The sequence below is a fragment of the Athene noctua genome, chromosome Z (genome assembly GCF_965140245.1).
Source record: "Athene noctua chromosome Z, bAthNoc1.hap1.1, whole genome shotgun sequence".
NCBI classification, from domain to species: Eukaryota; Metazoa; Chordata; class Aves; order Strigiformes; family Strigidae; genus Athene; species Athene noctua.
This window is the reverse complement of record NC_134077.1, coordinates 67,224,019-67,800,734: the sequence shown is the minus strand read 5'-3', so window position 1 is coordinate 67,800,734 and position 576,716 is coordinate 67,224,019. Positions and strand designations below refer to the sequence as shown.

General features: G+C 36.5%; 1 long non-coding RNA gene and 3 pseudogenes across 1 annotated transcript; 2 read left to right on the top strand and 2 right to left on the bottom strand.

The window, feature by feature from the left end:
- Positions 1 to 95,080: 95,080 nt before the first annotated feature.
- On the top strand, positions 95,081 to 96,191 carry LOC141973799 (E3 ubiquitin-protein ligase Topors-like; annotated as a pseudogene).
- Positions 96,192 to 96,325: 134 nt separating this feature from the next.
- Positions 96,326 to 97,308, top strand: LOC141973798 (uncharacterized; annotated as a pseudogene).
- Positions 97,309 to 173,945: 76,637 nt separating this feature from the next.
- On the bottom strand, positions 173,946 to 493,357 carry LOC141973923 (uncharacterized). The gene is made up of 3 exons (XR_012635625.1): positions 493,249 to 493,357; positions 224,456 to 224,528; positions 173,946 to 174,047 (listed from the first exon to the last, which is right to left on the bottom strand). It is a non-coding gene; the product is annotated as an uncharacterized LOC141973923 (long non-coding RNA).
- Positions 493,358 to 511,756: 18,399 nt separating this feature from the next.
- Positions 511,757 to 539,677, bottom strand: LOC141973797 (uncharacterized; annotated as a pseudogene).
- Positions 539,678 to 576,716: the final 37,039 nt, after the last annotated feature.

Sequence of the window (576,716 nt, the reverse complement as noted above, 5' to 3'; positions counted from 1 at the left end):
CCTACAAAAGGCTTTTAATTTTGAAACAATTTTTGTAACAAATAGACACCCCTTCTTTTAATTTCAGTAGACTTGGGTGTTACACTGAACTGTGTTCTTCCTTTTTTGTTTACACTAGGATCTGATCTTAAAACAATGTTTGTTCATCTGAAGAGGGTAAGGGGCTGAAGAGAAGGGAGAATAGGCTGAAGGAGGCTTGCTTGGAGTGTTGAATATCCAATGTTTTCAGTTAAGCTTCAGTAAGGACCAAGATGTCAATACCCTGAGATATTCAAGCATGAAAAACAGTGTTTTCAGGAAGGGCAGCAATCCTTTAATTTCAGAGGCATGTAAGTGGTCAGAGTTTGGGCTGACTTAGTACCTGAACAGAAATTATGACTTCATAGCAAAACAGATCTGCTCAGGGAGGTTCTAAAATTCATTAACTTTTCTTGTCCGTTGAGGACTCTTTTCTGGCAAGAAGTATAGTAACAGACTGATACCATCCACACCTCATTAACAACAATAGTCACATGGTTTCTTCATCTTCTTATTCTCTCCATATACCTGTTTTACCCCTATCAAATAATGAAAAATAGAGGGAGAAAACGTGTCACTATGGCTGTGAAGGAATTAACATTATATCTCACAGAATGTCAGCATACAGTTTCTCTTTCCTTAGTGCTTCCTTAACCAAGCTTCTCCTGCAGCAAATTGTCTCTGCTTCATCCATTAGCATTACATATTTTTAAATTAAATTAACTAAGACAACACCCCCGGCTATAACGAAGTATGTAATAGTAACTTGATTTTGCTGTATTAAAATTATGCTAAAGTACCTCACAGAATACATGAAAGGTAGCATGCAACTCTAAAGTAATACAATAATCCATTGCTTTTTCAGCTAAAATTTAGAAGCAGTTATCTTGATAAGCATCGCATAGAAATGAGAGTTTTCTTGGACACAAGGGTATAGGCAAAAACAGATCTGAAATTTTCAAAGTGATCTAAAATTGGTAACACCTATTTTCAGTTCAGTGGAATTTATAAGTCTAACTTCCTTGATCTCTTCTGTAGACATATAATCTGTATTCAATCTCATTGGAGATACATTTGTACTCTGTCAAGATTCACACTTCTAACTTTGCAGTAATATAAGTTACTCGAAGGAAACTTAAGTATTGAAATCCCCAGATTTTACAATGTCTCCCAACACTAGCCTGTTAAAGAAAGCAAATGCTGAAGTTCTTATAAATTAATCTCTATTAAGTATGGTTTGAATAAAGGAACTCTGTTAATATCTAGTATATTAATAGAGCAACATAAAAAGTAGTATTGTGTCCATCATCAGAATTTTAACTTGACACCTGACAAAGCTTGATAAAAAGCTTTATGACTTTCAGTGTAAAACTAGCTATTGGTAAAGGTAAGGTTAAATATTTTTCACTTCCTAATAGAAAGATGGTAACATTTTAAATTTGATTTTTAAATATTTTTTTTTTAATGCAATTTTATTTTTTGCCCTACTATTGCCTCCTAAATTGACTGCAGCCTTTATTCTTCATCTTGTAAGTCTATACATTCAGTGTAATTATTAAGGTGGAGTATCTTTGAGAACAAAAATATTCAATATATGTTACAACTATGTAATGAAGACATTCACAAAAATTTTAGGGAATTAAGGAAAGCTACAAAGAAACCTGATACAAGGTACGGAGATACTTTTTGCAGTCTTGGTTATTTGTACAAATCCTCACAAAATTCAAACCAGGAAATACATAGAAAGGCACAAACTAAGGAAATTCTGCAGGATTCTGAACTGTAAGGTACAATTTGTAACAGAAGATTTAAAGCAAATGTATCTTCAGTATAAGAAAAGAAAAAGCATGAAAATACTATAAAAATGAAGGATACAAAACAAGGACTTGAATTAAGGTTCGACTGGGGTAAGGTAAAATATCTTCCTGGAGGAACCAACTGTGAACATTTATGGATGTCTTCTTTGTTTGTCTATACATCATACCAATTTATTGTTATAAATATAACAATTCCACATGCAAAAGGTACCATTTACAATCCAATTCAAAAGTTCTACAGGAATGTATGAAAAATATTTTCAGCATAAGCCTCTTACCCATGCTCCTTATTTAGTAGAAATTATACTTAACATTTCTTTTTATACCACTAAATCACTGCAACAACATATTTTGTCCTCTTCCTTAGCTAAATGACATATAATTTTCTTTATTCCCTTTCACAGAACAATTACCTTATATATAAAAATCTATTGTTTTTTCCACATCTTTTGGCTCAATCTACATAAAGAATGAAACTGCCACTCCCTGAACCAAAACTTGATTCAGCTCAGCTGTGACTATTTTAAAGAACGGGTGCTACAATAAGCACTCAACAGGAACTGATGGACCATAGCTAATTTTGCACTGTGAAGCACCTGAAGAACTTTAATATGCTTTTCTTCTGTGGGTAGCTGCATTCATAGAAGAATGTCAGTATATGAAAATATTTAAATAAAACTTAAGGAATCTACTTCTTCAGAAAATCAAACCCACAAATTCTTGGCTTTGTGAAGGTCTACTGTTATTTGGAGAGCTACTTTATATATCTTACCAAAAAAAAAAGTTTTTGTTGGTGATTCAGGAATGCAGATATTATCTCCAATATCAGCGTTTAAGAAAACAAATGGAATAATTACTACTTCTTGTAACAATTTATTTCTCTTCAGCATTCCTATTAAGGACTTAGTTCAGCAACAGTCATTCTGGCTTTAGGTCTCCCAGTATGAGCTCAGAAATGCCATATGGCCCAAAACTTTTCTAAGTTGCTTGACCATGTCTCAAAAAGCAGAAGGGGGAAATAAAAAAAAAAAAAAAAAAAAAAAAAAGAAGGAAAGTGCTCTGAGGATTAGTATGTAGGATACAGAAATCAACACAGGCATAAGGAAATTATAAAAACATGGGCAGCAAGGGTGTCTTTTCTATGGAAATCTCTTATCTGTAGCTTTCTACTATCAGTAAACACCTTCAACACATCTTGCTGAGCAATGTGAGGGATCAAGCTCTTTGAACATTTGCCTAGGAAAAAAGGATGGGTTGTACTTTGTCAACATGTTGCAGTAATCAAAACGTTGGAGGAAGATATGCAAATCCAAGATTTTCTTTCTCCTTTTAACCAGTCATTATATGAAATCTATGAAAGATATTCGGAGAAAAAACTGAAACTCTGACGTAAACAGATGATAAAACACCATGGCTTTACATCTGTTTTTATTCTCACCACCAGGAAATTTGAATTGGTTAGTTGGTTTGTTGGGTGGTTTCTTTGCTTTGGGGATTTTTTGTGCAGAAACACTGTTTCCACAAAAGGATAATTCCACTTGACATTTCACCTATAACTGGAACGTAGAGCTTATAAGAGCAATTTAAAAATTAGTCCCTTACATCACAGGTGAATGGCCTAATCATTTGTCTGTTGTGTAAAAGAGATTGGCAATAATTTATTCTCCAATTGAAAAGTATATAAAGTTATTATTATTATTGCGCTTAATGACTGTTAAAACAATAAAAACTTATCATTCTATTGCCATGCATGGTAAGTGATGTCATCTTACTAAGTAATAAAATTTTGCAATGTTTTAAAAATACCAATTGTTAAAACTTGAGAAAAAAACCCCACAGAATACAAAATATATTGGAAACTTACCCCACAGAATTGGAAAAAGTTCTAAACTTAATAATGCTTAAACACTGTCTTTGTGAAATGTGAGTTACATCCATCAGTTTGCATATAAGACAGTCCTCACTGAAAAAATGGGATCTTAAATTTGCAATATAAAATACTGAGATCAAAGGACTCACATGTTCAAAGGACTCTTTCATGAGTACTAACAGAGCTAGCGCTATACAGTGTTCCTTTCCTTCTAGCAAGCATGTTCCCAAGAGGGGCAATTTAAGTCTGTAAAGGTGATAAAACACAGCTCATGTGTAACACATAGTTGAGGAGTAACAAAGAGATGGCGTAGTCCCTTCACAGGCTTGAGCGGAAGTAAAGGTAACCAGGAAACAGCCCCCATTAGGAATGGTCAGACATAACAGAAGATAAAACGTGTAAGGCAACCAAAGAAAATGTTCCTTATTACATTTTCATTTGGTAGCATACTTATCTTGGATTTTAACAAACTTAATGAAAGTTTCTCCTCAAAACTACATTTTGAGTTCTATTTCAGCAGCAGCCATATTGCACCCACCTGAGTGGCAAATGTGTTATTTGTCTGCAGTGATACATATGTGATGCTGAGATTTTTCATCTTTATTAACAAGTGGAGCTTGGTTTCATATTGATATTCAAATGATGTGAAAGAAATTTATTTCTTCTGCTATCAGCTCAACAAAAATTTATTTGACTGAGCTATAATATTTTAATTATCAATTTAAAAGACTTTGCAATTGAGGTAAAAGCAAACCAGATGAGTAATTTAATTTGAATATTGGGGTTTTACATCATCTTTATGTTATTTTTCTTCGAAAGTCAGGTATTGATTCATATCTCAACTCAAAGGTATGGATTCATAACTCTATTCAAAACAGAAGCAACAATGTTGTGTTTATAAAAATATCATTCTTTTGCTATGGAAATTATTGTGAAACCAGAAATAAAGAATTATGGTGTCAGAGAAAGATCTTTTGCACATGTATATTTGTTATCTGAAGCAGGAATTGAATGGAATATTAGAACATATAAAATGTGAATAATAAATAGATCTAGTGTCTTTTAAGGTTGAGTTCTTCTCCTAACAATAGTAAAGACAAAATTAAACATCAGACATCCAAGTGTACAGTTTCTCCCTTTATGAAAGTATTTCTAATTTTCATAACTAACAATGTTACACCATATAAAATATCATATTCTGTGCAGCACACTTTTTTCTTTTGTGCAATTTAATGAATAATAGGGGATGATCAGGAATTTTGAAAATGTAGTAAGACAAGTATATTACTTTCCCAGATCTATTTGCAGGATTTAGTAAATATTGTTATAGAAACAGAGCCAACTTCTAAATAGTCAAAACTTCAGAAAGTGTTTCCTGACTTTTTCTCTTATATTTTTACTTATACTGGGACTCCAGATATTGGTCCACAGCTAATTATCAAAATGACTGATACACACGTGGGCAGAATGCAATATTATTTCAGCTCTGCTAAACTGGTATTGATTAATTCTGTTCTTTATTATCATTGAAAATAAAAATTGTATTTATCACACATGAAGTTATTACCCCATTTTTGGCATAGTTTAGCTCTCTGTACAAGGAGGCTTTTGTCAATGTATTTGAACTATTTAAATTTGAGAGAAGCCAATTGGCTTAAATCCAAGAAAGCAGCCTAAACTGAGTCCTAAAAGTTGCTGACTTGAATAAAGGTATCATTGTTATGAATGCCTGACAACACATTTTTGTAAAGACCAATTTAAACAAAATACCTTCAGCACGATGGATGTTACTACTTCTGATAACAGGGTTAAAATATAACAGGGAGAAGGAATTGCAGCGTGGTTTGTTGATGCTACTGAGAAAATACAGCTTCTTGAGTTGTTTTTGTTTCATCAAAATCATGATATTCTTGAGTGCTGGCAAAGAAATATGAGGTAATGAGAATGCAGTGAACATGCCTTTCATCAGCTGAAAATCTTTAATTGTAATTGCAGCATGTAATGGTGCAATTAGTTGTCTAAGTGACACGATAGGCTTGAATCCTTCCTACTGTTTTGCAAAAGGACCATTTAGTTCCAAGAAACGTTTCTTTAGACTACACAGTGACAGTGAAAGATTGAAGGGCTTTCTTAACCCCTAGGTGTCTAAAATAAAGGAAGGACTTTACCTTACAGAATGTCCAGAAAAGCCATGTGAAGACACAGTGATTTATGTAGTGACACTTGGTTGCTGAAAAAATTTTGTGAGAAGAATTAATTTGAATCAAGAACAACACAGAAAAAGACTATGTAAGAATGTACACAGGAAGCAGCAAAGAGGAAATCATTCTCTGGTACTTAGGAACAGTCAAGACTAATTAGTTTTGACTATTATGAACATGTGTTCATGAATAAGATCAACACAGAAAAGGCTAAAGGAGTGTATCTTTTTTCTCTTTAAAGAAGCAGTTAAATATCAATGACTCATTTCAAAACATAATTTTGTAATGGGCATAGTAGCCTCAGTTGATAGCTTATTGTAAATGTTTTTCTGCCTCTTGAATTTAAATTTGTGATTCTGGTGGATCTTGGTGTGTTTTTTTTTTAAAAAATATTTATTCTGTATTGCCTAGTTCTTTATTTTTATGAAGAATAAGTCATCCAGGTGGGGCACATGTCAGAACTTCCAACTTTTCAATCCTCCATAATTCCATTGCCCTCTTTCAGATGGCTTCTGGGAGGAACTGAGGAGAAGGATGAGGGAGTAAAAAATGACTCAGATCCTTGGAAAATCAAGATCTGTGTCCAAGTTGTTGCTGCTGCCTGGTGGCCTCTTTAAGAAACCTCCTAAGAAATCTTCCATGAGATCCTGAGAAACACAGGTCTATGGGCATCATTCACATGCATGAAATTATGGGGTTTGGAACAAATATTATAATATTTCTATAAATATAGGTTGTTAATATTTACACTTTTTAAAACCCCAAACAAACAAATCTCTGCATAGAATTAAAAATCTTGAGTAAAAGGAGTCAAGGTCCTGTAATTAATTTATTGAACACAGTTTAGCATATAAATCTATGCATGTTACAGCTCTAGAAAAACATGTAGGCAGAATATTTACTTAACCTTAGTTTATTACAGTGTTAAATCAACAGCAAAATTTTAGTGACTGAATTAGAATTTCACTGATAACTCTAGTGCTGTGTTGACACATTTTTCCATTCAGTAAAAAATACCTCAGAGATAAACTTTCACTTGGTATTACAGGTTGTAGCAGAGGTAAAATAAAAAAAAAAAAAACAAAAAAAAACCAAAACCAAAAAAAAAGCAACAACCCAACCCAAACCAAAACCAACCAAACAAACAACCAAAACAAAACAAAACACACAACAATCCTTACAGACAAACACAGTGTGCAATTTTAAGTTAAGCTACATTCAGAATGTAGCTTCTTCCTCTATCCTTCTTTCTTCGTACAAGTGGAAAATCAGCACCTGTCAAACATATTTGGGCAGATACTAATTTAAAAAAACAAAGTCTCCCTTCAATAGTGAAGAGCTCAAAAGTCTTCGCAAGCAATTTTTATTTATTTCAGAATTTAGTAGTTCATACCAGCACACAACTCACTCCACATTTCAGTAGTTTTATATAAACTCTTAACTGGATTAGAAATTAGGAAACAGATACTTCTAGTATTTACATTTTATAAAATAAACATTTTAAGATATGTCCTGGGTTTGAGTGGGTGGCAGGGCTGGTGTTCAGGTGACCTCTGAGCTCAAACGACAACAAGCTAATATATTTTTCTTTATTATTTGGTAGATAAATTATGTCTGAGGATCATAGAGTATTCAAAAATCACTACTGTCTATGCTGTCACTATATACCTTAGAATTAACAAGTAAATACAAAACCCCAAATTTGTCATGTTTCCATAATTTCTTTCTCTGATCCTTTCCTCATTTTTCTCGGTACTAAAGAGTTTTCCTTTGGGCATAAGATAAGCTGATAGTTTATCACTGGTATCACTTAAAAGTCTGGTTTAAAGTCCATTGAGTTTCAGGAAATTCTATAGAGATTTAGGGAATCACTATAGATGGTTTCATACAAAACTGGGAGCTAAACAATTTATTTTCCAAAACCTGCTCCAGTAATACCTTGTATCAATCAGTACTAGTACTTCTTATATTAATCACACTGGTTTTCTACTAATTATGCATTACAATATTACTTAAGTAAATAACAGTCTAGTTAGGAAAAAAGTGGTCTATTGGAGACTACACAATTTAAGTAGTTGACAGAGATAACATTCAGAACAAGCAAATGGGAGGGTACACAGAAAGGGTGAGTAATTGAAACAACATTTATTTGTACCCCTTTTATTTTTTTTTTTTTTTAAAGTAATCACTCAATTTTGTAATCTCTCAATGACCTCTTTTAAACAAGTTAAAATCTCAGAATAACCTGTTTAGCAATGCCTTACTGACATAATTTTATGAATCTGAGTAAAAAATTTTAGAGAGTAGTTTATTATCATTTTTGCAAAAGTCTGATATTTGTCTGCCACCTAGATTTCTCCCAAGAAAATAAATAGGTCCATATTACTAAAGCTCAGGCTTTTTTTCTAATCAGTATAAGTAATTTGTTAGAAAACATGGTTACAATTCAGCTTTTAATACACAATGAACTGTAGCTGAGACTGTCCAGTTATTCCAGATTCAGCTGTTAAAATGTCAAGCTAACTTTATTTAAATTACTACATACTACAAAATGAAACTAGTCTTTAACTGTGTTATAGCTTCATCAGCTAAGAAAACCCATACTTCAAGAAAACCAGACTTAGTCAGAATGTATAGATTAGAGTAGGATTAAGGTCATGATATTACATGGCCATAGATACAACTTATTTCTCACCTGAAGTTCAACTGTAAAGCAAAGATAACATAACATTTGAACTGTACTGAAGAATATACTTTGAGTATGCCCCCTTACCAATCAGGACATTAGACAAGAAACACTAACTAACTCTTAAAAAGATGAAATATCTCTTCTGTAAAAGTTTCTTTCTGATTTGCAAATCTATTTCCAGAAAATAGATTCAGATAACCTGCAGTATAATTTGTCATGGCAAAATAATTCTGATTTAAATCTTTTAAAGAGAGGCATTAACATGATTTTAACTGAAATCATATAATCATTGAATCATTAAATCATATAACAGTTTGGGTTAGAAGGGACATTTAAAGATCATCTAGTCCAACACCCCTTCAATAAGCAGGGACATCTTGAACTCGGTCAGGTTGCTCACAGACGTGAAAAACCTGATATTGAATGTTTCCAGGGATGGGTCATCTACCACCTCTGTGGGAAACCTGTTCCAGTGTTTCACCACCCTCATTATAAAAAATTTCTTCCTTGTACCTACCCTGAATCTACCCTTTTTTAGTTTAAAGCAGTTACCCTTTGTTCTATCACTACAGGCCCTACTAAAAAATCTGTCCCTATCTTTCTTATAGGTCCTTTTAAAATACTGATAGGCCACAATAATTTCTTCCCAAAGCCTTTGTTTCTTCAGGCTAAGACTCCCTCATCCTTTCCTCATAGGGGAGGTGTTCCATTCCTCTGATCATCTTTATGTCCCTCCTCTGGATCCACTCCAACAGGTCTGTGTCTTTCCTGTGAGGAGAACTCCAGAGCTGGATGAAGTACTCCAGGCGAGGTCTCACCAGAGAGGAGTAGATGGTCAGAATCACCTCCCTCGACCTGCTGGTCAAACTTCTGTTGATGCAGACCTGGATACAGTTAGCTTTCTGTGCTGCGAGCACACATCGCCAGCTGATGTCCAACTTTTCACCCATCAGTACCCCCACTGCAGGGCTGCTCTCTTAGACTTACTGAACTTCATGAGGCTCTCTTCTCAAGCTTGTTCAGATCCCTCTGGATAGCATACTGTCCCTCAGGTGTGTCAACCGCACTACTCAGCTTAGTCTCTTTTGCAAATTTGCTGAGAGTTTTGCTTGATCCCACTGTCTATGTCACTGTTGAAGATATTAAACAGTACTTGTCACAATACAGACCCCTGAGGGACACCACTTGTCACTGATGTCTATCCAGACACTGAGCTGTTGACCACTAACCTTTGGATGTGACCATACAACCAATTCTTTATCCACCAAAGAGTCCAGACATAAAATCCATATCTCTCCAATTTACAGAGAATGATGTTGTGGGGGACTGTGTCAAAGGCCTTACAGAAGTCCAGATAGATGACATCTGTAGCTCTTCCCTTTTCCACTGACGTAGCTATTCCATCATGGAAGACCACTAGGTTCATCAGGCAAGACTTGCCCTTGGTGAAGCCATGCTAGCTGTCTTGAATCACCTCCCTGTCCTCCACGGTCCTTAATTTAGCTTCTCAGAGGATCCATTCCATGATCTTCCCAGGCACAGAAGTGAGTCTGGCAGGTTGGTTGTTCCCAGGGTCCTCCTTTCTACCTTTTTTCAATGGGTGCAATGTTTCCCTTTTTCCAGCCACAGGGGGCATCAACCGACTGCCATGAGTTTTCAAATATCATGAAGAGTGGCTTGGCAACTACATCAGCCCTATTCCCTCAGGACTCAGATGCATCTCATCAGGTCCCACAGGCTTATGCATGTTCAGGTTCCTCAGGCGGTCTTGAACCACATCTTCTCTTATAGTTGGAGAGACTTTGCTCCCCCAGTCCCCGCCTTGCAGTCCATCCACTTGAGAGGTATAGGAAGAGAGATTGCTACTGAAGACTGAGGCAAAAAAGTTTAGTACCTCAGCTTTCTCACCAGTTTGCTAGTCTTTCTCATCAGGGGGCTACATTTTATTTTACTTTCCTTTTCTGGCTGACGTACTTGTAGAAGCCCTTATTATTATTCTTTGAGTACCTTGCCTCGGCCTTCCTGACCCCATCCCAACACAACTGGGCAACATCCCTGTACTCTTTCTAGGATACCTGTCCCTGATTCCACTGCCTGTCTCTTTCTTTCTTGCCCTTCAGTTTGACCAGCAGGTCTTGACTCAGCCATGTTGGTCACTGGTAGTTCTTTCCTGATTTCTTACACCTGAGGATCAAGATCTTTTGTGCTCTATGAAAAGCATCCTTAAAGATCTGCCAGCTCTGTTCTGCTCCCTTGTCCCTGAGGACAGTTTTCCAGGGGGTCCTATTGACTAACCCCTTGAACAGCTAGAAGTTTGCTTTACTAAAATTTAGGGTCTTCACTTTACTCTTCACCTGATTCACATCCCTTAGGACTACGAACTCCAGTGCACGATCACTGCAGCCCAGGCCTCTAATCTTGACATTGCTGATTAGCTCACTTGAGTTGGCTGTCCTTGATCTGGTGGCCTGTACTAAACACCAACCACAAGGTTCCCTTTGTTGCCTTTGTCTCTGATTCTTACCCATAAATATCTCATGAGCACTCCATATTAGGTCATTTTCACATTAATTTAGCAAAAAAGAGAAAGAAAAAAAAAATCTAAAGAAGAATTTAAAACCTGACAGATCAATATTATTTTGATAATTTCTACCTGAAAATATATACTGAATGAAACATTTGCCTATAAAGAAACATCTTCACTAAAATAGCTGATTGGCTGAGGCTGGCAATTGTGTCTTGAGACTGTCTATCCTTAATCCTGCTCAAGCAAGGTCAACTCAACTACAGCAGGTTGTCCACAGCTGTGTCCTACTGGGTTTTCAATGTCGCCAAAAATGGAGACTCCACAATCTCTCTGGCAATCTATTTCATTGTCAAAGGGTCAGTAAATCCAAGAAAAGAGGGTGGAGAAACCTTCACAGGTCAAAAAACCCTAAACATTTATCAAATATATTCTTTATGTGATTTTAATTTTTTGTGTGTGTGTGTGTGTGATTTTAAATTTTTTTTTTTTTTTGTTGTGGTTGTTCTTCTAAAGGTCATTAATTATTCTCCTGTCCTTTCACCAAAGCAAAAGTCAATTTCTTGCATAACTCGCGTTGCTATACCTGAGTCATCAAGTGTTCTGGGCAGCAATAGTGTAGGCAAAAGAACTAGTTATAAGTGTGCATTGGATTACTTTTTCTCCTCCATATTACTGAAAGGATCAAAGACATTCATGATATAGGTGTTTTAACTTCTTTATTTCTTCCTATGAGCTTTAGAGGACCATGCTCTGTTTGAATATGCAGAATTTAGACAAGAAATGCAAAGTATTTCTCTTCAACTTTCTTTTTAATGTCCTTTTCACATTTCTACATATGGACCAGTCAGCTCACCTCCACATGTCATTTTGTATCTTATATCTGCCAGGTCCATGACAGTATCTTAGATATTTCAAGAAGTCTAAAGTGACAATAAATATTTATGATTAAACAAATGAATTCACATTTCTCCCATATCTTGATTATTTTATGAGTCAAGCATAACTCTAAATCAGATCTAGAGAGATATGGACAGTAATGACTTTTGAAAGTTCAAAGCAGCAGCTTTATATATTTCTTGAGCATTATGCCTCCCTAGCAGGCCAGTGCAAGCTGCTCTCATTTTAGTAGACTTGAAGGTCTATTGCTAGAGAAAGGTAATGTTTACAAAGATAAATATCTCTTTTAATTTTAAGCATTGATGTTAAATATTTGGAAAGTGTTTAAATTTTGAATAATATTTGTATGTAACAAGAAAACTTTGTTGAACATAAGAAATAAAGCACTTTTTTTTTAAAATGCACAAAATAAAAGCACATGTATTGTCATGTGGGCACATGGGTGCTCAGCTAAAGTAAAGGTCAGAGGTTGTTTGGAAAGACTACCTAACTATAGGACAAGGTACTGTAAATACATGGAAAATATTTATTACAGACTGAAATTCAATGTTTGAGCGGATCGATTTAGGATTTACTTTTGCCACCTGTATATTCTTTTCTCTGGCTCTAGAAATCCTCTGATGAAAATGCTGAATATTGCTGTCTTCCTGATCAACATATCAAATGGCAGTTGTTTGTGGGAGCCGCAGAATTCCCTTGTAACAACATGCAGAAAGGAAGGTTAGGTAACTTACCTCCAAATTCTCTGTTTTGGAAGGTTTCTGAAGACTAAAACTAACAATGTGAGTTATTTATTCTGATCTGTCCTTTGGTGCTAAAAAAAAAATGTGTAACTAGCTTGTTTGTTCTTGGCAGGAATAGTCTGTATTTCCTCATGATTCATGCAGCAGCACTGTTAAAACCCAAACAAAGTCATGTTACTACTCTTGGTCTTATACTGTTTGTATTATCCAGATAGAGGTCAGATTTGAAAAGTACTTGCTGAACAAAAATACATAGTGAATCATGTGTAAGTTTTCATTTTCTTCATGCAAAAGAAAAATATAGAATCAGAATGCTTATTGAATTGCTCTTTCAACTACAATTAATTAATATTTTTGATGAACTAATCCTGCACATCTGTCTTTGTTACACTTCATAATCACAGCTGAGATTTCATAATGCAGTAGAGTATTTATGACTTTCCAAGCTCACAGTGAAGTAGGATCCTTATTATAGCTAATGATTATTCATTTTCTCCCATGTAAAAATTACTAAAGGATAACATGGATTAGGATAAAAGATTATATTTAAAGATGTTTTTTATCTGACTGCAGGAAAAATGGGTATCTACATCTAAATCCTACACTGGTGTTAAATGTATGAAGAATACATTTATATAATTAGAGAATAGTAACAGTTCAGTCATCGAGCTGATGAATCACCTTAAGTACCCACGCAAAAGGTACTATCTATGGTCACTGCAATTTTGCTATTACATTAGCTACTGGTGTAAAGTATCTAAATAGAAAAAAACCTAGCATAACTCATTTCTTTTGTGAAGTCCTGATTGAAGAAAACATAATTCTTCAGGAAAAATATTCTTTCAAAGGCTCAAGTACTTTCTTAAGACTACAATCTAGTCTGAGTGAGTTTTAAATATGTGTTTTTCTTCTGTATTTACACTTCTCAGCTTCCCACAACAGCTCCTGAGCTATGTAAGGGGTTACTACAAAATACCTGATAATAAGTTTCTTTTCTTGGGTTCTTCCTGATTCCCTGGTAATATAGTTCATGTATTTCCTTCCACTAGTACCAAAACACAATAAACAATTCTGCAGCATCACCATGCATCATCACCATGGATTGTTAAATAATAATTAATAACTGTTAAATAACAGATAACTTGGAACAAATCATGCCTGAGCAACCTGAACTGCTGTCTATAACGGAGAGGCTTAATGGGAAACAGAGAGTGGGGATAGTGTTTACCCTGACTGTAGAAAGGCCTTTGACATGGACTCCCAGAGAATCTTTATAGTCAGATTAGTGAGAAATGTACTGATAAATAAAGTGGATTGAAAATTGGTTGGATGACTAAATTCAACACAGTATGATGAGCAGTATGAAGCTGGTTATGAATGTCATTCCTCCGGGATCAATACAGGAGCCAAAAATCTTTACTGATGACCTAAAAATGGGATGGAGGGTTCCTTCAGCAAGTGTGTAGATGACACCTAACTGAGAGGAGGGATAAATACACAAGGGTCCCATTCAGAGGCACAAGGACAAGTTAGAGAAGCAAGCAGACAGGAAGCCCAGGATGTTCATGAAAAGCAAACACAAAGTCCTGTACTTGTGACAGAAAAACTTCATTTCGTCTCAGCTCCATTACCTCTTCTCTTATCTTTCCACTTCTACCTTTCACAACAGGTACAAACAAGAATTCAGCCATCTGACTATTTTGTAGTTTCCAGGCCAGAAGTATTATCTTCTCTGTTCTTGTCCTCTCTCCTTTTAGCCTTTCTACCACTATTTAATTTTGCTTTCCCTTTGTTTTTCTTTCTTTCTGTTTATTTGTTGATTTATTTATTTATTCTTAATTTCCTTTCATTACTCTCCTTTCTACCATGGCTCTTTCTGACTTCTGCCAAAAAGGCTGACTGCTGACATCCACTTCCCACTTCCTTCTCTGGTATTGCAGAGTGGATCAAGTGGACTAGGACATTTGCCTATGTTACAGATTTATTTTCTGGTTTCAGATCTGCCATGTTTCTCGCTAAGCAATTCCAGTTTTCCAAATGAATGCCAGCCATCCCTTTTCCATCTTGATTCCCCTTTTACCTCCATTTATTCTTCATAAAATGTCTGCTTATCTTATTCAAGAAAACAAAGGACGAAATATTAAACTATCTCATTCTTTTCTCAATGTGGTTTCTTTTTAACATAAATCTCTCCTTCTACCCTTCCTGTCAAGATCAGTCTGAGTGATCTCCTTTATCTTCCATCATTTTTTTTTTAAGTATTTTCTCCAATTATTCTTGCTTTTTATTCTCACACATGGCTAGTATCTTCAGACTAAAAAAATTTTTATCCTTGAACACCATTTTGTTTTCTACCTGTTTTTCCATTTTTTGTCTCCAGTCACTGACAACATGTAAAAACATTCTCAAAGAATCTTTCATAATCTCTTTTAATGGCTTTGTATCCAAATAATTTGCTTTGATACCATCAGAATAGTCAAACTGTTTTTCCTTTTCTTCCATGACACTTCTTTCAATTACTTCTTGGTTTTTGAAAACTTCCTTCCCTCAGAGAATTATCCTCACTCTTTCTATCCAGAGAAGTTCCAAAGAGCTCTCTAACCCCAGTTAACTTTTTTTTTTTTTTTTTCCCATTTGAATTTTAATCTGGGTAATCTCACCCACACATTCAATTACCATCTATAGGCAAATCCCAAAATTTTATTCTCCTATTCCAGTCCTCTCTAATCAGGTCCAAATTATATCTAGCTCATAGATAATAATCTTCACATCATGTTCACCACGGTTAATGGAAATATCTTGCCATCTTGCCTGTATTTGAGCCTTCCAGTTACCTCCTTTTCTCTTACATTTTGAATACTGGTGTTATGCCTATTGATCTTTCCTCACTTTTTATATTCAGATCATGTCTAGGCTTTAACTTATATATGTTTGCCTTTCCATTCGTATGCAAATATTTTGTTTCAGGCTCACATAATCTCATATGCTATTACACTTTATCTTGAATACTTCCAGTGGTTCTTCTTTCCTTTTATCATATCAAATATTAACCACTTCTTTTCATTTTCAAAATTCCTAAATTTTGATCATCTCTATGCAGTATCAATAGGGTATTTTCTACCCCTCACTAGCTCATGATGTTAATCCTCATCATCACATTATTAAATTTTCAAATAAATGTCCTCCATGCTGTCATTCACACTTGAAATAATCCCCAGTAAACATCTTCAAAGCTGTTTCTGTACCTTCTTTTGAATTCTGTGTTAAAACTCTACTTTTCTCTAATGACCAAAACCACCCATAGAAGTGCTTATGCTTTTGGAGGGCTGTACTACCATCTGCCATAATGACCGCTGTTCTCTCTTTTTTTTTCCTCTGATTTCCAGCATGTGTTTACCCATATGTTTTCCATTTTGTTATAGCATATGCTCTGAAAAGCACTGTCCATCTTTTGGTTCTGTACTTGTACAAGTCCTACTGTCATGGAATTTTGAGTCAATACTTACTTTATGATGATTAATAAATATTTAGTAAGCATTCACCAAACAATAACAAGAAAACATGAAGTAGAAAAGTAAGAGAGAGTTAATATTCACTTACCCATGATGGAACCCTGAACTAATTCCAAGAAGTATCTAAATATGTTCAGGAATGGTAGATGCAGATAAACTGAACTGATTTATCTGGGCTTCTAAACTACATGCTGCATAGTTTTTAAATTTCACAGAACATAAAAACTCTCTCATATACTTCTTTGTGTAAGAACAGGGCTTCATAAATATTATGATAATGCTTTCTGATTATATCAAACACTTTCATGAGATTTTAATTGCTTTTTAAATAGTTAAATAATTTAGATTTTTAAAAACCAAACATTCAGAGTCACTTATCAACTGATAATATTTAATCAGTTAAGATTTGGGGGGGTTTATAATATTTGCCCACTCATGTATTTTCTCATCTCTTCTCTTCTCTTCTCTTCTCTTCTCTTCTCTTCTCTTCTCTTCTCTTCTCTTCTCTTCTCTTCTCTTCTCTTCTCTTCTCTTCTCTTCTCTTCTCTTCTTCTCTTCTCTTCTCTTGTGTTTCATTGCAAATGCCTCAGGGTCACAGACATTAGATTCTTATGTTTTTATAGAACTGAACATAATGTTATGTTGTGAATTTAACATTATGCTATGGTATGTTTATAACAAAAAAATATAATGTTAAGGTTATTGAAGAGTGACAACTGAAGTCCAACATAAATTTTTAGGTTTCTGAATTTGAGCAATCAGTCTAAAATGTTCTACTGAAATTATTAAGGCAATAGTAATTCCACTTTTCTGTACTTAGGATGTATTGTTCAGAGAGCATTTTGATTTTAAAAAAGTCTCACTCTATAAAATCAGCATAACTTAAAATATAAGTAAGAAAATACAAACAGTGGTATCTTTTCTTCTTGAAATAATAATGTAATTATGAAGGGCAAATGAGTACAAGCACAACACTTATGTAACTAGTCATATTGCTCACTTGCTCAATTTGAAATAAATGGGTATGTTTTCTTCTGATGCATGTATATATCTTCAACCATACATCAATAAAAGAATAAGGCTTTAGATGTAATGAAATACAAAAGAAATTTCTGTACTGTGCAGTGCAGATATGGAATCCTTTAAATGGACTCTGGACGATGATATTTTTTCAACAGACTCTTTCTTATAATCAGGGTTTCATCTAATGGAAACTACTGCCTCCAATAGCAGCTGTAAAATGAAGTCTGAGGGTGTCATATTTTTGCTGGCTGTCTTGCTCAACTTAAAGTCCTTTTTGTTTTGACTTGCCCTTGGTCATGCTTAGTGCACCCACTGATATCCTGGATTTAAAAAACATTTTTCTCATTAAATTATTGGTCTCTTCTACTCTACTTTCTACTCCCATATTTTAAAAACAAGAATTTTAAATCAATTCAATTAGTGTAAAAGTTAATTTAAAGAAAATTAAAATAGAATTTCTATTTAAATTTAAAAAAAAAATCTTCCCTGAGAAGATAACTGTTCTTACAGTCTTACCTCAATGCATGACAAAAAACTATATAATAATTTTCTTTACAGATATCTGGAGTTCATAAGCTCATGCAGAAATGTTTATATAATTCAACATGGAGCTGCAAATAGTTCTGTTAGCACAGTGCTCTAATTGTAGAATTTAAAATGAAATTACCATGGACTTGTAGGCTTCACAGACAAACATGTAGAGTTACTTCTGTACCACATTACATTAAAAATGTTCTAAGAATAGTAATTTTAAAAAAGCCAGAATAGATTTTAAAAAGTCAACATACAAGAGTGGTATAAAAACCCCCAAAATAAAGTCAACTCCTTAAAGATAATGGACACGTCTTTCATTCCATACTTAGTATTTAATCCAGATGTAATCAACAATCAGAGCTACCACTCTCTTAAAGTTTCATAATTTTGTGGAAAAAACTAATGGAAATTCTAATATAAAACCTTTCTCTTCCATCAAGAGAGGGTTTTTGGTTTCAGTGGGGTTTTGTTTTGTTTTGTTTTTTTTCAGTTAAAAAATAACTTAATAGAGAAGACAGCTATTGGAGGTATTCTTTCCCCCAGCATATCTCTTGTTTTAGTAGATTAAGACAAAAATTTGATGCAGTATATATGTGATTTTTTTTTTTTTTAAATACTGAGTACTGCTGTTTTTTTCAAATTTAGTCTTTCAGTGATCTTTCTATCACAACTATATCTTCCAAAAAGTATAATAGTCATAGGTCATCTTCTAGTCAGCAGTTTGAAGCAAAGTTCAGCAACTAACTAGTCTCAGTAGAGCCAAAGGACTAACTAGGATTTTAACTCCCTCTTCTGACCAGATTTAGTTTAGTTTAATTTAAAAGTGCTAAATCAGGCAAATGCGGTATTTTGTTCATATTTTGCAGATTTATAAAAGGTCTTTGATCTTCAGGGTTGCTGAACAGATTATTTTAGATTCTTGTCATTGTTTATAATCTTTCCTGACATGAAAGATAAAATGTCTGGTTTTTCAGTCCTGGAAGAGTTTTTAACAACCTCTCTGATGCCTTTTTTATTAAAGATATAGGGAAAGATGTGCTATTTCAGAGGACCGATGATAAGAATATTCAGAGCTTTTAGAATGAATAATCCCAATGGCATGCAGAAGAGAAAAGGGAATGGAAAAAGAGATGTTTGGTTGTGTGGTTTTCTTGTAACAGTCTGCCCTATTTACACAAAAGAGGGCCTCAGCTGGAACATCTACAGTCTTTAACAGAAGTTTTGTGTTATAATCTGTATTGTCATCTCAGTCAAATATATTAAGAAAAGTCAGAAAGTATATTGTTTAGAAAGAAAGGAAGGGACATAATGAGAATCAACAGAAATTGAAATTCAGAAGACCTACCATGGTTTAGTTATTTCTTCATAACTAATTAACATTTTAATTTTTGTTTTGGCAATATTCTTCTGACCAAAAGATCTTACTGGTTTTCCAACTCTTTTTATGGACTATTTTTTGTGGTATTTCCCAATTCTAGGCTTCTAAAAAAAACCCCTATGCTTATTTCCAGTATTATTGCTTAGAATTAGTCTTTTTGTGTTCAAATGTAGCAATCTTCAAACTGTAAATTTTGTAAGAAATTAATTTTCTGCATTTACAGATCTTTCTCAGATAAAGTATATGTAAACAATATAGGCTCTTTTTTCCAGCTTCTGGAATAGAGGACATATTTGAGAAATTAATTAGCCAACTCTTTTGGGGTTTTTCATTACTAAGAAATAAACATGCCAGATTCTACCTAGAAATAAGCTATAAATTACTTTCAAAGATGGTTTTAATAGATATTGGTGACTATAAAGCAAAACAACAATGTAGGTAGCTATTAAATATGTTGCATATTTTGTAACAAGCAAAAAGAATTAAAAATATAAATATTTAATCTGAATTAATCTCAGCTAACTAACAAGACTGTGGTAGCATATTTCACAAAATTCTGAGTCCACTTCTCCTTTTTCTTCTATCTATGTCTTGTTTGAAATAGACAACAGACCAACATGAGCAGTCAGGGTGTCTTGCCCATGGTGAGAGCTCACTATGAGAACTGTAGTCCTTCCATTGTCTGTGTCCTTGAATCTATTGCTGACTTTTCTGTCAACATCCCTGGTCACCTGTACAAAAATATTGCTTGCCCTCTGGGACAAAGAGAGCTCTTTAACTTCATATGAGTGCAGCACTGAGTCCAAGCAATCCATATTTCTCAGCAGGAATCTCTGACTAAGTGATCTTAAGCTTCATATTGCAAGCTTTTAAGGAGATTGCAGATCACCTATTGATGTTCACAGTACCTCGAACTCTGTATATTCAGACACTGCATAACACAAGTTAGAGAAACACATGTGACTATCCCACTGTATTAAACTCTCTTAACTAAACTATAAGTCAGATGGTTGTGCTACAGAAATTTTGGTATCCAAGAAAGGAAAAGGCTTCCAGCAAAAGACATTACTTTTTTTTTTTTTTTTTTTTTTTTAATAATTGCTTAAATAAATCCCTAGAATTTTTACTTAAAGGAAATCAAGATAGTCATTATACTTTGCTAGATTAGCAGCTCATCTTTACTGAATGAATCTTTCCTCACTGATGCCCGTACTTCAAAATCTGGTATTAATTTTGGTCTTGGTTCTGATTTTGTTTTTCTTCCGTTTCCTCCCTTTTGTCTACTGTCTGTGCCAGTTTTGGTGGAACATTACTTAGGGACTGTATTGTTAAAGCTAAAATATTCTACTTAATTTTACAATGTCTTTTTGATTGTCGTGAGATTGAATAGCATTTTGAATAGAAGATTTATTTGAATGGTGTGTAGCTAATTGATATTATATGCAAGCATACAAGTGATTGATTTCAACAACATTCAACATACTACACACTATTTTTTTTTTCCTATCACTTCTTTTCAATCTGTTCCTTTGAACAAAATCTTTCTAATCTCTTCATTCATGGAAGTATCTCAACATCTAATGTTGTTTCTTTACTTCCTCTAAAAAAGACAGTATTAACAAAATTGAATACAGAAGTGTAATGTTCGATATAGCTATTTTTTTTTCCAACATATATATATGGATTAAAAATTTCTGACAAAAATATTGACAGCAGGCAGACATCTCACAGTCATCAGCCTAGAACTTGTTAAACTGAGGATTCTTCTAATATTTGGGTCTCTATCAGTTGGCCTAAGTACTCTTTGTTAATGTTTTAGAAATTATGTACAATACAATATTCTTCAATACAGATTTTTAATCTTAACATAATCCTTTTATTTTGAACATGACTGCACTGTACTAATTGAAAATCTATTAGCAGGCAAAATAAAATTCATGCACTCTTTCCAAATGTCATCATCTTCCATTTACCCATGTTGAATTTTATCTCCTGTCATGTTGCTAAGCGTGCAATTCGCTAGATCATTCTGAAATAGGTCTTTCATTTCTCATCCTTTGTTTAGAAACTTTTTTCAGCTAACAGTAATCTCCATTAAATATAAACTTTTTAAAGTAAGAATTTCAATGTACTTTAATCTGAAACCCATTTTAAACAGTTTTGTTCCTTTATTTCAGCTTCTTTCTGAAAATCAAACCTGCACCCACAAAGTTTCATACTGATAGGAAAAATTCTGCTTTAAGTTAGGCCATTTCTAGAAAGTGTATATGAAAGCAGAACTGCAAATCAACAAAGAACAATAATTCTGATGTATATTTGGAATTATACTGGAATGACATTTCACAGACATGAATAATTTTGTTCCAGTCCTATATTAACAAAACAGAAATTAAGGGAGAGAGATGGGTCTCAAAATCCACTTAAAAAAAAAAAAGTGTATGTATCAATTTCAATTTCAAAACAAAACATATATATTTCCCAATCAGAATGAAATATAACCTTTCATAAGACTTCATTAAAGCTATAGAGATGTTGCCTCTATGGCATCTGTGATTAAGACTCACATTTATTGTCTACCTTCTATTTTTCTCCTAGCTGATGGGGAGGGCTGATCACCACCATTCTGGTGATTCTAGGAGAGCCTTTCTTATGGGATCAAATATTTAAACCTGGATTTGAAATAATTTCCTCAATTCAAGTTCGGTTAAAACCTTTTGTATTCTCTCCAAAGAAGACACAATTTTATTTAAGCAAATACATATTTTCTGACAAATATTTAATAAAATATATTGGTTTTGGAGAAGCATTCATATTTCATTGGGCATTCTAAAATAATTACTAAATAATAGAAATTGAAATGCGTAATTTTTCATTCACAACTTCTTTTTTTTTTTTTTAATAAGACCCTATTATAAATTACAGTACTTTCCTTCAAAACAAAGATTCATTGGAAAAGATGAAATTTCATGATTCATAGATTAGCACTGTCCACCTATCTGTAGATGTTTATTAATCAGTCATGAAGCCATTTGCACAAAACTGGATTTTGACACATTTACATAAGTATTAGGAAAATTCAGAGTGTTTTTTCCTCCATGATAGTTGCCATACAATTAGTAGAACTGTGCTATGTCTTTAGTCAGTGAAGGAATTATGCACACAAGGAGTTGCAATGAACTCCTGTGGGACATAATTTACATTTTGGGAGAAAAATACATGCTTGTAGAAGCATGTAATTTTTTTTCAAGTAAAATAAAATAGCATCTAAACTAAACCCAGTATTATAATCTCTGACAGTTTACTTCAATAAACAACTTTATTGAACACTTTCATCAAATTTATGCAATTTATTTTACTGGGAAGAGATCTAACCAGTAAAAGACAAAAATATATTCCTAAGGCACAGTCAGACAACTGGATTAGTCACAAAGTGTTACTGGTAAAACAAAATCTTTTCAAAGAGTCTTGCAGATCATGGCATAAACTGATTAAAAATAAGAAAAGTAATCTTTACATTTTCTTTTGTCAGCATCCTAGTTAATATAATTATCTACATGCTCATTACTGCTAGAACAGGTTTAATGTTATATTATACTTAAATAGGTTTCTGGATTTCTCCTACATCCCTGGTCTTTTTCTAAAATGTTCTAAATGTTTCTAAGTGTTTTTCTAAAATGTTTCTAAATGTTTGGCAGAAATATAAATTATCTTTCTAGAATATTTTAAGTTATTTTCATGAATATATAAATCACTACTACTCTTCCGGAAATTTCCATGTAGGACCTTAAAGAAAACAAGCACATTTAATTCTTCTGACCTCATCTAATTGTTTGGGAACTGGGGGAAACCTAGGTGGTATGTAAATATTTGTGACTTGGAAAATATTTGTAAATTATTAGTAATAGTTTATTCTTTAATGCAGGTTTTCCATACATGTGTAGTTATTTTTACAGATTTCATTAATTGTGCAAAACCAGATTTTAGTCCATTTTTTAATGAGAAACTAGAGATAAAAGCTGAAATTCAGTATTTATAGAAAGCAATGACAGTAATGTTCCATACACGTTCCACTAAGAAGGTGACTGAGTTACAAGCACTAGTACAGAGGTAGCAAAGAAGTACCTTATGTCCACCTCAGCATATTGGCAAAGGTATGCAGCAGTGGACCCTGAATATGTAACCATGCAATTGTGAATAGTATTAAACACAAAATATTAATTGGAGTGTAGACGACAGTCCAGTTCCTGTGTTTCAAGCCGTTGCCTTGCTAAGAAAGAACAGATTTTGCCTCTCTCTTTTCTCCTATTTTTTGTTATAAATGAGGCTGTAATTCTCTGAAATATTTTTTATGTGAAAATAGTATGAAAAACTCTGTATTCTGGAGTGAAAAGTGATGTAGAAGATTCAAATTTTGTAACTTACCCAGTAGCAAACTTGTAAAATTATTATAACATCCTAGCAGCCTTAAATGCACCTTTCCATATAGGTTATATCTACCTTCCATTAGGGATGAATCATTATGATCTTAGTCCAAGGTGTTAATGGTACTAATACATTTTCTATGCCCCAGAAGGATATCCTGGTTAATTTATGTGCTCTGGTACATGCAAACGAAGGACTTTTAGAAAGAATTTCAGTTTGAAGGAAATATACTGAATCTTTTGTAGCCATCAGTAAAATAAATCTAGAATTTCTAAACACATTTGTATATTTCTAAGAATTATTTCCTATAAACAAACCTAACAACATTTCAAATCTTGTGAAATAACAGATCATTGATCATTGATGACAGTTTGTCAGTAACCAGTGATGACCTGAATACATTCAATAAGGTCAAAGGGAATCCTGTCAAAACCAGTAACGTACACCTGGAGCTGCCAAAGACTCAGTATTCTTAAGTGGAAAGCAAGTGTAAGTGAAATGATTGGCAAAGAAGATTCATGTAACAACTGATAAGAGATAACTGAGGTTGTTTAAGAAAAGTTTACTAGATGGCCAAAAACCTCCTGATTATGTGTGCCCTCAAAAAGGGAACACTCCTGACAGTAAACTAGGTCTGCTTGAGAGTATCCTGGTGGTTGTCTGCAAATATACCAGTAATTTAAATGTAGTAGATGGTCTGTAGCTTATTCATTCTCAGAAATTATGATAGAACTAACCAGTTATCAGTCAGATTTCATAAAGTACCACATTTTATAAGCAATAAGAACTACATGAAAACCTTTTTTTTTTTTTTTTTTTTTTAAAAAAAAAAGACACCCTACACACACATTAATTTAGTGATATTAGCTACATCTCAGGCAGCTTTGTGAAATCGGTTATATTTGTACTTAGAATTTCTTTTTTCCAGGGGAAATAAAACCAGATCTAAATATTTTCTTGGTAAGAAGGGAAAACAAAACAAACAAACAAACAACAAACACAAACACACACACACACACACACAAAAAAAAAACAAAACACAAACCAAAAAACCCAACAACAACAAAAAAACACAACAAGAAAAAAAGAACAGAACTTGGTGAAATCAATCATTTTAGTTCATTTTACCGTAGACCAAAGGATCAAGGGCTCAAGTATCTACATAATATGCACTGGGAATTCTCATTAACTTTTTCCCTAAGGATTTTCCATCTAACCCACCTTTTGATGTAATAACACAGAAAGTCTTTATAGGTTTTGTTCCATTATTCTACAGTAGTCTTTGAAATCTCTCTGTTTCAGACTGTCACTTTGATCACCCAGGGAATGCAATGGAACCTGGCTGTATATACAGTGAAGCTGAGATGCAGGTTGTCCTTTAAGACATTGTCTCTCCTACACCACAGAATTGCTTAGAAATTCATATTAAACCTCTAGCTAGTGAACTGTTGATTTAAAAGTCTGAATCTCTGTAAAGAGAGTAAAGGAACTGTAATGTAACACATGATTTTCTGTGTGAAAATTTCAGATTCTCAGAAATGGATGAAAAATTTTTGCTGAAACACTGGAAGTAATACAATGAAAAATCCAACTTGGATAAAAATTTATAAGCAGCCTTTAAACAATTTTAAAAGTGAGAAACTTAAGGAAAAGCTTCTACTGATATAGCTTAGCTACAGGATCTGTTACTAACTCCTCCATATGATTTCCAACTAACAGTACATTGCATGCACTTCAAAAAGACAAAAAAAGTGTTTATATTACCATTTTCTTTCAAAAGTTTCAGGAAGGAAACAATAAATCTTATATGAATAGATTATTTTCTTCTGAAATCATAGTTCATTAGTATTTCAATGCTTAAAATTTGTCTTAAGGACAGAATATAGGTACTTCTGGGATATTGTCACTTTTGTTCTATCACCTATAAATATCATCTGTATTTCATAGGTATCTGAGTGCAAATTAAAACTCTGTGTGCCAGAACTCATTGAGACACACATATTCTACCAGTCCTCTTGTACATGTAAACAAGTAATTACTAGCAGAATTTAGTCTATCATGGTACAACAACACAGTTCTGAAGTGCTTAAAAGATATTAACTCCTTTACAAACTGACACTTCTACCAGCATAACAACTACTAAAGAAGAAAGGCATAGTCATCTAGACAATCAATAAAATCAAAGAGATATGACTAATGCAGATGCAGACTTCTCTGTAATATAGTGCACAGAATCAAAAAGTCACAAGGTCAGTTCTGAAATGCAGCATGCTAACTTCAAAGTCAGCTCTTGAATCTGAGGCTATTGTTTTTGTGAAAGTCAATATGTATTTATTTTTTTTTATCCAAAGAAATACAAAATCTATTCAATCTTCAGACAGATTTTAAACCAGGAAAAATCTAGTAAAATACTGGGAAATAGAAAATATCAACAGATGATTCTCTTATTTAAAGACAGGGATTCCTTTTATACTTCAAGAATCTCTTCCATTATAAGAGTATGGTCAATCTTCCAACAGAAAAACTTTTCTAATTAAAATGCTGTAAAGGCTGTAAATTCAGTACCACACCAAACTGAATAGACCGTCTTCTAACATATATTCTACATAGAGAGCTTTTTCATCTCTCCTAAGCAACACTAAATATGTGGTCCAGACTTTTCAGTGGTGTTAAGTGATAAAATCCATGGATCTTCAAAAGCTCCAATATGGTATTTTATTAATTATCGTACAAGATCTCTTAAGTGCATGGTCATCATATTGAATTGAGGATCAGTAAAAAGATTTTTACATCATTTCAATGTGTCTAGAAATTAATTGTTTTTTCTCCCCTAAAAGCTATTTTTATGCGTTCACATATTTGGGTGGAGTAAAGAACATTATTTAATAAACAATTCTGAGCTACTACAGATAAAATAATTGTTAAAAGTAAAACTAGATTAAACTTAAGAACTTAATATTGGATTTTTCTTTTTTTTTTTACATTGTCAAGCAAGATTTATGTTACTGCAAGCAAATTTTAGCTCTTTGTAGTGTCTTGTTTTTCAGTTCAAAGGTGTTACAATATTAAGCAATATTTAGGAGAAACTGTAGAACTCCATGAGATCTGTTCTTCATTTCCATAGGTCTTTACTACCTGTAATATCTACCTCTTAAAGTGAATGGTTCTGATAAATCTAGGCTTTTACAGTAGGCATTTTATGTCCTGGAGCTGTATTTACAGGTGTACAGTGCCTTCGAAAATCTAAATAAACTTTTTTTTTTTTCTTGTGCAAAATGTAACTTAAATAAGTACAGTTTAAAAACCTTTTTCTTATTTTGCTTGGGAAGTAACTTGATCATAGCAGTACAACTTACTTTAATGGAGCAGTGCACTGGAAAAAAGAATTAAAATGTTTCTTTGTACTAATTTGTGCTGTATTATATGCAAGAGCTTCTCCTGGTGTGCTTTTTTTTTTTTTTTACAGAGGTTGAACATCTCACTCAATGTATTTGCATTCCTTGATTTAATTAATACTTTAGATTCAAAATTCAATTCAGAAATAATCAGTTTTCATCGAGATAATTTTAGACAACGGTTCTGCTCTTGTTTCATTTCCTTAATAGTTAGGTTTAGTATAGCCATGACTATTTGGTGATTAGGAGCTTACTTAAGTTAGAATAAAACTACGAATCTTCAGGTGGAAGGAAATACCCTCAGGTGAAGGCATCTATAAGTCAGAAGTACTGTTTTTTCTCTGCAAAACAAAACCATGTTTCCTACCATTAGGATCAAGAATCAGACCTCCTTATCTCTGCAGAAGAGAAATTAATTTCTTTACCAAGCAATTTACAAATTACTCAGGAAATCATAGTCTGTAAGCAAATCCTATTCATTGCTCTGGTATCTGCCCATTGTCACACTATGTAATTCTTAATGAATAATGATAATAATAAAATAAAAAAATTAAAATGGAGTGAGCTGACCATGGGGAAGTAAGGGATACCTGCAACTGTAATTTCTCATTTGTAAATTTGGAAAGCTTCAAAGCCCAGCTGCCTTTTCTAGCCTGAGTTAAAAATTTCCTTTAATTTCAAAATAGTGCATCTGAAATCTGCACTTGACCTCAAGTCACTCATGTGATCACAGCTCTAGAACATTTTGGGTTGGAAGGGACTTGTTAAGGGACTTGTTAAGCTGTGTGGTCCACCTGTCAAAACCATGTCACTCCAATTTAGAGATAAGAATGCCATGTGGGACAGTGTCTAAAGCTTTGCACAAGTCTAGGTAGATGAGATGACATCAGTTTATCTTCCTTTATCCATCAGATCAGTAACCTTGTCAGGTTGATGCACCTACATGTGCATGCTGCACAAATGTATGCATACACGTGTACATATAAACATATGTATGTACTTACAAATATAAAAACATATATGGAAATGTTATGAATCTCTGTGTACACACAAACCTCAAAGACCATATCCTTGTTCATACTAAACTCCTGTAAAACCTGTTAACTTTTATAGGAACTGTGCAGTTCCTCAGAAGGTATACAAAAATAATGACTCATGTAAGTTTGCATGTTTGTATTGTATTTGCAAAATAAGCAAAAACCATAAGAATTTACACAATGCATACTTTTGCTGAGAGTGAAAAGTGGATAGCCAGGACACTGGAAATTAGCTTCATCACACCATATGAAACTAGTATCTGAAATGTATGAAAGATTAGCCACTCTTTCCTCTACTGTTGCAACAATATTGCTAAATTTTTTGTTCTAATTGGTACAGTTAGAAGTCTTAAATTTGCAACATCTATATTTTCTTTCATTACACTTTTTTTTTTCTTTTTTTTTTTTTTTTCCCCAAAACAGAACACGCTGTGGGAATAAGACAGGGAAGAAACCAATGAAAACTCACTTAAATTTAACTGCTGTGCTGGATAAAGAGAGTGAAGAGAAGAATATTTATAAAGTGTGAGAGGACATTTGACTTTAAAGGAAGCATGTAATCTTGTTGCAAAAAATAATCAGATCTGTTAATTTACTGTTTTATACTAGTTTTGATTTCACAGGCTATTCCAGTGCTTTACAAACTACAAAATTACACTTACTTTCTCTTTTGCAGTAAAATATGGAAGAATGTTAAGATTTTCATTTTATACTGATGATAAGTAGAATAATTGAAGAAGGATGAAAGTATTTTCATAGATAGTTGCATAATTATGCAAAGGTCAGTAAAAGTTGATTAAGCAGTCTAATAGGCTTCTTTTCATACATGATGAAAATGTGTACATTATGCATAAAAAAGGCAGTCTGAATCATCATTATTTTCATTATCATTCACCTAGTAAAATACATAGATTGTGGTGTTAATTCTAATAGAAAGTATTATCTTCATTAGATGTATTTGTGTTCAACAAACTCATGATGTCAGTCAAAAGTTACTTAATACTATATGACAATGATCAAATTAGCAGGTAAGAACCACCCAAGTTATTTGGTGGAAGTCCCATCAAAATATGTAGAAGTATGTTATTTTGAGGACACCTGATTTTGTTCTGAAGTTTTAATCAGGTAGAAGGCAGAACGCAAATAAAAAGGGAATCATTTCAATGGGAAGCAAAAAGAGCTTTTACAATTTATCAGCAAAACCAGTTATTAATTATTAAATATTGTACAATTAGCTGGCAGAAGTGTTAAAAATCTATTATATATCAAAATTTAGGTGGAAAAAGTGTAAAGATGATCAGCTGGATTCTGACTGAATTTTGTGGAAAGTCAATAATGGTCTGCTGTTTTACTTGTTGAGTATCTACGCTTCCATGTAGCATATCTGATTGCATCATATTTTTTCATAGTTATAAAATAAAGGAGTTATCTGCTGAAATTATTCATACTATGATAGATAAACAAGGAAGTTTGTTTTCCCTTTGATTTTCTCTGTGCACTTTATTTCACAATGTCTAAACATCGTAGATGTTTCTAGATTGCAAACAAAAAAAATAAATTTAGAAGTGCCTACTAGTTGAAAATACAAGACGGTAAGAACTCCAGTAGTAATAATTTTAGTTGTCACGTACCCTGTAACAAAGGCTGCCCAAGAAAGAAAGGGACTCTCTCTTTTGATAGCTTTAAAAATCACTCTGTCTGAGAGGAGAGCACCTTACAAAGTAGTGAAGGTTTGTTTCTTCCTCCTTTTACATCTTTAACATCCTTGAGGAAACTGATCTCTTCAGTGTTATCCATTTGCAAAAGAATGTAATAATAATAGGAAGCTGCATGTCAAGTTTAACAGCTAACACTTAATTGAAAAGGTGATCACAAGAGAACTGGCTTCTTTTAGCTGTGTTGACTTTAATGTTGAAAATAATTGATGCACAATAACCAGCAGAGGGAAGCCACTTGGAGGGTGTTAGCTGTACTATAAGGCACAGAGATACTGCAAGATTTATAATTTTCAGATAGAGGTTGCTTGTATTCATGCTTACTTGCTGCTATTAGCATTCTGCACCTTAGCAAAGACGTCACCTTGAACTTTCTTTCTCATGATTACCCATTTTTTCTTCCTAACAATTGACAAGCTTGACAGACTCGTTAAACTGCCAAATTTGTAATTTGTGGAAGACCTTCCTCAATAGCACCTGGATAGCAGCAAAGAAGTGCTATAATATGAACCGAGTATGCATTTTAATACAACTCTTATCTTAAGCCAACTTCTGGTGCAGCAACTGAGTTCTTTTCACAAGTCAGAGAGAACAAGAATGTAACAAGACACAAGGAGTACCTGGGTGTGATTATCATATCTTTAAAAACTTTTAGCTCAATTTAGCTAATAGGTTTATTCTTAATTTCTGTTATTCAAAAAAGGCTCAATAAAACATTCAACCTTATCCTTAAGGCTGGCCCCTGGCCTCCTTATCTGTATGTACTTGGTACTTAATATTACATGTACATGGTTTTAATAAAGTTTAAATTAAAATTCATATATCATTCAATCTGATCCTTCTTTTAGCTTTCTTGCTATCATTTTCTATGTATTGCAGACAGAAAAGAAATATGCACTCTGCTTTGAAAATACCATAAGTAATTTCTGCTACTCTAGAAAATCCACATTGTGAAGTCTCTAAAAGATAATCTTCACTGATGCAGCAGTGCTGTGAAGGTTCAGAATTTGAGGGAAAGAGCAATCATAGTTCAAAGAGAAAACAAACGTTATTGATGGATTACTTTCTTCCTGAACTATTTGTCTAATATATTATTTAAATACTCCATATTACACATTTTAATATTATGATGATCTTAGGATTTTTGATTTCCAAAAAGGAAAGCATGGGTAAACATGAGGTCCAGTATTAACACATTGACATGATCCGTATAATGTGACATGGAATGGAATTGCATCTTTCCACCAAAAAGGAGAGTAACCAGTATTATAAGGTAATTACAAATATGTCATTGATGTGCACATGTTGTCTCTGGAACTTAACCACCAAACAGTAGCAGAAACCCAGGCATGAAAAAACAAACAAAGCAACTAGAAAACTATTAAAAGTAGGGTCAAGGTCAAGGTAATTTCTTACATCAAAGTTTCAGACACAGCTCTATTCTCAAACACAAAACCTGTTATCTTCACAGTGTACTTGTTAGTCAGTGTTATGCATTCACATCTATACTTGGAAGACAGAGGTTAAAAAGTAATAAAGATAACTATTGAAATGAAACAGATATAAATAAATAAAAATATCCTTCAGGATCACCAAGTTTTTCCAGTGACCTTCTTTATGTATGCTTCTGATTTGTTTTTATAAGGCACACTCTAATTAATTTGAGGTCACAACTTTTCTTGCCAGAGTTATAGGTTGGAGAACTTGACTGCAGCCTTGACCAGAGGGCCATGTCCATGTCTGTTTAGTGACAGAAAGGATACAATTATGAAATACCAACAAATGTTGAAGTTCAAAAAGAAAACAAGGGGAAAAGGGGGCACAACTATTCACAAAGATTACCATTTTAAAGCATTAATATTCACATTCATAAGGACATGTTTCCCATGAATACTAGCCAAGCTTGATCTGCAAGATACAGATGGAGTACTCCAGCTTTTTAGTCATTTCCTTTGATTATAATGACATATGTTAGTAAGGGCAGAGTTTGTCGACTTTAATGCTGCTGAATCCAGAATATGAATATTTAAAATGACAGAAAGTGTCTCTGCTTTTTAGGTTAATGGGAACATAATAGACCTCAATAAACCCATTTTCCCCTCCTTCCCATCAGCAAAGGCCAAGCTCACTAATGCAGCACACAAACAGAGTATTTACCAAGTCATCAGGAGTTTGACTTAAACAAGGTCGGACAGTCTAAAGCTGTCTCTGTTGTGCCATGGAGCAGATAGAATATTTACAGTTTTAAAATATTTAAAGATTATTCTTTTTGTGAAATGTTTGACTTGCTCTGTAAGCAAATCTACAGGTAACTAAATCATTGAAATATGATCTATTTTGGTCACGCTAAAATTCATATTACTTAAAAATGTATTTCATCAGGTAATTCTAAATTAATTACTACATCTTTTTGTGCAGCTGTAGCCCTATTTCCTAAAATATGTCTATTTTAACAAACTGGATGAGTGACAGCAGCCTGTCATGATGTTCTTGTGCAAGCTTCATTTACCTGATCAAGACACATCAACTACATGGTAAGATAAGCTCTAGCACAATGTAGAACCACACACCTCTTTGCTGATTTCAGTTTTTTCCTTTTGATGTCTGGAACATAATAATAGTTTTGTCACTGAACATTTCCCACCGCTTTTATCCATTCCAGGGGGGTGCAACAAGCATGGTGATGTTGCAACAACATGTCTGTTTTGCATTGAAGGCTCACACCTAGGCCATTGCTGTCTGATTGAAGACCAGAGCACAGAATATACATGTGGGGATTTAGTGCCGAAGTAAAGTGTTAACAACCGCCTGTCAATGAATGGCAGTTAGCCTGCCTAGCTACAGAAACAGATGGCAGTATGTGGAAAAAGTGTATGATTAGCCAATGACAAACAATGAACCAGTGTAGTTTTACAGCATTTGACAACTGAGACACTGGTTGTGAAAGTTTAAAATTACCATTTTCAGAAAACTAGCCCTTTCTTAGTATCCCAATCTTCTTTAAATACCACTCTTCCACTGATAACAGAACCATGTATACATAGCTGTGAGTGGTGGAATACCATTTGTTGTGTTTCATTTGCCTCTGAGGAAAGATAAGAACAGCCCTATAAATATTTAGATAGGCTAGGGATGAAGACTTAATCTGAAAATTAGATGACAGTTTTAACTGGTAGGTGAAATAGTTTTACCAGAGTTAAGAATATGCTTCTCTTAAAATTACTCTTTAGTTTTATGGAAGGGAAAGGGAAAGGATAGGAGGAAGGGTAAAGGGAAGAAAGATTCTGTTTCATTACCAAGAGGTAAAATTTCAGTTTTCTTGTGGATTGGAAGAAAACAAAGATATTTTAAAATAAAAAGTGAATGAACACTCATACTCAGGATTGTGTTTACACAGTTATAATACAGAAACATCTAAATCCTCTACCACACTTGACTAATGCACATCATGAAACTATTATTTCTTTGGAAAAAAATGTGGTTCATAGCAGACAAACCATGCAGCAGTTCACAAATGAAATTGATGAAATCTTTACTGAAACAACTAACCCTCTTCTGACATTCGTATTAACTATGATTTGATATTTTATGTATTAGCCACATCTCTCAATCTCATTTTGTTCCACTCTGGAAAATAGATCACAATTTTGTTGTTGGATTGAATATTTTATTTTAAGGGGAATTCATAGCTGTAACATGCTTCAACCTTTTTGGTGAAAGATAAATCAAAATAGCTATTTTTATTTTTTTTCCAAACTGTAAAAGAATTGTGATATAATGAAAGAAGGCATAAGAAAGTCTTAAAGCTAGATTTTTCACATCCTATTCTAGCGAGGGCTTTATGACCAAGCTTTAGAGAGATTTTCTGTTCTTAAACACTCTAGTCCAAATGTAGTGAAAGCCTTCTCGGATGAATATGGTATTGAATCTACAAATTTTTCACAAAACATTTCAAAAGAAGGTTTTTGGGTTGGTTCATTAAACAAGTGGGCTTGTTTAATGAAAACTATTTCTATATATACAGACATATATGAACTATTGAAAAAGCTTCTGGAATAATCTTTAAGCTTTTCAGAGTACCCTAGTTAACTCCACATTCAATTTTTCATTAATTTTACCCCACTCCATTTAATTATTCAATAATTTTTCTAACAAATTTACTTCATATATTGCTAGAGACTATTGAAGAGGAAGCTCAAATGCAGCATGATCAAGTACACATTCCCAGTACACTCATAGCATAATTTTTCCCTTTATAGTGATTTTCTGAGGTCTAGACCTTTTTTTTTTTTTTCCCCTGTTCTCATTCTGTTAAACTTCATATATGTTCTGTAACCAACAAATCAGAAAGAAAAGCTAAGAAATAAATCTGAAAACATTTATGGAAAGTGTGAAATGTACCAAGAAGGTACCAGTAACATCAGCTGTAAAATTTACTCTGATGTCAGAGTGTTTGTGGTAAGGATGACTCATGAATGGTCAAAAGTGAGATGTTAGAGAAATTTATAATTCTGGGGGAAATGCAGGTTTATAAAACTAATGGATTTAAAAAACCACAAACAAACAAACAAACAAAACCACAACCAACCCATCGTTCATAATCAGCTAGGTGTTTCTGTGGGGTTTTTTAACAATTGATTAACTAATGTTATCCTCTGCACTCAAAATTAAATAATGAATTCTTAGAAACTTTTCTAGTTGTAGATCTAGCAACAGTTTCAAGAAGGTCTAATCTACAACAATTTTATTTTGACTGAGAATATATCAAGGTTAGATGACTTTATTTAAAAACTCCTCAGTATTCATCAACATCATCTCTAACATCTCAGCACAATCCCTTAGCTCCTACATCTTATGCATTCTATTTTAGGTGTATAACATCCTGTTGTCCTGTTGTAATTTAAAAAAACCTATTAGGTTTACTTTGTATTTTTTTTGTCCACTGCTGTTATTTTTGTCACAATATTGACTTTTATAATCCATGTTCTGTTGTTATCTACTCTTCATTCTTTATATCATGGCTAGAACAGCTTCTATTAAAGTAGCATAACTGTAGCTTGATATTCACAAAATCTCTGAAATGTCATAGCAAATGGAAGTGATGGTTCTGTATCACTTTGATTCTTCAGACTGAGTTTGCATGTATCTCTGAAAGGAATTCATTAGTTAAAAAAGATTGCTGAAGGATTAATGAAACTGTGCTGTTGTGTTATATAGTGGCCAGGAGTAAATGAACAAATTATGTAAAAGATCTGTTACTTCCTAAAGAATATCAAACAATCTTATACTAGAAAGTTTTAAAATAAATATTTTTTATAGTGAAGATGAAATTTGTATACTTTTAATCATAGTCATCGCTATATACATAGCATAATATTCTTGTTCCAGAAATGGTGTAAAATTCTGTATCTCAAAAAAACCCAACCCCAAACAATCATAATTTCCATTTATAACGCAAAAAAAGGTCATAGAAGCAAGGCCTCTATTTGCTAACAGCCATGTTTCCTCTACTCTTTGAAATCCAGTGAACATTTAAAGCACAGCAGTTAAAAATTATCCATTAATTAGAGCTGGAAGCAAGCACCCATGAAATACAGGTGATAACCATAAATCAGAACAATTAGTCTGTCTAAAAAAACAACATGATCAAATCAGAAACTCTCTACCAGCTGCTCATTTAATCTTAGGTTGCAGTGTTTTTCCGTTCTGAGGAGACAAATGTATGGGATGACATTGAAATTTTACAGCTATGCATCCCTCAAGGTTATTCCTTGCAAGAAAGTACAGCATGAGTTCCCACTCCTGCTAAGATTTTTGCATATAATCACCTTTAAAACTGCCAGTAGTTTCAAAGAAGCATGAATAAAATTAAGAAAAAGCATAAATAAAATTAAGACCCATGTAGGTTTTTGTAAATTTGAGTGAAATAAATTGATGTCTACTTCGCAAAATCATTTAAATAGATATCAATATTCAATGGAATGATGAAATGTACTATAATTATTAAAAAGAATAACAAGTGAAAGCTACAAGTACTACCACATTAATGCAAAAGAGAGAGAAAAAGACACCTTATATAGAACTTCAAGATTCTGGCAGTGACATGGAAAGAAACATAAATAGGAAAGGACAAAACTAGAGAGACAATGCTACATATGCTGTTTATCCCTTTACCCTAAGCGCTGTGCTTATCATGAAAGGACAATTAGTGGTGTGACTCAAATTCTATTAGCCCATAAATTTTATTAAACATCAGCTCACCTTTATTTTAAAGTAATTAATTTTTTGCAGGTCTCATAAATAATACAAAATCTTCAAGGAATATCTAAATATCTCTCTAAATTCCAGCAAAAAATGAAGGGACACTTACAAATTGCTCACAAAAAAATTACATGGTCATGGGCACCTTTGGGACAATATTTATTCTTTCAAGACAGAATAGAAACCAGGGATATTTGGATAATGGTTTTGCTAATTATTACCATGCTTAATTTTCTTTCTCCAGTCTCACTCATATCTATGGATTTCACAGCAGTTCAGAGAAACAACCAGCCCCCAGTCTATTGTTGTTACAACTCACTCTCATTAATTGTTTCTCTTCCTTCTCATCTTTTGCAAAAGAATGATAGAAGAGAAAAACTTCTGTTACATGTGAAAAACTGGCAGGATACTACAAGTTGCTATCCATTAAAAGTTCTCTGAAATAAAACAATAAAACCAAAAATAGTAAGTTAATTTTTTCTTTTTTTTTTTCCCTCTCAGCAAGACTCCATGGTAACAATACTGCAGAATAGCCACTGCCCATCAAACTGTTAAGAGATTATTAGCCAGGGCGACTAGGACGTCTTTTTTAAATGAGTAAAAGAAAATAAAAAAAATTAGGTGGTGAAATTATGGAATGCGGTCTATTTAAATTATTTAAGCTCAACAAAGATGTAAATATGTGAAACCTTCAGTACTCTTTGTAAATAAACAGTAAAATTTAATTGAGAAAAACTGTGATCTTCTTTGCCCTCTTTAAAAGGTGGGATATAGTTGCAACTAAAATGTATCATTCTAATATCATAGTCCAGTCTTCAAATATAAAGTTATAATTGAAATAATCCTGTTTTTTGGTTTCATAAGGTCAACTGTTTCTTTCAGTTATTTCTGTTCAAATATTACCGAACGCCAAATTATTGCTAGTAAAGAGATTAGTTCCTGACCCTAAGTGAGCAAAACCTGACAATTATTTATCAGAAGATGGCAAATACTCCACTATGCTTCAGTTAAGAGACCACAAATATAAATACAATCAGTACAGTCAAATCAATAGCAGAATGTTGTCAAAGTATTCTTTGTTTCAGGTTTGCTGTATTAATATATCATTTACTAGAGTATAATTTCATGTCACGTGCTTTACAAATATATTGGTCAAAACCAGAAGCTTTTCAGTGGAGGCACTTCAAAATCTCAGTAATGAAATGGAATCTGTAAATGCAGAAGAGCTATGACAGAGGGAGGGGGAGAGAGAATGCCTGAACCTCTATTTTTTATGGTACAAGGAGACCTTTATATAGGGATGAAAATCCATCTTACATACTCAGCTGTATCTCAGGTCAAATGCTGCTCAGCAAACATTCATAGAATTACATATGACAGGCAACATTTCATAATGTCTTCTTCAGTCCTAAACTCCCTATTCTTTAATGCTGAACTATCATAACTGAATTAATTAATATTCAGCTGAAATTGGAAATGTGTAATTACCTATTTTATCCCAAAATTAATTTAATTATGTGAGGAACTGAGCAGAGGAGCCAAGGCTTGGAAGTTTGCACATTAATCTGAAGACAAAATATTATTAGAGGTTACTTCAGAAAAAGCAATATAATCCTGTTTGATTCGCTCCCCGTATCCTGTACTAGAACGTACTTCAGTATTAGTATTAATGATAATAGAGATAAATAGTTCTATCAATACACATAAAGCTGTTTTGTAGCTGATTGCTTGCTGGGACATACAAATAATAGATCTCTACATATAGCAATCAGAGGCACAAAGTGATATAATTTGGTACAGTAAACCTCACAATATGTTTTACTTTTCAGGAGGAGGGAACACAATACAACCTGAGTGCCGTGGCTTGCATAGCAGGTAGTAACACAATACACTTGATTCTCTATTACACTTACACCTCATCCAACCATTTACCCTTGAGAAAACTAAGGTATAAAATGCTGCCTGACCATAAGTGTAGCTTTTCACACATACTTTGTAAGATAAATGACTACATCAAATGCAATTGCAGATAATCAAGTTCATGATTACTTTTCCTTGCAGGATAACATTGTCAGAGGTGAAGAGTTACTCAGGGTGTAGTTCCAGGACAGGTTTTATTCAGGGGAGAAACAAGTTTAAGAAGCTCCTCATTGTTTCTCTGAAATGGAGCAAGCCTTCTGAATGGAAGCAAAACTACTGTTCGGGGTGGGGGAGTGGGGGGAAGGCTTCATTGCTAGCACCATTACATGAATGTAAGAAAGGTTAGAAAAAGGAACTGCATTACTGTTTTTTACTCCAATCATTTCAACTGTCTAGTTTACAGCACAGGCCCACATAAAGCTGTAAGAACAGCTGAGGGAGAAGCTAACAGGTGTGAAGACAGAAACTGATAAACAGGAGCAGAAGGAGAAACATTTATACTAACAACTAAAATGTATTCTTTCCTCAGCTGCAACATCACTGAAATGGTCTTACTATAGTCAGCATCAAAACTCAGGCGAGTAAGTGCCCTCATGGACTAGGATCTCATAATTTTCATTGCAGAGTCCTTTTAGTCCTTTACTCTATGTCCTTTTAGTCCCCTTTAATCTATGTCTAATGTGATGGTTTTACAAAACAAAGGAGATATATCAGAGATCCTAAACCAGAATAGTAATAGTCCATCATGGTCACCATGCAATATCAGGGACACCGTTATATAACGTTTACAAAAAAGAGAACTAGTGGAACACCATTGATTTTTAATGTCATAAATGTTGTTGTTTTTCTAATCTGCCTTAAACAAAAGGGGGGCATGATTTTTCTTATTTGTAAGTTTTCAGTATACTCTGGGCTGGTAACATAAAATGTAAAGAACAAATTCCATGATTATAAATGAAAGCAATTAGGAGCTTTGTTTTAGTATATGATCAGATGAACAGAATACAGACAAAGTTTTAATCAAACGTTTTCTTATAGTCTGATCCGAGGTTTTCTAGCTGAGGACACATATTACTGGGGGGGGGCAGGGGGTGTGTGTGTGGAATTGCTTCCACTGTAGGGAACACTAAATGAGAAGAGATCTTTAAGAAACATAGAAACTTTGCCAAAAATCGATTTTGTCCTTTTTTGCCATACATTTTCATCAGTCTGTTCACCAGCTATTTTACTATCATAGCACTTGACTCCATTAATGTAAATTCTATAATCCTGCAGAATAGAACATCTTTCATAAAGCCTGTTCGCTTGCAAAGGTCCTAATTCAGATAATCTGTCAAACAGACAAAACAAAAAGCCAGGATTTTTTTTACTTACTTCAATATTTTATGGTTTAATACAACTTAAAATGCAGGTTCTACTCTTTGACAGTTATCTTCCTTTGTCACATCTGGATCTCTGAATCTTTATGTGAACACATTCAGTTTTGCAATCCAGCAGAAAAATATTCTAGATGCTATTGAACTATCTGATTAAAGAATTTGATGCATACTAGATCATAATTCCCATGTAGAGCTCATTCTTCATACTTTTTAGGTGGAAACAAGCATCTACAACAGATGTAAGTATGGGAATAGTTAGGCAGAAAAAAATGACCTTGAGAAAAATTTCCAAAGAAATTAAATAATAAAATTATTTTGTGAATAGTTTTCACTCCCAGTGATGAACATATAGTTCATGTACATGTGGAAAAACTGAAACTCAGAACTATGGCACATACCTTGGAGAAGTAATCTGGAAAGATTTACGGACTAAGCTCACGCTGTTTTATTTAAGAATCACACAGTGATGAATTCAAAGAATAAATCTAAAGTTGCAGAGCACTACTCTAAAGATAGGAATGCCATTAGTCTCTGTCTATACTGCACTCCATGGACAATCACTTTCTCTCCAAAGATACAGACAATCCAAACACAGAAAAGTTCTTTCTAAATTAGTTATTGTTAAGATTTTAATGCAATTTCATTCCCTATCAATTTTTTTTCCTTCTGAAATAATCTTACAAAATATCATAAGATTTAGAATTCCTTGGCTTCTCTCACAGTTAGCTCATGTTATTTAAAATAGGAGCTAACACTTTGTGTTTCAGTGTTTAAGACACTTTGTCTGACTAGGTGATATAAAGTTAGGCAACACAGGTCAATTTATTACTTTTTTTTTTTTTTCAATAGAAATTGCTATTTTAGATTAAATTTCTATAGCAAGAAACACTTTATGAGGATAGGATTAGAAACTAAATTTATAAGTGGGGTATCCTTGTCATTTAAATTGTAAGAGGGATTTCAAATTCAGCAGTCTTAGGCCATGTCAGAATACCTTCTTGAAAAAATAGATGGCTCAATATTATTCTTTTGTACCTGGTCTTCACACACATATATATGAGAACCAGAGTAAATTAAACACATAGTGGCATATATATCAAGCCTGCCTGCCTGCCTGACTAAAAACCAGTGAAACCATCTTCTAAGTCTTTGCAAGAGAAGTGAATTTCCCTCAAGAGAATAATTTATATCGTCATGCATTGTTATTGTTTGAATGAAGTTCATTCCTGTGTGGAAATCTGACACTTGACCAACAGTGTATTACATAAATTACTAAAATAATTTAAAAGAGATTCAATCAGAATTAAAATACACAAATATATGTGCTTATACATAGATATATATACATATATAGGCATATATAAAAAGTATATACATATATATGTACAAACACATACTACATATCTTCACACAAACATCACATACATATGTGTATATGTGTATATTTATGTATATATGTATGTGTATAGATTTATAAGGACATATATTTTTATTTATATAAAGCAGAAAAGCTTTTTAATTCTGATATTCCATTTGTAAGATGGTAGTTCTTATAATGGAAAAATTTTGTCTGCAACAAGGATAAACATTTTTTTGCAGTTTGTCAAGCCTTGTCCACCTGTCTTTTCCTAGGAGATTTTAGAAGTCTTATGTTTGGGCTTTTGTTTTTTGAGGTGTTTTTTGTTTGTTTGTTTGTTTGTTTGTTTCTGATTAGAAAATAGTTAGAAAATTAAGTAAATATTTAAGTCATTTTCTGGTGACAGCATGCTCACTAGAGGTGCTATGGACTGCCCTTGCTTTTTTATGCCTGCTGTTATGGAATAGAGAAGGAAATATGCTAATTTAGAAGTAGTTCTTTAACTTTTACAAAATTGAGCAACATATACTAAAAATTCAAAAATTAAGTAAAAGGATAAGTGATATAATCTAGATATAGAACAGTAAAAAATACAAATAAAACTGTTGTTATTGTAAAATAAGGAACTTTTTAAAGAACTGTTTTAATTTATGTTCTTAATTTTCATTTCACATAAGTAAATATTAAAACAAACACAAAGATTTTTTTCTGTTTTATTAAGTAATACATTTTACATTTCATGCCTTTAAAAATGGGAAAAAAAGTAACAATATTTGGCTAAAGTAGCAGATGTTTTGTTTAAAATTTGCATGAAGTGAAATTTAAGCAACATCCAAAGAGGTAGAGATACTGATACTGATCCTCCACTGTGTTTGACTTTGGTTTGAGTGTTAGTTTTGATGTTTAAAATTCTAGCAAACAGATATAATTGGTAGTATTATAAATATGTCATAATACATCATTACTATTACTTTCTGACCTTTAGATAGGTAAAGTGATAATTTCAAATAGATTCTATCAGAATAAATTTATGCGACTTTTCATTGACTAAGGTTTTGTCTTTGTGGTGATTGTACATAACAATTCAATTTTTACTTCAAGACTTCAGTTTTATTTGATCATGCAATGTAAATGCTCATACATATTCTATCCAGTAAGAAAGAATGTCTGAAAATTATTTGTTCACTGAGGTATGTTAAGCCACTTTTATTCCAGAAAGTGCTGATCTATTAATGTGACAGTTGACTGAATAATAAGGGTCAAATTAGGCATGCTGTCATGCCTGTACACTGAGCAAAGCAGAGGAGGTCTCTGTCCCTAGATGTAAGAGATACTGGTTGGCATTAGCCTGGAGAAGACAAGAGAAGAATCAAGATGCTCGCTCACAAACATACATACAAGTGTTGCCAGGGTAGCACAGTGCAATAGTTAATGGCTTTATAGTCTCCTTTTCTTTGCTGAGTAAAAAGGAATAGAAAAAATAAAGCTGTATAGAAGAGGAAAGACACTTTTAGACGAGAACCATGTAAAATATTCACCTCACTGCCACTGACCCCTTCAATATATAATCAATACCTGAAATAAAAAAGGTATATGTGGCAAATACTGTATAACTATTACATTTTAGGGATGTGAGAGAATGTAGAATCACCAAATGCTAGGTACCAGTCCAGTCTTTATGAAGTTGGTGGCAATTTGTTCTTGATCAGATACAATACTTTGTGAAGGAATTAAACTCAATTATTATTGAATGCACTTCCCAGCTGATAAAAAAGGTCATCACACCCCACAACTGAAAGGTACATACCTTTGACTTAAAAAAGGTAATCTTTCAAACTATATAAAAATCGCAAATCTTGCTCTGTAAAGGGAGATATTTTACAAAAACTAACCAACATGGATTGAGAGGACAGTTTTGTTCAGTCTCTAACTGTTGAAAAATGTTCTTTGTAGACCGAAGTATTTTCATTTATGTGCTTCTTCTTTTCCAATGTGTAAAAAGAAAAAAAAAAAAAAAAAAAAAAAAAGCCATGAAGTTGAAAAAGGGATGAAATAATAAAAATTTTCTCTTAAAAATAAAAAATAAAGCACATTTTGAAATTTGAAAAATTCAAATGAACCAAAATTAGATGTTAAAATTCATGTACTGCTACATGATTTTTCTTATAATACTAACATTCCTATTGACCTCATTGGTAGTGATAAGCAGTCAGGAGTCTACATTTCGTTGAGATCTTATACTTATTGACAGTTTTAATGCTTTCCATTGAGAAAAACTTTATTTTTGCACGATATTTGTACTAATATTTCTGAAAGTTCACTTCCACTGGATGGCTCCTTTGTACTGACATAGAATTGAGTAGTTGACATTTAATTGACTGCTGAAGCAACCAGCTATAAATTTGAGTAAAATAATTATAAAAATACTAATAATTTCTCCATTTACCAGATAAACCTAATTCATAATTGGAAATAAGTTGAAACCATAAGACTATTTTTTTATTTCTAGATTAGAATAATAAATCTAGGAAATTTCACTTGTGACAACACTTAAAGAGACAACACAGAATCTTTTTTCTAAGAATAAAAATAGTGGGTGAAATTTTGGCTCCTCTCTAGTTAATAAAGCAAATGTTGCAATTTTAGTGTGACTATTTTGCAGAGACCAGAAGAAGTTCTAACAAACTATTGCTACAACAGTGTTCTTCTATTTGGGACATAAAGTGGCCATTTTCTCATGTTAAAGTACACTTTAGAATATACATTTTTATTTTGCAGTGTTTTCTTATGCTGAAGTCTAATTCCACAATAAGTAGTTCTGTAGGACAAAGAAAATGGTTTTAAAGACACTTGATGAGAAGGTGTAAGGACAGTATCCATTACTAACACTCAGCATTCACAATTTTCCCAACTTTCAGAAGCCCAAACTGTGACATTCTTTTAGCTTATATGCTTATCATCAGAGCTTGTCACAAAAGGCCAAATGCTTAAACTTCACGTATACACTTAAAAAATATCACCAGCACAAATCTAAATGACAAGGGCACTAGATTCCTTAAAATGTCATACACCTATTGGGAGAATGACTGTGGAACAAGATAGTTTAAAAGAAATGCGTTATATATCAACTGTTTGTCCAGACTTTCCACAGTAGTTGCATTACCTCTAAAGCATCCGGTAATGATGTTGTAATAAGCTAGGAAAAGTAATCTTGACATGTGTAAGGGACTGTTTGGCTGTCTCAACATTGCTGCTACACGACTACCACTTCCTGGCCTCAGCATCCTGTTGCTGTGAAGGAGTACGCCTTGAGGAGATGAATAGTCCCCAGTGAAACCACAACATCCACCCGAGGCTAGAACAGCAGCAGCCTTGGCAGTGCCCATCAAGCTGCACCTGCGTGCGAGCCGGGTGGAGAGGAAACTGCGGTGAGGAAGACGTGCAGAGGCTGAAGGCATCGCAGGTCGACCCCCTTTCCAGCACGACCACTGTGAACACCTGGGCACATGCTCATGGAGGACCACAGGCCTGCACATATTACAATGAGCCCCGTGGAAATGGGCAGACAAATCGTGGGGACAGGGACTATAAAAGGACGGACTGAGTACTCCTCTCTCGGGATGCTTGTTGCTCATTTGTTGGCAGATGCCTGGGACTTTGGTGGAGCTTGGAGTGTGGAGCAACATCACCAGCACCGAGACCGAACCAATGGAACATCGCTGGATCCCTGGTGGTGGTAATTAGTTGCATCTCTACTGCTTTCTTGCTTAGGAATTCTGACTTTTTCCATTCTTTTTCTCTCTGTCCTATCACTCTTGTCAGCTGTTATAGAAAATAAAGTTCACAAGGTTGTATGGCCTCTGACCTCGTTTGTGTCTTAATCTCGCTCTTGGGATCATTTAAGAACCCTCCCCGATATCGGATCGGGACACCACATAAGATACTATATTAGAAGAATAAAATGAATAAATCAAAGCATAGCTTTTCAGCAGCTGTCACAAGCATGACTAATTTTTCAGTTAAGACTGAAGTAACAAAGAATTTCTCTGGAAGACTAAATTCATAGCTAAATTTCTCTTTTGAACATGTGAGACTGCAGATTCTTTACTTTTTTTTTTTTCTTTTTTTTCTGTTAACTATAACCAGAATTCACTGAATAATTGTTGTATTGGATTTTCAGCAATAATTTAAAGATCGAGCACTTCTTTTGTTGTTGCTGCTGTTGTTGTTATTCTTGTTGATTTTCATTCCTATATCAGCATATCAGATATTTTCCCTGAACAGAAATATCTGAATTATTATTTAAGGGAGTGAATCAACATTATTCTTTTTCTAGATCTTTAATTATAACAGTACTGGAAGCTAGCCTTGTCAGCAAATCAGCCTTAGAAAATTTGCATTTGGAGACAAATAAGATCTCAGGTCATCATGCACCAAAATGAAAAATCTTACAATGCCATTCACCTCTGCTCAACAGTAGATGTGTGCCACATGTAGAAATGGACAATTTCTCAGACTCTTAATTCCTAATTCTTAAGAGATATGTGTAGAGAAAACTTATTCACACAGATGCATAAGCTCCTGGAAACATCCTGACTGTTACCTTCTTATGCCGTTGTAACATCAGACCTTTTTATACAGAAAGATGTTCCAAGACTTATCTTAAACTTTTCTATATTCTCCCGATTAAAAAAAAAAAAAAAAAAAAAAAAGTTTGGAAATCTCAAACAATACCAACCTTTTCAACTATCTTTTTTGTATACTAAAAAGAAAAAAACCCACATCATTGCTCTGTACTTGTTTTAACCTTCTCACACTTACATTATTTTTCCCTCTCTAGGGGTCAGTCACAGTCGCTTTCCAGAATGTGGAAGAATATAAGAAACATGGTGCCACCTAGACATACATCCTCTTCTTGCTTAAGGGAGGCTAAAGCCATACACACATAGATCTTAGAGACTAAAGTACGTATGAATGTCACATATAAATAATTTCCTGTGAAACAACACAGGAGGAAAAAGAATGTCTGTTGATGCTGGATTCTTTATTTGCTAGGAACTGTCCTTTAGTATGCTTTCTTCTGAGTTCCTATCTATCCATGTTTTGAATGCAAACATGACAGATATTATAAGATTAATCAGGTTTGTTTTGTTCTGGAAATTTAGAAGAAAAACATAAGAATACTTCATTTGTGTCTTCACACTGATTTCAGAAGTAACAAGGATAAGGGTCGAGTATTTATTGTGACAAAAAATGTAGGAGAAGAAAAGATATAGGAGACAGATATGAAGAGGGATGAGAAGAAAGGGTAAAATTTCCCTTAATTTTTTTAATCAGTGATTTTTTTGCTAAAACTGTATTTCCCTAAATATAAATAAGTACTAGGTGGAAGTAACCTTTGGAAGTAGAACGTTACATTGGCCCTTCATTTGAAGAAGCAATGGTTTTCAGGCAAGGGGATGTTGGATGAATAAATTCACTCTGAAAATTGTTTCAGGTTAGAGCTTTAGGCAAAAAGTGACCATGCATGGTTCTTACTAGTGTAAAACAACACCGAGAAAAAGTAGAATCAAAATGGAAAACCTGGAAATTATTGATCAAGATTTGCATAGGAGAATGTGATGTGGGGATTGGGTATTAGATCATGAGATCATAACACAGAGAGTTACGCTCTGGCTCATAATCATAGTATCATAGAATCTTTAGGTACGAAAAGACTCCTAAGTCATCGAGTCCAGCCTTTAAAGTAACACTGCCAAGACCAGCACTAAAGGATGTACCTAAGTGCCACATCTACACATCTTTTAAATATCTCCAGGGATGGTGACTAAACCACTTCCCTGGGCAGCCTGTTCTAATGCTTGATAAACTTTTCAGTGAAGAATTTTTTCCAAATATCCAATCTAAACCTCCCCTGGAACAATTTCAGGCCATATCCTCTCATCGTATCACCTGTTACTTGGGAGAAGAGAATGATGCCCACCTCACTACAACATCCTTCCAGGTAGTTGTAGAGAGCCATAAGGCCTCCCCTCAGGCTTCTTTTCTCCAGACAAAACAACCCCAATTCCTGCAGCCATTCCTCACAGGCCTTGTTCTCAAGACCCTTTAACAGCTTTGTTGCCCTTCTTTGGACACACTCCAGAACTTTCAGTGTCTTTCCTGCAGTGAGGAATCCAAAACTGAACACAGTATTCGGGATGTGGCCTCACCAGTGCTGAGTACAGGGGAATGATCACTTTCCTAGTTCTCATGGCCACATGATTTCTGATACAGAGCCATGAAACCATTGACCTTCTTGGGCATCCTGTCATCTGTTATTCACTTGGCTTTTGACCAACACCTCCAAGTCCCCCAACATCCAGCTTTCCAACCACCCTTCCCCAAGCTTGTAGCATTACATGGGGTTGTGTGACCCAGGTGCAGGACCCAGCACTTAGCCTTGTTGAACCTCATACAGCTGGCCTTGGCCCATCCATCCAGCCTATCCAGATCCCTCTGTAGACCTTTCCTACCCTCAAGCAGATCAACACTCACGCCCAACATGGTGTCATCTGCAAACTTACTGAGGGTGCACTAGACCCCTTCGTCCAGATCACTGATAAAGATATTAAACAGAGTTGGCCCCATAGTGAGCCCTGGATAACACCACTTGTGACCAGCTGCCAAGTGGATTTAACTCCATTCACAACAACTCTTTGGACCCAGGCATCCAGCCATTTTTTGACCCAGCAAAGAATATGCCCATCCAAGTCATGAGCAGCCAGTTTCTCCAGGAGAATGCTGTGGGAAATAGTGTCAAAGGCTTTACTGAAGTCCAGGTAGAAAACATGTACAGCCTTTCCCTCATCCACTGAGTGGGTCATTTTTTCATAGAAGGCGATCTGCTTGGTCAAGCCAGACCTGCCCTTCACAAACCCATGGTGTCTGAGCCTGATCACCTGCTTGTCCTATATGTGGTGTGCAATGGCACTCAATCTGCTCCATAACCTTCCCTGGCACCAAGGTCAGACCGAGAGGCTTGTAGTTCCTGGATCTTCTTTCTTGCGTTTCCTGTAGATGGGTGTCACATTTGCTAACCTTCAGTCAACTGAGATCTCCCCGGTTAGCCAGGACTGCTGATAAACGATGGAAAGTGGCTTGGTGATCACTTCTGCCAGCTCTCTCAGTACCCTTGGGTGGATCCCACCTGGCCCCATAGACTTGTGTGTTTCTAAGCAGTGTAGCAGTTTGCTAAGCATTTCCCCTTGGATTATGTATGCTTAATTCTGTTCCCTGCCCCTGTCTTCCAGCTCAGGGGGTTGGGTTCCCAGAGAATAATTTGTCTTACTATTAAAGACTGAGGCAAAGAAGACATTAAGTACCTCAGACTTTTCCTCATCCTTTGCTACTATGTTTCCCTCACATCTAATAAAGGATGGAGATTATCCTTTGCCCTCCTTTTGTGAATATATTTATAGAAACATTTTTATTGCCTTTTACAGCAGTAGCCAGATTAAGTTCTAGTTGGGGTATGACTCTTTAAATTTTCTCCCTGTATAACCTCACAACATCTTTGTAGTCCTTTCGAGCTACATGCTCCTTCTTCCAAAGGTCATAAACTCTCTTATTTTTCCTGAGTTCCAGCCAAAGCCCTCTGCTCAGCAGGCCAGTCTTATTCCCAATCAGTTCATCTTTCATCACATAGGACAGCCTGTTCCTGCATCTTTACGATCACGCTCTTGAAGAATGTCCAGCCTTCCCGGACCCCTTTGCCCTACAGGACTGCCTCCCAATGAACTCTGTCAACTAGTCTTTCAAACAGGCCAAAGTCTGCCCTCAAGAAGTTAAAGGTAGCATCAGGCTATACCCATGTCCCCTATCGTGCCATCTATATTGAATTGTTGAAGAAGGAACTGCATGCGGCCAACTAAACAGTTCTTCGTATAATTCGAGATCTTCCTTAAACTGGAATTTCTGCTGACTTGAGATTTTAGTATCCTTTTCATCAAGCTGCTTCCATGTAAAACAAGAAAAATGCATCACTGAGCTACAGCAAATTGATGTGCTTAGCAAAAAGAATTTTGGTACTCTGTAGCATTTGAAAAAAAGCAATAGTTCAACATGCATCCCTAGTAAAGAAAGAAAGAAATTCCCAGAATAATATTTATGTAAATTTTTTCATTCATAAGGTATCCAATCTGAAATTTGTATCCAATCTGAAATTTGTACTATATGGGAGGCAAGACTTAAAATACATGTCTAAAAAAATTTTCTACATTTTATTTTCCAAAGGCTGCACTCCACTGCCACCTGGCAACTAAAAGAATCAGTGTAGATATTCTGTGCCAACAGCATAGCATATCCAACAGTAAAAAAAGTTCAAATATTCATTTATAAGACTTTTACAGAGCATAATATTATTTTAGAATTATCTAGAATAATCTGTATTGAGGAATAACAAAATTTATTGTTATTTTGCTGATTATATAAGTATCCATATGTATAATTATGTCTGTATGATTGCTACACACAAATGTGTTCTATTTTGCTAGTTACATGTATTATGTATATATAGAATAATATTTACACTTCTATGTGTATATATATTTATTTATGTAAAAAATAACACTACTTTTTATAATTGTCAGAATAACAATGCATTTTCCATATGCATGTACATACATATATGTTTACACATGCAAGTATATGTATATATTTGGCCAATGCTGTTAATTGAAAGAGGAATGGGAGACACTATAGGGGTGTACAGCCCCAGAAAACAACCAGGTGCAGTAGCAAAGTTTCATTTTAGTTTGCAGAAAATAGGCACAGTTATTCAATGATCTTTTAGCTTGGCAAACAACTAAAGTCTAGTGGATGATTAGAAGAACAAGACTGTTTCCCTTGCAGTGGATGGAAGCAATTACTCTTACAATGATAAACCGTCTATTTTGGATTATCAGACACTTCATTTATAAGAAAGAGATGAGAACATATGAGTTGCTTGATATTGTCATCTGTAACACTCCCACAGAAGAAAATGTATATTCCAAGACAAAAAAAAAAAAAAAGAAATAAAAAAGGAAAAGCTAATGACAAGAACAGCTATTTGAAATAATAGGTTTGAGTTTGTTTATATATATAAAATATATATATATTATATATTAATATATTATATATTATATATATAATATATATTATATATATATTTATTTTTTTATATATATATATTTTATTTTTTTTTCTGCTGATAAATCTTCAGCATTCCTGAAGGTCACAAATTGCAGCTTTATGAAGACAGAATAAGGAAAAATCAAATCAAATTGCAGCGTTATGAGGACAGAATGAGGAAAAATCTGTCATATGCTCTGAATTTTGGTACTCATGTCTGTCTGTGCAGTTCTATGAAATTAATATCTTCAACAAACATATTAATTTTAAGCCTTGAGTACAAGTTAGGTAGTGATAAAGAACAGATAGCTATGAAAATTAACCACTTTGCAAAACCATTCTGAGACAAAAGGATAGCCTCACTCTTTTAGGAACAGATGTCATAATCCAGATTCCACATAGGGTGAATTCAGTAAAGGTTATTAAAAATCCCAAACCTCTAGTTTGGTAATTTTCTACTTGCTGTGATCTATGGCATTTTCCTATGTTTGACCTAGAAACACATAAAAGAAACATAGAAAACTTGAAAACTTTACAGTACTATGAATTATTATACACAAAAAGTCAAGCTGTGTAAAATATCAGAAAAGTTACTATTGCATTTGGGTATGTTAGTGAAATTTAACATGCTAATAAATAGGAAATGCCATTCTAGGCAATGCTTCAAGGCCTTAAACTGCTTTATGTTGTATGGAAGTCTCCCTTGGAGTGTTATATTCATACTCAATGAATCTAACTTTTGTATCTGGGTATTCCTGAACTTCAGTATCTTTATCTCCGTCAACCACCAGTGCCCTAATTCAGAAATAAACTTTGACTGTTTCATCACAACATAAACATGATAGCTGATATTCTGCAGCATGAGTTAAGGATTGGCAGTACAGCAACATCACTGTAATCCTGTTCTGACAGAAGAGCTGAGTGTCAAATCCTCTCTTATGTTAGATCTGCAAATATGTATGTGTGAAACAGAGGTCAAAATACAACACAAATTCTTTCCCTTCACTGCAGATCTAAAAGCATTTTTTTTAAAGGCAGGCTTGGGATCCTCAGTATGTAATTAAGTAGTGTATTATAGATCTACACTTCTTTTTAAAGTAGAGCAAAGGGAGGATATTCCACATTTCTGTGAAGTGAAATTTCAAAGGGTTTTGAAGCACAAAAGCAGCAGGTGGCAGACATTAAAGCTCTGAAGTGAGGGAGTACGTGAGGCCACAGGCTTCTACTCTGATTCTGATTAAGATCTTGAGAAAGATAGAAAAATAAAATTAGCACAACCTTTGAATGACCCCTAGTCACAGTGATACGTTTCACCTGCATTTAATCCATATGTTGCTTGACATTTTCACCAGCCTTCTACCATATTATTCCTCCACAGGATAATACTATCTTCAGTCATTAGCTTGAACAGAGTTAGGTATCGGGTGTCTGGGTTACTTTTGACTGATTGTAATTGACAGTTACTGTATTAGAATATGCCCTTTTAGGGCATAGTTACCCTAGCACTTCCTCTGGTAGCAAAACTGATACAAGAAATTTCTTTTTACCCTTATCCAAAGGTAATTATTCCTGCCTCTATCACACGGCAAATGCTCCCCATCTACTGTGTTGACATAACTGCCGTTGAATCATTGGGTAAACAGGGTCACGGAAATGATCCTATTCAAAACAGGATGTTTCTGCTTCCAGAGTTTCCTCTGCTCTGAATGGCTGCGTTACTCATAAACTGAGGGAGCTATTCTCACCACAGTCTTGACAGAATCAGGAGACTTTCTTAGATCTGAGCAACAAGTGTTTTGAGTTTCAAAACTGAATGACTTCTTCAGGAAAGGAGTGGGGAGATGATGCAAGTGTTAAGGGCAAATACAGAGATGGAGTTCTGTGGCAAAAAGAAAGGACACAGAGTAGGGTTTAGCATCCAGCTGAAAGCTCAAATCATTGCAGTTTCCTTCACTGCAGTTTTATTGACTTGGTCTGTTAAAAGTCTGCAGTTTCTCTCCCATGACTAGAAATAGATACCTGAGTTACACCTGAAATACGTCTGGAATCCTGACTAGCAATTAACCTGCTGTAGACCTGTTCATCATTTATAAATACTCACACTGATCTAGCCCTTCTCTGATGTTATGCGTCACATTTGAGCATGAGGCCTTTACAGTTTTGCAGACTTCTGCAGCATATATAAAAGGTTAACTACAATTACATATTTATGAATTTTACATGCATAAATGAAGTCTTCACCAAAGGCCTGGCAGTTAGTGCTGCAGCTTTCAGGAGTTCCTAGGGCTGCTTATTTTATCACAAAAATAAGAAGAAAACCAAAGAGGAACAGAAATGTTGTCTGATATTATAAACATCTTTGGAATTCAGAATTTAAGATTTTCTCTTATGTTCATTTCTACATCATCCATCACACCATCCATTGGCTTCGTTTGCTTCAGGGTTTTTTTTCTTCTTTTTTGTTCTTTCCTTTCTCTCAGTTTATTGCAATACATAATTTTTAATATTTCACTTACTGAATTTCTGACTCAACAATCTCCTTAATCAAAAAAGAAAATCTCAAAGCCTCAAAACCTGGCAGCAAAATTTTCTTGAGACTCCAACTAGGTAGAAGCAGAAATACCTTGCAGCAACTTATATGACTTCATGGTGTGTGTAAAATGGGGTTTATATTTCTTTGTAAGATGGCCTATAAGGAAGTGGAGATTGGAAAGATGTAAGCACTTGTTGCTCGTCTGAAGAATTTTTCCATTTAATTTTAGTATTGACTTTAACATCTTTCCTTGTTTCTGTGATTATTGCTTATTTACAATCACATGAATAGAAAGCTACATATTTCTGATTATTTTTTCCTGGTAAGAAACAGAGTTCCAGGAGAGCTAGCCTTCAATTATCATAGTACTGGCTGGGGTATAAGAACTCAACAAAGATGAGACTGAATTAGATAACACAACACAGCACTGCTGCCTCTTTTCACAGGACTATGGACATTATTTTAAATGTATGATTAGCTTATGTTTTGTTTTGTATTGTTTCCATCAGAAAGCTTCCTTAGACATAGTAGGGACACATTCTGTGAAAATTTCTGTAGTCAAAGTTGTATAAGACCATGCTTGTATGTCTTTTCCTGTTGGAAGTAGAACCAATCGAAGAGGTGCATGATTCATTTTTATGTTTAACAGCTCTTACCAGCTCAATTCCAGGTGGTTACTGCCACCTCAGTTGTGTCACCTCAACAGCTCTTGTGATGTTTTGTTGATTGTGGTTTTGGTTGGGTTGGGTTTTTATGTTTTTGGTTTTTAACACATCACAAAATTTCTTTAATTTTTTAAAATGCTTAATTAAAAACAAAATGAGAGGATGTTGTTTGTGCTGTAAATATGGGTCATTACAGACTGATACACAAGTGACTGAATCTTCAGCTGAGTCAAAAGAGCTGCTGGTAAGATGAAAGTAGAACACCGGAAGGATTTTTTTTTTTTTTTTTTTTAATTTACTGTTAACACAGTCCTATTTTTTTCTTACTATTCCTAATACAGAATATCACCATATAATACCCTAATTCAAAAGGGAAGAGCATGCCAAACAGCAAAACAACTGGTGAATTATACAGTTATCTTGAGAGTACAACTGTAGCAGGTGGTTAATTCTCTTTTCTTTTCCCTTTAGATTAAGTCCTTATTATGTCTCATGAATAAAGGCTGTGTAGACATTATACTAACTCAAATAACTGTGGTCACCTGTCATAATAACCAAAATTCTACTGCTGCTTAATATACTTTAGTAAAACAGTTATAAAACACCATTACAATAACTACTCAGAATCACAGTATCATCTAGGTTGGAAAGGACCTTGAATATCATCTAGTCCAACTGTTAAACTAGCACTGACAGTTACCAACTACACCATATTCCTGAGTAATATGTCGAACCTACTCCATCTCCAGGTATGGGGACTCCACCACCTCCCTGGGCAGCCCATTCCAATGACTGACAACACCTTCTGTGAAGAAAAGCTTCCTAGTATCTAGTCAAAACCTTTGCTGGCAAAAATTGAGGCCATTACCTCTTGTCCTATCACTTATTACTTGGTTAAAGCGACTCATCCCCAGCTCACTGCACCCTCCTTTCAGGGAGCTGTAGAGGGCGATGAGGTCTCCCCTCAGCCTCCTCTTCTCCAGACTAAACACCCCCAGTTCCCTCAGCCGCTCCTCGTATGACCTGTGCTCCAGACCCTGCACCAGCTTCGTTGCCCCTCTCTGGACACACTCGAGTCATTCAATGTCCTTTCTGGAGTGAGGGGCCCAAAACTGAACACAGGAATCGAGGTGTGGCCTCACCAGTGCCAGTACAGGGGTCAGATCCTTTCCCTGTCCCTGCTGGCCACGCTATTGCTGACACAAGCCAGGATGCCATTGGCCTTCTTGGCCCCCTGGGCACACTGCTGACTCCTGTTCAGCCGGCTGTCAATCAACCCCCCCAGGTCCCTCTCTGACTGGCAGCTCTCCAGCCACTCCTCCCCAAGCCTGTAGCGCTGCTGGGGGTTGTTGTGGCCCAAGGGCAGCCCCCGGCATTTGCCCTTATTGACACTCCCCCAGCTGGCCTCAGCCCATGGCTCCAGCCTGTCCAGGTCTCTCTGCAGAGCCTCCCTACCCTTGAGCAGATCAACACTCCCACCCAACTGGGTGTCATCTGCAAACTGACTGAGGGTGCACTCGATCCCCTCGTCTAGATCATCAATAAAGATGTTGAACAGGAGTGGCCCCAACACCGAGCCCTGGGGGACACCACTCGTGACCGGCCGCCAACTGGATTTAACTCCCTTCACCACAACTCTTTGGGCCCGGCCATCCAGACAGTTTTTTACCCAGCAAAGCGTGTGCCCATCCAAGCCTTGAGCAGCCAGTTTTGCTAGAAGAATGCTGTGGGAAATGGTGTCAAAGGCCTTACTGAAGTCAAGGTAGACAACATCCACAGCCTTTCCCTCATCCAATGAGCAGGTCGCCCTGTTGTAGAAGGAGATCAGGTTTGTCAAGCAGGACCTGCCTTTCACAAACCCATGCTGACTGGGCCTGAGCATCTGGTTGTCCCACATGTGTTGTGTGATGGTACTCAGGATGAGCTGCTCCATCAGCTTCCTGGGCACCAAAGTGAAGCTGACAGGCCTGTAATTTCCCGGATCATCCTTCTGACTCTTCTTATAGATGGGTGTCACATTGGCCAATTTCCAATCTGTCGGGACCTCCCTGCTCAGCCAGGACTGCTGGTAAATGATGGAAAGCAGCATGGCGAGCACCCCAGCCAGCTCCTTCAGCACCCTCGGGTGTATCCCGTCTGGTCCCATAGACTGGTGTGTGTCTGTGTGATGCAGCAGGTCACTGACTGTCTCCTCCTGGATTGTGGGGGTGTCGTTCTTGCAGTCTCTGTCTTCTGGCTGAGGAGGCAGGATTCCCTCAGTACAACTAGTCTTGTCATTAAAGACTGAGGCAAAGAAGGCATTAAGCACCTCAGCCTTCTCCTCATCACTTGTTACCATATTTCCTCCTGCATCTATCAGGGGATGGAGACTCTCCCTGGTCTTTCTTGTGGTCTTCTATGCTACTGACATACTTACAGAAACATTTCTTGTTGTCCTTGACTGCTGAAGCCAAATTATTTTCCATCTGAGCTTTAGACCTCCTGATTTCCACCCTGCATCGCCTCACAGCTTCTTTGTAATCACTGTGAGTTGCTAGCCCCTTCGTCCACAGGCCGTAAACTCTCCTTTTCTCCCTGAGTTGCAGCCAAAGCTCCATGTTGAGCCAGGGTGCTCTTCTCTGTCACCAACTTCTCTTACAGCACCTGGGAACTGCCTGCTCCTGAGCCATGAAGACTTCCTTCTTAAAGAGCGCCCAGCCTTCCTGGACCCCTATACCCTTCAGGACTGTCTCCCAAGGGATCTTGTCAAGCAGGTGCCCAAGCAAGACAAAGCCCTTTGGAAGTCCAGGATGTCAGTCCTGCTGCCCCCTCTCCTCGCCTATCTAAGAATAGAGAACTCTATTATTTCATGATCACTGTGCCGTAGTTGGCCTCCAACCGTCACATCACCCACTAGCCCTTCTCTGTTCACAAAGAGGAGATCCAGCAGGGCACCTTCTCTGGCCGGTTCACTCACCAGCTGTGTCAGGAAGTTATCTCCCACACATTCCTGGAATCTCTGGGACTGGTCTTGTTCTGCCATGTTGTATTCCCAGCAGATGTCTGGGAAGTTAAAGTCTCCCACAAGAACAAGTGCAAGTGATCATGACATTTCTCCTAAGTGCCGATAGAATATTTCATCCACCTCTTTATCCTGGGTGGGTGGCCTATAGTAGACTCCCACTACAACATCTGCCCTGTTGGCCTTCCCCCTGATTCTAACGCAAAGACACTCCACCCTGTCTTCACTACACTTGTACTCAAAGCAATCATCACAGTCCCTAACATACAGCGCCACCCCACCACCTCTCCTTCCCTGTCTGTCCCTCCTAAAGAGCTTGTAGCCATCAACTGGTACACTCACACTCCAGTCAGGGGAGACATCCCACCATGTTTCTGTAATAGCCACTACATCATAATTTTCCTGCTGCATCATGGCTTCAAGCTCCTGCTGTTTGTTACCCATGCTGTGTGCATTGGTAGAGATGCACTTCAGATGGGCTGATGTTTTGCCCCCTTCCCCCTTCAAATCTAGTTTAAAGCTCTCTCAATGAGCCCAGCTAACTCCTGCCCCAAGATTCTCTTCCCCTTCTGGGACAGGTGCATTCCATCTAATGCCAAAAGGTCAGGTGCCTTGTATACCAACCAATGAATGAAAAATCAAAAGCCCTTACAGTCTTGGAGCCACCAGTTCATCTGCTGAGTTTTCTTGTAATCTTCTTCATCCATCCCTGCAACTGAAGGGATGGAGGAGAACACAATTTGTGCCCCCGACCTCTTAATCAGTTTCCCTGAGGACCTGAAATCTCTCTTCATTGCTTTTCTACTTGAGACAGGAACAACCTATTTATGTCAATCTCTCTATGTGATTTGGGAAATATGTATTTTAATGCATCATAATCAATTAGAATTAACAGTTTTTTGCTGTGCTTTTGGTGTCAAGATTTTTTTTAGTAAGTGAATATTCTTGCCCCATAGTCAGAGATGCTACACCACAGGAGTGTCTCAATAGGTAAGGGCAAATTTATGTGATAAGAACAATTGTATTGGTGGACAAATAAAATAGACATCAACCCCTTGTGTACCTGAAGATGTGTGAAAACTGATCACATGCTGCACAGCACGACACTTCAATAGCAGTGATTAATGGGATAACTTCTAAGACTATGCATGTTCTTTTTCAATCACCGTCGTTTAACACATGAGCACTAACCACATACATAAACTCTAACCAGACAGAACTAATGACAACTGCTCAGTCACAAGCATTAACATACGGGACAAACAGCAGAAACAAACATCAGAAGAATTAAAAGTGGACCAGTTTGGGAAAGACCAAAACTACTCTGGGATACTTTAGTTTCCAAAAAATGCCTCTCTTCACTACTTTGCAGTGTGCAAGTATACTCTTCAGGTTAACATCAGTGAAAAAAAAAGGTGTTTATCACTTTTTGTCTCCCAAAACACTTCTCACAAAATAGCCCATGTAATACTGGGGTGTGTGTCCATGTCTGTGTGTGTGTGAGCGCACGTGTGTGTGTGAAGCCTTTGACCCTCAAGACAGTTTGAAGGAAGAACTGCAGAACTGAGGTTTCAGACAGTTGCCAAAATGCAGTTAATTCTAATTCATGCAGTAGATAACCCTAGTACTCTTCCAGCCTGCATAAGTCATTCAAATATTAATTTGTCTGATAGTTCAAAATCTACCATTATTAATTTCTTAACAAACAATCTCTTTACTCAGTGAAAACTTCCTCCTTTTTCCTTTGGTAACCAAGTGTGTACCTTTCAGTCTGAAGAATTGCTTCTGTGCCAATACATATGTTTGCATGCACAACTGATAGAAAAGAGTCTAGATGGAATAGATCTTTGTGGTTTATTGTTCTTGACTAACACCAAGCAGGAAGTAAGCTATTGCTTTGACATGAAAATGATCTTTATGCAATTGATCCTCCTCAACTTTCTTCCAGGAGTGTTGTAAAATTGTGGCACACTCCAAAGAAGGAAGCAAAGGTTGATCAGAATTGTCTCCTCTTAGCTTGTGAGTCGCTACATCTGTATGTTGGCACAAAGTACTCTTGTATTATAGTGCCTTTGAAGTAGATCTTCAGACAGTGACTGATGGAGAAACAGGGCTCTTGTCTGCTTCTTTGTCAGCAATATTATTTCTTAGTCACTTAAGTGCCTATCTATTCCTTTTGAGTAGGCTTCCTACAAGAAAACTGAGTTAAAATATTTGGACTTCTATCTTCAAAACTGAAGAACCTGACAAATGATGTATGCACTCAGACTGAGCTAGTGACTTATAACAAGTAAAAATTATTAAAATTTACAATTGCATTTGCAAAATAATTGCAAGAGACAATTTGTATTTCTTTTTTAAAGTGGAACAGCAAGGTTTTTCTCATATCAAGGAAACCAGTGAAAATTAAACGTTTTAATCTATACTCTGAAAGTCTGAAAGGCAAGTTTATAGGAAGATCATGCCTCCCTCATCTTCAGTCTTGTTCTGTTAGCTCAACTAAGACATTTAGATTTAGACTGGATATTTCTCCCACAAAATGGTTTGTGTTGTGTGAATGTAAACTAATACCAAACAACAGAGAATAAAGAAGTGTGATTCTACACCCAAACCTGAGTTAAAAATAGAAAAATGTAAAATAGATCATCTAGCACGAAGCAAATTATTTAGAATCTATGTAACCTAAGTGTAGCAGAGGTTCTAGGTGGCATAGTATGGGGTGAAATCCAAACTACTGACAATTGTTTGAAAAAATTGCAGCACTCTGTATGTATTATGTATTTCCTGGGAGAACAACTGATTCTGATTTTTTTAGTGTTCACTGGACATAACCTAAGAAACAGGACAAAGTGGTACAGCAGCAGAGTGACAGAACACTACATATGATGAAATTAATACATTAGAAATCTTAGAATAATGTTAGAGGCAATATTGTATGTCAGCATTATATTTAAGAATCAGATATGTACCTTTTAAAGCAATATTTACATGCAGTCTATATTTTTTCATTCTAGATACTCCAGAAAATTTTCTGGTTCCTTGCTTGCTCATATTATTACTTTTTATGGCAACAAAAGGTTTTAATAACTTCTGACAGTCATGTGTAAACACCAAAATGATTAATTGCTAATTTTAATAAAACAGAAGTTTTTCTCAGATCTTAAACTTTGTAGTATAAACTATAGAAACATTAAAAGATACAATGTAATTGATTTCCTTTGAAACAAGTTTACAAATTAAAATACTCTATAGTAAAAATACTGAAGTTGTCTATCTTTTTCCTAAATAATATTTAGTCGAATTTGCCTCTTTTTTAAAAAAAAAAAAAACAAACCAAAACAAAAAAACAAACTTCATAGGCTCAAATAAATATGGTGTTTTCTTTTGAAATACTCAACATCAAAAGATTAATATTTTATTATAAGTTTTATTCCTAACTCCACGTTTAATGTAAATATCTGGGGTTTTGTGAAAACTGCATGGTGTGTTATATTGACCCTAACATATACTGCTTTTGTATTTTTATCATTAGAGCCGTTATCTAATAAGGGACAAAATGCTGTGTAGTGTAATGTTACCTCTTACACTTTTTATCCACAGAATTATTCACATATTTTGCTCATTATTGTCCTTTGAAAATTCTTTTCATTCTGGATATTTGAGGAAATACCTCATATTACATCCACTACAAGATTTCCTTCACTACTCTGGGAAATGTAGTATTTTATCTCTTGGGCATTTGAGTCATTAATGGAATTTTCATGTTTTGTACCCCACAACAGTTTCAGCCCTGCATAATTCAAAACAACTTCACACCACTTATGGTAAATGATCCATGCAGGAATGTTTGGGGTTTCTAATCCATTCTTTCCCCTTCCTCACAGATGATTTTTTTAAACTACATTTTTTTTTTCTCTTTCCTCAATCAATGGAAAAGGAGAAAGGGACATCAACTGATTATCATGAAACCATGACAGTTTGATAAAATAGGGAAAGTTCTGAAAAGTTATATTTATCTGACAGTTTTCTGCAACTAAATGATTTCCATGCTACTTATCTAATACCTTAATTCTCCACAAATATCCAAGTGGGAAATCCTCTACAGCCAAGTTCAGTCCCACCACAATCAGTTTGGCAGGCCTGAAGTGTAGGATGTAGATCTTGTGAGAAAAAAAACTCTGAAGAACTGGGAGAGCTGAAATGAAAACTTTAGTCTGATTAGCAAGAAAAAATTAATCCTAAAAGGGCAACCAAAAAGAAAGGAAGATATGAGACATCTTGAAGTCTGGTCAAAGCAGGAAACTTAAATACAGTGATAAAACACAGAAGACTAAGCATCAGATAGCTGACCTAGAAAATAAGGGTTTTATTTTGGTTTTCTGGAATCCACAGCATTCAAAAAAAAAAAAATTAAAAAAATCAATAAATAATCAGGATTATTTAGAAATAAAAATGTGTCAAAAACCCATGAAACCTAGTACTGGTCAGTGATGTTTTTTCTTACAGTAGTGCAGGGACCTGTCCTGCATTGAATAACACTGAACTGTGACATTCACTATGCCTTTTCTTTATCTAGCTACACATAACTGTGAGGGAAATTCAGAAATTAATCTAGTCTGTTGTAAATTATACTTTCATTCTGCCCACTTATTAAGAAATTGCTCTACTTCAGATTTTTTAAATTTTACTTGGAAATGCATCTAATTTAAAGATAAGGAAAATGATTGTGATTCATAAATGTTCAGAGTGAAGCTATTCATTGAGGAATCACATAATCAATCAATTGCACTTTCACTTTTTTTTTTAAATTTTCATTTTAGCTTAGACCTCAAAGATTTGAATTTTTTAGGTTTAAATTTTATGTATAATCCTTCAAACAATCTCAAACGGATATAATAGAAAAAATGTAAGAAAGTGTAAGTTTCATGTTAATGGATTACTGTCATTATAGGTAAATCTGCAGAAAAAAACCTGCAAAACCCCTCTGATTTGCAATCTGAAATAAGTGGACAAAATATATTTTTAATTTTTTCTGAATTGGCCCTATCTCAAGTTTGTACATCTGAATGTCACCGTTATTTTTATCATCAATATCTGAAAAGAAGGAGATTTTCCAGAACACAGCTATAATTAAAAGAAAAAGGGGAAAAAAAAGTCAAACCCAGGAAACTCCAGACCTATCAATGAAATATTACCTGTAAGGGGGTATGCTTGGAAATAGTCTAAAATGCTTGGAGAAACACCTGAAAAAACTCAGTTTAATTTAGGATTGCTATTCAAGCAGGGGTGTTCATGATTAGTTAAACAGCATCCTTTCAAAATATTTCTGTTATGATAGATAAGAGAAATTCTCCAGATACTGAACAATTACTCTTTCAAAATATATCTGACAAGGTTTCATGCAGGAGACAAGTGGTTAACAAATAATACTGCATGTAGGAAAATGACCAGAAAGTGTATATATTCTAGTAGATAATACATATCTTCCTTCTCTTTATAATTGCCTCACCAATATGAAATTATGTAACAAAGGAAAGAGAAAGAAATAATCTATGGATTTTCTTCTACTCAGTCACTTTCAACTATTCTTCATTGTTAAATAGAACAAAAGTGAAGATAATATTCCAGGAAGAACTTACATTTTAAATTGGTGTCAGAGATAGAAAAACTCTTTCTGAGTTAAATAAAAATGTATAGACAAATTAAAGCAAATCTTCCATTTCATTAGCATTTTCTGTAGGGAAGAGTTTTGAATGTTCATATTTCATTACATCATCTCTTTTTTCTATATTTTCTAGTGAGGTCCTAGGCAAAAACTCTCACCTGTATTTATTACTTCAAAGTTTGCTAAGCTCCTGTAGACCATAAATGTAGTAAATCAACACTGCAATAACCTCAATTTCATGTGGGTTATTGTAGTATGGAGGGAACTGCAGAACCAGGGTTTACCTGTAATGCTGTCCTTAAAATACTGTTTCAGAGAATAAACAATCCAAATCAGAAGTTACTGCTTTTCTAAATTTGTATAGGACCCAGTACAATAGCAGTTTATTCCTTAAACATAGGTGTCAACTGTTTCTGACAGAGAAAAACTCAATATATTTATCTTTTCATTTGGGCTTAGGTCAGTTTTTCTCTCCTTACTCTTAAGGACCTCTATCATATCCTTCATCTTCTACAAGATTTCACATTCTTTTGTGTGAGGTGGGTATTAGTATGACCCTCTAAAATGTAGTGAAGTCATGATTTACCATTATGCTAGTGTAGTCAGAATGGCAAGTCATGTTTCATACAAGTTGAATAGAAATTTAAAAGGAAAAAAGGCATTCCATGAGAGGTAAAAAATGCATTTATGTTAAAAATGCATTAATTTTATAATAAAATCAGGTTCAACTAGTCAGTCAGTGAGGAAGTTCTTGTTTTCCAGTGAGGGGTTTTTACTTTCCCTTCATTCCTCTCAAACCACAGCTCCCTGAAAGGAGAGCTCTTCCACAGGAGTCTTCATTGTAAGACAAATTAATTCCGACCGTAGAGCGCTGATTAATAATCCACATCAAGATAAAGCAACTTAAAAACCATACTGTTTGCATATAACTGTATGAAACAGCATCCATCAGGTTAGAAACTCTGGTATCTTTCTATATTTGGAAAAAGGATTAAACAGAGAAATATATATTTTTAAAATGTGGGTTTCTTCCATTTCTTCTAGCTAGTCTTTCAGATTTGTTTTTGGAGAAAGCGAAACAGAACGTAATAAACCAAAAAAATAGTTTGTTTTAAAGTTTTTGTTTACATATGCAAGAAGTAATTGTGTTGAGTGTTCATACAGCAATCATACCTGCAGAATATCTGTTAAAATATGAGGGGTTTTTATAATGTCAAAACCTCAAAGTTTAAAAGACCACATCACCTCAGTTTGGGAGAAAACCATCTGATATCAAACCACTTTATGAAGGTATGAAAACGTTTTAGATTACTTACAAAATTCTTAAATAAGTTATCTTTCTTTTAATAGCCTTTTTTTGTTGTTTTGTTGTGTTTTGTTTTGGTTTTTTTTTAAATTTTATTTTATTGTTTTGTTTCAGATTTGGTTTTGTTTTTGTTTTCCTTTAAAGGTGTCACGTGGAAAAACTGTCTCTGCCTAGCAGTTCATCCAAGAATTTTTAGAATTGTTGGTCACATAACATTTTTACTCAACCATAAACAAAATATTGCTAGGTTACACATTTCACAACCAAGAAAATATGAAACACGCATAGTTAAGTGTTGATCAAACCCCTCCTTTTCAATGTGAAAACATACTTCTGTCTATCAGGGAAGATCTAAGAGTGAGTTGGAAACCTATGGGGACCAACTTCAGACATCAAAAAAATTTAACAAGTTAAATTTTCCAGAAATTTCTTCAGAAAACTTTCCAGGTGACCAAAACAGATAAATGTGGAAGGTATTTGTGGGGTTTTGTCACCAGTCTGTGGATGCTGTGCATCTGATAGTACAAGTTTCTTTACACTTTTGCAGATCTCCTCACATTTCTGGTTCTTTCTTATATCACTTTTCACCTTTTCCGGTGCCTGCTTTTCTTTCTTTCTTTCTTTCTTTTCTTTTTTTTTTTTTTTTTCTTATTCTCCACTAACATGTCTGTATGTGCCTGAAAAACCTGTACTCTTTTTACCATTTCTTCAGAAATCTCAATTTAACTTTTCACAGTCTTTTCCATCCTTTGTCTCCACTATACCAAATAATGCCAAAGGAAACCTGGAGCCCAGTGATACCCTGAAAACAACTAAAACTGCTTTTGTGAATAACAGCTTTTATCAAACTCTTTATTTTCCCTCTTGGAGCTGTACCTCAGAATTTCTTTGGCAGCAATGCTTGTAATCAGTCAAAACAGTGTTCTTAAGACCCTAAAGCAGAAGCAGTCAGAACCTGCACTAGCACAGAGGAACCCACAAGGCACAATGGCTTAGATGCTGCTAGGTGAGAATAGGATAGCTGAAAACTTTAGCAGTATGGAAATTTATAGGACTGGACTGCAGGCCTGTGGTTCAGCAGAAAACAGCCAGAAGCTTTGCTGAAAGGACAGGAGTTTTGTTTACCAAGCACTTCTAGAGTAAAAGGCAAACAAGCAAAAAGGTGGACACAATTCCATTCAACTGTCAGAGGGGCTGAGGCCTGAAGAGATTCTTGTCTGTTACAGGAATACAGAGGAAGGAGTCTTTGCTGACCTCCTTTTCATTCAGCCTCCAAGAGAGCTGTGGTAAACCAGAAAGATAGAAGGAAAATCCTTGGAACCTTTTCCTTTGAGAAACTAGGAAAAAAAGTGCTTATCATTTCTAAAAATATATGTCATCCTGGTTCCCAAAACACTAGGTATCTTTTGGCAACCTAAATTCTGTTATTGACATTTTAAAGACTTTTTTTGCCATTTTAATTTTACATTGAGCTTACTTTAAGGTATAATATGGAATTAAACATATCTCACTACAAAAGGTTCCTGAGGGAAAGCAATTGTCTAATGACCCCCTTTCTGAGCACCATATTGTTTTCGTTCTGAATTCCCTGTACTTTTCACAAATGTACATGCACTAGAAATCTAGAATCTAGAGAGCTGGAATCTATACTTTTGACCTACCTGGGGGTTTTTATAGAAGCAAAACCAGTTAAGTATCTCTTTTTCAGATCTTATTTTTCACTTTCAGAATTAAATTCTCAACTGATTTTTGTTGCTAAGTCTTACTAAACACAATATTTTATCTACTTATAGCACAATAAGGTCTCTGTGACTTGATATTGAAAGATGGAAATACTGGAAAATACCTGTCTTTGCTTAATTCAGTAAAAAAATTGAAAGAAGAATATGGCATAAGGCACAGTTTTTAGTTCTTGAGTGATTCATACTACATTTATACCTCTTTCTCTTTTTTTTTTTTTTTTTTTTTTCTCTCTTAAAAATTGCAAGAGTCTTTAGATTTACTGGCATTATCTCCCAAAAGTAAATTCATAGTGGGTATTATAATGACACAAATAAAAAGGTTTTAATTTCCAAAACTCTAAAAAAAAAACAAAAAAAAAAGAAAGAAAAAAGGGTCTGAAGTTCAAATGAAAGACAATATCTGAATAACACTAATCCCCAAGAGAATGCAAGGCACCTGCCAGACACTGTAAAGGTTTTATAAATGTTGTCTTCTGCAAAGTCGACTGCAAACATCATAAGGCCTTTGGTAAATATATCTACCAGCCTTTTTGTTTGAGCAGACATATTGAACTTCCTGCCATTATGATTATAAAGTAGAGAAGATTATTTCAGATTTTTTAAAAACGTATTTGATTTGTGGCCTCTCTCTTTTTCCTTGGGATCAAGTTTCAAATCACACACCAAGTTAAGTGTTTGGAAAAAGCCTTCATTAGCTATACGAGGCTGGCAAAACAATCTATTTAGAAGTTATTTATGAGTAAACATACAGGAACACTGAGGCTGAAAACAGAAAAATAATTTGGCTGCCTGATCCACAATATCAGAATGAGCAGGCAAAATTCTGCACTGAAGGAAAATAATACTGTTGTTTATATTGCATAATCCAAAATGTTTATCTCTGGCAGAGGCAAAATACCACATTTTGTTTGTCTACAATTATCCACTGGTAACTATATAAAATTAATTTTATCTGGAGATTGTTTCCTCTTTTTTTAAAGAGCACCGAATTAAAAAAGCTAATAAAAATTAGCAAAACAGCACAGACCTCAAAAAGCATAGTTAAAAGAGATTCAGTGAATTATATTAAGATATATACCATGGTGCTTTATAAAAACATCATTAAGATGAAATTTCTACACCTAAATGATTTTGCCAACTTGCTTCTGCTATAATAATACAGACAGAAAAGGGAACAATTTAAAACACTATTGTTTGGACAATGACAAATCTATATTGCCTTACTTTTCTTCATAATAAATTTCTAATTATTTGTCCTTTACTTTACTTTGAACATGGAAAACACCACAATGCAGACCTTCAAGTGCCTCAGGGAAAAATTTTAATCCAGATAAAAACACATAAATTCTTCATCTGACTGCCTCATGTGAAAACTTCAGACTTTTCCATCAGTATAAAATTTACACATTTGGATTTTTGGCCCTACCTAGCATTAAGACTGCCGAAAATATTTGAATATAAACATTCTGAATATTAAAAAAGAAAGGCAGTAAAAAACTAGGATTATCTACTGCAGGCAAGACTTGCACTTGACTGCTGGCCTTGAGAACTGGATTGGCAGAGCAGCCATCTGAGGGTATTTCCTTCACCTCTTGTTTATTGACCTCAGATATGAATCACATACAAGAGGAGATAAATATTCTGTCACTGTTCATATTTAGATTTGTATTCACACAGAAAAAATGAAAATGGTTATTACCTTAAATGGCAATAATTTCAGTTTGTTGATAATTTAGAAATTTACCATCATAAGCATGTTGATCAACAGAAAATTATGTATTACTGCCATCACACTATCAAACCTCTGCAATGTTTTACATTCTTTTTAATGTGTTAAATGAAATAAACAAATAATTAACAGAAACTCAGTGAAGCCATAGTAATTGTAAAAACTGAGGTCAGTCTCCTACACAAAGCTTATTAACACCATAACTACCAAACCAGAAAAAGCCCAAAACCAAAGGTATTGCTTTTTATTTTAATTTTACAAAGTCAGTTAAAGACTGCAAAATGAAAACAGCCCTTTGAGAAAGAATAGCAGAGGCATACTGATGTGTAAAATGAATTTAGTAGCACCTGACATGTAAGTTTTAGAAGATAACCTTGAGCTAGTTTCACTCCTCCCTTTTACACATAACTTTCCTTATGAAATTAAGAACTTGGTGAATTAATCATTTCCAAAAAGGATAGCTACCTGATATTTTTATGTGGATATCAGCATATCATGCATAAAAGGAAGATTATGTAGGAAACATAGTGTCCTTGTTGCACTTATAAAATTTCATATCCTGGGGTAATGGTAACTGCCTACAGGTTTCTAATCATGTGGAGTTCACAGAAGTGTCATGATGCTAAAACTCTGTGCTGTGTTGCCTATGTTATAAAGTTATAAAGTATTTAAGAACTTGTGCCAGTTTGTTAATACACTGGAGGTCTTCTGTTTGTGCTTTTCAGAGAGGAAGGTTTCCATTCTGAAGCTGGAAATATTACTCATTGCCTCTATAGACACCTAGGTTGCATCTGTTGGTCGAGAGCTCCCCAATGGGGGTGTGAGTTTTTCTTTTCACAAGATGTGAGTAGTCTAATTATTTTATTTTTGTTTTAGTTGTTTTCTGCTGTTTGATGTAAAAAAAAAAAAAAAAAGGTAAGGTTATCTTATGCGGTCATGTAGGACATACAATTTTTGGAATTTGTCTCTGAAAGACTAACAAATCTTACTTTTGCCACTATAATAAACACAAGGGGTTTGTATTGGCGTAAGTAAAAGGAAAACATTGTTCTTCCCAGACAAAATTGAGATAACGTGCTACGGGTTTACGTTTTATACTCACTTTTGAATACCCAAGAAGAAAATTAAGTGATTCAGAGGCAAAACCATGTATGTAGATTGGGTTTTTTTTGTGAGGTTTTTTGGCTATTCTAACTTGATTCATACGCTGTATAATCATTTTATGAGACTATAAAATGGTCCTCAGTTTACGCCTTGTCATTTTTCCTTTCTATGATATTTAGGTGAGATGTAGATGTGTTATACTAAATAGCCACAGCTTTTAGCACATTTAAGGCTTAACTGTTCTCTTATCTCTTTAGTTTTCTCTTAAAAATAATAGGAACATCTTTCTACTAATTTATTTGTAATAAATAAAAATATTATAAATGTTAACAAATTCCATTTAATTAAGGGACACATGATAAACAAAATAATAAAAGAGTCCAGAAATTTATTAACAGAATAAAAGAAAACTTTCTGCTGAATGCACTGAGACAGATATAGAACTGTAAAATATTTACCTCTATAGCCCCAAAGATCTCTGAAATTTTCTTAATTTAATTGCTCAGAAAGTACATACACTGGACCCCAATTCAAAACTGATCAGTTGAGTTAAAGGTTTAACAGAATTTTGCTGGAAATCATATGAATGTGATAGTCCTAACTCATATTGATAATGAAAAATAGTTTATATGTATATATGTTACAGCACCTCAAAGCCTACAGAATGCAATTTTTTTCATCTTGTTAAGGCACAGATGCTGAAGCATGATGACACAACTACTGATGTAATGTCTTTTAGTTGATAATAATTATAATCAAGTCAACTTTTTTTTTTTTTTGGTAAGTAATGAAGATTTGGTTACAATGATTCATTTTGAAAAATCATCTTTTCACATAATTGTGTCAAAACTGTAAACACTTAAGCACTCAAGTTCTTTTTCATATGAACCATTTTTTCTGTGTAATAGATTTAATTCTAGTCTATTTCCTTCATTCTTTCTTTAATTCATTTCCTTCAAGTTTATTTAATATATAAGATTTTTCAAAAGTATCAATCTGAAAATCAACTACATAACATTATCTCTATTCTGTTTCTTTGGAACAGGCAGTGTGTCATAAAGGCAAATAATCATCTGCAAGTTATTACCTACATTATACAATTATATTATATATATTTGCTTACACTTATGTTAACCACATGATTACATCATAACAGTTATAATAACAACTTTAACCTTTACTTGCCAATAAGGATCATAATTATTCTGCCTTGCAGCCAAATACTCTTGCTGGCTGTACAGAATGAAAAGAAACAGGTGAAGATGCTTTCTAACCTAATATTTTTGAAATGTTTAGTTAACTTCAGACAATTATATGATTATGTCAAAAAGAATAATAAAGCCGAAGGGGAGAATTTTCTGTCCTTTTGCACACACTACATTTCCTGGAATATTTTAGTAATAATATTTTTAGACATCTAGATTGGTTTTATTGTAAGAAAGAACATCTTTTATCATTATAAGAAGAGAGATAGGTTTTTGAATAGACCAACAATTAAAAAATGTGCAGTGTCTACAAACTTTGAAACCTGAAGCCATTTAAAAAAAACCACAACCAAACAAAATAATTTGAAAATTAAAAATGTACCTACTTACAGACATTATTGCTTAGAAATTTTTCAAATATATACATTATCTGTTAATTGAATGTTTTTGGAGTTTTACAGTAGTTTGATGGATAAAGGAAATATTCAAAGTAAGTGTTAAACAACTGTCATTTGACAGGACAGAAAGGATCAGTTAAAAACTAAATTTCAGCTTGCCCATTTTTGTTTTTCCAGACAAATATATGGTTTTGTTTTTGAAAGGAAGTCCACCACCCTGTTCTTCCATATCCTAAAGGAGGGGTTTTTTTAAGTACCTTGTTAAGTTTAAAAACTTTTTTAAGACTTTAATTAAAACTATTTTTATCTTGTTAAAGTGTTTTGCATTTAAGTGCAGTCCATGATTATCCTGATGAACTACAATTTGGCAAACATTATCATATGACTTCTGTTGACATAATGTTATCTTGACTCTGTAATCTGAACTTTATGTGAAAACATGTTTATTTTAAAGACACCTCTGTTAACATGAAACAGTAATATGCAAATTAGTGAACCTAATTTTATCTGCCAATAGCAGTAGATGTAATGCTTAGGGACATGGTTTAGTGGTGGACTTGGCAATGTTAGGTTAATGGTTGGAATCCATGACATTAAGAGCTTTTCCAACCTAAACAATTCCATGATTCTGTTCTATGATTCTATGAATACAACTATAATCCATATATGGAATGGATAAAAGGTTGTACAGTGTAAGTATTCTGCAGTATTTTGATTCAAAATACTGAGTTTAGGACATAACACTCACATTTTCCTGTTTTCTATCCTTTTTTCCTCCTACTTCACCAGAAATTGGTTGCTATTTTTACTTGCAAATGTATGAAATAAACCACCTCCATAGAGTCTTTAGTCTGAAAATACCTTCATTTAGGAAAAGACCAGTTATCCTTCTAACATCTAAATGTTCAGACATTGCTTATCAATTATCTCATGTTTGCAACATAATAACTTTAAGGCAAGAAAACTTCATTTTCCCTTCTTGGCTTGTCTCTTCCCGTTAGAACTTTGTCCATCTAGTGAAAATAAAGGCATTATAATGATACAGCTGTGAATAGTAAAGAATAGCTTCAGAACAAAAAGGCATTTGTGAATCAAGTATGATACCAATTTCACAATAGAATTCAAAGCAACATTGCTCCAAAATGAAAGTTCTATGCCAAATATCTCTTAGAGTGCACTGCAAATGTGACTGGAAGTATAGAAGCATAGTATATTCTCGCAAGACATATCAAAGGAAAGGAAGAAAGAAACTCATTAATTGAGATAATAGAGATTTATGTTCAAGCAGTGAGGTGATGAAAATTAATACTACTCTGCTGAATGGAAAGGAACTATGACAATAGAAATTAATTGAAGATATACCTCAAGTGATTTCAGTGGCTGTGGGAGATTGCTTTTACATTTGGGGAAAGGAAAAATGAAAGATTCTCCCAGAAGCCAGGCACGGGTGATCTACTCCCAGTATTGTTCCTATCTTTAACCCATTACTTTTTTTTTTTTATTTTTTTTTTTTTTTCATCCAGTGAGACAAAATCCATTTTCCTGGCTAGAGAACTTCTGTTTCTTTAGGGACTGGGGTTAGTCTTTGGTCTAAAATCCATGTCCTAAACTCATCAAACCAAAGGCAAAATTTGAAGTGTACTCATGCATTCTCATGTTCTCTTTTATAACTGCAGGATTATCTCAACATTACTTTTTCAACTCAAACACATTTTGTAGTATCTTGAAGAAACTGAAATAAGGATGTATGCATTATAATGTGGCATCATACCCCTTGGAAATCAATATTACTTACATTGCACTAATTTTGCTGTTGAAAACCAGCATGACAACATCTTGACTCAGCAGAGAGTTGACATAGCAAAGATTTTGCTGCCAGTCATTCCCTCAATACTAAGCAGTTAACAGATACTGTTCTTTTCTGCTCAAGCTATCTCATTGAGTCACTGGCATTTGAAGCTGTTGTCATTGGCATAAAGCAAAAGAGTACAAAATGTGGACATGAAAAATGCTTCAGTTTTAAAGTTCATGGAGTACACTATGTGAGAGAGACAGAAATTGTATATTAGCCATATATATATATATATATATATATATGAATAAAAAGCAACCTTCCAAGCACTACAAAGAAAATACATATTTTAGGCATAGAGAAAGGAGAAATCCCAGGGATTAATAGGTAGCTAAACATGGTCTTTACACATGGAAGATGGACCTCAAAGAAAAGACACTGATAAGTGTAATTTATCACTTCCTTTGTTTCTTTGTTTTGGAAGAATAGTTAATCTTCCTTCAGGTTTCTTTTCTACAGGACAGTTACCTGAAGCAACAAAATCACCTAGAATGTTTCTCCATTCATACATTTTCAGGAAATCATGAGGAACAATAGCTGCTTAAATGTTTGGTACTAATTTACTAAAACTGTTAATGTTTAAATTAAAACGTACTCAGAAGAATGTTACTTAGGTAAAGCTCCTGACGAAATCAAGGTCAAGTCTGAATAAACAGTGTAGGACTTAGCAAATAGGACTTAGTGGAAGTGGCTTATTATTTTTAAATTTCATGGATAAGGGATGCATTTCATCGAAACTCAAAATACAGTATCCAGTTGTTATTATCATCATGAAAAAAGTATCAAGGACAAGGAATTTTTTTACTTACTCTTCTCCAAGGCACATCCTGTTGTTGTGTCTCAGGACAGAGATCTAAAAATAATAAAAGCAGTTGATATTAATGGTAATAACAGTCATTGTCAAATACCATGGTTTTATGCATACACAGTTATGTTTGTTAATAGGAATAGACAGAAGGAATTATGACTGATAAACACTGTAATATGTGATATGTACCTGAAAAGAACTATTAGCAATAAGTGGGATGCACTTCTGCAGTTCTGTATTTCGTCTTTATAAATGTATCTTACATTTGTGAATTTTCTTATAAGTTTTATTATGAATTTCAATTCACATTAGAGAATATTTTTAATTAAAATTTTCATAATAGAATGTTTAAATGTTGTCATAAGTGAAAGTCTAAAATTATGCATAATTCAATATTTGTACTATGGTCATGATTTCCAAATACATATCTTTCTAATTCTTGAATAATTTTTTCATTCTTGAATTAGTTTAAAAATTTTAATGACATTTAAATACCAACTCAAATAAAAACTCTGTAATGTAAAACATTTAAGTGCCCTGTTTACAAGGCTGCATGAAACATTATATTCTATTATATAATATTATAAACTGTCTAAATAATGTTATTTTCAAATAAAATTTATTATTTGAAAAGTAGGACTCAAGTAATAATAATCAGAAAATAATAACTAGGATAGGCTATCAACATTAACTTCAGTGTTCCTACATCTGAGTCCTTGATATTCCTGCAACTATTCATATGTAGAATTTTGTTATGCCATTGCAGAACTCTGCAATATTTCATAATACAGAGTAAAAGCTTAATCACATTGATTTGAGAATTGGCACTTTATTCACAAGTTATATGACCATGTGTAATATCTATACTAATGTTTCTAATGTATACATCTTAAAAGCTTCATGAATTCAAGAAGGATTCACCAATTTTCCTCATCTCGCTTTCTGTTGGTATGGGTATATATGCACCCCTAACATGAAATCTGTGTATGCGATGTTCACACAAGTATTCCAAATTCTTCTATTCAGAGAAACTCATGGTTGTTATAAGTATGAAATCTAAGGGCTGCATGGTTTGAGTCCAGAGAGAAACAGATCACTACCCAACCATTCACTCATCCCTTCTCCCTCAGTAATGGGAAGGAGAAGTAAAGTAAAAGGCTCAGGAACAGATATAAGGAAAGGGAGGGACGTCTCATCCATTATGGGTTACCAGCAAAAGAAAGATTCATTAGGGGAAGAAAAAAAGATATTTTAAATTCAAACACTAAAACCAACACTTAACAGAGAGAGTGAGAGAGTATGAAGCTCTACCATATCTTAAAAACTCTTTCCTGCACCACTCCCTTCTTCCTGGGCTCAGTTTTGTTCCTAGTATCTCTACCCCCTCTCCTCCAGCAGTGCAGGGGGAAGGGAATGGGGTGTACAATCATCACAGAACCATAGAATCATTCAGGTTGGAAAAGACCCTTGGGATCATCGAGTCCAACCATCAGCCCAACTCTACAAAGTTCTCCCCTACACCATATCCCCCAACATCTCATCTAAACAGCCCTTAAACTCAGCCAGGGATGGTGACTCCACCACCTCCTTGAGCAGCCTGTTCCACCACCTGACCACTCTTTCTGGGAAAAATTTTTTTCCTAATATCCAAACTAAACCTCCCCTGCTGCAGTTTAAAGCCATTCCCTCTTGTTCTGTCACTAATCACCTGTGAGAAGAGACCAGCACCAACCTCTCTACAATGTCCTTTCAGGTAGCTGTAGAGAGTGATGAGGTCTCCCCTCAGCCTTCTCCTCCTCAAACTGAACAGTCCCAGCTCCTTCAATTGCTCCTCACAGGATCTGTTCTCCAGGCCCTTCACCAGCTTCGTTGCCCTCCTCTGTACTCGCTCCAGCACCTCGAGATCTCTCTCGTACTGAGGTGCCCAAAACTGGACACAACACTCCAGGTGTGGCCTCACCAGTGCAGAGTACAGGGGGACTGTCACCTCCCTGCTTCTGCTGGTCACACTATTTCTGATACCAGCCAGGATGCCGTTGGCTTTCTTGGCCACCTGGGCACAATTCTGGCTCATGTCCAGCTGCTTGTCAATGAGAACCCCCAGATCCTTCTCTCCCAGACAGCTCCAGCCACACCTCCCCAAGCCTGTAGCCATGCAGGGGGTTGTTGTGGCCCAAGTGCAGGACCTGGCACTTGGCCTTGTTGAAGCTCATCCCATTGACGTTGGCCCACCAATCCAATCTATCCAAGTCTCTCTGTAGAGCCTCCCTGTCCTCATGCAGATCGACACTCCCACTTAACTTGGTGTCATCTGCGAACTCACTGATGATACACTCTATGTCCTTACCAAGATCATCAATAAAGATTTTGAATAGAAACGGTCCCAACACCGAGCCCTGAGGAACACCACTTGTGACCGGCCGCCAGCTGGATTTAGCTCCACTGACCACCACTCTCTGGGACCGTCCATCCAGCCAGTGCTTGACCCAGTAGACCGTTCGCTCATCCAGGCCATGGGCAGCCAGTTTTTCTATGAGAATTCTATGGGGAACTGTGTTGAATGCTTTTTGAAATTCCAGGTAGATAATATCCACAGCTTTTCCCTCATCCAATTGGCAAGTCATCCTGTCATAGGAGATCAGGTTTGTCAGGCAGGACCTGCTTTTCATAACCCCATGCTGACTAGGCCTGATCCCCTTGTCCACCTCTCCTTCCTCTTCAAGGAGGGGCAGCTACTTGCATGATTCACCCTGCTCCATGTGGCTTTCCCTTTCATGCAAGCCAGTCCTCTGTGAACCTTCTCTGCCATGAGTTCTTCCCACAGGCTACATTTGCATGGTGATCTGGCATGGGTCCTTCCCACATGTTGCAGTCTTCTCAACACCAAACTACAACAGCAGAGGCTTCTTCCCACAGGGGCCAGCCTTCTTGGGGCATAGCCATCTGCTCCAGTCTGGGGTCCTTCATGGCTGCAGATTGGCATCTGCTCCACTGTGGACTTCCAGGGTAGTGGTGGCAGGGGTGTCCTGCTGTCTCATCATGGGATACAGGGCAATGCTCTGCTCTGGCACACACACCCCTCTTCCTCCTTCTTCCTTCCCTCACCTCGGTGTTCACATAGGTGTCTTTCTTATAACTTCTCCTTACAGCTCCCCCCTCCTCCCTGGGTAAATACATTATCACAGAGGCACAGCCACCATCACTAATTGGCTCAGCCTTGGCCAGAGACAAGTCCAACTTGGAATTCATGGAGCTTCAAGGAGTTTCTCACAAGGGTCATGGCTGTAGCCCCCCCTCCTGCTACCAAAATCCCTGCCGCACAAACCCAGCACAAAGGTCTAAGAATAACCGCATATATTAGGAGGCTGAAATCTACCATACCAATGAATAAAGATCTTGGGTTTAGCCCTGCAATAATTAGAAATACTGAATCTTAAGTGTCCAAACAAGAGAAGGTTGATTGTTTCCAGGAAGGATATTTCAATTTATGGAGATAGAGGAAGAAACTTTTCTTAAGCAATTTGACTGTATAAATAATGCATACTCAAAACTGATCCGAGATCACGATTTTTCACATATATTATCAGGTATATGGCCAAGTGTGCAGAAAGAATTTAAAAGTAAAAACTACAATCAGGATTTACATCAGAAAGAACATATGGTCAGTTCATGACATGACTGACTACATGGCTTTTTACTGCTCTACACAGGCAGCCGTTGCTCTAAAGAGTTACTGACTATTCCAGTTCCCCTGTGAAATAAAACAAACAAACAAAACCACAATAACAACAAAACATACACACACACACACACACACACACAAAGAAAACCCACAACAAAAAGAAGCAAGCCAGCAAACAAACAAAAAATAATCAGATCTAACCATGGGCTCAGAATGCACAAATCTGTGTTCATGCTAGTTAGGCTTTGAACTCATTTACCTCAGAAGCTGAATTACATCCCTGTGTGTTATTCACACTTTTAAACTTTGCAAGGTTGAAGTTGTAATTAGCAGTGACCTTAATGCAAATTATTACTTTCCTCCTTTTAAACCTAATGGAATAATCTAGAACCTCTAAAATCTTTCTACAACTCATCTTTAAGAGCAGTGACTGATCTTGTCACTTGTCAGATTTGTTGAGATGTAACAAATAGGGTTTACTGATCAGTATCTCTATGGAGGGCTTGAGAAAATGTACATTATAATCTGCAAGAATTTTTAACTGAGTTTAGAAGGGGGGCATACCTTTGAAGTGAAACGAAAGGCTACTAAATTCTTTATATTCAATAAAGCATGCACTTATTTTATGTTAAAGATCTGTAAGTATCAGTAAAAGCATATAGGTATATTTTGAAGTGTCTAACTCACAGCATTTTTTTTTTTTTTTTTTTAAAAAAAAGAGGATGGTAAGATTTTCTTTCACATAGCAAATTCCTAACATCATGATGTCATTCTCAGAATAATACACATGCAATAGAGAACCAAGAACTTATTCCTGAATAAAGACAAACAAGTAACATGTTGGGGTGACGCCTTACTAAGGTGATGTCTGTTTGGCAGCTGAGTGACATATTCTTCATTAAAAACTTACACCCTTCTGCAACCCTTCCTAACCCATTCCTCAAAATACCAAAGTTTCCATAGTGTTCCTTTATTGTTTAAAATCAGAGGTATTGGACAATAGTCCTTCCAGATAACTTAGTAATTGACTTCTAATAATAGTCCAACCTCTTCTCCCCCATGTCAGTTTTTCTAGACCTGAATCTGAATTATGTTTTACGTGAAGGACTAATGTTTACAAGAATTCCATAAATAAAGTCAAGAAGAGTGAGAGGAAATGAAAAAAAGGAGCTATGCACTGAACCTTAACAGAGGTCAAAGATGTGTTTTGAGCTTTTATTGATCATTAAAGAAAAACAAATGTATTTCTTGGCAGTAACTGAGTAAGCTGTCTGATATTTGTACAGTGTGAATTAATTCTTTCTTACCTTGTTTATATTAGTGTCAACTGAAAACAAGGTCACTGAATTTGATATGCTGCAATGATGAAAGTAATCACAGAAATTACAAGATTTCACACTGAAATTGTAAAGTGACTTGGCTGACTCATAAAAGTCCAAAGGATACTTAAAGACAATAAATACCTGAGGGAAAAATTAAAAATTGCATTAAAATAATCTCTACTAATGTGCAAAAATATCTTAAATTTTGACAAAGTTTTCATATGGTTTGTGGTAACCTCTGCTTGATGAATTTCAGCCTAACTTCCTTGACTACTGGGGAGCTTTGTTAATGAAGGCTGCAGTGGGATGTCCGACCATTTCATACTTGAGCAGAAAATAATCTTCCCATCAACTTTATGTCACCAAGCATTAAACTGTGACCTAATTCATAGAATCATAGAATCATTCAGGTTGGAAAAGACCCTTGGGATCATCGAGTCCAACCATCAGCCCTACTCTACAAAGTTCTCCCCTATGCCATATCCCCCAACATCTCATCTAAATGACCCTTAACCACATCCAGGGATGGTGACTCCACCACCTCCTTGAGCAGCCTGTTCCACCACCTGACCACTCTTTCTGGGAAAAAAATTATCCTAATGTCCAGTCTAAACTCTCCCTGTTGCAGTTTAAAGCTGTTCCCCCTTGTTCTGACACTAATCACCTGTGAGACGGGACCAGCACCAGCCTCTCTACAATGTCCTTTCAGGTAGTTGCAGAGAGTGATGAGGTCTCCCCTCAGCCTTCTCTTCCTCAAACTGAACAGTCCCGGCTCCTTCAACCGCTCCTCACAGGATTTGTTCTCCAGGCCCTTCACCAGCTTCGTTGCCCTCCTCTGCACTCGCTCCAGCACCTCGAGATCTCTCTCGTATTGAGGTGCCCAAAACTGGACACAACACTCCAGGTGTGGCCTCACCAGTGCAGAGTACAGGGGGACTGTCACCTCCCTACTTCTGCTGGTCACACTATTTCTGATACCAGCCAGGATGCCGTTGGCTTTCTTGGCCACCCGGGCACACTGCTGGCTCATGTGCAGCTGCTTGTCAATGAGAACCCCCAGATCCTTCTCTCCCAGACAGCTCCAGCCACACCTCCCCAAGCCTGTAGCCATGCAGGGGGTTGTTGTGGCCCAAGTGCAGGACCTGGCACTTGGCCTTCTTGAAGCTCATCCCGTTAACGTTGGCCCACTGATCCAATCTATCCAAGTCTCTGTAGAGCCTCCCTGTCCTCATGCAGATCGACACTCCCGCTTAACTTGGTGTCATTTGCGAACTCACTGATGATACACTCTATGTCCTTACCAAGATCATCAATAAGGATGTTGAACAGAAATGGTCCCGACACCGAGCCCTGAGGAACACCACTTGTGACCGGCCGCCAGCTGGATTTAGCTCCACTGACCACCACTCTCCGGGACCGTCCATCCAGCCAGTGCTTGACCCAGCAGACCGTTTGCTCATCCAGCCATGGGCAGACAGTTTTTCTATGAGAATTCTATGGGGACCTGGGTCGAATGCTTTTTGAAAATGCAGGTAGACAATATCCACAGCTTTTCCCTCACCTAATAGTTGGGTCATCTTGTCATAGAAGGAGATCAGTTTTGTCAGGCAGGACCTGCTTTCATAAACCCATGGTGACTGGGCCTGATCCCCTGGTTGTCCATTATATGACTTTCCATGACACTCTAGATGACCTGCTCCATGACCTTCCCTGGCACGAAGGTCCAGCTGACAGGTCTAGCTGACAGTTTCCTGGATTGTCCTTCCTGCCTCCCTTATAGATGGGTGTCACATTTGCCACCCTCCAGTCCAGTGGGACCTCCCCATTTAGACATGACTTCAGGTAAATCATGGAAAGTGGCTTGGCGAGCACATCTGCCAACTCTTTCAGCACCCTTGGGTGTAACCCATCCGGTCCCACAGACTTGTGTGCATCCAAGAGGTGCAGCAGGTCTCTGACCACTTCCTCTTTAACTGTGCTGATCTCAGTCTGCTTCCCCTCCCCATCTCCCAGCTCATGAGGCTGGGTGTCCAAGGAACAGCCTGTTCCACTGCTAAAGACTGAGGAAAAGTAGGTGTTGAGCACCTCAGCCTTTTCCTCATCCTTTGTTGCTATGTTTCCCTCTTCATCCAGTGAAGGAAGGAGATTTTCCCTAATCCTCCTTTTGTTGTTAATGAATGTAGAGAAACATTTTTCATGATCTTCAATAGCTGTAGCCTGGTTGAGCTCTAGCTGTGCTTTGGCTCTCCTGACGTTCTCCCTGCATAGCTTCACTACATCTTTACAGCCTTCATGAGAGACCTGCCCCCTCTTCCAAAGGTCATAGATTCTCTTTTTGTTCTTGAGATCCAGACAAAGGTCCCTGTTCAGCCAGGCCGGTCTCCTTCCCCAACTGCTTGTTTCCCGTCACACAGGAACAGTCTCCTCCCGTGCCCTTAAGACAGAGCCTAACACAAGCCTCTCTTGAAGTACATCCAGCCTGTCTGGACTCCCATTTCCTTCAGGGCAGCCTTCCAAGGGATTTTGTCATCAGTCTTTTGAACAGGTCAAAGTTAGCCCTGTGAAAGTCTAAGGTGGCAGTTTTACTAACTCCTCTCTTTGTTTCTCCACGGATCAAATACTCAATCATCTCATGGTCACTGCACCCTAGACAGCCTCCAGCCTTTACTTCCCCCACAAGCTCTTCCCTGTTCACAGAACCGGGTCCAGGAGGCACCTTCCCTGGTCGGCTCACTCACCAGCTGTGTGAGGAAGTTATCCTCCACACATTCCAGGAACCTCCTGCATTGTTCCCTCTCTGCTGTGTTGTCATCCCAAGAGATACCTGGGACGTTTAAGTCCCCCACAAGAACAACGGCAAGTGACCACAAGATTTCTCCCAAGTGTTTATAGAAATCTTCATCCACCTCACTGCTTTGGTTGGGAGGTCTATAGCAGACTCCCACAGCAAGATCTGCTTTATCGGCCCTTAACCTTACCCAAACACTCTCAATCACGTTATCACTAGACTTGATTTCTGAGCTCAGTATAAGTTACTTTTGACTTCAGCATTTTTTTTTTGTTGTGTGTGGACCCAGAAAAAAAGGACATAGCAACTTTGTTCTTTAAAGAACTCTCAATATTTTGGATTATCAGTGTATTTGTCTAAGAAAACATACTTTCTTTGAATAGCAGCCTTGACATTTTCTGAAATCCAAGGCCTCCACCTCACTCATTGCATGTCCATGGTTTATATCACGTAGAAAGGGAAAAAACTACTGTGGACTACATATTGTTGTACCCAAGCAAAATATTGTCTGGGTTCATCTTATGCCTTTTCTTGATTATGTTATTAAAGATGCCTAAGCACTTAGGTTTTTGTAAGGTATTTCAGTGTGTTAAAGACTGATGTAGATTTGCCGAAACACTTGATCATCTAACTCTCATCAATGTGATTTCTAAAAACACCTGTGTAGGCTGGGTGTTCAGGTGCTTTTCCAAGCATGTTAATTCATTTTAAAATACAGTCTGCAATCCTTATGTCAGAGTTCAATATTAAAGATGTGTTGCCATGACTAGATAGATGTTAATGACATCAGCAGCTATTCTGAGATTTATTATGGTGGCATCTTAATCGAAAGCATCTGATCCTTCATTTGGGGCTAGGACTGATGAAAGACTTATGGTCTCATCTATGGCAGTTCTTATGATTTGTGTGTGAATATTGCTTCCATGAATATAAAGCCACTGAGTAAACATTAGCTTTATTTATGGAATGGTGTTTCTTAATAAAGTTGCAGTTGGAGGGCTTTAAACTATATCTGACACTTGTATCCTTACTTGTACCAACTGTGAAGTGTCAGTCAGTAGTATGATATATTTACTGTCTGAGGCAAATGAGGTTGAAATGGAGAGAAAAAAATCTATCAAAATTAAACCCCTCTTACTGTCAAAAGACCTAAACCATTTAACCTTTAATGTATGACTATTTGCCTCATATTCATTTATTAGGAGTTTCAAGCTATGAAGATGTGCTGTATTTCAGTTTCTTGATTGCCTTCAAGATTGTTCTTTGCAAAGGCCAGATAGCTAAGGAATACTAATTCCTTGCAATGGCTTGTCAATGAAAGGAAAACTTTGGAAAAGCAAGAAGATTCAGAAGAGAAGATACCAAAATCTTTCTACAAGGGGACAATGAAGTGATATCAGTAATAAAATACATAGTTTATAAACATCTACATCATGAAAACAAATAGAAAAATATTCTGCAAGACATGGGTCCATAAAAATGTTACTAATTCACAGCAGACAAAAAAAAAAAAAGAGGAAAATATATTCAAAGGCTCTCTTGGGATACTATCCAGAAATCCTCACTGTATCACAGTTAATTTGATATGTGACATTCCTTATAAAAAACAGTACATAAGAGAGCAGAATTTGATTTCTTAAATACTGTCTAGCTAGATGTAGAATCAGGACTGAAATGAATTGCTTCTAGTCACAGCATATTAATCTCCAAAATCTGTTTCATATGTTACCACTAAATGATAATTTTTAAACATTAATAAATCTTTAGAAGCACAGAAGATGCATGATCTTATTCTTTCTACTTAATGACCTATTATCTAACAGAAATATTTAACATTCACAAAGGTATTATATCCTCAGTTTTGTAAAAGAATAAGAAAGATGGATATCATAACAACTGTTCTCCATTTTTAATCTTATAAAACAAGGAAACTGCTGGGAAGTTTTGGCAATACCCTAACTTAAATTTATAGGCACAATAAAATAGCCAAGTGACCCAATTTGACAAGATTTGTATGACTCTTTTGTAGTATATTATAAACAAGCAACATAAGTTGCATTCAGTATCTTTGTTTTCTGATAGACTTGACTTTAACTCCAAGGTTTCAACAATCAAGGACAACAAGAAATGTTCCTATAAGTATGTCAACAGCAAAAGAAAGACCAGGGAGAGTCTCCATCCCCTGCTAGATGCAGGAGGAAACAGGATAACAAGTGATGAGGAAAAGGCTGAGGTGCTTAATGCCTTCTTTGCCTCAGTCTTTAATGACAAGACTAGTTGTACTGATGGAATCCTGCCTCCTCAGCCAGAAGACAGAGACTGCAAGAACGACACCCCCACAATCCAGGAGGAGACAGTCAGTGACCTGCTGCATCACACAGACACACACCAGTCTATGGGACCAGACGGGATACACCCGAGGGTGCTGAAGGAGTTGGCTGGGGTGCTCACCAAGCTGCTTTCCATCATTTACCAGCAGTCCTGGCTGAGCAGGGAGGTCCCGACAGATTGGGAATTGGCCAATGTGTCACCCATCTATAAGAAGGGTCGAAGGATGATCCGGGAAATTACAGGCCTGTCAGCTTCACTTTGGTGCCCAGGAAGCTGATGGAGCAGCTCATCCTGAGTACCATCACACAACACATGAGGGACAACCAGATGCTCAGGCCCAGTCAGCATGGGTTTGTGAAAGGCAGGTCCTGCTTGACAAACCTCATCTCCTTCTACAACAGGGCGACCTGCTCATTGGATGAGGGAAAGGCTGTGGATGTTGTCTACCTTGACTTTAGCAAGGCCTTTGACACCATTTCCCACAGCATTCTCCTTCCTGGTGAAAATGGCTGCTCGAGGCTTGGATGGGCACACGCTTTGCTGGGTAAAAAACTGTCTGGATGGCCGGGCCCAAAGAGTTGTGGTGAACGGAGTTAAATCCAGTTGGCGGCCGGTCACGAGTGGTGTCCCCCAGGGCTCGGTGTTGGGGCCACTCCTGTTCAACACCTTTATTGATGATCTAGACGAGGGGATCGAGTGCACCCTCAGTCAGTTTGCAGATGACACCAAGTTGGGTGGGAGGGTTGATCTGCTCGAGGGTAGGGAGGCTCTGCAGAGAGACCTGGACAGGCTGGAGCCATGGGCTGAGGCCAACTGTGTGAGTGTCAATAAGGGCAAATGCCGGGGGCTGCCCTTGGGCCACAACAACCCCCAGCAGCGCCACAGGCTTGGGGAGGAGTGGCTGGAGAGCTGCCAGTCAGAGAGGGACCTGGGGGGGTTGATTGACAGTCGTCTGAACAGGAGCCAGCAGTGTGCCCAGGGGGCCAAGAAGGCCAATGGCATCCTGGCTTGTGTCAGCAATAGCGTGGCCAGCAGGGACAGGGAAGGGATCTGACCCCTGTACTGGCACTGGGGAGGCCGCACCTCGATTCCTGTGTTCAGTTTTGGGCCCCTCACTCCAAAAAGGACATTGAATGACTCGAGCGTGTCCAGAGAAGGGCAACGGAGCTGGTGCAGGGTCTGGAGCACAGGTCGTACGAGGAGCGGCTGAGGGAACTGGGGGTGTTTAGTCTGGAGAAGAGGAGTCTGAGGGGAGACCTCATCACCCTCTACAGCTCCCTGAAAGGAGGTTGCAGAGAGCTGGGAATGAGTCTCTTTAATGAAGTAACAAGAAACAAGACAAGAGGGAATGGCCTCAAATTGCATCAGGGAAGGTTTAGACTGGATATTAGGAAGCATTTCTTTCCAGAAGGGGTTGTTAGGTGTTGGAACGGGCTGCCCAGGGTGGAGTCCCCATCCCTGGTGGTGTTTAAGAGTTGGGTTGACATAGCGCTGAGGGATATGGTGTAGTTGGGAACTGTCATTGTTAGGTTAATGGTTGGACTGGATGATCTTCAAAGTCTTTTCCAACCTAGATGATTCTGTGATTCTGTGAGTGCTTTAACTCTTTACCTTTTACCTCAGCAATACTGAACTATTGTTCAATGTCCAATTCCAACATTTGCTATTATTGTCAGGTCCACAAGAAAGTTATTATTATTATCATTCACTAGTAGAATTAGTAGAATACGCCAGAAATTTAATCCTGTTTTGCTATTTCAGCATAAATTTTAACACGTAGGCCTCAAATTTGATATTCCAAAGGTGAGTAAGCTCAGTGGAGCATACAGACTGAGCCCAAATCACTCAGGTTATTTACTTTTCTTACAGTTAGTGAAGAGTTGCTTGACCATAAAGAGGCAGAAAATTTAAACAAAAGTGAATGTTTCAGCTCCAGAACATATTCTTAAAGAAAATTTAAAATATTCTCCACGATCATGTTTTATTTGATTCCCATTCTGCTCTTACACATCTGATAATAGAGGTATTACTAATCATTATACTGATAATGACCCAATAAATGCAATAGCTGTTCATCATATGCACTTTACATCATACTCCTAAAAGTACATCTCAACATATTCTTTCAAAATCACTACAGGACTCTGCTACTGACAAAAAGAGTGGTTATATTAACATGTAATGGCAGCAGTGTCAGAATTATGCCCAGACTGATTTATATTTCTTCATAAAAGAGTATCAGAACCTCTGATAGGAGTAGGGGGTCAGAATCTGTATACATGGTCTGTATTAGTTCTGGCACCCAAATTGCACCTGTGAGTGATAAAATGGTAATTGTACTGTATTATCAGCCTGCAAGACAGACATTAACATGTCACGCCACTGTGCTACTTACTACATAGATGGAAAGGTAATATTTGTCTTTGATTCCTTTTTAATTTTTTACCAGACAAAATATTTCCTGTGCAAGACATGTAACACAGAATACTAAAGGAGGAATATTTTTACAGATATCGTATTAATATATATGCATCTGCTTTTTTTTTTTTTCCCCCCTATTGTTAATTAAGTTTAAATTTTCCTTTATGTAAACCTGCTGTATAGTCTTCTCAACAAAAGCATGTGTAACACATTCAGAGAGCACTGTTCACTCAAAAAATTCAAGCTATGTGATTTGTTCTATCTTTCACCATGGTAAACTCATTGATAACTTCTGCTACAGTGACTCAGCCACCTTTACAACATCACTTCAGACCTTTAAGCACGTCTATTTTCAAGTCTGGATTTCAGGTTATCACATGACTCCAAGAAGAGCTGAACAACACACTAACCTTTAGCAAAGGACTAGCATCGATATCCCTGGGTGTTATTTGTTATTCTCTCAGGTTGTCTATCTCACTTTTAGTTTTCCTGGAAACTGTCCCAGTAAATAGTCAATACTACCTAAGGGAAGGTTGTTTATTGGTACTAAAACTTACCAAAAAAAAGAGATTATGACAATGACCAGTGTAAACATTTCATCTTCCCTTAAGTCTTACGAATTTCTGTACATTTAGAGATAACCCAGCTACTTCAAATATTTCTGTTAAGCATGTCCTTGTGTTTACATTACTCTGTTCTCTCAAAAAAAAAGGTTACTGTAAGCTTTACTTTCCTCCTCCTCTCCTCTGCCCCTTCTCTCCAGACAGTCTTAAACATTTAGGTTTCCCTCTCCAGTTTCTAGCTTTAGTAAAAGAGCTATGTAACTATGTAATATCTTCATTACTAAAAGCATGGCCTGTTTTTGTAACTGTGTTTTTTGTAAGGCAGCTTATTTACATCTACTCTTTTTCCATTAACCCTGAAAATTTCACGAGAATTATCAGCTACTTTGGACTTTATTTGTAACTCTCCTGGAAACATAAAACACATTAAAAAGCTTTTACCACTGTGTAGTTATCTTTTCTGTTTCTAGTTTTAGCATTATTTCCTTCTGAGGAAGAATTTCAGAGGCAGCAGTCTCAATTCACTAAAGGAAATGGAATTTTCTACCACATCTCTTGGCTGCAAATGCTTTCCTTCCTGTAGAACTGTAGACTGAAGGTGATAAATTTCAAGGGATGTTTTTTTCTCATCCTGGATGAATCTTGACACACCATTATTATCAGTGGGATAAGAAGTTTGTATTGTTTGACACAGCATATATGAACAATAGAGAAGAACCCCTTTCAGGTGAAATAAAGGTAATTCTTTATGTTAATTAAGTAAAAAAATAAAATCTGTTACGAAACTTTTTTACTTGAAGGAGCATACAATAAAGGACCAAAAAGCTTGCTTCAGCAAGCATATAAGTAGTAATATGAGTAATATGGCAAGGGGACAAAAAAGCTGTCAAAATACCCCAACACCGGCACATAACAGCATCATGCTGCAAGGAAAAGTGTACCTTCTCACCAATGCTTTATTTTCATGTTACATCATTCTGTAAAAACACTCTTTAATAGGTATTGTGTTTCTGAGCCAGCACACTGACTCTGCATTCAGTGTTTGTGCACAACACAACTTATGAGAACTAAAAGGACAACTGTTGTGAAAGAGGTAAACTGATGACATTTATTGATGAGTTAGCTTTATTCTGATCCTGTAGTGTGTGGACTTTCTTCCAAAGAGCATCTCCTTTTGGTTTGAAACTAATAAGTGATATTCTAAAGATTTACACATTGGTGTGTGCAAATTCTAATGATTTACACATTAATGTAGCACAATCATAGTCTCATTTTCCCTCTTCCCCAGTATTAAAAAATGAGGAAAAGGCATGTATGTTAAGTGTAGTATTTTGGACGCTTTCCAGTTTGGATAATTACATTCTGTCTACTAACAATTCTCCTGCAGTTTCAATTAGACTCAATATTCTTTTTCACTGTCCTGAGCTCTGGTGCAGTATTGCTATTCACTGCTCAACAGCTGCCACATTTCACTCAGGAGGTGCTTGCATTTCAGTATTTAATGAGATGAGCCTTATAACAGGGCTTTCAATTAGATGCATTGTGACTTTCAAACTGCAATCTGTATGAGAAAAAATAGGCGCTGTGGGAAAGTAGAATTTCTCAGAAAAAGTTCAGATGGCTTAGGAAAGAGTCAGATGTCCTGTATAACACAAAGAGAGCTCCTGAAAATCAGGGTTTCTATCCAATGAAATAATCTGTAAGCTAGGGAATGACAATCACTCCACCTTTCTTCTCTGAACATACAGGATTTCTTTTGTTGTTGTTGAATTCTATGCAAAATGGAACAGTTTGTGTAGGAAAGGCTGAGCGTGACCTCAGTCCACAGCTGACATAACGTCCTACTTTTCTTCTCCTGAAAACAAACTAGACGTGCTTTTGACTTCCATCAGAAGAAACAGAGAAATGGGACAGCTTTATCATATCATGAGTGAATATTCTCTACATAGCTGTAACTGGAATAGGAGGGAGGTGTGATAGTTATTCCTGTGTGTTGGTGTAAAGGAATGACCCTAACTAGGAGAAAGGTCTCAGAAATTTTTGGAAGAGAGTTCAGATCAAAGAACTGAAGAAGACACTCATCTACATCAGTTGGAAAGATATTGAAACACTGGTAGAGTGTTGTTCAAGATACTGAAAATCCAGTGTAAAAAATATATTTGTCCTTATCATTATTTATAGTCTGGCTACAGGTAGTTTCTCAGTGTTGTGGTTGTTAATTTCACTGCTTACCTCTTCACATAAATGTATGAGAGATCTAAAGCAAACATTCAGGGATTTAAGAGTCATATTTCAGCATTCAAGATTTAAATTCAATCACTGAAAACTGGTACAACAAAGGCATATTAAAGGCCATGTGGTAAAAGACTAACGCAGTCCACAGTCCACACCAGGACGCAGCATAAAAAATGTATGTGTTTCAAGGCTTTTAGCTGAGATTAACACCTGTCTGTCACTCAACGACGAATGCCCATGAACAGTTGAGTCATACTGTGTGCAGTCCTGAAGCAGATTTTCCACTTCAGTTTCATCTGGAAGGTTATCCTGCCTGCAGACCCAAGACACAAAGTGAACCAAAGCCTGGCCAGTGGAGACAGTCAGAAGATTCACTTCAAAAGTCTGGTCCAAACTCAAATGTTAAAGTTAACACTGTGTTTGTAAAATCTTATTGTAAGCCAGTTTACTTGTAAAACTTAAAGTCAACAAAGCCAACTTGATATTTGCAGATGATGCAAATAAAAATTAAAAATAAATGGATGAGATACTCATTCCAAGATCTTGTTGCTTGAACCGCTCTGGGAATAATATTTCTAGAATGCTACTGTTCCTCAAATGTTCAGTTGCATACACTAAAAACATCTGCAGATGAAGCAAGCCATTAAAGTAACTATGAGTTATTTATGATGTCAACAGATTACACAGTGTAGCAAGTGCTTATAATACTTCAAACTCCCTACAACAGGTGGATATTTAGAGATACCTACATGAATATCATCGAAAGATAAGGAAAGAATAGGTGCAATTGTTCTTAAAACCAAGTTACGTTAAAAGCATGACTATTTATCTTCAAATCTCTTAGTTTTATTCAGCTATATCTGTAAGTTTCTCCAGTTTGGTTGAATGATTTTCTTTTTTTACTTTTTAGCTCTAGATAAAGGAATTATGGGACACTAATGACAGAAACTATGTAAACATGCAGATATATACGTAGACATTTCTTGGAGCAGTATGAGATATACATAATTTCTGAGTTTGTCCATTCATCTGTCCAAGCCTACATTGGATCTTCATAATCATTATGTAACAAAATCACAAAATCTTTACTTGTCAGCACCAATCACTTTTGCTGAATTAAAATCTCTCTAGCAAAGATTTTTTTTTTTTTTTCAGACCAAGAAACAGACAAAATTTTACGGTGATAAGCAAAACACGTATCTGAACAGTCTTTCCTGTATTCTTATGTCATATAAGTACTCTTGCATACCAAATTTGCTTCATAATATGTTCCATAAGGTTGAAATCTTCTTTCTTTTTACTAATCAATTCACCTTTCAACAAGCTTTGTTAGATCACTGAATCATGACGAATTATTCTTTACATATTAGGATACTCAGTTCACACTGATGAACTAACAAATTAAAATGTAATATGAAAAGATGACACTGAGAATATTAGGGACTGTCCTCTTGATGTGGGGAAAGAATTCATAATTAGATCATGATTTGCCCTTTAATTAAAATATTATCACACTGATAATGCTGAATGAAATGCAGTGTTGAGGAATTCAGTGAAATAACTTTAAAACGGTAAGAAACTATCACACATTTTTGTCCTGAAGCAGACGGATTTTATTGCATAGTACTGAAGGTTAGAAAGCAATCAAGTGTGTTTTGCCATCCCCATCTCAGGTTTAGCCCCCTCTTATTTTTTAACTGCTTACCCAAGAGGAAAATGAACCACAGTACTTATCAGCAGAATGCATACATCAATGATACGGAAGGCAACTGACCATGGCTAGAGCCATAGGTTAGCTGCAAATCCATTAGTGATTGAAAAAAATAAAAAACGAAAAAAAATAATCTGTGAATCTAGGCTATAGCAGAGTGATAAGTGTAGAAAAGTCACAAAACATGACAATGTAATTTGCATTAATATTGGATCAGAAAGGCTCTTAAAAGACCAAGTAATAGAGGTGAAAAGTTATCCATGAGGGAACTGAAACCAAATTTCTAGAATAATAGTAATGTCAAAAATGCTTCTGTCATGTAGTTTCTTTCACTTAGTCTGAAAAAAATTTATTAATTTTAATAAAAAGCACTCTTGATTTACACAAAAGGATGTTAACTCCCAGAAGATTATAAAAAGAATAAAATAATTAAAAGACCCTTAAGATCTTAAGTGGGACAATAAAGTTAGACTATAAAGACACTATCATTTCAGATTAAAAGTTGAAGGCAACACAATAATTTTAAAATAATTTATAGCTAAAAATAAAATTAAAATTATTTGGTTTAGTCTTGTTGATTCTGTTTTAAGTTCAAGTTGTGTAAATTAGGTTTTAGTAATTCTCATTTTAATTTCATATCTTCCACAGAAATCTCCATATGTTAAAGTTTTGAGGCTTTATTTTAATTTTTGCCTTTAGGTATTAACACTTTGCAACCTTTAAAGATTCTTTAAAAGTTTCATGAAATTTCACAAATGGTCTATTTCTACATTTACTATAAAATACTGATTTTAAAGAGGCATATTTTTATATGCATTTATACTTGAAAAAAAAAACGTTTACCTAGCAATTATGTTTCCAGATGGTGTTTATATTATCCAATATTTTGAGTTAAATAAATGCATGTTTGTGATCTGTATCTTTTACTGAGTCTTTGCTCTATCGGAAAAATAATCGTAAATCATTCTATTCAAGTATTAATATGACAGGTATAAATGAGAGTGACATATACAACATTTTACTGACTTCACTGAAGGATCAACTATAAATTCCTGCAAGACAGAAACCCTTGTTTATATTAGGTAAAGTTTGTCTTTCATAAAATAACTTTGTTTCTGTTAAATTATGCATACTTACAATTTGAGCTACTCACTATGAAATACAGTCAAGTAGAGGTTGAATGCACAACTTTTCATATAAATTTCATAATTTATAAAGTACCTCAAATATGTTACCTAAAATCCAGCTGTCCAAACTATGGAATGATGTTTATAAATGTTGGTTAAAAAGCTTTATAAACTAAACTAACACATTCAGCATTTGATACAATAAAAGGAAGGTATTAAACCCTTCTCAAAAAAGAATTCTAAAACTCAAAGGAAAACAAAATATTTTTTAATAGAGTTGAGATTTGAGAAACTTGTATGTTTCTATAGCATAATATTATCTTTTTGCCTGAAGAGATGAGAGAATTTGGGTTCTGTTTAGAAAAATAAGTCAGAAATATCAGCTTTTGGATGTAAAAGTGTTGCATGTGCACAATTTGAATTTGAATATTAGCTGAGTTGTTGTTTTATGGTTCTCTTCTATGTGTGGAAATGTCTTTACCTCTCCCTCACATTTCCAAATACATATTTTAAAATTTAGGTGGGTTTTGCTCTAACTTTTTGTATGAAATATACTGCTGCTGTGTAATTGTACTCTTGACTGGTTAAAACACGTAAAAAATGCAAGCCCAAAGACTGATCTTCTGCACCAACTTGACATTTCTTTGAGAAAACTGCTTCTCACTGACTCTTTCCAACTCTGCCTTTGCAGTGATCTTATTGTACACTGTCGAGCACAAACCCATGACTTTTTTATTCACTCATGTGTGTGCCCATGCCTGTGTACCTGTGTGTATATCTTGTGTGTCCGTACGGCTCACCTTTTACCCAGCATGAGGTTACAATCTGCTCCTGGGCTTGCTGCAAAAGATAGTTCAATGACTTTTGCATAACTAACTTGGTCACTCATTTCCACTGACTCATAATACCTGAGCACAATCTTGATACCTAAAATAAAATAGTTAGATTTATGGCTAAGCACAGTTGGCAGTCTGACTACATACAAAGACACTGCATACCTGAGGACAGGTGTAGGGCTGGCATCTGTTTGTTTCTGTTAAAGTTATAAAACCATTGACTAATTTAGGGTGGAAAGCATCTCTGGAGGTCACCTAGGCCAACAATCCCTATGCGTGGTCCATCAATAGTAACCAGCATTTCTGGCCACGTGTAGCAGAGGCAGAAGGTATATGAAGAGTACAGGGCCAGCAGAATTTTGTGACTGGTACTTTAGGTTAAATTCTTGCTTTGGGTTTTGTTGTTGTTGTTGTTTTGTGGTTTTGTTTGTTTTGTTTTGTTTTCTTAAAGGATGGAACTAACTGTTCTTGTATTTTTAATACGTAAAGTTTGGTCTGTTTTGGAAATGTGCCTCAGAGGATGTTAATCAGAATCTTACGGAACCACTTCATAATAGTCATTTAATAAAAGAGAAGACAGAGAAAGTCCTGCCTGTAATCTTCAGATATGCCAGCATGATTCAGGTTCAACTCAAAACTTGCAACACTTCAGATCCTGATTTTAATGTGAAACAGAGACCTGGAATTGCTTGAGCAGTTAAAAAATTACTCATTGCATGTAACGATCAAGTAAATCACAGCATGTTACATACTAGTAGCAGTTGACCCTGGAGTCAGCAGAACTCACAGTTTTCTGTAATGTCACAGGATAATGAGCTTGGTGTAGGAGCACCCCTAGCAATGTCATGTATCTGGTTCTGCCAGTGATTCCAAAATCCTTAGATTGGACTGTTGTCTGCCCTCTGACCATAAGCCTTACCATGTTGATTTTCTTGTTCATTTTCAAAACATCTTATTCTGTGATACTCTTTGAACAGTATAGAAGCACCATTGAGCAGAGGTTACAGCATGCTAACTGATAGGAGAACTGCCCAAAAATCCACTTTCAGTTAGTTTCTCATGTGCCTTATCCCTGAAGAGCTTTGCAAAGAGTCTGCAACAAGGGAACAGCTGCTGAGCATTGAGAGAGAAAAAAAGTACAGTGGAGAAAGAGCATCACTAAGAAAAATGTAATGTAGAACTGAAAAGAAAAAAATAGATCCTCTGGAATTCAGAAAGAACAAACACTAGCGTCAAGGCTGGGCTTCTAAGGATGGAAAGAATGTCAGTGTTCTGGAGTGCAGGAGGTGTCAGTTAATATATTTCTAACTTATCCATTTGTAAGGGAATATCTGTTTTAGGACTCTTAGAAATACATGATCCTAGAGACTCCTACTTTCCCCTGAATGAGATGGTGCTGCAAGTGAGGACCTCCACTTAAAAATGGAGAAGACAGTTCTGCTCTTACTAGTGGAGTCAGATGAGATTACTTCACTGGGAAGAGCAAGTTTTCTAGAAATGTAGTTCCTAATCCTGGACACTTTCAGAGTCTTTCTGTGTTGGGATGAAATCTACTCATGAAAATTAAACTTCTCAAGTGTTCTGCAGAGAAACCAAGCAAAGTAGTTAGTACTGTGTTGTCGCTTTTTTTTGGTATTTTCTCAGTGCTGACTAATACTGTTTTTTTAACCTTAAAGATGATGTCTAAAGGTTTCTTTGTCTAGACTTCAACATTTTTTTTTTCCTCTCTGAAAGAGTAATGATCTTTCTACCTTTTTCTTGTGTAGAACATGTTTCAGCAGCTAAGGAGTTTGCAGTGGATTACAAAATTTTGTCCTGAGCTAGCACAAGTGAATTGCATAAAATGCCAACAGATTGGACTAGGGCATCCCAGATGAGGACCACAAAGATGATCAGGGGCTGAAGCATCTTCCCTATGAGGACAGGCTGAGAGAGTTGGGGTTGTTTAGCCTAGAGAAGACTCTGTGATGACAGAGAGCAATTTTCCTGTACTTAAAGAGGGCCTAAAGGAAAAATGGGGAGGGACTCTTTAGGGAGTGTAGTAATTATATGAGAGGTAAAAGTTTTAAACTGAAAGAAGGTAGATTTAGATTAGGTATTAGGAAGAAATTATTTCCTGTGAGGGTGATGAGACCCTGGAACCTGTTACCCAGATAAATTGTGGATGCCCTCACTCTGGAAGTGTTCAAGGGCACATTGGATGAGTCTTTGAGCAACCTCATCTAGTGGAAGGTGTGTGTCCCTATCCATGACCAGGGGATTAGAACTAGATGATCTTTAAGGTTCTTTCCAACCCAAACCATTCTGTGATTCTATGATTGCATGATTGTCGTGATTTAACCCTGGCTGGTGACTAAGCACTGTACAGCTGCTTGCTCACTCACCCAGTGGGATTGGCATGAGAACTGGAAGGGTAGAAGTGAGAAAACTCATGGGCTGACATAAAGCAAAAGCTGCATGTGCAAGCAATGCAAAATAAGGAATTCATTCACAACTTCCCATCAGCAGGCAAATGCATCTCCAGGAAAGCAGGGCTCCATCACATGCAACAGTTACTTGGGATACAAATGCTGCGACTCCAAACATTCCCCTTTTCCTTCTTCTTTTCCCCAGCTTTTATTGCTGAGCATGACATCATACAGTATGAGATATCCATTTGCTTAGTTGGGGTCTGCTTGTGTCTAGCTTGGGGTCTAGCTGTGTCCCCTCCAAACTGTTTGTGCATCCCCAGCCTTACTGCTGTCAGGGCAGTCTGGGAGGCAGAAAAGGTCTTGAGATTGTGTAAGCACTGTTCAATAACTAAAACATCCTGGTGTTATTAATACTATTTTCATAACAAATCAAAAACATAGCATCACACAAGCTGCTATGAAGAAATTTAACTATCCCAGCCCAAACCAGTACATCTGTTGACTTTAAATGAGCAACCCCTGATTCTAAAGCTTCATCTGCTTGGACAGATTTGGCAATGTTGGCTAGCCAGATCACTGCTTCCACAGGTTCTGTTTCTGTTTTGTCCAAGAGTGGTCAAAAACCAAAGCAGAATGCGTGCTCTGCAAGCAGTTTTCTATTCTATTTCCATAGAATTCGTGATGAAGATGACTTTAAGGAGCACATACTCAGACCTTCAAAAAATGGCTCTTTTGCCAGACCTGATGGCTGGAGATTTCCTTACATAACACCTTGATATGGAACACCATTGTGGCAGGTGCCCCTGCCCATGGAAAACAGGGCTTTTTGGCTGCTGAAGTGTAGCAGCCACTGGATTGCCTTTGTTCTCAGGGCTTCGCAGTAGTTGGGGTCTTTGGCCAATGGGACCTGCTATTAACTACAGATCAGATTTGTCCTGGGTATAAATGGAGTCCCCTGGGGGATCCATTTGGAGCTCATCCCCTGGAGCAGCAGCTGCAGTCAAGGACTTTCCCCTTGGGTTGTGATGCTGCCCAAGGAAACTCCTTGGGGTGATTTGGGTTGGGACGCTTCCCTGAGCAGGTCCTTGAGGTTGAGAGCCCTCACTTGTTAGATGAGTGATAGAGCATTTTGCGTTGTTGTTAAACTCTAGAGTCGTTCTTTGTTATGCATTTTGGGTTGTCATAAAGCCCTAGAAAGTTATTCACACACAATTGAACTTTAATTTGTGAAGGGCTAGTTAATTGTGTTGACAGCAAATTTCTAATTTTTGGTGGTTGCTTGTTTATTTGAGAGCCTTCCTAAGAACCATACTTAGGTAGAATTCATCAGTCTTGCTCTATCTCCTTTTAACTTACAAGCGTATGATCAGCATACCAGATATGACTCTCCTGTTCTGTTGTACAATGAAGAGAGTTCAGACTCATAATTTACTACAATATCTCCATATGAGGCAGATTGTCAAGTCCTAGATCTCAGGTCATCTGTGACTGGTATTGATCAATCTCCCTTGTGTATTGAAACTCCAGGGCTGTCATATTCCATTTTAGGAGAGAGAGTTTCATGCCACAATAAATTCTCTTCTAGAGGTTTCAGAAGTTTCTGATGAGGACTTTGCTGTGAAGAAAACTGAACAGTAAACTCAGTTATAGGCTAATACTGACTTAAATGTCAGTAACTGTTTTTTAGATAATTGTGTTATTGTTGGGTATGCTAAGCCATTAGCTGAGAGGACACCAGAATAGGTTGAGCTGTCTTTGGAAACTGATGAGTCATTCAGAGAAGAAAAAAGGAAAAACATGAAGAAACAGCTGCCAACTCAGTTTCACGGTTGTAGTGATAATGAACTAAGCAGAAGTTCTTTGCCACATTCCTCCATATATTCAGAGAATGTAGGTAGGTGGAAAGCTGCTCATTCCCTGTAGTCAAGAAAGACAATAAGAACAAATGTAAACTAAAGTAAAAGCTTTATCTCCACAATACTTGATGGGAGCCTGTCTTCAGGAAGTGAGACAATATGCTTTCCTTGTAATCACAGATTGTGCAGAAAGGGAAAATCCACGAGTCCACAATGCTATTCACAGTGCAGTTGAAGCCATATCACTAGGGAGGAGTACCACGCAAAGGTCAATTTAAAAGGACATAATCAAGAAACAGATAGGGGCATGCACTGGGGCAAAGGGAACAAGAGGACATTAAGAACTCATGACATTAGTATCTAGCAAGAAAGCCAGAGAGGGTCTCCAAGTCATGAAATCACTACATCCAGAGAAGTAAGTAGATCATTAGTTTGTAGCAAAGGTCAGCACAAAGAAGACTGAGAAGCATAGGCATCTGTCATTATTATGTGAGAGACAATTGCCGAAGTAGATCAGGAGGGTTATGCTTTTTATAGTCAAAATGTAGTTGAAGACGTCTATGAATCCTTATGCAGGAACAGGACTTAATGTAATGCTCAGTATTCAAGGCAAGATATTAGTCCAGAATACTGTATGCAGTCTTCTACTGAAATGATGTCTGCATACCTGGAGAGGACTCTATGAGAGTCACTATTGTTATTGTGAAAGCCACAGATCAAGGAGTCAATCAAGAAATAGGTCAAAGACACCCTCTGCAAGTACGGATGGAACTAAAAGTGAAAAGTCTGTTTGAAAAGGGAAGTACAAAATTCACCATTTGGACAATGCAGTCAAGTACAGCACAATTCTAGAGAAAGGAAATGACCACAAGAAAACTTTATCAAAATTCAGTGACTGCTACAAAAATTAAGATAGCTTTTCAGACAATCAAGCAAGTAGCAAGGCAAAATGTAAGAAAATGTAAAAAGAGGTTAGGAGTCCAAGTGTGGAGACGGTCTTTGAAGAAAATAAATATGATATGAAGCATCTGTTCTGGTTTTGGCAGGGATAGAGTTAATTTTTCTTCTTAGTAGCTAGAATAGTGCTATGTTTTAGATTCAGTATGGGATTTGATATGAGAAGAGTGCTGATAATACCCTGATGTTTATGCTTGTTGCTAAGAGATAAAAGACTCTCCAACTCCTTATGTCCTGTCCATGCAAAGGTGTACAAGAAGCTGGAAAGGGGCACAGCCAGACCACCAGACCCAAATTAGACAATGGAATATTCCATATCATGTAACATCATGCTCAGTATATAAAGGAGGGGAGGCAGGGAAGGAGGACATTCTCTCTCTCTTCTGGGATTGCAGTTGATGGATCTTGGTTTTTTCAGGATCACTAGCTGGGAATAGGCTGGGTATCAGTTGGCAGGTGGTGAGCAATCACAGTGTGCATTACCCGTTTGTACTTTCTATTTTTGTTATTGTTTTACTTTATTATAATTACCAAACTGTTTGGTTTTATTGCTTTTTTTAAATCTCACCATCCATTTCTCCCTTTATCCCTCCATTTCTTTCCCTCACTCCCCAGATGGAAGATAGAGAGATTCCTGGGAGTCAGCGAGTGACTGCATGGTGTTTGGCTGACAGCTGAGTTCAAAGCATCATAAACAGAAGGGAAAAGCATAAGAATAAACACCAGAAAGACCACACAAGTAACTCAGCACATTCTTTTCCAACTGTGATTACAATTGATAGTGATAGTGACATGGAGCTAGAAAGTATTGAATTTGACAGCAACATTACTTAGGCACAACTCAGATAAATGAGAAGGAAAATGAGTCTCCATCTTTTTTTCTAGGAATGACAAGATGTGAAGATATTTATAGACTAGGCAAGAAAACTCGAGTAGTCACCAAAAATTATAGTTTACCTCCTCAAGAAGGTCTTGATGGTGATATGTGAAATGCTGAAGTTGAGCTTTGAGAAACAGCAGCTGATTAGTCTTTTTATAGTGGATAGCAGTACTAACATGCCTCACACAGAAACTGTAACTAGCCATGTTCAAGGCATACAGTGAACATCCTCCAGTCATCTGTGTTCTCTCAGAACTTCCTTTCTAGAGTATCCAGAGGAACCAGCATTGATACTAAGACTGCCAAAAGATAGTATGTTTTACACTGAATAATTCTTAAAAGTGGAGAAGATAGATTATTGCTAGCACATAACTTCAAAAAACTTTCTCAGAAGAGGTTTTGAAAGTTGCAATTTCATAAAGCAAATTCTATATTCTCAGAAATTGTAGAATAGATCCACAAAATATTTCAAAATTCTGTTTGAAAACAAACCAACAAACAAACAAAAACCCCATATAAATGGGTCTCTTGCTTTCTTTGAGACATGGTTCTCCCTTCACTTGTACTTGGGACAACCTTACTCAGAACCAAAACTCACTCTTCTCCCTAAATGTGCAGAACATGGTGGGCTGTAGAAGTGACCCTCATTCCTGAGCCTGCTTGCAACTACACAACTGTGATCCCCAGCAGCACTACCCTTTGGTTTACCGGGGGACAGATTTGAAAGTTAATTTGTCATTGGTTTTAATAGGGAACTCAGGGAAATAATTTGGAGCTTTATTCCCATTAATACATTTTACATCCCATTACTATTCTGGGTGAGAGCACAGACACTTGAGTACAAGGAGGAGGGATCACACACACTCAATGTCCAGATGGGAGGGAAGCTCAAATGGGGAACAGGAAACTCATCATTTTCCTGCATTTGTCATCCAGGGGGGATAACTCCTCTGATACAAACCACTTTCATTTTAGTTTGTCTAAGAGTTTTACACTAAACAGCAGAGGAACAAAATTTGCACAATGCAGGGTAATGTGCTCAAGACACACACTTGCATACAATCACACTGAAAACTAGCCTGGTGTGCCAATCCCCAGGCAGTCAGAACAGGGCTACAAATCACTTCAGTCCCTGCAGCAGCACAGACAGCAGTGGTCTAGGAGGACAGTACTTCTCTGGTGACACGGGCTTGGTATCCACTGGTGGAAGTTGGAGCCTGGGTACCAGAACAGTTGGTGCTTTCAGTTTTCTGAACAGTTGTTGGTAACTCAGGAGGGTTGAAGAAGGAAAGAAGGTGGACACTGCTGAGCACCCAAATCAGTCATGGTCATGGAAAGCATATGCCTAACGCAATAGGAGAAACACTGATGCTCTCCTTATCGATGAACAGTAACACTTAGGAAGGATAGTTCAAAACTCATGAAGTGGACTCATGGGTTGGAGTATCATGTATCACAGGAAGGTTATGAAAACATGCACCAGAGAAAATTATTTCAGTGGAAGCTGTTCCATTAGTAGTGCTAATATATATCCAGTGTACAAATCTAACCTGTAGGACCAGGAGGCACTTCCAGTTCCTGGATCTAGGGGCACATCCTGCTTACTGAATACTGTGAAGGGCCACAGATGCTTGTTACCTCTCTCCTCTCATAGCCATGTTTCCTTTGACTGGAGAGACCCAGATATGCAAAAAGGGAACATGAAATATATACCAATAGGTCCTGCTGTGTTCACAGTATAGGCATTCCTCCTCCAGATAAATTGATTTGTTCTTAATGTAATGGGGATAGGGTTGGCAAATACTAATAAATGACTGCATATTCTGGAAAATCTAGTATGTGGACTAAACAGATTCATAGACAATTACACAGATTGCTCTGAACATTTAAAGGTATATACCTAAGAGACAAAAACATGCAGACAAATGTTGCAAAGAGTTAATTCCAAGAACTCCATGTATAGTTCAGAGATTATGAAGCTGATCTTAGTTTATTGTTTCTGAGATAATTTCAACTTGGATAATAACAGACTTGTTTTCCACTAATTTAAGTTCAAACTCATTGTGTATTTGTCTGTTTTCAGATATGATTCTGCTGTTTTCTTTTGGAAGATATTTTCAGCCTTTACTCCAGATGGATGATGAATGCTGAAAACGCCTAAATAGCATTTGTACATCTACACACATAAGCAAAGTTCTTTGTCATCAGTGTTTAGGAACTGAGCTTCAAAATTCACTGGCTTCAGTAATAGACACTAGCTTCTGGTTTTATATATTGAAATTGTGGTCGCAAAAAATGATTCCTGTAAGCAAGACCTCTTCCCTCCTGGGATGCTCATGGACTCCTAGGGCAGTAGATGTTTATACACTTATGATTTCAGAGAGCTAAATAAGGTATTTCATTTAATCTTTATCCGATGAAGAAGAGATCTTTCTCCAGAGTCTCAACAAGGGATATTTTTCACTAACCTTCTCTCGATGTTGAAAAACAGTGGTATCACAAATGTACAAACCTGTGCAGAGCCAGGAAAATGTTTATTACTGTACTACCTACTGGAATTGTAGTGCAGTGGAAACAGGAAATATAAGAAAGATTTTATATATGTATGTATACATATATAAATGTATATATATGTATATATGTATGTATATATATATATGTATATATATATATATTATTCTTCCAAAAGACCTTGTACTTCTTGGTATCTAGCTGCTAGTAGAGAGGCTCTACCATGTCAGACCAAAAGCACATTCAGTGAAATACTTTGATTTCAACAGTGGACAACAAAAGAGACGAATTTGGAAAATTAAAGCTAATCATGGAGTAGTTTGCTAGTATACCTTCTTAGGTTCCAGTCTGCAATATTTAAATATGTGTCAAGCCTCTATGTGCAGTAGTGCAGATGTCCTATACATGCATAAATATTTTAGTGTTCTTTCTGAAGTTGCACTGTAATACCCTAAAAGTTAATAAATATTACTGTATTTTGTGTTCCCTCCTATTCCTCTGTGCTTGCAGAAATATATATCAAAATAACATAAAATAAAACATTTAGTTGTATGTCAAGTCTGAGTTCACAGACAAGTATGTAAAGTCTTCAAATTTTATATATGGACTGACCTTTGAATTAAAACATGTATGATTATCGTTTCATTGTTAAAGCAGAAAATACTTCCATCATTCAATTATCTGTCCAACAAGCTGTTGAACAGGTTGTTTTTCTTTCTGTTTACAATAAAGTGCAACACAGGCAGGCTTGTTTACCTATCTCTTTGTGTATTCATAGTAGTTTTCGTTCCAACAGAGTTTGAAAAATTTGGATGCTAAAAGAAAAACTAACATTAGACACACGGACAGATAAGTGTAGACATTGTATGCAATCAATGCGTTTGGTGTTAAAGGACATAGTTTAGTTTACCCTGGAGAAGCAGAAGTAAATTCATCATTGATTCTTGGCTCATGATCCTTCTAGAAGCAGAACATGGAGAATACTCATAATTCATAACATCACAACCCACAACTTCAAAAAATGATAATTATTTCTAACTTACTGAAGGTTTCTCGTATTTGATACTCACAGTTTTGCCAATTTAACAGTTCATCAAATAATTGTGCTAACACTAGGCCCAGAAAGAAATATTTGTGTTATAAAGGTTTCATGAAAAAAAACATTGGTTTTTCCTTCCTCCCTGTTTGCCCCTACTACCCACCGTTAGTAACTTAGTGGTGGATTTAGGAAATAGTGAGCAGCCACATTGTGTTTTCCATTAAATTACAACTATTTCTAATAAATTACATTTTGCCACTTTTTTTTTTTTTTTTTTTAATGTTGTCCCCTTTTCAAAATATAGTGAAAGATATCCATACTGTAAAATGAGATTAATACATCCAATCCAAAAGGTTCAGAAATGTATTTTGGAGTATTGTGATATTACAATACCAAGACTGTCACAAGTACAAAGAGTTTTGTTTTGTGATATTTCTGTTCTCATTGTTCAGAGATTGTCATGAAGATGGATTCTATACAGTTTCCTGCTTTATTTTTGAAGCCTTTGTTATGAATATGGTCTGATTTTGTGCCAACCTTTGTCACTAGAATGAGAATCAGAATACATTATGAAAACTAAAATGTACTAAGCATTAAAATTCTGTGATAGCTCATTTTTGTCAAAAGAGATCACTGGAAAAGAATGGCACGAAATTAATCAATTATAGTGACAGTCTCACAATTGTAATAAGAAAAGAAAATGGCACTAGATTTTGTGCATAACTGAGGAATGGTTTAAAATTAACTCATTCATATCTGGACATTCACCTCTTTTCCTAGAAAATCAGAGCTGTTGTATTTTGACTGATGACCATAGATAAAAAAAAAAAAAATATATTTATAAATTCTGCTTATTTTTGAGTCAATCCCCAAAATTTTCATAATCTTTTTCTAATATACTTTTTTTTTTTTTTTTTTTTTTTTTCTGCCAGAAAAGAAAAGTCTCACCATCATCTCCTAGTACATAGCTATAAGGTCTGGAACTACAGTAAGAAGGAAGGCAAAAATGCCCCTTTGGAAATAAAAATAAAAAATAAAAAAAAAAAAAAAAAAAAAAAAAAAAAGAGAAGGAGAGCTCCTGAAATGTTCATCTTCTGATTCTTTTATCTTACCTTTTTTTTTTTTTTTTTCCTCTTCCTTATTCTGATTGAAAAGAATATATCAGAGAGCAATTATTTTCAGGAATATCAGAAAAACACAAATATAGTGGTATTTAGAAAAATCCTCTATCTGGTTATTGGGTCTTTCTTTTCCTGGTTATGAGGTAGAATTATCACCCTCTAACAAAAGACCAGGCATATAGATGAAGGGCTGAGGCCTCAGGGTAGATTAACTTGATTAGATATCTTGTTTAGGCAGATTTTTATTGGCAGAAAACTGTAGTGTTATTAATAATTCAATGAGAACTCTAGAAAGCCTACTTCACTGGGGAGACAGTGAAAGGCACCACCCAGAGTGGTCCTTGCTGTGACTGGATCCTGGCAAACCCATGGCAGCTCAGACCATGGCAAATTTTAAAAAAATTCTGAGAAGCATACAAACTCACTCAACAATGGGTGGAAGCAATCTCCATCTAAGAAGGAACTATCCTGTATGCAGACTGAAAGACTGTTGGTGTGAAGGTTTGACATTTGGGCAGGGACTTTTTTGGTATTTTTTTCCATATCTTGCATTTAGCACTTGCCAAAGACAAAATACACAAGACGGGCCAACTGATTTGATTCAGGTCAATATGCTTTTGTAAGCACTATCATTACTCAGATATGTATTGATTTACAGATTATTTTAAACTGGTGATTAAAATGATACACTTCTTGGCCCTGCCTTCATATTTATAAAAATCAGAGAAAAGAAAATGTTCCTTGGTTCCAATGACCCTACTGCTTCATTAGATTTGTGTCTATGCAACTGGAAAATTATACAGATCTTTAATAGAGTTCTGGAGAATTCTCTCATACTGCTTGAATTCTTTCTATAATGGTACATAGAGCTGGAGGTTGGACCTAATATAAAACTGTGTTTATGGATAAATGTCATTGTCAGGTTATTACAGTGGTCCGTTTTCTCTTCATTAGAGCTGTTACACAGTGAGCAAATTATATGAAGTAGGTCTTTATCCCTAAAATTATTTTTTACTGCTGATAATCTTCCCTTTGCTAGGTGACATTAAAATATACTAAAATTGATCAGTTATAGAGTTTACACAGTTGGCATATAAAAATAAAAATGAATCTGAGTGTTACTTATTTTAACTTTAAGTAAGTGGTTAAAAAATACTCTATCAGTGAGAGTGGAATGAAACACAAAATGGACCAGGCAAGAACAGCAAGAATAGCTTGGAATCTGAAAAAGTTTTGACTGAATAATATCCAGCCAGATTGGTAAAATAGCAGAAAAATTTTGTATTGCAAATTACAAATCGAAGCGAACAGCATTTAATTTTTTTTTTCCATCTTTTAATATTTTTTAATTGTTTTGCTAAATGGGAAGAGGGAACTTGTTGAAACTTATGGTAAAAAAGGTGATGGTTCTTAGACTACATTATTAAAAAATAATTTCAGACAGTAAAAGAAATTCTTCATAATATAAAATACAAGTAATCATTTAAAGGGATAAACATCAAATATTTCTAAAGAATAAATCTATAATTGTGACAGATCTTTATTTTTTTCCAAATTCATTAATTTATTTTATATACTGGTTTAATTTCTTGGTGGTTCGGTAAGATATGATTTTATTCCTACATCTTTATTTTCTTCTTGAAGTTTAAACCTGGACGAAAGCCAAAGACCATGAAGCTGCTCACTCACCCTACCCGTCATGGAGTATGGGGAAGTTAACTGGAGGGGTAAAGGTCAAGAGACTTGAAGGTTGAGATAAAAACAAATTGATAATTGAAATTAAATAAAATTAAAATAATGATGTTAATAATAGTAGTAATAATAGAATATACAAACAAGGGATCCACAATGTGATTGCTCACCACCTGCTGACCAATGCCCAGCCTGTTCCCAGTTAGTGATCCCAGAGGAGGGAAAATCTCAAAACTGCAATCCCAGAAGAGAGAGAGAGATGGCTTCCTGGCCAGCCTTCATCTATACACTGAGCATGACATTTTATGATATGGAATATTCCACTGGCCAATTTGGGGCCATTGTGCTGGCTATGCTCCACTCCAAACTTCTGTGCACTTGTACACTGGCAGGACATGGGCAGTTGAAAAGTCCTTAATTTCTTAGCAACAGCTAAAAACAGCAGTGTATTATCAACATTATTCTCATACTAAACCCCATACTGAATCCAAAACACACTACTCTAGCTATTAAGAAGGAAAATTAGCTCTATCCCACATGAAACCAGGACACTTCTATGTCTTAGGAGAAAAAAAAAGTTGCAGAAAACTACCTTGTCCTGGACAATAAAAGACTAGTGAGAGATGTTTGGTGATCCCAGTTCATCCCAGTAAGAGAATGTCTCGGTAGTTCTTAGCTTTAGGAATCATCTTGGAAAAGCTTCTTTCTTGGTTGGGTGAGTGAACACAAATACACAAGTCACCCATTAACAGGTAAAAATTACAGCAGGTGAATTATTTTATTGATTTTAAAAAATTTTCCAGCAGATTTTCATTACTTCATACACACATCTCATAGTTAATGGCTTCAGGAGGCAATTGCCTTCCTTTGACAAATAGTTTCCATAAAATCACAAAAGTGTATTTTTCATAACTTGCTGAAAAAGCGGGCCCAGTATTTGCTGAAGCAGGTAAAGAAAAAAAAATATTTTTTTAAAATATAGTATCAGCAGATATCCCAAATTCCCTTGAGTTATCAGAGGAATAGAGCTAAAGGCTGCACAAAGGCCATTGTTTTATCTCAAAAAAAGGTAGAGTGATATATTCCATTTATTTTCTAGTTCAAATTAATGTAGTGCTAAGCCCTGTATACTTGCATAAACACTTAACTGGTTCAATGTTAAAGTTAAAATAGAAAGCAAATCTAATAAATTTGCTGAAAATATCACAACTTATTTATGCATCTGAAGAAATTAAAATGTGATTTTGCTGTGTATCACTGTGTATGCTCTGTTGCCTTGTGTGTGATCCCAGGGTAGTTCATTAGATTCTCAAGGATCCACAAAACTAAACACTAGAGCTTAATTTGCCCATGGGAAATAATATGCTAAATAATAGTATCATCCGATTAAGTCTTCTCAGGCAAAACATGTGCTTGGTGGCCATAACATTCCAAATTAACATCCCACAACAAAATTAAAATTCAGTGTGATTACCTCAGATGATGCTAATGTGCTCATGGCATTTAGTCCACTCAAGCATAAAATAGTGTCCTGATCATAAAAGTAAACTACTTGTCAAAACTTGTATTAAATTCAAGATAAGATGGTTTATATTTTACACCCTTTCAACACACATTAAAGAAAATGTAAAAATACCAAATAGTAGAAATCTTCTAAACTCTTGAAGCACCCCTTGAAATTCATTTATTGAGGCTGAGAGGTCTCACTCTGATGCATTAGTAGTTTGCAAAGGTAGATGAATACTTTGCTAATAAGATTCACAGGATTTTCAAATTTTGGACAGTGAGGGATGGTTCATATATTTTGGACTAACATGATTCAGATTCACTAACGATTTTTTACTGCATAACAAACTGGATCTGCTATTGATTATTCTAAGGCATCTCTTTTCCCTTTTTCCTTGATGCTAAGTAAAGTTTCTTCACTACTGATGTTGCTGAGAGAAATTTGTGCCACCCTTGTTCCTTGGATTTCACTCTCTGGAACATTAATAAAGAACTAATAGTTGCTCCATCAGAAATTCCTCCCTCAGGGGAGTGGTACATTTGTATGCCCCATCCTGCAACAATGAAACCAGGACTTGGAAAATACCCATTACTAGTTGGCAAGTCAGAAGGCTCTGTAAAGGTTGACTTAAACAATTAAGTGAATGGACTGGAAATGTTTTAACTTTACCATACTATGAAGTATAAAACCCCAGATGTTTAAACAGTCTTACTAGTGGATGTCAGGGAAGGTACTCAGGACTGAAGAACATGTATAATATTAGAAGCTTATTGGATTTGCAAATGGCTAGTTCTCCCCATGTTGAAATACTGTATTTTGGTAGATAGACACAGATTAACTGTGTTGTTAATAACTAATATAACATATTAATTACATAATATATATTGTTATAAATATAACAGGTAATAATTATTCGGTATGGGTTCATTTCTTCTTAATTCTAGAGGCATGACGAAAAGACAGCAAAGAGTCTGAAAGCAAATATCTATTTTCTGAAAAGAACAAAAATAGTGTAAGATCATTAATCAGACTCACACTTTTTCTTATCCCCATACCTCTCTATGTCATGCTGAGATTGCTTTGGCTTCTTCTGTTTTGTTGTGAACAGGAGTCTTTGACAGGTGGTAACAAGAAGAGGTGTGGTCCAGCTCATGACCCTGTGCTTTACTGATTTCTTATACAGTCTGAGGACAACAAATAGCATGAAATCCAGAGTGGAAAGGTTGGAAAGACTTCCCACACCAGTATTCTGCTTGTCTAAGTGACATGACCTAAGAAAACAGATTTCTTTCATTACTAATGTGCTGAGTAGACAAAAGAGAAAAAAGTGAAAGATAACATCCTGGGAACCTTTCTGCCCTATTACTTTTGTCATGGCACACCTGCCATCTATTATTATTCCCATTTTCCCAGATATGCCTGCTCCTAAACCATGTAGTGTAGGAAAACAAGTCTTGTGCAGTCTGCTTAGATGCTTGTATGTAAGTATGGGGAGAGGAAGAATACACTTCTAAACATTGGTTTCTTTTAGATTTTGCTGACTTTGGAGAGGAGAATATCAACAGGGTGTCTAGGAGTGCACAGAGAGAGAACTGAGCTTTAAAAGTTGCATTTCTAAGAGTGTAAGCCCAAAAGATCCCCAAAGCCCCCAAAGGCAAAGGCAAAACAGCATTGTTCACTGCAGTTCAATTCTATTGTGAATCCTCTCAGGAAAACTTCATTTTCCCATATATTTCTTTTTCTTAATGACACTTGTCTCACTCTTTCTTACTGCTAGGGGTAGTATAGTTTCTCAGAAGTGAGCTTCTAAATAAGGTGTTGCAAAAGCTTAGACAAAAAAAAAAAAGTCACAAAAGAAACAGAGAAGAGAAATTCGGAAAGATCTAAGGGTATAAAGAATACAGGAGAAAGTAGGAAGACATATGATTGAAACTTGAAACAAAAAATGACTGAGACATATCTATGTTCCTACATAAATCTAGAGGGTGACACATTGTTGTTTAAATAGGTCAAGTTGCACAAGGAGCTGAGACACATGCCTTTAACCCTAAGAGCAATGAAAGAAAGGCAAAGGAGATGATATAACTGATGAAGAACTGAAAGAAAATGGACCTGTAGCAGTAATGACAATTTTAGGCTTTAAACAAAGAAGCCTTTCGTGGTGTTAAGCCTTGACAAACCGCCAGAGCTCCACCCAGCTGCTCACTTACTTCCCCTTCTCTGAGGACAGGAGAATAAAATAAGATTAAAAAAGCTCATGAGTCAACATAAAGGCAGGAAGATCACCTACCATTTACCATTACAGACAAAACAGACCTGATTTGGGGAAAATTACTTTAATATTGCCCATTAAAATAGATCCAAGTAGTGAGAAACAAAGACCAATATTAAAACTTTTCTTCCCCCCTCTCTCAGCCTCAGCTTCACTCTTTGCTCCTGAGTCCTCTAATTGCCCCAGCCGTGTTTCAGCGGTAGAGGCTGTGTGATCAGGACACAGCAGTCTCCCTCTGCTGCAGCTTCCTTCTCACACATTTCCCCTGCTCCAGCATGTGCTTCTCTCCGCTGGCTGCAGGAAAATTGTTCCACCAGCTGAAGCACTTCTCCCTCTCCTTCTCTTCTCTTGGTGTTTATTCTCATGTTTCCCACCATTTTTCCTTTGTCTGACTCTCCAGCACCTCTGCCTTCTTAAAAATATTTTCCTCGAGGCACCGTGATCTTTGCTGAGAGCCTGAGCTGTGTCCTTTGGTGTGTCCATTGGAGGTGACTGGAACCAGCTATGTCCATCACAGTACAGTTCCCAGCACCTTTGAATGGAAGCCACCCCTGCAGTACCCACTGACAGCACGCGGACACCTGCGCGGCGTGGGGTGTACGGCTGCTCGCTACTGAGCGATATGGAGGTTGCAAGCAGCCTTGCAGAAAGAGAAGCAGTTTAGGAGCTACAGCAGGCCAATCCATTCCAGCTGTGGGTTGACAAGGTTCAGGGCCATAGGCTATTTACGATCTGGGAGCCCATACATCCAGGACCTGTTTCTTCAGGAAGACTAGCCAGGCAGGCTGCCACCTGCTTCCACTTGTAATTTATAAGGTTCAAGAGGGAGCTGCCCTTGTGAAGTGACAAAATCCCAGTGAAAACCTAACAGCAGCATAGTCTGCTTTTAAACATTTAATTCAGACATCTAAAGCACCAAGTAGCTTTACATTGCTTGTGAATTATAGTCCTTTTTTTTATTTATTTAAGTTAATTCTCATAAATTGTAATCCTAAGAGACCAAAAGGGCAGGTTTATTGGGTTTTGGTTGTTTGGTTGGGGTTTTTTTTAAAATGTAATTATAGCAGGGTTTTTTAATCTTATTTTTGCAAGGATTTTTTGTTTCCTGTTTGTTTTACTGATACCTAAATACTTCCTGAAATGTTGCGAATACCACTTAATAGGTTATTTATTTATTAAGAAAATACCAGTATTATATAGGTAAAACATATGGTTAACCATTTCTAACTGGTTTTCATCTAATATTTTCAGAAACATTAAAATTTATGACTGATACCTCTACAAGTGTAAGATAATGTTTATACTGCCTTAGGAAAATGCACTTTTTGCAATTTTTCCTCTGGTAGTATATTTATTTTTTTTTACAAAAAGCTATAACTTTATATTACCGATTATAATAAAAGACATGAATGAAAAGAAATTGTGAAGATACATATTAATTTTAGTACTTTTGTGGAATGGAAAAGCTATTCTGTAGGCCTTTACGAATGCACAGAAAAGTGCTTAAATGCACACAAATGTCCTCATGAATGTAGGTTGTTTTTATTTGCTTTTTGTAGCTTTGTGATTTGTATAAATCAGTGGTGCAAGAAAACTGCTAATCCAAAGCATTAAAAGCAAAAAATACCCTGCAAATCTGAGACTGGAACTAGGTTTTAACCATGACAATTTTACTTAAAACAGCAAAGCTAGTGATTATCAGCAATGTGTTTTAGAGAATGAAAACAATGTATTCGGTTCCGAACATTAACTTTTTTTTTTTTTCCACTTATTTTAATTCTCTAGCATGCAAATGCCTTCTAGTTCCAACTCCAAACCAGCAGATTGTTTGTGTTGAAATTCTCTGCACTTTACAACATGTGTCTTCATAGTAAATATTTTTTAGAAGGAAAATTAGCGCTGAAAAGACTTAGTATGAATATGTAGTCTGTATTAAAATTGCACATTTGATATTGATCCAAACTCTTCATTATCCATCTGCAAGTTCAGAATTGAGTAGGAATGGCCAACTGCTTCCTATATGTGTAATTTTACTGCAGAAATGAGATCAAAACTATCGAAAACATCTGAGAAGAACAGGTATTGGCTCTCCTCCATCTGCATTTTGGCAATACACTTCATATCTTTTGAGGATTCTTTTTGAGAAGATTTTGGGGTGATGCACACTTGAAGCCAGTGAAGAATTCACTGAACATTCCCATATCTGTTTATTCTAACATTTAGTGTTTAAGAAAGAAAGATGCTAGAGGGATCTAGGAGAAGGGGATCAGTGGAAGGGTATTTTTGAATTTACAACTTGAGGTTGTTTGAAAGTGTTTTGGTTTTGGAATTGGTTTCATGTGTGCGTGTACCTTGTGGGAATATACACATGCATACAATTGCTCTCCCGGTGTTTTAAAAGAAATGTTATTTCTCCAGAAAAAGAACAAACTTCCTTTAAAGATTCTGTGTAAACCATATAACAATCCTGTGTCATGATTAATATTGTCATCCTGTTTCTGATTAATATTTTGTAGACTGCATATTTAACATATGTTTGTAGATTTCCTCTATAGCTTGCCAGTATCTTTCTTCAACTGAAGTCAAGTATTAACAAAAGAGATTTAACTCCTAGGAATTTCTGTCTTTCGGTAATCTAAGTTGTTTTAGGTATATACATTTAAAGAAAAAATCCCATAAACACGGAAACTGTTGCTGTGTTACTTTTCTTGTGCTTTGGAAATCAGTCGAGGAGTTAACAGGTTTTTTTTTTTTTGGTTTGTTTTTTTTTTTTTTTTTTCCCACTTCAGTTAAAAATAGTTGCCACACTGCCACCTTATGGATTATACAGATTTTAAAAGTAAAATCACGTCTCCCACCGAGCTTGTGTTTTGAAACTTTGGCATTTCATGTGTTTTCACCATGTAAATAAAGAATTAAACTTTAACCCCTCTTGAGAAGCAACTTAACCTTCAGTTTAAATTGAAACATTTTTACCTGTCTGGCTTTGTTCTCAAATTGTATGAACACAGTACAAGGCACAGTGCACACAGGAGGCTTAACAATGGGTGGGCAATACCTAATCTCATCTTCATAACCATGCTAAAATGTATGAAAGTCTTTGATGAACATCTTCTTTCCTTATGTGGTTCCAGTCTATATACAATATGTGAATGATGAAGAAAACAAAATTGATCCCAAATCTATTGAACATGCCGGGGTTTTTTTCTTTCTGGCTCATCTACATAGCAGAAAGAAATGAAACTGTGGTACACACTTAAAAATTGCACATGGAAACCAGAAAAGTCTTTTGATTAAATTAAATGCAAAGATAAATGTGATCCAATGTATTCTGTAGTGGAATGTGTGGTTCCAAATATATTCAAATTTCTCAAATACGTGCTAATTGTCTCAAAGTAAAATTATGCATCACTGTCCTTACTTAGACAATTAGAAATGGCACAATGCCAGTCAAAGTCAAAACTAGAAGTAAACAATTTACCTTTATCAAATGTATTAAATTCATATCAGATCATCCCTAAGTAAAATCTCATTCTAATTATCTAATCTTTTTGTCCTTTAGATCTTCCGAACAAAAATATTGCAAATAAATTCCTGGGAATAAAAAGATTCCTTCTGAAAGAGCATGAATTGATGAATGGCAGAAGCAGGCGCTGAACAAAGTGAGTATTAATAAGAAATATTTTGCAGCAAATAAAGTGTTTGATAAAAAAATTACCTCAGTATTGTCTATTTATTTAACTTATTTTGTAGCTGGTATTACTATGTGGAAAATGTTTGTTCTTAAGAGCTTATAAATATAGAATCCAAGAACATGTAAGTGGCTTTCATACACTGCAGTACTACAATTATCTTTTATAAAAAAAGAAAAAAGTAATATTTGTTTTCAAAGAGTATTAAAGCATGCTTGATCATTAAATCAGTATAAATGAACTGAATGACTTAATAGGATTAAGTCTGTGTGATTCTGTGATTAAATCAGTATAACTGAACTGAATGACTTAATCCTATTTTTTATGTAACTGAATACATCAGGCATCATATGTGACTTTCCATAATTACTCACGTGAAATTCACTGCCAGTGAATATTTTACAACATTTTCTTAATTTCTATTGTCTTGGAAGCACCTGTACCAGTAAGTGTATTTGCTGCAATAGTGCGGAAGAAAATTCAAAAGGGTTTGTTAATAGGTTTGAGATAACATGGACGGTTGATTATTTTTTTCTTTTTCCTGCAGTATTCATTCAGATGTAGTCAAAAGTGTATAAACATGCAGAAAAATGCCAGTGGCAAAACGAGTCTTTTTCCCTGTTTATTAAAGAGAAAAATAAAATAAAATAAAAAAGCAGCTGCTGAGTATAATATGAAAATAAAAGAGGGGATTATTTATGAAGAAAATCAGTTCAAAATACTACTAAGGGAGAAAACAAAGAGAAAGAATCTTGGAAGCAAATCTGTACTAGAAAAAACAGTACAGATATATCTCCATGAGAAAAGATTTCCCTCGCAACAAGATGAATCTTATGCCCCCCCTCAATCTGATTGATACAGTAGATGAAGCCTAGCTAAGACCTGCTTTAAACTGGTAGAGCTAGAAAATTCACTCATATTAATTATGTCTAGAATGTTTAAACAAATTCTTTCGTCTAAAAGGGAATTATAAATACATTTCCTATCATAAGATTGTCTAAACTGTGCATAAAGCATAGTCCTGATTATTCTATTGTGTTTATATTCTGAAGATAAGGACTATTATTGCTTTTTTTTGCATGATATTAAAAACTATGTAGCACAGCTATTTAATTCTATAGAAAAGGCAATAAAATTAAACAAACTGTCTTTTTGTGTGTGTGTGTGTGTTGAGTTCCATTGAAGTGATAATTTGAGTGTTTATTTTGATATTCACATATTTATGAGACACCAGATTACATTTGTATAACTGGAAGAAAACTCAGTTAATGAACCAAATCTTTAAAAAATTGGTAGAAAATACTCCATGACAAAACCAAACATGGTATATTTGTGCTCCAAGCAAACTCAGCTCCTTTTTGATGGACTATGCAAACGTACCTTCAAATACTATTTGCAGTTCTCCAAGACTACACAGTAAATGTATCTTGCTGTGTGTTTATACAGCATAGTTTGTTGTTTTGGATAAAACCTGATTATTTCAAGAGCCCAAACTATTATGTACTTTGCGCAAAAGTGTGTTAATATTTGTTTTGGACTTTGTGTTCAGTATGCAAGCCTCTGTAATTTTCTGTTTGTCTCATTCAGTTCTTGCAATAAGGTAATAATTATTAATTTATCTGACAATCTCATTAATTTACTTTGATGATCTCATATCATATTATCTTCTCACTAATAATTTATGTTGCTCAAACTGCAATATGGATAACAAATACTGCCATTCACACTTTGCAAATGGAGTACAAATGCACAGAGATTTGAATGCAAGAGTATTTATTATTTTGGGAAATTCAGCATAAAAGATGGAGACTATGATTTTTTTAAGTGTATGTAGAAATGCATACATAATTTCCCTTGCAGTAAAACACCTGTAGGTCTTTAGTGTGTCAATACATATCTTAAGACAAAATAAAAAATTAAAAGGGACAGGTTTTTTCTATTTGCCATGTGAAGATCTAACAGCTCTTCAAACAGACATTAGGAGTTTCAGGTCAGGTACCGAGAAAACAAGTGAAATCACTATACATCCCCACTAACACAGCAAAACAGAGTATAATTTCACTATTGTGGTGTATAATCTGTATTAACAGTTTATAAATAATAAAGTCAGCTGTCCCCTTACAAATATAGATCTCAAGAATAAAGGAGCATGTACAATAATGTGACTAATAAGGAAGTTCAAACCAACAATGAAGTAGGTACTCTTGTGTGTAACTGACAGGGACACAACCTGGGAAAATTTCGGTGCAGTTTCCCTATACCACGTTGGAACATGTAGCAAAAAATTCTACTTTCCACTAAAGTGTTCTGTAACCACATTTTTTTTCTGATTTTGACCTAATAAATATATACTTTCAAGGTAGAACTCTATTCTGAGAAGTAACCTGGAAAAATGTTATCAAATGGTTCAGTGTTTCTAAATGTCAATTAATAGACTGCATTTTCTCAGTACTTAAAGGGATGTCTTTCCCAATAACTAAACTCTCAAGCTCAGCATGAGCTCAGAAAAACACTAAACCAAAACAAAGCAAACACACATACACACAAGAAAATTAAAATATTGTATAGGAAAATAAATACCAAAAAACAATTTTGCTTGTTTGTAAGAAACCTGCCCTTTTCAGTCTGGTTGCATTCAACACTGTTGTAAATTTCACTAACTCCATTGCCTTCACCAAACTGACTAATCCAACATTTATCAGATTCTTTTAGGTTCCTTTATTTTACTAGATTTTTAAAAGGATCTAATAAAATTCTCTATTAATAGAGAAGCATTAATAAAAAAAGCACCAAAAAAAAAAATTAATTAATCTCATACCAGTTTTAATGGGTTTGGACTAAAGCACTCCTTCTGCCCTGGAAAAAAAAGATTCAGTAATATTAATTCTCTAAATTACTTGCGAGACAAGTTGGTGAACTGTCCTATACACAAGTATATTCAATAAATTCAAAGATCTACTCAGTGGGTGTGTTAAATTTAAAATTTACTAGAGTTTCATTAAAAGTACATTTTATTTTGGAAAACATCTTGAAATTTGCATGGGTGAATGTATTTGTGTAAACCTAATCTCAGCAGTACAAGTAAAAATAGTAGTGAAGAGGAAGTGTCACTAAATGCAATTCCTTCCTTGAATCCTCAGGCTTCTGGAACAACCTGTTACCGTTCCATTGTTATTACTGCTGCATCTGTTATTCACCTTAATGTGTATATGTTACAACTGTGTAACTTCACTATGTTTTGCTTGTAGCCAATAAGATTATTTCAGCTGTTTGTGCGAATTTTTAATTTGTTAGGGCATAGGTTTTTAACAGATCAGTTGCACTTCACAATGAACCAGGAGTCAGTGAATACTGCAAGAGCATTGATTTCATGTTTCCCCTGAGAAAGGTCAGTATGTGGGCAGCAGTTTCTTGAACAAATACCTTGAGTATAAGGAATGCAGTAATCTGATTTAGAAAATGATAAAAAGCATGGATAACAGGAAAAAGACTACATTAAAAAGGAAAGACTTAAATACCATTTTAAGAAGTCTTTCTTAGTAATAGGATTTCTTAACTGTTCTTTATCTCTGTATGTACTTTCAAGTGTTTGCAATAATCCCATTACCTTATTTTTACTTTATGCCTGTAGTATGAAATGAAAGTTGCATGAGGGTAATCACTCTTGAAAGAAAAAAAAAAAAAAAAAGGGAGAATCCAGTATGTAGTAGTTTTGATACCACAACTAAGTAATTGAGAGTTGTACAGCTGGCCTCATAAGTAATTACCTCCACTTTATAGCAACATATCTGAACTTTATGTGGAAGAAAGGAAATAGGGGTGTCACAAGATGATAATTAGAATCAGAAAAAACAAAAGGAGGTTTCATTTCTCTGCAACTGGAACAAAATCAAAAGGGAACAAGGGTCTTCAGCTAAAGGTTACTAATTTGTATCTACTATATTTGAAGATTTAATATGGAAGCTGTAAATAAGCAAATTACCAGTTGTCAGAAAAATTTTCACTATTAACTTCAGTGAACATCCTTTAGGCAAGCTAACATTTTGTTAGCCTGCAGACTAGTTCTACAATAGAAAAATGCATAAATAAACAGTTAATTTATTTCAAAGTTCATTTTCCATGTTTGTATTAATATGAAAATAAACTTTTATCGCCAAAGCACGGGTTTATAAGAATGAACAACATGATGAGTGACCTCTCTGTATGACACACAATATGGATTCTTGTTATTCTGCTTGTCCCTTTTCTTTCTTTAAAGGTGACTTTTATACTGTAAAATTTGGTTAGAACACATGTGCCTTGCAAAGGTCAAACAGGAAAGATTTTTATCATGAATCTGAGGCAGATAAAAGCTACTCTGTGATTTATGATTGTATACTGTACAATTATGATTGTATACTGTACAAGATGTCAACTATGAGAAGTAACCTTGGTCAGTTCCTCAACAAAACTGTCTCAGAGATGCCCTTAGCGGCTGAAAACAGTTTGTCCTCTGTAACTCATAAAAGGTTCTGTTAAATATGTTTTACCTAAGACTGCCCAGAAAAGAAACACACTGTAAATGCCTCTGCTTCCATTAGGCCCTTTCGAGCATGCCTACAGACTGAAAAGAAGAACACAGAGAACACTGCTGTTAGCACCTATTAAGCTCCTATGTCCACGTAGGGAAATGCTGCATTGCACAGACCTGAGGCAGGTCATAAAGAGAAGGAGTCTATGCACTATTAGCTACCACTATATTGCCATGTTTCAGATAACTTCAGATATTTTCCAGGAGAAAAAAAAGATTTGTATTTTCACCAAGTAGAAGCTTATAAAAAATGGATCTTTATATAATAAGGAAAAAATTACATGATTCACATGATATTGTTTTCTTATTCACATCATTGTGTCCGGGGAGAATATAAGAGAAAGAATATATATGTAAGAATAAACTTTGTATGAACAGAAATGCCTTAAGCTTATCATGTTGATGATCTATAATTCTAATGAACCTGCCAGTGCCATACTTTAAAAGATAACTGGAGAATACACATAAGAAAGTTACATTATTCCAAAGGAACAAGTTTCTTTTAATTCCACAGCAGATCTTTAACTTTACATTCATAATGTGAGATTTTTTTAAATATGACAGCCTTTATATTCCTGATTGCATAACTCCACATATACTGTCATTTTCCCGTAGAAAACCCCATGCAATTTATCTCTTTTGTTTCCTTGTACAGACATTTAATATTTCAGTACTGGTCAAGGGTGTTAGCAATATAATGATTACTGTGCTAATGAGGATGTACCAGATGCTTCAAGACTGCAGACTCATCGGGGACATACTAGACATCTCTGGAATCCACAGCCGTTCCTCAGCTTCCAGGCAGAAAGTAAAATACTGAGCCTTCTTTACCAAAAGCTCTGCTACTTATAAGTGGGGGAAGGGTGTTTGACTGAGATGTAGACAACCTAAAATTATACATCTGAGAGTCAGTAATTAATTTAAAGATCAGAGCTTAAGTGGACATCAAGTTAGAAAGGGTGCAGGAAGACAATGTTTGACAAAGCTTCAATCAATGTCCACATCCATACTTCTTTTCAAACAAACTTTATAAACCATAACTTCACTAGAACTGTATTTTCTGGAAGGATTTGCTGATACTGGTCACAGGACTTGCACTCTATATTGCTCTTTTGAAGCAGCAGTGCAAAGTAGCAAACACTGATTTTTATTCTGAATTTATACATCAATCCTTTGAAGTCAGCTATCAGTAAATAAATAGTGTGTAGCTGCACATAAAATACTGTAATTACAATCTCCCCCAAACAAATTTGTACTGTCTATAAAGATTAGTGTGTGAATTAGAAATTCTTGTTCCTCTACTATAGGATATTTGTAGTATACAAATCATATTTTGTCATATTTTGACAAATATTTATTTCAATATTTAATGCAACAAAATGCAGTCACGAATGTTTATCTTTCCTTTTTAGCAATTTTCACAGCAGTTCTTCTTTGAAAAATATTTGGAAATATTCTATCCTTCCAGAGAGTCTTTTAAAAATAAATAAATTGCTGAAAGTTATAAAAAAAAGCTATATATTTTTATTTTCTACTGAGGCAAAGGACAACAGAGCAACTAACACAGCATCATGAAAAAAAGTTTCAGGCAAACTTTCTACAACATACCTCCAAATAAAATAAAGTTCAGTAACATTTTGTTTCTTGTGATTTTACCTGATTATAATGTTTATTTACAGTAAAAAAAATAATAAATCTGACTGAGCTCTGCATATAATATTGTGGTAAACAAAAACATGCAGCCAAATAATTTAAGTCAGGGTTTAAGAATTTATCATAAACTGTGTGAAAGATTTACAAAGTCACAGGCTTATCTGGGACTGCTGTGAAATGGAACTCTCTCCAATGGTTTTAATGCAGAGTCATGTGATGTTCTCAAAGGCTAAACTCAGATCTTGCTTGTAAATCGTACCTTAAAAACTTATAGCTTTATGTTTTGGGGAGAATGAACATGGAATAGTGCTTCACATCAACTGTAACTATGTTTCACATTTAATACCCTACTAAATTACACAGAATTATTTAACCCTTATGACATTAGTTATATGAAATTCTTAAGGGCTAAAAATCTTTCAGAGTAGTATTGTATGCATACTTGGAAAACAGAAAATCTCTAAACTTATTTCCTGCATTTGGTAAGCTGTCAAATATTACTGCTTTCAAATATTTTACAACATGTTTTATTTTGCTATCTCACAGAACTCATACAGTAACCAAGTTTTAATTTTTAAGGTACTTATATTTTTAAAATAAATCTGGTAGTAGAATAGGATTAAAATGCAACCCTTCAAAATCACCCTACGTTGACATAAATAACTACTTGGAGGACAGTCACATAATCAAATTATATCAACCAATTGACACATATATCTTACAATAAATTTCTATCACCAGTATAGTTAACAGTTTTTTAAAAATTATACTAGTTCTTTGACATAGTTAGGTATGTTAGGGGAAAAAAAGAAATAAAGATTATGGGTAAGAATTTTCTCACTATTATCTAGAATTACAGTTTCAACAGAACAACCTTTTTTTTTTCTCCTTTTTCTGTCCTTATAGAAAGTTATTTAAATGCAAAGGAGAGATAAAAAAGGAGGAGTCCTCTTCATAAATTACCCAGAAAAAAATATTCAGAAAGAAATACACAGTATAATTACACAATATTACTGTTCCTCATGCAAAAGACTTTGAATGTTCTCATTCCTATCAGCAAAGCAAAACTAATATAAAAGGGAAAAAAAGAAGCAAAGTTTTGCTATATGAGAAACAGGGAATTTCCAAGACACATAAGGAAACTGTTTTAAAGAACAGTTCACAATCCTCTCACAAAACCTATATTTATGTTTTACTGTCTTGTGCAGATGCATTGTGAGCATTAATGAAGCTGGAATTTTGTCAAAAATTTTTGATAAAGATTTCAAGTATTGGCAGGGTGGAGACAGGAAGAGTGTGCAGAAGGTTTACTTCAGAGAGTGATGTCATACAGATTTAAACCACTGGGAAAATATTTTAAGGAGAAAAATTGGTGAATGTTCGCATGAACAGAGTGCTGTTTAAATGTGACTCTGCAGCGGTAAACCCAGCATTACCTGCCTAAGAACTCTGGCTTTCACTGAAGCCTGAACTAACAAAAACACCACCATGACTCAGTGATGAGGATCTCATCAGTGACTCTAGAGGCACAGATCAAACCAGCTCTTCAACTCTAATTTAATTTGATAACAAAACCAAAAGAAAACTACATCAAAGGCAAGAAAAAAGACATCCATTGGTTGTACTGATGAATACCTTTCTATAATGGTTCTGTTACCTCGCAAGTTTCTATGGATAATTAGCAGATTATTTCACGTGCATCCTCTCCTCTCCTCTCCTCTCCTCTCCTCTCCTCTCCTCTCCTCTCCTCTCCTCTCCTCTCCTCTCCTCTCCTCTCCTCTCCTCTCCTCTCCTCTCCTCTCCTCTCCTCTCCTCTCCTCTCCTCTCCTCTCCTCTCCTCTCCTCTCCTCTCCTCTCCTCTCCTCTCCTCTCCTCTCCTCTCTCCTCTCTCCTCTCCTCATGAGAGTTTGTAAAAAAATGCTAAACAAACAGCTATCATACAATAAGGCACAAATATACCAGATATACAGGACAGACATATCAGAGATAGAATAGTACTGATCAAGATTAATGTTCACCGTAAGGGAGAACAGAATTCAGTTGAAAGGGAAAACTAGCAAAAAAGCCTGGAAGACACAACCAGATAAATTATAAATGCCTAGGCATTATCATTACATTCAAGCTACAATTGCATGCAATTAAAGACAGCATTGCACGGTCTTGAACAGCTGAATCAGCTGTTACTATGAAATATCCAACAACCTAACCTTAAATTGCAAGAAAACTTTCCTAAGTATCAGGAAGTTCAGAAGAAATTAAAATTCTTTCCAGTATGAAGGCAAAACTGTAGGAATGTTAGGATATGAGAAATCATAAACAAAACTGTATTTTTGACAGCTCCATATATGAAATGCATGTAGTTAAAGCATTTTTTTATCATCTGCCTATTAATAATTGAGTAAGCAGAATGTGAAGGTCAGTTTTAATACTTAACCTGCAGAGAAGCTGAGACAGTAAAAATAGCATAGCTATACACCAGCATGCATATAGCTAGAAAAGGCGGGCAGGGGATAATGCAATTCATACCAATCACAGCAAATTATACTTCTTAAGTTAAAGAAACCACTAAACATAAGTGCCTAGCTAAGCCTCAGCCTGATGGGAGAGCAGAAGCAAGAGATTAATGTATTGTAACAACCACTTCAACGGTGGTCAGGTGTCCTGGAGGTGACTTTTAGTTAGAGGTTTTTTTCACTGGATGCTGAATGTATTCCCATGGGAGTTCCCCAGTAGTTCATTAACAGGAGTGACAATATCAGTGTCCTTGGTCTATATGGTACATTTGGACTGCTAAGGGAAAGGGGGAATTCTGCTGATATAGACAGAAGGAAAAATTTATGACATGACGGTGCTATGATGTGTGAAAACAGCAAAGAGCATAACACAATAAAACTAATAAAATAAAATATGTTTAGTAAAAGTGAATGATGGAATTCTGAAAGAGGTTGAATCCACCAATAATTACAACAGTCATTCTTCAAAATTCATTCTTCAGGATCTAGCTTTTCAAATACTGGATAATTTTTTCTTCGCAAGCTATGCACTCCAGTCTCCCTTATGCTTCTGAATCCTGACACAAAAAAATCTAAACACATTATAAGCATATATTGAAATTTATACTACAGTTTTGTCCCAAATAATTTTGTTTCTGTAAAAATGATGCTTAATCTTATTTTCCTTTTCATTAATCACTTTAAAAATTGCAATTTTAAAGATTGTACAGAGTGGGGTCACTTAGTACAACGTTGATCCTGTTGGTCCAAACAAGCAAAAAGAAAAGATCAGTCAACCAAACATGATCAACATGCATTCTTCTTAACTGGCAAAATTATACAGTTTACTTAGGACTTTTTTTCCCTTCTTGAGCACCATCTGCAGTATTTCAACCATGTAAAATGCTGTTCAGTGCCATAGGGGGACTTATATAATTTGCGTTGAGTTTCCCTGAGAGTAGTATAAATGGTTTGTTGTGACATGTTTGATCAAGTTAACACTTACTAGCTCATAAAATTAGCATAAAACATAGTAAAAAATCTCTAATATTACTGTAGTTTGGCTGCAGTTGAAGGAAAAAACCCCTAACTTAAAAAAACCCTACAACACATTTAGACTAATATGTCTATCAAGAAAACTTTAATACTAAGTAAATCAATCTGCACTGAGACCTTGTCTACCTGTGAGTCACTACACAATAAGCTAGGATAAGAGTTTATTGGATAAAAGTTACCCTGCATTAACTTCCCATGCAAAAGTGTCCCTACAGCAGACTTAATCAGACTAACTATGGTAAAATCAACCATCTACCTGAATTGTCTGCAATCAGCATACTTACCTGTCTTTCACAGTCAGTTTTTGTGAATTAAGTTGCACTTTGTAAAGGACAACCACAATCATTTTGAGCATTCCTGGGAATTAGCTGACAGACACTGACGTGATACATGCTGCTAGGGGAATTTTTTCATCTGCCAAAGACATTACTTTCCACGAATTTTTTCCTGTCTCATGAGAGAAGCCAGCTCTCAAGAAAATATTAATATCTATGTAAACAAATAACCAAAGGTTCTGAAAACATCTTTGAACTGCCATAGCAGACCATGACATTACATCTTAAACACACAGGATCTTGTACTATAATATGGTGGAAATAAAGATAAATGTATATCATCTTAAAATGAAAGGGATTAAACTCTTTTGGGTTAAACAGAGAACAGGGATAATAATTCATTACAAAAAAATCTCCTGTGGCAAAACTGAGTAATTAGTATGATGTATCTGTCAAAGTCAAGCAAGAATGATCCTATACCATAAAAAGAACCTTTTAATGGTTATTCTAAAGTTCTGCATCATGCTCATAAGAATTACACTTAATTAGCAAGAGTTTTTCATGCTTTTTAAGTGGCAGTGCTTGTTAAACACATCAGCTAGAACGACTTGTTGGCAGTGGTGATAGTTCTGTAACTGTGTTTGGTATTGATATTTTGGTATTGAAACACAACTAGAACAGAACCCACAGAGAAGTCATTCAAGATGAAAACTTTTAATGAAAAATATTTCTTAGTTCTTTCTATATTTTCAAGGGTTTTTTGAAGTATATCCTTCAGCTGAACCTAAGAACTAAAATCATTCTCTTGCTTTAACAAAATACTACCCTACACTTTTAAGAACAGAATTTTCTTAACCTACATCTTAAATAATATTTTTATTTTTTAAATAAATTTTTTACTGAAGGCTAGAGTTAGTGTAGCAAGTTTTCATTTGTACTGTTTGATAATACCCACAGTATTCAGTTTTCCCAAAACACACAGAAGATAGTAAAAATTTTCTTTTATAAAACACTGAAATTGATAAGAAACAAAGAATCTAAAGACTGATCAATAACTCTCATTCCCTAAGTAAAGAAAAAATCATATACAAAGCAGTTGTAGGAAATTGTTATGGAAAAGGCTTGATTATGTACTTAAATCTTATCTCCTCACTTCCTTCCTACAGACTCAAATAATCAAGCGATATAAAAGTAAGCTGGGCAACAAATAGTTTTTCTGATCATCTAGAACTATAATATTGATCAAAAGCAAGACTCTTCAAAGTTTTAGTGCAAATTCACAGAAAATCAACAAGAGAAAGAACAGCTGGTATTAGACACTTAAGGCTGGCTCTTGAAAATGGGTTTTTCAGTTTCAAACCAAGTAAGAACTTTTATCCTCACCTTCTTCAGTTCAGTAAATAATTATACTGAGATACATGAGCATGTCCCTCTTTCTTCATCAGATAAAATGTTGTGGAAAGAAAATTCTTTCCCAGCATGTACTGTTAAGAATTATATGTTCCTACAGAAGTTTTCAGATTCCACAATTACTAAATTCACTCTGCAATTCATCAAGACCTTAGATAATAATAAATACTTTATATTTTCTGAAAGTTCTAGATGTAAAATTCTACATTAAGACAATCACTGACCAAATCAACTTTCATATTCTTTTGAGAATTAGGTAAACACTTTCCAGTTTATCTTAAATGGCTTTCTTCCTCTGCCAGCAGCGATGAATGCACCCTGCAGCTAAGAATGCACCGAGAATTTCCAAACTGTTGTCTCACAGGATGCAAGTGTCTTGATAAAAATAGCATCATGAAGTTTTAATATTATAGACAGAGACAGATGATGAGCTGCACTTATAAAACAGAAAATTCTTTCTGCCTATGTTATACTAAGTATGTCTGAAAATTCAGTAAGGTAACACCAAAGCTTTATTTAATTTGTTTATTTATTTAAAATCAAACCTTCCTAAAAAGATTTATTCTTAGGCAAATATTTCTGCTACCACAAGGACATCAAAGAATACACATGGTTGCAAGTAGTGCAATTATGTTAATGTTCTGCATGGTCATTAACACAAATTATAATACATGGAAAATGTTTTTGATAAAAATAGAAATCCAGGGTTTTTTTAACCTTAACCAAGAATTTATGACAAACCTATCCCTAAGTTGATATGAACTGGGCTAACACTACAAACTTTTTCAGTCATCTTTAACAAAAGTCATTGTTTGGCTATAAGTAAGATGAGAAGACCACAACTCTTATAGGAGGTTGAAGAAGGGCAAATTATGTGTGTAATTTTGAGCACATAACAAAGCTGTGAGAACAGAAATGTTTTAGAGTCTTCTGTTATAAATAAATACATTGGTATTTACCATGTATGTTCTTTATTATGGTGAAACTCAAAATAATAATAAAATTTACTCATTTAGTATTAAACAAATTGAAAAACAAACCCTGTATGGGTATCCTGAAGTTCACAGTTATTACTAATCTTCTAGGTTTGGTTTGGTTTGATTTTTTTCCTTTACCTGTGAGAAACACAAATCAATCGGGTTTGAAGTGCTATGACATATATATATGAAGCACAATTCTCTAATACTACCTATAGTGGATTGTTTCAGAAAACTTATTTCTAGTACAATAACACTAGCCACAATTTACAAATTTTTTGTTTTAATGCACCAGATTTTCCATCTGATCTGAGTAATACAGGATGAATTTTCATTGATGTCACATTTGCTTCCAATTGAAAATTAAATGATACAATATCTATTACTGCTTTAACCTGTTCAGCAAAATCATGAAGAATGCTCCTGTGACAATGTGTTGTAGTTAGATCTCATCTCTGTCTGCTTTGCTGGAATCTATAGCACAGGTTGCAGCATCACTTGAGAAATATAAGCTTTTGTCCAAGAGGGAGTGACAAGAAAAAGAAATTGTTCCTAATTAAAATATTTTAGATAAAAAATACAGACAGAGATCTAAAAAATCTGTAACTGAAAGGATCAAAAGACACAGGACATACATTCAGAAGCCCTGTTATACAGAAGTCTGTGGTATTTCATCAAAGTCATTATTATCATGATCCCTAATGACCACCTTCAAGGAAAGTGTGAGAGGCGTGTCTTCTCAATTCTTATTCCTTTCCAGTTTAGCATAACTTTTCACTGTTATATCTGTTGGGTTTATTTATTACTTTAAAGAAATGCTTTTGCTCTTAGGTCTAATACTAGAGTCAATGCCATCTATTCCATTCCACTTTATTCAAGGAATGACAATTCTCTATTTTCGTGAGTACATACTTTCCTCAAATTATTTTTTCCAGTTATCATATTCTTCATTTTTCATGTATTTACTTAAGTCAGCTCAAAATTATCCATATTCACAGAAATGTGATGTAATATTATTTATGACAGAAACAAAAAATTTGGAAATTTATTTTACTGGACAGAATTACCAGCACAAATTTTTTCTTTTCTATTTTTCATATTTCACCCCTCTGTCTTATGATGAATGTGAGACACATTTGGACCAGAGTAGATTTTTGTGAGGAATCTTGAGTTATAGGGAAGAGGAGCTGAGTAAGGTACATGAAATTCAATTTTCTGTTGAGGCCTGTCTGTGACAATATGGAATTAAGTAGCTAAGCCCAATTATACACTCTTTGGAGTAAGAAATGGTACAATTGTTTCTAGCAACTATTAAACTTTAATTAAACTGATTATTTTAAAAGAGTTTACATTTTCCTCTCATTTTTAGTATTAGTGCCCATTAAGAACACTTTCAAATACAATTACTGCCAGTTCTTCTACTTTAGAAACTTCAGCATCATTTTACATTCATTAACTCTGACATTTATTATCCAAAAAAATCAAGGACAGCAAGGACAATAAAAGGGCCAGTAACACAGCTGTGGCACTACAGAAGTCATCATGGGCTTCAAAACCTTAGAAGTTGATAAAATATTCAGTGGAGAGGCAATGTTAATCTCTTTGCTGGATCAGCTCTGCTGTTAGAAAAGTTCAAGAGAAATTTTAAAGTAACTGTGTGATAGCTGTAATGGTTAACCAAAGGTATAAAGGACAAAATAGCTGACCTGCAGACCAGCTGTTAGTTGTAGGACTATAGCTTTTGTGTTTAAATTCAAGGGGTGGGGAGAAAGATATACTCTTAAATGTTTAATTAGGGTATATAAGATCCCTTCCATCATGACATGTAAGGCCCTAACCCCAAAAGTGCTTGGGATACAGTCTTTCCACCAAAACAGCGAACTGCCGTCCAGACAATTAAGATGATGTTACATTAGTAGAAAAATAACCATGGCAGTCCCACTATCATTAGTTGATTCTAGCTAAATGCAGATGACCTGATACAAGTATTTATATGGTTATTAAGAACTACTGTGCTTTCTGTTGTAAGTGTTCTAGCTTCAGAAAATTGCATAAACATTACATTGTGTGAGAAATTGCAGCAAACCAAACACAGTATAAGTGCTTCAGTTGCAACAGCAAATATTTAAACTTGGTCCCCTCATCATACAGATTGCAAAGAAATCTCAAAAGTATAAATGATATTTCCTGACATATCAGGCTAAGCTGATGATACCTGGGTAGACTGAAGAATGAAAAGATGAATGGAAAAAAATGTGTAAAATTTGAGGCTGCAGAATACACCTTCAGACAAATTAAGTTTAATAGGAAATTCAAATTCAGCATCTCACAGTTGATGCTACACAGAACCCAGTGTTGAATCCCATGTTACCATATTCCATGAGTTGATACTGTTCTTCAGAAATAAACTTTTATTAGAGTTGAGACAAAACATTTTTAATTACCTTGTGATGTGGATTACACAGGTAACCACAAGATGTATTTTCATTACTGTAGTATCTGTGTAAAGTCAATGCAATTACTGAGAAACAGAGGAACTCATAGTCGGTGAGTAATCATAAGAAACTAATATTTCATGTAGACATGACACATAAATATCTTCCAAATTCTGGGAGAAATCAAATTAATGTCACAGTAGGAATTAAAACAAACAAACAAACAAACAAAAAACAACACACACACACCAGAAAACCAATAAATGAGTTATCAAGAGCAGACAAAGAAGAAAAAGGAAAGGAAAAAAGAAAGAAAAAAGATTTTAAGAAAAAAACCCAACACTTATTTTACTACTCTTCTAAAAGTGGACTACAACAGAGCAGAGAGGGAACAATCCAGGAGGTTCCTGGAATGTGTGGAGGATAACTTCCTCACACAGCTGGTGAGTGAGCCGACCAGGGAAGGTGCCTCCTGGACCCGGTTCTGTGAACAGGGAAGAGCTTGTGGGGGAAGTAAAGGTTTGAGGCTGTCTAGGGTGCAGTGACCATGAGACGATTGAGTTTTTGATCCTTAGAGAAACAAAGAGAGGGGTTAGTAAAACTGCCACCTTAGACTTTCACAGGGCTAATTTTGACCTGTTCAAAAGACTGATTAACATAATCCCTTGGGAGGCTGCCCTGAAGGAAATGTGAGTCCAGGCAGGCTGCACATACTTCAGGAGAGAAGTCTTAAAGTCACAGGAGCAGACTGTTCCCGTGAGCTGGGAAACAAGCAGTTGGGGAAGGAGACCGGCCTGGCTAAACAGGGACCTTTGTCTGGATCTCAAGAACAAAAGGAGAATCTATGACCTTTGGAAGAGGGGGCAGGTCTCTCATGAAGACTGTAAAGATGTAGTGAAGCTATGCAGGGAGAACATCAGGAGAGCCAAACCACAGGTAGAACTCAACCTGGCTACAGTTATTAAAGATCATGAAAAATGTTTCTATGCATTCATTAACAACAAAAGGAGGATTGGGGGAAATCTCCCTCCTGTATTGGATGAAGAAGGAAACATGGTAACAAAGGATGAGGAAAAGGCTGAGGTGCTCAATGCCTACTTTGTCTCAATCTTTAGCAGTGGGACTGGATGGGGAGGGGAAGCAGACTGAGGTCAGCACAGTTGAACAGGAAGTGGTCAGAGACCTGCTGCACCCCTTGGATGCACACAAGTCTGTGGGACCCCATGGGTTACACCCAAGGGTGCTGAAAGAGTTGGCAGATGTGCTCGCCAAGCCACTTTCCATGATTTACCAGAAGTCATGGCTGACTGGGGAGGTTCCATTGGACTGGAGGGTGGTAAATGTGACACCCATCTATAAGGGAGGCAGGAAGGAGGATCCAGGAAACTATAGACCTGTCAGTCTGACCTCGGTGCCAGGAAAGGTCATGGAGCAGGTCATCTTGAGTGCCATGGAAAGTCATATAATGGACAACCAGGGGATCAGGCCCAGTCAGCATGGCTTTATGAAAGGCAGGTTCTTCCTGACAAACCTGATCTCCTTCTATGACAGGATGACTTGCTTATTGGATGAGGTAAAGGCTGTGGATATTGTCTACCTGCATTTTCGAAAAGCATTCAACACAGTTCCCCACAGAATTCTCACAGAAAAACTGGCTGCCTACAGCTGGATGAGTGAACGGTCTGCTGGGTCAAGCACTGGCTGGATGGACGGTCCCAGAGAGTGGTGGTCAGTGGAGCTAAATCCAGCTGGCGGCCGGTCACAAGTGGTGTTCCTCAGGGCTCGGTGTCGGGACCATTTCTGTTCAACATCTTTATTGATGATCTTGGTAAGGACATAGAGTGTATCATCAGTGAGTTCGCAAATGACACCAAGTGAAGCGGGAGTGTCGATCTGCATGAGGACAGGGAGGCTCTGCAGAGAGACTTGGATAGATTGGATCAGTGGGCCAACATTAACGGGATGAGCTTCAACAAGGCCAAGTGCCAGGTCCTGCACTTGGGCCACAACAACCCCCTGCATGGCTACAGGCTTGGGGAGGTGTGGCTGGAGCTGTCTGGGAGAGAAGGATCTGGGGGTTCTCATTGACAAGCAGCTGGACATGAGCCAGCAGTGTGCCCGGGTGGCCAAGAAAGCCAACGGCATCCTGGCTGGTATCAGAAATAGTGTGACCAGCAGAAGCAGGGAGGTGACAGTCCCCCTGTACTCTGCACTGGTGAGGCCACACCTGGAGTGTTGTGTCCAGTTTTGGGCACCTCAATACGAGAGAGATCTCGAGGTGCTGGAGCGAGTGCAGAGGAGGGCAATGAAGCTGGTGAAGGGCCTGGAGAACAAATCCTATGGGGAGCGATTGAAGGAGCCGGGACTGTTCAGTTTGAGGAGGAGAAGGCTGAGGGGAGACCTCATCACTCTCTACAGCTACCTGAAAGGACATGGTAGGGAGGTTGGTGCTGATCTCTTCTCACAGGTGATTAGCGATAGAACAAGAGGGAATGGCTTTAAACTGCAACAGGGGAGGTTTAGACTGGACATTAGGAAAAAATTTTCATAGAACGAGTGGTCAGACAGTGGAACAGGCTGCCCAGGGAGGTGGTGGAGTCACCATCCCTGGATGTGTTTAAGGGTTGTTTAGATGAGATGTTGGTGAATATGGTGTAGGGGAGAACTTTGTAGAGTTGGGCTGATGGTTGGGCTTGATGATTCTATGGGTCTTTTCCAACCTGAATGATTCTGTGTTTCTGTGATTCTGTAATTCTCTTTTTTGTAACGTAAACTATCTTTTACATACAAAAGTGCTATTCTTTTTTCTTTAATAAAAAATGTTTTATTTTTGTTTAAAAGCATAGTGATTCTCTGTGGTGTTTATTTTGCCAGGTAAGGTCATATGAATATGAAAATCGAGGAATTTGTAACCTGTCATTAGCTACAGCAATCACAGTCATGTTTGCTAGTCAAGTGTAATTACTAGCTTCTCTGAGCTGAAAAGATAGAGACGGACTGAGACATGGTAACAAGTTTTGGTGACATATCCTCTCAAGGTCTGCTTCTCAGGACACAAAAATTACCTAGAACTTTGTTAAGCTTTGCTTCAGGCAGGTTTTAGAATGTCAGGCAAAAAGATCAACCCCAAACCAGTGTTCAGAGTCCATTTGTATGGACACGCATATGGGCTAGAGTCTAAGAGGCAGAGGCACAAGTGGTGGGCTTTTTACAATGTTGAAGTGAAACACCCTCAAAATCTTGTCTTTGCCTTGAGTATGCTTCACTGCTGACAAGGCTATGGGATCAAGTCAACAAGATAAGGAATAGAGATGAAGTATAAAAGTTACCAACTTGATTACTCAGTGGGAAGGGCTTGTGGCACCATTGCTTTGTTCTCATCCAGATACCAAACACCCTGACTACTTCTGGCTGGATATAGGGCAAAGGGAATCACTTAGTGTCATAAACTAATTTTTTTCTGTGCCCCAGTATCTCTGGTGGCAGGCTGTTTCTTACATCTGCTCCTGCAATTGGTGCTGTTACCCTTTCTCGTGATATCAAAACTAATGAAATCTGCTCCCCTTCATGAAAGTGTGCAAAGAAGCTCCATTACAGATACTAAATAAATGTACAGAGACTATTTGGCACTGAATACAATTCCAGCTTAATCTCTGTGTTGCTTGTAACATAGCTTTCTGTTAATGGACTATTTGAAAAAGCAAGTTTCATGAAGAACATTATATAGGGAAATACGAGACATAGAAAGTGATGATGCTTCACAGAGATGAAAAGTAAGGATAAATTTAGACTGTTTACTTGTACTTTAGATATTATTATCCTAAATCCTGCAGTTATTTCTTGTTATGCAGTCTGATGGTCACAAAGGCAGAGCTAGAGATTTCTGAGTAAGCTCCTGAAACCTTTCAGATAGTAGTATAAGAACAAGCTCCCCAGATGATTCACTACTAATGCTAACCTGGAGACTGCTAGGTCAAAATTACACTGCAATAAATGTGATACAGAAAAAATGAATTACAATAAAAGGAAGAACTTCATGGATATATTTCCTCAGTGTTTTCTTCTTCATTTTTTCCTGTTACACTTACTTTCTCATGTGGTTTAGATGAGGGATAGAGATGTTATCTGCAATATCTGTGGCCAAGAAAACTAATGAGGTTTGTTAAAACCTTAAGCAACAGTGTAAATATTTTTACAGTTTTTATCACTGATAGCTCAACATTATTGAATTTTCTTCTAGCGTCCTGTTTCTTAATTATCTAACTAATATAGACACCACTCCCTTTGTCAAAAAATTACAGATATTTTGCTATAATTGTTATGCCTTTAAAAGTATTTATCAAATCCTAAATTTTGTATAACAATTGAGTAAGGTTTATAATTTCTAATAATTTCAAATAAACCAGACCGATATTTTTTGGAAGTTATAGAAGACTTAAACCTAAATCTTTAAAATCTCAAGCCATCTTGGAAACTCCAAATTATTTCTATAAGATTTAGTTTTGACAGGAGTAGTGAACTTAGAACCATAGAATCATTTAGGTTGAAAATGACCCATAAGATCAGAGACCAATCATAAACATAATACTTCCGAGTCCACCATGAAACCCTGTCCCTAAGCTCCACATCTACATGACTATTTAAAAGAGGGATGGTGACTCAACCACTTCCCTAGGATGCCTGTTTCCATTCTTGACAATCCTTTCAGTGAAGAAATTTTTCCTAATATCCAGCTTAAATCTACCCTGGTGCAACTTGAGGCCATTTCCTCTTGTCCTCTCACTTTCTACCTGGGAGAAGAGCCCAACACCCACCTCACTATAACCCCCTTTCCAGTAATTGTACAGAGTGATAAGGTCTCCCTTCAGCCTCCATTTCTCCAACAGGATACTACAATTCTACTTTAAGATTCTAACAAATATTGAAGTAAATGTGATCATATAATAAAACACTCTTGACAAAATATTTGCTAAACCACCCACATATCTTCATCTGTGGGATAAATATGAGATCAGTGCATTTCATATAACTTTAATAAGTGCATATTGCATCTTCTAAACAGGGATATTATTTTTTTTGAGAAAAAAGCTTCCTTAAACCTTTTTATAGATGGCATATTTATAGTCATGCCCAATATTCCTTACATAAGTGTTATGTATTTACAAATGAAACATGAAAATAAGATGAGTAAATATAAGCATATTACAGAAATCTATCAAATACAAGATTCTCAAGTGTTCTTATTCACAGACTTCAAAAAAAACTCCACAGAAGTAAAGGTAAAGTTATTTGTTTCCAGAAATGTTTTCTGGTAGGGTAATTAAAAAAGAAAATAAAAGAAAAAAGTATTGTATTGTGTTAAATAGGAAATAAATTGACACTTCAAACATGGCTTTACTAGTTAGATGAAAACAAAAATTCCTTCTTCCATTTACCATCGACGGCAGTGTAAACCCCACCATTGCACAACTGTGAAGACACAGTGCAAACCGTATTCATCTTCATAAACAGCAAATGACTTCAGGCCAAGTACTGATGGAAACATTTTATAATATTTAGCTAGTTGCAGATTATATCTCAGTGCATGATTCGGGAAATAAGAATGATCAATAGAGAGGGTGAAGACCGATTATATGTAATAATGTTTTGCCTTTTTTTTTTTTTTTCTCAGAACATAGCTCAGCTGAATTTATGTTTTAAATATGTAATACTTGCTTGCAAATGTGAAGGAGTCTCTCTAATCTGTAAAATAAATAAATATAAAAAGAATGCATGTTCAGAAGTCACTTTATTTTGTATGAAGTATTAACAGGTACAACAAACTACATCATTAGAACTGACTTTAAAGCAGAAACTTATGTTTTCTGATAGTATCCCAAAATGTCCCCAGCAGAAAAGGGTGTACCAACTGACAGGAGCAAACTTCTCCACAGAGAAGCAGTCAAGCTGTGAAAACAAGCAAATGGAGGATGCTATCTGCAGTATGTAAAACTCATATTATTTTGAAAGTTGTGGAAAACCTCTGATCACCACTAACATATGGCAAGTGCCCACTAGCACAGAGTATCAGTGATTCTCTTCAATGCTATTTCAAGTATGGAAACTTTATAATATATTTGTGAATTTTCATACATATTTATAAAAAGCTTATCTAATTTTCACAGTAATAATTTAGACTACAAAGGTAAAAATAAACTTCACAGTACTTTCCTCTCTTCTGCAGTCTTCTCCAAATGAAAATTTTACTGGAAACTCTATGGTCAAGCTCAGTGGTGTGCACCAGTATTTCAAAAGCACGTTATTGCTCAAATATACTAAGCTTTTCCATTCATTATAGACTGTACATTTCAGTGTCTTCCTAACTTTACACATGTCCAAGATGTTGAAGTCATGCAAGAAAAAAAAAAGGAAGTAAAGATCAGGGAGAGAAAAATCAGGTATACTTCAGGGAGAAACAGTGCTATAGCTGGTACTAACCTCTTCTGTTTGGGACCGCTATGCTTCCTTGATATATTATAAAATAGTGCAATCACAAAAATAACATTACTAAATGTTTATAGGTATCTGCTTATTTCAAATCTGTAAAACAAAGGTATAATTTTCATAACTCTCTGGGTTCTGTCTCATGACAGACATTATTTCCTACACATAAGAACAATGGTTATTACTGCAGTCCATTTCTGTGGTTGGGTATCATTTTAAGCAGATGCTACTTAGTGCAGAAACAGCTATTAAAGGCAGCCATGCATGTAAGTGTTTTTGTGGATCGATTAGAGAAAACTGCTCATTCCACTGATGGCTCTATGACCTTTACTGTGACCTGTTTTCTCTTTTGCCTGTCAAACTAGTGTTTGGGCTACTTTCTTGACTATGCTGAGAGATCCTTGTTGTGGTGCAACTCCCCCAGCCCTTCCCCCACTGCTGGGCCACATACCGGCCTGGGGAGATAATTACTGCTAATGGCAGTACTGAGAGCATTGGAGAGCCTGGCTCCATCCTCCTTATCACTTTGGAATGGTTATAACAGCCCATCACCTCCTAACGACCTGGGAGAACAATAACAGAATTGCACACCCATCCAGCTTTTCCTCAGCTGGTGGAAGACACCAGAAGACCTCAATGTCCGAGCTAGGCTGGAGTGATAAGTATTGACAAAAAGCAGTTATGTTGGACCCTATAAACAGGCCCCAAGTGAGACCCTTTGAGGTCCTCTGGACCACAGCCTCTGACCAGTATCTTCCCTGAGCTGGGGGGACACCTCTCAGGCATTAACTCCGAAAGGTACCATTCACTGAGGGAGCCAAGAGAAGGCCAGGGTGAAGTGCACCCACTGGAGCCTCAATTGTCGCCTGTTGAGGAATGTTGATGCATTGTGAGAATTTACTCTCAAACACAAGATGAGGGAATTTTTAACTTTGATCTAATTTCTCTTTCACCCACTCTCTCTCTGCTTACCAATGTGATTAGGTATACAGAGTTATTTTCATGAGTGAGGGTTCATACTTACTCCACTGGATCCAAATACTTTAGTCTGTTTGTGTGTTTGCACTTTTGTATTTGTGAATGCACAAGTATATATCTATAGATTTAAGGTACCGTATGGTAAATTATTGTGAATCTTGTAACCTTTGAATCTGTAGTTAAGTCACTGGTTAAGTCATAGCATATTTTACCAAATTATTTTGTAGTCATTAATAAATCTTGATTTGCTGTTAAATCATTACTTTGTTAATACTTTATCTGCGACAATCCTAGAATTCACCACTAGCTGAACTTGATCTCTGGTACCTCACTTTTGCTGCTCCTGCTTTACTGGCGCCTATGTATAGTAGAGCATCTAGAAAAAAAAACAACAGACAGTACGTTTTTGTCTCAATTTACTGCACTTTATACACCGAAAGGAGATATAAACTCTCTGTACAAATCATATTTGACTGAAGACACAATAGAGTCACCAATTATCACATCTGATTTCTTATAGGTTTTCAAAATGTATCCATAATACGCAACATAATTTTATTTAAAGTGACATAACTTCACTGCAGAGTTGTTTGATTGTAGAAGTGGCACAATGCCATCTTATCAGCAACAGAAGAAGAATATTACAGATTTTTTTCCTGTGTAGATTGAGTAAATTTATCAATCAAAATGACAAAGTGCTTTTAAAGGTTCCAGAACACACACACAGAAAATCACAGAATCATAAAATCATTTAAGCTGATAAAGACCCATAAGATCAGAGTCCAATCATAAACCTAATAGTTCCTAGTCCACCATGAAACCATGTCCCTAAGCTCCACGTCTACATGCCTATTTAAAAGAGGGATGGTGACTCAACCACTTCCCTAGGATGCCTGTTTCCACTCTTGACAATCCTTTCAGTGAAGAAATTTTTCCTAATATTCAGCTTAAATTTACCCTGGTGCAACTTGAGGTCATCTCCTCTTATCCTCTCACCTTCTACTTGGGAGAAGAGCCCAGCACTCACCTCACTACAACCTCCTTTCCAGTAGTTTTAGAGAGTGATAAATTCTCCCTTCAGCCTCTTTTTATCCAGTTTCCTCAACACTCCCACCCAAATTGATGTCATCTGTAAAATACCAAGGGTGGACTCAATCACCTCATCATATTGGCTTTTGCTTTTATCCCTACATTTAATAAAACAAGAGAAGTCTAATAATAGAAAATATCCTGCATGTTGGAAAGATGTTACTTTCCAAATAAAAGGGAGAATAGGAGATGTGTCATTTATCTATTGAGGAGATATATAATTTAAGCTCTGATTCTGCATACTGACTATGTCTGCCAATTTTCCTGTGTTAGAGAATCTTATTGCTGGACTGGGTTGTAAGATAAGAATTTAAAGAAGGCTTTTACCTTTATATACATACAATTAAAAAAAAAAAAAAAAAAAAAAAAAGAAGGAGAGAGATGATATGTAAGGAATACAGAATTAGGTCCTATTGCCTTCTCACTCCTAGTTACAAGAAATAGGAATTGTTATCCTAGGTGACTTCTGGATCAGTATGAATGCACACAAGAAAACTGACATAACATAAAATAACATGAAATAACATAATAAAAAGACTTATTTTTTAATGTTTTACATCTTCCAATACAAAGTTCGGTCTGGGTAGAGAGTGTTTAATGTTGTCTTAAATGAGGAAAATCTTATAGAAGATATGTCACAGATAAAATTATGTAGAATAATTCAGGTAATAATGGCGAAACCCTGTTGAAATCCATTATATTTTAAACACTGTGTGAGATCTTCACCATTCTCCTCCTCTTATATTTGTTTGTATTTTTTGGTCAAAACAAAACAAAACAAAAAGATGTATATTGTAACAAGGAGACATTTATTATCCTGCTCTTAAAAGAAAATTAAATTTAACACATTTTGTCAAGTAGATGAAATGCAAAATGAGAATGAAAACAGGTCACCCCAAATATATATTTACAGTTTTCCCTTTCTCCAGGAACTTTATTCTTCTATTGAGGTGTGTTAATTCACAAGCAGACCTGTCATTTTGTCTGTGTAAAACACCAGAGTTTAAATGTATGCTATCACACATCACAGTACCACTCATCTGGGACCATTTTCCTAAATTTTGAGATTATATTTAATTATATCAAGTAAGATTTAATGCTATATTTTCGTTTTTCATGTTTATTTTGATTTTAATGCAAGTAATACTGCTTATTGTCTTGATACTAAACTTAGAATTTCCACTGACAGAGTCATCATTTGATCTAGCAAGAAAAAGACTTCATTTGTCTTTGCCAAGTTTTACTTCCTTGAACTCTAGCATCTGCCTTCTGAAACACTCCAGTAACATAAACACCTGCAATAAGTCTCTTAATCATCGAAGGATCAAGTAGAATTCACAAGTTCCTTTCTTTCAACCCTCTACTGACTAGCTAGTTAGATCCTTTGATTTAACCAGTCTGTTTTAGTATAATTTCACTGGCATTACTGTGGAAGTCTTCTGCGAATTTCTGTCATTTGGAACTGCCTGCCTGCAAAATGACATATCACCTCTTTTGAAATCTCATCCGAAAATTATTTTTCTGCCTCAGATAGATCTTTGAATCCCTTTAGCCTTCAGTCATCATTCAGCACTCAATTTTTAAGGATGTGGTTTACATAACAACTTACGTAAAATAAAGTAGAATTGAACCTGCTATATTTTTGCATCTCATATTGCATTTTTTACTCATTTTCAATCCATGACATTGTGGAAAAAATATTTAATATGATAGCAATAACTCCAAAAAATAAAGGAGAAGGAAGATTGAAAGTCTGAATGAAAGTGAGGTGACTGTATTACTGTATTCAGTTTTTACCTCTACTTTCTAGTAGAAATGAAAGCCCATTGGCCATATTTGGAAGGTGCTTTCCATCACCTATTCAGAGGTAATATTTTTATTGTTTTTAAAAATTCTTTGGTAACAGTACAAATAACTTTACAGAATGACCAATGTGAAGTGTAGTGTCAGAAATTACTAAATTGTCAGGATATAAGAACAATTATGAATGTGTTATTATGAATTCCATAGTACTGACATTCTCTCAGAACTACAATATACATGGAAAATACTCTTATACATAATATTAAATAATAAAAATAGCTATATAAAAATAAATATTTTAATATTTAGTAAATTAAACTTTTGCCAAATATTCATATTTGATAAAATCTAGGAGAATATTCTAAATAGTTAAAATTTTTCTTTTTTTTCTCCCAGTGCTATATAGTAGCTTTGTGTAGCAGCTATTGCTGAGGCCTATGACACCTATAAAGTATAATATTTAATAATCAAGATAAAATTAATTAGCTTGCCTTGACAAGGAGTGCAAATTTCCTAAAATAGCATGGCTCAAACCACTATTTCATAATACCTTTTTGACACAGGCAGACACGATTTTACATAAATACGTGATCACCAAAGGAGCAAATAAATGGTATTAAATGGATTTCAGTGATAATAAATTTTATATTTTAAAACTCTGTCCCTGAATTTAGGTCTTATTGGTGACTGGAAAACCTCAAAATTTCTCTCACTGCATTTTTATTTACTTTTATGTAATGCATCTGCTTTGAGACCTCAAGAATCAACAAGCCAAGTAGTTTAATCAGAGGGGAGAGACAGGAGTGAAAAGAATGTAAGTTTTCCACTCTATAAGTCTAGTGTATTTTATATATATTGTAGTTTTTTGTTGAATGGCTTAGGGGTTCTTATCCTCCACTCTTGCTACACCATTAATTTTAGTAAATAAAAACTAAAAAATAAGTGGTATCATTCAACTTTTAACTCCCTCTCACACTACTTCAAACTGTACCTTTAAATAAAGGTGGATTCCACACGCCTTTTTACCAATATGGAAAAAAATGGAAGAAAAATTATAGTATTTCAAACTGGCTGATGGATGTGATAGTTTTCTCTGTAATGGAACGTTTATTTGTCATCTGACTGTGTGGCAAGTGAGTATAAGTAGTACCTGCTACTAAAATGGCTTACAGGAACCTAAAGCTCTGCTTGTAACTTTGTCTGTTACAAGAAAGATAGCCAAGAGGCTTGTGGAACAGTCTTTTACATACAAAGACAAATTCTGACAGTTTGGTTGTGTTTGTTTGTTTGTTTGTTTGTTTTTAACATGATGATTGTAAAATAACACAAGGTTTATCACATAGTGTTGAGCATGAAATAGAAAGGTCTTCTACATATTTATGGAAAAATAAAACAAACAAAAGACAAGAAAATACAGTAATATAAGCTAGATTTTTTAAAAAAGTAATTGCATGATCGCTGTCTTGAACATATGTTTCAATTTCACTGTCTTCAAGGTCATAGAAACTGGTCATTTTTTTCTTCATGTCACAGAATTTTAAAACCGCATATTATATTTGAAGTCATTTGGCATAGAGAAGATATACATATCTGCAATTTTATATTTTAAAAAATGAAATGTAAAGCATAGAGGTTTGGGGTTTTTTTTAAATCAAGGGGATATATTGAAGATCATCAGCTATAAACGTTTTTCTGAGAACTAATGTTGAGATCCTGATCTTTGAATACTACTCATCTTTTTACTTTTTCCCTTATGAAGGAAAAGAGAACAAACAATTTAATCCCTCTGTAGACCACCATCAGTTGAATTTTCTTTTTGCTTACCAAAAGTGATACATTTTACTGTAAATAATAACAAGGTATGTGGGTCTACCATCAACATTACAGAAGTAATTTATTTTTATATTCCACATTTTTTCAGTGTCTTCCCAGAGACAAAAAACATATTTTGGTTTTTAATAATTCAGACAATGAATCAAATGAACTCTCTACAATTGAATTTTGTTATATATAGAATCAAAACTGGTACGTCCTAATTTTGGGATATTTTGCCGCCTCTGAGTTTCCTCTGTGGATAAAGGTGAAGATACACATTTTTTACTTTCCACACTGCTTTCCACATTTCTGCTTCAAAATAACAAATAAGTAGAATTCAAGAACAAGGATGTGGAAAAACATTTATTAATAGCAGGACAGTACTCAGACTCTCTAAAAAGTCACCCATGAAGGGATGATGTGAAGTCAGAGAATACTTTTTCTAGGAAAAATGTGCATGTAAGATAATCGTATATTCCTTTTAATCAGCAATGTTGTGTATATAAGATAACCATATGTTCCTTTTAATCAGAATGATAAAAGCTTTCAACCTAGTACTTAATATTTTACAAACTTTTACAGAATACCTACAGTAATGTTAATATTTTTTTCCATATATTTAATCAATAGGATGTCCAGGTTAGCTTTCTATTCTTGTTTAGGCTCGGGGGGTGGTGGTGTTCATATACATATCTGAAAAAAAGTTTGATTATGGTTGAGGATCAGCTCGTCTCTTCTTTATCAAATTATTTGCACAATCAGTTCAGCTGAATCAGTGTTCAGTGGGTGTAAACAGCATTCCCAATGATTTTACACTCAAGGCAAACATTAAGACAAGTTAATGCAAAAAGAATCTCCTGCTTAGAAAAACATGTATGTTAACCATCTTAACACAAGGAGCAAATTTCATTCATTTTAAGGTAAACTTTTCTCCTTTCCATAACTCTTTCATGACTTTAAAATATCATCACAAGAATTGTTTATCACAATGACATCTGGCACATAGCTTGCTCATAACAACTTCCCGCTGGGCACAAAGAATTCAGTAAGAGCACACAATTATCAATACTTTGTTCTTTATTTTTCTCCCTCCTCCTGACCTGTCAGGGAGCAAGAGAAATTTATTTGGTGGCATGGTACATGCTTGTACATGTAACCCTATTTTGTGAGGAGCTCCATCTAAAATAGACTACTTTTTTTCTCCTTTCTCTATGACTAGTAATAGCAGTCTCCACAGGTTGTGAAAAAGTGGTGGGGAAAGTATGTTTGCAGACTATGAGAAGAAGGAAACTGACAATTTCATTCATATGTGTATACAAATAGATGGGTTTGGGAAAAGCACAGACTACATCTCTAGCTTGTATTATCTTTCTCTACCCCTATTCTGGGGTGGACATCTTCACTCAAGACCATTCAAGGATTTTTGACAATGGGTCAATATGACAGTGTGCTTTAAGCCCTAAGAATGATATTGTATGTGCATGTATATGACAGAGAATGTTATCATGAAAAAAAAAAAAAAAAAAAGTGCCAGGATCTAAGCAGATCCACAGATTTCATTGTCCCTTTCTGCTACTGTCCTGTTCCACTTTTTCTGGACCTAAAATCAAAACAGAAACTCTTGAATTCACAATTTCAAAAGTTTAAACAATATATATTTAATTCCATCATTTTGATTTCTGAAAGCATTCATTAGTAAAAGAATAAAAACTCAAAATTTTTTCTTGTTTGAAAAATTAATTTCTGATTCGTCCTACTACAACAGGAATGGAATTTATTAAAAAGCACCTTAAGATAGGTATAATTGGTCAATAGTTTAAAATATATTTATTAAATATTATTACAGCTTTCATAATAAGATTTATTTTTAGGCTCTAAATTTAATCTCCACTAGCATTTGTTCTTTATCTAGCTAGTATTTAATCTCCAAAGCTTAATGGTGAGGCTGTATTCAAAAGCAGTCACAGTTTTGGATAGTTAAAGAGTTAGTATTACCACTTGATTCTCACTGAGACAGAAGTAAAAATGCATACCATAATAGTGTGCAATCAGACTTCATAGGACTGTTTTGATGCTTTATTGTATTTTACATAATCAGTGAAGAAAACCTATTCAAAACCAACAATGTTATTTGGCTGTGTTTGCTCCCTGCTTTCTGTTATAGAAACAGATGTACTGCATTCAGCATGAAGTTGCATTGTACACTCATATTCCTTATATTTTCAAACTGTAATAAAAAAGGTTGTAGTAACAACTGTGAGAATACAGATTTTGGTGGTCTCTCTGGAATCAAATAATGCAAAATATTAGCTAACAGTACATATGAATGTCCCTCAAGCAGATTTAATGATAGAAAAATACCAGAACATAGAAAAAACAAAGAAAATGTGATGAGACAAAGACAATATTTTAAATGTTGTAGGTACAAAGGGAGTACTGTATGCATATGCAGATAAAAGAGTTGATTAATTCTAGCTCCTTTACCAGTGTTGATGGAAAAACTAAAAATCACAAAAACAACCTGAAGGTTTCCATTAGTTTTATATCTATCACGATTACGATCTTCAAAAGTCACTAGTCCATAACTTCAAGATGATGAAAATCCGATAATCTTTGAAAACAATTTACTCCCAGCATACAAATTTGGCCAAAGTATTTGAATGCCAATTAGGATTGTTCAGTTTTTTCCTGGAATGGACTGTAACAGGTTGTTCTAACTGGAAGAAGTATCTCTGTAAATGCAGTTTCTTAATGTATAGCCAGGTTTCAAAGAAAGAACACACCTCTTACCCTTTTATACTACGTTTCTTTCTTATTCTAGAAGATAGTTTTCCTTAGAGGGTGCTGTTTTACAGTTTAAAGACCAGATGCTCATTTTTTTCTCCCTGCATATAGCACAAGAAAATGTTTAGAGACCAGTTTAGCACCAGTGCTTGCACAGTTTTGAGCATTATACCATTTTTTAAAGGCCACCAGCTAGTAATTTTTCTCAACAGTCCATCTGCAAATTCAAAGGAAATTCAAAGGAAAATCTAAGAAAAATTCTAAGGAAAAAAAGACCACAGAATCTGTTTTTATTCTGGATGTTTATATGTCTTACTGTATCTCCTTACATACGTGGCTCTTCATTTGCACTGTTACAGGAACAATATGTCATACCCATGCTAACAAAACAGCTAAGAAAAGAATAAGTCTATCAACTTCTCTGCAACTTAGCTATGTTTCCCATACTTTAACTTCAAAATGTGATTTTTAATCATGGAAGTATAGATGATCTGTGTGAAAATATTTTCTTTTCTACTATTCGTTCTTTCTGAAGTTACCACCAGAAATAGATATTAAATTAACATGGATCTAGCTCAGCTGAAACGCGTCCAGAATACATTCTTGGTCTCTCACAAAACAGTGTGGAACTTTCTTTTCTCCAAATGTTAGAAATCTTTCCACTCAAAGGGAGGAAAAGGCAACCTGCAACACAGAACGTGGAGAATGTGAGACTCCAAGGGCTGTTCAAAAGGTTGTAAGTGCAGGGGCCACAAGGAATCATGGAGGAGACTGATGGCAATTTGTGAGAAGTAATATTTCTTTCTAGGTATGGGACAGACAAGAAAATGGTAACATCTGATGCGCAGTCCCAACTCCTACCTTGGCTAGAGGAGCTTTTTCTCTCCATTAAAAGTACATTTTGTGTGTAGTTGTATGTGGCAGATGACTGTGAAAAGAAGGAGGGAAAGAGAGACACAAACTGCAAATTCAGACAAGTTGTGAAGATGGATACTGTGCTACTGTAGTGAGCACCTGGCAGTCATTGAAGCAGACCCCACACTACCCTTTCATGTATTTATAGCTCTGGTTTTCTACTTTTACCCTTCTCAGATATGTTCCTCCATTCCACCTGACGTACCCATCATTTTCTTAATAACTTAATCTTTGGTAGCCAAACAGGAAGAATGGAAATATTTTTACTTTGGTGGACTACTGTTTAAGTAGAGGCTACATCACTTGCTTATCACACTGAGTCACTCACAATCCTGTCCAAAACAGCAAAGGCTATCTGATCATCTAGAACACCTTCTCTCTTGATTAGTGTCAGAGGGAAGATCATTCCTCCCTTCCCTTTGTCACTAAACTGCCTGAGCTACCTGAGATTAACTTCCAGACTAGGCTGAACAGAACCTATCTGATCTTCCTCCAATTAACTAAAGCATACAGATGAACATAACTTTATGTGTTGATGTGAGCAAGCATAAAGATGGCCTGGTCAGAAGGGGAAAATTACTGAACAGAAGAAATTTTCTGCTGAAAAATATTGACAGAGAAAGGTCTGCCAGCCTGAAACTGCAAGATTGAGGACTAGGCCTATGAATCTGATATATCCCAAAAAAGTGCAGCTGGCCTCTTTGAAATGCAGCCAAGGTACACAGAAACCAGAGACATCCTGAGATACCACTGACAAGTATAAAATCAAAGGACTGTAATGGCAACTTATTGTCTGAGAAGTTGGAAAACTATCTGGGAAAAAAAAAAAATGCTCTGAAATAACAAAAACGTCATAATTTATTGGATATTAACAGGTGAAAAATTGAAATTTACCATATCTATTTGTTACTTGAAGGAGAATGTCCTACACGCTCTTATACCTCTCTGTTATTTAAAGAACTTAATCTTTATCCTAAACAGAGTTTCTATCTCTCTGGGAACTTCCAAGTTGAATTCCATGACCTTCTACAAGATCTTGGACTCTCACTCCAGATGGTTTTGCAGAGACAGAGTGAGACTCTGCCTCTTATTGGTTCGGTCTTTCTTTCTCTCTTTTGGGGATGGTTGAGTCCCCTTCTGGGATCAGTTTGTCCTTCACCCTTTTAGGATCGCCTGGTTCTTTCTGAAATCTCTCTAATTCACTTCATGTCAATATTATATAACTACTACCTATTTGCCATATAAAACAGCAGAGAAAATTGATTCAAGAACAAGAACTGGCTCTGACATCTACTGTGAAAGCCTATGTTAGGACTTTTGAAATTTTTTGTCTTCCAGAAGAGGCTGGACACATCCAGGGTGTCTAGTGAGAATGACACTTCCATTTGTGCTAAATTTTGAACCCTGACAGTTTGAAGTGTTCATTGTCCTTTTTCTATTGTTTTAAAAATTATAAGTATCCCTTTTTCCAAATGGCCTAATGTCACTTTTTTTTCAAACTGCCTAAAGCTGCTTGGATGTATTTAAAATTTCAGCTTCCATAACATCATGTGGCAATGAGTTCACCAATTTAATTTCAAAAGACCTTCCTTTCAAAAAAATATTTTATATGAATAGAAGTAGTGGCTAATAGTACCTTATTCCCTTTTTCCATACCACATTATGTAAATTTCTATCATAATTCCCTCAGTTATCTTGTTTTTAACTTGAATGATGAAATGTATTTATTATCTCATTAGTTCCTACAGAAATGTCTTTGATCATCTTCTCTCCTTTTTCTAGATTTTGAATGCATAAGGTAGGGGAGGGACAGAATTACATGTAATATGATAATGACCAGATATACCATAAGGTATTTAAATTACAAAACTGTATTTTTATTCTGTCTTTATTTACTTCCAAATAGAGTACAATATTTGATTTACCTTTGCCTATATGAGTGTGATTGGAGCCCCTGGAACCAACAAAGCTGATTCCCAGTGTTCTCCTGTGTGTGGCTATGTCTAGTTTTCTTCTTAGTAATCATAAATTTAACAGATAATTCAACAAGGTGCTGAGCACTGTGGTCTGATCTGGCAAAATAACTTTAAACTATAGATTATGTTTGAATATTTCCTTTATTAAAACCTGTTTCAGCAGATCTGTATACACAATGCATTAATATTAGGCATTTTTAATTTATTCAAAAAATTACTAAACTATAAATAATCTCAACAATCTCAATGTTGAGTGCTGTGAATGTTTTTAATTTTGCTAATATCTTTGCAAAAGTATGATGAAAGCTCTATTTGAGACTAACTTTGGGTCATTCAATCAAATCTTTTTATCTACATATCTCATGCTATCACACTGACAAAACATTCTCTCTGAGGAGCTTTGATTCTGTGAGATGCTGAATACCCCTAATTTAGCAACTGCCAGGTTCAGGTGGCTGTGTATGTATCAGGGAGACTGCTTATCTACCAAACTCAAATGTATTTTGTTCCAAGATGCTTTGATTTTCATTTTCTAAGATGAAGAATAATATGTTAAAATACTGGTTTAATCAAAGAGAACCACGATATTTTCAGAAACCTGGCAATACAAAGGAATCCTATGATTTCTTTAAATACACTGATGTATTCACTTGAAATCTATTAATAATTATCATCTAAAAGGCTGAAGCCTTTCATCAACTATCAGTAAATATATCTTAAAAAAAATTAGATACACATGCAGTATGAAGAAGAAAATGAAATGAAATTCAAGATTCACATGATTTAATGGAATGACACTACGGTTATATTTTTGCAGAACCCAAAATAATTTGTAACAATATTAAAATTGGGAATTAATATCAGCCTTAGACAGTTTTAATTTTGGTTCTCTAAAGGATAGAGGTAGAAAAGTGTCCTTATTTCTTCCACTTATTTAGTGACTCTTCTGTAGCCACCATATATTCTGAAAAATAATAGTTTTATATGTTGTCAAATCTTTATGCAGTTCATCCCAGTGGAGGAAAACTAAACACACAGGGCAGGTGCTATAATAAACTTTTGGAAAAAAGGGTACATATATAAACCAATATTTTCAATGTTTCCATTTTAATGTATCAAAAGAATGCATTGTATTTTGATGATTCTGCGTCAAAATTCCAGGTAGTATGATCAAAGAACTAAGCTCTACACAGCCTTCCCATCCATAATCACCTCTTATTCCTATATCCACAATGGTGAAGATAAAGCATACATGGGCTCCATTTGTATTATGTCTCTCCAACAACTTAAATAAAAGAAACGTGTGCTCCAGCGAAGAGAGTGCTCTGCCTACACACATTTGTAAAGCTTAGTGTCTTGATAAGGAGGAGTTCTTTGAAAAGTCTCTTCTATTTCCAGATATCCAGGACATCCGTTTCATATTACAGTTGAACCTATGCGCAGTGATCTACCTATATTTTCATATATTCGAGCATCTGATAACAAATTGGTATGGGAGGATTAGTCCAAACATCTTTCTATATGATCCTCGGTGCTGTTGTTTTTTTTGAGACACTGAAAAATGAGAGAAGAGAGCAGCTGAATTCACAGGTGACTTAGGTCATTATTAAACAGGTTTCAAAAGCTTTGTCATAAACACATCTTAAGGGTGGGTAATCTTGAAGCTGCAAGCTGAAGATACTGACTCATTTACTAATTCTACTACCGTTATCTTTTTAAGTCAGCCTTTATTGTGCTCACATCCCTAGTACTAGATATTTTGTCTTATCTATTATCTGCAATGTTCATTTGAAATTCATGTTATTTCTGTATGGGCTGATTATTAATGTGGTGGGGTTTTTTTGTTAGTTTGGTTTTTGTTTGTTGGTTTTTGTTTTGTTTTTGTTTTTGTTTTTGTTTTTCTGTACTTTACAAAATGTGACTCTGATCTTACTCTTGGGACTTCTTATTGTCACCATAACATAAGTGGGTAATAATAAAAGTGATGTATTCTATTACATATTTAATAGAAATCATAGTTAAGAAATTATGCAGACTATTGTTAATATTTTCCTTTTTTTATGTCAGAACATAGAGTTGAGCTTTCTTATTTTTTAATGTGTAATAAAATTATTTTTTAAAAATCATATCATAACTGAGTTTTCCAAATAAGATAACTTTTTATTGTCTCATCTATGATTACTTTAAAATTCAGGATTGATATCTCTCTCTCCTTGTATCCTGTATATTTCTGCTACAAGTGTGAGTACTCATACAGTTCACAAAAATGTCTTCAAGAAGAATTAAGGTATTTCAAGTTAGCAAGACATTGAACATTCAGCTTGTCCTCAGACACAGCTGTAGAATGTTTGTCTTCTGCTTCATTTACCATAATTTTCCTTCCTTAACCCAAAGATACAGTGAAATAGTGATTACTCAAATCTGTTTTGAAGTCTGGAAAGTTGATGTAATTTGTAAATCGTGGTTAAGGGTAAAGTTACATGACAAATCAGGTTTTCACATTGTTCTGCAATTTATCATTAGGATATTATCACATAAATCTGGACCATATATCAATTTATTTCTAAGCAGAAGTTTTTGTTTGAGTCCACCAATCATTGAATATACAACATAAATTGGCTCTTGCAGACCTTTATGAAGAAGTGATTTTGATCACGTCATGCTATGTTATGTGAGATGGCTGCTGAACTTTTTTCAAGATGACAGAAATAGTCTACACCAACATAGTAGGTTTTTTTCTGTTTGCTATGCTTTCTACTGCTGCAAAAATCTTTACCACAGTAAAAGATAATATGTCATAATATGCTAAATTATAAGGAAAGTGTCATATGCAAATCTACCTCATAATCTTTTAAAAGTCTTAATTATAGTCAGTCATACTGGATATATATTTAGAAAAAAAATGACAAAACTATTATGGGTTAAATAAAAAATCTGTTGTTTAAAATCTGCATTTCTATGGAAAATTTAAAGAAATTAGCATAGAAAATATCATACAGTGGTGTATGTTCGGAATAAAAAAATAAGTGCAGCAACATGCTATGACAAAAATCATCAATACTGATCCTAAATAGTTTTTATATAATTTTTTCTAACATTCACTAAAGATAGGTTTCAGCATCTTGTTAACTACGACCTAGTGTATGCACAAACAAAAACACTGACTAAACATATGCAAACAAATGCCATTTTTAGAAGTGCCATAGATACAGTGCGCAGACTCTAAATGTGCCTAGCAATGTAGTTTTTATAAAGACTTTTAAAATGTCTTGATACCTAACTCCTGTTGGTTTTATACAGTGATAAAGACATAAATCATTGTGGTGTCTGTTTGTGCCGTGATGTTTTGGAGGAAAACTAAACCCTAGGCACACATGAAAAATACACCCATGTAAGTGAATAGAAACAAATTTTAAAATGACAACTTTATTTTCTCTTTCATTCCTGTTTCTCTCAAATAAATTTTTAATTTAATTTGCTAATGTAGATAAAGCAACATGTCATTTAATGCAGTAAATCACATCCGATTAGCAGAATCCAAAGGAAGGAACTAATTAACACAGCTACACTTACTTATGAATTGTTTACATATTTAGGCATTAAATTAATGTCATTTTAAAATTAAAATGAAATCTGAACATAAATGTTGAGTAATTAATTCAATAGAATCAGTTAAAGTGTTTACTGACTGACATAGGCAGAATCACAACCTCAAGGCTGGTTACAGGATGATTTCTTTACAAATCACAATTAATTAATATTTTTCAACAGTCTGCATACTACACCTTACTTTTCAAAATAAAATTTTCCAAACTGCTTTTGCAAAAAAGAGAACAGCATGTATAAATTTTATATATAAATACCTAAATCAGTTTATTCAGTATACCCCCTTCCAATCTATAGTTTTTAGTAGCTGTGTTTCCACCCAGAACAGCTTTTATTTTTTGATTTCCCTAAGTGGTATTAAGCAAAATCTTTCCATCAACACAATATATTTGCCTCCATATTACAAGATCTAACTCTTGTAATATAGACAGAAAAGAAATACTAAGTCAGCAACATGGTCTGAAATGAGGAAATGACAAAAGGAAAAATTTCACTCTAACAGTGACATTTTCCAGTAGTGTGCATGGAAAAATATTACAAAGGTGGGGAAACATTAACTGAACCTGTGTCCTACATATGGATTCTGGCTTTACCCAGCTGAATTGAAATTCAGTGTTACTAACATATATCATGTTCAAATCTCTTAATGATGTTTTCTCTTTCTTTAAGCATTTTGAAACTTTGAAGATACTTAGTGCCAAAATGTTTGAATAACTAACACTGAATTCTGTTTAATTATCTTTTTTTTTTTTCTTTTTGTATTTTCAAAAGATAATACTTATCTCTCTGCAATTGTAGAGGATGTCTCCATTCAGAAAATGAGAAATTTTGCTGTTCCCCGTGATACAGCAGGGGAAAAGAAGGAAGGAGTGGCAGAGAGAAACAGCTACGTACTGACCGTATTCTCGTCTTTAGACATACAACCTATTGTTAACTTTGAACTTTTTTTTTGCTTCTCCCACAGACAGGCACACTGACTTCATTTTAAGATCTTCAGTACTCCAAACTTCAAAAACTCAGGCCACATCATTTAGCTAAATAAAAATTCAGTGAAATATTTGATTGTGAACATCCAAACTACAAAACAGAATCAGTAACTTTGAAATCTAATGTCTTGTATCCAATATATGGACCTTTTTGACATTATTAGTGTATATCCATTAAACAGTCTTCCACAAGTTAAAAGCAATGAAACTAACATGGATGTGCACAGAAAAACTATGCCATCTTAAAATCAATATTTTTGATTTCTACACAATTTTACTCCCATAGAAGGTAATTCAGTTTAGGTTTATTCCCCAAAGTTTCTTTAAAGTACATTTTAAAAGTTTAAATTTACAATTTAAAACATTCAGGGCTTGCAAAAGTGACTAAATTTAAAGCCTATTGAAGTATATATTGTCTTTGGTTTTTTGTTTTGTTGGGGTTTGTTTGTTTTGTTTTTTTTAACATCTCAAAACTTTTGTTTCCTGGAACTGATTCATGTGGTTTTGTTTTACAATATGTACAAATCATATGAGGATTTCACATTGGTACAAGAACTATAAGATACTTTGAAACATGCCAAATGCTTTACTAATTTTTTTTCTTCTGAACTTACATTGACATTTTTGCATGTATTATCTAACTCTTTTTAAAAATTGGGGCTAATATCTATCAAATTGTTTTTCAGATGATCTAGATACCAGATTGCCTGTTGAAACTTACAATTTACATAGATGTCAGGTTTTAAAATCCAGCTATCTTCCAATTCAGACACTGAACAGGATCTGTCTGAGCTTTGAGATTAATAAAAGTGGAAATAGAAGATACTGTATTTCTTCTACTGTTAATATATACAAATCATATTATAGGAAAAGTCTAGAAATTAATGCAAATTGGTTTTTCTGCTGGTATCAAGATACGACAACTTATAAGCATCATAACATTTCAGAAGGTTTCTATAGCTTGTTTAGCTGGCTGCCTCATCAAATTAATGAGACATTAACCCAGTGGTCAGTATTATATTTACATCTAGAAAGATAAATGTCAAAATGAAAGCATGAGTGCTTTGTAACTATAAAGAAACAGAAAGGAAAATTATTATCTGTATTTAACAGATGTAGAAACTCTTCCAAACAGATTGAAAACAACTCGCCTCCATCAGTTGGCAGTCCAGTCTCCATAACAGGAATTAAAACCTGGCTCAGGTAAGTTGATATCCTGTAAACCACACAGTCAACACACTGGTCTGTTCTCACAGCATTTTTTACAGCCTACATCCCGGGAACAAAAATTTTCTTCTTTAGTCTTCTTTCAGAATAAAGAGCAGACCCACATGCAAAGTTCAGCTTCTGCTTTTACAGACTTTAATAGTTTTTGATTGCTGATGCATGTACTCTGCTCATTATAAATTAAACAAGGGAGACAGATTTCTACCTGAGGAAGCATGTCTATCAAATGTGTGGTTAGCATGGTATTTTTCATAAAATTCTGCTATGGATGGCTAACATGCTGATTAATGGATTTTAAAGACAAGTTTGCAGTTTTGAAGGATAAGTACTTTTTCCAATTTAGCAACCACAAAATCATAAAGATTTTTTCCTCCTGAAAATGTATGCACATTTATTTAGAGTTGGTATATTAATAAATGACAACTGCTACAGAAAGTAGTCTAGCATTAAATTAAATACATTTCATGACCCACTCACTCAAAATGCATTATCTTTTAATTAATTATGCATGCAAATATGACACTACATAAATGACAGTCTTAAAGTCCCATACAAAAATGAAAGCCTGTTATTCTGATGAGTTACAATAACCTTGAATTATTTTTTAAAATTTACTATTTGATATTATAATATTGTGTAATAGTATTAGAACTTAAAAGTCTTTAAAGAACAAGAAGGAACAAAGGCTGCTTGATGATCCATCAGAAATTATCAACAAAGAATAATTAGGATATTTTAGTGCAAGTTATAAGGACCACTAACAAAAAACAAGTCTGGAAGGGACTCCCCACTCTGTCCTGGACTCCTATTACTGTCCTACACTCCTCACTGTAGGACAATAATAATTATGTAATCCTTTGATTTAAAATCTTTTTGTTACAGGTCTTAAATTACGGAGTTTTGACAACCTGCACAATATATACTCACCATTGAAACCATATTCATTGTCTAAGCAAAATCTCACATGTAATCTCATTACTTCTACTAGTCACAATGGACAGGGAAAATCACCTTATTCTTTTTGGAGCAGGCTACCAGGTTTCTGAAGAGTGTTATCATACCCCATTCAACTCTTCCTCAGTTAATGCAACTAGGTGTTTCAATCTGTTCTCATTGATTACATTTTCAGGAGTTTTCCAGAGTTCTAATATCTTTCTTGTGTTTCTCTAGGCTTTCCAAATGTCTCACCTTTTCCCTAGAGGTCAATTTCCAGAGGTTATGTGTGCACTTCATCTACTGAGGCAGCTATTCCTTACTATGTATTTCTGGAACTTTTTATTCCTAAATATAATTTTTTAAAGTGTGTTTATGTTGAAGTGCAACATTATGTAGGCTAAGTCCAACATTTGCTACAGCATTCACCCCTCCAAGCATGGTCAAACATATAAAAACATTTTTTTCTTCCTAACGGCTGGTTAATTGTAGTAGATTGCTTGATCTATGGCAACTTCACAGTGAATAACAGTTGATATCTGCTTTGACAGTAAGTCACTAATACCTGTTCTTTCAGTAAGGTTACTCAAGCAATTTTTTATCTTTATGAAATTTTCACTTAAACCACCATGCTTTCCAGTTTAGCTTATGAAAATATCATACAGGATAATGAAAAGTCTTAGTATAGTCATGATACTGACATATACTTTTTTCTTCCTGTGAAAGTTTTGGTAGTCTAATGTTGAAGGAAATTAATTTGGTTTATCATGATATGCTGAGAATAAATTAACGTTGGCTGCTTTTATTCTACCTGATTTCTTCCAGGTGTGCAAATAATTTTTATTTTATTATCTGTCCTTATCGTGGCATGTCTATAATTCTTCAGCTGCTCCTTGTAAAAGCCTGAAAAGATATTAATAATTTTTCAGTCTTCTAGAATCTTGTCTGTTCTCTACATGTTTTCAAAGATAAGTGTTAATGAATGCATGAATGTGTCAGATATTTGAAAATGTCTATTTCTGCCAAGTAATCTCTGACCTCTTTCCATTGTGCCCTGAGATCTTACACATGCTTACCTCATGCAGCGGACTTTTAGGAGGACAAAGGTAGTGAATGATTTTGTCCTCTCACCATTGTGTGTTAACAGCTTTATGCTTACATTGTGACTTAATTAATATTATTTTCCTCTTACTACCAGTGTATTTACAGTTCATTTAATTGCTCTTAAATTATTAATATAAGCCTAATTTATCTGATCCCTAGTTTTGATTTACAAATCCTATGAAAGAAGAGACTGAAAACTTTGAATAACTGTATTGACAGAAGATATTTAAACCATTCTAATAAGAAATCACTGCTTATTAAGAGAACATTTCAAGACTGAGGAGACAAAGGTAATTTGATGAGGTGTTTTAATTGCAAGGAATTTTGCATCAGGCATTGAAAATAAGCCTGCTGAGGGACTATAGTAGAATGGTTGGAAACAAGTACTTTTAAGAATTTACTGCCTCACAGCTGGAGAATACTTTCTTCTCGAGCACAGTTCTTAAACTGGAAATCCCCTCACCACTGAGAACAATGTAGTACCTTGCTCTGTTTTGTATTCGGAATAAACAAAGTGTTTGGGAACACTTCGTAGGAAGCCCATACATGTAATAAATTATAATTCTTACCTAGGAGATCATAGATAGTTCTTAAGCATAAGAAATGATATTTCACACTTTTCCATAAATGGAGAAATGTCACAACTTGAAAATATAAGCCAATACAACAAAAAACTCATACACTAACAAAAGCATACTTTTTCCTGGAAGAGCACCGATAGCTGAATTTCATGCTAGCTACAAACTTTATTACAATAAACATCAGATAATCTTTTTTCTTTCCCCACAAAAAATACAGCCTAAAATAATAAGAAAATAAATTTTAATAATATTTGCTAATGTTATCTTTGTAGGTATTTAGGTATTTTAAAACCTTTTAAAAACATATTCTATGTTATACGTCAACTTCATTATTTCCTAGGGCATTAACATCTTACAATAGTGCAATTGCAAATCCAATTTAAATTATTTTTTAAATGTCCTAGACAGAATTTAGAATGCATACTGTTCTATGCATCTGTACATTTGGTCGTGCATCAAGTCAACTTAGTTAAACTAGCACACACTGATTATTTCAACACAGAAAATAACACCTGAAGCTTTCCAAGAAGTGTGTGTAAAGAGAGGGGCAAGACAAATGATCAGTTAATGAAGACTCAGCAATGTATCTTTAATGTGGTGGAGAAAGCTAATAAAACAATATGATAACGTAAATTGGTTATGATATACGTAGGCTTCAGGTTAGAATTCAAAGGTATAGGTTGAATGACAGTCTTCAGCACTAGCTCAACATAAACAGGACAATTTTTCAGTTGAAAATAGCATACTTCATACTGAAGTGACACAGGCATTAACAGTATGTAAAGTACAGTAAGAGCTAAAAATTTACAGAAATAAATAGAAACATCAATGGAAAAATCCTGAATATAATTTTGTATTTATATGTTAATTAATGTGTCAAGCATTTCTTATCAAGGGAGGAGGAAGGATTAGCTAGTGTTTGTAAAGTCAGAACTGCTTAGAATCAACTGAGAACTGTCAGGTATCACTATCCTTGTAACTTTGTTAACATTCAGTTTTCTCTACCTTCCTCTGTAAATTATCAATATTTTTAGCATTTTGACATGACAGGGAAAAAATCCTGTCAGTCTCCATTCTTATTACCACACTACTGAAATAGGCTTTAAAGTTCTAAAATATATATATATAATAAGTGATTTTTAAAGGATTGTTTCTTCCCAAGACACTTTAAAATTCATTTGGAAATGCTGGATTTTTTTTTTTTTTTTTTTTGGTGATACTTCAGTATATTAATGTAAAAAAATAACATCTTAGACACAGACTTATCTTTTAATTAAACCACATTAAAAAAGCTGATCGAAACTCAGTTAACTTTGAGGTACCACAGAAGAAGTTCCCTTGATTAAGCAGAAGATCAAAGAATGAATGAAACCACACTGACTAGTAAGTTACTTAAAAGCTATTTTGATTAAAGAATATTTGCTAATATTCAATTTAATTGTGTTAGAGGCAGCACCCCACTGATAATAAAGCTGAAAGATATAGTTAGCATGTCCTCTATGAGTTGTATCTACATGTGATTGATTTTATGCTGTTCTGGACACAGATTTGCACTACAGAGACTTTGGGGGAAAAGCTAATCTTAATTTCAAATTTATGCATAAAAAGAAGCTTTTATTTAAAGAAGAAAAGGAAGGAGGAACAGGAAAAGCAAATAAAAAACAAAAGGCTTTCGAATTATAAATACTTCCTTCAGGTATGATATCAGAAAACAGAGCTCCGTTATCTTTTGGTTTTGTCCCCAAAATTATCTGGTTGTTTATTTTCTTTGAAACAAAACCAAGGTGCTCATTTAAGACTGAAATTCATTTAACAAGACAAAATATTTGCACCAGGTATTGACCATTAAGATTTAAGTTAATTGATTTTCAAATGTAAGCACCATATTTTTCTGTTTTATTCAGCCTTTAAAAGTATTTTAAGACTTCTTTAAGGAGAAACTATTTTTTTAGAACTACCAACAGAGTTGGAAAAAAAATAAAGAGCTTTGTTTTACAGCAGAATGGTAGATGCAATCCTGTTTTATCCTTTCATATCCTAGCTTGCACCATCTGAAAAGGCTTTTGCATGATCACTCCAGGCCAAAGGATACTAAGTCAATATTTAAAATTCCATTCTGTGAAGAGGTGAGGGACCTCTAAAGTCTCTTTATTTCATTCTGTTTTCCAGGTTGAATGTGACTACATCTCTGTGTCACAATCTGGCTCTGCATTCCTAGAAAGAAATTACTTTTGATAAGAGGAGGGACCTCACAATAGTCTGAAAGTACACGCACCAGTCACTTTTCAAACCATTTCTTGATAAACTTCTAGAAATAGAGCAGATACTAATGTAGTCAAGGCTGCTTCATTTAGTCATGGCATAAGAGATTTTCTTCACCTATCCTTACTTCACTGTTGTAGATGAGGGAAAAGCAAGATGACCTTCTCTTTAAAGGTGTAGTAAAAAAATGCATACTGCCAGTGGATTGAAGAGGTCCAGATCCTCCTGACTTGAAGAGACTGATTACTGGCATATTGTACCCACTTTACTTTCTGCTTTAGAACTCAAGTCTCTTGACTTAGGTGGCTGACACGTGGAGACTTTCCTATCCTCCATGCATTGTTTCACAGGTGGGCCAATGGGAACGCAAAGAATATTACAGGTCTTGTCACATATTTGCTTCAGATTTGGTTTAACATCATGTTGGATAGCTCTTCAGCCTGAGTACCCTAACTGATAAATACTATTCAGACTGAATGAAGTTATCATAATAAGTTTCTTATATTTATTTCCAAGACTTTTGATTAACCTACCATCTGACTGCACCATAGCAATTACAACTCTGTCCACATCTGTCAGTTAGAGCACTGAGCACACCCTAGTCTCATTACAAAGGATCCCTTCAAGGTTTAGAGACCAATTCATCATTTCCACACACTTGTGTAGTAGCTACCATGTTTCTATATGCATTTTATGACTGGCTATGAACTAGTAAAAATAACTAAAAAAGTCAAACTTAACCTATTAACAGCATGCAGTACAAGGAATTCTACCGTACTAGCTTCAATTGCTTTGCTTAATGTCCAAGAAAGTCTTCCTACATAATACATAAACTAAGATTCTTAATATAAGTGAGGGTAGCAGACTCTGTTCTTTTTCATTATTTTTTTTTTTTAAGCAGTACTTTAATATTAAGGGTATATAAAATTGAATGTAACAACACAGAAAGTAATTGAGAATTTCAACATTCAAGAATGAATTAATATAGGAACATCTTTCTTAGTAGCTACTAGATTATAAGCAAATCCTTTAGAAAATTTGCTTTCTCTTGAACTCAAGGGCACTAGCTTCAATTGTTGGCGAAGAAATTAGAGCAGGGGAGAAGTTTGGATTCTATTATGAATTAATTATTCTTTATCTGTCAGTTTCTGATAACTGATGGAAACTGAATAGCAGGCAATAAATCAAAGGTTTCCTAACTGAGACCACTTCTTTTAATTTCATAAGGACTGATTCCTTAACAAAGAATAAATTAATAATAAATTATATTGCTATGAATTTTATTCAATCCTTCAACACCACACTTACTATTTCACATAATCACAGAATCATCTAGGTTGGAAAAGACCTTGAAGATCATCCAGTCCAACCATTAACCTCACACTGACAGTTCCCAACTACACCAGATCCCTCAGTGCTATGTGAACCTGACTGTTAAACACCTCCAGGGATGGGGACTCCACCACTGCCCCGGGCAGCCCATTCCAACGCCCAACAACCCCTTCTGGAAAGAAATGCTTCCTAATATCCAGTCTAAACCTTCCCTGGCACAATTTGAGGCCATTCCCTTTAGTCCTATCACTTACTACTTGGTTAAAGAGACTCATTCCCAGCTTTCTGCACCCTCCTTTCAGGGAGCTGTAGAGGACGATGAGGTCTCCCCTCAGACTCCTCTTCTCCAGACTAAACACCCCCAGTTCCCTCAGCCGCTTCCCGTATGACCTGTGCTCCAGACCCTGCACCAGCTCCATTGCCCTTCTCTGGACACGCTCGAGTCATTCAATGTCCTTTCTGGAGTGAGGGGCCCAAAACTGAACACAGGAATCGAGGGGCGGCCTCCCCAGTGCCAGTACAGGGGTCAGATCCCTTCCCTGTCCCTGCTGGCCACGCTATTGCTGACACAAGCCAGGATGCCATTGGCCTTCTTGGCCCCCTGGGCACACTGATGGCTCCTGTTCATCGGGCTGTCAATCAACACCCCCAGGTCCCTCTCTGACTGGCAGCTCTCCAGCCACTCCTCCCCAAGCCTGTAGCGCTGCTGGGGGTTGTTGTGGCCCAAGGGCAGCCCCCGGCATTTGCCCTTATTGACACTCCCCCAGTTGGCCTCAGCCCATGGCTCCAGCCTGTCCAGGTCTCTCTGCAGAGCCTCCCTGCCCTCGAGCAGATCAACACTCCCACCCAACTTGGGGTCACCTGCAAACTGACTGAGGGTGCACTCGATCCCCTCGTCTAGATCATCAATAAAGGTGTTGAACAGGAGTGGCCCCAACACCGAGCCCTGGGGGACACCACTCGTGACCGGCCACCAACTGGATTTAACTCCCTTCACCACAATTCTTTGGGCCTGGCCATCCAGACAGTTTTTTACTCAGCAAAGCGTGTGCCCATCCAAGCCTTGAGCAGCCAGTTTCACCAGGAGAATGCTGTGGGAAATGGTGTCAAAGGCCTTACTGAAGTCAAGGTAGACAACATCCACAGCCTTTGCCTCACCCAATAAGCAGGTCGCCCTGTTGTAGAAGGAGATCAGGTTTGTCAAGCAGGACCTGCCTTTCACAAACCCATGCTGACTGGGCCTGACCATCTGCTTGTCCCTCATGTGTTGTGTGATGGTACTCAGGATGAGCTGCTCCATCAGCTTCCCAGGCACCAAAGTCAAGCTGACAGGCCTGTAATTTCCCGGATCATCCTTCGACCCTTCTTAATTATGGGCGTCACACCGGTCAATTTCCAATCTCTTGGGAAGTCTATTTTCTTCACTTTGTTTTATAAATAGTAGCAAACTTCCTAAAACCTCTACTAGAGTGTGAATTTCCATCTTGGGAAACTATGTCTTTATAACTCCTGTAAGAAATGTAGACTGTAATGTTAAGTGACAAGCATTTTTTTTTTTTCCCAACTAGTTTATTTCCCAGAATCTACTTGTTTTTTGCCTTTCCTATTTATGTATTGACCACTAAAATATAATTGATCTGCCTCAAAATTCCTGCTGTTTCATGAGCTCTGTTATGATTCAGTACAATCTATTTCCCACTGATGTTAGAAAACATAATAAGGTCACAGCAGGGAAGCTTTAGATTCATTAAAGCACATTATTATAAAAAATAGAATGATCTAGAGTAAATTGGCTTTGTCCTTGTGGTACAGTTTGCATATATCCACATTAATCTGAGCATATAAAGTAGCAATAAATTTGTTAGTCCTATTAGATTACAATTGAATCTCCTTATCTTTCATTTCACCATGGGAACAAAGTGGCAGATGGAGATGTCAATACTTCATGTTCCATGTGATATCTACCTTTGTTAGGTAAGAAGATATTAAACCTCCCTGCAAGAACCAAAAAAACCAAAAAAATAAATCAGTAAAAATGTTTATTTCTGTCTCTCTATTTTTTTTAAGAATTCGCCTGTGTCCAGCAAATGTACGTGTCAGAATAATTTAAAAGAGATGAGCAATCAAGGAAATTAGTTTAAATTTTGAGTCTCTTAGACTTTCATTTATCATAGAAACCAATAATTCAGGGACTGTGCATAAAGATTTAAGATAAAGAATCAGTGATTGTTCTATTAATCTAGTTTAACTGATACTAAAATATGACAGAATGAATTACAAGTTGCAGGCAGGAAGGCTTATCAATTCATTACTACTTTCAAGGTTCTCCCTTCTCTCTTTCTCTTTGCCTTCAGCTGTTGACAAAGGATAGACTCTTGCAGTTCAATTTTTCAGTTTATTTTTGACTGCTTTTAATTAAATTTGATGGCTTGCTTCTGCACCAGTGAAGTTATTGGAGTTGCAAAGCACTTTGCTGTTATAATGATAGCTCCCTTGATGTCTGTTCATTATTAACTGCTTTTCAAAAGTGCTTCTCAAAACTCCCATTTTATAAATATTTAAATAAATTTCTATAACATAAATAAATGCTCTCCAATAGCAATAGGAATTCTATTGACTATTTAATAAGTTTTACATAGTAATATGATTTTTAAATAAAGTTATACATTATAATGTTAATTGGAAAGTAGTGTCCCTAGAACATGTTACTTGTGTCAGCACAAATTGTAGTCATATTTCAAAGCAGCAGTAATCAATGAATTAGCCAGTAGTTTGTGAACTATTGCTTATGTGGCTATATTTTCACACATCTTAATTATTCAAAGCAACAGAAAATAAATAAATAATACAAAACGAAAGAGAACACTTCTGATGTTTCCACTACAAGTGATAGTATTTGGATTAATCTCTATGCCTTCTAAAACAAAGTTCCATTTTTAACACAAAGTTACCAGGAAAAAAAGGGTAAAGCAAAGGAAAGGAAAGAATTTTTTAATTATTAGCACTTTGACTAATATAAGACAAGAAACTGGTTACAGTTAAGTCTAGTAAAGAATTTAAGAGCTCTAAAATCTTTCAACAGGCAGGACTTAGTTCTTAAAACAAGGCTTCTCTTTGCTGTTTAATGGGTCTGCTACTTGCCCCATCTTCCATGGGCAGGGAGCCTTAAATGTATATAATATTCTTTTAAACATTAAAGAAGAGAAGTTACACATACTTTCTCATGTCGACAAGGGCTTTGATCACACTGACTTCAGTGAAAATTCTCTCAGAGGAGGGATGCATTCAGTATAAATAATAGAGGCAAAATGTGGAACTGCAGAACTACTCAGTAGCAAACAGATTTTGCCCTTTGAATACAGAAAAAAAATAGAATAAGAGATAGTTTGCCATGTGGTTCTCAAAGCTTAAAATTATTTTAGAACTTTCCTTTGTAGGAAACGGTAATTTTATACTGTAAACTGTCTATATCTCTGGCAAAAGGAATATCTTCCTAATTAGTTTTACATTGCATAGGACTATAAGATCCAAAGCCTATGCAAGCAAGTAGAATGGGCTGCACTCTGCTCATATTTATAGTATCTCCATTTTCACGGGTTACCTGCTGCTGTAAGTTCCTCACTGTGATAGTTTTAAGCCCTGCCAGGACTGGAGACCATGTTGCCATTGTCCCTCCCACACCCTCGGACACAAGTAGGGCACAAACCCCGGGTTAAAATAAGAAGAAATTTAACTGAACAGTGTAATAAGCAATCTGAACAACAGCAGTAGCAATGATAACAACATCAATAACAGAGAACAAGACAAAAGATATACAGAGAAATACCGCAATGGTTACAGACAGCTCGCTCGCATGCTTCCCTGGACCAAAGCCACAAAGGAAAAGCTTCCCCAGCTCCCGCGCTGGAACTGACGTCAGCATGGTATGAATAACCCGGCTGGAGATCCCTTCCCCCTCTCTGCTGGGGAAACTTAACCCTATCCTAGCTGAACCAGGACACTCACCTAACTGTATTACTAATTTAAAGGAAAATTTTATTTTCTACACCTTTAATAAAAGAAAACAGTGATCATACCTGAAAAATGGAAATTCTTATTAGTTAGACCTATGCTTTGCATGGACAAAGTACGTGTGGATATTCTTTTGCCTTCCAGAATCATTCTGATGGAGTTTTTCTATATAAACACACTTAAAAATAACTAAAAATTCTCCTAGAAGTAAATCTAAAGTGCATCTAATTCCTCTATATTCAGAACACAAATGGCCAAAGTTTGGTTAAGATTAATTTTGTCTGTTGCTTGAAGTAAGTCTACACTGGATGTGTTTACATAACAGCTGAAAATAAAAGGCACAGAAATTCTCCTGCATGACAGTTGAAAAAGATAGTAATATAGTTACCCACCACAAATGCAGCAAGGGAGATACACTTCTATGAATGAAACACAGCCAGGTATATCTGTATTAGATTTAATAGTGACAGCTATGGTAAATGTGGTCTTGAAGACCTTTGTTCAAGATAATAATCCCCAGACACCTCTGATGTCCTTTACTTTCTATGTATTCAGGACTATGGAATAAGTTTCAAGTTAGTCCTTTGTCCTCTATTCTTTCACCTTTTTCTAAATCTTGATATTCCCCAACATATTACAGAGGCAAAAGATGTGACACCCCTAATTTACTCATGTTTCATAGTTTCATAGTTTTGATAATTTTAACATAGCCCCTTTGATTTCTCAGCAGGTGGTGTCACATCTGTCACACACAAATCCTCCAGAAATGTCATATTACTGCAGGAAATCTGTCCATCATGATCCAGCTGTCCATTACCACAAGAAGAGTGCCAGTTTTCTGTCCCTACTGATTCTCCAGCTTTCTACAAGGATTACATTAAAGGCATCAAAGAAAATATAAATATACTGGGGAAATTCCTGCACATTAGCTACAGCTGGCTGTGATTGCTTCTCATCTAGTTCAACCATGTTTTAGAGGAAGAATATTCTTTTCTAGCTCTTCCTTACTAAAAAGACAACTTTACATTTAATGTGTCAATTACAAAGTTTCCACAGAATCAGCAAATATGGTATGTTTCATACATTATTTTTTGTGAACAGCTGTTATCCTTCCAGTTAGCAGTGCACAACCTTTCTGGTCAGATAGGAGAGGGACATACACTGATAACTTTTTTTTACAGTTTGATTAGACCTACTTAAGACATAGAGTCTAAGCTGAACAGCCATGCATGGTGGTTCCAGGCAATGTGTCCTTTGCAGCCTCGAGAAGCAGAAAATAGGAGCTAGTACTGAAGAGAGAAAACTATTGTTTCAGTCTGAAGAGTTGGTTACAGACAGTGGAAGCAAAAGATATGGATAAGGATGTAATCTATGAATCTATTAATTAATCATCACCCCTCAGTCTCCTCTTTGCTAGACTATGTGAGTCCCCACATTTGTAATTTTAAGTAAACATCCATATAGCTGTCTAAGAACCGTACTGTGGCCCACAACAAACTAAAAATTCAACCTGCATAAGACCTTTCAGCGATGATGGAACAGGTCACCACTGAGCTGAACTGTCTTAGAACAACTGAGTTTCAAAGGGAAACCTGAAACCCATCAGGTCCAGATCAAGTTTCATACAGAATTCAGAAAGGACCTCCAAAGACAGACAAAACAAAACAGATGCATTAGCTGACCTCTTGAAATATTGCTGAGCTTTTCACAACCTCACTAAATGTGTTGAGACTGGAGAGGGATCAGGTGTTACATTTACTGCTAATATGCTTTGAAGCAGTGAATGTTTAAACGTGATTTCTGCTGTAGTAAACAATGTGTGTGTGTAGGCTCCTTGCTAATCTGACTGACACTATGTGAATGCTAATGATTTATTAGTCAACAGTAAGTCAGTTTAAAATTGCTTTAGAAAAAGAAACACACCATCAAACTACAGTGGTCTGGGATCTTAGATAAAACATTTCTTGTACAATGTTTCCTTGCATGTTTGATTTGTAATATTAACAATGAACTCAAGTTCTTTCCTGTGAATCACTGCAAACATTCCTCAGCAAAGGAAGCTAACTAAACTTTTCTTTAGAAAGAATTCAACCATCAGATATACTTCTATGGATAATATATTTATTTATATATGAAAATAAGAATCGATACCAGAAAGGAAAGAACTTAGTAGCTTTAGGAGAGTGTAAATTTTAATTTCATTATCTATCTATTTATTTTACTTTTTGTGTCAAAGGAGCTGGAGAAAGGTGAGGTACTGAAACAAGAATGTTTCCTCTTATTTTCTGTTCAAAAAAATTAAAATTTTTATGGTACAAGTGACATGTGAAGTACAAGTAAAAGTGAATTTGTATAAAGCACATTAGAGAAAAGTTACTGGAGAGTATATGCACAATATAAAACCTACTCACAGATAAACAGTTCTTCAGAGATAAAAGGAAAGCGTCACTCCCACAGTAAATGTGGATATGTAGACAAAGTAAAACTTTTAAAAATGCTTTAAACGAGTTCATTTTGTTAATTGAATCAGTTTTGACATTTTTAGGCCTCACATGTAAGCAGTTTTTGGAAGAGATAATAATCATTTAATGAATAGCTAACATTTTACAACAGAATTTTGTTACTAAATCCTCTTCTACATTATCTACAAACCAGATAGAGAACACTGGCTACACAGAGAAGACCATTTCTCTCTGCTTCAGCGCTGATGTTGTATCAGTCTTTAGTAACTAGGACAAGTACTGAAAGATCAAGCACTGCTCACAGTAACGCAGTAAATAAGAGTTTCACTGTTACTAGTAGCAGATCACAGGCTTTCTGCTCATTTTGCAGGCTTTCAGACCTGAAGTTTGCTAGTCTTTTTCTGAAACTGCCTTGACCTGCCTGAAGCTGTATTTTAACTTATTTAGATATAATTTAATCGTATGACCACCTGGCTATACCTGACTTGCTTTACTTAGAAGTTTTTGTTTGTTACCGAGTTTGGCTTTCTTTTTGTAATGTATAACCATAATTTTAAATAGGTAGTAGTAATAGATAGGTATTCTGTATAAAAATGTCCATGGCTTTAACATAATGATTTGATCAAGAGAGTTTTCTGGTACAAAAGCATAAGTCTTAGAAATGGGATACATGATGGAGTGTAGAGGAGTACAGGCAGTAAATTACAAGAAAATAAGCCCAGTCTGGTATTGGAGACCCTACAGTTATGAACAACTCACCAATGTTCAGTTAAAGTGCAGACCTGAACCAGTCATGAGTTGAACAGAGCCTAAAGAACATATGCTCAATATACAGATAGCATACTCTGTCCAGTCAGTTCAGTTGTAATGTAGGCTGGCAGGCCAATGAAGAAATGGCAAAGTGTAAAGAATTTTATGGAATACAGAAATTATGCCAAATAAATCATAGATTGAGCAGGAAGAAATCTTCTACCTCAATATCATATTCATTCCATCAAAGGGGTCAGGATGCTGACTGTTAACCGTACCTTCCCCCCTACTCCAGATTGAAATCACCAGTCAGAACCCACAGGAGTAGTAAAAAAGAAAAGGGGTAGATACTAGGAGTGTATGCATAGTAGCTTTAGCTGAAATTAGACTAGACTAGACTAGACTAGACTAGACTAGAATAATAGTTTCAGTTGGAAGGGACCTACAGTGATCACCTAGTCCAATTGCCGGACCATGTTATTAAGGGGATTATTTCTTCAAAACTGACAGGCTTGGGTGTCGACCACCTCTCTAGGAAGCCTGTTGCAGTTGTTTGACCACCCTCTCAGTAAATAAATGCTTCCAATTGTCCAACCCAAACCTACCCTGGCACAACTTTGGACCATTCCCATGCTTTCTTTTCACTGGATCCCAGAGAGAAGAGATCAGCACCTCACTCCCCACTTTCCCTCCTCACGAACCTGAAGAGAGCAACGAGGTCAGCCTACCTTTCTCCAAATTAGACAAGCCTCAAATCCTTACAGTTCCTCTCAGAACATGCTTTCTAGCCCTTTCACCACCTTTGTTGACCTCCACTTGACACATTAGAGGACTTTCACAACCTTCTTAAATTCTGGGCCCCAGAGCTGCCCACAGGACTCCAGGTGAGGCTGCACCAATGCTGAATACAGCGGTATAAACCCCTCTTTTGACTGGCTGGTTATGCTGTGTGTGATGCACCCCAGGATGTGGTCTGCCTTCTTGACTGTCAGGGCACACTGCTGGCTCATATCAAGACTGCTGTCAGCCAGCACCCCCAGATCCCTTTCTGCAGGTTTGGTCTTCAGTAGCTCCTCTCCCAGTTTAGACTTGTGTTTGGCATTACTCCATACTAGGTGCAGAATCTGGCATTTGGACCTGTGAAATCTCATCTCATTAATTATTACCTAATCCGGTCTATCTAGATCATTCTGCAAGGCCTCTTGTCCTTCAAGAGAGTTAACAGCACCTCCCAGTTTGGTATCATTAGCAAAGTTAGGGTTTTTTCTTCTGTGTAATAATTAGGTCTGGAGTAAGAATAGTATTTTTGTGTCAATATTTCAAATATACAAACAATAAATTATTGGCCTTACAAATAAAGTGTTTTACTTTTTCAACCTCAACATAGCACACAGGCATAAAGACTGGATAGCCACATATAGCAGCAGTTGGATATTGGGGTAGCCTCCATGCAGATAACAACTCTTAAGATGTTTTTAGAGAGAACATGTGCACAGAGATTTTCAGAAGCAAATCACTTTGCAGAATCTGTCAGCCTTTGCTTGGAATTGAAGGAACACCAAACGACAACCTTGTCAAATATCACTCTGTTTTCCAGTGACAGAAGCAATAGCTTATCTCAAGGAAAATCTGTGTATTCTTAAAAAATCATGGACAAACCAATATATTTTGTCCAAGTTTCACCTAGGAAATAACTGAACAGTTTTAGCTGAAACTTTAATATCTGACTCAAGGCAAATAACTTTGCATGAAATCTGTTAGATTGAATGCTTAAGTTTGACAAGTGAAAAGTTGCTGAAATCAGGGTTTTATAAGTTGAAAATGGGAACCACCCATATAAGGGTTTAATATATAAATTACATGTAGAAAATACTTTCTAGGCTGCAATCCTAAAACCAAAATACAATTACATTTATGTTAGTTTAGCTGATGTGCTTTGCATGTTCTCTATCAGAGGTTATTATATATATCAGTATACTTAAATAACGAATAATATAGCTCTTGTGTCTGTACTGCATATCGTTTCAAATGAGGAGTGATGTACATACAATTCACCCTATTAAACTGACAGTTTCAAAATGGAGTGTTTCTTTCTAGATGGAGGAGATTTTCATGCAAAGGGACTGCCATGTCTGCACAAAGTTCTACTGCAATCAACTTAATGTTAGCAGATATAGATCTGCTCAAACTAAAAAAAAAAAAAAAAAACCCAAACAACAAACAAAAACCAAACAAACAGTCAGAAATATTATCTGACTTAAAATATACAGAATATTCCTCAGTAATCCTCTTGAGATATGTATCATATGAAATACAGACATAACCTGGTAATGATGCCAGTCTGTACAATATGACAAAGAATCTGTGTTTCCATTACAATGAATTATTTCCAAAGACTTTTTGCCCTTTTTAAACAAAAGTTTGTATGTGAAATTTAAAGTAATGATCTTGGACCACTTGTTTTCTGTACTACGGCCAGCCCTTCTCAAAGGACAGCTTCATTTTCAAGACCTTAACCTAGGATTTGGGAAAACATCTCCCTAGTTTTCCATATATTCCCTATATAACATCAGGGTAATTAATTAGTACTTCTGTGCCTCAATTTCCTATTTACATAAAGAGAGGAGTAATTGCACTCCACAGGACTTATGAAAATAGAAGCTGTCAAGCTCCTACATGTTTGGTAATCATAGCAATATTCTAGAAAAGATTATTACAAGAAGGTGTTGGATTCATGAGCTCATCTCAAGTGCATATGCACCAATGCACGCAATATGAGCAACAAAGAGGGGGAGCTTGAAGCCATGATGCAGCACGAGAGCTATAACATAGTAGCTATCACAGAAACGAGGTGGGATGCCTCACACGACGAGTGCTGCAATCGATGGCTACAAGCTCTTCAGGAGGGACAGACAGGGAAGGAGAGGTGGTGGAGTGTCCCTGTATGTTAGGGAATGCTATGAGAGCTCAGCAATCAAGTCTAGTGATAACGGGGTTGAGAGTGTTTGGATAAGGTTAAGGCCTGCCAATAAAGCAGATCTTGCTGTGGGAGTCTGCTATAGACCTCCCAACCAAAGCAGGGAGGTGAATGAAGATTTCTATAAACAGTTGGGAGAAATCTCGCAGTCACTTGCCGTTGTGCTTGTGAGGGACTTTACCCTCCCAGATGTCTGCTGGGAACACAACAGAGCAGAGAGGGAACAATGCAGGAGGTTCCTGGAATGTGTGGAGGATAACTTCCTCACACAGCTGGTGAGTGAGCCGACCAGGGAAGGTGCCTCCTGGACCCGGTTCTGTGAACAGGGAAGAGCTTGTGGGGGAAGTAAAGGCTGGAGGCTGTCTAGGGTGCAGTGACCATGAGATGACTGAATTTTGATCCTTGGAGAAACAGAGAGAGGGGTTAGTAAAACTACCAACTTAGATTTCTGAAGGGAAAATTTTAACGTTCAAAGACTAATGGACAAAATCCCTTGGGAGGCTGCCTTGAAGGATATGCGAGGCAGGCTGCACATACTTCAAGAGACAAGTCTTAAAGGCACAGGAGGAGGCTGTTACCACATGTCAAAAAACAAGCCACTGAGGAAGGAGACCGGCCTAAACAGGGACCTTTGTCTGGATCTCAAGAACAAAAGGAGAATCTATGACCTTTGGAAGAGGGGGCAGGTCTCTCATGAAGACTATAAAGATGTAGTGAATCTACGCAGGAAGAACGTCAGGAGAGCCAAAGCACACCTAGAGCTCAACCTGGCTACAGCTATTAAAGACCATAAAAAATGTTTCTCTAAATTCATTAACAACAAAAGGAGGATTGGGGGAAATCTCCCTCCTGTATTGGATGAAAAGGGAAACATGGTAACAAAGGATGAGGAAAAGGCTGAGATGCTCAACACCTACTTTGCCTCAGTCTTTAGCAGTGGAACTGGCTGTTTCCTGGACACCCAGCCTCATGAGCTGGGAGATGGGGAGGGGAAGCAGAATGAGGTCAGCACAATTAAAAAGGAAGTGGTCAGAGACCTGCTGCACCCCTTGGATGCACACAAGTCTGTGGGACCGGATGGGTTACACCCAAGGGTGCTGAAAGATTTGGCAGATGTGCTTGCCATGATGCTTTCCATGATCTACATGAAATCATGGCTAACTGGGGAGGTCCCATTGGACTGGAGGGTGGCAAATGTGACACCCATCTATAAGGGAGGCAGGAAGGAGGATCCAGGAAACTATAGACCTGTCAGTCTGACCTCGGTGCCGGGGAAAGTCATGGAGCAGGTCATCTTGACTGCCATGGAAAGTCATATAATGGACAACCAGGGGATCAGGCCCAGTCAGCATGGCTTTATGAAAGGCAGGTCCTGCCTGACAAAACTGATCTCCTTCTATGACAAGATGACCCAACTATTGGGCAAGGGAAAAGCTGTGGATATTATCTACCTGGATTTTCAAAAAGCATTTTACCCAGTTCCCCATAAAATTCTCATAGGAAAACTGGCATCCCATGGCCTGGATGAGCGAACGGTCTGCTGGGTCAAGCACTGGCTGGATGGACGGTGCCAGAGAGTGGTGGTCAGTGGAGCTAAATCCAGCTGGCGGCCGGTCACAAGTGGTGTTCCTCAGGGCTCGGTGTCGGGACCATTTCTGTTCAACATCTTTATTGATGATCTTGGTAAGGACATAGAGTGTATCATCAGTGAGTTCGCAGATGACACCAAGTTAAGCGGGAGTGTCAATCTGCATGAGGACAGGGAGGCTCTACAGAGAGACTTGGATAGATTGGATCAGTGGGCCAACGTTAACGGGATGAGCTTCAAGAAGGCCAAGTGCCAGGTCCTGCTCTTGGGCCACAACAACCCCCTGCATGGCTACAGGCTTGGGGAGGTGTGGCTGGAGCTGTCTGGGAGAGAAGGATCTGGGGGTTCTCATTGACAAGCAGCTGAACATGAGCCAGCAGCGTGCCTAGGTGGCCAAGAAAGCCAACGGCATCCTGGCTGGTATCAGAAATAGTGTGACCAGCAGAGGTAGGGAGGTGACAGTCCCCCTGTACTCTGCACTGGTGAGGCCACACCTGGAGTGTTGTGTCCAGTTTTGGGCACCTCAATACGAGAGAGATCTCGAGGTGCTGGAGCGAGTGCAGAGGAGGGCAACGAAGCTGGTGAAGGGCCTGGAGAACAGATCCTGCGAGGAGCGATTGAAGGAGCCGGGACTGTTCAGTTTGAGGAGGAGAAGGCTGAGGGGAGACCTCATCACTTGCTACATCTCCCTGAAAGGACATTGTAGATGTTGTTCTCTTCTCGCAGGTAATTAATGATAGAACGAGAGGGAATGGTTTTAAAGTGCAACAGGGGAGGTGTAGATGGACATTAGGAAAAAAATTTCACAGCGTGATCAGGCAGTGGAATAGGCTGTCCAGGGATGTGGTGGAGTCACCATCCCTGAATGTGTTTAAGAATCATTTAGATGAGATGTTGGAGGATATGGTGTAGGGGAGAACTTTGCAGAGTTGGGCTGATGGTTGGACTTGATGATCCCAAGGGTCTTTGCCAACCTGAATGATTCTGTGATTATATTCACACAACATTGCTGTTTGGTCTGCTCTTAGATCGACTCGTTTATTTAGTAGTTTGTATGTCTGTCACACAATATAGTTACTATTAAACATCAGCAAATTTTGCACTTATAAATATTCAAAAGTACTTTAAATTCTATCCTTTTACATGTTCTTCTTTCAAACACTTTCAAGAACACATTACTTGCATAAACACACTAATATTCAGAATATTCTTTAAAAGTTATGTAAAATGCTACCAAGTCTCAATTTTAATGCATTACCAGACTTTAGTTTAAGAACTGCAGACAGGATTTTCATTTTGATTAATGGGAAACAGTTTGCTTTTTTTTCTATATATAACTTTAAAAATTGTTGCTGATGACCAAATAGGAAATAGAAATTCTTACCCTGCAGAGAATAGCACCTAAGTAACAGCTCCAAAACTGGCAACGGGAGCTATTGCCCATACTCACTACCTGCCTATTGAAAGGACTAAAAAACAGGGAGACAGTTTAAGCTTCATTTTTGTCCTTGTTTACAACCTTGATCAATGCAGAGAGAACTCATCAGTGCATACAGGGTTTCTCTTTTCCTTTGTCTAAAGGAATTGTTGGTTCAGTGTGTCTCTTAAGTCTGATATCTTCAAAAATATAAACAATTATAAGAGATTATAAGATTAAGACATATATCATAACCTGTTCTACCTTGTCGAATTTTGCCATCACATAGGACTTCAAGAAAGCTACACAATTATTAAACTTGACCTTCAGTGTGTATTAAAATCAGGGATACTCAGCTGACAGTCAGGTAAGTGCTCTCTGGAGAAAGAAGACCTCATCCAACGGGGCAACTAAAATCTTGTGCAGATCTGATCCTGATGTTATACAGATGCTAAGCTTTAACCTTTCTTAGAGATGAAAGCTGAAGCCCTGGAGAAGGGGTCAGGATAAACATCTTCCATTTCTGGCTTAACACCACACTCCTGGTGTCAGAGACTCACTTTGCTGTGGCTTGGTTCCCAATTGTAAAATGAATACAGTAGTGTTTCCTTCCCTTGCTTTTTATTTGCTAGCACTGGGACAAAGATGACCTAGAAAGACACCAGCAAAAAAGCATTCTGGTGTCAGGGTATTTCAAACTGTTGTAACATGAACAGTAATAGTCCTGGGTTTATAATTTTTCATTTTACTTGGATTTATTTTTTGTTACTGAGATTGCAAGTATTAAGCTAAATTCGTTAATATACACATATTTTATTTTTATTCTAAAATAATATTTTGCTTTAACTCTTGCACTTTCCTCACTGGAAATACTTATGAAATATATGTTAACATTCTCACTGTTCATCTGATTTTTTTTTTTTTGTATTGCAGAGGATATAAATAATTTCCAAGTCTTAAACAATTTAGTCAGCCCACTCTGTTCTGTAAAAGTTTTTCACCACATGTTAGGGAAGTTTTTGAAAGGTATGTACTGAATATATACCAATGTAAAGATGAATCTGGAGTATACCTAGCTGCAGTCTGTAAAAATATGAAGCATGTCCATATTGTAGTTTAAATTTCTGATTTCACTTACTTTCATACTTTTCCTCATGAAGGTTATCCTGACATTAAGAATGAAAAGAGGTCCTTATGTTAGAGTAAGGAAGTTTCTCTAAATAAATTAACTCTATTGCTCTTTCAGTGGCTAAATTCCATACCTCTAATCTGGGATTAATATCTGAAAATCAGAGGGAATAGAGACTAGTTCACAGATTGTCATGGACATGCACTTCTTGAATAGAGGTCAAGCATCTGAATATTTGTTCTTTTTGTGTTTTATGTAGTGTTTTCAGCCACAAAACTAGAGAATGATTTAATCTATAGAGAAAACATCTGGATGTCATCTAGTCCAACTGCTCTGTGCAAAGCACATCCAATTAAAGCATATTGCTCTGGATGATGTCTAGTCATGTTTTGAGTATTTTCAAGAATGGAGATTCCACACTCCGTCTGAGCAACCTGCCTACCATCACAGTAATAATTTTTCATTATTTCTAATCGAAATTCGTGTATCAACTTGTGTTTGTTGCCTCTTGTCCTTCCTCTGTGCAACTCTGGGGAGAGTCTGGCTCTGCCTCCTCTACATCCTACAATCAAGTAGCTGTATGTACTAGTAAGACCTCTTATCCCCCAAAAAACTCAAGATGGATGTGCTCAACAGTCACATTCCACATCACAATGTTGAGGTCTGGTTTTTTTCCATTACTCTGCTTATTACTGCTGATAATTTCAGATTACCCTTTCCCACCTCATAAATATTGGTCATCTGATATGTCATATCAATCTCTTAGATGAGAAGCTATTTCTCAATTGGTAAAATGTCAAACAAAGTCAAACAACTAAACAATTTGAACGTGTCTACTGCCTATGATTGTCTCCTTTTAATGTGAAATTTGTTGACAAAAGATTCTTCCTTCTTCAGACATAGCTGGGATATTTCTTTAGCCTCTCATGTTGCATAAAACACAGCAGAGTGTTCAACACTGTTGAGCAGAAGCTTGAAATTGCTTGTATGCCACTAGCTTAAATAGCCTCTTTGATCTTGAGAAGAGTTTGTGAGACAAAGAATTGTAACATGATGCTATAAACAGAATAGATGAAACATCCAGTAAAATGTAGTGTGTAAACACTTGGGTACTGGTGCTAATTTAATCTTGCACATGCTTGAAGAAACAGACAACCTGCAATATATCCCCACATTGCTTCTGCTTAATATACAAATATCTATGAAGCGGAACTTTTTTTTTTGGCTTGAGAATTAGAACAACTCTTGATTTCTTTGTCTGACCACATAATATTGAAACATGCAGCTAACAGCTATATAAAGTATCCGGCTTCAAATAGATAATAAAACCATGAATTTAAAAGGAATATTCTTCCACTAACTGGTGTCAGTAGCAAACATTTCCAGGTTTAGTAATTTAGGGTTACCTTCTGAGAATCTAAAGATTGTTTATTTGTGTCAGAAAACAGAAAAAAATTAATTGTCTCTAATTGTTCCATTTTAACGTAAGAAAACCTGCTTTATTCAGAAGCAACAACAAAAGGTTAACAAAACCCAATAAACTGGCAACTGAAAAATCTATGTATATTAATTAAGCCTACCACTCTCCAGGATACCTAAGCAATAGTCAGTCATCCTCTTCAGACTGTGTAGGGCTCACAAGGTAATTATTTTCTAGCCTGAGATCTGCCTGAGATTTCACCTGTCTAGGTATGTACCCCATTCATGATTGACTGTTAGCAAAGATATAAAAAATTTTGGAAATTACTGTTAACACTTAAGAGCTGTTCCAAGACTTCATGCAGAAATCAAGGCAACTCTACTGCATACTCTATATAAACATGATCTTTTGGTGTAGTCTGGCTCCCACTGTCATATGCATTTTAGGAGGTTCATCCCAAGAAACCTGATTACTATAATCCATTTTTCAGCTGTTTCTGTCTGCTACAGGTTGCTTATATCAGAAGGTCTGCATTACACATAAGAAGTGGTGGCAAATGGAGCATTTAACAGAGGTCTTGCCATAAAAGGAGAATTACTGTTAGAAGGTAACTCCAAGAACTTTGCCCTTTCTAGTTTCTTCTAGGATGCCATAGAAAGTCATATGAGAATTAAGATTTTGTAAGGCTCAAGGCATATTCTCTTTACTGCAACTAAACTTTACTCAGGTATTATCTAAAATATCACAGTATGTCTAAAACAGATGGGATCTTTCTTATCAATTGCCTCCTCTCACTAGAAATTGGATAATAACAAAGAACTCCTCAAAGTTTCAGGATTTTTTTTAGTTTAAAGCACGGCTGGGCTTCATCTTTATCAGTAACCACTAATAAACTCCCTTTAGGCCACAGTCTCTTTTGCTTTCAAAGAGTAATAGAGATTTGAAGCAAATAAGCTGCTGATAATTAATAGAGGTGTTTCCTAAATGCAGCTATCAAATCACCAAATTGTTGAAGGAATGTTCTCACACTTCCAGAAAATTTTGAGTCACACATCAAACACTAATAAAGAGTAAAATTAGTAGTTGAAAGTTTTAAATGCAAAATAGCTGCTCACATAAACATTATTCTCAGTTTAAATCAAGAATATGGTACATTGTTTCTTTCCCCTCTAGGCCTGATCTAAAAGGAACTCTTTAACACACTTGATACATTTAAGAACCCATGAAGAGTCCTAGTTCTTTTGTTTCATGCAGCAAATACTGTATATGATCATAACCTAGTTTGGTTTGTCTAACAGTGGACAAAGAAGACAAAGCATCCATTCAACTTTATCAGCATTTCTAATACCCAGTAAAGCAACTGGTGATCCAAGATTAACATAGCAGCTGAGAGGAATTTGGTTCCTCTATTTGTCTGTGTCTATGCAAATAGCTCTAAAAATAAACATTTTGAGATATTTCCAACCTGTCAAGTATTGTAATGATATGAGCAAATAGTTTATTTGTGGTAACACTAGCACATTTTCAAAGATTAAATTTTTTTTTTAATTTTTATTTTTTTTTTACAATAACATATCTTGCCTGTCTCTGATACATGAACATCTTTTATTAATACTTCATGCTCACTACCTTTCTTTCTTTCTTCTTTTACTTCTCCTTCTCTCCTTTTCCCAGGCTAGTATCCTCCAGGTTTTTTAGCAGTTGTTCAAAGAGGAAAATAGACTTTCACTGATAAATTTTACTGTGTTATACTGTGATTCAAAAGCATATCTGACAAACTGAAAATCATCCTGCCTTTTTCTTCTCTGTGAGCTCCTACTAGCTAATAGAAAAGTAGTTTTTGGTTTTTAACATTTACTAGGAAAGAATATAAGGGAAAGTAAATTATTTTAAGTTAAACTGAGATACTGGAGTCCATGAATAATAAAAAACTAAGACTGCAAGAATGAGAGGTGTGCTTTAATACAGCTGTTGCCTTCCACATATTTCAATTATGAAGTCCTCTGCAGATTTTTTTATGTGTGTGTATAATTCCCGTACTTTGTGGGTTTAGCACTGCTGTCACCTTAGCTCCTAGCATGTGAGAGATAACTTCTGAGACTCTCTCAGAGATAATCTTCAGATAACTAAGGCTTTTGACTCTGTCCTTCATCCACAATTGTCTGCCATGTTTTCTTCCATGAGAAATGCAATAGGAAAGAAGATCCATTTATTTAGAACCCAGATAATGTAGCTTAAATTTTTTTCACCGATTTGTCTTTTACATTAAATAGATTTCTGTCTCTCTTTATTTCAATGATCACTGAATATATGTTCATATTAGTTCAGTATATTATATTTATGTTTTATAAAAAATTGTCATTATTTTAAGTGAACATTTTCAATTGTCTAGAAAGGAAGAGTAATCAGAATATGATGTCATTAAGTTTGCAAAATAACATTATAAAGAGATGAAGTTACATACTGATTTAAAGACGTGTCTAAATGAGAAATTGAATTCCACAGCATGGGAAAGCAAAGTGCTCTACAGTGTCTTAGAAACTGCATTTTTAATTTATGTTTGCTGTTAGAAATCAACAAGCTTTGTCAATTTAATCTGAAATGTACATCCACATGCATAAGATTTCACTTACTTGGAGGTGAGGCTGATCAGCTCTTCCACAGCTGGTGCCAACATTCTATCAGTCAAATTCTTAACTAGGTTGTAAAAGGCCAGGAAAGCAGTTGCTTTTTACTCCCACCTGGAACAAAATATTGTGTCAGTTACTTTTTTTTTCATGGTCTTCCAAGTGAAAGAAGATATTTATTACATTATATTTTCCTGTCACATTAAGGGTTCATCAGAACATTCATACAAAGGATGGAAGCATAAACTATTACACTCTCTGAATTTCTCAGATATGTGATCCAATATGTGCATAAATAAATGCTATAAATAATTATCTTGTTATTAAAATTTATTATAAAATTTACTGGTTTATTTATTTGTAACTGTTAAATAAAATATTTATTAATATAAAATATGAGTTTCTAAATGCTGATACTGAAGAAAGTAAAACCAGAACATTTAGCAATAGAAAATAGAAGTGTTTCAGAGCAAAGCAATTTACTACATGTATCCAAATAACAAAGATGAACATTTATTTTTATCTTAGAGTACTGTTTATTTTTTCCAGATTTCTTCATCTCATTATGGACTACAGTCTTCAAAATTATGACAGACTATTTTTAAAACAGAAGGTTAATAAAGTCTCTCAATTTTAAACTGCTCTCTATAAACTTTGAAAGGTCATGGAGATAAAAAGAAGACCCAACTGACTAAAAAAGTGACAAATATATCCATTTAGAAACACAGGCAGAAAGGAAGATTCAGAGAACCATAGTCCAATCAGTTTCACTTTAGTTCCTAGGAAAAATTACAGGACAGGTCCTCAGGAAAGTTATCTGTAGGCACAAAAAGAGCAATCAGTGGCAGTAAGCAGGTGTGTGGTGGCATGGTGACCACCTGACAAAAAAGCAATGTCCTCTCTTTCTCCTGAGTGTCTAGCACCTGGTAGAACCAATGCAGTCACGCATGCAGAGCTCCTGTCCAAGCATGCAACCACCCAGGTTTTCAGCTATGGGTTGTGTAATGGGATACTCCTGGAGTTGGAGAGCGATTGACAACAAGCCTGGGGGAAGTGTGACCATAGATGAACTGCTCTGCTTGGCAGCCGAGCTGCAGGAAGTGGTGGGCAGACTGAGGAGTATTTAAGAGTCTGAGAAGCAGATTGATCAACGGAGTCACACTCTGCCATCTCCGATGCATGTAAGCCAACTCAGTGGAGTTGTACTACTCAAAGGAGATGTTGTACTAGTGTGTATCACCAGTCACCCAGACAGCATGTAATCACTGAGGAATTATTCCATAGGCTATTAGGATAATTTTCTGGATCAGTAGCCCTTGTCCTTATGGATTTCAACTTCCCAGACATCAGCTGAGAATATCATACTGCTGTGATGAACAGGTCTTGGAAATTATTGGTTTGCAAAAGTTAACTTGTCACAATTACTCAGTGAGACAGCTAGGAAAGATGTCCTCCTAGACTTGCTATTTGTGAATATAGAAGGACTCATGGGAGATATGATGGCAGGTGACTGTCTGGGCCACAGCAATCACGAAAGAGTTGAGCTAAAAATTTTTAGCGTAATAAGAAAAAAAGGACAGCAGAGTTGCTACCCTGAACTTCAGGAGAGAAGACATTTAAGCTATTCAGGTACCTACTTCTCAGGGTACCCTGGGAATCCACTTCTGAGGGTACCTCTTATGAGTTCATGAGTGCCGGTCGGTTTTTAAGGATCACGTTTTAGAAACACAGGAGAATGCAATTCCATTATGTCATAAGTCAAGCAAGTAGGGCAGGAGAACAGCTTGGCTAAACAGGGAACTCATTGTGGAGCTCAAGAGGAAAAATAAATTGTATGATCTCTGGAAATAAGGTCAGGCTTCACAGGAAGATTACAAAGCTGTGGTCCATATAGACAGAAAGATGACGTAAAAGGCCAAAGCTCATTGAGAGTCGAAACTGACCAGTTCCAGATAACAAGGTCTTTTTTAAGTATGTTAATAGCAAGAGGAGAACTAAAGAAAACATTGGACTGATACTTGTTGAAGACGGTTATCTGACTAATAGGAATGAAGAAAAAGTGGAGGCATGCAATGTGCTTTTTGTTTGTAATAATGGCGACAGACCTTGGGCGGTCCAGTCCCTGAGCTGGAGGATCACAAGTGTGGGAATGCTGACTTTCCGTTTGTGGACGCTGAAGCTGTAAGGGACCAGCTGTACCAGCTGAATGTCCACAAGTCCATGGGGCCTGAAGTACCCAGAGTACTGAAAGAGCTAGCAGATATTATGTCAGGACCAATCTTGAACATCTACTGTGGGAGACATCGGCCTGTCAGCCCTGCACAACCTCTGAGAAACAGCTAGGCTTTGATGAAAAACAGGCCTTGGGAGAAAGATAAGAAACCCCTGAGTTGTGCCAAGGTGGCAGGGAAAAACAACGGACAGCTGCAACACTGAACGTGGAAAAGTACTGAACTGTGAGAAGTTAACTGCTGCATGAACAGCACATGAACAAGGAGGTGATTGGTCTGCACAGCGCGTGAGAGTGGTCTTATGGCGATAGGAGAAAAGGTTGATAGCTGTCTAATTGCTGATTTGCTAATTATGAAGTAAGAGCTTTGGTGAGAGCATAAGGATGTACTATTGGAAAAATAAACGGCTTTGCTTGATATAACTCTATTTATAGATTTGTGCAAGTCCGATATCCTCCTGCAACAATCTACCAAAGGTTTTGGGATTCTAAGGAGGTCCCTGCTGACTGGAAGCTATCTAATGTTACAAGAAGGACATGAGAGAAGATTCTGGAAACTACAGACCTGTTAGTCTAATCTCAGTTACTGGAAATATTATGGAGAAGACCATGTTCAGTTCTATTGACATACATTTCAAGGACAATGCAATCATCAGGCACAGTCCACACAGGTTCACAAAGGGAACATCCTGTTAACTAATTTAAAATGTGATAAGGTCACCGGCCTAGTGGATCAAGGGAGGGCAATCAATGTTGATTTTTTGGATTTTAGTAAGGCTTTTGATACTGTTCCTCACAGCATCCTTCTGGACAAGTTGTCCAGCTGTGGGACGAGTGGGGTCATGGTGCACTGCGTGAGGAACTGGCTGAGGGCAGGAGTCAAAGGGTTATAGTGAATGAGGCTACATCTGGCTGACAACCAATCACCAGCAGTGTTCCTCAGGGCTCAATTCTAGGGCCAGTTCTGTTTAATATATTCGTTAACAATCTGGATGTAAGACTTGAACACACTATTTTCACGTTTGCTGATGATACCAAACTAGGAGGTGCTGCTGTCTCTCTTGAGGTACAAGAGGCCTTGCAGAGGGATATGGATAGATTGGAACATTGGGTAATGATTAATGGGATGAGATTTAACAAGTCAAAATGCTGGATTCAAACACAGAATAACCTGCCAGTCAAAAGAGCTGTATTCAGCATTGGTGCAACCTCACCTGGAGTACTGTGTGCAGCTCTGGGGCCCAGAATTTGAGAAGGTTGTGCAAGTCCTCTGATGTGTCAAGTGGAGGTCAACAAAGGTGGTGAAAGGGCTAGAAAGCATGTTCTGTGAGAAACTGTAAGGATTTGGGGTTTGTCTAATGTGGGGAAAGGTAGGCTGAGGTGTAACCTCATTGCTCTCTTCAGGTTCGTGAGGAGGGAAAGTGGGGAGTGAGGTGCTGATCTCTTCGCCCTGGGATCCAGTGATAGAAAGCATGGGAATGGTCCAAAGTTGTGCCAGGGGATGTTTCGGCTGGACATTTGGAAGTATGTATTTACTATGAGGATGGTCAAACATTGGAACAGTCTTCCTAGAGAGATGGTCGATGCCACAAGACTGTCAGTTTTTAAGAGGCCTTTGAACAATGCCCTTAATAACATGCTTTAACTGTGGGTCAGCCCTGAATTGGTCAGACAGTTGGACTAGGTGGTCATTGTATGTCCCTTGCAGCTGGAACTATTCTCTTCTATTCTACAAAATGGCAACACATTTTCACCAGGTTAAACTATTCTTGACCAAACTGATTGTTTCGCATTATTGCAATACATTTGGTGGAGGTAGTAAGAGCTGTGAAATCTATGTATTTTCTCAAGCATCACAATAAAAGTGAATAACATTAATAATGAAATAGAAAACTATGTATTTCTTAAATATCTGTTCCAATTATACATACTGAGTTTCACAGCTTCCATATCACTGCATATCAGAAAGGACTGAGACAACTATGAAGATATGCATATTTGAAAAACAGTGGGAAAAAATTGTAATTAATTACATCTATAACATTAAAATATTCAGCAATTTTGTTACGTCTTCTTGACCACATGATATATCTGTTGCTCAGACTAAAAGAGCACCAAACAAACATGAAGAAAAGTCATCATCATATTACAGTTCTCAGCTGTATTACAACACAAAGAATGGATTTCCACAGAGGGCATAATTTTTCACAAACTCACAGGCTTAAAACAACCTTGTAGTGAACTTGTATGCTGTGCTAACACTGGACAGGACAGCAATGTTTAGAAAATTGCAGCTAACATAAAATTTTCAGATCATTATACATCAAGAGTACTTGTTGTACAGGGTATACAAGTTAAGAATCAATGATCAGTTATAAGGCCAGACAAGAAGAATGATTAATAGTATATAATTATTTCCTTAATGCTGTATACAAACAATGGTGGAGAGGCACTGCACATCTGTCAAATTTGTGACCTTTAATTTACAGTGTAAACGTCTAGGAGAACTAAACTGTTATATACTAATGTTATTTTATGTATTAATGTTGTGGTTTTTTTCTTGAAGGTAGATGGCATGTTTTATTTCTTTAGAAAAATATATGTGACCTAAACACTTAAAAAATTCAGTAACACTTCTCCGGTCCTCCAGCTATCCAAATAATTGATTCATTATAAACAATTAAAATAATCCTATAAAATTAATATGAAGCAATTTCCTAACAGCTAAAAGCTCATTCTACTGTTTATAATTCTAACATAAGAACCAAATTCCTCATCGCAGACACAGGAAGTTAATATATTTCCATGGAATGCAAAGTCTAATTATTCCCTGAATACTCTGCAGTTGCAGACCGACACAACTAGTAAATTCGCTCTCTCAGAAGTCTTTTTCTACTCTTTCCTTCAGTACAAGCCTTAGTGGAAGTTATTCGTACACATAAATCCCCGTAAGGACAGACAAATTTAATTCAATAAGCTTACAGATTTCACCATGAATAGCTGTCTCGAACAGAACTAGAACTTTTTTCCAAGTGTTATAAAGTTTTTGAGTTTCAAAACATATTTTTTTTTTTTCCACAGGGAGTATTCCAAAAGTGTCTGAACACTTTGTCAGAAACGCAACAAGCTTTCCAAAAGAAGTGAACAGGCAAATCTAAGGGTGTCTTCCTGATACATTTAGACTGGGAAGGCAAATAAGTGGAACGTGGAAGAACGAATTCAATCCCTCTGAAGTGCTTCAGCCAAAAACACTCTTTATTGTATATGCCCTCACTAGTTCAAGTTTGCAACTAATTAATATTTTCTTATGAGATAATATTCTAATGGTAAATTTTCAAACAGTTTTAGCCTGGAATTTCCCAAGGCAGACGAACTCAGGAGACACATGACGATTAACTAAATATTGAATCATCATCACAGGCTAAGTGATAGAAATCTCTTTTTTTACTCCTAACTTGAAACTGGAAAACAAACTTGCCTATCAGCACCACGATGAGATTTTTATCCCACTCTTACACTGCTGTAGGGAAACAAACTGGGCACATGTTTTCCGTTCCAGTGAAGCAAATAACCCCTTTATCTCAGAATTTTATTTTTTTTTTTCATCTTGAATTCTTATGTTTTCCTTCGAAGTAATTAATCTTTTCCTATGCCCTTTCTTGGCTTTGCTCCTTTCCTTGTTTCCTAGAGCTCAGTTTCCCTTTCTCTTAGCCTCCAGCTTTACACATTTCAGACTCAGCAAACCTACTTTCACCACTTTCTTGCCAATCAGCCCAGTAATTTGTTCTTCTCTTTTTCGATAGGGATGCAGTTGGCCCAAAGTTATTTTTGCCTGTATTTTGCACTTGTTATCAGTTGGGAACAGAAGGAAACATCACTTTGGTTCCTGAATGAAAGCGGAAGATAAGCATGAAGCTTTGGGCTGTCTGCTTCTGTTAGCCACTACAGGAGCACTGTGTATTATTGTCTCTCTTTTCAATTATGTATGCTGAAATTGCATGCCAGGAGGGCTAAAACATTTACATTTTCTCAGAAAATGGGCTGAGAAAGCCAGGTGCCAATAAATAGTTGACAATATTAGAAAAAGGTTAAGATTCAGCATTGACATTTACATATATGCTTCTGGCCACAATGAATTGCAATGTATTAAATTCAGACTTAACAATGCTGCTGCACAAAGACAGAAGCTAGACACTAAAGAAGGTTTGTGAGGAAAGTAATATGTCTTACTAGATCTGTTGATAGAACTGGAAAGAAATGACAAAATGCTGGCACAAAAGTCCTTGATCAAAAGAACATAGGGAAGAATAATTCAGGTATGCTAGATGTCACATGGGACACTGATATTATAGCTGGTTTGAAAATTACTTATTAAAATCACAAGACATAATCTGAAATCCTGCCTCAGCCATCACAGAAAAAATACACCAGTGATCATTCCCAACTAAGGAATGTTTACATGATACTCATGATTTCTGAAGATTGGAAAATACTTCTTAAGTTCATCTTAATAGTGTAAAATAAATTAAAAGGACAATTATTTGTAAAAATGACACGATATTCTTTCAGCTTCTATAAGTTGTGGCAATAATACAGACTTCAGCCTTTGATGTTTTCTTTGGACAGAAAGAGTGGCTATATGTACTGTTGATTACTTTTCCCTTTAAAAAAATGAAATCCCTGTTCTATGTCTCTTCATTCATACATATTCACAATGCTATTATCTTTCATTATGCATAGACAAACAATAACAAATTAATAGAACAAATAATCTCAAATTAATAAAATGAATAATATGAATATACATCTTATCTTTAGTTACTATCCCTGGAATTGACATCCTTTAAGAGTAATTTTTTCTTTCACAGTGATAGAATATTTGTTACTCTTTAAGTATTTGAGAGCTGTATTTCTCTCTTTAGTAAAAAAGATTTAAAAAATTGCCATTGTATAATTTCTTACAGACATAGTCATACAATTTAAAAACAAAACCATGATCTCAAATAAAGCTTTTTTAGTACTTAAAGGGTTATGCAGACTAAAATGGTGAGTTTTTATCAATAATGTAACTACACCACAAGCATGGCATTGAACAATTACAGAAGTAATAAAAATATTAAAATGCATTTCATTTCTGTCAGGACTTAAGCATCATGGTCCTGTTTCTAAGTGTACAACATATCTTTTAAACTGACAATACTAAAAGAAAAAAAAATTACAAAACCCTATCTTTATATGTAACATGAATTTAAGAATTTTTATTAATAACAACAGCATAAAATACAGAACATGGTAATCCATGACAGGCTTTTCTGTTACCTCTTTATATTACCAGACAGTATCCCTTTATAAGAATTTATATTTAACAGCAGAAAGTCATATACTATGTTTCCTATTCTCTTTGTGGAAAGAATCAGAAGGAATCTTTTTTACTGTAGCATGTCTTCAAGAGAGCAGGAGATTATTAGCCTCCTGCTGCCCCCAAACTTTACTTTGGGTGTAATCCATCCAATTATAATTTGGGGTCAGTTTGATTGTTTGGTTTACTTTGTTTTGTATTTTTGAGTGGATGGAAGATTAATTAAATTTTATAATGGTATTCTGGTAAAGCCTTTGCAATGAAGAAACTCTTAAATCATAAACTAGTATTTTTTTCCTGTATGGGGAACTATATTAGGTTTATGTGGCAAGACTAGGGGGAGGAAGAATGCTGCAGGGATGGTTTCTGTGAGAACAGAGACTTCCACCACATGAGACAGAGCTGGTTCCAGTCATCTCCGAAATGTAACTACCACAGGACACAGCTGAGTCCCTCAGCCAAGATGATGGCACTTCTGTGATAATGTATTTAAGAAACGGCAAATATATACTGTGTAGCAGCTGTGAGAGAGAGATGTGAGAAAAACGTGAAACAGCCCTACAAAGAGCAAGGACAGTGGAGGAGGAGGAATTGATGCTTTAGGTGCTAGAGCAGAGGTTTCTCTGTGCGGCCCATAGAGAAGATTGTGATGAAATAGGATTTGCCCCTGCAGCCCATGGAGGACTACTTTGAGGCAGATATCAACAATATAAGCCATGGAAGACCCCACACCACAGCACGTAAACAAGCCCTAAAGGAAGCTGCAGACTGTGGAGGCGTCACACAGGAGCCTCTGGAGAGGAACACATGTGGGACCAGGTTTTCTGGCAGGACATGCAATCCATGGGGGACTCACGTTGTAGCAGTCTGTTCCTGAGGGGCTGTGTCCCATGGAAAGAACCCAGGCTGGAGCAATTCTGGAAGGACTGAAGCCATGGAAAGTAACCATATTGGAGCAATTCATGAAAGGTGGTATACCATGGGAAGAACCCCATACTGGAGTTGGGAAAAGTGTGTGATGGAAGGAGAGCCAGAGATGAAGTGTTATGAACTGTCCTTAACCCCCATTTCCCATCTTTTTGCACTACTCGGGGTAGAAGGTCATAGAAGAATCAGGAGTGAAGTTAAGTCTGAGAAGAAGGTGGGGTGGGAGAAAAGTGGTTTTAGTTTTGTCTATTTTTTTTCTCACTATCTTGCTCTATTTTTATCTGGCAATAAATTAATTTTCTCCAAGTCAAGCCTGTTTTGCCTGTTGACAGTAATTGGTGAGTGATCTCCCTGTCTTCATCTCAAACCATGAGCTCTTCCATCTTATTTTTTCCCAGTTGTGTTGAGAAGGAGTGAGAGAGTGGCTTGGTGGGCATCTGGAAATCAGCCAAGGTTAACTCACCACAGAAACATATCATTTTTAGGAAAAGAAAATATGACTGTTATCTTGTTCCATAAGAAAAAGACATAAATGGGGTATGTTAAGCAAAACTGAAGAAATTTTATTTCCTTGAGGTTTATCATGTTCTTATTTAACTAGAGCTATATTTATTCAACTTCACATACAATATTCTTTAAGAAGGTACAGATTTCCCACATTGTTTCTTTTCATCCTAAACAGATAATCAAAGAGAGGACTTTGCAAGGTTATTTCTTTCATCTAATTTTAACCAGTGGTACACCACATTTTCCAATATGGTATTATTTCTGTTCCCATAAACAGTGTAGAGACACTAACAGATAACAAGATTTTCCATCTTGTTTTCTCTCCCTGTCCTGTTAAGGAGAGGGAGTGGGAGGGCCGTTGCGTGGGGATCTGGCAGCTCTCCAGGTTCAACCATTACAGCTGCCAGCCTTTTGGTCTGAGTGCTGCAAGGGTCAATAACTTCACTTCTTTACAGCCCATAGGTGTAATGATTGTACACATTTCTCCCTGAGTAGGTCATGGCATCAGAGGAGGGCTCCATGTACTCCAGGTTTCAGTGGCAGGATTTTATTATCTGAAATATACCAAGATAATCCCAAACCAGCTGAGTTCAGTTTTGACACTTCTAGTCAAGAAGTGAGTTATTATGACCCTAAAATTTAGAAGCTGAAAAATAATTTTCACATTATGGCACTTCAGGAACTCCATCTACTCATTTTGCTGTAAAGAAAATTAAGAAGTTTGCAAAAAATTTCCAAATCCCCCATCAGAATGAGCAGGGAAAATTTCTTACTTGAATAAAAATCTAATGATCAGCATGACCTTGAATGTGTCAGCAGATACACTGAAGAAATATTTTTTGTCTTTGTATCTATCTTTTCTTCCAGTCTATAGTTGCAGCTAGCTTCTGATTCTTCAGAGAAAGAGGAGAAAATATATATCTAACCAATTGCTCATCAAGACAATGTACTCCTTCACTTTGCTGAGGACTGGCTAAAGCTCTGAAGCATGAAATTTGATTTTGTTACTAGTTTAATGTATAGATGAAAGTACAGAGAACATTAAAATGTCAATGCATTAAATTTTGTTTTCCCTAGTAGTCTTGAAAATGGAAAATCAGAGTAAAAGATTTCAAGGTCCGAATGAGCCAAAGCAGTCCTATATTCATTAAAACTGTACACAGAGGTTATAAAATTTTATGGAGTGAAGTATACCTTTGAAATAGTGGTGTTATCAAATGATTACAAGTTGCACTACTATGACAATATTTAAATATCTCACAACTAGAAAGTTTATGTCTAATTCTAATATTATATTTGTCTAAAAGTTGGCTCTCAATAACTAGATTTATGTCACTGTTTTGTCTTCAAAGTTAAACATCTGTCCTCTCCTTTCTATTATAGTTCTGTGCGTATACATATATATTCATGTAGAATTCATCGCTCAATCTTCCCTCTGATTAAGCTAGACAACTTAATCTTTAAAGGTCTTGCATTTTAAGGTTGGCTTGATTCTATTTTCAGAATGAAAGCTCTGTCTTCCTTTCTGACAAACAGTTCCATCCTTAAACTTCATGGCTGAGTGAATAATCATCATTCATGTATGCTGCAGTTGGGTACTGAGTAATTTCTTAAATAAATTGTCCTAATTTTCAATATGGAGACATGTAAAAGTTAATGCATATGGCATGAAAAGAACTGAAACAACCAGAAACTGCTTGGGCAGCTATTAACATAAAATATAATTTTACTTCATTTTGGTACTACAGACCCTTATTATTATAATCATAATGGTGACCATATTGCTTATAATTACTTTTGAGGGTAAGAAAGAGCAAATCCATCAATTTCTGTAGCAACCTTAAACTGTAACCCTCGGGCCAGCTTCAGAGTTTATAAGCAACAAAGTCTGTGAAGGATATAGTAGGTAAGATAGCTACAGAAATCACAGATCCTTTCAAATGAGAGGAGGGGAAGGAAGAAAAATAAACAAAAAGATGAGAAATATAATTGCATATACAGTTTCATCATACTGCCAAATCCCTACATAGATCATACTTATTTACTAATTTGAGAGAGCCTTTTTTTAAGATGATGTTCATTACATAGAACTAAAATACATGTAAGTTCATTACAGAGGTGGAAAAGAAGAAATAATAATGCATTTGGAGGAACTGGCTGAACCAATTGTCTTCTGATGTGTTGGTATGCAGTATCATGACATGAGGCAAGTAGAGCTGGCAAGGAATTCTCAGACAAAACTGACTGGCACTGTAAATGGTTTTTCAGCCACAATAATTTAGGTTGGAAGGGAACTTGGGAGTGGTTCTTTTAGTCCAGTTCTCCAGTCAAAGCAGAAACAACTTAGATTGGATTGCATGCTGTTTTTCCAGTCAAGTTTTGAATTAAAATTAAATTGAAATAAGGAACTCCAGGAATTCCAGTTCACAGAGCCAGATCACCAGAAGAACACTGGATTTAAGTAAGGTTTCTTAGATCTTTACTAGAAGCTGTTACCCTGTAAACCCTAGCAACTACATCTTAACAAAGGAGATTGAAGTACTACCGAACTTTAATTTGATTTTAAACTTTGAAAGCAGAATTTTCCTCTGTTTAAACACAGGAAGTTTCTACAGTTTCAGCTTTGATTTGAAAATGGAATGATCTACCACCTCTCCAAATTACAAACCTGCAATCCAGGCTGATTTTTGGGGAGAATTGCAGTTTTCTATTTTTTCTGCTATCAAATACAACACATGCATATATACGTTATTCTTTTTCCCCTACAACCCTTGTATGTGAAGCAAAGGATATATGCGTACGTGGTTCTTTTGAGGGATATGTACAACAAGCAGAAAGGAAAGTTAATTAAGGAAAAATATGATTAAAAAAATAGGCTATATATTACCGCATGGGAATACTGCTATTTAAAATTTTTGGTTTAAGGCAGCAGCCAGACATTGACAGAAAATGATGCAGTAATTGTAAGACAAGTAAGATGATTTAAAAAATAATCTCTGTAAATATCCCTGCTCACTCCTTCTGACGTAACAATGATTCTGTTCAGTCTCAAAAAGCAGTCAGTTTATGAACATAACCAAATATTCCAACAGCTAATGTTACCTCAAATTTGGTTAGGTAAGATTAAGCTGTATGCTTTAGATAACAAACATTTTTGAAATTTTATGATATAAATGAAGATATAACACATCAAATATGCCAAAATTTCAGAAACTCAAGTTATGAGGGTGACATAAATCATCAGGTCTTGGCCTGATGGAACTCACATTGCTGCATCTCCAACATGTTTGATAATAGTCACTTGTTCTCTAGACATTTGTTAAAGCAAAATAAAATCAGCCTAGGTCAAGGCAAGTCCAGCCAGGTCCTGAAACTGTACTGTCAGATTGATGTAAAACTTTCCGCCAACTAACAGTGGCAAAGATTATATTTACTAGGCTTTGGGATCTGAAGAAAAAGGGCTTTAGGTGTTAGAAGTGCTAGACTCTCAATTTATTCATTTTGGTTTATTTGGCTTCAAGCAAATAATGTTTGGATTTTCTGGGCTTTCATATGGATTGTGCTTGAAATTCAGCTACTATGCTCCTGTAAACATATGCCAAGATAATCCTAATGACCAACCTTAATCAGGGAAAGGGCCCAAGGTTATTGTGCAAGGACAACACTCATTAAAAACATTGTTCATACTTCTAAATACATTGTTCATCATCCATGCACTATTCATCCTAGCAAAGTCAGTACAGTCTTCTTACTGCTCTGTTCAGTTCACTAATTATGCTCTCCATATGTGGTAGTGAATCTGGCCAGATATATTAAGAGTGTTCTAACTTCCCATTTGTTTTGACAAACATTGCTCAGAAGAAAAGAAAGTTATGTTATCAGGAAAGGATGTAATTACTGATCCATTCTGAATTGATTTCAGAAATTCTTAACTGTGCATAAATAGCCCATGGTTAAAAAATGCTTGTACTATTAAAACAATTATTGGATTTCCCACATAAAGAGTGGCATAGATCAGTTTTCAAAAACCATGTAGGTGAATCTCATTTTCAAACTTCATACAACACTGATTTTTTTTTTTTTTTTTTTTTTTTTACAGCTCCAGCAACAATAAATAAAGTCAAATAAAAGATCTGCATTTAAAAAATTTAAGGCTGTCTTCCTTATCTTTCCTGCTGAAGCACACCTATTTTAGTAATAGCTATAGCTGGAAAAATTCTAATTTATTCAATAACATGAGGGATAATTATCTCTGGTTGATTCCTAGCATTTTTTTATTTTAGATATCTCTGTTTTTGTGAATTAATACAGGAATCTACAGTGACTATTGACAACACATACAAAGACTGTCAAAAGCTACAGTGCTTTATATCAGGAATCAGTACAGCTGCTGTCTGTTTTCAGGAAGTGGGGAATGGTGAATGAGTTACCCACGCACAAGGCACATGGAAACAACAATCTAGAAAAACATCTGTCCAGATACATTTACTCTCTCATTATGGAACTGAAAATATACATACTTTGCATGTAGCCCTTGATAATTATCTTAACATGCCAGGTTTTACCTCTAATATCAAAATTATGCTCAAAGAGATAATTTCCTCCTAAACCAAAAGCCTATCTTACATTACTACATGAAGAACACACTTACTCAAGGGCCACTTTCATGACTGTCAATGATAAATTTTTGATGAAGTTGTTTCAGTCATCCTGGGGCTGTGTTTGACCCTGGGTATACTCACCAGGTCCAGTCCCAACATTCACCTGTAGGCTGACATTGCAGCCTGGACTTGGCCTGTCCTTATGCCTACAGAAGAGCCCGATGTCATGCTCTGGACCTATCCCTGACCATCCCTCCAGCCTATCATGCTTCCTGGATGGGGGCAGCAGTACAGGTTCTGGCTGAGGTCTTGCCCTACCAGTCCCAAGGGAGTCCCCACCTCTCCTGGCCCCAAGGGAGCCCCTATCCCACATGGCACCCTGAAATATATCATGGAAAGTTATGTCATAGGAACATGAGGTAGGTCACATTCAACACCTTTATCAATTATCTAGATGATAAAGTGGAGTTGTCTAGCCCAGTGAAGAGAAGACTCAAGGCATATGCCATCAATGTATATAAATATCTGAAGGGAGGGTTCAAATAAGATGGAGTCAGATTGTTTTCAGTAGTGCCTAGTGACAAAACCAGAGGCAATGGGCACAAACTGAAACACAGGAAGGTCCTCCTGAATATAAGAAAGCCCCTTCTCATTGTGCAGGTGACCAAACACTGGAAAAGGTTGCCCAGACAGGCTGTTGGGTCTCTATCCTTAGAGATTTTCAAAAGCCATCTGGACACAGGCCTTAGCGATCTGCCCTAGGTGACCCTGCTTAAGCAGGTGGTTTGGACTAGATGACCTCCAGAGGTCCTTTTCAGCTTCAAACTTTCTGTATGGCTGCCTGCTGAATCCTGACTACACAGCAACAGTTTTGGATGGCATACCTCCCATTCATTGCCTTGCCTTCTTCTGTCCTAAAGGAAAAGCTAGTTTTCAACCTTATAGTTGGTAGATGTAATGGACTATTTAAAAAATCTTCTTTGTGGCTTCTGTTGAGAATAAGCCAATAAAAAGTAATTGAAGCCGTTTATGTAGCAAGGGCAGAATCTGTTATGACGTAGATTGTTATGCTCAGTACATCAGAGGAATAGTCACAAACATCAGGTGCTTCATACTGTTCTCAGGTAGTGCTCAGTGTTCACAAGCATAAAACAAAAAGTCTTGAGATATTTTCTTGGTTTGATTTGGAAGATGGGAGATTAGCTTTTTACATATATGGAGGCAGATAATCTGGTTTCTTGTTTGAGTAAGACTGACATTCTTAATAAAGGTTTACTAAGCAAACAAATAATCTAAAGAAAAATAATATTAAAGATTTTAACATTTTATTTTTAATAACAGATGAGGGAACAAAAAGGAGATAAAAATCTGTTGTCACCATAATATATTTTAGTCAACATATGCTTGCAGGCAACTTAGTTATTAGGATTCTGTACTAAAACTAGTTCTGTAAAAAATTTAATTCTTCAGGAGTATTTTTGATGCATAATCCAATTATTAACGTTATCATGTCTATGTTACCACATATGTTTGCATTTGAACTTGGTAATTTAATTAATAAAAAAAGCTGAATGTTGATTCTAATAATTCAGGCACTTATCATGTATAATAATATATTCTCAGTAATCAAAGTATAACAGATATATAAATGTGTAATCTTTTTATTCCATTTCCTTAATGTAGAAGATTGGTGTAAATCCAGTATAAAGTTGTAATATATTTGAAGGTCATGCTTATGTATTGCAAATTTGTTCTACTTACATAATCATAAACCAAAAAGTAAGTGCTGTGTTATGACTAAACTCAAATTTTCATCAAAGAAGCCTGGACTATGTTGCAGCAAATCAGATCTTAGAAATCATGCTTGCCTTAGGCTTTCCCACAATGTGTAAATCCTGTGTCTTACACAATGCAAAATTCAGTCTTCTGTGTTGTTCTTGACTGGTTTCACTTCTGAACACATTAAATTATAAGTAATAAAGACATCAAAACTGTTTTGTGTGGGGTTTTTTGTTGTTTGTTTTTTTTTTTTTTTTTTCCCCAAAGCAATTCAAATGCAATTCTGCTTGTTAAGTACAGTTCAAACCTGCTTCACTACACAAAACTAAAGAATCACATATTCCTCAGGGTTTTAATCTCAAAGCACTGTATATTCAACAAATAAAGGAATCACTCAAATTTTCATCATAAATCCAGTTTCCCATGCAATTTCCTTCTTTGCACTATTATAAAACTATTGTCAGATCTGTACAAGATACCTACAGAGTTGTACCATTGAAATGAAAGTAGACTCAGCCAGGACTTTTAAAACTTAATCGTATTAGTTATATTTTCAGAATCCTGGCATGCAAAATGGTTAATCTAATGTTATCTACTGAAATTAGGCCAAGAAGTATTGAAAATCACCCCTGTTTCCACCATCTTAAAGGAAAACATCAAGCTGTTCTTGTGAATTCTACTTATCCATAAGAAATTGCAATTGCACCACCTTCCTAACAGCATTGTTAAATTCCCAGTATGAAGCATGCTTAGTAGGTAAATAATTTTGATAAACATTAGCCTATACTTTGAATGAAGATGTCACAGAGGAGCAAGGTCTGGCTGCTTACCGTAGGGAGGGAGTCAGGAACAGGATGAATGGAAGGCAGGAAGGTTAAAGCCCTCCCCTGATGAGGAGCAAGGGCACTGAGACAGCATCAGGGTAAGATTCAGGCCCAGAGACAGTGACCAGGGACAGCCTCAGTGCAGTGATAACCTGGTAAATTCACTGGGGCAAGGTAGGTCTGAGACCAAGCCACAAAGCTATATCGATGGGTCCAGGTTGTGTAGGATTGAAGTGGTATGAGCCAGGGCACAGGTATGGCTTCTGAGCAGCAGCAACAAGGTTCAGGCAGGGCCAGCAGTGACAGCCTCTGCTGAAAAGTAACTTCCCAGGGAAGGAGGGCTTCTGGATTCTCATCAGCAATAGAGGTAACCATTGACTAAGTGTCTTCACTCATCCCACTGAGCACCTTAACTCAGCACACTGAACACCTTAGCTCAGTTCACTGAACACCTTAGCTCAGTTCACTGAACATGTAGGAAGCAGGCTGTGGTCAGGATCCTGACAGAATGGGCAAGAAGAAAATGCTGTGTGTCACTCATTTCCAATAAAAGCTGCCTTATGAGAAATCTCACCTGAATGTTACTTAAACTAGTTACAGTTCAAGATTATTGTAAGGGCTGAGTTTATTTATGGGATTGTGACACTGGACTTGCAGAACATGTACGAAAATGAAGGGATGCAATTTGTGCCATTGGGTTATTAATACTCATTCCTGCTATTTAAAACCAGCTGTGCCCCCTGTCATATTCAGGAATACTGTATAGTTTATCTATGCTTATTCATTCAACCACATCCTAATTCTGAAAAACCTAGTTGAGATGTTTAATTTCCCAGTGTAGAACGTGATGTCCATGATTTTCATCTACAAAATTTAAGATATAAAGCTAAAAAGGACTACACAAATACATATACATGTTTATAGAAGTACATTCGTAATCTGGACTTGTTTGCATATTAGTTTTCATATCCTTTAAATATTTTCTCTTGTATCCACTATTAGCTTAATTTATGATTTCAGGAATATTTTTCTCTTTTTATCCATCTATTGCCCTATGCAAAAATTCTGTTTCTGCCAAAAGCCAAAATTGAGAGAGCATTGTGAAATATTGCTTTGAGCTTATTTCAAGATTCTTGGCAAGGTCTTCAAAATACTAAGAACTTGTAGCGATTTTGAATACTAGATTATATTTTTAATCTTTTGCTTGTGTTACAGGTCTGTTCTGAGATCCTGTATAAAGACCTATATTTTGTGCTTCTATGAAATGAGACAGGATGCCTTAAAATGCATGAAGAGGTTACTTAGCATCTCCTGACATTTCTTCCTCACAGAACTTATTTGCATGTACTCTTGTAAAATCTTATGCCTTTTCTAAATCTTACTTAAACAAATGAGAGATGTAGCTGACATCTATGGCCCCACTATGCCATTCTAGAAACTAGTTTATGTGTTTTAGTGTACTGATAGCTCCGTTCTCTGTTGAACAGTGTCATGTTGTAAAGAAACAGAATTCAAAGTTCATCCTACACTCTCAACATTTTGGCTATAGGTTATGGTTTGGAAAACACTGAGCATAAACAGATAGGGGGCTATAAGAGTAAAGCATTACAGACTTGAAATAAGTTAGTAATTGAGTAATTGCTTTGTGACAACTTCAGAAACTGTGAATGACCACAGGGTGCAAGTACAGAATCATATTCATCATGTGATTAGTATTTCTCCATCAGCAACATTTTTAGCTTCATTATTAAAGGGCAGTCAAAGATAAAATGTTGGAGAAGCCTGAAACGGCTGATACATGAGTAAGGCTGCAAGGAGACTATATCACTGCTGGGGATATACAAATCTGATGCATGAACAGGTGGGAGATTCAGCAATAAGGGCTGTCAATACAACACTTTCTCCCAACAATAAAATCAATAGGGAAAAAAGTTAAACTCTGACAGCACAAACTGATTGTACAGGAATCAGCCTCAAGAAGATCCATGTCTCTTAGGAGGCACAGTTGAAATTTATTCCTAGATGTTTTGGGAATGTTACCATTCTATAAGCTTGTGATCTACAAGAAAAACTCACTGCTGGAAAAAGTAGATAACCTTCTGGACTAGGGAAAGTAGATTTTTCTCCCAAACAGGTAAACAATTAATAAGGTAGAAGGGCCAAAAGAAGCAGATGGGAAAATTCTGAGAACTAGCCTTATATTTAGTAATTATAGCAAAGTAGTATGCCAGCCAGTCTCTGTAGGGAAATAACTTTATCTTTGCCACTAATTCAAATTGCTGTGAATGAAAAGTATCTTACTAACTGAAAAATTTCACTCAAGGATGAGGAGAGTGTTATTCTACCCAGTAATGCCAATCACAGACCAGTGTAGGACACTCATATTTTATTTGTATTTCCCACAGACTTCTTGGATATCTGAGGAATGCCACTGACGTTTTTTCAGCATGGACTGCCATGACAAACAGCACTTAGCTCAGTGGACTGTCTTGTTCTATGAAGGGCAAATTTTGATCTAAATTGCAGTAGTGATTTGGGTTTTAGGCTCAGTATAATAAAATATGTAAGAACAAAGTAAGGAGTTTGCCTCTGGATATGAATTTCCCTGAATTTATAGATCTTTCCTGATATTTCATTTCACTCTTATTAGTGGTGCCCATCACATTTGGTAGCAAACAAAATGTCAGAGTCTACCAGTTTTGTCTTTTTGTTTGAATGAATGTGGTTTGAATTGACATATTCCTATCTAGGACTAGGAGAAAAAAAATAAACAAACCAATTCCTATATACTGAGTCCATGATTACTTATTACTACTATTGGAATATCTCATCTTCACCGAGAACTACTGTAATACATGGAAATTTATTGCTATTGATATTAAGAGCATTTTCTTCGTTAGAATTATTATGATCTTTACCAATTCAAATCGGTTTTGGCTGATTATAAAATGAATCCGTTTCATATGTAAATACGCTTTTAATCTCTTGCTTTGCTTCTGAGGTCTGCAAGTGAACTAAATAGTCGATAACCTTTCTAGCTGGTTAGGATTTCATTTTAAAAAAATAGAAGTTTTATTTCTCAGCTTCCTAAATAGAGAAAACACTGAACGATTTTTCTAAAAACTATGGAAGCAGCACAGCAGCACATTACAGCAAAACTTAAATTGTTTTCTAGAACCCAGACATTTTAGATTGAAAAATACTTGGATACACATGCATATCTACAAAGTACAGAGCCCTCAAGTATAATGTCTGTAACAGTAACACTGTTAGAAGAAGAAAGGTGTCAGAATGGACTAGGACATGAATTCAAAGAAAATAAATCAGAAAATTGTAGGAATCACTAATAGGGAGTTATGGGAAAGGAAAAAGGAAGTAGGAACTATTTCAAGAAGGTGGAATTGGAGTGTAAATTAATTTTGTCTGCCATACAAGTCTGTATATGTAGTCTTAAAATAGGGAAGGCATAGCTTGCTCTGTACGCAGTGTGACAAATTCCTTTGACTGGAAAAAAAATGGAGGAGGGAAAACTAGCAGCCAACAAAGTGGAGACCTGGGACATCATTCCTGAAAGGTTGTTTAGCTTGGCTTTGCTCACTCTTGGAAGAGATGATACAAATAAATATGTGCTTAAAACCCAAAATTAGATTTGAATGGCCTGGAGAACATTGTATTTACCTTGTGAGTGAAGGAGATTGAGTTGAAATAACAAAAAGGAAGTACTCATTTATAAATTAAAAACATATCTTCTCAGATAGAAGTAATTCAGTGTCAACACAGTATTCTGAATGATGCCAAGCATGACACTGTTTTTCCCAGGTTGTGACAAAAAAAGGAATTCCCAATAACAGTTTGCAAACAAAAATCAGATTTTGCATAAGGCTTAAATGACCCATTTCAATATAAGCTCTTAAAAGGTTTATGTTTAAATTATTTCATAATTTTGAAAATGGTGCATAAGTAGTTTAAGTTTGAAATGTAGTCTTTAGAAGGCAAAAACTTAGAACTTGTCTTTCATATGTGAAACAATGAAATGGAATAGTTTGATATTTCTCAATTAAAAAAAAAATTCTTAAAGAAACACAGTGAAATAAGCATTCTTGGAAAGTATCAGCTTTGGAAATAGGGCTTTTTAAAATGCTGAATAATTCACTGGAAAAGCCTATAGCTAATATAGCCTTGAAGCCATCTTTTCTGGGGAAGGGGCCTGACTTCTCAGCATAAGAGCTTACCGTCTTGGAGTCCACAACATTCTTTCTATGTAGCAGATATGCCTGATGCAGAATGACTTTACATACTGTAACTCTTCTTGAGAATTAGATAGTTGTTTAAATTAATCTTGTTATTTAACTGTGCTGGGGGTTGGATAAGTTCTTGGGCAAGATAGAAGATCAAAATGTGAAACTTTCAAGGAAAACTCTCTTAAAACAAATTCTAAGAAAGTACTTGTTATCAAGCCTAAATATTAGATAAGCAAGGAAAATGCAAAATACATATTAAACAAAGGAAGAAACACTTATCTGCATGCTTCCCTGTCAGAGAATCCTTGGAGACAGCTATGCTACATTTCAGTGTTTCTTATAAACATGTTCAGTTGCTTGGTCTGCCATCATCTGTGTGGGCTGCCTTCCAGATGAGAACATGTGGGAATGCACAGTGTCTAAGCTTTGTGTTAGTCAGGGAGGTTAGCCAATTGTTTGAAAATGGTAACTGGGAGCCAGGCCAACACATTCTTGGCATTTGATATATGGTTAGGTTTTTGAGGAACTAAGCCAAATAAATTTTCATAGGACTCCTAGGAAAAATCTACTGAATGTGTTCTGAATAAAGCTCTCAGTATACTGTTAAGATATGGCAAGGACTGGGGAATTCAGCAGTCCTTATCTTGGTACAACTCCCATGGACGTTTATGAAAGTCTTATCTAATGGAAAATGTGCATAAATGTCTCATTGTTGTTTTGAATGTAACATACAGAGTGAGAACGTCTTCCTGTTAAGGTTTGTTGATAATGCTTTCTCATGCTTAGAAAGAATTTTGAATTTCATAGTCATTGCAGTGAAATGAATGTAGAGAATTTCCTTTTTAAGATCACAAGGGCATGACTGTCTAAAACATAAACTCTTTTAATTCTGTACAACATAATTTTTGTACTTAAGTACTACTGTTATGATCAAACCAACCTCATAATTGACAGGAAAAGGGGGAATTAAAAGGAAAATTATGTGTAGCACAAATAGTTCTAATTCTTTTTTTTCAGATTTTTATGATTTATTGTTACATAAAAAAAGAGAATATCATTGACAGAAGCCTAAAATAATAAGCAACAGTTGCTAAAATATAAATTTTAAATGTTTATGGGAATACTAAAGCAAAAATTCTAAATTGTGAAAATTAGCATTCTTATTTCCAAAATTTAGAAATTTTTCTCTTCAGTAGCAGAATCTATAATGTAATATTCTGAACAGTTGAAACAAGGGCCATCATTCAGCTGACTTTGTGTAAAAGAACAATTAGTCTTTCTTGTAAGATTACTGCCCTTTATTCTACTTACCCAAAAGCTTTTGCATCTTTCATGCTGTCAACTTTTGTATGCCTTTCAGAACATATTTTCCTTTACAGAAAGCCCAGCTTCACCAGCAACCTCCTCAGGGTTATCCTCTGGTACAGAGGAAACTAAATGTCTTGTAGTTGCTCTATGTCATTCACCTCTATATCTCATACATCCTGCAGTTATATGGCCAGAATAGCCTGGTATTCCTAAAGGGCTTAATATCTAAGAATCTACTCTATTGCTTCTGTTACTGACTCAGAAGCTGCAGCAGAACTCACCTGAACTTTTCATAGACACATACAGGAGAAGATGATACAGCCTTCTTTGTTTTCTTCATATCCCTCAATAAATAATGATTGTCCAGGATAATTAACTGTTACTGTGGACCAAAAATTGTTTCTCTAAAATTTAAAGCTTAGTGAATCTGCCTAATTCTAAATTTAGACAACATTCCCAGATCCCAAGATACAAATTACTTTTTCATTCATCTTTTTTCATATGCTCTAAACAAGGTATTACCAATACTTTTGGTATACTTTTACAGGATAACACAGACTTGAGAAGAAGAGGGTTTTTTAAATGTATTTTGGTTTAGTCAAAATGCCTGACATGTGACAGTTCCTAATGAAATTATTAATCCACAAAATTTACGACGACAAATAAATTACGTTTTCCAGATTACTTTTTACTGATAATGTCAATTCTTCCTACTTTGCCAAAAGTAAAATTTTCTTTTCAACAAAATTTCTAAAAATTTTTAATAATTCTACTTTGACATGACTAACATTTTAATCTACATAAACCAGTTGTTTTTTAGTGTCAAAAATCAAACGCGGAAAACTAAATTAGACATTCTAGTTTAAATTAAAATGGCCTATTAAACCCAAACCACAGTGTGGGACAGAAAATAAGGAAAATAGTTTTCAGTTATTCCAAATCACATGGAAATAAAAAATTACTACTTGCATTTCATCCAGTGAATGGCAAAATTTATTAATCATACAATTCTATGTATATCATATTCTCAAGAGTAAATTCTACAATGATTGGGAAATAGAAGGAGAAGATACAGGCAAGCTGTTTCTTTAAACCTTGGAAATAGTGCAGGAAATAAGCCTGACTTTTCTGTGTGTCCAGAAGTTGGAAGGAAATAGGAGGATGGAACATTTTCTCTGATAGGAGAAACAGAGAAGAGTTCTTGCTTTCTATTCCTTCCACATAACACAGAGCAATGCTGCAGAAACACACTATTTTAAAATCCAATAACAACTATTTAACACAGTATTATGTAGTTTATCACCAAAAAAGGCCTATCAGTATCTTTTCCCAATCAGAGTTCCTAGTGTACAGGCACTATTTTGCCAGTAGTAACACTGATCACTTGGCATAAGAAATATTGGCTTGCGGTCTGCAGTAAAGGAACTGCTGCAGTAGGGGAAAGCACCTTTTTCTCTTTAACATACTCAGTTGTTTGTCAAAAAAAAAAAAAAAAAAAAAAAGGAAAGAATTAAAAAGAGAGTGTACACTCGTTTCTCCAAGAACCAAAGTGGCTATGCTTGGTGCATTTTGGTGTTGTGGGTTGGTTTTTGTTTTTGTTTTTGTTTTGTTTTGGTGTTTGTTTTTTTTTTTTTCTTTTTTCTTTTTTGGTTTTGTTTTGGTTTTTGTTTTTTCTTCCTTTGTATTTTTTGATAATTAGAGCTGTAGAACTGGATATCGAGCTCAACCATGCTATAAGTGGGCCAAGGATTATTTATTTTAAAGTATTTTTAAGGGTGAACTCATTAATTGCTGATCCTATCCAAGAGGAAAGGAGGAAATGCAAGAATATCATCATATAAGACTTGATTCTAAGTGTTTATCCTGCTTGCCTAATAATAAATCAAGCTGTTTGAACTTGATTTGATATCCCACATCCTTCACACAAAATCCCTTTTTAGGCAATAGCTTCCAGCAAGAAAACTTACAGATATACCTAGCAGTAACAACGGAAAGCTCTTGCCACTTGATTCCAAGGTTATCTCTAGAAAAAGATCTAAAGGCAGTTTGCTTCCTCTGAAAAGCACCTACCAAAGCGGAAGCAATAGTATTAAGTTTCTCTAGTGACAGCTTCAGCAACAGTCTTGACAATCATCCTCTCATTACAGTTTCCTTAGAATAACAGTACCAAAAGAAAAGACAATGAGAGAGATCTATTCTTTCACTCATCACTGACATGAAGATATGTTGTCATTACAGGAAAACATCTTGAAGGGAAAAGAATAAACCTTAAAGTTTTCAATTAAGTACAGGAATGAAAGTAGACACTTTTATTTGTAAAGACTGCAGCAGCAAAGATAATAAATGATTGTACCTGTAAGGATTTACTCGATGTCAAACAAGAGTCTTCACTAAATTGAACATGTCCCTTGGCCTGTCTCCTGAAGCAATATAGCATGATGTGTGGCAATGCATTCAAGGTCACCTGTTTGTTGCAGTCTTTATTGACTGAAAATGTCAGGTTGAGGTCGTTTTCAGTGTATATTAATTTATGTACCTATTTTAAATATGACCAGTGGGTGATCTATACGGAATGGATTTAGTTTAAATGTGTAAGATGCCAAACAGAGCCAAAGTCTTCATGTCAAAATGTAGTTCATGTGCAGTGGAGCTACAAGGTCAAATACATTCAGAATACTCAGAAAAGAATTATAAGTTTTCTAACTTGCTGTCTTAAATTAGTCCTGAAATTTTACTCTGAACAGCTCTAACTTCCCATATCAAACATTCCATTGCTTTAATCATACCATTGCTATATCAATTCAGTAAATCTTTAACTTTTGGTTCCATTTCTTTTTTCATGCATGGATTATTTAGGTCTCTACCAGTATGTGAAATAAATCTTATCTTCCCTATAGAATCTTTCTTTAATATACCAATTGCTAAGTGCAAGATAACCACTTCACTGAAACTCATTTTTCATTTTTTCACAGTAAATGTTATGTACTGCAATATGTAATGAAATCCAACAATGCAGCTCTGGCGTACCATTAAACTGACAGATATGCAGTAACAGCATTTTCATTATAGAAGTGTCAACACTTTATTTCTTACAAGAGACATCAACAGCAAAACTAACAATCACCTGCTTTTACCAGCCCTCCTTGTAATTTTGAAAATATCTCTGCTTATATTTGCTGTTCTTAATAACATTTGATATATTTTTACAAATAAAGCTTGACTGATTATTTCCATAGCTACATATAGCTTCTATCATGTGCTCTAGGAAGAACAAACAATGAAATTTCACTTTACATGATTAAAACAACATTAAATTATAGTCTGCAGAATGAATAATAGATCAGGAAACAGTTTCTGAAGTTATTTGACATTGATCTAACTGAAAAATCTATTTAATGCAAATATGTTTAATCTTTTTTCGCACTAACAGTGTCAGAAAGTAAATCTTAGGTGAGTACTGCTATTATACATTCCTACTGTATAATCTTTATTGAATCACTAAGTTCAAAAATCACTGACCCTGCAAAGATGCAGGTCAAGCTGTTTTGCTGAGAGCAGTTGATAAAAAAATTCAATTATGTTAGAGATAAGAGTCTACATTTTTCAAGCTACATTAATAGGTCCATGAAGAACACATTTCTAAGGGTTAGTAAATGCAATTTCTGAGTCTGCCAGTCATAAATATAGAACTGTTTGTGCCTATATCCTCAAAAGTTTCATCTGTTTTCTAGGAACATTGATCTTCATTTGAACAATGAACAATTAGAATCTAGAAACAGTCACACAGAAAAGTGGTTTGCAGAAGTAGATACTTGCTTTTCCAAAATTGCCTCATAACACCTTGGTGCTTATATATTTTTCCTGTAAAAGGATACTTGCAGTTATTAACAAATGTACGTAGGCTTTTACTGTGCCCCCTGCCACTCAAGCAGAAGAAAGCCCATAAGAGGTAGATGCAGAGATTAACTTTGTAAGAAGCCTTTATATTTCTATAGAACTTATTGTCTACAATGTCTTTAGAAATCATAACAGTTAGTTTTTATTTCATCCAGGAATAAGATGTAACCAACTCTAGGGTGAAGGATTGCTTTACCACTAGGAAGTAGCGCTACATATTTTTAAGGACAGGAAATTTTTCAAAATCACAATATAGTTGAAAATAATGTTGGAATTCACAGAGGAAAAAATGTAAGTGGCTTGTGGACTTTTAGACAAAACTCTTTATTCATTAACTGTTAAAATTTCCTTTCCCTTAAAAAGTAAGCTAAGACATTATTTTTTATAATTTTTGTTTGGTTTTGAGTTGGGATTTTTTTGAAATAATAGTGTATCCCAGAAAAGAAAAAAAAAAAAAAAGTTCAGGAATTCAATTATTTCTCTTGTAAAGTTAAAAAAAAAACCCAACTGTTATATTTTGTATGATGGGACTCTATCCAAGATCCAGATATTAAAACATGCACAGTCTGGAGAAGTCCAGTCTACATGAGATAAAATATTTGCCATTAATTTTATTATTTTCACTTATGGTGACATAAGCAAGACAGAAATCACATATTTCGCTTCCTTAATTAGGTCTTTGTCTTACACATCCAGAATTTTGTGTTGCAGTGAAATAAAGCTGTCTATATATTTAATACTTCATATTATTTAATTCTGTCTTAATCTCTGAATTATGCTCTTTCCACAACAATTTAACACAAACAAGATCACATTGATTGAATTTGTATTGAGTTCAACAGTTACTTTGTTAAGCACTATATCTTCTCCAACCAACATGTCAGAAAACTCCCATGGGGGTTTTATTATATTAAGTAATCAGAAAATATATTGCCTCCTAAATGTAAAAAAAAAGATAAAGAAAAAAATATATACATTTTTAGCAATGAGAAATCAAAGCAGGAGAATTTTGTCACTGTATGAAAAATAGTGCTGATATTCCTGTAATGAAACTCTAAAAATGTTGTGGGTTTCTTTATCAGAATTAAATAATTTAAATGCTATGAAAATACATGCTACAATAAGATACAGTACTTTTTTGCCATTTACGGTTTAGAAATTGAAGCAATCTTTTCACAAGAGATATGAAAAGATCTTTGAGATCCCTACAGAATGTTTTCTTACTGTTGCATGCCCATACTACTGTACTGATAATAATTAGGCAGAATAATACAGCAGAGATTTTTCATTAGATAAGATCCTCCTTCCTTACAAAAATATAAAAAGAAGTTGCATAAATAAATTTGCATTCCAAACGACAGTTTGATGCTTTGATGCTCATCAGTTTGATGCTTGTCTTCTGTCCTCTTGAAATCTAGTCTTTAATTACCTGTATTTCAGTGTCCAAAGGACGCCATGATACTTATTCTTCAAAATCACAGTAAGGGTCAATGACTGTTAGGCATCTGAGACAACACTGCTTGTCAGAACTTTTTTTTTTTTTTTTTTTTCCCCAATATCAACCCATGAATCACTATCAGAAGAAACAAGTCTCAGAATATTAGGCATCTTGCTTGTTTCTGCACTGATGTGTGCCTTAAGAGAACTAATTATTGGGCAAAAGGAAGGGTTCCTTTCTTCATCTATTCCTCATAAACACAGAACTACCCCAGACCTCTGCACCAAGGAAACAAGTAAAATATTTTTCTGACGTCTAAACGTACATAAATAGACCAGGTTTTGCTCTTGCTTTACCACTACATTGAAAACCAAGAAAAATATGCGTATACAAGACAGGAAGAGAAAGTATCTGATAGGGTAGAAAAGATGGGAAAAGAATAATAATTTTGGTAAATCTGTGCCTCTACCTGACAGGAAAAAAAAAAAAAAAAAAAAGTTACATGACTAAGTGTAAAACTATTATATGTTAATGAAGATAACAGGAAAAGCACCATTACTGAATTACTGAGTCATATTCTCCCTTATTGAAGACAGGGAATACACAGTCTCCTGTGTCTTTTTCATTTCTATTTCCCATTCCCAGTCCAGATAAGAACTGAAAATATTTCCCTCCTGTCTTTTCTATTTTATACTCTGTGCTCTTTCTATTTTATACTCTATTATAAACCATCATAGAGAAGTGCATGTGTAATATTTTCTCCCATTGCATTTAAATCTCTCCTTTCTAAGCATTTGTCTTCTTGAAAAATAAAGTTTTTTCCTACCTTTTCTTTAAGCCCTTTTAGTATGAATTTGATAACTGGGAATATATGAGACAGTTACTTTAATGAAAAGAATAAAAGAAGGACCACTACATGGGAATTCTGAAAGTATGTTGAGGTACAATATTTATTCTGTCATATAGTTATGTTTCCATATGTGAAATTATAGACAGCATTTTCAATCAATGTCTTCAAATGACAAATAGAAATTAATATTCATACTGGAAAGCACAGAACTCTCAAGGTAGTCTTTTTATAATAGTATACTTCTTTACCTATAACACTGTCATTTCTGTAACTGTTGGGCATTCAGAAGTTACATCTTGTCAAGCTAAAGTTCAGATCTTGTTGAAAAGTAGCTCAGCATTTCTGTTCCACTATTCCCCTTACATTAGATTCCAGCAACTGCATTGAAGTGCTTCACTTATATATTTTTTTAAAATCTTGTCTTTAATATTTAAATTATTTGTTCAAAAATTGGCCCCAAATGACTTAATCCTTATGAAAAATATGTACATACCCAAGACAGCTGTTTACAATAAGGATCATTAACTGTGTTTATTGTGTTGCAACTTTTGAATGCTTTGAAGAGAGCTAATGACGGTAAAAACTTTAAAGATTCATAAAGTCATTTTCAATAGTAAGCAAGAGATACAACATTCATTTGTACACCTGAATTCCCATCTTTGAAAAATTAGGCAAGAAAACTAGTGGGAGGAGACTATCATGATATTTTGACATTGGATGTTTCTGGATGTTTCTTTTTTGAAGACTCTTCTCTTTCCAGTCTGACCAGTGACAGAAAACTAAACTGAACCTAAAAATTGAATGACACAAAAGATTTTCTAGCACAATAAAATTATTAAAATATTAAGAATACAATATTATTAATTAATAGCATTATATTAAAATATTGATAATATTTTAAAAAAAATACTTTAAAAATAAAAGTCAAAGTCACATTCATACATTATATGAATATGCTCATACATAGATTATTAAAGGTATTATTATGTTATATTAAAGGCAGATTTCAGAGCTAAACTTGTAATTAACAGAGTGCAGATTTAGGCTTTGGTTTCAGAAAGTCCTCCATCAATTGTAGATATTCATCTAAAGCAATTTACACTTGAAATTATTTATGAAGATAATTTTCAAAACTACATTTTACTTTTGTTTTTGTGATGACATTTAGATCACATTTCATTTACGCTAATAATTTATTCCCATAAAGCCCACTGTTCATGTGAGTAAAAGATCATCTTGTCTTATTAGAAACTGCTGTACATAATCAGTTTATCTCTTAACCAGTAACTTCTGTTAACAGTGAATTTTCCTACTAGGCTTCCCTAAAAAGCATTTTGTGGCAAGCACAAAACTTATTTACAAACACAAAACAAGGACCAGAATTTTTTTGTGGTGCTTTGGTAGGACTTTTTCTATGACTTTTTTGGTGATCTAATTGGAATTGTAGAAATCTGTCAACACTAAAACTCAGGCCATTTATTTAAAAGATTAATGTTTTAGCTTTTGGAATTTGTTTGATTGGGGGGTGGTGGTGGTGTTTTTTTTTTCTTGTTACAAACAGTGGTTTAGGTCAACAATAATGGTTACAGACAACAAGATAATGGTAAATCCAGACAGCGTACTTGTCATGGGAGAATTCATACAAAATTTACCCATCAATCACAGATTCACTAGATTTGTACAAACTTACTTTCAGAAAAAAACATCTTTTGGATGTTTGTAAATGTCATTATTCATATGTTTGTAAATGTTATTATTCTTACTACAGTTAGATGTGTAAAAAAAGAAAATGGTACTGTTGTATTGCATATTTTGCTACTGTTTGCCTGCCTTTTAAACTAGGAAGTAAATATTTAAAACAAGTTAATTTTTAGGAAGTTGCAAGTCCTTTATTAAGGATACATCAAAATACATCAGAACAAATTCTTCTTCATATTCTTTTAATCTTTTAACTCAGTTGGCCTATGGGACATAAACTGCTGCAAAACATTAACTCAATTTTTAGGCTTACATTAGCACTTCTTAAAGAATGCAAGTAATTAAGAAAATTAGTTGTATAAAATATTTGCCTTTGAAGCTCAAAAGAAATCAGTGTTAAAAAACTTGGCTAACTGTTAAATTTTTGTCCTTCATGATACTGTATGAGCTACATAACCTTATTGTTGAACACAACTTAATAATCAATGCTGTATCACTGATACAGAGTTGCTTTGTAAGACTACACAACAGTTCTGACAGTATACTGTGCTGAAACACTATCATGGAAGCAGGCTTTCGAAAAACAGTGTCTTTCCAAAGAAGTTGAAACTTACCTTGCATTTTAACTGAACTTGCTATAAAATGACACCAAAGCATGCAAAAATGTAACCAATGCTATTCACTGAAAATATATTCAATTTGTTGTAACTTAAATATTAACAAAGCTTACAAATATGATTACAAACTTTAAAATATACAAAGATTTTTTGACAATTTGAGAATTTTCTCTGATACCTATTTTCCATATTTTAAAACTGATTTGTGTGAGAGCCTAATGTGATCTTTATAACGATATCGGTCAGTAGACAAGATTTTACCCTGCACAAAATGGAACCTTAGTATATTTAGTTTCAGCTATATTGCTTTCCTGCAGGAAACTAAAACAAGAGAATGAGATGCTCAGGGTAAGGGTTTTTTGTTGTTAGTTTATTTGGTTTTGGGTTTGTTGGTTTTTTTTATTTTTTAGATATTTTTAATATGGCTACTTGTTTGGAACACCATGCATCTCATTTTGAAACCTCTGCAACACAGTGTGGAGATCACTGAATTAACGTCACCAATTTTCTAAAACTAACATATCTATACTTATACAGCTGTGCACCCAAACTAATAACTCATGCTGACATAAGAAGAAAAAAAAAAAAAAAGAGGCAAAGTTTATTAACATAGAGCTACATCAGAACCTGACCAAGATTTTGTTCAGTGCACTGCATTATATGGAAATAGCTGTATATACAATATACAATACAGTATATACTTTCCATACTTTCATAGTATAAACAGGCACTGAGATATTCTCTCTCCTCTCTGCTCCCAATCATACTAATAAAATGCCCTCTCAAACCCAGCCAATATGATGTTTTGTTATTGCTCCTGAGTGTTGTGCAGAATTCAAGCATCTGATATCATGGTGATTATATTAGTATTCTACAGAGTTGTATCATCAAAATGCACAACTGAAGGCTCGAAAATGTCTCATCTTCCAATGCACTACTGCATTCTCTATGAAAAAACCTGTTATATTAATTATTCTTAATTATTGATATCCCACATGCTATGACAACACTTTTTAACACCAGCTAGGGAGTAGAAATTCCATTTCCTGGAAAAATAAATGGGTTTGACTTTAAATCTTTCTTATTAAAAAGCAAAAAATGTATTTAAAAAAAAAAAAGACATAAGTAAAGACATAAGTAATTTTGTTCATGCACAAGAAAGAAAAAAACTATCAGGAAAACAAATAAAAATCCCAATCTCAGGGGAGTACCATCCTCTTCAAGAAAAACTATTTTCTTAGCTGTTAGAATAGTCACATACAGCACCAGAGACATCTTTTTCTTACATAGGGTACTTCTAGCACTTCCCTAACCACAGATTGATGAGGTTAAAAAAACCCCCAAACAACCCACAAAGAAGTCACTTATGTATTGTTGGAACAGTTCTATTTCATAGTCTTAATCATTAGGTCAGAGAGAAGTTGGCTCTAGGCCTTGTATTAGTAACAGTCGAGTTTTGAATTTGTAATCCTTGGAGGGAGGATTGTGAAAACCCCAGCAGTTTGGAATTTTGGCCATCTCTCAGTCTGACAAGCATTTTTATCAAAAAAATTCTGTTGCCTTACAAAACAGCTTTCAGGGAAAGCTTTCACCCAAACCAATTGCCTATAATTGTGTCTGGTTTTTTTGGTGTTTTTTTTTGTTTTTTGTTTTTTTTTTTATACTGAAGAAGGTTTTGCCACTAGATCTTGGACTTTTATCTGGTACACAGCATTAAGATCCACAGCACCAAGATCCAGGGAGTTATAGAAGTAAAAAAAATTGGCCTTCTATCTTTTTTTACAGGATCAACAGAAGCCTGCTGGTATTTCAGCTAGAGAACATGTAGACATCATGACCTCAATTAATTTTAACCAATCAAAATCTGGGAACATTAATATGAACAACTCCAGCTTCTACAGAATATTGCATCTCTGTACTTGAGCTATACTAACTGTTGCTACATATTTTGAGAGGAAAACTGGATACATAGAATTGCAGATCCATCAATTCTTAGCATCCCTACTGCTTTTATAATTTTTTCTTTCCCTTTCACATCTTCTGTCCTGATCACCAGCAAAAAGATGTGTCATTGCAAGTTTTCCTGCATATACAGAAACCACAGTTACTGTTGGAAAGACACATGTGCATAAGGAAGATACAGAAAAGAAGTAGGATGGTATTTACACACATAGCAGCAGCATAATCAATTTTTAAAAATGCAGATTAGCTGAGAGAAATTTAATCAATGCCTTCTGCACATTCATGATAGTCAAAGACACAGTCTGCATCAGTGTGTAATTCCGAGGAACTGGATAATTTCATATTACAGTGAAGAAAACTGACTTGGCATAGTTGACTTGTTGACACTGACTATCCTCCTGTCACTTTTAATTTTCTATAAACAATTGTCTCTAACATACTCTCCTGCCAGAAACAATTCACACTGTGAACGATGGGGGTCATTCAGGACCTTAGCATACATTTTCTTGTTTAGTATCTTAACACTTTAAGGATGAAACTAGTTGAGCAAATGATAACTTTGAATTTGGGTTTGTAAAATATTTATCTCCAGCTCTAATATAGCTAGCTATATTTCTATGGAATAAAAATACATGTATACCTGTATTTTCATTCAAGTTTAAACATATTTGATTTGTACTTAAATGTATTTTCTGAATAAAATATTTAGAGTTAAGCAGTGTCATATACTTTTTATCAGAAGCATTTTGTGTCATTTTCCTTATATTTTTTTCTTATAAAACAAATCAACCTTGTTACTGGCAACTACTTTCTAAAAAAAGAATACATTATTAAATTGATTTTTATACATAATTAAAGTCATGCAAAAAAAAGTAAACCAGCCAGCTAGTGAAGAATAAGCTACTTTTTCTTAATGGTGTTTACTGATTATAGTAATAATATCTATCTAATAGCAAAACAAAACCTTTTTTTGATTATTACAACTTCATTTTTCATCCTAATTCATCAATTTTACGTCACGGTAAACCTGTTCAGATCTATGGATTTGTCCAGGATGGAAATAATGGTAAAGATGAACAATGAAAAACAAGGTCTATCATAATAGGAATTATAACTTGTGTGTGTGAGAGAGATATAAATAAATTTCAATAGATATAATCAGTTAAGTTTTACAGTTGGTCATTTTTCTGGTCTGAACCTTATTCCATAAAGCAAAAAATATAAAGTCTGTAAGAAACCATGAAAGAAAATAACTTTAAAACAGCCATACTTGCACTGAGTTATTCTATTACACATTCCTGTAACTCTCTGTAAGAGCTGAAAAAGGCAGCACACACACAGACGCACAAACACACGCACAAAAAGCAGTGATAAAAAAATCAGCTGTAACTTTGAATCTATGGTGTGCTTCTTTCAGATACAGTTCAAGTCACAACAGGGGGATAGTTCTTAGGCAAAGAGTCTTAGGCAGTTCTTAGTTCAAAGACTAAAAGTTGCATAAGTGAAGGAGACTCGGTGGGGAAGGAGTTTTAATAGAAGATGAACCAGCTGTTCTCAAATTAGGGCCCTCCCAGCACATACTCTTTACAGACTTAGAGCTTACTTGATGATATCTCCATAAGCAGGTAATATCTTCAGCTAGAAGAAAGAAGGGTATATACCATTTCTTCAAATATCTTTGCATATTGTTATGTGTTAATTTGTCCCAGAAACACTATTCTAATCTGCATACTGACTGAGATATTTGTTTAACTAAAGAAGAGATTAAACAGACACAATGTCTGAAAAGATGGTGTGGCTTTATCTTTGGGAACAATTGCAAAATATAACTGTAGCACTAAAGAGAAGGATCCCTTAAAACAACAGTCTCTGTTCTTTTGAGGACACACACTTGTGACCCTCTCAGAAAGCACTCCACTACTCCTAAGAATAATTATCAGGAGCAAACTGAGAGTAAAAATCATCGCCTGTGAAACTGAGCTTATTAGAGTGAAATAATCCACGCAGCCCAGAAGCTGTCAATAATGCACCTTACTAACACTGGAAGAAACTACCTGGATTGATTTCAGTGAAATTAATTACTTGCCTTTATGCAACACAGATACGAAATGTTCTGTGTTAAAAGTGATAGAAGTTGTGTATACAATATGATTATATGCAGGTATTTCAATGTCTTTGGTCCATCTCTTATTTTAATGTCTGGAAGTTTAACCAGATGTAATTTAGAAGTCTGCTGCTAAATCAGTGGGAAGATATCACAATCAAACCTAGAAAATTAGCAGTCCCCATCTTCAGGCAAGTCAAGACTTACCAACTACTAAAATCAATTTCAGGCTCAAGAGCTTCTTGTTCTAAAGGCAGCAGCTTTTCGGAAGACTGAATACAGGAGCTGTTCTAGGCAATTTTCCTTTGATTCCCTTCTTACAGTACAGTGTGTTGTATTGTGTTTAGGCTTTGTTGTCTATGCCATGTATATTATCTGGCAAGTTTATGTACATGGATGCTGGATTTCAGTGTTCTTTAAATATAACACATTTTTCTTTTAGTTCTTTATCTTCAATTATAAGACTGTATTATACCTTGGTTTGTTTTTCATGAGAAGAAGCAGAAGAAAAATGTCAGGAAGGCAACTGGCACTTTACACATATGAAAAACTCAACAAGTATAACTCCACTTTCTTTTAGCACTAATGTTATGATGTCTATTTCTCTCTTCCAGTTCCCCTGTAAATTAGTGCCTCTTCTTTCATGACATTTTAACATTTGTGAGCTTCCTATTAAAAAGATTTTTTTTTTTTCCTTAAGTTGTAAGATGTCTCAATCTGTCTTCCTAAATTCTTAAGGAAATTCTGTTCTAGTCTTGATTGACTTTTCAACAAATATTACCTGATCACTGTTATGAAAGACCTAAAAATCTTATAATATTTCACATGGTAACTATGTATGTGTCTCTCAGTTGAGAAAAACCTCTCTTCCATATAGAAAATTAATAGAATCTTATTTATTCACACCAATCTCCAGAAGGACATGTGCTCTAACACCAGGATGAAAGTAGATTATTTGTAGCTTCCATAAACAGTATGAATCTCTTTTCTATTGTCCACTGTATCTCTTAAAGCAAAGTACCTTCTAGGCAGTCAGCTTAATTTACTGTGTCTTTTTAAACATTTCTTTATGTCATTGTTGCCTCAACAGCTTGCTGCTTCCTTTAGTGCAGGTCCATATGTTTGGAAAGAAGCAAACATCTCAGATATTTCCAAATTTCTTTTTTGATTGTGGTACCCTTGAAACTGATCTAATTTTAAACATCTATTACAGTTTGCTTTCAAGTGAAGCATCCAGGATGATTGACTCTGACCCATGCAGGAGCACCAAAAGGAAACAGCAAGTGATACTAGAGGGTCACTCCCTGCTGTGGGATTTGAGGCACTCAAGTGCTGACCTGACTTATCTAGGGAAGTTATGTGCTTGATGGGGGGTCAGATCCAGGATGTTATGGTGTGACTGTCAAAGCTTACCTGTCTCTCTGACTATTAGCCCCTGCTGTTTTTTCATGTTGGCATCAGTTATATTACAAGGGGCAACCTAGAGGATAACATATGTGAGTGACTACAGAGATCTGGGGACAATAGGGTATTGGGACGCAGATAGTATTATCCTGAGTCCTGCAGGTAAGAGGACAGGGTGTGAGAGGAAGGCACATAGTAAGAAATGCGATAAATGTGCTTTAAATTTGAAAAGCTCCAGTTCAAAATGTTGATAAGTTCAGAAAATTTATTTTTTATACAACACTGATAGGTGATCAAAACTAAATGACATAATAATATTCTGCACTACAACAGGCTTCCTAAGGTTAATGTGAATTCTAATGACCAAAAACCAAACAAACAAACAAAAAAAAGTAACCAAGCTGAATCATCTATTCCTTGAAAACACTCTATTAAAAATATTAGATAAAAACTTAATCTGAAGTCTAAATAATACTACATAGCAGAAACAATATACATTGGTTTTTATTTTGCTTAGTTTGCTTTCTTTTGGTTTGTTTGTTTTGTTTTGTTTTAGTAAAGGGTAAACTGATCAGTGACAATATTTCAATTTGTTAGCTTTGATTTTACACCCTGAAGACAAGAAGCTAACCACTAAGAGGCAAATTCTTGTTTGGGTTGAATATTTTTAACTTGTTTCCAGTTTTATTGTTCTTGGAAGAAATATTATATACCACCTGTTTCATGTACTAAAACTGTGGTGAACTTTGCTTTTCTCAGTCTGTACTGGAACTATTGTACATGAGATAGAAAGTTTATTTTATAATGTCATATAAACATCTATTTTACATTCTAATTTGCGTCAAGAAGAAAATTAAAGTGTGAACAGCAGATGCAAAATGGACTCAAGATAGCACAATTTCTTTATGTAACTTTATCACAAACCAGAACTCCCACAGCTTTAAAGAAAATTGCCTAATTGAGTATTATGACTTTTTTCCCTTCCCAAGTGAAACATATTAAATTTGGTGTAAATGCTGAATTTACTTTTTTTTCCCTACAGATCTTTGGTCCCCGGAGAAAAGATTTAACACTAGGGTAAATCTGGGATTGGGCTAGGATTTGTGTGGAATGATGGTGGAACTGTCTGAATGAAATAAGGTTTTCTATGTTGATGCATATATAGACCTGTCTGTTGAGCTGTCTGTGGCATGGAACTGGTACTGTGCTGGGCATGACACAGATGTATCACCATGGTGGAACTAGTAAAACATGCCTTAGAGAGCAACAGGAAAGAGATATGGAGAAGCTGCAGCAGTGTAAAAAATGTCCTGGAAATAACAGATAAAGAAGACTTAAAGAGTACTTTATTATATACTTGCAAAGAAGTGGTAGCAAGGGGTAGTCATTGAGCAGGTTTAATTCTGACATTCCAGAGACGTGGTATTTTGACAGTCTTCAATTAATTCAGGGAAGATAGAGACACTAGCAAACTACTGCAGGACCTTGATGATTATTGTAATTAATGCACAAGCATTGCATTCTGTAATAAAAGTAAATTTTTAAAAGTGAAATTACAAAAGAAATGTGGGGATAGCTGAGTTCATGATAAGATTGCAAACTGGGCAAAATTCTCAATCAGAAAGAAAAGAAACTCTTGGCTATTGACAGAGCAAGCAGAGCTTGCAAAGCAGAGGAAGTCACCTAGAGACTGAAGCTGTTGGAAAGATGGGGATGTTCTAACACTGCAGACAGTAGAGAAGTTCAGAGTGGAAGAGAGCCCACAGAATGCAGATTGCAGTGAACATTACATTCCTCTGCAAACAACTAACAGAAAACTATAAGGCAGGGGAGAGACAGTGGGCATGGCGTGTGGAAATAATCACCCTCAGGTTTTTCCGTATAAAAGTAATACACTATGAGTACAAACAAGGTAACTCCAAATAGTGAAGATAATTGATTTCACTAGCTTAGCCATGAAACTCCAACAGAACTGTCTAAACACTTTTAAAACAGTATCAAAGTGTCTTCCCAGTAGGGAAAAAATGGAAAAATCCTTTTCTCAATCCCAAATCAAAATGTTTCTAGCTTCCTATAAGAAAAAGAATCGCAAGCAATCTCTTTTCTAAGTTAATCTAACTTGCAGCTATGATTTGGAAAAGAATAATGCTCATAGAACAGGAAAAAAGTAACATGAACACTTGTTCTTAGGAGTCTGACAGTGCTGCAAGTTGGTGAAAAATTCATTTCTGTCTAAAAAGAAAATAAAATAAATCACAACTACTCAGAATAAAAATTAAAACTACAATTCCAGTTATATTCTGGAATAATACGTATAATACATTCAAATTCAATTCCTGTGATCTCAGTGCTCTATTATTTAAGTAGGTGGTGGCTTCTATGTGCAAGTAACTTTTATTCCCTTTCAGTTACTTATTAATCAAACAAATTTTGCATTTTATAAAAGAAAACCTAATTAAGCATTTTATTCTACTAAAAAGATGCTTTTATAAAGGTAGCTGTGGTCAAGGGTAAGCAAAATAGTATTATTTAAGTCTGTTAAAACAGTATGAATGCATGCCTTTGTTGTAAAAGGCCATAGAATCACACTGTTCGTCACTTTAATAAATGTCTGTAGTGGACTGTGAAGCTGTTTTGGCTAATGTGAGCTAAACTACTGTTCTGGAGTAATTATAAATCAGATGTTTCCATATTTGTGAAGAAGCAGAGAAGGTGAAAATTGCTTTGGCAGCGCCTGTTGATTCCATAGCACTCTTTTTTTTTTTTTTTTTTTTTCCCCTTTTTTTCTAACAGCTATAGGTAAGAATTGAGTAAGACCTGATGTTTTGGTTTGGTTGGGGTTTTTTTGGGTTTTTGTTTGTTGTTGTTTTTTTGGTGGTTTTGTTTGGTTTTTTTTTTTAATATTTAGGACATATGAGCTCCCTATGATGTATTTTAGTACACATATGTTCAACTTCTTCATGTGTAATACATTTTAACTGCAGATGAATGATTGTTACAACTGTTGAGGGTACCTACCAGTCTCACCTCTGGTGCTTAACAGTTTTTCCTCTTATAATCCCTGGATGAATATTGTTTTCTCCCTCTTTTTCACTAGTTTTTAACGAGGAGTTGTGGTAGTTGTTGTTCTCATGAAAAGCCTTATTCTCTCTTAAACCAACATTCTTTGAAAAAACACTTTGTTTAAGAAACAACTGTGATCACATTAAATTCCCTACTTCTGCAGCTACGCAGTTTAGGCTCCTGTCTGACTTCCATAAACTGTTGCAGTTGTTAGAAGGGCCAAATCAGGGACCATGAAAACCTCAGCTGTGTGGAATTGTTGACAATTGTTGACAATTGTGTAAATTGTGTAAATTGTGAATTTATTTATTACTGTGATCAAGTCTTCTCTCCTGTTGTTCATAAACACCCCAAAACACAGTTCAGAAAAAAACAAAAACCCAAAACCAAAAACAACAACAAAAAAATCCCCCCCCCCAAAAAAAAAAAAAAGAAAAAGAAAAAGAAAAAATTTACTCAGAGGGGAAAAAAAGCTTTCTGACTATAGTTAACATTCCTGGAAATAGGCATTTTTATTTTTATAAATTTTTATTTATATTTTATATTTTAATAGATATTTTTAGTGAAAATACTGCTAAAGCCTATCTGTAGTTATGCTGCAACCTGGACAATGTTAGCAGGAGCATTATGCATGGAAGACACACAGCTTTAGGCTCTAGAATACCCACAAACTAGTAAGGCATTTTCCATAATTTACTTTTATGAGCTTCAGTTTCAAATGAATTTTACAGACTTAATGGTTTGGGAAATTATTATGGGAAACAATAATTCAGAGTTGACCTTTTCTAAGCTACCTGTTATTTGATTGGTTTAGCTAGCAATGTCTTTAATTGAATTTGTCAGCAACAAAAATATGTGTGCTAACAGCTGCTGACTTACATTTTATAATTATTGCATTACCTCAGATAAATATTTAAGCAGGTGAAGAAAGAGTGGGAGTAGAACAAAGTCACCTACAATAGCACGAAGGGAACATCTCAAGGGAGAGGCTGTTTCTTTAGAAATACATTTCTGAACTAGCAGAAGTCACAACACATTTTTGTCATTTAGTGAAAAAAATTACAAGTTATATATGACAGGATGTGCAAAAACAATGACTAAATACTGTTATTTCCTTAGCCAGAGCTTCATAGTATCATCAGAAAAATTACTCGAAAATTCACGCTCAAATTCTGCAAAGCCTGACTGCTGCTCACCAGCCCCAAAAAAGCTCAAATACAAAAATACAGACTTGTTCTTTGTGCACAGGAGTAATTTTTTTAATTTTTTTTTTTTTATTTTTTAATACTCTGAACTCTCTAATTAAAATAGGATTAAACAAACAGAGTGCTGAATTTAAAAGAAAAACATTATATGAAAAATGAAATTCACTTCCAAATAATTCAGTTCTCATCTCTTGCTATTGAAAAAATATATAATTTTGCACCCATTTTGTGAGGAGGGAATTCTTGGCTTTTGTTTGTTTATAAAATATCACAGTGTCATTAAATCATATGGTAAAGATAAATCATGAAATGTGTCACTGTCTAGTTTTAAACAAAGAATTTTTTGAGAATAAACAACAATTTCTTTTGAACACACTGCTTCTTTCGTCCTGTTTGGAAAACCTTTCTGTATGTTTTTTTTGGGTTTTTTTTTGGTTTGTTTTTTTTTTTTTTTTTAAATGGGTTCTGTCTAAATTCCTCCCATAGAATTAAAGGAAATTATTCACAGGTTCTACATCATTGCTAAAAAACAAAAAACCCAAAACATCTCTTTGAGGAAAACATATCACTTCTTACAAACCTAGTGGATAGAATGCATGTGACATTATCTGTAATTCCAACTCGCACACCAGGATTAGGCCTTCTTATTTTCTAGATAGGATTCTTTTTCCTGTTGTCAGTACTGGAGCTCTTCCCTTTGGAACTTAATGAATAGTTTACATCTGGTTATTGAGACATAAAACCACTATATACTATTCAGAACATCTAACACTAAATGTGTTTGGATAATGTGGGATTTATCAGAGGCATAAAAAAAAATATCTAAGTACCAATCAGCCTCCTTTGAACGAAGCAGTTTAATGGTTGTACTAGTCTGTATGAATGAACTATATGAAGAGTGAAACAACAAATGACAAAGATTTCAGAGAAGAAATGTACATCCAAAGTCATGCATCTTCTCTAATGTTTCTGAAATTACAAATCTTGTATTTTAATTAATATTTGTAATAAATTAGATAAATACATTTCAGCCTGGGGAGAGAAAAAAATATTGTATTCCAGTGTAGAACTGTCATAAGCCTTGCTAATGAAGCCTTGCATCTCTTATATGCAATTTCTCCTAATTTAAATAGAAAACATTCTACTTCAGGGACATAGGATTATATGATATTGCCTATAAAATAAAAGTGTATGTATGAAAAATGGGCTTTTTTTTTTTTTTTTTTTTTTAGCTAGTGGACACATAAGTAAGAAAAGAGCATAGCTGAGATGATCTTGTGCTGCTCATAGACATAAGCAATTTTTCAAAAGATTTTTTAAGACATGAAGAGCAAATATGGAAAAGCAGTAGAAATCTGATGCTGTGATTAGGAAAACCGTTAATAATCCAAATAAAAAGTTAAGACCATTATATTCTTTGCTGCAATTCTTATGCAAGCATTTTAGATAAATAGGAAATTTTAACGTTTTTAAGAAATCCACAATTAAAATGAATGTTTATCCAATATATTTCCATGGTGCACTTTGCATTACGGTCTTCATAAAAACCCAGTATCTACTGTACAGGTGTTTTCAAAAATCTCTACCAGTAATGGAATGAAAATTAGGAAACTACAGATTTTAAAACCCTGTGCAGGAAGCCAAGTGCCATGATGGTATAACATCAACCCTTTAGGGGCTTGTTTTACACTATGGCTGTGGAACTCATGACACAAGCCATGTTGTACATCACAGCGACACGTTTCATGCAAATCCTTTCTTTCTATATGATAGTACATTGCTTATCAGAAACAAGTTTCTATTCATTCTAATGAGACAGTAAAAGTCAAAGTGTGTAAACACATTTAATAAATTACTTTTGCCAAGTACTTGATTGTACTCATTACCAAAACCCAGGTAAAACCAGACAAATCCACTATTCACCTCTTATGATTTCTAGTAGAATATCAGTAGGGTATCCTCAGGATATTCAGATGTACTTTAGCAGCCCTGTAATGGTTACCTGTCTAGTTTTAGGCAGAAAAAGAGGCATTTTCATACGTAGAAGCTGTCATTCACATTACTGTAGGAGTATAATCATGAATCAGCCAAACTAGAGAAACTAGTTATTTGTAACATCAAAAGCTGTTGAAAGCACAAAGCAAGCAAAGCAAAGGATTTTTGCGTTTTTGGAATCTCGAATTTAATCCAATTGGTAAAAATCTTAAGTATGGCTTTTTCATATGGGACTTCACAAAAAAGTCTATCCGGAGATATCCTTTTTAACCTGTCTGTCATCTACTGGGTCACTCAACATCAATGCTCAAGTTTAATGAAAGAATAAATAAAACAGGTGGTAGTCTTAAAGTTTTTTGAGCTGTTTATAAAACAGAAAAGTAGATTAAATTTATCAAAGATTTCCTAACATAGAGAGAGAAGAAATAATACACAGTTTTTTTCAATATGACATTTCAGAATTGTATACACTATACTATTATAATACTTAAATCTATAAAACAATGTCTAAGTTTAACAAGTGCAGTAAACTGAACTTAGCTTTCACACTTTTCTATTATGGAATGGCTGCCTCTAAAGTCCAAATATGCATGTGGAACACAATCAGTCTGAATGATTATTTAGTAACATTTGGGTTTGGCAAGGAAGCCAGTTGTCTTCCAGGATCTGAGCAGGAAATAACAAAAGAGGAACATGAGTGAAAGTAACCTCACAATCATCTTGTGCACTAGCTAAGAGTAGGTACCTCAATATTTCCAATGCTTTGAAGAATTAAAGGAACAATATTGACTATTTGAGAAGTAGTGAAACTACATTTGAATTCAAAATGGGAAAAATATAATAAAAATATCACTTTGGGTGTCTTGTCTTCAGAAGTATGATATCCTATCTCATAACTGTTATAAAATACAACAGGTCTTCAACCGCTGTCTATTCTCCAAAGACTATCACAATCCTATATCACATGGTAATTAATTAGTCTTAGTTTTACACATAAAGACCACATTTACCAAGGTCAACTGTACTATTCTCTAAAAAGGAAATACATTGTCAGGTATTAAAATTATATGTACACATATATACACACAATAATTTTCTTGATTTAAAAGGATTTTAGTTTTACACTTTATTACATGTAATCACTGCTACTTTCAGGCAATTAAATATTGTTGATGTAAGAGTTAGTATGTAATATAGATATGAAAAGATTAAAACCAGATCAAAACCCATCAAGCGTACCAACCAAAAGGATTTTGGCAAATTATCATTTCATATTCAAATATTTCTAAAGTTCTCTACCAAGACTATGCTGAGCAAGAACAAGCTTTTTTGCTACAAGGTTTTTGTTAGTTCCACACAACATATCACGACTCAGATAAAAAGCTGTTATCTGTGAATAATGAATTACTTTTTAGGCATAAACACCCCTCACCAGGCAATAAGGTCTCTCAAAACTGCACAAGGTCTTTAAAATGGCATTTCTGAAATAATATATTTTTACATGATCCTAACATTTAGGAAAACTGGTGAATACATTCACTTATTTTTGAACATGGCATTATAAGATACACATAAGATATTTATAAGAGAAGACTAACATATATCTGGAATAAGAGGTCATATTAAAAATGTTCTTTAAAAAGTTCTGGTCCTGAATGCATTCATTTACAATAAGAGAGAAAATGCTATTAATATGTCACAATTAGCCCACAGATCCTTTTTTGCATGAGTTCAGAATTACCTGGTTGTGAAAAGTAAACATACAGAGAAGTAAATATGTGTTTCTTTCGGCCTATAATATAACCTTTTCTGGTTACCTTTTGTGACTCAACTACTATGGCCAGCATACAGCTCTGAGAAATACTGAATTGCATTATATATTTCCTTATACTTTTGTTTGCTCTGTGTTGCATGTTTGGGAGCAATACCAATATTTATCTAAAAAACCCTACACAAAATAAATAGTTTCTACTGTATTTTTACTAGATCATTAAGAATGAAATTTTTTTTATATTTTCAGCAGATGCATTTGCAAAATGCCTGTTTTGTGAAGATTTGCTTGATTCAGGTTTCTATGCAAAGAATGATAGCACTCCAGAAAAAACTAAGTTGCTTGAAGCATCTCTAATTTGGAGGACAAAAGCTTTTTCATTAATAATGTTTCTGTGCTGTACCAAGAACTTTTGCAGTTCCATTAGGGTTGCTTTCTTAACCAAAATTCCTTCAGTAGAAATGACTGATAGACTTATGCTATTCCGTTTTCAGTAAGGATATTTTTAGGAAGAATGCAGATTTTATCAAAAGAAGGAGGTGGTGTTTTTTTTTTTTTTTTTCCCCTAGGTTTAAGCTTGATTAAGTAGCAAAGTGAATTTTGTGATGATAGCAAGTGGTTAAATGAATTTCAACTTTTTACCAACAACTGCAATAATGCCGGGGGATGGGGATTGGGCTGGGTGGTGGAAGTTCATTTTTTTTCACAGGGTGCCTCATCAGTTTTGAGCCACAAGACCCTCCTTCTGACTTGAGGTGCAGCTGACTCTGTATAGATGTCTGGGCTTTGACCCTTATATTGTGAATGCAAGATATTGTCATATCATGTATTTGTTGTTATACCATGTGTTTGTTTTGTAATGTCATTCTTTATCCTCACCATTTGAACGCACTCCAGAATCACATTTAAGGGAGCCAAATGACTGTCAAGCTAAAAGAATGTACAAACTCAACGACTCTAAACTGGTTTCAAAAATATGGCTTAGAGGTTAAAGCTTTAATATTCTACTTTTAGCTTGCTAAGCTATTGAGCTGCCAGTTAGTGTTAAGAATTTTAATACACTCATGTATTCTTATTAATGACATGGAGTTCACAGAATCACAGAATCATCTAGGCTGGAAAAGACCTTGAAGATCATTCAGTCCAACGATTAACCAATCACTGACAGTTCCCAACTACACCAGATCCCTCAGTGCTATGTCAACCCAATTCTCTAACACCTCAAATGGTGGGGATTCCATGACTGCCCTGGGCAGCTCATTCCAATGCCTAACATTTCTGGAAAGAAATGCTTCTTAATATCCAGTCTAAACCTTCCCTGGCACAATTTGAGGACATTCTCTTTAGTCCTATCACTTACTACTTGGTTAAAGAGACTCATTCCCAGCTCTCTGCACCCTCCCTTCAGGGAGCTGTAGAGGGCGATGAGGTCTCCCCTCAGACTCCTCTTCTCCAGACTAAACACCCCCAGTTCCCTCAGCCTCTCCTCATAGGACATGTGTTCCAGACCCTGCACCAGCTCCGTTGCCCTTCTCTGGACACGCTCGAGTCATTCAATGTCCTTTTTGGAGTGAGGGGCCCAAAACTGAACACAGGAATCGAGGTGCGGCCTCCCCAGTGCCAGTACAGGGGTCAGATCCCTTCCCTGTCCCTGCTGGCCACGCTATTGCTGACACAAGCCAGGATGCCATTGGCCTTCTTGGCCCCCTGGGCACACTGCTGGCTCCTGTTCAGCCGACTGTCAATCAACCCCCCCAGGTCCCTCTCTGACTGGCAGCTCTCCAGCCACTCCTCCCCAAGCCTGTAGTGCTGCTGGGGGTTGTTGTGGCCCAAGGGCAGCCCCCGGCATTTGCCCTTATTGACACTCACACAGTTGGCCTCAGCCCATGGCTCCAGCCTGTCCAGGTCTCTCTGCAGAGCCTCCCTACCCTCGAGCAGATCAACACTCCCACCCAACTTGGGGTCACCTGCAAACTGACTGAGGGTGCACTCGATCCCCTCGTCTAGATCATCAATAAAGGTGTTGAACAGGAGTGGCCCCAACACCGAGCCCTGGGGGACACCACTCGTGACCGGCCACCAACTGGATTTAACTCCGTTCACCACAACTCTCTGGGCCCAGCCATCCAGACAGTTTTTTACCCAGCAAAGCGTGTGCCCATCCAAGCCTCGAGCAGACAGTTTTGCCAGGAGAATGCTGTGGGAAAAGGTGTCAAAGGCCTTACTGAAGTCAAGGTAGACAACATCCACAGCCTTTCCCTCACCCAATAATCAGGTCGCCCTGTCGTAGAAGGAGATCAGGTTTGTCAAGCAGGACCTGCCTTTCACAAACCCATGCTGACTCGGCCTGAGCATCTGGTTGTCCCTCATGTGTTGTGTGATGGTACTCAGGATGAGCTGCTCCATCAGCTTCCCGGGCACCGAAGTCAAGCTGACAGGCCTGTAATTTCCTGGATCATCCTTCCGACCCTTCTTATAGATGGGTGTCATACTGGCCAATTCCCAATCTGTCAGGACCTCCCTGGTCAGCCAGGACTGCTGGTAAATGATGGAAAGCAGCTTGGTGAGCACCCCAGCCAGCTCCTTCAGCACCCTCGGGTGTATCCCGTCTGGTCCCATAGACTGTGTGTGTCTGTGTGATGCAGCAGGTCACTGACTGTCTCCTCCTGGATTGGGGGGATGTCGCTCTTCCAGTCTCTGTCTTCTGGCTGAGGAGGCTGGATTCCCTCAGTACAACTAGTCTTGTCATTAAAGACTGAGGCAAAGAAGGCATTAAGCACCCCAGCCTCTTCCTCATCACTTGTTACCATGTTTCCTCCTGAGTCTAGCAGGGGATGGAGGCTCTCCCTGGTCTATTTTTTGGTGATGACATACTTACTGAAACATTTCTTTTTGTCCTTGATTGTTAAAGTCAGATTAATTTCCACCTGGGTTTTAGGCCTCCTGATTTCTGCCCTGCACAGCCTCACAGCATCCTTGTAATCGTTGTGAGTAGCTAGCCCCTTCTTCTAAAAGCCATACACTCTCCTGTGCAGTCAAAGCTCCCTGTTCAGCCAGGGTGGTCTTCTCTGCCAACGTCTTCTCTTATAGCAGCTGGGGACAGCCTGTTCCTGTGCCATTAAGACTTCCTTCTTGAAGAGCACCCAGCCTTCCTGGGCCCCTATACCCTTCAGGATAGTCTCCCAAGGGATCCTGTAAAGCAGGTGCCCAAGCAAGACAGAGTCAGCCCTTTTGAAGTCCAGGATGTCAGTTCTGCTGCCCCCTCTCCTGGCCTCTCTAAGAATAGAGAACTCTATTATTTCATGATCACTGTGTCCTAGACGGCCTCCAACAGCCACACCACCCACCAGTCCTTCTCTGTTCACAAAGAGGAGATCCAGCAGGGCACCTTCTCTGGCCAGTTCACTCACCAGCTGTGTCAGGAAGTTATCTCCCACACATTCCAAGAATCTCTGGGACTGGTCTCGTTCTGCCATGTTGTATTCCCAGCAGATGTCTGGGAAGTTAAAGTCGCCCACAAGAACAAGGGCAAGCGATCATGAGATTTCTCCTAAGTGCCTATAGAATATTTCATCAACCTCTGTGTCCTGGTTGGGTGGCCTATAATAGACTCCCACTACAACATCTACCCTGTTGGCCTTCCCCCTGATTCTAACGCAAAGACACTCCACCCTGTCTTCACTACACTTGTACTCAAAGCAATCATCACAGTCCCTAACATACAGCGCCACCCCACCACCTCTCCTTCCCTGTCTGTCCCTCCTAAAGAGCTTGTAGCCATCAGCTGGTACACTCACACTCCAGTCAGGGGAGACATCCCACCATGTTTCTGTAATAGCCACTACATCATAATTTTCCTGCTGCATCATGGCTTCAAGTTCCTCCTGTTTGTTACCCATGCTGTGTGTATTGGTGTACATAAACTTCAGATGGGCTGATGTTTTGCCCCCTTTCCCCTTCAAATCTAGTGTAAAGTTCTCTCAGTGAGTCCAGCTAACTCCCACCACAATATCCTTTTCCTCCTCTGGGACATGTTCATCAAGAAAGCTTTAATAACTACCGCCTTTATGATCACAAAAATTAAAATATTGCATCCTAGTTTCCTATATCTATATTTTCCATTTTTTTCATAAACCACAACAAATCAGTTCTAAATAATGAAGAACTATTGTCTCTTCTTGGATGTATCTTAATTAACATTGAAAGTGTTGCAGACATATCCCTGTTCATCCAAGTTTACACATGGAATCTGAGACACAGTGAAGACTGAGGGATATGCTTCATATTTCAGCACCACCAAAATTTCACCCTTAAGAGGAATTGCATGTTGGCATTTTCAGGACTGAAACTGCTTACCAAGCAAAGAAAAGCAAAGCACTGTATTTCTGGTTAAAAGAAATTGATACGTTAAGAGAAGCAACCACCACTGAACTTTGAAAATAGGCCTTTTTTACTATTATGAAATTTTGCTAAATGAATTTCTGTAGGAGATAAAGTTTGCACAATTTGTAATTATTTTTTCCATAACATGTAAAATAGAAAATGTATGGAAGTTGAAAATTGTATAATACGATATATCTGACATAGATCCAGAATTATAAAACTGATATAAATCTTAAACAACTCAAACTTTGGTATAAGTTGTACCTTTTAAATTTTTTATTTCCCATTGGCTTTTCATTGCTATTGATTCCTTCAGGGCAATTTCTTACATGTGATAAGGTGACAGGGTTTTAGTCTAGGAAATTATAAGAAAATACCTTTATGCAAGATTTGCATCCTAAAAAACTGGCAGCAACCTAACTGCAGTGAATCAAGGATTCTTTAACTGTGAAATATCAGTATTAACTTCATATTTAATTTTTAAAAAGACACTACTGCAAGAGAAGGTGTAAATAAATTAGATTTTATTTATTATATTTTACTTTAAGAATGTGAATTTTTCTGAGATTATGTTTATTGATTTGTGTAGAATACACTACTGCATGGAAACTACTTGTACTTTTACAGTAAGAATAATCAGGTCAAGGGGATAATTTTATTACTTCCAGTAAAAACAATTTCTATTTTAGCTAACTAAATTAAATAAAAGAAAGACAAAATTATATGATTTAGATCACACTTTAAGATGTTACTGATTTGAAAAGGCAAGAAAAAATTTCTTCAAAAGGAAACTGTATCAAGATGGAATTTTGTTGTTAACATTCACTCAAATAAATATGCACTGCTTGTGTGAAATCACTTCTGCTTTCAGACCAAGATGTAGTAAGGGAAACTATACTCCAATGATATCACAAAAAACCAGTCACTCAGAAGACTGATGAGAATAAATGCCTGGTTTAAAAGGTAACAGACTTTGGATTGGGTGATTTTTATATATTAAAGTCAGAAATTATTTAGCCTGTTTATTTTGTAAATTTACCATTTATCAACAAGAATAGAACAAAATCAAGAACAAGAATCTATGCTATGTCAGTGGTTCTAACTCTGCAATTGATGTACATCATATAAAGTGCATTTCTATGTGCATAGAAAATGAAATAGTATAAAACTTTATTCTTCTCAGTATCTAGTACTTTGAAAGGTTTTCTTGTACTTATTAAATTCTAGAACATTAAACATATAACAAGGATGTATATAACATACATATATGTTATGTATAACATATAACAAGGATGTATAATGGAGTTGTAAAACTATTCTTCTAGCTTTATTGATGGATATATAGAAACATGGAAAAATACCACAAAATGATATCTAGCTTAACAAAAGCCATATGATTTCTCATTGAAAGATGATTTGTATTTCTCAGCAATACAAATCAAGTTAAAGCAGTAACATAAGCTTTCCATTTATAAGAAAAAAAGAAAAAAAAAAAGATTAAAAAAAAAAATTAGCATGGTTTATTAACACTGACTGGCCAAGCAGTTGGAGGTCAGAAATACGAAGAGACACTAGTCATGATTCTCTGAACTGTAATTTACAATCACTAGACCCTTCATTATTCAGAACTGTTCTAACACCTAGAAATAAGTGACCATCACTCCTGTTGTCTCTGATCATGGTATAAAAATAAAAATTAAAAATAAACTTATTTCAGATACAAATTCCTAGTCAGGGGCTGTTATATAAGAGTTACCAGAATACTGCTAAGATCAACAGAAGTCATGATGTAATTTATTAGAGCTTCATGAAAGTTGATCATCCAGGGAACACTGACAGGACACAGTGACCTCTGAAATCTATCAGCCTTCCCTGTAGTCAGGAAAATAAAAGCCTCTACAGATTTTTCATACTGTGGTGGAAGGGGAAGAGACAATTCTGGAAAAAGACTGACAAATAGTTGACAAATAGACCACTGAAATTTGAAAAGCTGACGATATCAAACATTGCTGAGTTATTCATGCTCTACTGAACTAACTAAAATAATCACCTGGATTATTAGATGTATAGGAACCTAGGATTTCTGGAAAACAGGCACTGAACACGTATGAATCAACTGTTCTGTTCATATGATATAAAGTTAATCTGTAAATACAGAACAAATCTGATGACTCTGTGATTCAGACTTCCTAGAGACTAAATCAATCATAGATTTAAAAATTCGGGAATTTTTCAAGAGATCCAGGAAGATATTTCTCAAGTTTTGTCACACAGACACAACACTGAAGGATATTGTTTTAACAGTTAAATCTGAAATGACAATTTAGCTGATCAAAGTAATAGATCTATACCAACTTACCACCTCACCACAATGTCCTTACAGTGCAATCAATGACTGGAGGATTAAAAGTGGAAGACTCTTCAAGATTTCCCTGAAAGAGAAAATAAAACCTCTTTTATTTGCATTTCTACAGTAACAGCAATAAATTCTGAAGGGTTCAGGTATCAGAAGAAGTTAGTATACTGGCAATAAATAACTTCTGCAAAGTCCTATCATTGAAAGGCAGCAAAACAAAGTGGAATTTATGGAGTAATTCTGATGTAAAACAGTTTAGATCATAAATGGTCACATATTAACTTATTTGAACCAGATATTTTCTGATTAAAGTGTTCATGAAACTGAAGTTGTGTTTGCAGCCACATTGTCTTAATTATAAACACTTTCTTGCTATGTCATTGTACTAGACCAACATATTATTTTTGGTGCAAAGATGTAGTTTCTGAACTGAAACTTATGCTATTAGCTGATTAGGTACACCAGAGATATTACCAAAGCCTACAGTATTTGCACAGGCAGTATGTTACTCAGTAAATTACTTGCACAATTTCTAGACACAGAACTAAAGCCTTGCCAATAGTAAAGCTATCTGTTCACATATCACAAAACAGTGTCAATCTCTACCACATAGATGTCCATTCTAACTCAATTACTCAACTCTTTCTCACCAGAAGTCTGGCTTATAGAGGTTCTGTAAATTACTCAGTCAAAACTGATGAGTGTCCAGTACACACTGAATGCAGGAATCATCTTTAGAACCTATATTTGAACATCACTGTAGTGATATACAATTAAAAAGCACATTTCATTTCAGTTGTGAATATCTTCATACTTTGCTTTTGGATGGGTTTAATTGTCCCCTGCTTCCACACTGTCTGATTTCATATTATTTGTAGCTTGACAGTAAAAGATAAAACCTTTTGTGACAACAGCATTTCTATCATGCAAAGATATTCCTTTTTAAAATTACCCTTTTTTTGTTTCTTCTTAATCTTATTCACACCTTATTCCCTTTCTGCTTTTGTGGAATGCATTGGCCTGTTGACCCTACAGGTGAGCACCCTATCTTGGCTTGCATATATTCTTAATTTATTTCATCACATGCAAATAGTCTAGACAAATGATCATCTACCTTTTCTTCCATACTAACAGATTGTTAGCAGGGAAAAAAAGCAAATGAAAAAAACTCCAAACCCCAACTGTTTTCTCATTATTGTAACAAGCAGGAAATTTCTGCTTTTTGATGGGGCTGAGGTTGGTATTTTCATGCTGTATCAATTCGATTATTGCTTCACCTGTGTCATCATCACAGGACATCTCTATAACATGATAGTTTTGTCCTTTCTCCCTTCTTGTTTTCTAGCTCTAACTTGCCTCGCTGTCTTATCCATCCCTCCTTTCTTGAATTTTATGTACCTTAATACTATACATGGTCCCATGTTCCCACTGTCTTCCATAAATATCTAATTGTTTCATCTTTTCATGCTTGTCTCTTGTAGTAAATAGCAGCTGGCTTAGCCTAACCAGAGATACCCTACTTTCCTTCTCATCCTTCTTGTACTATCTTCTATGGGCCTTGATGACATCTTCACTTTTGGTACTTCCTTTTCCATTCTTTTGGCTCTGGAATACATGTTCCATATAAATTATGATCATGAACAAAACAACAGAGGAAGAAGATTTTGGTCTTTATGATGTTAGTCTGCAGGTCTGTAGACTTTATCATGACAGACTCCTTTCTTTGTTCTAAAAAAAACCCTTCTGAAAAATATAACTGAAACATATATTCTTACAGTAAGAATGAGGTAATAATGTAGATGCACAAAGAATGTTAGCTTTTTAATCTTTTGCTCCCCTCTTATGTAAAGTAAACATGCATCACACTTTTCATATGTGCAAGATGTTCACAAAGAAGTTAACGACTATTGAAAAGTTAACCTTCCACTAAGACAAGTAATAATACAAAAGAAACATTTTCTGTTACCCAAAATACAACAAGCATAACTGTCACTGCCAATAATTCTGTACTCTCAGTAGAAGTAATTTCTGTCATTCAGAATGGTGGAGTGTCATAGAGAATGCTATGAGAGCTCAGAAATCAAGTCTAGTGATAATGGGGTTGAGAGTGTTTGGGTAAGGTTAAGGGCCAATAAAGCAGATCTTGCTGTGGGAGTCTGCTATAGACCTCCCAACCAAAGCAGGGAGGTGGATGAAGATTTCTATAAACACTTGGGAGAAATCTCGTGGTCACTTGCCATTGTTCTTGTGGGGGACTTTAACATCCCAGGTATCTGCTGGGATCACAACGGAGCAGAGAGGGAACAATCCAGGAGGTTCCTGGAATGTGTGGAGGATAACTTCCTCACACAGCTGGTGAGTGAGCCGACCAGGGAAGGTGCCTCCTGGACCCGGTTCTGTGAACAGGGAAGAGCTTGTGGGGGAAGTAAAAGTCTGAGTCTGTCTAGGGTGCAGTGATCATGAGACGATTGAATTTTTGATCCTTGGAGAAACAAAGAGAGGGGTTAGTAAAACTGCCACCTTAGATTTCCGAAGGGCAAACTTTGACCTGTTCAAAAGACTGATTGAAAAAATCCCTTGGGAGGCTGCCCTGAAGGAAATGGAAGTCCAGGAAGACTGGAACTACTTCAGGAGAGAAGTCTTAAAGGCACAGGAGGAGGCTGTTCCCACGTGCCAAAAAACAAGCAGTTGGGGAAGGAGACCAGCCTAAACAGGGACCTTTGTCTGGATCTCAAGAACAAAAGGAGAATCTACGACCTCTGGTAGAGGGGGCAGGTGTCTCACGAATACTGTAAAGTTGCAGTGAATCTATGCAGGGAGAACATCAGGAGAGCCAAAGCACACCTAGAGCTCAACCCGGCTACAGCTATTAAAGATCATGAAAAATGTTTCTCTAAATTCATTAACAACAAAAGGAGGATTGGGGGAAATCTCCCTCTTGTATTGGATGCAGAGGGAAACATGGTAACAAAGGATGAGGAAAAGACTGAGGTGCTCAACGCCTACTTTGCCTCAGTCTTTAGCAGTGGGACTGGCTGTTCCCTGGACACCCAGCCTCATGAGCTGGGAGATGGGGAGGGGAAGCAGACTGAGGTCAGCACAGTTAAAGAGGAAGTGGTCAGAGACCTGCTGCACCCCTTGGATGCACACAAGTCTGTGGGACCGGATGGGTTACACCCAAGGGTGCTGAAAGAGTTGGCAGATGTGCTTGCCAAGATGCTTTCCATTATTTACTTGAAGTCATGGCTAACTGAGGAGGTCCCGTTGGACTGGAGGGTGGGAAATGTGACACCCATCAACAAGAGAGGCAGAAAAGAGGATCCAGGAAACTATAGACCTGTCAGTCTGACCTCGGTGCCAGGGAAGGTCATGGAGCAGGTCATCTTGAGTGCCATGGAAAGTCATATAATGGACAACCAGAAGATCAGGCCCAGTCAGCATGGGTTTATGAAAGGCAGGTCCTGCCTGACAAAACTGATCTCCTTCTATGACAAGATGACCCAACTATTGGGCAAGGGAAAAGCTGTGGGTATTATCTACCTGGATTTTCAAAAAGCATTCGACACAGTTCCCCATAGAATTCTCATAAAAATATTGGCTGCCCATGGCCTGGATGAGCGAACAGTCTGCTGGGTCAAGCACTGGCTGGATGGACGGTCCCAGAGAGTGGTGGTCAGTGGAGCTAAATCCAGCTGGTGGCCGGTCACAAGTGGTGTTCCTCAGGGCTCGGTGTCGGGACCATTTCTGTTCAACATCTTTATTGATGATCTTGGTAAGGACATAGAGTGTATCATCAGTGAGTTCGCAGATGACACCAGTTAAGTGGGAGTGTCGATCTGCGTGAGGACAGGGAGGCTCTACAGAGAGACTTGGATAGATTGGATTGGTGGGCCAACGTTAACGGGATGAGCTTCAACAAGGCCAAGTGCCAGGTCCTGCTCTTGGGCCACAACAACCCCCTGCATGGCTACAGGCTTGGGGAGGTGTGGCTGGAGCTGTCTGGGAGAGAAGGATCTGGGGGTTCTCATTGTCAAGCACCCAAACATGAGCCAGCAGCATGCCTGGGTGGCCAAGAAAGCCAACGGCATCCTGGCTGGTATCAGAAATAGTGTGACCAGCAGAGGTAGGGAGGTGACAGTCCCCCTGTACTCTGCACTGGTGAGGCCACACCTGGAGTGTTGTGTCCAGTTTTGGGCACCTCAATACGAGAGAGATCTCGAGGTGCTGGAGCGAGTGCAGAGGAGGGCAACGAAGCTGGTGGAGGGCCTGGAGAACAGATCCTGTGAGGAGCAATTGAAGGAGCTGGGACTGTTCAGTTTGAGGAGGAGAAGGCTGAGGGGAGACCTCATCACTCTCTGCAACTACCTGAAAGGACATTGTAGAGAGGTTGGTGCTGGTCTCTTCTCACAGGTGATTAGTGACAGAACAAGAGGAAATGGTTTAAGCTTCAACAGGGGAGGTTTACACTGGACATTAGGAAAAAAAAATTTTCACAGAAAGAGAGGTCAGGCAGTGGAATAGGCTGCCCAGGGAGGTGGTGGAGTCACCATCCCTGGATGTGTTTAAGGGTTGTTTAGATGAGATGTTGGAGGATATGGTGTAGGGGAGAACTTTGAAGAGTTGGGCTGGTGGTTGGCCTTAATGATCTCAAGGGTCTTTTCCAACTTGAATGATTCTATGATTCTATTGAATATGATTATTCTCTGCCACACTTTTCATATTCAAGCATCATAACCTGCAGGCAGAAGAGCAGTCCATCCCAACAAACAGGAAGTCAGACAAAAATGCGAGGGGGCCTTCATGGATAAACAAGGCACTCTTTGCAAAACTTGAACGTAAAAAGGGAGTATATGAAAGGTGGAAACAGGGACAGGTAACCTTGGAGGAATATAGAGACACTGTCTATGCATGCAGAGGTGCAGGTAGGAAAATCAAAACCCAGGAGTAGAATCTGGTGTGGGATGTCAAAGGCAACAAGAAAGGCCCCTGTAAGTATATCAACAAGTAAGGAAAGCCTAGAGAAAATGTGGACCCAGTGCTGAATGTGGCAGGAGCACTGGTGAAACAGGACATGAAAAAGGCTGAGATACTGAATGCCTTTTCTGCCTTGGTCTTAACTAGTAAGACCACCCTTCAGGAATCCCAGATACCAGGGGAAAAGTTTAGTGCTACAGGACCACCTGACCTTACCTGGGAAGATGATGGAGCAGCTAATCCTGGAAACCATTTCCAGGCAGATGACCAACAAGAAAAACACAGGAGCAGTCAGCATGGATTCACCAAGGTGGAGTTATGTTTGACTAACCTGATAACTTTCTATGGTGACAAGACAGTCTAAGTAGATAAGGTGAGAACAATGGATCGTGCCTACCTAGCCTTCCATATGGCTTTTGACACAGTCCCCAGTAACACCCTCACAGAGATGATGACAAAATATGGGTTGGATGAGCAGACAGTGAGGTTGATTGAAACTGGGCTAAATGGATGAGTTCAGAGCATCAGTAATAAAAAGTCTACTTGGAGGCCAGTAACTAGCTGTGTGCTCCAGGGATCAATATTAAGTACTACTACTTTCAATGCCTCCAGTAATGATTTAAAGGATGGGACACAGTGTAGCCTCAGCAATTTTGCAGGTGACCCAGAACTGGGAGGAGTGGCTGGTACACTAGAGGTTTGTGCTGCTATTCAAAGGGACCTCAACAGGCTGGAGAAAAGGAAGGAGTGGCAACCTCATGAAGATTAACAAGAAGAAGGGGAAAGCAACTTTGCACAAATGGCCCTGTGGGTTCTTGTGGACACCAAGTTGCACACGAGCCACCAATGTGCATTTGCCACAAATAAGACCAACACCTTCCTGGGCTGCAGTGGATGGAGTATTGCCAGCAGGTCAAGGGAAGTAATCCCTCCCTTTTATTCAAAACTGGTGAGGCTCCACCTGGAGTACTGTGTCCATTTTTGGGCTTCCCAGTACAAAAGAGATATGGACACACTGGAAAGAAAGAATGAAACGCCATAAATTTATTGAAGGGACTGGAGCACCTCTCCAATAAGGAAAGGCTGAGAGAGCTGGGAATGTTCAGCCTGAAAAAGACAAGTCTCAAGGGGAAATTCATCAATGTATATAAATACCTGAAGGGAGGGTGCAAAGAAGATGGCATCAGGCTCTTTTCTTTGGTGTCCAATGAAAGGACAAGAGGCAATGGGGACAAGGAAATACAAAAGAGTCTGGCTGAACTGCAAGAAATGCTTTTTACTGTTTCTGAGGAAACACTGGAGCAGTTTGCTCAGAAAAGGCTGTGGAATCTCTGTCCTTGGAAATGTTAAAAAGCCACCTGGACATGGTCCTGGACAACCTGTTCTAAGTAGCTCTGCTTGAACAGGGAGGCTGGTCTTGTTCCAACATCAACCATTCTGTGATTCTGTGCTATTTTATTCATGTCACTTAGAGTCTGATTTTTTTTACACCCACACAGGCAGACTGTGATTGATAACTACTTTCCACCTTTTTCTATATCTTGTTGGTGGCATTCAGAAGCCACAATATTCCCAATAATTCAGGATAAAATAAAAGGCAAGTAAATAGCAAGAGATGGCAAATCACAATCAAGAATGTTTCACCCTTAAAACTCTTTCCCCCTAAATCTTAGGCAAAACTATTTTTGTCATACCATAGCAGTTTCAGAGAAAAATATTTTTCTGAAATGCACTGCACATGCAACACAAAGAAAATTGTTGAAAATATTCATATAGAGAACTTTTTTTTCTCTAAAAATCATAACTATGTTAAGTTCCAGTGACATTAAAGGAAATGATGAATTTAGAGCAAAGCTTATTGGTTCCTCAGATTCTTTTTTTTTTATAGGGGAAAGTACAGCTAAGAGATATTGAAAAAAGGCTGTCTCCTGAAATAGGAAATAATTCAAGAAAATGCCAGCAAAGTAAATGGCATGGCTTTAAAATGGTCTTTTTCTCCTGGATTTAAATTTAATAATGATCATGGATTAAGTCATTTATGACCTCTAAGTACCCAAAGCTGCAGAGACATAAAAATCTCATCAACAAGTTTTCTGATTATTCATTGAAGGTACAACATAGCCTTGATTCAAACCCCACTGAAATCAACAGGAATCATCCAATGATCTGATTAGGCTTTGGCCTGACCTTTTCAACTAACAACTTAATGAAGCACATGAATAAAGACCCAGAGTATCACTATAGACTAAGAACTCTCAATTGTATCCCAGCTAATCACAAGTTAAAGAAACAAAAAATATTTTTGCAAGCTTCAGGATTTTAAAATCAGATTTCATTACTTTCCCAACAGCAAAATAAATTGTGAGGCATATATATTTTTATATGTATATATATATATATATATATTTATATATGTCACTAAATTGGTCAAACTAAATCTGGATTTTTCAGTGGAAAATCTCACCCAGATCTACTACAAAACTGAAAGTAAACTAGATTACAAGGAAATTATACATGTTGCCATTTTAGAAGTACTAGAACACTGTAAAGGAATATGGTCTGGAAAACTTCTGACCACGTACAATCTTTTCTCCAGAGTGAGCCTTACAAAAGAATAGAAAGGCTTCTTTTCTAGTGCTTACAGTCTAAGGAGGTGAAAGTGGCAAGGTAGAAATATGCAACTGCCAACAAGTAATTTTTCCAGATACTGGTCAGTCAGCTTTTCCTAGTCAACATTTCCTATAACTGGATCTCTGGAATGAGCATCAGACTTTGGGTACTGAGCATGAAGGCTAACAAAGAAGTGATGATTTGAGGTATTTGTAAGAAATCTGTTACATTTCTATGTATGATAACTCATGTTTATAAATATAGTGGGTTTTAAGCACTGTTTATGCATTTTGAGCCTGACAGCCTAGCCACTTTAAATTCCTAGCCACTTTAAATTCTTTTCCATGTCTGACAAACCTTTATGCCACCTCACTTCCAACTCACACCACATGCTTTCTATGCAGAAGCAAGTACAAGATGGTTTAAAAAGATAAACCAGATCATTAATTAATTATTAATAATTATTAATTATACTTCTTCATCATGTACCAAATGTCTTGGGAGTCCAGGGAGGTCCCTGCTGACTAGAAGCTATCTAATGTTATTCCAGTTTATAAGAAGGGCATGAGAGTAGACTGGAAAATACAGACCTGTTAGTCTAACCTCAGTTACTGGGAAAAATCGTGGTGAAGATCATACTCGCTACTACTGAAAGACATCTCAAGGATAATGCAATCATCAGGCATAGTCAGTGTGCATTCACAAAAGGAATGTCCTGTTTAACTAGTTTGATAACCTTCTATGATAAGGTCACCAGTCTAGTGGATGAAGGGAAGGCAGTGAATGTAGTTTTTCTGGATTTTAGTAAGGCTTTTGCTATTGTCTCCCACAGCATCCTTCTGGACAAGTTGTCCAACTGTGGGATGAATGGGTTCGTGGTGCACTGGGTGAAGAACTGGCTGAGGGGAGGGCTCAAAGGACTGTAGTAAATGGGGCTATGTCTAAACAGTAACCAGGTGGCAGCAGTGTTCCTCAGGGCTCAATTCTAGGGACAGTTCTGTTCAATATATTCATTAACAATCTGGATGTAAGACTTGAACACACTATTATCAAGTTTGCTGATGATACCAAACTGGGAAGTGCTGCTGATTCTCTTGAGGGACGAGAGGCCTTGCAGAGGAATACAGATATCGACTGGAGCACTGGGTAATGATAAATGGGATGAAATTTAACAAGTCAAAATGCCAAATCCTGCACCTAGAGTATCACCGGGCACAAGTCTAAATTGAGGGAGAAGTGACTGGAGCAGCCGTGCAGAAAGGGATCTGGGGGTGCCGGCTGATAGAAGGCTCAATATGAGCTATCAGTGTGCCCTGGCAGACAAGACAGCAAACCACATCCTGGGGTGCATGTTTAGTAAAATTCCCTTTTCAGTTAATAATGCTATTTTTCTTTAAGTATTCTTTAAAATAAGCAGTACTTCCAACAAAAGGAAGTAAAACTAATACATAAAATACATTCTAAATATTTTATTTACTAAGCATAAGAACAGCCTGCTTTAAATAGATTAATTTATTGTCATTTTCCTGAAAATAAAAATAAACAATCTGTGTACACTTAAAAGGAAGGGGGGGGGGGGAGTTATAGGATGAGTCCTAAAAAGATAAATCTGAAGAAAAAAAATTAGTTTGAACCATTGCAAAGTTGTGGTGGTGAGACAGAAATTTGGTAAGATTAACTTTTCCTGTATTTGGGGGTATATGTGCCTTTCATCCCACCCCTGCCCCACACTATTTTTTTCTACCCACCAGTCTATGGTTCTTTTCTATTCTTACTCAGTTTCTTTTAGTAATTTCACTGTTAGGGCTCATTTAATTCTCATCCCAGTATCATTAAGGTTATCAGTATATCAGCATAGCTATGAGTCTAAATCACGGATGATAAAACCTCAAAAATCACCAAGATCAGCAGTGCAGCTGAATATCATAGGGTACCTCTGGAAACTCCTCTATTTGATTTCCAAAACTTAAAGACACAGAAAAATCTCCATTACTTAATAAGTGGCTGTTGTTTATTTAAAAGAAAAAAAAAAAAAAACAAAGCAAAAAAAGAAAAAAAAAACATCTTCTGAGGAAGAGAATGGTGGATTACAGTGTTATAAAATATCAAGAGGATGATATTACAATGCACCCTCAAAGGATTAATAGGTTGGTTCATGCTTCAGAAGAAAATTACTTACAAAATGCCTGAGATATTTTTTACAAAAATATTCTCCCCAGAAAAACCTCTGGTGTATCCAGAACATTTATTTCCTGCCTCTGAGTATAAAATATATGAAAGAGAATGTCACAGCCCCCAAACGTTTCTAAGTCTGTGTCACACAGTGTTACAAGCTCTGGACAGAAAAAACATGGACTGTGATGAGTGGCTGATCACAGATTTTTGAGACAGACTGTTCTGTTAGACTCTGTGTGTGACCATGGCCAGGCCTCTCCTGGGTTTGTCACTGATAAATGGGGATGACAGTCTTCTGCTATGTCACTGACATACCATGTAAATAAATTCATTGAAGAATACTGTGAAAGCATGTGAATCTATGTGAATGTTACTCATTTCAAATTGACCTAATCAGGGCTAATTATCTTGTGTTGTCCTTTAGTCTTCTTCATAATCACTCATATTGAAATGATGGAAATTGACATTTATGGTATTCCATGCCTTAGGTATGCAAAACTAACAGTTACCAGAGAAAAGAGAGTATGTCCTCCTGTCAAGTTATTCTCCCCTCACCATTGTCACACCCCTGACACACAGTTAATGAATCTAGAGAGCTCAGGACTGATACTTAAAAAACAAGGGTCTCATTTTCTGCAAGTTTACCTCTTTGATGACAGTGTGATGAATGTCACACCAGCACAGGGAAAGGGGCAGAAGCACATGATATAGGACTTTTGTTTCGATGGTAACTAGGCTATAGATTGTTTTGTCGAAAATGCCAAAAAGCATTCACAGGTGTTTGGAAGTCACAGCCAGGGACAGACAAGAGTGTTCTTCAACAATTGAAAAATGTATCAGGTCAAATGGAATTGTATCCAAGCCAAATTTTTCCAAGGGGATCTCTTTAAGCAGTGTGGTTGCGCACATAAATATGGCACAGGGTAGCAGATAAGGTCCTGTATGGACTTAGGACTCACGAACAAGAAACAACTTGCATGCTCTAGGAAAAAGACACATCTACATCCAAATCAAAAAGTAATGAGATCAGGTAACTCTGGCCAATATTCAACATGGTACAACTATCATGATGAGACATCCTTGATCTGAGTAATTTCATTTAGATGCTGGAAACTGTTTCATAGAATCACAGAATCATCTAGGTTGGAAAGGACCCTGGAGATCATCTAGTCCAACCATTCACCTACAACTGTTCCCAACTACAGCATATCCTTAAGCTCTAAATTGACCCTACTCTTGAACACCTCCAGGGATGGGGACTCCACCACCTCCCTGGGCAGCCCATTCCAACACCCAACAACCCCTTCTGGAAAGAAATGCTTCCTAATATCTAGTCTGAACTTTCCCTGGCGCAACTTGAGGCCATTACCTCTTGTCCTGTCACTTTCTACTAAGCTAAAGAGGCTCAAACGCAGCTCTCTGCAGCCTCCTTTCAGGGAGCTGTAGAGGGCTATGAGGTCTCCCCTCAGACTTCTCTTCTCCAGACTAAACACCCCCAGTTCCCTCAGCCGCTCCTCGTATGACCTGTGCTCCAGACCCTGCACCAGCTCCGTTGCCCTTCTCTGGACACGCTCGAGTCATTCAATGTCCTTTCTGGAGTGAGGGGCCCAAAACTGAACACAGGAATCGAGGGGCGGCCTCACCAGTGCCAGTACAGGGGTAAGATCCTTTCCCTGTCCCTGCTGGCCACGCTATTGCTGACACAAGCCAGGATGCCATTGGCCTTCTTGGCCCCCTGGGCACACTGCTGGCTCCTGTTCAGCCGACTGTCAGTCAACCCCCCCCCCGGGTCCCTCTCTGACTGGCAGCTCTCCAGCCACTCCTCCCCAAGCCTGTAGCGCTGCTGGGGGTTATTGTGGCCCATTAATTTAATTTCATCAACATAACACTGTCCATACCATTAGCTATCTTCAGATTTACACTAAAAAAAAAAAAAAGTAGAAAACCTCTAAAAAATGGAAGCACTAAAAAGTGAGAATATTGGTGTCATTATAAGTAGGGTAAGGGAACTAAAAGTGAAATCTTCTCCAGACTGGAGGTATTTAGTCTGAATTAAAATGTCAGAGAGGAGGCTCAACACTTCCATCATTTCACTAGAAAAATGCTTAAAGGTAAGAAAGACTGTCTAGAATTCTCCCTTCATAGTGATTTTTTTCCCCATACAATTGAAAAATGTGATTTTTATTTAGAAGATTTATTTGACAAAGAGATTGTATTGTTGAAAGTTACTTGCTTATTAAGAACAAATTTTCCTTGCTGATACAATGCTCACCATTGACAATATCTTATAACCATTCCCAAGAAGTGTGAATACACAGAAAGTATTTACTGGCATCTTTAGAAAGATGCTGAACTTCAAAGTAAGAAGCAACATAGAGAGTGTAAGAAATATGTATTGCACAAATGAAGTTTATAGTGTAATATTCCTTATCTAACCATTTTCTTTTATTCAAGAAACACCAAGATATGTGTCTTTGGCTCCAAAGACTAATGTAAAAGAGGAGGAAATATACCCTTTCCTCAAATTAAAACATGTAAGTGTGAATACTTATATCAAAATCAGGAATTTTAACATATAGAAAATGAGGCCTAATTTAGCTCAATCTCTTTCCTTAGAGAACAAGAATACAAAGTTCTGCAAAAATGCTAGAAAAGCCAAGGAGAAAGACATTAGATCTAAAGTGGCCAGAGAGTATATCACATTTCTAGAGACAGTGGGAAAGGAGCTCATAATGTAGATGTGCAGGAAGGGTACTGAAATAGGTTGATTTACGCTTCTGTATCTAATATGTTTTATAAGAAGAAAAGATATTTTGCCCTTAAATATATTTCTCTGAATACCATTCACAGCCAATCCAGGCCATTCCAGGTCACCTGTGTATCAGTCCAGAAAGCTAGCAGCAGATGATGAAGCTGACTTGCATTTGCATATGGAGATGTGGGTACAGTCTATTAAGATCTCTCACTTGCCTAATCTCATTTTTGCCAACAGGCTGAAACACAGTCTCTCTCTTAGGGTATGGAACAAGCAGGCAGCCTTCCAGGAATGACTTTACAGCCAAGTAAATCAGTGTTTCTCCTCCTGTAAAGTCATTCTCAGTAGTATCGCTATTTAGAGGCAGCACAACGACAATAATATCAAGAAACATGGCATTGCCCCAGTGGGAATGTAGTAGCACAGGAAGCAAAGAGAGGGGTTTCAGGTTGATGTTGGGTAGAGATTTAAGCTCTAGTAAACAGGCCCCTGCAGAATGATAGAGTGTGTTTAACCCATTTTCACCTATTAGAATGGCAGCAGAATTGTTTTACCTGGCATTTAACAAAATCTGCCAATTTCTATTCCAATGCTGCTGCAAACCCAAGTTGTAAAAAAGAGCTCCTAAATCATAGGGAAAAAAATTAGTAGAGTAGATAGATAGTATGGCGTTCCTCTTAATATAAGTGTTAGTATTATTAATATATATGTTAGCATTTGTCCTTCATGAGACACAAGTTCCTGGCAGACTTCTCATGGGCTGGGGTGAAAGCAGCAGCCAGGGCCAAATACAGGATTTCAGGGCTTGGGGTAACCCTTAAAGGCGGGCCAGGTGCAGTCTCCTTTTCCTGCCCAGGGCCACAGAGGGCAGGGCCCTCCCCACCGCCTACTGTCTCTGAGAGGCCCAGGCCACACCTGTCCCCATCACCGCCTTGCTGCACTGGCGCAGACTGGCCAGGCTCCCCTGTCCCCTTGGCTCTTCACCCCGTAGGGGGCTGCCCCCCACAGGAAGGAGTCTGCCCAACCTGGTGTGTCCCCAGCTCCTGGCTGGTCCACTCAGGGGTGGCCCCACTTTCCTCAGCCCCAGGCTGCAGTAGAGGCTGGTTCCTGGATAGGCCCCCACAGCTGTGCCAGAGGCTGCCCCACAGCCCCACCAGCTGTGTGCCATGGGGCCAGGACTCACAGCAGTGCTAGAGGCCACAGTCAGACACTATGGGGCCTTGCTCCACAGCTGTGCCAATGTTTTCCCTTGTGATTCCCTAAAGCTAGGTGCAGTGGGGCCTGAGCAGGGGCCTGGGGCTGGCGCACAGTTACAGTTGAGTTGAAGGTCATCAATCTCATCTTTCCCCCTGGTCCCTGCTATCAGGAATCTCTGGGCTGGCCCTTCCGCCTCCACCTCTGCTGCCTCTGGGACATAGTCCTGCCTCTGTGCTTTACCTTAGCTCGATATACATGCCCTGGCTATGTGACTGCCACAGACCCTTGGCCCCAGGCCCCCCTCCAAAATAGAAAAAATTTTAAAGTGTTGTTCATTCTTTGTTGAAGTGAAAAACTATTTCCTTCTTGCTAAAAAATTTATTTACTAGATCCTTTTGAAAGAAGTTGAATTTTTCATGGTGGTAAAAGTTTGATCGTGGTCTTGCCTCTGCAGTAAATAATTTACCTCAGACTTTTTGTTCAGGTATTTCTTGTATTTGGAAAAATATCACATGATATTGAGGGGGAAATATTTTATTATCATCAACTTATCTCTTAATTATTCTATTATCAAAACACTACTGAATTAATTATCTTGTTAACTTTATATCTTTACAAAGCCTCTAGATTAATATGCTGTCTAATCTGTAAACGTTCGAAGGTAGAAACTGTTGACACATTTTTTTCTCGGAGTATCAGGCACAGAAGACATCACAGCAAGACAAACTTTCTCATGTAGAGCTAATTTATTGTGGAGACAACTACAGTAGTGACAATGTTCTGTATTTGCAGTAAAGTTAAAATGTATTATTTTATAAAACCCACTCATCTTCTCAGTATAATTAAGAATCTGGTGAATTAAATGCATATACAAAATGTCTTCTGTTACTAATTTCATTTTTTGCATGTAAAAATAATCTGTTTCTATGGCTTTCTAATTCTGATTGGGTTTGTGCCAAAGATCCCCTGGCTCCAAGTCAGACCCTCTTCTGGCCAACACTGAGCCCATCAGCAATGGTGGTTGCACCTCTGTGATAACATATTTAAGAAGGGGAACCTGAGAGAAGGAGTGGTAAGGGAGACACCTATGCAAACACCAAGGTCAGCTGAAGAAAGGAGTGGGGGGAAAGGTGTGCTGCAGGAGTAATTCCTCTGCAGCCCATGGTGAGAGGGCAGGCTGCCCCCCTGCAGCCCATGGAGGTCAACAGTGGAGCAGATGCCCACCTGCAGCCCCTGGAGGACCCCACACCGGAGCAGGTGGCTGTACCCAAAGAAGACTGTGACTCTGAGGGAAGCCCGTGCTAGAGCAGTCTGTTGCTGGGAGGACTGCAGCCCACAAAAGGGACCCATGCTGGACTAGTTTGTGAAGAGTTGCAGCCCTGTGCAAAGGACTCATATCAGAGAAGTTTTGGAGGACTGATTCCCAGGGAGGGACCCCACACTGGAGCAGGGGGAAGAGTGTGAGGAGTTGTACCCCTGAGAAGGAGAACAGAGTAACAGAAACAACAGGAGATGAACTGACTGCAACCCTCACTCCCCATCCTCCTTCACCCCTGAGAGGGAGGAGGTAAAGAAATCAGAAGCAAAGCTGGGTCTGGGAAGAAGAGATGTGGTTGTATTTTTTCACTACCCTATGCTGATTTGATTGGTAAATTTGGTGGTGGTGGTGGTATTCAAATTAAATTGATGTTCTTTTGTTCCTAAATAAAGTCTGTCTATTACCTGTGACCATAACTGGTGAGATATCCCTCCTCATCCTTAGCTTGACCCCTGAGCGTTTTACTTCTCCCCATCCCACCACAGGGGAGTGAGCAAGTGGCTGTGTGGTGCTCAGTTGCCCTCTGGGCTTAAACCATGACATTGGGTCCTCTATATATCTAATTACTGCAAATAGTACTCGATAGCATTTGGCATTTATGAAAATAGCATATTACCACATAGAAATTGTTCAGCAATTCTTATAAAATGATAAGAAAAATCTTCTACTAATGGGTCAACAGGTATGTCACCCACATGCTATAAAACATGCACTGGTAAACTAAAAAGTCATGAAAAAACTCTGAAAATTTTACAATTATTTATTCTGGTCCTACATTAAGAATGAGTTATAAAATGCACCCCGAAGCAGGCCTGCAGTAAACCTTTCCCTTTGTGCTATAATGCTAATTTTTCTGTAAGTCAAGAACTATGGTCTAAATAAAACATCTGACATACTACAAAAGAATGTCTAGTATATCTACATACAGAAAGTTAACCTCTGCAGAAAATACATACATATTCAAATATATGAACAAAATTCCCCACCACAAAAATTCTGGATGGGATCCCCACTTCAAGTCCTCTGAAGCCATCATGTAGTCCAGTACTGGCTGATTGAAGCTAAAGTTCCCAAGGATAGGTTTACAAAAGAAAAGCCAAAGTTTTTCTCTACCTATTCCTGTCTTCTCATATAATCTCACAACAGCATCCTGCCTCTCTAACACTTTCTTAATGTAACACATTTCTACAGGCAGCTGATACAGGTCATCTTAGACCGTAAGCAACAGCAAATGGCAGTTAAAAGCAAAAGGGCCAGGAATCCTCCAAAGTCTTCTGAACAGACGTGGCAAGCAAAACACATTGTTCTTTATCTAAGATAAAAATAAAATAAAATAATAAGAAAAAAAAACAAATTAAAGTATAATGTTTATGTTAGAAAAAACTATAAAATTAGAAAATATTTTTCTACGTTTGACAATGCACTTTTAGTGATTCCTTTTCCCTGGTACATCTAGTCTGCATACAACATAGTTAAGAAATCTCCTGTCATCAGGTAGATGAAAACTCTTTCATAGTAATTTTATACAAATTTATGTTTTCTGATGTAAGTCTTTTAATCATATTTAGTAAAAAGATGTAATATTCTTTTAGACTGGAAGCAAATAAAGTCTTCAGCAGATAAAGCTCTTTGTAGTACTAAGTGTCATGGTGAAATCTGGATTATAGTTGCATTGGTTTAAAGTAAGCACAGCATTTTTTGATCTCTCATGTTTCTCACAAAAAAAAAGCAGACTAAGTTCTCTCTTAGACTTCTGTTTCATTAGCCAGCTTTACTTACAAGTTCTTTAAATATCAAATAAAAGAGAAATTGGTGGCAGCAGCAGCATTATATACATAAACCCTTGATTATGTAAGTATTTTTGATCATACTTCTTTTGTATGACAATAATGTAACTATAGTCAGCTACATCTGGATCCTAAAAAGGCTTATTCATTAAGGTATATAATGTAGTGAATATATAAAGTATACGTAGTAAGGTATAGTTAAACGAGGAATTCCACTTCAGAGGGATTATTTGCATGATGAAGTTAAATCTATGCATAGCTGAAAAAGCTGTAGGACAGAGCCACAGGCAATTGCTGTCTCGGTAGTTGCACTGGTTTCTCATCAGGAGGAGAACAGAAGTCATTATACCACTTTTTAAAGGCAGATTTAAAATAAAATCTGTCCTTTATAGGAAGCTGCAGCATACACTGAATGGGAGTTAATTTGCTTTCTAAATATTCTGTTTGACAGTATGCCTTGAACAAGAAGATGTTGTGATCTTTTGTGACTAGAGAAGAATGTCTGAGCAAGACCCTCCTTTAGGGAAAATGTGTGTAACATTTCCAGTACCACTTATAATACAAATGTTTCAGGTAAGCAGAATAGCTAGGAAAGAGAAGTCCAATGCAAGCAAATCCTTACAGATGCTGAATAAAAGCCAGACTATCTTCAGGTTCTTGCAGCTACAGAGTTAACTTAATCAGTGAAGCTCTGTCACCTAAATACAGTTTTAACTACAATTTTGATCCACCTTCATTTATCTGAATTATCAATACAGTGAACTAATTATGATGTAGGATTTAGAAGCCTCTTGTCTTGGCTACTTTCAGATGACTTGATACCTGTTGTGCTTGGTCTTGAAAATTAAAACTGAAACAGAATAGCCTGTGTAAGCAATTCTGCCATCAGCTGGAAAAAACAAAACAAAACAGGAGTTTTTGCTTCGGATGATTTTTTAGTCATAACTGGGGTAGATGGAGAGTTACTGCCATCTGCTGGAAGGATTCCTTTCCTCAACTATAAATTAAACAAAAGTGGATGGGGTTTTTTGTGAGTAATGAAAGATTAAAACTCTTACCATTGATGAAATTTAACAGCATAACATCTGTGTAACTATCTAAATGCTCATTATTCTAATGGCATCAAGACTATAAAATTATGACTATGAACCTAAATCTCCTTGAAATCCAATTGCAAGGAGATGGGGTAACTAAGCCAGATTGATAAATATGAACTAGAGGGCATAAACCCTTTCAAAAGTGGGAGATGAGAAGATGCAAAGGGAGGGGGAAATGAAAGTGTAAAAATTAGTAAAAAAAAAATATGTATATATTTAAAAAATGCGTAAAAATAAAGGCCAGCTAAAGGCCTTTAAACATCAATTTTATATCAGCCTCCTGAAGATTTCAAGACAGCCAAGTTAGATGTTGAATGCTTCAGACTGAACTGTGATGAGGACATCGGTACTCACAGATTTGCAAGTTTAAATCAGAATGTCTGTAGGTATATACATATATTCATAGTTAGTCTCTATTTGCTGTCTTGAGGCTAGCAGAACTCTGTTTACATTGTCATTTCTTTAACCTACCTATCTGCTTAGAAATTAATGAAACTGGGAGAAGTGCAATGAAGGATGGGGTAGAAATGGGACCATCTAGGATGAAGAAACCAAGCCAGTTGAACCACTTGAAAATACTGAAATGGGATAAAGAGGTGCAGTGTGTAATGGTTGGCTAGCTAAAGAAGAAAGAATATAAATACACTGTTGAGGAGTGCAGTGAGATGAAACTATGATTACAGTCAAATGATAGATTGATTTCAGGCTATCGTGCCTGAAATATTTGCTGTACCAAGAAAACTTGCACCAAATTATATCATAATTCAAACTTCATGGAGAAGTATTTATTTCCTTCTGATCTGGGCGTTTACATTTCATGTTTTCTTCCATCTCATCACATTAACCATTTCTAAGCTGTAAATAGCAGTTGTTAAATTCAGCACACTGGAATTTCAATCATAATGATTATTTATGGAGCCCTAACTTTAACTGTCTTTAGGTCAAGCATTCATTACCCTGGTACCAACAGCTTTAAAGTGACCACACAGACAAGATGTGTTTGGACATCTCTTTTTTAAATGCACACACAGAGACACACCTCCTCCCATTTTGTTGATTTATTCTGATGAGCAAGAGCAATGTTTTTCTTCAGCATGAAGTAGGTTCTGAAAAATCCAAAATTTGCAGTTATTTTTCCATGGTTGGTATCTTCCTGTGTATTGAATGTATAATTACCATATTGTCATACATCTACAGGGCCACACTAGCTTTTCTAGGTATTATTCAGAAAATTGCAGAGAAAAGCAGTTCTCAAAAAGTGGGATGCATCTTAATAGGAAGAAATGTAGGACAATAATGCTTAGGGAGTATACAAGCTACCTGAAGCAACTACACTGATGTCAGTGTGATACTGTTCTTGGCTAACTAGAGAGAAAGATGTGAAAAGCAAAGATAACCTGTATCAGTGGAGCATAGGAAGATATGTGAGAAATGAGGTAAATAACCTGTGTGTAGTCTTTATGATCCAAACTCCTACATTCAGAATAAGTTGTGAATATTAATTGTGACTATATTTTTCTGAAGTCTAGATCTGAGACTAAATGTCAGAGGTACACTCAGATTCAACATGTGCATAGAGAAATCTTATACAAAATTTTTTGTCTAGAAATGTCAAATGATCAAAAAATTCTGAAAAATATCTTCTTTATAATTTTATGTAACATTGTAGTAAATCTATATCACACCTTTGCAAGAAATTGAGAAATTCACAGGATCAGAGTGGACAAAGTCATTGCTTATAAATAAATGTAAAAACTGTGCAAGGCACGTTCAATCTATTATAATATAAATAACTTGTCCCTTTGTAAAATAACTTTTCATTTAGTTCCTGTGTCTAATATTCTCTGCAAAGTGCCAAGACCTGTTAGAAGATATGCATGAATTAGAGGAAAGAAAAATAAACAAATTAAAAATAGCATATAATATTAGTCTGTTAACAAAATGGATGTTTTTTAAATTTAAAAAAATATGGTTTTGCACATGACCTTTGTCTTCCCCTAAAGGAGCTGCACCTCTAAAAAGCATCTTTCAGTGTCCTGTGCTTCTTAATATAGTAAAAGAAGTATTTTGTAATACTTGCCTCTGTAAAGTAACTTCTGCTTACACTTGATTTTCGATATGCTCTGATATTCGCCATCTTAATACTACTTAACAGAACAAGGCAAACTTGCTGACTTGCTAAAGCCACTAGTCTGTGCTGTTGTATAAGAAATCTATATTATAGACAATTTCTTAAAAACACAGTTTTGTTTTTATAAGCATTGTTTGTACTATTAAAAAATATTTTGATTTTGAATTAAGTTTTAGCTTTTATTTTCACAGCATCTGCTATATCATGACAATCTTGGATTAGAAAGTGTATCATATTCAAAGCATCAAACTTGTTTTAGCACTCCTTTGATCTTTTACTAGAAATAGAAAATTGTATTAGGCTGAGGTATTAAATCTCAAGTTTTCAAGACCTAGGTACTCCCTCTGACAATTAAAATATGCAACAGAAAAAATATTTTATTTCTAATATAGATGTTAATGTAGAAGAAAGGGAAAAAAAAAAAAAAGACAGCGAGCAACTGCTAACAGAACTAATTTGTGTGTGAATGTTATATGCAGTCTACACTTAAGTACTCCTTGTAGACTACTTAATGATTATGGATAAGGATTAAGCTAAAGCTTTGAAAGGGTGTTAATACTATTTGGAAATTATCTTCCACTATAATACAGATGTTTTCAGGGGCAGGGGAAAAAAAAAAATAGTCCCTGAAGGATATGCCTATTACGTTTTAATGGGATCAACCTCATACCAGAGGTAAAAACATTACTGATACCTTTATAGTAACAGCATATGGGTAAGAGATTTTTTTTTTTGTCTTTTCAAAAACTTTAAACTGATTCTTGCTACAATTTAACAAGAGATTTATAATGGATACTAAAGAATATTTTTGTTCATGTGACTTTTGATTTTATTCTTTTTCCATATGGAGTTATATTATCTGTATTAGAAAATAAGGCACTACAAAATATATAAATCAGAAATATTTTTTCTTCTTTCCATTTAAAACCATCAATTTTACATTCTACCATAAGGTAAAATCTTTGGCAATGACAACTGTAAGCAACTTAACAGAAGGGATGACCTGCATCTGTTTTCTATTATTATCTCCTCCACTCAATCAGCAAATAAAGATAATCCTTTCTTGATGCAGTGGATCTTGTGTCTACAATATTTATACTCTATAGCCATTTCTAAGTCCCCCGTAAATCACCTTTGTCTGTGAAGAATATAATTCTTAGAATATAACAGGAGTATTTTATTGATATTTTAATTTTCAGTTTTGAAAGTATCAGAATATAACCTTTAAGATAGTAATCCTAGCAAATATGTATGCTGATCAGATGCATGCCAATTCAGCAGGACAATTAGATTTTTCTGTCACATTAACATTTTGATTCATGTGTCACAGAAATATATCACAGTCAGTTTATAATTGTGGACTTTCTGGTTAAATTCTATACACTATACTTCCCCCCCCCCCCCCAACTACAGCTCTTCCTGTCACACAGAGCCTTGCCTTTAGCACTTTAATAAACTCAAATTACAGGTAACTAATCTGAAGCATTTTGCAGGTAATAAGCAGATCAAATATTCATGAAAAAGGGTAATTCAGTTTTAAATATCCATGGACAGTTTATTTCCATGGATGTTTTACTACCCATATATTGCTGAATGTGGCGTGAGCTGGAGAAGTGTTTAATCATTGTATAGCAGCAATTGACTCTGAGTGTGTCATCACCAACTCAACTGGCATATCATTTGGATACCATCAGCTATTCAGCAGCCTTACTCACATACTACACATATAGGAAGTGCATTTCTATTCCAAAAAATCTAAAATTAAGCAATCCATGAATTTTTCTATGTGCTTAATTCTAGATTATAATTATAGATACCATTCACAGGACTGAATTTCAAATGTATTTATTATAAAAACCAAGCATTACAGGCATTAAGGTTTTAATTGATACAGAAAGTCTAACAGAGAAGTCAAAAGCACAACTCCCAACCTATTTCTTGCCCTGCATCAATTTTCTGGCAGGAATTCCCACAGTCTATGCATATTCCACTTCCAGTTCAGGACATCAAGGAGAAATGTTAATGCATAGGGAGGTTTAGCTACACAAGGCCCATTAACTTTAAATGTGTCACACTGGAAACATTCTCTATCTACTTTGAATTCCTGCATATATGGTCCAGTCACACCCGTGTGGAAGACTGAACTCCCAGGTTTGCAAGGCAGCATTCACAGTCCTTTATCCCTACAAATTCTATTGAAATAAATTGGATTTCTGAACTGTGATCCTGGTATACACTTCTGAACACAAGTGTGTTATTACAAATTTTGAGCTTTCTTTTTAAAAAAAGTATTTTCAAAATTAAATAATTGCAATTGGATATTGCATTGATGAGAATTCTCTTTGCTGTTGTTAATTTTTAACAAATTTTCAAATTATTTATTTTATAAGTTGTCACACACAGGAACAAACATGTTATTGTAGCTCACTATGAGGAAAGTAATGTCCATCACTGGAGTCATCCTGCAATGGGGCAAAAAGAGAAATGTAAAAGTTTCATGTTATGTAGGGAGAAGGCCAAGTCTGCACACCTCTTTCTGTCAAAGCTAAAAAATTTTGATGGCTTAGATTCTGACTTGCTTAGTCTCAAAAGTAAACTATTTACATTAGTGAAGCTAGTCCTGGGGACTGTCTCCCTTATCTTCGCTTTCATGTGCATGTTCACATATTTATAGAAATATGTACTCTGGTATTATGGAAAAATGGCAAACTGGTGGTAAGAAGATGTCCATGAATTGAATTCTTCATCATCAAGGAATGTATTTTATTTTGTCATACATGCAAGCTATACTGTATTGGATTTGCATGGTAAGATTTTGGTAGCAGCAGGGTTACAGAGGTGGCTTCTGTGAGAAGCTGCGAGAAGCTTCCGCCATGTTCAATAGAGCCAACACGAGCTGGCTCTGAGGCAGACCTGCCACTGGCCAAGGCTGAGCCCTTCAGCAGTGGTGGTAGTGCTTCTGTGATGACATATTTGAGAAGGAGGAAAAAAACCTACTGCAGAGGAGTGAGAATATGTGAGAAACAACTCTGCAGACACCAAGACTGGTGAAGGATGGGAAGGAGGTGCTCCAGACATTGGAGTAGAGATTCCCCTGCAGCCCATGGTGAAGACCATGGTGAGGCAGGCTGTCCCCTGCTGCCCATGGAGGTCCACAGTGGAGCAGATATCCACGTGCAGCCCAGGGAGGACCCCACAATGGAGCAGATGGATGCCTGAAGGAGGCTGGGACCCCATGGAGAACCCACACTGAAGCAGGCTCTTGGCAGGACCTGTTGGCCATGAAGAGAGGAGCCCATGTTGGAGCAGGTTTGCTGACAGGACTTGTGATACCATGGGTGACCTGCACTGGAGCAGTCTGTTCCTGAAGGACTACAGCACGTGGAAGGGACCCACACTGGAGCAGTTCATGAAGAACTGCAGCCTGCAGGAAGGATTCAAACCGCAGAAGTTTGTGGATAACTGTCTCCCATGGGAGGGACCCCATGCTGGAGCAGGGGAAGAGTGTGAGAAGGAAGGAGCAGCAGAGACAACATGGGATGAACTGACTGCAAGCCCCGTTCCCCGTGCCCTTGCACCTCTTGACAGGAGGCGGTAGAGAAAATCGGGAGTGAAGTTAAGTCCAGGAAAAATGAAGGAGGGGGGGAAGGTGTTTTAAAGGTTTGGTTTTATTTCTCATTACACTACTCTAATTTGACTGGCAATAAATCAAATTAATTTCCCCAAGTTGAGTCTATTTTGCCTGTGATAGTAATTGGTGAGTGATCTCCCTGTTCTTAACTCACTAGCCTTTTGTTAGATTCTCAACCCTGTCCAGGTGAAGAGGAAGAAGGATAGAGTGGCTTTCATGAGCACCTGACATCCAGACAAGGTCAACCCAAAACACTGCACACAGAGCCACCCTTTTTAAAGGGCTTAGATGTTAGTTTAATACCCTTTTTGAAGGACTTAAACACTAGAGTTTTAACACTTGTAATTGAATGGGAAACTCATAAGGTGGGAAGTTACTGGGATTCTAAGGGCTCAGCACACTGAGGTCTTAGACCCCTCAGTTTCCTCTGAAGTAAATAAGAGTATAAGGCTTTCAATTCGGTATGAGGTCAGGACCTACACTGTTGTAGTGGAGCAAAGTAAAAACTAGTTATAAGAACACGAATTTTGTTTGCATTGACAATCTGTGTAATCCTAAGTGAAACTAATTACAGAGGTGTGGTTCTAAGTAATCTACTGTATGATAATGAAGTATTACAAGCAAAATATGCCCAAAACCCAGTCAGATTTTATCCAAGCAGTTTTTACCAGTTACAGGTTTGCTATATACTGGTCACAGTTTGAGTCATGTGACAATTATGTACATATCAGCCATTTGAGGTAGTAAAATGAATTCATTGAAGACAAGAGTCTTAATTTTAAGATATATGTCTGCAAAGGTCAAAATTCATGTAGAGGCAGCCCTGAACATTGTCTATGGTAGTAATTATATGAATTATAAGAGAGAAAATGTGAATATATATATACACTGCATTAATTTTAATGAATTTTCTAACATTCATTCAATTTTCTCACATTCTGTTCCTATAGAAGTGAGACAGACAGCCATTTGCTAATATTCCTTGAATGAAGATCAGTAATGTTACATTTCAACTGAACCTCTTAGCCATCAAATTATTTAAAAACAAAGAGCATATTCAGAGGGTCAGTAATCGACTCTGCATCAGCTGAATTTCTCCTGGCTAATCCAAGTTATTTCTTTACCCGTTCAAGGACTCTTTCCCACTGCACAGACAGAATCAGAATCTTCAGAAATTTACACTGTGTTTTACTGAAACAGACCACAACATCACTTTTAACACATTTTTTACTACAGATTTTTGACCTTCAAGACTCATGACTAGCAATGAGAAGTAATGAAATCCATAATGCAGTGGAATAATAAGGTGATCTAACAGTACCTAGACTTTTCTATCATCAGGTATGATTCTGTGTAAGGTGCTTTGTGCAGTGCTTTTTTCACTCCAACACTAACCTTATTTCTCTAGGTATCATATAATGTCATTACTAAACTGCTCTTTTTGGAACCAATCCATTATAGGTATGCCGCTGTATGCATGCATGGCTCTGTGTATCCTGCTGCTAGTTTCCAGATCATGATGGCTAATTGCTAATGTTTAACAGGTTTTTTTTTTTTTTAATATATTCAGAATTATTTTTGTCTTTCAGAATGCTCCAAGAGCAGGAAACAGGAAAAAAAAAAAATCAAAACATTTCTGGCCATGAGGATGAACACATGTAGCCTATTATGGTACTCTGTCCTCGTCTCATCAAAGAAAAGATATCCTCTATCTTCACTGAACCTCCCACTCCGTTATCCTATGTTTTATCTCCTTGTTTTATTACAAAAATGAATATGAGAAAGTAGATTTTTAGTTATTACTCAGATGTGACATGCATTAATACTGTTTCTGCAAAGTAACAGAATTTACAAAGTTTCTCAAACGTTAGACATCAAAGGTGTAATACTTGTTTAAAATAGTAATCACAATACAATCCAGCAAAAGAAAACAAATGTATAGGGAGAGCCACAGCAACAGGAAATTGATGAAAAATTCAAATTGGAGAAAGGCAGATATGGAGATAAAATACTGGCCTCCCTGACAAATGGTAAGACAATTTTGCTGAGACTGATTCCAACATTTGCCTTCTGGAAGCTGCTGTTAGGAAGGTTTCCCCAAAGGACTGAGATATAGGAGGATTGGTGTAACTGGTGTCAGGAGCTAGAACAGACAGACCCAGATTTAGGATTGAACTCCTAGAGCCAGAAGATGTATGTATCATTGCAGTTGTTCAGCATGTCTCAAAAAAAACAAAACAAAAAAACCCTTTATCTTGGGTAGATCAGGAAAATGCATCCTTCCAACTGTGGCTGTGCCTGTATGGGGAAATAGCACCCTGTCCAGCCCTCAGAACAGGTGCAAAGCAGCAGTTGCATAGTTGGCAGTAATATAATACCTACACCTTGTTTGTTATTTCAGCTCTATGCAGCATAATAAATTATGTCAATGTTACAATGTTCCATGCTTTTTTTTTTTTTTTTTATCAGAGAAACATTGCTCTCATTTTTCTGCACAGGTTAAATAAAATTTGGACTAAGAAAGATCCTCAGGAGATAGAAATTGACCTTGTACTTGTGGTAATTAAAGTCTGCTGTGGATTGGGTCCCTACAGGGTAGATCAAGATTAAATTCTTCCTTTATCATTAGTGTTCTTTTCTGTTGTAGCTGTGTGTGCAGTGTAGACCTGATACAGCATTGAATGCTGAAGGCTTGGTAACATTTGCGGTATTGGAGTCTGGTGGTTAATGACTTCTAAATCTCCTGCAATATTAATTCCTTTTCCCTCTTTGACTCCTTTTTATCCATTTGTTCTAGCTTCTTAAGCTTTTGTTTTAACTGCTTTTAATCAGAATGTAGTGAAGAATGCTTGCCCTTTCTTACTAATAAGTGTGATGTGCCCAGAATATGCAAGACCTGATAACAAATCTACAAAGATTACTTTGTCGATAGAGACTATCCAGCACATACACCACAGCTAAAGAATGCTTAATATAAAATCATTTGCTCGGTGAAGGGAATAATGGAAGAACACAAACAGCCATGATAATTTTCCTAGTTAACAGTCTCGGAATGATAAAATAATATTGGTTGGAGGGACTTTGGGATGTCTCTAGTCCCACCTCCTGTTAATAGCAGATTTGATCGTTAATTCAGACCAGGTTGCTCAGGACTTTGTCCAGTTCGGTCTTGAAAACCTCCAAGGATGGAAATGGCACAATGCCTCTGGGAAACCTGTACCACTCCTGGGCTGTCATCCTGGAGAAAAGGCTTCTCCTTATCTCCAGCCTGAACCTCTCCTGTTTCAGCTTATGCTGCTGCCTTTGAACCTCCTACCACACATTGCTGTGAAAAGCTGGGCTGCATCTTCATGCTGTTTGGTGCCCCTGAAACCATCCATTCTCCAAGCTGAAGCAACCCCAGTCCCATAGCCTCTCCTTGCAGTGCAAGGGCTCTGGGCCCCATCCTGCCAGTGGCATCCCCTGAACACACTCCAGTTTGTCCATGCCCTTCCCATATCTGAGGGTCAAAACTGAATGTAATACCCAAATGAAGTCTAACGAACGTGGAGTAGAACAGGATAAACCCTCCCCTTGATGTCCTGGTTGTGCCCATATTCACAAAGCCCAGTATACTGTTGTACTTTGCTGTCAGGATAACACTGACTTCATATTATTGTACTATAGACATTGTTTTGAAATATTAGCATGAATGTCTTAAACCTTTGCATTGTGTTCTTTTTTTTCTTGGAAACGTGTAAGTCAATCCTTGTGTTACGCTGAGAGACTTTAATTACTTTTCTGCACTCTCAGTGACACTGAAATTTTCTTTCCTTATGTCAAGAGACACCATATTACTTCTACATAACAAACTCCATAATCCTTCCCTAAATGTCAAGTTATTATCATCTTTCCTATACCAGTTGTATTATTTCACTTTCATCTACTTCACTGTTACAAAATAATACCTTTTTTAGGTACCCTGAACTAGTTTCCAGTTACCTACAACTTGCAAAATCATGCCATGATAACTATTTCTCTTGCTTTGTTATTTTTAATATCAGTAGTAATTATCTGTATGAAAAAAAAATCTTGTCACGTTATGGTCATTTGCCACTCAATAAAATAATCAAAATCCATAATATCTGTTAAAATCTTGAGGAGAAAGCAAACTAAAAAAAAAAAAAAAAAAAAAAAAGAGAGAGAAAAAGAAAAAAGTTTTTAAAAAAGATAACATAGCTGTATAAAACTGAAGATTTACTATAAAGTGTACGGCCACTGCCTTATGTTATAAGCTGTAAAGAATAGAGGGAAAATTGAAATAAATACTGGAGCAAAGTTAGCATGGATGTTTCATCTTTCTACAGAGAGCAGAAATATAGGCAATGCCTGCTTTTCACAGATACCTGATATATTTAAAAATCACATAAAAAATGAAGTAATAAACTCTGATTACTTAGGATCAGCATTTACTCCAGTGAAGGATCTACTACCTAAATACTTGTGAATTTTACAATGATATTCACATAACCAACACAGAATCCAAGTTATATCACAGAGATAATACTAATATTTAGTATATCATCCTTGATTCTGATAGCTGACAGATGCTGTTTCCCAAGCACATTTTGAACAATCACTTTAGAGCAAAATGTTTCACCTCATCATAGGTTCTAATGTTTTTTCTTCTATTCTGAAGAAAGACATGAAAACATGACTTTATGCCACATGTATTGTAATGTCCTCTTTAGCTACCATTTACAAAGTTTGATAATGCTGCTTTAAATAGACATATAATTTTAAAAATGAGATCTTCTTAAAGAGGATTTCACATAATCACAGAATCACAGAATCATTCAGGTTGGAAAAGACCCTTGGGGTCATCGAGTCCAACCATCAGCCCGACTCTACAAAGTTCTCCCCTACACCATATCCCCCAACATCTCATCTAAACGACCCTTAAACACATCCAGGGATGGTGACTCCACCACCTCCCTGGGCAGCCTATTCCACTGCCTGACCACTCTTTCTGTGAAGAATTTCTTCCTAATATCCAAACTAAACCTCCCCTGTTGCAGTTTAAAGCCATTCCCTCTTGTTCTGTCACTAGTCACCTGTGAGAAGAGACCAGCACCAACCTCTCTACAATGTCCTTTCAGGTAGTTGCAGAGAGTGATGAGGTCTCCCCTCAGCCTTCTCCTCCTCAAACTGAACAGTCCCAGCTCCTTCAATTGCTCCTCACAGGATCTGTTCTCCAGGCCCTTCACCAGCTTCGTTGCCCTCCTCTGCACTCGCTCCAGCACCTCGAGATCTCTCTCGTATTGAGGTGCCCAAAACTGGACACAATACTCGAGGTGTGTTACATCAGTTCTACTTTTCTTTCCCTTCTATTTGGTTTACTCAAACAAGTTACCTTAAAATTTATATAGATTCATCATTGTGGAACAGAACGCTATAACTCAGAGAACTTTTGTTACTTAATATTATGGATTCTCCAGAAACAGACACTGAAATGTAAGCAAGCTGGTGTCACACACATCCTGAAAGTGTGATGTGGGTGACTGAAAGAATTATTATATACTGGACAGATCCTCTGAGTACTGTCAGAGAACACTCACAACTTTATTAAGTACATGGGTAAGAAAAATCCCAAACATTAAACTGAATACGCATATTGTGAAAGTGTTTCAAGCGTAAGTATCATTGAAGAGGAACCTGTTTTATTGCTTTATTATGTAGTGCTGTTTCTCCTAAATATTTTAACGTCCATAACATTTTAATTTATACTTAAATCATCTGAATTTTCCATAAAGCTACTCTGAGCCGTATGTGGGAAAATATTCTCAGTCTATATTTTGCTTAGTCTTATGGAATCTTTATGTGTAGAAAATTCTGTGAGGAAGGGTTATTTTCAGAAAACTATCTAGCTGTTTGAAAGATGAAGTGCGCTGAGCCTTGGGACAAAAAGACAAGCAGAAAAATGTGATTTCATCAAAAAGTTACTGAAGAACAGGTTACTTATTATGTGCTTTGTTGTTTAACAATCTCTTTGATCCAGTATGTAGCTATGCAGGCACAACGATCTGTCCAGGTGGATTATATTTCAGCAGTACTGAAAGACCACCAAGAAGTTTCAGGAAGTTCATTTCTTTAGTCTTCATTTAAGCAAAATCAACACTGAAATTGAATGGAGGACATGGATCTAAGAATGTAGTGGTTTTATGTTATTATCTAGACTAATATTTTTTTTAAAAGAAAATCTGGAGGAAAAAATATTAGCTAATGGGAGAGCCACTTAAAGGAAAAGTAGTTAAAACGTGTAATATTGCAAAATACCATACATTTCAGATGAAGTAGGGAAGACTTCCTTCTTCATTCAAGATTTATTAATGTTAATAATGCTTAAAAAAGCACATTTCACCATCAACAGAGTTATAGTTTTAAACAAATAATGGGAATTATTCTGAAACATGCAACATTCTTGCAATGTTAGAGTCAGTCTGGAGAATTTTTTTTCCAGGCAGAACTAGCTGCTAATTTCTCAGCATGTTGTAAAACGTTCACAAAGTGACATACAGAATTTCACAGGAGAATAAAACAACATGTAAGGCCAAATTATGCCACTTTGTGGATCCACTCTGCTAAGTGTGAAATTTTTGCATATGTGTTTAGTACACAAGGGCAGTGTAAATGACATAAGGTGGTTTTGTCAGAATATATACACAGGTGTTGACCGATTTGCTTGTGGGTGAACTTTTGTTTTGACACTTTCTACAGACTAAAAGAGGTTGAAGGTTTAGAAACCTGTATCATTATTTTTTTTATTGATCTCATAGATTTTTGACCATTTTCTTTGTTTTAATAATTCTGTCCACTACATTAAAAAAAAAAAAAATCCTAGCAATTTATTTCTACTGTTAAACTGTTAAAATGGGTAGAAGAAGGAAAGCTCATGCAGGCAGCCATAATTTCCTTTAAAATAATAAAAGAGTAAAGATAGTTTCTCACTTTTGCTTTAATTGAGTATCAGAAGAGGAGGTGATGGTATACTCAGCAGCTAACCCACTCAGTAATATTCCAGATGTTTCAGCTCAAAAGTAATGTGTCATGACAATATCACACCTTTAAAAAGAACAGTCATTGCCAACATCAGAAAGGACAGGTATTGCAGGAATAACAAAATCCCATCTAGTGGCGTACAGAAAGTAGAACAAGGAAGGAGACCCAACTTCATACTTCCAGCATCACCTCAGGAACTGACTGAGAGTGAAATGCCAGAGTTAAGTATTCAAGGATGGAAAATTTGAAGGTGTACTCTCTGTGCGAATCTTTAACACTTGGGCTACCAAATAAATGAGATCTCTTCCAAACAGCCAATGCAGCAGACTCATAGTTTTCCTTTCTGTTTTGTTAAATCTTGATGTTTATCAGACTGGATGATATTACCAGGGCCTTAATAGAAAACAGTCAAAAATTCTAGGAATTACGCACTCTCTTCCTTTATTCTGTACCACCTAGGCATTTTATTACCATCAGAACATTTCAGATAAATATATTTTGGGCTAGCACTTTAAAGTAAAAAAAAAAACCCAACCTATCAATTTTTCTAGTAATTAGGTTTTTCACATCTTTCTAACAGCAGATAAAATGCCCAAATCTATACTCATGTATCTGCTTTTGTGAAATATCCTAATAATGTAAAACTTCAGAACTCTTGTTAAGGTCTGGATGGACTTTTGGTGTATTTTTCCCAATATTTTATATCAAAACATGGATATAATTGAACTGATATTGTTTAATTTCTACAGTTCATGTGAAAATATTAGTACTTTTATTAAAATGGTTGTTAAAGAGGGAGTCATAGTTCCAAATGCTTTAATCAGTTTTAACAGATCATTTGATAGGTGAGTTTTCAACTAGAATAAAGTTATTATTATTTGTTCTTTTGAAGGACTCTGGACAATTTTCTTTTTTTTTTTTTTTTTAATGGTAAATAGTATTGTGCTTCCTCTCAGCATGAGAGGTCTCAGACAGTCCTTTCCTGGTTTTACTTGCACGAGAAGTTATGAATAGCACCTATTTTGTTTATAGCTCACTGATGTCTTTGTAACTGAAGTGGGAATCGCTGTGTCAGAAACCTCCAGTAAAACCACTATGTACCGGTGGTTGGATACTCCCATAGCAGTATTTCCAAATGAGCTGATTACTCTTTTCAGGGCATCAATGGAAAGTCATTCCTTCTGAAAATATTATAACTGGGTTTTGCCTTTTCTTCTCTTAGTGGAACATCAAAAGTTCCATGAACTTGAAACAACCCAAGCTGCTCATTCTCCACAGCAAATCACTGAAAGGATTCAAAGCTGTACATGTTGAAAGGCTCCTTTTCTGTTTTTCCTGTACCTCCGGAAAAAAAAAAGAAAAAAGGCTGATGATCAATACATTGCCTAAAAAGTGTAACAGAATTTTCACAATGTGTAGACATATTTGTTTAATTTCCTGGGGGTTTGAGGGTTGGGTTTTTTCCTCCACTATTCTTTATGGTTATTCAGTGCAAGAGAATTTTCCGCTACCATTAATAATACAGACGGCACACACAATAGTACAGGTAACATGTCTTTAGTTCAAATCACAGCACTCAGCACTCCTACTGTTCCTACGGAAACAGACACAGATACACAGAATGCTTTCTATTTATATTCATCCAATACTCATTTAATGCTTTGTGAAGATGCACACCTTTAACAGCTTTATGCTTAGAGTACTTCCATAGCTGTTAACCCCCACTGTCCTTACTGTACTTTAGGTAATGATGGTGGCACAAGACAATTTGTGGCAATATTCTATAGGTCACACTTTCAATAACTGTAGTCGATCCAGGATTATATTAGAACATATGAAACAAAATATTATTAATCCCTTAGGTGGGCACCTTTTAAGTATTCCTGATAAGAATGTATTCTATGAAGCTACTCTTTCATGAGACCTTGAAATGAACAAACTTATCTCACAGCAGAACAACCTCCATTCTTCCTTGTTTGTACACCCCTCATCTCCTTATATCCCTCCTTTGTAAGACAACAAAAGACAACCACACCAAGTCAACAGAGTTGATAATGACTACCCAGTCTGGGAGGAGTGAGGGAGGACATGGGGAAGTGATTTATAAATCCATTTTGTCTGCCTCTGCCCTCTGACCTGATGAATCCAGGAAAGACACAACAAAGGTTGAAAAAGACACAACCTCTGGTTGGAAAAGCTTATTTGCTTTCTTGGCTTGCTCCATATTTATAGGATTTCCTGATTGAGCAGACATGCTCAGGGAACTCTGAGGCACAAAATTAGAAAGGATGTCTGATCCTGCTAAGACCATTAGAAAAGACTGTATGCTAAGCATCTAAGGAGTGCCGAATAGATTTAAAAGCTGCAAAAAACTTTAGCAACTCTTTGACAGATTACTTCCAAACATAAAAACAACAAGGTAAAAAATAACCTATTTACAATTCTGTTCAGGTGTAATAGTCTTATTTTTGTTAAACCAGAGGAAACTATATAAAAATGAGATAATATAGGAAGTCAGTTATAATGTTAACTCTATAATCTGATGTGACTTCATATCAATAGGATTTGATTCACCTCCACTTGCATGAAAGACTAGTCAGTTCTGCCTATAACAAAATATGCACTGGTACAAGTTGGTATCTAACAATAAATTCTTTTGTGGAAAAAAAAAAAAGTCAAAATTGCTCAACAACCAGTAGACTGGACGCATAGGTGGAAACAAAATCATGGCATGCATCATGTTCTTCAGATTTATATGACATGTTTGATTTTATCTGAAATTCTGACCATTTAACTGACACCAAAAGTCTTCTTTCATCTTTCTGTAAAAAATCATATTTCTGTTGTGTTTACAAAGCACATTTTTAAATGTACAGATAGCAATAAGAGAAGAATTAATCCTCATGAACATGTACAAACACTTCAACAAAGATGTTTAATATGAAAAGGAACGGCGGGACACTTTTTCCATCTTTGGTGCACAGGTATGTGGAGAGCAATTCTATACCCTTTAATTTTGCAGGATGACTAGCTGAAGACAAAAGGATTTATAGAGAGCAAATAATTTACAGCAGTAAACCTCATTTATTATAAATGCTTCATTGAGTTTAAAATCAAATTATAAAGTACTACCACTTTCATACCAAACTTCTTGCAAAATTAGGTGTTTGAATGACAGTAACATTATTTCTTACATCATGTTAAAATATGAAAACAAAAATAAATGAGAGCAATTCACAGAAAATGCAAATGCATTTCTACTATCTTTAAAGAAATACTTTTGGAAAAATGGTGAGTGAAATTCTATATACCGGTCTTTTTCTATGCTTATGTAAAAAAAATAAAAAAATCCACCTATTATGCAAAGTAAAAAAGTAACTTTTTCCTTGAAGCTTCTTTTAAAATAACACAGCAAGATCACTAAATTAAATTCTATCCCTATTCCTAACTTTTCTCTCTCCCCTCCCCTCCCCTCTCCACTCCCCTCCCCTCCCTCAAAAGTTTCTCTAACTGGAAGACTCCATAATCTAATTCATGATAAAATGAGATGCAACATTGTACCTCACATTGAATTACTAGCTTGACAGAATAGGAAGCAAGTGTCAAATCTAAAAATGCATTATCTTTAGTACTTTACAACACAGTGAATTCATTCATTGTGTTGTTATATAAAATATCTGTGTAACTAGACAAAAGCAAACAAAAAAATATCTTCAAAATTTTTCTGTAGTTTCTTTTTTCTTAATATAACAGGTCCTGCTTTTTGAAGTTGCTTATTGATAGTTTCACAAGAGAATTTCACTTTTGTGAATGAATAGCATATCGTACCTTATGTTTCCATAGCTTGATACAGAGAATGTTTTTATTCTGTTAATGAGCAGCAAACTCAGCAACTATGTCTGATCACAAGGCCGATTTGAAAAATGTCGATGCAGGTAAACTTATATAAATAAAATTGTACCCTATATTTTTTAGTTCAGCACTACCTTTTAACACAAGTTAAAACTAAATATCGGATACATCTTTCTAGGTTACAATAACTAGAGTTCTGTTCCCTGGATTCAAGAATTTTATTGTTTTTATGATTAATTTTCATATTGAAACACTAGAGCTCTGGAGATTTGAAGAGAATAGTAAAATGTCCTATTCAACTAATAGTTAATGAACTTATATGTATTATTATTATTGTTGTTAAAAAAAAAAAAAAAAAAAAAGAGGATTTTAACCATTGTAACACCAAAAAAAAATCCAAACAATTGTAATTTTAGAAACATACATGTAATCCTTTATGTTCCTGAATAATAAATATTTAAAGACTAGCAGATCAGTATTCCCTTTGGACATAAAATTGGTTTTTTTTGGAGAAGGAGGTCAAAGATTATACTAATGTTTAGCAATTAAGTTTTGTGGACCTGAAATTCAAATTCTGTTCACTTCCATAAGAAATTATTTAAAATTTTCCACTTCAATTTCCACTCCTTGTCTCATGCATGGAGATGTTTTCCAAAGAGGTTACTCAGGACTGGATGAACAATTTATTTTGCAATTACATTTTTGTTTAGCTAGCACATGTCACCTGTGGTTATCCTCTTTCAGGACTGATGCGGAGGTTATAGACAACATAATAAACACTATGTCTGGTAAGGGTACACCAATGTCAAAGATATCACACTTGTAAAGCACAGAATCACAGAATGGTTAAGGTTGGAAGGGATCTCTGTCCAAACTCCCTGCTCAAGAAAGGTCATCTACAGAAAGCTGCCAAGAACCAAGTCCAGAAAACTTTTGGATATCTCCAAAAGCTCACTTACTCTCACATTGAAAAAGTGTTTCTTGATGTCCCCGATATACCAGAGAGATATTAACCTCCCTGGGCACTTTATTCAGATGTTCAGTCACCCCAAAGTTAAAAAAAAAAAAAAAAAGCAAAAAAAAAAAAAAGCTTTACTTATGTTTAGATGGACTCTTTTGTGTTTCAGTCTGTGTCCATTGCCTCTTGTCCTGTCACTGGACGCCACTGAGAAGATGCTGGCTCTGTTTTCTTTACAGTCTCTCTTCAGATATTTGTACACAATGAAGAGATCACCCTGAGCTTTCCCTTCTCCAGGCTAAACAGTCCCTGTTTTAGCCTTTCCTCATAGGAGAGTTTCTCCAGCCCCTAAATCATCTTTGTGGCCCATTTTTGAACTCTCCCCTCTTGATCTACTGACACTTCTCTTTCTGCAGCCTAGGAAGCTGTTGGCCTTCTTTGTGTCCAGGGCACTTTGCTGGCTCGTGCTCAGCTTGGACTCCTCCATAGCCTTCTCTGAAAAGGCATTTCACAGGTGGATGACTCCCAGGCTGAGCTTACTCCTTCCCAGGTGCCAGTCTTTGCACTTTCTGAACTTCATGAAGTTGCTGTCAGCCCATTTCTCTGGCCTACTGAGGTCCCTCTGGATGGCAACACAACTTTCTCGTCTATCAACCATTTCTCCCAGTTTTGTGTCATCAGCAGACTTTCTGAGGGTACATTCTCCCCCATCCTCCAGATAATTCATGTTTACACCCAGTATTGTTCCCTGGTGTACATGGTTAGTTACTAGCCTTCAGGCAGATTACACGCCACTCACCACCACCCTCTGGGCTTGTCTATTCAGCTGGTTTTTGATCCACCTCACCATCCACCTCCAACCCACTTACCAACAGCTTGTCTATGGGGATGTCATGGGAGGATGTGACTGGTACCCCCTGCTCCTGACCCCATCATCATTCTGTCAAGGATTCCTAAAAGAACTTGTGTATCCTTTGTGTTGGGTGACAGAGGTCATGTCAAAAGCCATACTGAAGCCTAAGTAGACAATATCCAATGCTCTCTCCTTGGCTACTAAGCCTGTCGTTTTACCATAGAAGGCTATCAGGTTGCTCAAGCATGACTCCCCCTTGTTGAGTCCATGCTGACTGCTCCTGGTGTTAATTGCCTGGAAATGGTTTTCAGGATCAGCTGCTCCACCTCCTCCCCAGAGATGGAGGTGAGGCCTGAAAGGCCTGAGTTCCATGGGTCCTCCTTCTTGCCTTTCCTGAAGATAGAAGTAAGATTTGTTTTTCTACAGTTCTCAGGCACCTCTCCCAGTCACCATGATCTTTTGAAGAAAATCAAGAGTGGCTTTGCAATGATATCAGCACTTGTGGGCACAGCTCCTCAAGGCCCATGGACTTCTGCATGTCTAGTTTGCTTATGTATTCCTTAGCCTGATTCTCTTTCACCAATGGTATGCCTTCCCTACTCCAGACGTTGCCCCTGGTTTCAAATACATGGGATTTCTGAAGGCCAATCTTGCTAGTAAAGATGGAAACAAAAGAAGGTTTGTAGTGCTAGGCCCTGTAACACAGCTGACCTTTAAATGAACCTCACAACAAAATGTTATCCATTATTAGTATCTGTTAATTAGTAAAATCTCTATTACCATTAGCATTTATTAGTAGTATCTGATCATTAATTAAATATGTATGCTCACTAGTGAAAGATGTAGCTTAGATAAAATATAATCAGTAATGAGGATGAAATGTTGTGAGTATTCACATTCACAATCGTGAGAAACAACTTTATTTGTTTAGCCTTGTTCAAGACTGAGAACCCAAGTGTTTGGGCTCCTTAGAAATTCCCTTGGTTCTCCTCTCTGAGCCCTGGCCAGGTTTTGGGTGGAATCCAACAGGAGGATGAAACCAGATGTTTCCACTCAAAGAAAAGTGCAGGTCATTCTGACTTGCTGATTTTTGCTAGATAAGGCTGGACCCTCTTCCTGTGACTTTTGATGGGAAGGACACACTGCGTAGGACTTCTCACTTGCTGGGATAGGCTCTCCAAATCCTCGCTGTAACCAGGGCTCCCCAGCATCTGTGGATCTGGATGTTGGTAACATATGCAAGTGGTGATGTATCTTTCTTAATCACTATTCTCTCCATCGTGTAGTAATGATTAGGTGCATTACTTTGCTTACTCATTTTCTATAATTAACTGTATGTAGTAATAACTAAGTGTACTATTCTGTTTTGGTTTTTTTTGTTGTTTTTTTTTTTTTTTTTTTTTTTTTTTATTGCTTATTTTCTGTATTACTCGGTTATATCCTGTAATTATTAACAGTAAAATATGCCTACTCTTTTCACCCTGGTGTCTGAGTTTATCAACAAAACAGGTGTTCAGTACCTCAGCCTATTCCATGACTTGTTTCACCATTCTTTTGCTGCTGATATACTTAAAGCCCTTCTTGTTGTGTTTGACATCCTTCACTAGATTCTATTCCTGAGCTTTGATTTTCCTATCTGCATCACTGTATGCTTAGACAGTGTAACTGTATTCCTCCCAGGTTTCCTGTTGCTGTTTCCACTTTTCATATACTCCATTTTTATGTCTGAGTTTTGTCAAGAGCACTTTCTTCTTCCATGCAGGCCCCCTGACTTTTTGCCATCCTGTTTGTTGGGATGAACTGCTCTTGAGATTGAAGGACATGAGCCTTGAAATTCAACCATTTTTCTTGGCATCTTCTTCCAGCGAAGGCTTTATCCAATAGTATTATTTCAAGCAAAGCCTTGAAGAGGCCAGTGCCTGCTCTCTTGAAGTTCAGGGTTCTTCTCGTGCTTTTTGCTCTGCTCCTTCTTCTAAGGATCCCGAACTCCACCATCTCACAGTAGCAGCAGCCAAGGCTGCCTTTGGTTTTCACATTCCCAACAAGCCTTTCCTTGTGTCTGAGTACAGGACCAGCAGAGCACCTCTTCACTTTCGTTTCTTTGTCATTTGGGTCAGAAAGTTTTCACTGAAATTCCCCAGAAACATCCTGGATTGTTTATGCTCTTTTCTGGTGTCCTTGTTCCAGCAGACATTGAAGTGGTTGTCTCCTATGAGGACTAAGACCTACAGACGTGAGGATCCTTCCAGTTGTCTGTAGAAGGCTTCACCTGCTTGTTCTTCCTGATCATGTGGTCTACAGCAGACACTATTATTTCACCCGTAATGGTCTGCTCTTTAGTCCTTATCCAAAAGCTATCAGTTGGTTGATCATCCATCTTCAGGCAGGGCTCCAAGCATTTCAGCTTCTCTCTTACATAAAGGGCAACTCTACCTCCTAATCATCCTGTTCTGTCCTTCCTAAAAAGCCTACATCCCTCCATTACAACACTCCAATCATGTGAGCTGTTCCACTCCATCACTATTGTTCCAGCAAATCGAAGTCCTGAAACTCTACAGCGATAGCTAATTTCCCGTATTTCTTCCTCATGCTGCATGCATCTATGTATGGGCAATTCCAGGATTTCCAGAAAGTGCTTAGCAGAGAAAAAATATATTGTGGGATTTCATACAGTGTTTTAAAAGTGAGTCATGACATACACAATATATTTCAGAAAATTTTCCCAAAGTTCTTCTGAAAGAAACAGAACTGTAATTGCATTTAAATAAAACATAAGAACTAATTATAATTATTTTCAGATTGCTTCAAAATTTCTTATTGTATTTATAATTCAATTTCAGAGAGAATAGAAATTCTATATGTGAAACAAAAAGAGATATCTTTACCAGCAGTTAAATATTTATTCAGTTAAGTCAGCATATTAATAATTTCAATTTATGTTCAACTAGATTAATTTCTTTATTATTAATCTTTTAAGAATCATTGATTCCAAATTTTCCTTTTGATTCCCATAAGTCACACAGCAATGTTATTTGTATAATAAACATTATATTCCTAATTATTTTTGTCTTATGAAGACTTTCTTTGGAAATCATACATTAATTACTCCTCATTATACATCAGCACCAAAAGCAAAGCTCTGGATACAAGACCTATAGTCCTTACATGAGCAAAAATTCCACTTAGACCAGGAGAGTTTTGCTTACGGTGTGAAGGTCAAAGCATTATAAGCAATTGAAGGAACGATTTCTGTCTGCTTAGATCTTGGAGGTAATAACTTTACCTGCCAACACTTCTTGGAGTTTTTGCAATGTAAGCTGTGAGCATGTACTGGAAGTAATAAGATACTCCTGAATCATATTGTGAGTGCTAAACTGGAGGCATAGCTGAAATGAGTTAAAACTTTAATATATTTTTGCCAAATGTAAATATTTCTATGAAACAGTAACAGAAAAGTCAGGTTCTTGCAGTAGTCAGTTTCACATGAAACACACTGGGGCAACACTATTTTGAATCAATTTTTTTGCTTAGAAAATAGTACTTGAACATATAGAGGCCTATCCTAAAATTTGATATTTATTTTCCTGCTATCTTTTTAGACAAACTAGTTTAGACTCTTTTTAAAAATTAAACAAGCGAGCATCAGAATTTAAAAAATTAAGAGCCCAAGACAATAAACTGGGTGGTGAGGTGAACATATCAGAAAGGAGAGCCATCTTGCAGAGACCTGAACAGGCTGAAAGAGTGGGTTAGTAAGAACTGTGTGAAGTTTAACAAAGACAAATGTAAAGTCCTGGGATGACATAATCAAAGAACACAGTACAAACTAGGAAATACGTGGCAGGGAGAAGCCTTTCTGAAAGGCAGCTGAGGGTGCTGGTGGACAATGAGCTGAATAGTAGTGAACTGTAACAAAGGCAGATTGGATGCTGGGCTGCATCTTCAGGGGCTTTACTAGCAGAGGTAGCGATATGAACAACCCACTCAGCACTTCTCAAGCTGTGCCTCTGTCTGTACTGTGTCCTATTCTAGTCCCCACAGTTCAAGAAAAATGTGAACAGACTGGAGAGGGTTCAAAGAAGGGCCACAAAAATGTTCAAAGGGCTGGAGAATCTGCCCTGTGAAGAAAGACTGAAGGAGTTAGGTCTTTTCTCCCGGGAGAACAGAAGGTTCAGAGGTACTTCATCACAGTATTTCAGTACTTGAGGGGTGGCTACAAAACCAGCAGAGGGTCCCTCATGAAGATGTCACATGGAGAAGGGGCAACAGGTACAAGTTGCACCGGGAGAAGTTTCATAGCAACATAACAGAAATTTTTTACAGTGAGAACAGTCAGTGGAACAACCTCCCCAGGGATGTGATAGAGTCTCCATCACTGCTGATTTTCAAGACGCAATTAAGCAGGGTTAGATAATCTCCATTTTGCACAAAAGGTTGCACTGGACAATCTTTCAAGGTCCCTTCCAACCTGGGCTGTTCTGTGATTGTGATTTTTTAAAAAATTAGAATTACGTAAAATCTAACATCTAATAGATGATGATGAGAGTTACCACTTGTTAGGGAACAAATAAAAAAATATTTATTCTCCAGATTAAGTTACGATTCACAAATCAATTTGCTGTGTAATATATGGTATACTCCAGTATAAGTGGAATGTAAAATAAAACAGAAGTGTTTAATTCCCAGTTACCTGCAGCAAAGTTATATAGGCTGCAGACTAACTGTGCTGTGTAACTGACTTGATGCATTACCATTTTTGGTCTGAGAAAGCCTAAAGGTTCAGCTACAGCTTAGTACTTAGGTGCAGTGTTGAGCAAACATGCAGAATATGCACGTCCCAAAATGGAGTCCAAGCTAATAGTTCCTTTATGGCTTAGAACCCTGCAGGCAAAAACATACCCAAATGGATCAGAAAAGCCACCAGAATATGATAGACCTATCACTAAACTGAGCTGATAATTCCCAAGTTGACTCCTGTACAATACTCACAAATTTGTCATAATATGAGGATTCCCCTCTCACCCTTTTAAATTTTTTTTTTTTCTATTATTCAGGGCTTGACTTCAGTCAAGGAAGTTTACAATATTTCATACTAAATCAGAAACAAATAAATCCAGTCAGATAAAATCTTTTTCCTTCCATGATAGGCTGAATGTCCTAAGATACAGATACCTTAATGTAATTTTCAATATCTGATACTAGTCATTCTTGTCACATTATAAAAGATACCTACAATCATGTTTAGGTTTTGTAAAACAAGAGTTTGCATAGCTGATTTCTCAACAGGAATGTCAGTTAGAAATTAAAATAATGGGTCTCACAGCAGAAGACTGCTGTGATGACAGTAAGATAATTTCCAAAGCTTGAGAATATAAAAAATGTTTTGACAACTAACAGTGAAAGCTTTCAAGCCACTTCCACTTCCACAGAAAGTGTCACAATTTTTATTAAGATTTCATAATCATGGACTTCTTCACATGAAGGGGAATTAGCAATCCTGATTTATTTTTCATTAAAAAGACCTGTCAGGTTTTTTAAATGCCCTGCTTTAGTTCTACATTCACTTCAATGTTAAATAGTAAGACTTTATATTCATGTACTCCCATACTAAATAACAGGAAGGACTTGTAACATTTTGCAAATTCCTACATACTTTATTCAGTGTGTATATAGGCGTCCACATACCATATACAATCTGAGATACTGTAATTTTCATCAGGCAAACTGATTGATTTCAGGCCTACACCAAAAGTTAAGGCTCATGTTAATGTTTTACTAAAGCTCACGCCTACGGATGATCCCTGCTATTAAGTTCTGAAGCTCATCTCCTTGCAGCAATCCAGAACATTACTGAGCATCAGCCCACATTTCCTGCATTGTCAATCTCATACCTGCAGTACATCCTCCTGTGACTACCCTTACCTGTATTTATTTGGAACTCCAGTGCATGTAAAATTCTAACTGATGGAAAATCAGCTCCCAGTTCTATTTCCTGACTTTCAAATCATTTGGTCCCCCACTTAGTGGCAGCTGAACAAAATTCCTTAAAATTGGATGTTCAGTTCTGTTTAGGAATATTTAAGATAAACCCTAAATTTCAGTATACTGCTTAGTGCACTCAATGGTTTTGAGGGTTTGGTTTGGTTTTAAAAACTGTCTGTGCTTATAAAAATATGTTTGGTGCTAATGTGTTGAACAAGATCTTTTGTATGTTCTAAGTCTGGGACCTTTTATTACAGTTTCCTTAATGTGGAGAAACATGGTCTGCAGCATGATGTCTGAAGTATTGATTCACCCCACACTTCTTAATGCCACAAAAAATTTACTCCTTCAAATATGAAACATATTTTATTAAAACTGCAGAAATGTGCTGATGTCTTAAATCAACTCTTCCCCCTAAGCCACAAATAAAAAAAAAATTGGTGTACTTTCAGTTATGAACAATCTCTTCAAATTTTTTAGCTTTCATTTTAATAAAATTGATTAGAAGTTTCTCATTCTTATTTCAATACTGAAATCAAAGTATACCTTAGACATACGTGTAACTCATATATAAATCAGGGATGTAGCTGACAATTGATTAGATTGGTTTTGCCACAGATGTTATGTGACTTGACTACTAAAAAGCATATTTGAATGAAACTTCTATTTTTAAACAGCATATACATTAGTTTATTGGTGATATACACAGTGACAGCACCCAACAAAGAAATTATATGATTTAGTTCTATCTATTTAAGGCTACAATAATGGGAAGAGAATCAACAGGAACTGGCTAGTATGAGATGATGTTTCATCACTAATAGATATTTAAGTAAGTGTTTACATATAAAAGTGAAAATTGTGAGAATGATTCATCTGAAATTCTTACTGGCACCCTTTCCTGTCATTTATGACAAATTGTACGTGTGTCTAAATTACACCTTCATATCAAATGATACAAAGCTGCAGAGCAGCATAAGCCATTTTTAAATATAACCACTTGAAGTCTGTATGTACCTTACAGCTACTATTTGTGAGAATATTTCCAGAGGATTGTACCTTACAGCTACTATTTGTGAGAATATTTCCAGAGGATTAAAAAAAATCTGTTATCTTCCCCAATTTATATGACTAGTTTGCTCTAAGTAAAAAGACATTCTGGTATTCATGTGAAAACTTTCTATAAGCTGTCAATATATGTTGCAGCCTGGGGTAACATTTGATGAGATTTTCTTTGTGAGAGAAAAAATACCCCAAACTGTTAACAAAAATAGAATTCAGGAAGCATTTGTACTGATATGTGAAGAAGGGGTCAACGTATAAAACTTGAAGAACTTCGTAATAACTACCATGGAAATTATATCAGTATTATTATTATCAGTATTAAAGCTGAATTTGAAAAAAAAAGGGGGGAGTCAATATTTTGGTAGATCTTTCTGAAAAGCTGTTAGAAGCCGAATATGTATGAACTCAGGAATTAACACTTACTAACTGTGATCACTAATGCCAAAATTAATTGGACATTCTGGAACAATATCAAAACCAAATGGAGAAATAAATTAGGATAAAAAACATGAACTAGAACAAAACAATTTCGATCTGCAATGGATCTTTGGGCCGTAGAGGCAGTCCCCAAGGATCAAAAGCAACCACAAAATATAGTAACACAGAAAATGGTTGTCATCTTAGCACAAAGCTGGGGTTGGGATTGCACTACATTTTATTAAAATGCTGTTCAAGAATTTTATCAAATTCTGTGTATTTCTAGGAAAAATCTATTAATGGACAATATTTTTGTTCTTACACTAACAGCGTCCTGTTGTTTAAATAGCTTTTTTCTCCTTAATATTTGCATGTACTTCACACTTTGTCTCTAGTCCTCCACTCTCTTTCCCATACCCAGAAAAAAATATGTTCTCTTTCGGTTTTGTTTTATACTGTTAACTCAGTAAGGTTTTCTATTTTTTCTTTTAAAATGGGCAAAGCTAACAGTCTTTGTCTGTATCCAGATAAATACATATTTCAATTCCTAATTTTAAAGACCATGTACATTTAATTTTCATAGAAACTTTTCTCACAGATTCTGTTTTCCTAGGTAGGCATACTAAGGATTCCTAGGGAAACTCATTAATTCAGCAGTATTGTCAATATGAAACATTTTAGCAATTATTTGACTTGGTTTATTTTATACTATGCCAGAATACTCTTATATCAATATGATTATTTACTATTCAGTTGAGCATTTTTTTAGTTTAGAGTAAATAGTAATTACTTTGTAAATCACATTTTATGCAATGTCTGATTTAAATTACAATTTTCCATTATTATTTTCACAAATATAACTTAATATTTCAATGTATAAATTTGGCATAATTAATATTAATGTTTTATTGGAAGAATTTAACCAGAACATAAGTATTATTTGACACACTTATTTTTTTATGAATCGAGCACTAAGGAACAGAAAGTGTAAAAATCAATCGACCCACCTACCATAGCTATCACTGAACAGAGCTATTAGTGGCTTGACTTAATGAAAACAAATTGCTCAAGACAGTCTGAAAGTTCATTTTCCATGCAGTGTTCCCTTTCATGTTATGCAACATGCTGAATCAGAACTGAGGATCAAGAAACTTCAGGAATTTGGAATGGAATGGAATGGAATATTTCAGTTGAAAGGGACTTACAGTGATCACCTAGTCCAACTACCCAACCACTTCAGAGCTGACAAAGCGCTGAGGGATATGGTGTAGTCGAGAACTGTCAGTGTTAGGTTAAGGGCTGGACTAGTGAACTTCAAGGTCTTTTCCAACCTGGATGATTCTGTGACCAAAAGTTAAAACATACTATTAAGGACTTTGTCCAAATGCCTCTTAAACAGTGACAGGTTTGAGGCATTGACCACCTGTCTAGGAAGCCTGTTCTAGTATTTGACCACCCTCTTGGTAAAAGAAATGTTTTCTCATGTCCAGTCTGAAACTCCCCTAGCACAGCTTTCAACTATTCCTATGCTTCCTATCACAGTATACGAGGGAGAAGAGATCAGCACCTGCATCTCCACTTTCTCTCCTCAGAAAGTTGTAGAGAGCAATGAGGTTGCCCCTCAGACTGCTTTTCTCCAAATCAGACAAGACCAAATAGTCAATTTGAAATATATGAGAGTTGCTATACATTTTGTTGCATTCTGTATTTTTTAACTACATAAAGTACCCTAGGTGAGAAGTGAATGTACAAAAAGCATGATTTAGTAGAACAGCTTGATGAAATTACTATCTTTCTGGTCATATGGACACGAAGAATCTGATAATTACTTTAAAAGGATAAAAAAAAATCTTCATAAGACCATAGACCAACTTCCTGCTCTGACTGAGCCAGAGCAAGTCCCTGATATCCTCTCACATGGCAAGAGGCAGAATGAGGTTCTGCTTTCAGATATCCCATTTTGCTAATCACTAGGCTTTATTAGAGACTTGACCTCTATGCCATTTCTTTTTCCTGCCCAATTTACCTGCATTTCAACAGAATTAAATTTAAAAGTGTTCCAGTGGGATTTATTGGGCAATATTACTCTGTTAAGCAGTACAAGATTTAGCTTCAACTTCACAATTTAGTGTCCCAAAAATGCTCAGAGTTTTGCTTATGTGGCAAGAAGTCCTGAAAACTCAAAAGCTGCCATGATAGAGAAAACTCATCCTCCAGAGTGCTCTTTTTATAGGATATAGGAGCCATAAAATCAGACCCAACATTAAAATATGAGTTTAAAGGAGGAAAAAAAAAAAAAAAAATCTGTTAAGAATAGCTCTTAATTATGACAAAAATGCTACATCTTGAAGACCCTTATAACAAATCTAACCTTTAAAAAACAGCACCGATTTATCTCTCCACTATCACATTTTAGTAATGAATTTATCTGATAAATGCACATTTTTTTAAAAGACACAGAAAGGCCCATACTGTGTTTACCTTATGTGACTACCACCATTGATTTAACGACATTACTTACAGAAATAAAATGAATAGGACTGCAGTTTCCATATATAAATGCTGAGTATTTGTTTTTTTCAAACTAGAACTGGCTTAAGATACTCTATAATGATGGGAATATATATATTCAAAGAAACAGTACTGACCTACTATCTGCACTTTTCTCAAGCTATTTTCAGCACCTTCTGCACATTTACATTTTATAAGCAGGAAAGAAAAATTTCTCTACCTTGCTTTATAAAAAATAGGGGCTGACTTTGGTTTCTGTCTGTCTGGAAGCATGCTTCACTGAATAAAACTTCAAAGTCTAATAATTCATAGCCTGTCTTTTGGCTTGTGGCAAGGACATGGTTTAGGTCAAACTCATACTATCAGTGCTTTTTTCGGGGGGGTTATTAGTAAAGCAGTATCAAGAACATACGGTTTAAAAAACGAGGTTAGAAGCAGTTCATCCTCTCATGAAGCTCAGAAATCCCCACACAGGCCTTATGCACACACGTGTATCAGTTATGTGCAAACCCATACTAAGCAGAAGCAGCAAGGTGATGTTTCCCTGGGTAATAATAGCTAGATATTCCTTCTGAAAGTTTGCATGCATTCAACTGATTTAATATGAAAATAATATTGTACTGAAGAATGTATATTTTTTTGAGCATGTCAATCTCTTGGTGATTCCTTTCACCATCTTTTTAATAATCTTAACATTATTATGGTCTGCTTCATATTATATTATGTATTTCCAGTGCTAACCTGCAATGTCATGTTATTAAAGTAAGTAAAGCCTTTTAGACAGCAATATGAATGGAATAAAATCCAATCTGATAATCACTATAAACAGAGAAGTTCAACTGAGGTCAAAGATAGCCCCCACACTGCACAGCTATCAGAGGTATCACAGCATCTGCAATTCAGATGTTGATGAATTTCTTATCAACTAACACAAAGAAAGCCTAGACATAAATAACATGATACAAAGAATAAACCTAGAGCTGATCCAGGATGAGTAAGATTTTAAAAAAATACATAAAACAAAAGCAAACTAGCAAATAAATAAATGAAACAATGACGTGTACAAAGGCAGCAAACAAAACTGCCTATTCAGTAGTTGAAAACCCATAGTTAGAAAAACTCCACAGTATTTAAAAGTAGGTCGTAATATACAAAAAGAGAAAAAGAAAACCAAAATCACAGTATTAGAAACCTTAGACACAGACAATTAAGAACAGTGCAAACTGTCCTTCACTTGATAATCCTATTTGTAACAGTGCTACAAGTCCATAAATCAAAGACGGCTAAAATACATTATGGAGCTTAGTTAAGTATTAGAATGTAACTAATTAAGAGTAAAATTGAAAGACTAAAACCAGTTAAGAAAGATAACATAATATTAATTTTCACACCATATATGTTATGCAAACAAAATGATAATATAAAAACTTGGGAACACATTGTATCATAACAAAGAACTAGGATTATTATAGCATGTTAAATAAAAAGAAAAGCAGAAGTGGATAGACCGTTATTGATAAATATGAAAAATATGTCTAAACTAAAATGGAAGCATGATATTTTCATATAAGTATTGATGAATATGTCTATACTTCTGTAACACTGCTTTAAAGTGAGATTGGTATGGTAAAGAGGAAAATGAACCTTGGAATATGTTCATTGCAAGATGAACTCACTTTGTTATTTTACATCTGAAAGTATGATCAAGATTTTCTTCCAACCCTGAGGAGTCAAAACATAATTTAAAAAAAGATATTAATTTTAAACACCATTCTTACTCTATTATTTCCAAAGTCAGGTGTGATGTTCAGAATCTTAGGGGGCCTACCCATAAGCATGTTCTACCCCTATTTATCTCTGACCCTCAAATTGCAATAACATAGACTAGACAAAATATTCACCAAAGGTCTGTATCCCTCATATGCTTCTCTGCAACCAAAGCTTTATATTCTGAGGCGATGACAGAAAAACTGAGACAATGGCTGTTTGGGTGACCATCTTTTAATAAAAAATCTTTTAATATCTCAAACCCATATCAGCAGTATAACAAATTAATGTTTCCTTGACAGAACTATTGGATTAAAGAAAAAGGCAATGTTTATATATTCAGCTTGTCATGCACAGTTTACATAATGTTATAAAAGGTAAAGGAAATACAGTATTTCAGAAAAAATAAGTCTTTTTTTAAAGTGATAATATAAAACACACATCAATAAAGAGCTGCAGCTGGTCTGTACTTATTGGTGTCCTTTCTCCCACCTTTGGGCACTGAACTATTACACAACAAATCAGCTGAAATAACTCTATTTGTCTCTACAAGCAACGGATGTATTTGATCTAAATCAGGGAATAATGTGAGATGAAGTGGTCTGAACAATTATCACTGGAAAGAAATATGCATCCACATTGCAAATTTGACATGAAATGTAATATTCATACAGATCATAAAATTCTGAAATAAAAGGTGTACACACGTTCTCTCCCTTAACAAGGAAAGGAGAAATCTGTAGATTTTTCAAAGATGAAAGAGAATTCAGGAGGATGCAGACAGTTCAACAGAAAAAGATAAGATAGTTATTTCAAGAATATTTGACCTACTGTCAAAATAGAGATAGGCATGAAATTAAGAGGTAAAAAACAAGATTAAGGAATGCTACCAAAGCAATAAAAAAAAAATATGAAAGGTTATTTAAAAAAGATACAGACTGTTCCTAGAAAAAGTAAAAATAAGGTGTTGCATTCTACTTTTAAATTCAAAAAGCAGAAAAAAGATGACGGGCAATTTGTCCTCATACTGTAGCCCAGTGAGAAATCTCTGTGGAAAAAGATCCTTTCATAGATACCTCCTGTTCACTCAGGATTTTCAATCTGTTTTTATTCTTAGTTTTTAAATTTTCTTAATCCAAATAAATTTCACCCAGAACATTTTTTTTTTTTAATTTATCTTTCTATTTAGAATCATTCCCTTTTTGTCATTTGTTGCAGATATGTCAGTCTTCATTTTTCTCCAAAATTATTCTAATTAGTCATATTGCACAGTTTTAAGAAAGTTTAATGACCTGCCAGCTTCAGCTGGGGAATGATAGTGGCATGCTTCTTTTGTTAAAATTAAAAAGGAATCTTTGTCAGGTTGTTATTCTAGTGCCATGGAAAACTCAAGTTTCTTTCATACCATAGATAATGCTGAAAAACTGCATGCATCTTTTGTTAGTTAAAATGTAGAAACAGATCTTTTTTTCACATCTATACTTTTCACAATTCTGCATGTTTTCCTTACTGCCCACTGTTAAGAGCAAGTTGTTACAGAAAAACATGAGGAAAACATTTATTTCCAAGTAATTTCTAGCCTAAATCCTGCAAAAAATATTTTTGTTGTTGTTGTTGTAGCCTGTTTCTGCTCCTTCAGAGTTGTGAAAAGAGGCCATAATTTGGCAGCAAATAACCTACAAAGGGCTGTGTTTTTCAGTGAGGACCTCCAAGTGAAAGTCCATGTCATAGTCAGGTCTTCCATACCTGACTGCAAGCACAACTGAAGCAAAAGGCTGTCACTAACTGGGAGGCATGCTGGCAAAGTAAATCAAATCTATCTGAACCTGTAGCAACAGAAGATCTGTTAAACATACCCCAAGAGGCATGACTTTGAGCACCTTTGCAGCAGATAGAACAGGCTGAGCTTGGAATAACCATAAGAAGGAGCCAGCTAAAATCAGATCCATAGCATCTACTAAATAACTTCTCTCCAGTCAGTGCTATTCACATGATAATCTGTAGGTGCAGAAATTTTACTGGGAAATAAAGGAGGAGGAAAACATATACATCTGTTTCATTTTCAAATCAAAATTGAGGAGTGGTGGGGAGGAAAAATGTACCGGATGCCAGAAAACTAACCTCAAATCATTGTGCAAAAAGATTGTATTGTTCTATGAAAAATTAAAATACGTCAGCAGTCCAATGTTCATCTAATAAGGACAAGGGTAATTGGCCACCACCTGATTCACATGAATAATCCTATTGATTTCAGTAGAACAACTTGCATGAATAAACCAATTATAATTTTGCTCTTACTGAGCATTCAGGTATCATCCCTCAAATCTCATTAAATTTTCTGAAGCTGTTAAAAAGTTGTCTACAATTATTCCTTTTTAATGTTAACTCAAGGTCCATATTCTCTACTCTCAGGAAACCTGTATCTTTTTCCTTAAACTATGTTAATAATCTCTGATAAGAGGACAGCCGTAATCTGAATAATGCATGCATGAATAGCAAGACAGTAAAGTCATTAATCTAGAATAGTTAAAAATGTTACCTTACAACTTTTTGTTGCTAAACACATCAGTTTTATGTCCTACCATTATGACTCAGTTTACAATGCACAAAATCTTGCTGTTATTTTAATCATACCGATGATGTTATTTTCTTCCTATTGATTCTAGCAGTGCTTATTCAAGTAAGTCATAACACAAATTACTTCTTTATTTGAAAATTCTAATGTAGTACATAACTTATTCAAAAAATGTCTTCTTTTTTCAGTCTCCAGATGACTTTCCACCAATTTTTTAAAAATATCTAGTAAAGTATACAATATAAAATGGGGATTTCCATGCTGTGCTACATTACATTTACAGTTATATCAAATGAATTTAACAGAAATATTACTATTACAGTAACTACCAAAGGAGTAATGATTAGCCACTTAGTGAAAACTTTTAATTCAATATTACAAATTCGCACTGTTTTGTATGCAATGTAAAATTTACATTATTAAATTCCTGAACTCATTTAACAGCACTGTGGCTGTGAAGATACTAATAGGCATTCTTTGCACAGTGCTCAACAGGGAAGGTAGGTCACTTCAATTCTCTAATTTTTAAAGTCTGGACATCTCTGCTATTGCTTGCAGACTTGGTAATCCCTCTACACAGGAAAGCAGAAAATTCTGAATTAGGGTGAACTGGTGGTGAAAGAGTGTGCTTGGTGAAGAAGGTAGGGAACTTTTTTATAAGCCAAACCCCTACTATTATGTGAAGACTTCTCTTTACACACAAACTGCCACAGTCCTACACTGTTGTTAATTTTATTCAGAGACTAGTATAGAGTATTAAACTACATTAACATGATTGAAAGCTTAAAGACTGATTTAGTACAGACATATTATTAAGATTACATTGCCTTATTTTCCTTTGCAATGTATCAGCATTTATTTTGTGCAAGTGGAGGCATTCATTTCTAGGCATTAGAAATGAATTATTGGCAGCCAGAACTTCACAGCAGAACCTTCTCCTCTGAAAAGAATAGCAAAAGTGTTGATAACAAAATGTGCTGTGTAGGCTTGCATTTGGGGTCTGTAGTTAAAAATCTAAACCAGACCTCCATAGCTGATGTATCTTATGTTCTTGGGTGGACAGGTAACAAAGTACAGCTAAGTACCTGGCACCAGAAGATTCCTAGGCAGTTAGGTTTTAACTGTACATGCGCAAGGAAACACTGACAGGTTGCATCTGTCCTGAAAGTAAATCAAGAATATCACTTCACAATCCATTCAATCTAGTTGTGTTTATATGAAGACATACATAACCAATCACCAAAATTTAAAATCCTGAAAAGTGAACAGGCTTTTCTCACATCAGCTTTACCTAAAAAGATGATGCCCTTAAGTTGGAAAGAGAAAAACAAGGGGAAAAAAAATCGTGTAGGATATTGCAGAGGCTTTTGCCTACACAACATGAACTTCCCAAATGATGTGTTAATATTCTGAGATAGACTGTAAACCTTGCATAGTAATTACATCGTTCAACTTAGGTTATATATTAGTTATGAATAAGAAGTCAAGTCATAACTATTTTTATCCCTTTCTCCTTATATAATTTTAAAAATGACAAATGGGGAAGAAAATTTTCCAAGTAACTAAGTGTAAATACTGAAATCTATTGTACAAAAAGAAGCCTGAAAATATCCTTTCTGTTTCAAAATATTACTGTGTATTAAGAACATATGATAGCACAGAGAAATAGTCACTATTCGTGTGCTTATTTTAGTAAGGGTTCGTGATGGGATTTTCTTTAGAAATATGCCCAGCAGTCCTGTGTATGCTAAACATGAGTGAGTTGTCAAACCGACAAAGAATCGGCAGCAATAGAAATACTGTTTCAGAATTCGTTAGTGAGATTTATGCATCTCCCACACAGTGTTACACCTTTCTTCTTCAATGCCTAAATGAAGCAGTATAAGAAAATTATGTTCTGAACTTATTCTACATAACTCTCACAATTCACATTTTACTTCATATTTGTACTAACTGTTAAACTAATTGTGTCACATCACATATAGCATTTTAAAAAGAAAAACAGGAAAACCTTAAAAGGAAGTTTTACATCAGATATGTTTTATAAACAACTAAATAGAAAACAAAAAGCCATATTTGCTTTTAGAAAACAAAGCTTTTTTCCTGTCATTTTTATTTCTTCAAGTAACCTGACAGTATTTTTCACTACTTTTTCCTTTATCTTTCCTACCAGTCTCCCTTCCCTCCACACTGAAAAATGTGCAAAGAAAATTAGTAAACCACTACCAGTATTGCAGTTAATTACAGGAAACAACATTCATAACGTTGTATATTTCCCTCTACTGTTAAAAAATAAAGATAACAAAATTTTAACTACTACTTAAAAAACCTGAACCACAGTATGAGCCCTGTAACACCTGAAATTGTGCCTGTGAAGGCTTTATTCCCCTTTAAAAGGCTTCTGCACCACTGACTCTTCTGGGATTAGTTATTTGTATAGATACATAAAAATTCTGTCTATATATAGAGCAAAATATGAGCTCTTTATATACTCAGTGGAGACTTCAGGAGATGATTGAAAGCACTTTAATTCCCAACCAGCCTCTCTCAATTGACTACATAAGAGGCCTGGATTCATAAACTATCTTCCTGGATTACTACCGGGAGAAGCAATAACCTGTCCTCACCTTGTTTTACATACACCTGTTTGTATGCCTGTGAGGTGAATCCACCTGGAGAACAAACCTATCTAGAAAAATAAAACTATTAAAAAAAAAGTCCTTTGGTGACAATGTCTCCTTAGCTGTCTGCCTACTGGAAGGGTTACATGCCTATATTAGATGGTAACACTGGACCAAATCTACATTAACAACTATGCCAAAAAATCTCCACTCTGTAGAGAGAAACACTTGGTGCTGAAGGTCTGGAATTCACACTAGATGCATTTCAGGTATTTCATCTGCCTGTTTTCACTTTGGATTAAGTACAGATCTGGTGCCTGTCTTACAGTACAATATCATGTGGGTGGAATACAGTTTGTGCTTTCCAGTCCATCATAATTCAAAGCGGCCTAAACCAACCAAGACCTTTGCTTTCAGAAAGTAGAACTTTGATTAGAACAGAAATGTTAACATAGACATATTCTTAATTGCTTTTATCTGTAATTGAGCTGAATTCAGCACCTGTATTCAGACAAAAAAAGCTAAAAGCAACTAGTGAATATTTACTAACATTATTAACTAGTGGTTACGTACTATTACAATTATAGTGTAAAGACTGAGTAACTTTTTGGACACACCCACTGAATATATTTGTTCTCCAAATGATTTAACACATGTATTTTTCAAATATTTTAAAATTGAAGGCCTAAAAAGTAAATTAAAGCATCCATTTTCTAGTTAAAAAATCAAAGTAGCATGTCTTTTAGATAAAAATTTTTGTGGTTTACTGTAAGTTTTTAGTTAAAAAATGAGAGTATTATTTCAGGTCAATAAAACATTTTATTAAACATAAAAAATTTAGTGTTTTTCACTACCAAATAATAAAAAAAAAAAAAAGAAGTAATTTCAAAATGGAAAGGGATTTTGACTGAAATAGAGTAATCATTTATTTTTGTGTCAAAACAAAATGTTTCACTATTTTTAGACTTGTTTGCACAAATCTAGAAAAGAATTAATGAGATGCTTTATTCAGACATGTCTACTTTTTTTCAGCAGAAATAAAGATACAGTTCTAGTTTAAAAACCCATAAAAGGTTAGAAAAAAAAAAATCAAATAAAGATGGATACACTCAACACCTTGACACATTACAGCAATCCTGAAACACCAGAAAGTAAAAACAGTCATATAAAAAGCCTCTTCTTTATGTAAAGAACAAGTTAAGTAGAAATCTAGCTGGAGAATGAAACAACATAATGAATGAGGCACCATACCTGTCTATTCTTTTTCTTCTTAGATTCCTCTCAATCTGTGTTATCAATGCAGTTTGCTGGGTACACTGCTTATTGGCCTAACTTGGGCAGTCAGCAAATAACTAAGTAGAAAAAGGCTTAGAATAAAAGTGCTTCATCAGCTGCTTCTGCTGAAGACCCTTTTTGGTTTGCCTTTTAACAATAGAAATATTCCATGCAATAATATGGAAACCAAAATATTTTATCTGAAAAAGACATAGTCACCTTTGAGAATAATTCTTTTCATGATGTAGGGCATCAGTCACCCATTGATTGTACTGTAAAATAGCAAAAAAAAGGAGTGGCTCACATCACCAATAAATAGCTATGCAATATAATTTTGGCACATGCCAAAGAAACACCAACACAACTGAAAAGCTGTTATTTGATATGTGAGCCACTAAAAACAGATCATTAAGGAATGAATAATCTGACAGGCCTTGTATAAATAACTAAAACCATCTGTAAGATGAAAAATACATACCTAGCCCAAAATTTTCAAAATTGTCTGTGAGATTTTAACAGGATCTAAATATCCAGCCTTCATAGTCAGCTGTGAAAATTTTGCTCTTTGCTTTTTGTGGCTTTCCTATTTTTTAAGGGGGAGAAATAACTCTCTTACCGTACCAGTTTTGTACCTTTGATGCAAAACATGGATAAGGTAGTTTTCTCATACAAATGTGTTGACTCTCATACAGTTAATTTCAGAAGGAAAGTGAAACAGTTGATGTTTGCTTTATGAAACAGAATGTATGTGATGTAAAAAGAAAATGCACAATGTGATAAATACATCTTGCTTATAGGAAGCAAGGTTGTGTTCATTTGATCACAATACCAATAAAAGCACTTCTATTTCCTGTGTGCTGTGGAGGTGTTTTCAAGTCATGCATTGTTTTAAAATCCAATAAGTAAATCATAAAGCAAAGCATAGGAAATTAAAACAGAATATAATTCAGTGAAAGGACAGCTTTGGACAGCAGTTTTTACGTGAACTGACCAAGGCCAGATGCTTAGATCCCAATAAAATAAATAATCTTAGTCTTTATCACATTTGCCATCAAGGAAATTTTCCTTTATTAATATCAGTCAAGTCAGGCTTAACAAAGTTTGTGGTCTATGTCAACAGATCAAAGCCACTTTTTTTTAACAGTTCTGTTCTCACCCATTACATGCAAATCAAGGAGCTAATTTGATCCTATCTAATTGGCTATTATCTAATTATCAGTTTAACCTGTCAGTCAACACGGCAGACTTGGATTCCCTACAAAGCAGGGAAGAATATCACATGCCAAAAAGATCTGGAGAATAAAGAAAGCAGACTCTAAATTCTGGAGGAAGAGTTCTCTGCCAGGAAGACAGTAACTGACATAAGTCATGCTTTTTCAGAAGATGACCTTCTTGACTCTGGTGTGAGATATGGAATCTAAGTACAGGGAAAGAGATGGGCTCCTCCCATCTCAGACAAGAAGTTCAAGAAAGACTGAATAAACTTAACATATCTTAATTTTCCTGAGGAAACTGACACTAAAAACATGAAAATAATCGTTCAATTCTGTCAATATCTGTTTGGTTTTTGGTTTTGTTTTTTTTTTTTTTTTTTTAAAATCTCATTTAAACTGAGAAATTATCCTTTTTCCTAATCCTCTGTGAGCCTCATTACTTCCGCACTCAACTTTTCCCAAATAGCTGAGGTATCAATCCAGAATGCCTTGCAGATTTCAGCACTGGTGAAGAATTAGTTGCAACTATTTGATAAAGCTTTAGATATCTAGATTAAAACATAGCTGAAGAGAGAAGGACATGTTTTTGTCATTTGGGCAATAGCTATTGACTACAAATTCCTAATGGACTAATGAAAAATTTGCCTTGAGCACCAGCATCCACAAAGTCAGAAAAAACTGTTGTCCATCTCAGTCAAAGAAATCTTAAGACACTTAAATGCATTGTTCAAACACAGCAACCTTAGTGATTTTTTTCTGAGCATCTTCCTAGGATCATGTTCAAATTGTAGAGTAATATAACTAATTCGTTTTAGAAAGAATTAAAATTATGTGTATTGGTACTGCATGGCAAGGTTTCATTAGAAGGGGGGCTACAGAGGTGTCTTTCTGTAAGAAACTGTTAGAAGCTTCCCCTATGTCCACCAGAGCAAATGACAATGACACAAACATATGAAAATCACGTGAAATTAAACAAATATTTCAGAAGTACCAACTCACATAAAGTGTCCTAATACCACAAGACTCTTTCCTGTTACATGTCTGTAAGAAATTAAGTTTGTACATCATGTGTGCTTGGTGTGTGTTAATTACAGAAATAATTATACCCTATTTACAAAGGATGAGTAATCTTCTATTTTAATGCAACTTACTGCCATCAATTATCGCTTTTCACGGTAGTTTTTAGATGTCTTTAACTTCATGGCTATTATCTCTTATTACAATGCTTTGGGAATAAATGTACGCTCACTGCATTTATGTTTTCCTCTTTCAGCCATTTTTAGTATAACGTGTGTATGCAGGTGTATAATACATTTTGCACAGAATCTACCTATGCTGGGAAAGAGGCAGAAGTTCGAATATGACACTGTATTCTCAGTGCAAAATTTCCCTCACCATGCAATTATGACTCTTTTTCCTGTTCAGTACTCTTAAAAGTTTTTAATAGGTGAATTGAAATGTTTTTCCTGTGTCCAGGAACATAAAACAAAAATATGAAGAAATATTTGTTTATATATTTATTTAAATTCCAACCACACTTTTCTGAACTGAATCTTTAGTCAGACAGCTTGTAAACAATGTCATTGCACCAACCTGCTTATATTTGTTGATAACATTAAACTAATCCAAACTTGCTTCAAAAGAGCTGTGAAACATTCTAGAATAATCCTACCTCTTGTCAATTTTATATTTTCATTGACAAGAGTACTTTGCAAAGCACATTATCATACTATCATTCATCAAATAATGCCCCACACATGCATTCTGTCCTTTTTGGGACCACTGCCTTCCAAATAGATGTCCCACAAAGGGAACAAAGAAGGTAAAGAAAGTGTACTGAGAGCCAAGTGACTCATCTTCAACTTTAGAACCAGTTTTAAGGTATCAAACTCCCACTCTCTCAATCTGATGTGGGAATAATTTTAGAATTGGATTTGTGTACTAGGGATGTAAATAAATTGATTTGCATGTAATCCTTGTAAATGAAAATACACCTATCATACTGCTTAGCTGTGCACTCAGATGTTAAAAGATTAGTGTCCTAAATGAACGTATAAACCCAAGTGTTTTTGAATTAAATTTTGTAATATTTTACTACTAACTACCAAATAATAAGAAACCACTAGAATTTATAAATACAATAACTAAACAGACAACAGATGGTATTATTTGTTAGAGGACTGCAGTTATCTCTTGGGTTTACAAAGCTCCCGTGATTGCTTTGCAGATGTTTTTCATTTAAGATTTGTCCAACTTCTGGGAAATATTTTTATACATAAAATAAAGACATATAAAAGCATATAACATATTATGATAGACAACACTGATACACAAAATAGATAAGTACAAAGTCACTCAATATTTATACAAATTTAATGCAGTTATGTAGGGAACTCTGCTTAGGGAAACACTCTCCACTAGTAAGTCGCTATTATATCAAATTTGTAAGTTTAAGCTAAAATTTATTCAGATGTATTTTTTTTTCAGTGTTAATTTTCCATATATTGAGGAGACAAACTGACACAGCCCTACCCCAGCACACCATCTTTAAATGAACCACTATAGTGTCAGCCAATTCTGTTTTCAGAGAGCTCATTCTAATGGTCTGTCACCAATTCTCCAAAAGTCATATTAGCAGTACTAATGGGATCTAATCACTTTCCACTAAATACAAGAGGAGTCTTTCCAATATATCCTCTCATGTTTAGTTCTTTTGCTCTTTACCTAGACAGCAGACTCACACAATTTGTCATTCTTATGAGTAGGAAATGTTACTGCTATCTAGGTGCCTCAGCAGAATAAAATAATAATATGTAGACTTTGTTATCTTTTGGTCTCAAAACATTTTGCAAATAAGCACAAACATACACATACAGTAATTCCACACAACTTTTCTGCAGAAATAGAAGAACACTCAGCATTTTATCAGGAAAAAAAAAAACCAAACCAGACATAAAAGAAACTGCAACTTTAGTTATGTCTTTGTCTTACTGGTGAACAGACAGCCAGATTCTGATTTTCTTATGCTTGAATAATGCTCCTTGGCTTCAGAATAGATTGCTAGGATTACCTTCTCTTTTGTAAGAAAGTTTTCAGACTCAGGTTGAACTGAATGCTGAAAAGGTACTCAATATTGTCTAGTTCTCAAAAGACCCTATTAGACAGTTGAGATTTTTCTGGTTTTATACATGACTGAAATGTTTGTTACAGGATACTCAGTCTGTGTAGAAGACCTAATGTGTACGCTCACCAGCAGGAATCTAGCTTTCTGTATTTGTCTGCATATTGGCTGGTTTATGCATTCACTTGTTTTTATCTCTGATGGCAGTTGTTCTCCCTTTGTTTTGTACATATTCTTTTTCACAAGAACACTAATACTGAAAAGACCTAGAACAGCATTAAATTCATTAATTATTAATCCAGCTAGTCATCAGGTACAATTCATCAATTGTGCATACCTTTCTGCTCTATTTTTGCTAAATGCATCTTCTCTGGAATTTAAATTATGATGCAAAAGTGGCTGACTAATCTGAATTTCTCAATTTATTCATGTTCAATAAAAAGCTATTCATCAGCCTAAACTCAGCTGTGAGTTCAAATCAAATTTAAACCACCTGGGAGTAAACAAAATTGCTCTTCTTTCCTAGCACGTCAGCTGTGGATAAAAATAACAAGCACATTTCCAAGGAGCTTAGGATTCTGAAACCTCTGTTTCTACCAACAGATTTTACTGAAATGATTTAACGATTAGAAAGAAGCACCTTGGGTGCATTTTAGATTCAATATTTTGATCCATGATTAAAGAGAACAGAAAGAAAAAATAGTGGTAAAATCTTATTTCAAGGTTAGAAATAGCATTTTCACTAAGATAAGAATCAAATATTAATTGAAAGCAATTTTAGATTATAATGTCACACTTGCTAGTCTGTTTTTCAGTATCTTCATGATCTTACATCTTTTCTGTTTTTCTTCCATTTACAGACCATGTCTGAAGAAATGAGACTACTTGAAGTTCTGAAGAAGCCAGGTGGAGTGTGAGGCTCTGGATATAAAATACACATTTTAAAATAATGTTTAGCTAGCTAATTTAAATACTGCTTTGCCTGAGTTCTATTTAATTCTGACAAGACAATTCTGTTTAAAATCCCAGCAAAAGATTACAGTTAATCTTAAGGACTCTGGGATCAGGACCCTTTTCAGGAGTTAAGCTGCTTATGCTTAAAACCAGCTCTAATACAGTGCAATAGTCTGGATTCTGGCTGCTGGGGAATTGCTATGTGTGAAAGAGGCCAGAGGTGGCTCCTCACCACTTGGGAGCTGCATTCAAGCTCAGACCTTTATTCTTGGGCCTTGCCTAAACTATATTGCAGCTGTGCCTGATCACATGCTCTGTAAATCCCCATGCTGACCTGCTGACTTGCCTCTGAGGCTGGACTTTGGACCTACTCCATCAGTACAGAATTGATTGCCAATCCCTGGTCAATTTGCTACTGCCATCGGACCTGCTTTGCTCTTCTCGTTTGGATGCTGTGGGGCTCTGCCCTTGGCCTTACAGTTATTGCCCTTCTGCCACCAGTTGCTCCCGGCTTGCCTTCATTTCTGTAGCAGCCATTCTTGCTGCTCACTCACAGCAGCTCATACTGTAGACTGTTAAATTATGATTAATGTTTTTTTAGACGAAGTATGTTAATTATGAGGTTTCTTTCTGGCACAGAGGGGGAACTTGTGCAGTGAGAGTCATTGCATCTCATCTGTTATAAATAATTGGGTTTCTACTTTTCACTATAGGCAGTGGGTGATAACTAGATGTCTCTAAGCTGTTAGCACATAAACTGCTGCTGAACATGGATGAATTGCAGGAGACTCTCTTATGTGACCACACTCCTCCTTACATAACCAATGTGTGTCATGCAATATCCTTTTTTATCTGGAAAGCTGTATCTGCCTCAGAGTTACAGCTAACATTTTTCTTTGCTGTGTAGTTACACTCTTTAATCAGAAACACAATACACTGCACAGTGTAGTAAAAGATGCACTAACAATTATGGCAGCTGTAGCCTCCGTCTCAAACAGGGCAATGGCTCAAGAAAAGAACAGGTTGTAATAGGATGTACCACGAATATGATTATACAAAAGATGGTATGAAATGAAGAAGTCTTCCTTTACTTTTTTACTTTTTAGAAAATCCTCCTGCTTGGAAACTCTTTGAGCAAAAGATGACACCTGTGATATTAGTGAGATAAAGAAGTATTTTTGATGGTATTCATATTTCTGCAGCTCTTAGGTATACTAGTGAAGATCGCAAATCAATAATCACTAAGTATATGCTCAGGGGTACTGACTCTTATAAGAGAAAAATGAAAGACTGGAACGGAAAGAACCGCAAAGCGAAATACAGCAATCTATCATTTACCTATCGGGTAAATGGCAGAGATAGGGTCAGAATCCATGTGAAGTTAAGTATAGCTGGTCAAGAATTTAGATTAAAAATTTTCTTTCATTCAGAAAAGCTCCATGTCACTGAAAATGAAGTCTTTATCAGATTGTGATAGTGAACTGGAAAAATCTCTCATAGTACTATTGTAGTCAAAGAAAGAGAGCCAACTACCCATTGTGGACATGAAATAGTTTAGTCGCTAAGCCCCTGATCACTTCTAAAATACGTTCTTTCTTTTGCTCCAGATGGAAGCAACCTGAATTTTGATTTACTGTGCCTCAGTCAATGTTCACGGTTTACCATAAACAAAGATTTTCTGAAATATTCCAATACGATTATCAGAAATTACATAGTGAGACATAGTAAGTTAGATAGATATATCTATACAGTAACACTTATTATAGTAGTGCTTCCAGTTGAGTAAATAGCACATCAATTTATCAAAATCAAGTCACAAAAACATGCGTGGCATTAATAATGTCTGCATATGTATATATAGAGATCCATCAGTGTCATTTTAATGATTGAACTTGGAAGAATTTTTAGTCTAATTTATGCTACACCATTTATTCTGCTTATTTACTTGAGAGTTTTTATGACAAATTTAAATAGAAACCTAAATATTTATTAAGCTCTGTAAATTATCTCACTCATGATCTTAAAAGGAGACAATTCATTATGACGTTTAAATCTCCTAAGCTCATAAATTCAGAAAAGAAAGAATTTTAGACATTTTAAGTTGAAGAATAACAATTTTTTGCAGCTATCTACAAAAAAAGAGGTCTCATCCGTGTGGTTTTTCATTGGACTTTTAGTCGTTAAACCTGCTACTTCTGTATTTGACATTGAGGCCAACTGAGTCAATAGTAAAATACTTCTTAGCTTTCTTCTGAATTACTGAAGTTATGGTAATATGTGCATTTAATATTGAAAAGTGAGTTTACTAGACAGTACACAGTGTAACAGCATCAATGTTCTTCCCAGTGAAGACCAAATTGAAGAACCACTGTATCATCCATCAGCTATTTCCTTTTCTGCTAAGAAGGAAAAAAACAAAAGGCAAGAAGGTAACTCATTTAGGAACATTAACAGAGAGGTTGGATGATTCATTGGAAGGTATTTATTTCTTACTAGAAAGGAGTTGAGGGAGCTTCACTTCAAGGTGACTTTTCAAGGACAATGCTAATGTATTTCTGGTGGCATTCAATCTGTTTGATCAGACTGTTAATTCCATATGTCTGCTTGATCGCGAAAATGCTTTTGCCTTGGACAAATAGCAATAGATATTCTAAATTTTGCAGGTAATTTACTTATGGAGCTTATCTTCAGCTATGTTTCCTCCGTATGTCTGTTTTGGAAAGTACTGGAGTACTGGAATTACTAGAGTTAATAAAAAAAAAAGTTATCTTCTGACTATATTTGTTATATATATATTAGAAATCCTTTTGGTTTTCTTTACAATTAGCTCACATGCACTTAGCATTCATTCAAAGGACTTCTTAATGAGTTCCCCTTTTGCCTAATTCTTTACTCTTTTTTGGAAAAAAAATACTGCCAACTAATATTTGACTTACAGCCTAGTTTATTTTTCCTTTAAATACATATATTTAAAGGTGAAGACATCGCTTGAGAGAACCACTGGCCTGAACAGCATGTATCTAATTTAATAGTCAGCTCTATCCTCTCTTCAGCTTCAATGAATATGAATAAAAATCATTACATTTATGGTTTTGGATTTTATAAATACACCACACTTCAGAAGGTGAGCAGATATGCTTTCCCTCAAATCCATTACTCTGAAAATACATATACCAGTTATGTCAAAACTTAATACTCCAACTTGCATTACATCAAGTCACCAGAATGAAATGGCATAAAGCAGAAATAGCCTGAAATAGAAATGTGGAGTTCAGCTATCTTAGTAATGATACATTAAAAAAATAAAATTCATTAAAAATGCATAGCAGGGAAATCTTAAATATTCACAATAATAAATTTGTCTTGTTCCAATTTTTAATTATTTATCTACATGTTTTCTGCTTCTGTGGATGAGTATTCATAAAGAAAACCAAGTGAAACCAGATCATTTTTCTCTCCAATGATAAAAGTTATGTATTGATCTCTGTAAAATCAAGTTAATGCTTTGAGCTAAAGTTTATTTGTTTAAATCAAAAAGTTCATCATTGTTTCAGTTTATGAACTTCTTAATAGAAATTCATAGGAATATTCTTGTAAAAAAATGCTTTTACTTCTACTACCTCTTCCATTATATAATGGAAACAAGTTACTGTCAGGGAAGAGCAAACATGGCTGCTCTCTAAAGACAGGCAATGGAATGGATTTTTCTGATCCCCAGCTGCCTAATCTGAACAAGTCAAGGTGATCAGCAGTGTCATTTTGACTCATTGTTTCAGGGCAGGAAGGTACCCCGTGTATGCTCCTCTTAAGAGTAAAAAGTAGGTGTAGATTAAAGTTCTCTTCTGTTAATGTGCTGCACTGCCAAGACAGGTGTCCCTTAATTCCCCTTTCTCCTAAACCTCTGTCTCTGACTTACAACCATGACAGAACCAAGAGAACACTGTTCCTCTGGCATGCATGAGAAGAAAGGAATTCAGAGAAAGATGTTGAAAGAATCAAGTGAACTGTGGATGTTCAGTGCAGACACTGACAGGAAAACTTCAAAGGACAACCTTTACGGTTGGGTGAATTGCTTCCTAATCCTGGCTGTAACATGTACACTATATACTTTCCGTCTATACAGTGAAAGAGGAAAAACCCTTACACACACACACATAAATTTCTACAAATCTATGTGTTGTTAAAGAAAAACTCATTGGGATTTTTATACCCAGAAAAATAAATTTCCTTCCACCCCATGTACAGGGAATATATGGTATGATTTTCTGGTTCCAAAAATCTTAAAATCAAAATAGGGTTTTACTTCACGGAATTTATTAGTTAGGGGAAGTTTCATCTTGCTACCTGCTGTCAGATTTAGGGTAGCTGTTTCGAAAAGATGGAGTAACAGAGTAGTCTACATATATTATAATGTCTGTTGGTGGGGGTATCACATGCTGTTCCATTTACATCCTGTTGTCTTCGTAGTACAAATCTATTCTGGCCTACTCATAAGTAATTGTATTTGCTTTTTACCTGCAGTGCATTTGATTACTAAGCTTCTTTTTAGCATCTTTTGTAGATGAAAACATGAATTCTCATCTGAATTTTGTGTTTTGTGTAACTATAAACAGCAGCATGTAAAACCTTCATGCTGGAAAAGTAGGAGCTAAAGAATAATAAAAATTACTACTGAATATCACTCCAATGAATACTTTTATAGTAAGTATAAAAATGTCTACTTTCAATAAAGTAGGCATGTCTCAACATAACTTCAAAGGGTAAACTCCCTTAAATTTACCAATCTACCTCCATAATATATTCAACAGAATATACCCATAAGCTGATCTGATGTTCATTACACAGGCAAAGCATACACTATATGAAATGACTGGGCTATTTTATAACACTGCTCACACAGGAAGATTGCTTAATTTATTATTGATCACAGCTCCTACTATGATATATTTTGAATATAAGATTGTAATAACCATTCACTGCTGCCTCCCAGGATGCTTCTCTGTTAACTACAATGCATTCTACTAAGGAGAGATACTGGATAAAAGGACAATAAAAGACCTGATCTTTTTTTCCCCAACTGATGAGTTTCCAAAAATCTTGAAGCTTTATGTGTGCTTCCACATTCATTCTCCTGTCATTAAATATTATAAACTATTCTTTATACATGCACAGAAGTACAGAAGTATATTTGTTGAATTTTTTAAATCAAATATTTGACTATGATTTCTGTAAAATAAAATGTATATAAAAATAAACCAGAACGTACCTTTTAGGGATAATGGGGTTTCACTCTTACCATGGGTTTATTGTTTACCATATAATTACTAATAAATGTATGCGTTTATTGTCTTTTGCATTCTGACCAATACTATCAGTCCCAGCAGCAGATCTTCCTACTTTTCTCCTGTTGGCAGCTTCCTGTTGGCAGCTTCCTTACTGTAGTAATAATCTTTTGGGTATGTTGTTTGGCTGTGTGGTGAACCAATCAAGGCACTGATGCAGATTAAGAACAATCTGACAAAAAGAAGGAAGGAAAGGCTAAACTGCTTCATCTGAAGCTGCTACTGAAAAGAAATGCTTTATCTGCCTAAATTAATTAACCTGGTTAGTGTTAATTTGATGCGCATTTTCTGTTTTCAGTTGAGGACAGCTTAACAAAACACCTGTTGAATCCTGGAATAGCAGAAGACAGCGAAGCCTAGCAGAGTTAAAGAATTATAGACAGATAAGCCACTATAAGCAGTTTCATTCAGAGATGAAATGACAATAAATGTACAAATGGAAAAGAAAGAAAACATCTTCTGCACAGTAATGTAAAGCATAAAAAGTATATTATTTTTAATAGAAATTTATGATACCTTTTAACGCTGACTGCAAAATATGTCAAAAAATACCCATAAAACTAAACTACAAACTGCTTGCTACTTTTCCAACTGTTTCTTGGAAATTAAATTTGTTGTTAACTGCAGTTATCTTGAATATTTTCCCATACTTATGGAAAATAATATTAAACCAAGATTTTTCTTCAAAGAAAATAAGGAACTGTAATATTATTTTGATGATGTGTCTCCTAATAAGTAATGGTTGGATTGTTCTCTTCCCAGGGACCATGGTTGCACAGTTTGTTTAAACCTCTCTGTGAGTAGGTTGCTGCTGAAAGAAGTGGTCTTGGCCTATGTTATCTTCTGCCCTAGTTATCTGTTCCCATTTCTGCCTTAGTTTCTGTGCAGCAACTTTATCTGCCTGAAACCTTCTTTTGCTGTTATTGCTATTGCAAACAGCAGCAACATAGTTTGAATGTGGAGTGAAACTGGAAATACAGAGTAGTGGCTTCAACTGTTCTTTGTGACAGCTTCCAGGGCTAGAACAGCTACAACTCAAACCTAAAAATTTGTGTAAAATTGCGTTTTATAAATACATATATATACACATATATATTTCCTATGCAGATGGTTACATACACTTGTTTGTAGGAGTATACCTATTCAGCTTTTATTATATGAATGAGATTTGATCTTTGCTTGGTATTTACCACATTTTCTCATAAAAGTAATCGGAATGTACAACCTTTTAAATTAAACATCAGAATTCAATGATGAACAGGTCTAAAGTAACAGATTAATTGCAGTATGATTGTATATAAGTCAAACCAATATGAAATTCCATCAAACAGAAACCAAAAAAAAAGATTAAAAGCTTCAGAAGAGTTTAGTGAAGTTTAGCATAACTAATGCTTTTTATACATTGCCATAAATCTTAAAAACCCTGCAGTGAGAAGGTCTTAGTATGTAGACAATCAGGGAGGTTGAAATCAAATAATTTGAGAGTCATCATCTGTATATTTAATGTGAAATTAAGGGACGTAGTCTGAGATTTACAGTTTTATTTCTCTTTCCTGAAAGGTCCCCTTTTTATTTTCTACCTGTACTTAACTTTGATGTCCCCTATTCTGCTCAAGATGGAATTCTAAATGACTGAAGATGCTTCTGAAATATCCTTAATTAAAATTTAAAGCATGCAAAAGACATTGTTTTACTGTTCCACACCCCAGCTTTTACAGAAAAGAAACCACCTTATTTGCTTTGTAATTATTTTCAGTTTAACGAATTAAGCAATCTGTACTAAATATCTCACCACCTCAGATATCTGCAGCTCTCTTCTTGCCTTTACAAGTGTGGTACAATGGTCAACCAATGCTTTTGAAGCATCTGTCATTTCAAGTTTTACTTTTGATTATTTCAGGGGCAGAGTGATGAAGTCATATTTAATATTTTATGTCTTGTTACTGAGATACAAAAAATACAATGTAAATTCAGTAGACTAGTCAAAGAAATACTACCAGTGAGTCCACATTTCTGAAATTTTGTAGTAGAATATTAACCAAAAACACAAAGTTATAGATGAATTAGTTGGGATTTTACTCCACGTATAGTAAAACATCTATGGTATTGTTTATCCTCGTTGGGCATTGTTTCCTTGATGTCTGTTGTTTCCTGGCCATTCAAATTTCCACTGCCTCAAGCTATATTAATGATTATTAACCTCACTGACCAACACAATTAACTCAAACAAAAACACACTACCTTTATGTATGCACCATTTTAGCAATGTGATGCAACCTGTTCCCCAGGTTTTTAGATATAACAGCTGCTGCTCAACAAGCTATCAAGCAGTGTTTAACAAAGAATGATTAGATTCTTAATACAGACAGTTTAAAAAAATAATTATTATTGTCTAAATATGTGGTACAATTTGCAATGGCCACACATTTTCTAGAGTCTGTGACCTTCTTAGGCAGAAGAGAATGCATTAGTGCCATTCAGAGAATTTCAATTTCAAATTCAAACCTGGAATTCTAAAAGCAAACTCAGAGGACTTTTAGCTTCCAGTTTCAGGTTAATGCATTACTACTGTCTTTTATGTTTGAGTCAGTGGAAGGCTCCCACTTAAGCAGGAAAAATATTAAAAAAGATAAATATAGAAAAAAGTTAAGTAAAAATCCTGGAAAGTTGAGATAGATAAAAATAAGCAGAGATAACATTTCTGAAGAAAAGTTACATAACAATGTTATGCTACAATATTCATGCCACTAGAAAACTTATCTTCTGAAACCTCTCAGCAGCTAAGGAATCTAACTAGGTTATTTCTTTAAAGAGCAGCATTCTTCATGAAGAGCAATGAGGTCATCTCAAAATTCCATTTACATTTTCCTCTGCTAGATAACTGAACTTCAGAAAATACCAGCTACATGATTAGCTATTGCATTACTTTATGCTTAATTGTGCACTATGCAATTAGAGCACTTTAAGTGACACTTCTGTGTATTTTACATGACAAAAACATTTAAATTGTGTTTTTACTATTTTCTCTTACTGTACATATACAACTCAGATTTTGACACTTCTATTCAAACATAGCAGTGACCAACTGGTATTCTTATAGAATATGATATAATAAACAAGAAAAGGAATGCTGCAGTAAAGTTTAGGATAAATAAATATTTAAGATTCTTCCTGAGCTCTGATTGCTGAATTCTATTTTGATTCTTCATAAAATTATAGTAACATGCCAAAAGAATATCCAAGGAAGCACAGACAGTATCTGATCACATTACTATAACACTTGTAATTTGGTTTAACAGGAAGTAAACTGTGTGATAGATGAAAATCAAGGTCATTCTTACACAGACCATCTATCATCTAACAGCTTACATTCTAAACCAAGTTAATGCTAACACACACCAGATTTCTTTATTCTTTTTTAATATTGTTTATCCAGAAAAGCAGATTTTCCCTTCATAAATAACAACTTAGTTCAAAATCACCAAGGGCCATAAAAGCACTAATAGGAACTTCTAAACTGCTAGGTCATTAATTATTCTACAAAAATGTGATTTCTTTAAATATAAGATCATCTGTCTGTCAGACAATAAACATTGCCACAAGATATGCAGAACTGATTTATCTGGAAAATTTGTTTTCTGGGGAAGACAGGTTTAATAAGAGATGAGATTTTTTAAAGTCTTTAATTAATGCTATTAAATTATCCCTTAACCATCAGCCATGTAAATTAAAACTCACACATATTGGCATCCCTCATAAAGCAAGTAAACAAGACAGGACAAGTGAAACAAAACATGCTAATACAATTGCATAACTGCTAACCTTATCAAGTTTATCTACCTGTTCAAAAAGGGATACTCTTCTCACCGTGTATATTCAGAAGACATGCTGAGTATGCTGTGTTTTTCTGCGTCATGCAACAGGTTCTCAGAACTACTAGCCAGATCTTGCAATGGTGACAGATGTTCTGAAGAATTTTTTCAGGCTGCATCACAACTGGCCTCATCATTAGTCTTTATAGGAGGTTTGGCTAGCAGTTAAAGGGTTGTCACAGCATCAGCTGCAACAAGATACTCTGTCTTTCTCTAGTTTTGTGAATATCCATGAAATTGATAGATGCTACTGCAACTAGGACAATTTCTGGTATAATGTGGAACATGAAGTGTAGGTTTAAAACTCCCTAAGGCAAAAATGGATATCACAGCCTGACTCATTTCTTCCAAGTCAATACATCATTACGAGACTATCAAGTAGAGGTATTGTAACAGCACTATTCTCAATCAGATTCTCTGTGGGGCCTGGCTCAGATTATGTTCCTAGAAGGCATCTAACAGATTAAGCTCTAGGAATGGAACAGATGAGAAAATACTTACTTTTAAAAATTTTGATGAGATTTTGGGTACTAAGTAAGTGTCCATGTGCTCTGCTGATGCAATGGTATACAGAAACTACTGTGCACATGCTTAGCATGAAACATTTAGGAAATTAACTCCCATTTGCAAAATTCAGGTGCTGTGGCCTTTAAAAATATGCAGGTCGTACCTGAAGCTCAGTAGGAGTTCTGAGGATTTAGATTTTGGATTTTGGCTTGTGTAGTGGTCAGTGGGACTGAAATTCCATGTGTCTAGCACAGAAAGTCAGATTCTCATGTATCTAAGTCAGAGGTTAACAAGCTGCATCCCACTGAGTGAATCAGCAGCAATCAGTTTGAATGTGTACAGAGTTTATCAATGTTTAACAATGACAAATACTCTATATTAAAGTAACATTTCTTCTGACCATCTCTGAGATGCAAAGAAAACACATTTACTGGAAAATTACAGACTTCTATAGGGATCTGATGTCATATGCCTAGATCACCTTTCAGAGACTTGCCATTACCTTCCAGACCATGGAAACATACTATTAGAGATGATCAAAAGACATAGCATTATTTTTTACAATGTTTTAAAACTAATTAAAAATCTTTAAAAAGGAAAAAAAAGGCCCATTCTGTCAAGAAGACAGAACACAGAGATGCAATAATACTTTTGTCTAGGATTTCGCAGCCAACATATAACTGAATTATCATATTATTTAGAACACTGAAACCCTTTATCTAAGAAGACAAATGTGCCCTGATTTTTAAATAATTAAACAAAAAGAACAAACATAATGTTTAATCTTTGTAAAGATTAAAAGATTAAACCAGATGCATATTAAGTCCCACTCATACATAGAACCAGTCCACTGGGAAAGACTGTACAGTGCACGTGGTGGGCTAAATTTGTCATAAACCATAAACTAGTTTGTGCTGTACAATAGCCCATTCCCGCTTGAGTTAAAATATAATTTCTCAGTTGAACTGACATTTCTTTTTTCTGACTACTTGATTAATTTCACAAATCATTTATCAAGCTTTATTTTCATTACATTTAATATGGATTTTATTGAAAGAATGTGCATTTGTTTCCTTTATAAAAGAACACTATAGCATTTACTTGACCTTTTACTCAATAACTGCAGCATGTATAATGATTATCTGTTGGAGACAAATGGATGATATTGGCTGGTATAAATTATTCCTCACTAACTAGTTCATAGGTCAAAACTGTATCACTACAGGGTTAACCCTAGAAGTTAGTGGCATTCTGGCTATGAAAAAGAAACTTTGCAGTGTATATTTCAGGTATCTCTCAGACTTCCAAGTATTCAATATGATAATTGCTGATCATTGTAAAGTATTATTAGAAGTAATGTTGCTACACCGCGGAACTGAAAATACCTTATTCTACAGCATAGTAGTGTGTAGACATATTAGGTTTCTTGATGATGGCCTTTATAAAACACATTTTTACAGTATAGGTAATTATATACATTTTAAAAAATAGTTTAAGTTTTGGAACAATGGCATGTTTAAAGGCCCACACTTCACAGGGGTGAAATTCCCAGCTCTCTAATAGTAGAAAAAAATCCACTGTTCTGAAGTATGGTGAATGTAAGATCTGTGATACTGCTGAACCAGTCTGTTGTTCTTAGTTTCTTGCAGGCCTGGTTTCTCATCTCTCACATTGTTTAAGCAAATTTTCAAAATAATATGTAATCAGTTTACTTCTTCTAAATCTCTTTTGTACCTGGAGTTCAAAACTATGTAAATATATTGTACGTACACTGTATATTCCATAAGCTATCAAAAATGGCTATAAAAATTTCTTTACTAAAGAAGGTGACAAATGCACATTATGCAGTGAACTGAGTATGTACAAGGTTTAAATTGTTAAATTGCCATGAAATGTGTAGCTCATTGCTGGTTTTATCTCTTTTTAATATGAAAGTATCAATTCTGATTTATTATGCTATACCTATGCATCATTTAGGTCCAGCAATTCCTGCGCATGGGACAGGCTTCAGAGTGATTTTTTCTTTTCACTCTATTAATTTTAAACTCAAAAGGTCTAATGATTCAAAAGTAGTCAGAAGGCTGGAAATTTTTTTCAGAAGGAATTTCAGTTTTTGTAAGAAAAATGAACACATCTCACTTATTTTAGTGAAGACGAGAAGAATTGCATCTATTTTAACCCATACCAGATTGCTAGTCTGTGATCTGCACTGCAAAGAGGGGAGAGAAATTATACTTAAGTTTCATTTATTCTAGTGGTTTCTAGATTTTGTTTGATGCTTAAAAAAGGCAAACATTTCTGCTTAGTGTGTAACTCCTTTTCCAAAGTACAGGTGGTCAAATGAAATCACAAGTCAAAATCAGCAGTGATCCGTAATTTATTGTTATCTTTTGTAAGTTTCAAAGATAATCATAAACTTAAAAGAAAATTTAGCCTGTAGTGGATAATTGGTTTTCTTTGTTTTACTTTGCTTTGTTTTGTTTAATGATGGCTAAAAAGGAGCTTCCCAGTTTGTACAGGTGAAGTTGAATTAGTTAGCAAAATTTAAGGAAGGCTATGAAAGATGTATTGCTGTTACAAGCACATGCTCAGGCCAAAACAGAATTTATTTTTTGTTCCAAATTCTTATGAGTTTTGTATTTATCTCTTAATGCAATAATAATTTAATATATCTTCCATTATGCTCAGAGGTTGAGGTTTTTCTCAGGTTATACAAAATATACTAGAATTAAATTCTGTCAAAAGAAAAAGCAAGTATTGTGGTGTCATTTCTCCTTCTTCATTTTACTTGTCGTTAATAATTAAGCCTTGTAGTTTGTTAGTATTGCAGGCATTTTTATTGAAGTCAATATAAATGTTCACATCTGCAAATTATTTTGACAGAAAGATTTTTGATTGTTTTACAAAAAAATGAAAAGATGGTGCATATCTGAAGTGTGAATCTGTCATTGTCTGTTTAACATTTTACTAGTAGAAAGGATGAAAAACTGCAACTTTTAAATCGGAATTTTATTTAGGAGTATAAATTTGTTGAGCTTTTACCTCTATCACTAGATTTTGTTGTAATTGGTATATGTCCACAGATGGTCTTTAGCTGAATACAACACTTGGGAACATTTTGGTAGTACAAATATTATCTAATCAGCATATCTCATTAGTTAAAAGTCTTGTTTTGGTAGCTGGCATTTAAACAAAACACATTTTGGACTGATCTTTTAATTGGATTTTAAAATCATTGATTAAGCTGGATAGCATCATCTGATCTAACGCTTTAATAATACATTATTTTGATTAAATGGAAATTCATTACATGGAAGTTAGACATGTATCAATTATAAAGAGTGGGATGGGGGAGGAGGCCGTGGTGAGTGGGAGGGAATCCAGACGCCAAATAAGACCTTTACAGGAGTCACAATTTAGCAGGAGCTAAGAAAAGGCACCTTTTTTCCTAGGAAGTTAAGATTTAATTGTGAGAATCAACAAGACTAAAGAGGATGGTTAAAAAAGATATGTAGTAGGTATTTCAAACTGATGATGCCTGAGAGAGAGTTGCAGCAACAACACAGCCCCAGATTGAAAAGTGTGAGGAGTTCAAGACGGAGTTAAGGTAATAGATGACGAAAGGAACAATGACTGCTTGAGAAGGTGAGTTGGAAGAAGTTCAGAGAACTGATGCCCGAAGGATTAGAATTACAAGCATTGTGGTGAGTTGAGAGTGGCAAGATACCACTGGGGAGATTAGAAAGGGGGAGTAAGAAATTACTTCATGTGGGACACACAGAGGAAATTCAGGCATACAGACTACAGACCAAACAAAACCTCAGCTGCAAATAATTTTTTTTTTTTTTTTTACCTTTTTTGGGGGGTTTGTTTATTTGTTTTTAACAAGACAGTGGTTCTCAAAAGTCACAACTTCTGCAAAAGTGACAAAATCCTTTTTGCCTGGCTACCTGGATAAAAGCTAATCTCCACAGAAACATAGGAGGGGACGAGCAATGTTGACAGCGGGGGGAGGACAGGGCACAACACAGCAATCCCCAGACACCCACCCAGAGCCAGTGCAGCCTCTGCCTGGGTGTCCCACGTGATCCCAAAAAGGGTGGGCAGCCCCACGGACCAGCCTGGGACCCGCCCAGGACCATGTCCCTGCACTGGCAGGACTCTGGCCAAGGACATGCTATATATATATATATATATATATATATATACACACACACACAAAATCTGTACATATCTGGATATACGTGTTTATACATTCCCTAGTAATGGCCTTTCATTCTAACAGTGCATACTGACTGATCCAAATCATGTAAATTGCTTCATAGTAAGCTTCTAGGACTCTTGTCTTGAGTGATAACTTAGGAACTAAACATCAACTAACAATTGTTTTCATCAGAGTAACATGAATCTAACAGCACAAGAGGATTTTTTTTTTTCCTAAAAAGGTGCTGAGACAGTTGATGCTGATATCACATTAAGTTCTCAAAGCTTTAGCAGCAACATTTCACAGGGTTTTCTCTGAAATGTGAAAGACCCAGCAAGCCCACTGAAGAGCTTCACTTCTGCTTGCCCACTGCACAAGATTCTTCATGCTGGAGTGAACCACTGATCTAACCACAGACAGTTCTCCACCAAACAAATGCAAAACATCTTGCAGATTAAACTATTAAATTGTATTTGCAAAAGAAGAAGGGATGGCTGGTGAATCTGCTGAATTTCAGAGTCTATAACCAGAAGCTAAGACTGAAAATAAAAATATTAGATTACATTTCTATGGTGATGAAAGAAACAGAACTAATTCTATATATATTCTTTTTATGTATTGTATATATGTATATACACAGACATTATAATTTTACTTTTCTGTATACTTATATCTATCATATGCTATATATTATAAATGTTATATATGTAGTACATGTATTTATGTATATATGTTTATATATGTACATATACAAATAGTCTTAGCTAGTCACATTCACGTCCTTTACTCTCTTTCCAATCCTTACACTCACCTGACACAGAACTTCTCAGCAGTAAGGTATTAAATGAAGATAATTTTAAATTTAAATTACCTTCTCCAAGTAATGGAGGAGACAACAAAGAGAGGTGGTCTGCTGGACCTTGTTTTCACCAGCAGGGAAGGGCTAGTGGGGAATATGAAGCTCAAGGGCAGCCTTGGCTGCAGTGACCATGAAATGGTGGAGTTCAAGATCCTCAGGGCAGCAAGAAGCACACATAGCAAGTTCACTACCCTGGACTTCAGGAGAGCAGACTTTGGCCTCTTCAGGGATCTGCCTGGTAGAGTAGCATTGCATAAAGCCCTCGAGGGAAGAGGGACCCAGGAAAGCTGATTAATATTCAAGGATCATCTAATCCAAGCTCAGGAGCAATGCATCCTGACAAATAGAAAGTCAGGCAAAAATGGCAAGAATGAACAAGGAGCTCCAGGACAAGCTCAAACCAGAAAGGAAGCCTACAAAGGGAGGAAACAAGAACAGGTAGCCTGAGAGGAATAGAGTTAAATTGTCTGAGCAGACAGGGATCAGGATAAGAAGGCCCAAGCCTTGTCAAAATTAAATCTGGCCAGGGATGTGTAGGGCAACAAGAAAAGCCTTTACAGCTACATAGGTGAGAAAAGGAAGACTAGGGAAAATGTGGGCCCTCTCTGGAATGAAAGAGGAGACCTGATTACTGGGGATATGGAGAAGGCTGAGGTACTCAATGACTTTTGTACCTCACTGTCAAGTGATCTAGCCACACTGCCCAAGTCTCAGAAGGCAAAGGTAGGGACTGGGAGAATGAACAACTGCCCATTGCAGGAGAAGATCAGGTCTGAAACCATCTAAGGAACCTGAAAGTGCACAAGTCCATGGGAACTGATGAGGTGCATCTGTAAGTTCTGAGGGAACTGGCGGATGAGGTAGCTAAGCCACTGTATCTCATAGTTGAGAAGTTGTGGCAGTCCGGTGATGCTCCTGCTGACTGGAAAAGGGAAACATAACCCTCATTTCTAAAAGGAAACAAAAGAAGACCTGGGGAACTACAGGCCAGTCAGTGTCACCTCTGTGCCTGGAAAGATCATGGAGCAGATCCTCCTAAAAACTATCCTAGGGCACACAGAAAATAAGGAGGCGATTGGTGACAGCCAACATTGATTCACTAAGGGCAAATTGTGTCTGACAAATTTAGTGGCCTTGTACAATTGGATTACAGCATTGGTGGATATGGGAAGAGCAAATGACCTCATCTACCTGGACTTGTGCAAAGAATTTGACACTGTCCTGAACAACATCCTTGTCTCTAAATTGGAGAGAAATGGATTTGCTGGATGGACCACTCAGTGGATAAGGTGTTGGCTGGATGTTCACACTTAAAATGTTGTGGTCAATAGCTCGATGTCCAAGTGGAGAGCAGTAACGAGTGGTGATTCTCACGGGTCAGTATTGGGACTGGTTCTGTTTAACAACTTTGTTGGAGACATGGATTGTGGGATTGAGTGCACCCTCAGTAAGTTTGCAGATGACACCAAGCTGTGTGGTACGGTCAACAAACTGGAGGGAAGGGATGCCATTCATAGGGACATGAGAGGTGGGTCCATGTAATCTTCATGAAGTTCAAAAACATCAATTGCAAGGTCCTGCACATGGGTCCAGGCAATCTCATGCAGAAATACAGGCTGGGCAAAGAGTGAACTGAGAACAGCCCTCCAGAGAAGGACTTGGGAGTAGTAGCAGATAGAAAACTGAATATGAAAACTGAAACAGCGGTGTGCACTCACAGCCCAGAAAGCCAATCGCACCCTTGGCTGTATCAAAAGAAGTGTGGCCAGCAGGTCAAGGGAGTTGATTCTTCCCCTCTACTCCACTCTTGTGAGACCCCACTAGGAGTACTATGTCCAGCTCTGGAGCCCTCAACATAAGAAAGACATGGCCCTGCTTAAGTGGGTGCAAAGGAGGCCACAAAGATGATCAGGCGGCTGGAGCACCTCCCTTATGAGGACAGGCTGAGAGATTTGGAGTTGTTAAGCCTAGAGAAGAGAAGGCCCCAGGGAGAACTTATAGTGGCCTCCCAGTACTTAAAGGGGGCCTACAGGAAAGATGGAGAGGGACTCTTTATCATGCAGTCTAGTGACATGATGAGGGGTAATGCTTTTGAACTGAAAGGGAAAAGGTTCTGATTAGATAGAAGGAAGAAATTCTTTATTTTGAGGGTGCTGAGACACTAGAATGGGTTGCCCAGAGAAGTTGTGTCTGCCCCCCCACTGGCAGTGTTCAAGGCCAGGTTGCACAGGGCTTTGAGCAACCTGGGCTAGTCAATGGTGTCCCTGTTGATGGCAGGGGGAGTGGAACTAGATGATCTTTAAGGTCTCTTCCAAGCCAAAGCATTCTATTAGGAAAAAAAAAAAAAAAAAAAAAAAGATAATTGGAAAGCTGAGAGATCAATACTTGGTGTCAAGAGATAATTCTAGTGTCTCAGGATATCTAATAAGAGTACTTTCGTAGCTGGCTGGGATTCTACCATAAAAATGTCCATTACTGAAAAAGAGTTATTTGTGAAAGTAAACATGTCAATTATTATTTTAAAGTCACATCTGAAATATTTAGAAAAGGTGGAATTTAAGTGACATAAGCTTTTAACATAAATACTTTATAAAATCTTCAGAAAATAAAAGGATGTCTTGGAGTGCAATATGGACACAGAGAAATGACAGAAGACCATGCATTATTTTTTCAGGTAAATTAATATTACTGAATGTCACTTCCAACACCATGAACAAAAACTGTTTCCACGTGTTTCTATTCATTTTGAAATCTGAAAATAATACTAAAATCTCGACAAAATTCTAGGATTCTGATGTATCAAAGTTTATGAATTCCGTATCTTAATAATTTAATCTTTTTTTCAATAAACCATCAAACTGAATATTTACCCTCTCTATTTAAACCAGAACCGGTGTTATTCTAACCCCTTGCTGAAACATTGTAACAAGGTGACACACACACATTTATTCTGCGCAGATTTTTTACCAAAAGAATTTTGTCTAGTACATTCTGAAATCTCAATAACTGGTTTTCAACCATTAAAAGCTAAACACCTGTCATAACTGTGTACACCAGAAACCACTACTGTATAACAATGCTTAAAAAAATACTCAAACGTCAAACAAATATAATTTCAAAACCCTGCTACAATTTGTTTACTAAATATGCCATCTTAGCTTCCAAATAAAATACATAGCATTAAAAATCTATCCTTATGTGGCAAAGTAAACATAACTTGTGGATGAGTTAATTTTATATCTGGGTTATTTATTAGGGCATAGTAAATTTGTTCCGTTTTAAGAAGTAGATGCCTGTAACTGGAACTTTTTAGACATCAAGTTATTACTTTGAATGACAGTTCACTCAGGTACTTCAGGATTTTTTTGTATTATACATATTCAGCTTAGTATGGAGTGGTTCATACTTGTTCAAAAGCCTCAAAAAGGGCAAAAAGTCCTGTCAATTTTATTCCCTTTACTTCTAAGGAAATTGTGATCAGCATAAAAATAAAACTAATTTCTACTGTTTCTGAAAGTTATGTTAGTGAAATCTTCACCTTTTTCCCAAGCACAACAGCTTTCTGTACCAAACATTATATAAACTGAACTTGAATGTAATTCTAGCTCTCAGGGGAACCTGCTTGCTATATGACAGCTCTTTGATTTGAGATTCTTTGATTTGGTAGCCTCTTTTCTGTTTCATAGTTCACACTCTCCCTTCCTTAGCAACAAATACTTTATCTCAATGGCAAGCCATGCTAAAATGAAAATAAAATAAATTAAAAAGTGTACTTTTTGTTCCTCCTATTTTTTTCCCCAGCACTTTTATGCCCATTTCGATTTTGGATGGTTAATACTCAGATAATGTCAGTTTGTATGCTTTTGGAACATCATAGTATTATAAGATTTGGTACTTACAGTTTTCTTACTATAGATAATTTTGAACTTTCCATGTGATTTCTGAACTGTTTCCTAGGGTATGTAGATAGCAGGTTTGAGTGTTACATCTTGGCAGCTTAGCATGGTCGTTGAAATTTGCTTAGGTATCAGAGAGGATGCAAATAAAACACCTAATTTTCTTTTTTTCTCTCTCAGTTGAAAAATTTAGAGAATCTCTAACATCCATATAAACTTTTTACTATCTTCTCATTTAAGTCAGAACAAAAAGCCTGTTTGCACCTAAATGAGATTCTTCCAAAATGTTCCTTTATCACAGCAGCAAGACAATTAATGCAACCATGATTTAGTCCTTGCTGTCATGGAACAGGGAGGGCAGTAGGTGGTCCTTGAACAGAAGTGGCAGATTTTTTTTACTATTTCTTTGCCTATGGTTTGTTGTTTTGTTTTGGTTTTTTTCCCTTTTAACAGCAATGCAGTCTGCTAAAGCCAAAATCCCCAACTTCATCTCATGGAACTTGGCAGGAAGCTTGCACACATCAGCTATTTCAAAACTAACAGACCTGGAGAGGAATTTAGCAAACATAAAAGTGAAGATTGTTACATTGTGTTGTCCATCCTAGGAGCCATGAACAACTCATTTATGTGACAAAAGTTTTTAAACACAGAAACTATATTTTATTGAAGGACACTAATTTTCTTTTCTCCTCCTTTCACTCCATCACAATATCCAAACTGAAAACCTAGATGCAAACTTAACTTATTTTTAAAGTAAGGTAAACACGAGCTGTTTATGTTTGAACTCAACTGTTCCCCAACTACTTATCGTGTTAGCACATCATGCAAAACATTATTCTCATTTTTCCTAACAATGTGGTCATACAAGGATTGCTTTTGATACCTAGTGAATCAATGTGAAATTCCTAGCAATGACACCAGAAGTAAAAACTATGCTTCTGTAATATAATAGAATGGTTCTGTTAATTCATTTATGAAAGATCAGGAAATAGTTGAGTTCTGTGGCATTTTGAAAACAGGTGTTCTACCCATTGTCACTTCAAACTTGATTCCATGTCTCAGAAGAAAAATAACTGTACCTTGGCATGGTATTATTGCTTCAAGATCAAAAAAACAAACCAAACACAAAAAACCCCATCAAAACAACCATACAGATTTCTAAAGGCCAAGCAATATTAAAAATAGTTTTGGAAGTGTTAATATGTTATAACTGCAGCTTTAATTACATAAGTATAAATTAATGCTAGGGTAATAACCCACTCAGTTACTAGAGAAATATTAAAATAACAAATTATGTAGTTTCTTCTGGGGGGAAACCATAAGAAATACAGTACAATATTTTTGTTACTGAATATCATGGTTCTTAGTAACACTGATAAATTTAAACTAATGACAGCGAGCAATCAAGATTGAACTTGTGCTGAAAAATACCGTATATGTATGGGTGAAATCTATATAGTATGGAACAGATATCCCTGCAACAAAGCTTTAACATAATAATAAGAAAGGAATGGAGGCTATCACAAGTATCTGTATAATCACCAGGGTGAGGTACTGGTTATTGACCATTTTCCTTGGTAAACATTATTAATATTCTATGCTTGTATCCACTCACCTACAGAGCAAATATATGCATAAATAAAGCCTCAGTAGTTACTAACCATTAACTTAAATATAAATCCATGGAGTAATATTTCATGCTCTTCAATAGCCAGAAACTCAAATATGCATGGATCTTGTTCCTTGTTTCTGAAGAGAAATAAATTAGCTTGTAAAATGTTATTAATTATGTGAGAATATTTATTCAGGAAACATGCAAATATTTTTTTAAAACTGCTAGAATACCATAAAATGCCTTCCACAAGAGCAGACCTTCCTGTTTACATCGCTGATCTGTCTGCATATTTAAACCATGAAACCATGTCTTTTATTTCTTGAACAGAGAGCTCAACATTTCAGTGTATTTGTATTTTTCATATTCACAGTAATAATTTTTGAAGTGAGGGAGGAAACATCATGTCACAGATGGAAAAAATCAAACTTAGGCATTTTATTTTGTATCTTGTGTAAATACAAGAATGAAACAGATGCTTATTAATTAAGTGTAGGCAGGTGATGACAAGGCACAATGGCACATTGCACCAGCTGTGAACACTGCACATGGCTTTTTTCCCCCCATCAGTTCATTTTCATATTATCGAGCAAACATTCCAAGTGTCAGAAAATGTGTCAAAAGATAATGATAGTGAGAAGGAAGAATTCATCATTGCTGAAGCTTCAAAAACTTTTACGTGTTTTTCATTGCAATCACACCTCTAGGTGAGAGAGGAAGAAATTTAAGAAGTTTTATAGCTATTCCAGTTACCAGGTGTCTGTCCTCATTTTGCAGACACTGAATGACTAAGATATTTATGAGCTTGCACAGTAAACAGTATGCCACCATGACAGACAACACTGTTTTAAGTTTGAAGGACACATGTACTCCCTATTTCCACAAAATAGCCATAGTAGAAGTGAGCATTTTAAAATTTAGATAGGGTGGAAGACAAAAATATTTTAAAAGTAAACATTTCCATCAGCATGAGTGGGTTTGTTTCCTTTTTTCCCTCCACTTTGGTCAAACATACTGTGATTTTAGGAAATAATTAAAGTAGTAAGATCCAGATACAGTCACCAAAGAGAGAAAAGGGGAAAAAAACGCTAATTGTCTCAAACTTGAAGTAGAACAATAGTAATTAAAGCAAGCAGTTACAGGCACTGTTACACTTCAAGATTCTGAAGCCTGGCACATGCAAAATGTTTCAGCAAGTCTAGTCTCAACATTCTATTCACTATAATTGTTAGAGAAATAAAAAAAAAAAGTTAAGACAATAATTGACCATTACAGGAAAAGATGGTATGTATCATCAGAGTAAAGTACTAACAAAATAATTTTTAAAGACTGTTCCTTTTACCATCTGATTATTTTTGTGAAGACAGTACTCTATATAGGATTCATTGACACTGTTCCTTCCAGAACTTTTCAGACATTAGATGTTCTTCATCAGGAAGTTGGCTCTGTATAAACATTTTCATTAACTGCAGTTAAAATTAAGGTTCCACAGCAGAGGAAAACTAGATTGAATTACTTCTAAAAATTCCTTCTGCAACTAGAAGTGACACAAAATATTCTATTAAGTAAGTAAGAAAACTTTTAATAGAAGCACATAAATAATATAACAAAACATGTTATGTAGTATGCCTAATTTACTACTCAGCTATTTATTTTTTTTTCCCAGAAATTTTATAAGGATCATTAAGCTAGCTTTGTGTAATTTTATTGGGCTTGGACATTTAACCAAATGAGCTTGAATTTAATTTTAAATGCACAATGGAATATGCTTTAACTGCCACTCTAAAGAAAATAAAAATTCCAGTTAAGGAATCATTTTGATTAGTAGAGACTCCTAAATGTACATAGGCTTTTGGTAAGCAATTATTATTTATGCAATTCTTTAGAAATAATTACAGTGTATATGAAGTAGAAGAAAGGTAACATTTTCATTCTCAGTAAAAGGTCAATTACACCTCCAAACATGCATTTTCAGCTTCTCTGAAACTGCATTTGCAAATTCAGATCAAATGGGCCAAACAAGTTTATTAAAAGGAGATTTGGTAAGTACTCTAGGGGCAGTCCCTTTTTTAGCTTGCTACTTGATATGTACCAGTTTTGTATGTGGTACACTTTGATTCTGTTATCTTCCTTGGCTATTGTAACCACACTTACAATGTCCTCTTCCTAGGAAAATGTTTACCCTCCACATGTCTTTGAGGGTCACTGCTATGAATTCATCACACCAATTTAAAGAAGGGAGCTATTTTTGCTTATATGGTGACTGAGACTAAGGTATTCCAAGTTAGTCATCTCAGGTAAATAACTTATTAACCATGTTACTGAACTATAAAAAATCCTTAAAGAAAATAAATATTCAGTGCAACCATTCTCAGCAGATCTATGGACTGAGACTGTGGTCAAAATGCCCAGGTTGATGTCACAATGAAGTGATAAAATCTTATTTTCCTATCCCTTTATCACAGAGATTTGACATATTTTTGACAGAGTATTTTTAGTCTTTTCAGCTCAGTAAGCTCCAATTTGCATAAAATATTTATTTATGTAAAGTAGAAAAACATCAAGTCATAAGTTTAAGAATATGACTTCTCAGAATATCCAGTAAGATGTTCTCCTTAGTTGTAGGTTCAAGCAACCTGAAATAGAGGAAGATCACACTGTTTTCTTTGGAAAAGAGGTGGAGGAGCATAAAACATCCACAGAGAGATAGGAAAACTTCTGTTCCTCTCCCCTTGTGAAGGGCTTTCAGACCTCATCACCCTGAGCTCCATGGCTAAGAATCTTCAAGGACCATAGCTTTCCCTGCAAGATGAATCACATCAGATCTGTGGCTCTACATACGCACAGCTAATTCTGAATAAAATATTTAGGTTTTTTTATGTATGTAGTGATAAGGATTTAAACTGTCCTGAAGCTGGTCAGGCTTAACCACTCCCTTCAGAGCAGCTTCTCATTCCTCTCTCTCTCTCTCTCTCTCTCTCTCCATATACATACACATGCATATATATGTATATATGTAAATAAGCGTGCATATATATTCAGTTCCAGTGAGAGATAAAACAAAGTGCTTCTACTTCATCTGTTGGGATGGACTTTTAAATATATTAGCATAGGTTAGCAACAAAGAATATGGTAATATTCTGTCCATTTCTTTGCACATATAGAAGCTTTTGCATAACACTGAGCCTAGGGATTCTGACACTGCACTGTGCAATTTCTACTTTCTATTCCCCCTGCACTCAAATTAATTTTGTTGCTTTTTACAGAAATGTTGACAATTTTCAACAAAAATAGAGTCACAACCTCAGTCTTCTCTTACATGCTTTTTCTCTCAGAGAAAGACTGAAATAAGAGCAATGATTTGAGTAATTTGATAACACAGCTCCTTTAGGAGTCATAACGTCAGTGGACAACCTAATAATGTGGAGTACAAGAATTATGAAATTAATTATGCTTTGTTCCTTCTGATCCTGATAAACAAGCTGAATTACATTTTGTTTCCAGTGTTGAGAAGATCAGTAATCAAAAAGAAACACCTCATGCTTCTCCAAAGAGAGAAAGGAAGAGAGTAGCTTAATTTCTCTGAAAATGAGTAGAAACTTAATAGTAAGGTCACTCAAAAGTGAAAAACCACTGTGATACTCCATTTAAGTATCCTACTGTTACAATATGAAATGTATTATCTTGTCTGCTTTTTAATTCAGACATTTTAATGAAAATTTATCCATTAGGTTGCCAGCGTCACATGTTTGGTAACTTTCTTTATCCTCCTTACAAAGTGTGAATGATTGGATGACTCTGATTATTAAGGTATACCAGCAGATGTGAATGATAAAGCTATTTATCTCCACTGCTCTCTTAGGAACACAGTGAAGTTACTACTGAAATATCAGATGAAATATTAGCTTCTCAAACACTTTTCTAATAACTACCCTCCACAAGACTATTTTGAAACCTCTTGATAAAATGTTTATCTAAGAAAGAAATATTTGCTGAAGAGACACTGATATCAAAGTATTTAAAACTTCACTTGCCATAATGTCTTGTGAATTTAGTAGAAAGTCGGGATAGAAAAAAATTTCTAATATATCATTTTGTAGTTGTGTACACTAGATGGCACTGATAAAGTATTGCCCAATTCAGTAATCATCTTGTTTTTTTATTATTACTGAATGCTTTATTTCAGGATTTAAAAAAATAAATAAGATAGCAATGCTGTTTTGCCACACATAAAAATAAAAAGGAAAGGTAAAGAAGGAAAAGGAAATAATTCGGGATTGTCCCAGCATATTTTATAAAGCCAGTAGTCCCTGAGGATTGATTACAGCTGGCAGTTCCTCAACCATGCTACACACACCATGAGAGACTGCACTGCCTGTTCTGTATGGGAGTAGCATAAATTTACACAAAACTGTGAAAACTAAGGGGTTTATGCATCAGCAGTGTTTGGTTTACCTTAGGAAGGCATGGTATTTAGGAAGACTGATTTCCCTTCCAGTCACTGGAGCCAGGCAGAGGCCATTACCCACATGTGAGGAGCGCACATCTCACTTTGTGCTCCCTCCGAGGGCATTCAGAAAGGTTATCCATAAGTACGGACAACATATCTGTAAGACGTATCTCTGCTAATATTGTGAGAATCAGGTTCTTCTGGAGTGTGATATCACTGGAGGAACCCCAGCTGAGTGCTCTGAGCTGCCCTGCAGCAGAGCTTTGTAGCCCCATGTAAAGCAGAAGGGGTCTAGAAAGACTAATCTCATACACTGAAAACTGGTCTCTCTGACTACTCCCCAAAGTCTATATTTTTGTATATATTCAACACAACCATCGCAAGCAATTCCATTTAAGGAAGAGGAATTGCATTTAAGGAATTCTCTTCAAGAATCCAGAAGAGTACTAACTATATGCATAAATGTTTGAAAGTCATTACCTGTTGCATGTAGTTACCTTATTTTCTAACAACGACAAAAAGAATTGTTATTTTTGTAGCACATTGCAGTAATCATTGTTTTCTTTAAAAATTCTTATTTCCTTCAGTAACAGAAAATATGAAATGATCTCCAATCCTTGAGGGGAAAAAAGGTAATGGCATAATATTTAAGGTATTCTATTTCCATATGCTTATTTGTACTCATTTTAACATAAATAATGAGTCTTATTTCAGAAACTGTATGGGGCAAACAAGCAGTTATGCTATAGCGTATCTAATAGCTTTTGTTTAATTAGAGAAGAAAAAAAATCAGTTGAGCTGTAGCTTTCAAAAATGCATATATAAAAACTATTTTGAAAAATAACCTGATTAAATATTCTTTCTAGCTACACAGAACTTTCTTTACACATACAGCACCTATGTCTACGTCAAGTTTACATGTAGTAACAACTAATTATATTTGAAATGGTGAAATACATTGGCTAAGTCTCATTCTTAAAGTGATAGGATCAAAATGTGCTTGTGACAAAATAGGGGATATATTAAATCTATAGCTGTATTAAAGTTAAGTTGGTCTAAAATCCTCACTCATGAAACCTAATTCAAGATCAACATGCTAACACACACTTTCAAGCCTTCACCCTGTCCTTTGTTCTTTTTAGCTCTAAGCACTGACTAACTGTAACTCTTGTGGTTGAAGAATTCCAGAAGACACAGGAAAATAGATATATATCATATATTATTAAACAAAACAAAGGGATTGTTGTGATGCCTCTCTTTTTAACTCACACACCAACATGTATCTCTGCTTATATAGACTTTGGGATACAAAATACATTCTCTCAGAAGCTTTGGTATAAGCTAAGAATATAATTTCAAAGCCTTCATTTTTAATGCCGTGGCCTTCCATAATTTAAGCAGATTATTTAATATTATCTGCTCAAATACACAAAACAGAATAATTCTTGTACTCAGTGTTGCATTTGAGAAAGTTTCTACAATGAGCTAGACTCATTTCTTTTTCAGCTTTGGGCATTAGATCTCATTCAAGTCCTGGTTCATGTCACTGGTTAAAATAATTTTCATGTTCTCATCCTGTTTCTCATCCCTCTACTGGAAAATGATTGACAGTACTGGCTCTGGAAAGCACAGAAGGGTGATAGAGAATTATGTAAACATAGCTATACTCACAGTAAAAGTTCAAAAATATTAATATATTTATTAAATATATGCAATGTGGAAAATTTCTAGGTATGTAACTAGGAATTCCATTCCCAAAGAAGCACAAAGATAGAATATATTTCAGGGAGGACAATTATTCTTTGAATTTCCTTTACAAGGGGCATTAGCATTCATTTCATGTAGTAGCCCTGCCCTATGTGCTTAAGAGAGCAGTTACTCTACATCAGACTGGAAGGTACAAATAGAATAGTTCTTGTATATATGTGCTTAAAATGTAAACAAATAACATAAATAAAATAGAAAGTATTTCAATACAAGAGTTATTTTTATCCAATACTGCAGATCTGGCAAGCCTCCATCAGTTTTGGCTGGCTGATACACAGATGAGCTTAGTCAGATACTTTGACAAATGTGAGCTTATCACAAGACTATCATATAACCTGGAAAAAGTACCGTGTCCTAAAAAAAGAGAAGTTTTAAAAATGTTAGTTATCTTTGTTGAACTCATTTAACTAAACAGAGGAAGAAATAGAATTATTCAAAATTCTGAGGAAAATATTCCAGCACACTGCAGGCTGTCATATTTTATTTTATAATCAACTTAAGAGCTCTCAAATGGGTTCAGTTTTAGCTGTCTTTTGTTTTTTGTTTTTTGTTTTTTTTTTTAATCTTTGTCACTGGCATCTACCTGAAGTATACACTCAAGCTTCATACCAAATTTACACTTACAGCTTATCACATCAACAGGTTTATAATTTTGCCTTACTGCTCATAAATTGACCCAGGAGTGAAAAAATGACTGAAAAATTAAGCCATTCTCCTTGGTCCAATACCTTGAACTTCTCTGATATCTTTGTATGCAGTACAGAAACAAAGTTATCAGATCTTCAAGCACTTCAACTAGTGCATCAGGAACTAGGTCATTTTGTGATGAGCAGCACAAAGAAAATATGGCGATCAGGAAGTGTTTATATATTTTGTTCATGAGTCAAACTAATTTGGCCTGTTTCGTTTCTAGAACAACCACAGAAGAAGTAAATATGTGTTCCATCCAAGGACACATGAGATTGGAAAGAAGGATGGCTGAACTGGCAATAAAGAGGAAAATAAAATTAAAAACATAAGCAGCAGTAAAATAAAACAGATATCAAAATATTTAGCACAGTTTTTAAATAATGTTACATATGTTAGCGTGTTTATTTCAGTATGGATTATGAAAGCTTCAATAATCATCAGAGTCATTTTACCACTGGCAAAAATTAAGCAAAGAGGTTTAATTCACAAAAGGAGTCACTATCAGGATAAGAACTAAAGCAAATGAAACTTCTGAGAGAACTGTGAAAGATCACTTTTCCCTATTCAGTTTTAATTCTGGTTTTACATACTGGTTGCACTGAGGTTTTCTTGGTCTGCTGAGGTTTGGGCCTCTGCTCACAAACCATTAAGACTCTTCTGCATTCAAGCTTCACTCTGATGTACTATATGAAAGTTTAGCAGTCACTCATACATATTGCAAAGTATTATTCTGGGTCCCACATTCTGTAAGAAATAACTGATTGCTAGTCTAGTATTGACTGGAATGGATAAAGTAGAAGGTGACAAGATATCCCAAATTCAAAGCAGTCCATGTCCATTACAATTGTGCATGTTTTTTGTGGAATGATACCCCTACTCATGCAAAAAGAATATTTGATGTTAGGCAGCCAAAAAATCTCCTGAAATTAGAAACGAATAAATATTTTTTTTAAAATTGGACTTTTTTTCATATTATTCAAAGATGAAAGTGAAAAGTTGATCCATGCAGCTATCTGAAGTTTTATTAGTAACCTTATGTTAAGATTCCACCCCCACTTTGGACACTACTATTATTATTTCAGCCTACTGATAGTAATTTTTAATGCAAAATATGTACAGCTATCTTTACGACCTCTGAGACATTAATTTATTCTATTTATGGGAAATCTACTTTTTAATAGGCACATAGGTTAAAGGATTTAAATCATATCCTTTCTACAGACATCAAACTCGAGGTAGTAATACTGCATCTTACATATCTTTCATAGTTCTAGGGTCAGGAAACAAATCTTGTGTGAATTCAGAAGAAAAGCAAAATGTAAATTCAAAGACATGGAAACTATAAAGCTTATATAACTTTCAAAAGCGTACAAATAACTTGATGACACATTTTTACATTGCCTTTAAAAAAAATAGCAAGTAACTGGAACTACTCAACAGAAACAGAATGTTTACGCTCTGATAAGAGTTCATTCATCACTTCAAAGTACTTTGTTAAAGAGAAGATCTAGTATATTAATTTGGTTTATTTCAGCTTATAATTGTACTAAATTCTAGTACATTATATGATGTCATCAGATCTGATATCTGTACTGCACCTTGGGGGACAGGGTTAGATAGGTGATAGAGAGAGAGAAGTGATGCAAGATTCTCTCTGGACCTCAGCAAGAAAGGCCCAGCAACAAATGGCTGATACTTTAAAACAGTTTAAGAAGAGGAATATAGATAGCAAGTAAGTCTTATGTCCCTTTAGGGAACGTGCTGGGAACCATGTGTTGCTGCAGCATCACACAGATGCCAGATAGGCTTCTCCTGATGTATTTATCTGTATATGATGTTGCACCAATGCAGGGTGCACTTTGCTACATCAAATATGACTTAATTAAATGTTTTAAGTAATCAACCCTCACAAATAAGAAAATTACTCTAAACCCAACTGAACTTAATGAAAATTTTATTAATTTTATACCAGTGCTATATATTAATATATATTATACATTGAGCCCTGAAGTATTGTTCATAATTCAATTTTGGAAAGAAAAGAAACTGAGGATCTGTTCTTAAGGTTTAGCTTCTAGCTAGCACAGTATCCGTTATCATTATCTTCTCCTGGACAAAAGAACATAGCAAATGTAATAATTTGGTTAAATATGGATCTTTCATACAGTTTACTTGAGCCTTTGGCATTTCTCAGATTCTTACAACAGTGACATCAAGCATCAAATCCTCCTTATTTCTAAACCAGGTTTAGATTCAGTATAAGTAACCTGATACCTATGATAATTGATAAGGATTTGCATTAAAACCACAATGTTTCATGTTGATGTCCATTTCTTTCAATGAGAATAGGATAGCATAGCTTTAACCCTGTATGATAAAAATTGGATTTAATGTGATCTAGTATACTTATTATTCATGCACTTTTACATTCTGCAACTGAATTAATTCTATCAGTTGTTTTGCAAATAAAACAATTTTAAAAAAGGAACTAAAATCCTACTCAGAAAAGCTTGTATATAGATTAAAAAGTATACCAATGACTTAAACATAGTATAGTTTATTTCAATATTCCATCTCAGACAGTCAGTAATTTTGAGGCAAATAATGGTTAAGAATTCTGTGACTGGAATATTAAGTTTAGCAGAGCTCTGCTTGAATTTAGCCACAAGTGCTTAAAAAACTTCTGCATGTCTAGAACACTAGTTTTGAGATTCTCAGAAGACAGGAGTCAATAGCTTGAATTAATAAATTATGAACCAGAAACTGAACTGATTATTCAAAGTCTTAAGTGCTTGAGGAACTTACGACATTTTTCAATACAGTGCATAAGCACATAAAGGTACATTTTCAGAAATATCTAGAAATGCAAATATATTTCAAAATATCATGCTGCTTATTTCCTACTGCTTACTCAATTATTTTTGGATATTTAACCTCAAAGATATATATATATATATAGATATATATAGATATATATATATATATTCAAAAAGTTTATTAAAGTAAGATGGTATGCAAGCACTGCATTTTATAGATAATTGAGGAAAAAAAACCCCTGAGAATGTTTTAAATCATTAATCCATATGTAGAAACAGAAAAAGAAAAGATCTATCTATAAATTATTATTCTGGAAAACAATTTTAAAATCTTCTATTGAAATAGCAGTGTTTAAATGCACTAATATACAATGTGATCTTTAACTAACAAAGTTTAATTGAAAAATCGATGATTTTAATTAAAAATACAAATTTCATACTGATGTAATTTTTTTTCCTTAGGATAGTACCATCTAAACCTGTATGATAAAAATTGGATTGAATGTGATCTAGTATACTTACTCTTCATGCATTTTTACATATTGCAATTGAATCATTTTATCAGTTTTCTTATCTAACTTAAATTGTATTTTAATTAATGAAAGCTGTGATTTAATAGTAGTTTGTGCTTTAGTTTAAGTAGTTGAAAAATTCAGTGAAATTGAAAAGTGCCAGAGAAGCCTGGCATAGTTATCTAATTGAATTGCTTAGCTAACACATTTCATAGAACATCTACTGTGCTGTTTCCATATCCCATTTGTGGATTTTAAAACATTTTAATGTGTTAACAAACTTAAATTTTAAAGACCATGAAGTAATAAATAGTCCATGTTATTTTAAAATGCAAAGTTCACGCGCCTTTTGCTTTAACTTGAGCTTGGACTGAGACACTAAATTACAGAGCTCGAAATTTTAAACTGTTATTTACAAAACCAGAATTGATATTTACAGCTGAGATTGAAATTGTGAGAAACGTCTCATAACTTTCAGGTTATAAAGGTGTAAATTTCTTACCCTAGCAGTACATGAACCAGAAAACAAGGGTTTCAATTTTACTAAGACTTATGTAAAAAAAAATTCTTCAAAACTGGCAACAAAACTTGAAAATAAGAAGTAAGATAAGTAAAATAAAGTAAAATAAGTAGCAGAGGCCATTTCCCCCCCCCCCCTTTTTTTTTTTTTTAAATAATGTTTTTCACACTTCTTTAAAAATTATGTCAATCCAGTGGCATTTTAAATTTAATTTTTATTATATTAATCTTTTAAATTGCAACATATTGTACTCATCATAGATGAGAAACTTCATTTTATTATTATTGATATAGCAGCAAAATAATCTGATCAAAACACCAGATTAAAATAATGCTGAGATACTGAACACCAGTCCTTACCAGACCCTGGAGACCAGATGAAAAGCCTGGAGCAAGGCTGATTTATAATTGTTGGAAAAGGGTCAGTTTAGGGAATATTTAAGCAAACGGGATTCATAAATCCATGTGCCCTGAGGGATTCACCCATAAACTGGCTGACATCTTTGAGAGACCGCTCTTAACTTCTGAACAATCATGGCAATTGGGAGAGGTGCCTGAGAACTGAAGGGAAGCAAATATCCCCAACTTCAAAACGGATGGGAAGGAGGATGCAGGGAACTGCAGGCCTGTCAGGCCTCACCTCCATCTCTGAGAAGGTAATGGAACAACTAACTCTAGGAACCATTTCCAAGCACAAGAACAACAAAAAGGGGACCAGGAGTAGTAAGCATGGATTCACCAAGGGCAAGTCATGCTTGGCAAACCTGATAATCTTCTACAGTGAAAAGATGAGCTTGGTAAGTGAGGGAAGTAGATACTCTCTACCTTGACTTTATTAAGGCTTCTGATGCCTTCTCCAATAACATTCTCACAGAGGAGATGATGCAGTATGGGCTGGATGAGCAGTGAGATGGATTGAAAACTAGCTGAATGACCAGCCTCAGAGAGCAACAAAGTACAGGGCAGTAACTACCAGTGTACCCCAGAGATCAATACTGGGTCCAATTATGTTCAATATATTAATGATCATGATGATGAGGCAGAGTGTAGCCTTAAAACTTTTGCTGACGTTATGAGACTGGGAGGAGTGGCTGATATGCCATCCAGAGGGACCTTGTCAGGCTGCAAAAATGGGCTGACAGCAACCTCATACCGTTCAACAAAAGGGAGTGCAAAGTCCTGGACCTGAGGATGAGTAATGCCGGGCATATGGGACCTATGCTGTGTGTTATCCGTCTCAGAAATGACTTTGCAGAGAAGTCTATGAGGAGGTTCAAGTTGCACCTGGAACCTGCAATGTATCCACGCCACAAAGAAGGTGATGAGCTTCCTAGACTGCATTAGGCAGAGCATTGCCAGCAGGTCAAGTAAGGTCTACTCAGTGCTGGTGAGGCCACACCTGGAGTATTGTGTCCACTTTGTGGTTCCTCAGTACAAGAGAGAGATAGACCTATTGGAGTGAGTCCAACAGAGGGCCACAAAGGTCATTTAGGGGCTGCAGAAACTCCCATATGGAGAAAGAATGAGAGAACAGGGACTGTTCAGCCTGGAGAAGGGAAAGGCTCGGGGTCATCTCTTCAATGTGTGTAAATATCTGGATGGAGGATGTAAAGAAAATAGATCCAGGCTCTTTTCAGTGGTGTCCAATAACAGGACAAGAGGCAATGAGCACACAGGAACTTACATCTGAACATCAGAAGACACTTTTTCACTGTGAAGGTGACTAAGTGCTTGCACAGATTGCCCAGAAGGGTTATGAAGTTTCCGCTGGGAGATAGAAGCTGTCTGGACATGGTTCTGGCTAACTTCCTGTAGGTGACCCTACTTTAGTAGGGAGGTTGTACAAGATGATTTCTAAAGGTCCCTTCCAACCTCAAACATTCTTGTTCTGTGATTCTGTGAAACACTATGATTTTTAGTTACAAGAGATTGATCAACATTTCTTATATATGCTGTGTGAACCTTGACCAGTTTTCCTACATTGAAACTCAGTTTATTGATAAGTGGCTAACACCAGGGATTCAAATAGCATGTTTCAGTATCAAAATATACCTCAGTTCTCCAGTCACTGTGAATGTAGAACGTATAAGCTAGGTCAGACCCACAGCATCCTACTTCTGCTAAAGGGTTGCATAAAAGAAACAAGACATGGAGGTTTATTTTTCCCCAACATACTATTTTACCTTCTGGTAATAAAATTTTAGCTTCTGGCAATTGACATTTAGGGACAGAGAACAGGAAAAAATTAATAAAGCTGTACATAAGATTGCAATTTGGAAGAAATAACTGGTATTTGTTGTTACTTCTACCAAATATTAGTGATTAATAAAGTGTGTTTAGTACTGTGCAATTTTTTATGATTTTCATTTTCTTATACTTTGAAATATTTGTGCAGAGTTCAGTGCTAATTGTTGAAATCATAAGTAATTTATGGTGCCTGACAAGCATGAGGTATATAAAGTTTCCTGAGAATGAGGGAAATAATTTTTAAGTAGAAGCGCTTATTATTTTTTCAGCAGAACAGGCTTTTGAATATCAACAGAGGAAGGAGAGAGGTAATCTAATGATAAAACAAGAAAAAGACCAGTGAATAAAGTGCTTTCCCAATCAAAACTGGGGAGAGGAAGAAACAGGTTTTGCCAACATGTAAAATAAGAGACTTTGTCACCTATCAAATTTAAAAACCTATTGCTGCCACCTTCTAAATCTGTTTTCCATACACTACCCACATATCAGTCTTCAATAGATCCTGTTTCTAACTCAATGTATCTTTAAAAGAAATCTCAACATTTGATAGCATGATAAAACACTCCTGCAGCGTCAAGGTAATTGGCAATTCTTCAAACAAGGGGTTACCGTTTCTGGACAAAAGCTAGTTTCAACCTGTAAAATAAGAACAGGCTTTCTTGGGGAAAACGTGAGTAATGCATAGGATGAATAAGGGCAGAAAAGGATATTGAGTAAGACAAAATCCATTTTGTAAACCTAATGTTAGATGTCAGTGGTTGTATTATATGTGCTATTCTTTTCTACTATATTTACATCCATGTACACAGAAATTGTTATAAAAGCATATAGTATATTCCAGCATTAAAGTTACAAAAGATACTTTAACACAATCAGTTAAACAGTATTAGGGTAGATTAAAAAAATAAACAATATTAAATTGCAGCACCCTGACTAAAATATATACTTGTTTTGACAAAATTATTAGAAAAAAATGCAGTTAATTTCAAAGTTAAAATTATCTTTCAGAATTGAGTCCTAAAGGTTCAAAAAATACATTATTACAGTTCTCATGATAGTCCACTTGAGAAATATCTGACCAGTTATTGTAAAAAGTGGCAAGTCATAATTAGATAAATGCTACAGAGCAGGTATATGTTTGCAAATGATGTCAAACATCCCTGATGGAAATTAAAAGAATTTTTACACTACAATTTCAAAGCAGATTTGAATAGAAAAAAAACATTTAAATCTGCATTATTTTTAGGTTAAAATAACAGAATATTTTAGAGAGATTCTAAAAACATTTTGTTATCTTCAAAATGTCATGTTTTATTTTTATTTTTCTAAAAGAACAATCACTCTGAAATTCTGCCAGACACTGTAAAAGAAAGAAGAAATTAATTACTTTGTTTTGGAACAATGAGTTGTGTTGATCAAAATCAGGACCGCTAGGAAAGGTACTTTAGGCAAGACTAAATATACTAAGTGACTCCAGTTCAAGACTCACAGAAATTCAGGATATTGTTTTGTTCCCAGAAAAATTATACTATAAGTAGGAAAGAGTTAAACTAATTGATAGGGGAAATATTTCTTCTGAAAGTCCATTACAGGCTCTTTGTTTCAGCCTGCAAAACTTGAAATTTGTTAATAGGTGGCAAAACCAGGAAAACATTCCATATATTCAAAATTACTATAAATTTTGACAAAGTGTTAAAGAACACATCTTTGTACAGAAAGTCATCTTTATATATATATATGAATTCTGCAAAAACAGATTTTATTTTTCCTCCTTGGCTTATTTGGTGTTTCCCACAATACATGCTTTCATGTATTTCTGCATAAATCAAAAAGAGAGATGTTATGTTTATAGAAACATACAACTATGCAAGAATAGCTTGCTGTTTCAGTAGTGTTTTATTACAGATTATCAAAAATGTTATCAAAATGGAGCTTTGTAGATAGTTTTGGGGAAAGAGCTGTGGGTCCTGATATTCTTTACCCCCCTTATATCAAGAAAAAAAAATATTCTGTGATTTTGCTGGTATTACGCATGACCCAGTATCTCATAACTTTGCTTAAACTAGGGGGCAGGCAGAAGACCAAATGAGACGTTTCATATTTATGAAAACTATTTCATACTCTAAGCTGAATTGACCAACACACTTCAAATATCACCCAGGGGTATAAAAGAAAAGGAAAAAAAAGCACAAAAAGACACCAACACGAGTGTACAAAACTTAACCTGACTTTTTTACTTGAGTCTTGACTATTTTGAATATCCCTTGAAGGAGACTCTGTGTTAACAATATATACCTGGCACACAGATTGTTCAAACAACAAGAAAAGCACAACATTCTGTAAAAGATTTTCTGAAAATGTTAACAATACAAAAGATTTTATCAGATCTTTGAACAGTACATTCATACATAAAATAAAAATTTTTGTCAAGGAGGGACAAATTCAGTGTCTTCTAGGCATTGTAAGTGGGAATACATTTTGGAAGAGAAATGTTCAGTCATCACTTCTTAAAAAGTGTTTCCTTCCAGGATTCTATCCTTTTAAATAGGCATTTGTACTCAACCACTATACAAAAAAACCACAGTGAAAGTCTACTATAAATAAATAGAGCATTAAGGGTTCTAATTTTGAATTTGTCTCATTTCTTATGTAATATCTAAAGCACTTCTGAACAGTTGCTTTATACACCATTATAAATTTTCTAAAATTTGTTTAACTGTTACTTGGGTAAGCACTAGATCAACTTGCTTTTTAATTTACTTTTTAGATCAAGATCAGGTCTAGTGGAGAGTGGAATGAATACTAATTGTTTATCTCTCAGCAATTACAAGAGTAAAAAGGAAATACATTTTAACAGCCTCAGCAAATTTCTTAACACAGTTTGCATGATCAAATAATTCCCATGAACAATTTCAAAATCTTATTGTACAAAGGCTCCAGTGCCTTTTTCAAATTAAAAAAAGAGCAACTTTATAATGCTTCTTTTGAGATACTTAAAATATTTATCCACCATGTATATTTACCACATACTTTACAAGCCCTGCAGTCCAATTAGTCTTTTCCTGACCACTGATAAGCATGTATTGCTTTAAAGAAACGTGTGAATTTTTCTTTTCCAATAAAATTTCTCTGTATGGATCAAACCGTTCTAAAAAATTGGTTCACTGTAATTAACTCAGGTGTTTTGCATATGGGTGTTATAGGGCTATTTAGAACTAAAGCTCGGAAATGCATAACCATGACCCCAAAAAACAGATGTGCAGATATTCATTGCTATAAAAATAATAATCACACATTTCTAGTTTGCTTTATAAACAGATACAATTATTGCCTATTACAATTATTGCCTATTACAAACCTTCTTGTATTTAGGAAACAGTGACAAAAAGACAGAGCCACAGAGGACAGATTACTACCTGTATTCCTGTAATTCATCATGTACTTATGCATTTTAGGAATGATCACATATTTTAACATTAAACAATGAAAGTCTTGCTCTTTTACCACAGAAGTCACAGAAGCTCACAAAAAGAACTCTTAATATGCTGTAACACTGAATGTATTACAAACAAATTAATCTTATATTACTTACTACCTGGTTAAATCTAGTCTTGTCTTTAGAAGCATTAGCCATGGATTATATCTAATCCTATTAAGTTCAACAGTGGATCAAATCCATATAGGTTCACATAAAGATTTTTTTCCAGGTTGGTGTTCTTGTGTTCTCATAAACTCAGTGTGATGTAAAAAAGACATACAATATAGAAAAATCATTCACTGAGAATTTCTAACAAGCCTAAGTACAAATAAAACATATACTATACTGCAAGGAAAGCCTTCAGATAGATTTCAGAAATGGTATTATTGCTTTCTACAGGAAATGAAGTATAAAGTGTCCAAAATATTAGATCATTTGTAGCAATTGAAGAATGCTAAGGAAGTTTTCCTGCATCATTTCACTGATGTCTCCCAAGTTACAAGCATTAAAAAAAAGAAAAAATCTGAGCTGAATTCCAGCTCATGCTTATTTAGATAGCTATATTTTCAAGGGGAAAAAAAAAAAAAAAAAGAAGAAAAAAGTTTACTACCCATATAAAGTAAAGCGAAGTAAACTAAGAATTTCTACTTCAGTGGAAGATATGGTGACTATTGTAGCAATAGTGCAAAGTTAGTCCTTCAGTCAGAAGTTCATTAGTGTTTGATGATATTCTCTAAAACCAATAACATGGAAAAGCCTATAAAAAAACACAGTAATGAAATAAAATGGGTTTACAAATGGATGATTTAAACATTTTAGTGTTTGGAGAAAGATTATGAGCTAAATCATTTTCCCTGCTAAAACTAAACAGTAAAACTAATATACTTTAGAAGTATATACTTACATACTAAAATACTTTGGTTTTTTAATAACCTCTTCCAACTACAATTCTTGATATATCTCAGAAAAAAAGATGTTAAATGTTAAGCTAGTCAATATTCTAATCTTTAGTGAACAAATAGCAGAACTTTGTGCACTGTGACATTTTATCTGAAGTCATTATTATTTAACTCATTCCATTAGTTGAGTTTGCTAATCTGGGGACTAACTTTGTTACATTTAAGTAACCATATAATCAGAGTGGAAGCTCAGATACTTAAGGTCCCCGCTGGTCATATGTCTGGTAATATTGATGAGAAATCCAAAAGTTTTAATAATGAGGTAACTTCCTTCCTCAGTAGAACTACAAAATTTGCAATAATTGCTATTTGTCTCACTTGGTGAAGAAAGATTGGAACATTACATATCATTCTAGGTAAAAACACAGAGCTTATCTTTCTGGGAAGGGAAGAAAAGTAAACAAACATTAAGGAATCAAAATCTGTAAAACATTTAAATTTCTCATTAAATTTGCCAATTAACCATATTTATATTTTTCCCTTTAACAAAATACAAACCTAGACAGTCAAGGACTAAAGGCATGCAAGAGAGAATAAACCACTTTCTGTTTTCACTACACCGTTTTATCAAATGGCTGCAATTTTCTTTCCCCTGGTGTCTATGTTGTTGATGCAGGAGCACAAACTGACATGAATAAGTCTATTAGTATAAAATTAACATAAAATTCTCTCTTATTTATATGTTTCGGCCATGTTGTATGTCAGCGTTGCAAAGACTCATTGTACAGACAATCCATTTTAGAGAAAGGATGATAGGATTAGTAGCACAGAAATGGGGCAAAAAATTCTCTGTGATTAATCCTCCCTCTTCTTCCATTATTTTATGTTCTTTATTTTCAGTCTAGAAATCTCTGGATCTGCATCGGTTTTTTTCTGTCTATTTATTCAGCACTGCATCTGTTTGAAGATAAGCAGAATTTAGTATATCTGTTTGTAGAGTTTACCATTTTTTTTAATCTTGTAGGGAAAAAGTTAGAAATTAAAGAGGCATAAGATTAAGAATTTTAAGAAAGTGTTTCAAGTTTCCATCTTGTTGGAGGCATAATTTCTAAATGCCTCAGTAAAAAAGTCATTGGCTGGTTTTCAAGCAAAATTTATTTTCTATTAAATGCTTATATGTTTATAGTTTCAAAAGGCTTTTGTCTCTTAATTCCCTCTATCGAGTCACAGCAGAGAAAAATTGATATTAGGCATAAAGCCATCACACCTTAATGTTTTGTTATCCACTACTTCCTAGCCTGTGAGTGTGGGCTTCCCAGACCACAGCAAAAAAGAGGGATAGGGCATAGTGAGAATTTACTATTGTCTAGATTGCCAGCGAAGCTGAGAAAAGCTTTTAAACAGCTTTAAATAATTAGAAAGGCAGTTAAGGGAAAAAAAAAAATGCTGAGTGAAACTAATAGCATGTGAACTGAAAAAATAAATCAAAGATGTCAGCCTATTTCAGCATTTGAAATCTATAAGTCTTAAATACTGTGGCAATGGCTAGAGTCCATCAACTCAGTAGATGGATCTGAGGTTGTAGAAATTAAACTTATATGGTATATTTTCTTCTGCTCCACCTTGGGAATTGCTATTAACATTAATTAGATCTGTGTGCACAGATCAGAGTGAGAAGAGACCCCATGCTGCAGATAGTAAAATGTTCAGACATGAAGGGGAGGAGAAGAAAATCCCTTCTAATAACATTAGGACCTTCCAATTACAAATTGGAAATTACAGACCAGATGTTTTTAATTGATTTTCCAGACTGGGTGTAAACTCAGAACAGCAGCAGCATTCACACTAGCAAGGATATAAATTACAAAAGGTTATCACTCACTTTTCAATCAATGGTCTGAATGCCATTACAGAAAAGAACAGGAACTCTAATGTTTAGATAGGTCCCTTAATTCCAGACAATTTCTCTAGGGTCTTTTTGTTGTGTTTATTTTTTGTTTGACAATGTTTTTTGAAGGGAGAGGCTGGCGAGTTTTTTTAATCACTTTTCTCCACCTTCCTTGCCTTGTTAATGCAGGAGAGAAAAGGATATTCTAGAGCTCTCCTTAATGCCTGTTGCTTTGCTTTTCTGGTTTGGTTTTGTTTTGTTTGTTTGTTGGTTGGTTTGGGTTTTTTTGTTGTTCTGTTTTTGGGAGGCTTTTTGGGGGTGGAGTGTTGTTTTTTTTTCTGCACAGCTATATCCTTTTCCTTCCTCTCTGTCATATACTTCAGTATGAGAAGTTCAGCCAACATCTTCTAATTACTTATATTTTCAGTTACTTTTTTGATCTATTTTCTTACCAAAAGCAGGCAGACTTGTATGTCAGTGAGGAAACTGAAATAACTTAATCTGTTTTCTTAGTAACAACAGTGAGTGGGTATAAGGTAAGGATGATCATGTAGTTCACTTTTGCTTTAGTAAACTTCCCCTTTTTGTCTTCCAAATGCCATTATGTATTCATTTTCCTCCCTTTCCTTCAGCACTCTGAGAACCAATCCTTCATAACTCTTTCTTTCCAAAAAACAAAATCGGCAAACAGGTTGACAACAAAGCACAACCAAACCACAGGCTTTGATTGACCCAAATGATATAGAGCAACACAAATTGCTTTGCATTGATAGAAACTACTAAAGCATCTGGTGCCTTCAGAGAATCAACATGTGTTATTGTATGTGTTTGTAACAAAACAGAGGCTTTGTATCAATACCCGAGAGAAGAAGGAGCACTGTAATGTTCCACAAATAAATGCCTTGACTCTGAACAAATAATCTCAATTTGCTTCTACCCTGGTCTAATAACTTCCCCGGAAAGTAGTCAGAGGAAAGGAGAACCAATGCTTTGTAAACACTTAGAGCTCCCCGAACAGCTATGACAGGTATCTCAAAGTTTCTTGAGCTGGTCCCCAAGTGCTAGTACCTGTGCTGTATTGATGGGACATATATCAAGGGCTAGCATGAGAGCTCAGATGCTTTGGTAAAGTTTGGGGATAAAATAGAACTGCTGTATAAATATTTACACTTCTTTCTACATGGCTGTAACCTCCCATTGCAAATAAAGATGAATTTAAATGAGTTATTACCTTTAGCACATAAATTCATCTTTCTTTCTTTTCCAGATAGACATGATAGAGACTGTCATCAGAGACAGTTTTCTTCTTCTATATGACTGCTTCCTAAAAGCATAAGTAAACCAATTTGCCACAATCTGTGCAGGAATATGCTAATGCAGATCCACAGAAAGCACATGGAATTCACTTTTTCCTTCTTGTGAAAATATTATGGACATCAATGGAGTTGTTACTCCAGATAACCCTCAAGACTGAGAGGGCAATTCTTCCTCATAAATTCAAAGTGGCTTTGCAATGATTTTCTGGAAGCATCACATGGGTTGTAAAACTAATTATATGCATGTAGTTGTTTAATTAGTGTTTATTACTTGTACTAAATGTTAGGAATTCTGATATCCTTTTAACTTTTAAAATGACCTGTCCTGTTTTACCATACCATTTAATCACTATGAGAACATAAAATCTAAATATAAAGCAAGAGAGATCCAAAAGATACTTTATTAAAAATATATTTTTTCCTATATAGCTTTCTCTCCTCTTTTTTTATGTTACATACTTTATGATAAAGTTGCATTTTAATGGTAAATGCAAGTACCATAATACATACCACCTCTGCCCTCTTAATTTTAGAAAGATGGCAGGTCATTTAATATAGAAGATTGCACAGATACAGTATTCTAATTTAAGAGTTTTGAGAAGTTCTCACTGTATTGATCTTTAACATTTATTGCTGTCCTGTAATGCTCTGTTCTAGATAAAGCTGGCCTGCTACCAACATCATGAATGCTGGTAGAGACAGAAGGAAGAATTTTAAGAATGACAAAATAAGTAGGTCAGAGCAGCGGGGAATAACCTTCCTTAGTTTTGACAGAGTGGAAGAAGTTGTTACTTTCAAAAAATTTTGAGTTTGCACCTCAACATCCAGGAGAAAGCATGAGCAGCATATAGTCTTACATACACACACCTTCAAGTCTGGGAGCCATTGTCTTCCTACTCTGCTCCGGGGGTATCTGAGTAAGCCCATGTTATGTGCATTGCATCTTCATCTTGAACTCTACTGACTCTTCACTGACTACACGGTAACTAGAAAAGTTAGTCTGGCTTGTAATAAAGGAAAACATTTTGGATAAAAAACACTGTCTAAAAGGGACTTTTGACAGAGAAAATCTTTCACTCAATTTTGCTTCCACAATGAAATACCCATTTTTGGACATTATTGGCCAAAATTACTGTGGCAATTTTCTGTTTAGGCAGTCACGTCACTTCTTAGAAAGATTTTTCCTATTCTTTCTATTAACTGCATGGAGATTCAGCTTCTTTCAACATTGTGTCAAAATGTCTATATGCAAACACAGGGAAGGATTAGCTTACGGTTGAAGTTTCCCTCCTCTTCCTATTATTTTTTTTTTTTTTAAAAAAAGGCTCCCTTCTGCAATATGAATAAAAGAATAAACTATCGCACTCTTGTAAATTAGAAGAGAGGTATAAAAAACTCCCAGCATCTATAAATTTTATGTCCAGAAAAAGAGCAAGAACAGAGCAAGCTGATATTATACTTCCTCTGACAGGTCTCTCAGGCCCCACCAGTTTTAAGCTCAGGATTTTCCACCTGCATATGTTTCTCTGTCTATATATACACTCCTGCTAGATTTGTCTTCTGAGAAAGTGTCCAGTTTTCCTTGAAAGCCATGTAAATGTTCTGTATCCACTACATGCTGTGATAAGGAGTTCCACACGACTTCCCTACCGTGTGAAATATAGATTTGGCTTTAAAAAAGATCTACTTGTTATGAAAAGATCCACTTGGATAGAGTTATGATGCCCGTAGATCTTGCACTCAAAGTCAATGTGTGGTTTCACACACAATCCCTGTCTACACTCCCAGGGTCAATAATAATTTTGCAGAGTTCTATCATGTCTTTAGTAAATAAACTCTTTTTCAAAAATTTCCTCATACAGAAGCTGTTCCATGAATTTGAGCATCTTTCTCTCCCTTTTCTGCACCTCCTTCTGTTCTACTGTACCTTCTTGAGAACCAGAAGTCTATGAAGTTTTTAAGGTGCAAATTAAATGTAGGTTTATACAGAAATATAAATATGTTTGAGGGTTTTATTTTGTTTGCTTGTTTTATTTAGGGTTGGTGGTTTTTTTTTTCCTTTCTCTTTTCAACTTTGCATTCTATAAAGCTAACAAACCATTCTTCATCTCTGTGTAGAGAAAGAGATCATAAACATGTAGAGAAGACCTTCTCTGATCCTCTGTATACATGGCAGATATGGCTAGTCCTCTTTAGTATGGTAAAATGTGGAAGAAAGAAGGAAAATTTCCCAAGTACTTAGCATTTTTCTTGTTTACTGGATCATGTCTTGTTGAATAAGCATGAAATTACCTCTGGTTTTGTAGTACTCTTCACTAAACCTAAACTCTAATTTGCTGTACTATAGACACTGACACACATATACTGGAAGAAGAACTGTAAGCTATTTAAAAGTCTAAATTAAATGTTATTTATACCTGTGGACTTCCAGAGTGATGAAAGGACCACTTGAGGTTATGCATATTACTGTATGTTTCACCAGAGAGGTGATGAGTGCACTCTGGAGAGGTCCATGTTAGTCTTTGCCATCCAAAGTTAGATAAAAGAAGTTCCTGAGCATATCAACAAAAGGTAATATTACATAAATCATCTGTGCAAATGAACTAGAAACCAAGTATTTTAGTAAAGAGAGCTTCTGTTTTGTTTATGAACAGAATTGTAATGTGCTAGAGGGAAGACATAACTGCCATGAAATACAGAACCTTTACCTTTGTGCTGAATTCAAACTAATTCACCCTACATAAGTACTAAAAATCTGCTGATAGTAGTTCAAAGAGTAAAAACTTGAAACTAAATGAAAATTCTGAAAATATATACTGAGAATATTGAAATATATATTGAACTGAATATATCTTGAAATGTATATTAACTGAAAAAATATATTTGCAGCTGAATTTTTCTGTTTTAAATATATATAAGATATCCTGAGAGTGTTGTTTTAAAAAAACAAGCAAAAAAAATTTACTAAAGGACAGTGAACAAATTGGGAGAATAGGGTCTCATTTATCTTATTCTATGATTAAAATAATGTGAAACTGATAAACTGGTGGATTTTTTTTTTTTTTTTTTAAAGAATGTTGCCATCACAGGCCCATATCTTTACCTCTGTGATTCAAAATGGACTGTTACTTTTCCCACAAGAAAGCATGCTAAAATACTACTTCTACATGGAGAAGACTATTTATGTATTTACCCTAGGAAGCTTCATTGGAATATGACTAAAAATTTTCAGTCATGCATATCTTAAAAATGCAAAATGTTATTAATTGCTTGTTCTGTTCCAGCACAAGCTAAAATCAGTGGAATAATAGAGCCACACAGTGAATTCTAAACACATTCTGTCTCCTTTTATTTTACTTGGCCCCTCTCCTCATTTTATCAGAATGACAGTCAAATTGTAACATATTTTTTAACAGATCTTATATCTCTGTAAATCTAAAAATAGATTTCTTTTGAAAAGCACTACCAAAAGTATGTGTGACACAATGCATTAATAGGCAATTCAAAATACTTATAAAACTTATACTTATATATTAATAGGGATGAAGGTAAAGTAATTTTTGGACACAAACATACCAAAAGTTTCAAATCGTTCCAGCACTGAGTAAAATAATAAAATTAAAAAAAAAATAAAAAATCTTTTCCTTGGTCCTCAAAATCATGATTGTGAAAAAGGATTGGTTGATTAGAAACAAAGAAAAAAAGTCTTTTAAATTTTTGTTACATAAACCTAAAAATCCTAAAACTTTATTACTTGATCCATATGATGTTCTGACATGTAGCTGATCTCTGAAAGCACAAAAATTTTCTGTACTTATGTGTGTGTTTGTGTAAATACTTCAACAAAGAGAGGTTACTTTCAAAATGTCTGCTTTAACAAAGTTCCTTGATAGAATAGCAAGTTAATTAAAGTTCTATAACAAGAAACTAAGATATTTAAAATAATTTTTTTTTGTATTACTCTAGGACTTTAAGAGCATTATGTATATAGAACATCCAAATTACAGTCAGTATAAGTAAATGAAAAAAACCCACAAACTTTGATCTCATTTAATGAGGTTTACAAATTGCAAACCTTCTTTCACTGTTTCCCCAAAGGTGTATGAAAAACTTTTTATAGGAAAAATATAAGCTAAACCAGAACAGTTGGCTCGATATCCCATAATAAGTATTCAAGCATAGAGAATAAGTCTACTTTTAAAGGATTAGATGAGAAAGTTACACAGTCTGTACACACAAAATATAATCTCTTTCATATGTAAATCCTGTCTAGATTTTTTTTGATCTGAGAAAATCATGTGTGCTGAGAAACCTTTATACTGCAGTATATTTTCACATTGCATATATCATGCTAGATGTTTGAAAAGAATGGCTAATATAGTTAAAACATTGAGCATAACTGTCTCGATATCAAAGGAATTCTTAACTCTGTATCAAATGTGCTGCATGGTATCTGCTTTTTCTTCCATTCTTTCAGAGACAAATGGTTTCACCTTTGTGCCCCAGCTATTTTTTTTTATTATTATTATTATTTTAGAGAAACTCTATAATATAGTTTTCTCATCAGATTCTACATATCTGGACTTCAGGAGAAATTATTTGACTGAAAAAATCTAACAGTAAAGAACAAAATAAAGTTATACCATTTTGAGCATATATTTGTAGGAGAAAAGTAAGAATGGCTGTATTAGGACAGTGGTTTACAAGTGGAAAGCGGAATTGGAATTAATCTCCTGGAAGAGTTCTAACAGGTTGGTCTATTCTATAGAGATTATATTTAAAAACAAGTCCTGACCAAAAAAAAATGTGTAACTCTCCAAAAGTCACTGATGATTTCCCAAGCTAAACACTTATGAAAACCATTCCTAGTCAATCATACACACCCTCCTCTGCAGATGTTTTGTAGGACAAATGGTCATTGCCATGCAGAAATCAAGTTAAAACATTTAGCTTCTTGCCAGATTTTGAGAATGCTTCTATGCAGCAACACCAGCTGATCCTTCCATGGTCATTTAGCTCCACAAAAAAGAAAGTGACAGGTACTATCAGAGGAGTGGACCTAGTCATGAGGAAGAGTTACAGTCCTCATCTTCCCAGACATCTTTTTTCATTGACTGTTAAGCTTTATATATTTACTAAACTGTAATTTTACAAGTTACTGATTTTTTTGTTTGTTTGTTTATTTTTACAGAAAGTTTTCCTATCTGAATGCAGTGCTTCACCTAAAGGTATCTTAGCAATTAAGAAATATAACTGCCAAGGAGTAAAATAGAGTGACAGAAGTGTGACTGCAGCAATCTCCATTTTCTACTTTACTGTATGCTGAATAATGTTACAATTGGATAAACATAATAGCTACAAGTTTTCCTAAATAATTATAGCACAAATAAGTAATGCTTAAAACAGAACTAACATTTATGAAAAAAGTGTTAACATAAATGAATATATATAAGAACATATTGAAATACATATGCTCTTACGGAGAAAGTGCTGAAGACTACATTAAGAAATCTAAAAGATTTGTTCATGATAACTAGGCAATTAAAGAATATAGTCAACATAAGGAAACTGATTAACTGGTTATAAAAAAAGAATTTGTATAGATTATCTTTGATCTGTGTATTTGGTATTTGGCTGCTCTGAGTTGAGATTATTTTGAAGGTCTAACTTGAATTTGGATAAAAGGAAGAAAAGGCTTGTGACAAATTTATTTTCAGCTAATCTTTATTTAGTATTTATCCTTCTCATAGACCACTCTGCTTTCAGGATACCTTATCTCTAATTCGAGGACAAAAGAAAAATAAAAAAAAAATACCTGAAGGAAGTTACAAGTATAAAAAATTGACTCGTGTCTCCTGCTCTTGCCACCCTCAGACAAGTTACTTCATTAGACAATTCTGTACTCTAGAATAAGATGGGGGGGCGGGGGGGGGGAAGACATTTATGACTTAAGCTAGTGTGTTATTCGCAGTGAAAGTGACCTGAAGTTCCCGTAAACTCAGACTTAGTGGTTAAAATTTGACCGAAATTTATTAAACAAAATCGTACACTCTTTGTCTGACATTCTGTTATCATTCTGCCCCTAGTAATATTATTAAAATCCTTACATTAAAGAGCAGAGCAAATTTGCTTTTCCTGCCACACACACAAAAGCCCTAGACTTCATGCTGCAAGCTAACTATGGATTCTGTTATAACACTGCTAAAGAAAGGAAGAGGTTTGTTCATAGATTGCATCTTGCAGAAGGACAAAGGTCAAGTACTTCTTGGCGTATGTACAATCTCTAAATCAGGTATAGCTGTGGGTTTTTCTACTTTTTTTTTTTTTTTTTTTTTTTTTTCCAGTGAGAGGCACTGAGATGAAATGTTATAACAAGTAATCCTGTGAATGCTATCTGGTTTGATTCTGGCACTGACATTGATCTGACTATTATATACTATAGAATACACAAGGTATAATCAGTCTGAGATAATCATCATACAGAGAATGGGATACTGTAATGTCACTCACTACAGAGGGGATCACATCACAGAAGACTTACATCTGCTAAAAAATTAGAAGGCAGTCTGACTGCCAAACACTGTTGCAGGTCCACTGCCCAGAACAACAATTGCTTTGATGACTCAGCAATGCACAAAGATGATGATTTTTTTGATAAACTGTCAACCTGCCCTGACCAAAATTGTGTAACAGAAATTTATCCACATCGTGAACTTCAGTAGATACTACATGGTATAAGAATATGAGCAACAGATCTCCATATTGTAAAACATAAAATATGCCTTACAGAGATTCTGTCAAAGTTTCTTTTTTACAATTAAATAACAATTGTATCATGTAGCATTTATCATTATCTCAACACTAGAATTCTGAATGTTGAGAAAGCTGATTACTAATCTATCAGAAGTATAGCTATACAACAGTATATCATCTGAAGTACAAATTAAGATATTTCAGAGTGAGCAGAGAATAAACTCAAAACAATATAAACACTGCTATTCTTTAATTTCTAATATCTTGAACTATCTGCTCAACGCTGAACTAAAAATAATATGTTTATTATATTACTAATGTTTAGAGTGTGTGTTATTCAAACAGCTCTACTGATTTTGTTTTATGACATTATAAATATTGCTCACACTGAAGTTTTCAAGAACATTTTTTCAGTAACTTCCACATATTCCTTCAGGTCCCATAGTGGCAGACAACCACTGACTTCCAAAGAATTACATGGTCTTTATTTCTGAACAAACGCTATTTTTCGTTCACCTGTGCAAAATGTCTAATTCCTTGTATTCCCATAGGGTTATGTTAGCCAAACAAGAAACTGGGTCATCTTAAAATAATTCTGTGTGGTGATGTAGGGGTGGAGATTGTTTTTTGTTTTTTTTTTTTTTTTTTCACAAAAGAAAGATTTAGATTTCTTATAGATAATAAACTGCTAGCATTTGTATGCAGCTCAACTATTCAAAGGACTTAATCATGTAGTCTTCGCTGACTGTGATGTGGCAAATACTTTTAGGCAAAATAGTAGGTAGAAAAGGAAATTAAAGTGAAGGCATATATCTACAGTCTTTGCTTGTGGCAATGACCTAAATGCTGATGTTCTACAAGAACTGATTATTCTAGTTTGCTCCAATCATCAATGATAAACTGTTAACCTGCCTAACCTAACCGTTACATACCAATAAGTATTTGCCCATGGTAACTGTAAAGACATCAAACTTAGTTTGGTATTTCTGAAACAAAGCTTAGGGATATCACCTATGTCATACTATTGGCAATTGAAACACTGTCCAAACAAGAATCAAAACTGAAAATGTTACAGTGGTTTATCCTTGCCACATAATAACAGGATGCCAGCCTTATATGCCTGACCCCAACACTGCATTGTACATATATACATCATATTAACTTCAAATGAACATGAACAACCTTAGATTCTTATTGAATCTCTGAATATTTGTAATCAACAAATACTATTCCATTAATTTAGTATTTCATTGGCTAGAATATTAAATAAGGGCAACTGCACTTAAAATAAAGTATTATTAATGGTCACTATAAATTGTGTTCTAGTTGCTCTTTTATGTAACAGTTTACAATCAAATCATGTAAAGACTGTCTTGTAATATTTAGATCACTATTTATGTTCATATGACTCTTCCTTCAGCACCGGAATTAAAAGCACTTCAAATGTAAAAATTAAGATCCCTTGAAAATGTAAAATGTAATTTCATAGCTGATAAAGGTTTGGAAAATTTGGAAAAAAACCCCTCCATACTCAGGACCTTTGACTCCTTTTCCTAATCTAATCCAAACTAAACTTTTAAGGTTTTCCCTGTTTCAGTCTCAAATGTCTGAAATGAAGAACATTCAAAGAAGCATAAAAGTACCTATAACCTTTTGCTGAGTCTCAGCTGTGTTCAATCATGGTTACAATATCAACAGTATCTAAATGATAAGCATGCATATAATGGCGTCTGCTCACAACTATATCCTGTGATAACTGTTTTCAGGAAACAATAAAAAATGAACACCTGTTGAGTAAAGTGGTGGGGGATAATACACAATATGGATTAATAAAAAATATGCAAATACACATGCATATACTTTGAACAAATCTTATTTCAAAATGTCATTAAAATATAGTGACTCCAAATATGAGAACACAAAGATGTGTATGTTTTAGGATTAAGTGGAAGTCCTAGAACCAAAATTAAGGAGAAGACAAAAGTGATGGACTGTAATTTCTTTTTCCTACAAAGCCTTGACACCCAAGGATGAGCCTTAAAATAACCATCTGTCTATAAATGCAAAGAACAATAACAGACATTAAGAGAACCAAGTAGGTAAGAATCACAGAAACCATTCAAAGCAAACAGCTCTCTTTCTTGGTGATGGGAAAAAGATGAAAAGTTGAAAAATTATAATTATTCAAATTCCTCTTCTGCAACTATAAATTGTTTGAAAACTGTAAACCCACTGAGTTAATTGGAAGTGGACAATTATCTAGAAGACAAAATTAGTATAGACGTAGCTACTTCTTCCCCTGACTTCTATGAGAGCAGATTGGTTGCCCTAAATATATGCATATTTTCTTTAGCTTCAATAGCACAGCAAAATGGAGAACTTCAATCAGAATACATTAATCTATATGTTGTAGATGTTATATTAAAAGTCCCCAGAAAAGGATGCTGAGATTGCAAGCTCAAGCACTTTGAAAATAATGCTGGATAAGAAATGGCTCTGTGATGCTCACCAACCTTTAAATACGAGTTATCAATGATTTTGGTGAAAACAAAAAAAACCTTAAGACTATCTTAAAATGAAAAAAAAGGGAAATTCACTGGGAGTACAGAGACTGAAATGAGTCTCAAACACTCTTAAACTCCAGAATATCTCCTCTACTGATCTTGAGATAATCTGATTATAGTAACTTCTCACCTCTGCTTGATTCAGGTAACAAATTTAAGCCTGACTCCGACATCTTTTTAGTTACTGGGATATTACATGAGCTGTGCTTGCATTCTTGCACACAACTCCTCACTCTTCAACACTCCATCTTTACGGTTTCTCTTTCTGCTTTATAAATGACAGGACAGGGCCAACAGAATAGGAATGACAGTCTGCTCTTGAATATCTAGGTTGAAATATACTTCTTGTGGACAGGCTGTTCATAAATTAGCTGTTAAATAGTAATAAATAGTAATAAAATTTCTATAAAGAATTTTTAACTTTATTTTTAGTAAGAATTGCTATTGTTTATTCATCAAGAACACTGTAAAAACATTCCTTGATCTGTTTTGGCTTTTGGTTTTGGTTTTGTTTGTTGGTTTGTTTTTTTTTCCTAAGTTAATAATGTTAAGTAACTAACTTACTCTTTGTTGTGAACTTGAAAAAACAGTGGTGATTCAAACATGTGACACAGATGACTTTGTCCAGGTTGTTTAAATTTCATGAAGCTTAGCATAGCTAAAAGTAACAGAAAGTATCACACACAGTCTTATCAATGTAAGCCACGATTGCTTGATGAAATGAAGTTGGTAGATAAAAGATGACCTTATTAAAACAAAAGAAAACAAAAGAAAACAAAAACAACTAAAGTGGGAAAATAGAACACAGGGATAAAAATATTGTAGATTAATTTTAAAAAAACAAAAAAAAGGTAGAAAAGATGTGAATAAGACACAAATACACAAATAATTACTTTAATCACAGTTACAAAAAATGTCGTTTTGAAGTGTAAAAAATGCAATTCTCAGCATGAAAGAAAATTCTTAATGTACAGAAAAAAGATGTCACAAAAGTTTCCTCCCTCTGAAATGTTCTGCATAATATCAGACAAAGAAATAAAGATAGCATTTCTACAGTAAGTATAACCAGAATACTTATCTTCTAGTATCTTCTTTCTTTATACAGTTTGTCAACTAGGACTCTCATGAGACAAAAGAAGAGTCATTCATTGTATAAACGATACAGTATCTGCAATTTGATGTAAGAGGAAAAGTTCTTGAAAAAGTTCTTAATATAATTCTTAAGTTCAGCAGAAGTGGTAAAAGGTGGTAGAGTGGTAAAATATGTTCAAATAATTCTCGCAGAAAGCATCCTTAAGGCTAATCACTTTTTATATGGGTAAGACATTTGTAAGCCATCTGTTAAGCTGAAGAGTAATAGCCTGCTTTTCCAGTTTGCAGCAGCAGTAACTCTAAGAGCCTAAATATAAAATACATAGGGAAACCTCAAAAATTGCTAAAACTAAATAAACTGCATAAAATATGAGCACTTGTAACATAGCAGTGTCCCTTGTGCTACACTAGCCACAGTTTTAGTAGAAAACCTTTAATTCCATCATCTACTGTAGAAAATGGGCAAATGAAGTCTGAAATATATAATACCCTGACTTTGACTGTTAAGACACATGCACTTCATAAGATGAGCCCAGCAGGAATAGCATACCTCAAAATATTTCCACAGAAATTTGGGGAATAAGAATAAAGAATCTGAACTAAGTTTAGCAAACACATTATGTTCTCACTGAAAGAAACAACAAGAAGTCAAACTGTGATTGACTCCTTCGGGAATGCAAAACTGGGTTGGAGAGCAGTAAGCAAAAATAACCCTTCTATAGCTCAATTACACATTTTCTCTCTCTTAGGCAAAAAAATATTCAAAATAAAACAAAAAAACAGGCACTGATTCAGTCTTTGCATGTACATTTAAGTCTGGGCAGTCCCTCCTGCTTTGGGAGCAGGAAATATAGACTCTTCTAGTGACTCCCAGGGAAAGGATTTAAGTGGCTCTTCCAGTGTTGCATTCATCTTTAGAACAAGGACAGAAGTGATCTGATGAAGGTACATAATATACATACCATCGCAATCATTATTGCATGACTGCACAGTGTGTGACTGCCTCACAGGTCTGCTATTGATTAGCTACAGTTGGTTAAATTTTGCTGTCTAGGATAAGTAAAAGAAATTAATGTCTTCATTTTATACGATAGAAAAAAGTGCTCTTAGGCTAAGTGGGACACCTGTGAAAGCAGAAAATAAGTCGAAAGAAAAAGCGTAAAGCAGAGCAAAGCATTTCTTTGTGCTCTTCTGATAGCTGAAATTTCATAGTTCTTTGTATTATAGCTTGCACGGTAATATTATTCCCCCTTTTACAGATCTTGAATTCAGAGATGCACTTACCTGACTGCATGAGAAAAGATCGGAAGCATTTTCCTCTTATATGTCTTCAATTATGTGCTTGCATTTCAAGACTGCTGCAGTAAAGTGTCTGTCTTCTTCCACCTCTCTTGCTCCAGCAAAATAACAGAGAATGAAACTCAGAGATCTGAATCCTGTTAAGTGCCCTAACCTTCATGCGGGTTCTTTTAAACTGGGCTGTTAAAGCATCATTTTCAGGAGCAAAAATATGCACTGTTATCCAAATGAATTAGCTCAGTTGCGATAGTTCTCACTTGGTTGTAGTGCAACCAGATGACAAGGTTTCAAATGTGTTAACTTGTGTCATAAAAAGTGTTAAAGAGATTTTCAGTCCCAAATGGGCTAAGAAAACAATCCCTTTTGCCAATATTTTGTCCAAAATATGGACCTTAACAATAGAACAAATCCCGGTATATTCATATTTGTCTGAACGAGGGCTTACTATTCAAATCTATACGTGTAGACTAGCCTGAGAACATTTTCTGCAAGTACTCAAAGTCACATCAGTGCAATTGCTCACAGAGTTCTCAGTGGGAAAAGACTGGTGAAAATTCTAGCACTCACTAATACATGCTCACATGAGCTTGTAAAAGCCTATGTTTGCAACTGCATTCCCCCAAAATATAAATAAGCATATCCCAGGGTTATTTCATAAAGTGATGAGTGAAATACAACAGGTAATGTAGGTGAGAGTTTAAGCTGTTGGAAATATCATAAACAGAAACCATAAATCCTTGTAATGCCTGTGTATGAAAGCACTCAGCATCAATAAACAATCACAGAATCAGTATTAAAATATGCTCAGAGAAGGTAACAGGTAAAACCTCAGCCAGTTATATTGAAAGGTGAAACAATGACAAATAAATTACTAGCCCAGTTTCCTTTGTTTCAGATAAAACTCTGACTTTTCTCAAGGGTACTAGTATTTATTGTTTATAAAAATATATTTAGCAGGCTCATTATTTTATCCTATGTATTTCAGTTAATATCTCAGAGTTGTTCACAAAAGAAAAAAAAAAAAAGTTGTCAAAGTTGCAAATACACATTAGGATTTAGTAAAGAAGCTCTGTCTGAAACCAGTAGATGAGGGCTTTAATCTCAAATACCATTTTCATGCTATTACTCCAGTCATGAGAGTGCCTGAATACATGGTTATAAAAGAGATAGTCCATTGCTTACTATTCGTGGTAGCCCCATTCATTAGATAATTTAGGGTCCTAATTTTTCACTATTAAGTTTTGAACAATCACTTTGGATAAAAAGCAATAAATAAAGAGTGTGTATATATATATATATATATATTTAATGAGTTGTTAGAAATTACCCAGAACAAAAGAATGATCACCAGTGTCCAGGATTAAACTATTTATCTGAATAGAAGATTTAATGAAACTTGATCTCATATCTGTTTATTTCACAGCAAGCATGTGTCTGTTGTTACCTCCATCTCAGACCCATGCCATAATATTTTCTGCTACCAAGTCTTACAACATATGCTACAACTGTAGTTTCCTGTCACCTTTCTGAGATTATACAAGGAGGGAGGTGGGTAGCAGGAGGCTGTGGAGAGACTGGGCAAGATGCATCCAGGACTGTGCCAGGTTGCTCTCTTAGCCAGATGTACAGCTCTGCTTCTATCCACAAAATAGACCACTACAGAAATTTATGGAGGAGTTAGCATTGCAAATACCTCCCCTGCTTACTCCACTACACAGGAGCTGTAGTAAATTAATACTGGAGGAATCTATGCTGTATTTGGTTGAAATTGGCATAACTTGAAAATTATTTGTGGACAAGAAAATTGGGAGAACAGAGTGAATGTGTAAGATTCCTTTCTTCGGAAAACTGAGTAAAAGAGTCTCAAGGAATGATAAGAAACTCTTTAAAACTAGCAAAGTAACAGCTCTCCCAGGTGAAATACATCTCACTGTATAAGGTCACGTATGGCTATTAAACTACTTAAACCGTACTGGCATCGTAACTAAATGCTGAACACGTGAGACAACCGCTCCTTAAACACAGTCAGTTTCACATCTTAAAGAGAAGACCTGGTATATGTAAAGAATAATAGAGTAAGTCAGTTCATTATTGAAACACATAACATCCACAAATCTTTTCTTCTTTTCATCACCATAGTTATCTGATACAAATATTATAAAACATTTTATTTCATATCAATTTTAGTAAATTTAATGTGTTGGCCTTGAATTCCTTGGATAAAGTAGTCTTTACCCCTCCCCCCCCCTCCTTTTTTGTTTTTTTTATGGTACTGGCCATAGAAAGACCAATATATTAATCTAAACCAAAAATAACTGAGACACCTTTCAAAGATAGAAATAGATTGTGGTGCATTACATTTCCACTAAAGACAGAATGGGAACAATGTGATGTATTTTAAGTTCTGAACATACATAGCTGAGTTAGAGTTGTGAGCTGCAATTGAGGCAAATACAATTCCTGAGGTTCTATTTCAAAATACAATTTTAAGGAGAATAAAATTAATCTCAATACGTGTATTTAGTTTTTTGTTATTTTGCCAGTAAGTGTAGGAGACAGTGCAGTACAGCTGGGGAAACTTCTTTTCTTCTGATGCAACAAATGAAGACTGAACAACAAAATTTGCTTACATGAGACACACTCTATTATTTGATCTCAAATTCACTGGGAATCAGGTATCATGTACTCTGACTGTGTACTGTTCATATGTTTCCACACAACCATAAAATTACCTACTTTGCATAAATACATAATACTTCACTTTGAAGCAAATAAATGAAAATAAAAAAGGGGATTTAAAATTATTTTCCCAATACTGAAGTCCAGTGGAACCAGCTGGTTTCTGTGCATTCGGACAGGATTGTGGTACCTCAGTTTTTAGCAGAAAATTTCAAATTAAACTAATATATGATATAGGGAATGAAATTTTTAGTAATTTTCGGAAGCGTTACAAAGCAGCTATAGAATAAGGAAGAATTAGGCCAACCTCTATTTATAGGCAGTTTTCTTTGGGAGTCTGCTTCTTACCCTTTCAGCATCTCCTTCACACCATTCCAATTTGAGCCAAACAGCTACAAATCTGTGACTTTTTTTCTTCAAGTTTATATATTTTATTCTTGTGACATTTGTGAGAATTAATTGCTGAGGGCAGCTTTCTCATCTCCTGGCATAATAAAACTATCAAGAAAGAATGTTTCAACTTACAGGTATTATAATTTTAGCAAGAACAGAAGAAAACAGATTTGTTCTCACCATTAGTTAATGAAATATACTTTCGTCTATGGCTTTATCTTTAGAAAACAGAAAACAGTTTTTCATTTGACAGCTGGCTAACAATTACATTCCAAACATGAATTATTCTACCTCTAGAATACTAATCTCTATGAAATTTACCTTCGCTATGTTGGCTAAAAAACAGATTACTTTTTCTAAAGATATTCACAAATCAGATTTGTATTTCTCTTCTATTGAAATAAATATTGTTTTATTTCACTGTCATGGTAAAAAATAAATAAATAAATAAATAAAACCACAACAAAAAACCCCACCAAAATTTCACAGAACTTGAGACAAATTTGATGACAAACTTGATAAGTGTATATTGGAGGGAAAAAAAAAAAAAAAAAAAAAAAAGAAAGGAAAAATGCAGAGGAAGGAAGCTGTTCTAGAAAGCCTATGCTCACATTTTAGGAATAATATTCATAAAGTTTTCTCTAGAGTTTACAACTGTTGTAAAAGTAATTTCACCCATAAGTGATCTTCCCAGAACTACAGATCAATGCAGAATGCAATCTGCAAATTTTAACGCAGGTCCTATAAAGGAGTTCTAAATCCAGACTTCTTCGAGAGAGCATGACAACTTATACCAACACTTTCTCCTTAAGTTGTTCATTCTCAGAGGTAAGGTTCTATAGTTTATTTATTAAAAAATGTAGATGGAATTATTCACATGCTACAAAGGTGGTCTTCTTTTCTGCCAGTGCTGAGTTATTGATTTGACAGACAGAAGGCCAAAAATATAAATTCTACATATAAAGGATAACTAAAACTTGCAAAAAAACCCCCAAAGGCAATCAGGATATGCATTAACATGAATGCTGTGTCTACATTTGAAATGTTCTCTTTAAGGTCAAAATTAAGCTATTTATATAAATGTAAAAAGTGAAATATTGTAACTGTTCTGTACAAACTCTCCAAGAGAAATCTTTGTTTGTCATTTTTACTGCCTTGGCTATAATAGGTCTTTAGACCCTAAGTAGGAAGAACATTCATCTAGATTCTAACAAGGCAAAAAAGAGAAAGGAACTTTTCTCAAGAGTAAACATAGCAACTGTTGGAAATGATGACCAATTATACTGGTCCGGAAGAAAATAAAAGAAAAAAAAGAAAAAAGATGTTTTAGAGCATCTTACCAAATAAGGAGGAGCTTTTATGTGTCACTGGTAAAAAGATAGGTACCGTAAGAAGGGCTTAAGTCAAGAGGAAATATGTTACCAATAACTACTATGTAAGATCTTGAAGAATATCATTCTTAATTTTCAGGCTTTTGTGAAGACTCTTACACCAGCATTCCTTCATAGAATTCAAAACTTATCTTAAGATACTTCAACACTTCAAAACCTTGCATGCAAATGAATGAATCCTTAGAAATTAAAAAATTATTCATGTCCAATAATTTACCCACATTTTTCAGTGCAATCTCCCTGTTCCTTAAGAAAACAAAATATTCTTTTCTTCAAGATTTCATTGAAAATAAATTTCTGGAGACATTTTTGGGATGCTTTACTAATTAAGTTTTGTGCCTGGACATTCAAGATGTGGAGAAGGTGGATGAGAAGAAACATTTTGCAGATGCCTTAAAAAAACCCCTCGGAATATATTTGGTTTCATGCAATTTCTTTTTGGACAAGCCTGATGGTTTCTCTCCTACTAAGTCAGGCATGCCAGCATTTGCCTTGGCATATAGAGTTTACTGCTGCAGATCAAATTATAGCTTTTAAAGGATCAAACGCTGTCAGAGGGCATAGATGAGCATTTCATCAAAAGAAGTTGTTCAGGAAATCCTGATAGAGGCAGAGTGATTTGAAATTTAAAAGACGCACACTGATACAACTACTATGCTCTAGCGGTGCAGAATGCATTATAGCTATAACATCAGAAAACATTTCTTCTTCATGTTTTCACTTTGATTCACCTGGAATATCAATGGATAAACTTATCATCACTGAACCCTTTCACCCTGTACAGCAAGCCCTGCCACTGCAGGCAGTGAAATTGTATAACCTCTTGCTGTAAGAAGTTGTGTATGCAGATAGTATCGGCAGGTTTAGAAAGGTGGGAAATTAATGGACAAGAGGTCTGTAAATAGACGTTAAATAGAATAGGCAGAGATATTCCTCTAACAACTCTAATGAAATCCTGTGGCTGTTGTGGCAGTACAAAGTGTATGTACTACAGATATTGATCAGTCATTATCTGGAGCATATCTTTTTGCCATGGTCAGACATAGAGCTTTGTCAGATGCAGAAGTGGGTCAGACATAGTAGAACCTTTACTGAGTTTATATTATAAGCCAAAATCTGTTTCAAAATGTCAAACCAAATATTTTATTGTGATGGTATCTCTTTCACTACTAAAAGACTCAGAACAGATGGCAAGTAACATCAGAGTCCACTTTTGTACAAGGAAAGAATAAGTATGAGAGGGAGGGACTGAGAGAGGAAGAAAATGTAAGAGAGCACTTGCAAAAGTGGAGACACACATTTCTTTTCTATCATGGGCTGAGACTGACTGATCCAGCTGATTAGCTCTGTCAACCATGTCACCACCTTGCATATGTTTGTGATTGTCTTTTCTTTTTCAGTTGTCCTGGCCTCCCTACCTTCTATGGTAATTAAGGGCTCTAACAAACTGGATTTGACTGGTAAGTCTTCCTTTTGGACTAAATGAGTCTTGTGGATGTCTTACTTTGCTTACAGTTTCAGCTAGGTAAAGTTATTTCCATTATATTAAAATTTAGCATTGCCCTATGAGATTTTAAATGGCATTGTTGCAGTTTATGGCTATAGGTCAATGTAGATGAAACAACAAAAAGATCAGCTTCCAGGGAGCTGTCGACTCCTCTGAACCACTGGCTTATGAACAAGGGGAGAGCAAAAGGTCTGCAAAGATAACCTTTGACTTTATCCCTTTCCTTCACCAATTTACAGAGGAAAAGAAATAGTCAGGGATGAAGGACTAAGCAAAAGAATTTGGCTGTATATTGCAAGCCTTTATAACTGTCACTGGAGCAAGTTCAAAAGCCTGTTGTAAATGAATGCTGATGCTCTCTAGTATTTCCATAAGTGAAATTGCTGCCTCCCTTTGAAAATCAACTTTGGGCTAGATAGCAACATATATAACAAACACCCACATATGTCCAGATCTTACTGTGGGATGTGAGCTCTAGGCACTGATATTTAACACAGTGATATTCTCAGTGTTGCAGATCATTTCCATATGCTATTTTTTGTTTGTTGACCTTCTACCTTTTTGGTTTTTTCTTTGTTTCCTAACAGAATTAGGACAAGGAGCAAATAGAGGTTTTTGGTTTGTTCTGTTTTCCTGGTTCTTTTTATGTATTGGGAACTATTGCAATAAAATAACTTACAACACTTTTCACATTTAAGGCTAATACAATTACTTTTAACACAAAATGCACAAAATAATTTCATGTTGATGGAATCTTCTAATATATGAAGAAGCTTTCTTCCTTGCACAAAGTTTTGATCCTTTAACATAGCTAACAAATATTCACAAAGTCAAAAAATATTCAAAATGTTTAAGTTTTTGAGGATCTAATAAACCAATGCTCATTCAATCTACTGAGGTCACATAGACACAGTTGAATCCATTGGTTCAAATCAATGCCAACATTTTTGTCAAAGTTAATGAATGACACCATTTGCAACATTTTATAGGAATTAAATATCATGGCTCAGTTACTGTAAACTGCAGCTAAAAAGTAGGACACCGAGAAAAAATAGCTTTAAAGGAGGAGTGGAGAAATGGAGTTTCTTAAGGAGTGTTTCGTTTAACATGTATTTCTCTTTCCTTACAATAGTTGAAGAGTAAATCTGATGTAATCCCAACTGTACTTTAGACTTCACAAATCGACAAAATTTAGTTTCAGCTACTCACAAGTTATACATATGCAAAAAGCTTGGCTTTTTAAATTTTCATTGTGCTGTCCTTTCATGACATTGTGCATTAAAATGACTGCAGCTGTCACAAGAAAACCTAGCTCCCTTAAATCTTAAAAACCATGTTCAGCAATAGATGAAAACCACAGTGACAATTTCAGGAAAATTCAGATAGAAAAATAATGAAGGTTTTTTTTCTCTTAACAGATGAATAGACTAAATCTTTTAATCAAGGAAAATGGTGTTTGAATGTTTTGGCCTGTATTTTCATAAGGTGACCATTTTATTCTATGGTCAGAATAGAAATAGGAAGATATATTAGATGCTTACATCTCTTTCTAATACAGATTTGTTCTCTACACTTTATTTTCAAGTATTATATCAATTACAGCTTCAAATGAATCAAATTAAAGTATTCCCACATCAACGAGGATATTTTCCTACTTCTAATACATTTATGCCAACACAAAAATATTGCAAATACTGAGTTTAAATTTCATTTGCCGGGTTGAATCATGCTACAGGTAATTAAAATTTAAGTAATTGCAAAGCTCTCCTCACTACTCTCACTCTTTATTCACCACGCCTTTAAATGCTTGAAAAATGACATCACCTTTCACAGAGAAGTCTTCCAGCTAAATCACATTAATTCCTAATCTTACCAGAAAGTAGTTTTTCCCTTTTCATCCACACTTTGTCATTATATTAATATCCTCTTCTGTTTTGACAAAATTCTGTCGCTTCAGATAAAAAAATTTTAAAAACTGACACACTGACAAAATTTGCAGAACCCTCTTGTAGGGCCCTCTTTGCCTGCAAGTTATTCTCACAGTGACAAAGAGATTTTTAATGAAATTTTTGGTACTTCTCTTTCCATTTTATCTTCATTCCCAACTTAGTCTGGTAACATGATTCTAAAAGCGTAGTAGTGTAACCTGTCTTGAGCCATCCACATAGGTTTCTATACATAGACCTGCCAAAGACAATCTGTAGCTTTATAGCTTCTGAAGTACTTTGAGTATTTTGAGATATATTTTGTTACTCATTAGGTCAACATTTTAAAAAAAGAAAATCCAGAAATATACAGAAGGTATCTTCACTTATTCTTACATTACTTTTTTTTCCTGGCAATTATTTAATTTCAATATTATATCATACAAATCATTCTCTTTGCTAAATATTTCATGTCACCTTGCCTTAGTCTTTCATAAAATGACTGAACAAAGATAAAAACAGAAATATGGAGAAATTTAAAACAAAAAAAAAAAATCTGTAGAGATAAATAACTGTAATTTTTTTCTTGGCAGAGGATAAACAAAACCAAACCTAAATCTGCAGTTGTCAAATACTGAAAAACAAGTAACAACAATTCTACAAAACCTACAGTGAAAATTCAGAACATCCATTCTCATTAAGACTTCATTTATTTCAGTATTCTCTCTACTGGAACTCCTAATAAGAAAGTCCAGAAGACAACAGAAAGATGTTATCAAAGTAGGTGATCTGCTTATTTAATCAAAAAAATAAAGAGGTGGTTATGATGTGGTAAAGTAAGAGGTTCAGAGAACTGGAAGCTCAGAAGTAACAACTAACAAACACTTGAAGATTCTTGACTGTATATCTGTGCAGGTTGGATAATAAAGATATTTTTCTAAGACATAAGGGAGAATTGTAGGGATTAATGGATTAAACTCCCATCTGTAGCACACTGTAGATGAAAGACATTAGTCTGATACAAAAAAAAAACCCCACAAGCATTCCCCTTGCCCCAAATCACACTAAAACAAATTAATGGCACCTTAGATTAAAGTGTCCTTTCAAGTAATTAATAAACCACACAAAATAACTTGCATACAGAACAACTGATGTGAAGGCAAGTATCCAAGAAAGAGTTGGCTATGTAAAAAAATCCAAGTAGCCATTTTATGGTTACTTTTTCCTTTTACTTACCTATACTTAGTTTTTTTATATCTGGTTTTAATCTGGAAAATGGGACCATAACTATATTTTTATAGTTTTATTCTATCTCTTCTTCACCCCCAACCAAAATCTAACAACAAAGAAACTTTAATGCCTGACTGAAAATGCAAGAATGCCAAGTGGTGAAATAAGACATTAATAATGAACTAATGTTAGACACTTCAGAAGATACACTCTCTAGAAGACTCCTCTTCCTTATGCTGCAGTTAGGAACAGACTTCCTACTTTTCCAAATGCTACTTAGGATTGGGAGGATTTCCTATTCTCGTGGTTAAGCATACAATATCTTCTTAAATATTTTCCGTTGCATCTCCTGTCCTCATGGTTAAGGATACCATGGTTAAGGATACTATAAGGATAGGAGATACAATGGAAAATATTTAAGAAAACAGAAATTTTCCTCATCTAAGAAAATATATTAAAACTAAAACTTTATACTTCTGATTTTTTCTGTAATATTTACCAAGATAATAGTCATCTCAACTCTTGTATTCTTTTATTCTTTATATAATTTTCATTGTAAACACACAAGCATAAGCAAACTGCAACATTTTAAAAATTATGAAACCTGAGCTAACAAACATGCTAAGAAATAAATAGGAAACATATATAATAAACAAACAGAAATTAATTCTCTTGAGATGAGTTTGTTAAAAGTACCACAAAACTAGATCCCTGGCATAAGAATAGGATGATGGTGAACCAAACTCTCATTACAACCCAACTATTTGAGTCTTGCAAGCCATTAAAGATTATGACCCTTTTGCCATCTATCATATTCTTTGCAATTCAATAACTGCCATGTCAAACTTTTTAAATTTTTTTAAATAGTTTATCACTTAAGAGATATTATATCACAAGTGGGAGATGTGATTGAATGCACACTAAGATTTAAATCAGATTTTGCCTTATGAAATGTACAATTTAATATTTTGAAGGTCACAGCGTTTGATGGTGAAAGACCTGTTCCTTACTAGAGAAGTTTGTCACACACATTTTCATGAGCCCTAACAACAGAACAGACAGTATGTTCACCAAATTTTTTGCATCATTGTTGAGAAATGTTCACAAAATCACAGAATTGTCTAGGTTGGAAAAGACCTGGAAGATCATCCAGTCCAACCTTTGGACCAACGTTAACCAACATTAACCTAACACTGACAGTTCCCAACTACACCAGATCCCTCAGCGCTGGGTCAACCCAACTCAAACACCTCCAGGGATGGGGACTCCACCACCTCTCTGGGCAGCCCATTCCAACGCCCAACAATCCGTTCTGGAAAGAAATGCTTCCTAATATCCAGTCTAAACCTTCCCTGGTGCAACCTGAGGCCATTACCTCATCACTTATTACTTGGTTAAAGAGACTCATTCCCAGCTCTCTGCAACCTCCTTTCAGGGAGCTGTAGAGGGCGATGAGGTCTCCCCTCAGCCTCCTCTTCTCCAGACTAAACACCCCCAGTTCCCTCAGCCGCTCCTCGTACGACCTGTGCTCCAGACCCTGCACCAGCTCCGTTGCCCTTCTCTGGACACGCTCGAGTCATTCAATGTCCTTTTTGGAGTGAGGGGCCCAAAACTGAACACAGGAATCGAGGTGCGGCCTCCCCAGTGCCAGTACAGGGGTCAGATCCCTTCCCTGTCCCTGCTGGCCACGGTGATGAAACAACACAGCTACATTTGTAAATTCAGTTAAATTGCATGCAGGATACTTTTTTTTTTTTTAAGCCACAAAACAGTATAGAGCTTTAAGGCTGTACAGACTCAGTTGTTCAGTAGAAAATTAGAGTAAATTAGGAATGAATCTGCAGAGTATGTCTCCCTCATGAATAAGAATTGAAATGAAAATTTGGTACATGGCAGGAAAATAAATAAATAGACATATATACAATATGATAGATCACTTTTAGAAGTTCCCTAGAGAAGTGAGATGGGCAACATTTAAACAGAGAAAATAGGAAGCCACAGAAAGAGAAAAACTGGATGAAAAGCTGCAGAAAGAGTGAGTAAAAGTCTGCAAAGCAACTGCTTTTGATGATACTCCAGTTCCCTATAATAAATACTTATGGATGACTGCATGGCTCATCAGTGAAGATGACTAGACTGGCACTGCAGAATTTCATCCAGTCCTTCAGTTCCCTGTGTTCAGCACACTCTGTTCCCTCATTACCTACCTCACTGTCACAGAAAGAAGTATCCTGTTGGAAAAGTCTGCTATGAAGCCAATTTTCCCTTTGCCAATAAGAATTATGAACAGTACTCTGCTGTTCAGGGGACTTGGTGGCCACAGAATAAGAGAGCACGCTGGGGAAGAGGAATCAAAACTGAGAACGATTAACAAGATGCAACTAGTAAGAGCGAAAAAAGCACAACCTGAAGAAACAGAAATATGCAAACAAAGTAATTAAGGAGGAGATAAAAAAAACCCCATCTCTTCCGTTTCTCTTGAACGATCTTTCATATAGCCTGCCTTGATACCTTCAAGTCTAAGGAAGACCTTGTTTCTCCTTTGGGGCAGAAGGAATATTTTTGGCTATTCTTCTGTGAATCATATCAGTGACACCTTGTACATACACTGTCAGAGTTAATAATGCCTGTGTCACTGACTCCTCTAGATCTAATTCAATAGAATTTTTTGTTGTATTTTTGTTTCTCACATTCATTGCCCTACAAACGAATGGCTTCTGGATGCAACATGTCTAATTGCATAGTCATCTATCTGTATGAGCTAATTACATAATCCAAATTGCCGACAGCATTCTTTGATTTACTGTACAGACATATAAAACCCAAATGATTAATGTTCATTATCATATATTAATTTAATGCTACAGAAGTAGTCCAGAGACTTTCCTTAAGCAAGTTCTGAATACCACTGGAATAGACACTTAACAAATAATAATGGTCTTGTGTGTACCGAAAGGTAAATTGACCATGGAAGAAAATGAATAATGTTTCCCGGCACCAATAATTCCATCTCCTGAGAATTTACTCATACTTGCTGTGAAAGTAACTATCTGATTTACAGTCAGACTGTCACAACATTTGCAAATTTCATTTTTATCTCCATTCCAACACACCACTGATATCCTTGGACATATCAGAACACTTAATCGTTCTGTTAGATAACCATTTTGTGACAGTTTTATGCAGCTGCATGTTTATAGGACTGCATTTTTATATAACATGACAGTAAATGTATTGAAAGAAAATGTGTAACACACAAATGTAAGGTCAAATGACAAGTGCCTCAAACAAGAAATTAACTTCATATTCTGTTAATTTTCTTCAGATTTTCATGGTACTATCATAGCTGTGAAGAATTTTTTTTATTATTAATTGCTGAACTTATAATCCTGATGTGATAAATCTTTAATACCTTTCTAATCCACAACAGTGGCAAGTGTTTGAACTGAAGTACTGTATCAAATGCTAATTTAAACCATCAAATTATATGTTTGCATCATCTTCACAAATCAATTCTCTTTTTAGCCCTAATCAATAACTATACATGTACTACACTGAAGCAAAATACTTACATTTTTTTCAGTGCATAAAAGCCATTTTAGGGATACAGATGGAATATACCCTTCTTGGTAAAATAACTCTCTCTAGCAAAAGCAATTTTTTTACTATGAATTAATAGGCAGATATTCCCTTTATTTTGTTCCCTCTTCTCATTGATTGAAAGATCCCATCAACGCTCTCTTTTAATGTCTCTTTGAACGTATTCTCTCTGACACTAGGAGAAGATATGTGCATTTATGTAGGGAAAATCTCAGGTTTACACCTGGTTTCTCTAGGGGAGTCCATGTACCCTTACTCAAATAATTTGGGAAAAAAAAATCCATACCCAATGGATGGGTTTTTCAGGTGAAATTATAAAAGAGTTCTACAATTTTATATGTAAGAAGGAACTATTCAAACAGACTAGTGGTAAAAAAACACCCTAGATTCTTAGAAAACATCGTATAAAATATAATCAGCAGTATCATTCACTACAAATAATTTCACTGGTTAATAATAATTTATAGAAAGAAGTTGAAAGCCACTAGGCTTAACACCATTCTATGGCCTACTGTGTCTGATGCTGATGTAATAGTTTAATTATAGAAAAACTCCACTTAAAAAACTCCACTCTTATAGAAAAACTCCAGTCCTCCAGTGGAACACATATAGCATTGTATTTATCGTATTAGAAAGGATGTTTGCCATATCAAGGAACCAGTTATTTTGGGGATTGCAGAAAAGAGGTATTAAGTTACTTGAATATTAGTGACTGAGACAAAAATCAGAGAAGTAAGCTACAACGAAGCAGTGCATAGTACAATCACTGCATATGAAAACCTGAAGTATTAAAGAGTGTTATTCAAGCATTAATGAATTAGGATGCCACTCTCGCCAATCAGACAGGATGTACATCTAATATTTGTATCACTCCCATGTCTTCAGTTCCATGTCCTGGTCTTCTTAACCCTGTTCTCCCCTTGTCTTCTATTCCTGCAAACTCATCCCTTCCTTAAACCTACAGCTCTTTTAATGAACTTCCAGTTCATTCTCAAAGGCACAGGAAAAAAAATGTATGCTTTAATTATTATTATGTTGCCTTTAAAGTATGAAAGCAGTATCAGTGCTCAGCGGGATAGCTATTTGAATATGCTAGCATCAGAAAAAAAGTCCAAATTATTATTGAAGGAAAGTTGGGAGGTTGATTTAAATTCAGTAACAATTTTGAAAGGCAGTGGGGGGAAACACTGAATTTCCACCTTCACTCATGCTACACAACATACTGCATAATACAAACACAGATGGGAAAACTTGCCAGACTTCCAAGCTTGCTAAGGCAGAAATATAGCCTGGAAACAATTTTCTTGAAAGGGTTACTGAGTTTGGCAAAACTGTGATTAGAGTAATTAAGGGAAGGGAGATGTGCAAGTTTGGTACAATGGACCTGCAGAGATAATTTGTTTTAAAGTAGAAACAACTTTGAATGGGCAATTTCCCTGGTGTGTCCTGCTAACTGGCCATGAGAAAGCTGCAGAATATTAGTATCAATAAAAAGCAAAGTGCTTCAGACCACACATTTTCCTCCCTAGTTGATTCACCTCTCCAACTCCTACACTGTCATTAGAGGGCAGGTAACCTCTGTCACATTTACTCTCATGTGTTGTGAAACAGGAATAGCAACATTTCTTCACTGGGGACTCAAGTCATTTATAGTAGCAAAGTATGGTGGTATCTTCTAATGGAATGCAGTATTGCAATACAAAGTGTTGTTATAATGGAAAACACATTATGGTCTTCACACTTAAGAGCACTTTTCTACCTGTACTTTAGACGGTCAATTTTGAAAACTAGTCTATTGTGTCTACTAGTGAACTGCTGTTTATATGTTCCAGGGAAGAGAGGAGTCAGTTCCACAGCCATTTCAAAGGGCTTTATCTTCCCAACAAGAACTAAATTTGTTTGCTCCTTAAAGGAAAAAAATAATAATAAAAAAAAGCTTGGTTAAAAAAAAAAAAAAAGGTACAAGTTACATGTGAAATCATAGTATAAATATATCAGGAAAAGTACGCACACAAAAGTAAAAAAATACTTTTTCAAAGGAAGTTACACCAAAATTGTTTTGCCTAAATTACGAAAGTTATCATCAGTGTGCCATTTGGATGCAAGACGTCTTCATCATTAACTTAAAAGTGAAGATGTATTTAAAGTTCAGATGTTTTTCTTATAGGGGGAAATGGTGCTTTCTATTCAAAGGGTAGCAGGAAACAGGTACTGAAATTTTCTTGTCATAGCAATAAAACCACCTGAAGCCCCTCTACAGGTGAGCACAGTAATAATAAACAACTTTCAGCTGAGTTTATGACTGGTTTGAAGCCAACATTGTCTTGGGAATGATTTATGACCACACATTACCTGAGCTGATATATAGCTAATAGTTTTGGACACTTACTGTATTTTACACTTAACACTGTCTTAGACTGTTTACAGCTAAAGATGTAACAGTCATTCTGATCAGCAAATGTTATTACCTATATGGTTCAGCCTAATCTGGTGAACCAACTCTTCTTCTGAAAACATTACACAGTCAAATTTCTGGGATGCAATGCACTGCATATTGCTGGTTCCATTTCATGCATGTTTTTTCTGAAGGTTCAGATACTTTCTGAGGCAGTATTACATTCACTGCTCTAATCATCCCTGAGCACACTGAAGTAGCAGAAAAGGCATAATAAAACGCTATTGGTGTATCCTTCTGTTGCAAATAATTGCTTCTGTGACAAAAGGTATTTATGTCCATTCATGATTACTTAGGTTTGTAGAAGGATTACTCAATAATTTCTTAATTAATTTATCTGACACAATAAAAACTTATAGGAAACCTTTGTATTCCTAATTGTTCATTCTTGTTCAACAGGAAACAAAAGATGATGACTTCCAAATAGGACTGATTAAAAATTTACATCAAAACATGTTTTGAATTTTCAAGTTCCATCTCATCTCAGAAAATAAAAATAAAAATAAATAATAATAATAATAATAATAATAACAACAACAACAACAACAACAACAACAACAACAACAACAACAACAATAATAATAATAATAATAATAATAATAATAATAATAATAATAATAAACCAGCCAAGAACTGGAAACAAAAAAAGAAGAAACCCCAGTCCACTGTCATGGACTCAACAGGATAACCAACATAACAGGTTAAAAGGAAAATGTCACACAACTCTTCTCTTGAAGTTTTCATAGTAAAATCTTGGTATATTTTATTGTCAAAAATTGTATTTCCCCTCCTTTGGGACATATAGTGCATCACTTTATTCTTAACTTTGGGTTCCAGCTCTTTCATTGCTTCACTATGACAACTTAGAAATTACTTAATCTTTAAACCATTTACCTTTCTGTCAAGTGGTTATACTGTTCCCTGCATTATGGTATTTATCTAATACCTTTTAAGATTGTACCCAATTTATAGACAACATTTTAATGAAAATTAAAGCAAACATTTCAATGGTAATAAAGACTATAGTTCATGTCTCTGAAAATTTTAAGATACAGTTTTCCTTCAGGTGTTGGTAATGTTGCCTGTTCATGCAGGCAGGGTGAGTGAACAGGGCACAGTTCGTCTCCTGGGCCTAGAACTTATCTGAGCTAGTTTCATATTAATGTCCTCCACAAGTAGACTGAACCATAGTCTCCACTGACGTCAAAACCACCACCAGAAAGAACGTGGTGACCCAGATGGAGCTGCCACGCAACATGCAGTGGTCAAGGTCCCAGGCTGCAAGGGAGTGCCTGAGCCCATCAATACCGTCAGAGGGCAGCAGTGACAACACCCGTGTGTGCTGTGATCAGCTGGATGACCTGCTCAGCCTGGTGGAAGAACTCTAAGAAGAGGTTGAAAGATTAAGAAGAATTAGGGAGTGCAAAAGGGAAACTGATTGGTGGAGTAACACCTTAGCACTCCTGAAGCAACAGGAGCAAATGGAGGCTCCAAATGAGGCAGGTAATCCCTCATCCTCCTGCTACTAGGCAGAAGGAGGGGACATAAGAGACGGTGGAGGCTGGAAATAGGTCCCTACTCAGGGAGGCAGGAAAATCCTCTCCCAACCTTGCTCACCTTTGATAGTATCAAGTGATGAGGAAAAGGCTGAGGTGCTTAATGCCTTCTTTGCCTCAGTCTTTAATAACAAGACTAGTGGTACTGAGGGAATCCAGCCTCCTCAGCCAGAAGACAGAGACTGCAAGAACGACCCCCCCACAGTCCAGGAGGAGACAGTCAGTGACCTGCTGCATCACACAGACACACACAGTCTATGGGACCAGACGGGATACACCCGAGGGTGCTGAAGGAGCTGGCTGGGGTGCTCGCCAAGCTGCTTTCCATCATTTACCAGCAGTCCTGGCTGACCAGGGAGGTCCCAACAGATTGGAAATTGACCAGTGTGACACCCATCTATAAGAAGAGTCGGAAGGATGATCCAGGAAATTACAGGCCTGTCAGCTTGACTTCGGTGCCCGGGAAGCTGATGGAGCAGGTCATCCTGAGTGCCATCACACAACACATGCGGGACAACCAGATGCTCAGGCCCAGTCAGCATGGGTTTCTGAAAGGCAGGTCCTGTCTGACAAACCTGATCTCCTTCTATGACAGAGTGACCTGCTTATTGGATGAGGGAAAGGCTGTGGATGTTTTCTACCTTGACTTCAGTAAGGCCTTTGACACCGTTTCCCACAGCATTCTCCTGGTGAAACTGGCTGCTCGAGGCTTGGATGGGCACACGCTTTGCTGGGTAAAAAACTGTCTGGATGGCCGGGCCCAAAGAGTTGTGGTGAAGGGAGTTAAATCCGGTTGGCGGCCGGTCACGAGTGGTGTCCCCCAGGGCTTGCTGTTGGGGCCACTCCTGTTTAACACCTTTATTGATGATCTAGACGAGGGGATCGAGTGCACCCTCAGTCAGTTTGCAGATGACCCCAAGTTGGGTGGGAGTGTTGATCTGCTCGAGGGTAGGGAGGCTCTGCAGAGAGACCTGGACAGGCTGGAGCCATGGGCTGAGGCCAACTGTGTGAGTGTCAATAAGGGCAAATGCCGGGGGCTGCCCTTGGGCCACAACAACCCCCAGCAGCACTACAGGCTTGGGGAGGAGTGGCTGGAGAGCTGCCAGTCAGAGAGGGACCTGGGGGTGTTGATTGACAGCCGGCCGAACAGGAGCCAGCAGTGTGCCCAGGGGCCCAAGAAGGCCAATGGCATCCTGGCTTGTGTCAGCAAGTCATCAATTTCTCATAAATTGTACATAATCAGACTGCAAAAGTAAGTTAAAGATGAAAAGTAATGCAAAGCTGAGTGAAGTCCGTGTCATTAAATTAACGCACATAATTTCATCTTTAAAATAATGTCTCCTATAAAATAAAATATGATACCAGTGCTTTCAGTAGATCCTCACTTGGGCTTAGCTTGAAGATACTGACCAGCACCAGGTGACTGTCAACTTAAAACATGTTAACAAGCAGGACTGAAATAGAGAACTAAAATCAGTCTGTTCACCTTATTTGGAAGACAAAAAAGAATACATATGCCTCTACGTACAGTATGCAAACTTGAGAACAGAACAGAAATCTTAAAGGAATTCCATAGATAAATGATAATATTCTGAAATGCCCTGCTAATGATAACTATTTGAGTCCAGAAATAATGGTCATCAAAATTAGACATTGTAAAGTAAAGAAAATTATTTGGAAAGCAGATATTAGGTTAAAAGAAAAAAACAATTTTTATTCCTTAAATTCAATATATTGCTGATCATTACACAAAAGCTGCCAGGTACCTGTGGAATTACAAACAGGCTCAGAATTCACTTGTCTAGACATGCACAGTGAATAGACTGGTAAGCATGCTCTAAGAGAATAGTTGAATGGTTACAAGGCTTATTCAGGGGCTGGAAATCTCATTAGCTTTCAGAGCACTGTGCTACTCTAAAGAATATGCATGTGGGCTACCCATTAATTTCAACTTTTGGTTATTTCTTTCAGAAAGTAACTCTTTCAAGCCACATCTGTTTCTAATACTCCTCTATGCTGGAGTCTTGATCTTTTAGAGAAAGGCAAATATGACAACTCATTTTGAAATAACTAGATATATTTGCAGTCTTTTCCAGTCTTTAAGATAGTGAAATATCTACTTATGAGATTAAAATAGCGCGCGCGCGCACACACACACACACACCCCAAGACCTTTTGGAATGCGGCAGAATGAGTTCCTGTAAATTCATATCCTGAAATACATGCAAGCAAAAATAAACATCAGATAGCCATAACTCCACTGAAGAATGCAGAATTGATAAAGATGCTATGCTTTCAGTCAACCTTTTCCACACTTTCCACTCTAAAGCTGTCAAAGCCCTGGAATGATTCAGCATGAGTAGTGCAGTAACTTTAGGACATGAACTATACTTTTTAAATTTAAATTCTAGATCCATTTTCTTGGTACAAAAGCTATTGGTTAGTTTAATCACACTTGCACTGTTGTGTTCTGAACATCACTGAGGAACCAGAGCTATTATTATAGCACTCAAACCACATGCTGGAATTCCATTTCCTTGCTATCTAATTAAATATAAGTCTTTCCGACAGTACTTTTAAAAATAATATCAGAGTCTGTGGATTTTACAGAACTGACAAGTATTGGTGTTAGATCAGAAATGCTGGTCTCAGAAAAAAAAATACAAAACCCTAAACTCAAGAACAAAAAATCTAAGATTCATAAATTAGGCATAAAAAAAACCCACATTCATAGAGCACTGCCAGTGATGAACTCTCCTGAATAGAATGGTCCTGGAAAATTAAGAATATTGATTATAATGAAATTTAGATAAATTTCATAGTTTTCCCAAATATTTCACTGCAGAGAACATTTGCCCACTGAGACAGTTTGTCTTCTAGGCAGGACTTTACAGAGGATTCATAGGATTCATAGCTATCTGTTTCTGAGAAAACAGCCCTTATGAGAAGGTCTTTGAAACCGTGTTTCTACCCTAAGAGTGCTGAAAGTAAAAAAAAGAAATGAGCCAGAAACTGCAACGGAAAGAACACTGACTGAGCTGAAAGAAACACATGCACCTGTTTTCTGTTAGCAAATCACATATATAGGTCAGATTAACCGATTTTTTTAAAAAATTAGAATTGTTTTACAGTGAACTTCTAATATTTCATGTGGGCATGGACTGGGTCAGTTTCAGAAGAGGTAAGAGATTACCATCAGCAAGTCAAAGGTGTTTGTACTATGATTTAACTTGTCCTGTGGTATTTTTAAAGGATTTGGGACAGGCAGTGGAGAGAAGCCATCCAAGAGTACTGATGATACAAATAGAGGATAAACAAAACTGAAACAATTAAGAAGACTCACAAAATGATCCAATATTGTACTAGTAATTGAGTGAAAAAAATGCTAAATTAAAATCACTATCAGTACACACCAAAAAGACTGTGTGTGAGAAGACAATGCAAGTGTACATCCACAATCATTGATTTTATGTGGTATGTAATCACACAGGGATGATGGAGCAACAGTTTTTGAAATTGTGCTCAGAGTTTAGTGATGACAGACCAAATGGAAGACAATCGTACAGTATTCTGTACCTTGAATACTGTGCATGCTTCTGGTGCTCCCCACTGTTGACACAACACAGCAGAATAAGAAAGTGACAACTGCAATCCATTGTTAGAAATCAGTTGTTACAAAACAACCTCTGAGTAAGCAGAGATTCTTTGTCACAGCCCTCACACAAAATTCCCTTAGAGATTTCTGCTATTATTCATTTTGGAAAATAGAAAACAGAAGGGTGATGTGACAAAATGCAATCAACTTATGAGTAGCAAGGAGAGGTAAAAAGAGAACAATTATTGACTATAGTCAGTGAAATATAGTTTCCTAGAATAAATGTACTTGAGGCCTGTTTAGGATTCAACATTTGCATGTTTGCTACTATTTGGCCTGACACAGAACAAAGAAATTTGAAATAGGAAGATGAGAGAATCTGATTTAAGCCTTAGACAAATCTGTCTGCTCACATAACCTAGAAAATGTGAAAGACGAGTTATTAATCTAAGCAAAATGAGGATTTCAGGTCTTTTACACTATGTTTATTTTGCTGGGGAAAAAAAAAAAAAAATCATAGTCAGGTGTTTCAAACATCTTAACAGAGACAAGTCCTGCTGTGCTCCAGTCATCTGGAAATGGAACAGAATAACTACTGTTTCACTGTATTTTTCTGAAATTTTATACTCTTCGTAAGTTTACTCAAGAGAATTTAAGAGGGTCTGATTTTTATTTTTTTTTTTTTTTAATATTAAAAGCAAACAACGGAAGAACAGTAAGAAAATCACATTGGACCTCTCAGACTATTTAGAGATGTCTTCCTAAATTTTTTGCTGACTTAAATTATCTTCAATTTCTTCCTTGCAGTGAAAAAAGAAAAATGCTGTCCAAGATGCACCACAATGAGGACAAAAAACCACATAACGGTTCTATGCTTTGTAATTTTTTTTGCTTGCAGCTATTGTTCTATTTCCTGCCGACACTGCATTTTAAATGCTCTAATGATACAATTGTTCTTGAAAACTGCAGAGAAAAAGACACCACAAATAGCTAATTGGTGCCTCTGATGAAGCTAGAAACACATCTTGAACTTTTTTTGTTGTTGTTGAAAAAGTGAGGGAGAAGGATTTGTTGCTATTAGGCCATATCAAATACTCAGTAGCTGGCAGGATTTCACTCCTACTCACTTAATTAATGTCTGTAATATACCTGTCACTTATCAAGTATCCTGTGTAGTTATTGCACTATATTTACTGTTATGTACCACCCAATTTTGTAGGCCCTGAGGCCAACTCAGTTAAGGGATTCTGCACAGTCTTCTGTCAAATTTACTCTCAGGTTCATTGCCATTCAAAATGTATCACAGCATTGTTATTAAAGTCCTTTTCCTCTCTGCCAGTTTTGTATTTTTCTGGATGCTTGGTTCCTCATGAAAATGGGTATACAATCACCTTCTGCAGCTGTGTAGTCTGTTTGATTTTTGCCACCTTTCCAAGGTACTTTAATAAATGTACTGAAAATAATTCCATTTGTGTTATCACTATGGTACTATCATCCCAGTCATCTACTATGCATTATAGATTTATACATAACTAAAAGCCTAAGTTTTATCTTTTTTCTTTTGTTATGAGCTTTACTAAAAACATATGCATGTAGTCACTTAATACTGAGCTCTTATTTCGAGCTAAGAATCTGCAGAATCACATTCACTTTTTTTCCTGTGTTTTTATTATATTATGTATCATTTCTCCAAGGTTTAGCCAAACCTTCTTCTCATCTATCTGTATATCATTCTTCCCACCCCTCCTCATAAGTTTCCTATGCATAAAAAAAGGGGAGGATTTCCACTCTTACAAGTTTCCCAGTTCTGTATCTGCTCTCTTACTGTTAACGGCCCCCTTCAAAATAATGTTCTGATTTTTGAACAAAGAATTAACATTTTTGACATCTTAGTTAAAGGGTTACTAGTGTAACTAAAAAGTTTAAATTTGCATTAGGAGTTTACAGACAGATGAAGCTGTACAAATGTCATATTGCTATCCTGAGGTAGCCTTTTGTAATATAAAGCCTAACACAATATATAACATGTAGATGGTAGAAAGTTTGAATCCAGACAGATACAATTTTTTAAAAATCTAATCCATTTTAAGAAGTTAACTTGAAAATCCCATCACATCTTTTTGTTAAAAATGCACACTTTTAAATCACAGGTGATTTATTTAACTACATATTTGCTTAAGAATGAATGATAGCATTACTTTAAATAAGTATCTAGAGGTATATTAAAAAAATATGAAAGCAAGGACTTACTTTTTAAAGTAGTTTTAAAAAAACCTAACAGAATATGCTATTGTGTATCTTGATGTCAAAATATCCGTTTAACACAGAATGGTTCTATTTAGAGTCTTCAAAATTTATCAAATGAGCCAGAATTCTTTCTGTCCTAGTATTCTGACTTTTGTAGAGTGAACAGGAACGCACCCTAGGGAAGAAAGATGTTAGATACAATGTCTGCCTCTTTGATGGTTGCCCTAACCTATAAGGAAAAAAGTAGTCTTCCACATCTTTATTTTATTACTTTTTTTATGGACTTAATAAAGAACAAGTATTCTGTCCTGGGGAGATATTTAATGGCCTATCTCACTTCAAGAAATGATACCTCCTTGGGATGAAGAAGATTCAGAGAGATAAAAGACAAAAAATAGCATTAAATGAAACCCGGAGTTATTCTTGGGAATAATGGAAAGGTTTCATGACAAGTTTTTGAAGACAAGTGATAGAAAGGGCTGTACAAATGAAAGACGCACCCAGGGGGGAAATTAGGGTGACATTCCCCCATTATGAAGCTGCCTAAAGAGGTCAGTAACATTGTTTTATCACTCAAGAATGGCTGCTTTACATAGTTTGAAAATTTGTGCTTTCAAATACCTTCTGATCCTTCTATCACAAGCAAAGTATGACACAAGGATCTGTCTTTTCCTCAGAGGCTTTATGCAAATCTTTCACATTTTGGCAAGTGGAAGTGCAGGAGAAGTGTGTGTGAGAAACTCTAAATTTGTTGTATTAAAAGAAAATTACAGATTTCAGATATTAAACTTTTCTGCCATGGGGCACCTTTTTAAGGAATCATTACCTGTGAGTTTCAGGTAGGAAACACTATTTCTACTTTCAAAAAGAAAGTGAAAACTCCCTCCTACAATACATACATCAAAATTCTAATTTTTTTAAAACTCAATAAAAAAAGAAAGGAAGATATATTAGTATCAAGATATGAAAAAATATTATAGCCAGACATAGCAGAACTCATGTATTTTGGTCCTGTAATTGTTTCAGTTTCTTCAGAGGACTATTTCTTTTTATGATGCAATTAATTGATTTATTTTAAGAAGGGAGTTCATAATGTTAGAAACACTACTTGATGATAACAACAGATTTTCCCATTTCAATAATGCCGTGTATTGAATCAAAGAGAAATCCTTAATAAAAGTAGCTGTGCCTCAAATAAATGTATATAGCTGCTTATATACACACATATTTAGACAGATATATATGGATTATACCTATGTACATAAATACTAAGAATTCACAAGACATAAACTTATATAGGTGTTGAAGAAAGAAAAAATAATCTGTCTCATAAACATCTTGAATTGTTAGCAATGTTTAAACTCTTAAAATGCAAACTTAAAAAAAACTTGTGTGTTTTAACTGGCCAGATAATCTGATGCTGAGTTTGCTAACAGCACCAACACTGAATAACCTTCACTCTGAATACCTGCCTTGTAATCTACAGAAGGTATACAGAATTCTCATTTTCAATACAGGCAAAAGGTCTAGGGCAGCACAGAAACATCTTTCCAATTATTTTAATTATCTTTTGTATTAAAATCGCATGCAGTCCACTAGACCAATACAACAGTGTTACACACGACAAAGGAATAGATATCTTCCTTTATCTCATTGAGCATCATATACTTTTTCATCCTTCTGTTAAGCATTTCATTTGACTGCTACTAAGTTTATACAATACCGTGTTAAAAAAAGTTGAAATTTTACGTCATTTATAGAAAACACACAAACCCCTTTGTAAAACAGACTGTATTTTGCAAGACTAAAATAGTGAAATATGCCACATCTGTCACTATGAAAATACTTCAGTATTTGACTTCTACTTTTATGATGTTTAAATATGAAATTTCAAAAATGAATTATTGACTTCAACATATTGAACACACAAATATTAACCATTTCAACACAAAACACTAATACAAAGGGGGTCATTACTTCATATTTATTATATATTACTACTGCACTGTATTGCATTGCATTGTATTGAATGATACGATATGATGATACTATATTTGTTATACTGTTGGACAGGTAAGTGCTGCCATAAATACTTATCCAGTCACTGTAAAACCAGTTTCTACATTATCTTCTGAAAATCTGTTTGGGAAACAATCAGTGCCATAGGACTATGAGGTACCAGGACTTCAGTCTCCACATACAAAAAAAAAAAAAGATAGCACTGAGTAAATTACCATATTTAACAGTAACTACTGCCTACATATTATCAATTACTCTGATAGATTTAGTAGAACTTAAAAAATATGGCTTTAAAAAATCATTAGCAAATCATTGTAATTATTTTTTAAGCCATAAGTACAGAAACAGATTAATTTAGCTATTTTATATAAATCTGCAAAAGTTACATCCATATATATATTAATATTTAAATGCTTTTTAGTTATATTTTATGGATATTACAGATATATGAATTTACAAAACAATAATGCTTGTTTACAATGATTAAACTGTCTGAAATACTAGTAGTAATTTTTTCATTGTATATCTGATACTAGACTACAATATATAGCATATACAAAATGCAGATACAGCAAATGGTGGTCAGATCAGTTAATTCATTAACCTTTGGAGATTAAAAAACTTTGAGAAGCTTGAAATTTCATGTCTAAATTATATGTTTATACTTTCTGATTCTGTTATTTACCATACATTGAAAAAACATAAACAAAAAAACAACTTCAACACTTTCAATCTTTTTGCAGGGCTAAAATCCAAGCAGTTCCAGTGGAGACTACACCTTTAACTCATCATATACACTATTATAGTAATTTAATACATTTTTTCTTCATTTTGGGTGGTCTTTTTGTAGTGGGCTTTTTTGTTTGTTTTTTGTTTTGTTTGGGGTTTTTTTTGGTATAATATGTTGTCCTTTGGCCACTGGTCAACACAAATGCATGGTATGTGGATCACACAATAAACTCTGATGGCATAATATCGCATAAAATTAATCCCACAAATTCAAATGAGTCTCTGAAAAAAAGTAAAGCAATAATCCTTACTGAGGCATCAGAGAGAGAACAGAATATTTCCACTGGAAGAGATTTACAGCAATCATCTACCTACAGCAACCACCTGACCACTCCAGGGCTGTCTGAAAGTTAAATAATATTAAGGGCATTGTCCAAATGCCTCTCAAACACTGATAGGCTTGGGGCATCAACCCCCTCTCTAGGAAGTCTGTTTCAGTTTTTGACCACCCTCTTGGTAAAGAAATGCTTCCTAATGGCCAACCAAAACCTCCTCTGGCACAACTCTGAACCATTCCCATGTGTCCTATCACTGGATCCCAGGGAGAAGAGATCAGCATCTCTCTCTCCACTTCCCTTCCTCAGGAAGCTGTATAGAGCCATGAGGTCACCCCTCAGCCTCCTTTTCTTCAAACTAGACACACCAAAGTCCTTAGCCACTCCTCACAGGACATTTTGTGTCCTATAGTGAAGGAAAGATGGTGAAGGAAAAACAACAGAAGAACATTCATCAAAAAACCCCTGAGACTTGTATGGCTTAAAGTATGTCTGCTTTTTCTTAACCATACCAGAACACATAATAACAGATACTAACTTCTCCCCAAAAACATGTCTTGCTCATATCTGTGAAGATCATCAGGGACTACATTAAAAACATTACTGTTGTAACTAAAACATGGAAATGTCATTCAGCAAATATTCTTCAGTTTCCTAGGAATTCAGTGGTCACAGAGCATCACAGACTATGCAAAACACCTGTGATCTTAATTCACATGGGAGAAGAGAAAATATCCAGAGTTGTCAACACCCTAACAGACCTGCCCTGTTTTTCTTCTAATATAAAAAAGGAGATGTTGGCAAAGTGGTGAAAGGTTTTGCAGCAAGAAATACGTCTTCTACCTCCCTACAACCAGTGAAGAAAATAACACAGTATTATAATTCTATCTGTCTTTCACAGTGTTTACCATGCCACCATATCTTTTGCTCAGCTCAGAAGGTCTGAATGACCTTTTAGAAACACTTGCAAAGGAAGAAAAATCACATTTTTCCACATACAATGAAATAAATGTTCATGACAACTTTCAATCTTTTCTTGAAAGCATCCTTACTTGGTCATGGGCAAAAGTATTCTGTATTTGCCAGGGGAATTAATCGAGTTTCATTATTAATATGTACTGGGTTTGTGTGGTGGGGATTTTGGTACCGGGAGGGGACTACAGTGGTGGGCCCCTGTAAGAAACTTCTCAAAAGTTCCCTTGGCCCAAAGGTGGACTCACCTCTGGCAAAGGCTAGTGCCTGCACCTCTGAGATAACATATTTAAGAAAGGAAACCTGAGAGGGGGGTTGGGGCCTTGTGAGGATGAGTTAGAGAAGGACACCTATGGGAATGTAAGGTCGGTGGAAGGAAGGAGGAGGAAGGGGCGGAGGTGCGCCAGAGCAGAAAGACCCTCTGTGTCCCATGATGAGATGGCAGGGCCGCCCTCCCTGCCACGCACGGAGGTCACCTGAGGAGCAGAGATTTGCCTATGGCTTGTGGAGGACCCCCAGGACTCTGTCGGAAGAAGAAGCCCCCACTGTTGCAGTTTGGTGGGGTGACCCACACTGGAGCATCTTGAGAAGAATACATCCCGTGGGGAGGACTCACGGTGGAGAAAGTCTTTGGAGGACTGTCTCCCGTGAGAGGGACGCCATGTGGAGCAGGGGGAAGAATGCAGACGAGTGCTTCCCCCGCTCTCCCCTTGCAGGAAGAAGCGTCGAACTGACTTGCAACCCCCATCCCCTGCCCCTGCGCTGCTGGGGGAGGAGGAGGTAGAGATCTCGGGAACAAAACTGAGCCTGGAAGAAGGGAGGGGTGGGGGGAGGTGTTTTTTATAGATATGGTAATGTTTCTGACAGTACCATTCTGTCTGTTAATTGCTGTTTTCTTAGTGTTTAGAATTAAAGTGATGTTCTTTTAATTTCTCTAATCTAAGGAATCTGTCTTTGCCCATGACCATAATGGCTGAGCCATGCCTCTCTGTCCTTATCCCCATTTCCAAGCCTTTTTTTGATTTTCTCCTTCCCAGCACTGTGGGGGGAAGGGTAAACACCTGCGGGGTGCTTAGTTGCTCTCCAGCTCAAACCAAGACAAATGTAAGCCCTTCTGTATGAGGCATACATGTAGCAACGTAAAGATTGACTAATAGTGGTATAAAAGCCTCTGTCAGCAAAGAACAGCTATGTTTGATTAGTTTTTTGCATATCCTAGAAAAATTTAACATCTGACTGAAAAATTTGACATCACATTTGCTTTTTCAATAACTATGTGTTCAGAAAATGGTTTTGTCAATCACACTTTTTCTAAAAAATCAAGCAAGCAAACAAACAAACAAACAAAAAACCCTACACACACACCAGTATGTCTTCTGTAAAGTAAGAGGAGTGGTATAGAAAAAAAGAATAATCAGACCCCATGACCAATATCAGAACACAAGTTGCTCTAATGGATGTGGTAGTTGGTGGATTGAAACGATTACTGTGTGTAGTGGCAGCTGATATCAAGTCTTGATTCCAAGAAAGGGTGGAAAAATTGATACATACAGCAAATTGTAGAGCACTGAGAGAAAAAATATCTTCAAAACCAAGTATGTTCTCTGAGTAACAATTTCCAAGCAAAATACAGTTTAAATGTAAACTACAAACACTTGGTGTCCATTTTTAGTATATGTAAGTACCCCTTCTTTCTCCTCCCAAGCAAATACCTCTTCTAAGTGAGAAAGAGTGTTCTGGTGTCTTTCCCTTCATCAGATAGGCCCTTCAAAAGGCCCTCCACAGGACATCTGCAGGAGCCTATGCCAGTAGGTAATAATGAATATTAGTCGGAATATCATCAAAACCTTTAAAATGCCTTGACATAAAATGTACACTCTCCCATATAATAAAATATTGGCATGAATATAAAGGTGGGTCACTCCTAATTGTCTTCTACTCCTTTCTTATCTCAAATAAGCTATTAAGCACTTTCTAAATTGATTTATCTTTACAATCAAATCCTAACAGGGAAAAAGGATACATGACCCAAATGCTGGTAAATATTTAAAAGTTCTACAGTCATCAAGGCCTTATTTCAGTAAATAAATGAAGAAAAAAACCCAAACAACCAACCAAAATTAATAAAAAACCAGAAGCTGAATATCAGCTTGATTATAATTTGGAGAAAAAAGATCAGAGAGCTCCCACCAAACTGTCACAGCAAATTGGACATATTAGACTCATGTAATGGTCTTAGCCACAGACTTGAGCATCTATGTGGAGAAACAGCAGTGCTGACATGCAGGAAAAAAGCCAGAGATCTACAGGAGAGGAAAGAAAGCACTCTCATCTTCCACTGGAGAAATGACAGTGCAATGTCAGAGTCTTTGGTGTGAGTCTACCACCACTGGTGTTAATAGAGGGTGAAATAAACAACAGCACTAAATTAATAACACAACAGATGCTAGAAAAAGTTTCAAATCCAGCTTTACACAGTCTGTAGAAAAATGTATGAAGGAGCTAGATGGCAGAATTTAGGAGCTGAAATAAAAGCGAATAATGTTGTGTAAGCAATGAGGAATTGGTTCAGCCAAGCAAAAATTCTGCTGATATAAATGAGTTAGAGAAAATGGAGTACATTATATTTATATCTAGCTTATATTTCTGCTGGTGAACTGCAGAAGATGCCACAGAATTGAACATACAGATTAACTGCACCTTGTTTCCTTAAATTCACTCTTTGTTAAGGACTATTAACTACTGCACTATTTCTAGCCTTTTTAATGGATGAAATTACTCTTATAACTAGTTTCATTCATGCTCTATGGTTTGCAAATTTTAACATAACAAAACTTAACACAACTTCTTAGAGCATAAATTTTGCCTGTGAAAGGCTGTGCTTGCCTGAGGCACTCTGTAAACAAATGTATAATAATCCATGTCACATAGTAAATTCTTTTATCTTTAATTTACTACAGAGGACTGGTGTCACTTTCATTGCTCTGAGACAATGAAACTAGTAATAGCTTGATTATAAGATAGTGCCTAATGACACCACAAATGTTTTATATTAATTTAACAAACAAGCAGACTTTTTTTCTGTTTCCATCTATGAAGTAGTCTCACAAAGTTTCACATCTTGGGTTTACTGTCTTCACTGTGATTACATTTTCCTGTAAAAAGACTCTTTGGAAAAAAAAAAAAAAAAAAAAAAAGCAGTATTTGACCATACATTTATTTATATTTCTTGGAATGCTTTTTGTGCAAAAATCAATTAATCTGAATACATTCACAATAAAAGATGCATTTTTGGGTTTTGGCCACCTTATTGATAGAATTCTATTGAATAGCCCTCAGGCCTTAAAACAGGAGCTATAATGAAATAGATATGGCCAGACTGAACAGGCAGGTAAAAGAAAGGTGAATTCTCTCTATAGCAACCTTGAGATACCTACCTTTACCAAATCAGAACATTACACAAAAATCTGCACCTAAATCAGAATAAGTATGAATTAGAACTGATCAAAAACATTTATCGGAACATTTTTTTGTCAGTTGATACTGTCAAAATTATACTGAGTGTAATTAACCTTTTTCCTAAAGTATGATGATCCTAAATATTTCACTGATGTGTATTTTCTTGACTTGATTAACATTGTTTTATCAAATATGACAAAACTTATTTTACCTATTATTAAATGAATAGTATATTAAAATATACAAATGAAACAATAAGTGACAGAAGACTTCATGTACTGTAAGCATATAACAATATTTCTATCCCTTACATTCTGGATCAGAAACATACTGGTGCCAAATTCATATTTAGCCCACTCCACCACATTTTTTTATAGCATTCTCATTATTTGAACATTCTTGATTCTGTAGCAAAACAATACTGAACAAAGACCTTGCTCTGCAGAATGCCAGGAACAATTCTGAAATTCCAGAATTGTTTTAGGTAGAATAGAGGATGACACAATTCACAAACAACAAAAAGGAAAAACAGGACAGAAAACTGCACCAACTAGAGAATTTAGAAGATCATGCTTTGAAAAATGTCTGCTAAAAACATAGTACCCTAAAACAATCAATAAAAAAATAAATGTATAAAGGAGAATCACATAAATTTGTAATCTTATTTCCATATTAATGATAATTGCATTTAAATGTAAATAACATCTATGATTAAAATGTAAATAAACTCACAGCAAGTAAATTTCATATGTACAGATGTCACACAAACTACTCTGAAAAGCAACATATGAAAACCTACAAATAAACACTGTTTAATCTTTCCCCTGCCTGAGGAGAACTCAGGCTCCCCACTGATTAAAGTAAATATAGCGATTTGCAAACATTTCAAATGTTTCATTTAATATACAGCAGAAAGTCAGTATTTCGGGCAGGACATAGGAACTAATCTATAGGTTTGAACAGTGTGCTTTCTAGACTACACCAGTGAAGCAAAAAATCCTTATGAGTATTTCAGTTCTTTGAAGAGATGAAATTAAAGCAATTGAAGTAACTGAAACAAAAAGACAAAAATACTTAGTTCCAGAGATGAAATAATTTGTATTTTTTTTGTCAGACAAGTTTACAACTATCAGTGTTCTGTCCCCAAAACAATTCCATGTAGTTTTGGTACAATAAAAGACAATGGCAGATACATTATTCTCAAGGACCACTGGTGCACAAGCTTTGGGCCTTTTTTTTTCTAAAATGAGTACTAGCTTTTTATCAGCTATGGTGTAATTAGAATTACCATGTTGGAGGTTCTTTTAACCTTATCTCCACCAGAAAAAAAAAAAAAAAAAATATATATATATATATATATATATATATATAAAGAAAGTTCTGACACCAGGGTTTTATCTTTTTTTTTTAAAAAAAATATCTTTTTTTTTTAACAATTATTTATTATGGCATTTGCACCTTTCATATGGACTTTCAGAGATTTCAGAGGTTTCAAAAAGAAACTGGTTTTCAGTGATGCTTCAATCAATCCTATGGATTTTGTTATGATCATTTCCCTGTAAAGGACAAAGATATTCTTTAATAAGCATGACACTTACATCTTTGATGAAACCTTATTTTTACCATTCATGTTTCTTCCAAAGGGCTAACCCTTCATTGCAAATAATTAAATTGCTTCTTGGTAACAAACAAGAGTTTCTTTATGGGTTGAGGGAGATGACTCCAAAGTCTACCCTGATTTGACTGGTGAAGCTAAATTAACCTTCATTGTAAGTAATTTCTGACATTAGTGAATATGAACAGTTCATGGACACTGAATTTGGAAATTTTATACTTGCATATGAATGCTCTGCACCATTTAATCAGGGAATATAGCATCATGTGATTTGCATGACTAATCAAAACAGTATGAATATTCATTACTAGTTCATATACTTTTTAATACTTTCAGGTTTATGCACTCAATGTTTGATCTTCTCATATATAATCCAACAGGCAAGGAAGCTCATCACATATGTGATCCAGAGGTAACTGAATAACATATTTTGAATTAATCATTTCAAAGTAAATCCATGAAGCCTATGTGGACATTAACACTGTGTTGTGGACCTTAAATACCTTGCACTCTATTAAATGTATTATTAACTAAATTTATATGAAGTGATTGTTGTCTTGTCCTATTCATTCCAGACTATTTCATTTTTGCTGTGAGCATCTGGATACAATGAAGGCAAGACACCAAAATAGTTAACAGCCAGTATACATAGTTCTTTGCTGACAGACCTGCAAAATTAATGTTCTAGCAGGTTTTGTATCCTCTAGTTATGTATGCCTTTCCCATTCCAAAACAGACAAAAAATCAAACCAAAGTTGGTCTATCTTATGCAGGGTGCTAAAATGGGCAAAAGCTCAATCTGCCTGCTGAAGAGACTGCTTTCTTTGTTATCTGGTCACACATGTCACTGTGGGGCTAACCAGCAAAACCAGAAATCCTTTATTTTTCAGACATTTATTTTCTCATTTTTACCAAACTCTTCACTGACTTCGCTGCCACTTAAGTTCACCTTTCCTATCCTGATATATTCTGAAGTATTGACTACAGACTAAATAATGACTTCAACCTGCACAGCAAACGTGTATGGAGTGCCAGCATTTGAGTATCTGTAGACTGGTTCTGAGTTTTTGACATACATTTCTACAAGATCAACCAAGTTCAAATTTAACTACAGCCTCGAGATAAAAATATTTACAATTTATATATCTATCTGCTGCTATTAATTAAAAAAGCTGAAGGAACAGCAACAGTAGTTGGATATTGACAATTTGAATATCAGCTTAACTATGAATTTTATAAGATTTTAAAAGCGAAAGAATTAAAGTAAATTACAGTTTGCGGAAACTACTACGATACATGCCCAAGAGCATGAAACAAAGACAAAGATTATAATCGGATAATGTGATCATTCACATACCTTAAATTTGTATGCTCACACAGAAGGTGTTCAACCAGATAAAGTTTTATATAAATTGAACACAAACATACAAAATAGTAATTTTTATCTCTCATAACCTGAGAAAACCTTGGAACTGAAAAACTATTTGTTTGATTAACCAAGTTATTTTTAAAAACTCAGTGTCAAAAGAAAATACCTTTCATCCTAACTGGTGCCAAAGAAATCTGCAAATTCTGTTTTTTAATTTAAAATGACTAGGTATAATATAAAGAAGTCAGTTTTGTAGAGTAGTTAAAGATCTTTAACATAAATTAACTGTAAAACTTATTTGCTTAAATGGTGCTGTTAAGCAGTCTCAATGTACACAAGGGACACAATGTTGTTTCATCAAAAACTTAGTGTCTTCAATACACAGGGATAAGGCTTATAATGTTAAAACTGTTATCATGCCCCAGGCTGTAATATAGCTGAGATTAATTCAGTTGAGGGTACCTCTACAAATTGTACCAAGTCATAAGTGCAGTGTAACTGTGATGTGCTAATAGCAGGTCAGAGAATGAGTATCAAAATGGAAGCCCTCATTCCTTTCTCCAAATTCTCCCTTTACCTTTAAAATGTGTGAGAAATAATTCACCTTCTTTCCTAGAATTAAGTTCTTAATTTTGCCTCAAAATGCTTTCCATTCATTTTACCCCACTTACATGCTCAAAAGAATCAGCACTAGGTCTCTGACATTGTTCTGTCATCTTCAAGGCTAAATGGTAGGGTAAATGCTGTTTGAAATATAAACCACACTCTCAGTTCTGTGACTCAAAAGCACATAATTCTTGGCTAAAAAATATGAATTCTTTAATGTGCTGCTTGGAACAACTGACTATATTTTCAAATACTAGAAGCTTTCAGCTTACCAGTGGCAACAGTGGAAATAGATAACATTAACTGATTCCAACACAAATGATTCTTGTTCAGAAACAAAATATTTATTCAGTTAGACTTTTTCATGGTCATGCACTAGTTTGTTCCATTGCTCTTGGAACAAATAAGAATTTCTCATAAAATTGAACACTGTATTTTTTTTTTCCTTTCAACAATTTCAGTATAAGCCATTCAATGTAAAAAGAACTGCTTAGATCACTACATCTGCTTATTCTCACTATCTCCTGACATCTTTCACCCATCCAGATTTTTATCCATCTTTGTATACCTATATAAATTTCTCTTTCAAGATGGCTTTAGTTTACACCCTCCAACCCTAATTCACATAGTGAATAACATAACACTAGTTTTAGATAACTCAGAGAATCTTAGATGTTGGCTGGAGAATTTTTTTTATACCTATATTTGTGTTCATGGGATCAAAAAATCCATTGGAAACTTTGTGAATAAACAGACTGTCAGTCATAATTATGGACTATTAATCTGTGTCAAAAACAAATGACTGACTCATGAAAAAATAAGGATCTGTTTTGGGAAAACATGTGCAGTACAGTTCTTGTAGGTCTAGACCATCTCTATCATCAGCACTGAATAATGCAATTTCTATTCATCTTAATGTTGATAAAATCTTGAATTTGTTTATTAGATTAAAAAAACCCACAATCTTTTGAATTATTACTGCAACAAGGGTAGCAACAACAAAAACAGTTCATTAATGTAAGAACAGATGGGAGAAGATTATTACAGCATAGTACACTTGCAAAAATGTGCTTGAGATAAATTTGCTAAGAGCATACAAATACTTTTTTTTTTTTAATTATTGTGACAAAAAAGGCAAGATGAATGTAGCAGGAAAATGTATATATATTGTTTCTATCTAATTAGTGTCTGAGGAACAAATTATATCTTTGCTTTACTACTACCTAGAGTATGCAGTGCATCCCTTCTGATTAGGACAATCCTGGTGGTCCTCTACCAGCAGGGAGTTCTGTTGTAAAATTCCTCTTTTCCTCCCACTGCTCATTAATATTTTCATCTGTGTTGGTCAATGGACAACTATGATGTCTACAGTATTGAGGATGTGTAATAGAGAGAAAGAATTTTCCAAATTAATCAAATAATAATCTTGTTTGGTCAACACTTCTTAGTATCACCGATTAAAACTTAAAACTATTGTCACTGCATTTTGCAGCTTTTCTGTTTCTTAGTTAAAATTGTGTATGGTCTTCTATTGTGCCTGTTCCAAGAATCTAAAATATCTGTTGTTTCTGGAGGTGATAGAGAATCCAAGTTTTTCTTCAGATTCTGGTTGCCTTATATGAATGATCTGGAGGTAGGTTTCATATTCCTAGTATTTTATCCTTACCACACACAAAAATAAAATAAAAAAATTCCAACTGCACATCATAATGCTTGTTTATATTATTCAAATAGTTAATATCAGCTGTATAAGAAAACTTCAACAAGGGAAAAATACCTAGACATGTGTTGAATGCATATATAACAGAACAAAAAACCTACAGCAAGCAGTTGAAAAGGAAATTATATTTTCCACTGTTCATTCTATTTATTCTTTCTATGTTTTGTTTAATCCTGTAGCTCTTACGATTACATAATCACATAGTTCTATTAAATCCATTGTCACTCTAGAGGTACTATATAACATGAGAAAGTATAGAAATAGAAATTGTAAATTATTAGTCCAGCATTGAATACAAAGGGGCAGTGTTAATGTATGAATGCCAGTTAAGTCTCAATGATTTATTCAACCCATGTCTAGGTACAAAAAAAATGCTTATTGAACTTAAGATATAAAAACCTTGGATATCTCACTTCATTTCATTCAAGAAGTTTCAAATAACTAAACAGTTCTAACTTTTTTCTCTATGTTTATTTAATATTAGGCCAGTTACTTGCATGATTTGAAGACAATAAAATTCTTAGGTGTAATTCTTTACATTCTTTAATTCTTTAGTCTGTTTCACTTATATCCCTCTGTGTCTCCTGTTCTGTGACATTCAGTTGCTTCCTATGTCAGCCTATAAACATTCTAGCATCTTCTATAATTTGCCTGAAAGATCCATTTCTTCAGTCCAGTTTAGAAAATATGTGGTTATCTACAAGTAATAAGTTCATAACGTAGTGCAACTAATTTTTTTTTTTTTTAGAGTAACTAATTAATGTTTAATAAAAGTAAGTCTCAACTGTAGATTGATATGAAAGGTTTACAAAGATGAATTAAGCACCTGGCAGGACTGTAAGACATTCTTCAACTGAAACATGATCAAAAGTCTGTATAAATCTCGCTTTAGAAACTCAGAGTTTGTACAATTTGCTTTTCATTCTCCTTCCTCCATGCACACTTTTCTCCTATTCATATTACAGAAATACTTCAAAAGATTTACTTCAGCTTTGGAGTTAATTCTGGAGAGTCTACCTCAAAGTGACTACCCTGTTAGTGTGAAGTTGTGACTTGTTACTATTCTATGTCTATTCAGACACATGGCTGGATGATGCCAGTTCCCTATTTCTTTATATTACATTTTTCAGCAATTGGTTTTTTGAGGATTGAATATAAACTCAGTACAAAACAATATGAAAGAATATTATTCCTTAGTAGCTGGAAATCAGCAGTGGTAGTAACCCATTATCTATGAAGTCACATATAATTATGACGTTCCTTGTGTTCTGGCAAAGGCAGTTTTGTTATTTGATGCAATGATAAGAAAACTCCGATGTGTGAAAGCTAAACTAGATGCCTTGTAACTAATTCTTGTCTTGAAGACAAAAAGTCCATATCAAATTTAACATATTATGTTTGTTCAGTGGTTGTGTGCAGGCCAGCCAAAACTGCCTATACAATATTGTTCACACACAGAGTGATATGCTATACAAAAAGCTGTATGAAGGAAAAACTCTGTTCTAAAATGCAGTTATTCTTTAAGACTTTTTAGTTTGCCATGTAAGGATATGATATATTTCCTCTGATCTCTGTTTAGCCCTTTTATCCTCTGCAAATCTATTCATCAGTAGTAGCCTCTTCTCTCAGTGTCAGGAAAAACATACAGATGCAAATGCCAAACATTGAGTTCTCACAGAGGAAGCAAAATAAAAGGTCAGCAGTTCCTACAGTGCATCACCTTTACTTCCCAAGGCAATATATAAAGATAGTCATTATGATAACATAGAGTATATTACTATCTGAGAAATAATGACACAAAATGCATCAACAATCATAGAAAGCATTTTTTTTTTCATTAATGTATCAAATTAACCAACTCTTGAGGAAAAAACAAAGAATTTATCTCCATAATTCTAAATTAGCTTTAAGAAAGCTTTTTTTAAGGATGTTGAAATAGCAGAAACATAAAAGATTATGGGCTATTAATCAAAAAGTAAATGATGTAAATTATATAGTTACTAATGGGCAGATAGCACTGTTACTGAGTACTCCTAGAACACAGTCTTCCTAAGAATGACTTTGTGATCACTAGGTATCAATGTATCTCTGCCAGAAGATTTAAAAAGCCATGATTATTTCAGATATGTCTAACCTTTATACAAAGTCATGACAATTTTAATAAGAACACTGTAAACCTAGGGCATAGATATTTTAGACCCTTTTTGAAATTCTAAAAAAAAGGCAAGATAGCAAATTACAGAAATTTATAGATTTTAGACATTTCATCAGCTTTAAGTTCCCTAATTAAATTAGTGAATTTCTTCCACTTGAGAGGATTAAATAGCCAGGGGGTATAACCAAACAATAAATCTCAGTGGGGTTGGTTATCTTAACCTTAAGGTAAGGTTAATGTTATGATGTACTGTATCTGTCATAGGAAAATAGATATTTCTGTACCTTGTAGAGAAACAGGAAACTGAGTATTTTAGAATGCGTAACAGCTGGTTCACACAAGCTGTGCCTTGACAAATATGCAGACACTATCTTTTTCAAAATTCGATAGCATGCTGCAATAGTCACTCCACTGGCAGTTTGTTAGGATTGGTAGGATAGTATCTTAAATATGCAATGTCATGCAAATAAATATGTTAACAATGGCTGGTATATTACAGCCACTGATAAAATCAAGTTCTTTAGAAAATAAACAAACCAAAACAATACACTTCTGTAAAGCCTACAAATTTCAAGTTGACCTTCTCAAGGATATCCAACAATCTATAAAGCAATGTAAAGCATTCTACCCCACAGATTTCACAGTTTTCTTCATTCTCTGCTTTTTAAAGATTGGAAATAGTTATTTTTTGTGTAGCACAGGGAACACTGACTGTGCATAACACAGACTGAATTAAAAAATAGATGTTTTGGTGTCCATACAAATTTGAAACTTCATCTTGTTACCTGTTTTTCTTTTAATTCTCAGAAATGCTCAATGTCTTTTAATGATATGGGTTAGTTTTGCTCTTACCATTTCTTCAGTATGAAGGTCATATTAAATTCTGTCTCTCCCTTTATTAACAAAGACTTCAAAATTCCCCTGGTACCTCTCTGCTCTCAATGCCTCTGTTCCCACAATGAGCTCTACCCTTAGGAATTAACATCAACATAAAGAATAGTCAGCAACAGAGCTCTCAGGGAAATATGGTGCAGTCATATTAATCCATCAATTATCACAGACATTTTCCTTTGACCACGTCACCTGGTTTAGCAGGTATCTTTAACACATAAAGGCCTTCATATCAGAGAAAGCAGCTGTATCCGTAACTGTAGCTACGTACAATTGTAGTTATGGACTGTTTGGTGGATAAGGACTTAGTTGGATGGTCACATCCAGAGAATAGTGGTCAATAGCTTCACATCCAGATGGAGATCAGTGACAAGTGGTGTCCCTCAGAGGTCCATACTGGGACAGGTACTGTTTAATATCTTCATCAGTGACATAGATGGTGGGATCAAGTGCATCTTCAGAAAATTTTCAGATGACACCAAGCTGAGTGGTGCAGTTGACTCACCTGACAGGATGCTATTCAGAGGAACCTGGACAAAGTTGAGAAGTGGGCCCATGTGAACCTCATGAGGTTCAACAAGGCCAAGTACAAGGTCTTGCACTTGGGTTGGGGGATTGAGAGCAGCCCTGCTGAGAAGGACCTGAGGGTACTGGTAGGTGAAAAAACTGGACATGACCTGGGAATGTGTGCTCCAGCTCAGAAAGCAAACAGTATCATAGGCTGCGTCAAAAGAAACATGGACAATGGGTCAAGGAAAGTAAATCTGCCCCTCTACTCCATGCTGGTGAGACTCCACCTGGAGTAATGCATACAGCTCTGAAGTACAGAAAAGACATGAACTTGTTGGAGCGGGTCCAGAGGAGAGCTACAGAAATGACCAGATGGCTGAAACACCTCTCCTATGAGGAAAGGCTGAGAGAGTTGGGGTTTTTTAGACCGGAGAAGAAAAGGCTCCAGGGAGACCCTACTGCAGCCTTTAAATACTTAAAAGGGGCTTATAAAAAAGATGGGGACAGACTTTTAGCAGGCCCAGTAGTGATAGGACAAAGGGTAGTGATTTTAAACTGAAAGAGGATAGATTCAGACTAGACAGGACGAAAAATTTTGTTACAGTGACTGTGGTGAGACCCTGGAACAGGATGCCCAGAGAGGCAGTAGATGTCCCATCCCTGGAAACATTCAAGATCAGGTTGTTTGGTTCTCTGAGCAACCTGATCTAGTCAAATATGTCCCTGCTCATTGCAAGGATGTTGGACTAGATGACCTTTAAAGGTTCCTTCCAACACAAACTATTCTATGATTCTATGATAATGGAATGTCCTTTTCAAGCTCTGCAGTGGCATCTCAACTCATACACATTTTTATATAGCCTGTATTAAGCAGAGCTTTACTCCTCTGAAGAGAGTAGGAATTTATGAACTTTCCAGAACTTGAAGGAAGAAAGTGAATAACTCAAAGACTACATACATATTGCTCTCCCTTTTTTGTAAAATATTCTGCTTGACTAATCAACCTCTCCTCCTTCTTCACAGTGTAGAAGGAACTCTTCACAAGTTGCCTGTGGCCAAGCTAGGTGAATAAAGGATAGTACAACATCAAGCAGTCCAAGGAGGATTGAAGAAGGATAAAGTTAGCTCTTTTTATTTCTCTTTAAAGAGAATGTAGAAATTTTAGGCCTGAATTGGATATGCAGATACTAAATCCAATTATTAACAGTTATTATTAATTGTTCAAAGATAACAATGAGTTATACAATAATTAATAGCATCAGATTTATTACCTTCTTGATAGGCTATCTGACCTATTGCATAACTAAAAATAAAATAATAAAAAAAAAAGTCTGTGATTCAGATTATATAGTTTGACTTCAGCAAGGTTTTATGAATTGTTCCATATGGCAGATATTATTAATAACAGATAAATTAAATCCACATGAAGAAAAGTGAAAACAAGCGAAAAACAAAAATCCTAGGTTCTGCTCCCTTCTATTGACATCTTTACTTCAAAAATGTAGAAAGCACTGATCTCAGAGGTTTGAGTACAGGCTCCGAATTCAGAATGACCTTAATATACTGGGGGAAAGGTTGTAATCCCACCAAAATGGGTGTAAAGACAAGAATACAAAGCAATACATTTAGCAAGGAGAAATCAAAAGCAAAATGGAAAATTAACAGTTACATAGCAGGTCTACCAAAACCTTTTGTTTTAGTGGATAACAGTCTGAATCCCTCAGTACTAAAAAATGTAAAATGACTTTCTGACAGTGTCCTCTAGCAACTGTCCTTTATGTAAGAAACAGACAATAGCTATTCAATACTGTTGTGCACTAGAAAAAAAATCACATAAGATTTTTCTGTACTATTTTTTAGAGTTTTCAAGTGAAAATAGAGAAGGGCTGAATGATAGGAAGTATGGAATACCTAGCCTCTTAGTAGAGCCTGAAGGAATCGATTTTGTGTAATCTAGAAGAGAAAAGATCAGGAAATTATTGATATTTCATTGTCCTTCACACACAAGGCAGTGAATAATGTTCTATTTCTGCAAGAATAAATAAGAAGAAATTGCCTTACATTTTCAACAAAATTATTACTTTGCATTAGAATTAGGAAGTTTATTTCCTAAAGACAATGAAACATCTGAGTAGACTTTCAAAAGACATTTCCAAAAACCAGATAAGGAATGAATCTCTGAATTGGAATCCTAGCACAATTACATTGCTACTCTGCAGAAGCATGGATTCAAGGAGGTCATCTCTCAAAAGCAATACTTTTATGGTCATGACATAGAATTTGTGTGTTCTTTTCACTGACCCTCCAATAAGCCAGTCTGTTTTCCAGCAGTTAGAAAGCAATTCAGAACTTTATTGTAGGACTATGTATAGTTTTACATAATTTGCATACAACATTCTGAATGAATAAACTAATTTAATGAACCTTTGATTTAAAGAGAAAGTTCTATCTCATTATTTGAGAACAGTTTGTGTGTAAGATGTGAAAAACCCAGCAATTCTATCCACTGTGGAAAAATTTCTCTGAGTATTTTCCCTGTGCGTAACTGCAGTTAGAGCCACTAGAATTCCATTTAACAAGGCATTAAGCCTAATTCAGTCACTGAAATATCATAGGCTTTACTCATTCTAAAAGAAGGCAAATATCTCTTCTCAAGTGTGATGGTCCCGAAAATAGAAGTGGATTCTGAATAATGATGGACATTAGCATTCTCAGTTATGTTTCAGAGGTGAGAACCTCCAAAAATCCATTCTATCCAAAACAGTTTATAGACATTGAAAAATACTACTCCAGCCTGAAAGAATTTATTTGCAACTACATTCTGTGCTAGTTCTGAGACAGAACAGGGAAAAAAGTATGCAGGTATTACACATGTAAACATACTAATAACCATGAATATCTTCTCCTGTTCTGCAAGTCATAAAGTGTAAGTTAGACTATGTCAACAGCATACCCAAATTTTACAGCATATTGCAATATGGTATGCTGCAACAGAATACCAATTTATCTGGTTAAGTGAAAATGAAACTTCTAATTCATTGCTAGGTGGAGGAATACAAAACTCCAATTTATGAACTAACATCCTCTCCTTGCAATTGCAGTTTTAACCAGTAATAATGCTACCAGAAAGCTACACAGAAATTAACCATTAACAAAGTTCACAATGAAATATTTTTTTCCTTATCCTTCTGACAATAACATTTCTGCTGTATTGCTTACACTAGACTAAATATAAAACTGAAATAAGAACATGGAGGTTTAAATTTTCACTTTCTCATATGGACCATTAAATCACAGAGTATTTTTAAAAACAATTATTAGAATATTAGAAATTGTATGAATTGTTAAGCTTCCTTTCTGTTGCAGTAACATAAAAAATACGGGCTTACTATGTCTGAATTTCAGTCAGACTATCTTTATAGTTTACAAGTACTCACTTTCAAGATTTGTAAGCAACGCAAGCATCATAGCCTCAAAAGATTGTTCTTGGAGGAGACAATAAAGTCCATAAAGAAATTCTCTCATGAAGAGATAGTAAAACAAATAGTATATAGACCTCACAATTTAAAAAAATACCACTATGTATGTAATACATTAACAAAATTGATGTAGTTACAATGCAGAGATGATCATTGCTATTCAGCTTAAAACACTGGTATTTAAGATTAGTTTACAAGTTACACTTAGCAGACTAACCTCAAATGAAAGAAAGCAGTGGGACTTATTCGACAGAGTTAATGAGAGTAAAGCAAGATTCTTAAATTTCTGTGAACCTACCCCTCAAAAAAAAAAATTACTGAATTTTAATTGTTGCAGATAATAGTGTTAAAACAGCTGAGTAAGAAGGGATTCCTTCCTTTGATCTAACTGGATGCAGAAAATAAAATATTTTCACTGAAGATTCAGAGAAGTACATTAATACAGAATTATTGTTCTTTGTCTTTAGCTCCTTAAGAGGACAAAATAAAATATCGACTATCTCAGGTGTATCACCTTTGAATCCCAGGAAATTATATATAGCAGAACTGAATCAACCATATAGGGGCTGAAAAGAAAGTGAGTCTACCAATTACATTAGTAAAAAAACAGAATCAGAAATCCTCCTTCTCAGCTACTCTCACTTGAAATCTCGTATTGCTGAGAAAATAACATTCTTTTCCCATTTTAACCCTCTCTACTTCATCAGATTCAGTGCAGGGATCTCATTTTCCTGCATGGTGTACAAATGAGTTGATTTTTTGTGGTACTTAAATTAATAGAGCTAGTGTACTTATCTGGATGTTATTTTCCATAATACTTTAAAGGTTTCATTCTTTTCAAACCTTTTCACTTCCCTTCCCCCCCAAAGGTATTTATAGCTTACCTGAAGAGAGAGCTTCTGTGAAAATCAAAAAACTTTTTTTTTTTTTTTTTTAAATCTAACTGAAAGGAAGAAAACAGAATTTTAAGTTACAATTAAGCTTCTGATCATGCAAGCATTTATTATGAAAAAAAAATTATGATATGAAAATGTCTTCTACAGAAATGCATTGAAGAAATTTGTGTGGTCAGGTCAAACCCATAGGAATACTTCTATAATTAAGAAAATAATTTTTTAGTAGGGTTTGATAAATATCAAAATGCTGAAAAGCTTCCACTAAGCTGAAGTTCATACATCATTTCCCCTTTCTTTGGTATCTGGCAATTGGTACAATAGCTACCTTAAAGCTAAACAGTATCTTATGGCAACAGTACAGTTTACATGCACCTTGCAGTGTGCTTCGGGGAAAAAAATCAACCCGGTGATCTTTTGCTGTACACATTAAATACATTACATTATACCATAGAAAAGAGTAGGCCAAAAACTAAGCTGAACACTAGCTACATATTTTATAAAAAACCTTTTCAGTTCTTGAAGGTTTACAGTAGTGAACGGGAATTCTATTACAAACACTCCTGAAGAGAATGAATTCCACTAACTTGGTTTGAATCAGGATTCTGCTAAACATTGTGCTTTTGTATACAAACATTTTTCTGAATATCAGAAAATTAATTTTTTTAATTAAGAATATTTTCCAGCAGTGTTGTTTGCACAGTAGTCATTGATATACTGTTTATGATCTTCTGCCTGAGAGGCCATGTATTTTATCTAGCAGATAAAAAAATCCTCTTACTAGCTTCTTCAAAACTAGTGATTGTGTATGCCCCTTTCAGAAATGATGAAACAAAAGAAAAGAAAAATATTTTAAAAAAACACTTTTTTTTTTGTTTGTCACGGCCAGTAGAAACAGCTAAGATAAAGCTGGGGTAAATATTGTTTACTATTTGTTAGTATCACTGCATTTAAATGTAATATGTTTTGGTGCAACAGTAAGATATAAATAACTTTTAAGTATTAAAAGGCTCATTCAACACCACTTTTTAAAGTTATTTATAATCTCACATGTGCAACTCAAGAGAAGCAAGCTAAAGAGAAGTTTTTAGAAACAGTAAATTTTCTTCTTTTGTCCTTACCCTAGCTCTTGTGACATGAATAGAAGCTTATTCAGCAAAATGTTGCATGACTGAAGTCACTGTTAGCTGAAGTAACTTAAGATAAAGTTCTTAGAAAGTCCGTTTAGTTAATTAGATTCACGAGGATCATTGTTTTTTATGAATTACCCCAGAATACAGTATATAAATACTTTTCTTATTCAATAATCCCTGATGTCATGTTTGTTTCCTTATTCTTAAAAATAAAAATAAAATAGATTTAATTCTTCACTAAATTTAAATTAAGGGAGTTACATTTAAGCTCAAATGTTAGACTCTGATAAGTGTACACCAGAATATATTTCTAAACTATTTAAGGAACTTATAAAAATTATATTAGACATACTTGAAAATGAGAGAACTTTGATAACATTTGCATAATTGTTTTCTGTTCTCTAGTCAACAGAAAAAAAAAAAAAAAAAACCACCTTTCTGGAAAGCTTTCTATAATCACACTAAAGCAAAACCAACTTACTCTTGAAGTTCTCTGTTATCTTAATTATTTTAAGAGTTACTACTCTTTCTACTGCACATACTTAGCTTATCACTCCTTCCTCATCTCACTATTTCAGGATAATAAAGAAGCTGTGCCACACTTAATACTGTCTTTTTTCACTGTTCACAACTCAATGCCAAAGAGCAAATGTCAATGTTTCATGACTGTCATACTAGTAGCTCAGTCTTTTGGGCACTAAAACTGATTTTATTCATCTTGGCATGCAGGACACCAACAGCAGACAATACAGACGTTTTCCATAATAAATTTTCCAATTTATTTTGAGCTTAGTGCAAAGTTCTGTTTAACCGATGTAAAGCACAGATGTATTTCAAACATTCCTGATGAGAGGCTATACTTGTGAAGATCGTGCCTTTACAATGACTTCAAACAGATCCTATTTATAGAAGATCTACTGCTCTACAGATACATTTTTTTCATAAATTAGCATTAACAAAAAAAGAAAAAAAAAAAAAGGCATTCCAGAAATGGAATCCTGCCTTTCTACAGACTACATTCTCCAAAATACACCTGAACATATGTAAAATGAAAGGTTATTCAAAAATTCTACAAAAATTATATTTTGGTATCTCAAAAAGTCAGATGAAGAACATGTTGAGCTCACATAAGGTTTTATTATTTGTGTTTAAGCCATACAATACGGGGACACATTTACATTTATTGATAATTGTGCTTTGTCTGAGCAACTCCAATAATACTAAGAGAACTAAGAAGTTCTGTGTAGCTGTACATAATCATTGAAATTTAGTCTAGGTTCTTAAGATATTAAAAGACATTTCAGGAAAATATAGAGTCTATGGTTAATGACCGAGTTTATTCCTCCTATAACAAAAGTTTCTGTAGGAGCTAACTCATGAGTTAAGTTTTCCTATTAATGTAGCACATTAGGTGCTGTAGAAGGGTGATTTCATAAAATTGGACCTATTTCCCACATTTAGTCATATACCTGTTATTTCAAACTCCATTCCTCAAAATCAAATCCAAATGCCATGAGCATTTCTGGCAACCGTTTACTTATTAGACAAGAGAAAACAAATCAAAAGTATGAGTAGTTGATTTCTTATAAATATTACTATGATATAATTTTCTACAGAACATAAATCTGCCAGCTAATTTTCCTTTTTATCAGTTTTCCTGTTAAATTTAAGTAGGTGTGTTTAACAGATTAACTCATCCAAGATCTGTAATGGAAATGGGAAAATAATTTGACCTAATTTGATAACAATAAAATAAACATTAATTTTTCCCATATCTTTTCCTGCAGTACACTACAGAAATATAAGTTAACATACTTTAAAATATATGGTGATATTTAATTTCTGAGACAGCTCTTATGTCATTGCTCTTGTTTGTCAGTCATGAAAGAAAAGTGTACAATTATAGGTCCAGGACACACTAATTAAAAATTTTTTTAAATAGTAACCAAAATAGCATGTCACAAGTCATCTTTTCAGCATTCAGAATAAATGTTTTTACTGGTGCTCTTAACAACATAAATATAAAAAAACTCATCGACAATTCTTATGGTTTTTTCAGTGGGTTTTCTTTTTACCGTATTTGTAAATAGCCCCAATTCTTCACTCTTTTACCAGCGAGGATACATTGAAAGTTTTCTGGAGCTAAATTCACTCTATCTTAAACTGTTTAAGCTAAAACTTATAGGATCTGATGCATAACAATATTTATCTTTTCCCAAAGACAACTTCTCACATACTTTAAATAAATCAACCAAATCAATGAAAGTTATCATTGGTATTTAAAATTTTGTTACTGCATTTTGTTTACTAGATATATTTGTTAAAAGAAAGGTGAGTTTAACTGTAATGTACTGTCATAGACCAAGAGAGTGCTTCTACATTTCCTTAGATTGTATTTTAGGATTGGTTTTTTTTGTCTGGTTTTATTTTTCTCCAGTTTTAGACTCTACTATGTACCAAAAGTTAGATAGCAATAGTGAAATAACGTTAGAAAAGTTACACATTAAGATTTCTCCCTCTTGAGGATGCCAAAAAGAATATTATCTTAGGATAGAATATGAGAGAAAGAATCTCTTAAATGTAACTGGCTCTTAGGCCTCCTTCCAGTCAATTCACACTAAAAACAAAAGCACAAAGATCTTTTCAAAGGAAACTGAAATTAAGGCCTAATTTATGGCTCTTATCAAAAGAAGCAGAAACTCATTCTCAGTAAATAGACACTATAGTCCATATTTATAAACACAAAGAATAATTTAATTTACCATAAAAGGAAATGATACTGAAGATTTTACTTAAAGACCTTGATCTGATGCTTTTAATCTACTGTAGATGAGTTCTCACACCCACTCTAACAAGTCTCTGCCTGCAAACAGGACGTGCATTGAGATGAATACTGCAATACTGTTTAATCTGCCTTTGCATCCTAGAAACCCCTGGAGACAGCACTGCACTCTGTAAAGAGCAAAAAAGTAACTGCAGTGCACATTCACTCAAATAAACTTTTGGAGACAAGAATCTAATCTTTGTTATGACCTAGACAATGACAGTGTCTGTAGCAACTAGAAAAAGAAGCCTGTTTATTCAGCACAGACTGTTTTCTCTTAAACATAGTTTCTGAGTCAGTGGGAACCAGTGTTCAGTCCATCCTTAACTAAAAGGGTAAAAGATTTATTCTTGCTCCTCCATGTCTTGTTTTTTGAATAAAGTATATTTTTTAAAATGATGTGCATACAGTATGTGTTTGCAACATATTTTAAAAACAACTGTTCTTCCTCTATTTTAGGCACACGATAAACTAGACATCTCCTGTTGTTAGAAGGTATGCATATTTCAGCTGGGGTACAGGGGTGAAGAAGAAAGGAGGGATTTTATTTTGAGCTGTAATTTCAGATAATTATAAAGCATACCCTTTGAACATAACAAAAAAATTAACTGGTTTTGTATCGAAGATGTAAAAATTCTGAGTTTAACAGAAAATTGTATTTCAGTGACACTCATTAGAATTTGATTAAACACAGAGTTTGTAAGAAGATTCAATATCAATGGATGCATGTATGGTTTGTCAAAACTCTATTATGAGAACAGGATATGCTGGCATACAGGGGAGTAAAGCTGAAATCTGACAAGTGACATACCATTTTATGAAGAGATTAGTCTGATACATAGAAGTGGCTGACTGCTGCCAGTTCAGTGGTTACTGGTTCCTTGCACACGTTAAGGAATTCACGTTAAAAACACACATCATTTTCCTTACTAAACATGCATTTTTCCTGAAATTAAAACATTCATGTCAGCATGCTTCAAACAATGGAAAATTTTGGTTTACTATTGTATATGGAAGATTTATGACTATTATCTTCCTCCACATTGGCTAAAAAATAGAGGAAATGCACAGCAATGCATCTTATATGCTCCTTGAGTGGGGCAAATATACCCTTTAATATTTAGGGACAAATATGGACCAGGTAAATTTATTCATCTTCTGTGGTAGAATTTTTATCATTAACTGATTTTCAAAGGAGCATTTATGTATCTAAGAAGGGATTCCATGACTCCTTGAGAAAATCTAAGAGTAACATTTCTGTTAGTACCTTACACTTCCCAAAAATCATATGACAACACACACTGAACTGCAAAGTCACGAAGGGAAAAGAGTGTTTAAGAAATTATTTTTGTCCTTCAGGGCAGATAACACACGGTATTTTCTGTATAGTATCTGTCTTGTTAATTGAAATAAATTGACACTATATATTATATTTCAGTGTAATTCATTTCATCAAAAAAAATAGATTTGGCTCAAAATATTCATCTCCAGAGTGCCTAAAGGGGACAGTTACAACTTTTCTGCCAAACCAATTTACACTGTGCTCAAATATTAACAACTTTCAAATGACAGAATATGCTTATAAACTCCAAATTAAAACACTGTATGCATTGCTTCTAAAAAGATTTATTAAGCAATTGATTTTGACTGACTGCATTTTCTTTTCCTTTTTTTTCTGTTTCCTTGATTATCCTCTTATCTTCTGGAGATGTGCTTTGTGTCAAAAGGGTGAACAGCAATTACTGTAGAGTTTTCTATAAATATAATTTCATAAACTGTCATAGAAATAATTTTGATATGATAAACAGATTAATAAAATTTCAAATAGTTTGAAAACTGTTCACATTTAGACTATCTTACATATCATTGCTACGAAAACAAAAAACAAAAAACAAAACAAAACAAAACAAAACAACCTGTGTTTTTGGAAATCAATTTCAAAGTTTGGCATTACTGCTTATTAACTACCAGAAAAAAAGAATTTGAGTAACAGTGTATGGATATCCTCAAGATGTTTTTCTGGAGTAAAAGGATTCTTACATATACTTTCAACAAAACTGTACATAGTGCTTAGTGTTACAAATCTGCACTTCAGAGAGGTGCAAAGTTCATGTCCACTAAGCTTATGTGTGTTCATAAAACCAACCAAGAGTGCTTTCCTCACCCCTGCTTCTTCCACCAATAATTTTATAAATCTAACCACTTCCCATCAGCTTTCTGTCCTAAGAATACTTAATTTTGAGTGAAATGATACATTTTTTCTCAAACAGTAAGAGAGAGATCATGAAGTGTTTCCTTGTTCACTGTCAATATCTCCTTTAACAGAGGCTGTACAAGGCATGGCAATAGCAAGATATTTTTTCACAAACAATTGTTGAGTACTGAGAAGAGATGTCAAGTCCTTTTCCATGATAATTTAATGCCATATTGTTATGGCCACAGAAATCAAGGTGATAACCTAATTACATTTTTTTAAACATATGTGACTTTTAGGCATGCTCATGTTGGATAGTTGAAAATATTGCCTTTTGATGCCATTATTGTGAAAAAGAACACCAGGATGCCATTCATTTAATATGTAACAGGTGGTAATGTGGCTTGAGCTAACTTCTTTCTTGATCTTTTTTCATACAAAGAGTAATTTTTTTTGATTCCTTTAAGCTCTTGTGTGCAGTTTTGACTGCACATGGAAGATAAACAGTTCTATGATGGCATTTAAAGAATATATAATACTTCAGGTCACACACTTGCATGTCTTCTGTAAGAAGGTATGCTGTTTGTAGAGAAGGCTATTCTTAGTCCTATTATGTGACCATAAAATGCTAAGAGCCTGAGGTACTAAAAGCCTTTGATAACTTACAGTTGGCTTCTGGAAAACAACAAGGAAGAAAGCCTGACAGATTATTACGGATCTATGATGTCTCCAGGAAAGAAATACATGTTTCAGACTGCGCAGAACAGAAAGGTGGAACAATATGTTCACACAAACTTGTCGTCTAAGAGTATCCAAGATTTCTCTAAATAAATATCAGCTATCTGTATGCTAATCGCACCACTGTATTGTATCACATTCAGATGAACTTCTTTGACGGAAGAGGATTCCTGGTGAAACTAACTCTCTGATATTGACTTTTACTTTTATAAGATCTAGAGGCAAAAAAATTTTCTGCAAGCCCAAGCATTAAACCTGGTTTCATTTAAACCCTGGTGCACTATGTCTGGATCATTAATCTCTCCATCTAGCCCACCAGTTCCTTATCACCTATGTGGTGTAACCAAAGAGGAAACTTTACTGGAGGATTCTCTGTTCATGGCAGTAAATCGCTGAGATTGAGTGACAAAACTTTGGTATCATACATGGTGATTAATGCAGCTACCAACAAGCGTACCAAAACAAAAAAAGTAAACCCATTTAAAAAACAGACTGGGAAACACATGAGTGTGAAACCTCCTATCTAAACAAACTGAAAGTGGTTTCTATTTACTACCTACTCTGAGTCAGTGAATTTATGTGAAGGTATTTTAGTTTATTCTGTTTTTGATAAAGAACTAGGACCTTTACTTGCCCTAGTAAACCAGTAGACTTTTTTGGTGCATTTTTTTCTCAACACTTTGATCAGATCCCATTCTTATATAAATGCTGCAGATTGTAGCATAGGATTATCAGACAAATGGAAATGCACAAAAATAATTATTTCCAATCTAGCAGACAGAGATTGAATTCATTTAGTTTGGTATTTTGAGGATATATACCAAATCTCTTGGAAAACTTATACTCTCTACACCACACAAAGTTCCCTTTAAAAAAATTATGAAAAAAAGAAAAAGATAGCTAGAGACATTAAATGTCCTAATTATTGAAAAATTATCTAATTTTACTAAATAAATAAATCTACAGAAAGTAGAAATTAGAAAGTTACAGAAAAGTTTGTAAATATAAAAACATACAGTTGTGCTAATTAATACCTGGACACTGTACTGTTACAACTTGTAATATATGATATTACAAATAGATATGTTGGCACAGCTCATCATCATCTCATGAGTAGGCTTTGCATCTCATCCTCAACCTCAACTATCACCTCACTGTAACTTAGAACTCCAGTTTTTGCAGTAACCTAGAACTCTAGTTTTTACAGTTGGTTGTCTTCTTCTATGATTCATAAGCATCACTAAAACGAGTCATATATATTTCAGGTGTACATAGAATTTCCGAGCTTCTTTCCTGGTTCCCAGAAAATGGCAGAAAAGTGCTAAGCAGTCCATCGTATTTTCTCAGTGCTATGTTTTGTCTCCTTCACTCTGAGTTACACCCTTCTACCTACGAGTTGCTCAGTAGCAAAGCCTTCAAGAAAACTCCAAATAAATCAGATGTAATTGATGTATACCTGCCAAAACATACACTTTCAGTCCCTCTAAACTACACTTGGGGAAGGAAAGGTAGGAAAAATCACCACCCTGGGCCCAGCACAAGGGGAGTGACAGTTTATCATCTTTTCCATGGTCTCTATTTCCAGTACAGAACTTGAGCCAGAACTTTCTTAACTGTAGGAGAGAAACCTGGAAACTCCCTCAGGCTGACCTGATAATTACAGTCATTCAGTACATTTCAAGTGCTTTCAGGAATTCAAATTCAGCTCCATGGTCCCTATTAGGCCTCTCTCTAACAGCATAAATCCCATATATAGAATCAGATTTGTTTCAAAACTGCTACTGCAAAACATATTGCATACAGTGAACTGGATCTTTTTTGAAAAGGTCAAGTCTGCACTGGCAAAACTTAAGTTTATCTACAAAACCATAGGTGATGATTTTCCCTAAAACACCTGTTGACATGTAAAACACATATTGCATCATCTAGGATAATCTCTGCCAACTCTTTGAGACTGTGTGCGTATTTCACTTTAGGGAAAAAAAAAAAAAAAAAAAAAAAAAAAAGACAACAAGACAAAAGACAAACAAAAAACCTCCAAACACCACCACCACCAAAATTCTCTAACAATTCTTTTTAAAAGTCTGTTTGTGAAACACAGTCTGGGTCCTGAGTACCAATATTGAAGAGTTCATCACATAATGAACAGATCCTTTGAAAAAACATGAACAGAAGAAGTCTTGTGCTGAATATCTTTACTGTCATTTCAAATACAAAATGAACCAGCATGTTAGGGCTGCAAAAGCTTAGTATCTCTTTATGACCCGTTAGGAAGACTCAGTCTTAAACACCTACACTCACTTGGACTTGTAATATACGATGTTTTCCACTGGATTCAAAAGTTACTTATTTCTCTGTACAAGTTCAAAATTAATGATATCCTGGTACTGCAGTCAAGCTACCTAAGCTTGCATGTTCTTGTAACAGCATAGACACTCATTAACTTCATATGAATACGAACATATGAACTAGTGAAAGAGGCTGAGAATCCAGAAATGATGACAAAATTACATTTTGTTTAAATTAACTAAAACCTCCAAACTCAACATCACATTTTCAAAGTAATGCCCTAATTTTTTCAAAGCAAAAAAAGCCAGCCTTATTTCTAATAACAGCATTTCATGAAAATATTTCCAGTTAAACATAAGTTTTTCATAATTCCAAAACAAACTGAACTATATTTGCTCATTTTTTTCCCATAGCAGTGATGACAGCTAAGAAATGGAACACTACTTAATAAAGTCTTTGTTATTGCATTCACTTATTGCATTCACACATTCAAATACAAAAATGAATTTAATGATAAATATGATATTAAAGTTAATATTCTGATACTGAGGCAGAAATAAAAGTTATTGAAGATAATTCAACAGCAAAAGAAAGACCAGGGAGAGTCTCCATCCCCTGCTAGATGATAACAAGTGATGAGGAGAAGGCTGAGGTGCTTAATGCCTTCTTTGCCTCAGTCTTTAATAACAAGACTAGTTGTACTGAGGGAATCCAGCCTCCTCAGCCAGAAGACAGAGACTGGGAGAACAACCCCCCCACAATCCAGAAGGAGACAGTCAGTGACCTGCTGCATCACACAGACACACACAGTCTATGGGATCAGACGGGATACACCCAAGGGTGCTGAAGGAGCTGGCTGGGGTGCTCGCCAAGCTGCTTTCCATCATTTACCAGCAGTCCTGGCTGACCAGGGAGGTCCCGACAGATTGGGAATTGGCCAGTGTGACACCCATCTATAAGAAGGGTCAGAAGGATGATCCAGGAAATTACAGGCCTGTCAGCTTGACTTCAGTGCCTGGGAAGCCGATGGAGCAGCTCATCCTGAGTACCATCACACAACACATGAGGGACAGCCAGATGGTCAGGCCCAGTCAGCATGGGTTTGTGAAAGGCAGGTCCTGCTTGACAAACCTGATCTCCTTCTACGACAGGGCAACCTGATTATTGGGTGAGGAAAAGGCTGTGGATGTAATTTACCTTGACTTTAGCAAGGCCTTTGACACCATTTCCCACAGCATTCTTCTGGCAAAAATGGCTGCTGGAGGTTTGGACAATCGCACACTTTGCTGGGTAAAAAACTGGCTGGACAACCGGGCCAGAGAGTTGTGGTGAACGGAGTTAAATTCGGTTGGCGGCTGGTCACGAGTGGTGTCCCCCAGGGCTCGGTGTTGGGGCCACTCCTGTTTAACACCTTTATTGATGATCTAGACGAGGGGATCGAGTGCACCCTCAGTGAGTTTGCAGGTGACCCCAAGTTGGGTGGGAGTGTTGATCTGCTCGAGGGTAGGGAGGCTCTGCAGAGAGACCTGGACAGGCTGGAGCCATGGGCTGAGCCCAACTGGGGGAGTGTCAATAAGGGCAAATGCCGGGGGCTGCCCTTGGGCCACAACAACCCCCAGCAGCGCTACAGGCTTGGGGAGGAGCGGCTGCAGAGCTGCCAGTCAGAGAGGGACCCGGGGATGTTGATTGACAGCCGGCTGAACAGGAGGCAGCAGTGTGCCCAGGGGGCCAAGAAGGCCAATGGCATCCTGGCTTGTGTCAGCAATAGCGTGGCCAGCAGGGACAGGGAAGGGATCTGACCCCTGTACTGGCACTGGGGAGGCCGCACCTCGATTCCTGTGTTCAGTTTTGGGCCCCTCACTACGAAAAGGACATTGAATGACTCGAGCATGTCCAGAGAAGGGCAACGAAGCTGGTGCAGGGTCTGGAGCACAGGTCTTACAAGGAGCGGCTGAGGGAACTGGGGGGGTTTAGTCTGGAGAAGAGGAGGCTGAGGGGAGACCTCATCGCCCTCTACAGCTCCCTGAAAGGAGGTTGCAGAGAGCTGGGGATGAGCCTCTTGAACCAAGTAACAAGCGACAGAACAAGAGCTAATGGCCTCTAGTTGCACAGGGAATGTTAAGACTGGATATTAGGAAGCATTTCTTTCCAGAAGGGGTTGTTGGGCGTTGGAATGGGCTGCCCAGGGAGGTGGTGGAGTCCTCATCCCTGGAGGTGTTTAAGAGCTGAGTCTACATAGCGCTGAGGGATCTGGTGTAGTTGGGAACTGTCAGTGTTAGGTTAATGGTTGGACTGGATGATCTTCAAAGTCTTTTCCAACCTAGATGAATCTATGATTCTATTATTTTAAACGGGATTTCCAAACATTACCTCATGAATTTATGAAATAAAACAAAATAAGAGTGATTTAGATTGAGAACGTAATGATATATCATAGTCTTGTAAAAATCAATATTCAAAAACTAATTCAAAATATTTAGCTCATAATAACTGGATCATTTAAATTACTCATAACAGTTAGATGCAGATCACTAGAAGTGTTTTAATAAGGTCAACATCTTTAGTAGTTTCAGTATCCTCTGTGACATAAAAGCTATTTTTCAAAAGCTGTGCATGACAAAATGTCCTGAGCATTTTGTTTAATTAAAAAGAAAATAATATGTATATCAAATTATTCCAGATGTCTGACATGTTAAGAGTAGTTTGTCACCAAAAAGGCTGTATAAAAAGTCAAAATCTATAAATCAAATACTCCTGCTTTTTTTCGATATTATCTGACAGTTATAATAAAAATATTATATTATTGCTCTTTATTTTTATAAATAACAGAACTTCTAAGAGCAGTTTTCCTCCTGGGTACCAGTGGATATAAAGTTACACTTCATACATAGTATCTAACCAAAATAAGGGTAAGAAGGTTGCTCAAGCCCTGAGTGCTTACTGTGTTTTGAGCTGTGACAAATCATAGAGGGTAATACACATGATTAAAAAAAGCACTACTTGACTTATCTGTAGCCCTAATTGTTAAGCATTATAATTTTTTTAGAAAGTGCAGAGATTTTGAAAGCACCGATAGAATAACATATAATCTTTATTTCCAGTTCTATAATTAAATTTGAACTGCACTTAACTTGATTATTCTGGGATCCCCAAAACAATATCAACCAGCCTACTTAAGACCAGTCATATCTCTTATGTTTTTTAACATTGTAATTAGACGATGTGTGACTAAGGTAGGAATCCACTTTTCTTCTTGAAAATCAGTGGTCTGACTGGCTCATTTTTACTTTGCTTGACATACGTTTTAGTTAACACAGTTAACTAACATGGTGGATTTGAAATCAGGCAAAATAAAAATAAATTATAGCAATCGCTGGCAGATATTCTGTGAGACTTTTGGCATAGTCAAAATTTATTTTTTCATTGTAACATGAGGAAAACAATAGCTTTCTAAAATTTACAGATCTGGACTAGGAAATGAAACCTAGACCGTGACACATAATTGTTTCCTTTAGTCTTTAAATATTAAATTGAGAGAATCATAGGGTAGTTCAAGATAGAAGGGACCTTTAGTGGTCATCCAGTCTGACTCCTTCCTTGCAGCAGGGCAAACTAGACCAGATGGCTCAGGCTCTGACAAGACAAATAATGAGTAGATATTCTTACATCTTCACCAACAATGTAGATTTCACAGCCTCTCTGACTGCTTGTCCCTGTATTTAGCTACTACATAGCAGAAGTTTTTTCCCTGTACCTAGTCAGAACTTTCTTGGTTGTAACTTTTGACCATTTCCCTTGGCCTTTTGTGTACACCTGTAAGAGGCTGGCTGTATCTTCACTACAATTTCCGATTGTAAGACCACAGTAAGATCTTCCCTAAACCTCTTCCACAGGAACTAAATTCCCTCAGCCTTTGCACACCATGTGTGTCAGCCGCTTACCATCTTCGTAACATTTGACTGGACTCACTGAAGTGTGTCCATTTCTCTTGCACTGGGGAGCTCATAACTGGACACAGCACTCCAGATGGAGTCACATATACTGAATAGAGGACAGGATCACTTACCTGAGCCTCCTGGATGAACCATTGCTATAGTAGCCCAGGAGGTGGAGGGTTAATTTGCCACAAGGGTGCAGTGTTGCAGTGTTTAGCTATTGTCCACCAGGACCCCCAGCATTTTCTCTGCCAAACTGCCTTCCAGCTGGTGGGCCCCAAGCTGGTAGAGTTGTGGGGAGGTTATTAATTTACAGGAGCAGCGCTCAGCATTTCTCTTTGTTGAATTTCATGAGGAACCTGTTTGTCCATTTCTCTAGCTTTTCCACATTCCTATAAACTGTTACTCAACCCTGCCTTCCAGCATATCAACTACTTCCCCCAAAATGACCACAAACTTGCTTAGAGTGAGCTAGTTGCTGTCATTCCAGTTGTTAATGAAAACACTGAACAATATTTATAGTCCTGTTTCCACTCTAGAATTCAACAATTTGACTATAAGACCATGCCAAAGGTGCTGTAAATGAGATCCAGTTCTCTCCCCTTAAACAGTCAAACCAGTCATCTCATCCCAGAAAGCAGTGGGTTTAGAGAGGCATAATTTGCCCTTGGTAAATCCCTACCAACTTCTTCCAATTTTTCTTGTTCTTGATGTGTTTGGAAATGTTTACAGAAGAATTTTCTCCATAGTTTTCTTGAGGCATGTTGTGAGGCTGAATGACCTGTAGCTCCATGGATCTTCCTTCTTCTTTCTGAAGACAGCTATATTAGCCTTCTTCCAATTAACAGAAACCACCACCAATCAGCTCATCCACCAAAAAAAAAGGAGTATTAAAATTTAACTGTAATTTAAAAATCTACATTCCCAATAATCTGATTCATACAAACATTTGGTCATAGTTCTATAATCAGAATAAGTTTTGACTATTAATTTTATCTAGGAAAACCCATCTTAATAGTAATATTCAAGTTTTCCTCTGCTTTATATAGAACCCTTTCACACTATAAGGCAAAATGAAGAAACAAATCTCTTTTGACTGACAATTTTACATATTGTTTTAACTATTAATATGATCTCATTGGATGAATTCTTGGCATGTGCACTTCAGCAGCTTTTAAAATGTCATTAACATGGGGCAACACAGAAGCAAATTCTTGGCAAAAAGTTTGTTTTGTTAAAATAAATAGAATGTATATAATCAAAATGTTTCTAAATAGACAGCTATGTCTATTTACTTGCATGTTCAGAAACTTTTTCTTCTCAACTGTTTATTTTGTATTTCCACTAGAAAAATAATCTAAAGGAAAAACAAACTGTGCAGTTGCCTTTGATCCTTTACTGAGAGAACAGAAAGAAACCTAGTTACAGCATCAAGGAAGTAACAGACCAAAGTTTTGCTTCCCGAAAACTATGCCTTCTTGTCATTACTTTCTTCACCACATAGATTTAAAGCTATAGCAGTTTTTCATTACTGAATCTGAGATCTGTTGCTCATTAGCATAAAGTAACTGAAAAATACCCTCCAGTTTTTCTTCAGTCCTTGTGTTTAGTATTTTTCCACCCCTGTGAAGATTCTTCTTTCTTCAGTGAAGGCCCTGTACTATCCCTACTGGAGTTTTCCATATAATGCTTATTGATGTTTAGACCAGATAAAAGGTTGTTTTGTCTCCCTTTGTGGTCTACTTTCTGTTCATTCTTAAATCTTCTATTAATAGGTCATTTACTACGTCCTTTTCCTCTTGCTGAAATTGTTCAACAGATGCCAGGTTTCTCAGAGGCACTAGCCAGACATTTTAAAGAGGCTTCACTATCATGCTCTAATACTACTACACTATAATATGATTATTAAATCATTAGCATAACTAGTATGCCTTAGTGCCATCATTTCTTGGTACTTTCAAATATACCAGAAATCTGTAATACCTGTGGAACAGAAAACATTTCTCCAAGGAAGTTCCTCAGTGAGTCAACCAATTTTTCTTTTCATGTTCAGCACACACTCTCATTTCATAAAGGCTAGACGCTACAGAAATTAAACTTCTAGAAAGGTGAATCCAACAACAGGACAAGCTAAGTAAACAAGACTTAACCACTGCTGACATGTCACTGTTAGTTAACGTATTACATTAAGAGGAACTTCATTTCCCATCTCATTCATGAGGTTTCATTACAACTGTAGTTTACTTCATGTACACTAGAGGATAGACATTAAATGAATACATTAGTCAAGGACCTGAAAACTTGCTGTCATACCGCTAAAAATAGCTAATAATTAAAGGACACGTTTAACTGAAAATAGTCTGTAAAAGAACCATAAAATAGCTATAATAGGAAAAAAAAAAAAAAAAAACAAAAACAAAAACCAACCAACCAAACAAACAAAAAACAAACCCACAACAACCTGAAACAGCAGAATGTCTTTTTTAGATCTTCTTTTCTGGATAACGTTTTTTTCCTACATCATGCCTAATTGATAGTTAAGAGCATATTTACCAGAAAATCATAACCTAAAATCCTTTCTTTAAATAGCCAAATGGTTCCATATTCCCATCCCACACAGTGACATGATCCCAAATGGACTTTCCCACTTAGAAGTGGGAGCTATATCCTACAACCGGATGCATTTGTTCATGAAATACTTTCTTGCAGTAATGCAGATCTGTTGACTTTCAGGACATGATGCAAAATTTGCATTTTAGAAAGGATGATGAGGAAAAAGAGACTGCCCAAAGGGTGCTGGGAAGTGGGAAGTGTATTTTTTTCTTTTTTGTTTTTGTAGCACTTACATCTTTGAAGTTACTCTTTTGTTGGATTGTATGCTTTCCTTATTTAAACAGATGTTTAAGAATATGCAAAGAAATGCTAAAAAATATCAGAATGCAACTATCATATTTGTTTATAACCTTACATGTTTCATGAACACAATGATTCTTCCAGTCATTAGAAAATTTGCAATGAAATACATAAAAGTATTTTGGGAATCATGAACATGTGTAGAAAAGACTCAAGGCATTTGTTCCGGTTTTCATAAAAGAATCAGTATCTTATTATAAACAAAGTCTCATTATAATACTCCACATATAGAAAGAATTATGGGCTGAAATTACCACCAGTGTTTTCCATAAACAAAAAAATAAACAAACCTCATGAAGTTCAACAAGGAGATATTACAAATCTTTCACCTGGGGACGAACAACCCCAGGAACAAATACATTCTCAGGTTCACCCAGCCAGAAAGCAAATTCACAGAAAAGGGCCTGGAGATCCTCGTGGACGACAAGTTGGGCATGAGCTACAAGGTTCCCTTGCCACAAAGGAGGCTAATGAGATCCTGTGCTGCATAAGGCAAAGTACTGTCAGCAAGTTGAGGGACATGATCACTTCTTTCTACCCTGCACTGGTAAGGCCACACCTGGAGTACAGTGTACAGTTCTGGGCTTCCCGGTACAAGAGAGATATCAAGCTACTGAAGGAAGCCCAGCAAAGAGCCACTAAGATCGTGGAGTGACTAGAACGTCTCTCCTATGACAAGAGTTTGAGAGAGTTGGGACTGTTTAGACTGGAGAAGTGAAGGCTCAGAGGGTGAACTTGTCAATGTATACAAACAGCTTGAAGAGAAGGTGTAAAGAAAACAGAGCCAGGCTGTTTTCAGTGGCACCCAGTGACAGGACAAGAGGCAATGGGCACAGGCTGAAACACAGGAGGTTCCCTCTGAACATCAGAAAACCCTTTGCAACAGTGAGGGTGTCTGAGTACTGGCACAGGTTGCCCAGAGATGTTGCAGAGTTTCTATTCTTGGAGATATTAAAAAACTGCCTGGACATGGTCCTGGGCAATTGACTCCAGGTGACCCTGCTTGAACAAAGGGGTTGGAGCAGAAAACCTCACAGGTTCTTTCCAACCTCAGCCGTTCTGTGATTCTGTGAAAGAGACAAAAGTCCCTTCTGTTTTCTCTGATTTGAATTGCTGTCATATGGATTTTCATATTCTCTGGACACAGATTTTAAGACAACATCAGTAAAGATTTCAATCCATTTTTGGAAATTCTAGTCCTGTTTTACAGTGAATTTTAATTTAAATCATTAGAAAGTCATAAGAAAGCTGGCTTTCAAATTCTGTAGTGTTGCTATGGGAGAAAGCAAATGTATTTCCCTGATAATGCAAAGGTTCTCTGAGCCCAGTGTTAACAGTGTAATATGGACAAACCCTCAGTTTCTGAATCACAGCCAGGCTTATTGCCAGTTAAAATTCTCAAATCCATAGATGCTAATATATATGAAAGGGTGCGGGGAGGGAGGGATAGAGAGAGAGGCACAGAGAAAGAGAGAGAGAGACGGAGAGAGATACATGGAGAGACACAAAGAGATGGAGACAGAGACAAGAGAGAAATGGACTAGATGTTAGTATTAATACATAACAGTAAATAGAATATATTAGACATTTGGGCTACTTCTTGAATGTGGCTGGGGTGTAATGAGTTATGATCAAGGTTGCCTGAAAGATAATGAATTTGACAGGAATATTTTTTTAAATTCATTTATCTCCTCTAGTTCAATAAATAAGCTTTCTATTTAACACTCATTATTATTTTCAATGTTTTTCCTTAGAAATTAAAATAATATTCTATTAAAAAGAAATACATTTTTAGAGATTAATTAATTCAACACCTATAAATAAACTAAAATTAAGCCCTCATCTCTCAATCATTTATTTTTAAAGGGAAAAAAATAAAAATAAAAAAATCTAGTATTGTTTGGAGATCTGTTTTTGTTAATATTCCTGATAGTTCACTATATCATGAGCTGCCTCAAATGATCAGTCCAATTAAGAAACAAAGCATGAATTAAACACTGAACATTTCAAGTGTGTATAGTGCCAATCGGTGTTCTAGAAAGACAAAGACATTGAAACTTGGCCTTTTCTGCATTGTAAAAATGATGTTTTTAGCATATCAACTTGATATGAAAAACATTATTAAGTCTTTCAGGATATGCAATAGATTTGTCATTATTGTAAGATGTTATTTTTAGAACTGACAGACTTATTTATACAAATATACTAGCAAATGCACCCGAAAACACTACGAAAATGTTAATATCACTGACATCAGTGAAAAGGTAATTCTATTACCATTTTCTTTTGAAATATTAGTAATGACTAAAATTTTTTTAATAACCTCAAACAGAAATTTACCCTGTTCTGTATCGAATGTTGCAGGTTTTTCTTTGATTATTAAAAGCCCCATGAATGCGATATTAGTCTGGCTGAATATAATTTGTATTATTTTAATAACTTATTTAATAGTGTTGACAAAGTATAATTTACTGGTTGTAACATCTGTGCAGTGCTTTCACTATTAATGTATTTAAGAAAAAACCCATACTCTTTTAAATGACCTATCTCAGTTCACATGTCTTGCAGCTAAGAAAAAAACCCCAGTGGCTGATAGAATAAAACATGCATTTTTTAAACTAGATTTTTAAGATACCATTTTTTCATACCTACTATCAATGTTAAAAGAAGGTATCCTCCAAATGAACAGGCACAGCATCACTCATTCATAGGAAAAATACAATAAGAACACAGCAACATGCTCCTAAAAGAAATATCAAAAAAAGCTAAGAATAACAGCTATAAATGCAGCTTCCATTAATTTAATCCTAATTATAACAGCACTTTCCACTCTTTGCTATTTGAATATTCAGAGCTACTATTAATTTGCCAGAAGCATTTTTCATTTTCCACATATCTTCAGGACTCAGTTAAATTATTCTAGATACCTTTTTGAGAGTTTTAAAACATTTACACCCTGAATATATAATTTTACTTATTCATGGAATTTAAGACATTAATTATGACATCTAAAGGAGAAAGGGAGAGATGATTAAGTAATAGGGTTGGTTTTCACTCAAATTATGAAACAAAGTAGTAATGGTGCATTATCTATTTTATACAGCTTTTATTATACAGTATGTGAGAGGAGCATAACAGTATGCTTGCAAGCTTTCAAGTCTTTTATGAGCCAAAGCATTACAACTAGTAATACAAACTCACATTCAGAAACAGAGAGTATATAATTAGCACTTAATATCTTCAGAATCCTGTATAATCATTAAATAATTAATACCTACAATATCTCTTAGCAAATCTCTGCTGTCCTGTAGGTTCAATGTGTTTACTCAATACAAAAAACAATCTCAGTTTTAGGAATTTATGACATAAGTCTTGTATTTACCTCCCATACCAAAAAGCATTTCACCTTTCCTGAAAGATAAATCACCCAGTCACAGCAGAGCTACAGCTAGACCACATGTCTGGAGATTGCCCAGTCCCACCCCATTGCAGAGGAGGGTCAAATACAGAAGATTTTCCAGATGGGTTTGGATAACTCCAGTGATGGATACTTCTCAACTTCTCCGGGCAAGTTATTCCAGCTTTTGATCACCATTACTGTTAAAATTTTTTGTTCTCATATTTAAACAGAATTTCCTGTCTTTGACTTTGTGCCCGTTACCTCTAGACTCATTACCTGGCAACAGTTGAACTGTCTGGCTCCATCTTCTTTACTGCACCCTATCAGGTATTCAAACACATAGATAAGATCCCCCTGAGCTTTCCATTCACCAAGCTAAACACTCATATGTCAGATGCTCCTGTGCCTTGATTATCTTTGTGTCCCTTCACTGCAACTGCTTTAGGATGTTTCTCATCTACTGGGAAGCCCAGCACCAGACCCAGCACTACAGATGTGTCTTATCAGTGCTGAGAAGAATCACCTGTACAAGCTTGCAGGTGATGTTTTGCCTAATGCAGCATAGGAAGTTGTTGTCTGCCTTTGCCACATGGGCACACTGACAGCTGATTGCTAACTTGATGTCCACCAGGACACCCAGGGCGTTTTCTGCAAAGCTGCTTTCCAGCTCATGATCCCTCAGCCTGTACTGGTGCATGGGGTTATTTTCCCCAGACAAAGGACTTGGCACTTCCTTTTCTTGAATATGATTAGCTTGTTCTCAGCCTATTTCTCCAGTTCATAAAGATCGCTCTGAATGGCAATATACACATATGGTGAATCAGCCTCTTCTCTGAGTCTGGTATGTTCTGCAAACTTGCTGAGGGTGAACTTTGTCCTACTGTCATGGTCAGTAATGAAGATGCTAAACAGTATTGGACACACTACTGACCCCTAGGGTACAATAGTAGTGACTATCCTCCAACTGGACTGTGCTACTGATCACAGCCCTCTGAGCCTAGCCACCAGTTTTCAGTCCAACTCATTGTCTACTTGTCAAGCAACAAGATGTCCACAAGTCCATGGGGTCTAATGGGATTCAACCCAAAGTAGTGAAGAAGCTAGCGGATGTTATGGTAGGACTACTCTTGATCATCTACCAAAGGTCTTGTGAGGTCCCTGATGACTGGACGCTAGCCAGTAGATTGATTCCAATCTACAAAAAGGGTAGGAAGGAAGACCCAGGAAACTACAGATCTGATAGTCTAACTGCAGTTCCCCCCAAAATTATGGAGATTATACTGCGTACTATTGAAAAACACTGCAAGGAAACGCAATCATCAAGCAGCCAACATGGGTTCACAAAGGGAAAGTCATATTTGACTAATTTGACATCCTTCTATGATAAGGTCACCAGCCTAGTGGATGTAGGGAAGGCAGGGCATGTAATTTTTCTGGATTTTAGTAAGGTTTTTGATACTGTCCCTCATAACGTCCTTCTGGACAAGTTGTCTAGCTGTGTTTTAAGTGGGTTCATTGTGCTCTGGGTGAAGAACTGGCTGAAGGGCAGAGCTGAGAGGATTGTAGTGAATGGAGCTATGTCTAGCCAGTGACCAGCAGTGTTCTTCAGGGCTCAATTCTAGGGCCAGTTCTGTTCAATATATTTATCAGTGATCTGGATGCCGGAGTTGAATGTATCGTTAGTAAGTCTGCTGATGATACAGAACTGGGAGGTGCTGTTGTCTTTCTGGAGGGACAAGATGCCTTGCAGAAGGATCCAGATAGATTGGAGCATTGGACAATGATTAATGGGATGAAATTTAACAAGTCCAAATGCTGGATTCTGCACCTAAAACAGAGTAATGCCAGGCACAAGTCTAAACTGGGAAAGGAGTGGCTGGAGAGCAACTCTGCAGAAAGGGATCTGTGGGTGCTTGTCGACAGCAGGCTCACTATGAGCCAGCAGTGTGCCCTGGCAGACAAGATGACAAACCGAATCCTGGGATGCATCAACCTGAGCATAACCAGCTAATCAAAAGAGGTGATTATCCTACTGTATTTAGCATTAGTGCAGCCTTACCTTGAGTACTGTCTGCCGTTCTGGGCCCCAAAATCCAAGGATGTGAAGGTATTTGAATTCATCCAGAGGATGGCAACAAAGCTGGTGAAAGGGCTGGAAGGAATGTCCTGTGAGGACTAGCTAAGGACTTTGGGCTTCTCTAGTTTGGAGAAAAGGAGGCTGAGGCGTGACCTCATTGCTCTCTGCAGGTTCCTGAGGAGGGGAAGTGGAGAGGGAGGTACCTAATCCCTCCTACCTGAGATCCAGTGATAGAAAGCATGAGAAAGGTTCAAAGCTGTGCCAGGGGAGGTTTAGACTGGATATTAGGAAGCATTTTTTTCACTGACAGCATGGTCAAACACTGGAACAAGCTTCCTGGAGAGATAGGTGGTCAATACTCCAAGCCTGTCAGTGTTTAAGAGGCATTTAAGCAGTGCCCTTAATAACATGGTTTAATTTTGGTCAGCCCTGAACTGATCAGGCAATGGGACTAGGTGATTGTTGTCCCTTCCAGCTGAAATAGTCTATTCTGTCCAAGCCCATATTTCATCAGTTCATCTATGGGGATGTGATGGGAGATGGTGTCAAAACCATTGCTAACATCAAGATAAATATCTGATGCTCTCCCCTCATCCACTGAATCAGTCATGTCATCATAGAAGGTTATGAAGTTGATCAGACATAATCTACTCCTTATAAATCAGTGATGGCTACTCCTGATCCCTTGCCTGTCAGTTTGTTTGGAAATGATTTCCAGGAGAATTTACTCCACAGCCTTCCCAGGCAGTGGATTGAGGCTGATTGATCTGTAGTTCCCCAGATCCTCCTTCCTTCCAGAGGCTTTTCCTTTCTTGCAGTCTCTAGAAACCTCCTGTAACCATCAAGGCCTTTCAAAGATGGCTGAGAGTGGCTTTACTATGTCATCACCCATCTCCCTCAGCACTCATGGGTGCACCCTGTCAGGTCCCATTGACTTGGGTATGTTCAGTTTATATAAACATTCCCTAACCTGATCCTCCTTCACCAAGGGTAAGTCTTCCTTGTTTCAGATTTTCCCACTGGTCTCAGTGAGAGTTCTTGTAATTCTAAGACCTGTTCTTGGGGTGCATTAGTCAACACCGATGTTTCTCTGAATAAAATCTTAATTTAATGTGTATAATCAGTGAATAAAAAGGTCATAAACAAAGAACTGTTTTTATGTCCTTAATAACAGCAGAGCCTGTTCAAATGAAATGACAACTATCAAAGAGAATAAAATCAATCTGGATGAAATCTTTTCTGAAACTCAAAAAGATTTTTTCCCTATCTTTTGACCTTTTAAAGCAGATTTAAAAAGATTCACAGACTGAAAAGAAAACAGATAATCTTTTCAAAGTGCTTTCCTTTTTCCATGCACTTTTGTCCTTTTAGTCTTACTTAGACTGGAAATCAAAATGTTGAATGTTATAAGATTCTTAGTAAGTACATTCTGCATGTTACATCTATTTGCCAAAATAGAAATCAGCCACCGTGGGTGGTGATCTTTTAAAGAAGAAAGGGAAAAGGTCGTTTAAGGCTTTATTCTCTAAGGTGTTAGGTGGCAGAGTACATGTTTAAAGCTTTGTTGAAGACACTTCACTCAGCACCTTGCAGAGTTGATCCTTATCAAGACAATAATAATGATTTAATAATGCCATAATTTTGAAATATTTAAGCACAAGACTGTATTTTTGAGGATTAAAGCTCCTTGTAGCTGGGATTCATTCAACTATAGGATTTCATTGCAAAGTCCTTCAAGTACTTAATTTTCATGTTCAGCATATGCTTGAGAATCTTGGCAGCTCACTGAAGAACAGGCTCCAGGAGCCGCAGTTATGATTATAACATCTCCACCTACATAAAACTATCTGGGTCATTTGTGCCAAAGGGCTGTACTTGCTTTCCCAAAACCACCATGTTTTATCCCTTTAAAGTCTTGGTGATTATATTCCATTTAAGGAGTTTTGCTGCATAGGTTTTTTTCTGAAATACCGTTATTTATTTATTTAGACCTATTTTACTTCTGGCCAAAGGATGCCCATATCACAGACTAAAATATAACTTAAGAGCAGCATGTTCACAGCTAAACAGCTAGATTTCAAATATAACATTTCATATAGCATATAACAGTATTTCATACTTTCCCACTTGTATCTAATTTTATGGATAGAAAATACAAAGTAACTCTACAACTAATCAAATATCATAATAGTTGATTATTTCTAATTAATAACAATGAGGAATGAATGATATCTCTAGAGCCTTGGATGCTTTTCTGTGGTTGTTACAATTGAACTTTAATTGTTCTATCTAAAAATTAATTTCCTGTCCTCATGATTATCTTCTTTGAAATACTGATGAATAGGATCCAGCTAACAGCTATTTTGACTAATTTCCCTGAAGATAGTCTGAATTTTTTCATATCACTAAAATTGTCTCTGAAGAACTTTTCCTTGTTTTTAATAAAAAATGTCTTTCTTACAGTTGCTTATAATTAATAACCATTTATCATGTTTTCAGATAATACAGGAAGTATATAGGTATTAATAGTTTCTTCTCATCTATGTAGGCTACAAAGATTATTAACGCACTCTTACAATATGACTTTGGGACATCCTCATTCTGTTTAAAGGGCTGAACAAAATGTAGCCAAGCCAGTTATGATGTGGCTGTCTCAGCTACATTACAGCAGTTTGAAAGATGCTCTAATTTATGCCAGTTGGAGTAGTCATGTGTCTTCTGCAATACACACTGACCACTTTTTATTGCCCTTTGTTTCCGCATCTTGTTTCACTGGGCTTCTTAGGAAGGAGGTAAAGGAGACAGTTCTTCTGTCTTAAACTTTCTGTTGCAAGGTATATTGTTCTTCCCCTTAATAAGCACACTTGCCTAGGTAGGACATCAGAAGAACAGTGGCAGGATAAAGCTGCTATTCATGTATAGGTCGTATATTGCAGGGGTAGCGCTGGGGAGCAGACAATCTGTCTTTAGTTCTATCTAAAAAAAAACCCAAAACCAACCAAACACAAGAAATTAGAAAACTATGTTACTTACAGAGAGTTTAAAGTAGATTGCACCAGATCTGTAACAGCAATGGAGGGAGAAACTGAGGGAAAATATTTCTATAACCCTTTTTTAAGCAAGTGTTACCTGCAATGCTATCCAAATTTAAGACACTTCATCAAGTTTGCAGCTCAGTGTGAAATGCTAACAGTTATGTTATTTTTACAACATTTGTACAAACAAATCAGCCCATACATCTTATACATAACTCAGGCATTTGGGGCATATTCTGACCTGATACGATTCATAGATGCAATGAAATATGTTTTCTTGAATTTGAAACACAGCTTCTCTTTGTTTCAGCATTTTCTTTCATTGGCCTTCAAACTGAAGGAGACAATTCCTCTTACTAACTGATGCTGCTGGAATTTTAATTGGTTTATTCACATGCCAATGAGGATAAATGCACTTCATAAACCCGTCCTTATATTTCTAATTTGGAAGCATGTTTAATACTTTTTGTTTTCTACAAATTGAAGTAAACATTTATTGAAAACTAGAAAATGTTTATCAAAAATGATAATATTTTATTTATTGTTAGAAAAAGTAAGGTTTATTAAACCAATACTGGAGATATTTTTCTCAGGTTATTTTCACAGGAATTCCATAAGAATTACAGTAAGACTAAGAAGTTGGTCACAGTGTTGTTTGTTTGGTTTTTTTTTTTTTATTTAGTGGGGTTTTTTTTAAATAAATAAAAAGATTTCTGTAAATTTGTTTTACCGGTAGGTATGAAAATGTGTTTGTACTCAGACATTCACTTAACATGATAATAAAAACAAAAATCAAAGTAATTATAGTGTTTTAAATTTCAAAGATAATTAAAATGCACTGCCCAATTAGTAGCAGAGCACTCACCCCCACTTATTTAACTTATTTTAATACAAATATTTTCAGACTACTTCCCAATCCTGAATCAAATAATTTTGATACTCTCCTATAAAATAAGCCAGTGATATGTGGTATGACCAAAGTTATGTAGTATGGTACAGCTATATTCAAGCTCACTGTGTCCAAGACAGCTTTTGAACTAGAAGCACTGAGCTGTCTCAGTGGCTCTAAGCTTGATTGAATTAGTCATGGTTATTACTTCTCAAAGGCAGCTATACTGCATTTGGGACCCAGGCATGTATTGCTATATAGTTTTGAACTGAGTCACATATACATTAAAACCTTATCAGAACTTGACAGAACTCCTTTATTTGTGCTCTATTAGCACTATGGAGCTGCCCCAAGACACACATCTAAGAAAGGAAGTTAAGTACGGAAATATTCAGTGTTGTCACAACTAATCTCTAGGCACTCTTGAGAGAACAAAAATGAAACAAAAGCCATATACTTACTTATATTAAGCATTTGTAAGTGGCATTGTTAGTGGCACCCCTCAGTATGACCAAGAATAAAATACCAAATTCCTAAATATAATTAATAACAAAACGGAGGTACATAACTTAAGTGCCCCTCTAGGTACACAAGCATTTTCAAGGAGTTATGAAGATGATAGAGAAGGAAAAAGGTATTGAACACTGAACTCCCGAACTCACATTTTTTTCCATAATGCCTTTTTCCTGTTAATTTATTACATTTTTTATTACAATATTAAACTTACTAATTTATTTATTACATTTACCTGTAATTAATGATATTTTAAGAGAAAATTTACTAAAACTGCATAATCACCTTAAAAAGACTCCATATTTTACTTCTATATCATAGGAGAAGCACAGTGAATGGGCATGACAAAACATACATGAAACTATACAGACTATATTGTGATTAAGGGTAGATAGATAGTAATTTCCTGTCCCGCGATGTTTTACATATTGAAATGTCTGTTCTTTAGAAGAGGAAAACAAAACTTCTATAACTTTTGTTATCTAAAATTCCTAAAATGAATAAATCTCTGGATTCATCTTTCTCAATTTATTTTGTGGGGTTTTTTTATTTAACATTTATTTTTTATTATTTTTAAAGGAAGGAATTCACATAACTAACTCCATAAAAAGTGTTGAGAGGGACATATGCATTTTTAAAGAAAATAATGAACTGAAATAGAAAAAAGCTTCAGGAGAAAGCACACCTAAACTATAGGCTACATTATGATATTTCACCCTTGAAGTATTAGCAACATAGTTTAGTGAAATGCCACTGAAATTGATTTTGAAATCACATCAAGTAATTTGACATCTGAATCACAAAATACCACTTACTATTTCATCAGTGATATCATATGGATCAGAGAATTTTTCAGCATCAGATTTATTTAATTACAATAAATCTTACAGACCAGAAACTATCTGTTTCAGGAGACAGAGACAGTGTTGAAACACAAACAGATGTGCTGTACAGCTATTAGAGTGCATTTTAAGCACTGATAAGCACCAGTTTTCAGAAATGACTCACAACAGGATAATCCATCAAAATTTCAAGTAATTTAAAGTATACATTACCCTAACTAATAATAAAACAGGGTCAAATCTTGATGACAGGCTTGCCATTTCTCCTTTATGTGGCTTTTATGTGCTGCACTAAAACATTTTTAAAAGCTTCATGATATTTCAAAGATACCAGAAATAGATGCAGCAGCTAAACTGTGAGCATTACCGTAACATTTTATGCAAGATTACTGTTCATGTGTGAATATACTACATAACTCAAAAAAACCCCTTCCGTGTTAGAGCTTGAACATGGTATGAATTTGCTCATGTATCATATAAAAATAACTAATCTAGTTGAATGACATCATTAAGGACATTGTTGTATTTAAACCATCTTATAACTGCAATATGCTGCTAATATATTCTCATTCTTCCTCAAGATGTAGCTGAAAAGAGATGTTATCCGAACATGCAATTCCCAAATTGATTCAGATTACTTTTTTTAAAAAAAAAAAAAAAAAAAAAATTAGGACCAAATGAAGTGGTTTCTATGTCTGCAAACCTGTATAGCTAATAACTTAATTTGTTATATTACCTCTAACGATGCTGCATTTCCAATTTTAACATTTCCTATTTCTACTAGTTTTCTATGTGGTAAAAACCAACAGACTTACTAAATAAAGCACATTTAAAATCTAAGTTTAGAAATACCGGTTCATTTCTGCTATTTGTGTGTTCTATCAAAACTGACATTAGATTATTATTAGATCATTCCTTGTCACTGAAACTGAATTAATCAAAATTAATATATAACTTTTACTTTCTTTAAGCATAACAGGAGATGCATTTTCCTCCTTTGAACACTTATGCTGTATAGTTTTCTGTATGTCTAAGTGTATGTTTAATATATTTCCTTGTAAGTCCTTTATTTCTCTCTTGAAAAGTAACAACCAGCACCATAAACACATCTTCTTGTTCAATCATTCATTCACATTAAATATTAACAGATTATTGATGGTGGTATATTAACTTCTTCAGTCGATATTGCTTGGACATTTTGCATATACGAACTTCCTATGTTCACCTGTTTAATCACTGTTGGCAGAAAGATACAGCTCCCATTAGGTGACAATTTACCGCTCATGCATTTCTTTGTTAGACAAGTATAATCTTAACATTCAGACCAATGTAGTTTGCAACAGGCTTGAAAGTAAGACTAACAAATAAAGTTTTTCTTAGGTTTGGAAGGCCTTAAAAGCCGAACGTGTTACAAGCTCTCTCAAGAGAAACTTGTTTCAATCTTTTTTATTTGTTAGTTCTATTTTGTGGTGGGTTTTTTGTTTGTTTTGTTTTCAGCTTTCTCTGTGTTTATCTATAAAATGGGATAAAACACAACAAATACAATCCAAGTGAAGACTTTACATACATTCAATAAGGCCTGTAATTCTAGGGTGTTCTGTTTGTTCATATTAATCAAATTTTGAAATATCTGGCTTATTTGTATATATATAAAAGTTCAAAACTGAGAGGTGTAGAAGACTCAACAGGAGCAGGAAATACTCAGAACCTTCCAGGCTTACAGTTTTAGCATAATTGTTGTTGATTACAGTGCATAAAAACAAATCTGTTGTTGGCTTTCCCAAAGCAATTAATTATTATCAGCATTCTCAATAAATCATTCATGGCAACACTAGCAAGAAAATACAGTGCAGAACCAGAGGAACAAATCAATTCACAAAATTCTCTTCCATTAGTAAGTGGAGCTAATTGCTAGGAAATTACAGATTTAACTTCCTGTGTAAATCAAAGGTCTCCCAGTGTAACTGTGTGGCCTGGAGAGGCTCCTGTGACGTAGTGCAGGTCGCTGCCCTTCCTGCAGAGGCAGGTAACTCCCTCTCCAATTTGCCTGTTTATCCGACCCCTGTGCCTTCCTGCATCAGTGAATACAGATGATGGTCCACACTGATGCTGTCAAAACTAACCCTTCTCATTTTTTATTAAGGTGGATCACCAGATCTTCTGCACTGTAGGACATTAATAATTCATTTATTTCACCTTTGCGTTTCTGACACTGTCCAGGAAGAAACACTTTGGGAGAAGATTAATATGGTAGCTGACAATGATAGCTCTTAGTTGTAATGTCTTAAGGCCTCAGATCACTTTTTACTTAACTCCTTCCCCTCCTCCAAAAAGCAGCAGTCTACAGCAGTTGTGGATGTTGTCATAGTCCATGAAAATATCTAATCACTGCCGAGTCTGCGCTAAGACTGACAGTCTTTCAGCAATCAGTCCCATGGATTAATTACATCCTCTTTTAAAAACAGTATTTCACTTAACCATTTTGCATGTTCTCTTTCAAGATTGCCAACTGGAAAAACCCTGAACATTTTGATCTACTTTCTTTTTACTATTCATTGATTTCTATACCTACACCTTTTATTTCTTTCTGAGACAGATCAGTCTTAAACCTTTCTACACTTCTGTCAATTTCTTGTCAACTTGAACATCTAATTATTGCTATTTTTGATTTCTGGCTATTCAAAAAGAATGCAAGTATTTCAACCCATTCACCCATTGATATCTCAACAGGAAAAGTAATCTGATTCTGATTTTTGTCTTCCACATTTCTCAATAGAAAAATTCTTTACCTAAGCACTGAAATTTCAACTTAAAGCTCATGCTGAGAAAATCCATTATTAAGCTTAGTTTTGTTAATTAATTTGCTTATTCTGTTGCTTTAATACAAATTCACAAGGAATATGCAACTGAAAAATAAACTTCCAGCTTCACCCAAAAAATATGCTAATGTGTACTTTAGTCATACTTAAAAATGTATCTTTTGAGTGCCCATCTCTTCCTATATGCTTTCCTCTATGATTAACAATGATGTCACTGAAGCACGTTTAGAAAAACACTTCTCAGTCTGTTTCAAGACGAAAGTTACGTAACCTCCGTGCCAGCACAATCATTGCAGTAACTTTACCTATTTACAGACAAAATCTTTAATCATTTCTTAGAAGCAGTCTTTCCTACTAATCCAACAGTAGGTTTCAGTGAGGAAAAACCCTCAGAATTCAAACCCTAAATCAGAATTTGAATGTGACAAGGAAATGAGAAGTATATTTAATAGATGTCTGCTTTATAAATCCTACACTAAAATATACAGTAGTGTTCTTAGCAAGAGCTTAAGGACATAATGAATCAATCATGAGAGTTTTAATTATTGTTATTTTCTTTTATACCCTTATCAAACAGATATTCATGAAACAGCAAATGGGGCTAAGTGCTCAAGAGGACTGAGAGTTAAAAGAATTCTCATAGGAGGTCAAAACATTTCTCCTTCAGAAAGTGTTTATGATAAAATTCAATTTAATTTTGTAACACAGGAGAAAATTTGGGAAATTTTGAGATGTAACAAGAATTTAGGACATATATCTGAAGGAAATTTTCTATTATCGTAGGAGAAATTTTTCCATTCAGGTTTTTCATTATGAAATGTTTTTGACCCCATTTAAGGAAGATTTCACAAGAGATACTATCCTTGTCACGATTAATTTGATTCAAGTGATGGTGTACCCTGCAGTGACTTTAGCTTCTCTGTTAAAAGAAGCTAGCTTTGGAGATTTACAGCCAAAGACTGAATCTAGCACTTCACCATAAACTCAATTTATCATAAGATATTACCTTATCAGATAGTTCCACATGGTAGAAGAAATACATGGAAGTTTTCATTAATTCTTTGGTGTACGTGGCTCAATTCTAACAATATATGGCTTCAACATGAACATTTCACTGTGGACAGACTTTATTACCTACAGTTCACATGGACATACACCTATAACTCTTACAAAAGATAGAAACAGCATCCTAAAGCAGTTTTACTTGTAAAATTTCTTGCCTAATACAGCAACCTTATTTCCCTATTGCATTAATTCAAAGGCAAGTTTGCATTATAATAAATATGACAAAGTATTACATATGATTCAAATATTTTCACAGAAGTTTACTGAATTAGCACCAGAAATATCTGCACCTTTGAACAGTCCAGACAGGAGACATCTACAGCCCAGGGATGGTCCATTTCATTAAAAGACCCATTGGGTTTGGGTAAACCCATAAGTAAAATTCCAAAACAGTCTTTGAAGCTCTCTTAGTATTCTCATTCTCTGTGATTTGTTTGAGTTTCACACACTGCTCCTAACAAAGTAGCCAAGCTGCTTCCATTGTACACAGGAAATAAAGAACTGACAGAAACAGCAAAGATCTGTGGCTCTAGGATCCCATCTGATAGTACTGTAAGCTACTTTAACCTGTCAAGTCCCAACAAGTCCACACTTGGATTTCAGAGCACACAATAGGTTCTTGGAAAATAACTAATTTAGATATTTATTTATTCTATAACAATTGAGTAAACTTTTTTTCCTAGAATATTTACAGTTGATTTGTTAAAATAGATATGAAAATTTCTTTTCTTAGTGTTATAAATTTACTTGTTAATTATAGAGTGGGGTTTTGTGTATCCGTAGTGTTATAAATTTACTTGTTAATTGTAGAGTGGGGTTTTGTGTATCTGTAGCTGGTAAATGTTGGAGATGCTTGGAAGTTTATTATGATACTGTATATAGTTAGGTTTTTATTGTCTCCAATTCCCAGTGAAAACTTGGTGACAGGAATTACGTATTCAAGAACCTTTCATGAACACCAGTAAGACTTGAATGTACTGAAGCAAGAACCCATGTTAGGTGTTTTTTGTTTGGTTGGTTCTGTCTTGTTTTAATCTTCACTAATAGCGCTATAGCAGCTGTAAAACAGAAACAAAAGGGCGTTGTTCCCAATATCTACAAAAAGAGATTTCTTAGTTTATGTATATTGAGAGATTAAAGAACAAGCACACCCACAACCTGTCCAAAGCTTATGATACAAACTGATACAAACTAAAACTCAAATAAATATACAGGCAAAAAGAATGCTGGTTTAATGATTTTAAACAAACAAACAACAAACTAAGAGATTATTTTTTGTTTTGCTTTCAGTGTCTTAAAACCCAGTACTAAACTAAGATAATCAAAATTCAGAATTGGATTATTCTTGTATAGCATTCTCATTTCAATTAAAGAATTTCAAACTTTAAAAAAGTTTCAGGATTTTTTTCTGTAGAGATGCATCAAAACCAAAATATTACAGCATTTTCATTAATCAGTAACTTTGTGAGAAAATCTGTTCCATCAGAAAAATTCTGATACGTGTCACCTACTTAAAGAAATTTAAGTCAAGTAGTACTAGGATATAAACCCTGCATTTCAGAAATTATGTACAAGGCAAAAGTGAGATTACACTATTTTCTAGAAAACAAACAAAAAAACCCACTCCAAACTCTCTGACAATTAAGCATCTATTTCAACCCATCTTCTTCAATATAAAATATGTTTGATTACCCTCGTATTTTCTGGAAATCTCTTTTGCCAAAGTGTTCAGAAGCATTTCAAATCTCATCTGTTTGTCTACTAGAAAGAGCATGACCGAAGACCATTGCTCCAGTTACAAAGTTTTACTGAACTAGGTGATAACACTGTTTTTCCAAACTTTAAAAGGATCTCAATAGTAAACCCCACCATGCAAGTCTATTTACGCAAGTGGAAAGAACATACATTTTGGGTATTTTTCTCCAAGTACTAGATAAAATTTTCTCTAATGATCAAAATGGCCATACTGCAGCAAAGAACTTTGTTTCCAAAATATATATATGTATTCCTCTGCTAAACTGAGACCATGTGGTTTTTCATAAGTCATAAATATCAGTGGACACGGAAATCACAGATAGTACAGACCAACAAAAGCTATTATGTGAACTCATCATTTCACTCAGTAGTAAAAATATATTTGACATACAGTTTTCATGGTAAGTGACCCTATTATGTCTGTGTTAGTACACTCAGAATTAGGGCCCTTTAACCAGGTAAAGTGTTTCACAAAACAGATGAATGAGGTGCCTGAGCTGAAGGGTTTTTAAAAGGAAGAAGAGAGAAATAACTATGATGACAATTAAAATAAAAACTGATACTTATAAGCAAATATGTTTTGCAAAAATGTTGTGTTTGAATTGCACTAAAGATGTTTAGCAATTTTCTCTCTGAATGAAAGCATGAAAATGAAAGGGCATTGTTCAGAATACTTTAATCTTGAGCAACATTTGAATCAAGGTTATTTTCTATTTCCCCTCACTCCCACAAGCTTTTTGCCATCAGAAGACAACTGTCTACCACTGTACTGCTTTTTGACTGTTCAGAAAACCCATTGTATCAGTTGCTAAAACTGTAAATGTTATAGTAGTCTATTATTTGTGTTATCAGTTGAGTAAAAGCAGAAGCACAATGATCATTAAGAACAAGAATCTGACTTATAGATCTATCCATTATTTGGTATCATCTCTCCAATGCTTAAGATTCTCTAACTAATATATTTTCAGATCTTCATATAATCTTCTTGCTCTAGAACTACTAATACAAATAAATATATAATTATATAGCACTGAGTCTGTCATGGTTTAACCCCAGCTGGCAACTAAGCACCACACAGCCACTCGCTTACTCCTCCCACCCAGCAGTATGGGGGAGAGAATATGAAGAAAAAGAAATAAAACTTGTGGGTTGAGATAGAAACAGTTTAATAGTGCAGAAAAGGAATAAAATGATAATGTTAATAATAATAAAAGATAATTATTCTAATAATAATATTAGAATATACAAAAGAAGTGATACACAATGCAGTTGCTCACCACTCACTGACTGATGCCCAGCCAGTTCCCAAGCAGTGGTTCCAGGTCAGCTTTCCCCCATTTTATATACTGGGCATGATGTCATATGGTATGGAATATTCCTTTGGCCAGTTTGAGTCAGCTGTTCTGCCTGTGTCCCCTCCCAGCTTCTTGTGCCCCTCCAGACTTGTCACTGTCAGAGCATGAGAAACTGAAAAGTCTTTGACTAAAACACAACTTAGCAACAACTAAAAACATCAGTGTGTTACCAACATTATTCTTATACTAAATCTAAAATACAACACTATACCAGATACTAGGAAGAAAATTAACTCTATCCCAGCCAAACTCAGGATACTGGTAAAACTATATCTAAGACCATAAATAAGATTTCATATCCTTTATGTTGCTTTTAGAACACAATCATAGCAAAACAGGGCAAACATAGTTTTCCCAAACTGGCAATTAAATTATATTGATGGATAGTCTTGTAGCTGAAGAATTACACTGGGATTCATGGATCACGAGTTCAATTCCTATTTACCCATTTTACCCTGATAGGAAAATTAAACCTATCTGTAAAAAAATTCCTCCTATGGATGCTATTTGGCGTATTTCAGTTGTTATTTCTTCAGGCACTGACAGTTACTGAATTGGAACCCCTCGTCTTTCACATAAAACAGAAATGAAAACAGTAATTTTGTTGTCGTTTGTAGGCTTATAAGCTCAATATAAGAATGGCTGGTTAAAATATCGTAATATTCACTACTACTTTCTCTCATATACTGCAGTACACACTGGCCAGGATACCAAAATTAAAGCACAATGCAAATCTAAGTATATAAACAAAACCCATCATTAAATATCAGCCTTACAATAAGCATTCAAGCAGTCAAGCATTCTCAGACTCCTTATATGCAGGTAATAAAAAAGCACAGACATTCTTCCCACAACTTTGCCAATATAAGGAGGAAATATAAATCAGTCATGTGAGGATTACAGATAGTTACTGTTCAGAATAAGTTTTGTCTCTTTGTGCAATACACTTCTTTTCTGTTAACTCCTGGAAACCCCTGAGCTCCAGTTACTGTTACATTCAGAGAATATTCCTAGACTTCAAAATCTTTCAAAGAAATTTCCCTTCCTTCTTTACATGAAAAAGTGGTGTCTGATTTTTTAATTTATTTTTCTTTCAACCCTCTCTGGGCTGCAAATTGCTCATCTCTAGGTTATACTCAGATCCCTCCATGACCAAGTGAAAAAAGAGAAGCATGAAGCTCTTTCCTACTCCTTGTCTTCCGAGTCAAGGAAAAGCAGTTTAACAGTCTCTTCCTTACCTCCTTCATCCATATGGGCAAGAGAAACCAAGGGCAAAGTTCGAATTTAGTCATGGCTTTTGAAGGAAGCAAGGCATCAAAGCAAGGGACACCAAAGAAGGAAAGAAGCTTCTATGTCGCTGATTCTCCTGGAGCACCGAAAGGTGAATATCCCTCATGGTTCCTTTCACTCTCAGCAAGGAGGCAAAGTGAAAGGGAGGAGCCTTACATATTTCTCAGGTACCTTCTCACCTTGTATTTTTGTGAATTTGAAATGTTATATAAGTTTCTCTATGGGTGACTAACAGAATGATTTACAAAGTGCAACTGATATTAGAATAACTAATTCCTCTCTGACATGTACAGGTTCTTCTGGGGTCCTATCTGGTTTTTGCTCCTTAAGTCTTACCTCACTGTGTTTTATAAAATTTATGATGTGGGGACATTTACTAGGCTTTAGTTAATCTAAATCTCAAGAAGGTTTAATTTTGTGTCAGTGATGTATATTAGTACAACACCACAGTACTTTCAGATTTCAGAATCTAGTTAATCCACCCATAATGTCACTCCCTCTGGTGGGAACATTATCTTTTTAAGAGTAGTCAGCTGTTTTAAAATCACATCATCAATGAAGAAGTGTTCCCAGGAAAATCTGATTGGTTTAATAGGATTTATTTGCAGCAGATGAAGACAACTTCTGAAGCCATAAAGCCCTACATAGATCACTGATGATTTCAGAGGGCAAGCATACAGGGATGCCATCAGCAGTAGAGGAAACACTTTTCTTAGACTAGTATATCTAATTTCAAGCACTGACAAGACTATTTTCTTCTCAAGCCAGATGAGTGCATGAGAAGTAAAGGGCAGAATATATACAAGCCTGTAATACTATCTGTCTAAGGTCTGCAGCTACTGTATTTTTCTTTCATGTGAAGCCTGTAAATTTCTAAAGCTGTCTACAGTAATAGCTGTCTTATACTTTGAAGATGCAATGGATGTTTCAAACTTTGGATGACAGACCATTTACAAAAATTGCTCTTAGTGATATTATACAACTACTCTGGAAACTTAGAGGCATTTGTCTGGAAAAGCCAATCCATTTCTGATGATTTTTGACACTCTAATGTGTAAAAGTTGTGGGTTTTTTTAAAAAAAATAAAAAAATAAAAAAATAAAAATTAAGAGATCAGGTGAAAAAGAGAGGTTCCAAGGTTTGGTTTAAGCAAGAAAACCAGGGACATATACTCCCAGAGAAAGTTCTTCACCTTCACAGGAGGGCTAGAATGCTAAAGTTGCTTGTTTAACCAACAAAAAAATATCACCCAGTTTGAACAGTTACATTTGCTCAGACAATGTTCTAATGAAAAATACAAGCTTCTAGGGAACTCATAAAACTTGGAAAAATCTTTAAGTCTTTAAGTTATTGGCTTCTCAATCTGAAGCCTGCACAGTACTAGGCAGGAAACATTCCAGTACTTGCCAAAAGCATTCTTCATGCCTTTGAATTAAACCAACACTTCTGCACTCAGTTTATGAATAGACTCACATGTATTTATGAATTTATGAATTAAATACACCCACACATAAAGAAGGTTTGAGTAGGTTTCAATTCTTTATATGATATTCATTCTTACAACAGGACCTTTGAAAAAGATTCAACTATTTGTTTCATCTGCAATGTATGGAACTTAGTCTTGCTATTCCCAAGGCAAGTAATCAAATGTTTTGTCCATTTAAAATATACGGATATTTCATAATTCTGTTCCTTTTCAGCTTATGTTTCTCATTTAAAAAAAAAAAAAAAAAAAAAAAAAAAAAGTGGTAAGCACATATTTGGATTTCTGAAAAGGAAAAAAAAAAAAATAATGTAAAAGTACGAATTCTCAGGATTGATGATTGATAGCATTCTCTCTGTGGAAACAAAACAGGCACTTCAAACTAATGGCAGAAACTTTCCCAGTTCTATGAACCACAGTTACAATGTAATTATTCAGACAAATAGCCAGTGTTGTAGTTGCAATGGGATGTGCAAAATACACAATCTGCAATACCTTGTAACAAATCTTACCTGTCAATCTGTCAATCTAGTACTCTTACTTACAATGAAAAATGAGAGTTAACTAACATTTCTTCCCCAGATGAAAATATTTCTGATTCTAGAATAAAGCTTTTTTTTAAAAAAAAAAAATTAAAATTGTGAAGAAGGAAAATTTCTTGAGGGCTTATATGATTTTACATTGTCAACAATTTACAGAAAGATGTGTATCTTTATGACGGTATGATTCAGACTGGGATAGAGTTAAATTTCTCCATAGTAGTTTGTATGGGCCTACGTTTTGGATTTGTGTTGAAAACACACTGATGTTTTAGTTACCGCTGAGCAGTGCTTACACAGCGTCAAAGCATTTCCTGCTCCTCACACTGCTCTGCCAGCAAGTAGGCTGAAGGTGCACGAAGAGCTGGGAGGGGACACAGTTGGGACAACTGACCCCAATTGACCGAAGGGATAATCCATACCATAAGATATCATGCTGTGAGAGGCTGAAATGTCCTACGACTGTCTCAAAGCTTGATTGTGTCTGTGCAGACCTCCGAGAGAAGCTGCTTCAGCCTGTGAATTGGTCTGGGGAATGTTGCCCAGGGAAGTGGGAGTGTACTGAAGGATGCCCCCCCACACTTCTTTGCGGTTGCGTTATCAATTTCCTTAGATAAGCCTCAAAGGGGCAGAAGGGGCAGATGTGCACTGAGCTGGCCCCATGGTATAGCCATTTGTGGCTCTGTTGTGTAGGCCAGACCCCATGCATGCATTGCTAATGAACTCACAAGAGGCAAATGTTCCTGCCCAGAAGTCAGATGCAACAAAAGCTGTGGGACCAGAGCAAAAAACCATGAAGGTGGGCAGATATGCTTATCAGCAGATACAATGGGGAAATGAGGGAAAGGCCACAGAAAACTCTGCTTGGTGTGCATCCACCACCGAATCCAGATCCGTGTGCACCCACCACCAAACAACTGAAGACTGAGGACCAACGGGATGCTGCTGGATCCATGGTGGTGACTATTCTTGCAGCCCTATCCAGCATCCTTGCTTTATTTCTGTCTTTCCTTCCATTCTGTCCTATTGCTACCCCTCGTCACTTTTTTAATAATAAAAAGCTGTTTTGGACATATGGCATTTGATCTCATTTGTGTTTTAATCCTGCTCTTGTAATCATATTGAAACCTTCCCCAGCATCGGATCAGGACACATGCTCACCATAGAACTGAGGAGGAAGTGGTAGGAGGTCCAGTGTTTGGGAACTGGCTGAGCACCGATCAGTTTTTGGTGAGCAATTGTTTCCATTTGCATCACTTGTCTTTCTTGTATTTTATCTTTGTTTTGGGTTTGTTTGGTTTGTTGTTTTTTTTTTTTATCTTTTCCTTGCCATTTAAAAAAAATTTAAAATTGCTTTTTCTTCTTAATTATTAAACTGTTTTAATCTCAACCCACAAGTTCGTTTCTCACTTTTACCCTTCCAATTATTTTCTCGTCCCACTGGGGATGAGCAGTGAGGTGCTTAGCTGCGGACAGGATTAAACTGCAACAATGACCAACTTTAAAGGTGAGAAGCATGAATTTTTCGTACCTATAGAAACAAAAGTACGTCAATGTTTTCTAGGATTTGAAGAAGTAATATGTGAAACCTAACAAACATATTTTCCAGTCTGCAGAGTAGAAAGCTCTCCAGGTTCTGGATAACAATAAATATGAGCCTCCAATACATTCTGAAAGTTTATCAATGGAAGTATTTAAAAACCAAATCAGTAATAACATTCCTATGCTTGTTCCAAGGGTATCTTCAAAAACATATGTGATAACTAGGATAAAACCGTTGCACTTTTGACGGAGAATTCAGAAATAGATTTATGACCTCTTGAGAGTGTCACAGAACTGAAAGTATGACATGCAGGCCAGCCTGCCAAATCTATTGAAAAAAAGCTGCAGAAGTTTTAAATGGATACTTTTGATCCTTTTAAAATATTTTTATCTCTTTTTAATTGTCAATTGTTTTAATTAATTTTCAAGATAAGACTGAAAAAGAAGCATTTGGTTTAGCTTCAAGAGAGCCTTAGCATTTTTATATTATTTTGAAGAAATAGCTTGCAACTATGATGGCATGAAGAGCATTGTTGAAAAAAAAAAAGAATATATATACTATAATGAAACAGTGGAGTAAGTGGGAGGTGACAGATAATTATTTCAACTGATAATGTCATATGGATACCCAAGAGAATAGAAATTGCAGTAAATCATTGTGGGACATTTAATACTAATTTACTTCTTAAATATTAAAGTACAGCTCCAATGCAACCTAATAACAGCAATGAGCTCCTTGTATGACTAAAAATGTTCATATGAAAGATTCTCAATTTAATAGCTGCTTAAAATAATTTCTATTAAGACTGTAACCAAAACCTATACTAAATGTTTAATTAACTACAGAAATAATAAATTAAAAATATGAAATTAGTTACTCTCTCCCATAACTGTGATCCTATTTTTATAAACTACATGATGTAGTTAATGACTTTAATCTGCTTTTCCTCTAGCCATGACATTTATGAAGTATACTTGAGATCACATGCAATGCATATTAATTAGTAGTATTCACAGTTATTGTTTGATATCTTAGTTATCCGATCTAATTTAGAAGTACAACTTTTTAATTTTTATGGACTTACTTTCCATGGTTTATCATTTACTATACAGAAACAGTTTTGCTAAGCAGGAGCAAATTTGTTTACAATTCTGTTTGTCACACTTTATTCTCTGATCTCAGAAACAGTGCTTCAAATAAAAACAACAACCAATACCCCTGAATTTCTTTTCAGGATATGCTGTTAGAGAAAAAAAAAAACAAAACTTTCTGAAAAGTACCTTTTTATAAGAGAAGGTTTTTGTTCAAATAACTGAAGTTCATAAAAAAATAATTCATGTATGGGTGTCTCTTAGCCAGAAGCAAAAGAATGAATGAAATAGTTTTGTCATAATCAGCTATCATTTTTCCGATAAGAAGATATCTATAAAAATAGATACATTTTTAAATTAAATCACAGCATTGGAATAGTATGTCTAAACTAAATCTGTGAGAAGGACTGTTGCTCAGAAGCTTATTATTGGGAAAGAACTAGGAGTACATAACACTAATGTTCAACAATGTGCTCTAACTCCTCTATTAAACCTTGGACTTAAAATTTTTAAGTCCCTAAACATTTTCATTATCTTTCAGCACTTTAAATCTTTAAGGATCAGATACCACTCTCAATCTTTAATTCATTAATCCTTAGTGGACTACCTCTGTTGTGTGTCTCAGACATGTTTCTTTCATATGCCCAACTTCAGTAAGGGTGGCAAAAATCCAGAAACATTTCACCAACCAAGAATTAACAAGAGGACAATTTCCTCGCACCAGAGACCCTCAGCAGCTCACTTCACTTCCCCATAAAGCATGACATAGAACTAGTCCATGAAGCTCTTAGTTAAAAAAAGTTTTCTTCTGTATTTTTCCAAAAGCCAAGCATTTGCTGAAATAAGGATCTTTTTGGATGGATCACTTTTGGTATTAATCAGAGGTCAAAGGAAATGTAACAAATACAAATGTAAATAATGTAAACTTCAACAGATTGAGCTGTTGGATTGATGAAGACGCTATAAATGCAAAAACAAAATCACAGGCATTTGCAGTAGAAAGCTCTGCTTAGTGACCCATTAATGATCTTCAACTACAGTGGGAATATAATATAATGTCTTCTCTTTGATCACACAGAATGACAACAAATGACCCAAATATATTTTTTTTTTTTCTTATTTATTTTTAATACACAGCCCCTAAATAATGGAACACAGGGGGGTCCATCTTGCTGACAAAGTCTTCAACAGCATGGTTGAATGACATATTATTTAAGTGAAAACCAAGATATTTTGGATTTAAACTGGATTTAAGTTCACCACCAGTGAAATAAAGTTCTTGTATCCTGTTATAAGAGTCCTGAACAATTCTGTTTTGCTTTGGGGAGTTTAAAAAGCATTGGTTTTTTGCAGGAGACACAGAGGGGCTCCTTACTTAATGTTAGGAAAATAACAGTGGCTCACAGTTCAGTATCACTGCTTTCATGTAGTTGTAGTTTCTGCATGAATATCTTATGTGTAACTATAATAACGATTAGTGTTGATGCTATTTATATGACTATGACCAAATATTAAAGTAGTGCAAAAGTCTTACATAAAATAGAAGATTGCAAACACATATACCACATGTGCTTTAATATATTTTTGAAAAATTGAGTCAGTCTTCCACTTCACTAATTACATTTTCACCTTCCTGATTAGAAAGCTAGTTCAATGTCTTTTTCCACACTTTGAGCTGTGAAGTGTGTTCATATTAAGATTTTATAATGATAAATAAAACAGAAATCTGAAAAATGTCTTTCACGCAAAATAAAGGAAGTGTTGCCATGTTTAACCTGTAAAAACAAAACAAAACGCCACACAGCAAACAATTGTAGCTTTGCATAAATCATACTTAGCATAAGAGTAATGTAATCATTATTAAACTGTTCAATTCCATGATGAAAAAAAACCCCAAAGAAATACTGTATAAATCAGTCTACAAGCAATAATAAATTAATTATTTTCTCTCTTGTGTATAGGTTAATAGCACTGTTCGTATAAAATAAGGCAACCCTTTGAAGTGATTTCCTGATGTGTGTGAAGAAAATGAATTTTTAATTGTTATCAGAGATCCAGTTTACCACTGAGTATAAAATGAACACCTTTGGAGAGCAGTTACTATGATGAAACAGCCTGTCAGATATCCCTCTGGAAAACAATGTTTTGATGACATAAATGACAGCTACAAATGTATTCTAAACAGACTGAAAAAAAGACACAGGTCCAGTTTCACCAAGAGTGGCAGTTTTATATAGCATATTGAAGTTATACATGTTAAAAAGAGGAAAAAGACGACAGCTTCTGTAAAGGAAATACATGACTCTCAAAGTTAATAGACTTCTCTGAAAGGTTCAATAAACACGTAGATAAGATTGATCCAGTCAATATAGACTGTTTCCAATAATTATTCAGCAAGGTCTTTAACTAACAAGTCTTGGAGAAAGTGAGATATCACATAAAAAGATGGAAGGCCCTTACAAAAATAAACAACCAGTTAAGGAACAGGAGACATAACCCAAGAATAAATTATCATTTCTAACTGTTGCCACTGATGACTGTTGGTACTCTTCTGTTTAATAGTTTCACAAATGACTCACAAAAAGGGGTGAATTGCCCAGTGATGACATTTAATGATTGTATTCAAGTATACAGAATACTAAATTTGAGGCATGATATGCACAATAGCCTTAAGTGACTGTCTGACAAAAAAAAAAAAAAAAAAACCAAAGAAATTAAATTCAACATAAGTAAATGTAAAATGACACACATGGGAAAAACAAACTAACAAACAATGAACTATTAGCACACAAAAATTTTCTGTGAAAATATCAGATCACTGCTCAGTAGTCATCAAGAATACAGACTGAAGGACAAGAATTACTAGTGAAAGAAGTTCTGAACAAATTATGCAATATACAGAAGTTATGATACACATCCTTCTGAACTAATGTTCAATTTCTATTGTATTCTTCTCAAAGAGAGTGCAAATGGCCTTGGAAAGGTACAGAGAATGGTGATAAAGATACACAATGAAGTGAAATGGCTTTTGTACATGAAACAAGCAAGTAGAACAGGACTTGAAAAGTAAGACCACCTAGCAAGGAGGTATATTCTGCAGTTTAAAAGTTACATGTAACATTGAAAGTTAAGAGGGAAAATGTTCTTTGTCTAGAAAAAGAGGGCTCTGTATAAAGTGACCTCTTAGGTGAGGAAATGGAGCTACAGATAGTGGAAAGCTCAGAGGATATTCTTTAAAAATGCCAGTAAAAGCCTGGATTTTCCTAATGGTCTTTCCCAGATAACAGTACTGGATAGTGTCTTCAGTGTTTTTACTAGAAGTCAAGTGCCAGACTGATCTTACTAAAACTTCACAGTCCTCAGTGGAAAGGGAGTAGGATGATAAGGGAAAACAAAACAGAATAAATTAAATTACTACGGGCACTACTAATGAAATGAAGAGAGGAAGTGTAAGAGAGTGAATTAACAAGAGCTTCCATGTGAGAGCTTTTATCTGGTTGACCAGATATGAAATGTGAATGCTGTCCTTCTTCTAGATCCAGGAAACAAGTATCTTTCAGGACATTTTTCTTTTCCAAGAACACAATTACTAGAACAAAACAACAAAATCACCTTTCTTTAGGTCCTGTTAGTGAAACAATTCTGTCTTATCTGCAACATTCTGCAGAACTTGAGTTCATGTCTGTTTCATGTATTTATTATAACTGAGGGATGAATGGCTACTTCAGGGACAGAGCTACCCAATCAAGCACTATGCACTATCTTCCAAGATGAACAGCAGGCTCTTAAAAGTTAAAGTTAAAAGAAAAAAAAATTAAAAAAAAAAGTTAGAAACTTGAAACTCTTAAAGCTATTTTCAAAAGAGCGGAACTCCCAGTAAGTTTATAAAAAATTTATTTCATTTACAAACGAAGAAGAAAAAAATCCCACTTCATTGTGTAACTTATTTTTCAGAAAACACTCCAGAAACAATGTTCCTGTTACCCATTACAACAGTCTTTCCCAACTGAGGAAAAGCAATTAGCTAATTTGGTCACTGACATTTTTCTTAATTTCTTTCATGACACTCCTATTTTTCTTCTTCCTTTTTGTTTAGTGTTTTTAATATTTAGAAGAATGAACAAATGTGCTACATATTAGTATTATCTGAGTGAATATATATAGAACACTTCTCAGATAAATAGTTGGGTAGCTCCATCTCTGCTATATGGCAGTGCTGTAGCTCTTCCTCAGCAACAACACCTTTCATCAGCTCTGTCATATTCCGGCAAATGCCTTTAGATTCAGCAACTATGTGTGATGAAAAAAGCCTACCTCACTAAAAAAAGATTTTCAGGTTCTACTTGCAGACAACACAAGCACAACCACAGTGACCATCTACTCTGCAGTCAAAACCAAAACTAATAATTCTGTCTTCAGAACAGGGTTTAACAAATATGCAGAAAATACAGCAGGGTGTACATTCTTTAAATAACAAATGAAAACATATTAGGCAACTGCTCATTAAGCAAGTACTTTCAATTCTATGAATCAAACGGGTCAGGATTTTACAGAAAAAATACAGCATGAAATTAAACAATCAAATAACAACACGGTGCACATAAATAAAAGCCCAAATTAAAATATTGCAGGGCCCCTCGTTTTTTTTTTGTTTTTTTGTTTTTTTGTTTTTTTTTTTTCGTTTGTTGGTTTTCTGGAGTTGTTTTTTTTTTGTTTTTGTTTTTGTTTTTGTTTGGGGGGGGGTGTTTGTTGGGTTTTTTTAATTTCCTGAATTGCCTGCATAATCTTTCAGTCCTAACAGTATTGTCTAATGATAGACTTGCTTGTTCATTTTAGCCTACTATAATCTTTGCACCATTTTCTATTAACCAGCATTTACAAATTATCTCAATTACACTAGAGAAAAATATTGAGAAAAACATATTCACCATAAGTAGCTTCAGTAACCAAGAATGTCTTGAATTAACGGGAGCTCTAACCATCAACCAACTGAATCTGTGGGTGGGATTGAACACAGTTATGTACTGCCATGCTGCATGCTGTAGGTCATCTAAGAGAACTATAGCCCTCTCAGAGCTATGACACAGATCTATGTGAGACCCATGTCTTTCTGGTGTGGCAACACATTCTTAGGTCCTCTACAACAACTTATTTACTGATATTTAAATAATAAAATCCAACTCTGACTGTGCAAATTTAACTCCATATATCCAACTTCCTGTTAAAATTAACAATGAGGAATGCACCGTGTTGGTCAGTATACAACTTAAGCACCTACTATTTAAATCTGCTGATGTGCTGTCTTTATGTAAAACTCACAGTCATTAGTCCCGCCTTCATACTTCTTTGTACGCGTTTACATTGCAGTCTGGCCTCTCAGAGGTGTCACATGTAGCAAGCACTGTTCTGGTAAGGGACAACACTGTTTGCTGCATAGCATAACATTTCGTAAAACCTAATCACCACAGACAAGCAAAACAAACCAGCTCTCAAGTGGAAATAAACTGCATTCATTTTTGATTTTGGAAAATCAATTTTCAACTAAAGATCTTGCCTACAGTTCATTTTCTACAAAACATATGCACAGTGACTGGAAATGCCCTCTCTGATTACCTGCTTCTCTTGGATTAATAGCTAACAGCTCAACATCTGTAAATAGAACCAAGTGTTTAAGAAAAGAACTGGCAGCATATCCATCTGGCTTTACGTTTGGATTTACCACTAATTTAGAATTCTGGAGTGCAATTAAATCTATAAACTCCTGTCTCTAGGGAGAAAAAACAAAAACAAAGCAGAAGATGAGAACAATACAACAAATCTGAGACCTACGAATCAAAGTTGTCATTAATATCAGTGAAAACTGTTATTAATATTCAAGACAATCTATTTCTATACTTCTCTAAATTACAGCTATTTTGGTACTCACTAGAGACATAACCATTACAGATATATGGTCTACTCCAAACTGAGTCTATAAAAGTGGGACAAATTTTCCATGAAAAGCCACAATTCTGCGTTCATACTCTTTTCAGGAAACTTGACTCGCATCTGTATCATGAGAGTATTCTGAAACTTTTGTCATGTAATCTCCTGGAGAGACAGTCTCTTCAGAAAACATCCAGATGATCTTCACTACGTAGTCTTAAGAAATTTCTCAAACTGTCATTTAAATTTTTTAGTGTTTTGTGCCACAGCCAGCTGGATAAGGTCTCTCACATTACTAGTTCAATGCCTGTATTCTTTGAAGCAGTTCAGCAGGCAGTCTTCAATCCCTGCAATGATATAATCCTCTTCCTCCAGTGCTTGCAGGATGTCATTTGCAATATTTTAGTTTGGTTTTATTCCTATAGCATGCACTGCTCTCTACTCTTGCCTTTACATATCTATTCTCAATCCTTCAGGAATGCTGAATACTTCTAGTTTGAGACTGACCTGACAGTTTTTCCGTAACTCTCTGCAAACCAGCCATGCTTCCAAACAGACAGTGGGAGTGCACAAATGCAGACAGCAGAGAGGCTTCGAATCTAAGGCAGTGCTCAGAAGAGGAACTGGACCCCTTCCCTATACCTGAGCTACTGTGGTTCCCAAGCTGAGCCAAACAGACTGCCAACTATTTCTTTGAAAGATTACTAGCTCAGTGTCACTAAATATATCCAGATTATCTAGTATTCTGGTGGTTTCTATGCACAGGTGTGTTCAAATATTGGATTATGGCCTTGGTGACCAGAAAGCTGTAATAACACCATGTACTTCTTCAGTTAAACAAATGCAAATTAATTTATTCTTCTGATGCTGTTCTACAGTGTTTTTTGAAATTTATATGATTTTAAGGTTAAAAATTTGCACATTTCCAGTGAGAAATTTCATTTTTCATCCAGAGCATGTTCATTAAGAGTACTCAAAATAGCAAATTGTAGGTGTCAGCATTATCCTTATATGATGTCATATACAGTTTAGAGATATCTGAAGTCAAAATTATGGAGTATTACTTTTCTTTGATTGTTAACCAGCACAAAGTCTTGACTTTATACAATTAATCCCCCTACCTGAAAAGGTACAGTACGAATGATCTGCTAGGCTTTAAAAGTCAGGCCATTTTCTTATGTTGATTTCTGTCATACAATGATACAGTTAGTCTGAAGTAGCAAAATTATCATTTTGGTCCTCAGGCAGAGAAATTCCAGTAATCTCTTTCTCCTTAGTTACTAATTCATATGGTTCCTCTGACAGGTAGATCTACCTAAAAAAAGGTAGATCATTATACCATAGTCCTCTGACTCTACAGGCAACCTAAAACAGAACTGGACAATAAATGGCTATTTAGGGTATTTCAATTTTAAAAGTATAAGTGCCCAAGATTTAACTGAGCTATTTTGTTTAAGGCATAGTATCCCCCCTAAAGTTTGACAGGGCAGTTACTTAGACATGTGTGTTTGAATTACCCCATTTTCAAATACTTCCACACTGTTCATAAAATGTGTTACAGTGCATCATAGTCTTCTGTAACCACATAGCATCAAACAGAAATGACTGGCTCCACTGTTTATCGTTTTAACACAAAAACATTGAAAAACACTGGTACTTTGTCAGGATTAAAGGTTGTAGAAATTACATGTTAACGAATTTCTGGATTTTTTTATCCAGCATACATGTGAATGTATTATGTAAAGGGAAAACAAAACTTGCTTCAGGTGCACATGACTAGATCATTTAGTCTTTCTCAACCATCTTTACCCACCTTCCCTTTCAGCTTACATCACTTTTCTAGCTGCAGACAGTTTAGATCACAGACACTTCATGGTCACATGATTTTAAGTTTCCCTATGATGACTGTAGGTTTTAGACACTAAACCCACTTAGACATACTCTATTTTAGTCTGAACATTTCTTAGCTCGGCATAAATTTGTATACCAGATGCCGCCTTATAATTAACACATTGGGATTTGGGAGCTGTAGATTTTTCTGGTTACAAACTTTCCATCAAACCTACATCTGTGATTTATGCTTCCAACTTGCTTTCAATACATTTACATAATCTGTTCAATATAAGGAGAGATCATAAATTCTGCTCACATATTTAGAAATAGATTTCACAGAGAGAATTAAAAGCAAATCAAGGAATGGTTTAAACTCCTTTTTTACAGTGATAGTTATTTTAAAACACCTATAATCAAATCTTCACATAACAAAAAAAAAAAAAAAAAAATTAGAATCACTGAATCATAGAAACTTTTTAGTTGGAAAGGACCTCTAAGTTCATCGAGTCCAACCTAACACTGCTAAGTCCACCACTAAACCACGTCCCTAAGTGCCACATCAACACATTTTTTAAATACCTCCAGGGATGGTCACTCAACCACTTCCCTGGGCAGCCCGTTCCAATGCCCGACACCCCTTCACTTCTTTTGGTGAAGAAATTTTTTCTAATATTCAATCTAAATCCCCCTGGCACAACTTGAGGCTGTTTCCTCTTGTCCTATCATGTGTTACCTGGGAAGAGACCCATCTTGCTATAACATCATTTCAGGTAGTTGTAAACAGTGACGAGGTCCCCCCTCAGTCTTCTCAAGGCTAAATGTCCCCAGTTGACTCAGCCTCTCCTCACAGGACTTGTGCTCCAGACCCTTTGCCAGCGTCGTTGCTCTTCTTTTGATGCTCTCTAGCACCTTAATGTCTGCCTTGTAGTGAACTGCACACAGTATTCAAAGTGTGATCTCACCAGTGCTAAATACAGGGGGACAATCACTCTCCTAGTCCTGCTGACCACAATATTTCTGGTACAAGCCAGGGTGCCCTTGACTGTCTTGGCCACCTGGGTACACTGACAGCTCTTATTCAGCTGGTAGTTGACCAACACCCCTAAGTCCTTTTCTGCTGGGCAGCTCTCCAGCCACTCTTCCCCAAGACTGCAGCCTTGCATGGGGTTGTTGTGACCCAGGTGCAGGACCCAGCAATAAGCCTTGTTGAAACTCCTACAGTTGGCCTCAGGCCATCAATCCAGCCTATCCAGACCCTCAAGCAGATCAACACTTTCTCCCAACGTTGTGTCATCTTCAAATTTACTGAGGGTGCATGTCATCCCCTCATCCAGATCATGATAAAGATACTAAACAGGCCCCAGTACCAAGCCCTGGGGAAAATTTTGTTTCCACCCCAAGGAGAAGGAGAAAAAAACCCCTTAGTATTCACTTGGAAAACATGGCACATGAAAAAAGAGATTCAGAAACTGAAATTTATAACCTTTCTCTGACACCTGAACATTGCTTGTTATTTTGGGTTTTCCCATTTTGGTTAGGAGCATTCCAGGAAGTAAGCTCCATTTTAAGAAGACTGGTAAAAGAGAGCCCACTTATGCATGGATCTGCAAGAATGAACTTCATATTGACCTCAGTGCCAGATTTCTTGCCCCTAGCCCATACAACTGTCATTAGCACATGGGCAGTTTCAGCGTCTTCTCTCTGGAGGACACACATAGCTTTCCCTCAAAACACCTGCAAGGACGATCCAGTAAATCAAACTGATCATACTGAGGGGAAAGGTTGTTTGGTGCTCTGAAGGATCTCAAGAAGTAGAAGAGAGCAGGAATTGCTCAGGAGAGTAAGGTAGCCTGACTTTCTTTCCCTTCTTTTCTACCTCGTCTTCTCTCCTGGTAAATGTAGAAACAGCAGCAGACTCTGGCTCTGGGTTCCACATGGGACGCCATCTCAGAAAACACTGATGTCTTCTTATGGTCCCTGAATCTCTACTAATTAGTCAGCACTCCACTTTCTACCCTGCACCCAACTGATAAAATTTAAACAGCCACAACACATTTGTCTGAGTACTTTATATTATTAGGGTTCATTCCAGTCAGTGAACATTTCCACGAAGGGCTAACCCCTACTGACTTCTGAGGAGATACCTTCACATCTTAACTCTGTACTATCTGCAATATCTTAGAAATTTCTTCTAGGAAAGAATCAAATATAAGGAGAACATTACTGTATTAAAGGGGATTGCAAACTATTAAAAATTAAAACTGTCTAAGGCAATAAGAAAAATTTTGAAATATTACGATGAAAAATGTGCATACATGGCTATTAAATATTGGAAATTAATGCTTTCACAACCATAAGCAGGTTGCGTTTAATTAAAGTAATTAATTTTTAAAAGCACAGAAAAAAGGGGGAAAAAAATATTGAAGATGCTTTTATGTTCTGCTCCTTGCCAAATAATTCAGTAAAAAAGACAGAAATAAACTGAATCAGTTATCAGTTATATAAGAAATATGAAGCAACAACATTGGTTTTCATTCTGAACACCACTGCAAAGTTGCCCTCTAATATTTCTTTTCAAAATATGTTTTGATTAAAGTTTCCCAGCTGCCTGACAGAATACTTTGGGCATTATTTATACACATAAAAAATCCCATAACTACAAGTTATTTTTAATTTTTCTGGAGAAGCTGCACAGTAAATTATAAAAAAAAAAAAAAAAAAGAAAAAAAAAACAGAATAAATCTTTTTCTAATGTTTTTGTTTATTAATTTTGTATCTAGCAGTTTCATCAGGAAAATAAATCACAGAGTATATTTATATATGTATATACACACACACAAGCATACATTAAAAAATGTATATGTATTTACCCCACTCAAACATGTACCCAGTTTCTGACTAGACATGGAAAGTGGAAAGATATCTTTCTCTTTTTGCAACACCAGAGGTCAATATTTATTTACATTTGTAATAGCAGTTTAGTTTCCTAATGTAATGACAGGTGAACTACAAACAAGATTCACATTTCTGGATAACCTGAATTCACAGGGAGTATTCTGACTAATATCATAAAGGGAAAGAACATTAATGTGAAGACAAGTAATTTCTAGTAGGAAAATTAGAGAACAAGTTACTACAGCTAAAATCCAGTACCTTTAAGAAAGATTGATAACACAGATATTAATAAACATTTTTATTCATTCAAAGTCAAAGGCGGTATCCCAATACAATCTCCTTAGAAAAATCTTGTGGCAGATGAGGACCTTACTGCTCATAGTCACCACAATGAATACAGCCACCAAGAAAATCAGTTACAGAGTCACATCATGGTGTTCAGTTACGTCATGGTGTTCACCTGGAGAACTGAAATTCAGAAGATGTACAAAGGAAGACAGAAGCAGGGCTCTTCAGGAGGTATGCTGCCAGGGCAAGGCTACTGACAACCCCCAAAACCATCTCTCCATGAGAAGGTCAGAGCAAGTCAGGGGTTCCTGTGTCAGAGGTTGAGATATAAACCCGGGAGAAAGGAAAGAGGTTACTGTTATAAAATGCTCCATAATCCAGACCCTCTGTGATTGTTACCTTTAAACTCCAACTCTTTCCATCTGTGACAATTACAATCACTGAGCACTTGACAGGTTTTTTTCTCTCTGACTCATATAAAATAGACGTCTGAGAAGTCAGCAGAAGTTTGATCAGATACCTTTCTGAGTTTGTCCTCAGATGCTCACAATCCATATTGTCTGATGGCTCATGCATATTTTTTCTTGACTTAACACTACATAGTGAAGTCTCTGGGCAAAGTAACAGCTAGTTGAAGAATACATGAATTCAGTAGCTTTTTTTTGACTTTTAGACTTTTTTTTTTTGGACTTGGCAGTCTTAGGTTTACAGTTGGACTCGATGATCTTAAGAGTCTCTTTCAACCTAAATGATTCTACGTTTCTATAATTTTATGTTACAAATAACATAGTTTTAAAATATGCCAAGCAATACAGGCCAGATACTTTCCTAGCTCCATTAGTTAATAACTAGGCTTTTTTAATAACAGCTATACATTAAAGGTTTATTTGAAAGCACGTTCATGACCTCAGTTATTGGAAATGTGGAGTGTTGCCTTGCTGCATACATACTTCATAATTTAGGCTACCCAGTTGAGCTTCACTGCATTGCTGCAATTAATGTATAACTTCTTCACGAACTTGATTTAATCTTCTTTGGTACTGCTGAAGATAATATCATGCAACGTCTGATTTTTTCCAGTATGGAAAAATTTATCATTACAGACACAGAAAGATAAAGTTCATAAAACATGGAAATATGTGCTATTTCTTTGATGCAGAAAAAATAGCTAAGCAATACAGTCCAATATATGACCTATTCTATTAAAACAGAAGAAAAAAAAGTTATACGAGTATAAATGATGAAAATAGAAGCAGTGAGAGAAGTGAAAAGAAAAGAGAAATGACTGCACGGTTCTTTAAAGCTCTTTCAACAAATGTTTCCCATAATTAATCTTTTCCCAATTAAAGTAAATAGTACAGCATAAAGCCAGATGAAATATCCAGAATATCTAAGTAAATTTCAAAATAAGCATTGGAGGGTTTAAAAAAATAAAGTAGCCTGGATTCTATGAAACTAACAATGAAGTGGAATTTTACCTTACTCTCATTAGACATCAGAAATATCAAACTGTTAATGAAAAGTTAGTGAAGTGATACTAAATTGAAGATTAAGACGGAAAAAAAAAAAAAAAAACACACCAAACAACAACAAAACAAACAAACAGGAAAAGTAATCTTTCTATTTTTGGTACTTTTGAATAAGCCTTGGGTAGTGCAGTACCCCTGCTCCTGGGGTATTATACAGACTTGTGCTGCCTAGAATTCTACAAAACTGAGATTATGAAGAGAAAACTCAGGTTAGGAATGTCAGTGTTCCTTATTCAGAGGTTTGCTTGGGTAGTATGGTGGTGAAGATTGGTCGGCATTACGCATTTCAGATACTTGATGTATAGCTGCAACATTATTTTTTTGTATTTTATCTGTATCTAGAAACTCTGCAGGATTCCTGTCTGTGTTCTTCATGTCTATTGCTTTGGTTTCAGTTATATGGGATTAAAAACTGTGTGGTCAAAAAGGCTCTTGAAACTCAATACAAGTTAAAGTGAACCAGCTAGCTCTGATTTTGAAAGTGCTAAATGTGTTTGAGGAAGCATCTTCATAAATACGTGTCAAAGCTGTTTGCCCACTTTCAGATGTCGCCAGTTTCCACATTTCTGTCATACTGCCTGCAGACCTGGAAAATCCTCCCACACTGAAATCCATGCATGTAAAGCTAATGCTGTAGACATGGAAATTTTGCTTTGCCCTGGTTTTCAGAATCTAATATTGCTCAGAGACCACTAGAGATCATTAATGAAAGCAGCACGGCTTACTGTCACAACCACCAGCAAAAAAGGAAAATACAGTTAAAAAAAAAAAAAAAACACAAAACAAAACCACAACAAAAAACCCAAGAAGGATTAGCTCTGAGTTTGCTTCTGAAAAAAGGTGACTGGTGAAGTATGAAGGCTTATTATTGTTTCATGGGAGGGCACTGTAGTACAGAGGAAAGAAAGGATAAAGGCATCAATGTCATGTTTTCTCTCATCTGGGTTTGATAACATTCTTTTTTTTTTTTTAAATTAATTTTGACAAAGTTATTAGTCATTTGTAGAGAAATGTGTCTGTGATGAAAACCTTAAATAGCTAAAAAACCCTGAAAATCCAGCTATGACACAATCACTCTAATGCACATGAACACATACAGAAATGTTCTCACAAACACAGAACCTACACAGCTCAGTGTCCCTCACCACAGCTGTCAATTCACACCTTAAAGAACTGAGATCTGAGTAAATAAGGGGTGAATTACTCTGAGACTTAAAGAAGAAATTACTGTTCCGATGTAAAGCTTCTTAGGTTACAGAAAAAAAATAGTTGCTGGCTGGTTGCAATCATATATACTTTCAGATGGACTACACAAGTAGTATTAACTATTATCTGGTGTTTATAGATGACACCAAGAATATTTTTGTATCTTTATTTGATTTTTTAGCATAATGAAGAAGGATTTCTCTAGCTACAAATAAATAAATATATAAAGGGGCTTATAAGAAAGATGGAGGGAGCCTTTTTACTAGGGCCTGTAGTGACAGAACAAGGGGCAATGGTTTTATACTGAAAGAGGGTAGGTTTAGACTGGACATAAGGAAGAAATTTTTTACGATGAGGGTGGTGAGACACTGGAACAGGTCGCCCAGAGAAGTTGTGGATGCTCCCTCCCTTGAAGTGTTCAAGGTCAAGTTAGGTGAGACTTTGGGCAACCTGATCTGGTGAAAGATGTCCCTGTCCATGACAGGGGGGGCAGACTATGTGATCTGTAAAGGTTCCTTCCAACCCAAACCATTCTATGTTATATGGCTCTACAACTCTATGATAATATGTATCCATATGCAGCTATAGAATATTGAATTACACAATATCATTTTGAACTTTTGTAGGTATGTAAGGTTGACTGACTACTTAAGAACACTGGAATATTATATGCAATAAATCTGCATAGTATATTTCGCTAGAATGCAGGAGGATCCAAACTGATACAGAGCTGCCTTATAAACAGAGAAAAATAAAATATACATGAAATGTACCTTCTGAGAGCAGCATTTAATAATGTTTGGATGCAGTGTCTTACACTTGTGTTTTCAACTTTCATAGAATTTACTACTTAGGCAATGACCAGAGATAAAGTTATCTTAGTCTGTAAAACTAAATGTCAACACAGAACAAAAATTTCTTGGGTAAAATGTAGAAACTGGGAAAATGAAAATTAGCTCATTCACATTCTGTCAATCGAGATAAATCCTGTTGGGCCACTCAGTTCCTAGAGTGACATAATCATTTCAAGAGGTAAAACACAGTAAGAGATAACAAAAAAGTATATCTTACATACAGTTATGATCACATCTGTGTTTGGCAGAGAATGAAACGAGTGAAATATTAGTGCTTATACCTGCAATACCTGAAACAACTATTTACAAGAGGGATTAAATTAATCACTTGTAAAAATTTGGTTTCCCTTTCAAGTTCTCTGAAAAAGCAAAGTCAATAGCCTAGTGACCATGTGTCACATAGTGAAATCAACTTCAATGAGCACTTCCTTACACATTCCTCTGATCTGTGGACTGACACCAAATCAAGGTACAATTAGGAAGTCTCTCTGTTAAGTGATTGTGAAGAGACACATATATTTTATTAAACCACACAGAATTAGCACAGACTTTTTCTAGTACTCCGGAGACAAAGCAGAACTTTCCTCCTGTAATTAAGTAAACGCTTTTCCCAGCAGTTTGCAGAACAGCTATAGTCAATTAATAGTTTCTTATAAGAATGTCTGACAAGAGATGAAAAGCCACATTTTTCAGATGCAGTACTTCTTCATTCTTAAAATTACTCTTTTACACTAGGACATGCTTTTTTGAGGGATGCACAAAAAAGTTTAAGACTTCCGTGCTCAAAATGCATGTATTTTAATTAAATAGATACAAAACTCACAAGAAACACAAACCTAAATAAACTGCTCAGAATTTTAAATCTTTACCAAATGTATCTGGAATTCTGTTGCTGCTTAGATTCCAGTACTAATTCTTTATTCCTTGTTCCTTTCTTTACTAGGCCTCATTCATTGTGCATAGGAAAAGCAATACCTGCAATCATAGGACAATTCTCCAGCTACTTCTGTTAAAAGAAAAAATAAATTTGTATCAGATCATTCTAGATTAGACAGCAGGAGGGGTTTTGTTTGTTTGTTTATCTGTTTGTTTACTCAGGGTGAGAGAAGAAACAGAAAATGTGAAACAATGTCCTTCTAGACACCTGATATAAGCATGACACTCTAGACTGTGCTTTAAAACATACATGCTGCCTTTCTGTTAGCAATGTGCAATTCATTTATATGAAATTCCATGTATGTCTTAGTTGCTAAACCTTTTGAACTGTCTGCACTGCTTTTGTTTCTTTTACCTCTGAAAGTGTTGAAGTTAGCATTTCATGTATATTCTAAAATATTTTCCCTCCTTAGTAGCTCAGCCATTCACTCGTTGACAAATCTTATTGATAATCAGCACAAAACAGGATGGTGCTTTCTTCCACACAAGTGCAGCATGTAAAAACCAAACTAAATTAAAAATTTCAAACTTCCTTCCATTCCAACTGAACGGTGAAGTTTTTGTTTGAAGGTCCAAAACACAGTGTGCAGTCCGAAACAACAATGCAGCCTGGACACTGACTGGTTAGTAACAGTTCTGCAGATACCTGGTGACACTAGGTTGGCCACGATGCAGCGGTGCCCCCTGGGCAGCAGTGAAGCCTCCTGTCCAGGGCTACATGAGCAGAGCGCAACTAGAAGGTCGAGACAGGGATCCTGCCCCACTGTCTGGGACCCCTGAGATGCACTTGAGTGCTGTGCCCAAACTGGGGCTCTCCTGTATTGGGCAGACATGGATGCACTGGTGTGAGTCCCATGGAGGCCATCGAGGTGATTGAGAGATGGAGCACTAGTTATCCAAGGAGAAGCTGTGGGAGCTGGGTCTGCTTAGTCTGGGAAGGGATGGCTATGGGGATCTTATTGTCCTCTACAAATACCCGATAGAAAAGAAAATATGGAGGCAGGCTCTTCTCAGAGGTTCACAGTTAGATGACAGGCAACAAATACAAGCTGAAATAAAACAATTCTAATGATTAGTTATGTTTTTTTCTTTGACTCTAACAGTGGTGAAGCACTGGGACAGCTTCCCCAAAGAGGTTGCAAGAACTCCACACTTGGAGATAGTCAAAACTTTATCAAAGTCATGAGCAACCCAGCCTATATGAGTTACTTTGGCCTAGATGACTTCCACAGGTTGCTGCCAACCTAAATTATTCTATGGTTCTATTGCATGTTTTTTTCTATGTATATATTTTTCAGCATTAAGAGAAGTTATTACGTTCCTTACTGTACAAGCTATTATAAAACAAAACAAAACAAAACATCAGCAACTGACAAATGAAAAACCAGGGGAACTCTGGTCACAGACAGTCCATTGCATGGACCTTTGATACCACTTCAGTACTAGGGAAATATCCTGTGGAATATTACTCCCTACTAAAAGAAAAGAGTTAGTTGTGGCATATACATGCACAAATACATGATGGAAGAAATTCAATTTCTATGCTTTTAATTATGAAAAGGATGAAGTTTTCAAAGCAGGCATATAATTATTATTATTATTAGTTATTATTATTAGTTATTATTATTATTATTATTATTATTATTATTATTATTATCATATGCAGCAATATAATAAATTATATTTATTGAGTCAAAAGATCAGTAACTGTAGAAACACCAGTTTACTGTTCAATCAGTTTAAAAATAGGTGCTAGGATGGATATGTTAACCTAGCCAGGAGATCAAGATTGTCTCTATGTCATCTGTGGTTGTCTACATTTTTGATGTAAGCCATGCTATGAAGTTAATTAACTGAAAATTGCAGAAAAAAGTATTATATATTACATTTCCAACCTTTTATTATATACAATCAAGTACATCTATTGGTCCTCTGTATACATAATTCTATTTATTATTTGCATTGTATTTTAAAGGCACTTACATTTACCCTTAAATAGAAAGAAAATTATTTATATACAGATATAATGCAGAATTTATACTACATTGAAGCAAATTAAATAGTTTAGTGAGAGTCCTGATTATGCATGAATGAATTAAGTAATCAAATTATTTTTTATCAAGTATTCACAAAGTGGATGATTTGACTATGAAGCGTTCATATTTTTTTGGTTTTTAACCACAGTAACAAAACCAAAAAACTTTATTTAGAATTGTTAATTGATACATTTTAGACTAGTATTAATGTTCTCCATAGCAGTGACAAAGATTATCAGCTATAAAAAAGCAACTGGGAGTTCTGTCAGTATTCAGAAAAAACATCCAGCAGTGTCAACTGAGTTCAAGTTAAAGAGGACCACAGGTGACATCATAATTTAATTTTCCATTGTACTATGCACTTTTACACCTGCTGAATAGGCTAAGAATGATTCTCTGTCAGATCAAAATGGTAATGTTTTACATCTACTTTTCATGAGGATGAAAACGCTGCAGAGAACAGAAGAGGTACAGAGAGGCTTTGGGGACAATTTAAAAAACTCTATGATGTAGGCCAAGATAGATCAGTTAAATAAAATGAGTTAATGGTTGCAAAGTAAAAATACATAATAAAAAAAACAACTTACTGAAATGCCATACATCCATAGTGTAGTAGTTTATGTAGACAGAAATTGAATCTAGACTTTTAAAATATTTTTTATGCTTTGTGTTCATGAATTACATCGTAACATGAACAGGTCTAGGATCTTTCTTAGTAAATATCCCCTCCTAGTGAGAAACATCTGTACTATGGATCATGAATGACTAATGAAATCAAATGTAGTTTATCAAAATCTCACTGTAAGGTAAAGAGACAGAAAAAAAAAATGTTTATGGTACTTAATATAGATAACATTAGTATTGTTAATATCATATACAATATATAAACTTGCATTCCTTGCTGAATGAGGCATTACTACAATCAAACAATTCTATCACCTCTCATGGATCATGCTACAAGTTTACCACTGCAGATCAACAACTGGGTTTACTTCATTAACGCCTGCCTCTTCTGCCAGGGTTCTCCAGAAAGCATGTATCTTTCCTGCTATGATATATTATGTATCAATGACAAGTCAGCTGTCCCATGCAGCACTGAGCCTCTTAGCTCAGCAACTCCGTGACTGTTCCCACTTCAACCCTTCTCATTCTCAGTCATGCACTGCAGTCATAATGAAGTCATCCATCCTCCTGACAACATGACAACAAATAAGACCTTAACCCTTTGATACAAGTGTCAACTACAGAATCCTTAAATCCAGAAAAGGTAGAATTACTATGAAAAACATTTAATGCTACAAAAGCCATTTTTTCTGTCAGGTAGACAAGATTTGCATGCATGCATAAGCACCACCCATACATACAAACACTTTTATATGTACTATAAACGTTTGTCGAGAGCATCTGATGACACTACATAATAAAGCTGATTTTTTTTTTTTCTTTTTTTTTTTTTTTCCCTAACGGCTGCACTGCTAAAAAGAAAGAAAACTTTGACTTCCAAAGGTCATTGTAGAAGGGCTTCACCAAGACTTTTCAGTCATACTTCTAAGTATACACTGTGTACTGCCAAGAGAAAAGGAAGGTTAAATGTGGGCATTTAAAATGGACAAAAACTCCACCCAGGAGCACAGGTGCTTTAATTACTCCAAGTACAATAATTCAGGGCTCAGATGATTATGAAAATCCATTACTGCACATATTCTATGAGAAGACAGCAAGATAATCAAAGTCAGGACACATTTTCCCTCTGAGGTACAATTACAACAATCTTTCTTTGGGGTAAGTAGGTGTACGTGTCTTTCAAGGTGTAAATATCTTTCATGAACTTTTATTATTGACCAGAAAGTAGATAAAAAAGCAGTTGTAAAATGTGTCAAATTCAGAGAGTTAGTGACAGAGCTGGACAACAGAAAACAATCCTGGAATTTTTTGTTTATGTTTTGTTGTTCTGGAACTCAAACAAGATTTGAATGTGTATTTGCATTACACAAGCAAGAAGAATGATGTCTCATTTCACTGGGTGCCATACATGTATATGTCATGAGACTGACTCTTTCCCCACTGTTGCCACAATCTTACAATGCAAACAGACAATGTAACACCACAGATTCAAGGGGTGTTTGGTTTCAGTGTGAAGCACAGAGTTTGCATATCTGAGTTTAAGTACCTTGGATCACATTGCACAAAAACTCTGTGCAATCTGCAGCTGAGGCAAGTTCTCCTGATTTCCAATCCACTGCCTCAGTTAAACCAGCACCATTTTCCTTGTCTAGCTAATTGCTAACATCTTCCTAACTTCACTGCAAGCCAAACTATTTGCATTTACATTTATGCCATCTTCATTTAATCTAAATAATCAGCATCAGATCTGAGTATCATGACCCCTCCTTTTTTTATGTACTAGTGTGTTCTCAGAGGATTTCATCACAGCTTTTTATTTAATTTCATTTTACCTCAGTCCCCACAGGGAAAGAGAAGTAGTACTGTTCATCTCAATTTCTTGAAGCCAGTAATTTCCTTATTCCTACATTCTTTATACCTGGGAAGAGACAAATCCTTTGCTTACAAGTTATTTGACAGTGAAAATATTTAAATATAATTTCTTTGCAGCAGATACTAAATTATATTTATTACTAACAAATGTATATTACTTTTCTAGGCACCTTTTCCAGTTTAATCAAACCAAAAAATAATTTGCTTCATAATAACCACCAAACAGTGTATTCATTATTTTACCTACACTTAAAAAACCACATCAAAATTCTGTGCTTGGAAAAGGGGAACACACTTCAGTCTACAACGTTTTCATGGAAGACTGAAATTCTTGTGTATGCTCCCTAAAGATTTTTATTAAGCAAGACCTGTAATGTGCTCAACAAAAGTTCAGATTTTGTAATAGCTCTTCATTAAGTTCGAGATCAAAGGACCCAGAAGCTTGCCTTATTAACCAGAACATGCTGGTCAGAGAGCTTTGAGTTTATCAACTGCTACCAAAAACAGTCAGGATTAAGCCATGGGATACCCCCCTAATGACTTTACCTACAATAAACCTAGACTTAATTGGAGAAATAGTTTGTCAAGCTTCCAATTTTTATAATGTAGCTACTAAAGTAACTGGAAAAGATGATCCCATTCTCCATTTTCTCCTCGTTTTCCTTTACAGTGACAGAAGTTTGTAGCTAAAGATTTCTTACTGAAGCTAAAGGTAGATTCTGAACTGACCAACAAAAAATGCATATTTCCAGGTGTCCATTACATTCCATGTGATTCACTGCTTCCTAAGGGATGTGAGAATCTGGTATTATTCAAAATAAATTAAGCATACTTTATTTATGTGAGAGTGCTGAGTGACCTCAAATATGATCAGTGAAATAAGGAGTAATCACTGGGGAAACTCCAAGATTTTGACATAATATGGCAGGAACGTAAGGCATATTGAGCTTATTAAAAATCAGAGTTTATGTAACAGCTTTTTAGATTTGAGGTACACCTACATTACTTCTATTTAGTTTAAATTGTAGCTGTCATGCCTCACTTATTTGGCTTTTCATTAATTAACATTATGATTTTTCAAAGGATAGGTCAACTTCAAGAAAATGAAAAAAAATCAGTGTGTATTTTCTTAATAATCAAAGAAACTTTTGAGCCTTATGAAGAGAGGAGAAAACACTGTGACTGCAACAGTGAATTTTCTGGAAATAAATAGTACACAAACTTCAAGATTTTATAGTTCTATTCTAAACTGACAACTCTCAATGTTAGGGAGATATAGCAAAAATCTCCTGTCCCTCTTAAGTAGCAAACCTTTATTTTCTCATTGTAATAAAATAACATGAATTATAACAATAGTACAAATTAAAGAAATGAAGGAGCTTTAATATAATCAAAACCTCTCTAGGGGCTACTGTCATTACTCATTAAAAGGTAACTGACAAGTTCTTCTTAATTTGCTATTAATCTTCCACATTTCGCCCACAATTTAATACAGCAACATTTTATTTAATTAGTATGCTCATTATAATTGTTTGTCATACTGGTTTATTTAGTTGACACACGTTGTCTAACACTGACTGTACAGATGGCAGAGTACCAGTGTCTAGTCTCAGAGGAACTATTTGACCACCGCAGTAAAAGAGCAATAAACAAAATAACAACATTGCAGCCCACTACAGTTTATGTAGGCAGTCAGCCTTTTATGGCTGTAAAACCTTGAAATGGATGTATGAGCGCTGCTGCTATAAACAAAGAGTTGTTTACAGCTTTGGGATGGCAGATACCAGTACTGGCCTAGAAGCTTCAGCAGCCTCAATGTCAGAAACTGACTAATGTGGAGAAACATACTGTGGCTGGTTTTATAGAGAATATGTTTTATAAACCTCAAGGGACAATTTATCACAAATTCATCCACTCTGCTGCAGATTGCTGCTTTAATGTTAAATACTGGATTTCAGTCCACACATCAGCTCAAGCAAAGATGGGAGAGGAATTAAAGGGTATATTAGTTTCTCTTCACTTCATCATGATAATTCTTGAATTTTGTCACAGAAAATCTATTTTAAATGACCATTTTGTGCAAAGAAAATATCCCGTGATGCATGGTAACTTATTAGAAAAAGCCAAAACTAGTTGCTGTTATATCCTATTTCAATCCTTCCTATTTATTTGCATGCTGTTTTTCAAACTGCATGTGTGCCATTTAATAATAATCAAAATCACATTTTGTGTTACTAATAGGCAGGCAAAAATGCATCTGTACTCCCATGCTGAAAAAAAAATATTTCAAGAGCAGAGAAAGAAAAAGGATTTTGCACACACAGATTTTTTTTTATTGCCTTGTTAAATATCAGTGTCCGTGGCCAATAAGTGGTCACCATTTTTCTCGATCCCTTGACACTAATGAGATGGGTGGCAACTATTACATTTATCATTCTTGCACAATATGTAACACATAATTCAGATTGGCAATGTAAATCAGATACTGAGCATTGACTGTAAACTTTACATCCAAATTTGGGACTAAAACCTCATTTCTTTCCACTAATACCAATTTCATACTAACGTGACTTCATAGAATTACACAAAATTTATACTGACGGAAAACATGATAAGAACAGAGACCTAGCACTAATGTCACTTACATCTTGTTTCCAAAGTAACCTTTTTCAAAAGCACTTAACACAAGATCTAAATCTGCAAAACATTTCTTTCTTGACTATACCAATACTGTAATCCTGGACTTGTACAATTCCAATAGCATAACTTCCTTCACATTACATACTTTGCCAGAAACATTACATACATGTTTGCACTCTTCCAAATTTGTATCTGAGGGATTATTTGAGCATTGCTTCCAAGAGAATTTGAATTTTCAGTGAGGGTTTAAGCTGGTAAACCATGTATAGGCTCACTGTATCCAAATGCCTGCCCAGCATTTTTCAAGCCTTTGCTTATTTCTGAATCTTTGTCTTTTGGAAAATTTGACTTTCTCAAATAGGAAAAATTATGTTCTCATAATCAATGAGATTTTGGAAAGTGTTCTATACAAAATTGGATTGGCCAAATCATATGAGTATGTTTTTCATAATACAATATAAGACTGACTTTTACAGGATGACCACACAGGTTTTGTTCACCATATATTAGTCATAAAGAGAAATCTGTGAAGGGACACACTTGCACATAGCTTGTTTACTGGTTTGACACATTACTCCTGCAAAGAAAGGATAATCTAAAATCTTATTGAGGCCTAACAGGAACTTCTGAGACTGAATAATTCTGGAATTAAAATTTTAATGAGACATTGAACTATTTCATTTCAGGTGCCCAGGAAGAATAGAAAATTGAGAGATTGGTCAGTATTTCTAAGTCACAATAAAATTATAAATTGTATGAGATAGTCATAAAAATATTTTAAGACATATTCTGCTCTCTCTTTAGAAGGTGTATTTCATGGCATAAAAGAAAAGCTCAAAAATGGAAAAAGAAACGTAAAATAAGGCCTCAAATAAAGCAATTTTTCTTTCAAACTATTTTCAAGCATAAAGCTGAAATACCATTTTAAATTGAGAAGAGATTCTGAGAAAAAATATAGGTTTTGGAGTAAGTGAGATTTAATCAAGGGCAATGTTAATTTGATATTTAAATTAGGAGTGAACCTATATCTTATTTACTAGATATATACATACTTACTAACAAAACCCCTGAGAAATACACTATGTGACAAACTCCACATTTCATTATCTTTAGAGAACACCACCATAAATCGGTTTAGGGCTCTTTTGTATTTAAGGACAAGGAGTACATTCCCTTGATCACATTATATACCTTATATATTATTTTGAATTAATAAACAATTTATAAAATAACCACATTTTTGAGGTCTTTCATTTTTTCTTTCATTCTAAGCAAATCTCATTTTACTGGGAAAATTCGAATGACAGCCATGAATAAAATAGTTTTCTTAGCAGTAAAAGGATATTCAACACCAGTACAAGCTCTCTCAATTTCTGCTTGGGCACTGTTGACCTCAACATCAGTGAAAAATCTTCAAAGTTGACACATCAGTAGTGCTCAAAGAGCTAGTTTGAACTTTAACACTGAAGGCTAAAATAAGAACAGGAACAAGCCCCACTGGCAAAAGGAACGCAGATGGATTGGTAAAAATTACTGCTAACAAGACATCACCTTGATGTAATGCCAAGTAATGCATACACATAAGGCAATGTCCACAGGAACATACACCCAAATTACTGCATGGGAAAAAGGGCATTTCTGCATTCCTTGAAGCCACTTTATTTTTATTTTAGAAACTTGTTACCATGCTCCGTGCCAACCCAGGAAGGAAATTTATCTGTTCGTGCTTCCATTAGTCAACCATATAACATATTTTAAATTGTGGAAAGAAGAAAGATGGTAATGTTTTTCTGACTTCAATGTCAAAGCTACAGATAGGACCTGGAAAGGTTTCTTCAGCTTGAGATATGCATAAAAGGGCCAGGCTCTCCCAGTCACTTTCTTACGGTGTGCAGCTTCTCATTGTTAAAGCAAAAATGTTCACAAAAATAAGAAATTGTGAATAGTGATGCATCCTGGCCAGATGTATTTCTGCTGACCAGACACCTCACTCAATGTATAATGACTCACCAGGCAGATTTTTGCTCACTGTGCAATTCAGTAGAAGGAGAGTATGTCCTGTCTATGACTGAGGACAGTCTGGTCTGGTACCAGCTGCATATCTCTGAGCATATGGGGGGTGGGGGGATTAACAAAAAAAGTATTCATTTGCAAGAAGGTTTTCTTGGAAGCATGTGATTACTCAGCAGTAGCATGGGACTACAGGATAGGGAAACAACTTCCCTTGAAAACGGTAGGAGTCTAGTTCTGTGGTGCAGAAGTAGATATTAATTTCTCTGCCAACAAAGCAGTAAGAAAAAAGAAACTGACTACCCTCTGCTACTGGTATACCCCAGAGCACTATGCTGACAGACATACAAATATTGTCCTGTCTTCCATAAGTAATGTATATGTAACCACAAGGCATGTACTGGGCCCACATCTTCTGTCCCTCGAAACATGGTCAAATAACACATAAATACTTCATATTTATCCTATTTACTTTCTTCTTCATCCCACCAAGTATCATGTGAACTTGATACTGCAATTCACCGAGAAATGGTTTATGAAGCAGTATTATACAGGATTTTCTTCACCCCATGTTTTGTTTTCCCCAAAAAGGAATAAGGGGACCAATAACACCAGTCTTGACATCATTACTATGGACTACTGAAGCCCCACTGTCCAGTCTCTCACTCTCCACTGCCAACACCTTGAACATGACAATGAGATAGTTTTTATCACCTGAACAACTGAAGAGTGATGACTGAACACTCTGATGGGAAACTGAAAGCCAGGTGAAAAAAAAAACAAAAAAAACCACAAGCTGGAAAAATTAAATTTTAATGTCCCCTGCAGCACATTATCCAATTTAAAAGGGAACAATAACCAAGATCCTAGTCGTGTTTGAAGTTAGAGGTCAGAAGTCTATCTCAGCATATTTAGCTAGTAGAATCATGTTATCTTCACCTATTCTGTTGCCTAACTGCTGTGTTCATCACCATATCTACTACAGCTGGGAGAACAAGTTGAATAAAAGCATGAAACCCAAATTCCAGAATTTTCAAAGTGACAGGCTCTTAGGCAAGTCTTTCAAGATGATTTAGATTTATAGACCTTTTTCATGGGAAGAATTCATGGCCTTTAAGACACCTTGATGCAGGCTTATGTACTGTTGGCTATATAATCTTGCCTATTACCCCTTTAGCTAGCCTCTTGTAAAGTAACAACATTACACCATATATTCCATCCCCCATTTTTTCTCCACTTTTGTTTTCATGGCTATGACACATAGATTTAATCCTGACTTACTGGAATTTTTCCATCTTTAATTAATGATTTCTTCTTCTCTAAGGAAATTAACTTGTATTCTTTTAACTCAGCTCATGGTTTCCTTTTTATCCACAAAGTAGACTAAGAGATTTGCCAATGTCATGCTCCCCTCGAGTCTTTCATTTTCCCCTGTATTTCCACTCTTAGATGTTTTAATTTCTCAGAAAATCCCCATCACATTTTTTTTTTTCTGAGTCTAGCTTGTTAAGATTTTCCCATTCATTCTTTTTTGTCCTTCCTGGCATTTGCCAGGAAGGATCTCTCACTCTTTTCCTTTCTCCTTTAGTTTCAGTTACGCATAATACAGGAAAAAAAAAACATAAATCCATTTATATTTATATCAAACCAGTTAAAAAGAACAGTTAATTCACTAGCTGAAAGCAAAATATGACTGAATTAGCTTTCTATTCTTGAAAAGCCTAGATTTATGCCTAGTGACTTCATTTAGTTTGTCTGCAACTGAAATAAAATAAATCAACTGGGTAGTCTCCCACCAGCATGTAGTAGATCCTTTCTCACATCACAAAAGCACTACACAATTTGGCAATGTTCTGAATGATTGGCAGCTTCTACTCAGGAGAGGCCAAGGAATGAATGAAATGCCAAGAAAAGAAATGCCAAAGGTTTTGCAGGTCAGTGCTTTGGCAGAACTGTATGGGAAAGCTTGTTTCTCTCTTTGGAAATGCTACAACTTTCTTATTTTCATGAAAAATGAAGTGCAATCAAATCAAAAGAAACTAATAAAAAAACCTCCAAAACCAGCAAAACCAAACAGCAAGACATTCATTGACCAAAGTCAAAAAGAAGTATTCCAACTCTATTCCCCTGACTTCTTCCAGATATATAACTGAGTTTTGAAAGCTTCATAATGGGGAAAATATTCCCATTGCTGAAATGCTAATGTGTTTGCTGCATAATTTTCAAATCTGTTTATCATGAAATAATGTTACAGAATAATGAATCATCAGATGTGTAAGTAAAGACTCAGACAATGGTAGTATTACACCATTACTTTAGCAGTGAGTGTGGAAATGTTCTAATCGTAAAAATGAAAAATTCTTAAATTCCAATTAGTGATATTAGGAAAAAAACCAGCAAGGATAAGGACAATTAATATTTTATATACATGAAATACATATGGAAACTGAGAGATGCTGTGGCTATCTTGGGGTTTTACTTCTGACTCTGACCTGTCATTTGTACGATAGGAAGGCAATTTGTATGTCAGTTTTTACTATCTGTATATCTAAAACAATAGTACATCTCTCTGAAGCATGTCCATGGACAGAAAGCAAGACTAAAATAATAATGTGAACGATGGGTAAGAATATCCACCTTTTTTAAAGGTCTTATGATCAGTGTGAGTACCCAGTACCACAGATTTGAGGATGTGTTCATCTTTGGTTCATGTGTTCCTCAGATATGCATAGCTATACAGCCCAATAAATATGTTGTCATTGTTGCTGTAAGAAGTCCACATGCTCTCTTTTAAACTAAAATCACAAGCCTCAGGATTTGGAAGGCTTTGTCTAAATATGTTTGGGACTACCTTGACCCCTGTTTTAGCTTGTTCAGCAGTAACAGCAATTGTCTAACCATGAGATGACTACTGAACACTTTGACTTAGCTTTTGCTGAGCTTTGTACAGCTGTATTACGCAATTCTAATTATTACTTATATATCTCTAAGTAATAGATAGTACTAACAAGCAGAATTCTGCTTTAGGTTAACTATCTATCACCCTAAAATAAAAATGTAGTGTAGAAGTGTACAGGCATGGACGGATAGCAGAGGCTTTGAAAGTAAATGTACATAACAATACAGGAGGACCCAGGCTGTAAGAAACTCACAAATTATTAATTAACAGGCATTAAACAAATGCAACCTTGTGAGCTGGATAAAAACAGTTTTAGAGACAAGAAAATGCACAAAAGCAAGTATCCAGCTTAAGAAAAACATGTAATATATATTCAGTGATTCACATACAGTAAATGCAAGATAAATACAGAATTGCAAAGCAATAAAGAGCAAGTTAGTGGATTGCAAGACAAAACATGTAAAGATTACCCCAAGTGGATCCAAGAGTAAGAAGACAAAATCCCTGTGCTGGGTTTGTGTGTGTATGGTGCGGGATTTTGATAGCAAGGGAGCGGACTACAGGGGTGGTTCCTGTGAGAAGCTTCTTGAAGCTCCCCTGGCTCCAAGTCAGACCTGCCTCTGGCCAAGGCTGACCCAGTTAGTGACAGTGGCTGCAAGAGGAGTGGGGAGTTGTGAGGTGGAGTTGTGAGGCCACCTATGTGAACACCGGGGTCAGTGGAAGAAAAGAGGAAAGAGGGGAGGTGAGCCGGAGCAGAGACCCCCTGAAGCCATGGTGAGAGGGCAGGCTGTCCCCCTGCAGCCCATGGAGGTCAACAGTGGAGCAAATGCCCACCTGCAGCCCCTGGAGGACCCCACACCGGAGCAGGTGGCTGTGCCTGAAGAAAGCCCGGACTCTGTGGGAAGCCCACCCTGTTGTAGTTCTGTGCTGGGAGGACTGCAACATGCAGGAAGGACCCACGATGGAGCAGCTTGGGAAGGGCTGTGGCCCGTGGCAAGGACTCATGTCAGAGAAAGTTTGCAGAGGACTGTATCCTGTGAGAAGGCCTCCACGCTGGAGCAGGGGAATAGTGCAAGGAATCCTCCCTCTGAGGAGAAAGAAGCAGCAGGACTGACCACAGACCCCTACTTCCTGCCCCCTGCACCACTGCTGTGTAGGACATAGAAAAACTGGGAGTAAAGCTGAGCCCGGGAAGAAGGGAGGGGTGGGGGGAAGGTATATTTCAAACCTGGTAATACTTCTCACTGTCCTCCATATTTCCATTGTTGTAAGAGGTTGAGTTAAATTGATATTCTTTTTGATTCTCATAAGGACTATGTCTTTGAAGTCCTAAGGCTTGGACAAAAGGCCCAAACCCATAGTTGACCTATAGATGAATCCTGTATATTTTATAACATAACCATTGTGCTAGTAGGTAGTATTGTACTAAGTTATAGCAAACCACCTATGCTGATGTGTGCTAAAAAGTGCTAAAATGTTGAAGTACTGAAGCCTGAACAACAGGCCCTGAGCTGAAGCTGCCAACTTAGTATGAAGTCATTAACAAAATATGTATGCTCATTAATGAAAGATGTACCTTAGATATCATATATTTTTTACAGATGATGAATGTAATGAAACATGTCTATTCTGAATGCATCTTTCTTCTTCTTTGTGTAGGGGCAATTTAAAAAGGTCATGAAGCCAGCTGTCCGGCCTTGGGACCAGATGTGTGGCCTTGTTCTAAAAGCAACATAAATAAACTGGATAAGCAGGGAAACTCTCTTAGCTTCTCCCTTGAGCCCTGGCCAGGCTCTGGGAGAATCTAATGTGAGAGTGAAATCAGATGTTCCAGTTAAAACAAAGGTGCCAGCTATTCTGGCTTGCTGATTTTGGTGTATATAAGGCTGGACCCGCTCACAGCAACTTTGGAAGCCTCACCTATGGGTGGACGCACCGCATAGGATTTCCCACTTGCAGGGAAATATTCTCCAAATCCTCTCTGTAACTGGGGCTCCCCAGAGACTGCAGGCCTGGATGGTGGTAAAGTGTGCAAGTGGTGATGGATCTCTCTTAATCACTATTCTCTCTCTCAGGTAGTAATGATATGATGCATTACCCTGTATTTTCCTATTTGTTTAAGTGCACTGTTCTGTCTTTTCTTACTGTATGTTTTCTGTATTACTCTGTTACATTATTTAGTTATCCCTAGTAAAATACGCCTGCTCTTTTCACGCTGGTATCCGAGTTTAATTGATACCCTTAATCAGCAAAACAGTCTTTTGCCCATGATTGTAATGGGTAATCGTCTCTCTCTGTCCTTATCTACATTTCTGAGCCTTTACCTTTATTTTCTCCTTCTCATTCCTGAGGAGGAAGGGTTGAGTGAGTGGCTCATGGTGCTCAGTTGACCTCTGGGCTCAAACCACAATAACCCCCAGGTTAGTATCACACTTCTTCCACTCAAGGACCTCTTGTGCCGACAGTTCACTGTACTCTTTGCACCCCAAGATTGAAATCATTGGCCTCAGTACCTAGGAGTAGTGGAGAAATGATCATGAAACCCAAGATACTACAAAGTTTTTTTATAATATTTGCAATTGCACAGTTAATAGAAATGAACTCTGATAATTAGATAATCTGAACAATATGTGTCAATTTTACTATGATTGGAGCAATGACAGTTCTTTCATTAGAGTACTAAGACTTTAACTACACTAGTAATAAATTCATGGCTTTCTGTGGCCCACGTATATTCCACACATAGCAACTCACGTCAGTGAAGAATGCAGACAACCTACCAGACAATTCAGATGGAATCATTTGGTAGCAATTGGTGGAGTTGTAGGTAGCAGTCAGTCTGCACCATTACAATTTGCAGCAACATACTGAAAATTGGGTAAGAGAATTTTAAACACCTTCAGTATTATTTCTAATTAATCCAGCTAGTATTATACTCAAAACTCACTAAATATATTTGAAAAATGAGCTAGAAAAACTTAATGTCTATATAAAGGTCATGGTGAAGTATTTTAAAAGAATGTTGATTTGGTGTGTCAACACCTTAGAACACAATACATATACTCTTTTTTTAGGCACAATTAAGATCTCATATAGGAATCCAAGTGAAAATTATAAAGGATATAACATAAAACATCAACACCATGTAAAAAATTAGAATCAGATTCATTCAGCCAACAACAAATGGCAGCATTTACAGAGGGTTCAGAAGGTGGATGCTGGGGTTGTTAGTTCAAGGAGAAAAAATAGTTTACAGCAACAGTATCTTGGTAATACAGAATAGTGGAAGAACACATATCAAATTAAAAAAAAATATTTGGCAAACATGAAGAAATAATTAGATTCTAATGCCATTTGCAGTTGCTGTGCTAAAGAGATCTGAAATCCCATTAACTTTCATAAAGTAGAAATATCTTTCTTTCTTATATATCATATATATATATTTTTCTAGAAGATTCTAATTTTATTTCAAAATCAGTTATTTGTAATTATCATATCCTAATATCACCTTAAAATTCAGCAGTCTGCTGTGGTTTTTTTTTAATACTGAAAGACTAGCATGTAATACTTCTGATCTACATAAACCAGTGTGAACTATACTTGCTGATATAATGACAAAATTTGCTTTATAAACACAGATGCTCTGTACTAAGAATAACATCCTACTTTCAATCCCTTGTAACCCTGCATCAGCTTATACTTTATTATAAAATGGCATAAATTTTTTATTAGTTCACTCAAAGGATATGAAATACACTTTTCTACTTACTCCCCAGTCATTGCATTGCTTTAATTGCTATGTAACGATTTAAAGAAAAGCGAACCACATAAATCTCAAGGTTTGGGGTTTGGGGTTTTTTTAGTTGAAGGAAGTATACTGTATATTAAAATGCTGTTTGCTAGACAGTGACCCTCAGTAGAATAGATAGGAGTATAATATAAAAACATTGACTTTCTGAAGGGTAAAATCTCTGATCATGAACTCACTGAAGTCAATGCAAGCTGTCCCAGTAACTGCAATCACAGCAGTTCTGCCTCCTCTAACTCCCTGCAGTGGAACCAGATTAAATAATACATGACAACATTTGTATGAGCATAGTTTTTGATTTTATGTAAGCCTATAATAAACAAAATCCAATCAATGACATATACCTGTCTGTAGAAAGAATTTTAAAGACGTCTAAGAGAGACACGGGCTTCTACAGATTTTCAATAGCATGACTGGTGGAAGAATTTATTCCACATTGTCCATACTGTATATCTGCCTGCCATATGTTTTTTGTGCTATTTAGCAATCACAGATTCTGTAAATGTCTTTCTGAAGCGTCTGCAAAAGAAACTGTATTGTGTATTTTTACCATACATTTCTAACAGTCTAAGAATAAGAGCAAAATCAAAGCAAAAAATACCAGGCAATTTGCTGTATCATTTCTGATACTGTTACGGATGAAAAGAGAAATAAAAATCCTTCCAAAACCAAAGTAGAAAAATACACAGTTGCAAAAACGTACTGTTAAATAGCTTATAAATTTACTACTTGTAATGTAAAGTGCTTTAAGTTTCTCTGGAGTACCCTACTTAAAAAACCATTTTGGCTGACGATGACTTAAATCTCTTCCAGTCAAAGGGTAGGGCATTCCACTTCTGTGAATTGTACTGCAACTGAAGGAAAAAAAATAATCACTCACCATTCTGCAGGGGAATCCAATGTTAAAAATCAGAGTATGACCTCTTCCCATGCCCAGAAACTCATCATATGAGACCATGATGCTGAATTTCCCAATCTCACATTATTTCATATTATCGATCTGATATTATACTTTTATGGAAGGCATTTTTCTACATGTGCAATGAAAAGAGGGGAGGAATCCTGAAGCAAAAAATATATCTTTCTACAAATAATGTAATATTGAAAGACTAAAAAGCTCACTCACTCATGTCAATTAGAAAACACAGAGCAGAATAACAACAAGCATTCAGAAAAGAATTACAAACACCCTCTACTCATGCATTTCAACAAATGTAAATGATGGGTGGGGAGAATCCTATTAGATTCTACTAGATTGAAACAATGAGATCATTACAGCCTGCTACCCACTAAATTCACTACATGTTTCAGAATTACTGAAAGGAGGTCTAACTTGTAGGAGATTTTTCCACAAAATACAGAATTAAAAGGAAATAAATAACTCATTGGGTTAAGAAGTAAATAAATAGGTAAGTTCTCAATTACAGAGTGTGTTGTACGTACTGGACAAGCAAGAATTCTGGCTCTTCTTACAAGCCAGTTCTGTCCCTATCTCTCTGTCTCATTCGCAAGCGACCTACTGATGTCCTGTCATCCCACTGTACTTTATGTCTGAGAGTTTAACTAAAAATATAACTATCATAATTGCATATTTATTTTGGAGCATTTACCAAAATGTCTATTATTTTTATGCACTACAGCGCATCCGCCAATGTTTGAAACAATACGTTTCAACACGATTAGAGAATCTCTACAGGGGTAAGAAGGCAAAACAACTCACTGGAAGAATGCAAATTATCTTTAGGACACTACCAACATATATAAAAATATCACCAACTGTGAATTCATAACCGTTACATCACTTTCTATCACAACAGAGAAAAGAAAGGAAGTTGTGCCTGTTACCGAATATCTGAGAAGACTGGCTTTTAGCTACTGAGTATTATGAATTTACCGCAAAAGAAGAGACAATGCAATAAATTCTCTCATTCCTTCCAGTTATCTGCACTAATTTTCATGTAGTAAGGCATCTCTTTCCTACCATGTGGCTTGAGAGATTTTATCTTCTTGAACCAGTTAAGAGACACTTCAACATACAGGTGAAAACATATTTTTGAATTTACCATGATCTCCTGATAATCAAGATTATTTTCCCTCGGTGACAGTCACAAAGATCACTCAGATTTTGAATCAAATCCTATGCTGTAATGGGAGAAAAAAAAGTACAAAAGCTCTTTTATTGTTGGTTTGGGGTTTTTTTCCTGTCAGCCTTTGAGGAGATAGGAGCTGGCAGACAAGCTGGCTGCAGAAAAAAATAAGAAAAAAAAAAAAAAAAAAGCATTATTTTCAGCTAAGGAATTAAAAAAAGAAAAAAAGAAAAGAAAGAAGCATTACTATCTAAATCTTGATTCAATGATGTAACACTGTTTGACAAAAAAAGGATAGGTATCATTTCTATCTCACAAGCACTGAATTCTCCACAAACAGTGCATGCAGATATTCTCAAAAGGCGCAGACACAGCTGGTACCCAGTGTTCATTGTCCAAGACTCTATAATGGGTTTAACTGGCAGTTTCAGTGACATAAATACAGTGGTGTGAATATTAAGACCTTTTCTTAAACCCCTAAACTACACCAGGTTGAAAATTCTTATCTAAGGTATTACAGATACATGCACTGTACTCTGTGTAGACTATTTATTTTGTCTTAGACTGTTGGCAAAATGTTTGCCTAGATGTATGTAGTTATCCTGTGAGAAATCTGATCAGTCTAGCAGTCTATGTGATTACATTTCTGTACAAGTAGAGTTTAATGATGGTGTAGGAATTCTTTCCTTTTTTTTAATCTATGTTATAATCTATTTTAATTTATCAAGTAATCATCTGTTTTTCTACATATAAACTATAGCAGTTTTCTCAGAGTATAATAAGCCTTTCTTTCTGGCACAAAGTAGTATGACAGTCTTCCAGGCTTTTAGACTGCAATAAAAATAAATATTAATAGTTCTCTGCACACCTTCAGTAAAAATTATATACAGCTTAAATTCTTTGGCAGCAGATGCAATGAAAATAACACAGTATTTCTTAAGATAAGCAAGATCAAGAATGGTGTTTAGTTTTGTTTAATAGTGAGCAAACTAAGACCAAAAAAAAAGATTACAGATGACCACTTTGTCTTCAGTGAGTGTGAACACATCACAAGAGAAAATGTGGATGTTATTCATTTTCCAAGTAAAATACTGTTAACCAGGCCACCTTTAAAGACAAGACAGAAGGCAATTTAAGAAACTGATAAGACATCAAACAGGTATCTCAGTTACAAATTCAAAAGTAAGATTTGTCTCAAGACCGACTTAGTTTCCCACATGGTGGTAGGTTCATACAAATTTGCATCCAAATGCAAATAAGCATACCCTAACTCCTACAGTTAAAGTATGATGATTCAGACTTCCAACCTGAGTGCCCTTCTTTTTCCCAAGTCTATCTCTCTTACAAAACTGTAAGAAAATGACACATTCAAGTAGGTTTTACAAAAGACAGCTTCTGTCCTATATCTTAGCTGTAACCACACACTTTGCTGAGTTCTTTATGATAAACACAGACTAAGCATCCTCCACAAGTTGTACCAACATCTCTCATTTTTATTCATCAGTTTCACATCCTACCAAATGTATTTTGATTCTCCTTCAAAAATAAACAAATAATAAATGTCTTCCTTCCTTTTCATTACTTTTAATGGCAGATTGTACTCCTGGAGATCTGTCCTTTCTTTTTGGTTTTTGTCCTGCTGAAACTTTTTGACATAGACAGCATATCTGAGCAGTACTCCATTTACCACAAAATTATATAAATACTTCATAACAATATTATATAAATACTTCATAACAATATTATATAAATACTTCATAACAATTATATAAATACTTCATAACAATATTATATAAATACTTCATAACAATATTATGCCTCCTATGGATAATAATTACGGAAAATCTCATGAACACAAACAAACTTTTGCAATATAAATAAATAATCCAGAATTTTTTTGTAATTGTGGTAAACATATTCTTAAAATTTGTAGTTTGGCTTGAAATTTATGTTTTATTTCCAGACAGGAGATTTTGCATTACCAAAAACAGACTTTTTCTGATTTTTCTAAAATTTCAGTTCTTACTTGTGCATTGCGGTTCAAAGGATGCAGCCAAACAAGAAAGTCAAATGCTACTAGTCTGCCTTACTGCTGATGCAGGAAATAATTTTCCTTCATCAACTCTGCTGAAGTTATCAAAATTCTTTAGAATCTCTAATTAAAAATTAAGGACGATATATATCTTGGTCTGGGTGTGATCTCTATTTCTTCGTAAGAAATGTGTTATGGTTTAACCCAAGCCAGCAACTAAACACCATACTGCAGCTCGCTCACTCTCCTTCAGTTGTATAGGGGGAAAGAATCAGAAGGGTAAAAGTGAGAAAACTCATGAGCTGAGATCAAGACCACTTAATAATATATTAAAAAAAAAAAAAAGGAAAAAAAAAAAAAGGGGGGGGGTGGAGTGGGGAGGAAACAACGACACACAACCAAACACAGAAAAGAGAGAGGAAAATAAAACCCAAGGAAAAACAAGTGATGTAAAAGAAAACAATTGCTTATCACCAACCTTCCACTGTCCTGTCAGTTCCCAAGCATCAGCAGCCCTCACCAACCTCTCCCCCAGTTTTATTGCTAAGCATGACATCATATGATATGGGATATACCTTTGGTCCATTGGGGTCAACTGTCCCAGCTGTACCCCCTCCCAGCTTCTTTTGCATCTCCAACATATTTGCTAGCAGGGCAGTCAGGACCAGAAAAGGCCTTGACACGGTGTAAATTCTGCTCAGCAATAACTAAAACATCTCTGTGTTATTAATACTGTTTTCATCACAAATCAAAAACATCGCCTCATACAAGTTACTATGAAGAAATTTAATTCTATCCCAGCCAAAACCAGTACAAGATGTCAGAATACTATCTAGTCATTTGTACCTAACCATTTTATGATAAGAATGTAGGATTTTACAGGCAGTATTGACAGTTTGCAGTATTAAAATGGGCCAATGCAAGATTATTCATTTGAACTAGGGAACTTAATAGGATAATCATATTACTTTTGCCTCTAGTACTAAGTGTATGTCACAAATTAGCCAGCAAATTATTTGTAATTTGAAAGAAGAATGGTAAGGCTAAATTCTTGGTGAAAATTTGCAGAAAGTGTAAAGGGATGGAGCAACTCATCACAGTCCCCAAGAAAACACTGCCTTCCAGTTTGAAATATAAATACTGAATGTATTTGAAACAACAGCTGCAATTCAGACTTACTAGAACACTATTATACAACAGTCACCCCTTATTTCCATGAGAGATATATGCCATAAGCTGGATGTTATAGACTAAAACATTCATCAACTCAGCCTACACCTAGAATCAAAGATGAGTTTTATTTTTTCAGTACAGATACTGCTAGAATGTAGCATCATTAAAACAAATTGTCAACATTTTTCAGAATTGACAAAAAAAGAAGCAATTTCTCATTAATTTCTGCATGTTTTGGAGAATTTTCAATGGAACAGATGCAACATCTTAAAATAATACTCTAATATCAAAACCAGAAAAAATTTCATAATAGCTTTTTTCAGTAACAATGCCTGGAAAATTATTGAACAACTATAGCACCCTGAGACACTCAAGAGTAAATGATAACTGAGCTTGGTAAAATCTGATGTTCCTGTGAGGGATGAGCGTAGAGTTATGAAGAGGACGCATTTACAAGCATGTCCCACAAAATACATTTTTGGCAAAAGCAGGCCTCAGTGATATATGTTCTTTCTCAAATTGCATGATTGCCTTTGGTTCCTGTCTACATTTACACTTTTCTTCTTTTTATGTAGTCTACACACAATTTAAATAAAGATTGATATAAAAAGACACAGTGAACTAGTGACAATCAAAACCATTTCAATTCTGACACTGAAATAACTATTGTACCATTAAACATATTCATTGTATTAAATCTTTTGGAAGGGGTTCAGTGGTACTCAGAAATACAGAAGAACATTCTTTCTCCTTTCAGTGCCATCCTGTTCCTCAGATACCTGGGATATTATTGTAGATCTCATAGCTGAAGCTGTGGCATGGAGGTGCAGTTCTGCAAGGCTAGCAAAATGCCCTGCACACCCAGTTCTGTCCCCACAGACTCTCACTATCTCTAGTGCATCCCTTCTACTTTACAACTACTCCTTCAGGGACAAGAAAAAGGGTAGGGTGAGGAAAAAGAGAAGTAGAGAAAAAAAAGAGAAAAAGAGAAGAAAAAGGGAAGGAGAAGTAGCATAGTGAAGGAGAAGGGAAAGTGGGAGCAGAAGGGGAGCAGAAACAGAAATAGGAAGGAAGGGCAGGAGTGTTAGAGCCCTGTACGCATGCTAGTCCTCCTGGGACTTGGCTCCTGTGCAGCTCTGCATCAGACAGCCTCAACAGGGACACGCCCCCTATTCATTCAGGAGCTGCTTTTAAGCACAGGTTCATCTCCTTGTCCTGGTCTGAGTATGAAGCTCTGCCTGTGCCTAATCACACACCCCACTAGGACTTTGATGATGATTCATGGATTTGACTTCCTGGCTTGATCTTGGACTTACCTCATTACCGTGGACTGCTGGCTGACCCCAGCCACCACCACAGACCTCTTCCCTTCACCTGGCTCAGGTATTGTGAGACAGCAGCCTCGTCCCTGCCCTGCTGTGATGCTCATCTACTAACTCCTCAACTCTCATCAGACCACTATCTGCCCTTTCTGCTCCATCATTTCTAGTTTTAGTCACTCCTCAATGTAGGCATAACTGATAGGCTTTAAGGGCATGGAAAGAAAAAAATATATTCAAAGCCTGGACAGCATACAGTATAATACAAATTGTTATAGTAAATTTATCAATGACATTGATATGGCCTGCAACACTTGCATTCAGAATTACAATAATTACAATATTATCTTTGTATTCTAGTGATGCTTGTCACTGGGATACAAAAAAAAAAAAAAAAAAAAAAAAAAAAAAAAGACTGCATCATGTTTTATTTATCTTTTTTTTCCCCTTCCAATACAGAATACTATACTGAATAGGAAGAAAAAAAGTGATTCAGAAATGAATATGCGGTTTATTTTAAATGCCAAGTACCATATGTATTAATAAAATATATATAGCTGTAGATAAGACAACCTGATACAATACAATAAACACATAAAAATGAATTGTTGAACAGGTACCGTGAAAGGAAACATCAATTAGTCAATCGGAAAGTCAAGACATCAATTAAATGGTTAATGAGCTATTTCTGGAAAAATCAAAGACAACTGTATTATACAGAATCTCTTCAGAACATGGGACAGAAAATAGTTCACAAAGATGAAGAAGCAAAAGGGGGAACATGATGTATGATTTCTAAAAATCACAGTCAGTCATAGTATTATTTGTTTGCTTTTTATGTAAACCACTTTAACTGGCAACTATACTGTATCATAAACATCAGCAATTTAAGATTGCTAACCATTTCTGGCATATAACAGACAGATGCAAAACTAACCCTAAAGCAATTAGTCCCTCTGTAGTGAGAATGTTAACGTGACATTAAGCCATATTACCTCCTATGCCTTCTCTCTTATTGTCTCCAGGATAGCAGATGTAACTAGGAGAAAAAGTAAAGCCAGGTACAGAAAATCTCAGACCAGTTTTTGCTTTGCTTCTTTAAAACCTTCAGGTAATTGGTCAGACTTTCTGCATCAAAAAAATGGAAAGAGTTTTGCTATCCATTTACTTAGATGGGTTCTTTTGGCTGCAGCCTGCAATTCCCCAGGGTTCCAAACACTTGTAACATATATTTGTTTCTTCTTGAAAATTATGATGGGATGATTAGAGTCTCAAGAGAAACTTCTTCAGAGCAGAGCACTCTATGAGTTTTCAGTACAGCAATACTCAATCAGACCAAGGTGGATGAAGAGTGCAGCTAGCACAGTATCCATACTCTAGCAACAGCCGTAAAAGTAAGAATAGCACATTTCTGATCCTATCCCATAATGTTTTCTTGGCCCACCAATATTTTGAGTTTATGGGGTTTCCTGAGTGTGATGTCAATTATGAAGTAAACTCCAGTTCTTGTCTCCTCCAAGTTCTTATTCCATCTCCACTTAAATAAATGTAAAAATTTTGCTCTCACAGCATCAACGTGCACATCCAATTTGCACAATGTACATGCAAAGACTTGCAGAAGCCTATCACCTTTTGCATGAGGAACTACATCCTTTTGTATTAAACCAGTTTCCACATACTTTGCATTTAACAAACCCTGCTTGTTGCAATGGAAGAGGCAGTAAGCAGTCCACTCTCTTTTGCTCATGATTCTGCAGACTTTTTCTATCCCTTCTAGTTATCTATTTTCTAACCTGATGGGTCCTAGTACCTGCAGCTGTACCTAAAACACTAGGTGCAGTCCATACTTTTGATTAACTGTGTTCCTTTTCTCTGAATCTTTTTTTCCAATTCTTGTACATACTTTTTTTGAAACAAGCAACTGTAACTTCTCACATAGTCCTCAAGATGTGGCAAACCATAGATTTATGCAGCGGTATAAATCATATTCACTGTTGTGTTCTTTAATTTTCTAGTCCTTTCTAATACGTCAATTTGGATGTGATGTTGGGGGATATGCTGTAGGGGAGAACTTTGTAGAGTAGGGCTGATGGTTGGACTTGATGATCCCAAGGGTCTTTTCCAACCTGAATGATTCTGTGATTCTGTAATTGTTTCTTTGACTGCCGTCAAGTACTGATTGTTTCCATGAAGCATCTATTTCAACTTCGAGGCCTTTTTCCTGAGTAGTAATGTACCCATAACTTAATATGTGAAACTGTTATCATCACTGTTATGCCTCAGTTCATATTTGATGTCACTAAATTTCACCTGACATATTATTGCCCAATTTTGTAAGGTTCATTCTTCTGTTATTCTTAACAGTCATCCCTCACCCTTTTTACATTCAGTATCTTTGTACTATCAGCAGACTTTCTCACCTCACTGGGTCCATCTTTTCTGGTGCTTTTATGAATGAATATGTTAAAAGATATCACAGCAAATACCTACAGATCTACTGTGGTGGCTTCTCACCACAGTAAAAAGTTAATTCTTTATGCCAAGAACTTAATTCTTTATGCCATTAACTATTTATACATAGCAGACCTTCCCTTTTACTCCATGGATGTTGAAATTCCTTAAAAAGCCCTTTTGGAAATCCAAGTAATCTACAGTAACTTATTTAAATATTCTCTGACTCTTTCAAAACACTCAAAAAGAATTTAAAGTGAGACTTCTCTTTAAAGCAATCTTATTCCTTTTCAGGTAGATTATATTTATCCCATGTTGAATAATTAATAATTTGATCCTCCACAATAATGTTCAGTCCTTTGCCCAGTAGAGGTGTCGGGCATAGACAGGTCTCTCCCTGGAACATCTTTCTGAAGACTAGTGACAAACATCCCATCTCACAATTCTCAAGCACCAAGGAAGTTTACATGCCCTTGTTAGCAGCTGTTTCAACCCTGTGCTAGAATTCTTAGGCCTATACCATCCTATCCCAGTGATCTACTGATGTTTATACTGTTTCGTCAATAGCATCAGCATTGGTATGACAACATAATACATGTATTATGTCTATTTGTACCATTATACCTTCACTGTTACTTGTACCAGTTCTTCATCTGGTCTTCAGAGGTCTTTAAGTCCATGTGATCTTGTCTGTGAGCCCAGTGAGCAGTCTCCCCTAACCTGAAGGATCTTTTTTAAGTTTTAAGATGTTCTTTGATTCCAAGGCTCTGTTTTTGGAAAGGTCAAGCCTGTAGGTAGCTTCTTGCCATTATTATATTAAGTCTCTTGAAATTTATCAAATCAGATGTCTTATCTTTCCACAGATTCACTCTTCTTTGATCTCTTAAAGCATTCTCTTCTGTTCATCCCTTCACGTTAAAAATGGCAAGATAATTACTTAGAGCAATTCAGTTTGGCAAGAGTTTAAACTCAAAATGTACACTGAAGAACAGGATTCATGTTGTCTAACTATAGATACCTATAGGATCCACATCACTAGTCTCTGTAGGCTCCCTTTGTTGGAAACAAACGCATACTTCAAAAACGCAATTTATCCAACCACTTTCAGACATTTCTTCATATGAAACAGATATAAATCCTGGTATAGAAGACAGTATTTCTCTTCACTATAAAGGAAGTGCTATAGACTGAGGGTAGCAGTGCAGAAACATGTCATATCCAACAGACGATACTGCACTTTGTTCTTCACTAGCTAGGTTATTCACTGTATGTGACGGCACAAACTACAGACTTGGCTCAAAAAAGAGTTGGCTGTCTTACAGAAGACAAGACTAATAAATAGTTTATATTAATGATGACTTAACAGTTTCATTAAATAAGTTGTTCTATTAATTTGGTAGGTTGATAACTTTGAGATACTGATTTATTTACTGAATCCTAAATCTGGCTTTAATTTGATCACTGTAAAGTTCTGGCTAACCAGGTTAATGTTAGAATAAATTAGCTCACACATACACTTGCTCCTTTTAAAAGAAATTCAAACAAGGTATACACAGCTAATTTTTATTCCATTAAATTGTACAGTGACTCAGAGAAGCAGGGTATAGAAACCTCCAGTAACAAATTTATAAGTCTTTTGGCTCCAGTTTCAAACTACTACTCAAATACAAGATCTTGGCAGATGTTCTAGCCCACTTCACAGTGACAAACACAAAAAGCCATGAAGAACCAATCGGGTTCACCAAAGTACAAAAACTACAGTTGTTTTCTCTCTCAGTGCTGAGAAAAAAACCTAGGTCTTAAAACAATTCATCAAAAACCATCAAAGACTGTTTTTCAGACATTGGATCATCCATGATCCACTTATGGATGATTACTCATTTTAATGCTCTTCACACTCATAGTTTAGATTTGAGATCTTTGACTTCAATACCACTCTACCAATTACATTAACTAAAGCTTGTGCCTATACTGTCTTCTCAGAAACACATAATCTTGGAAGATTTTTGTAGGAATACAAACGTCCTCCATCACAAGTAGAGATGAGTAACATAACAAACACATCTGTAAGATTTGCATAGTCAAGAGACTTTATTTTACCGAGTCTCACCATTATTTAAACCCCAAAATAGAAAGTTTTCTTAAAATCATTAGTTTTATTATGCCTATGCAGTAGACAGATTCTTTTATTTGTTGTACAAATAAGAAGAGGCTTAAAAGCAATTTTCTGTGACTGAGGTTGCTTTTTGTTTTCTTTTTTATTCACACTGTTTATTTTACTAATTATTTTTGCATATGTGTCATTAGGCAGCTTTTGTGAAGAGCAGAGAACAGATGGAAAGCTAGGTTTAGGAAAGAAATATTTCAACCATATAAAATATAACAACCATTATAAAAACTGCTTTAATTCCCACTCATTTTAAGGATTGTAATGGTGCTGATCTCTTGGAGGAAGAATTTGCCTGGTGCCATCCACGTTCAAAGCTAACTAGTTTCAAAGGTAAAGAAATAAATACAAGTGTCTGCAGAGACCAATCTTCCTCAAGAGCTCAGTTGAATTTTGAAAATTTTCTGCAGTAATGCTCCCGTCTGCCACATTCCTACGTATTCAGTTCACTCAAAGTCTATCTGTCACACAACTTCATGTGACTTCACAGTTCTAATACTGCTTTTTCTCATTGGCAAAACAGTTATTTTGTGGGATTAAGAAAAGAAATGAAGAGCCCAGTTGCTATTCCTGGCTCTTTCACAGAATCACTATTATTCCACACACGTATTTTTATGTACTAAGTAAGAGGTGGTTGTATGAAATAGCTGTTGTTCCACATATATGTTGTCTTTCTCATCTGTTGAATAAGGAGCCTTTTGTGTTTGTTTTTGATAGCTGTTCCAAATTTAGCTTTTTAGGGGTTTTGAGAGTTTCTAACAACAGTCAGTAAACAACAGCAAAGTATTAGTACTACTCCTAGTATTAGGAAATGTCTGCCTTCCTGTCAGAATCTGAAAATACATATATAGCAACAGTCTGCTGCTGGTTTACTCTGTTGTTATTTTGTCTGCACAGTTTCTCTGATAAGAAAAAAAAAAAAAAAAAAAGCTAGAATGACAAGGTTTGGTCTTGTTTTGTTAGGGCTTTTACCATCAAGAAACAGAAAAATACATTACAAATATAAAGAAATATTTGAAGCACAGTATATTTATTTCTGATCCATACAGTAGAAGCTGCCACTTCAGTGAAAACATTTGGACATTACCACCAACAGTGTTAGTGCAATGGTCTGTTTTCATGACCAGTAAATTAAATAAATTTTCTAAGCTGCCATTTTCCTCAGAATTTAAGCTTGCAGTAATCTTTTTTTCCTAAATCTGGAGACAACCAGAAAACTCTGAACATGTTCAAATTGATAATACAAGAATAAAACCAGAAACAGTTGAAAGTTATGTACTGCTACTGGTTAACACTATTTGTACCACACAGAAGTAAAGAACTGCTCAACTTCCTCCTAGTGGTAATTTTTGGGGGGCATCATGAAGAGTTGGTAGATGGGAGAGAACACCTGATTTTACCCAAGGTCACGTCAACCCTGGCAATAGGTAGAACAGGAAGACATTACTGGTTATTACGCCTAACACACTGTGTACACTGAGGTCCTCTTACACAAATGCACTCTGATGACACTTCTGAATTGTTTTATTTTCCTCTTAAGGGTTGATAATTTTTTAAAAACTCAATTTACATTCTGACATGGTTCCCTACATACATGACTACTGTGCATGTGAAGAGAACAAATCTAGGGAGAGCACAGCCCAAGAAGTCCATCAAAATCCATATGATCTCTATACAGTGTCTTCTACAGCTTTTCAGTGAGTAAACCTTGAATTCATGATTGCCATGTACTTCTTTCTTAAATTCTTCTACTTTCATTAAAGTATTCTAGGAAAAAAAGAGAGTACCTGTAATACATACTTTACTTTTACACAGCAGCAGAATTTGTAGACATTACTGAAGAACATAAATAATTTAACAAAATGCATTTAATAAAGTTGTTATATCTAATAAACTAGTAAAGAATTGACAGAAAAGTGGTATGAAATGCAGTTTCAGGAACAAACAAAATATCTTCATTGTTTGTATTTAATTTTTTTATTATAACTATTGATTCATTTTTTTAACAGATATTTTGTGAGTAAGAATTACCTGAAATTGAAAAATAAAAATGATATTATGTCAAAGATATGTCCCAAAGAAAAGATGTTCAGTTAATCTTTGATGGAGATAAATATATTTAGGTCTTAATAAATGAGTTATAACTTGTCATGCACGACCCAGAAAAAGAAGTTAGAAATGTTAAAAAAGATGTTGTAATGTAACACAAAAAAGTCTTTGCATCCACAAATAAAAATATATTTGCAGAAAGAAGTAACTAGTTAATATATATTATTGAACTATTTCAGTTATATCACCTACATGAAGTTTTTTTTACATTTCGAAGTAATGTGTTTTGATTTTTATTAATACTCTTTTCTTGTACACAGCTATTTTCAGTGGCACTAGTACAACAAATGATTTAGGACCTAACCATTTTGTCACTGGAATCAAAATTTCTTGATGGTTTTAAAAGGATTCAATCCATGCATTTGTTAGGTCAATTTTCATTTTATTTCCAAGAGGTGAAGTATGAGATGAAACAGGACCTGATTTCTGTCTCTCAGCAATGTAAAAGCTTCAAGTGTGCAATTCCGCCATTATTTCCTAACAGTTTTGCCATGCTTGTCAAATTCACACTGAAATGTGCCACAGAGTTTGAAAGACTCAGTGCATATATCACGAACATAACTGAAGTATGCTGAAGACTGCCATTCTGAGACATTAAATGCAAGTGCTAAAATACACCTTGCAGTATTTTCCTGCAAATAAATGCAAGCCTCGTAAGTACTGGTGATAAAAGTAACTCACTCATAGCTATGTGCTTTTATAATAGCCATGTACAGCATAATACAAAACAGAAATCCTAGTTAAATGTATACTATACATTAACTTTAGGCTGTTTACTGGCATGCTCTGATGCTGATATTCACTGTGGGCCTCTCACTAGGTATTTCAGCTAACATTACATATCTAAGAAACAGCATGACATCACTATAAATCTGTTCTTTGGATTCACCAAAGTGGAATCCTCTAAACAAAGTACTAATCACCTGTGGTTTACTAATCTGTCCCAGCACAATCATTACTTCCTACAGTAATTGTCTTTCTAGCGGTTATCAATAAGAACTAGACAGATACTCTTCTTGACCATTTCCTCGGTATTTACCTTTAAACACAATGCTGTACATCAACAGAGTATCTGCTGAGCTGCTCTTTTTCTCACTTCATCAGAAAGTTAGACACTATACATGCAGTTTCATATTAAAACTTTTCCCATGTTGAAATAGTAATTTATAGATAGAAAACAATGGCATGAAGCTCATTAGATTAAAGATGGTCATTACCTAACCTCTGGCTAATTGCTCCGTTTGCATATTGAATTCAGGAGTTCATCACCTCTTAGAACACAGTCCACAACTGCTGCTTTTTGACTTCTATCTTTGTGTGGCACCTACAGGTCCTTACTGAAATTAGTATATCTAAATGTTTAATATTGTATCAACAGCTGAATGCTTCAATTAGTGTCTTTTTTTCCATTAAATCAACTTTATTTTTTCAACTCCAGATTTCTCCCTAGCTCACCTTTTTATAAATAACTGTGTAATACTATAGAGAGGCAAAATTTTGTAACTGATTTTACACATAATAGTTTATAACTATTGGGTGACCAATATATCAGACATGTTAAGAGCTTAAATAAATTTAAACGATGTAAAAACACTAAATAAAATTACACTTAAAAATCAAGAGTAGAAAGTAAGGTAACACAGAGCTTATAGGGACAAATAATCACCAGATTCTCTAGACATTATGAGCCTGGAGATTTCTGTAATTTGGCAGATGCAAAACATTAGCCATTTCATTATCAGAAATGTTAAAATACTTAAGAAGGCACGATCTTTCATAAGATCTAGATTTTGTGTGGTTCTGTAGAGACATTTACTCTTCTACAAATAAACCCTCATTGTGTATGGCTCTAAAGCATCCTCAACTCACACTGAAGTCAAGGAACTTCGTATTTCTCAAGCCAGGACCCCAGTATTCACCTGAACAACATTCTCATGGAGAACATAACACAGCAGATGTTATAACAAGTGTCTTAACATTTTAAACTAAGCACATTTCAACAGTAGTAATATAGTGCAGTTGACACCCCTGAAGGACAGGATGCCATTCAGTGGGACCTGGACAAGGTTGAGAAGTGGGCCCGTGTGAATCTCATGAGGTTCAACAAGGCCAAGTACAAGGTCCTGCACTTGGGCTGGAACAACCCCCAGTACCAACACATGCTGGGGGATGAAGAGATTTATAACAGCCCTGCCAAGGAGGGCTTGGGGGCACTGATGGATGAAAAACTGGACATAAGCTGGCAACGTGTGCTCACAGTACAGAAAGCGATGCATACCCTGGGCTGCATCAAAAGAAGCATGTGCAATGGGTCCGGAGAAGTAATTCTGCCCCTCTACTCCACTCTCATGAGGCCCCACCTGGAGTATTGCATCTAGCTCTAGAGTCCTCAGTATAAGAAAGACACGAACCTGTTAGAGCAGGTCCAGAGGAGGCCAAAAAAATGATCAGAGGGATGAAACACCTCTCCTGTGAGGAAAGTCTGAGAGAATTGGGTTTGTTCAGCCTGGAGAAGGCTCTAGGGAGACCTTACTGCAGCCATTCAGTAAAGGGGCTTATAAGAAAGATGGGGACAAACTTTTAGTAGAGCCAGTAGCAACAGGACAAGGGGTAATGGTTTTAAACTCAGAGGGTAGATTCAGACTAGATATAAAGAAGACATTTTTTACAATGAGGGTGGTGAAACAGTGGAACAGGCTGCCCAGAGACGTGGTAGATGCCCCATTCCTGGAAACCTTCAAGGTCAGGTTGTTTAGGGCTCTAAGCAACCTAATATAGTTGAAGATGTCCCTGTTCATTTCAGGTGGGTTGGTCTAGATGACCTTTAAAGGTCCCTTCCAACTCAAACCATTCTATGATTCTATACAATAGTAACAATTAAATTATGCAATATATAAATGTTCTAATAAATGAGTATACTAACAGTGAAAGGGGACACAAATCAGGTGGCTTATCATTATGTAATATTCAGGTTTGTCTACTGATACAGCTATCACTATTACTAGTAATAGTGAGTGGCATTACAATAATGAATTCACAATGGAAGCTATTGCCACCCATTCAAAGATGATGTTACTGGCTTAAAAGAGCTTACCTATTTAATGAAATAAGTCCTGGTTATAAATATGTCTTAACAGACCAGTTTCCTATTCTCTTGCCAAAATCTGTTCTGGAGAAAACTTTTCAGGGAAATCCTGAATGGCTCACTCATAGAGGACACCAGATCCTCTGGGACTGCAGAACCAACCACATGGAGGTGCTAAACTTTCAGCTGCACATTTTCTCACCTTCCCTTAAGTGGAGGAGCTACAGTAAATTGTAAATATGGAAATAGCCATCTCCACCAGACTGCTTCTGGGGTCAGACAAACAAGCATCAGTTTTTCCTTCGTGTTTTTAATAAAACACAGCCATGCATTATCCAGGTAAAAGTCTTTGAAACAGAGAAAGGATGACATTTCTTGCATCCCCTACCTTAACCTATTTGCCTACTGAAGCAACTAATAAAGTTTTACCATTGGAAGATAACTGTGGTGGGACACATAATTAATATTTCAGGGAAACTGATCTGCCTTTCTAGACGAAAATAGAAATCCAACACAGAAACTTTCTAAAATACATGTTTCTTCCTCTGAAGGAAGTTGATTAATATAGATTACTTCTCATTGAAAATAAAGATAATGCCTTTGCCTGTAAATTTAAAGCAGAAAAAAATCCTGTTCTGGATGCATTGCTCACATGACATGCTTCTTTTGTCATAGCAAACACAAGTGAGACTTCCATCATGTCTGGCAAAAATCACCATTCACTAAATTATTTCCATTACCCATTTTCCTTTCTCTGGTGAGAAGGTCAGCTGCTCAGTTAGCCTGTCACACCTGTGTTAGCACGAATCTGGACAACCACTGCAAAACATTCTGTGCAAATGAGGTATTAGTTTCTAAATAGGACTCTTCCCCAGTGCCTTAATACTCTAAATAGATTTAGACTTTAATGTGTAGCATAAAAGAAGACTCAGTCTTAGTCTCTGGAGGTTCCTAACTAAAGTTTTTCTTCTACATACTACACAAGATATTTGGAAGACTTCTTTTTAGTACATGTTGTTAAATAACAAAATGTCTTGAAGACTTTAGTTAATACACAATAAAATACTACTTGCAGACTGAAATAAATCTGTACCAAAAAATTAAATTTATTAAAAATTGATAAATCATTTAAATCAATTTAATCAATTATTCCTTAAAAGTTAGCTGCAAGAGATCCTATCAACTACCAGAATTATCAAGATTCTTTTAAATCTATACAAGTGTAGTAATGAGCCTTCTTTTTTTGTCCTTTTAGTTTTGGTCCTTCAAATAAACACAATGTTTTAAGCTACCAGCAATAACTTGACAAAGCAAAGCAGTGCACTTCAGTTTGACCACCATAAATCAAACTTCAGAAAGAAAATTGTTTTAGTTATAGTTTTTAGAGTCTGTGTGTATACATAAGATACAAATCTCTATTTTTCAAACATAATATGCACACACATATTATATAAATATCTGAACACATTTCTTTTATGTAAACATAATGGATGTGTACAGGTATGTGTAAATCATCTCCCAGACAATATAGCTACTACCTAGAAGGCCAGAGAAGTTGTGAAAATGTAAAGCAGCTAGCTACTGAATTATGCTTATTCTTAGCTTTCAAGGATCTTCCTAAAACAGATTAATCTTATTCACGTGTACAACTTATGGATGACTTATCCATTTTAAATATTAAAAAATATAACTATCTCTTATTTAGAATTTGCATGCATTCATTCTAATGATAGAGAAGACCATAATTGTCTTCCAACCTCGATTCTGACTGCTATAGATTTTTGTACCTATAAATTCTGTATAAATAAATTATTGCATGAAATAGAAAACAGTGAAGAATGTTTCTCTTACTTTAAAACAGTGTGCTCAAAGTACAGACTTTAGGGATTATTCTGTTTTAATAGGCTTTAAATCTCCAATTGCCATGTGTGTCAGTTTGTGTCTGCCATATCTGTCTGCCAGCAAGAGACAGTGACCACTTACAGTGATTACAAAGTACACCAAATGTAGTATATATGTCACTTCTCCACAAGAGCTTGTTGGCAGCTTTGATCGACTTCTTTTTGATTACACCACAATCACCTCATTCCACTTTAGCTACTCTCACTCTCATTCTCTCTCCAGGGGTTCAGATGTCATTGCTGTATACCTTAGCAGATGAATCAGTTTTCCTTCTGTTAAATCCTCTTCCTGGGAAGATGAATCTACTCATTGATTTTGACCAAAGACTGGTTTTTAAAAAGGGTAGAAGAGACTTCTGACCTTTCAAATGATCAGATTAAGGTGGTTATTTTCACATTATTAAGTAATCAGGGAAGAAATACATTAAGCAGGAGTTTAGTTCACAGGCTGCTTTGCTGGCTTCTGAAAACTATTGTGCACTGACAGTTAACCTAGATTCCATTTCTTCCTTTTCCTCTGAACCACAAGGGAAGCTAAAATGCATTTTCACATTGCATTTTGCCTAAAGGCTCTCAGTAAAATTTAATTTTCTTACTGCATTGATTTTTCCATTATAAGTTGTAACAGTCTAATGATATCTCATAAGAATTTTTACTGTTGAGAAAAAGGGATCTGAATGATTTAGCAATAGTAACTGCAAGTGCTCGAGGATTTATTCTTATTTTCTTAAGAACCTTCCATCTGTCTTTTTGATGGGCAGTTTTTGAAAAAGTCTATGCTATATCACCATTCATTGGATGGCCTGAAGATAGTTCTTTAGCCTGATTCTTAAGGTCAATATGTGATCTAGCTTCCTTGAAACATTCCGCCACTATTAACTCCTAAAAATGAAAATAATTTTGGAGCTGAAAATGGTGCTTAAAAATTAACAGGCCACATGGAAACAATGCAACTGGGAAATCCATGAAGGACAACTCTTTATGTCTTGCAGGCTGCATTACACTCGCTGAAGACTGACATCTTATCCTCATTACCCCAAATACTTCAAGTTTGTCATGTTTTTTCCTTATTCTGGACGAAGAGCACATCAAAGAAATATGACATGTTCCCTGGAAAAAGAAAATTTGCAGGCTGAGTCTTTCCTTCAAAACAATTGTATCATCACCAAAACTGTAGAAATCATGTCTGAAAACAACTGGTGTGATAGACTATGAAACATTAGACAGTGCCAGAGCAAGTACAGCAGAGGTTTGCAAGTCCCTGTATTCCACAGCTACAAGAGATTTTCTTACTTATTTCAATTTGTCATGGATTTGATATATAGACAGAGTTGGACAAAATGTACAAATGTATAATATATAACTAAATTAAAATGTATAATATATTACTAAGTTAAACAGAGTAAAAGCTGGTGTCTTGGTGAACAATAACTTGATTGATATCTTCCTCCAGCTTTTCTATAAATTCGCAGAAATCTACAATAGTGGCCAGTTTCCTGTTTTCTTTATTTTTCTTGCACAGCTATTGTTCATAAATGTGGCAAGATTATATATATATATTTATTTAAGATGCTGGAAGCAAATTAAGGCACATCTCACATCTAGTCAAAACATCTGGGTTCTTCAGAGGTGTGTTTTCCTTGTTTGAATCCTGGAAAATAAATTGAGCTGAAGAACAGACCTTACAGAAAAATACGTCTGAAGTGCCCCTACCACAATCTCCATGAAGCACCTAAGCAACTTTACAAACTCAGTGAGTTGTGGGACTTTTTGGGTTTTGTCATCTTCACTGTATGGTTATTTTTCCTGGAAAGGTCAGATTTTTATTTTTTTTTTTCTAATTTGTTTTCATACAGAAAGAAAGTATTTTTCATAATAAGATCACCATTTTCTGGGAAAATACAATTTTCATTATAAAGGCTTGATCAGCACTGATTATACATTACGTCTGGAGTGAAAATTCTGACAAGTGTACTAAAACACTTATTTAAGCTTATTTTAGTTAAGCTTATAACTGAAGCTTAACTAAACTTCTGCAGTGCTTGGGACCACTCATTCTTAACTGTCATACAAATAAATGAACATAAATACCAAAAAAAGGATTTTCACATAGCATTTTAAATTCCATTCTTTGCAATTATAGGATTTTAAACACAAGCAGTTGCCATAAGGTCATACAGTGAATGTAATACCATAATTAGATAGAATCTGTTCAATATCCTATATTAAGAATGGGCTTAATACAATTTTTTTATACTTCATTGGACTGACAAGTCTTGTTTGGAAAAGACAGCGACATACGACCATGACTTTATTATAGAAAATATGCATCGAGGTTAGGTTCTTTATGGCTCAAATACTATGGAAATATGTCTGATATAATAATTTAGATGATAGATTTTGCATGCTTCCATGATCTGTGGATTTTTTTTTTTAGCCAGCACTATGTCTGCTGTGCAGTAAAACCGTACATCAATACACCTACTCCATCAGAGAAGCTGATGCTGACATTTCAGACTCTTTTTTTAAAACTAGCCTCTCTCTAAATAATGGGCATGCCAATATATGAAAGGGGGAAAACACTCACCCGTTCTTGGCTGGTACCACTTCAAGTACACAAATCAATCCCGTGTTTTTTAAAATGAAACACACCACTTTAAATTTAGCCCAAATTTAATCGTTTTCTGCTTCTGCCTCTGCTGGGGTTTAGAGTCATTCTGCTGTTGATGCAGAACAGACTTTGTGCTAACAATAGATATCTTGAGAGAGTGGGGAGAGTCTCACTTCTCTCTTACGCTTGAAGCTAGCTTCTAGGACAAAAATCAGTGTGTTAGCTCCTAACACAAGGGAAGAATCCCTGTCAACACAGTCTCACCACAAGCAACACTAAAACCCAGCAGCTGCAATACGACCTCCATTCTCCCATCAATATCCAGAAAATCAGTTCTTCTCAAATGAGAGATTATCTTGGACAGCCCAGGATACCCATACTGGCTGTAACTGGGACAATCAGAGTCAGACCCTGCAATATTCAGTATTTGTCATTCTCTCAAAACCTGTCAACAACAACAAAAACAACAAAAATTATCTGGGGTCTCACAGCTTTGCTGCAATGACAAACAAATCTAAGATTTGAGGCTGTTTAAACAGTTAGTCACCTCAGTGAAGATCATGTGGCAGGTTAGGATCTTTAAATTTGGGAAGAGATGTCAGCTCTTCTCGTCCACACAGCACAGTTAAGGACAGGCACAATGTATCTAATTAAGGAAGGAAACTTTGCCAGCAAATATGTAATGTTTCTGGGGAGCAGAAGGTTGGTGAAATACTACTTAGAAATAAGAAGGGGGGGGTGGAGGGTGGGGAGTGGTGTAGAAGCAAAGATTAGCAACTACACAACTAAATTAAAAGAAGTAAAAACATGAATTTCCTGAGATTATACTTAAGTACCCATAACAAAAAAGATGAACTCTAAAAAGCCAAACATGCAACACAGAACTGCCTTACACAGCAAAACAATCCAGTGACTATAAACAGAGTTTGGATTAAGATGATACTATGTATTTGGTTTTTATATAATGATCAGTTGCAGCTGAAGAATCAACAGTTTAAAGAACATCACGGATTTTTTTTTCTTGAGAATATATAATTTGATGCTAGAGAATTTCAAACATCACGACAAACCCAGCCTAATTTACAGGTCAAGACATGGAGGCATATATGTAATACCATTACATCATATTAATATTTTTCTATTATGTATGCATTGTAAGTATTAATAGTATACTAATACTTTATAGATTATAGTTTTATAGTATTTACATTTAAGTATACAAAAATAGGAAAAAAACAGTAAAAACTATGTACAATAAAAAGGAAGCTAATCTAACAGATAAAACAATAATCTGAAAGCTACAATTATGTACAGGAATACTCATTTAAGAAAAAAGTAAAACAGGGCTTCCAAATAAAGTCATCCAGCTTTTCTGCATACCATACCCCTTCTTTCTGACTTGTTCAAATATGCAGTTCTAGTTACTCAGCTTCACAAAGTTGAAGCTGATGAAAAAATTTAAACCATCAACTTAATTAATGCATGAAAATTAAAATGTTATGTAGAAATTGATCTCACACAATCACAGAATCCCAGAATCATCAAGGTTGGAAAAGACCTTGAAGATCACCTAGTCCAACCATTAACCTAACACTGACAGATCTCAACTACACCATATCCCTCGGTGCTATGTCAAATATTTTAAAAATACACCTTTAAGTTGCTAACTAATATCAAATTCATGTCTTAAAAAAACTCAAGATTGTATTAGGTGCATTCAAAAATCAGAATCAGAATTCTGCTATCTTATATGCAGAAGTTGAGTCTCGTTTCTTAAGATGTTTTGAAATGTGTTTAAGACTATAAAAAATTGCTGTATTCACACATGGAAGTGCTGAACACAGAAATATCTAGTGGGGTCTTACTAGGGTCATCTCTGCTAAGACTTCTTCTGGTTTTTAATTTTTACAAATGACCTACATTGTTAAATTTGCTGATAATATAAAATTCCAAGGAAAACTGCATACTTAGAAAGTAGTAAATCAAGCTTAAATTAATTCTGATTTTCTCTGTAACTAGGTTGACAAGCAAAAACTGAAATTTAATGTTGACAAATGTAATGAATGCTGAATATAAAAATAATAAGCATGAACATTTTAGAATAGATTTGTACCAAAACAAGAAAGCTGTCCTCCTCACCCCCCAAAAGACAGAAAGATGGTGAACATTTCTTTGAATATAACAAAGCAAGATAAGGAAGCCATTTAAAATCCTTTAGAACTACAGGTTGCAAATGTGTCATGCTGCAAATTCATCTGGCCAGCTCTCTGAATATTCTGAGAACTTTTAATCATAACATCAAAAATAATACATTTTTCACACTTAATTACAGAAAAAGTAAAATAAGTCTAATTTTATGGGTGAAACTTTTAAATACATCTGAAAAATAAACATATGAAAATCCCTAAAGTTTTGTGTAAGCGTAAGGAAGCAATTTAGCACACCAAATTGATTAATCAAAAAGCCTAACTTCAGAAATGTTACTGGGGGCAGGAGGGCAGAGATATAAATACTATGAATAGGACTTTAAACTATTAGTATAACCTATGAAGGACCAGAAAACAAAAATCTTCCTCCTAGATCATTTCTTCTCCTCCTTTTGCCAAGATGAGGGTGGGGGGAATCTCAGCTATGGACTGGCCTCTGGCCTTTTACTTTTGTTATCAAACAATAAACTTTATATGGAGATTACATGACCTTTTTCTTTCTTTTTAGTATGTTCTTTATCATTCATGTTAGGCAGGAATGGATAAAAACTGGACATAGGTACTGGACATACAATGTTCTTAAGTTTTTCATCTTCTGCTCCAGTACTCTTCAAAACCTTGTAGAAAGTCTGTTGTAGTATAGATTATAGAATCCTCTGGCTGTGTCAGGACCTCAGTTCTTCTGTACCAAGGGAAAAACATGTAACTAACAAGGCAGATGAGAAACATTAACATAATAATATATATTTCACTGTTTTCTTTGTAAGACAAGAGCAAGAAAGTGAAATGATTACATACCTGGAAGGGTTTGTCACTACATGTAGCTGAGGGCAGTGGGAACACACTTACATGCATGTGCACAACTGCTCTTCCACACACACGCAGAGACACACACACACTATTTCAGGCATGGTCCTGTGTTACATTAACCTCTCTTGTTCACATATCTCATTCTTCTGAACCACTCTTCTTTGGAAAGAACTGTCAACACGGACTTCATTTCAACCTTCCTTTTTCCCTTTAATTTGTGGCATTTTAGAATCAAGATAAATGCAAAGAATTAATTATTTTGAAATACATCAATACATCTTGTTAACAGAAAGTCACTGCACACTTAAGACCGCTGGCTCTATTCCTCATCAGCTTACATTCTGTTCTGGCTGCACTCACATTTGCATGGTAATAGCTTCATAAGAAATGTTTACCTCCAACAAAACAAGTAGCTGAAATTCTCCAGTGAATATAATTTTGTATTCTACACTAGCAAAACAGAAAGAAAGCTGTTTCTTGACAGTGCAAATGTTTGTTTGCTTCTTTTTCTTTTCTAACTTATATTGTCCATTTCCATTCTGCTAGTAAATATGTTCCTGATAATTTTCTAAATGTCTACATACACATGAACAAAGGGAAAATTAATTCAGACACACTCTGAAAGAACATACGAATGTCCATCATATGGAACAAGGTTACTTTTATTTCTTCATTTCAGAAAAATGGCACATTCTAACTGAAGTTAACAAAGCATACAGTTTGTTATATATGACAGGATTCTCTTGGATGAAAGGAGTAACATGAATGTATCATCAGGAACTCTAAATCACAACTTCTTTATTCTCAGTACTTTGACCAGGAATGAATACTGTAGCTGAAGGTCATTAAGTCAAACGTGATCTCATATGTCATTTTCAACTGAAGGTAAGTGCATTAAGAACATAATCTTTTGCCCCCTATTTATGCAGTTAAACACCACTCCTAAATGCCAAGCACCCTTAAAAAAAACCAAACCAAACCAAACCGAAAACCCACAAACTACACACAGCTTTTTTCTAGTTGAATTTGTGATACCTCCTCCCCCCCCCCCCAAAAAAAAAAAAAAAAAAACCAAACAAAAACAAACCAACCAACAGACAAACCCTACCACTTATTTCTTTTACCAGGTGTTTTGTATAAGTAATACTGTGCATTGTACTACTTTTTTTTTTTTTTTATTTGGCTGCATAAGCATCTTTAAATATAAGTAAGCCATAAAGGAGACAAATACAGAAACCTGCCACTATTCCCCTTATTTAAGAGAGAAGCCTGTCATTTAAAATTGTTTATTTTGGGGACAACATAAGACTAGTTTACTGATTTGAAACTTTAAAATTCTTTCCAATCAGAAAATATTTCTAAATTGACAGACATTTATTATAAACTGCTGTTTTTCTCAAGCTATTTGATACCTGATTGAAGTTCACTGACCAACTGCCTAAGTTGAATAAATGGCTTACAATTTTCTGAGTTTGACCTGTTCAACTGATCAAACCACTGAATGGAAGACATCAGAGTACTACAAGGTCACACCACTGCCACAGTTATTCATCTAACAAGGTATCAGAAATGCTCCACAAACTCAGAAGCCTTGAAAAGTAACAACATGTCTGGGATAAAATAATTCAGTGTCCTCATACTGAACAATAAACTTTACTTTGAAGAACAATTTCAACTTCATCAAATTAAAATAAGTAAGTTATTTTCTTACTTTACCATTTGCACTTCAAAGAGGTAAATATATAAAGATTTTACTTCTACATTGTCAGGGAAAAGAAAAAAACATTTTGTAGACTTGTCTTTCAATGTCTCAGAACAGCTTGGTTAAATTACCTAAATAATACTGGGTTTCATCATTTATAATTCAAACCATATGTCAACCTCAACAGGAAAAATACCAATTTAATCATATTCTCCAGTTCTCATCATATATTTTTCAAAAGTTATCTTTGAAAACCAGCATAGGCACTTCAACTAAAATCTTAAAATTAACACCTTAATTCCTATATATAAATTAACTGAATCTGTGTTCCTGAACTACAGGCCAATGTAACTGCTAATTATAAATTAGTGGATGAGACTGAAATACTTTCAATAGGTGAGTGAATTTTCAAACTTCAATAAAACTCTTCTCCCTAAACAAGGCATTTTGACAACAGAAGTTAAAAAAAGGTAATATCAATGCAAATAAATATCCTCTAAAGAAAGAGACATAATGGAGCAAAATAACAAAAGGTAAACATCACCTTGTTCAAACAAAGTACAAGTACAGTCTTTTCCTTTTAAGGTGTTGTTCTGAGTTCTGTATAACTTTCACTGAAGTTAACAGGAATTTTTGCTGTAGAGTTAAACATGATTGGAACCAGAAACCTGGTGTGTTATTACAAACGTGTTTCTAGTAATTCAAAGGTTTCATAGTTGCAACAATCAGAGAGAGAAGAGAAGGAAGTCCTTTTTAGAGTCTTACTATAGAAGTGACATGTTTTTTGAATAGTCAGACTCACTTCTACATGTCTACAATATGCTTTGGTGTCCTACAGGTATAGCTAGTGGCCTGAAAAGAGATTCTGCATCTTAAATTGAATTCCAAACCAACTGAATTGCTATTGGTTTGCATGACACTTTCATGACTATGTAACACAAATTCACTCATAAACAAAGACTAAATATTTCTGCTAAAATAAGTGGCATTTAACAACATTTGATCTATTTTGGCAGGAACAAAAAAAAACAAAAAAAAAAAAACACAAAACAAACAAAAAAACCCCCACCCAAAACCAATGTCATTTCTCAGCTTCCCTAATCACCATTCCAGTGCATTTCCAAGAATCTAATTATAATGCAGAATCATTGGAAGTTTTTCATCAGCATGACCTGGAACTTGGTACTCATTTCTGCTGCGTACAAAGCCCAAGGGCTCCTTAGATGATGTTGATTTCAAAGTCTCAGTATTCGAAAAGCAGGCAGCATGCTTTGTGACATAGATCCAGGAACTGCAAAAACTGGCCTGTCCCCACCTACCAGGCTACCAGAAAAATTTTTCACTTTTCTCATCAAGTCAGATTTCTAGGCAGAAAATTGAGACCAGAGACCAATTACTAAGCCAGCTACTTATCACTGAAATTAAGTTTGTAGCAGGAACTGTTACCCTAATCAAACATTACAAGATGTTTCTAGTAGCAATTTCCATAATTAAGGTTATCCTCTTTTTACGGTCACCCTAAAATTGAATTGATGAGACAGTATATGCAAGGAAGACTTTATTTCTCTTCACTGGTAGCTTCTATCATTTTCTGTTAATCCTCCTTGCTGGTTTTGCAAGTTGAAGGGAATGATTTAATATATCTAACAGTGCATCTGATATCTAGCTGCTTTTCCAATAAGCATTTTCTGATGCATGTTTCCATTATACTTACAGAAAGTCCGTATGGCTTCACAATCACATTTTCTTATTTAAATGGAACAGATTTTCCCTTTTCTACATTCTCTCCTACCTATGGGCAGTAAATGGATTGGATAAAGATCTAAATCTAAAAGTACCCATGTAAGTATTTTTTATTAGTCCTTATTATTCATTGGTTCAGTATTTTTGTGATCCTTCCTTAGTACTTTGAGTTCAGATATTGTCATGCACCACTCACGTCACACACACACAAAACAATACTACCCAAATGCAGCAAGGACAGAATATGTGGAAATTTCTTCACAGAGTCTCTTACCATTCTAATCCAGTTCACAACAATTTTGCTCTTGCACATCTGAGATTTTTCATACTACATATAACTTTAAAAAACATTATAAATAATATTTTATGGCAGTTTCATAATAATTACAGATTTAGGTTCATGGATTACATTGTTCCAACAGTAAAACTGAGGTCTCTATTTCATGATCTGTAGAATGGTGTTTATTGTCCTAGTTCCTCCTTTGAAAGAAGAAATAAATGCTAAATAAATCTTGGATTAGTTGAACTTTGCTGCTGAATATAACATTAGCTTCAGCACACATGCAAACCACAGGTACAAACCCATACTGATAGCCAAAATATGTATTTGCAGATTAAAATATTTTATATTAAAATACTGCTCTCACTGTTCAAATAATATTAAAATATTGTACTTATTGTTCAAATAACTTTAGATTAACTAATAATAGCATCTTAATTTTCCATCATAATCTAAAAATATTTAAATAGATCAGAAATAGTAAAGTTACATTCAAAACATCAAATGAAGATCTCACATTACTGTACTGTACTGCATATGTAGGGTACTCTCTGTCCTACAACACTTCAGGCCAAATACAGAACTTCACATAATTTTGTGTTTCACTAAGAGCAAGTATCTACAGTAAACTTCTGCGTATTTTTGCTTAACTAGTTATATATCAAGATAAGCCTTCCTCCTTGAGAAACATATTCAAGTAACCAAGTCTATATTAGTGAGACAGGCAACAGGGTTTGGAGTAATCTGAGATGCTGACAGAAAAGAAAACAGTCTGTGATTTACAACATACCGATGACCATACTGTCATCTTCAAGGAGCTTAAAAAATGACTGCTTTTATTTTAAAAGTGTTTTGAATGGCTATTTCTGCAGTAGGTAGTAGATTTTGCTGTTTCTGTTTACAGACTTGACAATACAGGCACCATATACTCTTGAAGGGGAAACAACTCACGCAAACTGTGGAAATTTTGACTGACTACTTATGTTTTCTAGCTGGTGATGAACTTGTAGAAAAGAAGCACATGAAAAGTATTCTTGATAGGAATGTGTTAACAAAGCCGGCTGGTCGCAGGTGTCCTATGATTAACATGGAGGCCATTATCCTCTAAGATTCATATTTGCATGTACAATAGCATATTATGACCTCAGTATTCCTGACTTTTCTTATTTTATATATCAACCGTGCTTGCCACTGCAACTATTGATTAATATAACACAGTGAAATCAATTGGTTCACACTGCTATATTTAATAATGATGTGTGTGCTTCTAGTGCACACATGTTTTACCTACCACTTTTTGAAGTCTTTCCAGCGATTACATAGCAGCATGGAGGAAGAGGAGCATGCTATGTGTCACTCTTTCCTGGGAAGCATATATAAAAATCATGTTATAGCCTTCTCCAAACAAAAAATAACTACTGATCACCATGAAAACATAAAAATTAAATGAGCAATTAGTACTTGAAATAATATAACCTGGAAAGGCTTGAATAGTTTCAGGTTGGAATATGCATCAGTGAAATTATAGAGATTTCCTCTGTATTTTCACTAATTCTAACACTCTAATGATGAGAATGTTTTCTCAAACACCATCATGAAAGTTAGTAGTAAGGACAATTAAATTTCATTTTACAAGAGATACTCTAAAACTGATACACCATTGAATTAACACTTCGGTGTAATATTTGGGGGAAAAACATTCGGCTTCTGCATGAATCTACTCATGATGTGTCTTACAGTAGCTTAACTTTTCAATGCCTTTTTGGGAATAAGATTTGCCTGTTGCTGCTGGGATATACCCACCACATTGATTTGTATATTTATAATCAATCTAGAGTTTAAAATGCAGTTCAAAATTTGTAAGAGGGAAAAAAAAAAAAAAGCACCTCCTGGAACTACCTTGTAAAAAAGATGAAACAAAGACTTGACTCTTGATCCACGGGAACGTGAAAAAACTGTGTCCTTTCCTTCAGGTTCCTGTTCGCTGTCTTCCTTGTGAAACCTTTACTGATGGAAGGCACAAACTGGTATCTGTTAGAAGCAGTCTAACAGCCTAGCAGTGCCATGCTCCTCTTGAGTGGATATCTTTGGTTTATATAACTGCCGAATCTGGTACTCCCTACTACTCCTGTTTTCTTATTTACAATTTAAAATACACAGTAGTTCCTCTGTGAGCAAGCAAAGGCATATAGGGATTAAGAGAGATGTTCAGGGAAATAAAATCCAATTAACACTTCAACTGCTGTCCCAATGTCTAAACACATCTGTCACAGTTTATTTTTATTTTTTCTCTCTAACAGGGAATAGACACCTATAAAACTGTTTAAACACCTTGGTTTCAGATTTCCCAGTTCTCATTCCTACAGGGCTTCACTGCGTAAAAACCAAATTACTCTTATATGTTGTCTTTTTCTACTTAGGCATTACAAGTAGAAAGTGTGGAAAAAAATATGAAAGGCATTTCTATTTAAGGATGTTGAGAGAATAAGAGTTACACTCACTTTAAATATGAACTACGGAAAAAATAACAGACACACTTAATTCTTTAACTGGTTGGCTTTTTTCTTGAAGAAGAAAACTCTCTGAGCTACTTTCCACCCTATTACCAGCTTTGACTGGAGTCAAGATAAACAAGCTGAACAAGACAACCTTCACAAATTCTCACCAAGATATGCTTCCTTTTACCTGACTAGTTACAGACAGCTTTAGTCAAAGGATTTTCATGTTACAAAACTTCCACAGGAAAGAGGCCTTTTTCACTGAGGTTCTTAGCTGTGACTTTTGGGCTGTTTCCTCCACTGGAGCCATGACTGTGAACATGGCACAGGCTTGGCCCCCAGCATACAAGCAGCCATTAATCCCTTGGAAGGGAAACCAATGCAGGTTTTTAAACCACTTCTAGTTTCTCTGTCTGCTGGTTCCTGACCACTAAAGAATTTTCTGTAGCTTTCACCTTGTACAGACAGGCAGAAGAAAGCAATGGATCTGTGTGATCAACCAAATTTTTTCCACAGAAAATTTTTCCTGAGTGCAGAGGGAATGTATGCCTCTGACCTCACCACAAACGAAGCAGTATACAAGCAGTACAGTGATGCTTGTTTCTCTCCTCAATTAATTCTCTGCTGCCATAAACAAAAGTTAAAAAACTTTCTGTCCAAGTGCATGAGATGTTAACTGGGACATTTAGCTTTTTAAAAATCACCAGTATAACACCATGCTGTTAGATAGCACTATCAAGAACTCACTTCCCAATACAATATAAAAGGTTTCACAACTGTACAATTTTCTACTTTAAGAAAGTGTATAGATGGTGTTCAAGCCACATTCTACCAAGAATGATTGCTATTTCTCCCTGACAAAGAAATTAAAAGGTACTAGCAGAAAGTGTTGGATAAGAAGATAAATGTGATACTGTGCTTTGCAGTAACTTAAAATGTCTGTTTAGCAACTTAAAATTAATACAACTGACATGATGAGACAGTACAGTCACTAGATGTTCCCAAATGTGTACCAACACACTCCCTCCCCCCACATCCCCCCAAAAAAACCCAAAACCAAAAACCACCATGTTGCAAACAGTAACACAATACTTCCTGCTTAAATAAACCTTGCTGAAATAACCTCAGATCATTGTTATCATTATTTTAGACATTAGCACATAACAACCCTTTGGAAATTACTCTATCTCCTTATGTGAAAACTGATTTTAAATATTTTATTTTTAGTTAATAGTGAGATTGCTGCTACAAATAAGGAGAAAAGTTACTACCACAGAAAAGTTACTGTTAACATTCTTCTGCAAAGTAGCCTTCCTATCTTAGTTACCTCCTAACACTGCTAAAATCACAACTTAATAGCAAAGCAGACAAAACATAAATATTACATTGTTCACTCTGTTCCTGTATTTTCTCCCTGAGTACCGAGCAAGAAAAAAAAAAATCTACTTCTTCCTGGTCTCGCTCAATCATAAGGCATCACCATAATTATCATTATCATAATTATTAGTCATCTTCTTTATTATCACCCAAGTTCCAGCTGGATCACAACTTCTATAGGATTTAGACATAAATGACAACAAATGATACTGCATTACTTTAAGAGACACAGAGTGAGGCTAAATTATGAAAATCTCAATTTGGCATAATTTTTGTTTTGTTTCCCCAAGTACAGCCAGTGAAACACCACAAATAGATGTTACAGTTTGCATGAGTTGGGATACCATACTACAAAGATGGAATATTGCTTATGGTCATATATAATAATAAAATTAGATTAAATTATGCAGACTAAGGTTTTCTTGGATTCTTTTTTTCTGCTCCTGAAACTGCTCTATTCGTTGTGATTATCAGAATAACTTTTGAAGATTCATCTTCTGTTTATGCAAAATGTTTCTGGCTCACAAACAAGATCTGTTCTCTTGCCTTTCTAAAACCTTGATAGATAGGTTACAGACAGAGACCTCCATTTGTAAGAGCAGTCTCTCATGCATACTATTCCCTACTATTCCCAATATCCCTTATCAACCAGAATACTTAGAATGTCTTTTGCAACAATTATTTAATGAACATAATGTCCAAATAACTTCAGTAAATGCATATTCATGTATCTCAAACTTTATGTCCAAAACAAATAGTGTTAAAAGTTAAATCCAAATAAAATTATTATAATAAGATTTATCATATCTGCTTATACTCCAAAATCAATAGTCCTGACCTCAGAAGCAAATATTACTGCCAGTAATCTTTACTAGTTGCATAATGGTCAAGACATCAATAATACAAACACAGAAAACACACCTCACCTCAGTATAATCATATTACACAGATCCCTAGGTCCATCTTTCCTTTCCAGGAAAACAGAAAAAAACAGCAGCAAGTAAGAAAAAGGCTGTGTGACATTATACAGTTCATGACTGTTGCAGTACCCCTGTGCCTTGACTCAGAGGCACCGGCATGGTGTCAGAGCAGGAAAGCACACAAGTTGATTCTGTGGATGGAGTATAGTTAGTACCATGAGCTTTTGGACTCCATCAATTTGTGTGTGATTTATGACAAGGGGAAAAAAAAATGAAAACAAAACAAATTAAAAACAACAGATAAACTTGTTTCAGTATATGAAGACAAGGATGATGTTATTTCCAACACACACAGATGTGTACATGCATGACAGGTTTTCTAGGATGTCTCCAAAATATAATTAATCTAATTACACTGACAGTTAAGCACAAGTGTTGATTAAGGGAGGCCTGTTATCTTCAGATATAATTAGCATAACATGAAAAAATCCTTGCCTTTGGGAGAGGCAAAGAGGAAAGGCAAAGTTCTAGATACAACATCAGAATACAGACATGCACAATTCAGAATCCTAAAAACTGATAAATGTGCAGCTGTATGTGTTCTTGGTTTTCTGAACTACCTGTATGGAACTGGAAGATACAGTACAAGAGAGCAGTAGCCTGGGGCTGAGCATATGTCTCAGGACATCTAAAAATGCATGAGATGTTTATGGTTAGGCAACTAAATCTCCTCCCCAGTGATTAAAGAGTCATCCGATTTTACACTGCACTAGAGACCTGACTAATGGATCTCCTTTCATTGCTGAGGATTTCTTCCATTCCTGTTACCCATTTTCTACCCTAATTTTCCTTTCCTTCCTCCTCAAGTATCTTCTAATATTTTTTTTTTTTTTTAATTTAGAAGGGAAGAGAGATTGCAAATTTAAAAAAAAAAAAAAACTTATTTAAGTAACCCAGAAATGTTGAAATAAATGTCACAGTTCATGCCTTAATTTGTTCAGCTCTGATGATTAATAAAATCAACAGAACACTGAACAGATAGAAATATTCATGGGCTTCCTTCTCCCTTCCTATTAAGGTCTCAAGCCAACCAACATCTGTCAGAGTAGGGGGGGGGGGGGGGGGGGGGGCGGGGCGGGGAAGAAAGAGACATAATTACAATTGCACTTCAGTGTTGCCCGAAGATATCGATACATCTAACTCACCCCAACATTCATAAATGTCTAGTTTATTAATTCTGTAACTCTAGGAAAAACAAGTAAGGAAGTTAAGGACATCATCCTATTTAAAAGTGAATTCTCACCCAAGAAGAAAGGGTCACTATCCTCAGAATCAGTGAGAAGGAAAAGAAATATGAATTATGAGCTAATTTCAAAATAATAAGACATTTTTACCATGTTTCAGACTTCTGCAGAGGAAGGGTGTGAAAAACAGGAAGATGGGGAAGGGTGGGAAAGGCTGGCCTCCATGCTGAGAAAAAAAATATTTTGAGCACAAATACATCTGAATACTTTCTAATTTATGATCCTATATAGGATATGACAATGGGAACATCCAGGGACTTCATTTCCACACCTATAGAAACCTCTGAATACCTGCAGCTGATGAGGAAAAACAGGTGCTGCAACACAACTTACTACTGCTGTGCCAAATACAAAAAACACTTTTCTCTAATAATCCTGGAATAGAAAACAAATAACCTTTACAGCGTTCTCAAAGGAAAGAGATTTTAAAATAGGAGAAATCACGCATTCCAATTAGGCTGGCAGAGCACCACAAACTATATGGAAGTTGCTCATGAAATTATTCAGTTCTAGAATATTTTTCACTACAGACTGCACAGAAAAAACACACTTCCTGAACACTTTATTCCACCCAATGGCCTCCAGTATCTAACATGACTTTTACACTGGTCTGCAACCTTTCGCATACTTCCATTAGAATGGAAAATCAAAAACAAAGTGCACAGGAAGCCCACTGCACTTTATTCTAAAAATGTTGAAGAAAATAATTTGACCCTCTTTTAGAATTATTTCTCAATTCTTCCAAGTAACACCTATTGTATGCTGTGGACCCAATTCTCACTGAATAAATTAATTTTGCAAAAGACCATAGGATGGATACAGGGAGCATGGTTAACAGTATTTGGTTACCCAGGTTTGGTGACCTACAATACCTTTTGGCTGTTCCTGAAGCTTTGAAGTTCAGTGTACTCTTCCTATCCGAGGCATTTGACAAAAGAATCTCCAACCTCACTAGCAGATCTTAACGTCACTGAACTCTCACAGTACACTGGGTTCACTTGGGAAAAGAGGAGTCAAATCAACAATATGGCCCATTTCAAAGCCTATGTGCTGCAAAAAAAGTTAAATGTATTTGTGCAGCTTTTCAAGTCTAGCTGTCCAGCATTAAAAAAAAAAATAAAATTAAAAAAAAAAAAATTAAAAATATTAGGACTTTAGTTGTATGAAAAAGCCGTTAGTATATCTTTTATTCATATGGAGAAAGGAAAATTTCACAGAATAATTGTGCTTTAAACTGAAGAAGTGGCTATATTATCCAAAGGAGAATATAGGTTATCACTATATTAATGCATCAGTTATTTGTTTGACGCTGTTTTAAGTACTCCAGTTGGTATGTTAATGATGCCAGCCCAAATCTACTAATGTCAAATTTTAAACTAATGTCATGCTTCACTGGGCAGACTTCTGTTTCTGAAGGAATACCAATGATTAATAAAGTATTCATTAAAACTATTTCCATGAACAATAGGCACAAAAATCATATTACAGGTTATATGCAAAATATAATTTGATATTCTCTTTTATTATTTATCCATACCTACAGATTTGCAGAGGATTACTGAAGTATGAAGTATGAAGTTAAGCAGATTTCCTCTTAAAGAGAAATTTTTATATCTTCCTCAAATACTTCTCCTAGCACACGTAGGGTATTTCAGTAATAATGATTTAATGTTGATCAAGCCTCTCCCAGCACATTCCTCCTGCTACAGGAATTTTGCAGGTCTCAAAACAAGTGTAAAGTCTGACTTCTTGTGGTATATCCTAGCTATTCTGACAGTTAAGGAGTTGGTTCATATTACTAATGAATGAGCGTGAAAACATTTTTCTGTTATGGTCAAAATCAACAATAATTAACAGCAAAAAACCACACACACTTCCTTAAGGAAAACCCAGATGAAGAAAAGTATCAACTGTAATTTCATGATACTATTATGATTTCTGATGAAGACAGCACTCCTTATGGTTTTTTGGCTCTTTGAAGAAGTCTGAGGATGCCATCTGGCAACCTCATGGCTGCAGTAAGAAAAAGAAATCAATCCATGCAGAAACGGATGGCTCATATGGATTCTCCTCTCTGAACTCTTTCCATTGAGAACTGATGTTGCTATTGAGCTTTGCCTAGCACTACATCACAGCACTCTCCTTTCAACATAAAAGAAAATCTTTCAAAACTGAGTCAACACACTATCCTGTAGGACTTTTTCTGTCACCTTTAAATTGATGTGATGGATAACCTTGCGTCTTTCTATCCAAATGAACAGCAATTCAGACATGATTTTGGTTTACCTTTTGTTATTGCCAGCAATTCTGTAGCCACCCAAGTAAGAGTTACATCACTGTTCTCCCTTACACTTTTGTGCAAGTATTGAAAGTACGTTGTACTTCACATGTTGTACTTCATCAGAATCTGAATACACACTAGTCTTTAAGGTTAAAATGAAGTCTTTCGGTGTAGATTTAAAAAGTGTACTTTAAATATTCTTACTTAACTCCTGCTTGGGAAAAAAAAAAAAAAAAAAACAAAAACAACAACAACAACAACAACAAAAAAAACCCAACCAAAATCCTTAGACTTTAAAATAATGATATGTTAGATCTAGTTACAATATGGAGGACTATTTTTTTGCTGAAGACAGAAGAAAACCACTTTTGGCTAGAAGAGTGAGGAGAATACAGAGCTGAACATGAATTACTTTAGATGATGTCCTGTGTGGTACAGGTCCTGCTGAGACTGTATGTCTTACATCACAAGGAAGGATACATCTGAAGAGTGTAGCGGGTAAAAAGAGAGAGAATGAGTCAAAGCTAGAGCAAAGTTACTTTGCCTGACATACTCCCACACTGACTGTTAATCTGCTGCATGAGAGTCTAAAAATCACTTTATTTTCAGGCTAGAGTAGATGCAATTGTTCTCATATAGTTACTTCTGCTGCACTAACCTTAGGAATTACAGCTCCCGAAAGACTGGCTGGTGTACACTTCCAACCTGCTGCCGCCAGAGGACCTTTATTCAGGTTGCTCATCTTAAATCAATCATCATAAAGCAATTGTTCTGTCACCTGTGAGAAGCTCACCAGCCAGAAGGTTTCTTGAGCACTCTGAAAATATGAGTTTACCTTACTCACACAGTTTCAATGATAACTAGAACTGCTGAATTAAATCACATCCCATTAAACCATGAGTCCTCATGTTTACAGACTAGGCAATCATCCTTCCTGAAAACAGTTTCCTCTCCAACCCATCTTTCCATCATGAACAAAAAGCATAAGGATTTAACATTTCACTTCTGGGCAATGTTATACATACTTTGCAAATGAGCTAGGTGATCTAAAACCAAATAAAGATCAGCGTTTTGGAGAAAGAGTAATTTCTTGACAGCCATTGTGTACAGCTACTACTTTTTAAATTCAGAAAACGAGCAGAATGCATGGTATGCACCAAAATGTCCACCTTACCTTTTGAAAAAACATCCTGAAACATACCGAAGAATACAGCTTAAACACCCTTCCAGCTTTTCACAATGAGATCAGACTTAAGTATGGGACTGACTGCTGTAATATTTTTCTAGACCCAGTGTTTAGAGAAAGCAGAGGACTGGTCCTACAATATGTATCTATCTTTTAACTGGTAAATACACGAGCTCATGCTGCTTACATCTGGAAGAAATTCCACACAATATTCTCAAGAAAAATCATCAGACTATGCAGAGCCTTATTCATATTACAAACATGCAGATGAAGAAATCCCTTTCTTTATATACATCACTGAAACTTTAATTGTACATTTCAGCAAAATATAAGTGATAACCTAGAAAGTGCAATAGCATTTCAAACAACTTTAAAGGCATTTAAAAGCATGCCCATAATCAGCATAAATTTAAAACGTATTAGTATTTTGGTAAATTTTATAGTACTGCTGATAGAAATTTTATAAAATTGATTTTATAAACTGGATTCTGCAGTCTCCAGTTAATGTCTTATTCAACTAGATTTTAAGCTTATGCACTGACAAAAATAAATCAATTTTTCAGAAGTAGTTACGAAGTTAACATTTGAGAAATATAGAATGTAAAAAATGCAATTTTTTCCTTGCACACTAATTTCACTTAATAAAGCATATTTAATAGAAAAGAAATATAAGAGAAATAGGACCGTTTCAGCAACTATTGACAACAAATGAAAACAGATGCTAATTCAATCCTCATATTGACCATAAAAGTAGTAATTTCTCTGCAATCATCTTTTTATTGCTAGTTTTTCTCTTATTGTTTTATACAAAATCTTATTAAAGAAGCTGCTAGAACAGATAAACTGAAAATCAGACAGTATCTAATAGCATTAAGAATGCGAAAACCCCCTTCTATTATGCATTCCTTTTGCCTAATCATGTTTGCACGTTTCCTTATCTTAGTCTTTACTATTAAGTACATTTAATTCTTTGAGAATCAATTTATCCATGCCTACTGCTCATTTCCTATTGGAATTTTAAATCCATTTGCTCCTAAACTTTCTTCATCACAATCAAATATGTCCAAAAATTTACAGACTAAATGTACACCATGTCAATACTTTGTGACCCTACTGTCATCATTCTGTTATCACTGTGACATAGAACATCTTGTTGACTTTATCAGAGTTTCTGTTGGGATTAGAGATGTGAAACTGCAAGGTGGAAGGTCTAGAAGAAGAAGGGATATCATAAAAGCTCTTGAAGAAACTTCTGCTACTAATGGCCTTATATGCATGGCAAAAAGATCCAAAAACACATAAACAGGCATTCTCCAGCCCAAAGAGATTTGAATCTGAGATATTTCTATGGCCTCTTTTTCTTTTCTTTTTTTTTTCTTTTTTAAAGAGTGCCCTGAATGTTTCGTTCTCCCCAGCTGGTTTAACTAGAATCCCTGTGGCTATTAATGAAGGAAAAAATGACTTTTCTTGAGTACAGATATCAAAATCCAACCCTAAATTACAGATCGGCTGCATAAATGCCACTGTTAAATTTATATTTGCTGCCAAAAACATTTGCTGCTCAGAAGTGATACTAGATCAATTAAGCTTACTCTGAGTAAGTAGGATTCAGGTACCAATCTGTTTTCACATTAAACAAGCTTTAGACTGATGAAAATTATCAGTAATCTTTCCCAAAATGCTAAACTGGTCTGTTTTTCAATTTCATCAATGATATCTTAGTTTCTCCAAATTGTTATAGTACTTGCAACCCCCAGAACTGGCATTCATACACATAAAAGTTATTAATCCTGTAGAAGTTGTTAAAAAGACGCACGAAACAAGCTCATTAAAACATCTGTGTGTTATTTGATATTTATCATATCCACCATTTCAAAATAGCTTCTGCTATCAAGCATCGTGTTTGTATACTGTCAGTTTCTTCAGTCAAGCCACATGCAACAAAGACGGAATAGTCTGTCACAGTTTTTCCATCACAGTTTATTACTACAAAGTTTGGTCATCCATTGGTATACTGACTAATATTAATATGGACAATGCTATTGGACTTTATCTACTGCAAACTAATGCACGTATCTAGATTTTATTAGCAAGAATTCCTACAATAAGCACACATTAGAGGAATTAATCATTCATTCCCTGCAGACTGCTTATATATTTCATCAGGCCATTATCTGATCTGAATAAGAACAATTGCATAATAAAACACATTACTGCTGACACATGCAACTTAATTCTATCAACTATAAATCTTCACAGCAAGAGGTCTTTTTTAAGACCTCTGTTGTTTCTTATGAATTAGATTGACCTGATTTGACATTTTCCTATATCAGCACTTATGATCAAGATTGTACATACATACATGATCAAATGTAATATATATCAAACTTAATTGCCAGGTTTGACTCAGGTCATTTCCCATGGTAACAAGTAGTAATTACAGCAAAAGTGGAGTATGTATCAAGTAATTTTTCATATAGATACTGAAGTACTGTCAGGAGATATCCTAGATTTAAAGAAAATCCAAGAGACAAATAATGAAGAGTATGCTCCAAACTAATAAAGCCATTAAGTACGTAGTTCCTATCTGATTAGTCAAATATATTTTAATTTTTTTTCTTTTATTCTAAAACTAGACACTTTGTTAGGCATTCAGCATTGCATGCTGCATGTCTGCAGACCAGCTAGCAGAACAGAAAGCTTAACCTAATAAACTTCTCTGTATGCAGTCTCAAAACAGTTCATGCAAATTATCTGGATATATTATCTTAATACCCTGCCCACAGGGAGTACAACACAGCAATGAGCCATGTCAAATGTTACCTACTCGAAAGGAAAAAAAAAAAAAAAAAAAAAAAAGAAAGAAAAAAAGATTCATTTTTACCTGAAAGATAAATTCCTAGTACTAAACCAGCCAGCAGATGTGTTATCCTTTTATTTCAAGTTCACAAGTTCATCTGGTATTTTTTCTGTCATAAATGCTACTATCAATTACCCAGAGTACTGATGCAATATGAAAGTCACCCTGATTCACCACCTCAGAACTTGTAGCCTATGCTTTGTAATTATTCCCAGCTTTAAGATTATGAATAAAGCAGCTCTGAATGTCATCTTTCTGCTAGTGCAGATTTAACCTTTCCTGCTTGTGTCACATTACCTTCCTAAATAAATTTTCCCTAATTGTCTTTACTGTTGCGACATAAACTAATTTCTTTACTTCACAAAGTATTTAATTTGACCCTAATAAACTTTCACTCTTGACAACATTTATTAGTTGTGACTGATTTTGAATTACACCTGAAAATGCAACATTAAATTCACCATCGAGATGCATGTAAATGCATGTTTAATGGCTTCTAATGACAAAAGTTAATTCTGATTAGGTGAACAATAAAAATGTAATACATAAGAGATTTGAGTTGAATAGTTTATTTACAGTACCCATTTATTATTATGAATTTGTACTGTAAAATAACGCAAATTTGTCAAGAATTTGTAAAGAACTCTTTATTTTATTCAAATCCATATTGTCCCTACAATAGATGCAATAACACATGAAGAATTTAAATCCAAGTCCATTTGGCAGGAATGGAGAAAAAATGCTGAAATGCTATTGATTCCTTCCAGTACATTCAAAACACCTGACTCAACTGTATTTCTACTGACATAACACAAAGGTTTTATTTAGAAATTAGCAAACATGAACAAATATTTTCATTGACATACTTTTCATTCTTATTTCTGCTCTGTACCTAGGAAACAGTTAACCCTCAACTACTAGTACTAGCTGTTTCCTCTACCACAGATGCACCAAATATCAATAATGGGACCACTGTCCCAAGATAAATAATGCCTGCAAAAGTTCTCCTCCCCAGATGCAGATATATTTAGTGCTAAACCTAACGTCAGACTCTTCATGACATGTATTTATTTGATCTTTATACTTGTCAACTCTACAGCTCAGCCAGCAAACCTCAGTCCCACTGTTCATGAAGCTCTCTTAAAATGAGTGTATCTTTTTGTTTCCTCTAGATCTCTCTCACCTATTTAAAAAAGTGCCATGAGTACTTTTTAGTATGTCCCATCAAAGCACTTGGAAAGCAAAGCTGTTGTCTGGACTGTCATCATCATTAGAAGAAAAAAATATACATACATTTCATACATATAAAACTTCATGAAAAAACTAACAACTTCAGAATGTGGACTAAAAATGCAACTGAGTAGACAAAACCACTCAGTATCTATAATCCATGTACATTTTACATCATACTGAATTCCCTGTCACCTGGCATTACTTAGCAGGTCACACCGTGCTGTAAACCAGTTCTGAGGGAGCATCTCTTTGTTTAGATTTTGTTTGTAATCTACCACATACCTACACTCGGACTAAGGTAGACATTACACAATATCTGACACACTCAGTTTCTTTACCCAAGTATTCACCTGCAATTTTCTTTTCTCATAAAAGATGAGCAAACCGCTTCATGCAGTTTTCCCACTGAAAACAGTTCAGGTTACCACAGGCAAGTTCCTCTCTGACCAGAACGGTGTGACTTAAAAGCAGAGACATACATGCATACACAAACAGATATAGATCAAGATATGTGTGTGCACGTATATGCTAAGAAAGGTTTGGAGGAGCTGGAGGTGGTAGGGACGGAAACCAAGCATAGCGTATTTACTTACTAATGCAGTCCGCTCGGACCTCTTTGGAAACCTGAAGGAGTCTCCGCTTTCCCCTCCTGCCAGTCAGGAGCCGCGCTGTGCCCCTAGTCCACACAGGCCCAGAAGGAACTGCAAAGAGAGAGAAGCACATGCCACATCAGGCAGTTCTGTTTTGGTGGGATCCAGCGCCGCTGCTGCTAGCTCCTTGGGGGTATCCCTGCTTTCTGAGCAGACTCCTGCAAAAGAGTCATTCTTCCAAAGATTTTTTTTTTTTTTTAACCAGTGATAAAAAGAAAAAAGAAAAAAACAAAACCCAAACCAACCCAAAAAACCCTCTCGAGGCTCCTGCACCCTAAAATTTATTGGGGGGCGGGGAGGGGGTCTGGCGGGGAGGTGAGAGAAAAGGTACCTGCAACTCTCTCCGATGAGGCCGGCAGAGAGAGAGGGAGGGAGGGAAAGAGCGAGGAGAGGGAGGAGAGAGGGAGCGAGCGAGGGGTGGGGAGGAGGGGGGGGGGGTGCGTGTGCGTGTGTGTGTGCGTGTGTGTGTGCGCGCGTGTGTGCGCGCCTGCGGGAAAGGGGGCGGCGGAGCGGCTGTGCTCGGGGGCGCGGCGGCCGCCCCCTGCCGCTGCCGCTGTCCCTGCCGCTGCCCCTGCCGCTGCCGCCGCCCCTGTCCCTGCCCCCGTCCCTGCCGCCGCCCCTGTCCCTGCCGCCGCCGGCCCGGGGGGCGGTCGGGCGGCCCGGGGGGCCGGGGAGGGCCGTGCCGGGGCGCGCGCTCCCCGCGGGCCCCGCGCAGCCCCCCGCCGCCGCTCAGCCCGCTCACCTGCATTTCCTTAACGAGCCACTTGATGGCTGGTGGCAGCGGCGGCTACCCGGCCCCGCCGCAACTTTGGCGGCCGCGGAGCCACGCCGCCCCCGCGGAGCTGGGGATGGGGAGGTGCCGGCCGCAGAGTGCCGCTCTGGGCGGGGACCGCGCCGGCAGCTGCCCGCGGAACTTTCCGCGGGCGGCCGGGGTTGGGAGGGAGCGGCGGGAGGGGCTGCGCCGAGCCCCGCGTGTGCGCGCCGCAACCGCGCAGCGAGCCCGGTAGCGGGGCGCGGCGAGGCCGGCAGCGGGGCGCGCTCCGCCGTCCGCCTCCCCCCGGCGCTGCCTCCTCCCACCGCGCTCCCCGGCGTGTGCGAAAGGAGCGAGAGAGCTCCTCGCTATTAATAATAATAAGCCCTATCCCCACCTTCCTCCTCTCCCTGGGAAAACAATTAATAATGCATTAAAATAATGCACCTTTACAGCCACCGGCTGGCAATAATAAAATAATAATAATATTACCACCACTTAAGAGAGCGCTGCTGTGGATGTGGTGGCGAGGTACGTTTTCCTACCATTCACACCCAAGTGTGAGCACAAATTATGCCTCTGGTATTCGTAAGTCCCTTTCCCCTACCAAAGCAACTATATTATGCCCATCAAAGAGAAAGTCTCTCTCCAAAGCTGAGTGGAGACAGTGAGTCTCCGGGTGGCTGCTGTGGCTGGGCTGCAAGGAGGGCACCCCCCCTTCCGTTCGCCCGAAACCAATCTCATCGCTTCTCCTCTTCTTTTGCTTATACCGGTGGGTTAAGCACTGCGTTTGGCCCTTTTAGTGTTTTCCCTTACGTTCCTCCCCTGACGATAGTTTGTGTATTTTAAATAAAGATTTCATTCTGCCAACCCGCAGGAAGCTTTTAACAAGATGCAGCTGAGCGTGTCGATATCTTATATCTTTTTACTGCTGCTCCGGCGTGTACATCAACTCCAAACTCATTTCTTTTCTTCTCCACCTTATACTGTAGCATCTCAGAGACGGCGGCGGCGGCGGCAGCAGCAGAGCGCTGCTCCCGGGGGGCACTTTTACTTTGCCCTCAAAGTATCTCCCAGAAATGAGAGCCGTCGGAACCCCCCCACCCTCTTCTCTACAGTAAAAATACTGGGGTGGTTGCTGTAAGATTTCCGCTTCTACTGATAACACTACACAGTCTGGGAACAGACGGGGTGGGGATTTTCTTTTTTGTATAGAATACAGTTTTGTGCGCGTGCTATTTTTAATTAAGATTTTTCCAGAAATAGATCCCATCGAGATTTAATTTACGAAGGTATTTCTAACCTGGTCAATACTGTCTTCCAAGAGGAACATTTGCAACCATTTGCTTCCCCACAACGATGCGCAAATGCTCTGCACAGATTTTAAACCGTTTATGAAAGACTAAAAAAGGGATTTTGTTGTTGTCCTTTTCCTTGCGGTGTGGGGTTTGGTTTTTGTTGTGAAATTTTTTTTTTTTTCCGACTTCTCACTTCATCTGCGTTAAAATAAAACTTTGTTCAGTGTGCCGGCTACCTCCTATTGATTTTTGGTTTTTTAAGAGGCGCTATTTTTAATTTTTTTTTCCATCGGGATGTTCTAAGTCAAGGTGGTTTCTTTCCGTGAACCGCGTTTCCCAGCCCCTAGCTGTGCAGTTCTACCTTGTTGGTCCCCTGCTACTCCGCGACTGCTGAGCCGTAACCACCTCCTCACGCTACAGCCCGAGCACCCGGTTAAACCCAAGGAGAGGCACGGCGCGGGCCTACGCTCTCCTCCAGCCCCGCGCAGCCACACAGGCCTCTGGCGAAGGCTGCGAGGTGACACGGCGCGACCGGCGGCGTGCGGAGCGGGTCCGGGGACGCTCCCGCGCCCGCGGGGCGGCTGAGCGGGGCGCTCCGCCCGCCCCAGGGCCGGCCCCGTCCCGCTGCCGGGCGCGGCGCAACGCCGCAGCAGCCCCGCGGTGCAGGCGGCGCGGGCGCGGGCCGGTCGCGGAGCTCCGCGGCCGCGGCGGGCCGGGCTCGCCCCGTGGTCACGGCGCGGCAGCGGGTCAGGGGCAGCACTCAGCCGCCACCTCGAAACGGTGCTAGGACTGAGCTTCCCGTCCTGGAAGTGACAGAGGGCGCATCGTTCGCTTGCAGGTATTATTTCAGCTCCGAGGCTTACCCTACGCAAACCAAAGCACTGCCCTTAAAAAGGGAACAGGCGACCGAGAGCTCCTGAAACACCTGGTACCGAGCACGGAAGATTTTTCTTTAAGGCTTACTACAACTCAATTTGACCTAGTTTGAAGCATGAAGATTCAAAGGTGGACAAAAGGAAAAAAATAGGCGAAAATATTATGCCTCCCTTTGGGGTTTTTTTTGGGAGGGGGTTTTGTTTGGTTGGGGTTTTTGTTTGTCTGGGTTTTTATTTGTTTGTTTTGGTGGTTTTTTTGTTTGTTTGTTTTTGTTTTTTTTTTTTTTAAAAAAAAAAAAAAAAGGAGGCTGAAAATTGTGATATTGTAGAGTGGACCTTTATCGAGAAGACAGGGCAACAGAGCTACTTAAAGATTTTCTCCCATTGGTGTTTTCTCCTTTGGCAGATCACTTGAGTATTGCTTTAATTTACAACTAAATATGGCATCACTAATGTTTCTTAAACTAATTTTATCTATACAGTATCTATACACTGCTAAAGGCAGTAGAAAATTAAGCATTCTGACATCTTAACACTCCTTATCAAATAGGAATTATATATTTTTCAGTCCTATGTTCCTTTTGATCTTCAGTTTTTCCCTTTATTTTTTGACTTAGGTTATTCTAGTTTACTACATGTCACTGCAAATTTCTTCACAGGAGTAAAATATATTGATATATATTATCTTTCATGGGTACCAAAGTTTTGTATAATGTAGTACATTAAGACGTCACCATAATTTATGTGAAGCCCAAATGAAACACCCATTCTGCATCCTGATCATTGCACTATGCTTGTTAAAATTTGTGAAGGCTGGGGTGTATTCAATGTTAAAACGTGTTGCAAAGTTGATCACATGAGAGCAACAGGGAGAACTTCCATGGGGATGCAAAATTACATAGAAGTAAACAAGAAATAAAAATATATCAGGATTAAGAAATCTCTAAACTGTAGTGTCTTCCAGATCCCATGACACCTATAATCTGAAATCACTAAGTTTAACATAGAGCCAGTACAACATCTATACCCAACTAAGATACAGCAGGAAAGGTGATTCACATATCTGTTTTTTTATAAATTAGTTGTAGTAGTAAATGTGATGGTTTACATATCACCAGCATACCTTTTGGAGCACAATCTGTTTCTTTCTTGCAAGGCACCCATGAAAAGTGTGGCTGAGGTTGGGCATTTAAAAAAAAAAAAAAAAAAAAAAAAAAGTAATGAAGCTTGTGCAAAGGAAAAGGCAAACCTAGGAAAACTGCAAACCTGACAGTTTTAAGATGCAAAATACCGTATTTTATTTCCACCTTTAGGTCCCTGTGGGCACACATGCTTCTGTTTTTCAACTAGCTTTAATCCTTGGACTTCTGCTTTTCATGGATTAACATCTCCAGAGAAAAGCAGTAGACATTTTGGTATGTAGCATATTTATTTATAACCAAAAGGAACAAAAAGAGGTTGAATCATCCCATCCCAAAATAAGAGTTGTGAGGGAAGAAGAATAGTAAACACATGAGAAAGAACACATCAGGAGACGCTTTGTGAAATTCCTCTTGTGTATTTTTTGCTAGGATAGCCTAACTTCTTCTTCAAGAAACTGAGAAGACTCAGCAATTTGTAACCACCTGGAAGGCAAAAAGGACCACTCCTGCAAAGACCAGATGCTGGCAAGCAGCTCTGAAGCCCTTGTATCTTGACATCATTAATCTGTGTGATGCAGCTTCATCAGCACAAGCTTCCCATATCTCTACCTTCCTTATTCACACTGGTCAGAGCTAAACACTTTATTCTAAACAAGAAGGAAAACACTCAAATTAAAAATTACACAGTAATATTTTATTAATATGTTTTCCCAGTAATCATATCTTAAAGCAGGTGAAAAGGTGACAGGGAAAAGATTATATGTATTTTTCTTCTCACTGTGCACAAAACATAATTTCCCACTGTTCAAAGTCTGTGTCTGTATGCTACACATACTCCAAACCTGCATATGGTAAGAAAAATTAGGAAAGAATTACATGCATATACACGAGTTAGCTTCCCTACAAAATGAGAGAAATTTCTATTGAGAAGGTGTTTCATACCTTTGGATAGCAGGTGCCTAAAAATGTACTTACTGAAATAATCTTTCAGGTTGCTGAAATGGAGTTCCTTTGCATAAAAAGGATCAAGTACCCACCCAAGAGCCAAACATCTTATGGGTTATAGTGGGAATTTTCACCTGGGGAAGGACTGTAGTTCAGGGAGCATGTCAATGTATTAATAAGAAAAAATATAATTTTATTATAGAACAGTCATATATGGACTTTGTTCATTTATAGAGCAAAAGCAACAACCATATCTCCAGCTGTATGTACTTAAAAATATTTCGGTAATACTACTTGTATCTGATAGTATTTTTTGTTAAAAAAATTTAAAAACAAAATTAGATAGTTCAGACTAAGATGTTATACAAGATGTTAACTGTCTTTTTTGGTCAAGAGACTAAGTGGGTCTTTGGATCCCCATTATTGAGAAAGTATTTTTTATTGTATGACTGAATGCTGTAATCTTTCTTCATTATTCCTGACCTTTTATGTGTTAACAGCCTCACACTGCACAAAGGAACTAAATCTATTTTTAATAACATCAGAGGGAAATCTTGAACATTTAAACTGTAGAACCTATGTCACAGTGTTTGGATCTGACAGTCTAAAGCTATTTCCCCTTGTGTCCCTCTCCCTAAACCTCTATTTAGGCACCTATGTTTGAATTTATAGAAATGCTGTCTCTTGTTATTTCACTAGAACAACAAGCATTCACCAAGGAACAAAACTCTTCAGTGTGATTCTACTGAAAATGCTTAGCTCTGGCTAGGCACCTTCTTAATTTTAGCTGAGGAGACCAAAAAAGGGGAAAACAGCTTCATGTCTTTGGGTTGAAGTAGATTTCTAACATGATCAGCCTGAGAATAAATATGAAGGACTGTGTATCCAATATCAATATATACTTGTATTATTATTCTCCTTTTCTCTGAAATAGCTGGTGTTTTGAAACCTGATTGGAAAACCAGTATGACCAGACCACATGTCTGACCAGTATATACTAACCATTCATGTAGGCCTTCAAAAATTTCAGGGGTTTCAGTGTACGTTAAAACTTTCATTGAAGTTTTATCAGATTGTAGTCTGTTATAGATTTAGATTCTGGTCTGCAGTACTGAAGAATTTGCCGTTTACTTTAGTGAGAACAGGACTCATCTCCAAATGAGTAACCTCATCTCTGTTCTTGAGCAGAGGACCTGGTAAGAGCTTACAAGTGTTTCATTAATCCACCCACTGATATGTTGGTTGAGTTTCTTGTACACTTGGAGTACAGATTGAAGATAACTTAAGATTTCTGAAATGAAAGGAAAAAACAATGTTGTTCTCACCTTAAAGCCTCTTTTTTCACTAATTCCTACAAGATATGTCTTGAGCATATGTTTTATATCCTTGACTAGAAAGATGTGAGCTGTTAAAAATAAAGTAAAACTATGAAGACGAGATAATAAGGTGATACTTTTGGGGAAAAAAAAAAAAAAGGATGACTGATGGCAGAACTCCTTAAAGGACATAATGATGTACCTTGTGATAAAAAAACCCATCGTGGTTCTCTTTGTGGTCTTTCAATAATGACCTTCATCTCTATTATACTAATAGTTTAAAGACAGAAAACTCTTTGGTTATGTCCCTGGTGTGTCAGATAAGCATGTTGCTTTTAATTCATGGAGTAATGTAATACATGCTGAATTTTCACGTCATAAAGACCGAAGATCATGTCTTCATGAACCATGAAATCTCTTTCTCCTTCTTGGCTTACCCATCTGATTATGTTTATTTTTTTCATTTTAGGGTTTAATGGGTATTTGTTTAATTCCTCCACAAATTAAAACCAAAAGCCTTATATCAATTGGGATCAATAGACCAAGTCTATGCAACTTAAAATGTTCTTTATATGGCTTTTAGAGAATCAAAGCAATATTTGTCAGAAGCATTTGATGGTGTCTGAAAAGATAGGAATGCTTATTCTGTCTAATTCAATTTCTGATTAAAAGTTAACTTATTCTCTTTTTTTTTTTTTTCCTAAGGTAAGGTTAGGTTTCAATAGCCTATTTAAATTAAGATTTATCCTCACTTTGGTGTTTTCTATTACCTCCTTCAACTATAATTGGAGGCAGGACTGTTTATTATGCTCTAGCCTCTGTTATACCTTTCATTGCAGAAATATGTAGATATCTGCAGATTGGACACTATTCTTAAATTGTAACATGCTTCAGATACAAGATGTACATAGTACTTAAACTCAGAGTTAGTGTCCACTCAAAGTCCAGACTCATAACCTATAATACTCTAAGCAACTTTTCCACTTTATTCTATAAAATATCATCTAAACTATTGATAGAAAAGAATATGTAATATGAAAAGGAATGAAAAAGTTACAGTGTTCTTGAATTCATCCCTTCAGATGTGAAGAAGTAAATGTGCTGAGGTGCTGAGTAGGGGTTGGTCAGCTACAATGCCTATACTTCCCTAACGTAACTTAAAGACCAGAAGAAACTTATGGCATTTCCATAAGCATATGCATACAAACTGTACAAAATCCTCTATGAATTATTACATGGATCTGTAGAAAACTAACTGAGTAGGATCATCAATAACATTACTAGCAAAAATTTGACACATATAATGCATATTTTTGAACATGACCAGGAACTCTGAGATGCAAAAGACAGGAAAAGATCAGGGGAAGAAAGAAAAAGAAAAAAAAAAAAAAAAAAAAGAAAGATGAAGAAAGAAAAAAAAGGGAAAAAATAGTGGACGTACTCTCAGATTAATGTGACAGCCATTTCTTGTTTATGGAAATCACCTTCCTACAAACCTGTTTTCATGATTCAGCAGTCTAGAAGTCTATGATTTGCAGTACTAGATCTATCAGAAGTGAAGGGAAATTTGGGTCAAAGTGAAACTTTATTGTAGAGAGGATAGATGAGAGGAATTGCACAGCCTGGGTCTGAATGATCAGTATTTTCAGCAATTTGCTATGACATTAGGTAAGTGATACAGTTTTGCACAGCTATATAGTGCCAGTACTGGTGTTGGCAAGCATAATGACGGTGAAGCAACATTAAAGCCTATGGATGAACAAAATTAAATCTAAACTGACACTGCTGTTGGGAAAATATTGCCTGAGAAAGCAATATTTTAAGATGTGATGCAGACTTTGCATACTCAATAGAGTGGCTTCTAAGTTTTATAGGAAAAATACTATAATGATGTGCCAAAGTAAAAAATATTTTAAAAACATTTTAAAGTTAAAATTCATTAAGCATTTCTGAAGATGAAAATGCCTACTTTTCAGAACAAAGTTCCACACTAAAATTTCCTATCAACAATTCTCTCTGAAAATATAATCTCAATCACTGATGCTCTTCCACAAGGTAAAACTCACCACCAGGAAATAACTCACCCACCCATTGCAATATTTTTCTTGATTACTTAGAGTGAAATATATCTAAAACTATAGGCTCATGAATGCTAACTGTGAGGACAGAAAAGCTGGAATTTGAACTACTATAAACAGAACTCTTCCTGCTTCCAATGTGCAGCACTGGATAGACCATGAGGAAACTGGTGCATAGTCCACGTCAGAGTCTCACAGATTTTATTGGTCCTACATATTATTGACAGGGCACATTAATCATTGTCCATATCATCGAAAACCACCCACAGAAGATGAGATGCAGTCTATTTTTTGTTTAACATATGAAATAAATCTATTTTTATTTTTATATGATTGCATACATATTTCAGATGACTTTGATAAACCAAGAGGTAGTATTTTGGTTTTGTCTTTCCACTGTTGGATTTAGAATATCGTATTATACAGAATTCCAATATACATTGTCAGATTCCAAATGAGTGACAGGAAAAATTCGATTCCTCTGACACAAAAATTCTGAGTACAAAAAGCAAACTGAGGCTGAAAAGAGCAGGAGGGGCTTAATGGAAAAACTAAGCATTTCTGCTCTCGTTGTCACTAAAGTTCTACCTGCATTTGACACTAGAAAAATGTTCCCTGTATACGCTGTCTTGGACTGTCTTACCTATTTAGAATGTCTCCTACAAATGTTTGTAAAATACCCATCACAATGACTGTAAGGACACGGCGCAAGTGTACAAACAACTCAACCTAGGAAATGTGATTAGAACCATAAATTGCAAAGATGATATACAATGCTTTCCATGTTCTGCCAGATTACAATGCTTAAACATATCCTAATAAATTGCTTGTGAAAGAACCTAATAAATATATGTTCCAATACTGCTCTACATATGATAGAGGGTTATAGGCTTCACAGTGTTATACAGCAAAATTCACACATACAGTGAGACCACTAGACTGCAACTAAACCACCAGATTTTCAGCCATTCATTTGAAGTCTTCAATTTTAAGACATAGTAAAGACAAAGGTTGGTTTTGATTTTAAGTCCCTAATTATGGTCTCCTCTACACTAGCTTCATTAACTAGGCCAGATGCGCAACAGGTTTATGACCTCAGAATCAGGCCCATGACTATTTACTGATGAGCTTCCCCAGTGTCACAGCTTGACCTTCAGCAGTCCAAGTACTAACAGAAGAAGCTTTTTCTTTAAACTCTGTCACGAGAGTGAGGTACAATAAAATGGCTGCTTAAAAGAAACCAGAATCTCTAGAGTACTTAATGACCAGCTTGTTCAATTACAAAGAATCAATAGCAAATAAAACCCTTCCAATTCCAGCTAACTAACATTATTAAAATAAATTAAGTTTTGCAAAGTTTACAGTGTGAAAGAAGTTTAATCTAGTATTGTAGAATGCTGGGAGCTGAGTCTTAAGTACTCCGAATATAACACTAAAGATGTGGTAACCAAGGAGCTGTTTCTTTTGGCAGTTTATGTAGTAATGAGTACCTTCTTCCATTATGATCCATTCTTTAGATCACCATTAAAACTTCAGCTCAGGCTCTTCTTATTGTCTCAGGTAAGTAACAGAGCACTTGGCACAGTGCTGGAGAAGTTATCTCCATCCAGTATGGCCGGGACAAGACTCTTTGCCCTCCTCAGACTGGCACTGGGACTACTAGGCCCATGGCATCTGTGCATTCCAGCTCAACTAAAGTGAAAAGAAAAATATAACCTCTGATATTGCCCACATGCACTTTCAGAGTATGTAAACATAATGGTTTATTACAGCAACTCACAGTAAAGAAATTATGATCATCACAAAACATAAGTGCTTCACACTTTGAAACAGTACATAGAAAATCAGCAGATTTACCTTTCAGAGGAAGTGAATTTTCAGCTGCAGCTCAGAGAAGCTGTTAGTCCCCCAGAATAAAGGTGAAGGGAAGCAAAATAATTACCATGGCTCTATGTTGCAGGTAGTTGTTTTGTAGATAATACGGACTTTATAAATCTGTGCATTTCCTGCATTTTTACAGAACTATGTCAGCCTGTTTCATAAATCATGTCCATATATTTGGAATTTGTGTGTTCTGTCCTTTCAGGTTGTCCCATATTTCACTTGCTGATATCTCTCAGTTGTCAATTAACTAGTTAACTTACTTCTCAATTCTTATAGAAGGAAGCAATGAGAGTTAAGTGTCCTTTCCGATAGTGACTTCTCACTGGTGCTGTGAGGTGAGTCAGCCACATACTGAACAATATGCAACATACAACACAAAACATTTGCCAGGAGTTGTTTCTCTAATCATTTCAAGAAGTTCGATAGCACTGGATTCCAGGCCTTCTGTAACGACAATAACTTCATTCACCTTTATCATATTCACCTGTCTGTTCATTTGGCATTGAAAGAATTCAGCTTCATACATCAGTAGAGTCCCTGTCGCATCTTGGGCTGATAATATATTTTCCAACTTTTTTGTTCTCAAATCAATTTGGAAAATCTCATTACATATAACTTCAATCCTCTTATTTATGCTTGAAACTGCTTCTTGAAAACTGTCTAACCTTTATTAAGAACATCTGTCTTTGCTGTCAGCTTTTGTTTCAGTCTGTTCAGATTTCTGTTTTCACAGTGGAGAGTATATGTGTGGACACAAGGATGACAACATGGGTGCACTAATATTCAGTGACCTTCATTTCAAAATTGAGACTAAAGATCTAACTTTGATTCTGTGAAGGATTTAAACTCCAGAAACATTAATATGGTGTTCAAAAGTAGATTAGCTTGTTCTTAAAACTCATCATAATTAGCTGCTTGAATTTTTGTGTATTAGATGCATTAAATGACATTTACAAGCTAGATTAAATCACTAGTCTTTTTTATAGTATGAGTTTGGGGGGGTTTTGTTTGGTTGGTTGGTTTTTTAATATGTCCACAAATCACAAATAATGAAAAATCCAATGAGTGCTTAACTGTGTCTCCTCTTTTGGTTGCCCATTGACCTCATCATAAGTTTACTTATTGGGGGGATACAAACGTAACCATCTGCTAGAAACACAACCAAGCAATAGTTCTGGAGGGTGATACAGTTACTTGATGGTCCAGCCAAACGTGTCACACAGCTAGATCTTCTTATGGTTAGCTTTACTAATACAGAAGAACCAGCTGTATATGTGACAAACAGTGGTTGTCTTGGATGTAGCAGTGGCATTCAGGATGCGTTTCAGGAGGGGAGGGCTTTAGGGTCAAATCTACTTTTAGAGCACATTTCAACTTATTCAGGGAATTGGCATAGGAGATACCAGGGAAGGCAGCTCTGAAAGGCAAAGGAGATCAGAAAAATCGGTAGAGGCATTTATAGATAAGCTTGGCTAAACAGAAAGGTCATGCCAGAGGTCCAGTGAAGAAAAGGGAGATACGGGAAGTGGTTCACTTTGGTGACTGGGAAAATGATGGAGTGAGTCCAGTTGGCTGAGGGTAGAGGATAACAGGTCAGTATGGAGGCTGGTAACAAGATGGGCACTTCAGAGGTATGTCCTGGGATCTGGAGTGTATAAAGTGTCTCAGGGACCTGGAGGAAGTGACAGGGGGCATCTGCCTGGGAGCAGTCTGGAGGAGCCTGGTCTTACCCCACAACTGAGGTCAGGTGCCTCAGCAGGTCTGTGCCAGTTTGCATTGTTCTATGATCTCTGTGAACTTCACTTTAACCAAAAATTTTATGTGAAATAGAAGAAAAGGAGGAAGTAATGAACTTGGGACCATGGAAATACATGTACTTTTTTACTTAATTCTGATAAACTACAAGCCAGAGGAATTACAAATTCAAACATTCCTACAGAATTATACCTAAGTATTTTCTAGAGGGGAAAGAGAAAATGTCTCCTCTCTGTTAGGTGATTTCTTAATACACATAAACAGAAAGAGTGATAGCATTATTTTCATTTTTTTAGCTTAATTACATTTAGTATTAGAGCTAATGGTGCTATTGAATTATATAAACCTTTAAGAAAAATATATTAAACTACTGGAGGACCAGTTTACATAGAAAAGCATTCTTACTCAAAACCCAAATGTTTGAAAATGCATATGCTGGAGAAATATTTTGTTATAGAGTAACCAAAAAAATGTTGATCACTAGGAATTCTGTCTTTTAATAGGGGTACTGAGATCCAGAACTGCTAAACTAATTATGTTTTTATTTTAATAAAATGTGTTAGGATTAGCATTAACAATCTACTAAATGCCCAAAAATATTTTTTTACCTTTTGTTCACTTTTAGTTCTTAACCTTTTGCATATTTGACAAATACCTCCAAAAATAAACCAAAACAAAACAAATTGTAAAAATCAGCACTATACTGTTAGCCTAAACTAAGAATTTTTAAAATTTTTATGTAAAAAGATTATATACAAATATTTCATAGCATGAAACTTACTTCTCATTACACAAAAAATAAGTCAGATTTTTTTTTTTTTTTTTTTACTGTCACCTCTTAGAAATTCTAATGTTTCATTTACACTTAAAATATATACTGTTGTATTTGCACTTGCTGGGAGGAACAACACCAACAGATGTGGATGCTACTTTTTCAAAACATTTCTTATACAGTCAAATTTCATCACAAGATTTGGATATTTTCTTATATGCCTATTATTAACAGAAATCTTATCTCATACACTGCCCCTTTACTCACAAATAGCAGGTCCATAAGACCACACCTTACATCTTTTTTGGTTTTAAACGTCCAAGGGTGCTCTAACCTTAGCAGAATTTGAGAACTTCTGAGAATCTGCAGTTTATTTAGTGAGTTAGAAGTTAAGAGCCTAATCTTCAAGGCCAATTGTTTAATGTCTCTACCAGGTAAAAAACTTTCTTGGTGTCTTTCAAAAAAGGAGTATCTGTTTGCTTTTGAAGCTCCATTCAGACAGGAATCTTCACTCAAACTAGCCACCAGTAAAGAATTCCTGTTTGTCAGCATTCAGTTCCTCTGTGTAGAATATCTTTAAAATCTTGATCTCGGATTGGTTTGTGAGAGGGTAGAACTCTCTATTCCTATCTGTCAATTTACACTTAAAAGTAAAGATAAGTTCATTGCTTCCCTGTGGCAATGAAAGCTCAGCAGTCCAAATTGCAATCTCACTAGAATGTGGCAATATCCTTCAGTTTATGCTATCACAGCTGCATCGAAACAGATGACTAGGGTGCTTTCTCATTTTAAGAACATTTATTCTTAGAGTTTTATCCTACTGAAAATCAACAGGGCTGTGCATGTGTGCATTATACCTAGCCTCTGACAACATACTCTACTGGCAATGCACAAACCTAATGATATTTATACCATTTTCTCTCAGGTATTATTGTTCTGTAATACTCCTAGAAGTAAAAAGGGACAGTTGTTTTTGTCACAAACCCATATACTCATAAGGCAATTACTTTCTGTTTGTACGCTTACTTATCAGAGCCCAGAGCATCTGGAGTGTTGCTTAGAAGCTACCAGCACATGAACAAAAAAGTCTCAGAGATATGAATAGAAAAGTCTCAGCAATAGCAAGGAGTTAATCTGAACACACACTAAGAACATAGATAATGAGCAAGAGGTAGTCACTTGCTTAAAAAAGTGGCCATATTTCAGGGACTATGGGCCTGTTGATGCCTGTGAAACTTTCCACCTGCTTCAAAACTGGCAGATCATTGTCACTGTGCTTATGAAGTTGTCTGAAATCCTGGAGTATATACAGCTCAGTCTTCATAAAATACTTACATTCAGCTGCTCCATATTTTTTTGAACACAAAGTAATACCCTGCAGGCTTGTAGTGTTCCTGCCAGCCAAAATGAGTGCCGCAGACATTCTGCCCCCAAACTTCCTACATACCCTTTTATTTTTAACCCAACAGAAAAAGAACAGTTCTACTCAGTTAATGACAAAATTTAAAACTTTTCTTTACAGCAGGAACCACAATTTTCTGTCCTGTGTGATGAAAGTCTCCTTTTTTCTTGGGGGCCTGCCTACCTCTTTGCCTGCTTTTGCTGAAATCTCCCTACCTCAGAACCATTCACCACTAATAACACTCTCCCTTCCTTTTATGCTGCAAGACTTTGTAATACTGTTCTCACAGTATTAGGACTCAGACGATTCCGAACATTGTGCTTTGTTTTTTGGTTTTGTTTGTTTGGTTTTTTTTGTTTGTTGCCTTATGGAACATAGGTAGCCACCTTCCTGTGCCTTTAGAGGGACTACAAACTCCAAGAAGAGAGTATGTTTTTGGTGAATGTGAGCAATGCAGACCTGTTATTTCACTACCACTGCTGCCCCTCTCTAGGCCCCAGGAATGCTGTTGCTTATTAAATGTTCATGGTCTTTGTAAATATTTACAGTTGTCTAATTATAATGTCAAGTTCCATGGATCTTCCAACAGGGACCTGGGTAGAGACGGTAATGGAAACTTATAAATAAAATTAGTATTAATTACTACCCTGGTCATCTTTCATCTTTTGTCTCTCCCACACCAGTGCCTTTGGCTGTCTGCCTGATTGTTCTTTTGGTTGTCTGAACAGGTATTTCAGAAACTATATCTTCTACTAAAAAAATCTAAATAAACCTTGTCCTTTCTTTAAAGGAGGAAAAAAAAAAAAAACATAAAAGAAAGGCAAAACAAATGAAAAAATCAAAGAGAGGTTGAAATCTCATTTATTAATTTTCATTTTACTTATATTGCAGTAAAAAAATTTCAGTATTGACATAAAAATCTTTATATATTATTAATTTAAATTGCTCTTGCACTATTAGCTTATAGCAAACATACTGTCCTGGTTCAGCTAGGATAGGGTTAAGTTTCCCCAGCAGAGAGAGAGGGGGAAGGGATCTCCAGCCGGGTTATTCATACCATGCTGACGTCAGGTCCGGGGGGGGAAATTCTTTTTACGTTCTCTTTGGTGGTCTTGGTGGCGGGAAGCTGCTCCGTGACCACTTGCGGTATTTCTCTGTATGTTGTTTGTCTTGTTCACTGTTATTGCTGTTTATTGTTGTTATCATTGATACTGTTGTTGTTCAGATTGTTTATCACACTGATGTATTAAATTTCTTCTTATTTTAACCCGGGGTTTGTGCCTCACTGCCAGCCCAACTGGCTGAGGGTGGAGGAGGGACAACAGCAACATGGTCTCCGGTCCTGGCAGGGCCTAAACCAACACACAAACTTCTGATTTTTTCCTACATTTAGGATGGGCTTACACTATACTGTGTTATTTATGTTATTGATGTTACTATATTATTTCTATGTAATATATGGAATATAATAAATTAGACACCTATGTTTTAATTGCTTACCTGATTTAATTAAATGTTCTAAGTAATGAAGGAAATTCTGAGAATTTTTTTCATTTTGTCAATACACAAGGACTCCAAATGTCAATAGCGTTAATATAACCTTCTCAGTATCTGTAATTTTGTACCTGTAATTTTGTATTACTTTTGTGTGATGCTATTTCATACATATAAACCCTATTGGGATCCATGAAATTTAGTCACTCCTCCATGATCCTCTTGTATACCAGAGAGCCAAAGATCATATGACTTTTCATCCAGATTGTGACATTACCAGTTGCTGAATTGACCCATTCTAAAAAATGAAGGTCCATTATGGGTGTAGAATTCATGTTTTCCAGATTAGAGATTTTATCTGAATGTCCTGAAGCTGTATCTTGGGATAATGATCTCTGCAAAACGACTCACTACTCTTGCTTTAAAAATCGCAATGCCAAAGAAATTAAATAGCTTAGAGTCTGTCAGTTTGATCCAAATTAGCTTCAGGTAAGACTAGATAAAAGTTTTTATGAAATTTAAATTCCTCAGTACAATTGCTGAGACTTTTAAGAAATTTGTAGGTTATGCAATTTGTAGGTTATGCTGGTTGGCAAATAAGCATTGTGACTAAAAAGTGCTTAAATATCTAATGCTGTCCAGCTGTGTTATATGCACCAAGGTTTTTATAAATACAGATACAAAGTTTTGGGCATCAGACGACCTTCTTGACTAAAGAGAGGACACTATCATAGTCAACGATATGTTTTGGGATTTATTTTTTTTTTTAAATTGTGTGCTAAGACCAAATGAGAAGTTTAGAACCATACAAATCTACACACAAGTGTCCTGAACCGATATCGGGGAGGGTTCTTAAACGATCCCAAGAGCAAGATTAAGACACGAACGAGGTCAGATGCTGTACAACCTTAAGAACTTTATTTTCTACAACAACTGGTAAGAGTGATAGGACAGAGGGAAAAAGAGAGGAGAAAGTCAGAATCCCTAAGCAAGGAAGCAGTAGAGATGCAGCTGATTACCACCACCACCACCAGGGGTCCCGCGATGTTCCGTTGGCTGGGTCCCGGTCCTCAGAGGATGATGTTCCATGCTCCTGGCTCTGTCAAAGTCTCTGGCATCCATTAGCAAGCAACAGGCTATAAGCAACTGGCCCAAGAGGAGTATGTGGTCTGTCCCTTTAAAGTCCCCATCCCCACGATTTGGTCCTTCCATTCTCCCAGGGCTCGTTGCAATCTTGCGGGGGGCAGTTGACCAGCAGTATCTCTGCACGTCTCCCTTGCCACCTACCCAGCTCACACAGTCTTCAAGGCTGCTGTTGTTCCAGCCTCGGGCGCACGTCATGGTCTTGTTGGGGACTTTCCATCTCCTTCAAGGCGTACTCGTCCACAATGACAGCAGGAGGCTCAGGTCAGGGGAGTGGTAGTTGCGAAGCAGCAATGTTGAGACTGATAAGAGTCCAAAAATTCCCTTACACCACCGCTTGGCTCAACATTGCTATCTTCGTGGTGGCATGAAAGATAACAATGCAGAGATAGAGAGAAAGTCTAGAAAAGGTGCGCAATAAAATGTCAAACAAAAATTTTTGACAAATTTTTCATTGATAAACATTCCTTAACAGTATTCTTAACAGCAATAAACATTTTTTGTTTAACAAGTATATATTCTTAACAACTATAAACATCTTTATCTAACAAACATATAACCAAGAACAACTTTAACATATATAACATGTTATATTATGTTATATATATTATTATATTACTAATTAACTTTATAAAACTAGAACATCTTATACACTAATTTTAAGGCTCCGACGGACCCGCAGAGGGATGCAGCAGCAGTCTCCAAGGAAAACATTTACAGGGACAGAACAAAAGTATAACAACAATAAGCAAGATAATAGCCAATGGGGCAAAACCCACAACATGAATCAAAACTAATGCTAAAACATGATCCTTTTTTTTTTTTTTCAATCGTAGACAAAAAATACCACAAGATGGTGAGGGCTCTGCAAGTCCACGCGGTCTGTTGCTCCAGTCTGCTGGGATGGGGATCAGCATGCGCAGAGGGAAAAAATGTCTTTCCACCCCTACCCCACCCCCCTTTATCCTAAAGCACATGCGTAATTCGAACCTAGAAACTTCTAAACTGATTTTAAAACAAAACAAGTAAACAATACCAATATTTCTAACAATATTAAAACTAATTAACTTTATGAGACAAAGACATCTTATGAACTAAACTTGAGATTCAGGAAAATCAACAGAAGAACACGAGGGCAATTGAGGTCCAGGTAAAACAGTAGAAGAACGTGACAGTTGAGTTTCAGGTAAAGTGGCAGAAGAAGATGATGGTTGTTGAGGAGACTCAGGGGGATCAGCAGAAGAACGCAGAATGCAGTGGTTGTTGTTCGGGTAAAGCAGCAGAAGAACGCAAGGGTAATTTACAAAAATGACATTCACAATGACAAAAAAGAAATATTACAATAACAAATAAGACAATAGCCGACAAAACAAGAATTAAAGCTAATGCTGCAATGCAATCCATATACATGATTGCGAAGAATTTCAGAACTCCAAAATGGCGGTCTGACTCACCTGAGTTGGGGGTCCGTCTACGCAGCAAGAAAATGGATTTCCACACCCCCAGCCCAAAGCACATGTGTTTTTTAGGCCTAAAAGCACCTATTCTAAATATAAACAAGGACATATATATATATATATATATATATATATAAGTTTAAATGATTGATACAGCAGCAGACTTTGATTGGCGAACAACACGCATCTGTTTTACACCATCAGGTGAGCCAGTAGATGTAAATTCCGTGTTGGATAGAACATATTTGATTAACTGAACAAAGCAAGGAATGATACAGGGCAAAAACATCAAGGCAGTTGTGTTGGTTTAGGCCCTGCCGGGACCGGAGACCACGTTGCTGTTGTCCCTCCTCCACCCTCAGCTGGTCAGGCTGACAGTGAGGCACAAACCCCGGGTTAAAATAAGAAGAAATTTAATACAACGGTGTGATAAACAATCTGAACAACAACAGTAGCAATGATAACAACAATAAACAGCAATAACAGTGAACAAGACAAATGATATACAGAGAAATACCGCAAATGGTCACGGAACAGCTCCCTGCCACTGAGACTACCAAGGAAAAGGTTCCTGCGCCAGACCTGATGTCAGCATGGTATGAATAACCCGGCTGGAGATCACTTCCCCCTCCCTCTCTGCTGGGGAAACTTAACCCCATCCTAGCTGAAACAGGGCAGCAGTAAATTAACATAAGAGATAAAATAAAAGGTTCTTTACCCATGGTGCTCTGGGTAACCAAGACCATAAATCACCACTCCAGCCATTCCACGTTTGAACAGGAACATAAAATTGAATTGGCCATGTTCCACTATCATCCCAGGTGGTATTACCAGTTCACTATAACTGCTTACAATTTGTGCTGGGGTGAGGGGTGTGGAGACCCGTGGCCAGCTTGATAATCTTAGAGGTCCTCCACAGACCCAACAGTGACTTAGATTAAAGGTTTGGCTTACAGCTCTTGCTAACAGAACAAATTCATTATCCTCAAAGGGGAAATATGGATCAGGGGGAGATACGGGAATTGGCATCCCTTTGCTCTCATAGGTAAAACCATAGGATAACAAAAATTAACATACACATCCTAATCAAATTACACTAAGATCCGTGTCTGCTTCACTTCTTCTGTTGGTGCATCTGTGTCGCCTGCTTCCTCCTGAAAGTGAAACAAAACCAAACTTGCTTCTCGGATTAGAAAGAGGGAACAATCCATCTAGTGTGAATCTTATGTGTTTTCCCACAGGCATCTTTTGCCTTCCAAGTGTATTTATTAAGGGTTGTGTCCAACACCAGTGTCATTTTCCCACTGTGGGGAGTTCAACCAAGACAGGTTGTCCTGAGAAATGAGATGGTTTGCTGGGGAGTGGAGGTGTGCCACCTGCAAGCTGTCCTCCAGGCCGGGCAGGAGGTGACTGGCCTCGCCATCCTCCTCAAGGACCTGGAGACCTTGTGCAGCAACATCTGCCAGTTCTGCACAAGTCGCTCTAATTTTTGGGTCGGGAGTCCGTCCATCAGGTCCCGGGGAATGCCTTTCTGAAGCCCTAGTTGCCACAATCCTTGTCGAGTTGGGGGTCTCTCTCCCAGAATTCTGACCTCGAGGTGATCCCAAGCCTTGTCCCTTCCTCATGGATGATTGTCGCCCACTAACTCGCTTGCAGCCCGCACAACCCTGGTCTCAGTTCTTTGGGGACGATCCCCCAACGGGGCCATATTTTCTCCCAAAATTAATCAATTCCTGGGCTACCTGTCCCCATGTCCAGACTTTCTTTCCTGGCTGTTGATGGTCAGGGCTCACTATCCCCTCCAGAGCGGACATCATTCTTTCTGCATTGGGGGTGTTTTGAATGTTCCCTTGCAATTGAATGCCAATGGTTTTCAGGGAGTCAGGGAGTCCTCGTATCAGGGGAGTGACCCTCTCTGGGTTCACAGGCATCATCATCGGGGAGCCTTGGTTGGGCTTGAGATCCCGATCATGCATCATCTGCAGACAGGCTGCCTTCTGCACATTTTCCACTAATTGATCCACTGTACCTCTTATGGCAAGGGGATCTACCCTCTCTAAGGGGTTCAGCCCTCCAGCCCAGTATGCAACTCTCTGAGTCAAAGACTATGGGGCTCGGCAGTTGCCAGTGGTTAGAAACACACCCAGACCCCAATATCCTTCTGCTTCTTTCTCTGACAACAAAATTCCATCCCCTCCTGACAGAGACAATCTCCACACATACTCTCTCTCTGATTCTTTTGCAGTCCTTGCAAAATCCTTTTTCAACTTTGCCAATTCGGTTGCTGTAAATGGGACTTCTTTGGTGATAACCTGAGGACGGTTATCACTATCGTCCTTGTACACATACTCTGCTTTAAACAGCGGATACATATGGGGGTGACTTTCTACAGTTTCTTTTGCCTTCTGCAAATCTCCTTGGGGATAGATTTGACCTATCCCCTTCTCCAAAGGCTTCACTTCTGCCTAGGCATGTGTATCTGTCTCCGCCAAAAGGTATTCTCTCAACTTGTCTTTCAATATTCTATTTTGATGACTTTCTTCCTCTAACAATTCTTTGGTGTCACTCAATTGGTTCTGCAGGGTCTGTATGACTGTCTGCAGTGAGTCTATTAAAGCGTCAGCTTGACTAAACTTTTCCTTTCCCTCTTCCATCACAGCTGCCAGACTCGTTCCTAGCACTGCAAAAATTATAGCTTTTCCTTTTCCCTTCTTGACCTTAGCTTCCTTCTGCAATATCCTTATCCGATCCACCACACTCTGTGTTTGAAACCAGTGGTTTTTCACCCAATTTCACCCCTGAGATGAGGGACGAGATTGGTTCTCCTCTAAAAGATCATATAGCTTATTTATTCCTTCAGCCCCTAAGGGCACATCATCACAAGCATCATCTGCCTTCTTTTTCCTTTTCTTAATGCAAAGAGGATATTGTCCTGAGAGGGTCACGCCTTAATGTCAAATCTCCCACTTTTCACTCTCAGGAGACCAGATTTGAATCTCATACAAAAGCAATGCAAAGGGGGTTATTGTCCTGAGAGGGCCACATCTTGGTACACAAGTTTCCCCTGTTCACTCACAGGAGGCCACACTTTACCAAAGAAAAAATGCACTATCACTGTCTACTCTCCCCATATTCACTCTCAGGAGGTCACACCTTAAAGCAATTCAAAGAGGTTTATTTCATCCTGAGAGGTTTGCATCCGACACAGTAAGGTAGTACAGCACTCTCGTCTCAAGAGATCCTGTCCGTGACGCCTATTTAAAATGTCCCGATCCGATATTGAGGAGGGTTCTTAAACGATCTCAAGAGCGAGATTAAGGCACGAACAAGGTCAGATGCTGTACAACCTTAAGAACTTTATTTTCTACAACAACTGGTAAGAGTGAGGACAGAGGGAAAAAGAGAGGAGAAAGTCAGAATCCCCAAGCAAGGAAGCAGTAGAGATGCAGCTGATTACCACCACCACCACCAGGGGTCCCGCGATGTTCCGTTGGCTGGGTCCCGGTCCTCAGATGATGACGTTCCATGCTCCTGGCTCTGTCAAAGTCTCTGGCATCCATTAGCAAGCAACAGGTTATAAGCAACTGGCCCAAGAGGAGTATGTGGTCTGTCCCTTTAAAGTCCCCATCCCCACGATTTGGTCCTCCCATCCTCCTGGGGCTTGCTGTAATCTTACAACAAGGCAATCTGAAAATCTGATAATATTTATTTCCTTCTCTTGACATAAAAGCCATGTAAAAGAGATCATGCCATATCAGCAACAGTAGATTAATTTCTACATACAGATGTTACGCATCTTGGGCTCCTGGTTTCTCCCCTTTGAGGTGTTTGTCTAGGCATGTCTCCTTTGACTCTGGAGCTTCCATGGAACACTACCCACAGTACATGGAATTTGAGCTAAAGCTTGGGCAACCAGAGAGATCTGGTCTTTCCACCAGCCTGTTTGCAGAATTCTTGGGTATAAACTTGATAGAGGGATAATGGATCCTTGATCTTAAAAACATTGAGATCAACCAAATAAATACAATTTCAGTGAGTCATCCAAGGCTGAAACTGCATCTATGACAGACAACCCTAATCACTTTATCTCTGTTTTTGTGATTTTACTGCAAAAGCTTCCTTCTTCTTTTTTCAATGCTCTTCCTCATTCTTGAATTTTTAAAATTATTAGGTAGTTTAGAGAAACACATTGTCACTGACTTCCCACAACTTCCATGGACTAAAACAAAAACACATTTTAATTAGAGTACTTGATTTAATTGGTGCTATGAATCTCTAGTTGCATTTGGCAATGAATCACAAATTAACATAATCTTTTTTTAGAACTTTGCCACAGGTTTTCTGTTGTTATTTTTTAAACCCACAAATTTTTCATTCCTCCCACTGCCTGCCCCTACATATGGTCTCTTAAGATTCTAAAATTGTACAAGTCTCCCTGACATGCATTACAACCCAGATGTATTTGAGCAGTTATGCCTTCTACTGACTGTTGGTTTGTATTATTCTGTGGTTCTTCTTCCCCCCTTCTTTTTTTTTTTTTTTTTTTCTTTTTTTAAATTTCTTATAATGCATTGTATTTCATATCCGAAGAGAATGCTGTCTTGTCAGAAAGATGGCTTGATAGGTAACATACCCCTCAAGGAGTCAAACATAAAAATGTTAACTATCTAGATATTGTCACTAATCAGTCCTCTGAATTTATACAAAATCTGTGTCTTTAAATTACAGTATTTCCCATTTTATTTTCTGTGCTATACATACAACAATAACTACACTAACCAATTTCTTTCCCCTTAATTTCAGAACAGTACCTGTTATTGTTTGGACCAACAAAACACCCTCAGAAATGTAATATTAACAAAAGAGATGGAAAACATACCCTACAGTTTGACAGAAAACCCTGACAGGATATAACAATTTTTTTCTAATTATATATGCAGTGTCAAAAAAGCACTGCTAGCACTTTACCACCACAGTGTTCATGCAGTCACGTGTCAGAGCAAGTGTCGGTTTTAATGAATTTACAATTAACATGCAATTTTATTATTCCAACTCATGCTGATATTAGTCATTTTAATTGTGTAAGTTTAAAATATAATACTAGGTTACTGTCAAGGAGATGAGGCCCAACCTCACTCAAATGTAGAAAGATTTGTAATCCCAATTAACATTTGAAATATATAGGGATAAACTTACAAAATGTGAAGTGTCAGTTACTAAAAATCTGTGATCTGTTTCCCTAGATCTCATGATGCCATTTCTATAGCATATTGCCAGAGGCAATATGTCTATGAGTCAATTATATATCAACATTTATTTTTCAGTGACTCCCTTAGAGGACTAAGGAATTAACTATCTAGATACATATATAGCCTCATCACCATAGAATCAAAGTGCCTCTGGAGTATTTAAAAATAGAAGAAACAGCAGACATCCTTGTTCTTCCTCTCCTTTCCCATTCTTACTCTGTAACACATATAGCTTGATTAATTGGGGTGGAGATTTTGGTGGGTTTTTTGAGGGGGAAGGAGGAAGGGTGTGCTGTTGAGCATAACATCTACTGTTAAGAGAAAGGATCTATGCATATCTTCTAATGAAAATACCTTATCAGCGGAAAGCTAAAACAAAACTTATTTTACATTTAGTCTGAAAAATGCTAAGCCTGTGGGAATTTCCAGTACCTGTAGGAGTAACTGCTACAGGTTAGGTCCTGATCCTCTGAAACTTCTGTCTTCACCCACGAGTCCCCCTAAATTGATCAACGATGGCATGAGTCTGTTGGAAGATACCTGTATCAAAGGCCAAAGTGGGAGTGACATACATGATTACTCTGGGACCTAACAACAAAAGTCACAATGTAGTCTGAATTTCAGGGGAGAAAGTTTGAGTATTCAGTGGGGAAAAATACTGAGAAAATTGAGGACTATGTAGTTATAATGCTATTTGCTGCTAGGTGTCTGACTTTATCTTTTTGAATAAGCTGGATATTTTTAGTATTTTAAAAGATACGTTCGTTCTTTTTTTTTGTTTGTTTTTTACCTCCTGACTTTGAAATAATAGAGAATGAACATTAGAAACATAGAGCTTATCTTGGTGAAGACTGGAGAAATACATTCATACACAGACTGCTGACTGGCTATGCATAAAGGAGTATTTTTTGTCTCTAAAAGTATGTCAATTTGCAATACCATTGCAAGGTCTCAACAGGCTGAAACATACTTATTAACAGAGAAAGATGCTAAAAAGTAACAAATTCTTCCAAGAAGGTCATTCTCTCTGGAATATAATATAATCCTCTTTTTTTTTTTTTTTTTTTTTTTTTTTTATCATCTCCTGTCAGCTTTGTTTAACAGTTTTTCTTTGTGACCCAATCCAATGTTGAGGAAGGTTGTGATATGATCCCAAGAATGAGATTAAGACACAGATAAGGTCAAATGCCACACACTCAAAACAGTTTTTATTATAAAAATGAAGAGGGGTAGCGATAAGACAGAATGGAAGGAAAACACAGAAATGAAGCAAGCATCCAGAATAGAGTCACAAGAATAGTCACCAGTATGGATCCAGCAGCATCCCATTGATCTTCAGTTCTTCAGTGGTGGGTGCACACAAATCCGGCTTCGATGGTGGGTGCACACACAGAAAATTTTTCTGTTGCCTTTTAAGTTCATCGTATCAGCTGATTAGCATATTATGGTGGTTTAAGCCCTGCCGGGACAGTTGGACAGTTGACCACATTGCCGTTGCCCCCCCCCCCCCCCCCCCCCCCCCCCCGGACACAAGTAGGGCACAAACCCCGGGTTAAAAATAAGAAGAAATTTCACAACAGTATAATAAGCAATCTAAACAACAACAGTAGCAATGATAACAACAATAAACAGCAATAACAGTAAACAAGACAAAAGATATACAAAGAAAAAGATATACAAAGAAATACCGCAATGGTTACAGACAGCTCGCTGTGAGCTCCCCGTCACCAAAGCCACAAAGGAAAAAGTTCCCACGCTCCTGCACCCGGACCTGACGTCAGCATGGTATGAATAACCCGGCTGGAGAACCCTTCCCCCTCTCTCTTTTAACCCTATCCTAGCTGAACCAGGACACATATCTGCCCACCTGGTCCCACAGGTTTTTGGTGACTTCATGCTTCTTGAGCAGTCATCCACCTTCTGGGGCAGAAATGCTCACCTCTTATCAGTTCATTAGCAATGCATACATGGTGTCTGGCCTACACAATAGAGTCATTACCTGATGGAGCCACTGATAAACATTTGGTTTTGCTCAGCCCATGTCTCCCCCTTTGAGACTTGTCTAAGGAGTTTGATAATGCAACTGCAAGGGAGTGGAGGGTTCATCCTTCCATACACTCCTGCTTTGGTGACATTCCTGAGACTAATCCAAAAGCTGCAGATTATCCTTAAGGTTTGCACAGACACAAGCAAGCTTTGAGACAGTCATTTGACATTTCAGTCTCTCGCACTTTGATGCAGCAGTGCTAGAAACACATTAGGAAAGTGGGAGGTGGATACCAAAGAGATTCAAATACAGGTGCTCAGTTGCTTGCTGCTGCCATTTACCTGTTAGGCAATAAGCACCTCACCATCCTTTCCAAATTAATTGTTGTACACTAAATAATAATTCCATTAATATTAAAAAGTATGCTGTGCCAGAATTACAGAACATATTTAATCATGTGTTCATATTCATAATATAATAGAATAATGAGATATGATAGTATTAAATGAGATACTGACTGATACTGTACTAAATAAACACTAATGTTTATATAGCAGCATGCATTAAATTACAAGTCAAAATGTAAGTGCAATACAACATGTATTTGAGTTGTTATTACATTCAACAATTTATTGATTAAAAAATGCAAGTCCAGTTCTCTGAGTAAGAAAGCTCATATATGACATGCAGTTCTTAGTAAATTCAACTTTTTATTCTCATATTATGAGGGAGATATTGGTCGCCTTAATGGCAATTATCATCTTCCAAATGTCATTCAGAATATAGTCTCTATCTTCAGAATATATGGTGTAATAATAGTGAACACTGTGCATAGTTATGAAAAAAAAAACCAAAAACCAAACCACCACCTTGTTAAAACTTGCAAATAATGCATGAGGGAATAAAACAAAGTCTGTTTGTCATAGTCACCTTGCATATTCAAGGTCTTCTCTTTGGTCTGCTGATAAACCAGCTTAAAGCCTGAAAACTGTCCCACAATTTATTGCTAAATATCTGCAAGCTTCCTAAAAAAGCCTGTTTGTCCTAGAGAAAAATGGAAAGACAGGGTCAAAACCAAAGCATTATATATCATCATTGTGCTTTCACATAAGTTGGAAACCTCCAGCAGTTGTTTGACAAAAATTACTGTATGTTTCCATATGAAAACCAGTTTATTGCCATAAATGATGTCCCTTTTTGTAGGAGAAATTAATGTTTGAGACCATCTGAGGAACCTGAACACACACAAGTCCACAGGACCCGACAAGATGCATCCCAGGATTCTGAAGGAAGTGGCTAATGTCATTTCCAACCGTCCATAATATTTGAAAAGTAAAGGCAGTCTGACAAAGTCCCCAGTGACTGGAAAAAGGAAACATCACTCCCATTTTTAAAAAGGGTAAAAAGGAAGACCCCAGAGACTACTGACTAGTCAGCCTCTCCTCTCTGCCCAGTAAAATCATGGAAAAGATCTCCCTGGAAGACATGTCAAGGCATATGGCTGACAGGAGGTGATTGGAGACAGCCAACACGTCTTCACAAAGGGAAAATTGTGCCTGGCTAATCTGGTGGCCTTCTACAATGGAGTGATTGCATTGGTGGATTAGAAAAGAGCAACTGATGTCATCTATCTCGACTTCTGCAAGTCCTTTGTCATGGTCCCACATATCATCCCTGTCTCTAAATTGGTGAGAGATGTGTTTGATGGACAGACCATTCAATGGACAAGGAATTGTCTGGATGACTGCATCCAAAGAGATGCAGTCAATGGCTCAATGTCCAAATGGAGGTCAGTCAAAAGTGGTGTCCCTCAGGGGTCCAGTATCATAGAATATCTTTATAAATTACATAGACAGTGGGATTGGGTTCACCCTCAGCAGCTTTGCAGACAACATCAAGCTGAGCAATGCTGTTGATACATATGAGGGAAGGGATGCCATCCAGAGGGACCTTGACAGTCTTGAGGAGTGGGCTCCTGCATATCCCATAAAATTCAACAAGGCCAAGGGTGGAACACTTCAATGAAGAAAGTCAGAGAGAGTTGAGGTTGTTCAGTCTGAAGATGAGAAGGCTTTGTGGAGACCTTGTTGTAAGCCTTTCAGTATAATAAAGGGGGCTTATAAGAAAGACAGAGAAAGACTTTTTACCAGGGCCTGTAATGACATAACAAGGGGCAATGGTTTTAAACTAAGAGTAGATTTAGATTAGATATTAGAATATCTTTTTACAATAAAGGTTTTTAGACACTGGAAGATGTTGTCCAGATAAACTGTGGAGGCTCCATCCCTAAAGTATTCAAGGTCAGATTGGCTGGGTCGTTGGGAAACCTGGTCTGGGAAAGGTGTCTCTGTCCATGACAGGAGGGTTGGACTAGGTCATCTTTAAAAGTCCCTTCCAATCCAAAACATTCTATGATTCCATGAATAATACCCAGATGCTATGTGTCTTAGTAATTTCAACTCATATTCCTTTTCACTATACATAGTGGGGTACATAAGTGACTGTGAAATGTGAGTAGAAACAGGGTATGGATGATAGGATCTGGTAGCAGTTGATGTACACATGGTGATAGCAACCAATTCACAGGAGATAAAGTTAATTTGTGATAATATTAACAATCCCTGGTTTAGTAGTAACATCCTTGTGTGTGCATGCAGTCTCATTCTGACTGGAGCTGTGAAGATTAAGGGAACATATTATAATATCATATTATTTGAAAGACTGCTTTAAATATATACATCGGGCAGAGTTGTCCTAGGATGTTGAGTAGTGCTTTAAAACCTTGAGACTCCTCCCTGAGTCCACAACACATCTGGCTGCACATCTCGTAACACTGCACCAAACTGTATCTTCTTTCAGTAACTAATTATGTATTTATATTGAATTAATGCATAAATAAAAGCATGATTCATTTATAAAATTAATCCCTGTTCTCCACTTTGGAAAATTTTATTCCTCTCAGTTTTGTGTTTCTACACCATTTAATGACAACAATATTTTTCACCTAAAATTTTATAAAATCCACTTTTGACATTATTGTGTTTGGTAAAATGACATTTTTACTTCAGCAAAATTTCACAGACAAGTAGCTGTAGCCACTTTTAGAATGTATTTATTTATGTATGTATTTATTTATTTACTTATTTTGGCCAAGATTGTTCTGTGCTGACCCTCTTCAGCACATAGTGTAGGCACACACAATGGAGCATTTTGCAGGAAAACATTATAACTTCTACCTTAGAATAAAAGTCAACAAAGTAAGCTAAAAATCAAACATTCACCACCAAAAGCTGTATTGAAATTTTGGCTGAAATCCAGGAAAAATAAGTCTTCACCACTACTCCATGAAGTTTTATATGATACATTGCCATTTCTGAAGTTTAAAAAATGAAAAGAGAATTGATTCTAAGAATGTTTTACATTTTGTAACTAATGCTTCATATAGCTCTGATGTAAATGTGGGCCACTCCATTATAGATGCATACATTTGTGCATAACCACAGACCAATTGTCTCACACAGTTTATAAAATAATCAGTATCCATCTTGTTTTTTCTACGCTTTAGATCTCCACAGGACAAGCCATTTTTTACTGAAGAAGATCTTGATAAATCCTATTTAATATGAAATAAAATGTGTCCATACTTTCCTGATCCCACAGCCTCCTTTGCCCTTTATACTGATGGCTATATATTGCTGGTAGAGAGTATGGCCATTTATTAAGGAGCATTAAGTGTTGGCTGATCTCACTCTCTGTGTCTATTACCTAGCCAGTACAATATAGCATTCACAGTACAAGTACCTAACTGCCAACTATTGTTCATAAAGAACATCTTTTTTGGGCATGTTAAAGATAAATTGCCTAATCAAAGGACAGCCTGCCAAAGAGACACCTAAACAGCCAGATTTATCACTGTAAGGTGATTTAGAGGGAATACAACAACGAAGGGAGATACAGTATCAGGAAAATTTTGCATTCAAAATGATCATCCCTACTTGTGTCCCTTGCAAACTTCAGCATGACTGGGTTATAACACAGGAATGAATAGTCATGGTTTTTGCATATATTTCCACTAGAATTGTGTTTTGTTAGTGTAATGATACAGATTATCTTGATGACATCACAATTTTAGTTGTAACAAAGGTGACCTCATGGTCCTATAGTAAGGGATGTCCTCAATCATCAGGGCATTTTTGAATGTCCTTGTCATCTTTACAAAGCAGATAGGTGTATTTTGGTTTGTGCCTTTTTCTGCTGTAGTAAATCACTGATGATTGATTGGAGGAAGCAGCCATGGAAAATTCAAGCCAATAAAACTACTGACTGACAAAGAACAGAACCTCCTTGGCTATTGTTTTCACATGTCAACATCCTGCCTTTTCAATAGCTGTATACTTGAATATTAACTTCATCAATCAAATGCCTTCTTACTTGAAAAAGGATACCTTGCTAGATACAGTAATTGTGATTTTGGAAGTCCTTAAAAAAATATTGTACTAATGACATTGTATTTTCTGATAATATTCTGTACTATTACAAGTTCAAAATTCCTTTTCACGCAGTGTTGAAAAACAATAACAGATAATAGCCTTAGTACTCAGATTTTGAACTGATATCTTTTACATGTATAGATATTGTTTTTCATCTAGTTTTGGTCAAACATATACTGTATAAAAGGACACTATAAATGACTCACTGTTGCCAACTGCACAAAACTTTCAAATGAACCTGGGCCTATTATCATAATATAAAATTACAACATGTATGCATTGTTTTTGCTTGGACAGAACCAAGTTCTGTTTAGTTTAGTATCTTGTTTCCAGGAATAGTGCTATCTGCTACAGAAGATGAAAGATACCTATCCACAGGACAGCTTGGCCACCTGCCCTTTTTGCCCCAAAAGAACTCACATGATGACCAGCAGTGTTAAGGGCTGAATCTGTATGTATCAAGGTGCTCTATTTTTGGTGTCTCAAATCCTAAGAAAGTGATCAAAAGTGATGAGATCTTGATATATAGCACACAACATACTCAGTTTATTGTTCTCCCTTTCTAAATATAAAAAGTAAACAATTGTTTCAGGATTTAAAGATATTGCACATGTGATGTGGATGAGCTATCAGAATTTGGTTGTGAGCAGTTTTCCACTCAGAAACCTTTCCTTAGTCCTCTTCCAAAGTCTCTTTCAGCTGCTACTTCAACCTTCTCCTCTCATTAAATAAAAGGAAAAATAATCTTCCAAGGAAGAAACTGTAGAAAAACAACTGTGAAGCTTTCTGAATATGTATATTACAGAATCTCAGAATCATCTAAGTTGGAAAAGACCTTGAAGATCAGAGGTAATAGCAAACAAAAGACCTTCTTCCACAGTAACTGTGGACTTCAAAGTTAGGGAAATACTCGTTCAAAAAAGGCTTAAGTGTCATGACTTGGAAAATGCGAGAAAAACTGAAGTAGTGTTCATTGACAAGCAGCTGCACATGAGCCAGCAGTGTGCCCGGGTGGCCAAGAAAGCCAACGGCATCCTGGCTGGTATCAGAAATAGTGTGACCAGCAGAAGTAGGGAGGTGACAGTCCCCCTGTACTCTGCACTGGTGAGGCCACACCTGGAGTGTTGTGTCCAGGTTTGGGCACCTCAATACGAGAGAGATCTCGAGGTGCTGGAGCGAGTGCAGAGGAGGGCAACGAAGCTGGTGAAGGGCCTGGAGAACAGATCCTGTGAGGAGCGATTGAAGGAGCCGGGACTGTTCAGTTTGAGGAGGAGAAGGCTGAGGGGAGACCTCATCACTCTCTACAACTCCCTGAAAGGACATTGTAGAGAGGTTGGTGCTGGTCTCTTCTCACAGGTGACTAGTGACAGAACAAGAGGGAATGGCTTTAAACTGCAACAGGGGAGGTTTAGACTGGACATTAGGAAAAAGTTTTTCACAGAAAGAGTGGTCAGGCAGTGGAATAGGCTGCCCAGGGAGGTGGTGGAGTCACCATCCCTGGATGTGTTTAAGGGTCGTTTAGATGAGATGTTGGGGGATATGGTGTAGGGGAGAACTTTGTAGAGTCGGGCTGATGGTTGGACTCGATGATCCCAAGGGTCTTTTACAACCTTAATGATTCTGTGATTAAGAGATTCTGACACAGAAAGACCCTTAAACACTTCATGGGTTTTTGTTGTGGTTTTTTTTTTTTTTTTTTTTTTTTTTTTTTTGTGGGTTTTTTTGGTGGTTTTTTGTTTGTTTTTTTCTTTTTTTAAATAGAGAGATTCAATACTATACCCTAATGCAGTACTTTTAAGCATGTTTATTTTGCTTATAACCATTCCGATATAAGATTATCTTTTATTGATAGATCCACATTAGGTGTTCCATAGATTGGATGATGGAGTTACTGAATTCACTACACACAGCAGATTTATATTTGTGCAAAGATCTGCCAGAGATTACCAGAGAGTATCTAAAAACTGCACACAGTTTATAAATTGAAACAAACATGAAATTATAAACAAAATAAACAACCCCAAATACCCAAACCAGATACACCATGTTTAACAAAGATCTACTGTAATAAACAGATTTGTTTAGTAAAGTAACATTCAAGAAATAAAAAAACCCACTAAATATTTTTGAGATAAATCCTTATCTAAGTAAAAATAACCCGATGGTTTCATTTCTGAAGACAATTTAGGGAAACAGGATCTTTTTTTTTTTTTTTTTTAAAAAAAAAAAAACACAAAACAAAAAACCATATAATTGGCTCTTTTCTTTTTATTTCTGCATCTGGGCACTGTTAACAAGATGGGAGACATTAGCCCAGAGAACATATTTAAACTTCTTTACCATGATAAGCACTAAAACCTGATTGGTACCAGTTGTCTCATGTTGCCATTTTTTTTTCTTATTCTCTTGTAATGGGCTTCTGTGGCATGATCTGTCTTGTTAGTATACTTGGTTAGTTTATGAGCATTCACTTTGCATTCTTTAATAATCAGTCCATGATATACATACATAAAAGAATAAAGCATAAATAAATGTAAATAAATTAACTGTGTAATGATTTTAGTCTGGTCAATGCTAACACATTTGTTTGTAGATCCTTGCTTTCTCCTAGTCCAGAGTAATTGAATTTTCTGGAGGTGTTTTCCAGTTTTAATTTACGAAATGTCCTGAAGTTCTCAGGCACAATTTGTCCTGATCAACCTTTCCCAGAAAGTAAGGAAAACTGTTTCCAGAAAGTTGAGAAGTCCTGATCAGCATTTTGTGGCAATTCATGTATATCCTCACTGCATATAAAACTACTTTAGCCAGACCATATCTGTTTCTATTCCTTTACTCTCTGCCTGTATTTTATTCTTCCATATATGAGGATAAATGGATGCAGAGACACCAAACTAACTCTTTCTTTTTCATAGAAAGGATCAATTACATGCAGCATTAACAGATAAAATGATACAATATTCTATATCTCAAGAGGGTGAAGAAAACCACTTATGTATACTTTGATCATCGTCCTGTCCTCTTCCATCACAACCAAAGACTATTTGAAATTTCTTTTCATCTATGCTTCTGAGTGCAGCCTGTTACAGATGCTCTCAAATAAACAACCAACCACCAAAAATAAAATAAAATTATTATTAACACAGTTAACTAGCTCTCCGTAAATTACAGGTTCAAATGTCTGTGAGAGGAGAACAGAACAGCTTTCTAGGGTTTAACGGCAACCCAGAATGCATAAGAACTCTATGGGGTTTAACAGCAACCCAAAACGCAGAGCAAGGCACCACTCCCTGGGGTTTAACGGCAACCCAGAACGCTTTATCACTCACCTGACCAGTGAGGGCTCTCAACCTCGAGGACCCGCTCAGGGCAGCGTCCCGACCCAAGGCCCCTCGAGGAGTTTCCTCGGGCAGCGTGCCGACCCAAGGGGAGAGTCCTCGACCTCAGCTGCTGCTCCAGGGGTCGAGCTCCCAATGGCTCCCCCAGGGGACTCCAGTGATCCCCAGGCCCAATCTGACCTGTAGGCAGCAGCGGCTGCCATTGGCCAAAGGCCCCAACTGCCGCCAGGCCCTGAGAGCAAAGGCAGCCCCGAGCTGCTGCACTGCAGCGGCCGAGAAGCTCTGCCCTCATCGGGTGGGTGCACTGCCACACAGCCAAAGCACCATATAGCATTCCTGCTAAGATTAAAGAAAAAAAAATCACAACCAGAGAAGTAATTAAATTTCCAATTAAAGGGGAGTAATCCCCTAAAATTTTTTATCACCAGCGTTATAAAAATCAAAAAGGAAAACAGAACAAACTAAAGATAAAAATCTATGATTCTGTGTTCTTTTCCTTTGGGAGAATTAAGTCATATCAGAATTCTATTTACTTTTAGTATAGAAGAATAAGAACTTTTCCATTACATTATTGAAAACACTTGAAAATTAAACTGAAATAACAATGCCAATAAAACATAAAGATAGCTTGGACTTGCAATTTTTTTAACAATTTATAGCTTTCTTAGAAAATATTCTAACCTTTTAAGTTTTCTCTTTTTTAATAAAAATACCGATGCCTAAATGCCAGTTTTCATTTTAAAACTCTCATGTTTTCCACCCATAAATAAAATATGTCTGTATTTTCAAAATTTTTCTTCCCTTTGCAACTGCTTTTACTATCTTTCCATGTCCTAATTTGCAGCTTTTCAAGGCTCATAGTCATCAGCAATGACTAACAACACAAACCATATACCCTTTTTACATATTTGAAAGACAGAAAATAAGATAGTAGATAAAAATGAAGCACTTTTTTATATATATATTAATAGAAACAGACCTTTATTAAAAACTTCCAGGGGAAAAAAAATTCTTTTTTATAAACAGCAAATTATTTCTCATTGCTTTACATTGCTTCCCATGGTTTAAGAAAGTCCTGGCTGCAGGCTTTTGAAAGACTCCAGATCAGAACATGATCATGAAAAAAGGCTTCCCAGATTGTTTTCAGATAGTTCCCTACAGCTAGTCCATCACATTTGCAATAGACTCCTTCTTTCTTTAGTCTTTTTTCCTTTTTTAAAAAATATATATATAACTTAGGATATGTCTGTAGCATAGATCTTGCTACAGATCTTTTTTTGGCTTACCTTTCTCTGGTACAGAGGTGCTACAATCGACTACTTACCGCACCTCAGGGCATATTTTATTCCAGAAGACTGATGTGTTTGTGAACCCACAAACAACAAGTCCCTTTAACAACACAAATCTGACTTTGACCTCAAGTTTTACATTGCTATTCTCAGCAGAAGCATATCATGTTGTACTGAGAAAAAAAACACCACACACACTTTTTTTTTCACATTAATTTATCCTTCAAGTCTAAGGCGTATCAAATGCAAGCAAAAGGAATAAGCAAGACCCCTAAATAGGATACTTTCTCTGATTTTCGACACTAGTGAGCTTTTATTCCTTACTATTAATTAATTTAATCAAGATAGATATGTGTCCTGGTTTCAGCCAGGATAGAGTTAACTTTTCTTGGGCTGAGAGGCAACACAGCTGGGAGGCCAGGCCTGGATTGGCCATTGGAATATTCCATATCACATGACATTATGCTCGATGTATAAAGGAGGTGGCTTCTCTCCCATTTCTGTTTCCAGTCAGGGCAGCAGGATCTTACATTCTGGCAAGATCACTCCTGAGGGGTGGGGTGTGTATTGGTTGCCAGATGGTGAGCAGTCACATTGTGTATTACCTGTTTGGACTTCCTATCTTTATTGTTACTGTCACTAAACTTTTTAATTCAACCTATGATTTCTCTCTTTTTGTCCCTCCCCTGTTTCACTGGGGATGGAGGGTGTGTGGGGGTGTGTGTGGGGGGGTGTGTGTGACTGGCTGTGCGGTGATTGGCTACCAGCTGAATTCAAACATGACAATATACAATATTACACAAACCAATACACTACAGTGTTTATCATCACTGATTAAGTGACCTTCAAAGTAGAAAAAGGATTACCATTTCTCAAGTTCTGTTGCCAATATCATTAGTTTCCACAAATTCTACTTCCTTCCCCAGCTGTGTTTTTGTACATAGTTTTGGTATAGTGGCTGCTAATGTGTGTCCATGACTGTTACAGCTTAAGGAGACAAGATACTTTCCTATCTAATGAACATGGAGAAAAGATGCAGAGAAGTCTATGATATTTGCTACCTTATATTTAACTTCTTTTCCTACTAGAAGGAAAAGTCCATGGGAAGTGACAGTAAGAAATAAGGTGATGGCCCAGTTGGGCAGAACATTAACAGCAGTTTCATTTCCACTCTGTTCTTCTATCCCTGCCAGTAACACAGCTCCTTGCCCCTCTGGTTTGTTCAGAAAAGCATTTCCAATTGTCTGTATAGCCAATAGCACCTTTACTGGTGAGTTTGCACATAATGCAGATGCTCCCTCTCCAAACTTCTGTTTGTCAGGGTTTCTACAAGTGCAGACTCCATTGCTTTTTACCTCCACTGCCTGGAATTCAGAGATCCTGACTTAACACATGTAGATAAGACTGAGAGGATAATCCTTTCTGGTTTTATCTTCTGTTATTCAGTTTTGTACTAGCTGATAACAATCTGTCTTTATAACAAATACAGCTGTTAGAGGAATATTGCTGTAGGTGAACACTAATTTTTTAATATCACCCAGATAGTGAAGTTAAGAGAAAAACAGTGATATTTAAAAGAAGTCACTCCTTACTCACCGATCCCTTAAACTTTATTATAAATAATTTGGTTTAATACAGTAATTTTGGATGTGTAGAAAAAAAGGAATGAGGTCATTTCTTCCTATCTTACTGTAACATAAAACTGGCAGTCAAGTTATGTGATTACTCAGGGACTGTATTTCCTGTAGCTCTTTGAAACCCACACAAATGTTTTAGTGCATATATGAATAAGATAAGGATGGTATTTACTTAATCTGAAACCTTGCCACTGATGTGTTATTTTCAATTCATAATCAAACACATCTTCATGCAGAATCTAACACCAATCATTTTAATCTGTACTCCTAATAATATTCTTTATGTAAATTTGATTGATAAAAATCTAATAAATAAAACTGATGACCTACTATGGTGTTTGTTTTTGTGATCTGGTGTCCTCATGTTTCTAATAATTTCCTAGAAATTCCTTCTTTTTGTTCTACCTTCCAGGAAACAGCTTTTTGGCACTCTTGTTCTGGGTTATCTTGCAAGTACATATGAAATCTAACATGATAAAAACAATTAATAAATTGCTTTCCACTTAAAGGTAAGGTAATTTTTTTTTTTCCATGTTAGAATTCAAAACAGATAGCAGACTCACATTTCAAGATTTCTGTGCCGTAGGCAACATCATATGTTATGTAAAGGGCCTTCTTCATCAAATATATACACAAATGAGTAGTTATTTATAAATATGTATGAACACAAAGAGTTTACAATGTTATAGTGAAGTGCCATAGACACTTCTACATTCTCTAGTTCATCTTTCTGCTTTTCTTTATTTAAATGCTTTTAAACATAGCCAACAGATTATTTTATTATGATCAACAACTACTTTTAAAGAAAACAGAGCTCAAGATTATTAAAGGAATTGTCTTGATTCAGGGAAGCAGCTAAAGAAGAGTTCCAGTTTGAACTGGTGGTCAAATTCCAGGTATCTAACTGAGATGATCATCAAATCTGTATCAGAGATGCAGGTAATCCTACTAATATCTGTAACCAAAACATGTGATTTCTCTACCCTTTTTGTTTTACCTGTGCTGCTTATTAAATTTAGGTTTTGCACAGTGAGGAAATGCTACTTTGCAAAATTTAAATTTGTTAAATTCATGAGAATAAGAACCTACAGAGAGGAACTTAAAATGATCATTGCAATTTAAATTCAAGGACTGGCTCTGAAGGCAGGATAACAAAAAAAAGGACTAAAAATTAGAAGACAGAAAATAACAAAACTATGACACCACATCCTAAAACCAGATAACAGAAAAACTGGCAAGTTTGTTGGGGAGAATGACAATAGACAACAACTTTAAAGAAATTAAAAAATGAAAATTCTCCTGAATGGCATGGCAGAGAATTAAACAAGGGAAGCATGTAGTCAAGCTTCACTCTCCTGAAGCTGGGTTTGATATCTTTTTGAATGCTCCACTTGTGCTTGTCCTGTAAACACAACCTGCTACAACAGGATGTTACGTCTGGTACAGCAGTGGTACAAAAACAGAAGAGAGAGAGAGGATGAATGGATATGTAGGATATACGAGCTACCAGCCTCCATTAAATTTATTCAAGGTATTTTGGACAGATGAAATTCATTAGCAGATAACTAATTTGATAGATTTGGGGTTTCATGCTGTTATGTGGTCACAAGAACAGAGAGCCTGTTTATTGTTTCAGATGGCTACTTTTCACCAAATATAGATATAACCTCATGACTACCACATATCCCTGGTAATTCTGGTGTGCATTAGCCTTCAGTACAACTAAAGCAGCCTGTACGGTACTCTGTATATAAAATAAATCCTGAAAGTCAAATTGAAGAATAGACCTTTAATCTTCATGGACAGATGTGCTTCACTGTGCTTTTGTGACATGGAGTTTCGGATTGTATCCACATTTAACAACTGCATAGTGAAGAACACGATTCAGAGGATTGCACTCCTCATTCATTGACCCCACCAGAACACAGATCCTGTCCTCAGACCACCAGAATCATAACCACATTTCTACTGAAGAAGTTAATCTCCAGATTAATCAACTAGTTAATCTCCAGAAACTTCTCACCTTACTCTCCATTTCTTGGATTCAAATAGTGGAAAATAGAGTGATACTGATTTTTTGGGGGGGACATATTTTGGTGCTTTAGATTATGATAGCCCATTTGATCAAAAGAGATCACTTGTCAGGCACTGCTTTAAACTTCATAGGATTATTTGTGCCACTGTTAGGTTATGCTTATCAATTCAGAATTCTTCTGAATCCAGACTAGGAAGACTACATAAAGGATACAGAAGTATGTGACCAGGCCATTTCCCACCAAGGAAAAATTAAGGATGTATAACTGATGGAATGGCATAGGTAACAGAAGAAGAACAATGCCCTAACCCCCCAAAACCAATACTCCTCCCAAGACGAATTTGTTTTAATTTAAATAGTTACTTAGTTTGAAAATAAATTACTGAAAAAAAAAAAAAATTCAGCTGAAGTATGATCAAATTTTAAAAGTGGGAATTTTTGGCAAAATATACTAAAACAGCAGAGGTAAGCAAACTATGAAGGAATCAAAATAGCGGCCAAGGTACATAAAGGATGAAATGTAAGTCCAAGTGGAATTTGGAGTACTACAACCTTAAAGTTTGCCATGACTAGGATGCTTTATAAGCACAGAGATGATTAAAACTCTACATGGATCTGAAAAGTAAAGTGCGGTTTGTGGAAGAAGTGGCATGTAAGGAGGTATTGCATTTGAGAATAAAAGGAGTACATCCTATTATTTAGAGAATGAATGTCTAAATTTTCACATAGAGGGCTTTCTTTTTTAATTCAAATTTGTCAGAATAGAATGCTTTTAAAGAAATTGTCAACTCCTTTTGATAAAATAACTTGTATTGAAGAAGTGTTTCACTTTGTTCTTTTCCTTTTGTTAAAAAAACACTTATTCAGATAGTTTCTTTTTCTGGAAACTGTCAATTTTTCTATGTACTTGCCATATACATTTGTATGCAGACATAATTTTGTGTATAAATGCCACTTTTTCTTGTCTTTGTCAATCTGTTTTTTAATTCTATGCATTCAGTTATTTAATGAAGTGGTAATGAAGACTTGTAGTTTTCTTTCTTTTCTTCTTTCACATACACACACAGGACTTTCTACAATATTTGAATACCACATAGGTCAGGTCTTACTAAGTACTTTTCTAGCCATATAACTGGTAAAGAATGCACTGTATCTAGTTGTTATTGACTAGACTAAATTTTCAGATTATTCCTTATTTGAAAGATTTCTAAAACATTGATAAACAGAATAATCAATAGTCTGACATGATTTATTGTCATACTGTGTAACATAGTTGAACAATAATGGCCTATATGTTTAGAAATCATCACAATTTCCTTAGATTAGAAAGGATAACTATAATTCAGTCTCCTGAGAAAGGGTACAGAATACTTTTTAGACCATCATTTGAGAATTAGTAATACTGGAGCCATAGACTTCTGGATGTTCAGATCCAGTAAAGAATATGTGATATGCCACTTGAAGGCATAAATTACCTAATTATGTAACAATAATTTTCTGATAGTATGGCATGGTGTTTTATGATGTATAGCCTGCTGCCAAACCCTGCCAAACCATCCTCTCTGCTATGGGAAATAATACCTGTTACACACTGGTAGCCTTTTTTTCTTTTTGGTCTCAGGCTGCAAAAACTAGTGGATGGTCACCATTTCTCTGATACATTGCTGTGGTGGATTTAACTTTGGCTGTCTGCCAGAACCCCTGTTGTGGTTTGAGCCCAGAGGGAAACTGAGTACGGCTGGGCAGCCACTCACTCACCCTTTTCCCCTCAGGAATGGGAAGGAGTAAATAAAGGAGAAGGCTCAGGAATCGAGACAGAGACAGGAAAGGATGTCTCATTATGGTCACGGGCAAAATACAGACTCCTTAGCGGAAGAAAAAAAAGTCAATTTAGTTCAAACACTAACAGCACCACCACTTAACAGAGTAGGACACATCTTAAAAACACCTTCTCCTCACCCGTCCTTTCTTCTCAGGCTTAGCTTTCCTCCCAGTTTCTCTATCTCCTCCCCTCCAGTGGTGCAGAGGGAGAGGGGATGGGGTTTGCGGTCAGTCCCACTGCTCCTTCCTCCTCAGGAGAGGATTCCTCACACTCTTCCCCTGCTCCCTCTCAGGGGAGACAGTCCTCTGCAAACTTTCTCTGACAGGAGTCTTTCCCACAGACTGCAGCTCTTCCTGAGCTGCTCTAGCAGGGATCCCTCCCACTTCTTGCAGTCCTCCCAGGACCAAACTACTATAGCAGAGGCTTCCCACAGAGTCCCAACCTTCTTTGGGTACAGCCACCTGCTCCAGTGTGGGGTCCTCCAGGGGCTGCAGGTGGGCATCTGCTCCACTGTTGACCTCCATGGGCTGCGGGGGGACAGCCTGCCCTCTCACAATGGGCTGCAGGGCAGTTTGTGCTCTGGTGCACCTCCCTCCCTCCTCTTCCTTCATTCTTCCATTGACCTCAGTGTTTGCATAGGTGTCTCCATCACAACTCCTCCTCACAACTCCAACTCTTCTTTCTAGATTCCCCTTTTTAAATATGTCACTAATTAGTTTGGCCCTGGCCAGAGGCAGGTCCAACTTGGAGCAAGGGGAGCTTTGAGAAGCTTCTCACAGAGGACCACTGCTGTAGCCCCCCCCTCGCTACCAAAAACCCCCACCAGACACACAGACCCAACACAACCCCAGACAGCCATTCTCTCCCCATCCTCAACAGGACAAGGAAGAAAGTAAGGTGGAAAGTTCATGGGTTGACAGGAGGATCAGTTGTCAATTACTGCCACAAGCAAAACTCAATTTGGGGAAGATTAATCGAATTTACTGCAAACTAAAAATGGAGTAGGATGGTGAGAAGCAAAGACAGAATTAAAAACATTTCCCCCCAGGCCCACCTTTTCCCAGGCTTAACTTCACTCCTGACTTTTCTATCTCCTTCCCACGCCAAGAAGCAGGGGTATGGGGAATGGGGCTTGCAGTCAGTTCACAATGACTGTCTCTGCTGCTTCTTCCTAACGCTCACCTGCTATAGTGAGGGGTCCCTCCCATGGGCTACAGTTCTTCAAGAACTGCTCCAGCATGGGTCCTTTCCACAAGTTACAGCTTTTCAGGAACAGACTGATACAAGTGTGCATCCTCAGTGGACCTCAGTTCCTGACAGAAAACTTACTGCTGTGTGGACTCTCAATGTGGTGCAGCTTCCTTCACGGCACATCTGTGGCATGGAGTCCTCCATGGTCTGTGTGAGAACAACCTGCTTCACCATGGTCTATCTCCACGGGCTACAGGGGAATCCACTCTGACACTTGGAGTACCACACCCCTGTCCTTCTCTTGCCTTGGTGGCTGCAGAGCTGTTTCTCTCATAAGTTTCACTCATCCCTCTTAAAGCTGCTGCACAGCTTTGTTTTACTCTTTATTAAGAAGATTTTCCCAGATTTACCAGCAGCTTGACTGAGGGGCCCAACTGTGTCCTGTGGTGGGTCCAGAGGTCCTGAATGGAGCTGGCTGTATCTGTCATGGGGAATTCCCCAGCCTCTCCTCACCGAGGCCACCACAGAATCACAGAATTATCTAGGCTGGAAAAAAAACTTGAAGATCATCTAGTCCAACCACCAAACTAACACTGACTGTTCTTAACAACACCAGATCCCTCAGTGCTATGTCAGCCTAACTCTTGAACACCTCCAGGGTTGGGGACTCCACCACAGCCCTGAGCAGCCCATTCCAACCCCTATCAACCCATACTGTAAAGAAATACTTCCTAATACCCAGTCTAAACCTTCCCTGGTGCAATTTGAGGCCATTTCCTCTTGTCCTGTCACTTTCTACTAGGCTGAAGAGGCTCATCCCCAGCTCTCTGCAACCTCCTTTCAGGGAGCTGTAGAGGACGATGAGGTCTCCCCTCAGCCTCCTCTTCTCCAGACTAAACACCCCCAGTTCCTTCAGCCGCTCCTCGTACGACCTGTGCTCCAGACCCTGCACCAGCTTCGTTGCCCTTCTCTGGACACGCTCGAGTCATTCAATGTCCTTTTTGTAGTGAGGGGCCCAAAACTGAACACAGGAATCGAGGGGCGGCCTCACCAGTGCCGAGTACAGGGGTCAGATCCCTTCCCTGTCCCTGCTGGCCACGCTATTGCTGACACAAGCCAGGATGCCATTGGCCTTCTTGGCCCCCTGGGCACACTGCTGCCTCCTGTTCGGCCGGCTGTCAATCAACACCCCCAGGTCCCTCTCTGACTGGCAGCTCTCCAGCCACTCCTCCCCAAGCCTGTAGCGCTGCTGGGGGTTGTTGTGGCCCAAGGGCAGCCCCCGGCATTTGCCCTTATTGACCCTCACACAGTTGGGCTCAGCCCATGGCTCCAGCCTGTCCAGGTCTCTCTGCAGAGCCTCCCTACCCTCGAGCAGATCAACACTCCCACCCAACTTGGGGTCATCTGCAAACTGACTGAGGGTGCACTCGATCCCCTCGTCTAGATCATCAATAAAGATGATAAACAGGAGTGGCCCCAACACCGAGCCCTGGGGGACACCACTCGTGACTGGCCACCAACTGGATTTAACTCCGTTCACCACAACTCTTTGGGCCTGGCCGTCCAGACAGTTTTTTACTCAGCAAAGCGTGTGCCCATCCAAGCCTCGAGCAGCCAGTTTTGCCAGGAGAATGCTGTGGGAAACGGTGTCAAAGGCCTTACTGAAGTCAAGGTAGACAACATCCACTGCTTTTCCCTCACCCAATAAGCAGGTCGCCCTGTCGTAGAAGGAGATCAGGTTTGTCAAGCAGGACCTGCCTTTCACAAACCCATGCTGACTGGGCCTGAGCATCTGGTTGTCCCTCATGTGTTGTGTGATGGTACTCAGGATGAGCTGCTCCATCGGCTTCCCGGGCACCGAAGTCAAGCTGACAGGCCTGTAATTTCCTGGATCATCCTTCTGACCCTTCTTATATATGGGCATCAGATTGGCCAATTCCCAATCTGTCGGGACCTCCCCAGTCAGCCAGGACTGCTGGTAAATGATGGAAAACAGCTTGGTGAGCACCCCAGTGTTACAGATGCTCTCAAATAAACAACCGACCACCAAAAATAATAAAAAATTATTATTAACACAGGTAACTAGCTCTCTGTAAGTTATAGGTTCAAATGTCTGTCAGAGGAGAACAGAACAGTCTTCTAGGGTTTAACGGCCACCCAGAACGCATAACAAAGAATTCTGTAGGGTTCCATGGCAACCCAAAATGCAGACAAAGCCCCGTTCTTTGGAGTTTAATGACAACCCCAAATGCTTTACAAAGCCCTGCTACCTAGGGTTTAACAACAACCCAAAACACTTTATCACTCACCTGATAAGTGAGGGCTCTCAACCTAGAGGACCTGCTCAGGGCAGCATCCTTACCCAAGGCCCCTCGAGGAGTTTCCTTGGGCAGCATCCCGACCCAAGGGGAGAGTCCTCGACCACAGCTGCTGCTCCAGGGGACGAGCTCCAAATGGCTCCCAGGGGACTCCATTTATACCCAGGACGAATCTGACCTGTAGTCAATAGCGGCTCTCATTGGCCAAAAACCCCAATTGCCACAAGACCCTGAGAACAAAGGCAGCAGCCAAGAAGCTCTGCTTTCACTGGGCGGATGCACCTGCCACAATTCACCCCGTGACTACAGTCATGATTCGTGTGGTTTCCTTGAAGTGGTCGTGCAGTCACCTCTTGCCTCCAAGGTTAAAAGGGAGTGCGGTCCTGGTAAGTCTCCACACTCGTTGTGGGTTGTCATCCCTAGATTATACAATCAAATCTTAAAAGAAACCAACCCTCCAAACATACAACGTATTACAATCAACATTGAAGGAAGCTGATTAACCATTCTAACAAGGAAGTTTCAAACATATTCAATTAATCAATTGATGCTTAATATGGCAACAATTGCCTCAAGTGTCTTGCTACTTTCTTCTTTTTTTTTTTTTGACCTGAAGTGACATTAACACAATAGCGCCAAGTTCAATCACATTCTTCTGAATGCTGCCAATTTTACAAGATTCATTCTCCACCACATTGTCATCCGAGTCTTGATTGTCCATATGGATCCCCATAGCCAAGCAGGATGCCCAAGTAATTTGTTCCTTCAAGATCCTAACAAAAAAAAAACAGAACTAGGCCTCAAATCAGAACCCGGGCATCAAGTTAGACGTTACGGACTGTCCATTAGGCACTGATTCAGTGAGGTTTTCCACTTTTATCTAAGGCCTCCTCAGGCATGTAAACCCCTAGATTTTACCAGGGTCATAGGCACAATGCCAACTGAGGGCAACTTCACCATGGCAGGTTGGCCTGCATATATTTTCAGGGGGAACTGACCCTTATGATTGTCAAATGTAGTAGCATCATCACCTGATAATCCCATAGGACAAAATGCTCATATTTTGGGGTTCACATAATGCCTCCAGTGGTTATTATTAATAAAAACCTCTTATGACAACCTTATATCCTAGTTAGGTCATGAAACATTGGCATGTCTCTTGATCAAGGCACTAATCCGCTCATCCATGCCATTAGCGTTAGGGTAATATGGTGTATGAAACACCCACTTGACGCCTTGTGCCCACTCCTGGTCCACCCCGTCAGTAAAGTGGCTCCTGTTACCTGATTAAATTGATTTGGGTGTTTCCTTCCCTGTCTGCTGTGATTCGCAATAATGAAATAACTTCACACAGAGCTTCCTCGCAGTTTCTCACTGGAGGGGGGTGGTGGTGGTGGTGTTTCCAGAGATCTTAACCCCTCTTGGGGCATGGTTTTAGTGAGCTTTTGAGCCAGTGTATACCAAGCAATTGTCGGCGAGAGACATATAAATGTAAATTAACTGCCGTCCCACGTGGGAGCAAAGTCACCTCTGCTTCTGACAAAGGCAACACAAAGAGTCCATCCCAGACCTGGCTGCGCCCAGCCCAGCCAGGCACTGCAGCTGACAGAAGGCCCGGATGGGCATTCAGCCGCCCATCATCGCCTGTTAACTGCCAACTTTTGTTTGGTTTGCTGACTAGCCACACAGAAGAACTGTAAGGGAAATGTGCACAATTTATAATATTTTTCATATCATTAATCACTTCAAAAATACCCTGTTTGGCAGCAGTTGGGAATGGATATTGTGAGACACAGATGCAATTTCTGTACGCCTATCTCCAAAACTCCACACTGCCGTCTGGTAAACACCACTGTTTACCTACCAAAACATCAAACCCTAATATTTTTCCTTTGTTCTCCAGTTCTGCCTTCCAGCAATTGCACCAACTTCGAGATGTTACCAGTAGATTTCCATGTAATACTGCTTGGGGTACCCCCAGTGCCAACGCCTTCCGCCAAAGATGATTCCTTCTTGAATTGTAAAATCAACCTGATTTATCCTGGGGTGGTTTAAAGTCTCTACAAGAAGGCTGCCTGGGGGGAAATTTCTGACTGATTTGCCAAACCCTCCGGCTTCCATCTTCACCCCCACTCGGGTCAGTCCAGCCCATCTCTCTCCCATAAGCAACCAGATCATGCAACACTTCTGCCCACATTAAGACGTGTACATGAGGGTTGGGGGCCTTTCGCTGGTTGCATTCAATAGCTCTTTGCACCCTTTCTCTGAGGGACAGGACATGTACCTTTAAGGCATCCGGGAGCCCTCTAATAAGAGCTCTAAGGTGGCTGGGATCCACCGGTGCTGCAAGCGGGATTCCACACCAACCCCTCTCATATATCTCCTGAATGCAAGCGGCCTTTTGTACTGCCTCCACCAGCTCTGACATCCCTTTTATTTTAATGGTAACAGGTTCCCCCCTCTCCTTAGGGTCCACACCCCCAGCCCAGTAAGCCACTTGAGATACTATCAACTGGTTACCCGCTGGTCCATCACTTAAAAACACTCCGGGACCCCAGAAACCTCCTGCCTCATCATCACTCAACAGAATTCGATCCCCCCTCGTTAAAGAAACTCTCCACAAATACTCAGTTTCACCTGGCTTACACAAATATTTAACCTGAAACTCACCGAGCTCGGCTCCCGTCCAGGGGGTTGTATGGACCATGGTTCAGGGTTTCCCACCTTGTGGACCTGTGTGCCTTTCTGTTTTAATGAGAGGTCGCACCTGTCTTTCTTCCAGTTCCTCTATTTCCTCTGAGCCACTTTCATCAGACTCTCGCCATATATCTCCATCTCACTCTTCAAGATCTACACCGGTAATTAACTTTTGAATCTGGGCAACACTAGGAGTTTTTTTCGCTCGTGCCAGCATAATTTCATTTTTTCTTTCTAATAACCGCCTTCTCTCTTTTTCTCGTAATAATTCTGTCTTTAAATGATCGATTTCCAACTGCTCCTGTAAGGCATCTTTCTCCACCATTACAAAATAATCCTGCGCCTGAATCAAGCAGGCACCTAATATGGAGCACATTTTTCCTTCACTTCCGCCTACCCACCAGCTTCCCCGGCTTTGTGCCAACTTTCTTGCAACTTCCACTGGATCAAACCACCTCTCCTTCTCCCACTGCACATCTGGGGGAGAAGGGGCACAACTATATTTCTGTAATATCTCCTCTATTGACATCCTGCTGACTACGCCAATTGTTATAGATGGTCTCAAAAAAAAAGCAACCACCAAAAATAATAAAAAATTATTATTAACACAGGTAACTAGCTCTCCGTAAGTTACAGGTTCAAATGTCTGTCAGAGGAGAACAGAATGGTCTTCTAGGGTTTAACCCAGAACGTATAACAAAGAACTCTATAGGGTTAAATGGCAACCCAAAACGCAGACAAAGCCCTGCTCCCTGGAGTTTAACGACAACCCCAAACAATTTACAAAGCCCTGCTACCTAGGGTTTAACAACAACCCAAAACACTTTATCACTCACCTGAGGGCTCTCAACCACGAGGATCTCCTCAGGGCAGAGTCCCGACCCAAGGCCCCTCGAGGAGTTTCCTTGGGCAGCGTCCCGACCCAAGGGGAGAGTCCTCGACCGCAGCTGCTGCTCCAGGGGACGAGCTCCCAATGGCTCCCACTGGGGACTCCAGTGATCCCCAGGCCCAATCTGACCTGTAGGCAGCAGCAGCTCCTCATTGGGCGGGTTCACCTGCTACACCCAGCCAACTCCTTCAGCACCCTCGGGTGTACCCCGTCTGGTCCCATAGACTGGTGTGTGTCTGTGTGATGCAGCAGGTCACTGACTGTCTCCTCCTGGATTGTGGGGAGGTTATTCTCCCAGTCTCTGTCTTCTGGCTGAGGAGGCTGGATTCCCTCAGTACCACTAGTCTTGTTATTAAAGACTGAGTCACAGAAGGTATTAAGGACCTCAGCCTTTTACTCATCACTCGTTGCCATGTTTTCTCCTACATCTAGCAGAGGATGGAGGCTCTCCCTGGTCTTTCTTTGGCTGTTGACATAGAAACATTTCTTGTAATCTTTGACTGATGAAGTCAGACTAGCTGGGCTTCAGACCTTCTGATTTCCACCCTGCTTAGCCTCACAGCATCTTTGTGAGTTGCTATTCCCTTCTTCCAAAGGCTGTAAACTCTCCTTTTCTCCCTGAGTTGCAGCCAAAGCTCCCTGTTCAGCCAGGGTGCTCTTCTCTGCCACCAGCTCCTCTTATAGCACCTAGGGACAGCCTGCTCCTGTGCCATTAAGACTTTCTTCTTAAAGAGTGCCCAGCCTTCCTGGACCCGTATACCCTTCAGGACCATCTCCCAAGGGATTCTGTCAAGCAGGTGCCCAAGCAAGACAGAGTCAGCCCTTTTGAAGTACAGGATTGTAGTTCTGCTGTCCGCTCTCCTGGCCTCTCTAAGAATAGAGAACTCTATTATTTCATGACCACTGTGCCCTAGTCAGCCTCCAACCACCACATCATCCACTAATCCTTCTCTGTTCAGAAAGAGGAGATCCAGCAGGCACCTTCTCTGTCCAGTTCACTCACCAGTTGCATCAGGAGGTTATCTCCCACACATTCCAGGAATCTCTGGGACTGGTCCTGCTCTGTATTAAAGTCTCCCACAAGAACAAGGGCACATGATTGTGAGATTTCTCCTAAGTGCCTATAGAATATTTAATCCACCTCTCTGTCCTGAGTGGGTGGCCTATAAGACTCCCACTACAACATCTGCCCTGTTGGCCTTCCCCCTGATTCTAACGCAAAGACACTCCACCCTGTCTTCACTACACTTGTACTCAAAGCAATCATCACAGTCCCTAACATACAGCGCCACCCCACCACCTCTCCTTCCTTATCTGTCCCTCCTAAGGAGCTTGTAACCATCAACTGGTACACTCACACTCCAGTCAGGGGAGACATCCATCCATGTTTCTGTAATAGCAATAACATAATAATTTTCCTGCTGCATCATGGCTTTAAGCTCCTTCTCTTTGTTACCTATGTTGTGTGCATTGGTATACATGCACTTCAGATGGGCTGATGTCACCAGCAACTTTTTGCATTTAGAGGTCCTACTGATCCCATCAATATCCCTAGCATCTTTGCTGTGCATCCCCTTCCTTTGCTACCAACACTTTGCCACATAAACCAAACACATTTGCAGACCCATGGTGTGTGACACCAGCTTTTACAGTTGAAGTGCTAAGGCTTGGACAACCTGCCCAAGCCAGAGCTGACTTATAGACGAACTCTGTATATTTTATAACTGATAACCATTGTACTAGTAGGTATTGTACTAGGTTATAACAACCCACTTATGCTGATGTAAAAAGTGCTAAAGTGTTAAAATATTGAAGCCTGAAAAACAGGCCCCAAGCCAAAGCTGCTAACTTAGCATGTAATCATTAACAAAGTATGTAAACTCGCTAGTGAAAGATGCAGCTTAAAATATAATCAGTAGTGAGGATGAAATGCTGAGAGAATGTATCCAACTTCCCTTCTTTGGCCTTGTTCAAGGCTGAGAACCCAAGTACCTGGCCTTGTTAGAAACTCCCTTGGTTTCCCCTCCCAAGCCCTGGCCAGGCTTTGGGTGGAATGCAACAGAGAATGAAACCAGAAATTTCCTGCTCAAAACAAAGGTGCCAGCTATTCTGGTTTGTCTATCTCTGGTATATAAGGCTGGACCCGCTCACAGCAACTTTGGCAGCCTCACCTATGGGTGGATGCACCACATAGGATTTCTCACCTGCCGGGACAGGCTCTGCAAACCCTCGCTGTGACCGGGGCTGCCCAGCCACTGCGGGTCTAGATGTTGGTAAAGTGTGCAAGTGGTGATGGATCTTTCTTGATCACTATTGTCTCTCTTGTGTAGTAATGATTTGATGCATTACCCTGTATTTTCCTGATTGTTGCTTTAAGTGCACTATTCTGATTTTTCTTGTTGCATGTTTTCTGTATTACACTGTTACATTATTTTGTTATGACCAGTAAAATATGCCTGCTCTTTTCACTCTGGTGTCTGAGCTTAATTGGTATCCTTAATCAGCAAAACAACAGTGTAGGCTAATGCCTTATAAGCTGACCAGCTAATATGTTTCATCTCAATCATTATGACTAATGAAATCATTAGGAACATAATCCATAATCCATCCATGCATCTTCTATCTTTTATTTTTGTCAGATCTTTTTCAGTTGTTGAAATAGCAGCATAAGTTTGGAATATATCTTTGGATAACTGAAGGGTGAAGGTCCCTCATCTCAGGCTAGAGCACTATTGTTAAGACACTTCTTAAGATATTGTTTGCCTGCTGCATCTTCTGCAATGTTTTGAGGAACAGATGGGAGTAGGATGGCAGTATGACTCTCAAACCTTATAAGTGGCAGCAACATCAACTGGAGTTTGCTCAGATGCCTGCAAGAGCTGAGAGCAACCAATCATGAGAGGTGTTCTTGCAATGTTGTGCTAGTTTAAGCCCTGCCGGGACCGGAGACCACGTTGCTGTTGCCCCTCCCCCACCCTCAGCAGGTCGGGCTGGAAGTTAAGCACAGACCCCGGGCTGAAATAAGAAGAAATTTAATACAACGGTGTGATAAACAATCTGAACAACAACAGCAGCAACGATAACAACAATAAACAGCAATAACAGTAAGCAAGACAAAAGATATACAGAGAAATACCGCAAAATGGTCAGGGAAACAAGCCCACCGCGTGTGTGTGCGCAACCCCAGAACCAAAAGCGAAAGTAAAAAGGCTCCGCCCCTGGACCTGACGCCAGCATGGTATGAATAACCCGGCTGGAGATCCCTTACCCCTCTCTCTCTGCTGGGAAAACTTGACCCCATCCTAGTTGAACCAGGATAAATGTACTTTATACAAACTTTAGGTATCATCTTCTGTTACTTGATGTAGTCTGCATCAGAAAGCAAGAATAAACCACATCATGTTATTACTCTTACCTTTTTCTGTGTTCACCCATTGCAGACCTGGACTTGATCAAGTGCAGGGTAAATGTCAGGGGGTTTATCTGTTAACTGAGGTAAGTCCAGAATCTTTTATTTTCTGTTTTCCATAATGGTGCATGAAACCAGTGCAATATCAGTCGTAAAAAGATGCCGAGCCAGAGTTACATGCACAAAGCTTTACTCAGATGGATCATCACTGATGACACACGTCATTCCTAGATGTGAACATTATTTCTGGGGGAAAAATAAAATTAAAAAAAATAATAAAAAAAAGGGAAGTGAAATGGTTGGGAGACATCGGCCTGTCAGCTTCACACAACCTCTGAAAAGCAGATAGGCTTTGATGAGAAACAGGGCTTGGGAGATAGATAAGAAACATGCTGAGTTGTGCCAAGGTGGCAGGGAAAAACCGTAGACACTTGCAACACTGAACGTGGAAAAGTACTGAACTGTGAGAAGTTACTGCTGCGTGAACAGCACGTGAACAAGGAGGTGATTGGTCTGCACAGCGCGTGTTAGAGTGGTCTTATGCTGATAGGAGAAAAGGTTGATAGCTGTCTAGTTGCTGATTTGTTAATTATGAAGTAAGCGCGTTGTTAAGAGCATATGTATGTACTGTTTGAAAAAATAAATGGCTTTGCTTGTTATAACTCTCATAGAATTGTGCAGGTCTGATATCCTCCTGCAACAAAGGGGATAAATTTCCCAATGACAAGTCAGGAAAAACACTGATGTAATCTCTTCCCTGTGCATCCCCTCCTCCATAGCAGGCAGTGTAGCTGAGGATTAAGAAAATGCTGAATTTTACCACACTTTTTCCTAGTACTGTATGATTTTCATTGGGAACTACTCAACTGAGTTGTTCCTGCTTGTGATGTCATTAGTGTGGTTTACAGTCATGGCATTATGTGCTGACTGACCACTAAATTCTTTTGCATATGTATTATTAGGTACTTCTTCATGCATATTTAATTGACTACTATATTGTTATTCACTAACTTTTGAGTTTCTTTAATATTAATTAAACCCCACAGAATAGGACATAGGAAAAGAGAAGAAACAAAGGAGTGACTTTACATGAGAACCCGAGAGTGAGAGAAAGTAAAAAGTTACAGAGCTCCAGAGGAAAGGCAGGTTGAAGATTGCCGAATGGAAAGGTCGTTACTGCTACACAGGTTAAAGAACGTAAGTTTCTGTGCAGCATTGGGAAAGCAAACATGGGCCCATGTATGGATGCAGACATGTAGGTCTAGGTCTTTAGAAAAAAGCCCTTTACAAAGCAGGAAGTTCAAGTCAAAAGTCTATGAGTGGGAAATGCTATCTGATAAGTACTGGAAAGTGAATAGTAGTAGTAGTACAGAGCTTCTATACTTAAAGGCGAGCAATGACAGACTGGGCAGTGAACTAAGAGAATAATGGGTAAGAATGGATCAAAAGGGTATGATAAAATATCCACACAGCTTACTGGTGGGAGACCTAAAAAAGTTCAACTTTTACATGAGATAGGACAATCAGTATATAGTCTGCTCCAACTGTTTTCATAAGGAACAAGGTACCTCATCCTTTCAGAATGCTACCTCCAATATGTGTAGCAATAGTTATAAACTGCATAGTTTTTTCTCAAAAAAATCTTAATATATATATTATATATATATAATATAATGATATAGATATATATCATGATATATATAATATAATACATATATTAAGATAATATAATAAGATTATTATATATATTATATATATGAATGTATATATATAATATATACACATATATATTATATATATGTATATATATAATGTATATGTATATATGTATATATAACATATATAACATATGTATATGTATATATGTATATAAATGAAATATTATTATATATAATATATCATAATAAGATATATTAAGATAATATAATAAGATTATATAATATACATGATATATATATCATTATATATATATATATATATATATATATATATATAATGATCCCATTAAATTCTTCTCATTGTCTGAATAGATATTTCTTATGATCTCTCTATGTATCAGATTAATAGTCCTTCTGGACTGTTCTCTAAATATTAGATGATGCTTTACTGTTTCCAAACAGAACAAACAGAAGTGCTCTGTTACTATTATTACATATATTTAGGACAGATCCTGTAGTCTATATGTATAAATGAACTGTGTCACAAATGCATATCCTAGTGGCAGATCATAGTCTACTGAACAGGAATTTAGGAGTCTTAAAAGTGTTTTCGGAACAGAGCCACCATTAAAGGATATCTGTCCTGGTTCAGCTAGGATAGGGTTAAGTTTCCCCAGCAGAGAGAGAGGGGGAATGGATCTCCAGCTGGGTTATTCTTACCATGCTGAGTCAGGTCGGCGCGTGGGAACATTTTCCTTGGTAGTCTTGGTGGCAGGGAGCTGTTCCATGACCATTTGTGGTATTTCTCTGTATATCTTTTGTCTTGCTTACTGATATTGCTGTTTATTGTTGTTATCGTTGCCACTGTTGTTGTTCAGATTGTTTATTACTCTGCTGTAATAAATTTCTTCTTATTTTAACCCAGGGTTTGTGCCTAACTTCCAGCCCGACCGGCTGAGGGTGGGGGAGGAGCAACAACAACATGGTCCCCGGTCCCGGCAGGGCCTAAACCACCATAGCCTTAATTGGCGCCCAACATGGGGCACAACAGGGCTGAAATAAGAATCAAAAAGGGGCAGACCCTGATTAGAGTGTGTTAGAGCAATCTGTTGGGTGTAATTTATCTGTTTATATTTATTTGATAAGAAAATGTTTGCAATGCTGGCCCACTTACTTGCGTGGTGGGGCTGGATTATTCCTTATATCCACTGTGTATTCTCAGTGCTGGTGTATGTTATCAGTGGAAAATGTCTAAAGGGCATTGTTTCGTAATACAGGTATTGACTGCTTACAACGTGTTTGTATCGCTGTGTGTGGGGGCAGGCCAGTACCTGTTTGCCGTTTGGGCTTTTGTTAGGGGTCTCACCCCCTCTATGGGTGAGCCAAGGGAAGAGATCCTCTCGGCTCTGGGGAGTTTCCGTTATCCTTGGAGCCTGCAGGCCAGTGTGATTGTGGCACAATGCTTTCTGAATGTCTGCCTGATTTCGGTTTTGGCCATGCGGCACTTCTCTAACAATAGCAGTGCCCGGAAACCTGCCCCAAGGTCAGATAATAGTGAGTGGCAAGGGGTGTGGGAAAAGATGGGCAAAGGCCTGAGTCGGTGGGCACCACCAATGCTTTGGAATTTCACTCCTGAACAAATACAGAGCCCTGAAAAGCTGATGGAGTGCTTAGAAAGGGTGTGTTACCAAGCTGGCAAAACCCAGGAGACACAAATCTCTGCAATGTGTTGAGGACTTGCCCATGCATACCGTGTCCTCTTTAATATCACCCGCTGCCCTCAAGGGGGAGAAAAGGCTACAAAACCTGAAAATGAACTCACTGATATAGCAGCTGGGCCGGGGGAACAGGCAGAGCCAGTATCAGTTGCCTCCACCAGCACAGCGACTGAGACAGAGAGCCAGCCAGTGCCGGTATCAGTCACCCCGATACAGAAAACAAAATATACCAGAAAGTCAGTTCACAAAGTGGGGGATGAACATGAGCCAGGCCCATCATGAGAACAGGAGGAAGGGACAGTAGTGATCGTCTGATCTCTATCTCCAAATGAGCTGCGAGATATGCGGAGAGATTTCGGTCACCTGGGAGGCGAGCAGATTTGCACCTGGCTGCTCCGATGCTGGGACAATGGAGCCAGTGCTTTTGAAATGGAGGGGAGAGAGGCCAAGCAGCTGGGATCTTTGGCCAAGGAGGCTGGCATTGATAGGGAAATAGGGAAACAGACTCAAACCCTCAGCCTTTGGAGGCGACTCCTGCTCAGTGTAAGGGAGAGGCACCCCTACAAGGATGATATCCTATGTCAGCTAAGCCGATGGACCAGCATTGAGAAAGGCATCCAGAACCTCAGGGAACTGGCTGTGTTTGAGATGATCTATGGTGATCGGAATGATGAGCAGTCACCCACGGACCCAGATCAGGCCCCTTGCACACACCTGATGTGGCGAAAGTTCCTGAAGAGCGCACCAGAAGCACACTCGAAAGCACTGGCAATAGTGTCCTGGTGGACAGACACCCACACTCTAACAGTGGATGGAGTGGTTGGCAAGCTCCGGCAATATGAAGGAAATCTCCCCTCATCTCAACATTCCTGGATCTCAGCTGTGGAGGAACTGTCTCAGAGGGTCCAGAAAATGTAAGAGGACATATCCTACACTCCACCTGCATGGGCCGATGTCTCAGCCATTAGAAGTAAACGTTTTGCCACCCAAGAGAAAGGCAGCAGAAGGCACACACCACGAGGCACCCTGTGGTTTTTCCTCCGTGACCATGGAGAAAACATGAGGAGGTGGGATGGACAGCCCACTGCCGCCCTAGCTGCACGAGTAGAGCAGCTGAAAGGGAAGACCATCACAAAAGGGGAGTCCTCCAAGAAAAGCGCAGCTCCAGTGTCCAGTCAGAAATCCCTCAGACAGAACAGAATGGCCAACGTTATGTCTGACCCTCTTGAGGGGACCAGTAAATCATTCTTGCAAGAAGTGAGTGATGATGAGCAGGATTAGAGGGGCCCTGCCTCCAGCCAGGTGGAGGAAAGGGATAATCGGATTTACTGGACAGTGTGGATCCGATGGCCTGGCATGTCAGACCCACAAGAGTATAAGGCTTTGGAGGACACTGGCGCTCAGTGCACCCTGATGCCATCGAGCTACAGTGGGGTTGAATCCATCTGCATCTCCGGAGTGACAGGGGGATCCCAAAAGTTGACCCTACTGGAAGCTGAAGTGAGCCTGACTGGGAATTGTGACTGGCCCAGATGCCCCGTGCATCCTGGGCACAGACTGTCTCAGGAGAGGGGACTTCACAGACCCAAAAGGGTACCGGTGGGCTTTTGGTGCAGCTGCCCTGGAGGAGGTTGAACAGTTGTCCACCTTACCCGGCCTCTCAGAGGATCCCTCAGTGGTGGGGCGGCTTAAGGTTGAGGAGCAGCGAGTGCTGATTGCTACCAGGACGGTGCACCAACCGAGATTCCCTGGTCCCCATCCATCAGCTGATCCGTCAACTAGAAAGCCAGAAGGTGATCAGCAAAACTCATTCACCCTTCAACAGCCCTATATGGCCAGTGAGAAAGCCTAATGGCGAATGGTGGCTGACTGTGGACTACCGTGGCCTGAATGAAGTTACACCAGCAATGAGTGCTGCAGTGCTGGATATGCTAGAGCTCCAGTATGAACTGGAGTCGAAGGCAGCCAAGTGGTACGCCACGACTGACATTGCTAACGCGTTCTCCATTCCGATAGCGCCAGAGTGCAGGCCACAGTTTGCGTTCACTTGGAGAGGCATCCAGTACACCTGGAATCGATTGCCCCAGGGGTGGAACCACAGCTCCACCATTTGCCATGCACTGGTCCATACTGCACTGGAGAAAGGTGGGGCTCCAGAACACCTGCAGTACATTCATGACATCATTGTATGGGGGAATACAGCCAAGGAGGTCTTTGAGAAAGGGAAGAAGAGAATTGAAATCCTCCTGAAGGCCGGATTTGCCATTAAGCAAAAGAAAGTTAAGGGGCCTGCAAGGGAAATTCAGTTCCTAGGAATAAAATGGCAAGATGGGTGTCACCACATCCCAATGGAGGTGATAAACAAGATAACAGCCATGGCCCCACCAACCTCTAAAAAGGAGACTCAGTCTTTCCTGGGCGCTGTGGGGTTCTGGAGGATGAACATCCTAAACTACAGCCTGATTGTGAGCCCTCTCTACCATGTAACCCGTAAGAAGAACAATTTTGAATGCGGCCCTGAGCAACAACAATCCTTTGAACAAATTAAGCGGGAGATTGCCCAAGCAGTAGCCCTCGGGCCAGTCCGGGAAGGGCAGGAGGTTAAGAACATGCTCTACACCGCAGCCGGGGAGAATGGCCCTACCTGGAGCCTCTGGCAGAGAGCACCTGGGGAAACCCGAGGCCGACCTCTGGGCTTTTGGAGCCGGGGATACAAAGGCTCTGAAGCTAATTACACACCAACTGAGAAGGAGATACCGGCAGCCTACGAAGGAGTTTGGGCTGCCTCAGAAGTGGTCGGCACTGAAACACAGCTCCTCCTGGCACCCCGACTGCCGGTGCTGGGGTGGATGTTCAAAGGAAAGGCCTCCTCTACGCGTCATGCAACAGATGCCACGTGGGGTAAATGGGTTGCGTTGATAACACAACGGGCTCGAATAGGGAACCCCAGCTGCCCAGGGATACTAGAGGTGATTACGAACTGACCAGAGAGCAAAGATTCTGGGATGTCACCAGAACAGGAGGTGACACGTGCTAAGGAGGCCCCACCATATAACCAGCTACCGGATGAGGAGAAGCTATATGCCCTGTTCACTGATGGGTCTTGTCGCATTGTGGGAAAACATCGACGATGGAAGGCTGCTGTATGGAGTCCCACACAACAGGTCACTGCAGCTGCTGAGGGACAGGGTGAATCGAGCCAGTTTGCAGAGGTGAAAGCTGTCCAGCTTGCTTTGGATATTGCTGAGCGGGAAAAGTGGCCAAGGCTCTACCTCTACACCGACTCGTGGGCAGTGGCGAATACCCTGTGGAAATGGTTGCAGCAATGGAAGCAGAACAACTGGCAATGTAAGGGTAAAAACGTCTGGGCTGCTGAAGTATGGCAGGACATTGCAGCCCGTTTGGAAATCCTCGTTGTGAAGGTGCGCCATGTGGATGCCCATGTACCCAAGAGTCGGGCCACTGATGAACATCGACACAACCAGCAGGCAGACCAAGCTGCTCAGATCAGAGTGGCTCAGGTGGACTTGGACTGGCAGCGCAAAGGTGAACTGTTCATAGCCCGGTGAGCCCACGAGACCTCGGGTCACCAAGGTAGGGATGCAACATACCGGTGGGCTCAAGATCGAGGGGTAGACCTCACCATTGACACCATCGCAGAGATCATCCACGGATGTGAGATGTGTGCTGCAATCAAACATGCCAAGCGGGTGAAGCCCCAGTGAAATGGAGAGCGATGGCTGAAATAGAGATATGGAGAGGCCTGGCAGATCGACTACATCACACTGCCACAGACCCGCCACAGGAAGCGCCACGTGCTCACAATGGTGGAAGTAACCACCCAATGGCTGGAAACTCACCCAGCGCCCCACGCCACCGCCCGGAACACCATCCTGGGCCTTGAAACCCAAGTCCTGTGGCGACGCGGCACCCCAGAGAGAATTGATTCAGACAACGGGACCCACTTCCGAAAAAAACTCATAAATGCCTGGGCAGAAGAACATGGCATCGAGGGGGTCTGCCATATCCCCTACCACGCACCAGCCTCTGGGAAGATCGAGCGCTACAATGGACTGTTAAAAACCACATTGAAAGCACTGGGAGGTGGGACCTTCAAAGAGTGGGACAGGCATCTAGCAAAGGCCACCTGGCTAGTCAACACAAGAGCATCTGCCAGTCGAGCTGACCCGGCTCAGTCGAAACCTCCACGTGCTGTAGATGGGGATAAAGTCCCTGTGGTGCGCATCAGGAATATATTGGGAAAAATGGTCTGGGTTAGTCCTGCGCCAGGCAAAGGTAAAGGCAAACCCATCCATGGGATTTCTTTTGCCCAAGGACCTGGGTGTACCTGGTGGGTGATGCAGGACAATGGAGAGGTCCGATGCGTACCACAGGGGGACTTGATTCTGGGTGAGAACATGCCGTAAATTATGCTGTGCCTTTGTAAATTGTTATTTTGTTATTGTTAACTGCTAAATGGCAGCTGGACATGACGCAGATGGTATAGAATAAAGGGGTGGATTATGTCCTGGTTCAGCTGGGATAGGGTCGAGTTTCCCCAGCAGAGAGAGAGGGGGAAGGGATTTCTCGCCGGGTTATTCATACCATGCTGATGTCAGGTCAGTGCGCGGGAACCTTTTCCTTGGTAGTCTTGGTGGCAGGGAGCTGTTCCATAAGCATTCACTGTATTTCTCTGTATATGTTTTGTCTTGCTTACTGTTATTGCTGTTTATTGATGTTATAATTGCTGCTGTTGTTCAGATTGTTCATCACACTGTTGTATTAAATTTCTTCTTATTTTAACCCGGGGTTTGTGCCTCACTTCCAGCCTGACCGGCTGAGGGTGGGGAAGGGGCAACAGCAACATGCTCTCCGGTTCCGGCAGGGCTTTAACCAGCACAACGGCATTGTTGGAGAAGATGTATTACACAAGGAGGTTTTGCTGTGATCATTTTTTTATTTCCTCAGGAAGCATACCTTTATAAATTTATTTCCAGTGGGGATTTCCAATCTTCAGATCCAGCAATGCAGTGCATGAAAATGTGCTGGTCTGCCTGCCTGAACCCCTACTGACTCCATTTAGACTCTGTTTGGGTGTACATATCATTTTGCATTGTCTTTTTTGAAGGTCAAAGGTGAAACAAGGCACAAATAATACAAACACTGAGGGGATTTTTATGACATAGTGTGTCAAGATGGACATCAGGCAGTTGAATAAAATACTAAGCTGGCTTGTGACTCATTTCACCTGAGAGAAAATATTTTTATGGTTCTTGACAATTATTTTTTTCAATTTCTTCTTCACTGCACCAAAGCAAGTATATGGGTAAGCACACAGAAACTGCAGAAGATGCAAAATTTCTCTCAACATATGGTGTAGCTGGGAAACTGCTGTTTGTATTGCACTGTTCACATAAGAAGCTACAGGTTTAGAGATGGAAGCAAGAAAGAAAAAACGATCATCCATGATGGTTGTTGGCACAATTCCTGAAATCACACCGGCTATCTGCAGGGTAAGAAGACTGGTCAAAGGAGATTAATTCCTTAGAAATTACTTTGAAGCTTCTTCTGAGCATCCATAGAGGAGCTCTTCTAAGAGCAGACTGCTCATGTCAGGAGAGAGAAACAAAAAGAAGACATGAAGTAACGTTTCAGCAGGTTTTCTGCTGTCATGGAGCCAAAAGTATCTTACTGAAATTAGAAATTTATCATTAGTTCCTCTCATTCCTGAGTGCTGCAAAACCTTTTGCTTTTTGTCTCACTGATCTGATCTTACATTTGCCCCAATTAACTTCAAATGTTTCATATTTAACTTCAGTATCTAAATCAACCTCAGCTCTTTTAAATATATTTGTATGTTTACACGCTAAATTATTTTTAGTTTATTTTTACATACAAAATATCTTCAGCTAACTTGATAACTTCAAATATTTCTTCAGAAAATATTTCAAATTAAAAGTTGATCATATCTGCAAGTGATCAAGCAATAAAGGAAAAAATGTGACAAGAAAATAGAAAATATTACCATCCTTTCAATGTTTCCCAACAGAGTTTGAATGGCAGGCCACATAACACAGAAAAAAACCCAACAGATATTCTATAGAGAATAAAGAAAATAAAAGAATTTGTGTTGCAATACCAAAGTGGAAAAGAAAAAAGTATTGTTACTGCAAAACTCAGGAAAAGAAAATAATTACATCACAATATTCAGTCAGTATAAACATGATCTTGCAAATTCAGATCAAAAAACCCCAAGAAGACATGAACTGCAAGAAAACATGGTCTGAGGTTATGAGAATTACTCACCTACAGTGTCATATTTATAACCTTTAATCTTGTTTTATTCAGAATTAAAGTAAAGGGGTTAAGAATATCTTTCCCCATATCTGTAGCCACACCGTGTTGCGGATGAAAGTATTGACGTGGTAATGATTTAGAAAAATAATCTAGATTTATTAATAACTAACAACTATTTGTCAATACAAAATAACTCAGAAAGAAAAGAGACTTATTCAGGTTCTAAAATGACAATATTCACTCTAACTTACTTAACGGTACCTTAATTTATACACATATGTACATGCACATACACAAACCAGACATACACATACAGAAACAAAGGGGTTTGGGTTCGGTAAAATGAACACAAAAGGGACAAGCACACAGGAACAAGGGCAAGGGTACGTACCCCCACACACACACCCACCAATAAACAGGTGAAATAGAAGCTAGCTCAAAGAAAATTTCCCTCTCGGGTTTAGAGTAAATACTCACAATGCCTTGGCATTCCTCAATGGGCGATAATTGAGACTCGAGTGGGTGGACTGCGCCCTGGCCTTCCGTCTGGAGCAGACGACACCTGAGAGGTGTCCCAACTCAGGGGAGATGCTGGTCACAGGCCCGCTGCGATCCAGGAGAGCTCAAAGGGCCTCTCTGGTGGTCGCAGTTTATAGGGTCCAAGATAACTGACTTTTGTCAAATACTATCTGGTGCCTTCCGGCAGTTGCACAAGAATTTGAATAACATGCAACCCTGTTATTGTTCTATCTGACCACATCCCAGGCATAGGTGTGTCAGGCCATCAGGAGATGATGGGCCTTTATAACCTTTTCCAAGCAATTGGAAGGGGCAGGAGCCAGGCTTGTCATGGTTATCAGTCCTTATCTCCATAGATTGGTGTATGACTTGGGGGAAATGTAGATGGAATCACACCTGGCACCAAGCAGCCCAACAAGGAGGGCAGGGAGGGGTAAGAATTGCACCACCACACACCAGATCTTTCCAGACAGGTTCAGTGATTTAGCTGATAACATTATTTTTCAGAGCACTAATCTTGAAAACTATGTCTATGGAAAAAGGAGTATTTTACATCTGCTGGCTGGATTTTCTTCTAAAATACAAACATGAAAGAAGATTCTGCTTATCAAGCAAATCAAGCATCAAACTCAGCATACATTTTGGCCATAAAAGCTGATCAATGAATGTCTGCACAGTGTTACTCACAGGATGGCAAACCTGAAGCAGGATTGGTTTTATTTATTTATTTATCCTTTAGGGATATCTTGGAGGGGTTAATCGGATTCAGTTGTGTGTGCTGAGATCTGCTTATGCGTGAAAAGTGGTAAATTGAGTAACGCAATACAGTCTTCCATCTCTACTAGGTCAATGGCTCTGATCTTGCTTTAGCTGGTAATGATTGAAAATGTTTTAATAAGGGTGCTGCACAGTAACATGTGGAAGAAGCTGGTACTGTCAGTTCTGTTTCTTGAAGACAGAAAACTGTGTTAAAGCAAAGCAACCTTAACAATTCCTCTCAGCTGTCATCCTTGTTAGTACTGTCAGCAGTGAAACAGTAGCCTGCATGGACATAGGGACTGAACTATCTCAGAACTATTATCTTTGAATCCTGGTTGGTGCACACTGGTGAGGGAGGTCTGTATGGGTATTCTGGAGATTAATCCATCTCATTGTCAAAACAGTAGCTAGTGCAAAACACTAATACTCTTTTATGGATGGGGAGAAGGGAAAATATTGCTAATTTACAAACACATTTTAATGTGTAAATTTTCATTCACTTAACTGTTAAAGCTATATATGACCATGGCACCTGGAAAAAGATTTGAAAATATCTTTAAGATTTTTCATTACAGAAGCCATCAATAATCAATTGCACATAGTACAGAGGACATCATCATTGCCAGGTGATGAGTTTCTAAAGCCAGTTTGAGGTGTGGAATTTAATATGAAATAGAATTTGGAATAAAAGAATCTTCATTACTAGTCCCTGAGGACTGAAAATCAGTATATATGTACTAATAGTTTTCAGTAACAATAGCAATTGCCAAACTGTCAGGATGTCTTTGATATTAACACTGTTACTTATGTTCAGGATAGTGATGGTACAAATGCACATAGAATGAGGAATAAACAAGAGGATCTAGAGACTTATTCATGCCTGCAGGCGATGGGATAGCTTTTATGACCAGTGTTGGAATAGAGGGATACAGGCTCTTTAGGAAAGACAGGCAGGGAAGACAAGGAGGGGATGTCACCCTCTATATCAGTGACCAGGTGGAGTGCATGGAGTTCTGCCTGGGGATGGATAAGGAGCTAAATGAGAGTTTATGGATCAGGACTAAAGGGACGACAGGGACAGGTGATGTTATTATAATGGGGGTCTGCTACAGGCAACCCAACCAGAAAGACCAAGCAGATGAGACCCTCTGTATACAGATAGGAGCAGCCTCACTTTCACAAGCCCTGGTCCTCATGGGGTACTTCAACCACACCAGTATCTGTTGGAGGGAAAACACAGCAGGGCATAAACAATCCAGGACTTTCCTGGAATGCATTGATGATAACTTACTCCTCCAAGTGATAGAGGAGCAAAGGAGTATAGGTTTATGTGGATTTAAGCGATAGATAAATTTATTAAGAGATTAATCTCCTTGCATTCTAGCTGGTTCTCAAAGATTGAAGGGCTAGGGGCATCTGTCCTTATCTCTTAATATGTAGGCCAATTATTGCTGTGACTATAGGTCTGACACCAGATGGATGAACAACCTATCTGCTATAGGTCCAGTATCATTCAAAAGAAGCTGTTAGGTTCATGAATAGTACAGTTTATTCTTGTAGAGCTTCTACAGATTCTTTGAGATTGTCAGAAATAAATACACTAAACTGCAAAAGAGCTACACAGATGCAAAATTACTACAATCACAGGCTCAATTTCACGGGTAATCACTCAGCATAGCTGAGGTCACAAATCTTAACAAAAGTCATGTATTCTCGAGTGGAGTGAGGAGAACAAATCCATCAATCTTTCCCTCCAATTTAGCATTGAATTCATGTCCCTCTGAGTTAGGTATGAACAAGGAGTAGAATCACAGAATCATTCAGGTTGGAAAAGACCCTTACGATCATCGAGTCCAACCATCAGCCCAACTCTACAAAGTTCTCCCCTACACAATATCCACCAACATCTCATCTAAACAACCCTTAAAACACATCCAGGGATGGTGACTCCACCACCTCCCTGGGCAGCCTGTTCCACTGTCTGACCACTCGTTCTGTGAAAATTTTTTCCTAAGGTTTCCTGAGGTTTAAACCATTTCCTCTTGTTCTGTCACTAATCACCTGTGAGAAGAGACCAGCACCAACCTCTCTACAATGTCCTTTCAGGTAGTTGTAGAGAGCGATGAGGTCTCCCCTCAGCCTTCTCCTCCTCAAACTGAACAGTCCCAGCTCCTTCAATCGCTCCTCACAGGATCTGTTCTCCAGGCCCTTCACCAGCTTTGTTGCCCTCCTCTGCACTCGCTCCAGCACCTCGAGATCTCTCGCGTATTGAGGTGCCCAAAACTGAACACAACACTCCAGGTGTGGCCTCACCAGTGCAGAGTACAGGGGGACTGTCACCTCCCTGCTTCTGCTGGTCACACTATTTCTGATACCAGCCAGGATGCCGTTGGCTTTCTTGGCCACCCGGGCACACTGCCGGCTCATGTTCAGCTGCTTGTCAATGAGAACCTCCAGATCCTTCTCTCCCAGACAGCTCCAGCCACACCTCCCCAAGCCTGTAGCCATGCAGAGGGTTGTTGTGGCCCAAGTGCAGGACCTGGCACTTGGCCTTGTTGAAGCTCATCCCGTTAACGTTGACCCACTGATCCAATCTATCCAAGTCTCTCTGTAGAGCCTCCCTGTCCTCATGCAGATCGACACTCCCGCTTAACTTGGTGTCATCTGCGAACTCACTGATGATACACTCTATGTCCTTACCAAGATCATCCTAGAGATGCTGAACAGAAATGGTCCCGACACCGAGCCCTGAGGAACACCACTTGTGACCGGCCGCCAGCTGGATTTAGCTCCACTGACCACCACTCTCTGGCACCGTCCATCCAGCCAGTGCTTGACCCAGCAGACCATTCGCTCATCCAGGCCATGGGCAGCCAGTTTTTCTATGAGTATTCTGTGGGGAACTGTGTTGAATGATTTTTGAAAATCCAGGTAGACAATATCCACAGTTTTTCCCTTGCCCAATAGTTTGGTCATCTTGTCATAGAAGGAGATCAGGTTTGTCAGGCAGGACCTGCCTTTCATAAAGCCATGCTGACTGGGCCTGATCCCCTGGTTGTCCATGATATGACTTTTCATGGCACCCAAGATGACCTGCTCCATGACCTTCCCTGGCACCGAGGTCAGACTGACAGGTCTATAGTTTCCTGGATCCTCCTTTCTGCCTCTCCTGTAGATGGGTGTCACATTTGCCACCCTTCAGTCCAATGGGACCTCCCCAGTCAGCCATGACTTCAGGTAAATCATGGAAAGTGGCTTGGTGAGCACAGTCTGGTCCTACAGACTTGTGTGCATCCGAGGGGTGTAGCAGGTCTCTGACCACTTCCTCTTTATTTGTGCTACCTAAATCTAATTAGAGCTTTCTTGCAAGAGTTGCTAGCTAATGATGGAGGAAAAAAAAATGGAAACACTGAGAATAGGATAAAAAAATCCTTTTGAATTCTTACCAAATTCTTTTTCTCGTGTTTTAATATCACCTTTAGTAGTACGTGCTTAAAACTATATATAAAAAAGTCCCCACAAAACCACAATAACAAACAAAAACAAAAACAAAATGACCAAACAACTGGATTTGGAAATGAAGTAACATATAGTTCTGTATTATCTACTACTCAATTTATTCTGATGACCTCAGTAGATACTTCTGTGTGATTTTTGAGGGTGGAGGCATACTTTAAACAACACTTTCACATAATTTTTCAAAATGTGGAAATATGTGGGTCAGAACTGATTAGGCAAAGTCTTTTGTTTTATGTTCCCAAGACATTCAGTGGCTGAAATTATATGACTTGGACACTATCATTTATCCATGTTCCACAGTTAGACAATAAGCTTGGGAAGCCACAGAAAATGTGTGTAAATTGCGTACTATTAAGAAAAGGTGTATTGACCATATGAATTTATGCAACTGAAGCAGTGGAAAACAAATCTCTTTTTATCTAAAAACTCCTTACTGCTGCTAAATAAGGCATAATAGTACTAGCATAACTTTGACATATAATACACATCTTATATTGACAGAAAGTACTTTCTTATACAAATTTAGTGCAATAGCTATTACTACAATAATATTACATGAGTGATAAATGAATGTTTTTGAATTTGAAGTGATTTGTATTAAGTGTCCCTTTAAAAATGTGTCTGAGCATGGTTGTCACTAAATTCAGTGTATTTAATTTTATATATTGGAAGATTAATAGATAAATTAACAGAGAATTCAACAAAATTCCATGTTATTTTATTATATAATTTAAATTTATATGACATCGAGATGATGTAGCTAATTTTTCAGAATCTGATTAGATAAAAAAGACTTTAACTTCTATAAATTTCAAGAATGAACTAGAGATATAAATATTGATAGTGTAATACTACCTGACAGTATCATTAAATGGTAGAGAAAGGTTGGAACAACTCATTATCTTCTGTTCCCTTATCACTACCCCAAGTTTTCACTTCTACTGAATGTGTGATTACAACACACGTGGTTTGTGAGTCATTAATCTTATCACAAAGTAGTTTACTACTGAGCAAATAATTTCATTACTGTTCTCAGCTGCCTTTTCTAGTTTATTAGAAAAAGCTTCTGCTTTCAGCTTTTGAGTTGAAGGTTCAACCCCAAGCAGTGTCTGAAATGGCAGCTACCTTATAGGAGTTAGTACTATGGATTAGGGAACTAGATTCGTTGCACTTGGGATAGTTAGCACTGCTATATCAAGCCCTCACATTGGATGATTGCAACATGTTCCACATGAAAAGTACTTCTTCAAAGTACCAAGGGATGATTTGGCTTTTTCATCCTCATACTCACACTGAAATAACTTTCACCATCCCAGCACAAATACATTCTAGATATTATTTGGTACATGTTTAACTTTCTTATAAAAAACAAAGAATATTTGGGATCTCAATGCAAGGGTTAAAACAACTTTAATTTCCCCACAAAATTAAACAAATTTTTACCTTAGGGTTTTTGTTTGTTTTGGGTTTGTGGTGGTGGGGTTTTTTGTTGGTTGTTTTTTTTTTTTTTTTTTTTTTGTTTTTTGGTTTTTTTTGGTTTTTTTTGTTTTTTTTTTTTTTTCCAGAGTCTGTTAACGTGCATAATGAGGGCTTCATCTACGAGGTCTGTAGTGAAGGATTTGTATTCCAGCCTACTACTAAAGCTAATTGATGTCATTTTTGTATGGACAAACATGTTAATGGGGGAATAAAATAACATTCAACTGGTTATGAAACTATTCTGCATACAGCCATATTTATGGTTTTGCATAGAAATAGGACAGATCTTAAATAAAGTGGTATGAATGAGATGTGCTATGAAATTTCCCTTCATTAGTGAAGCAGGCAATACAGCATAGATGAACACAGAGTTTTTTCTGTTGCTTTTACATTATTTTTTATGAAAGAACATAACACACACTTGAAAGCAGCAGATTCACTAGCTAAAGAATCAGTAGCAGCAGCAGTCTGACATGAGCATCTCTGGTTTAACTTGATAGGCCTTTAAGTGGATGCTTTCCTTCTAGTACCTTCCTAGATTCTCTCCTGCGTGCAAAGTTCAAAGTTATCATTCAGAAAGTTGAGGAAGGTAAAGCTTGTTTGTTTGTAGGAAGAAGAAATTGAATTGTAATGCATTTCTTTTAATAATTTCTTTTACAGAAAGACATTGATTTAGCTTTTTCTTGTTAATAGGAGATTTTAAAAGATTCTATTTTCTCTGAGAAAAATCTCTGTGGTTTAATACAAAGATTCTCCAATGCTGTATTATTTCTTTTTTAAATAGGATCCAGTATTATCCTTGCTTTGAAGTTGTACAGAGTTGCTACACAAAAAGTACTTGAAACTTTGTAAACACAGCAGATCTCCTAAACCTTTGGAGTTTAATAGGGATGATAAAACATTTTCTTCTTTCTAGGCAGTGACAGTTCTATGTCTTTTTCAAGTAGAACCAACAAGACAGAATGGCATATTTTCATCTTCAAGTCACAACACTTACCAGAAACAAGAAACAAGACCCTCAAATTACATTTACACTGAAGTAGCAAGACAAGTGTCATCTAACTATCAAAGGAATGGAATACTCAAGTGCTTCAAATACTGCAGACTCAGCTCAGGTATAATTTCTCTTGACTAGATTTAAAGAGGAGAGCAGTGATAAAAGAAATAGTCATTATCTACAACTGTAAAAACACAGCATTAGACAACTTTCTACAAGCTGTAATATAGATTTTGCCACAATAATAGGAAATGGCTTAAGTGTGAATATGTAATCACATTTTTTCATACAGTTTAAAGTATTTTATATTTGTACAGCAAAATGCATCTATATGCCATGTGCATCCATAGCACGTATAGTTAAGAAATAATATGCAACTTCTGTGGATATGTCTCAGGAATTTAGTTGAACCCTTTCCAGTGTTTACTTTCAGGGAATCTTTTTTCTTTATCTCTCTGACACTGAGAAAAAAGATAGAAATATTTCAAGTACTTTAATTTTCAAACATTATGTTTCTCTTTAATCCTTTCACTTTTTATTTAATTCGATATAATGCAGAGTTTGTTGATTTATATTTTCATCAATGTGACCAAAGAAGGAAGTTTAAAGATAACAAAACAGTCTTAAGAAAAAATAAAATTTAAAAATGTGTGTTAACATACATTAAAATATGGAGATAATTTTTCCTAATTGTGGTGGTTTAGGCCCTGCTGGGACCGGCGACCATGTTGCCGTTGGCCCTCCCCCACCCTCAGCTGGTCAGGCTGGAAGTGAGGCAAAAAAACCCGGGTTAAAATATGAAATTTTATACAGCAGTGTAATAACCAATTTGAACAACAAGAGTAGCAATTATAACAACAATAAACAGAAATAAGAGTAAGCAAGACAAAAGATATACCGAGAAATATCGCAAATGTTTACAGAACAAGCCCGCCATGAGCTCCCCGCCAACAAAACCACCAAGGAAATGTTCCCGAGTGTGGACCTTACGTCGGTATGAATAACGTGGCTGGAGATCCATTCCCCCTCTCTGCTGGGGAAACTTAACCCTATTCTAGCTGAACCAGGACATAATCCACCCCTTTATTCTATACCATCTGCGTCATGTCCAGCTGCCATTTAGCAGTTAACAATAACAAAACAACAATTAACAAAGGCACAGCATAATTCATGGCATGTTCTCACCCAGAATCAAGTCCCCCTGTGGTACGCATCGGACCTCTCCATTGTCCTGCATCACCCACCAGGTACACCCAGGTCCTTGGGCAAAAGCAATCCCGTGGATGGGTTTGCCTTTACCTTTGCCTGGCGCAGGACTAACCCAGACCATTTTTCCCAATATATTCCTCATGCGCACCACAGGGACTTTATCCCCATCTACAGCACGTGGAGGTTTTGACTGATCCGGGCCAGCTCGACTGGCAGATCCTCTTGTGTTGACTAGCCAGGTGGCCTTTGCTAGATGCATGTCCCAGTCTTTGAAGGTCCCACCTCCCAGTGCTTTCAATGTGGTTTTTAACAGTCCATTGTAGCGCTCGATCTTCCCAGAGGCTGGTGCGTGGTAGGGGATATGGCAGACCCACTCGATGCCGTGTTCTTCTGCCCAGGCATTTATGAGGTTGTTACGGAAGTGGGTTCCATTGCCTGACTCAATTCTCTCTGGGGTGCCGTGTCGCCACAGGACTTGGGTTTCAAGGTCCAGGATGGTGTTCCGGGCGGTGGCGTGGGGCACTGGGTGAGTTTCCAGCCATCGGGTGGTTACTTCCACCATTGTGAGCACGTGGCGCTTCCTGTGGCGGGTCTGTGGCAGTGTGATGTAGTCGATCTGCCAGGCCTCTCCATATCTCTATTTCAGCCATCTCTCTCCATTCCGCTGGGGCTTCACCCGCTTGGCATGTTTGATTGCAGCACACGTCTCACATCCGTGGATGATCTCTGCGATGGTGTCAATGGTGAGGTCTACCCCTCGATCTTGAGCCCACCGGTATGTTGCATCTCTACCTTGGTGGCCCGAGGTCTCGTGGGCTCACCGGGCTATGAACAGTTCACCTTTGCGCTGCCAGTCCAAGTCCACCTGAGCCACTCTGATCTGAGCAGCTTGGTCTGCCTGCTGGTTGTGTTGATGTTCATCAGTGGCCCGACTCTTGGGTACATGGGCATCCACATGGCGCACCTTCACAACAAGGTTTTCCACACGGGCTGCAATGTCCTGCCATACATCAGCAGCCCAGACGGTATTACCCTTACATTGCCAGTTATTCTGCTTCCACTGCAGCCACCATTTCCACAGGGTATTCGCCACTGCCCACGAATCGGTGTAGAGGTAGAGCCTCGGCCACTTTTCCCGCTCAGCAATATCCAAAACAAGCTGGATGGCTTTCACCTCTGCAAACTGGCTCGATTCACACTGTCCCTCTGCAGCTTCAGTGACCCGTCGTGTGGGACTCCACACAGCAGCCTTCCACCGTCGATGTTTTCCCACAATGCGCCAAGACCCATCAGTGAACAGGGCATATCGCTTCTCCTCATCCGGTAGCTGGTTATATGGTGGGGCCTCCTTAGCACGTGTCACCTCCTGTTCTGGTGACATCCCAGAATCTTTGCTCTCTGGCCAGTTCGTGATCACCTCTAGTGTCCCTGGGCAGCTGGGGTTCCCTATTCGAGCCCGTTGTGTTATCAACGCAACCCATTTACTCCACGTGGCATCTGTTGCATGATGTGTGGAGGAGGCCTTTCCTTTGAACATCCACCCCAGCACCGGCAGTCGGGGTGCCAGGAGGAGCTGTGTTTCAGTGCCGACCACTTCTGAGGCAGCCCGAACTCCTTCGTACGCTGCCAGTATCTCCTTCTCAGTTGGTGTGTAATTAGCTTCAGAGCCTTTGTATCCCCGGCTCCAAAAGCCCAGAGGTCGGCCTCGGGTCTCCCCAGGTGCTCTCTGCCAGAGGCTCCAGGTAGGGCCATTCTCCCCGGCTGCGGTGTAGAGCATGTTCTTAACCTCCTGCCCTTCCCGGACTGGCCCGAGGGCTACTGCTTGGGCAATCTCCCGCTTAATTTGTTCAAAGGATTGTTGTTGCTCAGGGCCGCATTCAAAATTGTTCTTCTTATGGGTTACGTGGTAGAGAGGGCTTACAATCAGGCTGTAGTTTGGGATGTTCATCCTCCAGAACCCCACAGCGCCCAGGAAAGACTGAGTCTCCTTTTTAGAGGTTGGTGGGGCCATGGCTGTTATCTTGTTTATCACCTCCATTGGGATGTGGTGACACCCATCTTGCCATTTTATTCCTAGGAACTGAATTTCCCTTGCAGGCCCCTTAACTTTCTTTTGCTTAATGGCAAATCCGGCCTTCAGGAGGATTTTAATTCTCTTCTTCCCTTTCTCAAAGACTTCCTCGGCTGTGTTCCCCCATACAATGATGTCATCAATGTACTGCAGGTGTTCTGGAGCCCCACCTTTCTCCAGTGCAGTATGGACCAGTCCATGGCAAATGGTGGAGCTGTGGTTCCACCCCTGGGGCAATCGATTCCAGGTGTACTGGATGCCTCTCCAAGTGAACGCAAACTGTGGCCTGCACTCTGGCACTATCGGAATGGAGAAGAATGCGTTAGCAATGTCAGTCGTGGCGTACCACTTGGCTGCCTTCGACTCCAGTTCATACTGGAGCTCCTGCATGTCCGGCACTGCAGCACTCATTGCTGGCGTAACTCCATTCAGGCCACGGTAGTCCACAGTTAGCCTCCATTCGCCACTAGGCTTTCTCACTGGCCATATAGGGCTGTTGAAGGGTGAGTGAGTTTTGCTGGTCACCTTCTGGCTTTCTAGTTGGTGGATCAGCTGATGGATGGGGACCAGGGAATCTCGGTTGGTGTGGTACTGCCGCCTGTGCACCGTCCTGGTAGCAATCGGCACTCGCTGCTCCTCAACCTTAAGCCGCCCCACCACTGAGGGACCCTCTGAGAGGCCGGGTGAGGTGGGCAACTGTTCAACCTCCTCCAGGGCAGCTGCACCAAAAGCCCACCGGTACCCTTTTGGGTCTGTGAAGTACCCTCTCCTGAGATAGTCTAAGCCCAGGATGCACGGGGCATCTGGGCCAGTCACAATGGGGTGCTTATGCCAGTCCTTCCCAGTCAGGCTCACTTCAGCTTCCAGTAGGGTCAGCTGTTGGGATCCCCCTGTCACTCATTCAACTCCACTGTAGCTCGATGGCATCAGGCTGCACTGTGCGCCAGTGTCCACCAAAGCCTTATACTCTTGTGGGTCTGACGTGCCAGGCCATCGGATCCACACTGTCCAGTAAATCCGATTATCCCTTTCCTCCACCTGGCTGGAGGCAGGGCCCCTCCAATCCTGCTCAGCATCTCTCACTTCTTGCAAGAATGATTTACTGGTCCCCTCAAGAGGGTCAGACATAACGTTGGCCATTCTATTCTGTCTGGGGGATTTCTGACTGGACACTGGAGCTGCGCTTTTCTTGGAGGACTCCCCTTTTGTGATGGTCTTCCCTTTCAGCTGCTCTACTCGTGCAGCTAGGGCGGCAGTGGGCTGTCCATCCCACCTCCTCATGTTTTCTCCATGGTCACGGAGGAAAAACCACAGGGTGCCTCGTGGTGTGTGCCTTCTGCTGCCTTTCTCTTGGGTGGGGAAACGTTTACTTCTAATGGCTGAGACATCAGCCGGTGCAGGTGGAATGTAGGACATGTCCTCTTCCACTTTCTGGACCCTCTGAGACAGTTCCTCCACAGCTGAGACCCAGGAATGCTGAGATGAAGGGAGATTTCCCTCCTATTGCCGGAGCTTGCCAACCACTCCATCCACTGTTAGAGTGTGGGTGTCTGTCCACCAGGACACTATTGCCAATGCTTTCGAGTGTGCTTCTGGTGCGCTCTTCAGGAACTTCCTCCACATCAGGTGTGTGCAAGGGGCCTGATCTGGGTCCGTGGGTGACTGCTCATCATTCCGATCACCATAGATCATCTCAAACACAGCCAGTTCCCTGAGGTTCTGGATGCCTTTCTCAATGCTGGTCCATCGGCTTAGCTGACATAGGATATCATCCTTGTAGGGGTGCCTCTCCCTTACACTGAGCAGGAGTCGCTTCCAAAGGCTGAGGGTTTGAGTCTGTTTCCCTATTTCCCTATCAGTGCCAGCCTCCTTGGCCAAAGATCCCAGCTGCTTGGCCTCTCTCCCCTCCATCTCAAAAGCACTGGCTCCATTGTTCCAGCGTCGGAGCAGCCAGGTGCAAATCTGCTCGCCTCCCAGGTGACCGAAATCTCTCCGCATATCTCGCAGCTCAGTCGGGGATAGAGATCGGACGATCACATCTGGCCCTTCCTCCTGTTCCCGTGCTGGGCCTGGCTCATCCCCATCCCCCACTTTGTGAACTGACTTTCTGGTATATTTTGTTTTCTGTATTGGGGCGACTGATACCGGCACTGGCTGGCTCTCTGTCTCAGTCGCTGTGCTGGTGGAGGCAACCGATACTGGCTCTGCCTGTCCCCCCGGTCCAGATATTGTTTCCGCGAGTTCACTCTCAGATCCTGCAGCCCTTTCTCCCCCCTGAGGGCGGTGGGTGGTATTAAAGAGGACACGGTAGGCATGGGCAAGTCCCCAACACATTGCAGAGATTTGTGTCTCCTGGGTTTTGCCAGCTTGGTAACACACCCTTTCTAAGCACTCCATCAGCTTATCAGGGCTCTGCATTTTTTCAGGAGTGAAGTTCCAAAGCATTGGTGGTGCCACACCCCTTGCCACTCACTATTATCTGACCTCGGGGCAGGTTTCCGGGCACTGCTATTGTTAGAGAAGTGCCGCATGGCCAAAACCGAAATCAGGCAGGCATTCAGAAGGCATTGTGCCACAATCACACTGGCCTGCAGGCTCCAAGGATAACAGAAACTCCCCAGAGCCGAGAGGATCTCTTACCCTGGCTCACCCATAGAGGGGGTGAGACCCCTAACAAAAGCCCAAACAGGTACCCCCCCCCCCCCCCCCCCCCCCCCCCCTCCGGCCCAGCGATACAGAGGCATTATAAGCAGTCTGTAGCCCGTATAACAACATAAGACCCTTTAGACATTTTCCACTGATAACATACACCAGCACTGAGAACAGACAGTGGATATAAGGATTAATCCAGCCCCATCACACAAGTAAGTGGGCCAGTATTGCAAACATTTTCTTATTACAGACTACAAATACAAACAGAAAAATTACACCCAACAGATTGCTCTAACACACTCTGGTCAGGATCTGTCCCTTTTTTCATTCTTATTTCAGCCCTGTTGTGCCCCATGTTGGGCGCCAATTAAGGCTGTGTTGGTTTAGGCCCTGCTGGGACCAGAGACCACGTTGCTGTTGCCCCTCCCCCACCCTCAGCCGGTCAGGCTGGAAGTGAGGCACAAACCCCGGGTTAAAATAAGAAGAAATTTGATACAACAGTGTGATAAACAATCTGAACAACAACAGTGGCAATGATAACAACAATAAACAGCAATATCAGTAAGCAAGACAAAAGATATACAGAGAAATACCACAAATGGTCATGGAACAAGCCCGCCGTGAGCTCCCTGCCACTGAGACTACCAAGGAAATGGTTTCTGTGCTCTGACCTGATATCAGCATGGTATGAACAACCTGCTGGAGATCCCTTCCCCCTCTCTCTCTGTTGGGGAAACTTAACCCTATCCTAGCTGAACCAGGAAACTAATACAGCTGATGTTTTTATGAACATTCTTTCTAATTTTGTACCAGTAGAGTTTCAGGATACCAGTAAACGCAAAGAGATAGTAAATTCTTTTATTCTTAATACTGAACTTCATGTAATATTTTTAAAATATTCTCTGCAAGGTAACTTCATTCTTAGGGATGTTAGGCCATTATGGGTGAAGACAACACATAACATAAATTAAATTATAATCCACTGGTTTTATTTTTTAACTCATAATAGTCCAAATAAAATTAAATTTATGAGTGGAATGTTTTATATTTCACAGAGACTGAGAGATTTGGCCTACTATACCTTTTCATTCAACCAGATGGTTGACTTTTCTTACCCATTATATAATCAGGAAAGAATATGCAAATCCTATATGCATGTAAGAGAAAACTGGAGAGAAAAAAAAAAATATCTTGGGATGGAGTATGTAATTATAAATTTGAACTCCACCAGGGTTAGAACACGGTTGTTTGCAGATTCTCTTATAAGGAAAGATACAGATTTGGGCTGCTTATATATCCTCTCATAAGGAGAGATACTCTGCTACATCCCTTCTTCTTTCCTGAAACACCTCAACAATTAAATGAAATTTTGAGTACTTTTATCTCTCCCCTAATCTTTCTACTTATATAACTCTGTCATCACTTTTCTTACTGTTTTTAAGAACTTGCTGCCAGCACTCAGCAGAAGCCCTAACACCCTTAGGAGAATGAAGGGACTGTGGGCTGAGTCCATGCCCTCAAATAAGGAGCAGGGATGTAGTCAGAAAGAACACCTGTTTTCTCTTAGGTAAGGACTCTGACAGGTAACTGTTAAAAAACTGCCCCCCCCAAATGTTTTTTTTTTTAAATATTGGCTTTATCGGAGGCCAACATTTTATGAGTAACATAATTTCCTAAATTTTAAATAAATTCTTGTGGATTATTAATTAGTAACAACAGTAAAACATCTAGTAGAGAAGATAATTACTGGTTTGTCAAATGAAATAACAGTTTTCCCTGCAGTGAAATCTCTACCACTGTAATTAGGTTATGTTATACTTTACCCTGTAGGGAATACTAAAAACACAAGACCAGCCAGTTTTGTCTACTGTATTTTTCTATTTATAGCTTAGAGCTAAATTGCTGCCTTCTTGATGCAGCAAAGACATCAATAACAAAATAACAGCTCTTCTGTTGCTCAGTTAAGGTTGCTATATGGATATTAATGTAAATATGTATCTTATAAGAGAAATCTGTTCACTAATCATCGTTAATATAATAATAAAAATTATATGAATGGATGTCTAAAAGCAAAAATAACAGAAGAAATAACATAGAAGCAGGACAAGAAAAAGTAGCAATAAAAATGTCCGTATGAGATATACATATACTGACACACTGAGTGAATCGCGCATTTCCTTTCTTTTTTTTTTTTTTTCTTTTGCATTTCTCCTTAGTTCACTATGCTGCACTAAAAAACCCCTCCACCTTAAGAACAACACTTCTGGATTATAGTTTGAAGAGATGTGAAGAATTGCCTACCATGTATGCATCCATTTTGCAAAAGAAGAGACAAAGTTATTTGTTTAGACCCTAGCACCTACTTGGTTGTGTTTATTTTAATAGATCAAAAATTGTTATTCATTGGTGTGAATACTCATGGTTTTTCCATGTATATTTGATAAATAAGGAAACAAGATGTTTTTATACCTAATGTAAAATCATGTTGTGCTTCTTTTGCCTAAATTGTACTATTAAAGACATCACCTAATGGAGCAAAAAAGGATCAGAAGAAAATAGATTTTAAAAGTCTTCAGTGAGTTAGGTGAATCTTAAAATGCTTGAAATTTATAAAATGGGAAACAGCAGTAGCTTCATGTTCTCCCAGAAGTAAAGGTAATGGTTAGGGATGCTTCTGGTTCAGGATTTCAGCTTTCTCTTAAGAAAATTATATTACTTTGTAAAATAAATTACAAAAAAGCGTAGACACAAGACATAGTCAGGAAAATAAAAGGTGAAAAAGGGCTTTGGTTAGATTTCTGTTGTTTTGTTTTCTTTTGTCTTAAAATGTTTTGTGAAGCTTTTTTAAGTGACACATGAACGAGCCCTCTCCTAATCTCAGATGGTTCCAATACCAAGCTGAGAATGGATTAATATGGATCTGGATTTTTTTATCAGACCAGTAGTCCATGTGTTGAGACCCTTTAATTTGATAGAGACTGCTTCTAAAGGGTTTATTTATTGTTTATCTAATGTTACCATATTAGATGAAGTATCATGATCTTTGGAAAAACAGGAAAATCGATAATGCATGTGACTGGCTTAGAAGCTGTTTCATCTAACAGGTGAGGTCATTTAAGAGAGATCAGATAAAGCAAATGACATATAGAGATGCAGTATAAGATCTTTGAAAACTGCACAAAGCAACTTGCTTTTCTATATACTGATATTGGATAACTGTAAAGGGCTAAGAGGGAAGACATCATCCTCGCTGCTTTCTGAAACAGAGACTGACTTTGTGGTGCAATAGTGCAAAAAAAGGACATGGAATTTCTGATTAAAGGACTGACATCAAGTAACCTCAGTGTGCTGAAATTGAGTACCATACTGTTACTACTATTTATATTTCTCTCACTATTGCCTTGCTTCTCAATTCTCTTCCTGTTGAAAACGTTATCTTTGCATGTGTGTCAAGCCCATTGAGCAAGTTTCCTGTAGCATTATATTCCACTTTAATAAATAGTTTATTTCATGTGTTACCTTTCTAAATACATAAAATATATTTAGCGACACTTTTTTTTTTTTTTTTTTTTTTTAATTAAGCAAAGGGGACACAGATAATTATCTGTTCTTTATTCTGAGAACAGGCATTTATTACCAGATACTTCTAGACTGAAAAAAAGCAACTGTTTAAATGTGTTCAGAGCAGAGTACTATGCAATACAAAGTAAAACTATTGTGTTAGTCCAGTCATAGGCCAGGAAAGCAGAGGGGAAATTCACATTCTGTATTTGGTTGGGACAACATGACTGATGTAATCTTTTTGGTGAAAAACTTCAAGGAATTATTCCTTGTCATGGATAAACTAAAAGTCAGTTTTATACACTGTTCAAAAGACAGCCTCTTTGCTACCACAACGTCCTGTAAAAACTCAGTTCACTTCTGACAACAATGCTCTTAGACTTTTTGCTGGAAGCTTCATATCTCAAGTCCTAACACAGTGCAAATCTACTTAGTGTATGAAATTCAGTGCATTACTGACTGGAGATACCACAACTATATACCACAATTTATTATGTGGCATGCAGGTTTTAACACTTCAGGCAACAATGCTTTGCAGAAGTTTGAAGGGAATAATTTTTGCAAATCTAGAATGAGAAGACACAAAAGGGAGACACTATTTAATGACATAAAGCCATGAGGTTATGAAGTAAGATTGACTTTGTTAATGAGAAGGCTACAGCTGTTGTTTTCACCCTGAAGGTCTTGTAGATATGGAGCAGTAATTCTAAGACAGAATGGTTCCCTGAGGCAGAAGGCCAGGGCACAAACACTGTAGAACCATAGAATCATAGAATGGTTTGGATTGGAAGGCACCTTAAAGATCATCTAGTTCCAAGCCCCATGTCATGGGCAAAGACACCTTCCAATAAATCAGACTGCTCAGACCCCCATCCCACCTGGTCTTGAACATTCCAGGGATGGGGCATCCACACCTTCCTTGGAAAACCTGTTCCAGTTCTACCTTCCAATGTTGGGAGAGGTTTTGATATGATCCTAAGAGTGAAATTAAGACACAGATGAGTTCAAATGCTGTATACCCCAAACAGGTATTTATTATTAAAAAGTGAAGAGGAGTAGCGATAGGACAGAATGGGAGGAAAAGACAGAAATGAAGCAAGGATGCGGGATAGGGCTGCAAGAATAGTCACCACCATGGATCCAACAGTGTCCTGTTGGTCCTCAGTCTTCAGTTCTTTGGTGGTGGGTGCACCCGTATCTGGCTTTGACGGTGGATGCACACCAAGCAGAGTTGCTTTTTTAAGTTCATCATATCTGCCCACCTTTAGGTTTTTTTCCTCTTGTCCCACAGGTTTTGTTGCATCTGGCTTCAGGCATGGAGTTTGCCTCTTGTGAGTTCATTAGCAATGCATGCATGGGGTCTGGCCTACACAATAGGGCCACAAATGGCTACACCATGGGGCCAGCTCAATACACATCTGCCCCTTTGAGGCTTGTCTGAAGAGTCTGACAATGCAACCACCAAGAACTGGGGGGTGCATCCTTCAATACACTCCTGCTTCCCTGGGCGACACTCCCCAGACAAATTCACAGGCTGCAGCAGCTTCTCCTGGAGGTTTGCAGACACAAGCAAGCCGTGAGACAGTCATGTAACATTTCAGTCTCTCACAAACCATTACCCCTCATCCTATCACTACATACCCTTGCAAAAAGTCCCTCTTCAGCTTTTTTGTAGTCCCCTTTTAGGTACTGGAAGGCTACTATAAGGTCTTTCCAAAGCCTTCTCTTCTCCAGGCTCAACAAGACCAACTGTCTCGGCCTGTCTTCATAAAGGAGGTGATCCAACACCTTGATCATCTTCATAGCCCTTCTCTGGACCTATTCAAGCAGGTACATATCCTTCTTGTGTTGGGGGACACCAGACCTGAATGCAGTACTCCAGGTGGCGTCTCAAACGAGTGAAGTAGAGGGGCAGAATCACCTCCTTCAACTTGCTGGTCACACTTCTTTTGATACAGCCCGGGTATGGTTGGTTTTCTGGGTTGCCAGCATATATTGCTGGGTCATGTTGAGCTTCTTGGCAACCAACACCACCAAGTCCTTCTCAAGCACAGTTTCTTTGAATCTTTTCTGTGCCAGTATTTCTGCTTGGGATTGCCCAGACCCATTGTGTAGTCATACAGAGGCTTCATAACAAAAGTCTGGTGAAGCCAGAGACAAAATCCCCCCAAAATCTAGGCAAACAACTAGGGTATTACCTAGGTGTCCTGTTTGACCTGTTCTCATTGTTGCTTGCTTTGTCATATCTTAATTATTCTGTAGGGACTGCTGAGGGTGAATGACATAAGATCTTTTAAATGATCTGATATGAAAAGAAAAATGTATAAAATATATATTTTATACATACTTCTAAGCATGAAGAAAGTTGCAAAAATTTTTTTCTAAGCAAACAGATCTCCTTAGATAAAATGAATGATAAATACACTGTACATTTTTTTAGGAAATGATAATCACAAGTTCATTAGTTGACACTGTCTAAGAGCAACTTTAGAACAAACAAGAAGCCTTGCTTTTCCACAAATAGTGTAAATAGATGGTGGAATACACTATCAAAGAACCACGTGGAAGCTAAAAGTGCTTTGACTAAAAAACTGAACAGTATAGTCATGTTCATCCTATTGAGATATACAAGCATTGCTGTCATCATGAAACCTCTAGCTTAAAAAGTCCTTAAACTGTTCATTGCTTGTGGCAGATGGATGCATGGACATTTTCCTTAAACATTTCTTGGTACTGAGAAAACCACAAGCAAGAACAAGACACCGATTTCTGGCCCTGTGGAGGTAGGACTGAACAATACATTCTGTGATTTTGAACTAGGTGAGAACCTGTGGTTTTGATGCACGTCAACAACTAACTGTGCAGCTATCCTAGGTCATCAACTTTGAGGAAGGGTCTTGTATGATGCAACCTCCAGAATAGTCACACTGTGACCGTCTGGAACACACTGAACCTGTACTGAACCAGACCACGCTTACCATTGCATGACACCATGCCCACCATGCATATGCATAAAGTTTCTTGAAACTGGGCCAAGACTTTGGGACTCAGACTGTATAGAAATGTTACTATCAGGGAGAGACCCAGAAGACTCCCACCACCATCAAAAGAGACTTCCACCACCAGGACACTGTGAATCAAGAGGACCAATGGGACAGTGCTGGATCCATGGGTGGTGATATCTTTCTCTGTCTCCGTCTCCATCTCTGTCTCTCCTTTCTTTCTCTTTAACAAATTGTAACTAGATTCCAGTTAAAAACATGTAGCATGGGGTTTGCTTATCCAGTTAAGTTATCCGGTTAAAGAGTTGTGATTGAATTGTTGTATTTAACCACTTGTCTTGAGTTTTGTTTTAATAAATTGTTAAACTGATTGGCTGGTGTTGTTTCACCTTAATTTACTCCAAGGATATCTCGAACTTGGTCCTAGACCCCAAGGGGAGGGAGGTTGTCCTAAATGGCTCTTGTCGGGTCACAACATTGGTATGAACTATACCATAGAAAAATTAGCTCCTTCCTTTAATATCTGCTTTCTGATTGCCATCAATGATAATATACTGTGCTGCTCTGCATTATAGTGCTAGTTTTATCTTCTTAACCTGACGTTAGGGAGGATCAAAGTCTGGTTGGTACCATGGGAGGGGAACCAGGAGCTCAGGGTGAATGCAAGTCAGGCAGGGTGATGCTCTCATCAAACAAAGAGCCAGGTCACTGAGGCAAAAACTCAGGGTCAGAATCCAGCCCAAGAGATAGTGATCAGCAACAGCCTTGGTTCAGTGATAGCCTGTTAAGTCCACTGGGACAAGACACATTAAAGGCCAAGCTTGCAAGCCACGTGCATGGTTTCAGGCCAGGTCAGGACTGAACCAGTATAAGCCTTGTTACAGATACAGTGCTGAGCAGCTGCAAGGAGAGCAGGGACAGCCTCTGCTGAAAAGGAGCTCCCTAGGAAAAGAGGGCAGGCTAAGCTTGTGGCTTCTCATGAGCAGTGGAGTTGATCTCCAACTTAGCCCATTTAGCCCCTCAACTCAACTCACTGAAACTGTAGAGGAGTAAAAAGAACTTAGTCTGTTGACACCTCCTCTAAAAATTGAGACAGTCCTTTTCCCTTTTAAAGCAGCTAACAAGCAAGTCATATTTTAACCAGTGAGTGACTTTTCATAGATCTATATTTATGAAGGGGATGTGAAAACAAGCAGTCAAGTTAATAATTATTTTAATGACCTGAAGGTGTTGCCTATTTTCTTCATCAAGCAGGTGGCCTTCTTTTCCATAAAGGTATAGTTACAGCTGAATATATTTCAGTTCAGGAGATTTACTGAAGTATTCTTTACAGCGTATAATAAAATTATCATTCATAATTAAAATAAATGAATAATATTTAATTAGAAAACAGTGCCAAATGTCAACTAAAAAAAAAAAAAAAAAAGACGAAGAAAGAAAAGAGTGGATAATATATGATTAAGTTCGTGCATATGAAAAGAGACTTTTTAAGCCCATTGGGAAAGTTAGAAGAGTTTAGACAATATTTATTAAGCGTTTGCCTTTTAGGACACCATCTTTTCTGAAATAAGCATTTTTTATATAAGATACACAAAAATAATAATCCAGTCAGTATTTTTCAGTTTTTTCCTTATTTTTGTGGGCTTATGCATCAGGAAAGACCATATATTTTGTATAAAGATACAAAGAGCAGTGATAGAATGTAACTTAAAAAAAAGCCCCAAGCTCCCCCATGCCCTACATTTCATCTAAACTCTGTGACCATCTTTACCTGAACTAGTGGAAGTCAAACAATTATCAATAGATACATATTTAAGACAATCATACTTTTTATCACCAGTGGTGCAATTTCATTATTTTCTATGAAATCTAACCAATAATACAAATTATTAAGATATGACTGCATAGACCTAAGAAATTCTGAATATTAAATTTGTACATTGCAGCCCTGTATTCAAAAAGCTGTTCTAGTGAGCTAGAGAAATCTCTCAAACAATCCTCATAGAAACATGTTGGAAATGCTAAGAAGAACTATGTTTTCCAGGAAAAACTTGTTTCTGAGTGAGGACTTCCAAGGCAGGTGCAATGTGACTCTTAGGTTAAGTTCCTTTTACTTTCTTTACAACCTCTGCCTTAATGATCTATTATGCATATGATACATACTCTTGTACAAGAAATTACATTCAGGCTAAAATGATAATAACTAATAACTTTCACTTTAAAAAATAACTAATTTAAATGAATGATGTTAATTTCTTTTAAGAAATGCTAATATTGTCAATACATCCATTCTCATTTCACTCATATCAGATTTACACTGAATTTGCAAACCTTTTTTTCTGGTAAAAAATTACTAAAATTGACTTTTCCTCCACACTGAAAAACATTTGATGTTCAAAAATACGCTCTTCAACAGCCAAATTATTCTGGACACTGCCTATAAAATTATTTTATAACTTGAGTACACTGTCTGTTCAACTGTATGTTATATATTTGGTAACATGGTAGAGCAAAAATAAAATTGTGTTTATAGCATTCTTGTGATTACTGAAGTAGTCACCTCACAAGTGTAGACCTGGTTTCGGCATATATCACAAGAGATCATCAGAAGACTTTTTTGTGTTACTTCAATTTCATATATAATCATTACCACATTGTACTTCTAGAGATTCGCTAGTTCTCAAATATCAAAACTCCGAGTTAAATCAGATGCCCAGAATGAATTTCAGCACATTTTGCAACTAGCAGAATAAACAAATGGAAGCTAAGATTCTCACTGACTTTAAGAATAAGTTTATTTAAATGGCTTGAATTCTGTATTACAAAGGAACAATGTGGTAGCTGAGATTCTGGTACTAATTCCTGTACTGATGCTAGAATAAATTTAAAGGAGTTGGTCTGGAAATGAAAAAGGATTTGGTGGAAGAAAGAAATGAACATGGAGAAATTAATGTATTCTTCAAGTTAGAATATGCTAGAAGTGGAATAGTATGAGAAATTTTTTTTTCTCCTAGAAATAAAGGTCAAGAGTATGCCAAACAAGTGAACATATATTTCTCATTAACGGCGCTCACATGCATAGTTTAGGAAGTTTATTGTTTACAGGCATCGCAGACAAGGGATGCGTCTTGAAAGATGAATTTCATACAAGGATAGAAGTTGATGTAGCAATCAAACAAAATAAATTTCAAACAAATGGTTTATATTTTGAATAATTTTTTTTTAAAGTTAAGATGTTTTGGATTTGCTTGCAGGTTTTCTGTGTCAAATTTCAATATATCAGAAAACAAATACATTTCATAAAAATAGA